Here is a 576,716-nt window from a genome sequence, read left to right on the forward strand (position 1 = left end):
TATTTGTGTGTATTATAGAAAAAATGTGGTGATCCATGGGTTGTGGTGCCTATGATAAGTTGTTTAGCACCCTGGGGTACTTGGTCTGATCTCTATTATTGCAATTCCCCTAAGTGCACCTCATGTTTGCCCAAAATCAGTTGCACAACTGATGATGGCATCACGTGCACAGTAAAACTAAACAATTAGGTGTGTCATACAATCTCTGTTCATTATACATTAAAAGGCAAGAAATAAATAGTGCAAAAGAATGACAAAGAGATGGTTAGATTTCTCAGCATAAAAAGGATTTGAAGAACATGAGATAATTGGCAAAATCGGGATGATCAGCCATGATTTTGATTGATGGAATGGCTGAAAGAATTGGATCATCTGTTCCTGCTCCAACTTATATTCTCAAGAGATCTGAATTAAAAGGTCCATAAAATGACATTGATGTCCCACTCATAGCCTCTGCCAAACTAATTTTCCAATGATCAATGCTCAGTGGTTCTTTCGATGACCACAACATTATTGTTATGCACCTCAGTGCAAGATGCTGTGACGGTTTAGTCCATACTTCCCAGTGACATAGGGCCACACACAACAAATAATTCGAACAGTGTTTTGGTTTGATGGATGTTCAGCCATAAGGCAGACTGCAGCCTATCCCCTTCCTATGTTTTCCTCATCTCTGGAGCAGTTTTAATGCAGCACCCTGTAGCTGCTATGCGTAAATCTCCAAGATCTGACCACCTTCCCAGCACTCAACACTACAATATAAAATGTCAGCTGCATACAGGTTCTTTTAGGAACTAAATAGCTCCCATTCTACTGCATGAATAACTGTCTGAAATATAGTGGCACAATTTGTCGAGTGTTGTCACCCAATCAACATAATGTATATAATGTATTATGTGCATAAGGACATAATGTCTACACCAAAAGAAGGCAATGTTTAACTTCCAGCTGCACATTTTAAAGCCTCAGTATTCCAATGATAAAGTAAATGCTCTAATATTATCTTTCTTGGTTAACTTATTGCTTACTAGCAGTATCAGAGATCTGGTACCAAGCAATGAAAAACATAAATTTAATATTTCCTGTGGGTATTTTGTTTAGGGCAGTGAGGCATGCTCATTGCCTTGGTCATGAGAAGAATAACTGATCATAGTCTGATTATTGCTCCTTTTTGGTTAAATCCTATTTAGGCTTTGACTCTCTCAACCTCTAAATATCCCTGTCTCTGACACCTCTATATCTCCTTCCTTAACCCCAGCTTGTTAGCTACATTTTCAGTCATGTCAAGTCTATATTTCATCCTTAAACACTTCTCCTCTCCTCGTTTGATGTGACCTTTCATGGAACCCGGATTTTAATTCCCCTCAGCTGAAATTTCTCTTTGAATTGGCACCCAGCCCAGCCAGTAGGTGTGAAGAAAACAAAGCCCTATTGCAGGACACTGCTGGTATTCAGTTCTTTGGAACTGAGTGAAATTGAATATCAGCTGATGATGCATCATTCCCCGTTTTGAGACTCTGTACAATTCCAGTTTCATCTTTGTCGTCCCTGATAAATAAATGAAGAAAATTATAGAAAAATATTGAGGAAAGAATGAAATAAATTATCACTTCAGACCACTGAAAACAGTCATCTTTGGTTATGAAGATCTGAAAATTCATTTCAAATCCACCAGTTCATTCAGCGGGATAATATCTAAAACATGTCTTCATTTTTCAAAGCTTGCCACTGGAAATGCTCAAATATTCCTCCAATTTATTTGAAGATAGCTTAGTTTTATCGCTATGGTAAAACAGGCCTGACCTATTTAAACAACTTTCTTTCATTTCTGTTTTATTCAAATAATTTATCTTCTTTGTTTTGCCTGCCACCTACAGGATTTTCACTTTAGACAATCACTTTCAGTGTCTATGAAATTTCTGTGATTGCATTTCCAATTGTTCCAACAATTTTCACAATTCTACACATGTGGTTAGATAATAGCATTGATAAAATAATTCAGAATTATGGAATTGATCCTGAAAATTATAGAACACAGTCAGTCTGAAAAGAATAATATTTGTGCCAGTTTTGATTGAAAAGGAGTGATTTTTGTTTGCTTCATGGAGTGGAATATAAAGAATAGAAGGGAGATTTGGGCTACACCATAGGAAAATTTAACATAATAGAGTCAGACAGCACAGAAACAGGCCTTTTGACCCACCTTATCTATGACAAGGTTTCTGTGTCTTCTCCCACCTTGGTGTTTCAGTAAAAGATTTAACTGAGTCTTGTGTATTGCGTACTTATTTTAGAGATAAGTCGAGCTGACTTTCACACAAGTACCCATCTATACTCATTCCATTAACAGCACTTGGTCCATGGCCTTCAATGCCTTGGCAATTCAAGTGTTTGTTCAGATACATTTAAATCCCATGACAGTACTTGGCTCCAACACCTTCAGTGCATTCCAGATTAGAAAACCATTGTGTGATTTTTTTTCCCTTTAGATCGCCTGTAACCCTTTTATTCCTCACTTTAGACCCTACAGCCTTTGGTTTTAGACTGATTTACTGATATAGTGGGACTTGCAATTAGCCATTTACTAGCAATTACAAAGTGGCTAAATGTATAATTGCAGAGAAAAGGCAAACTCACATTAAAGTGTTTTCTGCACTAGATCTCAGCTTTCAAATGCTAATATCATATCATATCATAGAAAGATTATTTCTGGAGTGGCTTTATGGAACAATGTTTCACAATGATAAAGAAGCAGATCATTAATAAATCATAAATCACGTTTAGTTAGAGTCCCCATGATGCAGTTATCTGACAGCAAACTAATGCCACTGAATTCAAAATAGTCCTTGAGAAAAAGGTTTTAAAGATTCTAGATGTGAAGAACAATTAATTCAACCCAGTGAGTCAGGGATTGACTGTCCAGGATAAACTAGATTAATTTGTCACTGGTAAAATATCAGTGAAATGTGTCCAAAAATTAATTTACTGCTTTATAGAACCAGTTAATGCTCCAAAGGAGCAGGAGGTCTACTTATTCCCTTTATGTATTTGCACACTGTGGACGGCTTGATTGTAATCATGTATAGTCTTTCCGCTGACTGGTTAGCATGCAAAATAAAAAGCTTTTCACTTTATCTCAGTACATGTGACAATAAACTAAACTAATCTAAATCCTAAAAGGAAAAACAGTCACAGACATCAAAGTATGAAGGGAATAACGTAAAACAAAGAAAAAATGCACTAAAATACAATGCCTGGCTCAATCAAGCATGGGAGATGCAAAGGACAATAAAAGTTGAATCAGCTGGTAAGAACTGCAGAAAGGCATGAAAAAAGAAACTTGCCAGGATTTTAAAATTAAACAAAAACTGATGTTACAACTATAATTGGGGTAAGTCTCAAGTGCAGAAGAAGGGTCTCAACCCGAAAAGTCACCCATTCCTTCTCTCCAGAGATGCTGCCTGTCCCGCTGATTTACTTCAGCTTTTTGTGTCTATCTTCAGTTTATCCAGCATCTGCAGTTCCTTCTTACACACTTTCTAAAGTGTGATAAGTTAGAAAAAGTGGAAATCCATAAATCCAGAAAGAGATCCATAAACATATTAAAATGCATTGGATAGATGTAGAACAAACAGTTAGTAGAATCAGATCTGTAATCTATTCATTCGCTATGACCCAAAAAGCCAAGGATTACTGGTCTTAATGACTACAGGCCTGTCGCACTGACCTCTGTAATCATGAAGACCCTTGAAAGACTTGTGCGGGCCCACCTGAAAAACATGTCACAAAACCCCCTGCTGGACCCCCTACAGTTTGCATAGTGGGCCAATAGATCAGTGGATGACGCAGTCAATCTAGGCTGCACTTCATCCTCCAGCACCGAGACCACCAGGGGACCTATGCAACAACTTTGTTTGTGGATTTTAGCTCTGCATTCAACACCATTGTGCCAGAGCTACTACACTCCAAACTCTCCCAGTTGACTGTGCCTGAACCACTCTGTCAATGGATTCCCAACTTCTTAACAGACAGGAAGCAGTATGTGAGACTGAGAAAGCACATCTCGGACCTGCTGCCCCTCAGCCTAGTAGCAGCGCAAGGCTGCGTACTCTCCCCTCTCCTTTACTCTCTTTACACCAACGACTGCACCTCCACAGATTCCTCTGTCAAGCTTCTCAAGTTTGCGGATGACATAACCCTGATTGGACTGATCCAGGATGGGGAGGAATCTGCCTACAGACAGGAAGTGACACAGCTGGCATCCTGGTGCCATCGCAACAACCTGGAGCTCAATGCTCTTAAGACGGTGGAATTGATTGTAGGCTTTAGGAGAGCTCCCCTTCCCCTCCCCCCACTCACCATCAACAACATTACAGTCACATCTGTGAAGTTATTTAAGTTCTTTGGAACCATCATCTCCAAGGACCTTAAATGGGAGGCCACCATTGACTCCACAGTCAAAAAGGCCCAACAGAGGTCTATTCATATCATATCATATCATATATATACAGCGCGGAAACAGCCTGCTCCAATGATCCATTTTTTTTTCTGGAAGGGAAATGTAAGATGCATGAAGGAAGAGTAAAAATACAGTTTAAAAATGACATGTTTAACTCTGACAGTTTAATGACTGAAGAAACACAGCTCCACATTTATCAATATTTACTCTCTGAATAAGAGATATTGATTTAGCATAATTAAGATTTGGCACATGCTTAAAAAAATATCAGGTTTGATATATCAAGATTCAACTCTCTATGACATTTACTTTCTTTCTGCTGTGTAAATGCAGCCAATTCATATCATTCAACGTATTTTAATTTGAGCCTGAGAATGAATTTCGTTCTTTGTGAAGCTAACAATGCATCAACACACGCACTTAACAATTTTTGTATTTCGAATTTAATGCAGCATCTGTTTCTCACCTAACGTTGCTAACTCAATTGTGCAGAAATAATAGCAGGTTCAATTGGCCTTACTGACATCTTTTGGTAAGAAAATTCTGCACTTATATCACACCTGTCTATCTCCCTCTGTTGGATGATTGCAAAACTATGTTATATTTTGTGCAGCAAATTCATTGATTTTTCAATTCCAGTAGAGACGCACAAGACAGTTCATGACTCTGCACTTAATTCTGTTACTTAGGCTTTTGCGTAAGAGAATCATCAAACAAGTTATCACTTAATGCCAAAAATAGATTGTACGTCTACAAAACCCCATCCATTACAATTGATTTGATAATTATATATCATAATCAATTATTGACTATTTTGTGCAATATAAATCAGAACGATGATGTTGGCTATATCTTTGTAGAATCTGCCAAGTTGGAATGAATCCCTCTGATCCTTTAGAACATTTCATTCTCAAATAACCCATCTTCATGCCTCAGACTGACTTATGCCAAGAACTTATCTGACGTTTCTGGCAATGAGATAATGTTACTTGTGCCATTGGCCATCTGCCTCTGCTGTGACAGGTGCTGAAAATTGCAGTGCACCCATAGCTGCATTGTGAGAAAGTGGTTCTACTTACAAAGTTGAATGAGCTTTCTTTTAAGTTCACCTTGACTCACAATCTGATTTTTAGACTCATTTACTCTTGTTTTGCTCTTTGGATGAGTAATCTTTATTTCCAGCAGCAGTCATGGGTGTTTGCTTTGGTTTGCAAGTATAGCTATATACTCCATAATTCTTCTGGTCATTTGGATTGAATTAATTATCTTTTTTCCATCAGTACCCTGCTAAAAGGGCACTATTCTGTTGCAATAAATCGGGCAATATTTTAAGAACATTTGGAAATTTGCTTTGTACCCTAAAAGAGTAGTATTAGCTTTGCACAAACTCCAAAGCTTTTGACTTTCAAATTCTGAAAATTTTGTACAAATATTTACAATCACAATCACAATTGAAAGTACCTGTAAATCATTGTTTTCCTTTTTACTGGTCTTTCAGGTGGTCATCCATCATAGATGAGCTTGTAGATTTGAATTGCCCTGTAGTCATATAGGAGGTAATTGACCCTCTCTCCTTTATTTTAATGGCATGGGACAGTACTTTTCTGTTTTGTAATTACTTTATCTTGATGATTCCTTTGCAACCACCATGTACAAATTGCCTGGATTGATGAGGCTATGTTCTCAGAGAATAGCTTTATAGGTTTGTAATAATTAATTTATGTTCTACTGTTTATCTCTATTATCTGATACATTTTATTTGTAAGGAAATATTGTGCTATAGGTTGTAATGCAGGATCTTTGCTTATGACATTAAACATACAAGAATTGCAATAGCGTGTCATGAAGCTAATGAACTTGCCAGTGCATTTATAAAGTAACCCAACAAGAAGTTAGATAAGTCCATAACACATATTGTGATTGTGATTTGAAAAGTCATGATTTGAGTTGGAACAAAGAATTTAACAAATTAACAAGGTTTAAAGAGCGAGGAGGAAAGATTCAGAGTTTATTAATCAACAACAGATGACCCTTGGAGGAGTCTTTCCAATGACAGGATAATTAAAATAACTAAATATAAGAAATATTATCTGCTAATTTAAGGATAATTTAAGTTTAGTTTAGAGATACAGTATGGAAATAGGCCCTTCAGCCCACCGAGCCCACTAGCACTATCCTGCACACTAGGGACAACTTACAATCTTTACCAAAGCCAATTAACCTACAAACCTGTATATCTTTGGAGTAGGAGGAAACCGGAACACCCGGAGAAAACCCATGTGTTCACAGGGAGAACGTACAAACTCCGTAGAATCAGCACCCACAGTCAAGATTGAACCCAGGTCTTTGGTGCTGTACGGCAGCAACTCTACTGCTATGTCACCATGCAGCCCACAATAAATCCATGCTGTTGTTACAATCAGTATTTATTTGCAAAATCGGGGATGCCATCTGTTTACTTGTGATGACTTGCCAGTGTTCTCCTACAGTTAATCTCCAGAGTCTCTTCCTTCTCCTTTATTGAAGTGTTACCATTTACCACATACACCACATTCCTATCAACAGCTATTAGCTCGTATTTTTCCACTAAGTTTCATTGCTGATGCATGTCGTCCTGGCCCTCTTCACACGGTCAGCTATGGATCAGCAGTAGCACGCATGCTTCTGAGTTAGAAGATTGTGGGTAAAGACCTGCTACAGAGTCCTAAGCATGATTGAATGGAACTTAGTGCAATCAAATAAAGGTATTGCATTATCAGAGAATTTGTTCTCATTTAGATGAAATATTAAACTGAAGTCCCTTTTATCCAAACTTGAAGTGTTGGAATAACCTGGCGGGTCAGGTAGCATCACTGGAGGACCTAGATAAACAACATTTTGAGTTGGGGCTCTTCTTCGGCTAAGTGACCTGAAACACCACTTACCCAATCTGAAGAAGGTCCTGCTTGAAATGTTGCTTAACCATATCCTCCAGAGATGCTGCCTGACCCACTGAGTTACTCCAGCACTTTGTGTATTGTTCAAGATTCCAGCATCTGCAGTTCCTTGTGTCCCATTTATCAATGCACATGATAATAAAGGATCCTGTGATAGTATTGAAAGGACATCAGCAAAGAACTCCATTGTGACACAGCCAGTCCTTATGATTCAACCAACTTATAAGGGACATGATTTGATAATTTATTTTATTTCTCTTGTGGGAGTTTGTTATCCACAAATTGTGTGCCATAATTTTCACACAATACCCAAACTTTTCTAAAAAATATTTAACTGTCTCTAAATTACTTTGGGATCTCCTGTAGTTCGCATTAGACTAAGGATGTCCTCTTAGCTTGACATTAATTTAGGCATTCTGAGCATTATTAGTCAGTTCATCTGCATTCTATTCAATCCCTCAATTAGCTTCTTATTTAATTGTCCCTATTGCTTATCTCATCTCTGAGTGCTAAACTTCCTCCAGAGTGAACTACTGTCGGCCATTTCTCACTGTCACTTCTATGTACACCTCAGTTCAACTCAAATTCTGCCTCATATTCCATTATGCCCTACCAATCTGAGCAATTAAATTTGTTCTTGTTAATTTACATAAGCTCTCAGATACTTAAAGCCAACAGACTTAGAATTTGCTTCCACATTAAATTCCTTTAAATTCCTTAACAACCCCAAAGATCCATGCCTCTGCAACCTAATCCATCACTCCTCTAATCTTTCTGCTGCTTAATTCCTTCACTTTGTGATGCCTGTTCCCATTTGGGTACCATATTTTAAAATCCCTCCCGAAACACCTTCACTACTCCACTTCTTCTGAACTTTAAGACCCTACTTAAAGCTTACTACTTTGGCTGCACCTATGGCCTCCCTTGCTTGGAGCTTCCATAATATGTAACTCTTTGCTTATGTTTCCGAAAAGTGTCTTGAGCCTTCTTTTATATTTGATCAAATTGTCAAACTCATAACCTCACTTATTAGAAGAAGTCAAGTACAAATTTTAATTATTGTTTAATTAAAACTTAGGAGCCCAGTTATTTTCCCGATAATAGATCAATAGTTTTAATAAACATGATTCTTCTGCATGTGATAGAAATATTGTATTTATTTTGAGTTCATTGCATCTGAAGTCATATTCTGCCAGACAACTTAATAATTTTATGTCCAATTCAGATCCTGTTCATATTATCACAGAATTATGAGCATTGATTTTCTTTCTGTATTATATGTTATTATTTCTGTTGCAAATGTATATAATTAATACAAAGGTAAATTACTGAACATGCTTAGAAAACTCTGTCAATACAGCATATTGAATTGATCTGCACAGAGAAAGAAATTCAACATTTTGAGTTACTGCTCTTTTGTCAGAACTGGAAAAAGGTAGCAATGTAATGTATTTTAAAACAATAGATAGACAGGAAAACAGAGGCAAATAACGATCAAAAGGGAAAGTCTATGATGGGAAAGAAGAAGAAATGAAATGAAAATAGCAAACACAGATGATAATAGAATAAATAAAGAACAAAAGATCAGTTTGGAATGTAAATTGGAATAGCAGAATCATTAGCAACACCTGTTGATCAAAGGTATACCTGTACCCAAAAAGCCAAGGATTACTGGTCTTAATGACTGCAGGGCTGTCGCACTGACCTCCGTAATGAAGAAAACCCTTGAAAGACGTGCACACTCACCTGAAAAATATCAGAAACCCCCTGCTGGACCCTCTGCAGTTTGCATACCAGGCCAATAGATCAGCGGATAATGCAGTCAACCTAGGCCTGCATCCTCCAGCACCTAGACCGCCAGGGGACCTATGCAAGGACTTTGTTTGTGGATTTTAGCTCTGCATTCAACACCATTGTGCCAGAGCTGCTACATTCCAAACTCTCCCAGTTGACTGTGCCTGAACCCCTCTGTCAGTGGATCACCAACTTCCTGACAGACAGGAAGCAGCATGTGAGGCTGGGAAAGTACATCTCAGACCTGCTGACTCTCAGTATAGGAGCACCGCAAGGCTGCGTACTCTCCCCTCTTCTTTACTTGCTCTACACCAACGACTGCACCTCCACAGACACCTCTGTCAAGCTTCTCAAGTTTATTCATCCTTCACTGTTTCTACTACCCCCATATCCCTATTTCTAGGAGATACTCTCCATGCAACACTCTGGCTCATATTTCCATCAGCATCCACACCTGTGCATTGTCCTTGCAGCTTCTCATGCAATAACATGCAATACAGCATCTCCATTTCACCTTCTTCAATCTCACCAGGGGCCCCAAATACTCCTTCCAGGTGATTTGGTGATTTACCTGTAACTCTATCCATTTATTCAGGAGTACTGCATTTGCCATTTAGGATGCAGTCCTACAGTGAGGAGATCAAATACCGATTGGGTGATAATTTTAACAAGTACCTTCCAATGATCTTCATTCTTGAACCCAAAACTCTGTGATGATTTCTTAATTCTCTACTCTGCTCAGACTTTCCTCTCTTTCCTCAGCCACAAGGGTCAGCACCTAATCTTTGAATCAGCATTTTAGACCATCCTGGAATCAAAATTAATTTTAGATTTCAACCTCCACACCAACATTTTTGGAGAGCAGGTGATGGTAACAATTTGGCTGTTGCTATTTACTGCTGCTCTAAACCCAGCTTTTGTTTCATTACTTCTTCTTGACATTTAATCACTCCTGCCTACTTCCTTTCACAGAGATTGTTATTATTTCCTCTTCAAATGCCTTCCCCATCCTTGCAACTTATTTAAAACCTGTAATAACAGCAACATATTCTTGTTTCTTGAAAGGTGATCAACTTGAAATAATAATTGAGTTTCTCCCTTCACAGAAACTGCTGATCCACGAAATAGATGCAGCATTTTCTAGTTATATTATGAAATCTATCATAATCTTAAAGAAACAAATGTGTAGAATAAACTTTGTGATGATCTTATCTCTTATGATATGATATGATCTTATGATATGATATGATAAGTTTTACTCTACAAATTGAGAGGGAGAAGGGAAAATCGGAGGTGTCAGTATTATAGTATAGCAAAGGGGATTACAGAGGCATGAGGCAGGAGCTGGCCAAAATGGACTGGAAGGAGGCCCTAGCAGGGAAGACTGTGGAACAGCAATGGCAGGTATTCCTGGGAATAATGCAGAAGTTGCAGGATCAATTTATCCCAAAGAGGAGGAAAGATTCTAAGGGGAGTAAGAGGCACCCGTGGCTGACAAGGGAAGTCAAGGACAGCATAAAAATAAAAGGGAAGAAGTATAACATAGCAAAGAAGAGTGGGAAGCCAGAGGATTGGGACTCTTTTAAAGAGCAACAGAAGATAACTAAAAAGGCAATACGGGGAGAAAAGATGAGGTACGAGGGTAAACTAGCCAATAATATAAAGGAGGATAGTAAAAGCTTTTTTAGGTATGTGAAGAGGAAAAAAATAGTCAAGGCAAATGTGGGTCCCTTGAAGACAGAAGCAGGGGAATTTATTATGGGGAACAAGGAAATGGCAGACGAGTTGAACCGGTACTTTGGATCTGTCTTCACTGAGGAGAATACAAACAATCTCCCAGATGTTCTAGTGGCCAGAAATCCTAGGGTGACAGAGGAACTGGAGGAAATCCACATTAGGCAGAAAAAAGTTTTGGGTAGACTGATGGGACTCAAGGCTGATAAATCCCCAGGGCCTGATGGTCTGCATCCCAGGGTGCTTAAGGAGGTGGCTCTAGAAATTGTGGACGCATTAGTGATTATTTTCCAATGTTCTATAGATTCCGGGTCAGTTCCTGTGAATTGGAGGGTAGCTAATGTTATCCCACTTTTCAAGAAAGGAGGGAGAGAGAAAACGGGAAATTATAGACCAGTTAGTCTGACATCAGTGGTGGGGAAGATGCTGGAGTCAATTATAAAAGACGAAATTGCGGAGCATTTGGATCGCAGTAACAGGATCGTTCCGAGTCAGCATGGATTTACGAAGGGGAAATCGTGCTTGACTAATCTACTGGAATTTTTTGAGGATGTAACTAGGAAAATTGACAGGGGAGAGCCGGTGGATGTGGTGTACCTCGACTTTCAGAAAGCCTTCGACAAGGTCCCACATAGGAGATTGGTGGGCAAAATTAGAGCACATGGTATTGGAGGTAGGGTACTGACATGGATAGAAAGTTGGTTGACAGACAGAAAGCAAAGAGTGGGGATAAATGGGTCCCTTTCAGAATGGCAGGCAGTGACTAGTGGGGTACCGCAGCTATTTACAATATACATCAATGACTTGGATGAAGGGATTAAAAGTACCATTAGCAAATTTGCCGATGATACAAAGCTAGGTGGCAGTGTGAACTGTGAGGAAGATGCTATGAGGTTGCAGGGTGACTTGGACAGGTTGTGTGAGTGGGCGGATGCATGGCAGATGCAGTTTAATGTAGATAAGTGTGAGGTTATCCACTTTGGTGGTAAGAGTAGGAAGGCAGATTATTATTTGAATGGTGTCAAGTTAGGAAAAGGGGACGTACAACGTGATCTGGGTGTCTTAGTGCATCAGTCACTGAAAGGAAGCATGCAGGTACAGCAGGCAGTGAAGAAAGCCAATGGAATGTTGGCCTTCATAACAAGAGGAGTTGAGTATAGGAGCAAAGAGGTCCTTCTACTGTTGTACAGGGCCCTAGTGAGACTGCACCTGGAGTACTGTGTGCAGTTTTGGTCTCCAAATTTGAGGAAGGATATTCTTGCTATTGAGGGCGTGCAGCGTAGGTTTACTAGGTTAATTCCCGGAATGGCGGGACTGTCATATGTTGAAAGACTGGAGCGACTAGGTTTGTATACACTGGAATTTAGAAGGATGAGAGGGGATCTTATCGAAACGTATAAGATTATTAAGGGGTGGACATGTTAGAGGCAGGAAACATGTTCCCAATGTTGGGGGAGTCCAGAACCAGGGGCCACAGTTTAAAAATAAGGGGTAGGCCATTTAGAACAGAGATGAGGAAAAACTTTTTTAGTCAGAGAGTTGTGAATCTGTGGAATTCTCTGCCTCAGAGGGCGGTGGAGGCCAATTCTCTGAATACATTCAAGAGAGAGCTAGATAGAGCTGTTAAGGATAGCGGAGTCAGGGGGTATGGGGAGAAAGCAGGAACGGGGTTCTGATTGAGAATGATTAGCCATGATCACATTGAATGGCGGTGCTGGCTCGAAGGGCCGAATGGCCTACTCCTGCACCTATTGTCTATTGTCTATTGTCTATTGTCTCTTCAACCAAAATACACCTCTCTGCTCCTCAGGACAGAGTGCATTCCATTATACGTTACTGTGTAACTGTTGAATCATCCACTCCGTTTACGAAAAGTGTGTAGTTTGAAAATATTTATGTTCTTCTTTATCTTTACAGCATTCTTGGATTGCAGAATGGGCAAATTACACATTTCAAAGCTTCTGCTGATGACATATTTGGACTAGTAGTTAAAAAGTCCAATAGTAACCTGGAATAGTTTTTGATCTGATTTCCTTTTAATTTTATGAGGACATGCTGAATACAAACCTGCGACTTTGCAAAATTGAGCTTTTAATATTATGTAGGAGTCAAGGGCTGGGATAGGGTCAAAAGTTCAGGTAAGATAAACTGATAAGTGCACACATGAGTAGGAAGGATTTCTAGCGGAGGTAGAGTTTGGGGATAGGGCCAGTGTACACCTGGAACAGGGCACTGTTTGACGTACCCTACAAAGAGGCAGGCATAGTTGGGGCTCATGTGAGTGCCCATAGCTATGCCTTGGATTTGGAGGAAGTGGGAGGAATCAAAGGAGAAGGTGTAATGGCAGTTTCTATACCTTCTCAAAGTCCAACTTCGATAGCCATTACTTCTCGGGGATGGAATGGAGGTATAGCTTACGCACACACCGCACTCTGAGATAACAAAAACGAATCTTCCAAATGCTGTTTCTTGATTAATTGGTCTTTATGAAAGTAGCACAAATGAAAAGAGTAATTCATAACTTTTCATTCTTATCAACTGTTTCTTCTTCAAACAATACAGTAAAATCGTGTAGTCATTACCGTGTGGTCCTTGTGAATGTAGCTGGCGCGAGTGTGGCAGTCATGAGTGTGGTAAAAAACTGTATTCTCTCCATCATCCGAGACTAAACTGACCCACAATCTCTGTCATTACGCTAGCCTCCTCCCATGTGGACACTCCCCATTATGTATCAAATCACACCCACAAGCATGCAAAAAAGACAGAAACTAGAAATATTAAACATAACCATAATACAATGACAGTAACTAAATTAAGCGTAAATGGCTCCTACAGGTGGAGACCAGCTGTGCCAGGCGGAAGAGAGTGTTGGTAGAGGGAAATTGTCTGAAGAAGGGTCTCCACCCAAAAGATCAGTCTGAAGAAGGGTCTCGACCATTCCTTCTCTCCAGAGATGCTGCCTGTCCCGTTGAGTTACTCCAGCATTTTGTGTCTATCTTAAGTGCACACATGAGTTAGGTTCTCAACACCATCCTGGAATCTGAAGAGGAAGTTCCCTTAAAGTTACAGAGAAGCAAATCTAACAGGCATTGTGAAAACTTCCTTCTTTGCTCGTGTCTAACCTACGGCTTGCACAGTTGAAATTATGGAAGTGGCATCTAGGCAGGCAATGTGGAAAGGCCCCAGAATGAAAACATTGACATTGTGCAACTTGTATAAAATCCTCAATTTTCATCTGTTCCATTTTAAATCTATCCTATGGTAAACAAAAATATGGTGCTACATGATTCAGTTTTGAAGACATTATGTCCATTGACAAAGCAAACCATTATTTAAGAATATGTAGACACAAGGAACTGCAGATGCTGATTTAAAAGAAAAGACACAAAATGCTGGAGTAACTCAGCCTGTCAGGCAACATATCTGGAGAACGTGGATAGGTGACATTTTGGATCAGGACCCTACTTCAGACTCAATAGATGACATTTTGTGTCATGACCCTTCTGTGGTTTATTAATGAGATATGTAATGCACAATTGCTCTTAAAATATTGCCCTTCACTAACAAAATCTCACATGTAGTAACAGGACACAATTGTTTTTTAGATAATATCTTAAATTAAACTGCATATGTAACCCTTCTGATGATTCGCATTTGCTGATTTAAATTGTTTTATTTATTTTCCAAAAAAAAGTATAAGGAATCTCGCATGAACAAAACAAGAAACACAAAACACTCTATTTGAAATTCTTTCTAAAATGTAGTTTGCAAAACTGATTAATTGATGTTTCAGTAATTTCTCCCAAGAGTTGTTCGTAGTGATATTAGCATAATGTTTGAGCAGGGATGCCAGAATTAGAGATTAAGGATGATTTTATGTTTTATACAAAAATCATACCTTAATTTATCTTGCAATCTGACAGTATCAACGGGGCAACGCATTTTAGCACATAGGTCATGCACTTTAAACAAATGTGAGTGTGTCTTGGAGCGAATTTGTTTTTCATAAGTTCGTAAGTGATAGGAGCAGAATTAGCCCATCAAGTTTACTCCGCCATTCAATCATGGCTGATCTATCTTTCCTTCTCAACCCCATTCTCCTGCCTTCTCCCAATAACCCCTGACAAACGTACTGATCAAGAATCGATCCATCTCTTGTCTTAAAAATATCCATCCCTTTTTCCATGCAAGATATATTAAATAAATGCAGATTAGAAACAGATTCGAATAAATCAACACATAGAATATGTGTTGATTTATTCGAATCTGTTTCTAATCTGCATTTATTTTTTGTTTGTAGAAATGTGTGGGGGGGGAGGGGGTGAAGAGGGTGGTGCAAAGTTAGGCGAAGCACAAAGGGCAGGAGCGGCCGCCCAGGTGCGGGGACGCGGGGGAAGCGGCGGCGGTGGCGCGCGCGGGGACCGTTGCAGCCGCGGCGGCCGCGCGCCCAACGTTCGGCTTCGGCGGCTCCCGTATCTGCGCGCGCGCGCGCGTGCACGCGGCAGCGGCCAAGCGGCTCCAGTCCATCGCCCACGACTTTGCGCTCCGGCACCGTGAGGGGAGGATGGGAGGGGGGTAGGGGGGTGGGGGGGGGTGGGAAGGGGGCAAAGATAAGACAGCGCAGCATTAAACACGCCGGCTGGGAGGAATTATAATCAACCGCCGTGTCAGTTTTTGTCTTCATTTCAAAAAGGGGGTGGATGGATGGTGGGGAGGAGAAGGGGGACATAGATTAGAATAACATGGCTTTCGCCAACCCGGGTCACATCATCCCTCAGCTCAAGCTGGAGGACGCGGCTGAGGACAGTTTGTTCAAGAACATTTCGCTGAGGTCCCTCCAGCAGGTCCAGCATCTGAGGAACAAAACGCCTTCCCCGGTCGGCTCCAGGCAACTCAGGTAGGAGAGAGTGTGCTCGAACCCGCTGGGTTCTCCAGGTGCTGGGTGGTGGAAGTGGGGAGAGGAGAGAATGGGAATTGGTGCTCTGTTGCTGCTGGTGTACTTTAAAAACTGCAAAACGCGGAAGTTCCCAAGATTTGCCCCGTGTTAAACATTGGATCTATTTTGGAATAATGCTGAACTTTTAGTTTGACAAGTTGGTTGTCAAAGAAAAGGCACGACAAGCTTTTGTTTTCATCGCGTGCTCCTGAAAGTGTTGTATTGAGCACTCCTTGAAATAACAATTTAGATCTGACCTGTAAAGTTGAATTTAATTTCAGTTACTGCCTTGTAATTATCGATCAAACAAATGCATTACACAGCTTGGTGCTTTTTTTTGTATTTGTCATCTTCTCCCGACCTCTACGATTGAGCAGTGGTACTTTCCATATGTAGCAATGGCGATGTAATTTTAGTTTGGATATAGTTCTTAGTTGTTTAAAGTATATATTCTATGTGTTGATTCCTTAGGATCTGTTAATAATTGCATTGTGCCATCGTGAATTGCAGTTTCATCCTTTGAGAAGATTTGTGATTTTACATCTTGGTGCCTAATAACTTTCTTCATATTTCCCCCCACTGGTATTGAATTCATATTCTGGTCCACCTGTGGCAAATTTGTGCTATTTATTGTGTAATAGAACCAAAATTGATTGCAGTTCAATGTAAATTAAAATTCCTGGCCCAACAGAATAATCCCACAACAAAAGGTGTTTCTTGGGTAGTAAAATAAACAATAAATTATCCAGCTATTTTGACAGTTTCTGTTTGTAAACAGATGTTCATTTTCTAGGTACAAAATTGTAACTATTTTACTGGTGCACTGATATTTCTTTCAGAACATTTGTTTGTAATTGGTCCAAGGATCTATATATGTTTGAGAAGAAGAGTATTTGTTCATTACCTCTGAAAATATCCTCCCTTGAATTACTAAAGCAAATGCAGTACACACAGTATGTTAGTTGATAATGTATTCTCCTGGCTGTCATTTCATTACTGCAAATCAATTCAAATGTGATTTGTAATGCTGCCAATATGATCAATTCATCAGTGCAGAAATATACATATGATGAAGTGACTGGTAAAATGTAATTTCAAAGCATACCCCTGTGTGACTAAAAAGCAATATTTTAATCTGGGGGTTTGTTCTTTGCTTATGATGTCATCCTTGGCCTGATATTGGAATACTCCTAGGTATTCATTAGTGTCATAATTTCATCAGCATATTTTTGCAATACTGCTCAATATTGATTGTTTATGCTGTTGTTTGAAATTTATGAAGTAACATTTTGTATCTGCTTCTTGTATCTATATACAGTATATTACTTCCATTGGTCCAGTTAGTGATGATGAACCCCAGTTGAAATGTTTGATTACTACTGTATAATCATTTATTATTTTCTCATAAGGTAGAGCAAGTACTACAACTATATAATCAAATATTATATAGTAGAGAGAAAATAGATCATTTAGATTTTGATGAGTTAGTGAAACATTTGAAGGATGATTCTTCCAGTGCGAAATTGTACTCTGTTAATGGACTGCCTTATGCATTTTGCATTCTTATGAGATTATGCCATCGGTATTAATGGTGGCATGTTTGTCTGCACACTTAAACACATGCCAATATTTGGATGAACTGTAGTCTGTCTTTTGTCTTTGTATTTATTGTTGTCAGACATGAATATATTTGTTGGTTTCTTGGTCGGTGCCTGAGAGGTTCAACTAAATCTTCAACAAAATACACTTCAAGAACTGAGAATCCTGTTTTATTTTGGCCTGGATGAAATTGATTGGGGCTGGTGATATTTGCTGCACTTGTATTTGCATGACAAACAACATTTTGCCGATACTGTTAATACTGCAATAAATTCAGTCCTGAACTGAAATTGTAAATTTTTTGAGGAAATGGTCTATGCATAGAAAAGTTATTTATTAACCTTTGTCTAAAGGTCTGCCTGGAATGCCTACTTTCTCTTACATATATTGCATAAATATTTTTCTCTGAATTTTCATATTTTCAACAGTTCCGTTTTCAATGTTTTGGCATGTTAAGAAAATTGAGGGAGATTTAGTATGGAAAAGTGCCTTTGAAGTAAAAGATCAGCCATTACATAATTGAAAGTTGAGGAGCGGAATGGGAAACTCTTGCTTCTATTTCACATGGTCTTACCAACAGTGTCATCTCCTTCAATTGAACACCACAGATACTTGGTAAAATATAGCCTAATGGCCACAATCCTTTAATATATATTCAAAGGACTATGCTAAAGAAGAGGTGTTTGCATGTGCTGCAGAATTCAGTCAAAACATGCACAAAAGGTAAAATGCTACAATTTGCTGCATAGTTTCTTAATGCAAAAGCCATGATAGGCCCAGAGGCAACCCATTCAAATATTAGTCAAGAGTGTTTTATTGTGATATGTCCTAAAACGGAGCAATGGAATTCTTTCTTGCAGCAGGACAACAGATATGTAAACATAGTACTGTACAAACACCAAAGATAAAAGAATGCCTCCAAGTCTATTTAGTTCGGAGCTTACTTAGAGGTTGTAGAGTTTAAAAGCCTGATGGTTGAGGGGAGAAACTGCTCCAGAACCTTTACATTACAGTTTTCAGGCTATTATTCCTTCTTCTGGATGGCAGGAGTGAAATGAGAATGTGACCAGGGGTACTGAGACAGGAGTTGATTTGCATCTGAACCAACTTTTTGAAGTACTTCATCACAATGGAACTGATTGCTGCTGTTTGGTAGCCATTGAGGCATGTCACCTTGCTCTTTTTGGCCATCAGAATTATGGATGTCTTCTTGAAGCATATGGGGATCTTGAACCATAGTATTAACAAGTTGAAGATGTCTGCGAAAGTTCAAGCCAGTTAGTCTGCACAAGCAGTAAGAACTATCGGGACCAGGTGCTTTCCATGGAATCACCCTGAAGAAGAATCTTCTGACATTGGCTTCAGAAAATTAAATAAAAATGTCATCAAGGAATCTAGGAGGTTGTGAAGATGAATTACTATTTTTTTCAAAGATGCATTGAAAGCATTGAGCTCATCCACGTGTGATGCACCGTTGTCACTTGTGGTACTCTGTTTCACTTTGTGATAGTGTGCAAGCCATGCTACAGTTGCCAGGCCTCCAATTTAGACCAAAAATGTATCTTGTAGAGGTCCATGCGTTGTGTAATAAATAACCGATACAGCCCCGTCGCTCACGCGCGCATGCCTGAGTTCAAATTCTAACTGCAATTGCTTTGTTCTCTGCCCACACACGATGGCTTGCCCCCCTGACCGCAGGAGGTGGGCCGTTGAGGCAGCTGCTCGAGGAAAACCTGTTCAAACAGGAGGCAGGTCTTGTGTCCGTCCATCAAGGCAAGCATTTCATCCATAAGCATGGACGGCTTGCGGTTGCCTTGGCCATCCATGTGCAGGAGTCTGTCTGTCCTGTCACGGTGGCAACGGCCTGCCCCCTGACCGCATGATTGGTCGGCCCAGATCAAGCCCAGTCCACACGAGAGTTCAAGCCCGCCAAACGACGGTTTAGAACCAAAGTGGCTCAGCCCGTCACAATCTTTACATTCTTGATGACCATCTGGAGACAAACCTGGACTTCCTGGAAGACGCTGGATCTTCTGACATTGGCCTCTGAGACTGAGATCACAATATTGTTGGGTGCTTCGGTTGGGAAACTTTTTATTCTCCCTTTTCGAAGTGAATATAGAAAAAAATCAAGATTGTGCTGGAATGATGAGACATTGTCACTTGCGGTGCTCAATTTCAGATATGCTTGGTGCTCTGCTATCATATGTTTCAGTACTCATTGAACAAAGGTTGCTTCCCTGGCTTGATGGTATTATTAGAGTAAAAGATACACTGAGCCATGAGGGTACTGGCGGTGCTGTTCTGATGAACTAGAACAGCTACTGTGGAATCTTATTCCAGATTAGATTTCTGAACCCATTGATTTGAATAGGCGTATTATGGCTAAGAGCATGAAAGGTTAGAGAAGGTTGTTGCAATTTTAATTTCTTTTAGTGTTATTGCCTCCATTATTTTTTCGATCATTTAAATGACATAACATTTAATGGCTTTTAATGTTTTTGAATGTTAAGGACCTGAAAACTCTTTAAAGGGAACACTGTTTTGACAGAAGGCAAGAGGTTGGCAGCATGACTTTGCTATAGGTGCTCCCCAGGTTATGACAGCCCGACTAATGTACATCACATACATAAGAACAAGTGTTGGGAGACTGAGAAGATGAATTTGCTGGGGGTCTGCAGGTATCTTCTGCCATATGGGAACACTGCTTGCAGCAATATCCAACTGACTTGAGTTAAAAGCCCTGGTATAACTACACATTGTCCTTGGTTGGCCTATGTTTTAACATATACTGGCAGGGTAGTCAGATTTCTGACTTACAAACTGTTCTGGTTTAAAAAATAACAATATGATGGTTACGTATAAATTGCACATGTGACAACTGTTAAATAGCTGATGACCAGCAAGCTTCTTTAATGCACAGTTTAATTCTAGCATTGTCACATATGTAATATAGGTTGATTTATAACTGGCAATATGCTGTCAGTGCCTTAACAATAGTGAAAGATCCAATTTATGGTTCATGTTAAAATAATCATAGTGCTTTATTTGAATTGTTTTTATTTATATTTGCTTTATATTTATTTTGATCTACAAATTAGGAGAATAAGTTCTTTGATGCAGTGACCTGTTCTATTGTGATATAATATGAAATTGGAAAAGAGCTTGAGTTCAATGAAAGTAAGAAAGTGAAATTAGCAATATAAAAAGAGAACATAATATAAATAGAAGGGGAATAAAAAGAGAACTTTGAGAAAGTAGATGACAATTTCTCATAGTATAAGAAAATAACTGCAGATGCTGGTACAAATCGATTTATTCACAAAATGCTGGAGTAACTCAGCAGGTCAGGCAGCATCTCGGGAGAGAAGGAATGGGTGACGTTTTGGGTCGAGACCCTTCTTCAATTTCTCATTGCAGGCCTAAGATCACAGTTACAGATAACAGCAAATATGCATAAGATTAACCTTCAGCATATCATTTAATCAGATTTCCTTGGCATTATGGTGTTTAGCATTTTTGTTACAAAAAATATTACCTTCATATAGGAACACCAATTTTCAGTTCACACCAAAGAATGAGATAAAATGTAAATTTCAAAATAATTGCAATTTTTAAATAATGAAAGTCTTTTTGGAGATGGCAAGCTGAATTAATAGACATAAGTTTTCTTCGTTGCTGAAGCAAAAATAGTTTATAACTGCACCCCCCCTCTCCTTATTCACTTTACTCATTACAGTCAAGAATTTTCTACACACTTTTCTTCACTCTATATTTCTGTTACTTTGGGGAACTCGCTTGAAGAAAGTAAAGTGTATAAATAAAAATATTGAGATGCAGAATTGTTGTCATTTTTGTAGTTGTTTGGATTAGCATCAAAGTTAGATGTAAAAGTTGCGAAATAAAAATAATGTTAAAAAAATATTTATATCTTGGGACACTCTTGGGTATAGTAATATAGTGGCAAAGTCCCTTGACCAAAAGGCAATGTTATGAACCATAAGTTCCAGAGACACATATTCAAATCCCATGAAAACAACTAGTGAATTTTATTTAAACTAATAAAATAAATCTGGAATTAATGAGAATCTAGTCTTGGGAATGGTAAACATGGAGTCACTGGGTTATGTTTTAAATAAAAATCTGCTTGATTGGTGATCTTCGGGGAAGTAAACCTACTATCCTTGCATATCAGTTAATTCATTGCATTATTGTTTAATGTATATTTTTTGTTTTAATATTCCTGCAAAACTGCAAATATGTAATTGTTCTGTTCCTGGTGCATAGACAATTAGACATTTTTGAATCTTGGTCTTTTGTGAATTCAAAACAGTCAGCATAGTTGACTCTTGACAGCCTTCTCATTCAGTGGCAATTAGTGATATAAAAATAAATACTGGGATTATTGGTGATGTCCACTTCTATTGTACATACAAATAAAAATGAAAAGAAAATCTATAATGTTTTAGGCTTATTAGATTACATCTCAGGAGCAGGCTCTGTAGTAACTAATTTGCATATAGCAAGTTTCCACAAATGAAAAATGAATAATTAATCAGATAATTTGCTCCTAGGCTTGCTTTACTGAAGGAAGGCCGTTGGCAATGACACTGGGAGAACTCTGTGTTCTTTTTTGAGTCGTAATAGAAAGAAAAGATGTTGCATAATTAGTGCCTTTATAAACCTCCGAACATTCCAAAGTCCTTCACAACCAACAAAGTATTTTTGAAATGCAGTCATTGTAACAGTGAAATGCAGCAGTCGGCTTGCAGGAAGCAAAATCCTACAAACAGTAATGGATTTGTTGTTTGACCAGTTATTTAACCAGTCAGTAATAAATAAGAAAATTCACACACCAACAACATTTACAAAATCATCATTTCAGCTCTTCAAAGAAATTTGCACACTATGCCTGAATAGAGATAATTAGTTAACTCTCTTTTTCAGTGTTAGTTCACTCTTTCATAATAGCTGGAAGCTAGTAAGTTCAAATTCCATTCTTGGACCTTGGGCATAAAAATCTAGTGTGACAATGTTAGGAAAGAGCTGCACAATTAGACGAGATGCTAAAGTGAGGTGTTATTTGTTATTTCGGGTGGATGTAAAGGATCCTATGGAACTATTTGCAATATGAACAGGAGAATTATCCCTGGTTCTTGGCTAGTATTTATATGTTAATTAAAATTACTAGAAATAGAGATCATCTGTCTATTTTCATAATGCTATTTATTGTATCTTGTCCACAAACTGATTGCTGTGTTGTATTTCAAAATATTTTATTGGGTGAAATGTGCTTTGGGTTGGCTTGTAAGATACTACATGGATGAAACTTTCTCATTGCATCTCAGCACAACAGAAAATTGACAGTAGGCCAAAATATTATGTAATTTCATATAATTGTAAAACATTGCATTTAATCAATCTAGATCTTGTATACAAAATGCAAGCAATGCTGTTAAATTTGCATTTATCATATCATATCATATCATATATATACAGCCGGAAACAGGCCTTTTCGGCCCTCCAAGTCCGTGCCGCCCAGCGATCCCCGTACATTTACACTATCCTACACCCACTAGGGACAATTTTTACATTTACCCAGCCAATTAACCTACATACCTGTACGTCTTTGGAGTGTGGGAGGAAACCGAAGATCTCGGAGAAAACCCACGCAGGTCACGGGGAGAACGTACAAACTCCTTACAGTGCAGCACCCGTAGTCAGGATCAAACCTGAGTCTCCGGCGCTGCATTCGCTGTAAAGCAGCAACTCTACCGCTGCGCTACCGTGATTCATTCATTTGATCAACAAAAATCTTTAATTGGCAGCATGTCATCATTAACCGAAGAATATTTGGCCTCCTGATGGATTCAGTGCTAATTGAACAATATTTTGTGTCTGAAGGAGTTCACGTGCCGATACCAAGATATCTTTGCAGGATGGCCTACATTTTGATTGTGTTGTTCAAAATTAGTTCTTGGCAAATGTCCTTCAACTGTGCCAGCCTGACAAGGATATTTTGTTTTAATAGTCAGTTTGCACCAAAGCATGGAGATACTGTTATATTTTCAATGGAAGGTGAAAAGCTGTTTGCAAGTTTAGATTGTATTCAACACATGGTGTATATTGGTCAAATAATGCTATATCCTCTTTACAAAAAAGGACAAAATGCTCGAGTAACTGGTTGGGGTGGGGGGTGGGGGGTGGGGAAGGCAGCCAGATGAGAGATAGGGAAGCAGGACAAAGCCTGGCAAGTGTTAGATGGAAGATAGACACAAAATGCTGGAGTAACTCAGCAGGACAGGCAGCATCTCTGGAGAGAAGGAATGGGTGACATTTTGGGTCGAGACCCTTCTTCAGACTGATGAAGTGTTAGATCGATACAGGTGATGAGGGTTTTGATAGGTAGACTGTTAGAAAAATGCCAGAGATGAAAAGCAGAAGGTGAGAAAAGGATAGAAAGGTTGTGAATTGTGAAACCTGAGGAAGGAATGTAGATGGAAGGGGAAGAAGGGGGGAGAAATGGGTGCAAATCGAGGAGGGAGGGGAGGTGTGGGTGGGGGAGGGGTATGAAAAGTTGTCTTAAATTGTAGAATTCACTGTTCATACCTTTTTGGGTTATAAGCTTGCTAAGTGGAATATGAGGTGCTGATCCTCTACTTTGCATGTGGCCTCACTTTGACAATGGAGAAGTCCCAGGGCAGAAAGATCAGTATGGGATGAGAAGAGGAGTTAAAATGGTTAGCAACAGGGAGGTGCGCTGGACCATGGCGAACTGAGCATGTGTTTGCTGAGTCTATGCTTGGTCTCACTGATGTAAATGAGGCCACATTGGGAACACCAGATACAGTAGATGAGGTTAGAGGTGGTGTGCATGAATCTCTGTCTCACCTGGAATGCGAAGAGACACGTCTGGTCTAAACTGGATGCTTCGGTAGATAGATATTCGGCAGGTGAAACCGAGTAGCAAAAAGTGACAGCGTTATGTCACTCCAGGATGAACTTGGTGTTTTATATGCTCACTTTGAAAGGGAGAACAGTGATGTACCTTCATAAACCCTCAGATCCCTTAAGGACACGGATCTCGGTCTCTGATGCCGATGTCTGACGATCCTTCTTGAGGTGAACCTGGAAAATGTCTGGCCCTGATGGTGTACCTGGCTGTGTTCTTACTGCCAGCACAAACCAATAAGCTGGAGTTTCTGTGGACGTGTTCAACCTCTCAATACTACGGTCTGAGGTCCCCACGAGCTTTTAGAAGATATCCATAATTCCAGTGCTTAAAAAGAGCTGGGTTACATGCCTCAATGACTACAAACCGGCAATACTTCTGTCCATCGTAATGATGTTTTTCGAAAAGTTAGTTATGACACAAATCTACTCCTGCCTCAGCAATGGCCTGGATCCATTGCAATATGTTTATCACCATAACAGATGGATGGAGGAAGTGATTTTGTTGTCTTCCACTCTGCGTGGACCACTTGGACAGCAGGAATGTTGGGCTGTTGTTTATTGACTACACCTTTGTGTTCAACACCATCACCCCTTCCAAACCCGTTGTCAAATTCAGGGAATTGTACCTCTGCTCCTCCCAATGTAATTGTATCTTCAACCTACACATTGTCTGACGTCAATCAGTTTGAATTCGTAACAGCATCTCTTCCTCACTAACCAGGAGCAGCTCAAGGCTGTGTGCTCAGTTCCCTGCTCTACAATCTCTATATGACTAGTTCTTGTGTGTAGGTAAAAAGGTGCTCGTGTGCATATTGTTCCTTGCTTTTGGTGTCTAAAGCAGATTATCGTCCTATAAGCTGTTTGAATTGTTTAAGGGTCTTATTAATACATTTTAGATTTAATTAGTAAACATTTTGTAATATTAAAAATTCTAAAAGTTTAAAAATCTAGTTAACTTTTTTAGAGGTGCCTATATGCCATACAGATGCATACCATCAAGAAAAAAGTACTTCCCATGGCTGTGTAGTCAATCGCTGCTCCAATGCGATCTTTAAATTTACCAAAGGTATCACATTGTTGGAAGAATAGTTAATAATGACAAGTCGGAGTCATCAGCATAACGATGGTGGAGAGAGTCAATGTTTAAGTTCCAGGGCACACACATCTTTGATGATCCGTCCTGGCCCCTGCACATTAATGCAATTACATTGAAAGCTGTCCAATGTCCGATTTGCTCTTATGTTTGAAATGATTTAGCATGTTGCTGAATATTCTTATCGAACTTCTGTGTATGTAGAGTATAGGGTGTACTGATTGGTTTCTCTGCCCACTCGTCTCTTCCCCTATCCAACCACTTCCTCTGCAACCCTAGGAGTTGTAACATGTTGCCCTACACCACCTTCCTCTTCTCCATCCAGGGACCGAAACAGACCTCCAGGTAAGATTGATGTAGCCTCCTTGGTGAGTATCTGGTATGCCAAGCACCTGTGCTCGTTCCGCCGTGGCCACCTGCAGCTCCCAGTTGCAAGGTATTTTAACGCCTTTTCTCATTCCAACAATGCTGTCTGACCTTGGCCACCTCCACAGCCAGGCTAAGTTCAAAAAACGACTATTGGAACAGCACCTCATATTCTGTCTGGGTAATCCACAACCTGATGGAATGAACATTCAATTCTTTAATTCCAGGTCGTGTGCTTCCGTTCTGTCCCTTTCGCTCACCATCCGATTCACCCAGATTCTCTCACACAACCCTTTCTCCCCAGTCCTCGAACAGTGAGTTTCTTTCCTCTCCCCCATTTATTCCACCTGCTCATTTCCTATACATCAATCACACTGGGTCCCTATCTCCTCCCCACTGTTGCTATTGGCTCACCATCCCTCCCTTATTTTGTTCCACTCTAACTTTCTTACCAGATTTCATAATCTGCTGCTTTGTTTTTTGTCACCTCATCGTTCTAGCCTCTGTCGCCATCACCAGTCTCACCTTCTTCATCTGACCCATCAGCCAATCAACTGCTCTTCTACATTTACTCATCGTTTGCTTGCTCTTGCCCCACTCCTCCCTGTTATCGCTTTATATTGGCTATCTCCCCTCTACTCTTAGATCTCAACTTGAAAAGTTGACTGTTCATTTCCCTCCATGAACACTGCCTGGCCTGCTGAGATCCTCCAGCAGTGGTTTTTTTTGTGTCAAATTCCAGCATCTACAGTTTCCAACCTTACTCATTTTCTCCTTAAATACAGACCTATCATTACTGCACTTCCTCTAAACATGTGATTTTCTGAATGTGATGAGAATAGATTCTAGCAAAGACTACATTATCCAGGCCATAGGAGGGAGTCAGCTTTGCGGAAGCCTGCAGTTAAATCAAAGAATTGAGCAATAGTTTACTTCAGTGAATTATTGCTTAAAAATTCATTTATTACTGGGTGCTATTTTGACACTATGGCAGCACTGGAAGCCACATTGATGGGGCAGCCGATTAGCAAGTTTAATGGAACCAAGAGTTTGATTTTTTTTTAATGGTTGTAGATTTGAAAGTGGGAAAACAATACTGAGGGATAGAAATCATTAATAAAAAGTTTACATTCAGGAAGTGAAATTGGGAATTAAGTATGGTTGGAATAGGATCAAATGTATGTCCCATGGTTCATGTGAACAACCAAAAAGTAAACAATCAAGAGATGAGATGGAAGCTAGAAAAATGAAATGTAGAACTTTGTTTTCAGTCATCCTGTAAATCTGCATCTGTTCATTATATTCCACTTTAAAATGTCTTTCTACTGAGGTTGTTAACTTCATTCTTGAGGTTGGCTTCATTCTTGAGAGTTAATTGGGAAGTTCAGAAATGAAGTTCAACATGCAAGCAGATAACTTGTGCAATTGGTATAGTGACTGAGAACAAATTTTATATGCTGTTATTTCTTGCCCACTGCAGCAAAAAACATTTGGGAAAATTTTGGTCTGTCAAGCAATAGGAAGGGAAGTAAACGGCATATGAGTGAACTGATTTTTCTTTGCAACAAAAAATTATCGCTGAAGATGAAGGTGTAAATAATGGGTATGTAATCTAAGTCATTTCGTGAAGAAGAAAAGCCAGGAATTATGTTTGGATTCTAAGCTAATCATTGGATAATGAAGTGAATTATCTCGATTGTGAAGAGTGGGATTTGCTAATGCTCAAATATTGTACAGCTAAACCTGCTGACAGCTTAATGAAAGTTTCCCTCAAAGATGTTGTAATATTGCTTTCTCTCTCTCCACAGCTGCTGCCTGACCTGCATTACTGGCATTTTCTTTTTCTGTTACAACCATATAACCATATAACCATATAACAACTACAGCATGGAAACAGGCCTGTCCGGCCCTACCAGTCCACGCCGACCATTCTCCCTGACCTAGTCTCATCTACCTGCACTCAGACCATAACCCTCTAATCCCCTCCTATCCATATACCTATCCAATTTACTCTTAAATAATAAAATCGAGCCAGCCTCCACCACTTCCACCGGAAGCCCATTCCATATAGCCACCACCCTCTGAGTAAAGAAGTTCCCCCTCATGTTACCCCTAAACCTTTGTCCCTCAATTCTGAAGCTATGTCCCCTTGTTGGAATCTTCCCCACTCTCAAAGGGAAAAGCCTACCCACGTCAACTCTGTCCGTCCCTCTCAAAATTTAAAAAACCTCTATCAAGTACCCCCTCAACCTTCTACGCTCCAAAGAATAAAGACCCAACCTGTTCAACCTCTCTCTGTAGCCTAAGTGCTGAAACCCAGGCAACATTCTAGTAAATCTCCTCTGTACCCTCTCCATTTTGTCGACATCCTTCCTATAATTTGGCGACCAGAACTGCACACCATACTCCAGATTCGGCCTCACCAATGCCCTGTACAATTTTAACATTACATCCCAACTTCTATACTCGATGCTCTGATTTATAAAGGCAAGCATACCAAACGCCTTCTTCACCACCCTATCCACATGAGATTCCACCTTCAGGGAACAATGCACAGTTATTCCCAGATCCCTCTGTTCCACTGCATTCCTCAATTCCCTACCATTTACCCTGTACGTCCTATTTTGATTTGTCCTACCAAAATGCAGCACCTCACACTTATCAGCATTAAACTCCATCTGCCATCTTTCAGCCCACCCTTCCAAAAGGCCCAAGTCCCTCTGTAGACTTTGAAAATCTACCTCACTATCAACTACACCACCTATCTTAGTATCATCTGCATATTTACTAATCCAATTTGCCACACCATCATCCAGATCATTAATGTAAATGACAAACAACAGTGGACCCAACACAGATCCTTGGGGTACTCCACTAGACACTGGCCTCCAACCTGACATACAAATGTCAACCGTTACCCTCTGGTATCTCCCATTCAGCCATTGTTGAATCCATCTTGCAACCTCACTATTAATACCCAACGATTTAACCTTCTTAATCAACCTTCCATGTGGAACCTTGTCAAATGCCTTACTGAAGTCCATATAGACAACATCCACAGCCTTGCCCTTATCAATTTCCCTGGTAACCTCTTCAAAAAATTCAAGAAGATTAGTCAAACATGACCGTCCAGGCACAAATCCATGTTGACTGTTTCTAATCAGGCCTTGATTATCCAAATAATTATATATATTGTCCCTAAGTATCTTTTCCATTAATTTTCCCACCACAGACGTCAAACTAATAGATCTATAATTGCTAGGTTTACTCTGTGATTATATAGGAGAAAGGATCGGGGGGGGGCATAAGAGAATATTTTAATATTGAAGTTAATAAAAGTAAAGGAGTAGATGCAGGTTTGTGGCAATGGAAAGGTCCTGATGATTGGGTGAGAAACTAGGTAGTTGGAAGTTTGACACTGCAGTGATAAGAGATGTAAACGTTTTTCTGGGAGAAGTTATTGAAGAAATAGCGGCTGGATGGAGAATGAAGCAAGGAAATGATTTGAAATTGTATCATTTGTAATAGTTAGAATACGAGAGTAAAGGCCCTATGACATGGTGAGAACAAAGAGCTGGCTCTGATTATGGATTTGGAGGAGATTGTATTCAGGGAAAAGAGGAGGACAGTGAACCGAGGAGGAAGATGGCTTGTCGGTGCTGAAAGGAATCTTTTAGATTTTTAGAATTTAAAAGCAGGTTTGTTGCAGGGGGAAGCTCTAAAAAAGGGCATCCCTTGAACAAATATCTTGCAGAAAGACAATTGGAGTAGTATGTTTACACTGATATTGTAGAAATCTTTCAGTGCACAAATCAGTATCACAAAAACACAGATGAGCTTAAAATAGTAAGGCTGCAGTGAATATATGGTGATACAGATGAGACTAGTTATGAGATGTGATGAAAGGTGAAGGATAGGAAGAAATTTAATTTGATGTCAAGCTTTAAATTTGTTAGCGTTGTTTATGAGAACGCAAAGCATTTGAAATATCATATCATATATCTACAGCCGGAAACAGGCCTTTTCGGCCCTCCAAGTCCGTGCCGCCCAGTGATCCCCGTACATTAACACTATCCTACACCCACTAGGGACAATTTTTACATTTACCCAGCCAATTAACCTACATACCTGTACGTCTTTGGAGTGTGGGAGGAAACCGAAGATCTCGGAGAAAACCCACGCAGGTCACGGGGAGAACGTACAAACTCCTTACAGTGCAGCACCCGTAGTCAGGATCGAACCTGTGTCTCCGGCGCTGCATTCGCTGTAAAGCAGCAACTCTACCGCTGCGCTACCGTGCAAGGGGAATAGAATAACTAATAGACCTTGATGAAATAAATTTCGGAAAGAGGGAAAATAAAATGTAGTTGTGGTGGGATCATAGAAATTAACATCACAGAGGAGGTCATTCAGTTCATTATGTTCACTCTAGATCAATAAAATGATTTATTTAGGCTAATCCCACTTTCCACCTTTCCATCCGCCCTGTAGGTTTCGGAATGTTAGATGCTAATTCGGTAGTTTTTTTAATGTATTGAGGATTTCTGCCTGCACTATCATCATTGGCAGATAAATTCCAGACCTTAGCTGCTCCCTCAAATATCCTAAACCTTTAGCTCCCTAGTTTATTAACTTCTCCACTGAAATAAAGTAAGTTTGAGCTGTGTTGGTCTTTAATACTTTTATGCAAGTGCACTGTCTCAGAAAGGTTGTTTAGCAATGATCATGGATTGCTAACAACACAGAGCTTGATTCCACATCATTCAACAAGGGATATGGATGATTGTAACAGTGAGAATGGTGCATGAAAAAATTAAGATCTTGTCAAATTTAAGTCTGTGCCAATTGTCTTGGTGAACACTAGTACTGTAGTACAAACTGTGGAAGAGTCAGGTTTCATTGACGGCTTCTCAATTTCTACATTTAATTTGCATAGCAGTTGCTGGCCATTTCACATAATAGCGCTATGATACTGTCAAGTTGAACACGTATGGAAAGAATCTGCATTTTGGACTTGTGTATGTTAAATATATTTTGGATGAAGAGGTAGGGGAAAAAAAATTGCCGATGCTGGTTTAAATCGAAGGTAAACACAAAATGCTGGAGTAACTCAGCGGGTCAGGCAGCATCTTGGGAGAGAAGGAATGGGTGACATTTCGGGTCGAGACCCTTCAGTCTGAAGAAGGGTCTCGACCCAAAACGTCACCCATTCCTTCTCTCCTGAGATGCTGCCTGACCCCCTGAGTTACTCCAGCATTTTGTGTCTACCTTGTATGAAGAGGCTATCTTTAAAAACTGGTTGTTATCATGTGGTATGTCTCCAGTACACTGTTGTAGCAACCACTGCTGCTTGGTTGAGAGCAACTGTCTTCAATAAAGGATATTTTGTTTATGGCTTTACCTTATTTATTTGCTTATCAATGCACAGGAAGCTACAGACACTGCAGCTTCCTATTTCCTGGATAAATGCAGATGCAAAACAGATAAGATTAACTTTCTGACTTAAGACAAAAGGATAGTATGGGAAGCTTCTCAATAATGTGTAACTCGTCTCGAGAATATCATGTTCCTGCTTACTATTGGATTACCTTGTATAAAAAATCATCCTCATTTGGCAACATTCAATTTAACAATACCTGCTTAAATAATGACAATATATAGATGTGATTGTTTGATATTCTAGTTTTGTGTTTAAATCAACCTACTGATATGGTACTGGGCCATAAGGATGGGAAAGTATCAAATTTTATCAACGTGGGGAGCCAGGTGATCATTGTCTGACAATCGTAGGGTAGCTGAAAGGTCCAAATCAGGACAACCAGTCAACATTTCAACTTTTAGGAAGTACACAGTTCTACTTGTGTTCAGATGTCAGATGGTATAGTGTAAACATTATTTTACTGATTGGTTGCATAACTAACTTAACCACCTGAAAAGAGCATTAGACCAATGTTGTTTGGGGGGGGGGTTGATAGATTGCAGATAAGTTGATAGATTGCGAATAGCTTGAGGGTACACTGAAAGAGATCGGTTCGGTTCGGACGGACTGAACCTGTCGTCGGGGTGGTTGCTCAACATTTCCTTATGACATGGAAGGAGACTATTTCAGTCCTGAGTCCATTCAAGGACAATGGGGACAATGTGAAATTGAAGGCTTGCCAATTATAACAGAGATCAGACTTGCAGTTAGGCCAGAATCCTGGGATTGGTGGTAGTCAGAGTCATGATTGGGTGCCTAAATGATATTATCAATGAAAGGGGTAGGTTGCTGATAGAAACTAACACCAAGTAAAATTATGAAACCAAATTTCTGCAAGAAGATCCATACATTATTCTCTCCGACCATGTGCTTGGTAAGGTTAGATCTTAATACTAATACAGTCATACAGCTTGGAAATGGGCACTTTGGCTCAACTTTGCCATGCCGATCAAAATACCCCATCTAAGCTAGTCCAATTTGGTACTTGTACCTCTAGACCTTTCCAATCCATGTACCTGTCCAAGTGTCTTTTATATGTTGTTCTTGTACCTGCCTCAAATAGCTTCTGTGGCAGCTTGTTCCATATGCTCACCAACCTCTATGTGAAAAGGTTGCCCCTTGGGTTATTAAATCTTTCCCCTCTCATCTTAAACCTGTGAGCTCTGGCTCTTGATTCTCCCTCCCTGGGTAAAAGACTGTTTATTAACCCTATCATTCCTCTTATGAATTCAAGCACCTCTATAAGACCACCTCTTGGCCTCCTGCTTTACAAGGAATAAACTTCCAGATTGCCCAACCTCTCCCTATAGCTCAGGGCCTCAAGTCCTGGCAACATCCTTGTAACAGTTCTCTGCACTCTGTCCAGTTTAATGATATCCTGTCCAGTTTAATGATATCTTTCTTATAGCAGAGTGAAAAACTGAGCGCAATACTCCACATGTGGCCTCACCAACATCTTTTACAACTTATTGTAACATCCCTACTTCTGTCGTCAGTGCCCTCACTGAAGGCCAATGTAGCAAAAGGCTTATTTACCACCCTGTTTACTTGTGATGCCATTTTCAGGGAACTGTACATGTGTACCCCTAAATCTTTCTGCTCCACAACACTCACCAGAGCCCTACCATTCAGTGTGAAGTTCGCTGTGAATGGAATTTAAATCTCTTCATTTAGCATTAGCAAATTGTTGTGCCACCTTTTATCCCTTCACACTTTAAAAAAAATGACATCTTCAATATAAATGTTACTCCAAAAAATGAAAATACAGTGGTAGAAATACTCCAACAGTTCAGGCAACATCAGACTGAGAGAGAGAATGAATGTTTCAGGTTAGTAACCTTTTTTTAATCAGAACTGGAGAAATGAGATAACAAATGTGTTTTAAGTTGCAGGGAAGGGAAAAGCTCTAGATAATGAAGGGAATGTCTATGATAGGGTGGAAACCAAGGTTGTCCATACGATTCCATGCTTCTGGAGCCATGCCAGTTAGTGGAAGAATCGAGAGAATTGGAGGAAAAATAAATATAAACAAAATAACATTGGAACCTAATGAAGTAGAACACGACAGGAGTGGAAGTGTGAAATATCCAACATATCATCTGCAGATAGAGAAAAGCTGAGTGAAGTTGGATAACCTTGCATCAGAACTGGCCATTCTGACATAAACAGGAAAAGGTGGTATCTGAAATCATTGGATTTATTACCAAGACCTGAGGGCTGCAGTGGATCTAAGGCTGAAGATAAGATATTGTCCCGCAAATGTGTTTCTCTCTCTAGAGAATGCCAACGTATCTGTTGAATATTTGCAGCACTTGTTTTGTTACCATTTTTAAACAGCTTTCCAATTGACTGACATTGGATCTGATCAAGGTCAGTATCCTCTTAGAGATATCTTTTGTACATAGCAACTTGCTGGATTTGTATATATACATTTGTTCATATTACGCAATTTCACATTTTGCAGAGTCCAGTTAGTAATTTGCTTCATTTTATTTGCTTGATGTAATCTTGTGTGTAGTTTTAAAGCAAAGAGAGTGCTGCACTTCCAATGTTAAGAGTGACTGTAGTTCAGAAACACCTATATCTTGCAATGGTTTAGGTCATGCCAAGGTTGTGAAACTCAATGTATAAACACGCAAGCCTTTTTGTTTGAATAGTACTTTTAGAACTTAAAATTATTTAGGCTATAAGTAGAATGATCTTGAATTTATAAATTATAACAAATTATTAATTTAAGTATCTGGAATTATCCTCTTGGTTTTGTTATAAGAAGAAAATTAAATTATGTTTAAGGATTGAAGATCTTTGATTTATGTACATACTGGTTAAAGTAGACAGGTGTTCTGATAGGTTTGTGATTTCATTCTTTCTGTGGAGGATCTACAGTAATAAATTGGCTTTCTGAACAGTACATAGGATAGTGCTATCCATTGCAAATTTAATTCGTAATGGCTTGGATGTACATACGCAATGTTCCAACCATCTAGACAAGAACAGAAATGTGATTAGATTTTGATACATGAGAAATAATATTTGCTCCACATGAATCATTAAAGGACATGGAATGAACAGAACATTATTTCAAAAATCTATAGAAAAAGATCAGAACCAAACCTAATGAAGTATGGCAAAGTAAGTCAAATGCTCTTTGTAAGTTGTTTCTGTGTAATTTAAAGTAAAGGTAACTGGTACATTTCCTATATTACAACAGCAATACTACTTTTAAAATAATTAATTAATTGCCAAATTCTTTAGAGCATCCCGAGGTTGTGAAATGCAGTGTATAATGGAAGCTTTTTTGTTTTGTTACCCACGTCATTCTAGAATGTACAATCCTGAAAGCATTCAAACAAACACTTTGGGACAAGATAATATCCTGGCTGTAACATTGTCAACCTGTCCTCCATAACAAGATGTGCATCTGCCCAAATAGTTCCTGTATAGCTGCAATATTTGTATCTCGGCAACTGCCCAGGATGTCCCATTTATAAAAAGCAGGACAAATTCAATCAAGCTAATTACTACACAAAAAGTTGATTCTTAATTGTCACTAAAATGATGCAAAATGTCATTGGCAGCACTGACTCGTCAATAACCTGCTCTCTGACAAGAAGCCAGAATACAAATTTTGAAATCTTTCCAAATCTAAATATAAAAATTGGCAATTTTTGTCGTCCACTTAATTTTAATTGAAAACCTTTAATTAATTATTCATCTGCAATCAAGTGAATCAAATTAGCTATCTGATTGCTGCCAAATAAGGGGGTTCTGATTAAAGGGGTTTTGTTTAAGGGTTCTGACCCAAAACATTGTCTATCAATGTTCTCCTGGGATGCTGCCTGACCTGCTGAGTTACTCCAGTATTTTGTGTCTATTTTTGGTATAAACCAGACTCTTCAGTTCCTTAATAACAAGGAGGTTATTTTTGCAATTTCTTTTCATCTGCCTAATACATAAACACTGATATTCCAGTAATCAAGATTTGGTGAATTCCAGAGAATAGTTCAGAGTGCATAATGACTTTATGTTGCAAGTAGTTTAATAATTATGAATACACATTTACTGTATTTCCAAAGTATTGGCACTGAATGCCAAATTTTAAACTCATTGTGCATATTGTTTACTACCATCCACGACCTGATGGCTTTGTTTATCACAAAGATTAGCATAGGGATACCCACTCTGGAGATTGATATTAAGATCTTGTGAACCATTAGGGACTTTATGACTATCTGGTAGCATCATGGTTACCATTGCTAATTTTATTCTAATTTTATTTATTTAACTGAATGCAAATTCCTCTCATGCCACGGCAGGGTTTGAATTAATGTCTCCAGATCTCTTGCGTGGATTCTAGATTGTTAGTACAAATAAGCATTGTGTTAATGTGATTCTGAGTCATCTTGGGCTCAAAGAGTACCAATCATTCTCTTACAGCCCTAGAGTCAGTTTTGTCCCCATATTTTTAACTACTCAAACAGGAGTAAGCAATGGTATTAAGTTAAAATAGGTCAGATGCACTATCAACTGAGCAAATCATGTTGCATAGAGAATTAAATTACCTTAAAGAGTTTCTGCAATGCTGAAAGATGGTAAAATTAGAAATTTAAATTCCATCTGCATCGTGGTGTGTGTTTGGTCTGCATTTCTGCAGGAACTTCTGCCTGCACGTTGGTGCTTTGCCGGGGAATTAATGCTTTGAATGTTCCAGTCATAGAAAAACCTTTTTTTCAAAAACAAACCGATATGATTCTAGTGACAGAAGCTATGAATAAAACTATTTATTGTTTAAGATACTATGTTTATTAAAATTTTGCTTTCAATTGTTCATGCTTCTGTTTAGTACCAATATATGATTTCATACTTGGCATGCAAGTTAATACTTGAAGATTCAGCTGCAATAAATGAAACATAAGGATTCAGTTTATATGCAAAAATGAAAGTAACATTTGGGAAGAAAAAATAATTAAGAACGTGAACGAGTCAATTGTTCCATTCCACAAGGAGCAATAAAGTTGTGCTTTGTGAACAATAATTTGAAATGTTTTATACTTTCTGCTGATGACTTAAGAACACACGATGCCCCTTGTTAATGTTAAGGATGAGAACAAAGTAAGCATGAAAACCAAGAATAATTTGCTATTATATTTGTACCAAAATGTTTTGGTAATTTATCAATGTGAGGAATTGTACTCTAAGCCATTGCCAGGTAACAAATGGATTCTGTTTACAGATATCCATAAGTTGATTAAGTTAGAAACCGCACAAAAATCACAATATATAATTTAACAGATCAAAATTTACAATAAAAGTCGGATATAGGATTTAAAAATATTGTTCAACATTAAACACAGCATATAGAATTTAAAATGTTTTGATTTTTTATGTTTAGACTCAAAATTAAAGTACAGTAAACTCTTGTTGTAACTGACCATACATTTTTTACCATTGTATTAGGGACAGTTATGAAGCAACTTTTGAAGTGAATCATTTCTGTAAACGATGTGTGCTTTCCTATCAACTCTCTAATTTAGAAAATGAAATTTTCCAGCTCTCTTCTGTTTCATACTGCACCTGCTTACCCATAAGCTTGTACTTGGCATGGATAATTGTAACTGAATAGTACCCTGATGGTGTAGCTGGTTTCTATCATCATAGCCAATGATGTTCCATTCTGTTTTCATCTCCTACCATCATCTTTCATCAGCTGTTTTCCAGGTATTAATGGTTTAGCTAAATCACTGAACTAATGTGCACGTATCTGTTGCATTTTCCATGAATTCACTGATTTAAAGGACTTTAGATTTTGTCTTTTTTTGCTAATGAAACTTGATATTGTACATCAAGACATTTATATATTTTTAATACATTTGAACTTTGGATATCTTTTACAATTAATTCCCTGGTGTCTAGTCAGCTACCTTTAATACTATTGTTGCAGGCTCATCGTATTTTAAAATGGGATCTGCTTTGCTTTGTCAGATAATTAAACCTTTGAAAGTGTAATTTTACACTGCAAATGTATGTTCATACTCTAATGTACATATGGCATGTATGTTATGATATAGATGGTATTTACAGATGTGATTGACTGGAGAGAGATTCACAGAATGTTTCCTGGGATGGAATATTTCAGGTGTTTACACAGGCTCTATGCCCCACAGAATCCACGCCGATCATCGATCACCTGTTCACATCAGTTCTATGTTATCCTACTTTCGCATCCATTCCCTACACATTAGCTGCAATTTACAGAGGCCAATTAACCTACAGACCCACATATCTTTGGCATGGATATTTTCATTCCCTCCACCAGGCTGGGTAACTGGAGATGAGAATTAAAGGCTAGGCACATTTTTTGGATGATTAAAAATAATTAAAATTATACTGCTGAATGAATATGTATTTGCTGACATCATGTGGTAGTATGGTGCCATTGCACTTTCAGTTTGTTGCTCTAAGACAGCATTTCTCAAACTTTTTACCCTTGCGGAACCCTTGAAATAATTTTCATGTCTCAGAGAACCCCTACATAAAAATTATTATATCTTTATTAATCTCTTTCTTTCTCTTTCATAAATTTAGAGTTCATAAGGAAATATATTATATTTTTCCGATAACTGGTTTAAGCAAAAAATAACGTACGTTTTTCTCAAGTTTATTGACAATGCAAAAAAAAACCTGAAATCAAACTGCTTGTTCAAGAGACCTCATAAGGAGGTTTTCATTCACACAAAAAAATAACCATATCTATAAACACAAAAAATAAACATAAATAACCAACATCATATATAACACACATAAACAGAACAAAAACCGATAACTACTACAATAACATAATCGTCTATTGACAATGTTGAAAAGGCATAAGATAAATCAAGGCAATATGTCATATGAATAAATATATGGGTCAAGGCAATGTTATTTTTGAAGCCAATTTAGATAATGAAATTTGCTTCTCTAATGTGAAACACAAACTTTTCAAACTAACAAAAATAAACATAAACATACTTAAATTTTTTTAAATCGAAAACATCCCTAAATGATGGGCAAAAATGACTAAATAACGTGGGTGAATGAGGGACTACCTGCACGCTAGGAAACACAGACTGGACTGATGGAGACCGTGCATCAGAAAGCCTTCGACAAGGTCCCACATAGGAGATTAGTGGGCAAAATTAGGGCACATGGTATTGGGGGTAGGGTACTGACATGGATAGAAAATTGGTTGACAGACAGAAAGCAAAGAGTGGGGATAAATGGGTCCCTTTCGGAATGGCAGGCAGTGACCAGTGGGGTACCGCAAGGTTCGGTGCTGGGACCCCAGCTATTTACGATATACATTAATGACTTAGACGAAGGGATTAAAAGTACCATTAGCAAATTTGCAGATGATACTAAGTTGGGGGGTAGTGTGAATTGTGAGGAAGATGCAATAAGGCTGCAGGGTGACTTGGACAGGTTGTGTGAGTGGGCGGATACATGGCAGATGCAGTTTAATGTAGATAAGTGTGAGGTTATTCACTTTGGAAGTAAGAATAGAAAGGCAGATTATTATCTGAATGGTGTCAAGTTAGGAGGAGGGGGAGTTCAACGAGATCTGGGTGTCCTAGTGCATCAGTCAATGAAAGGAAGCATGCAGGTACAGCAGGCAGTGAAGAAAGCCAATGGAATGTTGGCCTTCGTAACAAGAGGAGTTGAGTATAGGAGCAAAGAGGTCCTTCTACAGTTGTACCGGGCCCTGGTGAGACCGCACCTGGAGTACTGTGTGCAGTTTTGGTCTCCAAATTTGAGGAAGGATATTCTTGCTATGGAGGGCGTGCAGCGTAGGTTCACTAGGTTAATTCCCGGAATGGCGGGACTGTCATATGTTGAAAGGCTGGAGCGATTGGGCTTGTATACACTGGAATTTAGAAGGATGAGGGGGGATCTTATTGAAACATATAAGATAATTAGGGGATTGGACACATTAGAGGCAGATAACATGTTCCCAATGTTGGGGGAGTCCAGAACAAGGGGCCACAGTTTAAGAATAAGGGGTAGGCCATTTAGAACGGAGATGAGGAAGAACTTTTTCAGTCAGAGGGTGGTGAAGGTGTGGAATTCTCTGCCTCAGAAGGCAGTGGAGGCCAGTTCGTTGGATGCTTTCAAGAGAGAGCTGGATAGAGCTCTTAAGGATAGCGGAGTGAGGGGGTATGGGGAGAAGGCAGGAACGGGGTACTGATTGAGAGTGATCAGCCATGATCGCATTAAATGGCGGTGCTGGCTCGAAGGGCTGAATGGCCTACTCCTGAATGGTCTATTGCATGCATCTGTACTCGAGTGAGTCACTTGATGATACACAAATCCATCACGTACAGCTTCTGTCCACTGACCACTAAAGGCTGTTTCACACTGGCGCCGTATAGACGTCGCTAAATATACTCCCTATGATTATTATACTTTTAAATGATATAACAGGTTGAAGACTTTATTATAATACCCAAGAATTTTCCAAGAATATGCCCGACGTGTATAATAAAATTATGAAGATGAAATTAAACACAAAAATGACTCAAATGTATTTACATATGATTAGCCTATTTCTCACTATTTCTCTCGGAGGCCCTAGCGACTTCTCGCGGAACCCTAGGGTTCCGGGGAACCCCAGTTGAGAAACGCTGCTCTAAGAGATGGCTGGCTGATCAATTTTGAAGTGCCTGCAATGCTGCTATATATTAGAAAATGAGAAATGTCCTAGATTAGTCTGGTTTCCCTGTTTTTATAGTGCAAGTTTTATGTCTTCCATTTGACCTTATGCTATGTTAGCATGTTTGGTTAAATATTTAAGAAGTTGCAATTTTACACTTGTCCATAAGTAGAAGTAAGAGCTGGTATATTTTGCTGTGTTGGAAATTCTTATTTGCTGTTTTCCAATAACATGTTTATGTAACTATTAATAATAATTATTCAGTGGCCCCAAGTGCTTCCTGTTTTCTTCAGATTGCAATGAAGCATGGAGATTGAGGTGACAAGAGATATTTGGTGTGATGTGATGTAAATAAAAGTATGCTAAAATGTATGTATGGCATAATGAAGTAAAAGGATTTTGAATGACCTTGGACCACCTTTCTTTCTTGGTCTATATTTTAAATGCATATATTCTGAGGTGATTTGTTAGAAGCATGTTAAAAGGTTATGTTTATTTTCATGGAGAATGTCAGGGCACATGAGTAAAATTTGCAAAAGGGTAGGGTGAGATTAGATATTATTTAGTTACTTTTCCAGAAGCTAAGAGATGTATGGAACATGTGGCTGAATATAATCTTTGCCATTTAAAGCATAGAAAGATCTGGTGCATTTGTTTCAAAGTTAATTGACTTGAAGCATTACACATTTACTTTCGCTATAGTTGCTGCTTGACATGCTGAGCATTTTCAACAGTTCCTGTTTTTATTTAAGGTTTTTAGTATTTACTATTTTTTGGGGGGGAGGGGATCGATTAATGCGTGGCTTGAAAGAAGATCTTAGAACAAAAGTGCATCTATGGTTGCCAGTAATTTTTAAGTGTACATTGTGCATGCGAAAGTCAATGAAACTGCATATGTTGAAGTGACTATGTCAGTGGTCAGTATTCTGATCTGTGATTTGTAGTGGTGATATGAGATTAATTTCCATCCATTAGCTTTGATGTCAAGGTCATATAAGCTTGGTTTATGTGTACAGAACCTTGATTGTGTAAGTATTGCTACATGAACAAAGCAGAACAAGCCCTGTTAATGGAATAGCTGATAAAACCTTTCATGGATAGGATGTATGTGGTTGACTTCTTTGCGGTCAATCAAAAATAGCACCTTTTTCAATTTTTACTATATTGAACATAGTGATTTCAAATAAACGATTTAAAAAAAACTTTAAATCATTTGAGTGTTGTATATTTTAAAAAACATTACAATGAACTCAAATGATAAAATATAGCATGCTTCCTTAGTCACTCCTAAATTTAATTTATTTATTTGCCAATGTGTAAAATAACTTCACAATAATGGCCAGACTGCAAAGATTGTGATATTATTTTCCTTGGGGAATTTCATATATAATCATTAAACAGATTCCAGTTATTCGTTATCAGCATTTATTTATTGATGCTATTTAAATTTCATTGCTACATTTAAATGCCAATTAAAAAATTATCCATATTTTCGTCCTGCTGGTGTTCATCCTAAATTTTGATAGATTTGATTTTAAAGAAATTGCTCCAAAACCAATCAGTTGAAGTTCTGTTTCTTTTGAGAGAGATTTTTGCTAATTATAAGTAATAAGTTATGCAAAATGCAGTTGTCAGATAACTATTTTTCATCACCTTTCCCTTTGTTATGTTATTTAGAGATAATATCTGATTTTTGTAAGGAATCTATTACTGCATTCATAAATTGAATTCTGATGGAACAATTGTACAGTGTTCATGAGTTCATGAGTACAATTGTACATGAGTTGCCTCATTGTTTATTGGATCTCTTCACCTTAATTGATTAGGTAAATGCATCTCATTAGTTACTTGGCCTAGATGATTTTTCTAACATGGTTGGGACACCGTCAAATTGAGACTTAGTTTGAGGACATGAATCATATATTGTTGTCATTCCAAAATGTACAACTGGTATTAGTCTGTACAGATGACCAATGCAGCTCCTATCAATTAGGGAAGATTGGCAGCATATTTTGGAGTGTAAATGGAAGCACATAGATGGGTCTGAACAAAAAAAAAAAGGATTTTTAAAGGAGCAAGAGGATGCTTTGTGCCTCTCAACCTTTTCTCCCAATTGCATCTTGTTGCAGCACTCTTTAAAAGCAAATCATTTCTGATCCCCGATCTAAAGTTCCCTCGCGTTGCAGCACTAAATATTGATTGACTTGGTTTCTAATCATCTATTTAGTAAGCACATCACTACTGTATGCGTCAAACTCTGCAATCAATCTTGATGTATTTTTTTCACAGCTTTTATTTTGAGCAACATGGCCACCAGGAGGGAATTTCAGTTCAAGTGAATGAAATGTCAGAGGGAGGAGAGACCATCTGCTGAATGCTATTTTTAAACTGTAGTAATTATTTTTAGTGTAGCATAAAACTAATATTTACCTTTTAAAAAAATGAATCATTCCATCGGTGTTCCATCTATATCTATATTAAAACTCTTTGTTTGTTTGTGGGTTTGTTTGATGATTATTTATTTTTGTGCCCCCATCACACGATAGCACGACAATTTTAGGACCACCTTACTCACCTTTGTCCTGGGGTCACCTTAATGCAAGTTTCATTCATATTGGTCTTATATTTTTCACCTCGGCCTCTTTATTTTACATAGGATCTTTATTTCATTGAGATTCATTAATTTTTTTTTTTAATGCAATTTATTTTAAAGAAAATACGCGATTTTCCCAGGTCACTGGAAACCCTACGAGGAATGGTCCACTTGTATATTAGTAAAATTCTCAGTTTGTTTGTGTGTTTTATTAGTTGTATATTATTTGGGGCTTGACAGGGGGATGAGGGGGGGGATGGAGTGGGTGAGGGGGGGAACGGAGGGGGGATGGAGTGGGTGAGGGGGGAACGGAGGGGGGATGGAGTGGGTGAGTGGGGGGGAAGGAGGGGGGATGGAATGGATGGGTGGGAGGAGAAGGAGGGGGGATGGAGTGGGAGTGGGGTGGGCAGTGGAAGGGGGAGGGTGCTATACCAATGCAGGAGAGCTTTGGGCCCATCGGATGGCTGTCGCATCCGCGGTTGGGGAGGGTTGCCATTTTGTGTTCAGCACCAGTGCGTGCGCAGTTGGGGGAGGGTTGCCATGTTGTCTTCAGCTCCGACGTATGCGCAGTTGGAGGATTGCCATTTTGTGTTCAGCTCGATGTCTGATTGGCTCGGGTCCCACGTAGGGGGAGCGCCGATGCTCCCCACTCTGGTCGCCGGCGCGTCCTGATTTGCTCCTGCTGCTCACCCTCACGTTGGGTCCATTGATTGGCTACAACCTCCGATTGTACCAGCATCTGCAGTTATTTTCTTAGGCTACAACCTCCCACTTGACGCCCGATTGGCCCGGGTCCCCACTTCGGGTCGAATGATTGGCTCCGACCTCCCGCTCAACGCCCGATTGGTCCGGGTCCCACGTGGAGGGAGCGGTTTCTTCCCACTCAAAGCAACTGCCGTCGCAGTCAAGCTGACGCTGCTGCTGAATGAGGGCACAGTCTCGAGGATCTACAAGAGAGGATTTTAACCATAAAATCAAAAACATTAAGAAAAAAAAATGCCATTTAAAGAACAAACGCAATTTTCTCATGTCACGATGGGCACCCAACGAGGAATTGGTGCAAAGGGTCCACTTGGTCTAGTTATCATTATTATTCCTGTAGTATTGTTCCAGTGTTTTTTACTTCTATAATATGTTGCTAATGGCCGCGAAGTCTTACTAAAGACTATGGTTGAGCATGTCCTGTATTCTGAAAAGAAAAGCTGTAGAACTTTGGGGACCAGACTATTTTTTTTTTATTCCTTCACATGGCAATTATTTTAAATAACCTATTTCTAAATTTTATTTTCATCATGGTTGATTAATTTGTTAAATGATACCTCTATAATGGAGCCTGCCTTCCTTCCTGACTTGATCTATTGGATTCAACATATTGGAATTCTGTTGGGTATGCAAAAATTTGGATGTGACTTGGTATATATTGGGCAAGATCTTTAATAAATTGTACTTTAGTTCAGTACTATGGAATACAAGGGATTGACTGTGCAGATAGCTGAGAGTGCAGGATGGATTTCAATTTTGCCATATATGGCTTCCGAGTACAGTCCGATATCAATGATTTCTTTACATTCAGAAAGGTTCAGATTGGCTGGGTGGATTGTATATTTATAATGGGGCAAAATCTATAATGTCTTAGGGACCTACAAACAACTTGCATTTCCTGAAGTAACTTGGTGATTTTTTTAAACCTTAAAAATAGTTTGCAGATTATATCAAAATTGGTGGTATAATCATCAGTGAAGGATGTTCCAGATTATAACATGATATTGATCAAGTGGGAAAGTAGGCAAGGGAATAGCAGATGGAATCCAACACAGACAAGTGTGGCTCGATGCATTTTGGGAAGTTAAACCAGGCCAGATCATACACTGAATGGCAGGGCCCTAGTGAGTGTGTTGGCCAAAGAGATCGAGGGGTACATATACAACTTTTTCTGCCAGGTATCTAGGGATCTCAGTTCATTAAAAGTGACAACGCAGATGGAAGACAAATGACATTACCTTCATTGGCAACATTTGGAGGATTGTGTGCACTTTTGGTCGTGGCAATTTAGGAAGAATGTGATTAAGCTAGAGAGGGTAGTTAAAAGATTTCATAGCAATTATGCGAGGACTGAAGGGCTTGAGTTATAAAGACAGATTGGATAGGATGGTCCTATTTTCGCTGGAGCAAATGATTTATAATAAGAGGCATGGATGGGGTAAATTATTATTTTTCCTAGGGTAGGGAGTCTGAAACTAGAGAGCTGCCTAAGGAGGTGGTAGAGGCAGAGGCAGATACAATTACAATGTTAAAAAAATATTTGGGTGAGTCGTGGGTTGGAAAGGTTTAGAGAGGTTTGTGCCAAGCACAGGCATGAGAAGGGCATCTTGGTTGGCGTGGACAATTTGTATTGAAGAGACCTGTTTCTGTGCTGTATAAATCTAAGAACAAACATTAGCATTTAAAGGAGAGTTAGTCATATTTTAGATGCAAAGCAACCAGTGTAACATTATATATGCTGCAATGGTACTCACTACCTTATTGATGTAGCTGGAAAATATGATCTAAAAACACTTTTGCATGAGGTTCCAGATAAAAATATATAACTGTGTAACTGTGTTAATGTGCAATAGTTATAATATGTTCGCTATTAAAAAGTAGATATATATTTCAGTCTATGTGAAAGATGATAACTTGGCTGTAAGGTGCAAATCATACAGACTCCATTCATTAATGGCTTATGATTGTAAAGATAGTTTGAGGCTTAATGGAAAGAAAAATCCGTAGAAGTGTTGTTCCATCATTGACCAATGTAAGGTAAACTCACAATGTGATTGTCAAATAAAAAAAACATAATCCCTTTTTCTTGGGCTTATAATGCATGATAAATTGATAAGGCGGGGAAAGGATAAATTCTCCCAGCACTGATATGAATAAACCTTTACCTCCAATGTTAGATTTTGCTGTTCGACACGTTCATTGAGCAAACTGTGAGGCTCTCTTATCAGTTTCTTGCTCCTTTGATTTGCTACAGCAGCTGACATATCCAGCTTCATATTGTGTTTGTTGTTAATGTAGTTGTAAAGGTCACAGTGTGTTGAATATGTGCGGCTATATGAGAGAAAAAAAACTAGAATAAGAAAATAGATACTGCGGCAGTTGGAAAACCTTCGAGTGTGCACGATGTTTGCAGAACAAATGAATTTTGAGACTAAAAGAGGAATGGGGGGTATAATTAGGTTAGTTTGATAATTAGAGAATACCAGAATAGGTTGAGCACAGCTAGTGCTGAGTGTCTTCAAATTCCCATTGAATAGACCATGGTTAAAGGAATGGTGGATGTAGTTGTATGTCTGCAGAACCTAAGTATATACATTTCAGGATACATTGCTTCCTTACAGTCAGCAAATTTGAACTTGATCACTCTATATTGTTACCATAGCTGCACTTGGTCGGATATGTTGGATAAGCCACGTCATCTGTGTGGTCAACGCTAAATTGTTGAAACCTATTCTATTCTAAGCTCTGTCATGGGAAGAGATTACCACGTGGAATAAAATATTGAAGAATGCTCTATACCTTTTTGAAGAAATCAATGGTTCAATGTGTTTTATTGTCACATGTGAAAAGTGCAAACGTGCAGCAAAATTCTTTTCTTACAAACAGTCCAGTAGAATATTGCCATATCACCCCCGATTAGCAATTGTACAGAAATAGTCCACTGAGCCCGTGTGTAAGAGGTGCCATGATTTGGCATCTATTTCCACATCCAGTCCACGCTCCAGTTGTTATGAGCGGTGCCCAATTCAGGCAAGCACTAGGCTGCTGCAGGCCATCCTGCCATTGTTTTCCTTGGCTGATCAGCAACCGCAAACCTTTCCTTGCCTGACCACCTTTGTGCCCCAAGGGTGCCTCCCACAGCTGGTCTTGAGGGCACGGAAGGCCCATCCCTGGTTTCTTCACCTCTCCTACCGGCTTTACTCCTCTCCCATTGCATCCATTCCCTTTGAGGGAACAAAGAAATCTTTGATCCTTAGGGACAACTAAGAAGATTAATTCTCCGTTATCTTTAAAGCCATAAGACCCCTCCCCTCGCTGGTTGACTTTTTGTCAGTGAAAGCAAGTATTGCGTATTAAGAAGATTACCAAACAGTGCTTATAAATGAACTTGGGCTGAGGTTTTTCTTCTTTGCTCCTGTAAAATATCTATCTATTCAAACTAGGGTGGTTGCAACTTCAGGCTATCAGGCTGACAAGTGCAAACCATAGCATGGGAATGCAACTTAAGTTTGAAAATTGAAAACATTACACAAGATGATATGAAATCAATTTAAGATATGGCTGTAAAATGACCACACATATATGTTGAGTTAGGAACTCACTGGGAAATATACAAAAACTGGGTGAGTAACATTTCTGAATGGGGTGAATCATTTCAATGTTGGGAGTGGATATGGAGATAGAGGAGACTGCAGATGCTGGAGTCTGGAGCAAAAAGATAAACTACTGGAAGATGTCACTGAGCCAGGCAGCATCAGTAGAGGCAAAGGACTGGTGAAGATTTTGGGTTGAGACCCTGTAACAGTGTAGAGAGAGGATGGCCAGCATAGAGATGTAAGAGAGTGGGGTGAGACGGAGACTGGAAGAAACACGGTTATATAGATATGTAGGTGATGTGCAAATGGAATCAGGTAGAGAAGCTCAGCTAGTCTTGATAAAGCTCAGGGCGGAGTTGGAAAAGGTGAACTAAAGATGAAGTAACCTGGGTGGACTGTTGGGAGTGGGAAGGAAAACGGACAGTGCGGCAACCTGATACTGTAAAATTCAATTGGGAGGTTACCCAAGCGGAATATTAAGTGGTGTCGTTCTTCCTTGAGTCTGAAGAAGTGTCTCAACCCGAAACATCACCCATTCCTTCTCTCCAGAGATGCTGCCAGTCCCCCTGAGTTACTCCAGCTCTTGTGTCTATCTTCGGTTTAAACCAGTATCTGCAGTTGTTCTTCTTTGCGTTTGACTTCATTATGGCAGTGGAGAAGGCCGGAGACAGACAGGTCAGTATGGAAAGGGATGTTGGAATGACATGCAAGTGAAAGCTTAAGATGTCTGTTGCGAGATAGTGTCGGTTCCCATCAAAACGGTTTATAGTTGGTCTTCCCTTTGTATAATAGGTCACAAAGCAAGCACTGAATTCAATAGACTAGGTTGGAGGAGGTGAATGTGATGGGGTCACTGTTGGGAGGGAATACATCAAGAATGAATAAACACTGAATGCTTTAATTAGAATTAAGATGGAGGAAACCTTTGATCTTTAAAAAAAACTAAAGAATAATAGTAATTCCAAGGGGCATACAAGCCTGCCCCTAGCAGCATTGTAATTGCTAAATATAAAAATGCAGAAATTAAACTACTTTACAGCACAGAGTGGTGTTAATTGGACTTTTTAACTAGTGTGCAGATTGGGAAGAATGGCTCACGCCAGAAATATGGTGAAAATTTATGTGCTTTCAGGATAGGTTTTTGTTGCCACATGCAAAAGGACAGGACAGATTGAATTCAGTAATGGTATTGAGTTAAAATAGGTTGACAGCGAAGCTATGCCTAACATTTATCTCATAGCAAATAACTTGAAGATTGTATCATGTAAGTTTCAGAATTTTATATACTTCTCTCCTCAACCTCTCTTCCTGCAGAGAAAACAAACCAGGTTTACCCAATCTCTCTTTATAGCTAAACACAATGGTTTAGAGGAACTGAGCGGGTCAGGCAGTAGCTGTGGAGGGAATGGACAGGTGACATTTTCGGTTGGAACCCTTCTTCACACAGGTCTCTCCTTACAACTAATGGCTTCTAATTCAGGCAGCATTCTGGTAAACCTATTGTACAACAATCAAAATGAGAATAAGGAATCGTCTAAAAAGGACACAAAGTGAAGAGTAACTCAGCGGGTCAGGCAGCATCTCTGGAGAATGTTTTGGGTCGGGACCCTTCAGACTGATTGTAGGGGGGTGGGGGGCAGAAGGTATGAGATAGGATTGAAGAGTTTCAGGTTGTGATGCTAGAAGAAGGAATGTAGGAAGAGGGGAGAAATGGTGGGAGTCCAGGTGGGGCACAGGGGAGGGAGGAGGGAGGGAATAAAGGGGGTGGGGGGGGGGGGGGGGGGGGTGGGGGGGGGGAAGAGAAAGCGGAGGGGAGTGGGTTGTAAGAAGTTACTGAAAATTGGAGTCGTGCCGTTGGGATGTTAGCTACACAAGCAGAGTATAAGGTGCTGTTCCTCTAGTTTGGGTGTGGACTCACTCTGGCAGGACAGAAAGTTCTGAAGGGGAGATAAAATGTTTAGCGATCGGGAGATTCAGTGCACCAAGCGCAAGTGTTCAGCTAAACAATCGCTGAGTTTACACTTGCCTAGCTGATGTATAGTCTACATGGAATAGTTAAATTGTGTTAGTAATTACGACATAGGAAGGGATAACATCCAGACATCTCAAGGAATCTTATCAGGTTTGAAGATTGCTAAAATTAACATAAGTACTAAAATAACAAAGTAATGACACTTAAGTAACAAAACTCCAAAGATAAATGGTTTTCATGCCATATAAAAGGGACTACCGGGAAATTTAGGAGGAACTTCCGTTGGATTTTATGATCTGTAGACTTTTAAATTTCACTTTTGTTTCACATTACACTTTGTTTGGTTTTGTGATTATGCTCCCTGTTATTCTTTATTCCCCTCCCTCACTTTCCTCCTTATTGAATATTTCTTCTCTTGCATCATCTACATTTCACAAGAACTTTGGAAATAATGATTGTAATTTACCTGTATGCAGTTTGACATTAATTAGGCTTGGCATATCTGTATTGCACTGATAGAAAAGTTCATTCTTTCCTGCAATAATTGTCCGTAACCAAGGAAAAAAAATCACCAGCTAAACACAAACCATGGCAGACATTATTATGATATGAAATACTGTCTCTAAAATATGTTAATCTTGGCACTATTATTTAAATGTCATTTCCTGACAGTGTAATGTTTTTTTCCGGTGATAAGTTTCTGTACGATTAATTTATTTTGCATATTAAATGTGCATTTTATTTTCCTATTTCTCCATTACCCTAGCTTTAGTTGAAATGTAAAGAAAAGACTGCATTAATATTCCTGACCTGCATTACCCAATAACAAAGCAGTGAGGCAGACTCTGATGGTTAATTTTAAGTGTATTCAGTCCCAGAGATAATATTGAGGTAATTGTCAATTGAGAAAAGATGCTTCTCAGTTAAATAGATATTTTGCATCAGCCTTTCTACAGGGAATATGTAACATCCCACAAAGGTTGGAGAAGATGTAAAAAAGGTTCACCAATATGTTACTTCAGCTTGAAGGCTTGAGTTATAGAGAGAGGTTGTTTAGACTGGAACATTTACCTTTGGAACATTGAGTCTTGGGAAGGTGGGGGAAGGGGAATGACTTTATTGAGATGTACAAGATCATGATAAAGTGAACGCTCAGTCATTTTGCCCAAATGTAGAGAATGTTTGAACTAGAGAGCAAAGGCTTGGGTGAGAATGGAGAGATTTAAGTGGGACCTCAGGGCAACTTTTTTCACTCAAAGGGTAGTCTGTATCTGGAATGAGCTGTCAGACTAAGTTATAGAAGCCGAGAAAATTATGACTTTTAAAAGATATTTAGGTAGATATATGGACAGAAAGTTTTAGAGAGATATATATAGGCTAAATGCAGACAAATAGGACTAGCGAGATATGCTGACAACATGGGTGTGGACAAGGTGGGCCGAAGGGCCTGTTTCCATGCAACACTGCTTTATGACTATAAATAATGTTAATTTAGAATTGGAAGTGAAGGAGGAACTTTGGAAAGTTTATTCCGAATGAAAGTTATGCTGAGCAAATTGCTAGATCTAAGGGCAAACAAGTCCCTCCGTTATGATAAATTCCACCTTGGGTTAAAAAGAAGTGAGTAATGAGATGATCAGTGCGTTCAATTTTACCCTATACCCTATATTTAGGAAGACACATTAAAGTGGAACATAGCAAAAACATCTTTACTCAAAAAGGTTGTCAACAGAATACAGCAAAATTGTAGGTTTGTCAGCTTGTCATAGGGAAAATATTAAAAGCTATTATTAAAGATGTTGCACAGGGCTTGGATAAATTCAAGATAATATGGCAAAATCCAAATGTTTTTTTTGAAGGCTGTTTGTCTAATTTATTGCAGTTCTTTGAAGGTAACATGTGTTGTGGATATTGTGGAATTAGTGGTAATAGTATACTTGCACATTCAGAAGGCATTTCATGAGATGCTCCATCAAAGAATTTTGTATGAAATGAATGCCCACGGTGTAAGAAGTAACATATTGTCCCGGAAAGAACGTTTGCTGATTAATTAACAGGAAACAGAGAACAGTTATAAATAGATGTACAACTTATTGCAGATGCTAGAATCTGGAGAAAAGAAAGGGAGCTGCTGGAGGAATTCAGTACAACAGACAGCACACTTGAGGAGGGAAATGGACAGTTGATGTTTCTGATTGAGACATTTCATCTGAATACCAAATGAATATTTTTCTTTTGTTTTGACAAATTGTAAGGAAGTGCGACAGGGACTGGTTCCTCAATTTATAATTTATCTAAATGACTTTGACTAAAGGAACAATTGCTGAGTTTGTTGACACAAAGATGATAGGATAGTAAGTTATGAGGAGTACTTAAGGAAACTGCAGAAGTATATAAAACCAGGTCAATCATAAATGGAATATTATGTGAGAAATGTAAAATTGTCTATTTTGCAGGATTATTTAAATAGTGAGATGCTGTAAAGCCTGGGATGCAGAAGGATCTGGGTGTCCCAGTGGATGCCTTGCAAAAGGTGAGGGCAGGAATAAAAATTGGTACCTGTACCTGCATTGCCAGGACTCAACAGGCATTAAGACTTTGTCTGTCTGGCAGAGAGAGAACCTCTTCATCAGATCCATCTTGCACAGTCAGTGTCTCACTCTCGGTGCACACTGTCCTCAACATGACTCAGTACAAAGGAGATGATTGTCTACCTCTTTGTGCACCATGCATTTGTCTAGAAGGTCTGGAAATTATCCAAAATAGCTGCCGAATAGAAGACACTCTGTCCTAAGGACTTTTCCCAGGGATATAGACTGTGACAAGCTTAAACTGTTGCCTAAAGATCATCAACTTGTTGAAAGAGACATTTTGGTTTGCCTGAAGTTTGCTAGTCTTCCAGTGCAATGAAATGTGATGAGTTGGATCCTATGTAGTAGTTCACACATTTCGTGCGTGTGTTTAAAGAGAAAACATGAGTGGCTTTGCTATTTTGTAAGTAGAATTTATTGGTTTGATGGCTCAGTCAATGTATTAATCTAAGGGCAAAACAAATGTGAGGAACGATGTTTCCTGTATAATTTTTTATGACTAAAGATTATTTTTGAAATAAAAAGTCAGGAAAGCGAGCAGATGTTTTCATGTTTGGAGAACTGAATATACTGTAACGGTAGGGAGGTCATTCTTCAGCTATATGGGCTGCGGTGAGAGTACATCTGGAGTACTGTGTATATAATATTGGTCTTATTTAAGTATTAGGAAAGCAGTTTGGTAAAGGTTTGGGACACTGAGCTGGAATAGGTTGCTTATCTTATGTGGAATTTTGGGCAGGGCAGGCTGTTATCCATTCGAATGCAAAAGTTAGAGGGGACTTGAATAAAACATACATGATTGGTGGATTTTGCATCCATCGTTAAAGCAATGGTGCATAGAAAAATGATGCTGGAGTATCTCAGTGGGTCAGGCAGCATCTGGAGGACATGGATAGGTGACGTTTCAGGTCGGCATCATTTTTCAGTCCCGACTTGAAATAATGCCTATTTGAAACCCGACTCGAAACAATGTCCAGAGAAGCAGCTCCAGTACTTTGCTTTTTACTCAAGATTCTCGCATCTGCAGACTGTTGGGGTCCTTGAACTGAGTCGAAGGCGGAGGTACAGCGACAGATGTGGCATCTTCTACGGTTGCAGGGGAAGGTACCTGGGGAGGAGGTGGTTTGGGCGGGAAGGGATGAGTTAACCAGGGGTTTGCAGAGGGAACGGGCACGGCGGAAAGGGGTGGAGATGGGAAAATGTGGCTAGTGGCGCGATCCTGTTGGAGGTGGTGGAAATTCAGAGGATTATGTGTCGTGAAGATATCTACATATCTTTGTATTAGCAGTTAATTATGCAAACACTCCAGGTTGCAGTCCAATTTGCTCCAGGATAATAATGAATATTTGCCTCTTTTTGTTAACCAGCAGGATAAATATTCCAAATCTAGACTTTTCATTGAAATGTTATGTAAACTTCGGTGATATTTTATGTTGTTGGTTCAGCGAAAAGTTGCAGTAATTGCCAGTGTGCGTGCTGAGTTTTCGTTATACACGTCAGCATTGAAATCTATTATGGAATATGTTGAGTGAAACTGCCTGCAGTCGTATGATTTTATTGCGTGTATGTGTAGTTTGCTGCAGTTCCGTCAAATATTGTTATCAGCCGATGTAGGATATGAGTAGATAATGTTTGGCTCCTTCCTCCTCGTTTATTCGTGTCCTTGCATGCATCTTATGATCCTATCTTGGATGAATCTTTTTGGATTTCGCCAGCAGTGAGGATACGATGGTGATGAGTATTACCTAAGCTGTGTCCTGTGTGTAGAGCCTCCCGCGCTGTTTTTGTGCGCGCAGCTACAGAGGCTCGGATTTCCGCCAGTGGGAGGCACTTGATTACAAATACTCCTTCAAATTCACTCGGAAAACCTCGAGCGTTAGAGTCCACGGAGTGCGACCGACCAGCACTGACAAGAAGACCGCTTGTCCAGTTCTTAACTGCGCAAGTGCACTAAGTGAAAGGGTTTACGGCTTTCATGTTCAGTCAGTGGAAATGATTCACTGTTTCATCAGATCTAGGTATTGGTATCGTACAGCTCTAATCTTTTCTAATTTTTCATGTATTTACAACATTCCTATATATTATAAGGTTCCGTTCCTATATATATATATTTTCAAACCAGTAAAAACAAGTTAATGGTGTAAAATGAATTAGTTCACTTACACAGAATGTTCTTACTTTGGCTATGTAACTAAAATATTACTTTCTAATCGAGAATGGCCGTCATTTGAAGATGGTTGCTTATTGTATAAACTACGTACAAGATTTTAAGCTCCAAGCAAGTTGATTTTTTAAATTCATTGATTATAAATTGGGTCCTCAATTCTCTCTATCTTGACAGCCACGCCTCTGTAATGTTGAACCACTCTGCGAGAGCAAGTGTCTCCAAACCTATAATGTATGTTGTTGTAAATGTGAAATTACTAGCTCAATTAAAAAAAATCTGTATTTCCTTCCCTTAAAGTGTTTTGCCTTACAGAATTGAGATGGGGTTGTAAAAAAGGAAGTTAATGATAGAATGTTTTCATTTTTCCTTCTCGTACCTTAAAGACCGTAAATGTCACTACGAGTATGTTTTTGTAAATCATTTTTCAAAATCTAGACATCGATGTTATATTGCAAAGTAGGTTATTTATAGTACTTTGAATACTTTTAAAATACTTCGAGACTGTTGTGTGATAGACATTGAATGTGCAACAGTTTCCTGAGGGGCATCTCGGGAATAATTGTTTTTGATTATTGTCATGTGTGACAGCATGGTTTGTCAGACAACCAACCTTTTCAATGATTCCCTCCAATCCCCAGCTACACGGTACTCCCTAAAGCAAAAGGGGAAATTATGTAAGATGACTGCAGCTTAAAACCATGTAGTTTAGTAATTGTTTGCATTGAGAATTTAATGTTAAGCACCAATATTCCATCCGTGAAACCTCCACGTTTCTTTATTCCTTTAATAACATTTTCCACTTTGAGCTTTTAAGATACTTGTTCTAGCATGTGGTTTGGTATTAGATTGTTGATAATATAAATGCAAATTGGTATAATTATAATCAAATTTATTGAGGTTAAAGAAAGATATATCAGTAATGTTGATGAGTATTTATTTTAGTTAAAATTTGTTCAGTTTATCACACATGATTGTTAGTGATCCTGACAATTATAAATTTGGACGAGGTGCAATGCAGTTAGTGGCTATGACATCTGTCAGAACAGCATATGTTCTATTGCAGAATTTAAAAATGGATTACAGTGTAGAAAATTTACTTTGCCTTAAGCATTTTCCTAGTACATGACTTGTGTTGATTCTCTGAAATAGCTCATATACCTTCTGATTTTTATTAATGTAATCATTAAAACATAGTATTCTCAAATATTTTTCAACCTTTTTAGATGGCTTGCTTCTCCGAAAAGGAGCAGGCTATAGTGGATTGAGCACAATTGGAGGCTATGGGTTTTTGATTGCATAATTATCATATATACTGTGTTCCGGGAATTAATTAGAGACAAATAGGGATGCAACAAATAGCTGAATGATTGATTTGAATTAATTTTGAGGGATATATTCAGCTTTAGCATTACTTAAACATTTTCAATGGTAATGTTGAGAAGGTTCAGAACCATGAGGTTTGTTTCTTCTAGCATTAGCCCTTTTAAACTACAAACAGGAGTAGGATTAGAGGAGCAAAAACATGTAAATATCCAAATTCTAGTCGATTCTTTTCTTTTTCATTATTAGGCTTGAATGTCAATTTTCAAATATCCTAATGTGCATTGGCTACTGTCCACAAATGCTGCCTATTAATACTGGTTGTAGTTTATTCACATTATGTTTTAAACATTTATGTGTTGGCTTTCCAGATTAAAAATGAATCTCCTCTTTGTATGATAGCAAGTGGTTGAATGTGATTTCAGTGATTTTTGGAATTATTTTAAAATACAGAGCTGCACGTTTGTGAACCAATGTGCTATGAATCCAGAATTTGGAATGAAAGTTTCTGGGGAGATAGAATGCTCTTAATTGGTAATGCTTACAATCCCACAGCCTCCAAACCAGTAATTTACATTTCGAGATAAGTTAAAATAATGTATATCCTCATGCAAGATAAGTTTATTTTGGTAAATTATCAATTCCTTGCATGCATCTTGTAAATGTTCAATGAGCCTTTTTTGGTCTTTCTGACTCTAGCTACTTGGATAGCTATTGTGGTACGAGATATGGTCAGTTGACTGATCTGGACCTGCAAAGTTGATTCAACTATTCCAATTTTACATCTGGATAGAGCTGACCAATTAAAATATATTTTTATCTGTTTCAATTTATGATCAAGCTGTTTTTCATGAAGATTAACAACCAGATTAGGATGAATAATTTAAAATTGTCCTTTTGAGATTTATCTCAATATTAATTTTTATATACTGTTTGCCCAAGGAATTCTAATTGAAAGAAAACCATTTTCTTAATTTTATTGCACAGTTGATGATTTAGAAGATAAGAATATGATGATAAAACAACTTTTAAAAATAGTCATCTGTTTACTCATGGACTAGAATTGACTGAGTCAGCATTTATTCATTTTGCAAAATATATGCTCCTTTTCAAATTCAGAGTTAAAAAAATCCTTTGGGGCTATTACAAATTCTGAAGGTGGTAGTCAAAGACATTTTTCCTTACCTGGCACCATCAGCTCAGAAGTGAAAAATTATGTTTATTAGCACCCCACTAAACTGCAGTGCTGATTAATTATAACGATATTGATACTACAGTCTTAACACTCGTAGCTAGGTGCATCCTGGTACTTTAAAGATATCAATTTGAATGGTGCACTATTTTGCCGGGAACCTTTTGTGAATCCCTGCCCTCTGCTGGTGCTTCCCAGATGATGAATTGACCTGTGACTTGAGTTTAGTGTTGGGTAGGTTCAGGTGAGAGATGTGGTTCCTCAGTGTTGCTTATATGGGGCTCACAGCTGTATTCTGATTGGAACAGCGAGAGCAGGCTGTTGTCTAAAATTGGCAGCATTTGCTCCCCGTTTTGTCAGACTGCCCTGATGCTATGACTTTCCTCATCATTACTTGTTCATTATGATTGAAGTTGCTATCTCATGTCTCATTGTTAAATGCACATAATAAAATGCACATAAATAAAATTCAGATTATTTTTCTTCTGTTAGATACACATCAGCACTTATTTAGGTGAACAGCAGTGATGATGAGCTGAACATACTGGCTATAATTACGCTATTTTTAGCAGTTCATTGCACATTTGAAATTAGTTAGTGATTTAACTCCATTTTGCTTACCTGCAAACATGAACAAAGGTTAGAAATTATATTCACACCCATGTCAATTTTTAAATATTCTTCAATATTTTTTCTATATTTATATTGTCAGTAATGTATGTATATAGCCTGTAATGATAGTGATATTTAGTTTTAGCAGATTTTTGAAAAATACTTTTTTGTAGGTTATTTTAATACATTTGTTGATATCAGACTCTAGTGTTTGTCTTTCTGGATATTGTTTGTCCCCCAATTTAAACAAAAATCACATTACATTTTTCTTTAAATCATAATTGTTTCTTGTGTATTTAGAAAATATATACAAATGCAAAGACTGGGAAAACAACCCTTAATGTTTCAAATTATATTAGATGCAACTATAAATCAATGTGAGTTTAAAGGAGAGGTTATTAAGAGAAATAGAGATGCAAGCAAGTACCAATTGAACTCTTGTGTATTGAATCTATTAAGGAATTCTGTTAAAGTGATTGTACTGTAGGTCAAAATTAGAGAACAAGTCCCCCCAAAATATCTTTGATTTATGAGTAGCTAAATTTTTGTTTACTACTTGCACTATCTTCGAACTTGATCCATGTTTTCAACTAATTGAGAATGAACAGAAAGCACAGATGTTAGGACTTACGAAAGTATCCATTGAAACCCAGCAGGTAAGAAAACAAAAAACCCAACAGGACCCTCGCGCCTGGCTGTAATTGAATATAATCATGGATGATCTGTACTGGTACATTGCTTTACTATAAGCATCCTGCTCATTCCAAAATGGAAATGCCGGGATGAAGACTGAAAGGATAAAATGGTAGAGTACTGGAGTTATTAAGGGAGTGCACCAGGATTTCATGGGGGGGAAAAAAGGAATCCTACAAAACGCTGAATTGAAGGGGATGTTGATATGTCCAATTGCCTAATCACCTATCATTTTAACCATCCTCCTCGCTACCACTTTAACCTTTAATTCCTCTTTCTCCAATGCTCCATCACAGAATCTTTTTTCTTTCCTCTCATATTTTTTCACCTTTTTTTCAGGTTTTATAACTTGCTGAGAACCTAATACTTTTTAAATTTTCCAATTAAATTATAGATTTTTAATGTGAAACATTTAATGACTATTTCTCTTGTCAAAGATGGAGCCTGACAAGCTGGGTATTTCAAGACTTGTGCTTGTTTTGTCCAAATAGTACAGTGTTTACAATTACTTGTTAGATATTACATAGAATAAGAATTTATTTAATTTGTGGGGTAGAACATAGGACAATTCTTATTCTGATACGTTGAGTTTTTAGTTATGCCAGCATACCAGCACAGGTATGTAGGTTAATTGGCTGGGTAAATGTAAAAAATTGTCCCTAGTGGGTGTAGGATAGTGTTAATGTACGGGGATCGCTGGGCGGCACGGACTTGGAGGGCCGAAAAGGCCTGTTTCCGGCTGTATATATATGATATGATATGATATGTTAATAACAATTTGTTATTTGTGCAATTTTTTCTGAACAGGTTGAGTCATACCAGGTTCTCTTCACAATTTATTTTCCAGATCAATTTCAGTTTATTAGCAGAGAGAATTATGCATTTTGCCCCACCTACCAACTTAATGAAGTAGTATTTGAGAGGAGGAGGAATTTATTATAATATATAATTGTATTTATAAATTCAAATTTAGGTACAAAAATTGCATGGAAAGACACTTGTATTTAGGGTAGAATTCCAAAGAAGGTAATATCCCCTGAAAACATGATTACTGAAATTTACCAAGGCACAAATGTTTTACCAAAAATTGTTTGCCTTTGAATTTTGTGGTTTGTTGTTCCTATTTTCTGCTCGGGTTTGGAGACATTTGTAGATGCACAGTGGTTTGACCTATCTAGAGGATCAAAAATGGGTTTGGATAAATGTGCAAAAAGACTGAAAAGATTGCTTGGTCTTAGCATTTGTGAAGTGCTCATTCAGAATTTGTTTTGGTTAAAAATGATGTATTTCATTTGCTCACTTGCCTTTTTTCTTTTAAATTTAATACACATGAATCAGCACTGTTTTTAGAAAAATCGTTTTAAAAGCATCCATAGAAGACGGTTCGTATATTGTTAAAGTTACAGTGTTACATTGTTAAGGTATTTGCCTTTGTCGTATGAATTATATTTGTGAACTAACGTGTTTGTATGCTATATTTGTGTATATTTTAAAGCAAATCTTGCGTGAATTTATTTTCCTAAGTAACTGATGGCATACCATTTTTGTGATTCATGGTCGATTTTGAATTTGAGGGTTGACATTGATTGATTTAGCCAACAGTTGCATTACTTTCATGACCCTTATTTATCTTTCCCCCTTTTTAATTTTTAAAAATCCCTCCATTTGCAACACTCACCTCTTTGATCCAAAATAAAGATTGATTATGCCTCTGCTTGTACAGCATTAAACTTACTCACGTGGAGATGCACAAGCAGACTCCAAAGGGATTTGCCTACTCATAAAATATGGGTGAAAATTTCTAGTATTGGCAAAAAATTTGCAAAACATAATTGGGTCAAGCCAGTTGATGGCGAGGCAGGCAGCATGCCAGCTCTGTGATGCCTGCACATGACACGGCGGGAGATCAATACTATGAGTGCATTGTTGAAAATTGAACAGAAAGTGAATCTGATTTGGGAAACATTAAAGAAGGACCTAACATGGGAGAACATGAATTTTCAGACAGGAGACAGTGGAAGTGGGAGTGTAAAATTTAAGAGAACCTATTCCTGTGAGCCAGGTGGCTCTCCAGACACAGCCTGAGTGAGTAGATACTATGGATGTCTCTGCCAGGACCTGGATGCAGTGCCAGAGAAGTTCATGGATCTTGCATGAATGCTCAAGTTCAGCAGGTGCCATATTTTACCAACTCTATCACTAACCTTTAGTCATCACAGTCCGTTACTTAGCTACCAATAATATCCATTGGGAATCTTGCTTATCATTTGTGGTTTTGGTTTTGAATCACCTCTTTCTTAGCATTGCTGCAAAACTACTGCAGCATCTTAAAGCTTGGACATACTGCCAGCTATTGTAACCGTGCCATCCACATCATCCAAACAATTGCATATCCAAACTCTCTAGACAAATTTTGCCTCTTTTTAAGACTGAGCAGCCCACAACTGAGGGAGCAGATGTAGTTTGATGGGAGCACGGACATCTATAAATGTCTGAACTCCCGTATGTAGAGTTGCCTATATGGAACACGTTGTACTTGAGATGATGGTAGTGACAGAGATGAATATTGAAGATAACAATGTCATTGTATCCAATCTTTATCCTCATATTTCACCTTTCTTTTAATCCAGCCACTTTTCTAACTTATAATCTGCATGCAACATATCTCTTCTTATTCCCTCAACCTGACGAAACCAAGAGATATGGCATTCTCTTGTTGTATCACAACTTAGTCTTTTTACAAGGCAAAGTTGCAAAAGTTGTTTTACCTTGTCTTTTTACAAGCTTTCCATTTTACATTTTGGGTTCTCATAATGTCGACTGGAATGGGGAAAAACGAGAAGAATCTGGGAAACGAAGGAGAAAAATAACTCAAAAATAACTCAAAAGGATTGGTCTATGGTCATGGAAGCTGCAGGAGTCATTAAATGAGAAAATGGATGATTAATATGTGAGGCAAACATTGCACCATAGATAAGAATTACCTCCTAGGCATCTTCAGCTACATCTGAAAATCCTGTGGCCCCTTTAATGACAAGGGCAGAAATTGCTTGGGTACTGTTACATCCACGTCCAAGTCACACTCCATTTTGAAATGGAAAAATATTTTCTCATCTCGCCGCTGAAATCCTCATCTAATTAAACTGGGTATATCTTTACAGCAAGCAATGAAGTAAGAAAAGATGGTGCCAGCTTGCCGTCTACTTGAGGACAAATAGGGATGATTATTAAATGCTGACTTGGGGTCAGCAAATTGGAAGTGTAAGGGTGGAATTAAAAGGAAAGAGAGTGCAGGAAATGTTACATAAGTCTCCCAAATTGATGGGATGGAAAGTTCAAGAAGGGGCAAGAGAGTAAGGTCGGGTAAATTCGGGACCGGTATGAGAAGGGAGGTGAATACCGAATTAAAGGTGTTGTATCTGAATGTGCATAGCATAAGAAATAAAGTGGATGATCTTGTAGCACAGTTAGAGATTGGGTATGATGTTGTAGGAATTACAGAGACGTGGGTGCAAGAGGATTGGAGCTGGGAGCTAAATATTCAGGGTTATACGTCATATCGGAATGACAGGAAGGTGGGCAGAGGAAGTGGGGTACCTCTGTTGGTTAGGAATGAAATTCAGTCCTGAGTGAGGGTGACATAGTCATTGTGGATAGAGCTGAGAAATTATACGGGTAAAAAGACTCTAATGGGAGTTATTTACAGGCCCCCAAATAGTAGCCAGGATATAGGGTACCAGTTATATCAGGAGATAAAATTGGCATGTAAAAAAGGCAATGCCACGGTGGTCATGGGAGATTTCAATATGCAGGTAGACTGGGAAAATCAGGTTGGTACTGGTCCCCAAGAAAGGGAATTTGTAGAGTGCCTCTGAGATGGATTCTTAGAACAGCTTGTAGTAGAGCCTACCAAAGAAAAGGCAATTTTGGATTTAGTGTTTCGTAATGAACCGGATTTGATAAGGGAACTCAAGGTAAAGGAACCATTAGGAGGAAGTGACCACAATATGATAAGTTTTAATCGGCAATTTGAGAGGGAGAAAGTGATATCGGATGTGTCGGTATTGCAGCTGGGCAAAGGGGACTACAGAGGTATGAGGGACCCTAACAGGGTTGATGGTGGAACAGCAGTGGCAGGATTTTCTTGGAATAATTCGGAAGATGCAGGATCTTTTCATTCCAAAGAAGAAAAAAGATTCTAGGGGGAAGAATGGGGCGACCGTGTCTGACAAGGGAAGTCAAGGACAGTACAAAAGTAAAAGAGAAGGTGTCTAACATAGCAAAGATTAGTGGGAAGCCAGAAGATTGGGAAGCTTTTAAAGAACAACAGAGGGTAACTAAAAAGACAATACGGGGAAAAAGATGAAATACGAAGGTAAGCTAGCCAATAATATAAAAGAGGATAGAAAGAGTTTCTTCACTTATATAAAGAGCTAGAAAGAGGCAAGAGTGAACATTGGACCACTGGAGAATGATGCAGGAGAAGTGATAATGGGGAATAAAGAAATGGCAGAGGAGCTGAATAACTTTTTTGCATCAGTCTTCACAGTGGAAGACAGCAGCAACGTGCCTGAAATTCAAGAGAATCAGGGTGGAAGTTAGTGGAGTGGCTATTACGAGGGAGCAGGTGCTTGGGAAGCTGAAAGGGCTGAAGGTGGATAAGTCACCTGGACCGGATAGACTGCACCTCTGAAAGAGGTGGCTTTAGAGATTATGGAGGCATTGATAGTGATATTTCAGGAATCACTAGAGTCAGGAGTGCTCCCAGATGATTGGAAAATCGGCAATATTACCCCGCTGCACAAAAAGGGAGCAATGCAGAAAAGTGGGAACTATAGGCCGGTTAGTCTGACTTCGGTGGTTGGTCCACTGTAAAGGATAAGGTTATGGAGTTCACGATAAAATAGGCCGATCAGCATGCCTTTGTGAATGGGAGGTCTTGCTTGACAAATTTGCTGGAATTCTTTGAAGAAGTAAATAGCAGGACAGACAAAGGAGAGTCAGGAGATGTTGTTTACTTAGATTTTCAGAAATCCTTTGATAAGGTGCCACACAATAGGCTGCTTCGGAAGATGAGAGCCCACGGTATCAAAGGGCAGATACTAGCATGGATAGCAGGTTGGCTAGATGGCAGAAGACAAATGACAGGAGGCAATAAAGAGGGCTTTTTCTGGTTGGCTGTCAGTGACTGGTGGAGTTGCGCAAGGATCGGTGCTTGGGCCGCTACTCTTCACGTTGTATATTCATGATTTGGATGAGTGGATTGAAGGCTTTGTGGCAAAGTATGTGGATGATACGAAAATAGGTGGAGGGGTAGGGAGTGTAGAGAAAGCAGGGACTCTGTAGAAGGACTTGGATAGGTTGGGAGAGTGGGCAGAGAAGTGGCAGATAGAATATAGTGCAGCAAAGTGTGGAGTCATGCATTTTGGTAGTAGGAATAAAGATGTAGACTATTTTCTAAATGTTGTGAGAACCCAGAAATCGGAGGTGCAGAGGGACTTGGGAGTGCTGGTGCAGGATTCCCAAAAAGTTAATCTATAAGTCGAATCGGTAGTAAAGATCGGGAAGTTGGAGAGAGGACGACCGTTGGCTGAAAGTAAGTACCTGCTAATAGTGGGAGGAACGGCAGTTTAAAAAGAGCGCCAATAGGGCACTGTTAATCAGTCTGTAAAAGTCGGGAAGTTGGAGAGAGGACGACCATTGGCTGAAAGTAAGTATCTGCTAATAGTGGTAGGAACGGCAGTTTAAAAAGAGCGCCAATAGGGCACTGTTAATCAGTCTGTAAAGGTCGGGAAGTTGGAGAGAGGACCACCGTTGGCTGAAAGTAAGTGAGTGGCAATTACAGTGTAATAAGTCAGTTAGAAGAGAATACGTGGATTGGTTGATCATTTAAGGGAGAAGTCTGGTAAATTGGACAATCAGGCAATTTAATTGGTGATATAAGCAAGACTTGCAAAAGGGTGCAGCCCTGTTCGGGTGCTGCCCAGTGAGAAAAGTGCCCAGTGAGAAAAGTGCCCAGTGAGAAAAGTGCCCAGTGAGAAAAGTGCCCAGTGAGAAAAGTGCCCAGTGAGAAAAGTGCCCAGTGAGAAAAGTGCCCAGTGAGAAAAGTGCCCAGTGAGAAAAGTGCCCAGTGAGAAAAGTGCCCAGTGAGAAAAGTGCCCAGTGAGAAAAGTGCCCAGTGAGAAAAGTGCCCAGTGAGAAAAGTGCCCAGTGAGAAAAGTGCCCAGTGAGAAAAGTGCCCAGTGAGAAAAGTGCCCAGTGAGAAAAGTGCCCAGTGAGAAAAGTGCCCAGTGAGAAAAGTGCCCAGTGAGAAAAGTGCCCAGTGAGAAAAGTGCCCAGTGAGAAAAGTGCCCAGTGAGAAAAGTGCCCAGTGAGAAAAGTGCCCAGTGAGAAAAGTGCCCAGTGAGAAAAGTGCCCAGTGAGAAAAGTGCCCAGTGAGAAAAGTGCCCAGTGAGAAAAGTGCCCAGTGAGAAAAGTGCCCAGTGAGAAAAGTGCCCAGTGAGAAAAGTGCCCAGTGAGCAAAGTGCCCAGTGAGCAAAGTGCCCAGTGAGCAAAGTGCCCAGTGAGCAAAGTGCCCAGTGAGCAAAGTGCCCAGTGAGCAAAGTGCCCAGTGAGCAAAGTGCCCAGTGAGCAAAGTGCCCAGTGAGCAAAGTGCCCAGTGAGCAAAGTGCCCAGTGAGCAAAGTGCCCAGTGAGCAAAGTGCCCAGTGAGCAAAGTGCCCAGTGAGCAAAGTGCCCAGTGAGCAAAGTGCCCAGTGAGCAAAGTGCCCAGTGAGCAAAGTGCCCAGTGAGCAAAGTGCCCAGTGAGCAAAGTGCCCAGTGAGCAAAGTGCCCAGTGAGCAAAGTGCCCAGTGAGCAAAGTGCCCAGTGAGCAAAGTGCCCAGTGAGCAAAGTGCCCAGTGAGCAAAGTGCCCAGTGAGCAAAGTGCCCAGTGAGCAAAGTGCCCAGTGAGCAAAGTGCCCAGTGAGCAAAGTGCCCAGTGAGCAAAGTGCCCAGTGAGCAAAGTGCCCAGTGAGCAAAGTGCCCAGTGAGCAAAGTGCCCAGTGAGCAAAGTGCCCAGTGAGCAAAGTGCCCAGTGAGCAAAGTGCCCAGTGAGCAAAGTGCCCAGTGAGCAAAGTGCCCAGTGAGCAAAGTGCGAGTCTTTGGCTGCGAGTCTAGTGCCCAGTGAGAAAAGTGCGAGTCTTTGGCTGCGAGTCTAGTGCCCAGTGAGAAAAGTGCGAGTCTTTGGCTGCGAGTCTAGTGCCCAGTGAGAAAAGTGCGAGTATTTGGCTGCGAGTCTTCGGCGAGGAGGCTGAGGTGAGGAGGTTACAATTGTTTTAAGCCTGACTGTTTATAGACAAAGTAATGGCGGAAAAGTTGGTGCAGTGTGTTTCCTGCAGGATGTGGGAAGATAGGGACGTCGCTGGAGCTTCTGGGAGCTACACCTGCAAGAACTGTGTCCAGGTGCAGCTCCTGAATGGACGTGTGGTGGAGTTGGAGAGGCAGTTGGATGACCTCAGGGCCATCCGGGAATGCGAGAGTTTCCTCGACAGGACCTATTGTGAGGCTGTCACGCCAAGGGTCCAGGTCGAGCGAAGGTGGGAGACTGTTTCAGGGGGGAGTGGATGTGGACTACAGGAGACCCCAGTGGCTGTGCCTATTGCAAATAGGTATACCCTCTTGGGAACTGTCGGGGCAGAAGACGTTTCCAGTCCGAGTAGCGGACCTGTTGGCAAGGATACTCGACAGGGGAGACCGAAGTCAGGAAGAGCCGTAGTGGTGGGTGACTCCATCGTCCGAGGGACGGACAGAAGATTCTGTGGCAGCAGGAGGGACTTGAGGATGGTCTGTTGCCTCCCTGGTGCCAGGGTTCAGCACATCACGGACCGGCTTCAGAAAATCCTAGTGAGGGAAGGCGATCAACCTGAAGTCGTTGTGCACGTGGGCACGAATGACGTCGGGCGGAAGAGGAAGGAGGTGCTACAGCGGGAGTTTAGAGAGTTAGGAAAAAGACTGAGAAGTAGGACGTCGAAGGTGGTTATCTCTGGACTGCTACCGGTACCTCATGCTGGTGAGGCCAGGAACAGAGAGATGGAGGGTATGAATTTATGGCTGAGGGGCTGGTGCAGAGAGCAGGGATTTAGATTTCTGGACCACTGGGATCTCTTCTGGGCTAGGAGTGACTTGTACAAAAGGGACGGGTTACATCTTAACAGCAGGGGGACAAACATTCTGGCAGGCAGGTTTGCTAGTGCGACACCTGTGGCTTTAAACTAAGTAGTGGGGGGGAGGGGTTAACAAATTGTGAATATGAAGATGAGGTTAAAGGGAATACAGGAGATATTGCAGAAGACTCTCGGAAGAACGGGAACAGAAGTTCTAGAGGGGAAAAGAGATTAAGGGCAGGGCCATTTGTGACCGATGTGAGAGGGGAGGTAAATACAGAAGTTAAAGTGTTGTACTTAAATGAGCGTAGTATAAAAAATAAAGTGGATGAGCTTGAGGCTCAGTTAGTCATGGGCAAGTATGATGTTGTAGAGATCACTGAGACATGGCTACAAGAGGACCAGGGCTGGGAACTGAATATTCAGGGGTACACAACGTATAGAAAAGACAGACAGGTGGGCAGAGGGGGTGGGGTTGCTCTGCTGGTAAGGAATGATATTCATTCCCTTGCAAGGGGTGACATAGAATCAGGAGATGTTGAATCAGTATGGATAGAAATGAGGAATTGTAAGGGTAAAAAGACCCTAATGGGAGTTATCTATAGGCCCCCAAACAGTAGCCTCGACATAGGGTGCAAGTTGAATCAGGAGATAAAATTGGCGTGTCACAAATGTAATGCTACGGTGGTTATGGGAGATTTCAACATACAGGTAGACTGGGAAAATCAGGTTGGAAATGGACCCCAGGAAAGAGAGTTTGTAGAGTGCCTTCGAGATGGATTCTTAGAACAGCTTGTACTGGAGCCTACCAGGGAGAAGGCAATTCTGGATTTAGTGTTGTGTAATGATCCTGTTCTGATAAGGGGACTAGAGGTAAAAGAGCCATTAGGAGGCAGTGATCACAACATGATAAGTTTTACTCTGCAAATGGAAAGGCAGAAGGGAAAATCGGAAGTGTCAGTATTACAGTATAGCAAAGGGGATTACAGAGGCATGAGGAAGGAGCTGGCCAAAATTGACTGGAAGGAGGCCCTAGCAGGGAAGAAGGTAGAACAGCAATGGCAGGTATTCCTGGGAATAATGCAGAGGTTGCAGGATCAATTTATCCCAAAGAGGCGGAAAGACTCTAAGGGGAGTAAGAGACACTTGTGGCTGACGAGGGAAGTCAAGGACAGCATAAAAATTAAGGAGAGGAAGTATAACATAGCAAAGAAGAGTGGGAAGACAGAGGATTGGGACTCTTTTAAAGAGCAACAAAAGTTAACTAAAAAGGCAATACGGGGAGAAAAGATGAGGTACGAGGGTAAACTAGCCAATAATATAAAGGAGGATAGCAAAAGTTTTTTTAGGTACGTGAAGAGGAAAAAAATAGTCAAGGCAAATGTGGGTCCCTTGAAGACAGAAGCAGGGGAATTTATTATGGGGAACAAAGAAATGGCAGACGAGTTAAACCGTTACTTTGGATCTGTCTTCACTGAGGAAGATACACACAATCTCCCAAATGTTCTAGGGGCCGGAGAACCTAGGGTGATGGAGGAACTGAAGGAAATCCACATTAGGCAGGAAATGGTTTTGGGTAGACTGATGGGACTGAAGGCTGATAAATCCCCAGGGCCTGATGGTCTGCATCCCAGGGTACTTAAGGAGGTGGCTCTAGAAATAGTGGAAGCATTGGAGATCATTTTTCAATGTTCTATAGATTCAGGATCAGTTCCTGTGGATTGGAGGATAGCAAATGTTATCCCACTTTTTAAGAAAGGAGGGAGAGAGAAAACGGGTAATTATAGACCAGTTAGTCTGACATCAGTGGTGGGGAAGATGCTGGAGTCAATTATAAAAGACGAAATTGCTGAGCATTTGGATAGCGGTAACAGGATCATTCCGACTCAGCATGGATTTACGAAGGGGAAATCATGCTTGACAAATCTACTGGAATTTTTTGAGGATGTAACTAGGAAAATTGACAGGGGAGAGTCAGTGGATGTGGTGTACCTCGACTTTCAGAAAGCCTTCGACAAGGTCCCACATAGGAGATTAGTGGGCAAAATTAGAGCACATGGTATTGGGGGTAGGGTACTGACATGGATAGAAAATTGGTTGACAGACAGAAAGCAAAGCGTGGGGATAAATGGGTCCCTTTCGGAATGGCAGGCAGTGACCAGTGGGGTACCGCAAGGTTCGGTGCTGGGACCCCAGCTATTTACGATATACATTAATGACTTAGATGAAGGGATTAAAAGTATCATTAGCAAATTTGCAGATGATACTAAGCTGGGGGGTAGTGTGAATTGTGAGGAAGATGCAATAAGGCTGCAGGGTGACTTGGATAGGTTGTGTGAGTGGGCGGATACATGGCAGATGCAGTTTAATGTAGATAAGTGTGAGGTTATTCACTTTGGAAGTAAGAATAGAAAGGCAGATTATTATCTGAATGGTGTCAAGTTAGGAAGAGGGGATGTTCAATGAGATCTGGGTGTCCTAGTGCATCAGTCACTGAAAGGAAGCATGCAGGTACAGCAGGCAGTGAAGAAAGCCAATGGAATGTTGGCCTTCATAACAAGAGGAGTTGAGTATAGGAGCAAAGAGGTCCTTCTACAGTTGTACCGGGCCCTGGTGAGACCGCACCTGGAGTACTGTGTGCAGTTTTGGTCTCCAAATTTGAGGAAGGATATTCTTGCTATTGATGGCGTGCAGCGTAGGTTCACTAGGTTAATTCCCGGAATGGCGGGACTGTCGTATGTTGAAAGGCTGGAGCAATTAGGCTTGTATACACTGGAATTTAGAAGGATGAGGGGGGATCTTATTGAAACATATAAGATAATTAGGGGATTGGACACATTAGAGGCAGGAAACATGTTCCCAATGTTGGGGGAGTCCAGAACAAGGGGCCACAGTTTAAGAATAAGGGGTAGGCCATTTAGAACGGAGATGAGGAAGAACTTTTTCAGTCAGAGAGTGGTGAAGGTGTGGAATTCTCTGCCTCAGAAGGCAGTGGAGGCCAGTTCGTTGGAGGCTTTCAAGAGAGAGCTGGATAGAGCTCTTAAGGATAGCGGAGTGAGGGGGTATGGGGAGAAGGCAGGAATGGGGTACTGATTGAGAGTGATCAGCCATGATCGCATTGAATGGCGGTGCTGGCTCGAAGGGCTGAATGGCCTACTCCTGCACCTATTGTCTATTGTCTATTGTCTATTGTCTATTGTCAAACTCAATCATTTATTTCGAGAGGGCTTGTATCCAAAAACAGAGATGTAATGTTGAGGCTCTATAAGGTGCTGGTAAGACCGCCTTTGAAATATAGTGAGCAATTTTGGGAACCATATCTGAGGAAAGATGTGTTGGCTCTGGAGAGGGTTGAGGGTCCAGAGGAGGTTTACAACAATGATCCCAGGAATGAGTAGGTTAACCTATGATGAGCGTTTGTCTGCACTGGCCCTGCTGGAGTTTAGAAAAATTAGGCAGGCCTCATTGAATGTACAGAATAGTGAAAGGCTTGGATAGAATGGAAGTGGAGAGGATGTTTCCATTAGTGGAAGAGTCTAGGACTGGAGGTCATAGCCTCAAAATTAAAGGATGTTCTTTTAGGAAGGAGATGAGAAATTTCTTTAGTCAAAGGGTGGTAAATCTGTGGAATTCTTTGCCACAGAAGGCTGTGGAGGTCAAGTCAGTGGATTTTTTAAGGCAGAGAAAGATAGATTCCTTCTCTCCAGAGATGCTGCCTGTCCCGCTGAGTTACTCCAGCATTTTGTATCTATCTTAGATAGATTCTTGAGTAGTGCAGGTGTCAGAGGTGATGGGGAGAAAGCAGGAGAATGGGGTTGGGAGGGAGAAATAGATCAGCCATGATTGAATGGCATAGAAGACTTGAAGGGCCAAATGGCCTAATTCTACTCTTATTCCTTATGACCTTAATACCTTTGTCCCATGAATCGATATAAGAGTCAAGAGTGTTTAATTGTCGTAAGTACTGGTAATGGAACAATGGAATTTGTGCTTGCTGCAGCTTAACAGGCCTATTAAGACAAAACGAACAAATATATATTAAAATCAAGAAAATAATACCTTAATAACAATAATACTAAATAACTATAATAGCACAAAACCAAAGTCTGTAGTGCGAGTCCATTGACAATCACAATTGCTGAGCTAGTGGTTAGTGTTATGCAGTGTTCAGGAACCCAAAGGTTGCTGGGAAATAAACTGTTCCTGAAGCTGGTGGTCACAGTTTTCAGACTCCTGTGCCTTCCCAATGATATTAGCGAAATGAGAGCGAGGCCAGGGTGGTGCAAGTCTTTTTGAAGTAACACCTCCAGTAAATAGCTTTGATGATGGGAGGTCAGTACCTGTGATGGACAAGGTAATATCTATCACTCTCTGAAGCCTCCTTCATTCCTGGGAGTATAGTCTATAATGGATGAGGCTCTCACTAGGGTCTCTTCTACATCCCGCAGCTCCGCTCTTGCTCCCCCTCCCCCCATTCGTAACAAGGACAGAATCCCCCTCGTTCTCACCTTCCACCCCACCAGCCAGCGTATCCAACAAATCATCCGCCAACATTTCCGTCACCTACAACGGGACCCCACCACTGGCCATATCTTCCCATCCTCTCCCCTTTCTGCGTTCCGCAGAGACCGTTCCCTCCGTAACTCCCTGGTCCACTTGTCCCTTCCTACCCAAACCACCCCATCCCCGGGCACTTTCCCCTGCAACCGCAGGAGATGCAACACCTGTCCCTTTACCTCCCCCCTCAACTCCATCCAAGGACCCAAACAGTCTTTCCAGGTGAGACAGAGGTTCACCTGCACCTCCTCCAACCTCGTCTATTGCATCCGCTGCTCTAGATATCAACTTCTTTACATCGGCGAAACCAAACGCAGGCTCGACGATCGCTTCGCTCAACACCTGCGCTCAGTCCGCCTTAACCAACTTGATCTCCCGGTGGCTGAGCACTTCAACTCCCCCTCCCATTCCCAGTCTGACCTTTCTGTCATGGGCCTCCAGTGCCATAGTGAGGCCCACCGGAAATTGGAGGAACAGCACCTCATATTTCGCCTGGGCAGCTTGCAGCCCAGTGGTATGAACATTGACTTCTCCAACTTTAGATAGTTCCTCTGTCCCTCTCTTCCCCTCCCCCTTCCAAGATCTCCCACTGTCTTCCTGTCTCCATCTATATCCTTCCTTTGTCCCGCCCCCTGACATCAGTCTGAAGAAGGGTCTCGATCCGAAACATCACCCATTCCTTCTCTCCTGAGATGCTGCCTGACCTGCTGAGTTACTCCAGCATTTTGTGAATAAATACCTTCGACTAGTTCTCATTACTCATTTTGCTACCCTGTGAGCAAGCAACATTACACACAAGCCTTAATTGCAGCCCATGTTAGTACATCATCTCAAATCAGGTTTGGTAATTCTCCTGTTAAATGATTCAAGATGCTAACTTTGTTTAAAGCCCTAATTTATATGCATATTGGTTGAGAGTTTAAAGATGGCATTTTGTGTTTGTACCGCAGTAGAGCAGAAACCTGATAATACAGTCTCTTTGTCAACAATGCTTAAATAATCTGCCAGATGCTGTAAATTGTTTCAGATTTCACCTTTCGTATTTTTAGAATTTTTCCATGTTCTTGATACATTTCAAATAAATATTATTTTGACCTCAAGATTTAAGGAAGTTAAAATTATTTTTTCATTTGGTGAATTAGAAATGTGAGGTAGTGAATGATTGATCTTCTGAAAATACGTATTTGTCTCTGCTACTGACATGTCTTATGTTGTTAAATAACAAAATTAAGCAAGTAATAATTGATAGATCTCCAGATTTTAATTCTGACCCTATAGCAGAATCCTGTTTAAAATTGATGAAAGTGGTTCAGAAATTGGCATCAATGTTGTTTTTGAGTGAAACTGCGAGCTCTGAATTATCTTTAATATAATTTCTCTGCACTCAATGTCATTCAACAGGAGAGTGGGCGTATGAATCATGCCTTCCAGCACAGCTTTCAATAGTTGTGGTTGTTCTCAACCTGCAGGTGTGTCATCATTCCCTGCAGATCGAGAAGTTGTTAAAGCATTTCTGAGAGGTGCAAAGACCCAGTTTGCAGCCCAGCTGCGATTTAACATTATTCATCAGAGTTTAATATTCATGTCTGTGGGCATATTATAACTGCACATGCTGGAAATCTGAAATAAGAACAGGTAATGCATGAAAAACTCAGCAGGCCAGACAGCATTTGTGAAAAGAGAAACTGAGTTAACATTTCAGTTTGAAGACTGTCAGTCCAAGTCCGCATTCATTTAATGGTAGACACAAAATGCTGGAGTAACTCAGTGGGACAGGCATCATCTCTGGAGAAAAGGAATGTGTGATATTTTGGGTCGAGACCCTTCTTCAGACTGATGTCAGGGAAGTACGGGAGAGTGATAGAATGTAGTCGGAGACAGTAAGACGTGGGAGAACTGGGAAGGGGTAGGGGGTGGAGAGAGAGGGAAAGCAAGGGCTATTTGAAGTTAGAGGTCAATGTTCATACCGCTGGGGTGTAATCTACCCAAGTAAAATATGAGGTGCTGTTCCAATTTGCGCTGGGCCACACTCTGACAATGGAGGAGGCACAGGATAGAAAGGCCAGATTGGGAATGCGAGGGGGAGTTAAAGTGCTGAGCAACCGGGAGATCAGGTAGGTTAAGGCAGACTGAGCGGAGGTATTCAGTGAAATAATTGCCGAGCCTGCGCTTGGTGACACCTGGAACAGCGAGTACAGTAGATGAGGTTGGAGGAGATGCAAGTGAACCTTTGCCTCACCTGAAAAGATTGTCGGGGTCCTTGGAAGAAGTCGAGGGAGGAGGTAAAGGGACATGTGTTGCATCTCCTGCGGTTGCAGGGGAACGTACCTAGGGAGGGGGTGGTTTGGGTGGGAAGGGACGGGTCGACCAGGGAGTTGCGGAGGGAACGTTCTCTGTGGAAAGCAGAAAGGGGTGAAGATGGGAAGATGTGGCCAGTAGTGGGATTCCGTTGGAGGTGATGGAAATGTTGGACATTTCGAGGATCATAGGACATAGGTTTAAGGTGAAGGAGAAAAGATTTAATTGGATTCTGAGGGGTAACTTTTTCACACAAAGGGTGGTGGGTGTATGGAACAAGCTGCCAGAGGAGGTAGTTGAGGCAGGAACTATCCCAACATTTAAGTAACAGTTAGACAGTTACATGGATAGGACAGGTTTGGAGGGATGTGGACCAAACGCAGGCAAGTTGGACTAGTGTAGCTGGGACATGTTGGCCGGTGTGGGCAAGTTGGGCCGAAGGGCCTGCTTCCCCACAATATCAATCTGTGACACTATGCTCAAGTAACTCAGCGGGGCAGGCAGCATCTCTATAGAACATGGATAGCTGAGCTTTTGGGTTGGTGGCGGGGGGGTGGGAAAGAAAGCTGGAAGAGAGGGGAAGGACAAAGCATGGCAGATAATAGGTGAACACAGGCGAGTTGGGGGTGGGGGGGGGGGGGTGTTGTGTTGATATGCAGATGGTTGGTAAATACCAGAGATGAAAAAACAGATGATGTGAGACTAAAGGATTGAAGAGTTGTGCATTGTGGAGCCAAAGGTAGGAATGTAGTTGGATGGGGGAGAGGGGGATAGGTGTGAGTCCATTGGAGCACAGTGAAGGGGTGGGGAAGCAAAAAAAAAGGGGGGGAAAGGGGAAGGATGGGGTGTTTGTTGAAGGTTTACTTAAAATTGGAAAATTCAATGTTCATACCGTTGGGTTGTAAGCTACCGAATTGGAATTTGAGATGCTGTTCCTCCAGTTTGCATGTGACCTCACTCTAGCAAAGGAGGAGGCCCAGGACAGCTTAGGAATGGTTAGCAACCGGACGATCGATTTGGCCTTGGCAGTGAGCGCAATGGTTCAGCAAAGCGGTCGCAGAGTCTGATTTGTGATGCTTGGTCTCACCGGTGTAAGGGATGCCATATCGGGAACGCCGGATACAGCTGATGAGGTTAGAGGAGGTGCATGTGAACCTCTGTCTCACCTGGAAGGAATGCTGGGGTTCCTGGGTGGATGTAAGGGAAGAGGTGTAGGGATAGGTGTTGCATATCCTGCTGTATCAGGGGTAAGTACCTGAAGTGGTTTAGATGGGAAGGTATGAATGAACCAGGGAGTTGTGGATGAAACTGGTTTGTGGTAGGCAGAAAGGGGTGGGGTGGGGAAGATGTGAATGATAGCAGAACTGTCAGAGAATACTGTTTCGGTTGCTGGAGCGAAAGGTGTGGACCATGGGAACTTCATCCTTGTTGTTCTGTTTGCGGGGGGGGGGGCAGCGTGAGATCAGACCGAGGAGATGTGGGTGAGGGATCCATCTATGACAGTAGGGGGATACCACTTTAATAAAGTAAGAACACTTCTCTTATGTCCTAAATATGACCATATATAATGGTGCCTGCACCTCATATTTTCCATCGATTTGCTGTGTTTTGGATCATTTACATGATGGCTCAAATTAAGCATTATGATATGGGTGGTGATGCCTCAGAAGAATTATGTTTGTCCTGTGGCAGACATCAGAAAGATTCCTTTATAATTATCACATTTAGGTCTCCTTTCATAAAGATTGTCATCATTACAGCCCTTTGCCTTGCTCTCTTTTCTAATTAGATGTGGAAAATGAGGTAATTGATTTGTTTTTGGAGTGTTTCTCACCATGTTTACTACTTCAGCAGGATTTCGTCTGATCCAGAATCTTGTTTTCAGTTGTTGCATAACCTGCTAAGCTTGGTTAAGATAGGATTGAATCATGAATCAAGCAACAGTATAGTTTAGTTTAGTTTAGTTTAGAGATGCAGCGCGGAAACAGGCCCTTCGGCCAACCGGGTCCATGCTGACCAGTGATCCCCGCACATTAACACTATCCTACACACACTAAGAACAATTTTTTTTACATTTACCAAGCCAGTTTACTTACATACCTCTTTGGAGGTACGTCTTTGGTGTGGGAGGAAACCAAAGATCTCGGAGAAAACTCACAAGGTCACGGGGAGAATGTACAAACTCCGTACAGACAGCACCCTTTATTCGGGATCGAACCCGGGTCTCCGGCGCTGCAAGCGCTGTAAGGCAGCAAATCTATGACGTGCAGGAGTTAATATTGATTAGTCATAACTGAATATGTTAGTATAATTGTATTCTGGGATTTTAAAATATTTTTGGAATCCAGTTTCATAATCCTATTCATTACTCTGAATCTGGTATAACCATTACTCTGAATCTGGTATAAATGAGTTGCTTGGGGTGCAATTCGCAACTTTGCTGGTAGTGGGTCAGTTCTTGGTTTCTGCATTATTGAGGAGTGGGGCAGTCCTGGCTAGGAGAATAATTGGGACATTCTATGGTTAGAGGGGCATGTCTAACATCATGGACTTTGCCACATTTTGGGAGTAATGGCATTGTTGAGCTATTGAAACTGTCATGGTACTGTCCTATCTATTGGGATAGTAGGGTACTCCTATCTGTTAGTATAATAACTATTGGAAGTCAGAATTGAATGCAGAATTCAAATGTTCCACACAGGGAATTTAAATATACATATAATAATATAATATTGTGGCGGCGCCCGGGGGCTAGGCCACTCCCTTGGTCATTCCACTCGGCACTCAGTGGACGGGAGGGATTAGGTCACTTCCTGGGTCAGTTCCCTTGGGTCAGGTGGTCTGGGACTATAAAAGGTTTTGGGTGTGTCGACTCACGAGTTCTTGAGTGCGGTGTTTGGTGCCTCTGGTAATAAAGTATATTAACTACTCACCTGGCGCCTGGCCTGATTACCGCGGTGACCGCACCCACTACAATATATTCCTTTATTCGTCCCACACCGGGGAAATTTACAGTGTTAGAGCAGCAAAGTGGATAGCAAGAGAGCAAGAGATCATTCATTATAAATAAAAGATACATAAATTGTCATCAGTTTCCGTGTGTTCTTAGCTGTTATTGTTGACTCGTCTGCTGGGAGCAGTGCTGGTTGTGCAGTCTCACAGCAGCGGGAAGGAAGGACCTCCTATATCTCTCCTTCACACACTTGGGGTGAAGGAGTCTGTCACTGAAGGAGCTACTCAGTGCAGTGACAGTGTCCTGCATGGGGTGGGAGTCGTTGTCCAGCAGCGATGTTAACTTTGCCATCATCCTCCTCTCTCCCACCACCTGCACTGAGTCGAGGGGGCAACCCAGGACAGAGCTGGTCTTCCTGACCAGCTTGTCGAGTCTCTTCCCTTCCGCTGCTGAGATGCTGCTGCTCCAGCAGACCACTCCATAGAAAATGGCTGATGCAACCACCGTGTTGTAGAAGGTCCTTAGGAGTGCCCCCTGCATTCCAAAGGACCTGAGTCTCCTTAGCAGATAGTCTGCTCTGGCCCTTTCTGTATAGTGCATTGGTGTTTTCGGTCCAGTCCAATTTATTATTGAGGTAGACACCCAGGTACTTATAAGAATCCACCCTCTCGATGTCCATTCCCTGGATGTTCACCGATGTCGGGGGGACCTGGCTGCGCCTGCGGAAATCTACCATCATCTCCTTGGTTTTCCCCGCAATGATCCGGAGGCGGTTTCCGCTGGCACCAGTCCACAAACTCCTTGATCAGCTCTCTGTACGCCCTGTGATGAGGCTGACGATGGCAGAGTCATCAGAGAACTTCTGTAGATAGGCGTTTGCAGAGCTGTGCCTGAAGTCTGCAGTGTACAGGGTGAACAAGAATGTTCCCTGCGGATCCCCTGTGCTGCAGACCACCATGTCCGAGACCAGGTTCTTTGTCCTCACATACTGTGGTCGCCAAGGAGACCGTGGTAAACAAATGGAAGCTGATTATACCATGAATTTACAGTGCTGCTCTTCTTTGTGTGGAACATATACACTGGCTTTGACTAGTTTGGTTGAATGCCTTGTAGCTGTATGGATATTCTGTTCTAAATGCACTTTAAAGATCTCTTTTTAGAAAAACATATCTCGATACACAAATTGATATCAAACCAAGGGCTTGCCCAGTCTGTTTTTTTATACCAACAAAATGTGTTAACCATCAGAGACACTGTGAAAGCTTGATTATAAAATATTGATCAGAATGCACCATGAAAAATTGGGAAGACATTTATAAGACACATAAACAGTAAGAGTTAATCTAACCATTAAAGTAAATGTTTGCAACATGATATTAAATTGGGAAGTGATATTAATTAAATAGAAAAATAATCTTGATTTAATAAATTGGTTTTTTTAAAATTTAAGAGCCAGAACCCATGGGAATCTAAATACAAACCATACATTGTCTTGAAATGTAGTTTATCATAATTTTCAAAACTTAATAGGTCTTGAATTTTCTTTTTTTCTGTAATCTTCTCTCCCGCTTTCACTTTTCCCTCTCAGACTTACCCATTGCAATGCTTAGCCTGAGCTTTGCAGTTGCCTGTCACTTTAATTCTCTGCCTCCCCCCTCCCCCTGCAACCTCCCCCCAGTATTACACTTAGCCTCTGCCTTTGGTTTCATATGTTGCTTCAATGATGCCCAAGTGAATGTGAAGAACAGCACCTGAGTTTCCATCTGGGTATCTTGCAACCTTCAAGATTTAATGCTGAATTTAAGAGTTTCAGGTCTCTAGGTTTTTTTGCCCTGATACAGTCGTTCCTTTCTGTTTCATTTTATCTCCTAGAACTGTGCTTCTTAAAAAATAGTCTGGTCTGTAGCACATAGATTATTTCTGTTCTTTCCACATGCCCCACTTCAAACTTATTTACTTGTTTTTCCAGTTCTGAAAGAAGCTGCTTGACCTCAAACATTGACTATGTTTGTCTCTCCATGCAAGCTGCTTGACATGCTGAGTGCTTCCAACATCTTCTGCTTTGTTTTAGATTTCTAACATCAACAGTTCTTTGCGCCAGTCATATTTGAATAGTCCACTTTCTCTCCCATCAAAGAGAATGCATAGTTTACCACAGAATAGTGCATTTTTTGAATAGAATATCATTAGTTATAGTGTTCAGTTAAGGAAATAAAATGGAAATAAGCATAATCGGTCATCCAACCATTCCAGCTGCAAACCATGAACAATCTATTTGAAACTCAAGGAATTAAGCACAGATTTTGGTCCTTATTGGTTTAATTGAATGAGTGAAAGGAGATGAACTTTTGAAGGTGGATATTGTATTCCTATTTCAACAGAATCATGATGGGCCGAATGGCCTAATTCTACTCCTATCGCTTATGACCTTGTACCTGCTATACTATTCAGTAAGATTCTAGCTGATTTTTACTTCAGTTTCACTTTGCTGCATTAAACCCACATCTTTTGATCTAAAAATATAAAATCTATAGGTTGCCGTGCCTTTTTTGTGGACAAAGTGGTGCCAGTAAACATCAATTAAAACTTAAGCTACATTTAACAATAATATTTTACCATCAGTATCCCCTCCTTCTGTTCTGATTTTGATGAACAATTTCTAATTTAATAAACTAACAACCAAAAAGTGCAAAATCGAGTTAAAATTCTAAAAATGTAATCTAGTTTCTAACTTTTAGAGGTGCCAGGACACCGTACCGTCATACAAATAGCACTAGTCATATGTAAACAATTCCCATATTGATCTGTGGAAGCAATGCCGAGATCTTGGTTGCAGTTGTCTTGCTATGGAGCAATCTTCACCATCTGCTTCATTTTTGTCACCTCCCTTGATGGCTGTTAAGTTCACCAAACACTAAGGCTAATATTTTATACTTGATGTGTAACTGCACTATTGTAGTGGCAGTGGGGTGGGTTCTTCCTCAGCTGGATGGAAGTTATCAAAATGTGTCATGGTGCTCTTTAGGCATATATCATGGCAATTTTTTTCGATAGTGGGTAATTAAAAGATTTCATCAAAAGATAATAGTGACAACTGGCCTATTGATTATTGGCAATGAGGATTTTGTGAATAGACATCTATTTTATTGCTTTTGTTCTTTGACTTGGAAAGACCTTCAGTAATACTTTTGACAATCCTAGATTTAAGCGTGGTGCGTTAGTGACAATTTCCATTAAACCAGATTTTTGAAGGAGTAGAGTTGCCACGTTGAGCCTTTTGTTGCTTGAATAAGTTGGAATGAGGGGTATTGTCGTATCAATGAGTTACAAAAGGTGATTATTAAATCTGTTTATCCGATTTAGGAAAATATTGAATTTTGACACTTGGGGGACAAATAATAGTAGTTAAAATTAAAAGATAACATTCCCATCTGTTATATTACTGTGCAGAGATTAAAGTATGTTCATTTGCCGTCTTTCAACATCAATTGTCAATAATACAATACATTTATATGATGACATTTTTCTTCTTTTGGGATTTAGATAATTACAAAAGTTGTACTTTCAGTCAAGGATATGATCAGTCAAAACTATAATGTAAAATTGTTTGTATTTTTAGTTACATATTGTGACATATAATTGTCTATATAGCTATAAAAATGTTTTGTAAACCATTGAAATCCTCTGGAGTGCAAATTAGACCAATAAATTTGAAAACTAATTTTGTAGCAAGAAATATATGTTGTCACCATTCTGTCAGCTGCTAAATGCTTAAAAATAAAGAGGAAAATATCAGATGCTGAGTCTGTGATTAAATATTGAAATACAATTTTGATTTTGAGAGGATTTGCATTTATTTTGCACATCTTGGAACTTGCCAAAGCACATTACCAATTAATGAAGAAAATTGGCACTGCTTGTTTTCACAAAAAGGCCTCATGAGCAGCAATGAGACTAATCAATTTTAGTGGTGCTTGACTCTTTTTAAATTGTGACCATATAATTGAATGTTGCAAATATAAAAAACAGTCATGTTATTGAGAGCTGTGGGGAATTTGTACAGAAGAGATGAGTTGATCAGCCTAATTATATTGATTGATGGGAAAGGCTTGAGGGGTTGAGTTACTCTCCTATGTTCCTATTTTACATTGTTCATCGGTTAGATTTTATTTTGCTATATTAATTCAAATTTATTAAGATTTCTATTTAAGTTTAGTTTGAATAAACAATGAGGAAACAGGCCCTACGACCCACTGGAACCGCGCCGACCAGCAATCCCCGTACATTTGCACTATCCTACACTCTAGGGACAACATACAATTTTTTTCGAAGTCATTTACCAACAAAACTATGTCTTTGGAGTGTGGGAGGAAACTGGAGCAACCGGGGAAAACCGGTCACGGGGAGAACGTACAAATTCCATACAGACAGCACCTGTAGTCAGGATCGAACCCGGGTCTGGCACTATAATGCAGCAACTCTACCGCTGCACCTCCGCATTGCTCTTTCATGGTAAATGAAGGGAGAAAACATAGTTAATACCTAAACCAACAAACTAATCTGTTCCTCTACTTTATTGAAACATTGGGTCAAATTTAATGGCAATAAAAATGTTCAGTTAAGAAGAAGAATTTTGCGAGGTTAAATCAATCTCCGATCTGAATTTGGATCTTCTGTGCCATGCAGAAACTGCATATCCCAGATTGCAATGAAAAGTCTAAAACTTTAGTTTTATAAAGGAAGAATAAGCTGAAAAAGAATTGAAAAGATTTTTAAAAAGTCCAATTATTTGTTCCCTTGTGCAAGAGAGCATTAAAACCATTAAGCAAAAGAATCAATTCAAGTATTTGGTGTGTTTTGAAGCACCATCATGCATTAAATTCATACCAGCTCATATCAGATTCTGATAGCGCCACTGGATATGTTGCATTGGGTTATTGGAAGCATGTAATCCTAGAAAATGTTGTAGCACCCAATCTTTGGTTCCCAGTGCAGGCAGTAACATGTGAACATTTGTAATCAAAAGCACACATCATACATGCCATGTTAAGTATTTTTTTCAAAGTGTTAATTATCCACCCATCTTAGAAATTTTTGTATTTGCATACCCCAGGCACATCTCTTCCTGCAGCAGAGCGTGCACACTAAACTAATCAGGACCCCGGAATAGAGTATTGAACTTCTTTGCATCCATGAATGTGTATTACATTTTAAAAAATAGTAGTTACTTAGGCAACATCCTCCCCACATGTGGCTTAAGCATCATGATTTTAATGTTTTGAAAAGCCAAAAGCTATGTACTGATATTTGTCCACATCCCTCACCCCTGAATCAAGTGACTTTGCATGTTATCACAGTGAATAAATGTAAGCATTAATTTTCTCCTATTGTGTCTTCTTCGTCTGCAACTCAAATACTACTGCGTTTGAAGTTTATCCCACAAATCAGATACGAAGCTCCCATAATTGCTTTCTCTCCTTTCATTTTATTTAAATGGTCCAGCCACAAAACAGGCGCTGTCAAAATTCCATAATTGTAGATGATTTCTTGTCTTTCTGAGTAAAGAAAAATTGTCACATTTTTGCAAAAATTAAAGAACCGAAGTTCTTATTAAACCGACTGTCATGGAAACCTTTGTGTACATGATAGATCGTCTGGGAGATTCTTCTGCCTACTTTTGTCCATCATTTTCTCTGAAAGCTCTTATGAAGTTAGGCAGTGCATTATATTCAAGCTGAACAACAAATCACGACGCATGAGTACTTCATGGAATACAAAATAGCATAACTTGAATGTTTTTTAAATAACGTCAAAAATATTTAACTATACATAGAATTCTGTGGTGATTTAGAAATTATGAATTTTACAAAATTAACTATTCATGTCATGCAGCAAAATTCTGATAATTCTGACAGTTCTGTATCTGGCTCACCATGGCAGTGTTTCCCAAATTCTCTTTGATCTCACCAGGGTTTGGTTTTCAGATGCCCTTTAAAGTCCCTGCACTCCCTTTATGCTTATCAGGCCCCTTTTCTATCCATTTTTTAAACTCACGAGGGCTTCATTCCCAAGCTTCCCAAAATCATTTTTAAATTCACCAGTTTTTGTTTCCCCTGTTCTTTTTAAACTCGTCTTTTTCAAAATTTATCTTACTATTGTGTAACTTTACAAATTTAAAAAAAAAAGTGGATTAGGGTATTAATAGGGATAAATTCAATTATCTGGAAGATCTGCCAGTCTGGCACCACCAAAATCTCAAAGGTGCTGGATTATTGGAGATGTATTGTATTTCTGTTTCAGCTGTAGCAAGTATTCATTAAAGTTGATTCAGCATCTTTAGTACAGGCTAAGACTGAGTGCCCGATAAGATTTGGGTGATTAGATCTGCTTTCAGTGAAATTCGCTTTATAAATACTCTGAATTATGGAAATATAGTTAAAATGTTCTAAAAACAACGCATTTACATTGGAGACACAAGGAACTACAGATGCTGGAATCTTGAGCAATGCATAGTGTTGGAGAAACTCAGCGGGTTGGGCAGCATCTGTGGAGGGAATGGTCAAGCAACATTTCAGGTGGTGACTTTTTTTCAGACTGTTTCAGCACTCTCTGTTTTGCATTCAAATTGCTTCTTTAATGGAGAAGAATGTCCAAAGGTGTGTCACATAATTCACCCAAGTGTATAATTTCTGTCAACAAACAGCTTGATATGAAATTTGGTTGTCCATCAGCATTGTGGGAGTTTAATGAGAAATCCAAAAATTTTACGAAAAGTTTCTGAACTTTTGTTAACTCCATATCCTTTTGAGACAATAAGCAAGTTACTTCACAAATTTATTATCTGCACCTTCTGTATCTTATTTGGAAATGATGTACAAAATTGTCTGCTCATGATAATTATTAAAGTTTCATATTTCCCTACTGTGTGCTCATTGATTTGGTTCTTTGGTTCAAGGGAATCAATTTGTCCTGTCCTCAATTATTCATGTTGGTATAAAAAGGCTATCACTGGAAGTAATGAGGCATTTGTTCAACCCACACATTTTACTATAAATATATCAAAGATGGTTTTCTCAATGAAATATCCAATGTCGGATTGACGTAAAGAATATTTCAACTTTACCATAAAGGCACACTTGGACAAAAATGGAGAGCAGTTAATGTGGTTATTGTGCCAGTTGATATGAAATAAAATAGCTGGCTACTTGTTAATCAAGCCCTCCTTTTGCTCGGATTCGCTTCGCTGGAGGTCAAATGCAGGCTGTTTCTTTCATTATTATATTAAAATGATAAAAGATCCCGGTTAAACACTTTTCATATAACCTTTTGGCATTTATACTGAGCCATTACATTGCCAGAGGCCACTAATAAAAACAATTGTCCTTCAATGCTCGACAGTCGGCAGTTCACCAAAGTGAACTAGGTGCAAGGGAAAGGTCAACTCATGAGTTTCTACGGCCATTTTTTATTCTTTCATTTATGTTTTTGTGCAATCAGGTTCTCATGGGCTTTATGGCATTTATCAAATTTTAATGGGAATCATTTTTATTGGGCAATCCCTTGGAATCAAGGATGGCTTGCTTCTCAAAGTACCTTGTATTTTGCTTTGGCAGCTTACAACCCAGTGGTATGAACATTGATTTCTCTGATTTCAAATAACTCCTGTATTCTCTCTCTTCTCCCCTCCCCCACCCAAGTCATCCTACTAGTTCCACTGATCACACCCATGTATCCCTTTGTTATCACATATTCCCTGACAATGGGCCACTATGGGGTCCACTATTCCTTGGTCATCTGCTGGCCCTAATCGATTCCTACTTCCAGATCCCGGCCACTCCCCACCTTCAGTCCGAAGAAGGATTCCGTGTCACCCATCCTTTTTCTCCAGAATTGCTGCTTGACCCATGAGTTAGTCCAGCACTTTGTGTATATCTTCATGGGAATATTGCTTGGATTGGAGGGCTTGAGTAATATAAAGTAATTAGATAGGCTAGAGCTGTTTTCTCTGGAGAGAAGGAGTCTGAAGGGTGATCTCGTAGAGGTATATAAAATTATGGGGCAGAGATAGAATAGTAATAGGTATTAGCCATGATCATATTGAATGGCGGTGCAGGCTCGAAGGGCCGAATGGCCTACTCCTGCACCTATTTTCTATGTTTCTATGTTTCTAGTGCAGCTAGCCTTGCAGTTAAAGACACAATATAAATCTCTGCCTCATGCCAGAGAAGGTAGAAGTGGTAAAGTAAATGGGTGTTAAGCAGAAGTGGCATAATAACAATAGGGGAATTTATTGCTGATTCTATACATAGCGGGTAACCTCTATGTTTTATGTTGCCATTCTCATATCATGAGGCTGAGGAAGTAACTCCAAGCTACCTTTTAGTTGCTGTTTTAATTGAAGTTTAACTTTACCTGTTAAACAATTAATAGTGGAAGGATATAATGGATATAAAATATTAGCAGTTTTTGTCATTGAAAGATTTAAAACAACCCTATTGCAGACATTAACATAAAGCCCAAGAAAAGGGAAGCAATCGTATAAGAGAAGTAAATGAAAAGGAACCAATTCAAATGGTACCTTTATCGCTGATCTTGCAAATATCACACCATCACAAATGTGAGGGGAAGCTGCAATGTTCAATGAATACACCAAGTTCAAGTTAAATCCGTCGCATTTCCAACCCTTGCATGCTGAATTAATGCGCCATTAAAGTCTTGTCAGCCCATAGATGAGAGCTCAAAAGTTAGTGAATGAAAATCTTAGCCTGACAATAATAAAGGAAACGGTGAGAAACAATAAAGTAAAGATGAGAAAGGCGAGTTTCCAGCAAAAAAGTTGATCATGTATCTAACAACCATCGGTTCCATAACTTCTCTTCTCAGCAAAGGTACTGTTACTTTCAACCGCAGTAGGTCAACCCACAATATATCTGAACGTCATATACACAAATAAAATTTGGTGGGTAGTCCCAAGCGCAAATTTGGAAAACAAATTTGCAGAGTCTACCACATTGTGGTCAGTTGCCCTTTCCACTCCTCTTCTCCTTTCCATTAGGTTGAAACTGGCACTTAGAAAATGTTGCAGAGATATAGAAATGCAACATGGAATTTTTCAATTAAACAATCTAGCAACGATGATAATATCTTACAAAATTTTTAAACTTTTCCACAGTGAGAGTATGTGACCCGTGGAAAGACTTTTAACGAATAACTTACCCTCATTGGAAAAGTGAACTGAGGTACCATTGGAATTAGTTCCTTTTCATTCACTTCTCATAATATTTTTTTCCCTTTCCTTGGTCTTTATGATGTTTTAAATCTTTCTCTGACAGAAACTGCAAATATTTTGTTTCCATTATCTTGTATTATGATTTATTCACAAAATGCTGGAGTAACTCAGCAGGTCAGGCAGCATCTCGGGAGAGAAGGAATGGGTGGCGTTTCGGGTCGAGACCCTTCTTCAGACTGATGTCAGGGGGGCGGGACAAAGGAAGGATATAGGTGAAAACAGGAAGATAGAGGGAGATCTGGGAAGGAGGAGGGGAAGGGAGGGACAGAGGAGCTATCTGAAGTTGGAGAAGTCGACGTTCATACCACCGGGCTGCAAACTGCCCAGGCGAAATATGAGGTGCTGCTCCTCCAATTTCCGGCGGGCCTCACTATGGCACTGGAGGAGGCCCATGACAGAAAGGTCAGACTGGGAATGGGAGGGGGAGTTAAAGTGCTCGGCCACCGGGAGATCAGTATTATGACTTCATCCTAGATGCGATATGTAGGAAAGAACCCTAGCAGAGATACCTGCCCTCGCAGAGATATCTGCATCATCTTCATCCACAGTTGAAGGACCCGAAGACTGGATGTTGGCTAATATAGTCACTTTATTTAAGAAAGAGTGCAAGGACAAGTCAAGGACTCACTCCCCTAACCTGAACATCTGGCAGTCAACTAGTGACCAATCTACCAATTGAGGGAGTTATTTTCTTCTAGATTATGCCAATACCGTATATGCTCACGTTGAAAGAGAGAATATTAACAAATGCACACAAACCCCTGGCAACCCTGTAATCTCTGACTCGGAGGCCCACACAGCCTGCCTGCCCGAGTGCTAAAGACCAGTGGGGACATTTGCCAGAGTATTTAAAGACATATTCAATCTCTTTCTTTTGTAGTCTGAGGTTTCCACCTGTTTCAGAAGGGCATCTATCACCCAAGAAGAGCATGGTGACCTGCTTCAATGACTGCTATCTGGTAGCTGTTACATAAACCATAATGAAATGCTTTGAGAGGTTGGCTATGGCATGAATCAACACCTGCCTCAGAAATTACCTTGATACCCATCAATTTGCCTATAGCAGATATTATATTACTGCTCTCCACTCAGCACAGGATCAGCTGGACATAGACTGCTGTTTGTCAACTGCAGCTCGCTGTTCAACATTATCGTCCTTTCCAAACTCATCGTCAATTTCCAAGATCTGTGCCTTCCTTTGCATCTGGATCCTTGACCTCTTCAGTAGCAGACCTCAATCAATGCGGATCGGTGAGAACATTTCTTCCTCATTGACCATCAACGCAGATGCACCTCAAGGCTGTGTGCTTTGCCCCCTGCTCTCCTCTCTTTGCACCAGTGACTGTGTGGCTAAGCATAGCTCCAATGCCATTTTGAAATTGGCCAACAACACCACTGTGGTCAACCACATCACCTGCGATTGACCTAAGCATGATGCAATCACAAAGAACACATGCCAGAGCCTCCATTTTCTGAATAGTTTAATGAGATTCCAAATACTCCATCAAGCCTTTCCAGGTGTACTGTGGAAAATTATCTGACTGTTTGCATCATGTCTTGGTATGGTAATTCCAATGTATAGAAATGCAAGACGCTGCAGAGAATGGTGGCCCAGTTCATCACGAGCACAGCCCTTCCCTTCATTGAAAGCATTTACTTGGAGGGATGTGGTCTGAACACAGGCAGGTGGGACGTGCAGATGGGGCATCTTGGATGGCATGGGTGAGTTGGCCCAAAGGCCCTGTTCCATGCTGTATGACACTCTCATTCTATAGAAGGATGAAATTAAAAATCTCATTGCCTTGAGGAATTTGCAAAGAAAGCCTACTAGCTGGGTGTTATTCTAGATAATATTTTGTATACACCCTGAGCCAAAACATGATGACCACCTGCCTAATATGCAGTTGGTCCTCCGTGTGCCGCCAAAACAACGCCGACCCACCGAGGCATGGAATCTACAAGACCCTTGAAGGTGTCCTGTGGTATATGGCACCAAAACATTAGCAGCAGATCCTTTAGCTGCACCCCACAAGCCTTGCCGTTTCAAAGATGCTCTGACCCAGTCGTCTGGTCATAACAATTAGACGCTTGTCAAAGTCGCTCAGGTCTTTACTCCTGCCCATTTCTCCTGCATCCAACACCTCAACTTCAAGAACTGACTGTTCACTTGCTGCCTAATATATCCCACCCCTTCACAGGTGCCATTGTAACAAAATAATCAATATTATTCACTTCACCTGTCAGTGGTCATAATGTTTTGGCTCATCGGTGTATAGTGAATTATTTTTATTTAGTTTTAACTATTCAAAAACAGCATCATAAGCACAAGAGAAATGCAGACAGGAATTAATCTTTGGGCCACATGTGCTTACTCCATAATTAAACAAGATCTTCCCTCTTCTCCCACAGCACCACTTTCTTACACTAATTCTAAAAGAGGTAGGTCTTTCATGATCGTGGAGAAGGCACTTCTTCATTTGGGGCATAGTGACTCTTTGTCTTCACATTCCTAATGGGATTTCACAGTTACTGAGTATATTCAAGATCAATAGATATTAGATTATTGAGGAATCTCAATATTGAGGAATAATAATATCCTCAATTAAGGAATATTGCTTGATTTTATCAATACACTAATATCTGTTGATCTTGTTCTTGGATGTGTCTTTACAAGCTTATTGGGATCAAAGAACTATTAGTCTCTAAATACAGACATTTCTTCTCAGTCTTGAAAGACCTACCATTTTATTTGAGACTGAACCATTCGAATCGTGTTTTTCAAAGAGATTCATCTTCTACTTCATTAGACAGTATAGAGCCGATCTGCATAGTCTCTCCTCACTGAGCAATCCCACCAATCCCAAGAATCTATGTTGTGATTCCTTTGTTGCACTTCCTCTTTATTAATTAGGGAGATCTGACCTATACATAATATTACAGCTGCTGTACCACCAAAAGGCTCTGGTATAATTGCCATAACATGTCTTTATCATTGTAGTCCAAAACTCTTGCAATAAAGGCCGACATAATATTTGCCTTCCTAATTCATTATTGTACATTAAACATTGTCCTCTATCATTTCTACAATCCTTTTCACCTACCTATTTTGAATGACACCTTCCCCTCTCTCCCTCCCCCCTCCCTTATTATGCTGTGGTCAATTTGCTTGTCTGCCTGCAGTCTCTGTTCTTGACCTCACAGATTTAAAAACATTCTTGTCCTGTGTGTACTCCTTTCTACATGTAACTAACTTCCAAAAAGCATTAAAGAGGTGCACAGTTTGGAAACCCACACATTAGGTTAAATTAGGTTAAATAATTTACCAACTGCTTAAACAGATATGTTTGCGACTAAGGTGGACTTGCTAACATGTAATGATTCTCTCTCTGCATTTTTTTGTTCGTTCATTTGACATCCAGTGGAACAATGCAGAGAGCATTAGTATTGGCTTGTGTATAGTAACAGTCTTGCTGAGCTGTGTGCAAATAAGTATTTCACTGTACCTCGGTACACGTGAGAATAAAGAAACCATTCGCGGGTATTCTGTATTCTGCTGTGAAGTCTATTTTACGAAGAGTATTAAGGATCACAATGCATTTGCGACCATTATAATAAGAAATTGAATATGTATCATTGATATCAAAGATATTCCAACTCAGAAAATAATACTTGCATTCATTGAAATTTTCGCATACTTCACAAATGGCGAATGCGTACATTTTTTTCTGTCATAAAACATGGATTCTTTTAGCATAGAACAAAACTACTCCCAAAACCTATTTTATTGGTCTAATTTATTCCTATGCAGGAGCATGTTGAATTATCTGGAGACAAATTCAGCTGGGAAACATTAGTCATTTATTTAGAATGACAGATGAGGAGGGGTGTATTCAAAACATGTAGGCTAGTTAAATAAGTAGGTGGTGCCATAGTTAATTTTTGTGGAAGAGCAAAATGTATATTGTTGAAGATATTTCCTTTTAATATTCATCTTGATTGCAGTATTAGTTGTCAGATTAGATGATTGGAAACATATTTTGTTGTTAATTTGGACAAATTAACCTCAGTTAAAGTTTCTTGCAAAAGACATTCATCCATGGCTGGAAATGTTTTTGATCAGTTCTGCGGAGGTGTTTGTTTGAAATTTTATTCTTTTAGAAGCTTAGTGAGACACGTCGAATAAGCAATCATTTTTAATGAGCAATTGGTACACTGTTGCCTGTAACTTTTGTAAACCTCTAGGAGGCACTACGGGTTAGCATTTTTCCTGTGGTTCAGTAAAGGTTCATTATTTAGAACTATAATGATACACGGTAACAAACTGACTGAAGGTGATAGTTCATGCCACTTGGTCCGATGTGCAATCTGCATCTCACTGTCATCCCTCATACAGGAATGCAATGAAATGAAGACTAGAGGAGGAATTGCTGTGTCAATCATGGTTAAGTAATGTTTAGTGTGTAGCACTGTGGTTATGTAAATTACAGTCTAGCATTTTAGAATTGGTTCATACATTTATGCACATGATACAGTATTCCAATATGAACTTGAAATTGAATTCAACTGCAGTCTTGGGTAGGAAATTTGAGGAAAAAGGTGTAAATTTGTCTTCAACATCAATTTCTATAACCTGGAAGGTATTATGAATGTTTTGAAGTCATTTACATTAGGCTCAGTATAATAATTCAGGAAATAATAACAGTACTTTTCTTTTAGTAACCTGCATACTCCGTTCATAATACAAATGGGAATTTATTATGCATTAAAATGACGTCATGGGTGATGCTGATACACCTATTGTTAGTTTTATTTGTAACCTAGCACGAGGGAGTTAATTTTGATTCTTCAGTATATTGTCACTCATTATCTTGGACCTTCGTAGGTCTCACTGGAATTCAGTTGATCAGATTTTCTTCTTGCACTGCTGAGTATCCTTTGTTAAAATGAAAATTGTAAAAACAAGAAACCTGAAAAAATATGTAAATTCTGCAAATTTGCCCTGTCTCAAAAAATAAAAGTATGTATTTTCAGTTGGAAGGCTTTATCAACCTCTTGATTTAAAAAAATGACACTAATATATTTTTTGTTATGAGATTATCAAAGGAAGGAAAAAATACCTTTAGTTTCAAGGTCTTGCTCATTTTATTTCATTTTAATGTATTCCATACCTTGTATTCATATGTGAAATCTAACTAGAATAATAGAAAATCCAAGTAAACATGGGTTAAAAAAATAAAGGAAGTGAATACATACAGTATTTTTGTTGTGGAAGTATTGATTCCTTATATTAAATACTCATTCTTGCTGGAGTGTGAGCTGCTCACTCCTTATATTCGCCTTCTGAACCTTCTGTTCCACTGACTTCAAAGGAACTAACTAAGAGGCGAGTACAAACAGAATACTGATATTCTCAAACATAGTGGTACCAACCAAGGAAAGGTTTTAATTCTATTTGTAACTCTAAAGGTGAATAGTTCAATTCTAGAGAAAGGAAAATTTCTCTGCTACCTTTTAATGAGAGTCATACAGCACAGAAACAGGCCCCTCAGAACAGTGAGTCTGTGCCAACCATCAAGCACCCATTTAAAGTGCATTTAGAAAGTATTCAGACCCCTTCACCTTTTCCACATTTTGTTACGTAACAGCCTTATTTTGAAATGGATTCAATTCATTTTGTTTTAATCATCAATACCCCATAATAAAAAAGTGAGAACAGGTGTTTAGACATTTTTGCAAAGTAATTAAAAAGAAATAACTTAAATATCACATTTACTTTCACTCATTACTTTGTTGAGGCACCTTTGGCACTGATTACAGCCTCGTCTTCTTGGGTATGATGCTACAAGCTTTGCACATCTGTATTTGGGTAATTCTATTGCAGATCCTCTCAAGCTCTGTCAGGTTGGATGGGGAGCGTCGATGCACAGCTATTTTCAGGTCCCTCCAGAGATGTTCGATCCACTCAAGGACATTCACAGACTTGTCACAAGCCACTCCTACATTGCCTTGGCTTTGTGTTTAGGGTCGTTGTCCTGTTGGAAGGTGAACCTCCGCCCCTGTCTGAGGTCCAAAATGTTCTGGTTTTCATCAAGGATCTCTCTGTACTTTGCTCCGTTCATCTTTCCCTCGATCATGACTAGTCTCCCAGTTTCTGCCGCTGAAAAACATCCCCATAGCATGATGCTGCCACCACCATGCTTCACCGTAGGTATGGTATTGGCCACGTGATGAGTTTTCTCCAGACGTGATGATTGGCATTCAGGCCAATGAGTTCAATCTTGGTTTTATCAGACCAGAGAATCTTGTTTCTCACGGTCTGAGAGTCCTTTAGGTGCCTTTTGGCAAACTCTAGGCGGGCCGCCATGTGCCTTTTACTGAAGAGTAGCTTCCGTCTGGCCACTACCATAAAGGCCTGATTGGTGGAGTGCTGCAGGTATAGTTGTCCTACTGGAAGGTTCTCCCATCTTCACAGAGGAACACTGGAGCTCTGTCAGAGTGACCATTGGGTTCTTGGTCACCTCCCTGACCAAGGCTCTTCTCCCCCGATTGCTCAGTTTGGCCGGGCAGCCAGCTCTATGAAGAGTCCTGGTGGTTCCAAAGTTCTTCCATTTAAGAATGGCGGAGGCCACTGTGCTCTTCGGGACCTGCAATGCTGCAGAAATTGTTTTATACCCTTCCCCAGATCTGTGTCTCGACACATTCCTGTCTCGAAGGTCTCCGGACAATTCCTTCGTCTTCATGGCTTAGTTTTTGCTCTGACGTGCACTGTCAACTGTGGGACCTTATATAGACAGGTGTGTGCCTTTCCAAATCATGTCCAATTAATTTAATTTACCACTGGTGGACTCCAATCAAGTTGTAGAAACATCTCAAGGATAATGAATGAAAACAGGATGAACCTAAGCTCAATTTTAAGTGTCATAGCAAAGAGTCTGGATTGATTAGTAGGACTGGCTGTTACAATCCCTGAAGTTTTGCACTACAATTGACTTGCATGGTGTTATTCTTGGGGATGACCACTAGGTGATGTTGCTACCATTCAGACACATCTTCAGTTGCTTACCTCAACGTCGCTGGGTGTTTCGGCCTTTTATCACAAGACACCCTCTGTCGAGGCAGGCCCACCGCAGGCTTGAGTGTGTGTCTTATGGTTAGCCTCTAGATGGTCACGTGGCAGCCCAGACAGCATCTCTTCTTTCCAGCCAAAGCCAGTGACTGCTCCGTACGGCGGCATTGGCAAGTTCTTTGGTTGCTTTCCTTTGGGCCTGCCCTCTGACTGCTACTTCCCTCAGGAGCCTTGCGGTGGAACTGGCTACAAAGCCCCTGCCCCCCACCTCCACAGGACGCACCCTTACACTCCAACCTCTCTCCTCTGCCTCTACTGCAAGGTTTGAATATCTCAGCCTTTTCTTTTCATATGCCTCTGCCACAGCCTCCTCCCAAGGGGCCGTCAGCTCAATGATGAAAACACACCAACAGGAGTTGGACCAGAGGACGAGGTCTGTTCGCAGGTTGGTAGCTGCGATTTCAACTGGGAAGGAAAGTCTCTGGTCTAGGTCAACACGCATTTCCCTGTCCCTGGCTGTGTTCAGTGGGCATGAGTTGAGAGGCGAGGGGTTTGTCCTCCGTTTCTCTCCTTCCCGGATGAAAGATGGTATTTGCGAGAACGTTATCTGGCATTGATAGGCATGGCGTTGGTGGTAATTCTCTTACACTCGAGTTCAGCTGCCAAACACCTCAGCATCTGGTTGTGTCGCCAGGTGTATCTGCCTTGTGTTAGGCTGGTCTCACAACCGACCAGGATGTGTTTGAGGTTTGCTGGAACTGCACACAAGGCAGGCTGGATCCTCTTCCAGCCAAAGATTTAGGTTTGTGGGAGAGGGAAGGACGTCATATATGGCTCTGATAATAAAGCTCAACATATTTGACTCCATGCTCCACAGCTCACTCCATGTGATCTTCCTCCTCTCAACGCCATCCCACCTCATCCAGCGGCCTTGCTTGGATATGGCTTTGGCACACCTGGCTGCTTCTTCTTGGCGGCGCACCTCCTCCACCACCAGGTGCCAATGTTCAGTTGGAGTTGCCTTTTGCCAGGTAGGTTTCATTGCTCCCAGGCCAAAGCCCACTCGGCCTTGTTGGACATGCCCCACTATGTCCCGGAGTCGGAGGGCGGATTTTGCGTCCAGTATTACTGCGGCTGGAGTCCATTTCTTCCCTGTTGCTATGGTTGGAGCGATACCTCTTACTATTGGGTCCCGGGATTTTGTTAGTGTCATGTACAGCCTTGCTTTGGTGCATTTGCATTCCTCCACCAGGCTTGAGACTGGCAGTGAAAGGGCTCCATTCCCATAGAGCCCTATGCTGCTGAGGCATCTCGGTAGTCCCAGCCACTTCCTCACTTGTGAGTTCATCAGTCTCTCCAGCTGGTTGGCATGGGATAAAGTGACCTCGTAGATGGTAATTGGCCACATGAGTCGTGGCAGCAGACCGAATTGAAGGCACCAAAGCTTCAGCTTCCCTGGGAGAGCAGTGTTGTTGATTTGCTTGAGGCCACTGATTGCATCCTGCCTGAGTTGTTCCACCTGTTCTGCGTCCTTGAGGTATGCGGTGTACCATCGCCCGAGGCTTTTGACAGGCTTCTCCAGGACAGTTGGTATTGTCTCGTCATTGATGCGGAACCTTTCATCAGTGAGCCGGCCTTTGACGATGGAAATATTGCAGGATTTGCTGGGTTTAATCTCCATTCATGTCCATTTGATGTTTTCCTGGAGTTTATCCAGCAGGTGTTTGGTGCATGCTTTTGTTGTAGTTATTGTGGTCATGTCATCCATGTATGCCCTGATTGGAGGATGACGCAGCCCGCTCTTCAAGCGTTCACCTCTGACCACCCATGCTTGATGCTCGAATGATGAGCTCCATAGCCATAGTGAAAACCAGCGGAGAAATGGTACAGCCGCTATTATGCCTACCTCAAGGTGCTGCCAGGCGGTGGTGTTGTCCTGTGTTGTGACGCAGAACTGGAGGTCCTGGAAGTAGGCTTTTACCAACTTTGTGATGACCTCTGGGACCTGGAAGAAGTTAAAAGCTGCCCAAAGATTGTTGTTATGGAATGCCATTGGGCCCTGGGGCTGATGCTGATCTTGCTCGTTTAACTGTGTTCTCCACCTCCTTCCATATAGGAGACCTTGTGTCCATCTGGTGCTCAGGTGGGTGAATAGGTGGCATGTCATCTGGAATGGTGACTGGCTCATACCTCAGGTTGGCGGAGTACGTCTTCCTCAGGTGCTCCTCCAGTTCCCTTACAGGTACTCTCAGGATCTTGCTCTTCTCCTTGACAAAGAGGCTTTTGACAAATCTCTGTAAAAGCCTGTCCTTGCCCGTTCTTTCTTCTTGTGTTGCTTTCTCAGGCATTCTGCTCTTCGCAGGATTGCCAGGCGCTGCTTTACTTCTGCCTGCAGTGCCTCGAGTTCTTTCCTTTGTGCCTCTGTGGCCTCCCTCCACTGTTTTCTCAGCTGCCTCCTTTCCTTCACTAGTCTTTTGATCTCCAGCTGCCTCCTGGACTTGTACTGGAGTGATATTTCCTTCTGTGTCCTCTGTTTCTTGACCTTCACCCCAAATCTCTCTGCCCCATAGTTGTATATGGTGTCTCCCATCTTTTTCAGTTTTCTTTCTACACATCCCTTCAGTCTTTCCGGAAGATGGACGAGGTCAGTGTTAATGGTCTCCCTCTCTTTCCTCTGGCAGGATTTAGGCCCCAAGATTTGAGGCTTTTTTCCTTCCATCTTCCTCTCCACCGCTGACTGTGGCTGGTTGGGCTCTGGACTTATGTCCGTTGGTGGGACTGTACTTCGTTGAGCTTCGCCTGGGGTGCTGATACCCTGTGGACTGTGGTGGTTATCCTGCCACTGGGCTTCACTCGACTGATTTGACCTACCTCTTAGAAAGTAATGGTCAATGCAAGGCCCCTTACCAAGCTCTCTCAGGCACATTTTTCTGCCCTGGTAGATTTTGAGACCCTTCTCTGATGTTATCTTTTTCCAGCCACAGATGCAGCTTCGTAGCTTGTGTCCTGCTGGCACTGCTGCTCTGTCAATTGACTGATTCATAGTTGGTTGTCTTATTAATAGTCTATTCCGTTCCTAGGTCTGCTGCCGTGTGGTCTATCGATGAGTCATCTTATGCATCAACGCTCTCGCAGACTCGAGGGGTATTCTTCGTCTTGACATTTTCGTAACAATATATGGGTGGATCCAAAATGCTGACTACCGATGGATCCTGCTGGCATGAGTAGCAAGCCCATGCCAGCCCCGTTGGGGTCTATTCCCTCCGGTCAGCTGTCTCTCCAGGCCGTCACTAGGTCTTTCCCTGGTTGTCAGCTGCCCTTTCGCAGCGGTCACTAGTTTGATCCAGATGACCTCAGACTGGGGCAGAGGTTCACCTTCCAACAGGACAACGACCCTAAGCACACAGCCAAGACAAAGCAAGAGTGGTTTCGTGATAAGTCTGTGAATGTCCTTGAGTGGCCCAGTCAGAGCCTGGACTTGAACCCGATCGAACATCTCTGGAGGGGCCTGAAAATAGCTGTGCATCGAAGCTCCCCATCCAACCTGACAGAGCTTGAGAGGATCTGCAGAGAGGAATTCCGATATCATGCTTTAACTGTCATGTTGCTGGGCTGATAAATAGAAATACACGGTCAAGAAAGAATTACATTTTCTTTGCCAGCTTAATTTTGTCTTGAAATTGTTACAAATATTAATTTCCAGCAAATTGGATTGAAACTATTTTTACTCTACTATAATTACCATTCTGAAGCAATCTATAATTGCTTCTCTTGTACATGTAATCAAACTGTTGAAATCACAGCTGTACATGTGTAAAATTTCATTTATTTGAAATATGCATAAGGCCAGTTGTATCTAACCTTATTAAAATCTTAATCAAAATTATTTGCAACATTTTAAGAAATGTCAGCTGTGTACAACAGTGTCGATCTTTCTTATATTTATTTCTTGTAGAGTTAAATATATCTTGAATTCTGTGTTGCCTGGTTTTAAATCAGTAATTAGACACTTTAATTACTGACAACTCATTGTGTGGGTAATTATTCCAAGATTCAAAGATGCAGCATTCTAATGCACATTTCATTAAAGTGTCAATATCTTCCTTTATTCCTTTCCAACCCAACCCATAACTCACAGCCAGGTTTAGGGTTAGGGTTAGGGCTAACTGTTCTGATGACTGATGAAATCCTGTTGGGGCTAAAGGGATTCAGAATTTTGTGACCTTTTCCATAGCTCTCCGTATTTTTCTCATGGAGTGAATTATAAAAAAAGAAACTGCTCTTTTTATATAGGAAGTTGAAGAAACAAAATATTTTTTACTTTTCAAGATACGGAGATTTGACACATTAATAAATACTGTTTCTGCTAGTGAGACAACTGAGGAAGCTAACTTTGCTGGTATCACAAAATGCTGGAGTAACTCAGCAGGTCAGGCAGCATCTCTGGAGAGAAGGAATGTGTGACGTTTCGGGTCGAGACCCTTCTTCAGACTGATGTCAGGGAGGGCGGAACAAAGCAAGGATCTAGGTGGAGACAGGAAGACAGTGGGAGAACTGGGGAGGGGAAGGGAGGGACAGAGGAGCTATCTAAAGTTAGAGAGGTCAATGTTCATACCGCTGGGCTGTAAGCTGCCCAAGCGAAATATGAGGTGCTGTTCCTCCAATTTGCGGTGGGGCTCACTATGACACTGGAGGAGGCCCATGACAGAAAGGTCAGACTGGGAGTGGAAGGGGGAGTTGAAGTGCTCAGCCACCGGGAGATCAGGTTGGTTAAGGCGGACTGAGCGAAGGTGTTGAGCGAAACGATCGCCGAGCCTGCGTTTGGTCTCGCCGATGTAAAGAAGTTGACATCTGATTTCCTACCCAAACCACCCCCTCCCCAGGCACTTTCCCCTGCAACCTCAGGAGATGCAACACCTGTCCCTTTACCTCCCCCCTCGACTCCATCCAAGGACCCAAGCCGTCCTTCCAGGTGAGGCAAAGGTTCACCTGCACCTCCTCCAACCTCATCTATTGTATCCGCTGTTCCAGATGTCAACTTCTCTACATCGGCGAGACCAAACGCCGGCTTGGCGATCGTTTCGCTCAACACCTTCGCTCAGTCCGCCTTAACCAACCTGATCTCCCGGTGGCTGAGCACTTCAACTCCCCCTCCCACTCCCAGTCTGACCTTTCTATCATGGGCCTCCTCCAGTGTCATAGTGAGGCCCACCGCAAATTGGAGTAATCACCTCATATTTTGCTTGGGCAGCTTACAGCCCAGCGGTATGAACATTGTCTTCTCTAACAATTCCAGACATGTCCTTCTACTCTTGATCAAGGACAAAAGCAACAACCAATGCTTGCTGGGATGAGTATTTGCTGTACTGAACCAAGATTCGCTTTTTGACATGAGTGTCCTTAACTCCATACCCCTTGAACCCCATCACCCGTGAAGCAGAGCATTCCTAATTTTAGTCCTGTCTCACTGCCATCTCAGACTGAGGCTTAAAAGGTCATGACAATTTAAAAACAAAACAAGAAGCCTCCGGAACATGCAGTATCCCTCCGGGAATTCTAAACTTTGCAGAGATTAATGCTTGACACCAGCCCATCTATCTCATCTGGGAAATAAAAGGAAATGCTTTGGGATCCGAGTGATGCTGTGATAGTGACTAACTTTTTGTTGAAAATGGAGACAAATCAGATTACGGTATCTGCAGTGCAATCTTCATGCTGATTGTTACAGGGAAAGTCATCACAATGCTTTGACTGAAGGTAAAGCTGTGTGCAGAACTTTATTTTTTCAAATCTGCCAAAGATTTTTACATTTTTCAATGTCTCTGACATTCACAGATATTTAAAAACTATAAAAAAATTAGGGAATTATTCAACTTTAAGCTTTTCCCATATAGTGGCAAATCTTTGGAATTCTTTGCCCTCTTGGGTGGTGGAGGTGAGGTTATAGATAAATTTAAGTTGGAGATAATATTTGAAAGAGTTAAGAATTGAGGCGAAGATAGACACAAAGCTGGAGTAACTCAGCGGGACAGGCAGCATCTTTGGAGAGAAAGAATGGGTGACGTTTCAGGTCAAGATCCTTCTTCGGACTGGTTAGAAATAAGGGAAACAAGCAATATAGACGAAGATGTGGAGAGATAAAGAACAATGAATAAAAGATATGCAAAAAAGTGACAATTATAAAGGAAACAGGCCATCATTAGCTGTTTGTTAGGTGAAAACGAGAAGCTAGTGCGACTTGGGTAGGAGAGGGATAGAGATAGGGAATGCAGGGGTTACTTGAAGTTAGAGAAATCAATATTCATACCACTCGGCTGTTAGCTACCCAAACGAATTGAGGGGTATGGGGAACTGCTATAGAAGAGGAATTGGGGCAAGCATTCGCGTTGAAGGGTCGGGCAAGTTGGAGGGGTCTTGTGCATATTTCTGTCTTGATTTTCGTGTGTACTTGTGTTAAACATATTAAAAAATCTTATAAAAACATAATATAAATTACTTCGGAATGTTGACAAAAGCAAAATATTTTTTAAACAAAAATTACGGTCCACTTATTTGTAGGCTTACAATCTCTATGCAGATCAGCGGAATACCAGAGGCAGTTTCCAAGCATAAGAATTCACTTTGATTAATAAGAGCTCCCAGAGTTATACTCCATGGTTGTTTAGAAAGGCAAACTGACACATTTCCTTGACTCTGAGCATGTGTGCATGAGCCCAGGGTGGACTCTAGTTCAGAACTGCAGGCTGAAGAGCAAACTGTGACTCAATGTATTTGATCCCTGGAGTTAATTAGAAGTCTGACCTTTGGTGAATTCTCATTTATTAACCTTAATTCATGTGCAATTATAGGTAAGATTTCCATACATCTGCCATAATTTGTTATAGCAACACACCTGCCAAGGAGGCATAGAGACTAGCTGTTAGAAAAAATGAATATCTACTTCGTGGATGACTAATAACTCCAATGAGGAACACACATAATGGTCAGGATGTTTACAGGGTGACCTGTCCGACATTGTGCCTATCAATGTGCATCTATATTTGGACTGGTACATGGATAGAAAAGGTTTAGGGAGATATGGGCCAAATGCAGGCTAGGTGGGACTAGTGTAGATGGTGCATCTTGGTTGACATGGGCAAATTGGGCCGAAGGGCCTTTTTCCTTGGTGTATGATTCCATGACTTAGAATGGCGATGATCTGTTGCATTCTCCACAAAGTTGTCAACTCAAGGCAGCTGTAACTATCCTCTTCAGATGAACAGCAAGAAGAGGAGAATGCAGCCAACTTCAGAAAAGTTGCAAAAGGAGGATGCAGTCTTTCTTAGAGAAGCTGTGAACATTACTGTTCAGACTGCTCAGGACCTCTTCATTACAAAGTCCAGTTGGCTGCTAGGTATTCACATATTCAACAAGATAGGAAACTCTCTTTGCTTTGCCCTCTGTTAACAACACCAATTAGTCATGCAGAACAGTACTCATGATTGGTCACCCATCCAAAATGCTAGTTGCTCAGCATAACGCATGATCTCAATGCCCATGATTTATCTGAGTGTATTTTACGCAAGTTGAAAGATCACTTCCAAGTCAACAACGGTAAGTGATCTGTTGTAAAAAAAAACTTTGGTGAGTCTAAAGAACTGAAACTTATCTTTTCATCATTGTGCAAAATACCCATATGCATACCTATGGGTAGTTCACTTCAGCGGGTAGTCCATAGAGCTCAGAGGACCATCGGAACACAGCTACCAGACTTGGAGGGCATCTACAACACACGATGCCTCAGAAAAGCCACCAGCATCCACAAAGACGCTTCACACCCCTGCAACAGTCTGTTCGAACTCCTTCTATCGGGCAGACGATACAAGGCCTTCTACGCCCGCACCTCCAGACTCAGGAACAGCTTCATCCCCAGGGCCATAGCTGCTATGAACCGGTCCTGCTGAGCCGGATGGTCACATCGCACAGTGATCCGGCACAGATCTACTTGCACTTTATTCTGTCTTAAAACTGTTACAATTTGTTTCGTTGGGTTGTTGTTTAAATTAATTAAATTATTGCATCGTATGGGAGGCGCATTCCCAATCTCGTTGTACCCCTGTACAATGACAATAAAGATATATTGTATTGTATTGTATGTATCTATTGATAGGTCTTGTGTCTCTTCCTGAAAGTCCATTGTGGTACAATCCCTGTAATGTAGCAAAAATTTGCTTTTATTCATATTTCAGACCATGAAATGCTCTTTGTTAACATTCCCTGCGTTTTGGAGCTTGTGAAGATGTACATAGACTGCACAATCCATACTTGTGCAAGTGTAGACTTGGTCATGAGAATAGGAGGCAGAATGTATGGTATTAATTGTGGTGGTGCTGACATCTACTTTCCTGTCTCTCATAACATTCCTGCACCTTTCTGCGTGTGGTCCTCGCTTTTTGCTTCTTATGCAAAATTTCTGTGTCCCTGGTAAATACCGTCCTGAATGCTCCTCCTCTGTTTTGAGTGTTCATGGGCCAGGGATTCCCATTGTTTCATCTAGGAGGCTTTGAGCCTGTCTGCTTGGTAATCCCTTCCCGCGAGTCTTGAGTTAGTACAGACACATTTAAATGATTTTAAGAATTGAGTTAGCGATAATTGCATTTTATGTGACAGCCGCATTAGTGCCATTGCATATAACATTGAGATGCCATTCTTTCTATTTGCAAATAATTGGGAGGTGGATCTTTTGAAGAGCTGAATATATTTTGCATAGTGTACCTGTTTTCGTTGCATTTGGCCTCAACAAATGAACATTTCAAACACAGTCCTATCATCAGCTATAAATGAGATCATGACAAATATCGTAAAACAGCATTATCGCACATTACGAGCTGGAGATATGATTAGTTTGTGCAGCAATATATGGAGTTAGTTTGTAATGGTTCACTGATTTCTGTCAAGACCACTCTCGCACAAAATAAATTACGATAAAGCTCTTTACCGGTGACGTTGAAGTTCTGTTTTTAATTGCTTGCCCATCAAGCAACTTTGACTAGCTGATAGGCTGCTTTCAGTGGTCTGCTACATTTTGACGCACACCGTGCGAGATGCAATGTAGCTAACGGGATAACCTGGGCCTGCCTCCGGCTTGGAATAATTGGTGCTTCGTTCGGACCGATTACATTTGCTGGTTTTATGATTGGTTAGTACGGCTGTCAATTGGAACTCTGAGTCCACACTGTGACTCCTCGTCGAGCGGGACTGAATGGAGGCAACTACTATATTGCATGTGTGGGGGTCAGTTAATTAGGCCATGATTTTTAATTTTCGCAAAAATATGTTTTAAACTTACTGTTCTTGCAAGTATACTGTATCAGTGTAATACCAGTTTATGAATGAGCTACAGGCATTTTGTGTTTGAGAAAGTTAGAGAATCTGCATCTAATGAGTCCAAGGCTTCGCTCTAACCCCCTAAACTGGTAAGTGTCTGCTGTATTTGACAGGAAATCTAGAGTGGTGAGAAAAAGAAATCTCGAAAGTAAAAGGAACGTGTTCCGGTTCTGAAATATTTCAAAGGCAAAGTGGGGATTAATTTCTAACTTTGTGTTGAAAGTGTAAGGGTAAGTGAAACGAGTAGAGATCCGGGGGAGGAGGAATAATGTAAGGGGAGCTTTTAGAACTGGTCGAGTGATAGCATCAGACTGATGCATTGTGTGTTCGCGGAAAGTTACTGCAACATTTTGGAAGAACAGTTATTCCAAGAGTCAAAGGCCGTTCGAACATCTCTTATAGAAGTAGAACAATCGGCATTCTACGAACCAATCTTGTGAAATGACAAATACCGAAGTCACTTTAAACTTTCTTTAAAAAATACACAAAGTGCTGGATCGCTGGACAACATCGATAGGTGACGTTTTGGGTCAAAAGTTCTGTTAAACTTTCTTAACTTAGATTTTGTTTTCTGGAAGTTATCTAAAAGTATTGGATCGCTTTGAAATATTGATTTCAAAGTATTTTGGAGTAGAGGCATTGAAAAAATTGTTGGTATGTGTAAGAAGGAACTGCAGATGCTGGTGTAAACCGAAGACAGACACAAAGCTGGAGTAACTCAGCGGGAAAGGCAGCATCTCTGGAGAGAAGGAATGGGTGACGTTTCAGGTCTGAACAACCTGACCGCGGGAGAAGACGGCAGGGGAAGGGAAAAGACATTGTGGCCTTCCATCACAGTGAGGAGAGGACTGGAGGAGACTCACTGTGATGGATGTTTCTTTGATGGATGTTTCTTTTTTTGTGTGTTTTTGGGGTTGTGTAATTTGCCTATTTTAATGCTTTATTGTGTAATCTGCCTATTTTAATGCTTTTATTGTTGGACTGTGGGTGACTGAATTTCGTCCAATTTGGATGACAAATAAAGCTATCTTGAATCTTGAAGAAGGGTCTCGACCCGAAACGTCACCCTTTCCTTCTCTCCAGAGATGCTGCCTATCCGCTGAGTTACTCCAGCTTTTTGTGTCTATCTTCGATTTAAACCAGCATCTGCAGTTCCTTCTTACACACCTGTTCATTAGGGTCTGTTCAGATGTCACTTTCATGAATTATAGTGTAATTAAAACACTTCATTAAAACACTGTCATGCAGGACCATGCTAAGTTTTTTTTAATTTCCTGTGGCAAAAAGTAAACTGTAGAGGCAAAGGGATAATTGATGCTTTGGTTCAAGACCCAACCTTGGTTTCCTGTATATGTCGGTTGGAATTGCTAAGAGTTTAACTGTGTGTACAATATTGCATAAATATTGCATTTTAGTCAATGTAAACATTCATAGATTACACATCTATTATTGGGAGGCATAACCTATGGTGCTAAATTGGAAATAGAAACAGAGGTGATCAGAATGAATTGTTCACATGAAAGGTTCAGACAGTAAATTATTACAGATTTTAAAATTAAGTGAAAGAAAAAAACTGTTTACTTTTAATATGGAGTAAATAACATTGTAGTTGTTTGAAATGAATAGATCTCACATACACAGAGATGAATTACTAATGGATGATGATACCAGCAAACAAAGAGAACATTTTGAGAAATTTGTTATTCGGTTTCATTTATTAATTGTGATTTTCCATGCAATTTTATTGTATGGCGCATCCCGTTTATTCCTACTCTTTGGAAGCAAAGAGTAGGAATAAACGGGTCCTTTTCAGAATGGCAGGCAGTGACTAGTGGGGTACCGCAAGGCTCAGTGCTGGGACCCCAGCTATTTACAATATATATTAATGATTTGGACAAGGGAATTGAATGCAACATCTCCAAGTTTGCGGATGACACGAAGCTGGGGGGCAGTGTTAGCTGTGAGGAGGATGCTAGGAGGCTGCAACGTGACTTGGATAGGTTAGGTAAGTGGGCAAAGGCATGGTAGATGCAGTATAATGTGGATAAATGTGAGGTTATCCACCTTGGTGGCAAGAACAGGAAAGCAGACTATTACCTGAATGGTGGCCGATTAGGAGAAGGGGAGATGCAACGAGACCTGGGTGTCGTGGTACACCAGTCATTGAAAGTAGGCATGCAGGTGCAGCAGGCAGTGAAGAAAGCGAATGGTATGTTGGCATTCATAGCGAGGGGATTTGAGTATAGGAGCAGGGAGGTTCTGCTGCAGTTGTACAGGGCATTGGTGAGACCACACCTGGAGTATTGCGTACAGTTTTGGTCTCCTAATCTGAGGAAAGACATTCTTGCCATAGAGGGAGTACAGAGAAGGTTCACCAGATTGATTCCTGGGATGGCAGGACTTTCATATGAAGAAAGACTGGATAGACTCGGTTTGTACTCGCTGGAATTTAGAAGATTGAGGGGGGATCTTATAGAAACTTACAAAATTCTTAAGGGGTTGGACAGGCTAGATGCAGGAAGACTGTTCCCGATGTTGGGGAAGTCCAGAACAAGGGGTCACAGTTTAAGGATAAGGGGGAAGTCTTATAGGACCGAGATGAGAAAGTTTTTTTTCACACAGAGAGTGGTGAATCTGTGGAATTCTCTGCCACAGAAGGTAGTTGAGGCCAGTTCACTGGCTATATTTAAGAGGGAGTTATATGTGGCCCTTGTGGCTAAAGGGATCAGGGGGTATGGAGAGAAGGCAGGTACGGGATACTGAGTTGGATGATCAGCCATGATCATATTGAATGGCGGTGCAGGCTCGAAGGGCCAAATGGCCTACTCCTGCACCTATTTTCTATGTTTCTGTGTTTCTAATACAACATTTATAACTAATCAATCAGTAAACCTCTGAAGAAGAAAGTAATTTTTCAGTAGAATCTTGTATAACAGGGGTCAGATGTCATTAATGAATACAGAAAAAGTTGAAAAGTAATTTATTGAAACAAAACATTGCAACTCCCTTCAAGTATTGTTTCATAAATTTGAAAGACATAAGTTGAAGTTGGCTTTGTTCCACTTGTTGCATCCCCTGTAAAGCTTAAGAGGCCTTGAAGAACAAGAGATTGTTGTTACTTGCAGCTGGTATTGCACTAATTAACTCAGCAAAAGGAAAACATTTTATTGCATTAATGTATCCTTTTAATTTCTCACATCATGCATCCATATTACTTCGGACAAATTGTGCTACATGAGCATGTGCCACATTGAGCATGTTTTGTTAATTGTAACCAACACCAAATAGTGGACAGGTTTGTGCAATGACCAGCAGAGAGGAAGCATTCAACGTCACTAGTTTGGGCTGCAGCAGATATTTTTCAACTGAAGAGAATTTTGTATCAAATTTTATTGTTACATCCAATCCTGGTGGTGCATTTGCTTTTGGTTGCCTTCAGCAGAATTTCCAAGACATTTCTTTAAATTATTTTCATGTCTGTAAAATTTAATACTAGGGCATTTTGCTATTAATTTATCTAGACTACCACAAAAGGGTGGGGTTGGTTTAAAAACCCAAAAATCTGGAAAAAATGCAGAAAATGGTTAACTCACAGGAACATGGTCCAGATAAAGTTCTTGTTATCTTTTAGATTTCCTCATTCAAATGGCTTAATGTTTTCTAGAAATAGACCGTGTCACTGGAATTTTATCACAATGTTTTTGTTTCCCAAGATATTTTTTAAGTCAGTAGCAAGCTTTCTGAAATTAGATTTGAGACCACCATGCGCATTACCTCTGGTTTCTAAGGTATAATTTCTACAGGCATGAAGGAGTAGTAGAAACATAGCAAAGAAGAAACATGGAAAAATACGTGCAGGAATAGGCCATTCAGCTCTTCGAGCCAGCACCGCCATTCAATATGACCATGGCTGATTATCTAAAATCACTACCCCGTTCCTGCTTTTTCCACATATCTCTTGATTCCTTCAGCCTGAAAAACTAAATCTAACTCTCTCTTGAAAAGGTCCAGTGAATTGGTCTCTATTGCCTTCTCTGGCAGAGAATTCCACAGACTCACAATTCTCTGGGTGAAGAAATGTTTCCTCATCTCAGTCCTAAATGGCCTACCCCTTATTCTCAAACTGTGACCCCCCTGGTTCTGGACTCCCCCAACATGGGGAACATTTTTCCTGCATCTAGTCTGTCCCATCATTTAAGAATTTTATATGTTTCTATAAGATCCCCTCTCATCCTTCTAAATTCCAGTGAATGCAAGCCCAGTTGATCCATTCTTTCATCCAATGTCAGTCCCGCCATCCCGAGCATTAACCTGGTGAACCTACGCCCTCAATAGCAATAATGTCCTTCCTCAAATTTGAGACCAAAACTCCACACAACACTTCAGGTGCAGTCTCACCAGGACCTTGTACAACTGCATTTGGACCTCCTTGCTCCTGTACTCGAATCCTCTCGCAATGAAGGCTAACATGCCATTAGCTTCCTTCACTGCCTGCTGTACCTGCATGCTTACTTCCAGTGATGATGTACAAGCACACCCAGGTCTCGTTGCACCTCCCCTTTTCCTAATCTGACACCAATCAGATAATAATCTGCCTTCCTGTTCTTGCCACCAAAGTGGATAACCTCACATTTATTCACATTACACTGCATCTGCCATGCATCTGCCCACTCACCCAACCTATCCATGTCACCCTGCAGCCTCACAGCATCCTCATCGTAGCTCACACTGCCACCCAGCTTTGCGTTATCCGCAAACTTGGAGATGTCACATTTAATTCCCTCATCTAAATTGTTAATATATATTGTAAATAACTGGTGTCCCAGCATCGAGCCTTGCGGCGAGACCCCACTAGTCACTGCCTGCCATTCTGTAAAGGACCCGTTAATTCCTACTCTTTGCTTCCTGTCTGCCAACCAGTTCTCTACCAATGTCAGTACCCTACCCCCAATACCATGTGCTCTAATTTTGCACACTATTCTTGTGTGGGACCTTGTCAAAGGCTTTTTGAAAGTCCAGATACACCACATCCACTGGCTCTCCCTTATCCATTCTACTTGTTACATCATCAGTATCTTGTGTTTACCACCTAAACTAAATCCCGCTAACCCTGTTTTTTCTTGGATTAGTAGATAACCCTGATTAACTATAAATTGGACAATGGAGTTTAAATTAGATTACCATTTAATTTTTTTGAATGATAGAAAAAAAACACATTAAATTTAATTATGCAGGCTCAACCAATCAATGCAATTTCTTTACACACAAAACATAGAATCATAGAAAATAGGTGCAGGAGTAGGCCATTTGGCCCTTCAAGCCAGCACCACCATTCAACATGATCATGGCTGCCATTCAATATGAAACAAACAATGATTATGTACCATTGAATGTGTGATGCTGCAGGTGAAAATAAATGTAAAAATAGAGGTTCTTGGAATTCCCAGTAACCTTTTCCCAGTTATTCAATTTGTTTGTTACTATAAGGCAATATTTTCAGTTCGAAAATACCACATGAAGTGTACAACACAAACAATGATGGGACTAATTGTTCAAACCCATTTCAGTACCTAGTTGAAAAATGAACACAAGTATTTTGGTTTTAACCTTTCTTTATTTTATTTTAAATTGGGGGAAAATACTATTGTCCCATTCAGTGATGTACACTTCAATTATTTTTCCTTGAGCTTATCTTATAATGTTGCAACCATGCGGCAGCTCTTGGACATATCCTGAATCCTACCGCTTGACCATGATCCCACAGATGAGCACCAGGCCATCATCTCCCAAACTGTTTCTGATCTCATCATCTCTGGCTATCTCCCCCCACCAGAGGCTCCAACTTTGTTGTTCCCCAGCTCCGCACTGCCCTTTTCTATCTCCTTCAAAATCCACAAACAGGACGGCCCCAATAGACCTGCCGTCTCTGCCTGCTCCTGCCCGACTGAACTAATCTCCAAATACCTCGATTCCATTCTAACCCCCCTTATCCAGACCCTTTCCACTTGCATCCGAGACACCTCACAAGGCCTTCAACTGTTAATAACTTTCTAAGCCTCTATTGCCTCATCTTCTCTTTGGACACCAGTCCCTCTACATCTACATCTCCCAAAGGAAGGTCTCAGGGACCTTGGTTTCTTCCTTGAACAGAGACCCAACAATTTTCACTTCATTAACACTCTCCTCCACCTGGCAGAACTTGTCTTCAACCTCAACAACTTCTCTTTTGACACCTCTCACTTCCTCCAAGTTAAAGGTGCAGCCATGGACACTTGCATGGGCCCCAGCAATGCCTGCCTTTACATCGAACAGTCCTTGTTTCAGGCATACACTGGGCTATCTAACAACTTCTCTGCTACATCGATGACTGCATCAGAACTGCCTCCTGCACCCGTTCAGAACATGGATTTTAACTTCCCCACTAACTTCTACACTGCCCTCAAATTCACGTGGACTATTTCTGACACCTCTCTCCCCTTTCTTGATCGCTCTGTCTCCATCAGACTATCGACTGACATCTATTATGATCCAACCAACTCCCATAATTATCTGAACTACACTTCCTCCCACCCTGTCTCTTGCAAAGATGCTATTCCCTGCTCCCAACTCCTCTGTCTCCATCGCATCTGCTTCCAAGATGAGACATTCCATTCTAGGACATCTAAGATGTCCTCTTTTTTAATAAACGTGGTCCCTTCCCCCTCCGCCTTCTGCCATAAATGGACCCATCAACCAGGTCTTCTATGTGTCCTGTGGTTCTACTCTTGCTCCCTCGCCAGGCAGAACAAGGGTCAGTCTGAAGAAGGGTATTCACTTGAAACGTCACGCTTTCCTTCTCTCCAGAGATGCTGCCAGTCTCGTTGAGTTACTCCAGCATTTTGTGTCTAGAACAAGGATAGTTCCCCTGGTCCTCACCTTTCACTCCACTAGTCTCCGCATCCAACACATCATACTCATACTCCGACATTTCCGTCACCTCCAATAGTCACGTCCTCTTATCTCCGCCTCTTTTCACCTTCTGGAGAGACCACTCCTGCCGCAACTCCTTGGTTCACTCATCCCTCCCTATCCAAACTACTCCCTCCCCAGGTACTTTCCCCTACAACTGCAGGAAATGTAACATTTATACTTACACCTCCGTGCCTCCATCCGGGGAGAGGTCCTTCCAGGTGAGCCAGAGGTTCATGTGCACCTCGACTAACCTCATCTACTACATCCGGTGTTCCCAATGTGGGCTACTGTACATCGGCAAGACTAAACGTAGACTCGCCGCTCGTTTTGTTGAACATTTGCGCTTGGTCCATATTGGCCTACTGAATCTCCTGGTTGCTTACCATTTTAACTCAGCTTCCCATTTCCACACAATTCTTTCTGTCCTGGGCCTCCTCCGTTGAATGAGTGATGCCATGTGCAATCTGGAAGAATTCCAGATTCCGCTTGGGTAACTTACAACCCAGAGGTATGAACATTGAATCTCCAATTTTAGGTCCAACATTGGCCAGGTGGGGGTTTTGATAGGCAGATGGTTGGAAGAAAGCCAGAGATAAGAACAGAAGGTGTGAGACAGCTTTCAAGAGTTATGGGTTGTGAAGCCAGAGGGAGGAAAGTGGTGGGGGGGGAATGGGGTGAGTGGAGGGGATAAATAGGTGTGTCCAGGTGGGGCACAGGGGAGGGAAAGGGGTGGAGTGCGAGAAAGAGATGGGGGAGGGGCTGTACTCTTTAGCCCACAGTAGGGGCACCAAACCATAAGACATAGGTTTAAGATGAGGGGGGGATTGGGGGGTTAGATTTAATAGGAACCCGAGGGATAACTTTTTTACACAAAGGGTGGTATATATGTGGAACTAGCTGCTAGAGGAGGTAGTTGAGGCAGGTGATATCATAACTTTAAAAAAATGTTTGGACAGGTTCATGGATAGGATAGCTTTAGAAGGGTATTGGGCAAATGCAGGCAGGTTGGACTAGTGTCGATGGCGTATGTTGGTTGGTGTGGGCAAAGTGTGCCGAAGGGGCTGTTTTCATGCTGTATGACTATGAGAGTGATGATGCTTTTTACATTTTTGCCAAGGTGACTTATTATCTTAGAGAAGTGATTAAGCTTGTTCAATTTTGTCCTGAGATTAATAATGTGAAGGCTTGTTTTCAATATGTTGTATGCGCTATGTTGAAATCAATAACATTTCCATTTTTAACTTATTGGGTAATATTCTGTATGGATTAGATGGTGTCATTGAGCAGAGTGATGTTTTGTTCATGGTTTATTAGAGCATCATTGGAAAGTGTCTACATGCCTTACGGAAATGCAGGTCTATAAAACATTTTAAAAGAAAATTAATACCAATAGATTGCAAAATATGCAGGCTTCGTTCTACATGTATGGTTGTTTGCTGTCCATTGTAAGGATTTTGTGCATCAAATGAAGACGCATGCCTCTCCAGCACTTGACAGCTGTTTTGGTGTAACTGATGAGGCTAGAATTAAGAAACCCCTGACTCTCGAGTCCTCCTAGGATAGTTTCCGAACAGTATCCCTCATTCCAGCTGTACCCCAGATGATCATGAACGTCACCACATTCCACCAACTCTGCCTACCAAAGCCAACTCCATTTCCATAATTTAAACTTTAAGTCCTAACCTATCCCTATTATTTGATTCCCAAGTCATATACCTGCAAACTATTCAATTTTCCTTCCCTTCTGGTGTGGCAGAGTACTGGTGGTGTGTGTAACTGCAGGGTATCTTAAATATGGGAATAAGCTTCCCTGTTGTTTTAAATGTTATTGTTTCGTGAGCACTGAATTAAGAAAATCTATTTTATGATGATTTTGATAATACAGACTGTTGGACATCAGTTTTGGAATTCTTAGTTGTCTTCGAGCAGGTGCTATGTTGAGGGCAGTTTCTTGACCATAGTGAGGAATGTTCACCATGATCTGTGTTTGTGCATCAGTTCAGAGCATATATTTCTGAATTTAAGGCATATATGTGAAAGAACAATGCAAAATATCGCATAAATATCTTAACACTTTTCTCTTGCCAGCTTTAGTATATAACCTATTGTAAGAGGTCTGAGACTGAAGAAAGTTTGAAATATTCAGTTTATCTTTTTAGATAGGTAGCGTCTTCGTCGCTGATTAAATGGTAATTTGCAAGACAAGTTTACAATTTTTAGTTGTTCTTGGATTAATACCAGTGCATACATTTTGATTGTACCTGCAAAGAGTGTTGTTGAAGAAATGGAACCGATAGTATGAAAAAGATTAATATCTATTTTCTGGTTGCAATGCATTATGGTGGAAAGAAAGTGCATTAAATTAAAAATTGTATGAAATAGGACTTCAGGGTTATAATTGAAAACTTCTTGCACTTCTGGATGAGACAAAAACCTTGACTGGTTGTAAAAGATCCTATGACATTATCTTGAAAGATGATTATTCTTATCCAAAAATTATCTTGTAAGCCAACAATTTAAAAAAAAGATTGGTCTTTATCAAATGGCTGTTTGTGGTATCTTGCTAAGCTTATTATATTTATCTGCATCATAAAAATGTCTGTACTTCAAAAGTACATTGTTGATTACAAAGTGATTAGGGATTTTGTAAGATAACTGTAAAAGGTGCTGTGACCAATGAAATTAAGTGGCAATCTTGAGTAAAAAATACTATACCCAATCTGCCTTTGAAACTTAATTCCTTTCAATTGTGTTATTAGTTATTTTTTCCAACTAATTGCAGATGAGGAAGTCTCAATGATAAGGATCACAGTATTTGAATTCGGTATCACTAATATCCAGAAAGTGGTACAATTTGTAGACAGCCCATCAGCAACTGCTTGATCAATCTTCACATGTTTCAACCTTGGGAACAGAGAGTATTTGTGCTCTTGATGTTATCAATAAGAATTAGTTTGTTCATTTTCTTCTACTTATCATACAGTGGGATTTTCTGAATCTGTGTTCATGTTGATATTGTTGCCTTCAAACAACAGTTTTTGGTTATGAAGTTTGAGAATACCAATATTTTTGATATACAAATATCCACCTGTTTTTTCCCCATATGTAAACAGTTACTATTGGCACGTTGCTATACTTATTACTATCTAACTGCCCTTATCCTAGGTGCAATTAAAAAGTGTTTTGCGTGCATTTTATTTAACCTGCAGAAATGTTGTGTAATGTTCAAATGGATGGTGATATGGCACAATTCATGCCAATGTCCGTTTAAACATTAACAATAAACATTAAGGCAAATTTATTTTTTCCTGGAGATTATGGTCTAGTGACAGTTAGGAACTGAATAAAAGATCTATAATTTTATGCACTCAAAGATGAAACCAGTGCACCCTCAACAAACTGGGAGCTAATCTACAATACAGCCTTTATGTTGGGAAAACAATTATGTCATATGTCATTTATTATTCAGTTCCCTAGTGGGTCACATTGTTCTTGTGCAGATAGTTAGTCATTACATGTTGCTAAGAAACCATCATGGGAGCATCTTTGATTTTTTTTACTATTGCATAATAATAATTGAAAAGTTAATAAAATCCATGAGTCAAATGGTAATTCTGAAATCGTGGTTTTTTCATTGTAATACTTGGGCAATTCCTTGATGTTTTGCAACTATTGCAAAATAAAAAGTATACCGGCTCTCACATTCATTGAGAGATGAAGCTCGGCCTTTTTGGGCTTAAGAGACGAGAAGAAAGAAATGACGGTGAAATGGTTTCTCAACTTTTATTTTAGTGGTGAAAATGTCATGATAAATCGTGAACTATACACTTGTCTGTGATCTCAAAGTGAAATAGAATTTGAAGATGCATGACAAAGTAATTCGTTTCATTCGTGGATATTATGGGGATAACTATCATTGCAACTTATTTGCTGACCTTGAGGCAGTTTGGTTTGCTTTTGCCTAATTTTGAAAGATGTTGTGTTTACTATCATTTCCATGTGAATTACGGGGGCTTTTTTGCAGAATATAACAATATTTAAAGGAACTTTCCATGTAACTGTTGTTCATTATGAGTGAATTAGAAGGTAATGTCGCCAAACTTCATGAGCCCAGCATAACAGGTACTTTACTGTATAATCTATGGTGTAACTATTTATATAGTTTATTTTATAAAAGTCATCTTTAAACTTTGTGATTGATGTAGTTTGATTTAGCTCTTAAGGCTAAAGGAACCAAGTGATATGGGGGAAAAAGGCAGGAACGGGGTACTGATTTTGGATGATCAGCCATGCTCATATTGAATGGCGGTGCTGGCTCGAAGAGCCGAATAGCCTACTCCTGCACCTATTTTTCTATGTTCTAGTTCTTGTTTAATATATTTATTGATCTGTTCAGTGAGTTTTAATTTAATATTTAAGCATATAGGAAGGAACATTGAAATAGAAGTTCTGCTCAAATTGGACTATTCAGTCATTGAGCTTGTTCTATTCTTTATCTTTCTAATATTAAATGTACAAGGTCTGAGCCAGGGATTTATTAGATGATGACCAACTTAAATTTCTTAGTCCCTGGTGATTTTAATTTTATTTAAAAAAGAGGAAATGTTGGAAATATTCAGAAGATTCGGCAGCATCCTGTGACGAGAGAAGCAGAGTTAATAATTCAAGTAATCAGAATGCACTAGAGGCTACATTATCAGAATGATTTGACCATCTGTTACTGATGTGAGGACTCATTTATTTGCTCAGGGTGATGAATCTATGGCATACTCTAAACTTGAGATTTGTGACAGCATAATCATTGAGTTCATTCCCTACTACATTCGATAGATTTCTGATTAAGAGAAATGAGGATGGTGCAGGAAAATAGTTGGAAATTGGCCACGATCTTGATTAAAAGCCGAGCAGGTTTGAAGGCAGAGGGCCTACTCCTGTTTCTATTTGTTGCTTTCTTATGTCCTGGGCTCCATGGCCAAATTAACTCTAAAAGATAGTGGGGTAAATATTGATGGGAAATTCATCTGCATGGTTTTAACAAAATGAGTTATTGTCAAGTTACTGCATTGTATTCAAGCTACAAACTGATTCCATTTATTTCAAAAGCATTTATTTGGTCAGCTATACCATCAAAAGATGATATAGCTGACCAAATGCTACATATCAATGATTTGGATGAAAATATTGAAGGCTTGATTAGTAAGTTTGCAGATGACACTAGTGTGGGTGATATTGTAGATAGCAAAGATGGTTATCGAAAATTACAGTAGGTTCTTAAACAGTTAGGCAAATGGGCTGAGGGAACTGTTAATGGAGTTTAATGTAGTTAGGGGTAAGGTGTTACGCTTTGGGAAGTCTAACCAGGGCAGGACCTTCACAGTGAATGGCAGGGTTCTGGGGAGTTGTTGTAAAGCAGAGGGATCTAGGAGTGCAGATAGATAATTCCTTAAATGGCATCACAATGGTCAAGAAGGCTATCGGCACATTAGCCTTCATCGGCAGGGTATGAGTATAGAAGTTGGGATCTTATGTTTTGTTACAGTTATACCCGAGCGGCACAGTGGCAGAGCGGTAGAGTTGCCATCTTACAGTGCCAGAGACCTGGGTTTGATCCTGACTACAAGTGCTGTCTGTATGGAATTACTACATTATCTCTGTGACCGTGTGTGTTTTCTCCGGGTGCTCTGGTTTCCTCCAACACTCCTAAAACGTGCGGATTTGTAAGTTAATTGGCTTCTCAAAAAATTGTCCCAAGTGTGTAAGATAGAACTAGTGTATGGGTGATGGTTGGACAATGTGAACTCGGTGGACCAAAGGGCCTGTTTCAACACTGTATCTCAAAACTAAACGTTGGTGAGGCCACAATTGGAGTATTGTGTTCAGTTTCGGTCACTCTGTGATAGGAAATATGTTGTTAAACTGGAAAGAGTGCAGAGAAGATTTACAAGGATGTTACCGGGACTTGACGGCCTGAGCTAGAGGGAGAGGTTGGACAGGCTAGGACTGTATTCCTTGGAGTGCAGGAGGTTGAGGGGTGATATTATTGAGGTGTATAATATCATGAGAGGAATAGTAGATGCACAGAGTCTTTCACCAAGATTATTGGAACCAAGAACTGGAAGATATGGGTTTAAGGTGAGAGGGGAAAGATTTAATAGGAACCTGAGGAGGAAACTCTTTCATACAGAGGGTGGTGGGTATATGGAATGAACTGCAAGGTGGGGTGGGGGGAGAGATAGTTGAGGCAGGTACTATAACAACACTTAAAAGACATTTGGTCAGGTACATGGGGGGGGGGGGAAGGTTCAGAGGGATATGGGGCAAACATGGGGAGGTGGGACTAGTGTAGATTAGGTATATGGGTCGGCATGGGCAAGTTAGGCTGAAGGGCCTGCTTCCATGCTGTATGACGTTTTGTTCAAAAAGACATTTGCTCATGATTTTCTGGCTAATTGCAGCCAGAGTGCACGCCACTTGGTGTTTATTTTTGCGCCTGATAAGCGAGCTTGGCACACTAATCATGTGCCGATCTCTGACACTTCACAAATTAGATCTGACACCTGTATTCTTTTGCAAGTATAGAATAGTTCCTTTATTGTCATTGTAACATGAGCCATGTACAACGAAATTGTAAAATGTCAGCCAGTCAGTGCACCATTCAAACATTTCTAAAAGCTAACGATACATACAAGGTAAAATATTTTAAAAAAGATAAACAACTAAAATAAATATCATGAAAATAGCACGCATAAACACCCAACCCTACATCCTTCTGTCGATTTCACAGTCTCTTATTATGTATCGCCCCTGCATTTTGCCTGGGTTTATTGTGATTCAATTAGTTTTCTAAAACTCAAGACTAAAACAATTTGAAATTATTCAACACAACTGACTAAAAACATGCACTCCCAAGAGTTAATGGTGAAAGGGAAATCTTTGTGATTTATGCTTTTAAACAGAAAAAAACTTTTCTTTTTTTGTACTTTTAGATGTTTCTTCAAGTCCATCTAATTTTATTTAACGTTTTAGCATGTTCTAATGAATTTTCGCACTGTGAGGAGATGCTAAAGAATAATATGAGAGTGTAATGTCAGCAGAGTATTCAGAATGTCCTTGTGGAGTTTGGGTGCTTTCCTGATGCAGTCCTGCTGTTGACATGAACATTGACTTGGATGCTTCCTTGGGAATAACCCAGTGTTATTCTGGATATTCCCCATAGGCACTGGTCACTGAAGCATGCCAGTTAGTGAAATGCAACATAACCATACTTGTACTTCTGTTGCAAAGAAATGATATTTAAAAAATTTGCTGGTGTCATTACAAAAAAACATTCACACATTCATTTGCATGCAATATATGGAAACATTTCCAATTGACCATGCCTCATATGGTTGTGCACGGTAGCGCAGCGGTAGAGTTGCTGCTTTACAGCGAATGCAGCGCCGGAGACTCAGGTTCGATCCTGACTACGGTTGCTGTACTGTAAGGAGTTTGTACGTTCTCCACCTTGACCTGCGTGGGTTTTCTCCGAGATCTTCGGTTACCTCCCACACTCCAAAGACGTACAGGTATGTAGGTTAATTGACTGGGTATATGTAAAAAATGTCCCTAGTGTGTGTAGGATAGTGTTAGTGTGCGGGGATCACTGGGCGGTGCGGATTTGGTGGGCCGAAAAGGCCTGTTTCCGCGCTGTATCTGAAATATGAAAATAAATAAATAATATGAAATATATATCAATTACCAGTGTTACAAACAGGCTATGTCAATGTGTGAATTGCCAATATTTAAATAATTATGAATGCCAATTTAAAAATTACTTGCATATCCTTGTTGGTTTGGAAAACTCTTGGTGTTCTTATGTAGCTTATAATATTTCAGTGAAAATACTAATTTTTTATGCAGAAACATGAAACTGAAATAATACTCTAGATCTATTAGTGACGAATTCCATGTTTGGATTTCTAAGGGCAAAAAAGTGGTTTGTGAAGGATGCTGTTCATAGATAAGATTATTTAGCCCTCAAAGCATTCAGTTTCAATGGTTTTCTATTTAAAAAAAAAAAGAGAATTACAGATGGCCAGCCATTGTTTTGGGAGATGAGCTATTTTTTTATTTTCTCAGAGGAAAATATTGCAGTGTTTGTTTATCATAGGCTAAGTTTAGAAACCACAATTTGCACTTCTTTTAATTTCTCACTTGCCAATGTGAATCAAAAAAGTCATTTTTTAGGAAACTACAAGATTCCCATTTTTGATTACTTTCTTGGTAGTAGTCGTAATGGGGTGAGATTTAAAAGTGTAAAGTAAAATAAAGTGTATGATGCTGTAGAAATGATAAATAACCCTTTACCTGTGTAAAGTTGCACGTTTACAGTATATCATCCTGGTACATTCTGCAAAGCTGATTATTTTGCTGAGCAAGTAGTGAACGATGTGATGATCAAAGCATTCTATCGCAGTAACTATTGTATCTTGTTTGAATTATATGCTGAACCGGCAATTTAGAGGCATTGTCAAAGACTGCAATTTTTTCCATGATGTAGAGAGAGAAGAACATTCCCCCCACTTCTGAGCACAAGTGGAATATTGCACATTAGATACAGCCATATTATTGTAGCTCGTCTTCACTGGATGTGATATGTTTCAATTTTGGACTTTCTGATTTAAATCTCAAGCAATTTTCTCGCAGTAAGGGAAAACCTCCTCAAAGGAAGATAAACATAATACGTAAATGAGACAAATATTATAAATCATATTTGTAAAAAATATATAGATTTGAATCACTTTCTATGCAGTTATATCAGAACTGGATTTTTCTCTATATATTTATAACAGAACTGGATTTTAGTTCTAACTGCGGAATTTAGTTTCTGGCTATGAATTCAACCCCTCATTGTCTTGTGTGCTGACTAGTTGTGGTGAGTGATTCATATATAATATAAACACAGTGGTTTCATATCATTAGAAGATCATTGCTTGAATTGAGGGTCTGACGTGAGTGACATATTCTGAAACTCCACTCAAAATGTTTCTTTATTTGTATTTCTCCCGACCACTATTAAGTGCAGTGGAGTCACTATTAACTATCAGCATTAGGAGTAAGTTATTGACAATAAGAGTACATCAATTGTTAAAATAAAATAGTGTGTCTGCAAATTTCCTTTAAATGGAACCATTTATAACTCTACAAATTAAATTTTGAGCACTGAACTAATCTTAGTACTTGAGAAGATAAAGGTACTGATGTAAATACAAACACCCATTGCCCAAACACACTCAATTGAGTATTTTAATAGACAACAATCAAAGTACTGTGCAATATATTTGGTGCATTTTATTGTCCATTGCATATCTGAGTCTCTCCATTCTTTGTTATCCTGCATAATTCAGAGTCAGTAATAAATAGACCTTTGCCTCTTCAGTGTAGGAGAGAATTTCCCTTGAGAAATGCTGCATAAATATTTTTATTTCCTCTCCCAGCTTCATGATGTAAACTGTAATTTACATATGAGTTCTCATGGTCTAGGGTCAACATTCTCAGATTTCCCTTATTATCCAGTACACACAATATCCTCTCCCTCACACTCTCTTGCTCTTTCTCTCTCTTGCCCTTTCTGCCCTCAGCCTTTGGGCCCTATCCTCGGCCAGCCCCCTCCACTTGCCGAACCTTCCCCCCTCGACGAACCCTTGCTGACCTACCCCGCTGCACTCTCCCCATATCCCTTGATGCTTTTTGCATCCTATCTAAAACTACTTATTTTAAGAATACTCATGACTTAGCTTCTATCACTCTTCATGATAATGAATTTCACACTTCCGCCAAGCCCTGAGTAAATCTTGCCCTGTACCCTGAGAAGGCGACTCCTTGTTTTAGACATCCCACTTGTGGGAAACAACCTCCCCATTTCCAGTTGGTTTGGCTTGCCAAAATTTGGTCATCTTCAATTTGAACTTCTCATTTTTTTCAATGCGAGTGAACACAAACCCAATGGACTTCATCTCTCCTCGTATGGTAGCTCTTCAATCATGATAATCAGTCTGGTATTCCCTTTTTAATAACTATCCAGAGTTGAGTCAATCCTCAAGTAATGAGACAAAAGCTGCATACAGTATGACAAGTGTGGCCTCACAGATGCCCTATATCATTGTTGCAAGATATACCTGTTCCTGAGGCACATAAATTCTCTTGCTGAGAAGACTGGTATATCATTGATGCATTTACTGCTTGCCTCACCTGCATATTTGCTTTAGATGGATAGATCCATTTTATAGTGTATCTGTTTTTGTGATTAATTTCATCATACAGTGGACAGAAGAATAAAAGTTCACTTCTTGCCCATCAAATGCCAGCTATTTCTAATAATTTGAGGCTGTTTTTAAACTGAAATAAATTGACCAAATCTTTGTGGCGTTGATTAGATTATTCGATGCATATTCCCGAGGCCTGATTTGTGATCAGGGATGCAAGCACAAATCTCACTTGATAGAGAATTAATTTCTGTTACATTAAATCAATCTGGAATAAAAACGATAGTTTCTGTCAGTCATGATGGCATGAAACTGCTGGACTGTAATAAAAAAAACACAGTTTCAATAATGCCCCTACATTCTTTGTCTAGTCTGCCTTTTCTGTGTTGGCTCTTTACTGCCCTCTGTAAAGGATTAATAAACTGCTTGGTTGTCAAGAGGGCAGTTCACCATTTCAATTCTCAGGACAATGAAGGTTTAAGGAATAAATAGCAGGGATGCTCACAGTGGTGCCCTGTAAATAAATTAAAAACAAAATTCGATGAGTATAGGGAAATATTGTTGACGAAAGGGCCTGTTCCATTTAGGCGATCTTTTTGGTGACTGCCGGTGACTGTCAAAGTCGTAGATCGCCGAACCTTTCTTTTACCCGACGACAATGACCACGACAAGCCGAGTCAGGTCGAGATTACAGCGTCTTCTGAAACATCGCGAAAATTCCCACCCTGTCAATGCTTCTCTGGCATCCTAGTTTTCACTGAAATCACAGACAAGTCGGTAAGTACTTGAGAGTTTTGAACTATAACACCTTGTATGGGTTAATTAAAAACCAAGTTTCACTGTAACAAGGAATAAACAGGATTTACTTCCAGTTTACTAATAGCTGTATTAAAAAAAATTTTTTTTTAAGTGGTTCAGTGGATTTTTGTGAAAAGTGTGTGGGCATTCTTTGAAAATGTAAGGGAGATGCATATCTGGTTTCTGGGTTGAATATCTGGGTTTGGAGCCCACTTTAAATGTAATGGCTGAGGCCAAAAACATTGCGAAAATTCCCACGCTTACCCGACCGTCAAACTGTCGCCTCCAATCTACCTGTCAAATGTTCTGACGGTAAATAAATTGGTTAAACACAAGCATTTTATGGTATTTTGAAATGACTTTACTTATTTTAATATTATGTGCTTCTAAATGCATCTTAAGAGAACCTATCAAACCTGGGGACAGCATGCGACAGCGACCGCAATAAGCTACGATGCCTGGCGACAAGCCAGCTGTCGCCGAGAGATTTCAAACCGTTTGATTTCTCAGCGACATGCCGAGATCCACTACGATCCACTATGATCTTTGGAAGACTCCTCACGATCATGCCCGCGACACCCCGGCGAACTGTCGGCGACAGGCCAGCAGTTGCCTTAAAATCGCCTAAGTGGGACAGGCCTTTTAACATGCAGTTTATTTTAAGAAATGTGGATCTGTGCAAATCTAAAATCTTGAAAATCTAGCATTTATCATGAAACATTAACCCTGTTATTCCAGCAGGTGCTGCCTGCTGTGCTGAGTATTTAGATTTTATGTTTTGACCTAATTTGTCATCTTAGCTACAAAATATTTTAATATAGAAAGTATTATATTTTGAGGTTTCTTTTATGGAGATAATTTGTTTATGGCATAATTTTCCCTTGTTCTCAATCTTGCATTGAAGAACAAAGGTGAAGCCACTGTAATTTAAAGTCAGCCGCAGGTTTGTGTAGTGAAAATTGCAATAAAACAGAGTCCTGAAACTTGACTTTGAAGTGGCGCAAGTCTTTCTTCTGTCTCATGTAGTTTTCCATTTACGTGAATGTCTGTCAGAGCATAAAATTGCCTGGGGATGCTGCACACTTTATTTTATATTACAATGTTATTGTCTTGAAATGATGTGCATTGTTCAATTACAAACTTTAAGACCACAACAAGCTTGATTAAAGGCTGAAAACTAGTGTAAAATTTGTTTTTTTTTGGCATATCGTTATCCCTATTGGTAAGGATTAATGTTTTGAAGAACTCTATTTCTTCCAAGTTTAAAAAAAAAAAGTTTACAAATTATACAGGATATTTTTATACCTTCGATTTGTACCAGCATCTACAGTTATTTTCCTACAGGATATTTTAAGTATTCTTCTAGGTATTTCATGAATCCTCTAATTTATCTCTGAAAAGAACCAGGGAAATTTCAGCTGGCAGTTCCCCGATGTTTCAATAAAACCATATTCTGAAATGCCTACAGGGTCTTGTTAGTACAACTTAATCCAATGAGTCAAAATGAAAATGTAATTAAAGTCTTTGCTAGCACCATCTCATTGTTCAGTGTTGGCAACTGATACATGATTTACTGGAATGCAAACGTGATAGGAAAAAGAGATTATTGAAAGGGCAATGTAATAAAATTTCAGTAGCTGCATTATAAAGGCTTCTCCATAAACTGCTGACTTTTATCTTTATTTTTGACAATGCGGAGAGAGAGCTATTATCATCGCACAAACCTTCAATGATCAGTTATTCTCTCCTGTAGTATAGAAGGTAGAGTATTTTTTACCTACTATTACTAAGTATTTAAATTGATTATGCTTCCATGGAAGGTTATGGGTTCTATCTCCACTACAGAACCCAAGTAAGTACACATGCATAGTCAGAGGTGAAAACATTTGGATGAGAACATGATCTAAGATCTTGACTGCTAGGTTAAGACAATGTGAAATAACTCATAGCATTAATCGATGAATCATATTTTGGAGTTCATAAAATCTTCTGCACTATTTGGCTGCAGTGCTTTTTTCATAAGAATAGAGATTGCATTTTAAATGTACATCATTAGCTCTAAAGGGCATGCAGGAAACCATGTAAACATGATTCACACTTGACATGAAAATGCCTCAGCATTTAAAATGTTATGGTTTATAATCGGAAATTTGGTATAGAAAATAAATTGAATTATTTTTTACTGTTTCATCCTTTGTATTAAGTGAATTCTATAACATCAAGTCAAGTTTGCCATAATAATATCATTATCCATCCAGTTGTAACCAGAGAATCACAAGCAAATGAATCACTTGTAATAGCTTCTCTTTGTGCTTCCATGGCATCTCGGATGTCCTCCTTGGTCCCCTACATTTGTTTCTCATCTACATGGTCACTCAGATACCTGACTACCATCGCCTAAAATCCATCAACTTTAAATTGTCGTACAACATCTCTGAGGATGAGGAATTTTCCCTAAATGTTAAAAAGAATAAAGCCATGTCTTCTGTGCTGACTCAATATCCATTCCCGGGCCACCATCTCTCAACAGGCTTTTTGTAATCTTGGTGTCATTATTTAACAACAATAGGAGCCTCAGACCACATATTTACACAGTCATTAATGTTCCTCTCTCTACTTCCATTCTATCGTTTGGACTCTACCCATGTCTGGGCCCTGCTCTTAACAATTATTTTTGCATATCTAAATCTAAGGCCTGCACATCTGCATTTCTAAATATGACATTTTATAAAACTCTGCTACCTGTCACCTGATTCTTTTCAAGTTCTCTCCAGTTGTTCTTGCTGGCATACATTGATATACCTAGTTAATTAATACTTCAATTTCAGAATTCTCATCTTTGTTTTCATATTCTTCCAGGATCCCTTCCCTCCGCGACTCTACAATCCTCTTAAATCTTGCCTCTTTAACAAACTTTTATTGTCATCTACTGTAGTATGATCTGCAGAGTTGTTTGCTGTCCCTACTTTGCTGCAACATGAGATGTTGATTCTATGTTCAAAGCAATACTGTTCTTGACAAATACGATACGACACAATAGAATTTTATTTATCCCAGGAGGGAAATTAATTTGCCAACAGTCATAAAAAACATAAAATACATCAAACATGAAACATGAAATTAGAGTGATGAGTAGTAAGGCTTTGGGGATGTGCAAAGATTGAGGAGGTGGCGGGGGGGGGGGGGGGGGGGTTCACTCAGTCTCAGTCTACCCCACAACAGAAGGGGGGGGGAGAATTGTGAAGTTTGATAGCCACAGGGAACAAGGATCTCCTGTGGCGTTCTGTCCTGCATCTTGGTGGAACCAGTCTGTTGCTGAAGGTACTCCTCAAGTTGACTAGTGTGTCATGGAGGGGGTGAGCTGTATTGTCCAGGATGGTCCGCAGTTTGAGGAGCATCCTCCCCTCCAACACCACCTCCCAAGAATCCAACTCCGCCCCCAGGATGGAGCCAGCCTTCCTGATAAGTTTGTTGATCCTTTGGCATCCGTAGCCTTCGCCCTGCTACCCCAACACACGGCAGCGAAGAAGATAGTACTGGCTACCACTAATTGGTAGAACATCTGCAGCATCTCACTGCAGATGTTAAACTCCCTGGTAAACTGCACATCCACACCATTGATGGAGACAGGGGACAGGGTGTTCCCTCCTCCTAAAGTCCACCACCAACTCTTTAGTCTTGTTGAGCAGCAGGTGATTCAGCCCACACCACTCAACAAAGTAGTTGACTACACCTCTGTATTCAGCTTCCCTCCCCTCAATGATGCAGCCCACAATTGCAGTCATCTGAAAACTTCTGCATGTGGCAGGAGGCGGAATTATATCTGAAGTCGAGGTGTAGATGGAATAAAACAGGAAAGGAGAGAGGACCGTCCCCTGTGGGGCCCCTGTGTTGCTCACCACCATGTCCAAGGCACAGTTTTGTAGCCTAACATATTGTGGTCATCCAGTCAGGTAGTTGGTGATCCGGGACACCAATGGAGCATCCACGTGCATCTTCGTCAGTTTGCTCCCTAGCAGTGCAGGCTGGATTGTGTTAAAAGCACTGGAGAAGTAAAAAAACATGACTTTCACAATGCTTCCCAGCTTATCCAGGTGAGCATAGGAACAATGGAGCAGATGGATGATGGTGTCCTCAGCCCCCATCTTTGATTGGTAAGCGAACTGCAGGGAGTCTAGGTAGGGTTTAACCAGGAGTCGCAGGTGAGTGAGCACCAGCCTCTCCAGGGACTTCATGATGTGTGAAGTCAGAACAAATTCTGTAGTCATTGGAGGAGCTGGGGCGCGTCTTCTTTGGTACAGGAACCAGACAGGATGTCTTCCACATCACAGGAACCCTCTCCAGGCTCAGGCTCAGGTTGAAGATATGCTGTAGTACTCCGCACAACTGGCTGGCACACGCCTTGAGTATCCTAGGGCTGATACCATCGGGACCCGCAGCTTTGTCTGATCAGCTCCTTCCTCACCTGCTCAGCCTTTATGGTCAAGAAAGGGCAAAGGAAGTGGACCAGAGGGATAGAGGGGGAGAGACTGTCGGGGAACTGTGGGGAGGGTGGGCAGAGGCCACAGCAACAAATCTATTAAAAAACATATTTAGCTCATTGGCCCAGTTCTGATTGCTTCCCACACCAGGTCACTGGTCTTCTTGTAGCCTGTAATGTTCTTCATCCCGCTCCACACATCCCTCAATCCCAAATCTTTCATTGACAGTGTAATTGTGTGATCTGCTCCGGTCTACCATTATGGTAACTAGTACTGATGAAAAGAGAAGAATAAACAAAGCAAAGCAACTAACCCAACTCAAGTAGGTATAATGGTTGTAGGGGCAAGCTAATGTTAGTCAACAAATTTTGGCATTTTCTTAACGGATATATTTGCTTTCATGTGCATGGCATCATTTTGAACTCCCCGTTATCTCTGCTTGGCACCCCACAATTGGCCAGTTTAAAAAACATTTTTGCAGATAACACCGGAAATGAGAAATGGAAATAGCAGCAGGCCTCTTAGCCTATCATGTCTGCTCCACCATTCAGTAAAATTATGGTTGATCTTAAAACTCTACATCAATTTCTTGCACAAATGCTATTATTTGTAAAATCTCCACCATTCTCTTGGCCAATACTATCATCTACCTTTGAAAAACACACATCATTTTGTAACTCTGATCAATAAAAAAACCCCATAATTTACAGTCTGAAGAAGGGACTTGATCTGAAACATCACCTATTCCCTTTCACCAGAGATGTTGCCTGACCCACTGAGTTAGTCCAACGTTTTGTGTCTATTTTTGGTTTAAACCATCATCTGCAGTTCCAATCTACACATTTTGGCTGCTTCACTGCAAAATCTCCTCATGGTATGCCTACTTTGAAGATGTTCTCCTCTTTCCAAAGCGAGTTCTGAGTCTGAAAAAAGGTCTCAACCCTCAAAGTCACCTATTTCCTTTCACCAGAAATGCCTGACCCACTGAGTTACTCCAACATTTTCTGTGTACATTCGGTATAAACCAGCATCTGCATACACATAATTTACTATATGATTTTCTCCATACAAGGCATTGTTTTAAGCCCACTGTCGTGATTGTTCTACTCCCTGTGTTGACATAATATATTGTCTGTTTAAAGTAGTTGATTAATACCCTTAAAGAGATTTCTGGATTTTATTTAAACAGAAGTTTCAGGCACAATGTGCCATCCTCAGCCATTTAATCTTTTTATACCTTTCCTTTAATGAACAAATGAAAGAGCCACTTTTCACTAGTTTTCATACTTTTTGACCTGGTTATCATGTATCTTCTTGGTTCTGGTGAAAAGGGTTTGAGTTTCCTGTTTCTCTGTGCAATAAGAAATGTATTGCTGAGTCCTTGATCAGTGCAGTATTTTTCTGCTTTCAGGTATTTAGATTTACCTAGTCTTCCATACATTACCGTTTTCCCCGTGTAATGTAAGCAGCAAAGTCAATATACCTTATTGTTCTCATATGTCCTGGATTAATTCTTTTTCCACCGTTTGAAGATTTTGTTTATGTGAGTTTTTGAACCAGTTAGACAAACTTGAATGTTTACTTGGTTGACATGTAAGATCACAAACAATACTCCAAATATACTTTTCCAGAGATCTTGTGAAGTGAAGCATTACTTCCTTGTTTTTGTAATCCATCCTTCTGACAGTAAAACCAAACAGTTTTTTTGTGGTTATTTTACTGGATTTATAAATCGTGTTGTGTGTTTGAACTTTTTAATGGAATGGAAATTGGAATTTACTATGGTCTGAAATATGTTTTGTTGGCATGAATACATACCTGTAATTGGAGAAACAAATGTTGAACACTAATTAACAACTGTTCTTGCAATGGTGCTAAAAATAGGGGAATATAGTGATAAAGAGTCTCAAACATCACACTGCCTGGCTTGCTGTTTGTTTCCAACGTTTCCTATTTATGTATACAAGTTTTTTGCTAGTCAAGATATGACGTGATTGGTGCTTGCATGAGATGAGAAAAAGAGGTAAGAAAACATGTACGCATGGGCAGATTGATAGAGAATGTAAGAGAATCATATAGTGAAAGGATAAAACGCAAAAAACAATGGAGATCCTTGTAATGAAATTAATTAGTTTGAGACAAATGTTGGAGGAAGAGTGGATGTGATGCCAGAGTATCATGTGATGGTGTCAATTTAATCTATAGAGAAGCTGTTTCAAACAATACAGGCTGTCCAGGGTTATGAACGCTCACTTGCACACGCCCTTATGAATGTATGAGTTCCCATAACATTATTAAATTAAAAGGTTTGACATATGTACATATGCTTGATCCTCGAATGGCTGAATGATGTTGCTGAATTGTGGCGGCGCCCGGGGGCTAGGCCACTCCCTTGGTCATTCCACTCGGCACTCAGTGGACGGGAGGGATTAGGTCACTTCCTGGGTCAGTTCCCTTGGGTCAGGTGGTCTGGGACTATAAAAGGTTTTGGGTGTGTCGACTCACGAGTTCTTGAGTGCGGTGTTTGTGTGCCTTGCGAAATAAAGTATAGCTACTACTCACCTGGCGTCTGGCCTGATTTCCGCGGTGACCGCACCCACTACACTGGTGACCCCGATTTTCCTTCGCAAGTCGCGATGGATCCGAACGCTCTACTACCCGACTCTTCCAGTCAGCCGCCTCTGGACCCTGCCGCCCGCGCCGCTCTCCACGCCGTGTCGGTGTGGCTGCCTCCATTGTGGACCGAGGACCCCGACTTCTGGTTTGACCAGGCCGAGGCACAGTTCGCCCTGCGGGGCGTAACTGCCGACGCCACTAAGTACTTTCATGTGGTCAGCGTCCTCGACCCGGCCACCGCGCGCCTGGTCCGACCCTTCCTCCGCGACCCCCCGGCGACCGATAAGTACATGGCCCTTAAGGCCTTCCTCCTTCAGCAGTTCGGCCTCTGCGAGGCCGAGCGGGCAACCCGGATCCTCCTAATGCTGGGCCTGGGTGACCGCCGCCCGTCGGTACTACTGGCCGACATGCTGGCACTGCTGGGCGACTACGAGCCCGGTTTTCTCTTCAAACATGTTTACCTGATGCTGCTGCCGTCCGATCTCCGCCAGCAGCTCCTCCACGACCCGTTCACCAACATGCAGGCGTTGGGCAGACGCGCCGATGAGCTCTTGATGGCCCGTCACCTGGCCCTCGACGCGTTGGAAGTCCATCCGACGGCCGACGACTACCCGCAGGTAGGAGCCTCGATCGCCCGCATCACTACCGCTCCCCGACAGCCTTCCCGACGGTATCCGGCTTCAGCAGCTCACCCAGCCGGCGGCGCGTCTTTTTCGCACGGCCCGCCTGCAGTTCCCCCACCCGCCACCGGAGGTCGCTGGTGGTCGGACTCGGGGGCCGCGCGCAGCCTGCCGGCAGTTCCTCCATACACCACCGGAGGTCGCTGGTGGTCGGATCGGCCCGCACAGCCGCCCGTTTTCACAGAAGCCAGCAGAGGGGGCTGGTGCTACTTCCATCGGCGGTGGGGCCCTTCGGCCCGTCAATGCAGGCAGCCCTGTTCGTTCCCGGGAAACGCAGAGGCCGGCCATCAGTGATTGCTTCGGCGGCCGGCCAGATTCATCGTGTGTTTGCGTGGGACCGCCGCTCCGGGGCTCGCTTCCTTGTGGACACCGTGGCGGAGGTGAGCGTTGTTCCCCCTTCGCGTGCTGACCCCCGCAGTGGCAACCGCGGTCCCCTCCTCGCCGCAGCCAACGGGACTTCGATCCGATCATATGGGGTGCGCACGATCTCCCTCAACTTCGGGGCGAGCAGCTTCTCGTGGCCATTCGTGATCGCGGATGTGTCCCAGCCGCTGCTGGGTGCGGATTTCCTATGGGCACATTCCCTGCTCGTGGACGTTAAGCGGCAGCGTTTAGTGCACTGTCACTCTGCAGCCCATTTTCCTCCGCTTGGGCGACCCGGTCGTGCGTCCTGATGGGCCCCTGTCGTCCGTGGACGCCGCGTTCTCATGATTTCTGGCCGAATTCCCTGATATTCTGGACCCACCGGTTCCACTCCGCCGCCCCGAAGCATGGGGTGGTGCACCTAATTCCAACTACTGGCCCGCCCTTGTACACCCGGGCGCGGCGTCTTCCACCGGACAAGCTCCGTCTCGCTCGGGAGGAGTTCCGCCTTATGGAGTCACTGGGGATCGTGCGCCGCTCAGACAGCCCGTGGGCGTCCCCGCTCCATATGGTCCCCAAGGCAGACGGTGGTTGGCGTCCTTGCGGGGATTACCGCCGGCTTAACGATGCCACAATCGCCGACAGGTATCCGGTCCCTCACATTCAGGACTTTAATGCACACCTGGCTGGCGCCACGGTATTTTCCAAGGTCGACCTGGTGCGTGGCTATAACCAAATTCCATTCCACCCCGACGACGTCCCCAAGACGGCAATCGTGACGCCATTTGGCCTTTTCGAATTCCTCCGCATGCCGTTTGGACTCAAGAACGCTGCGCAAGCCTTTCAGCGGCTTATGGACTGTGTGTGCCGTGGCCTGGAATTCGTGTTCGTGTACCTTGACGACATTTTGGTGGCGAGCCGCTCGAGACAGGAGCATTTTGCCCATCTCCGCCAGCTATGCCAACCCCTTAGCGATCATGGGCTTGCCATCAACATCACCAAATGCCTTTTCGGGGTGCCATCCATCGATTTCCTGGGCCACCACGTGACCCCGCACGGGGCGCTGCCGCTCCCGAACAAGGTGGACGCGGTGCGCCAGTTTCCACGCCCGACCACCGTGCGGGGCCTCCAGGAGTTTGTGGGGATGGTGGCCTTTTACCACCGATTTGTGCCGTCTGCAGCCCGGATCATGCGCCCGCTGTTCCACCTCATGGCGGGCAAGCGCAGGGAGGTCGAATGGACCGACGATGCGGTGGCGGCGTTCCAACACGCCAAGGAAGCCTTGGCTGCGGCCACGATGCTCATGCATCCACGGGCTGATGCACCAACCAGCCTGACGGTCGACGCTTCGGAAGTAGCGGTTGGGGCGGTGTTCGAACAGCACACGGATGGGTGTTGGAAGCCTCTCGCTTTTTTCAGTAGGCACCTCAGCGGCGCACAGCGGAACTACAGTGCTTTTGACCGCGAGCTCCTTGCCCTTTATCTTGCGGTCCGCCACTTCCGCTATTTTCTCGAGGGGCGGACTTTCACCGCGTACACGGACCACAAGCCCCTCACCTTTGCGTTCGCCAAGGTGTCCGACCCATGGTCAGCTCGCCAGCAGCGGCAGCTGGCTTTCGTCTAGGAATACACTACCTCCATCCGTTTCATCGGGGGTAAAGACAACCGGGTGGCCGACGCCTTGTCTCGACCCGCGGTCCACGGCGTCCGGAAAGTGGCCGATGGCATCGACTACTCAGCCCTGGCGGCGGCCCAGTTGTCCGATAATGTCCGCCTACCGTACTGCCGTTTCGGGCCTGAGGTTGGAGGACGTTCCCTGTGGCACTGGGGGCGCGCCGCTGCTTTGCGATGTGTCCACCGGGCAGCCATGCCCAATCGTGCCTGTTGCCTGGTGGTGCCGGGTGTTCGAGGTGCTCCACGGGCTGTCCCACCCTTCCATTCGGGCGACGACGACCCTCGTGGCTTCCCGTTTCGTTTGGCACGGGTTACGCAAGCAGGTTGGACATTGGGCACGCACCTGCATCCCGTGCCAAACTGCAAATGTACAGCGGCATGTGCGTGCGCCGCTCCAGGAGTTCCCCATCCCTCGCCACCGTTTTGACCACATCCATGTGGACATCATGGGGCCGCTGCCGCCTTCTCGGGGTTTCACCTACCTCCTGACAATGGTGGACCGTTTCACGCGGTGGCCGGAGGCAGTTCCACTGCCGGACACGTGTGCCTCTACTTGTGCCCGTGCCTTGGCGGCAAATTGGATTGCCAGGTTTGGGGTTCCGCTCGACATTATGTCCGACAGGGGGCCGCAATTCACCTCCGAGCTGTGGTCATCCATGGCCCAACTGCTGGGGGTTAACCTGCACCGCACCACAGCGTACCATCCGCAGGCGAACGGCCTGGTGGAGCGTTTCCACCGCCAGCTCAAGGCCACTCTGAAGGCCCGGCTCGTTGGCCCGGACTGGGTTGACGCGTTGCCGTGGGTTTTACTGGGTGTCCGCACCGCCCCCAAGGAGGACTTGGCCACCTCCTCGGCGGAATTGGTGTACGGGGCTCCGCCGACGGTGCCCGGGGAGTTCGTTCCCTCCGCCCAGGGTCAGGCAGAACAGCCCTCGGCCGCCCTGCAACGCCTTCGGGAGACGGTAGGCTCGCTGGCGCCAGTGCCGACGTCTTGCCAAGGTTCGGTGCAGTCACATGTCCCTTCCGCCCTGCAGGACTGTCCTTTTGTTTTCCTGCGTCGGGATGCCCACCGGACACCCCTTCAGCGGCCTTATGAGGGACCGTTCAAAGTGCTTGAGCGGGGCTCTGCCACCTTCGTGTTGGACATGGGGGGTCGTTCTGAGACGGTCTCTCTTTCGCGGCTGAAGCCGGCGCACGTGGACGTTAGCCAGCCGGTTCTACTGGCGCAGCCTCGCCCTCGGGGTCGTCCCGCGTCCCGGCCCTTACCCCTGGAGTTCCCGCGGGTGCCTTCCCCTGGCGGGGTGTTTCCGGTTCCTGCGCCCGCCGTGGCGCGCACCCGGGCTGGCTGTTTCGTCCGTCCCCCTGTCCGTTTCGTGCCTTTGGTTCTTGGGGGGGGGGGTCCTGTGGCGGCGCCCGGGGGCTAGGCCACTCCCTTGATCATTCCACTCGGCACTCAGTGGACGGGAGGGATTAGGTCACTTCCTGGGTCAGTTCCCTTGGGTCAGGTGGTCTGGGCCTATAAAAGGTTTTGGGTGTGTCGACTCACGAGTTCTTGAGTGCGGTGTTTGTGTGCCTTGCGAAATAAAGTATAGCTACTACTCACCTGGCGTCTGGCCTGATTTCCGCGGTGACCGCACCCACTACAGAATGATGAAAAACTGGATGGGTTCAGTCAAGCAACTTGAATCTTAACTCACTGTGCATAAAGTGTTATTGTTGGCTCTTTGCTGTGGGTGGCTGGAAGCATGTGGAGAAGCCTAATAATTATTTAACTTCTCAAAATTAATCTGAGTCACAATTGTTTTCACAGATTAAAAAAACATTAAAACAACCTTGGCCTTGTATGGTTAAATCAATTCTATGAAGTAAATCAGTTGAAGAGCTTGTCAAATGTGTAAAATCCTAAGTTAAAAGTGGCAGAACACAGATTAATGTTTGCATTTCTGTGCTATTTCTCCATATAAAGATTGTATAGTGACCCATTTTAGTTATATAAATAAACTAAATAAAGATCTAGCAACTGCAGTGGCATGGATGGTATATTTTGAAGTACCAGTGAATCATTGAAAGATGACAGATTAGGTTAATCAAGCCATTTAATCCACTGATCTTTTAAAAAAAATCATGCTATAACTACAAGCTCTTTAAACACAACTGTTAGGGAGAAACAGTGCAAATTTGGCATGATTGGCTTTGAGGAAAAAATCCTGGTGAAAACGATTTGTGCTATTTGAAGTAGAAAGTAGATTTTTTAAAATCTATTTTAGGTAGTTAAAGAGGAAGGTATTTTTAGTTGACCCAAGCTAAATTTTTGCAGCTGAGGATTTTTGTTCTTTTTTATAGCAACATTGGTTAAAGCAATCACACTGTTTACTGCAAATTGTACAGATGCGATTTATGCTCCATTAAGACCTTGGAAGATAACATCTGACCTTAATTATTGACAATGATATGAAATGATGTGTTAAGCAATTATTTCACTTATTTTTTATTCTTGGAATACATGTAACTAAACAGTGACTTAATGATTTCCATAATTAAAGTTCATGAGTGGCAGTGATGGAGAAATAAACATGATCACATTTACTCTTGTGTGAATCATTATTACAAGGCTCCACCTAACCTATCCAATTGAAATAATTAGTCCACATAAACACAGCTGATCGCTACATTGTAAATGTCGATCACAGTGCCTGCAAATATACCATTTAGAAAATAGTGGCATTATTTTTGATACAGTCATTCTATTAGTTGAGAGTTTATGGGCTTGAATAAAAAATATCATGTTGAGAGTTCGACTTCTGTTTTTGCCCTTGCAAGAGATGCAGCATTGATGATGAGGATGGGATGTTACAGCAAGATAATGATCCATTGTGTGGAAAATAGAGAGTGTAGTGCTTTAAGTAAAACTGTGATGATCGTAGACAGTGGTTATGAGTTGATCATTTTAGTAAGATGATAGAACCAGTCTACACCTGGAACAAGGAATATTCGACATAACCAACAACAAAAAAAGGGTTGACTGCGATTCGTGTGAGAGCTATAGCTACATTTGTTCAAGATGGCCGCGCCGTTGTGTTTGGCTGCCTGCCACTGTATGTTTCTTTTTTTTCCTAATCAGATGTGCAGCACTTTGGTCAACGTGGGTTGTTTTTAAATGTGCTATACAAATAAAATTGACTTGACTTGACTTGACTTGACCTTTAACTTGGAGAAAGAGAAGTTGTTGAGGTGAGGATAAATTCTGCTGAGGGAAGGAGAGTGTTAGTAGAGGGAAATTGGTTGGGTCTCTGTTGAAGGAAGAAACTGAAGGTCTTGATAAGGCTCTGGTGTGTGATGGAGATGTAGAGGGACTGGACATCCATAGTAAAGATGTGTGACTGGCGGGCCTAAAAACTAAAGGTTATTAAAGAATTGAAGTGTGTGTGAGTGTCTTGGACGTGGATGGGAAGGGATTGGACAAGGGAGGGGAATAGGATAGAATCAAGGGATGTGGAGATATGTTCAGTGCGTAGGAGCAGGCAGGAACAATGGGTCTGCTAAGGCGGTCCGTTTGTGGATTTTGGGGAGGAGGTAGAAGCGGGCAATGCGGGGTTGGAGGCTGAGGGGGGCAGATTGGCAGATGTGATGAAATCAGAGACATTCTGGGAGATAACGACCTGGTGTTCGTGTGTGGGGTCATGGTCAAGGGGTAAGTATGAGGAGGTGGTATATCTCCAGCTGAGAGCTGGTGCCTGGCCTCACTCAGCACAATGGAGGTCAGCCCGCCAGATGACAATGACACCTTCCTGGTCGGCAGGTTTAACGAGAATGTCGGGATTGTTGCGAAGTGAGCAGAGGGCTGTTCGTTCAGAGGGGGTGAGATTGGAGTGGGTAAGGCAAGTAGAGAAGTGAAGATGGTTGATGTCTTGCCAGTAGTTAGAAATAAATATGTCCAGAGAGGGTAGAAGGCTGGCAGGGGGGAGTCTAAGAGGAGCAGGAATGTTGAAGACAGGAGAAGGGGTCCTCGCTTGGCGGTGAGTAAAAGGCCTGGTGATGGAGGTGATGGAAGAAAAACTGCATCATGGCGGGCCTAGAATTCATTGAGGCGGGGATTAAGGTGCACAAAGGTAAGGACTTGACTGAGGACTGACCATTCTGTGTTGGAAAGAGGGAGGTCAGGTGATGGTGAAAACATGACAAGGGTGAGGGCTGGGGGCAGAGGGGTTGAAAGAGGCTCGGGAGTGGTACTGTGGGATGTTGGGGGTTCAGGGAGGAGGGGAATGTGAGGAGTGGTGAACTGGTGAGGGGGGGGGGGGCATAGTAGGAGTAGCATGGTGTAAAGATGGGGGAGGGCAGCAGGACACAGTGGTTGGAAGTGGGGAGTAGTGGGGATCCAGGAGAGTCAGGCTATATTGTATTCTTTGAAGCCACCAGCGTGGAAGCTCTTGGCCTGGAGCTGAGCCTGGAACTCGGGTGAGTCGTCTGCTCTGGCCTGCTGGTGGGCAGGGAAGAGGCGAAGATCGAGCAGCCTGCAGGGGGCCGGAGTGCAGGTAAGGATCGGTGGTGCCAGTTTTAGAAAAGGAACAGATTAACCAAAGTAAAAGTTTGTGTCTCTGCGAAGAACATTGAAGAATTAATAAATAAGAAATAATAAGTAAATGATTTTTCGAAACGGAAATAGTATTGAACAATTATGTTAGAGTACTTTAATGATTTAGTTTACAGCATGGATAAGAAGGAACCTATAGATGTGTATTCAATTTTATAATGCATTTGATAAGATCTATATCAAAACTTACAGTACAAGGCAAGAGCTCATGAAGGTGGGGATAATATATTAACACAGATAGAGGATTTGCCAACTAACCGAAATCAGAGGTGGGATGAATGGATTAATTTCTGTTTGGCAAACTATAACATTGTAGCATCCCAGACAGATATTGTGGCATCATTTATTTACAAATTATATTAATTACATAAATGAAAGAAATGAGTGTCTTGAAGTCAAATGTCTTAATGATACAAATGAATGATACAAATGAGAAAGCATGTTGCTTGGTCTGCAAAGGGATGTAGATCAATTACGTCTGGCAGTCGACCATAATGTTGGAGACTAAGGTTATCCACTGTGGTGGTTTACAGGGAACAAAATGACAGAATTCTGTTGTGCATAGGGATCTGGGTATCCATTTATACAAAACTTGGACATTTAACATGCAGCTGAAACAGGTAATTATGAAAATAATTGGGATGTTGGCTCTTTTGGCAGCAGGGCATTGAATGCAACTAGCTGCAACTGTGCAGGGTGTTAGATACTATTTACTGTTTTGGTCTTATTTAGTTTAGAGAGCGAGTTTAGAGCAGGTTCACTGATTTGATTTGTAGTATGAGGATTGATTGAGCAGATTTGATACTCTTCATAGAAGTTTAGAAGAATAATATGTAATCTTATACATATTTAAGGTTCTGAAAGGGATTGAGATGATGTTTCCCCACATTGTAGAATCTAGAAATAGAAGGCTGGTTTCAGACTACGGAATCACCATTTTAGATGAAGATGAGGAAGTGTTTATTTTCTCAGTGTTATGAATCTGTGGAATGCTCAACCCTGTAGTGCTGTGGAGCTCTCACATCATGAAGCATTTAAAGTTACTTAACTTGAATATTAGCAAACAAAATATTTCGAATGAAAATATGTCACTTGATACAAGTCCTTTCTGTGCTGGACAGGTGCAAAGTTGCAATCTGACACTCTTGCTCTTGATAATCCATACAGGAAGCTTGGAACTGATAGTTCCAGTTTTGAGCAACTGTTGAATATTTTGGCTGGGGTTGCTACGTTGACTGCTGTGGGCACAGCAGATGGTTCAGTAAAGGATGCTCTACAAATATTGGTGTGCAACTTACATCGGGAGCTAAATGTTTATAGCTTAGTTGTTTTAAATAGTTATCAAAAATGAAAAGTGCAAGGCTTCACCATGGTTAGCAGAAACATTGATTTTTTTTTTTAGATTGATTTTTATTTGCATCTGAGGCACATTGTGTACGATCGAACCTGTAGCATTGGAAATATCTGAGAAGAGAATGGAGTGTAATAGACACAACGAAGATACAGGAATGATTGTCAATTTATCACATAGCAAAAAATGGTGGGAGCCAGCGCTGCCGTCGCAGCAGCGGCTTGCCTGCAGTCCGTCTGTCTTTTGTGTTTTTTGTTGTTTTTGTATGAATTTGTATGAATTGTAGAATGGTTCCGACAGATTGAAGGGTAACAATTGTAAATCCATGCTTCAGAACACAGGAGGACGAAAGAAGCTCGGAAGTGCAGACCATCTGACTAGTTAGCATTAATGGGGAAATGGCGAGAAAATGTTAACAGGGCAATTAGAAATTACTGTAGGGTCAACTTACATTTAAGGAAAGGAAATCATGTTTGAATACCTATTTGTGTTCTTGATGTTGTAATTTGCAAAATCTATAAGGGGAAACCAATGGATGTAGTGTATTTGGATTTCAGAGGACTAGCGATAAGGTGCTACACAGTGGGTTATTGATGAAAATGAGGGCATGTTGAGGTTAAGGTAATATATTGATACAGATTGAAGATTGACTAACAGAAATAAAATAGAGAGTAAGTAAACAGGTTGCTTATAGATTGAAAATCTAGGAGATGCAACAGTAATGACTGCTGACACCTCAGCTTTTCACAATTAATTTAAACAAAATTTAATGAACAGGCCAAAAGCAATATATATTAATTTGTTGGTGAAACAAAACTTGAGTTTCGGAGTGAATTGTGTGGAATGTGCAGAGAGGTTTCAGGAGAGAAAACCAGGCTACATAAATGTCTGTGAACATAAATTATTGAAAATTAATATTTTATAGCAAGCAGTTAGGAAGGTGAACAGTATCTTGGCCTTGATTGCAAGAAGCTATGAGTAAAAGTGTAAAGATATCTAATCTCAATTATATTGGGCTCTGGTGAGGCTGCACATAAAATATTTTGCACAAGCTGGCCCCACAAGCTTAGGATATATAATAGTTCCGGCAAGGATGTGCCAACAAAGAATCACTAGACTAATTCCTGGGATTGGTGGGTGGTTGATTGCTGGTATCATCCTTTGAGGAGAATTTAAGTAACTAGACCAATATACTCATTTAGAGGAACGAGAGGTGATTTAAATCAAACATACACAAATTTCTTACAAGGCTTGACTGGGTAGATGCAAATAATAATTTCTCTTGATTGGGATGTTCAGTGCCAGGTATTACAGTCCTGAAATGGGATGTGGCTATTCGGAACAGTTGATAGGAAATTCCTTCATCTAGTTAGTGAATCTTTAAAATTCTCTACTCGAGAGCTGTGGAGGCTGAATCTGAGATTAGTTTAAAGATACAGCAAGGAAACAGACCCTACTATCTACGCTGACAGTCAGTCACCTTTCGCACAAGTTCTATGTTATTCCATTTTCTCATCTGCTCCTGATAACTTGGGGCAATTTACAGAGACCAATAAATCTACAAACTCTCATGTCTTTGGGATGTGGGTGGAACTGGAGCACCCGGAGGAAAACCAGACAGTCACAGGGATTGAACCCCTGTATTTGGTGCTGTGAGGCAGGAGCTCTACTAGCTGTTGTCATAGACTGTATTCTCCATAGAAGTCATTAGATTTTTGAATGTTGGATTTGGGGTTTAGACAGGAAAGTGGCACTGAAAGGAAAAGATTAACCAATGCTATAGTGTATATTAAAAATAGGAGCCCTGTTGCTGAATTGAGGCATTATATACAAGTATTGGGAGGTAACATTGTGTCTTAGCAAACGTGGGAAAACAAATGTAACTAATAAAAGGAACAAAAAGAACAATTAACTTCAGAAAAAAAATTAAATGCAATTAGATGCAGAAGCAGAAAATATTAAAATACATAAATATAATTTTAAAAGTGTAAAATAGGGAAATAAGAAATGAGATAGAAGTATGAGGTAAAACTAAAGAAATAAGGATTTCAATTAATTGCTTTTGATGTCACTAATAAGACTATAAAAGGAAATTATAATTTTGGCAAAGGCCCAGAGAATATTATAACAGTTAAGATGTAAATTAAAAAGAAGATGTAGAAATTCAATTTGAAGGCCAGTGTGCATTCACATTGACTGAGTTGTTCAATTAGGGAACAACTCTAACAACTGTCCTGGCAGACCCATTGTTTCTGCCTGTCATGTCCCACCGAATTAATTTCCACCTACCTCAACTCCATCCTATCCCCCTGGTCCAATCCCTCCCTACCTATGTCCAAGACACCTCACATGCTCTCCGTCTCCTCAATAACTTCTGTTTTCCAGGCCCCCACTCCCTCATCTTTACCAAGGATGTCCAGTCACTCTACACCTCCATCCCCCACCAGGAGGGTCTTAAAGCCCTCCGTTTATTCCTCGACCGCAGAACCATCCAATTTCCGTCTACCAATACTCTTTTCCACCTAGCAGAGCTGGTCCTTACATTCAACAACTTCTCCTTTGACTCCTCCCACTTCCTCCAAATCCAAGGTGTAGGTATAGGCACTCGCATGGGCCTGCCTCTTTGTAGAGTATGTCAAACAGTCCCTGTACCAGGTGTACACTGGCCCTATCCCCGAACTCTACCTCCGCTACATTGACAACTGGATTGGTGCTACTTCCTGTTCCTAAGTAGAACTTACTGACTTCATCAATTTCACCACTAATTTCCATCCTGCTCTTAAATATACTTGGACCATCTCCGACATCTCCCTACTGTTTCTGGATCTCACCATCTCCATCACGGGAGACAGACGAGTGAAGCAGAGGTTTACCTGCACCTCCTCCAACCTCATCTACTGTATCCGCTGTTCTAGATGTCAACGTCTCTACATCGGCGAGACCAAGTGCAGGCTTGGCGATCGTTTGCAGGCTCGTCCGTCTTAACCAACTTGATCTCCCAGTGGCTTAGCAATTCAACTCCCCCACCCATTCCCAATCTGACCTTTCTGTCCTGGGCCTCATCCATTGTCAGAGTGAGGCCCAGTGCAAATTGGAGGAACAGCACCTCATATTTCGCTTGGGTAGTTTACACCCCAGTGGTATGAACATTGACTTCTCTAACTTCAGATAGTCCCTGCTTTCCCTCTCTATCCCCTCCCCTTCCCAATTCTCCCACTAGTCTTCCTGTCTCCGACCACATCCTATCTTTGTCCCACCCCCTCCCCTGACATCAGTCTGAAGAAGGGTCTCGACCCGAAACGTCACCCATTCCTTCTCTCCAGAGATACTGCCTGACCCACTAAGTTACTCCAGCATTTTGTGTCAACCTTCAATTTAAACCAGCATCTGCAGTTATTTTCCCCACTAATTCTAATATTTTTATTAAAAATAAATTTTATTAAAGCAATGATGCCAGAGAACTGTTAAATATTTCGGTATTTTCATATTTTCAGGAAATGGGATAAATTAATTCATGAAACTTTAGAACAATTTAGAACTATGACAATTTTGTTATGAGAAGTTTTTTGTAAGAATATGTCGGCTGAATTTGGAACTGTTGATGAATTTGGGGCATTTGTCAGTCGGGCAAATGGGGCATTTGTCAGTGGGGCAAATGGGGCATTTGTCAGTGCTCCCATTTTGAATGTTTACATTGTGTCCACAGACACTTGACACAGAGGTAAGAGGGCAACTATTTGTTACCATAGTTTACACCCATTCAGATACTGTGGAGGGTAGAGAAGAAGAAAATCAAGAAATGGAACTGAAGAGTAAACTAACTTATCACAACATAGGTGGAGGCCATTTGCCAGGTCCCAGCTGAGCAATCATATCAGTTCCATTCCCCCTCACCTTATTTTCTTTGTGGCTGTGACTTTTTCACATGTTTATCAACTCTCCTTTTTCCCAAGACTGCCAGCAATGTATTTGAGGATGGAAGGTTGCCTCTGCAAACATCATTATTTTAACGTGCTAAAAGACCGAGTAGATGGTGAAGGCTAGATCTGCTGTGTTTGTATGGGTTTCAGAAGATGTTTGTTATAGTTACATAAAACAGGATTTTGGGGCAATGAAAACCACAGTGTTTATCATTGTTCATAACAAGTCTGTAAGGGTGAATTTTATTCTGTGCCTAAAATGTATGGGTAGCGATTTGTGCATTCTAAGGGCACATTCAATGGGAATATTCTGCATATTGTCTTGAGGAAGATCTATAAATCCAAAGAGGTATTTCCTTGAAGGTACAAGTATCTTAATTAAAGCAATTATATATTTTCATTTACTTTGAAATAATCTTGTTTAAGGAAAACTTTCAAGTCAGCTTGTTGAAAAATGTTTCCGTATTCTCCTCTACCCTTCTCTCACCATCCATGGAAACACATGTACACACCCAAATCAGCAAAAATGCCTTTGATAGTTTTGAATCACAACACTGGTATGCCAGCAAAGAATTGCATTATATTTTCAAAATGTCCAATTACAGTATGAATATAAGTATTGGTAAACTCTTTATTTTTCTTGATGACTAATTAGTCACCTGATTTGTGTACAGTATGTTTAAGTGAATGAAGTAAATCTCTATGCTTCAGGGAATGCATTTACCTTATATGCATTCTGGTTAAAGTCACTAATTTTTTTATGTCTCTCTAATTTAGCATATATTAAAATTACCTTTTGTAAAACTGTGATAAATTTATACCCTGATGTGACTGATATTCTCATGCAGACGTGTGACGTGGTGGTTAGTGATTTTATCACTTCACTACTGTTCAAATAAACAGTGTTATCCCCTTTGTGATTTTGATTGGTTTTTAACTTTTGTTTACAGTATCTGCACTGAAAAGGTATGGGTCAGTAGTCGACCAGCCTGCTAATAACTCGGTGCTGAAAGTTTATCCATTCAGCAGGCCTAAAGGACAGCAAAGAAGTACCAGCTATTATTACAATTTCATGAACAACTAGAAAGACTACCTCCTTCAAAATCTTAAATTCAATTTATATGAAATGTTTGAATGCCCTATTTAATCTAAAAGGAACATCACAGATAAATAAATTGAAGAGGTTCTGGATCTAACCCCATGATTCATTGATTTCCTGTTGATTTCACGGTGACACTTGTGTGTGACTTTGGTGCACATTCAATTTTTTATATGACCATTTTTAGAGCTATGTTTAACAGCACATAAAGGAATCTTGCTGAAACCATAGAAATGACTGATATGCTGCATCCTGCTGTACAAATTTCATCTTCAGCCAATGGCAGTGTGGCCTGGTCAAGATCTTCAACACCAACACTTCGTAGAAAACGTTTCAAAATGAAACGCTGGAAAAATGTTCAGAGTGAGAAAGAACAAATGGTGAACAATATTTACTGTGGCTCCATAATCAAAGAGTACCTTCAGCTTCCTTCTATTGAAATTACTCCATCCAGTGATGAGGATACTCCATGGTCAAATTGTTCAACACCAAGTGCTTCTCCACGTCGAAAACGCTTCTTATTGAAGAAATGGTTGAAAGTTCGTGAGAAGAGAGACGCAAGTGAAACCAGGTAGGTATTGAACATAGAACTGTGGATTGAACAAGTGAAGTGCTGTAAAACAGGTCTCTTATACATATAAATAGCAACAGTAAACTATCTCTTTTCTAAACCATATTATTCCTGCAATATACAAACTGCTAAATATATTGCTAAATATATTTTTATCCATATAAAAATAAATGGTAAGACAGGAACTTCATTTCACAGGATCCTCTGATGACTTGTCTCCAGAATATAACTGCGCCTGCCCTTAAAGTATGACAATCATGTAAGGTTACCAATCTGATTCTAGTTTCTGATGGAGTACTGTTAATTTCATATTTTATATTCAAGCAGTAAATTTGAATATGTAAAGCAGAATATACTGTAAATTTAGCAGTTATTTAAATATTATTTCAGATTTGTAATAACTTTTAGAATAGACCCAAATCATCATCTATTCCTTTTCTCCAGAAATGCTCTCTGACCCGCTGAGTTACTCTGGCTTTTTGTGTCTATCATAGGGAATATTGATTTTATTTTGGAAATCTGATATTTAGAAAGTTAGAATCAGAGCTTGGCAATTGAATGTTAGAATTTTGATTTAAGATGTCCAGCAAAAATGATTGTTAACTTGAAAGCATACTCATTAGAGGCTCAACATATTATGTGAAGGCTAACGCAGCCAATTGTTTTTACCTTCAGCAAGCTGGAATACAAAAGAAAGGAGGTGTTACTTTATTAGAGCAGGGCCTTAATCTCACCCCATCTCTAATATATTACAGTAATGCCAAATGGTGGATTAGCTTGGAGCATGGGTGTCGGGGCTGGGTTTGTAGCTCCAATGCAGATTTACCCTTTTCAGTCTTTCTTTATAACTCATTCCTCCAGCCCCAGTATATCCTTATGAATCGTTTCTGCACCCTTTTCAGCTTAATAATATTTTTTCCTGTAGAAATGCCCAAAATATCCCAAGAGTGGAAATGTCAAAGACTAGAGGGAATAGCTCTACGGTGAAGGGACAAAGTTTAAAGGAGATGTGCGGGACAAGCTTTTTACACAGTGGGTGCTGAGTTCCTGGAATATGCTACTGGTATGGTGGTGGAGGTAGATAGGATAATGGCATTGTAGAGGCTTTTGGATAGGCATGGATATGCAGGTAATGGAGGGGTATAGAATATGTGCAGGCACATAAGTGCTGATCTTGACATGTTTGTCTCAGACATCGTGGGCTAAGGGCTAAGTTCCTGTGCTGTACTGTTCTATGTTCTATTAACAATGTAACCTATTAATAACGACCATATAGATTTCACATATACATTTTCGGTTCCAGAATTTCCTGGTTCATGTTCTCATTTTAACATTTTCAAGACATTTTCACCCACTTTCAAGAATGTGAGGTCAGTGCAGCTGTGAGCACATACTGGTGCAATACTTAGTTTCTGCACTTGGCAGATCAGGTTGCTGACCGTTACATTGAAAGGAACCATTGACTAAATTTATGATTACAGTTTTAATATGGTTCTAAGAATTACCATTCTGTTCTCATCACTTTCCATGAATTACATTGCAGAGTAATTTTAAATCAGCTGCAATTAATATAATGAATACATAAATCTTATTCATTACAATGAACAGCTTTATTGATTTTAATTATGTTGCAACTTAGGTATTTGATCAGTCTGGACCTCACTTAAAGTTGTTTTGTAGTCTGCAGTTTTGTTCTGCTCATTTCTACACTCGAAAGACAGATTTGTAAATTAAATTTACTTGAGCACAAAAATGTGCTATTTAAAATGTTAATTGCCTGATTGCAAATTAAATTACTAATCTAGATTCCAATCTAAAATCAATCTTTTTATTGCACTGAATTGCTGACAATTGTTGTTTTCCTTTTTGGCATCCATGCTAGCTTAACGTAATAGTTGCTTCACAACAGGTGTTATCCCTTTCGCATTAAACCCTCCTTCAGAAAATCCATTCATTATTATGTTGATGTTTTGGCCTCCCAATCCATGCCCATCTTTCTCACAACTTCAATATTATATATTACCACGCTGATTTCTGCTCCTGTCACAGCTTTGGAAATAACCCTTGTTAAAGTACTATTCTCTCTATGAATTATATGCTTTACCTCCTCATTCTTATGAACTTTTCTATAGCTTATTTTATGATTAACTGCACCACTTTCCTACAAGACCTTTCCTGCTTTATACTGTTGTGTGTGGTTCTTGTTTTCATTCTTATCTATCCATTCGTTGGCAGAGGAACATCTTATCTAGCTTCATTTCCTGTTGCAGTACCAAGGACACTGGTCCATCATGAATCTGTGGTATTTTTCAAGCGGATGCTTTCTTAACATCATCATCATGAACTGCACCAAATATGTACAATGATAACAACCAACTTCACCTCATCACCCACCACCTCTTGAGTTCTCAATTGCCTCCGATTTGTACTTTGTCAGGCATCCAGATCAAAAATATATCCAAGTTAATTATTGAGGAGACTGAAACGATTGTCTTTGGCCTCTGTCATAAATTACAATTTGTAGCTATCAATTACATCTAATGGAAATTAAAAATAAACAGAAAATGCAGGAGACATTGAGGAGGGATAGCCAACATTTGGAAATGGAGAAACAGAGTGATCATTCCAGGTCAATGAACCTTTATCAGATCTGCCTGACCTGCTGAATGTTTCCAGCATTTTCTGTTTTTCTTTCAGACTTCCAGCATCCGCAGTTTATTGATTTTTAATTTGATCTTGCTGCCTGATCATTGCATGAGGATGAATAAACCTATTTGTAAAAAAATAAGTGCTAATTGATTCTGGCTGAGTTGCATCACCAAGTTAATCCACTTCTGTCTCTGTAATAATGCCTGTCATTTACTTTCGAATCATTTGTTGCAGACAAATCCTTTTCTTTCACCACAACTGATTTCACCCAGTCTTGCAGCCCTTTAATCCTCCCATTAACGTATATTGACCTAAATTCTGCAACCTGTGTCAAAACCCACACGGCCTCCTTTTCCAACATCCCTTTCTGATTTTCAGTTATTTCGAGTCCACTCATTCCAAGACTTTGGCCTTTTTCCAACTCTGTAACCTATTTCTTCCATGTGATTACCACATTCCAATTCTGCCTTTGAATAACTCAGTCTTCTACATTCCAGTGTTAGTATCCATCCCTTTAGATGTCTGATTGTCAAGATCTGAAGGAAATAAAATGCTGGAAGGTGCTCAGCAGGTCGAGTAGTATTTGTGGTAGCAAAGCGATGGTTGACGTTTCTATTTATAATCCTGCATCAAGACTGAGTGTGGAGGGAAGATAACCAGTTTAAAGAGGTGAGAGGAAGGGGTGAGACAGGGGTTGACAGGTGATATGTGGAACCAGATGAGAAGGGGGATGATGGGCAGATGGAGCCAGGAGGTGAAGGGGGGAGTTTTCGAAAAGAGACTGATGGTGGTAGGTTGAAACAGATAAGATTTTTTTTAATGGAAGATAGAGCGATGTGGGAGGAAGAGGAAGATGATGAAAGTAGGGACAGAGGCTGGAAGGTGATAAATGGAACCAAAAAAGGGAAGGTTGATGGGCAGTTAGATCCTTATGGGGAGGGCATAGGAAAGGTAGTTCATTGAGAAAGAAACCCAGGTGGATATGTACATAGGCGATGGGACCAGGTGGGGTAGGGTCATGACTCCAGTTAATGGAGGCAGAGAGTGGAAATGGATAAGGTGAACCAAGGGAGATAGTAGACTGTTAGGATTTGGATAGGAACACCAGTGCTTGGGATACCTGAAACTGGAAAATTCATTGTTCATACCATTGAGTTGTAGGATACTCAAGTGAAATATGAGGTATTGCGCTTGTAGTTTGTATTTGACCTCATCCTGGCAGTGGCGAAGGCTGAAAAGAAACAGATTGATGTGAGAGTGGGAAGGGAAGTTGAATTGACATGCAATTGTAAGATCTGATAATCTCTCCACCCCAACTTCCCTCATTTTCAGATGGCTTTTCAAATCTATCTGTTTGATTTGGCTTTCGTCATTAGTTATGTCACTTGGCATTTAATTTTGTCTGCTAATGCTGAATTGAAGGATTTGGGACTTTTTAATTATGTTTGTGGTGCTGAGGGAAAGGTTTCAAAGATCACTAATGAAACAGAAGTATTAGATTGTAAGCTTCCTTTTGGTAATTATCACTCATAATTATAGTCAATTCTCAAGAATCACCAATAATTATTAGCGAATAATTTTCCCACTCTTCCAGGAAGGTGGTAGTGGAATTTCTATTAGATAGATTTGATTAAGACGGTAATTCAGTATAAGATATTGGAGTGGGTTTTAAATCACATTTAGGGCAGACGACATATGGCTGGAATGTGCCCTTATTCATGAAGGGACATTACCATTTTCGATGGTGTGTCATTTTACACTCTTTGATGTATTAAAAGTGCTTTCAAATAATACTTAATGCTAATTCACCATTGAAAAGAGATTTGAGTTTATCAGCATCTTTGTCAAGTCAAGTCAAGTCAATTTTATTTGTATAGATTTGTGAATTCTTTGAATGGCTAGTTTTATCAGTTTTGTCAAGAAACTAGAAAATGCCATAAAAAAATTAGTTTGTTGAGTGTCTTGAACTATCTACTGGATCTACTAACCCCAGGAATTGAACATTTAGGCTTCTGGGAAATCTATAGGCCTTAAGATGGAGAATATTGGAAAATACTTCATTAATCATGTTAAGTAAACAGTAGATAAATGTACCTCAGAGATGCTGTGACATCATATATATTTTTAAACTTAGAAATTAAAAGGACACATTTTAGGAAGACAGTATGCAGTGTGAAGTAGCTATTTTATTCTGATGGGGATGAGCTATGTTAATGTAGCTGATGGTAAAGGCTCCCTTTTGAGGCACACGTTGAGCCCAATTGGAGGATAATTATTTATTTGTAGATTAGCCCCAGAAATCCAGAGCTGAAATGGAACCATTACCACCAAACCCCCTGCAGCTGAATCTTGTGCATATATTTTTTTGTGGCGATATGATCTGGGGGAAACCTACCTGCACTTGGCTCACCATTGACTATTTGGTACTGTTTTAATAACCCTGTCTTGATCTCACTCACAAGTAATTTATTCATATGGTGTGGTAATGTTTATTACAATTAAAACCCAAGAAATGTTGTATCAAAAATAAGTTATATTTTAGTGCACTCTAAAAACATTGTTTCTTTAATCTGTCTTGGTCTGTCTGCATCATCAATCACACAGAGGTTCAATGTATTACTTTAGTGTCCAGTGTTTCTGCTTAAAATGCTGTTATGTAAAAGTGACAAATCTTCTTATGCATAATTCTTGAGTTGCTGTAAGTTTCACCGTGAAATATTAGTGAATGCTTTTAGTTTTGGTATTATTACAACTGCAAGATCTGATCCATTTTGTCATCATTATTATATTACTACACATAAAATTGCAACAGTTACTATACTTCAAAGGTAGAAAGTAGTTTGTGAGAAATTGAGGTCACTGATAAGTAAATATAATTGTATAATTTATATGTATAAACATTTGAGCAGAAACCTTGATGTGACTCATTGACTAAACTAGGAGTAATTGGTTGAACCAAGTTGATGAGACCTCCGTCTTTAATGATTTGCACATCAAAAATATTGTTGATCATTTAGATCAAATAACAAAGGTTTTAATAATTTCCCAAAAGTTGGCTTCATCATTCTAAAGGAAAACTGTTAGTGTGCATTCTTAGGCATTTAATTGTCTGCACTAATTGGGCAGTTTATCCAGATTTGTAAAGCAAATGTGTGAAGGTTATTTGTAATCTAAATGTCATATGTTTGAACCTTGTAGAAGCATTTGATGATGATAAAAAAACAAGTTAGCATTCATTTAGTGAAATAACTATTATAATTATTGTGATTAGTGTAGTTACTTTTAACGTGGGAAGCACTGAATGAATTTGCTCATAGCAACGTAGAACAGATTTGATAATGGCCAGATTATTTGCTTAAGTAGCGTGGGTTCCCTAGTTTAGAGAGCCTTTGGATAATAGATTAATGCGGGATTTTAGAGAAAGAAAACAGATAAAGGGCCATAAAGCTGTGAAATGCATTTCAGGGCTGTTGCTGAAATCTGAACCTTGAAACCAAATGGGGAATACTAGATATATCTAGCAGATCTGGTCTGTGGAAAGAGAAAAAAACAGATAAATATTTTTATGGAGATCCTTTGCAAACTGTGCATCCTTAACCTCGCAATATTGGACATATTCCCTTTGTCCTGACCAACCTCTACTCTTGCTCTCTCCAACTTGAAACGAACTTGGAGGCACAAGAGGCTGCATATGTAGGGTATGTAGATCAAAAAAAGAGCTGTAGAACAAAAAATGGAGATGCAAACTGCAATGTAGAGCAAAATGTAGAGCAAAAAAATGTAGAGCAAAAAAAGAACTGGTGGAACTTGAATTGCCCTTGTTTCTCCCGAAATTGCAAAATAACTTGGTGTTTCATGTGACGTTTTGAAGTAGTTTCCAGCAGATATAACCTGATGTAATTCAGTATGACATGAACATCAAGGAGCTTTATGTAGAGAAATGACCCAAGGAGTTCCTCAAGCAGTTTGTTTTTTACTTTTGAAACTAACCAGTTTTTACACTTTCATCAGTCCGAAGAAGGGTCTAGACCCGAAACGTCACCCATTCCTTCTCTCCCGAGATGCTGCCTGACCCACTGAGTTACTCCAGCATTTTGTGTCTACCTTTGATTTACTGCGGCATCTGCAGTTTTTTTCCTTTACACTTTTCCAGTTTGAACAAAGAACCTTTGGACTGAAATGCTAAACACTTTCTTTTCCATAGACTTGCAGAGTGTTTCTAACATTTTCTGTATTTTGTCAGATATCTAGCATCTGCTGTTTCTTGATTTTTATATTGTACTGAATCGTATCAGATTTAGCCTGCTGGAAACTGCTAAAAAAAGTCCTAAGAAATATTTGATTATTTTGCAATCCAGGAGAAGCAAGAATGCTCTCAAATACATTTAATTTACTGCCCAGGTGTTTGAGACTTCAACTGTAGATGGCATTCCTCTGTGATTCTAGATAGGCAATACTTTTGACATTTTCTACTGGGCAACAATCAGGCAGGTTGATATATTTTTGTTCCTGTGTTCATGATTGAGCCCAATAGAGTATACATTTTTGTAAACTGACTGATTATTCGATAGAGAGTCTTTATAATAATAATAATAATAAACATTTATTTTATATAGCGATTTTCCAAGTGCTCAAATACGCTTTACAAAAACAGTCATGACATAAAAACAAGCAGACGAACTCTCCTGACGGAGAAGCGGCGAACAAATAGCGCCAGCGTCCTCTCACGTCAGGGTCCGGCAGTAGACAATAAAAACACAAGACACACAATTACAATTTTAACACAAACAGCCATCACAGTGATTGCTCCAGGCACACCCTCACTGTGATGGAAGGCAAAGAAAAGTCATCTCCTCCTCATCCTTCTCCCGTGGTGCCACGAGGCGATCGAGGCTCCCGACTTTAGAAGCCCCCACCGGGCGATGGAAAGTCCCAGGGCCGAGCCGAGCAGGCCGATGAAGGTCCTGAGCCCCCACCGGACGATGGAAAGTGCCGCGGCCAGGCCACGCAGGGCGATGAAGGCCCTGCGAGCGGGTCGATCAAACCTCGCGCTCCGGGGCGGTCGAAGCTGCTACGGCTGGAGCTCCCGAAAGCCAGTCGCCAGCCAGGGACCTGCGAACTCCCGATGTTGCGGTCTGCAGGGCCCACGGCCGAAGCCTCCGAGATGGTAAGTCCAGGCCCTGCGATCGGAGTCTTCAAGGTCGATCCCAGCTGGAGGCCGTCGACTCCATGGTGTTAGGCCGTAGTGCGAACGGAGATACGACACGGTAAAGGTCGCATCTCCGTTGAGGAGGAGATTAGAAAAGGTTTCCCCCACCCCCCCACCACCCCCCACATATACAGAGCTAAAAATAAATCAAAACATACATTTAAACGATAACAAAAGACAAAAACAAAAAAAAAGACAGAGAGACTGCCGGTGAGCCGCAGCTGCAGAACGCAGCCACGCCCCCTTTAGTAAAATAGAATGCCCTATTGCTCTATGTTCTTCACCAGTTATAAAAAGATATCTCGGATACAATGCGCACATAGAGATAAAGACTGAGCCATCAGGATAAGTCTGAGACCGCGAGTGCCTCCTCTCGAGACAAGAGTGAACTGCAGGAATAAGCCTGAAATCACCGGCCTCCTCCTTCGAGACCACAATTGGACTGAGCCCGAGCCCGAGATCACCAGTGCCTCTTCACATGTGCCTGGCGATGAGGGAAAGCACCTCGACTCAGACCTGGATTTTCTTGTCACTATAAATAAACAACATTATGTGAGTTTACTCAATTGCGAGTGTCGGTGTAGTCATTGTTGGCCTGATGTCATCCCTGAAGTTACATTCCATTGGACGGGTCTTTCAGTTTTGTTTGCTAGGTGTAAATAACTGCCTGCACAAAAACTGGGGAGGGAAATTACATAATTATATGCACACCGTTTCAAATGTGGAAGGAAGCCCAAGATTCAAGAATGTGTAACATCATTGTTTTTTTGCTAATTAATAATATGAATTATACAGTTCATATTGATCAAAGAGGCACAATTTCCTCCTTTATTAATTTCAATGAATGGGAAATGGCATAGGATGTGGACTGAGCAAAGGGTCGTGATGACACTTCTAAATTCCATGTGTAGTTATTTATATCCATATAAAAGAGGAAATGTTGTCTAATGCACAATTAAATATATGTTCATTTATATCATGTTCTATTTAGGAACAAAAAAAAATAAAATTTTCACCTTTATAGACTTTGGTCTCTGATCAAATCATCACTCTTTCCCAAGAGAGTGAGGTTGGGAATGTAATGGTTGAACGTTATAATATAATTTAACTAGAGGTGAGTGAGGCAGAAAGCTTTCTTTAATATTCTGGTACATAACAACAAAAAAGATGGCCATTCAGCCCATGAAGTCAATGTTGGTTGCCAGAAAACTTTTATTAATCCCTTTCTCCCACTTGTTTCCCTCTAACCTTTTCTCCCTCCCATGCCCATCTCTATTCTCCTACCACCCACTATTCTTACAGTGCAGGCAATTTACTGTAGCCAATTAATTTATGAGCCAGTACATCTTTGGATTTTGGAGCAACCCCATGCTGTCACAGAAAGAACATGCAGACTCCACCATCACCTCCACCAGATAGCACCAGGGATTTGGATTGAACCCGAGTCACTGGAGCTGTGAAGAAGCAGTGCTTCCATCTGATTTTGTGCCATTCACCTCAGTGGAAAAAACGTCATTCTTTATTTAGTCCCTTCCATCTGATGGCCTTGAATTCAATGTGTGGAATGATAGGAAATACAATCATTTTTGTGCAACACTTAGTATACCAGTGTACTATTCCAATAATCACTCTCAGCTTATTCATCTTACTAAAATAGGCCACTGGCTTGTCCAAAAAAACAAGATAATCTAAAGCATGTCTATCAGTGTCGTAACTGGCTCCAATGCCATTTATCCTTGGTTGCTGATCTTTGGTGGCTACTAATTAAGAGTCTTAAAACTTTTACGTTGAAGGCCCTGCATGATCTTGTCACATCCTATCTTTGAAATTCAAGTATACTGTCGGATAATGTCATTCTTCTAATTCTGGACCAAGTCTTCATCATCCCTGAATATAATTACTTCACTAATGGTAGTTGTGATTTCATTTGTCAAACCTTAAGGACCGGAATTCTCATTAAATCCTGCTGTCTATCTCTCTTTTCCACTTTTGTTTCAAATGGACTCCCTCAAACTCACTGGTTTGACCAGGGTTTTAATATTTGCTTCAATATCTCCATGTGGTATGATGATGAAGCCTCCTTTAACGTATCAGTAAAGTGAGTTTGGCATTTTGTTAAGTTAAAGTGATGATACAAGTAAAGACTGTTGTTATTAAAATGTACCTTAAAGTACTGGAGAAAGTCTTTATTGCTGCAATCTTCCAGATTATAGAATGAAAGGTTTCCATTACAGATCACAGTAGAGACTATTTTTACCCACAAGATACCCAGCATTATCACATTGCCTCTTTTAAAATCATTTATTTTGATAATGTTATTTCATAAGAAGCATAATAAATATTATAAAAAGGAAGTTAATTTTGCATATATTTTGATAGCATTAAGAAATGTGGTATGTCATCATACACTAGTTGCAATAAATTCATTCAATGTGTAATCAAGCTGCTGCTTGGCATTTTTTTCAAAAATGCATATTAAAAACTTGAAGAATTTAACAAAAGAATCGGTCCGTAAAGGAAACTTCAGTACTTTGTAAAGTTCCTAGGTTTATAGTCTCACAGAATTTCATGGGATGTGCACACAACCTGATATTAATAGAACATTATCCTATCAAACATTAACTTTAACTTACCTTTTTTCTCATCTTTGATCCCTTACGCACAATAACAGTTATAAAAAGATTTAGTTTATACAATATAATTTAAAGTCCTTGTGATTAAGAGGAATGTGGGACTCCTGATTGAGTGCAGTTTTTGGACTTGAGTTAATAAGTAGTGCCTTTCAAGTTTAATACTTAAACTACTATGGTTACCCTTTCCAGTATTATAGTGCCATCTCATCTTGCTAGAACTCCCATACAGTCGGGAGCGTGTGAGCGATGCATGCTTCTACTGAATACAGGTAATGCAACTGCTATTTTTCCTTTTACAGAAAGAAAACATCTGCTGATGTTTTCATTTTAATCATATCAAACTGTAGGTTTGCCTTAGTTTTCTTAAATGTGCTAAAAACTATTATCCTTTTCATTGTTAGTTTTCACCTTTGGGGGATGAATGGGATAAATCTAAGTCCAGAAGAAAGTTTTCTGTGAAGCAAATTTAATGCAGATGTAAGCATAAATAACATATGATAATATTTTAAATGTATTATATATATATATATTTCATATTTATATATAATATATAATATATATTTATGATATATATAAATATCGTTACTTTCAATCTACTAGATCAGATTTCAAGCTGTGCAAATGTGCTTTGCAAATCTGTTTGAAGGATGAGACAATGTACTTTGTTTTAAAGAGAATATAGCTGAAGGCTTAACAGGTACAGAAGACGAATTCAGCTTGTGAATTGGCTTGGGGGATTGGGATATTGTAGCTGACAGAATATGTCCGGATATTAAATTATATCACATTTTCTGTCAGAAACATGGTTGAAGGGCAGATCGGGCAACTTAGTTTTGCACAGATACTATCGGTGTGATAGAAATTGCAGGTTAGGGCTGGGAGTGGGAAGAATACATTTTTAATCACGTGGAACACCTTTTTGATTAGGGAGAACATAACTACAGTCTTGGGGAGCCCCAGGGAGACTATAGGGAAATAACCTAGAAATAGGAAGGGAATGATCACTTTGATGGGACATATTGTAGGCTTTTGATAGTCAGCAGAAATAGATGAGCAGATAGCTGTAAAAATAATAGGGTGATCTGGGAATGCAGGCGATTGTTCCCTGAGAGGGGCAAGCTCAATGGACAAGGCATTTGGCATGCTCGCCTGCAATGGGACAGATATTGAGTACAAAAGCTATATCATAATGCAGTTGTACAAATTATTGGTGACGCACACTTGAAGTACTGTGTGTTTTCTGGCCGCCTAGCTACAAGAAGGATATTATTAAGTTGGAAAGGCAGCAGAAGAGATTCATTGGGATGATACCTGGGGTTGCATGCTTGGGTTGTGGGGAAAGGTTAGATATGCTGGGACTTTAGTTTAATTTAGAGACACAGCGTGGAAATAGGCCCTTCAGCTCAGAGAGTCCGCACTGTGAGCTAATTCAATGTTATCCAAGTTTAGCATTCTACTCACAGGGGCAATTTAGAGAAACCAATTAACCTACAAATCTGTACGTCTTTAGAATGTGGGAGGGAACTGGAACACCCGTAGAAAATCCATTCGGTCACAGGGAGAACGTGCAAACTCCATGCAGACAGCAACCACAGTCAGGATCGAACCTGCGTTTCTGGTGAAGCAATGTAAATGTGCTACTGCTGTATGTGTGTATCTGCCTGAGAGATCGAGAAAATGACTAAGCCAGACGCTCTATTTTACTTATTAATTTCTTTTTTTCAAAGAAATTATCTAGTAAATACAAGAACACCATTTACTGTCCTGAACACCATTTTATGCTGATAAATCTTTAAATAATATTGACAGAGCTGTAAATTGAAGTTCAGTAATTATGACTAGCTGTAGCGGCCAGCTTTATGCTTCCTTATAAAGCCCCAAAGCTTACCGTTTGATGAAGAAATGGGAGTGGGTGGTTCTTGACTCAAAAAACAACAACAAAGAGATCTTCACGACGTGGCCGTTAGTTGGTTGTTTATTGAAGCAAAATACAAAACAGATTAGTATACCTCCCGTTGTTAACTTGTTTGTTTGTAATAAGAACTTAGTTTCTGACTGACACTGCATCCTGGACCTTTGTATCCTGTTACTGACTAAAACGCTATGTTTTAGTAGGCTTGACTTGTATGGCCTGCTAACCTTATATCAGCAGGTTCTTGGCATGTCACACTGAAGCATCACGTCAGGGCTGGGCAAATTAGACTCAAATTTGACTTCGCTCATGGTACCTCTCAGTCCATATACGTAAGCATAGTATTAACCTCTTGGTGTCCAAAATTAATACAGCAGGATACAAAGTAATTTAATAAAATATGCTAAGATAGCTAATAAACGCAAAATGGCTCCTACACACCGGCCCCTAATTGTTATAAGTTTAACGCAACAATGACTAATAAACATTAAAAGGAGCCATAAAAATTTCATACATAATCAAAAAAGTATGCGTTATATATTGGCATCTAATCTACTATAATGATGTCTAGGTTTACACGACTCTGTTGTGTAGCACTCTCAGCACTGGAGTGTGCAGTTTGATGACCATCCTTAGTACCTTGTGCAAACCCGATAAAAGTTTCCACTGTTTGGTGAATCCACTGATTTTGCTTTTCGAGCTCATCTTCAGGCAGTGGTAACTTTACCAGTGCTTCCTTTATTAATTGAATCAGGTTAGATTGTTCTCCATTTACATTTTCACCTGATTCCATGTTCTCTTTCATCATTTCTATTAACTAGGTAGCTTGTTTATATCTTGAGTTTTTCTGTTTTTCCTCTTCTTCAATCTCATGCTGGCTTTTCAGGGAGGCAACCCACTCCAAGAATAAGAGAACTTTGAAGATCCACCTTTTTGAAGAAAAATAATTTTCCCTTTGGTAATCCATTCTGATGACGCCACCTTCTGGCCGAATATCAGATTTATGTACAAGCATACTTACGTCAATATCTCTTTAAAACGTATTGACGTGAAGTCATATCTTTGGAATTCAAAAACAAAGCTGATAACTAGTGTTGCTCAAGATCATTTCTTTGTTCTCAACATTTTTCAGTCATAGTTTTCTTTTACAACTTCTGAAAAACAGAAACTTCTGAAGCTTACTGCAATGAACTGGCTTTCGAAGTTTTCCTTTCTCCGAAATCGACAGTGACTCTGGCTGTTTCTGGCTTCAAAGCTTTTGCGATAAAACAATCCTATTTTTTGTCTTCCGCTACACAAGCTTGAACCCCACTCCTGGAGCCAGTTCCTTTTAAATGACTCTTGGATACGGATTTACTTTATCTTCTCTCACTGAGGATAGCTCTTGATGAATTCTCCGGTTGAGCAAGCACTTACAGCTTATCGCTCAGGAAGATAATTTCTTACAATGCGCTCTGGCAAAGATAAGTTCTTACCCTTGTAGCGGCCAGCTTTATGCTTCCTTATAAAGCCCCAAAGTTTACCGTTTGACGAAGGAGTGGGAGCGGTGGTTCTTGACTCAAATTACAACAACAAAGAGATCCTTCACAACGTGGCCGTTAGTCGTTTATTGAAGTAAAATACAAAACAGATTAATATATCTTAGGTCATTAACTTGTTTGTTTGTAATAAGAATGTAGTTTCCACCGGCACTCCTTTGTATCTTGTTACTGACTAAAACGTTATGTTTTAGTAGGTTTGACTTGTATGGCCTGCTAACCTTATATAAGCAGGTTCTTGGCAAGTCACACTGAAGCATTACGTCAGTGCTGGGCAAGTTATACTCAAAATCTGACTCCGACCATGGTACCTCCCAGTACATATACGTAAGCATAGTATTAACCTCGGCATCCAAAAATAATACAGCAGGATACAAAGTAATATAATAATAGGCTAAGAAAGCTAATAAACACAAAATGGCTCCTACACAAGCACTAAAGTGGTTGGTGAAAACAAAGCATAACATGAATGATTGAAGAAGGGTCTCGACCCGAAACGTCACCCATTCCTTCTCTCCCGAGATGCTGCCTGACCTGCTGAGTTATTCCAGCATTTTGGTGAATAAACACCTTCGATTTGTACCAGCATCTGCAGTTATTTTCTTATACATAAATGATTGAGTTTCTTTCTTGAAGCCATTTACTACGAATTGTCTGGAATATTGTTTATGATGCTAGATCTTTAACAAAATGAACATCAGTCAAAAGTGTAGTGGATGAAGGTGAGCACATAATAAAGGAAGTGCGATGGGGTTATATAGTATAATATTACTGCTACATTAAATTATGATCTTGTTTATGAATAGTTTATTTGGGACTGAAATGCAAAGGTATGATTTTGCAAAGATACAAAGACGATTTGTGAAATGAATTATATGTCAACATATATTGGAAACATAATGGGAAGAAAGAAAATAATTTGAAGGGAAATAATTTTATATGGACAAGAAAAGTCTAAAAATAGTATATAATTGGGAAAATGAACAACAAAGGTTAATGCATGAATAAAAAATTTTAATGAAAAAGAACCGAGTAAGCTTATGTGTTTTGTTTGTTGGCATAATCCAGGAATATTGAGTGCAGTCTAAATAAACCTGTGGCACAAAGATATGAGAAGAATCAACCTGGGAAATAGTAAACCAAGGAGCATTGGAGAAAACATGCAGAGGCTTTTTTTCTTGTACTTTGTTTACAAATTTGTGAGGCAGCAGCTCAAATTTCAAATCACTGCCAATGAAGCTGTCTGCTCTCCATCCGCCAGCTAGTCAGGATATTTCTGGCCTGTGTCTCATGAATACTGTTAGGTGATGATTGACATTGCACCATTTTTCTCCTTTCCTTTTCAGGCATATTATTGCACTTAGGTGGACAGGATCACTATCCCCAACTGCTGGTGCTGCTGTTTTATTACAGACTGCTGATGTGTATGTGGCAAAGAGTGAAGTGAAAATCTAATACAGTATTCACTAACAGCAAGCAAGTCTGTTACAATAAAATATTGTGTATTATCTTATCTAGAGTCATAAATATAAATCTGGTGGAAGTAGACCTATGTTAACGACATTTTGGTGAAGTGTGTAATAAAAGCTGCTTTTATTTCTGTTGCAGAAAATAATGCATAATGCCAGAGCCTGCAGTGTCTGCTAAAACTAAATAATGTTTATTTAAACTGTCTCTTTACACTATCTCCTTTTATGAATAATTTATCTAGTAAGTGCAGAGTTTAAATTTCCCAGATGGAAACAAAACTAATACCTAATTCAGAATGTGCAGGAACTGCAGGTGCTGGGTTACACCGGAGATAGAAAAAATGCTGGAGTAACTAATTCCGAATACTGTGTTTGGCTCAGTTACTCTCCTGTTGCCAACATTACTGACAAAATAGTGTCCTCGTCTTCGAGTCTGTCACTAGAGCTTTCTTGCTGTGCATTCGAAAGCTCCTGTAATAGATATCACTTACATTGATCTCAGTGGGCATATTAAATTCCATTTGAAATAACAATGCAGACTGCATTGGCCTTAAGATGTTGTATTGTTTTTGTTACAATGTGAAGCTAATTGGCGTTTTTATATTCATTGATAGGTTAGAAACTATATTCTTAATACCAGAAGTATTCTTAACATAAGCAATAAGTTAATTAATAGTTAAAAATGTTCAATTAAAGTAGCAGTTGACTCCATCTAATCATTCAGCACCAAAATGTATTTTAACACAAGGATGAGTTCCTACACTAATGTACTTTAACATTGAAAACAAATATAAAGTCAATTTTTACAGTTTACGTTTTAATTCAAAATGCACGATAAAAGCACATAGATCAGGGACATTGTTAATATATTTTTAGTGTAGGCTGATGCAGATGAACCATGATAAAACAAAACTGCCTTCCTTGCAGCCACAAAGTTACATTTACCAGTGAAAGATCTCCATCAATGACATACTATAGAGATGCTTATGGTTTCAGATTAAAATTGCCAGCATGCAATTCTGCCTTTTTTTGGACATTTTCCGACAAAAGTGACTAATTGAAGATCAACTGTGGTTAGTATCAGGAATTGCTAGGTGAAGGTGCAAAAGAGATTTACCAGGATGTTGCTGGGATAGAATTGGTGAGGAGGTGAGACTGGATCAGCTGAGGTTTTTTTTCTTGGAGTGGACTAGGGCATAGATAGTGAGATAGATTGATAGTGAGAAACTTTTCCCCATAATGGAAACATCTAAAATCAGAGGGCACAGGTTTACGTTGAGTAAGAGGTGTGATTAGTGGGGGAGTTCACCAAGGCTAAGTTTGCTTTCTGGAATGCATAGACTGAGAAGATGCTGGAGACAAGTACTCTCATACATTTAATAAGTATCTGGACAAGTACTTGATTTGCCAAGGAAAACTATGGATCAAGTGCTGGTGAATGGGATTTGTAAAGATGGGCGTGGTGGGTAGAAGAGTCTATTTCTGTGCTGCATGATTCTTAAAACCATTCATTCTTGGAACTACTCAGTAGTCAGAAACCATTTCTGCTTGAGAACAACAGTGTTAACATTGCAGGTCAATGATCTTTCATCCGTACTAACAAAAATTACCAGACGAGGAAGGAGTGGAGTGAACAAATTTACTTCCCACAGCGTGATCTCCTTCTTTTGAACTGCAAAAAAACACACACAGATCCCTCAGCTGCTTTGCAGAGCATGTCTGCACAGTTTGCAAGATGGCCCTAATCTTGATCCCTTTATTTCGCTACCCAATTCCCACTGTGATCTTTTTATTTTTGACGTCCTACAGTATTCCAATGTAAGCTTGAGGAACAGCACCTCATTCTCTGACTTGATATGTTACAGCACTCAAAATTCAGTATGGAAATCAACAGCATTAGACTTTCAGGTTGTTGTTAAAACTTGGTAGTTCTCATGAAATGTTATCAGTCTGTAATAGAGCCCGAGTCATACAGCAAGGAGACAGGTACTTTGGCCCACGTTGACCAACAAGCCCATCAACACTAGTCCCACCTGTCTGCGTTTGGCCCATATCTACTATATCTCAGATAAATTGCAGCTCCAATCAAAGTCAATTGACTCAACACATTGAACAATTCACCAGGTTTAACAGCTAACTTATGGGTAATTTTGCACTCACCCATTCAATCAAATTCAGGCCAAACCATTTAATCAGTTGGCACATTGTCTGTGTTCATGTATTTCCTAAAGACATTTGCAAAAGATGATTTAATCTATACTACCAAACTTCTTCGATTTAATAAACGTAGAAGAATTGTTTACCTTGCTTTTAAGCTTTAAATAAATGTAAATTACCCGAAATCTGTTATAGATGTAGAAAATCAAACTCTGTCACCACAAGTCAATTTTCATATCTTTGGTGTCAACTGTAAAAGGTTATTTGCATTTTACCTTGTAACATGATAAACCAGTTAACAGAATAATGAGTAGGAAAGATAATGAGTGGGAAAATGAGTAAAATAGAGAGTAAGAATGTCTATCCAAAATAGTGATAGACAGCAGGCAGATTAATGCCCATGATGGACTGAGCAATGTCCATCACTTTCTGCAGTCTCCTTCATTCCTGTGCATTCGAAATACAAATGAAATCAGTCAGTATGCCCTACACCCATAGAAATATAACAAGAACTAGACCAAGTGGACCCGCTGGGCCCAAACCTCTCCTGTATTGGTGCAGCGCCCTCTCCTCTCCCCCTCCCCCTCCCTCCCATCCCCCTCCCCACTTCCCTCCCCCTTCCCCTCTCCCCACCCACTCCCTCCCCCTCTCCTCCCCTCCTCCCCTTCCCCTCCCCCACTCCATCCCCCTCAACCCCCCCTTATCCTCCCTCCTTCCCCTTCCCTCCCCCCCCTCCCTCCATCCCCCTCCCCCCTCCTTCCCTAGGAGATAGATTTAAACTTAAAAATATGAATAACTTTAAAAATATAACAGCGATTTCAATGAAACACCTTCAATTAGCACCAAAGGGATGACGGTGAGTAAGGTGGACCTAAAATTGTCACACTATCGTGTACCGTTTTGGCTGCAGTTCAGGAACAAACAAACAAACAAACAAACGAGAGTTTTAGTATATAGATATTCAACGACATGCCAAATCATCACATACATCTGAGTAAGTCGAGGCATAGGACAGCTTTCTTTGTAATTGCATCAATGTGCAGGACCCAGGACATTATCAGAGACGTGTATGCTCTGGAACCTGAAACTATTGACTCTTTCCACTGTCGTCCTGCTGATGAAGACAGCTGCATGGTCCCTTGACCTTCCCTTCCTGAGATTAATGCTAACTTTTCACTTGCCACAGAAACTGTGCTTGGCCTAGTTGGAATTTCCAGTATAATCCTTTAGTTCAGATTTCTAGTAACTGCATTACTTTGAATTTAACAGTTGTGGCATTGATTTATTTCTGGTGTTCACCATTTCCTTGTATCTTTTGCTAGAGAAGAACTTAGATCGACCCAGGTCTGAGTATCTGGTAACTCAAATTTATGCTGGTAAATTTGCACACATCTGTCTGAAAATTCAGTATACCTTCTCAACAGTTATATCATATAGTTAAATGTAAATGGTGTCATGAATTTGATCTCTGCAATGTATTTGCATTTCAACACATTCAACAAATATAGTATTCACATTTCTACTTCCTGATTGAAGTTAATATATGTGATCATTTAACTTTTGTACCTAGTTGATGTCCAATGTATTCAATTGGCAGCAAAATCTTTCCAGAAAGCAGAAATGTCAAAAATAAAGTTTTCACGTAATGAAATATAATGTAAATGATATATAATGACTTTTGACTGGTGGTTAGGTAAAATCATGTTAACTCCCATCCTGTGCTTGCTCTCAAGAGGGAATAAAGAATAAACCTCGAGCTCTTGGTTCCTGTGTTTCAGACAACAATGGGTAACCTTTAGATATCTCCAGTCAACGGACACACTGCTTCCAAATGCTCTAAAGCAGTTTAAAACAGTAAATAGATTTTGGGAACGGCTTTATTTGCAACTGAAATTACAATAGTGTATTGCATCAGGAATGGGACAGTAGGGGGCCATCCTGTATATCATAGAAGTTTTTGTTACGACGAGTAGCTGATTTCAGTTCGTTGCATAACATCTAATAGTTTTTTTCTCTAACATGAGTATCAATCCATTTTAATAATTAGATTTCACTGTATGGGAGCTTTGTTAAGGATCAGAATCATGGTTTTGTTCAACATTTTAGATGGAATGCGAGAGGCAGCACACCATGTCCTGCATTTTAGAAAGTAGCTTTCTTGAGTGGGGGATATTTACTCATGCACACATCTTCACGCCATGTTAGTTATCTGATTTGGTTATCTACTTGGCTTTTGAAAACAAACGCAGTAGCATTTGGCTGCAAGTGATGCATAAAGTAGCTAATTAAGGCGAGATATATTCATTTTTATAGCATCCCAGAATAGCTTCTGAATTTCTTGATATTTTGAAGGAAGCAAATGGTTCTTCCCCTTCAGTAATATTTTTTTAGGAGGGATTCCTTTCCACATTTTTCATGCTCCACTAGTCTCAGCATTTACAAAATCCAGCCAAGCAAATGATATGATTGTGCTTTCTATTGTAATATGAAACAAATGCTAGCTTATTCACAGAGGGTTTGTCGTTATATTCTTCTAATTCCCCCCTCCCCCAAAATGTAGATGAATGTTTGCAGAAGCCAGTGGTGATGAGTGGACAATTTTTCAGTTTGCATGAGCAATCTAAGATCATGAACCGGATATAGAGTAAAATTTCCACTCATCTTCCGTGCCAATTCCTTAACTGCTGCATCAGAAACGTATTCACCTCTCTGTGTAGCTTTTAATATTTCTCGTAACAGCCAGGTGTTGACATCTACCAATCGAATGAGAATTGGAAAGAAAACTTCCTTCCGGCAAAGAATTTGCTCAATAAATGTTTGATCTAATGTGATGTGCATACTATATTCAATATGGTTAAATATGTGTCATCCAAATTGTACCATAGCTATACTTATATCCTTAATTTGAATAATTTTGGATGTGGTTGTAATTTTGGAAAGGTATCTCAGTTAAAATAATATAAAGACTTTCAAATTACCTAGAATTTTATAGAATTTGCTGAAAAGAACAATTTCAGCATCTGGGTGTGTTAGGGTAAGCCTCCACTTACCACTGCACAGAGTTGTGATGTGGAATAAATAGAATTAACATTGATCTTAATCATTGATGCATTTTCGCAACTTTTATGTAATGGATTCAAAAGATCTCTAAATCTAACAAAAAAAAATCTAAATCTAAAAATCTAAATCTAATTGGACCATTTGTTTGGACCACCAAATCTAATTGGTTGCTCTAAATACTGATTTTGCTTATGTAAGTTAACTGATACTTTGAATCAGGTTTGCTGAAAGTATTCTTGAATTATGAAAAATTTATAGTGCAAGATATCTATTTGGCCCATTGTACTCATTGAAGAAGAGCTGCCAGCCTATTTTCACAACCGAAAGATTGCTTTTGAGTTTAGGACATTGAATGGTTTGGCATTGAATGTTGTGTTTCTACTGTTGGCAAGGTGTGAAGTTTGAATTACAAATCTGGTTTAGTTTTTGTTGCTTGTTTCCAATGATGAATTCACACACTAAATTTGTATTGTTGGTGCAAAGCTAAAAGTCCTTAAACTTAATGTATAAATCATGAGTGAAAGTTTAAGCTAAATTTTAGTTGAAATTTGGAGGTTATCACCTGCACTAAAAGCAAAGTTATGTGGAAAAAGAGTTATTATTGTTCTGACTATGAATCTATTTACAACGTCTAGACCTTTTTGCATGATGCACTGCATGCTACTAATGCTTCTTGAAAGGTTCGAAATGTTGATTAATATAAAAATGGCATAAATGCATGTATACATTGGGTATGCAAGCAAAGAATTTCACTGTGCCTAGTCACATGTGACAATAAAGTATTCCATTCCTTTCCATTTCATTATATTGAAACCATTCCAAGACTTTGCGTGGGTTTTCTCCGAAATCTTTGGTTTTCTCCCACACTCCAAAGACATACAGGTATGTAGGTTAATTGGCTTGGTAATTAGCCAATTAGCTAATTATAGGATAGTGTTAATGTGCAGGGATCGCTGGTCGGCCGAAAGGGCCTGTTTCCGCACTGTATCTCTAAACTAAAAAACTAAACGAAACTGTTCTTTAAATAGATTAATACTCTACATTATTATTTTTGAACATACTACTGGCTTAAAAAAAACTATCTGTAATGTTTTGCTTTAAAAAAAGATGTGTTTTAACACCGAGCCTTTAACCACTTCCATCAAAACTCTGTGTTGCAATTAATTCACATGTACTGCTGCATTGCATCAGTAACTTAAAATTCTGGAGTATCATCAGAGTCCTAGCAGATTTTTTGGCACATGCAAATGTATTTCTTTTGAAAAATTGAGCAATGGGAATTGATAACCGAATTTCCATTGTGTGTCTGCAACTATATCCAAAAATGTTCTGTAGTCAACTCTTAACTTTTTTCTTGACACATGTAAATTATTTTTCTAGTTAGAGTTTTAAATCCATCTCTAAGTGCACTCTCTATCAACGAGGGCCACTTCTTAATTTTCTGAGAAAAACATTCTTCTACTTTAATTATCTGGTAACATGGATGCTGCATCTTGTTGAAGTTGGGTAAGTGGTGCTTAATATTTAGTGTGGAACATTAGACTCGGGTTGCAGATATGAATATTCCAGCTTCAAAAGCAGTGAGTGTGCTTCTAAGTTCAGAAGGTTGGTGTTTTTGACCCCATTGTATCTTACGTTTGAATTAAAGTAAAAATTAAATATTTGATAGATACTAGTGTTATATTTTGGAAGCTATATGGAATCTTTGTGATAGAAATTAAATCACACTTAAATGTTCATTGGTATTGTACTGCCATAAAATTAAATTGATATTTATTTGGTTGGCAGATGTTTTTACGTTTAGGTTTATTATAGTCGACTGTACTGAGGTATAGTGAAAAGCTTTGTTTTTTCTCATGCCATCCAATCAAATTAGATACTATACATACCACACAATCGTCAAACTCAAATACAGTAGGTAGAGTGAGGAGAAAGCCATGGGGGCAGAATATAATTTTCTGCATTATAGTGCAATAGTTTCAGAGACAAAGTCCAATACCCTTAACGAAGTAGAGGAGAATTGATTGTACCTCCGCTTATTGGACTGTTCAGAAACCTGATAACAGGGAAAGAAGCTGATCATTAGTTTGCTTTCAGGCTTCTGTACCTTTTGCTCAACGGGAGCAGGGAGAAGAAGGAATGACCAGGTTGGGAAGGGTCTTTGATTTTATTGGGTGCTTTCCCAAGCAGCGTGAAGTATAGATAGTCAGTGGTGGGAAGTCTGGTCTCTGTGAAGGACTGGGCTGCATCTATAACTCTCTGTCATTTTTGTGGTCTTGAGAAGAGCGGTTCCCAAATGCCTGCTGCAGTGCAACCCAATAGTAAGTTTTCTATGGTGTATCTGTAGAAGTTTGGAAGAGTCATTGGAAACATGCCAAATTTCCCCACTCTCTTGAGAAAGTAGAGGCATTGGTGTGCCTTCTTGCCTGTTGCATTAATGTGGTTGGTCCACAACAGAATGTTGGTAATATTTACGCTAAGCAACATGAAGCTCTCAATGCTGTAATATGGATACATTACGTCAGAATGGATAATTATGTCAGAATAATGTCACTGGTCTCTTCAAGAAGTCTCTTTTGCATGGGAGAAATATAATGGCAAATTCACACTGTTTAGTCGAACTGTTTAGCTTTTTTCAAATTCTTTCTTTATTCTTGGGATATTAATAAGAAATGCCAGTATATTGTTGTTCATCCCTAGTTGTTCTTGTGAGGATGTTGGCATTCTGTTTGAATGTATGATGGTAAAGGTGCTCTTAGATAGTTGTTAGTAACGCAGTTCTAGGATTTTAACTTGGTAATACCAATATATTTTCATGCCAGAAATATAAATGTGCATTTGGTTTAGGCTAATGAATAATTTGCTGTTTAATGAGACTACTATGTTTTCAATGGTGCTAAGCTTCCTGAGCTTTGTTGCAATTGTAAACTTCCATGGAATTGAGAGCTGGATGCCACTTTGCCTACTTGGGCTTATAGATAATAGATGTTATTGAAAATTGATCCATGGATACAAGTTCAGTTTGCACCTTTGACAGTGCTTTAGAAATAAGAGAGAAATTCCAAATTTTGATACCGAGTTGTATCAGTTCCCCAACAATAAATCTGTTTATTGCAATAAAATAAACAGATATCGTCAAAGTGATAAAAAGTAAGGAAAAACTAATGAAGAAAAATGGCATATCAGGCTATCAAAATTCATTTAAAAAGCATTCAACTTGGTTCATTTCAATTATCCTTGGTAATCTTGTTTCTGCAACTTGGGGCGGCACAGTGGTGCAGCTGTAGAGTTGCTGCCTTACAAAGACCTGGGTTTGATCCTGACTCTTAGTGCTGTCTATACAGAGTTTGTACGTTCTCCCTGTGACAGCATAGGTTTTTTCCGGGTGCTCCGGTTTCCTCCCACACTCCAAAGATGTATGGGTTTGTAAATTAATTGGCTTCTGTAAAATTGTAAATTGTCCCTAGTGCTAGTGTATGGGGGTGATTGCTGGTCAGCATGGACTTAGAAGGGTCTGTTTCCATTATGTAACTCTTAAGTCTAAAGTCTTTGGGTATATCTTTCACATCTGTATAGTCTGATGTTGTGAATGGTTGTGCACGCCTGCATTATCTTTGCACTGCGCATCAGTACACTAGATTTGTACATCTGCTTCCTAAAGTACGAGAATGCATCTGCCAACTTGTGCAACAGGTACTTCCCAAGTAACAGTAAAGATTGCAGATACTAAGAACGCTAAGATTCTGAGCAAAGGTCAATGCCCTAAAATGTTAACTGAGTTTATTCCTTGGCAGATACCTTCTGACCTGTTGAGTATTTACAGTTTTTTGTTTTTATTTTGTACTTCCAAAGCTTGTGAAAAAAGCCCGTTAGTGCTAATTTTACACAGGAAAACACGTTCACTATTATTGTTTGCACATAAAGAACCTATGGACCACAAATTCAGTAATTGTTTTACTTGGGGTGATGACAGTTACGTGGATTATTAGGAGAAAACTTTATTTGCTGAATTGTACGTTTTTGATTACATCCGTTTAATCTTTCATCTAGATATTGACACTGAGGTCATGAAAAATGCATAATATATAATAGCGAAGCAAAATATGCTTGAATCTGGAGCAAAGAAACAAACAACTGGAGGAACGCAGCGGGTCAAGCAGCATTTGTGGAGGCAAAGGGAGCCTTGATGCAGGGTCAACTCAACTCAGGGTCAACTTAGGTTTTCTCCTAATGATCCACGCAAGAGTCATCAGCCCAAGTAAAACAATTATTGAATTGGTGGTCCATAGGTTCTTTCCCTCCCTGATGCTGCTTGACCTGCTGAGTTCCTCCAGCCATCTGTTTTTGTTACAATAGAAAATATGTTGGACCAATGATGATCATGAAAAGAAAATTTTCATTTTCAAGTAAAGAGGACATTTTAGTAGCCCTTACATAAAAGGTGGATCAGTTGTGGGAACAAAGAAGTTATACGTTCTAATAGGAAGTGAGGATGAACTTGCTTGTGCAGTCACCTCCTGGCATCTGCACCTTTGTTATCCAGATGAAAATTTTTGTCAAGAAAGCCTTGGCGGGCGAATTGCTGTGGTGCATTTATAAATGATATACATAGCTGCCACAGTATGCCGGTATTGTAGGAAGTGAATGATTGGTATCAATCTAGTCACCGCCTCCCATGATTTGTTTTATTGTCTACCGCCACACAGTGGGAGTTTTATGGTTTAATTTGGTTGTTGGTAATATCATTAAATATCAAGGTGAGGTTGTTTGCATTATTATTTCACATGGCTGTCACCTTGCACCTATATTGCTCGAATAAGTCATTGCCATATATCACCCCAAACCAGAAAAAGTTTCTGACGCTTCCCACAGATTGGTATGAACAACTTTATTAGCTGCATGATACCATTGTCCACAACACCTTCCATTACTTTGCACATATTTGATAAGAAAATGATGAAGCATGCACAGCAGTGACTCATTAAGTCTGCTCTGTCATTGCTTCCCAAACCTATGAGTTTGATCATCCTGAAGACAAGGGCAAGAGACAACTGGAAACTGTGCTACCTTCAAGTTTCCTTCCAAATTGCACACCATTCTTTTACTCACTGATCCTCCCCAGCTTATAAATGCCTGGTTTATATGCAGCCTGTAGCTATGAAGAAGTGTTTGGGAGACTGATGGGATGGATTTGCAGGCTACTCTGGGGCTGCCAACATCTTCTACCTTGTGGGAACTCCTTATTGTACAGAATTGTGGGTGTACCTTTACTACGTGAATTGCAGTTTCCTAAGAAGGTAGTCACCGCCAACTTGTCAAAAACAGTTAAACTAAATGAAGGCTTTGCAAAACCACTCTCAGCCCAAAAGAGACTGCCCCAAGTTCCTCCATCCTACTGTCTTTCTCCTCGGTAAAAACAGAGGAGAACTACTCACTGAGGACCTTGCCCATCTCCTGTAGCTCCGCACAGGTGACTGCTTTGATTCCTGAGAGGTTCCACTCTCTCTCTAGTTACCCTTTCCCCCCTTATTGCTACCCACCATTGCTATCTCCTGGCCCCTTTTTGCCCTTCTGATTTCCTTTTTCAGTTTACTCCTTAATTCCCAAAATTCCTCCAGGGATGCACTTGATCCCAGCTGCCTAAAAAGTCTCATGCATCCTTCTTGTTTTTGACCAATGCCTCAATTGACCTCATCAGCCAAACATCCATACGTTTGCCTAGTTTGCCCTTCACTCTAACAGGGACGTACATATCCTGAGCTTTTGTCAGCACACTTTTAAAAACATCCCACTTGGCTGATGTTCCTCTCCCCTCAAATAACCTGCTCCAGTCAACTTGAGCGAGACCTTCTCTCATACCCTCATAGTTGCCCCTACTCCAGTTGACCATTTTAACTCGTGGGGCCTCTCTGTCACTATCCATAAATATCTTAAACCTAATCGAACTGTGGTCACTGTTCTCAAAGGCACCTCCACAAACACTTCATTAACTTGCCCTTCCCAATACTAGTAGACCCAGTGTTGCCCTCTCATGTGTGGAGGGCCTCTACATACTGCTTGAGAAAACTCTCCTGAACATACCCCATATAAACCCCGCTGGCAGCAGTCACAGCTGGTATACAAATCAAATTGGAGCCTGGCTAACTGATTAGAGCTTGTTGGAATAACTGCATTTGTCTGATTTGAGTCAAGTGTGTATTTTGAAAAAATATGTGTGCTTTGGCTTGGTTGTGCTAAGCTTGTCAGGTTCAGTAATTTATCTAGGTCAGGATCATTTTATTTTGTACAATTTGGTGTTTGAAATTGTTATAGGTGGTTGAGACTGCTATTTTCAGTTTGCGTTTTAACTTTATCGCTGGACAGATTTCTAACCAATTTTATTTTCCAATTTATCACATGTGGGTAACGTTTATGGACAATGCTGACATCTGGTGGAAGTTCTCATAGTGATTATTTTGTGCAATGAATGACAGGCATTTACAGAGAATATAATGAATGGTGACGACCAATTCAGGATAACTAGTTACTTTTATTTCAGAACTCTGTTAGCATTTAAACTGGTTATCATAACGCATTTACTTAGTTGCATTAAGCTGGATAGTGATTCAGCTTGTGCAGTTCAAGTCGATGTTATCAAACATTTTAAGGCACATATCTAGGTAGGTTCAGATATTCTGGGTCTTAATTTTTTTTGGTCTCTTTAGTAGTCACGACAGTGAAACAAAATGTGTATCACAGCCGAGATGTATTCAGTCCTTGTGACCCCGTGCCTCTGTTCCTTGGATATTTTCAAGCAGGTTAAATTTTTAGTCAAGAGAATTATTTTAAATTTCATGTTCATAAGAGATAGGAGCAGAATTGGGCCATTTGGTCCATCAAGTCTACTCCGCCAATCAATCATGGCTGATCTATCTTTCCCTCTTAACCCCATTCTCGTGTCTTCTCTCCATTATCCCTGACACCCACACTAATTAAGAATCTACCTATCTCTGTCTTAAAAATATCAATTGACGGCCTCCACAGATTCACCACCCTCTGACTTAAGAATTTCTTCCTCATCTCCTTCCTCAAGGAAGGTTCTTAAATTTTGAGGCTACGACCTCTGGTCCTAGACTCTCCCACTAATGTAAACATTCTCTCCACATCCACTGTATCCAGGCCTTTCACTATTTGGATAAGTTTCAATGAGGTCCCCCCTCATCTTTCTAAACTCCAGCGAGGAGAAGCCCAGTGCTGTCAAACGCTCATCATATGTTAACCCACTCATTCCTGGGATCATTCTCATAAACCTCCTCTGGACCTTCTCCAGTGCCAACACATCCTTCCTCAGATATGGGGCCCAAAATTTTGATTTCATAATAATCCAGCTACTGGAAATCTAAAATAAATCCAGAAAATGGTGGAAATACTCAGTAGGTCAGGCAAAATTTATGGGAGAAGAAATAGTTAACATCTCAGATCAGACTCTTTATCCTTTCACAAACCCTGCCTAACCTGCTGCGTGTTTTCACCATTTTCTGTTTTTTAAACTATGCTATACTTCTGTTTAACTTTCTGTGCATTGACATACTTGTTCTTAAATGAGCTGGTTCAGATCCCGTGCTCTGATGGAGTACCATTTAAATGAAAAATGGACTCTGTTTTGTTCTCCCGTGAATACTGTCTGACCTGCTGTTTTCACTGATGCTTATTATCTAATCTTCAATCTGGCATATTGTTGTTTTTATCCTTAACAGATATTTTCAAATCTTTGTAGTGGATATCCAGTAGATGTATTTTAGATTTGTGGCCTTGATTTTTTTAAAACATGGAATCTCCAAAGGATGAGCTTGGAGAGAAACTGTTAGTGCCCAGCTTCCCAAAAAGCAGGGAAATTTTGACAGCAGCTTGCAGATTTTTGTGCTTAATTGCACACCTGCATTTGCTCGAAGCTGATATTTGGTTTTCTTCTAACAGTAACTGTTGATGGACTTTTGGATGGACATAAACATTTGAGCGGTCTCAGTTAGACTGTAAAATCACACGAATGCCTATCCCAATGTAACTGATCTACTAGTTTAGAAAATAATAATCAAATAAAACACTGTACTAAAAAACATTGCCCATAGATCTCCAAATTTGACTTGAGTGCTACCAAATACAGTGATTAATTATGGCACATTGACAATGTATATAAATAGCTTATGCTGTGCCAAGCTTTTTTTAATTGCAATAAAGTGTTTTTATTCTGTCAACCATTTAATTCTTAAAGATAAGCATGGAAAATTGCTGTTTATTCAGTTAGAGAGTGATAGGTTGAAGGTGTTGAGGGAGATGGGCAATAATTCCTGATGCCAAATATTCAGATTAAAAGCAAGTTGATTTAAGAAAATACTGAAAATGTCTTGCTGCTCTTGCTATTTGTGATTAATGATTTTTTTTCATCTTTAGTAGCCAACAGAGCAGTCAACAAAGCAGCCATGATGATGACTCTTCTCGGTTCCTGACTCCATATATTCGAGAGGAAAGGTAAGCATTGGCTCACATGTTGCTTAAGTTTAATTATTGTGAAATCTATTTACTTATTAGCATGTTGTTGATATCTGGCTGTTGTGTAATGCAGAGAAATAATTTATTTGGAGAACAGAACAAATTTTAATGATGCATGTTACCATATAAGGGCTGTGTTTGAATCGTGTGGGTCCTGGTCTATATTATAAAATGTCCTAGTGACCGAGGACTTGAATTTGTTAAATAGCATTCGTCTATTGAGATGGTACATTCTGAAAGAATGAATACATTTTTTTGGAATTGAGACAAAGCTGAAATAGGAAATTGGTTTTGAAGTTGCTTCTAATAGCAGAATTTACAATCACGAGAATATTTTCATGATATTCTTTCAAGAAAATAAACTATTCACAACTCGTCAATAAATGAGGAAGTGCAATAAAAAGGAGGCAGCGATAGGAGACCACAAAGGAAAGGTAAGGATTAGTAATGGCAAATAAATGTATTTCTTCTTCAGGATGAAAATCTGTAATCGTTTTTAGTTGACAGAGGTTGAGACGATTTGTTCCTGAGTGATTGATGAGTGTAATTTTACAGTCTGGACTATAACGTGTGACACTCCATAATTCCATTGAAATTTAAAAACTTCCAACACCAACAAGAACACAAAAAGCTTTGGGTCTTGGATTCTGGGTGCAGCAGACTTGAGCAAATGACTTATGTGGGCAGGTAATGCTCCCAAATCACTGCTCTTGAGCCATGCTGTTCAGTCTAGCCTTCTACTGGGAACCTGCCTTCCAGAAATTTACTGTCCAAAGACGTACAGGTATGTAGGTTAATTGGCTGGGTAAATGTAAAAATTGTCCCTAGTGGGTGTAGGATAGTGTTAATGTGCGGGGATCGCTGGGCGGCACGGACTTGGTGGGCCGAAAAGGCCTGTTTCCTGCTGTATATATATGATATGATGATATGATATGTGCTGAACAGCACTATTGGGCCCATTACAATTTAGATGACCTGTGTCAGCAGGACATCATTCCCAGGTTCATGACAATGATCCCAGTTAATAATTGAATAAAAGTAATATTAAATTTTGTTGCACCCTTAACGTGCCAAAGCGCACACGCGTTAAACAATTAAAAAAACATTGAAACTAACAGCATCATAGAATTGTATAGCGCAGAGAGACTCGTTTCTCCACTATGTCCATGTCGACCTTTTTGCCTTTCTACACCAATTCCATTTACCTGTATTAGGACCATTTTCTTCTATGCTGTTCATTTTTAAATATCTATACAAATACCTCTTTAAGTGCATAATTGTTTGTGACTCCACCACCTCTTCTGGCAGCATATTCCAGACATGCACCATTCACAAAATAAAAATTACCCCTGAGAGCGCTCCTAAAACTCCGACAAATCACTGTGATTGAAAGATACAGCATGGAAACAAGCCCCTTGGTGTACCGAGTCCTTCTGACCATTCACGTTAGTTCTGTTTTATCCCACTTTCGCATCCACTCCCTAAACACTTGGGATAATTTACAGAGGCCAACTAACTGGCAAACCCGTACTTCTTTGGATTACGGGAAGAAACTGGAGCACCCGGAGACAACACACAGGCAACACCTGAAGTCAGGATCGAACCCGGGTCTCTGGAGGTGTGATGCAGCAGTTCTAACAGCCGTGCCACTGTGCTGACCCTCAAACTTTAAAGCCATGTCCTCTTGTTTCAGTGAGTAAACTTCCCTGTGTAAGAACTCGCTAGGACTAAAAGTTCTTACTATCCCATTGTATACTGATCACTTTTTAGTTGATATACCCAAAGGTGTCTGGAAACCAGGAATCCCATGGGAATTGGGAGGGGGAAATTGAAGAATTCGTAGCATAGAAATGGAGGTTCTGGGCCATTGATCTGGGCGATTACTCACAAAAGCTTGCATTTTGCTGCACAACCATCTGTCAGTATCTAATATTTGTATAAGATGGTTTGTTCGTTAAGAGGCCTTAAAATGAGCGTATGAAAATCAAATGCTATAACCTATAAAGACATAAGGAACTGCAGATGCTGAATTTCGTGTGTAATACAACGTGCTGGTGTAACTCAGTGGATCAGAAAGCAAATTTGGAGGGCATGTTTTAGCGACGTCATCTACCCATGCCCTCCAGAGATGATTCCTGACGCGATGAGTCACACCAGCTCTTTGTGTTGTAACTTATAGTTCATATTTTATGCATACATCTAATATGGATGCAGAAAGCTCCATATACTTCATCGCGTGGTTTGTATTCCTGATGAAAGGTTGTGCACGTTTTGATCAAAAACATTTCTTACTTGTAAGGAAGATGTCAATGTCAATAATGCTGAGGTTAATAGTGTTCACCATTATTAAATGGCAAATTCTTGCAACCACACAAATGCAATTCAATATGACCGTCAGATTTGCCGTCTGAATTGTTCACATCTCTAAAGACAAAGAGACTCAATATTAAAACATATGATAATGCTGAAATTGTAGTATATATGTAAATATAACGAGAAAATGAAGAGATATGCACTTTCAAAACAAATTGGCACTGAAAATAACATTTCACAACATGCAGTGTCGTTTTTTTCCAACATAGATGTAAATAAAAAGATAAACAAACATTATTTTATTTTTTATTGCTCTCTCTTACACTCTCACCTTCCCTGCCCGACCCCTTGCTTGCACCCTCTCTGTAAATTGTCCCCATACCCCTTCCTTTCTCAATCTATCTTGATCACGATTGTACTCAATATTTTAACATTTCCTGATTTAGACTGCACAGTTCATCAAGTATTCAGAATCCTTCTTAGCCCTCAGCCATCATTCTTCAGGGAGGCTTAGGGAATGAAAGGATTTTATCTGGGACCAATGGCTGGATGATGGGGCTGCTTGGCTGTATTTCATTCTGGTTGGGGGAGATAGTTAGAATCCTTCTTCTGAAGCAGTACCCTGGAGGTGAGGATGATTTCATGTTATTCCATTTACTGACAGGTGAATGCCAGTGCATAAATTGTTTTAACATCGAATGACTGCAGTGTATTACCACGGCATTAACAGAACACGGTCTTGGTCCAGTGGGAAAGAAAATAAACTCTAAGCATAAACAAATGCATTCTTAACACATCTGCTCCCTTTTAGCCCCTCCCCTCATCCTGATCCCTCCCTCAACCTCTCATGTCTTCCTTTTCCTAACTGCATTCCTTTGTCTATTCCGTTCCTCACAGGTGCACCATCTCATCTTCATTTCCCTTCACTCGTCTCTTTCCCCCTTGGCATATTCCCGGTTACTATCCTCTTCACTTCCACTTGTCTCCCTTACATGTACCCCATCTTGGCCTCCCACTACTGCTGACCTCTAAATGTTGCCATGCATAAGGAGAAGAATGTGTTCATGTTGGAGAAAGATGCAGCCATTTAGGTTACTCCTGCTTCTCGGCTCTCAGCCCATTATCTAATAGTTTTCAAGGTCTTCAAGTGCTCATCTAGGTGCCTTTTAAATATGATAAAAGTGTATTCTTCCACCACTCTTTCAAGCTGTGGGTTTGCCACTTCCTGGATGGAAAAATGATCTCATCAACGTTTCTTCAGCGATTCTGCCATTTACCTTAAAGCTACATGTCCTCGTTATCAATTCCCTTCCAAGAATACTAGTTCCTTTATGTGCATCATTCCTTGCCCACTTCTAGTTTCAGTTAAATCTCCATTTTGTTTTTTTTTGCTTGAAAGAAAATGATGCCTATCTCATAAGTCTCTCATTATAATTTTCCAGCCGTGAATGTAGATTCATAAATTTCTTGGTACCTAATTTAATAGTGTATTGATCAAACTGTGCATGTGAATGTTTAATACAGGGTATAGTCTCCCTAATGTTGTATTCTGCATTTCAGAGGTAATCACATGTATCCAATGTATTTATTAGCTACTTTATCAAACCGTTCTACTACCTTCACAGATTCTTAGCCACATTCAAAAAGTTCTTTATATTCCTCCTACACATAGTATTCTACCATTGGTGTTCATCCAAGATGTCACACCTTCCTACAATCTATAATTTTATTCCTATCAACCACACACTCAATTTTGGCATTATTGGCAAACATTTCAATTTTGACCCCAACATTTAATGTACACCATTAAATGTTTGAGCTGCTATTGACTCCTGAGAAACTCTGTTACATAAGGCCTCGAGTAATGGAAAGTCCCGTTGATTCTTTGTCCCACAGAGCTAATTTTTTAATCCAATTTGCCTCTTGCCCTTAGATCTCATGAGCTTTGACTTTCCCGACCATCTTGTCAAGTGGGATTTTATTAAATGCCTTGATGGAATCCATGTAGCTATCATCAGGTGTACTTGTTATAAGCTATAGATAGCTTAATCAATTTAATTATACAGAACCTTTCTTTAATCTATGCTGGCAGTGCATGTTAACTTATCTCCAAGGTCCAACTGAGGTTGTGAGATAAAAAAAGAACAAGGTAGAGAAAATTGCATAAAAGCAATTCTGATATGGTTATTCGTGGAAATTTGGGAATGTCAGTGAATGGATTTGTCTCCGGGAGAGAAATTCATTTAGATAAACATTTTTGTATACTTTCTGAAGGCATTTCGTACTCTGTTGCCTTGTGCTCCTTTGAGAACTAGCCTCTGCTCCTCCTTAGCCCTCAGCCATCATTCTTCAGGGAGGCTTGAAAGGGTTTTATCTGGGACCAATGAGGGAATGAAAGGGTTTTATCTGGGACCAATGGCTGGACGATGGGGCTGCTTGGCTGTATTTAATTCTCGTGGGGGAGATGCACATCCTCGATCCAGTCTTGGGTTTAAATGTCTCCCATTTGCCAATTGTCTCTCACGAGCCAATTAGCTAACTCCCTGAAAACTCTGTGGGCTGCCCCCCCCACGGCCACCATTTTCTCTACGATCTGACAGTTGGTAAGTTGGACCTACATGCATTGAATCCTCCTTAAGCTCTTCAGTTGAGTTACTGCTGTTGTCTGAATACTTTTTTTTCATTGGTACATCAGCTGTCTGAAACAAAGTGTTGGACTGTGGGTTACAGTGAGAAAACTAGTAGGTATGGGAATGAACGGATGGTACTGGACAGCGATGTCCTGATCCAAAGCATTGCCATTACGGTCAAATATTGTGGAATCTGCTATATTTATGAGCTTCCAATTAAGGTTGGGCTTTGCCTATGCCTCTGAACAGTTGCATCAAAAATTTTAAGTGACTTTGAAACAAAAAAAGCAAATGCTGGAAATATTTCACTGGGGAGGTTCATTCCTTATTAAATTAAATCCAGTGCCATAATCTCTCTTGTTGGGTTTGCTCCAAACCAATTCAAAAGCTGTCCTGAACGACCTGAAAAATATAAAGAATTATCTAGGGTTGGGAAATCAAATTTATTTTCCCAATCTTTTTCTCAATACAGCACAATTGAAAATGATTTTGGTATTTGCATACTTTCATACCTTCGTAACCGTATTAGTTAGTATATGTCAGCATTTTAAAAAAAGAAGAAGAATTGTTTGAGGTTTCTGAGAATCTAGTTGTCCTCGGAGATTTAAAAATACATTTAAAATACTGTTTATGTATGTGCTGTTATGTTTGTGTACCATTGCATGTTCGTTTCTTAGTATCTGAACTGATGTACAGCACTTTGGTCAACGTGGGTTGTTTTTAAATGTGCTATACAAATAAAATTGACTTGACTTGACTTGAGAAATTCATTCTGTGCACTATCTTTAGCACTATTCTTTGAGCAAAAGTCAAACATATTACTGCTGACACTTTCTGAGTGACTTTCCTTTCAACAAAAGGTGGTGGTAGTATGGAGACTTATGGAGACTGTTCTCAGCTTTCAGTGGTTCTTTCCTTTCACTGTTTCAGTAAGCAGAATGATGTTTATAATTTTGTATATAAGTAGCACTGGAGTCTGAACGCTCCACTTGGAACAAACATTTTTGAGTTAAGTTTGATCTGAGTAGCAAAAAATCATTAGAAGTAGATCTATTTCTTCATTATATATTTGTGCTTTTTGGTTTCTGATTCTGGATATCTTGCCTGCAAGCACTGTCTTTTTCTCTGAAGCAATGAGCATTTTGTCCTTTTTAGATTTCTATTTTGAATGATGGATGATCGCCTGAATCACCAAATTTGAAAATATTAGGTAATTTACTGATTTATATGGATGTTTCTTTGAAATGTGTGGTTAGTTGGAGATTGGGTGGTACTATGCAACTCTTTGGTAATGATGACTATCACGGGGTCTGGATATAGTTATTAAGCACCATTTCCATCCTTTACAAAACTTTTATAATTCAAACTAAAGTATTCTTTGCATCTCCTTCCCCCAAGATTTTTTCTTTCTTTCTAAGGAACAAGAATCTGTGTGTCTGGATCTAAATAGCATAGCACAGGAAACCAACAGTGAACAGAGATTTTTGCGTTCTTTTAGTACTTAAGGTGACTGTCATTTTCACAACAGAAAAGGACAAAAGCCAACGTAATTTTTATTTGAATGGTTGTTTACAGATAGGAATAGGTAAATGAACAAGTAATAATACTGAGCAAGGGAAGATAAAACTTATAGTCTGAAGAAGGGTCTCGACCCGATACGTCACCCATTCCTTCTCTCCCGGGATGCTGCCTGACCTGCTGAGTTACTCCAGCATTTTGTGAATAAAAAAACTTATAGTCATATTGTTTCACCATCTAGATTGAAGTCTTGTGCCCCATTGGGTAATAAATGGGGAGGGGAAAGTAAAAATATTTTAGTGAGTACCTTATTGCATTACTTTTGATGTAAGCCTTTTAGAATCTCCACTGTTATCTCTTAAATGTTACAAGAGCACTGGTCAGAATTTGATATTTTAGTGCATTCCGCAGGTAATTCCCTATAGCTGGTTCTGGTGAGTGTAACCTGCGGGGGAATTACGGCAACAATTTAAATAGGTTTTGTTTGTAATTGGCACTACATCTTTTTTCTTTCAAGCCCCACGATCATTAACAGAGTTGTGAGGTTGGATTGTTGGCCATTTGAAATGCTTTGCGATCGTCTTTAGATTTGACTATCTATAAATTCAAATTGACAAATCTGGGAAAAGTGGGATAAATGCCTTTGTGGCTCTAACCTAGACATTTCAGAAACATAACCATAGTATAATTGTAGGTAGACACAAAATGCTGGAGTAACTCAGTGGGACAGGCAGCATCTCTGGAGAGAAGCAATGGGTGACGTTTCGGGTCGAGACCTTCAAACTGAAGTCTTCGATTTAAACCAGCATTTGCAGTTCTTTCCTACACATAGTATAATTGTACTTCAGCAGAATGTGGGATTTTTGTTATTGATGTGATGGAAGTATTATGTTTGCATTGAAATTTGCAGATATATGGCAACTGAATTTAAGGGATACTATTGTCAGTAAAAAAATAGGAAAACCTATTTCGTTTTGCAATCGAATGCTCACATAACCTTAATAGTATTGGAAGGGAATCAATATAATACCAACCCTATCCCTAATGCATAATAATTAACAGCATTCCAAGGTATCAGTTTTTGGAGACTGTTAACAATGTGGAGATTGTTCCACTTGTTTGCGCAAAAAGCAAAAAACAATGCAGATCCTGGAAATCTGATTGATCTAAAACGTCTCTTGATCTCTACTTGTCCATCCATACATGTTGGCTGACCTGAATATTTCCAGAATTTACCATTTTCAGTTTATGCGAGTTTTCTATATTGTAATCTTTAAGCTCTTTGATTTCTGCCTTTAGCATTTACTTAGTTTAGCTTATTCTCTCTGTACTTTTATGAAAACGATGAGCTTTCAAAAAAAAGTTGTCAATTTGTGTTTGTTATAATGAGGACTGATCTTTGTTTAGATTTCGGTTTATTATTGTCCCATGTACCAAGGTACAGTGAAAAGCTTTGTTTTGCATGCTATCCAAACAGATCAGATGTACCATACATAAATAATATCAAGTCAAATCCAAGTACAGTAGATAGAGCAAAGGGGAAGATACAAAGTGCAGAATATAGTTCACATTGTGTGCTTCAGTTGCACAAAATCCAATGTCTACAATGAGGTAGAGCTGAATTGGACAGTATACATTTGCTCATGGAAGGACAACCCAAAAGCCGGATAAAAGAAGCTGTTCCTAAGTCTGTAAAGTGTATTAAAATGTCCTGGGGTTATTGAAGGTGTTGTACAAGTCCAACTTTTTTTCCCCTTTAATAATAACTGGGATTGGTGTGCATTCTGAAGGCAAAGAAGAATCTTGATGAAATAATTTGATTTCAAGTACTCTGAAGAGGCAAGCATCAGCCTCAGAAGAAGTTTTGTTTAGAATATTAATGATCTGAGTAGCATGTAGGCACTTGAATGGAGTTTGTATATCCCCATGGCAGCTGTTCAATGTCTTTACAGTGACATTGATTAAACTTTCGGGTGGTGCTGCATATTCAGACTCGACTTACAACTCTAAAATTAGGAAGCGATCTCCCCTTGGGCCATGTGGTCTGGATATCGTTGATGCCAATTGGAAAAGGAAGTTGCTAATTGGAAAAGGAAGTTTGACAAAAAAGATTAAACTTTTTTAAGTGTTCCAGAAATTTAATATGAAATTGAGTAGTATTTTGAATTAAATAGATTTCCCCACTGGACTTTATTCCATTTTAAGAATTAAAGTGTGAACAACAAATGCATTGATACTTCCGGCTTCAAAATAGTCATAGATGTTGGAGATAGACATTGATGAGACAAGTTGATCAACCTTATCTAAATTAACTTATCACAAAGTATTGCTTATGTTTGAATTCAAGAGGAATCCTACAAGGCCCAATCTTTTATGAACTTGTTCCACGGTGCATGCTTTTTCTGTTTTGTCTGTTGATATGGTCTAGAATTTGCTGGGAGAAAGAAACAAATTCAAATCACTTGATGATATTAGTAGGTAATGAAGCTCAGAAGTTTGTGGTGAACAAGAGACAACTGATGAATTGTGAATCCTAGCAACCTACTGGATAAATATGTCTGCTCCATTATCGACCTTGCTTGAATTAGAGCTCAGTCTTAACCTATTTGTGAATATTAGAATAATGCTTCTGTTAGTAAAACAAATTCCCACAAAGTTTGGGTGGATATTCACTCACCTATGAACTCTTTTGATGATGAAATTTCTCAGCTCTCCAGTTGGAAAAATAGGAAGAAATGAAACTGGTTCCTCAATCCAGCAGGCATTAAATTGATGTCAGGGGATTTGAACATTCTGAATATACACATCTTGAATCAAACGTAAGCAAGTAGGACTAGCGTAGATGGTTGGATGGGAAAGTTGGGCTAAAGAGCCTGTTTCCGAGCTGTAAGACTCTGTGACCTTAAGAATATATTGACCATGAAATGTTATTTTGGCTCTAAGGGTTAATTTACAAGGGGATGAATGCATAATTCCCTGACATTTGGAAGGTTAAAGGCTACCCAAATCATCAACATGTTAAGGGCAGGTAGAACTATCTTCTCTGATTGACGCGTCTCGATCTTGGGTATTTATTTTTAAAATTAGTGTTAGAATTGTTTTGGTTTGAAATTCAGAAACTCTCCTTCACAAAGAGTGACAGACATTTTGAAACACTATTCCACAAAAGGCAGTTAATAGCAAGCCAACTGTTAATTTTTACATGTGAGATTGATAGATCTTTGTCGATTAAGTGCATAGGGAACAAAGGTGGCTTTTTGGATTGAATAAAGTCCTCAAGTAGAAACACAGGTTTAACATATGTAATGATTTACTCCCATTTTTATTTTATTTTTCTGAATCCTACCTACCTTTCCTTCGTTTAATTCATTCTCCCCAAGCAAATTTGATCCTGACTTTCTCCCATTTCCTTCACTGTCGTTCCTCTGTTTCCTTTTATTTATCAGTATCCCAAATAATATCTCTTCATTACCATGTTCTTATCGGTGTACCCTGGAGGGATGAAGAAAGAAGTTCAGCAAGACATGGTGCTTTGGTCCACTTCTACCAACTCCTCAAGCATATGTATTTATCTCTTTCTGCAGTGTTAATCCAATTCTTCGACTTCCTCTTCAGATACAGTTCATCTTCAGCTCCTTCTGTGTTTTCGGCATGAATAGTGATAACATCTAATAAGAGCCAACCTAGTCACAAGACCTCTGATAAAGAGAGAATTTCCAAAAAGGAAAAACCAATATCATACTTGAATATGGGATTTTTTCATTATGATTCATGTCGTTGTGTTTATTCTTTGAAGTTAATTGCTGTGATTAATTCTCAGTGAAGAAATTAACCTCCAAAAAAATTAATGCATTATGCCAGAAGTTAACTGAAATAAATTGGCATTAGATGTTGCTAAGTTTCTATATAATATCACTCAGATACTACATGGTTATGCATTAGATGACATTTAAACATTTATTCCATCATTACAGTATGAGAAAAACCATTTGGTAAACAGTTGATCTCCAAAAAAAAGTTGTTTATGGAACTGCGGCACAATGGTCCATTGCTGGAGCTGCTCTCCCACAATGCCAGAGACCTGCATTTGATCCTGACCGTGGGCGCTGTTTGTGTGGAGTTTGAATGTTCCCCTTGTGACCACTTGGGTGTCCAGGTGTCCAATTTCTCCCACGTCAAAGAAGTGCAGGTTTGTAGGCTAATTGGCCTCTGTAAATTGCCCCTAGTGCAGGGAGAGAGTGCAGGGAAACAGGGATAACATCGAACTAGCGTGAATACATGATTAATGGTTGGTGTGCCAAAGGGCCTGTTTCAGTCAATAGACAATAGACAATAGATGCAGGAGGAGGCCATTCGGCCCTTCGAGCCAAAGTCGATCTTTCAATCAATTCAATCAAAAGGTTGTTCAAATAAAAAGAGATGAAATTAATTAATGAATATAAACTGAGGCTAGTCTCAAAGTGTGGGGAAAGCTGATTCACTAATGTCCTTCAGTGGACAACTCAGTAAGTCTATTTGAAACAAAGACATTTTCAGCACAGTGGGGGTGTTTAGAGAGCTGGCAAAAATATAAAAATACATTGGCTGAATTGGCTTCTTTCTGCATCGTATATATATGATTCAAAGAAAGGAAAACATACTCTTTGAGATACAATTGTATGAAAAAAGTGACTGCATATGGAAAAAGTGGCTGTACTTTGTGATCTGTTTTGGATATGAAATTTGTGATTTTCATGTATACACCGTGTAATGTTGAGACCACTGAACTTGCTGGCAGTATTCAGTGCATCTTCACGTTGGACCTTGTATTGTGCTTGATCTGCAGTTCAATTTTCCATTTCAAATATACCCACACCAAAACTACTATTGGTTCTTAGCAAGGGATAAGGGAAACGAGAGATATAGACGGTGATGTGGAGAGATAAAGAACAATGAATGAAAGATATGCAAAAAAGTAATGATGATAAAGGAAACAAGCCATTGTTAACTGTTGTAGGGTGAAAATGAGAAGCTAGTGGAACTTGAGTGAGGGAGAGAGAGAGAGAGAGAGAGAGAGAGGGAATGCCGGGGCTACTATCCCTCCCCCACCAGATAGCCCTGGTATTCCCTCTCTCTATCCCTACCCCCCCAACAATAACCTGTTTCCTTTATCATCGTAACTTTTTTACATATCTTTCATTCATTGTTCATTATCTCTCCACATCACCGTCTATATCTCTCGTTTCCCTTATCCTTAACCAGTTTGAAGAAGGGTCTCGACCCAAAACGTCACCCATTCCTTCTCTCCAGAGATGCTGCCTGTCCCGCTGAGTTACTCCAGCTTTTTGTGTCTATTTTCGGTTTAAACCAGCATCTGCAGTTCCTTCTCGCACATTGGTTCTTAGCCAATGTCCTGCTTCTTTTTTCAAACTCTCACACAGCTTCCAGTTGTGTTCTTATTTTTCACTGATTGCTGATACTTTGTCTCCTTTATCAACCTCTCAATTCTTGTACTTTCCTTTGAGTGCCTTCAAAGTTTTGCAAGTGACATCTTTCAGCCCTGTTTCCCTGATTCTGTGCCTTCTCTGACTTTGTAATCCTCATTGGTAGGATGCAGGCAACAGGGACTATTCATGGATTCCTGCCGTCTGCTTCTTTGTTACCAAAACTAAACTGTACTGAAGGCTTTCTGGACATAAGAAATATTATACAAATGCGTTGAGGAAATGAATAGTTATTTTTTTTTAATCCGTGCTGCTTTGATGTTTTCAATTCAAGTCAAGATTATTTGTCACATACATATACAAGATGTGCAATGAAATGAAAGTGGCAACACCTGCGGATTGTGCTAAACTACAAAACAGAATAGAAAAACAAACAATGTTAACACAAAAAATAAATTAATACAGTAAATTAAATTAGTCCCTGGTGATATGAGAGTTAACAGTCCTGATGGCCTGTGGGAAGAAACTCCGTCTCATCCTCTCTGTTTTCACAGCGTGACAGCGGAGGGGTTTGCCTGACCGTAGCAGCTGGAAGAGTCTGTTGCTGGGGTGGTAGGGGTCCCCCATAATGTTGCTGGCTCTGGATCTGCACTTCCTGATGTATAGGTCCTGCAGGAGGGCGAGTGTGTCTATTTTAGTAGCTGAGTGGCACAAGACTTTAGTAGTAGCCGAATGCACTACTCTCCACAGAGCCTTCCTGTCCTGGGCAGAGCTGTTCCCAAACCAGATTGTGATGTTCCTGGACAAGATGCTTTCTACAGCCCCAAACTAGAAGCACTGAAGGATCCTCAAAGACACTCTGAATTTCCTCAACTGTCTGAGGTGGTAAAGGCGCTGCCTTGCCATACTCACCAGTACGGCAATGTGCGTTGTCCATGTCAGATCCTCTGTGATGTGGACTCCCAGGTATTTAAAGCTGCTCACCCTATCCACAGTAATCCCATTTAACTCCAGTGGTGTGTACGTCCTCGGATGTTGAGCCCTTCTAAAGTCTACAATCAGCTCCTTAGTTTTTGTGACATTCAAGAGGAGGCTGGTGTCCTGACACCAGAATGCCAGATCAGCCACCTCCTCCCGGTAGGCCTTTTTATCGTTATCGGAGATCAGGCCCACCACCACAGTGTCATCAGCAAACTTGATGATGGAGTTGGAGCTGAACCTGGCCACACAGTCATGTGTGTACAGGGAGTACAGTAGGGGGCTAAGGACGCAACCCTGGGGGGATCCTGTGTTCAGGGTGAGGGGGTTAATAGTATGTCTCCCCATCTTGACCACTTGGGGCCTGGCGGTGAGAATGTCCAGGACCCAGGCACACAGGGGAGTGTTAAGCCCCAGTTTCAGCAGCTTCTCAGCCAGTCTGGTGGGGACTATTGTGTTGAAAGCTGAACTAAATCAAAAGCTGAACTAAACCAAATAAACTGAAAAGCATCCTCACATAGCCCCCCTTCTGGCTGTCCAGATGCGAGAGAGTGGTGTGCAGAACCTGGGAGACCGCATCATCCGTGGATCTGTTCGGACAGTATGCGAACTGCAGCGGGTCCATATTGCGAGGGAGGAAGGCACAGATGTGGTTCTTGATCAGCCTCTTGAAGCATTTCATGACCACCGAGGTGAGGGCCACCGGTCGATAGTCATTCAAACAAGCTGGAGAGGCATTCTTTGGCACTGGTACGATGATGGATCTTTTGAAGTATGCAGGGACCATGGACTTGGCCAAGGAGAGGTTGAATATTGTGGTGAGCACTGGAGCAAGCTGAGTGGCACAAGACTTTAGTACTCGCCCAGATATACCTTCTGGGCCTCCAGCTTTCCTCGTGTTCACACGCGTCAGAGCCCTCCTCACGTCGTGCTCGGACACCGAGAATGTGTGCACATCCCCAGTGGTGGATCCCCCTCCAGCCTCGCTAGCCATACTGATCGACTGAGAGAAATGTGATGTGTAGAATGGTTTTCAAATGCTACAGTTCATATTTGTGAAATTTAAATTCTTCCTGTTTTAAATATATAACAAATTATTTCAGTTTATGGTTTTGGAGGTAATTTGTACGTGTCTTAGGTTTTGGATTCATACAATTGTTTATCCTATGGGGAATTTCCTTTATGAAGTGATTATATATAAATTTAAATAATTTTGTTTGCCAATTCTAAATATGTCCAGTAGATTTCATGTAAATAATTTTTTTTTAAATCTTTAATTGATAGAGAAAGGGGAATAATTTGTTAAATATTTTGGATCTTGAGGCTTTACACAATGTGTGTGAGAGTTTGACTAAGCTTGTGAGTGTTGAGAAAATTATGCTCACTGCATAGGATTAAAACACACTGCAAAAAAAAATGCTTATCCACAATTGGGCCAACAGGAAGCTACGCTCAAAGGCTTTCACCTTACTTTGATTTTGCAGAAACAAATGTCTCTCCGTTGCTACAGGAAGGTCAGGTTTCCTAGTTATCCACTTCTACCATCTCAGTGTAAAATAATTGCAAATAATTGGGAATGAAAAAAGTATTTATTCTTCAAGTTGGATATGATTTGAAGCCAAGTCGTGCAGTCACTAATGGAGTCTGACATTCTACAGCACCGAAGAAAAGAGATACCTGAAAATATAGTTGTGCTGCTTCCAAGTCAGAGCATTTATGTGATCTTTGAAAAAATGCATTATCTTGAAACTGAGAGGAAAATTTACAATGTTTCTGAATACCTATTTTTTATATCTTGTTGGATTTATGACAGCACAAAAAATGCACATTATAGAGCTACTTGGCTACTTCTAGCTGTTGGGCAGGTTCATGTGAGTTGATTAATGATGTTTGAAAGAGAGAATGGGACATCAAAGTCAATTTCCTGTACGTCAGCTGTAAAACAGTGCTGCCATTTCCGTGTTTTTTCTCTTAGAAAACGACTGCCACTCAAAAAATCCAAGTAAGTTTTTAGACTGCTGTTTTGTTTTGTTGACCACACTTTGCAGAGTGTTTTCTTTTCTCAAGTGCCAGTTGCACGAACAGTAAAATGAATGGCCAAACATTGCTAGCAGGAACGGGATGGTAAGGTGAAAAATGTGTCTTTCCTTAATATCCTTGTTTTTATTTAATTGAATATGTAATTCAGACAAGTTCTCTAATCACTTTGCAGATAAATTAATGCAGAAAATAATTTGGCTTAGTTGTTTTATTTTGTTTTCAATATCCTCGCTTCTGTCTGCTCTTTCCTTTCTGTACAGTTTTCAACGATAAAAATGGAATGCTTATTTCATGCTCCTGAGGTGCACTGCTGAGTGGCCTGGAACAAAATAATATGTTAACACATTGTTCCTTCAACAAAAAAATATACTTTTTTGTTGAAGGAATAATGTGTTAACATATTATTTTGTTTTGTTGTGTATGCATTTGTCATGCCTACTGTTTCTAAGTAAACTAATTAAAACATTTAAATGAAATGTATATTTCCATATTTTTGCATTTGTTATATCAGATTTTATTTGATTAAAAGAAAATGTGAGAAAACTATTTCACAAAATGGAAATTACACGTGAGACAAGAAACAGCACCCAAAGTAATTAAAATATTGATGTAATAATTTTAAGATAGTATTTCATTTTCTTAAATTTGGCTCACTATAACTGCATTCGGTAAACACCTGGTGATCACACTTTTGCAAATGGTTGCAAATAAAATGGTTGCACAGTGCATTTGATAAATTGTTGATCAGTCAGCTGCTGTTGCTTCTAAAGTGAAAGACTCTGGTTTAATTCTACCTCAGCACACAATAAATTAAAACAAAACTTGCTAGCAGAGATGATCTCTTACTTCAATTTTGTATGTTAATTATTGTGTTCGTTTTTGACATGTCTGACGGATATTTAAACGATTGAAATAAAATAAAATCATGTCTTTAAATTTCTATTTTAGTACTTGACATTTTTTATTTACAGGCAAAAATAAAGTGTAAATAAATATGGGAAAATTGTATATATAATCATCTGAAAGTGAGTTTTTATTTTCTTGGTGGTCTAAATTGTTATGTTAAAAAATGTGAAAGGAAGTCTAGTATTAGATTGAGAGGCAGAAATTGGGTTCGTATTGAATGTTACCCAGTAGTTACAGATGAATTTTTCAAATGTGGTTGGGAATTGGAATTCTGAGAGCCTTCCTGAGAGCTGGCAATCTGCTAAGGAAAATAACACCAGAATTTGCTCTAGATAATCCCAACAATTTGTGTAGACTGGCTTAGATAGTATTCCTTTTAAGTATTCTCAGGATGGAATGAAAATCACACTAAATGACCTCCAAACCTCCCTGGAACTGTTTGAGGATCGTTTCCTATGTTAGTTATGACAACCTGTTGAATACTTCTGCAAAGCTAAACTTTTAACTGTTTGCCAGCTACTTACAAAACTTGCAGTCTTGGAACACGAACAGCAGTGTAAAGGGTTAACTAAAATCTTTCATCAAAAAATGCTATCTTCCATATTAACATGAAAGGCAAATGGTTGGTTCACTCTTATACATGTGACTGTTTCACTTTAGAATATGAACGAATACATTTCAACTATTTCCCTTAATTGCCATATCTTGATCCAACTCTTGTAAAGTTGGGATGGCTTTGATTTTGCAGAAATAACAACAATGTCACTGAAGTTATACTTGCAAGGTATCTGCTGTTGATAGTAGAAATAGGAGTAAGGAATTAAGGCCTGAAGTTTACAAAGTAATGTATTTGTTGAAGTATTGATGATTTAATTTTACTGATGCGGCAGAATTTGAAAAATATATGCATACATATGAGCATACAAATTAGAAGCCAGATCAGCCATTTAATAAGATCACGATTCACCTGCTTGCAATCTCAATCTACCTGTGTTCACTTAATAGACAATAGGTGCAGGAGTAGGCCATTCGGCCCTTCGAGCCAGCACCACCATTCAATGTGATCATGGCTGATCATTCTCAATCAGTACCCCGTTCCTGCCTTCTCCCCATATCCCCTGACTCCGCTATCCTTAAGACCTCTATCTGGCTCTCTCTTGAATGCATTCAGAGAATTTGCCTCCACTGCCTTCTGAGGCAGTGAATTCCACAGATTTACAACTCTCTGACTGAAAATGTTTTTCCTCATCTCCGTTCTAAATGGCCTACCCCTTATTCTTAAACTGTGGCCCCTGGTTCTGGACTCCCCCAACATTGGGAACATGTTTCCTGCCTCTAACGTGTCCAATCCCTTAATAATCTTATATGTTTTGATAAGATCCCCTCTCATCCTTCTAAATTCCAGTGTATACAAGCCTAGTCGCTCCAGTCTTTCAACATATGACAGTCCCGCCATTCCGGGAATTAACCTAGTAAACCTACGCTGCACGCCCTCAATAGCAAGAATATCCTTCCTCAAATTTGGAGACCAAAACTGCACACAGTACTCCAGGTGCGGTCTCACTAGGGCCCTATACAACTGCAGAAGGACCTCTTTGCTCCTATACTCAACTCCTCTTGTTATGAAGGCCAACATTCCATTGGCTTTCTTCACTGCCTGCTGTACCTGCATGCTTCCTTTCAGTGACTGATGCACTAGGACACCCAGATCTCGTTGTACTCCCCTTTTCCTAATTTACCATTCAGATAATAATCTGCCTTCTTATTCTTACCACCAAAGTGGATAACTTCACATTTATCCACATTAAACTTCATCTCCCATGCATCCGCCCACTCACACAACCTGTCCAAGTCACCCTGCAACCTCATAGCATCTACCACCCAGCTTTGTATAGTCTGCAAATTTGCTAATGGTACTTTTAATCCCTTCATCCAAGTCATTAATGTATATTGTATATAGCTGCAATCCCAGCACCGAGCCTTGCGGTACCCCACTAGTCACTGCTTGCCATTCTGAAAGGGACCCATTTATCCCCACTCTTTGCTTTCTGTCTGTCAACCAATTTTCTATCCATGTCAGTTCCCTACCCCCAATACCAAATGCTCGAATTTTGCCCACTAATCTCCTATGTGGGACCATGTCGAAGGCTTTCTGAAAGTTGAGGTACACCACATCCACCGGCTCTCCCCAGTCAATTTTCCTAGTTACATCCTCAAAAAATTCCAGAAGATTAGTCAAGCATGATTTCCCTTCGTAAATCCATGCTGACTCGGAACGATCCTGTTACTGCTATCCAAATGGTCTGCAATTTCGTTTTTTATAATTGACTCCAGCATCTTCCCCACCACTGATGTCAGACTAACTGCTCTATAATTTCCCGTTTTCTCTCTCCCTCCTTTCTTAAAAAGTTGGATAACATTAGCTACCCTCCAATCCACAGGAACTGATCCTGAATCTATAGAACTTTGGAAAATGATCACCAATGCGTCCACAATTTCTAGAGCCACCTCTTTAAGTACCCTGGGATGCAGACCATCGGGCCCTGGGGATTTATCAGCCTTCAGTCCCTTCAGTCCCATCAGTCTATCCAACACCATTTCCTGCCTAATGTGAATCTCCTTCAGTTCCTCCGTCACCCTAAGATCTCTGGCCACTAGAACATCTGGGAGATTATTTGTATCTTCCTTAGTGAAGACAGATCCAAAGTACCGGTTCAACTCGTCTGCCAGTTCCTTGTTCCCCATAATAAATTCCCCTGCTTCTGACTTCAAAGGACCCACGTTTGCCTTGACTATTTTTTTCCTCTTCACATACCTAAAAAAGCTTTTACTATCCTCCTTTATATTATTAGCTAGCTTGCCCTCGTACCTCATCTTTTCTCCCCGTATTGCCTTTTTAGTTATCTTCTGTTGCTCTTTAAAAGATTCCCAATCCTCCCACTTCCCACTCTTCTTTGCTATGATATACTTCTCTTTTATTTTTATGCTGTCCTTGACTGCCCTTGTCAGCCACGGGTGCCTCTTACTCCCCTTAGAATCTTTCCTCCTCATTGGGATAAATTGATCCTGCAACTTCTGCATTATTCCCAGGAATACCTGCCATTGCTGTTCCACTGTCTTCCCTGCTAGGGCCTCCTTCCAGTCAAATCTGGCCAGCTCCTGTCTCATGCCTCTGTAATCCCCTTTGCTAGACTGTAATACTGACACTTCCGATTTTCCCTTCTCCCTCTCAATTTGTAGTGTAACACTTATCATATTGTGATCACTGCATCCTAATGGCTCTTTTACCTCTAGTCCCCTTATCAGATCAGGTTCATTACAGAATAGCAAATCCAGAATTACCTTCTCCCTGGTAGGCTCCAGTACAAGCTGTTCTAAGAATCTATCTCGGAGGCACTCCACAAACTCCCTTTCCTGGGGTCCATTACCAACCTGATTTTCCCAGTCTACCTGCATGTTGAAATCTCCCATAACCACTGTAGCATTACATTTGCGACATGCCAATTTTAGCTCTTGATTCAACTTGCACCCTATGTCGAGGCTACTGTTTGGGGGCCTGTAGATAACTTCCACTAGGGTATTTTTACCCTTACAATTCCTAATTTCTATCCATACTGATTCTACATCTCCTGATTCTATGTCACCCCTTGCAAGGGAGTGAATATCATTCCTTACCAACAGCAACCCCATCCCTTCTGCCCACCTGTCTTTTCTGTTCGTTGTGTACCCCTGAATATTCAGTTCCCAGCCCTGGTCCTCTTGTAGCCATGTCTCTGTGATTCCCACAACATCATACTTGCCAATGTCTAACTGAGCCTCAAGCTCATCCACTTTATTTTTTATACTTTGCGCATTTAAATACAACACTTTAACTTCGGTATTCACCTCCCCTCTCACACCGGTCACAATTGGCCCTGACCTTACTCTCTTATCCCTTCTAGAACTTCCCTTCCCATTTATTCGAGAGTCCTTTGCAATTTCTCCTGTATTTGCTTCCCCTTTAACTCCATCTTCATATTCCCAATTTGTCAACCCCTCCCCCCCACTAAGTTTAAAGCCACACGTGTAGTACTAGCAAACCTGCCTGCCAGAATGTTGGTCCCCCTGCTGTTAAGGTGTAACCAGTCCCTTTTGTACAGATCACCCCTACCCCAGAAGAGATCCTAATGGTCTAGAAATCTAAATCCCTGCTCCCTGCACCAGCCCCTCAACCATACATTCACATCCCCGATCTCTCTATTCCTGCCCTCACTAGCACGAGGTACAGGTAGCAGTCCAGAGACAACCACCTTCGACGTTCTACTTCTCAGTCTTCTTCCTAACTCTCTAAACTCACGTTGCAGTATCTCCTTCCTCTTCCTCCCGACGTCGTTCGTGCCCACGTGCACAACTACTTCCGGTTGATTGCCTTCCCTCGCTAGGATGTTCTGAAGCCGGTCCGTGATGTCTTGAACCCTGGCGCCAGGGAGGCAACAGACCATCCTCAAGTCCTGCCTGCCGCCACAGAATCTACTGTCCGTACCTCGGACAATGGAGTCACCCACTACTATGGCTCTTCCTGACTTCGGTCTCCCCGGTCGAGTTTCCTTGCCTGGATTAGAGCCGCCAACCTGTCCGCCGCTCGGACTGGAAGCGTCTTCTGCCCCGACAGCTCCCAAGAGGGTGTACCTGTTTGCAATAGGCACAGCCACCGGGGTCTCCTGTAGTCCACGTTCACTCCCCCCATAAACGGTCTCCCACCTTCACTCGACCTGGACCCTTGGCGTGACAGCCTCACAGTAGGTCCTGTCCAGGAAACTCTCGCATTCCCAGATGGCCCTGAGGTCAACCAGCTGCTTTTCCAACTCCACCACACGACCATTCAGGAGCTGCATCTAGACACAGTTCTTGCAGGTGTAGCTCCCAGAAGCTCCAGCGGTGTCCCTACCTTCCCACATCCTGCAGGAAACACACTTATCATCCCCTTGCTTATCTATCTATGTTGTTGTTAAAATATTCAAAGACTCTGCTTCCATTTCCCTTTATGAAGGGAATTCCAAACTTTTTAAATTAAAAAGATGACTAAGCTTCTCGTGTATTATTTTTATATTTAATAACACGCTAGATTGTTAAGCATGGAGCCTTATCAAAATTAGGGTTAGGGTTAGTTGCTGTAAAACTGGCTGGAGCACCAATTAGCAGCTTTCGAATACTTTTTGAAAATCTTCCTGACTTCTTGGGTATGTGCAGTTTGTGACTTAGCCAGACTTGAAATATTTAAACTTGTTTGATGAGTGAAGGAGAATTTGCTCTCCAAGTCAAATCCTACTCGATAATCTTTGTGTTTCTGTATCTTTTTCATAAATATGTTTTTTGGGAACATTTTCCAATTTATAATCAACTTTAGTTTAGATAAAACTTAATTGAAAAGTTTACTTTTAGTTGCTTACCTTATTGTTGAAAATTTCAATGCAAGTAGCTTGAGGATTAACATTTTATTGAAATAATCCAAGGAGTTAAACTGTAACATGGGGGGTGCATGTTTCGTAACCAGTTTTGTTTCATTGTCACAATGGAATGAGACTTTCTTGTTTATAGAGACAAAGAGCCTTTTCTATGCTTTGGAAGTACAGGCCCACTACCAATTTTCCAGCAACTGGTGGTCCAGCACTTCATTTTAATCTGGACAAAATTACAAGAGGGCACTTGAAATGCCCCCCCCGGAAGTCCCCCTAAACATGTGGCTTTGAGACCAGGCGAGGAGGCCAATCTTGACCTCATCGGGATTTCCACGGCCGATTGGCGGGTCGAATTTTCCCCCTGCGGCCGGGGCTCTGGAACTCTGGCCTGGCTGGAGCCGGCAGATCTGTTTCCATAGCCGACTTCCTGGGCCGACTTTGTGGGTCAGTATCTCGTTGACCCAGACGGACTATTCCGGTACCGTTTGACTCTTCTCCGAGGACCAACAAAAAGGCTAATCCAGAAAGGTTCTGGAACCCAATGGTGCAGGAAGGTACTGCGGAGACAGGTTAAAACCAAAACTAGACACAAAAAGCTGGAGTAACTCAGCGGGACTGGCAGCGTTTCTGGAGAGAAGGAATGGGTGACGTTTCGGGTTGAGACACTTCAGTCTGAAGAAGGGTCTCTATTTGTGTCCATTTTCTGGAACCAATGGTGCCGGATTGGTGGTGGACCTGCATTGACTCTGAATGTACACGAAAGCCTAATATGTGCACATCAGTTGAATGAACTAAATTTATTTCTAGTTATTGCAGAAATAATTTTATCCAAGCATAATAATCAAACACTTTTGTCATAATTGCATGTAATTTAGAAGGCTGCAATTGGTTTCAATAACTTTGGTGTTGGAGTGCAAGATTTGGTTCTTTTTCCTGATCAGTATGCACATGCCAAATTCTACTAATTTTTCGCATGAAATAAAATTGTGGTGAACATTTAGAATTGGAATATTTCTTCACAAAATGCTGGAGTAACTCAGCAGGTCAGGCAGCATCTCGGGAGAGAAGGAATGGGTGACGTTTCGAGTCGAGACCCAATATGTGCTGATGTTCATTGCTTCAACTGATGTGCGAAAAAATAACTCCACAGAGCAGGTAGCAGACAGCTACTAGTTTCTATATTATAATCATTTAAAATAAGTCAGTGCTTTCTGATGTGTAGGAGGAATAACCGGGAATGGAAACTAGTTTTCACCCCTGCAAATAGTGCTTTCTCTTAAGGATAGCAACACTATGACATTATTGACATTATTGTCAAATCATTGAAATATTAGTAGAGTACATAAGCATGAAATGAAACAAGTTGTCTAAAATGCCGTTTGACTAAAAGGTTCAGCTGGTTGTTACGCAATCCCAAAAAGAAAACCATAAGTGTAGTAGTAAGCATTTCATTCTCCCCCCAACCCCCAGTTTAGCAGAGCACCTGTTCTGTTGATCAAGCTAGTTTATCTTCACTGGAGTCCCTGCTGAATTATTTCAAAATTATAACATCACAAAACACATGTTTATTAACCCTTTGGGCACTGAAGGTTGATTTTCTTTGGAAAGATGAAGTGGAGGATACAAAGTATTTTGCCTTAAACAACATTGTGAGGAATCATACATATAGATGCTTGTTTTGATGGAGTGGGTAGTACTAACTATGTTCTTGAAACCATATCTCAGCAGGAGTCATTATTTTGAAGAGTGGAAGGATAAGTTCAGAAAATAGAAAGGAAAAATTAAAAGAACACCTCTGTGGTAACTTGTAGTAACATCATAATATTTTGCTGTCTAATTCAGATATTGTTTATTTAACATTGAATTGATTATGTATGGCAATTGGCATTTTTGGCCCGCATTATGTAATTGTATTGTGGTCCTCTGTGCATGTGATGTGCCTGGGCACAGGACATTGCTATAAGGTTCAGGCACTCCTTTTTGTGAAGAGGCCACGCAATCTTGGAATGGAAAGGAGGGTCCCACAAGAGGAAAAAAAACTGTTCACTTCTCAGATGGCTCAGCACTAAGATGGCTGTGCACTCTTGAATAGACCAGATACCTCTGAAGTCCGAAGTAAGATGTTCCATATTTTTGTTCGGATGAAGGGTTGCCCAAATCACTTCTATACCTCCTCTTGGCTTCCACCTCAAATGCTACAATATCTGACTATCCATTAGAGATGTGATGGCCACATTACTCTCTGTGCTGTCACTCCAGAAAGAGATCATCTGATCTGGGAACACTACTTGAACTAGCAGATCCTCCTGCTAACTGCTGCTTTAAGAGTTTATTTCATAGTAGGAGATGGTAGTTTTATGTTTGTGTTTCCTGCTTGACTCTTGAAATTGTTTCACGGTTTAAAGGTCTCAAGGTCAGTACCAATTAAGGTACAGTGAAATTCAAATTACCATACAACCATACTAAAAAAAAGCAACAAGACACACAACTACATAAAAGTTAACATAAACATCCACCACAGCGGATTCCCCACGTTCCTCACTGTGATGGAAGGCAATAAAGTCCAAGCTTCTTCCTCTTTTATTCTCCCGCGGTCGGGGCAGTCGAACTATCCGCAGTCGGGGCGATCGAAGCTCCCGCAGCCGGCGGTCAAAGCCCCAGCGTCGGGGCGATCGAATCTCCTGCTTCGGGGCGGTCGAAGTTCCTGCGTCTCTAACCAGAGACCGCGAGCTGAGTAGTTAAAGTCCGCATTCACACGCGGTTGGATCTCCGACAGGGATCGCAAGGTTTGTGATGTTAAGTCCACAGGGTCCCGCGGTGGAGCTCTCGAAGTCGATCTCCAGCAAACTCCTCGATGATAGGCCGCACTGCGGACGGAGATACGATACGGAAAAAAATCGAGGTAAGAGATTAGAAAACTTTTCTCCCAACTCCCCCACCCCTACATAAAACAAGCTAAAGAACACTAAAAACATACATTTAACACATACAAACAAACAACAAAGAAGGAAGGGACAGACAGATTGTTAGCGAGGCAGCCATTGTTGGCGCCTGCCGGTGGTGATGCTTAGGAACGTACATGCTACAAGCAAGAAAATCTCTCAATGGTCATTAAGGAAACTGGCATGTATTCCCATGCATTACTACTAATGCTCAATTCTACAATGTGGATACATGTGAATTGCAGAAAAAACCCTACTTTTAAACATTTTACCCTGTTAAGTCAATCAATTCAGCTTATGAACTATAGAAAATGTTGATAAACAATTAACTCTTATTCCTAGCGACTAGATTTTTGAAATTATTTCAGTTTTAAAAGTAATATGACAGCAGATTTGTCATTAGAGTTGTATTTTGCCCAACCATATTTATGATTCCATGTGAATATAATGCAAGAACGTTGTGGATAAATTATAAGGATTATATTGAGAGAAGCAAGTGATTGATCATTGTAGTTGTTCAACACTAAGCACAGCAATCCTTGCGTTACTTTGCGGTGGGGATTCTGGAAAACTGATCCTAATTGATTTTACATAAAGTGAAACTGTGACACGGTGTGTGCATCAAAAAATACACATTTAAAATTTTTTTTTTTATGAAAGCCATTGTCACTCTGTGCCTCAAATTTTTGGGTAGTAATTTGTTATTCTGTTAGGGTGAATTTTCGTTACCCAAACAGCCATAACACAGGAGTTGCTGGCACTGGGAATATGCTCTGTTCAATTGCTGCCGTTTTTGTCAGCTCACTCCACAGGTTTAGGCAAGGCAACTAGCGTCAAAAAGTTAAAAAGGGATGCTGCTTGATGCGGTGAAAAAAGTGACAGAATTAAAACCAGGATTTGCTCAGTATATTGCCTGGAAGATTGTTAACAAATACTCTCTGTGAACTCAGTGCTAGCTTTTTGATGAGTCTTTAAACCACATATAAAAATCTAACAGCTGCAGCGTGACTATGTCGATTGTGTTTCCTGATAATTGAATGTGTTGAATGTTGAGGAATAATTACGATATCTGCTTGGATAAAGATTCTAAATTGTAATGCTCTTAAATTTTTTAATTGGTGATGGATTTGATAAACATAAATTCCATAGCTGGAAGAATTACACTGAATTAGGTATAGATTTGCATAGCATCAACAATAGAGTAATCTGCAATTTAGACCACTTGTTTTCAAATCGGATAGTTTCTCAAAATAGAAGAAAGAATTAATTGAATTGTCCGTCATAAATTAAAATTAAATTTCTAACTGTGCGGGAAAGCATTTTTCCTGGATTTTTATTTGTACTGACACTTTCAAGTATGAGTTTCATTTTTGTGCATAATCTATCCGATTTTTAAAAAAAGAACAGTTGATGAAGTTAAAAGTAAGAGGCAAAAGTCAGAAAATGGAGAATCAACAAAACCCACGGCTCAAGCTTAAACATCCCTTTGTTTAAAAATTAAATATTGGAAATTTAAAAAAAATTGTAAACTTGTCATCATTATGAGAAGTTATGAAAAATGTTTCCTTGTACTGATCACACGATTGGCAGGAGCACAGTATTTGTTGATTATTTTCAAAGGTGCTTTTGCTACAAGTTTAGCAAGTTGAGCTGTTCAAATATTGTTGAAGGTAAACAAATCAGCATGAAATGTGATATTTGGCAGGCATGAAATGCATATCCAGTTTCCTGCTTAAATGTCCAACAGATTATGTTTGGGTAAATACCAGTGATTGACTACAAGGTACTGTTTGTATTTAAAATCAATCTTCTGTTAATTAGTACAACGTAAATGCTAGTCTTATTATATTAATGTTATTGACCAGTCGAGTGGTTATTGTGGACCATTTTCTAACATAAAGTATCAATGTAACACCCAAAAAGATGATCATGTGTAAATGTAATTGCGCTTTTTATTTATAAGTCTGAATTATCAATTCTTATTTACATCTGAGGTCAGACAATGTTAATGACAGGTTTTGTGGTAAGTGGTGAATTTGTTGTAGGGAATGAGTGGCATTGAGCATCAGTATTATGTTATTTCAGTGCAGTGTGGATTGAGTCTTGATATGAAAGATTTCATCCAGCTATGAAGGCCGTAGTATTATGTTTGGCCAATGGCGCAAACATCTGTCTCGTGTGTTGGTAGTATAGACGTAGGCTTCTTAACTTTAGAACTCCAATCTGGTGATTGTTTAGTTTAGAGATACAGTGGAAATATTGTTCTTTGGCCCACCCAATCCATGCCAACCAGCAGTCACCTGTGCACCAGTTCTATCCTACACACTAAGGAGAATTTACAGAAGCCAATTAACCTACAAACCTGTTTGGCATTTGTGATGTGAGAGGAAACCAGAGCACCTGGAGAAAACCCACGCGGTCACAGGGAGAACTCTGTACAGACAGCATCTGTAATCAGTATCGAACGCAAGTCACTGGTGCTGTAATGCAGTAACTCTACCACTGCACCACTCTTTACAACATAAACTCGGCTGGGTTTGAACTAGATTGGCAGGGATCTAGGCACTAGATTGGATCCCAGAGAAGAAAGGAGGCAGATGAGAAGTTGGCAAATACTGTTGTCAAAGAGATCAAGATTGGCAGACAGGACAGGCAGGAGCACGGCAAAGAGAGAGGAAAGACCAATGATTTAAACAGCATTTATTTCAATGCTAGAGGCTTAACAGATAAAGCGGATGATCTCAGGGTGTGGGTTGGCTTGGGAGACGGATATTTCAGCAAAAGCAAAAATGTGGTTGAGTAAGGGCATGACTGGCAGTTCAGTGTTGGGGGGTGGGGGGTGTAGTTGCCTTTTGGATGAGGGAGGATATAACAACAGTGTATGGAGAGGATACTCCTGCAGGATCATTCGGTAAGGCTATATAGGTAGAAACAGGAAGGTTATGATCATTAGATGTGACTATTATAGGCTCCCCAAGGATTTAGTTTAGTTTAATTTAGTCACGTACACTGAGGTGCAGTGAAAAATATTTCACTGGAATTAGAGGAGCAGATGTATTGTGAGTCTGCAGATAGATGTAAGAATAATATGGTTATATTAGTGGGAGGTGGTGGATAAAATCAACAATTTCAAGTTACTGGTGTGCTTATCTTTGAAGATCTGTCCTGGACACATGAAGAAAGCCCATCAATGCCTTTATTTCCTTTGAAGATTGAGGAGATTCGGTATGTCGACAAATGCTCACTTGAACTTCTGCAGGTGTACATTAGGGAGCATATCGACTGGTTGCATCACGGCCTGGTTTGGCAATTCTCATGTCCAGGAGCAAAGGAGATTACAAAAAGTGATGGGCAATGCCTGGTCCATCATGGGTACTGACCTCCCCACTATCGAAGGGATTTATGGGAGGCGCTGTCTCAAAAAAGCAGTTAGCATCACCAAGAACCCACACCACATTAGCCATGCGCTAATTTCACTCCTGGCATCAGGAAGAAGGTATAGGAGTCTGAAAACCATGACCTCCGGAACTGTTCAGGAACAGCTTCTTCTCAGCAACTAGCAGGCTATTGAACACCAACTAAACAATGATCTATGAACTGTCTTGGTTGCCCTAGGGACTTTGGGCTTTTATTTTGCACTATGTAGGGTTTTCATCATTTGTTTATTATGTTGTTTATTGTGTACTGTGTTTACAGACCTGCGTGCTGGTGCAAGTAAGAATTTCATTGTTCCGTTTTGGTACATATGACAATTAGACACACTTGGTTCTTGATCAGCATGGACAAATTGGGCCAAAAGAATTGCTTTATTGCTCTATAACTCTGTGACAATCTTGTGGAGTGTACACTGGGTAACTCTGCCAATGGCAGCTGCTTTTCATGCCCTATTGACTATACTGAAAATCTTCATGTTAGTTCTGAGATTGCCATTATGCCTTGTAACTCCTTTATACCTCCAGGAAGTTTCAGATTTTTGTACTGTATATCAAACTGAGATATAGCATTACGAAAGCTGGATGTATTTCTGAAATATATGTATTGAACTAATGCAAGTAGACACTTTTAAAATGGAACAAATAGTTAAATGGTATCCTGATGGATGGTTTGTATTTATTTATTGATCTTTTCGACAATAATAGTTTTCCCTTTTTCATTTCTACCTGTTAAGAGGATGAATAGATTTTAGCACTGAGTCAGCTTGAGAGTATGGTTCGGAAGGGTGTGTTGGCTGAAACTAACTGTACCTGATATTAATAGATACCAATCCTCAGATCATGTACCTGTATTATTCAACCTCTGTTTTCATAATCTCAAAATTCCTCAAAAAATGCTATCATTTTATCCAGATTTCTGCTGCTTTTTTGCTCTTGAGGCATGTTGTAACCTGCCAAGTGTTTTGCCCTTATTTTTCCCAACACCATGCTTGAGTCACCACACCTGATTCCTGCATTTTCTAAATTGTCCAGAAGTCAGTGCTGGATGAATAGTATTTATTTGTGTCAAAATGTTGTAAATGCTAAGTCATTGGCCATGATTTTTAGCCAGGTGAGACCTGGCACATAATGTAGCATCCACTGATTTCATTGGGTATTCTGAGCTGGTATGTTAGGGGGCAAAGAGGGAGGTATTTTTAAAAATGTTTTTAGTTTAGTTTAATATTTTGAACTTTGTTTTTGTGCTTTGTTTTTAAATAACTTTAAAAAAATGTCATTAATGCTTTTAATCATTAACTTCAATTTTAATATTTAAGTTTTAATTACCGATAATTTTGGTAGACACCCTCTCATCCACACCTTTACTTTCCAACCACATGTTTACTGAATGGAGCCTTTCTATTACATTTTGAGGCCTACTTTGCTGCCGAGACCTTGTTGCCCATGTGTTAAAAGTTCACAATGATCTTTCATAGTAAAATACTTTGGAATTCAAATTAAATTAAATTTAAAGGTAAATCAGCAGCTGTAATTAGTCTAGTGGCGTGTTTAAGAGATGATGTGGGAAGGCTATCTGTCAATTTAGTTTAAGAACTCTCTACTTATCTGCTATATTTCAGAATACTTTGAATAATTGCTCTGAACCAAGTAGTTTGCATCACTATTCCAGCTTTTATGGTACTCCATGTTGTGTATGTGTGCCTTAACTGTTCTATTCCTTTACATTTTGCAGGATAATAACACACTTTACAATGATGAATTAAATTACGATAATCCTAACCTTGTAATTTACAGCAGAGAATTAATGCAAGTGTATGAAGTTAAAATAGATAGAGATTCTGTAAGGACTGTTATGAAGATAAATTAATCTCTACGATTAACATTAAATTATTCAAGGAAAGACGCAATGCTGGAGGAACTCAATGGGTCAGGCAGGTTCCCTGGAGAACATGGATAGGTGAACATGGATGGTTTCAGATTGAGACCCTTTTTCAGATTCAATGTAGTCCAATAATCTGGTATAATGCTCTGTTTTAAGAAAAAAATGAGTGGAGATATAAATGAAAATAATGTACATTGGAATTCATTGTACTCAAAATCACTTTAAAGCATTTTCTATTTGGCAAAATGGATCACAGTATTGGCTGGCTCACTCTTATAAACTCAACAGCTTGCAAACTAACTATTTAGCTGTACTGTGGGAACCAATAATTAACGTGCCTTAATTTACATGAGAATTTAAGTCTTTCTCCTCCCCATGCCTCAATTCCAGAAAATGAAGAGATGCTAATTTGGGGTTAGAACAGGAAGCAGAGTTTTGTGTAAAGACAGCTCGGTTGATCTCACTGATGTTATCTTCTCCAAATTTGCTAAACTTTCAGGTCAATTCATTGTGAGTGGATACCCATCAAATGTGTCCTGTGACCTTAATGTTTGACAGGTTTTCTTTTGCCAATTTTCACAGCTGTTTTTCAATAAATATTTTTGAAGATGCCAGTAAAGTGTCAATGCAATAAATTATAGCTAATTTGTTGAATATTTTTTGGAGTTTCATTGACGGGCAATATAATATGTCTGAGCAAAACTAAATTTCCCTTGGTGATAATTTTTGGCATTGCCGTTTATTCTGGCATACTGATTTTGCTTTTTGATTTCTGTCACATTTTTTGTTAGAATAGGATAACAATGAATAATATATTCCAAAAGCGAGAAAAGATAACCTGTAACAGGCCAGTGTGGACAATGATATGACAATTAGGGGAAAAAAGCATGACTAATGAATGAAATAATGGCTAAATAGTGATGAGATGCATATCATAATAAGGTATAAAACTGATTCATGAGATCTAATAAATAGGATGGTAATCTCTGTTGTGTTATAGCAAAAATGTAATATCAGTATGGCCACAGCAAGCTGCCTCAAAAACCAAGTGCTTCTGAACAGATAATCTACATTTGCAATATTAATTGAGGAACAAATATTTGTCTTGTTAACTTCTCTATTTTTATTCTTTGGAATAATGCTATCTAATCTTTGCCTATATTTGAGAGCGCAAAGGGAGTTTGTTTTAGAGACTGTTGTGTAAAATAGTATTTCGAATAGCTTGGCATTCTATCAGTACTACATAGGTGTGTCCGCCTCGACCATTTGTGCTTTGGCTTGATCCCAAGACATCCCAAAACTCCAATGAGAATCTTACCCGCTGAATCACAGTTGATGTTGTTCAAATGGTTGTTTTAGAGTCATACAGTTTAAACAGAACAGAACAGACCAACTTGCCCATACTGACCATGATGCCCATAGAGGTTTATATAATTATGAGTGACATAGATATAGCAGATCATTTGAGACTTTTTCCTAAGGTGGAAACTAGAAGGCACAGCTTTAAGGTGCGAGTGGAAACATATCAAGGTGATCTGAAGGGCAAGTTTTTTTCCCACACAGTGATGTTATGTGGAATGACCTGTTAAAAGGAAATGCTAAAGATGGTAAAGTTGCAATGTTTAAAAGGCATTTGAACAGGTATTTGGTCTGGAAATGTGTAAAGGGATATGGACCTTATATGGACTGATAGAATTAGTATAGATAGGATTACGCTTGCCATGGATAAAATGGGTCTGTTCCTGTGCAGCACAACTCAATGACTGAACCTCGGTCTCCTACTTCCCAGTGAAAGTACACTAGTCAAAACAATCTTTCCATAAAAGTAAAGCCATATATTCCGGACAACATCCTCGTGAATCTCTTACACACTCTAATGCTGCTGCATCTTTCCTGTACTGTGTGTCCTGAACTGTACACAATACTTCAAGTGCAGCACAATCAATATTTTGAATATGGCAACATCACATCTCAACTCTTATACTGAATGCCTTGGCCTTTGCTGAATGAACAATATCACTGTGAACAACATTCATGCTGAATGCCTTTTTCACTACCCTGTCCAACTGTATCAACATTGTCAGTATGCTATGAACTTGCACCTCAAGGTCCCTCTGCAATAAACACTCCTGAGATCTCTGTCATTCACTGTGAATGTCCTGTTAATATTTGAAGTTACAGATTGATTACCACACACTTGTCTAGATTACATCCCACCTGCTGCCAGTCCATCCAACTTTCCAACTGATCTATGTCCTTCCGTAGACACACAAACTGTACATGTTGGAATCTTGAGCAAAACAAAAAGTACAGGAGGAGCTCAGTAGATGAGGCTGCATCTTAACAATTCTTTATTCCACAGGTGTGTGGAAGCCCAGATATTGATTTATTTAAAAAATGAGATTGATTGAGTTTGAATCTTTGTAAAATCACAGGACATGGGGAAATGATGTTAAGATAGAAGATAAGCTATGATCTTGTTGTGCAGCAGAGCAGGTTTACAGGACCAAATGGCATAGTCCTGTCCTGTTTCTTGTATTGTTATGCTCGTCGTGGCTATCCCTCGAGGTTGAGGACGATGGTCTACATTCTGATGTCAGAACGGTGACGCCTGTGTGTTTGTTTAACGTGTACTCGAGGTTGCACTCCAAGAAGCACAAAGTCCTTCACAAATCAATCAACTAATTCCAATGGCAAGGAAACCAAGACGATTGGAGCTGATATATTTGTTGCAGCCTTCATCCGCCTTCACAGCCGTTGAGTTCAAGATAACCTTGTCCTCCTGGTCTGCCGTTGAGGTCTTGTACGTTGGATCGTTCTTAGTCTCGATCCTCGATCTTACCGCCATGGGTAGCCCTACCAGAAGCTAGTGCTTCCAACGGCATCGCTCTTGGAATCATGGAGGCACGCAAGCCTCTTCACCATGACAAGGTGAACGATCCGAAGAGGATCTTATCAAATAGCTAAATAATGACTCGTGGAATAAATGAAATCCGTATTGAAGTGCAAAAATGTGGCAGGGAATTACTTGAGGTGTGAATTCATGTTCTAATTTTCCTTATTTGTAAAGAGAAGGGCAATGGATTTTCACAGACTGCGTATTTGTGATCATCTTCAAGAAAGGAAGTAATTACAGAGCTATTCTCTGCTGATTGCCACACAGAAAGTCATTGCAAGGACCCTCCTTGACTGTTTAGTATCTTCAAGTTGAGTTTATTGTTGTATGCGCTAAGCACTGTGAGAAACAGTTGCAATGGAAAACCTTGCTTCCAATAGCATCACACACACATAGACTCAGCCAAACGCAGAAAAAACATAAATTATACATAAATTAAGCAAAATTCTGCAAGGCAGTAAAAAGAAAGCTGTGCAGAAAACAAGACATTAATTGCATCAATCCACCAGAGAGGGTGTTAACCTGTAGAAAGAACAGGAGATCGTTTGACTTTCACCGTCTCCTCCAAAACCAAGATCGCCCACCGCCTAGTCCAGGTGAACAGAAAAATGTCAATATTGCCTGGATTATTTGTAGGTAAACATTGTCTGCCAACACAAAGGCCTGGATATTCTTAGTGAGGATATGAGGAACTGAACTAAACTGAACTAGTGAGGATTAGTGAAATTGGAAGGTCAGCAGATGACATGCACCTCCACCCAGCTGTCTACCCAAAACAGTAATTGTGGTTGATTGCAATGATTAGCCAACCAGCCCTATGATCATTGTATCACATGGCTTCCAAGATCAGCTTCTTCTTCGGTCTAGAATCTATATCTCTTATTTATTGGTTATAATTCATGATTGTATTTGAAAATAGAATGAGCAAATTACCTAAAAGATGCAAGTTGACTAAAAATGTATGTACATTTATGCATGTGTTTTATTCCTTCACAGCATGACTGCCACAGATGGTAACTTTGACTTTGATGGTAGGACTAAATTGCAAAGGAGTCAACTGTTATAGATATGAAGAATTTGGTTGGTTTTCATTAGATTTTTTTTTCCCTCCATTTCTGCAAAGGCAGCTGCACTCCAGAAATCTGATGACTACAATTAAAGTTGGCATTTGTTGCTTGTCAGCAACTGCATTCGCACAAGGCTGAAAATAAGTGTTATTTTTCGATATTGAATACAGCCCAATTTAATCTCTTTCAAAACAGTGCTGCAGATTGCATCAATTGCAGGCAAGTTTTATGTTATGAAGAGAGATTGCAAATAACAACTGACATTCAGAAGAAATACAGCATGCAATTTGTTTAGCCAATTTAAGTAATAGCCTATTGAACTGGTCATCTGAAAGAAAAACTTGCATCTCTCAAATGCTTTTTACATGAGTAGGACATGACAAAGCTCTTCACAGTCAACAAAGTAATTTCAGATAAAATTGATTTTAGCAAATTATCTTGCAGGCCAGCCAATTCATATTATTGGTCTGAAGAAGGGTCTTGACCCAAAACGTCACCCATTCCTTCTCTCCAGAGATGCTACCTGTCCTGCTGAGTTACTCCAGCATTTTGTGTCATATCATATCCTATCATATATATACAGCCGGAAACAGGCCTTTTCGGCCCACCAAGTCCGTGCCGCCCAGCGATCCCCATACATTAACACTATCCTACACCCACTAGGGACAATTTAGGGACAATTTTTACATTTACCCAGCCAATTAACCTACATACCTGTACGTCTTTGGAGTGTGGGAGGAAACCGAAGATCTCGGAGAAAACCCACGCAGGTCACGGGGAGAACGTACAAACTCCTTACAGTGCAGCACCCGTAGTCAGGATCGAACCTGAGTCTCCGGCGCTGCATTCGCTGTAAAGCAGCAACTCTACCGCTGCGCCACTGTGTCTATCTTTGATTTAAACCAACATCTGCAGTTCTTTCCTACTCGTTATTTGAAGCCAGACATTGAATATTAAAAATGAACGGTTAAAAATCTGAAATATCCTAAAGAAGTATTGCTGGAATAGAAATACAGATGGCAATCACACATAACTATTTGACTTTTACTACCTTTACATGTTTGCCAAAAAATAAGGTGTTATTAAATTATGCTATCTCTGCATTTTCTTCCAGGCAGATAATTTTTTTTGCAAATGTTAGTTTCTTTTGATTCCTTATTCCTTTCTTTGATGACTACTAACATTGTTTAGACCCTTAAATATAATATCTGGAACACCTGCTTATTTATTCTCCTCACAGAATTATCTACTCGACTAAAAATATGGCAGTGGTTCCTGACCTCCCTCACTAATCATATTCCTAATTGAATTCAGAATTGTTATTTCTTCAGTTTGTTGCCGTTAAATGTGCTTACAGATGATGTACATTATCTCTTTATGTATGTGCTGAAAAGCAGCCATTAATTTCCAATAAACATGACAGGTTCCAAAAAAGACCTTGCCATCAAGAGTGTTCCTGGTTAAATGCAAAAGTAACCTCTAATGTGTCCAGTTAAGGGCCTGTCCCACTTAGGCGATTTTAAGGCGACTGCCGGCGACTAGGCTGTCGTCGACAGTTCGCCGGGATGTCGCGGGCATGATGGTGAGGAGTCTTCCAAAAATCGTAGTGGATCTCAGCGCATCGCTGAGAAATCATCCGGAGTGAAATTTCTTGGCGACAGCTGGCTTGTTGCCAGGTATCGTTGCTTATTGCGGGCGCTGTCGCATGCTGTCCCCAGGTTTGATAGGTTCTCTTAGATGCATTTAGAAGCACATAATATTAAAATAAGTAAAGTCATTTCAAAATACCATAAAATGCTTGTGTTTAACCAATTTATTTACCGTCAAGACATTTAACAGGTAGATTGGAGGCGACAGTTTGACGGTCAGGTAAGCATGGGAATTTTTGCGATGTTTATGGCCATCAGCCATTACATTTAAAGTGGGCTCCCAATCTCAGATATGCAACCCAGAAACCAGATATGCATCTCCCGTACATTTTCAAAGAATGCCCACACACTTTTCACAAAAATCCACTTAACCACTTTTTAAATTAACTTTTTTAATACAGCTATTAGTAAACTGGAAGTAAATCCAGTTTATGCCTTGTTATAGTGAAGCTTGGTTATTATACATATATACATACATACATATATGTGTGTGTGTCGCGGTACCCGGGGATTAGGCCACTCCCTGGATCATCCCCCTCGGCACGGGTTGGACAGGGCTGGGGAAGGGACTAGTGCTACGGGGTTTGCCTGAAGGGGCTAGAGAGATAACTCGTGCTTGAGACTGAAGAGAGTGTGGATGTTCTGTTGCTGGATTAAATTACTGTTAATACCTACCTGGCGTCTTGCCTGATTCCTACTGCATCCAGACCCTCTACATGTGTGTGTATTTGGATAGATAGGGGGTGATTAGAGATAGCATGGTTTTGTATGTGGGAGATCGAGTCTTACGTATTTGAGTTTTTGAAATGAGCGAAAAGGTGGTTGAGGGCAAAGCTAAAGATGTTGTCTATGTGTACTTTTGCAAGACATTTGATAAGGTTCCGCATGGTAGCTGCTCTGGAAGATTGGTTCGATTGGGATCCATGGAGAGCTAGCCGACTGGATAGAGAATTGGCTTCATGGAAAGAAGCAGAGGGTGAGGGTGGAAGGTCATTTTTCGGACTGTTGGCATGTGACTAGTGATGTACCTCGGGGTCGGTGCTGGGCCTATTAACCTTTATGGTTTATATCAACGATTTGGATTTGTAGGAAGCATGACAGAAGTGAGTTTAGGCAAGTGTACAGAGGAATGGTTAATGGAGTTTAATGCCGATAAGTGCAAGGTGTTGCATTTTGGGAAGTCAAACCAGGGCAGGAGTTTCACAGTGATTGACAGGACTCTGATGAGTGTTGTGAAGCAGAAGGATCGAGGAGGTAACTAGTTCTTTGAAATTAACGTCACAGATAGATAGGGTGGTGAAGAACACTTTGGTACATTGGCCTTCATCAGTCAGGGCATTGAGCATAGAAGTTGGGATGTTATGTTCAAGGCCTCTGAGAGGAATTTTATCAGTGGGTATAAAGTTTCTTTTGGGCCCCCTTCCCATCTCCATTAGTCATCCTGTTTTTATCAACTATGGTTTTATGCCATGAGCTGTAAGGCCAATAAGGGTATGGAAGATGAGTGAGGGGTGGAATGGAGTGCTCTGTTGAATTTCTGCATTTGAGGCCTCCCTCCATGATAAATATAAATAAATATAAATAAAACAAAGGTATCAGAGAGAAGAAAGCACATTTGTTTTGAACATCTTTGTTTATGCTATAATACAGATGCAGAGAAAGAATTGTCGAAAATATAGCCTACTCAGCATGCCGATCCATGATCCCCAGTCACTACACCATACTACCGATGTGAATCCCACCCTGGGTTATAACCTAGCATCAAACACGATGACAAATTCTGCCTTCATGCCAGTACTAAAATGCGTTTACAGGCAGTATTTCATCTAAAATAAGCACGTAACGTAGTATTTGATAATTATCTTTAATATGCATATGTAGGTATTATTATATCCCATTAAAGGGTACATCAATACTTTGCAGTCATTCCGGACAAAATCGAACAAAAGCGTGCGGTTCCATGGCATTCCCATTAAATCCTCATTAATTCATACTGATGCAGTAATGCTATGATGACAGCAAATAATATTCATTAGACCTCTACATTTCCCAATACTACATAATATTATGGATCATCATTACGATATATAAAACTATGTAGGCTCATACAAAATGTGAATGCTAGTCTTCACAAAATAAATGCAAACATTTTCTGAGATTTCAGAAAATTCCTGGCCCCCCTCCTTTGGCTCCTGTGCCCACCTTTGGACCCCGGGCCCAGGTACGATGCACTCCCTGCACCCCTCTCTCACAGGAGTTACCACGTTAGTCCAAATGCAGCTTCACCAGCATATTGTACAACTGTAACATAACTTAACATAACGAGGATGTTGCCAGGACTTGATGGCCTAGAGAAAGGTTGGGCAGGTTAGGACTTTAGTCTTTTAGATTTATTTTTAGATTTAGAGATACAGGCCCTTCGGCCCACCGAGTCCGCGCCGCCCAGTGATCCCCACACATTAACACTATCCTACACACACTAGGGACAATTTTTACATTTACCCAGTCAATTAACCTACATACCTGTACATCTTTGGAGTGTGGGAGGAAACCGAAGATTCTCGGAGAAAACCCCACGCAGGTCACGGGGAGAACGTACAAACTCTGTACAGACGGCGCCTGTAGTCAGGGTCGAACCTGAGTCTCCGGCGTTGCATTCGCTGTAAGGCAGCAACTCTACCACTGCGCCACCGTGCCGCCCGAACCCCCTCTTTGGAGCGCAAGAGATGAGTGATGATCTTATATCGTTCTCTAAACTCATTAGGGGAATAGAATGGATGAATGCACACAGAATTTTACCCAGAGCAGGGTAATAAGAACCAGAAGACATAAGTTTAAGGGGAGAGTGGAAAGATTTAATAGGAACTAGAGGGTTAACATTTTCACACAGAAGGTGGTAGGAATATGGAAAGAGCTGTTAGAGGAGTAGTTGAGGCAAGTCAAGTCAAGTCAAATTTATTTGTCACATACACATACACGATGTGCAGTGAAATGAAAGTGGCAATGCCTGCGGGTTGTGCACAAAAAGAATTACAGTTACAGCATATAAATAAAGTTAATAAGTTACTATTATTGTCGACAAAAATGTAGTCTGGGGTTATAAAAGTTGACAGTCCTGATGGCCTGTGGGAAGAAGCTCCGTCTCATCCTCTCCGTTTTCACAGCGTGACAGCGGAGGCGTTTGCCTGATCGTAGCATCTGGAACAGTCCGTTACTGGGGTGGCAGGGGTCCCTCATGATCTTGCTTGCTCTGGATCTGCACCTCCTGATGTATAGGCCCTGCAGGGGGACGAGTGTAGTTCCCATGGTGCATTCTGCCGAACGCACTACTCTCTGCAGGGCTATCCTGTCCTGGGCAGAGCTGTTCCCAATCCAGACTGTAATGTTGCCGGACAGGATGCTCTCTACAGCCCCAGAGTAGAAGCAATGAAGGATCCTCAGAGACACTCTGAATTTCCTCAGTTGTCTAAGGTGGTAAAGGCGCTGCTTAGCCTTACCCACCAGTGCGGCAATGTGCGTTGCCCACGTCAGATCCTCTGCGATGCGGACTCCCAAGTACTATAACAGGTACTATAACAACATTTAAAAGACATTTAAAACGCAGACAGAACAAGACGTGTTGATGGGCATTTTGGTCAGCATGGGCAGGTTGCGATAAAGGACCTTTTTCCGTGCTGTGTGACTTTATGACTCTAAGTAAAACTACAGGTGTTTAATATATTTATGAAGTCTTAAGCTGTGCCATGGAAAACTGGATCTCAGAAATTCTTGTGCTAATATATTAAATCAAAGCAGAACATTTCTATGAGCTCAAGAATTAGAACATGTTTTGGATGCTATGTTGTTCAATACCCATGTTTTTTAAAATGAATAAAAAATGGGGACATAGCATGGATTGTGAAAATAGTGATTTTTGTTCCAGCGGTGCCAGAAATGCCGCAGACATAAGTTATTTACTTTTCCTCCTGCAAGCCTTCCTACTCAGTGGTGTAAGCCCCAATCTTTCCACCACTGTTGAGCTTGCGAACCCTCGCATCAACTGATGTGGCATGCTGCCATGAAATAAAGTATTATCCACCTTACTGGCAATTGCTGCCCTCCAATCACTGACCACCACCGATTCCTGGCAGCTAATTTCCACATTCCACCATTGGACTTTTCCCGTGAAACCTTCATCGCCATTTACTAATATCTTAACTCCACCATCTCTTTATTAGCGGGTTTCAATGAAACTAAGGATACAAGAACAGGTACATAAAGATACAAGAACATGGAATACATATTTTGGGCACCGATTTGTCGACATAATTGATGTATTTCTTTGGAGAGAGTAAAGTTGGAACTGATGTTAAGATCCTGCAGGTTTTAAGTTGAATGTTTCAGAACTACAATAAGGTTTCCATCTGTTGTAGGTGGTGCCAGGGACATCCAATCAGCAGCAGCATTGCACTGCATTGACAATTTCTTTAAAATTGCTGTGTTGTGTAGTGTGCCAGTGAGACTAATCTTTCTGGAGGGCTAGCTGTTATATAATCTGATGGCTTTAGAATATTTATCTTTTGTATTGATGTTATTGAACAGCACTACAGTATGGTCACTCAGTCATTTCCAGTACAATGCACAGCTGCAAGGTCAGGTATTCTTTCATGCCCTGCCCTTGATTAACTGTGATACAATACTTCGTAACTGGCACTGTATGTGTGTGTATTACAGTTGAGCGGGATATTGTTACTTTGATCATGTGTATTTGCAAATATCAAAATTTTAACAGTGATATACTAAGTTACTATGATATGTAGTGGTTTGGAAGTAAGATACACTTATTTCAATAATGAAATTTGTTGGAAAGGTCAGCATTGCTATGGTGGCTGATTCCAAAATCAAGCTATACAATAATTTCAGGTAATAAGCAGTTTCTTATCAGATACATGCAAATTAAACATTTTGTTGTGTATTTAAATATCTCCTTCAGTTATTTTTAGAAAAATACATGAAATCTACATTTGAAAATTATAATGACATTCTGTCTGTAACTCTAGTGTTATTTCTATTTGTAATGATTCTGTAAATGCTGAAAAAATTGAAAAGGTAAATGTATTAAATAGTGATCAATTTAGTTGAATTTGTGGCTGAAATGATTCAGCAATACAATTATAAAAATAGTGATTATAGTTTTGACAGCAAGATAAACATTTAGAAGTACATTCACTTCTGAACTCAACTTCGGTACTGTCTAGTACATTCAAGTTGGCTTTAGTTTTTATAAAAATTCAAGTTAGAATTGACTTTTGTAATTATGTTCCTTTAGGTTGATTATCATTAACTGAAAATATACTTTGACATTTTAGAAAATGTTTATAAAAAAGTACAATTGAATAATTTTAACTTCTATATAAATAGAAAAGTTTCTAGTTTTGCATGCTCGATTCTTCTTATCCAGCCAGCTATTTCAGACTACCTTAATGTTATATTTCAGAATCTTGTATTCATTATATTCTTTAAGAGGTTGTGATTAACAATGTTAATCATGCCACTCCCTACTTCAAAAAACAGCTGGTCTCTGACTTTCTAAAATAACCTAAAAGGAAGTGAAGACAAAGACGCACAGAATCTCTTTGACCCCTGAGGGAAAAAATGCAGCATTTGCAGTTGTTAAGAATGAGCCACTGTGAAGAATTACAAGATTAAACGATCGTGTTATTTTAGTTGATCTTGTTGTGGTTATGGTAGATTACCTGTGTCATCCTTGGCAACCATTGCCAAATTGAAGGGAGAACTCATCCAGGAAATAGACACAAAGTGCTGTTGTAGCTCAGTGGGTCAGGCAGCATCTCTGAAGAGAAAGGATAGGTGACGATTTGGGTCAGGACCCTTTTTCAGGCTGAAAGTATGGGGCGAGGATGCATGGATGAAGAACTAGTGCCGAGAAAAGACCAGGACCAATCAGGGCAAGCAAACAAATGACCTCAGGAAGGGTGGTGCCCTGGTAGGTCCATTGTTGGCGAGGGAAGGCGTGATCTCAAGAGGGGTACAATGTGGTGCACTGTGGAACTGGTTAAATGACTAAGGTGGTGAAAGGGGGAGTGTAGGTGGAAGTTACTTACAATTGGAGATTCAGCATTCATACCACTGGATTGGAAGCTACCCAAGTGAAATATGAGGTGCTGTTCCTTCAATTTGCATGTAGTCTCACTCTGGCTATGGAGGAGGCCCAGGACAGATGTCAAAATGAGAATGAAAAAGGGAATTGAAATTGTTGGCAACTGGGTGATCCTGTAGGCCTTGGGTAAGTGTTCAATGAAACAGTCGCTGAGTCTATGTTCCGTCTCGCTGGTGTACAGGAACCCACATCAGGAACATAGGATGCAGCAGATAAGGTAGATAAATACCGGCCATTATAAGGTCATAAGGAATAGGAGTAGAATTAGGCCTTTCGGCCATCAAGTCTACTCCGCAATTCAATCATGGCTGATCTATCTCTCCCTCCAAACCCCATTCTGCTTCCTCCCCATAACCTCTGACACCTGTACTAATCCAGAATCTATCTATCTCTGCCTTAAAAATATTCTCTGACTTGGCCTGCACAACCTTCTATGGCAAAGAATGCCACAGATTCACCACCCTCTGAGGAGAAGAAATTTCTCATCGTCTCATTCCTAAAAGAACGTCCTTTATTTCTGAGTTCTTTAATTAGGTCCCAATTTGCATTGCAAATGGTCTGACTATTTCAACTGTGCACTGTAATCCTATTCGGGTGCCTTTAGCAATACAATCTTATAGGTATGCAAATGTGAACATTTGTCATAAGTTTAAAGTCTCGATTTGTAAGCTTAACTTCAAAAACAAAATGTCTCCCAGATCCACTTTGCAAGTGTTCAGATGCAACAAATGTTATCGATTCTCTTTGTGATCAAGAACCCTCGTGGAGATGGATTTGTCCAGATTCAGCAGTAATTTATGAGAACACATTTGAATGGTTAGTGATGTAAAATTATGTTATTTTTCTGGACAGTCTTTTACCTTCACGTTTGGTTTAGGTGCTGTGTTATAATTTATTTTCTTTGATAACCTGACCCTCATAATGCAGCATGTAAGCAATAAGCTCTCAATCAGTACCCCATTCCTGCCTTCTCCCCATACCCCCTGACTCCGCTATCCTTAAGAGCTCTATCTAGCTCTCTCTTGAATGCATTCAGAGAATTGGCCTCCACTGCCTTCTGAGGCAGAGAATTCCACAGATTCACAACTCTCTGACTGAAAAAGTTTTTCCTCATCTCAGTTCTAAATGGCCTACCCCTTATTCTTAAACTGTGGCCCCTTGTTCTGGACTCCCCCAACATTGGGAACATGTTTCCTGCCTCTAACGTGTCCAACCCCTTAATAATCTTATACGTTTCGATAAGATCTCCATGTCGGTAAGTCGTGTGTGAATAGGGAGTAGAGCATGCGGCTCAAAACATAGCCCAGTGGTGTGCCGGTACTCAGGGTGATAGTGGAGGACAGGTGCGGGCCCATTCTCACTGCATGCGGTCACTCCATCAATAAGTCCAGGATCCAGTCGCATAACGATGAGCTGAGGCCTAGCTGGTGGAGTTTGGTGATGAGCTTGGTGTTACCCATTCGGTTCTAGGGCTGAAATCGAAACCTAAAAAGTAGGCAAGATAGAGCGGGTCACTGTACCACAAAAATATAATTGTTTTGGAAATTAGGACTCCTTGTAACATTTGCCGAAATAAATTTTCATGTTGGTCATGTCAATTCAGCTGAGGAAACTTCTAGTGTTGAACAGAACTGTAACATAGAAAATCCTTGTACTTAATTTCACGTGGAAAGAATGGCACCGTATACATTTCGACTTAAGGCCAAATCCACTACCAGTTCCTTGATGTATGAGGGAAGTACAGGATTCTTTAAAGAATATGAATTACATTCGGAATTTCAATTAAAATTGTAGATGGTACTTGTGCATGCACTAATATTGTATTGATTTATCCAACTGGAACCATGTGGCTGTATTTGGAGAAAATTGTGTACTGACTGAATTTTTTAAGCTGTTATGCAGTGGGCTACAGAGCTGCAAATAATATTGTAATGATTTTGAAAATGTTGAAGGAATTGGATAATTCTGGAGGGAGTGTTGATAAAATCTTTGCGAGCACAAAATGGATGGTAGTGAACCCATTGACTATATTACACTCCATCCAGTTTTTGCTTGCATTCAGTGAAAAATTAGATGATGGCTGCAATGTCATAAAATTGTCTTTATGGATAATTAGTAAATGTATTCTGCAAGGTAGATTCCAATGAATTAGTATTGGGGATAAAATGCATGCCTATTGGGGAAGTAAAGGTAACTTGATCTTTCCAGTTTTTGTTTTGAAAATTGTTTACTATTTGGAATCATTATCCCTGAGTGAGAAGATTGTGGATTCAGGTCCCACTCCATGAATTTGAGCACAAAACTATAGACTGCGGATGGTATAGGTTTAGAAGGATAGGGGCTAAGCGCAGGCAGGTGGGACGAGTGTAGATGGGAAATGTTGGTTGGCGTGGGCAAGTTGGGTCGAAAGGCCTGTTTCCACACTGTATGACTCCATGACTCTATGACTACCAATCCAGTGAACTACAGAGGGAAGGTTGGAGATGCCACCTTTGGGAATGTTTTAAACCGTAGTCAGAATTTTATATTTTTCAATTAGATTGCCAACTTCAAAGTTTCTTTCAGCAATAACTAACCCCATATATGATATATTCCTCTCTAATGTAAGTGAAAAATAAAAAGATGAAAGGAAGTGCTGACAGAGAAGAAAATCTGGTTATTGCATAAAATATAACTTGAGTTTCGGACGATCTATGCCTGCATCGGGGGGAGGATCTCAGCTCCCCTTGGTCGGGGCTTGTCGAACGTCGTGCGGCTTGGAGCTCCCGACCAGTCTCAACCCACGACTGTGAGCTCCTTGATGTTAAAATCCGTAGGCCGCGGTTGGAGCGTCAATCCAGGCAAGGAACGCACGCTCAGATGGTAAGTCCACGCCCCGCGGGGGCTCAAAGTCAGTCCCAGGCAAGGCCTCCAGCTCCACGATGTTTGGCTACAGAGCGACCGGAGATATGATCCGGAAAACAATAGCATCTCTGGCACGATAAGAGATTGAAAAAAGGTTTCCCCTGACCCACTCCCCCACCCCCCACATAAAACAAACCGGAGAACATTAACACAGACTTTTATAACTTACTAAAAATAACTCAAAAAAGTACGAAAAGAACAGAGGAGCTGTCGGTGAGGCTGCCATCGCGGCGCCACCTGGTGGTCTAATTGTGCCTACTCCCAGTATCTCTTTAGGCAATATAGTCCAAATCATAGAAATGCTTACTTTTATGCTCCCAAACTCCCCTAATTACTTTGTCATTTATGGAAGTTCAGTACTTCTCTGGAAATTAGAGATACCTTGATGTTGTTAGCATTTCACCTGAAATTGTTTTTTTCAAGTATTTTGCCTATTTGCAACAATTACCAGGCAAAGATCAAGAAAATAAAGCAAACAAAAGCATTACACTCTACCTTGGTACAGGTGGCAATAATAAACTAAAAACCTGTAATTCCACAAATATTACAGTGGCTATAATATGCGGTGATAAATTTTCAGGTGAAGTTTTTCTGACCACTCCTTTACCCACACAATTACATTGTTCAGCCTTTATTTTCTCTATGGCTGATTTTCTTATCAAGTTATTGGGATAGTCAACTGGAAGAACTGTGTACATAATGTCCAATAGTAAATAGCAGTGTGTGGCAAGCAGTGCTTAAGCATGTTATATAATTGTGTAAAGCTTGTCATGTTTTTAAGTCAGTGAGTCAGTATATCTGGTACCAAATAATTGTTCCTTCATGCTTGTTTTGATCTAAGCTGTGATTTTAACAGAATTTTGTTAGGTTTATGACAGGATTGGATCGGTTCAGCTACATTATTGAACTCTTCTCCGCCATTACATTATATTCTGTAGCATCTTGTTCAATTGCATTATATTTTTTAGCAGCCTCACATTTGTATAGGCTTGTTGAATGATTGTTTTCGAGTTATTGATTGTCTCAAATGGATAATGAACATCTCTCTAACTTCCAGAAAATCTATTTAACAGTGTATTGATTTGAGACATAGATTTTTACATTGTTGCTAAATGTGAAAATGACAAGTGACAGAAACCAAATTATAATTGTTGATCGGTATTTTAGTGACTAGAATGTTCAATGCATTAGCATGCTTCATGGTTTAGTGTGTCTCTTTTCGCTTTTTGCTGTCACGTAGATGCTAAATCATCCATTTACTGAATGATGGAAAAGTAAACATTATACCAAATTAAAGCAACTACAAACTAATTTGGGCAGCACGGTGGCGCAGCGGTAGAGTTGCTGCCTTACAGCAAATGCAGCGCCGGAGACCCGGGTTCGATCCCGACTACGGGTGCTTGTCTGTACGGAGTTTGTACGTTCTCCCCGTGACCTGCGTGGGTTTTCTCCGAGATCTTCGGTTTCCTCCCACACTCCAAAGATGTACAGGTATGTAGGTTAATTGGCTTAGTGAATGTGTAAATTGTCCCTAGTGGGTGTAGGATAGTGTTAATTTGTGGGGATCACTGGTCGGCGCGGACCAGGTAGGCCGAAAGGGCCTGTTTCCGCATTGTATCTCTAAACTAAACTAATAAACTAATTTAACACCGTGCTGGAGAAACTCAGCAGATCAAGCAGCATCTGAAGAGAGAATGGGCAGGCAGCACTTCAGGTTGAGTCGGGTTCAGGCCTGATCGGATTTTTGCAGCACTTTGTGTTTTGCTCAAGATTCCATCATCTGCAGTTCCTTGCATCTATAAACTAATTTATCTATATTTAAAAATATATAGAAGTCTTATATGTAAATGTGGTTCTAGAATTACAAATTCATTTTAGAATATCCTCCAACGGTGACTTAAACATTTTTATTGTTTTTGTTTAGTTATTTGTTTTATCTGTGTGTATAATACTAATCCAGATTGGTCTGAGAATTATATTCAAAAGTATTACACTGCATTTGCTGGACAAAGGAGTATTCGACATTACCAGCAGGGTAGGAAACATCTATAACAGGAGAAATAATTCACATTCAGATTGATGACTTTTTATCAGAACATTCATAAGTTTACAGGCTTGCTTTCCATAACACATTTTAACCATATTTTTGGAAAATCAAACCCTGCTATATGCAACTTTCACCTTTGGTATACAGCCAGTTTTAACGTAACTATTAACAGTCACCTTAGCCATCAATACATAAGAACAAGAAATGACTCGGCCTCAATAGATGTTATTGTTGAATTTTTCTTAAATAACACAAACTGATAAAATAATTAAAGTGAAGTATTTTTCACTTTTAGAATGATGTATTGAATAGAATGTGACCAAAACAATTCAGGGAAACGCAGAATAAGTTAGGGGCAATTTTGTGATCAGTCATGATGTGGCGGCTCCCAAGGGTCGGGCCATACCACCACCGAACCCCATGGCAAGGGAATGGACCAGTCCAGGGGGGCGGCCCTTAGCTACGGGGATAAAGGACGGGACTTTAAGCGCGATCGCTCTCTCGCAGACTTGACCGGACTAGAGAACACAACAAATAAATCCCGCCCGAAATGCCTGGCTCATCGCCTTTATTTCGGGCTTTTCGACATGCCACGTTGGTGCCCCCTTCGCGGCTCCCTTCACCTGTCCCTCCACCTGTGCCACCGCCGGCCCCTCTGACGGCCGATTTTCGTACGCGGTCCGATCGGGTTGTGCGACCGCCAGTGCGTTTCGTGCCTCCTGTTCTGGGGTGGGGGGGATCCTGTGGTGGCTCCCAAGGGTTGGGCCATACCACTACCGAACCCCTCGGCACGGGAATGGACCAGTCCAGGGGGGCGGCCTTTAGCTACGGGGATAAAGGACGGGATTTTAGGCGCGATCTCTCTCTCGCAGACTCGACCGGACTAGAGAACACAACAAATAAATCCCTCCCGAAATACCTGGCTCCTCGCCTTTATTTCAGGCTTTTCGACGGCCACAATGTGATAATTAGGCCTTACAAGATTAAAGTACCAGGTAACTTCATTTGCTGTTTATATTAAATTAAACCATCATTGACCAACATTCAAAATAGGTTATTTTTTATTAATAGCTCAAGAGACATTGCGGTGACATTCAATTAATATTTAAATATTTCCTCGTAGCCTTCAGATGGTAAAGGATACTTCAGCTGGCATTTCCAGAATTGAGCAAGTGTTTCTTTTCAGAAATACTCTGTGTGTTTCCTGTCATAATAATCACTTTTATCAAGTGATTATTAAGAACAGAAAAAAATGACACTTTATTTTTAAACTCGATGGGCGTGGACCCGTTGGGTCCAAATCTCTCCTGCGGGCCGCAACCTCCGTGCAAACCTCTCCTGCAGGCCCGGCAACCCTCTGTGCAAACTCCCCCCCCCCCCCCACTCACCCACTCCATCCATCCCCCCTCAACCCCCGTTATACCCCCCTCCACTGCCCTTATCCCCCCCTCCTCCCCTCAACCCCCTTTATCCCCCCCCCCCGCCATTTGCACCATCGCAAAGTCGAAATATAGTAAGTTGAAGCATTGTAAGTCGAGGAGCATCTGATTTAGATCACGTGGCCGGAAGCGAGCTGCGGCTCGCTACGCGTCGCAGCCGTTTGCACCATCGCAAAGTCAAAAAATCGTAAGTCGAAGCATCGTAAATCGGGGAGCATCTGTATTAGATCAACGGGTCCCAACTGCGCACGTGCGGACCTTCTTCCATTGAGACATTGAAAATGCAGCTCGGCGGCGACGGCCATCTTGTTTGTTCCTCTGCCGCTGCACTGCACCACGGGAAGGTCAGGCGCGAGGCATGCCCAGATGGGCGGTGGTCCTCCCGACGGGAGGGGGAGCGCATTTATTAAAGTTTCAGCTCGACGGCTCAGCAGCAATGGCAGCTCGACGGCTCAGCAGCCCCCCCCCCCCTCATTGGCCGCCACTCCCATCACTGGCGGGTCCCGCCCCTGGCACCCATCGTGCCCCCCCCCCCCCCATCATTGGTCGCCACTCCCGTCACTTGGGCGGGTTCCATTCTGACGTCGGATGCGGCTGACAGCCTGTGTAAAATATCAATAACTTTAAAAATATAAAACCAATTTGAACAAAACTTGCCACTGCAGACCCCAGGGCAATGGTGAGTAAGGCGGCCCTAAAATTGTTGTGCTATCGTGTACCGTTCTGGCTGTATTTCCAGATCAACGGACACAAACAAATGGCCAAACTAACAAACCAAACAAACAAGATGAGAGTTTTGGTAATATACTGGACCAAGTGGAGCCGTTGGGCCCAAACCTCTCCGGCATTGGTGTAGCACCCTCTCCTCACAAAAGACACAAAGTGTTGGAGTAACTCAACAGGTCAGGCAGCATCCCTGGAAAACTTGGATAGGTAATGTTTTGGGTTGGGACCCTTCGGACTAATTGTGTGTGTGGGGGGGAGGGAAGGAGAGATGGCCGGGTGAAAGGAGAGGCAACACAGCATAGCAGGTAATAAGTGGGCACAGGCAGGAGGATTTTGTCGGGCAGACGGTTAGAACAAAAGAGATTAAAGCAGAAGTACAAAACAGAAGGATTGAAGAGTTGCAAATTGTGAAGCCAGAGAAAGGAATGTAGGGGAGGCAGAAGGGAGCAATAGGTGTGAATCCAGGTGGGGGGCAGGGGAAGGAAGGCAAGGCACGGGGGGGAGAAGGGACTGTAGGAGAGAGAAGGGGGTCGGGGGGGTTGCTCGAGGTTACCTAAAGTTGGAGAATTCAATGTTACTAAGGAACAAATTGGTGACTTCAAAAAACGGAAGTTGGGAGACCACTTCCCGCTGGGTTGGTTTGAGAAAGTTAGCATCTTCAAATTTCTGGGAGTTAATTTCTTGGATATTCTGTCATGGGGCCAGCACCTAGATGTGATCATGAAGAAGGGACACCAGCATGTCTACTTTCTTAGAAGTTTAAAGAGATTCGGTAGGTCTCCAGATATTCTACATATATATTTACAGATATATTGTAGAAAGTATTCTGGTTGCATCATGGCCTGTTATGGTAATTCCAATGCATAGAAATGCAAGAGACTTCAGAAGTGGTGGACTCAGTCTGTTCCATCATGGGCACAGCCCTCCCCTCTTTCAAAAGCATCTCACTGAAGAGTTGACACAAGAAGGTGGCACCTATTATCAAGGATCCCCATCGTCCGGGCTATGATCTCTTCTCACTGCTACCATCAGGCATGAGGTACAGAGCCAGAAGTCCCACATTACCACGTTCAGGAACAACTACTTGTCTTTCAGCTATCAGATACTTGAACCAACTTGCTCAACCCTAATCCTACTCAACACTGAAACACTGTACACATCTTCCACTACTATAGACCTGTTTGTTTTCTAATGATGTTTTTGCATTAATTTCTTGTTTTTTACACAACCTTTCAGAAATGTAATGTGTAATTTATGTATAATTTGTTTTTGGGTGTTTGTCTGAGTCCATGTGCCTGTGAAGCTGCTACAAGCAAATTTTTCATTACCATCTGTACCTCACTGTACTTGTGCATATGACAATAAACTTGACTTGACAGGTACAGGTACAATGATATTGCCTTGCATCTTGTTTAAACTCATTCATGTTTCTTAAAATTGGATGGTGGCTGCACCTTCGTTAGGTTGAAGGAATGACCTATTTCCCTGCAACAGATGTCTTCCTTTGGTCCAATGGGCTTCCTGTACTTGACACAAATTTCAGCAAACACATTATCCAGCCTAAGACCTGCGAGGTCTGTGGTAGTTCATGCTGCCTGGTTGGACTCCAAAAAGGGCAGTGGAAGGTTTTGTGGTAAGGACTGTATGGGGCAGAAAGTTGAACTATGGTCATCACTCCAGCATTGCCCAGTTATGGTGTAACTGTCAGGAGATTGTGAAGTTTCAATCCATCCAAGATGGATGTATCATGCTATTCAAATAACAGCCTTTAGTCAATATCCTCTGATCTGTGGAAACAAAGGAACTGCAGATGCTGGTTTACAAAAAAAGACACAGTGTGTTGGAGTAGCTCTGTGGGTCAGGCAGTATTACTGGAGAACATCAGTTTGAAGACGGGTCCCAACCCAAAGCATCACCTATCGATGTTCTCTGGAGGTGCTGCCTGACCTGCTGAGTTATTCCAGTCCTTTGTGTCTTTTTTTTCTCTAATCTCTCATTTGTACTTGTGCTGTGTAGTTTAGCCTCGCACTGAATTTATTTTTCACTATTTCTGGCTGTAATCAGTTGGCAGTAATTTGAAGTAAGTTTACAGTTTGATGTCACAGTTTTTTTCCCGGGAAGTGAATTCCAGTATTTATTCTTAAAGTTAAAGTTAATAATAATTGCTGAATACTTCTCCCATCATTAGTAACAGTGAAAAAGTTGATTTAATTCTGATTTATTTGAATACAGTTTTGATTACTCAGGTTGTATATTTTGTGGTCAGTTGATATTATTTACAGGACATTATCAAGGATATTTAGCATTAGGATTTTTAGAAAAGTAACAGTAACAAAGATTATTGAAGCAGCAGAATGATGGTAAAGCACCTTTTGATGAATTCTGAAATTTTATAATGAGCAAAGTAAGTTCAGTAATGTCTGCAATGATTTGTCACCTGATGTGGTGATGTGGACGTTTAATGCTTTAAAACTTGTTGGTGTTTCCTATGTATGACACATCATAGGGATGTGGATCTAATCTCCCATTTATACCATTTCATCTTGAAGATGATTGGGATATTTTAAAATATCAATCACACAATTTTTTTTTACTCTTGTCATGGAATATTTAAATAAATTCTAAACAGCTACTGTGCACTTGACAAAAAATGTAGCTTGCAACTTGGAACGTTGCTCAATATTCAGCATGTATAGATTTTTTCAAAAATAGAACCAGGCTTTAAAAGCATTTTCCTGAATTAAATATGCTTCTTTTCCTGCATGGCCTTTACTTCTGAAACTCCCCTACTGTACATTGATAGATGAAACAGAAGAAATAGAGAAAGCTGATCTGGAAACAGTTGAGGTAAGATGATAATTTTGCCCAGCCCAATGAGTCATTGTGATTATCATTCTAGATCCTGAAATGATGAGGTTAGCTGACTATTAAAGTCGAGTGATAGCGTGGAAACAGGCCCTTCGGCCCACCGAGTCCACGACAACCATTGATCACCTGTACACCATCACTCCTATACAATAGAGACAATTTATAGAAGCTAATTAACCTACAAACCTGCATGTCGTAGGAATGTGGGAGGAAACCGGAACAACCGGAGAAATCCCAAGCAGTCACAGGGTGAACATACAAACTCTGCATAGACAGCACCCGTAGTCAGGATTGAACCTGGGTCTCTTACGCTGGAAGCAGCAGCTCTACCGCTGTGCCATTGGGCTGCCCTTTTGTCAGAGGGTCGAGAGTGAGGAAAGCATAATTTTCAAAATAACGTCAGTTGTGAATGTATTGACAACATTCGCACCTTTCAGAAGATTGGATTTAAGTCCCACTCCACGATAGAGTGAAAAAACGGTTTTGCCTTATTGAAGTTGTCGTCGTTCATTTGAGACATTAAACTGAGGCTCTATTTACCCTTTGCGGAAAGCCCTTTGGTAATATGAAGAATATCAAGGAGATAATGCTTGTTGCACTGGCCAATATTTATCCCTTACCATGGGAGGTTATCAGGTCATTCTCTCATTGTTGTTTTTATTTGAATTTGCTGTGTGGAAATAGACATTTGTTTCATTACAACAGTACTTCAGAAATATCATTGGTGGCAAAAGGCTATTGTGTGCTGCTAGATAACTAAGATTCTTTCTCCTGTTCTATCACAAATATTTGAGCTTTCAACCATCAGCCATGATCACATAGAATGGTGCTGGCTCGAAGGGCCGAATGGCCTACTCCTGCACCTATTGTCTATGTAAATCATGCTATCACAATAAATACTTAATTTCAATTTCTCTTGGTTAGAGTTGCAGAAATCAAGGTTATTAATTATTTTCAAGCCTGGTACAATTTCCAGATCATTAACCTACTGGCTGGTTAATTAGTACAGATTTACCTCTAAATTAGAATGTACAACCTCCAAGAGTATTATAGATTTGGACAAAAAATCTTTACTGGTGCAATAGTGAGGGTCTGCTTTGCCAAAGGTGACATGAAAATAAAATGTCCAACTCTCAGTGAAACTATGAGAAGAAAACTGAATAATTCACCTATTAACCTGGCCAATCCACTGGACAGACGGCATTGCTCGCATTACTGACACCAGAGTCTCAAAACAGACGCACTCTATTCTGAGCTATATTCCTGGAAGAGAGTAACAAGCAGAGAGATAGCATCAAGGATGTGCTCAAAGCCTCTCTTTAAAAATGCAACATCCTCACTGACTCCTGTAAATATTTGGCCCATGACTGCACAAAGCCACAAAGGAGCTTTAAGGTGAGCATGGGAGTTCACACGCCCTGTGCCAGTGACAAAAGGCGCACCCCACCTACCCACTTACCTACAGCTCCTGCCTCACCTGAGGAAGAGTCGACATTTCACATATTGGCCTTAATAATCACCTCACAACCTACAGAACAGAGGAAAAACAACTCATCTTTGATTCCAAGAGACTGCCTAAGAAGGAAGAGAGCTGAACCAATATTAACATTTACTGATAATTACTGATAATATATTACTGATAATGTAATCATACATTCCTTTTTGTGAAAATATGCTGCAATATTTATCACTTAAAAATGTAATTGGTTTTAAAACACTTTGGGGCAGATCTAATATGCAATAAGAATTTATATAAATGCAAGTTCTTTATTTCTTCCAGTGCAGCAGGCAGCATTTAATTGTAGACTGATGTTGATCTCACTGGAATATTTCCCTGTGCATTGTAAATCAAACAAGTAATGACAGAAGGACGGATTAATAGCACCAGTAATAGCCATCCATTACATTGAGGTATGATTCAGAGTTTGAGCTCCACTCACTGCAAAGAAACATTAAACCTCAGCCAAATGGAATCAGGAGCTGAACAGTGGAAGTGCAGGGCTCCAGCAATATTGCAGCTTAAGTTGGATCTAGTGGAAGTGCCCATTTGCCATCAGATATATGTTTTGTTTCTAGCACAACAAAAAGTTTAAGTAAAAAATATAGAGCTATTTATTTCATTCGCACGTGTCACCACCTTTCCTGTCGTTCTGAGAATGTGATGTTGAATCTCATTCTTCAATAGAGGCAGTTAATGAGGCATAGTAAGAACAGAAAATTCTACAATACTCCACCATCATTTCAAAATTGGAAAGACATTTATGGATGACAGCTCAATATTTTAGGATTAGAGCTTTCATTAGCCGAGAAGTTGGAATGTAAACCTCTTCATGGAACTGAAAAAGTGGGAGGGAGTAGGTTGTGTACTGAGCGAAAAGAATGAGCAGATGTCAGGTACACTAAACCTTTGACAGTATTTGAAGCTATGTGACAAAAAGGCCACTTTCATGTTTGGAGGGGTGCTTTCAGAGATTGGATTTTGTGATTCTGATGAACAATTCATCTACTAACCCGTCATCTACTTCATTTTACTATTACCAAATATTCTGCATGAAGTTCTTCCATAATTTACCTTTGCAGTTTCTTGGTCTGTCCTGGTTAGTGGCAATTAATAATGGCTGTGATAAAACAATTCCGCATCTTAAGTCAGACTTGCATCAGTATTTGCCCATTTACAATGAATGTTCATCATCTTGCGTTTAAACATGCTCTGTGCAACACTAGCTATCTCCCCCAGGGATATCATCCATATGTATAACATAAAGTTTGTTTTCTAATTTCATTATTGCTTTTTTGGGTAGTCTCAGCAAGTAGTATTTTGCTTGAATGAATGCTATTCAATGTCACCTTTGTTCTGAGGCAAGTAATGGTCCATTATATAAATATCCTGATGACCAACAATGTTTTTGCCTCTCTTTGAGCATAGTTTGTTTCCATTTCTATTCCATTTGTATGACTCATAACTCATTGGCTTCTTACAACCACTGAACATGACATGGGAGATCATTGCCCCTCCTTCATAGATGGAAGCAAAGCATATTTTAGCGCTCATCTGTTGTCATATTGCACCAAAAATAATTTGCTGCCAAGGACTTTACATATTTTGAGCTTGTTCCAATCACCATCCCTCATCTTTCTGTCATAGCTGGTGAATAACGGAACACTGTGGCAGAATCTGGCAGAAATTTGGTATATTGGATTATTTTTAGAAATGAAAGGAATTCAGTTATGTTTTTAGGGTTTCTGTCTCTGATCATGGCTTCAACGTTCTCATTAATTTGATGTAGATCAGTTTAATTCAGTTTCAAACTTAAGTAAATTGCTTCATTTTGCATGAAAGCACATATGCTTTTTTATGTTGATGTAGTTTTCTAAATGCCACCATTGTTTTTCCTCAAGTGCCTGAAACTTTACTTGCATTGCCACTTTCATAATTAGAGTTTCATCCTGATTGCACAAATAATGCTGGATCACATGCAGTACCTTATTCATTTTTGTTTGCAATATTTTGATAATTTTACTCTGAGGTGATTTAATGGAAGCAAACCACGCTACGTAAATGTTACTCGCCAGGCAATTTTAAGATGGGTGGAAGCATCGGATGAGTTCAACTTAATGAAGGTTTTTGCAACTTGGCATGAAAATGTTGATATGTGGACAGGAGATATTCTCATTGGCTACCATAATTGCCAATTTAACTAACAGTCCATGCTTCTCAGGTTTTCAGTACAAAATGTTTCTTGTCAGTGTTTACAGTAGAACAGCTTGGCATTGTTAGTTTTTCCTATTTGTTTTGTGCCCATTGATGCATATTTATGAACCATAATCATATGGTATCAGAGTCATATAGTACAGAAACAGGCCCTGCAACCCACCATGGCTATACCAACCTTTAATACTTATGTACTTACACCATGTACTTACATTTGGTCCATAATATTCTGTGTTGGTGAATCAAGCGCTCGTCTATATACTTCTTAAGTGTTGCCTCCGCCGTCAGGCACAAGAAACTGTTGATGTTGGAATCTTGAGCAAAATGCTAAGAACTGAAGGAACTCAGCAGGTCAGAAGTATCTTTGGAGTGAATCTACAGATGACATTTCAGATGGAGACCTTCAGACTGAATGCAGTAGGAGGGAGAAAGCTGGAAAAAAGAGGTGGGGGCAGGACAAAGCCTGGCAAATGATAGGGGATGAGGTGAGGGGAGTCTGAAGAAGGGTCCTGAGCAGAAACGTCACTTATCCATATACTCCAGAGATGCTGACCCACTGAGCTACTTCAGCACTTTGGGTCCTTTGGGTAAACCAGCATCTTCAATTCCTTATTTCCACAAGTGGTAGGTGGATCCTGATGGTAGGGGTGGGTAAAAGTAAATTAAATGTAAAGCCAGACGGAGGGATATGGAGGACAGGGAGAAGGGGAAAAAAGAAGATACAAATAAAATGGGAAATTTGGCACGGTCCTGGCCCCCACCTGTTTTACAGCATTCACCCTCCCCCCCCCCCCCCCCCACCACCATTCCAATCATTCTGAAGAAGACCCAAAACTTCATTTGTCTAATCCCTGACTGACCCACTGAATACCCCCAGCCCGTTGTGGGTTTCTCTTCTTGTAGATAGTTGTGCTAATAGAAAATGTTGACGACGACCTACCCTAGCTGTGATACTACTCATTTTGTACAGATCTACTGCGTTCCTCCTCAGTCTTCCCATAGCCAGCCTGCCCACCTCTCATGATTGCTGAACTCCATCCCAGGGAACATCCTGTTGCATTTGCTCTACGGCCTTTCCAATGCATTCATGTCTTTCAGTGCTGTGACCAGAATTGTAAACTATACTCCATCTGTGGCTTAGCATGTGTTTAAAAAAAAATAAAGTTAGATCATAATTTCCAGCCTCATGCAGGCAGTTGTCTATACAGTTTCCTCAATACCTTGAACATCTCTTCATTTAGTTCCTGAAGCATGCTTAAACATATTCATGATGCATTCATCCTAAATTATACTCAGCTCTTTAAGTCAATCTCTTCCTAACATAATTAGACAATTATCATATTCACCAACTGTAGTTTTCCATTTTGCATATTTTAGAATATTTGAATTTATGAATGAATGTATAAATTGAAAACTGCCACACCTTCTGGTAACCAAGAAGATTCTTATTTCAAGGCTTCAGGTGATTGTAGTTATTTCACTTCCCATAGAGGAATGGCGAAATTGCCAAACCAGTAAAAGCCTTGAGTTTGGCATTAGTTAGCTCCTGGATTACCTGGATACTTTTATCAAATCAGTCCTTGAGGGGGTCTTGCCAGTGAAAACTCAAGGCACCATAAATATATTACCAGTACTTTCTTTGCAAATCCTCCAAATCCACTGAAAGGATAAGCGAATCACAAAAATCCCTTCTCCATATCAACAACCTGTGGCGGTATCCGGGTATAAGGCCACTCCCTGGATCATCCCCCTCGGCACGATTTGGACAGGGCTGGGGAAGGGACTAGTGCTACGCAGTTTGCATGAAGGGGCTAGAGAGGCAACTCGTGCTTGAGACTGAAGAGAGTGTGGATGTTCTGTTGCTGCATTAAAATTACTGTTAATACCTACCTGGCATCTTGCCTGATTCCTACTACGTCCAGACCCACTACACTGGTGACCCTCGACATTTCCTAGCAAGTCGCGATGGACCCGAACGTTCCTCAACACGCACTACCCGGCCCTGCTGATCAGCTGCCTCTGGACCCTGCCGGACCCCACCCCGTGGACCCTGCCGACCGCGCCGCTCGCCGTGGCGTTGAAGCTGCCTCCCCTTAGGACCAACGACCCTGATTTCTGGTTTGACCTGCGGGGAGTGACAGCCGACAAAACCAAGTACTTTTATGTTATCGGTGCCCTCGACCAGGCCACTGCGCGACTGGTCAGACCTTTCCTCCTTGCCACCCCAGTGGCTAATAAGTATGAGGGCCTCAAGGCCGTTCTCCTAAGGAAGTTCAGCCTCAGCGAGGCCGAGCGGGCGACCCAGATCCTACGGATGACTGGCCTGGGTGACCGCCACCCGTCGGTACTGCTGGGCGATACGCTGGCCCTGATGGGCGACCAGGAGCCCTGCTTTTTATTTAAACACGCTTACTTGCAGCAGCTGCCGTCGGATCTCCGCCAGCAGCTCACCAACGACCTGTTCACGGACATGCAGGCGGTGGGCGAGCGTGCCGATGAACTCTGGATGGCCTGTCAGCTGGCCCTCGACGCGCTGGACGTTCCCCCGATGTCCGACGACGATCCACAGGTCGGTGCCTCGATCGACTGCGTCTCCACCACTCCTCGACGTCCTTCGCGGCAGGACCCGGCTGCAGCAGCACACCCGGCCGGCAACGCGCCTTTCCCGCACAGTCTGCCGTCAGTTCCGCCACACGCCACCAGGGGTCGCTGGTGGTCGGATCTGCCCGCACAGCCGCCCGTTTCCACAGACGCCAGCAGAGGGGGCTGGTGCTACTTTCACCGCCGCTGGGGACCTTCAGCCCGTCAATGCCAGCAGCCCTGCTTGTTCCCGGGAAACGCAGGGGCCGGCCGTCAGTGATTGTTTCGGCGGCCGGCCAGATTCATCGCGTTTTTGCGTGGGATCGCCACACCGGGGCTCGTTTCTTTTTGGACACGGGCTGAGGTGAGCGTTCTTCCCCCCACGAATGATGACATCCGCTATGGTAAACGCGGTCCCCTCCTCGCCACGGCAAACGTGACACCAATCCGTTCATACGGGGTGCGCACGCTCTCCCTCAACTTCGGAGAGGGCCGCTTCTCCTGGCCATTCGTCAAGGTGGATGTGTCCCTGCCGTTGCTGGGCGCGGACTTTCTACGAGCACATTTCCTGCTCGTGGACGTCAGGCGGCAGCGTTTGGTACACTCTGTCACCTTGCAGCCTGTTTCCCTCCGCATGGGCGACCCGGTCGTGCTGCCTGATGGGCCCCTGTCGTCCGTGGACGTTACGTTCTCGCGCATTCTGGCTGAGTTCTCCGTCTACCGTCGGTTTAACGATGACCGGTACCCGGTCCCCCATATTCAGGACTTTAACGTGCACCTGGCTGGAGCCATGGTGTTTTCCAAGGTCGATCTGGTGCGTGGCTACAATCAAATTCCCGTCCACCCAGACAACGTCCCCAAGACGGCCATCGTGACGCCATTTGGCCTGTTCGAATTCCTCCGTATGCCGTTCGGATTTAAGAACGCGGCGCAAGCCTTTCAGCGGCTTATGGACTGCGTGTGCCGTGGCCTGGACTTTGTTTACGTTTACCTCGATGACATTTTCGTGGCTAGCCGCTCGAGACAGGAGCATGCTACCCATCTCCGCCAGCTATGCCAGTGCCTCAGCGATCGTGGGCTGGCCATCAACATTGCCAAATGCCGTTTCGGGGTGACGTCCATCAATTTCCTGGGCCACCATGTGACTCCGCACGGGGCACTGCTGCTCCCGGACAAGGTGGACGCGGTGTGCCAGTTTCCACGCCCGACCACCGTGAGGGGCCTCCAGGAGTTCGTTGGGATGGTGGCCTTTTACCACCGATTTGTGCCGTCTGCGGCCCGGATCATGCGCCCGCTGTTCCACCTCATGGCGGGCAAGCAAAAGGAGGTCGAATGGACTGATGATGCAGTTGTTCCAACACGCCAAGGAAGCCCTGGCTACGGCCACGATGCTCGTGTACCCACGGGCGGATGCACCAACCAGCCTGACGGTCGACACTTCGGATGTGGTGGTTGGGGCGGTGCTAGAACAGCAGATTGATGGGTGTTGGAAACCTCTCGCTTTCTTCAGCAGGCACAGCGGAACTACAGTGCCTTTGACCGCGAGCTCCTCACCCTTTACCTCGCGGTCCATCACTTCCGTAACTTCATGGATGGGCGAACTTTCACCGTGTACACTGACCACAAGCCCCTCACCTTTGCGTTCACCAAGGTGTCCGACCGTGGTCAGCTCGCCAGCAGCGGCAGTTAGCTTTCGTCTCGGAGTACACTACCTCCATCTGTTTCATCGAGGGCAAAGACAACAGAGTGGCCGACGCCTTGTCTCGACCCGCTGTCCACGCCATCCTGCAAGTGGCCGATGGCATCGACTACTCAGCCCTGGCGGCGGCCCAGTTGACGGACAATGAGATGTCCGCCTATCGTACCGCTGTTTCGGGCCTGCGGTTGGAGGACGTTCTCTTTGGCACTGGGGGCGCAACGCTGCTGTGCGAAGTATCCACCGGGCAGCCGCGCCCCATCGTTTCCTGGTGGCGCGCAGTGTTCGAGGTGCTCCACGGGCTGGCCCACCTTTCCATTCGGGCAACGACGGCCCTCGTGGCTTCCCGTTTCGTGTGGCACGGGTTACGTAAACAGGTTTGGCATTGGGCACCAACCTGCATCCCGTGCCAAACTGCCAAAGTACAGCGGCATGTGCGAGCGCCGCTCCAGGAGTTCATCGTCCCTCGCCAGGGGTTCGACCACATCCACGTGGACATCGTGGGGCGGCTGCCGCCTTCTCGGGGCTTCACCTACTTCCTGACCGTGGTCGACCGTTTCACGCTGTGGCCGGAAGCAGTTCCACTGCCAGACACTTCTGCCTCTACTTGTCCTTTGGGTAAACCAGCATCTTCAATTCCTTATTTCCACAAGTGGTAGGTGGATCCTGATGGTGGGGGTGGGTAAAAGTAAATTAAATGTAAAGCCAGACGGAGGGATATGGAGGACAGGGAGAAGGGGAAAAAAGAAGATACAAATAAAATGGGAAATTTGGCACGGTCCTGGCCCCCACCTGTTTTACAGCATTCACCCCTCCCCCCCCCACCACCATTCCAATCATTCTGAAGAAGACCCAAAACTTCATTTGTCTAATCCCTGACTGACCCACTGAATACCTCCAGCCCGTTGTACTACTATCTTCTTGTAGATAGTTGTGCTAATAGAAAATGTTGACGACGACCTACCCTAGCTGTGATACTACTCATTTTGTACAGATCTACTGCGTTCCTCCTCAGTCTTCCCATAGCCAGCCTGCCCACCTCTCATGATTGCTGAACTCCATCCCAGGGAACATCCTGTTGCATTTGCTCTACGGCCTTTCCAATGCATTCATGTCTTTCAGTGCTGTGACCAGAATTGTAAACTATACTCCATCTGTGGCTTAGCATGTGTTTAAAAAAAAATAAAGTTAGATCATAGTTGTCTATACAGTTTCCTCAATACCTTGAACATCTCTTCATTTAGTTCCTGAAGCATGCTTAAACATATTCATGATGCATTCATCCTAAATTATACTCAGCTCTTTAAATCAATCTCTTCCTAACATAATTAGACAATTATCATATTCACCAACTGTAGTTTTCCATTTTGAAAATGTTGACGACACTTCTGCCTCTACTTGTGCCCGTGCCTTGGCAGCACACTGGATTGCCAGATTTGGAGTGCCGCTCGACATCACGTCCGACCGGGGGCCGCAATTCACCTCCGAACTGTGGTCGGCCATGGCTCACCTACTTGGAGTTAACCTGCACCACACCACGGCGTACCATCCGCAGGCGAACGGCCTGGTGGAGCGCTTCCACAACCAGCTCAAGGCTGCCCTGAAGGCCCGGCTTGTTGACCCAGACTGGGTCGACGCGTTGCCGTGGGTTTTACTGGGTGTCCGCACTGTGCCCAAAGAGGACTTGGCCACCTCCTCGGCTGAATTGGTGTACGGGGCCCCGCTGACAGTGCCCGGTGAGTTTATTCCATCAGCCCAGGGTCAGGTGGAACAACCATCGGCCGCCCTGCGACGCCTTCGGGAGATGGTGGGCAAGCTGGCACCGGTGCCCACGTCTCGCCACGGTTCGATTCGGCCACATGTCCCTTCCGCTCTGCAGGACTGTCCGTTTGTTTTCCTGCACCGGGATGCACACCGGACGCCCCTTCAGCGTCCATATGAAGGACCATTCAAGGTGCTCGAGCATGGCTCTGCCACCTTCGTTTTGGACATGGAGGGTCGTCCTGAGACGGTCTCTATTGCGCGGCTGAAGCCAGCGCACGTGGTCATTAGCCAGCCGGTCCTACTGGCACGGCCTCGCCCTCGAGGTCGTCCTGCGTCCCGGCCCTTACCCCCAGCATCCCCTCAGCTTTCTTCGCCTAGTAGTGTGGTTCCGGTTCTTGCGACCGCCGTGGTGTGCACAAGGGGTGGTCGTCTCATACGACCCCCTGTCCGTTTCGTGCCTCCGGTTCTTGGGGGAGGGGAGTCCTGTGGCGGTACCCGGGGATTAGGCCACTCCCTGGATCATCCCCCTCGGCACGGGTTGGACAGGGTTGGGGAAGGGACTAGTGCTAGGGGGTTTGCCTGAAGGGGCTAGAGAGATAACTCGTGCTTGAGACTGAAGAGAGTGTGGATGTTCTGTTGCTGCATTAAAATTACTGTTAATACCTACCTGGCATCCAGACCCACTACAACCCTAACAACTGAGGTCATAATTACATTAAGATAGACACAAAATGCTGGAGTAACTCAGCGGGTCAGGCATCATCTCTGGAGAGAAGGAATGTGTGACGTTTCGGGTTAAGACCCTTCTTTATACAGCTGCGTTGTGTCATGCAAGTAGCCCTGCATAAAAGATAAAATGAATGCACTACCTCACAAGCTTCTAACCTGCCAGTGTCATCAAGTACTTCCTGGCTCAGCTACAGAAGTGTCTGAATGATTGGTCTCATCTGTCTCTTCAGAACCCACAATACTGAAGTGGAGGCAAGTTAACCTCATTTGCACCCAAGAGGAAATGGAAGATTAGCTTAGCAATTGCTAGGGTAGGCTTATTGTCCATATTCTTTTCCCATTTGTTCTGCTCAGGTTTGCATCTCATGATTGATTTTTTTGCTGTCCTCATTGCAGGTGTAAATTATGCATGCTCGGTTGTCTCTGTTCAAAGGACGTCATTGAGTGCAGTCTTACGCATGTAGGATTTGAAAAGCACAAACAAATTGTATTGTGTTTATTCAGGAATTCTTTAGAAGTTTTTGGAACTTTCTATGAAACTTTTCTCACACAAAGAGCAGTTAGTCACGTGACACAATACCTATAGCAACGAGACCACTAAAATAATCATCATTGTTCATAATTAATATACTACAATATTCACATTTCAATGCTTGTAATGAGGAATCATTGAAGGTATCTTTCTGGTGGATCAGTCTACCATCTGCTCTCTGGATAGATAATGCCTGGTTATATTTATAATTATTATTGAACTACTACTAATTAAATAACTAGCAGTATCTGATTAGCACCCACTCTGTTTGGCATTTTTCTATCTGCCCGTCTGCCCTTTGGCTTCCTAACAGACAAGTAAGGAGTGTTTCTTCATACTGGAAGCAACCGGAAGAGCTTCAATCTAGCACGGTTGAAAGACAAGACGAAGATAAGATCTGTGTTTATAAGGGACCTCCTGTACATTGATATGCTGCGCTCATTGCCGAGGATTTCAGGGGCTGCTGGACAGACTGTCTCATGATTGCAATGAATACCAACTAACAATTAGCATTAAGAAGACTGTTGTTATGGGTCAGGACACCCCTCACAGCCCTGAGATGTGTGACTGTTAAAGGGGTCAATTTATGGAATAGTTGCAACAATGAATTAAAAGAGTGTAATAATATGTGTAAGTTCAAGAAAATGTTCAAAAATATTATATTTGAAAGATACAAAATATGTGATCAGCACAGAGAAATGACAGACATGATAGAAATGATGGTTCTTGACTATATTTGTGTTTCTTTCTATGTTTTGTTTATCTGCTTCTGACCTATGATGTTGTGTTTTTTAAATTATAGTTTAAGTATTAAGGGAAGGCATAATAAGCTTTGGCTTCTGCCTACACCTTTATATTTTTTCGGTCAGAAAATATGTGTGATTATATTGGGTTTTTTTTTTGATACAATGTTTTTTGCACTATTTAACTTTCACAACTGTATGGTCAATCTGTTGTATTGTATTGACCGTAAAAAAAAATATATATATATATTTTTTTTTAATCACCCTGACCACTACTTGAGATCTATGGTGACTGATAAGTTCCCTGGATGAGGAAATCAAATCATGTATAGGAAAGGCAGCAACCACCTACAGGAGGCTAACTAACAGGCATGGAAGAACAGGAAACTCACAATCAAGGCCAAGATAACTTTACAATCTTGAGCACGTTACTGTACAGCAGTGAAGCTTGGATGTTTTACCTGCATCAAGAACGGAAACGGAATAAATTTCATTTCTGCTGTTGTTTGCACGTCCTGGGAGTTGCTTGGCAGGATAAAATCACCTATGAATCTGTCTTCTTCCTGACCAACATGCCTAACATCCCTGCGATCCTCAAGCGGAAGCGTCTCCGCTGGCTTGGACATATACACAGGATGGAAAATGGACGCATCCCCAAAGATGTGCTCTTCAGGGAGGTCGCTAATGCACAGAAGCCGAGGAAGGCCAAAGTTCTGTTACAAGGATAATATTAATTTTTTTTGCATTGGCGCTGACAACTGGGAACAGGCTGCTGAGGAGCAGCAGGAGGTTGAGAAAGGACTTCCTGGTGGGGTATGATGCACCACAACAGCATATGGCTCAAGACCCTGGAGGCCAGGCACCAACGCCACAAAACCAGGCATCAACGGCAACAGCAACACATTCCTCAATCCAGCGGCTGTAACCAGCCACAGCAGGAAATGTAACCATAGGAAACATTCTCCTTTCCAAAGAGGACAACATCGAAGCTGCACCATCCTCTTCCAGATGGACGGATGCTAACTATCTGATCAATTTTAGAAACATAGAAACATCGAAAATAGGTGCTGGAGGAGGCCATTCGGCCCTTCAAACCAGCACCGCCATTCATTGTGATCATGGCTGATCATCCACAATCGGTAACCCATGCCTGCCTTCTCCCCATGCCCCTTGATTCCGCTAGCCCCAAGAGCTCTAGCTAACTCTCTTTTAAATTCATCCAGTCGAGACCCTTCTTCAGACTATAGTCTGAAACATCATCTATTCCTTTTCCCCAGAGATGCTGCCCGGCCCGCTGAGTTACGGCAGACTTTTGTATCTGCCCTAGGCCCAAAACAGCACCTGCAGTTTCTCCCTGCAGATAAAGGGAACTGCAAGGTCGGTTTACAAAAAACACACAACGTGCTGTAGTTACACAGCCTGTCAGGCAGCATTTCTGGAAGCCAGGCATAAGTGATGTTTCTAGTCTGAATTATGTCAAAGGAAGGAACTGCAGATGCTGGTCTGAACTGAAGATAGACACAAAATGCTCGAGTAACTCAGCGGGACAGGCAGCATCTCTGGTTAAAAGGAATGGGTGACGTTTCGCATCGAGGCCATTCTTCAGAATTATGTTATGATCCAAAACATCACCCATCAATGTCTTCCAGAGATGCTGCCTGGCCCGCTGAGCCACTCCAGTGCCTTGTCAAGGTCAATGGGAGACAGAAGGAGAGAGCTGTCCAGTGAGGTCCATTTCTGTTCATAAGCAGACCGTATGGGTGAGCTTGATCTCCATTCACCGATTGTTTTCACAGAAGAGGGGCTAGGACTTGTAACATAAGTACGGTGTGGATTGTTGGATGGAATAAAAAATGCCAAGTTAGTGAATGTTGGTGCATTTAGTTTTGCAACAATGGATCAATTTGGATGAAATTTCCTCCAGACTTAAGGAGTCAGGCTGTGCATAAATTTACCGTCACAATTTTCTACAAACAATAATGAGTTTTATTTCTAAAACAAACGTTATTTATACAAAATCTTTATAAGAAATAAAAAAATAGTGTATGGCTTTCTTTACATTCATAATGTTGTCCAGTCTACACATTCATAGTGTTGTTAAGTTAATACATTTGCAGTGTCATCAAGTTTGTACATTCTATGTACAACATATCAATATCACTTGTATGGCTCTTTGGACAATATACTTTCAAAAATTGCAAGGCTGTTTCATGGGAGCAAACCCCTCAGTGTTTAGTGTTGACTGGACTTTAAAATGCAGTCCTTGCTCACAGCCTTTCTGTTGGCTGAAACAAGCTTCAGTGTGTCACTTAGCGAGTACTCCTTATTCATGTGTCAAATGGCAGCATTCACTGATGAACATCTTGTTCTACCAGAAGACCAATGAGTTTCAGGCAGAACAAAGTGTGTTTTTCATTGAGTTGATGATCTTGATGAACAAAGGGGGACCCTGGGTGGGAGGGCTGTGGGAACTAAGGGGAACCCAGGGTGGGGAGGATAAAGAAGGGATGAATATTTTTTATAACTTTGTTAGCACCTTTTTGGTCACCTTTTTGTGTATTTTGTAGGCAAAAACAAAGAATTTCACTATACCTCGGTACACGTGACAATAAAATATCATCATCAGCATCTTCCAACAGCACCTGGTGTTTACCTTGATATGCATACTGAGGAAATCCTCATTATAGCTGTTTTTAGGGCGGTGTGTATTGGAAGTAAGATTCTGGATGTGCAGGAAGGATCTGGTACAGAGGGCTCCTCTTACTGCCAGCCAAACAATGTCTTGGTGATTGTTGGTGAGTTCTGGTGAAGCAGCCTTCTGCCCAATGATCTTGACTGTCTGTTCGGGAGACTATCCCACATGATCCATTGTGTCTTCTCACAAGACTTGCAGAATGTATTGTGCAGTCTGTAGTCTGAGCACTTGTAGTCAAAAGTGATTATCTGAAGGAATTTACCTACGAAGGAATTGTTGTGCATCAAAGTCCAACTGAATGGAACATTGTTGTGGCAAAGAGACCAGGTCCATCCTTTGCAGTACCAGGCACAGGTAAACCTCATTGACATTTGTGTGCATATTTTGCTTCTATTCACAGTTTTATGCAGCTACACGCAAGGGAGGCAATGTCAGTTATGCTTCTCTGGTTCATCTTGCATCCATGGATGAAATTAAAAAAATGGCTTAGGAGACTCCCACAGAGCAGGAGCTACCACAGTACAACAACATAGAGAGCATCTTGCAGCCAATGATCAGCTTTTTGCCTGCAATTGAGAGGGGGCACTGCTTCCATATTCCCAATTTTTGTTGGATCTATTCTAGCCAACTTTTGTTGCATTTTATTGATAACATTTTAAATGTTTAATTGGCTGTAATGCATTCTGGTGTCTCATAAGATTGAAAGGCATTAGATCTATTTTTGAATGTCAACATGTGGATCCAGCAATGTATCATTTTATTTGCAACTTTCAGATATTCTTTATTTTCGTGGTGTTTCTCAGCTTATTTTTTCACTTGATAAACATTCCTTTAATTTGTACATACAAGTATCCCAGACAGAAAACATGTACATTTGTTTCCACTATTCTTGGGTGTTTGAATTTACTAACATTTAAACTCATTAATTGTATTTATGACATAACTCATCACTTCTGATTTGTGCCTTTCAATTTTCTTCTTGTCCTGTTTTCCCCACTATTGACATTTACATGTAAAAGAATCAATATTAAATTTCACACTTGACATTTTAACACAATAATCTTCTGTTTCTGTTCCAAATTTTTTAATGAAGGGCTGCATTCAATGCAGGAGCCAGGAAATCTGTATATTTAATCGGCTAAAAGTGGCGATTGTTTTAATTTTTAGATTTTCTAGTATAGTGAAATTGCTGGTTTTGTATCTGGGACATCAAATAATAACTATACCAATGGAACCCTAATGTGACACTAATTGATGTTGAAGCTAACATAATTTGAAAAAAATAAAATCTAGCTGTACAATTAAATTATAATTTCACCATTTGAACTACATTTATAAGTAATTCCATGAACGCAATTAATAAACGGAGAAGAGTCCTTAGGGAGATGGTGAAAACAATTAATAATGATTATTCATTCACAAATTATTTCTCTCACTGTAACACTAAGATTAACCTAGTAATAATTTGAAATATAACATGATGCTGTTGCATCATATAAAATAAAATATGCATCAAATAAGGAAAAGGTGACCTTGGATGTTAGGTTCTCAAATTGCTGTACCAGTGTATAAATCTAAAAACTCATGGGAAAGCAATTCTTCAATTTAACAATTCTCATCTTTGCATTCAAATCCTTGTCTCGGCATATCTTTTCATGTAATCTCCTCCATCAAGATATCTGTGCTCACCAAATGCTGGAGTAACTCAGCAGGTCAGGCAGCATCTCGGGAGAGAAGGAATGGGTGACGTTTCGGGTCGAGACCTTCTTCTGAAGAAGGGTCTCGACCCGAAACGTCACCCATTCCTTCTCTCCCGAGATGCTGGCTGACCTGCTGAGTTACTCCAGCATTTTGTGAATAAATCGATTTGTACCAGCATCTGCAGTTATTTTCTTATATATCTGTGCTCACCATCCTGGCCTCTGGGACTTTACTGAATTGAATCACTGCAGTCGTGACTTCCAGAACCCCACCTACCAAAGATCAAAGTTCAGAAATTCACAGTCTAAATCTCTCTTCTTTTCTACTTTCTGCCTTTAAGATGATCCTTGCGAATTTGATTCCTTGGTACCTACCTCATTTATCAAACCTTCCATCATTGCTCAAAATGTCTCCTTGTGAACCTTGACAGACTGTATGTGTTCAATCACATTCCTGTGAAGCACCTTGGGGTATTCTTGTTGTTTTAATGTTGCATCTTAAGTGATTTTCTGTGTGTGACTTACTTGTCCTTTGAGACTATAAAGATTGACTGCCATACATAGTATATTCCACTTTAAATGTACTCTTAAAAACTAATAGTATGATTTTCATACATTGTTATATCAAATACTCAGTGGGCCAGGCAGCATCTGTGGAGGGAATGGATGGAAGTGTACTGTCCTAAAATCTTGTCTGTCCATTCCCACCACAGATGCTTCCCAACAGCCGGTACCTGACTCATCATACTGGAGGGCCATGGCCTTGAAAACACATCAGCACACTGGGGAGGTGTTAAGTGTACACTTGTGCAAAGTTCAGCTTTTGCTAACATCTTAAACTCACAAGGTTGCAATTGTAATCTTGTAGTACAGAATATCTGCTATTTTTAAATTGCTAATGTTTTCAAAACCACTGGGAATTACTTGGATTTTAAAATCTAGGAATGTCCAATCTGATAAATTTCCTACCGTTGATAAACAAGGGTTTGAAGAGGAGTTCATGCAATCCTTAAGATCTGTTTTGCAGTCAGATTTTGATTTCTTATGAATTTGATTACCATAACCAAATTCACCTAACTAAACCAGTTCTGCAAATAAGAAGGGGAATATACAATAGTAATCATAGTCATCTGAGTCATTCAGCATGTAAACAAACAGGGCCTTTGGCCCAATGAATCCATGCTGGCCATTAACTGCCCATTTTACATATTCTATCCAAACTCATTTTATTCTCATCAACTCCCCCTCTTTCTACCCCACACAAAGACTATCGGGGCAATTTACAATGACCAATTAAACTTCCAACCCACCGTCTTTGAGATGTGGGAGGAAACCACAGGACCCGGAGAAACCCCAAGGTCACAGGAAGAACTTGCAAACCCCACACAGAGAGCGCTGGATGTCAGGATTGAACCCGGGTCACTGGAATTACGAGGCAGCGGCTCTACCTGCTATGCCATTGTGCGCTCTAAATTAATAAATATTAATAAATAAAAAGAAACAGATTAAACTAAGCTAAGCTCTCTTCACCATCACCACAATTCCTTTCCTTTCCATTATCTGCAGATTCAGTTCAGCTTTTTCAGTACGTGATAATTTATCATCTTTACCAAAAATGATTCCTGTTCTGACGCTAAAGTTAAAGAACATAAAATTATAGGAGCAGGAGAAGGCCACCTGGCCTTTTGAGCCTTCTTCGTCATTCAGTGGCTGATCTGCCCGAGGCTCTCTTCTGTGCCAATTCCCTCTGGCTGTTAAATCCTGATCTGTCAAAAATGTATCTGCTTCCTCTTGAAATATCCCCAATGATCTAACCTCCAGTTGGACATGTGGCAGAGAATTTCAGAGATTCACCACCCACTGCAGAAGATTCCCTTCACATTTCAGTTTTGAAAGACAGCCCCAATCTTGTAACTATGTTCCCTTGTTCAGGATTTTCCTGTAGCTTAACGTTTGCAGACCATAAATTGAAACTCCAGCACAAATAAGTTGAAACAGAAGCTAAGTACATTCTACGGAGACGGGGTCTTTTGGCATCCAGCTTCCAAATAACCATGGCAGTGGAGGAAGGTTTGCAACTGTGTCGGTGCCTGAAAAGTAGGGATTCTTGTATACTGCCTAGATGGGGTCTGTTGTATGATTTTACCGGGTTGAATGCAAAACAAAGCATGTGACAATAACGTATTATTAAGTCATTGAGAGAAATACAATCTTTTACTAATTCGTTGTTGTTCTAGCAGAAAATAGTACCCATTTAAAAAATTATTTTATTTTTAGTTTATAGAGTATACTAGTTTAGAGGGCGCAGAAACAGGCCCTTTGGCCCATCGGGTCCGTGCCGACCAGCGATCCCCGCACATTAACACTATCCTATACCTACTAGGGACAATTTTTACATTTTACAATTTTTACATTTTACCAAGCCAATTAACCTACAAACCTGTACGCCTTTGGAGTGTGGGAGGAAACTGAAGATCTCAGAGAAAACACACGCAGGTCACGGGGAAAACGTACAAACTCTGTACAGACAGCACCCATGGTCAGGATCGAACCCGGGTCTCCGGCGCCACATTCACTGTAAAACAGCAACTCTACCGTTGTGCCACCGTGGCCGCCCTAGGGCCCTTTCAGATGAATATATTGCACCATTTTCACATGTTTTATGCAGTACCATCAAAAATATCTTCACATTCATTCAGAGCTTAAAACCAGATTGTATTTTAATAAATGGCGTTATAAATCTAAGTGAATTCAAGATGATTTGCTCCCAAGTTTAAATGTGAGTACTTTACTGGAGTTTGAAATTCTCGAGTTTCTGAAGGTTATCCTATTAGTGTCAGATGGAGAATTGTGCAAATTAAACTTTCCTGTTTGACCTTTAATAGAGAGTATCCAATAGTTTACCGTTGATGCCTGATATTCAGATCCATTGTGCCTGGGTAGGAAGTCTCCAATGAATTGTTTGTAAAATAAGCATTTAGTAAGATGAGGCATTTTCTATGCTTTGTTGTTTCCTGCCTGATTTGTTTTAATTTTAAGAAACCAGCTGATTCAGTCAGATCATTTTGAATTTAATTGAATAAGTTTTATAGGTTTTTTGATATCAAAATTAAATGGAATAATTGAACAAGCAAACATAATCTCCATTTAACAAAAAATGAGAACCACTTTAAGAATGCATGTCTGAATACTCCAGCTTTGAATCTACAGCCTATTTGTTGTCATGGCGACAATTCCTGGGGCAATTGCTTTGAATGGTGTCAGTAAACAGGAAGCTCGGCCTTGCTCCGCAATCATTCTATTACAGGAAAGCATTGATAAAAGTTCCATTATGCAATGGGAAATGAACCCTTGAGAAAGAGAAACTGAAAGATAAGGGGGAAACGGAATGGTCTGAAGTACAAAAGATTTGTAAATAGTTAAAGAATATCTTGCAATAATATGCATTGAAAAGTATGATTATTTAAACTTCAACCCTGTTTTAACGTTGCCATCTGGTAAATCATGCATACTTGAATATGCAAAAATTCTCACGTTAATTCTCTCTTAATTGTGTTCTAGGGAAATGCCTCTGGTAACTCAACTTACTACTTAAGAGGAATTTGGAGATTTTAAAAAAAATCATCCACCTGTGTTTGCCAAATCATGACTGATATTTAAACCCAGTTCTTGAATTGATGTAAAGTGTAGCACCGCTGGAGTCCAGTGAGTCAGAGGCACAGTTGTGCTGTTTTTGGTATCAATCAGAGGAAGGCAATCGGAGGTCATAAACCTTTTACAGGATCTAAGCCGTTCAGAGGATTAGTCATATGGTCTACTTAATGACATTTTCATGAACCGTTTGATCAAGGGACATGCAGCAATTAGGCCAAATAATTTGTTGAACAATTATAAAATAATTACAATCAATAGAGAAATGAAAAACCGGTGATATAATAGTTCAAAATTATTCAGAATAAAAAGCATGTTGTATGTTAAGTGCTTGTGCATACTAAAGGCTGTTAATTTGTTGCAGCATTTAAGGCATAATTAGAGGTACATTCTTTGAGGCAAAATTTGGGTATACTCAGGAGAATTATCTTAACATTTTACACAATGTTTAACCTTCAATCAATATCATTGAAAACACTTTGTCCAGTCCTATTTGTGGGACAATGTTTTGTACTTGCTGACCACCATGTTTTGTACATTACAAAGTATGTTGTAAGTGAGCTTGGTAGCATTTTGCACTATAGATTTCCACAGTTCCCTGGAAGTTTTGCAAATACTGTTTGGTGAAAGTGTTAGCACTGGCAATTAACATTTATTCGATGTATACAGTGCAAGCAAACAAGGACCTCAAACTGATTTAATGCCAAATCAGCTTTTTCGGAGGCGAGTACGCCAATAAGACGCGCTTAATATTTCACTGCTGAAGTCGTGATCAGTAACACGAAGGACCATTCAGTGAGATCAAAGCTTACATGTTGCCATGAAACAAATGTAAGACGGAGATTAATTTCTGCAGGCAAGCACATTTAAGGTGAAATCTGCACAATCTGGGTTAACAAAATTGAAGACATTGAGATAAAAAAGCTACATCTTTTGATTGACACAGATTTGTTGAAATTGTAGCGTAGTGAAGATGGTGTTCATCGAGCTGCTGATTAAATGAAATTAATACTGCGATTCAGGAACAGTAGGTGGTGACTGAGGAGGACCCCAGTGATAGCTCAAAAGATGTAGCTCCAAGGTAGCTCAAACAGGATGGCATTGAGATCCTTGGTTCAATGGTTTGGGGGCATTCATAATTCAGGGTAAGTGATGGAAAGAGCACGCCACCTTGCCATATTATCCCTTCAAGAACCTCCTGACTCTGGTGACAAAGTTTGCACGTCCCACATTAACCTGAGCGATTAAAGAACCAGAGCAGAAGGAAATTATCCTTGATCCTGTGGGACTGCTTAGGAAGTATGTCAGTTGCCACATAGTTGATTGGTTCCCATTTTTAAGTCAGAAGGGAGTGTATCCATGTCCGACTTGAGCAACAAAAAAGTCGCAAATGCAAAAGGATTGTTGAAACAATTGAAGGACTGACTTTTGAATTGTGTATTAAATTGTGACTTTTTGTCCTCTCTTAACAGACCATTGGGTTCTCTCCATTTATGGGCCAATGTTCATAACTCAATCGATGTAAGATTCCTAATCTTCTGTGCCAGTTGACAGCCATACCCATTTTAAACTAGCAATCAAACTTCAAAAAGTGCAGTGGATTGAAGATTATACTTCAAATACAAACTTTTTAATGGTATTAACTAAAACATCATAGTTTTAAAATAATTTACAGTTACGAATAATAGTTTTTATGTTTCACCAGGTCCATATGTTGTGCATCCGCATATTTCATAACAATGTTTTCATTGTCATTCATTTATTTCCTTAACTTAAAAAAACTTAGGCTGTGTGTCAATTTATGATCATTATGTCATAGTGAAACCATATTGAGTAACCACATTATTGGAATGAGTTTGGGCAAAAAGTCACATGATAGCAATGGGCACCTTTGTCTCCAAATTCCAGATGATTTTAAATATCCAAATGATGAAAATAAACTTTGAAATGAAATAAAACAGTTTGCAAATTGGGAGGTCAAAAAGTTTATTCTCAAAGATTAACTGATCTGTTAAAAAATATTGCGATCCCCTTCGGTCCAGGAATGTGTTTTCTACATCAGTATTTTCAGTAGTTTGAATCTAATAGTTCATTGATGGATATTGTGTGCCAACTAAACTTTGGTGTGAGTTCTTGATCATGCGGAGAAAGGCATTGAGCAGAATACCAAACAACAGGAGAACAGGCTTAGAAATGGGAAAATTGTTTGTTCTTCATTCAAGCATTCATCAATGTCAAAATAAATCTTGGTTCTGCTTAACACATACATACATAAAATCTTGTTTCAGTTGTGGGGACCATAAAACTATGTGTTTCCATTTAACAAAATCATCTGTACTTCCTTCAGGGAAGGAAATCACACATACATTTTCGATCTGGCCTATATATACCAGTGACACTAACATTGTGATTGGCTAAAAACTGCCTTCTGAAATGATCTTGCAAACCTTTCCGTTGCATTATAATCGCTGCATAAAATATGAATAAAACAGGATGGACACTCGGCCATCTACCAAGATACAGGTCCTTTATAGCTTACAAACATCTGACTCGTATAGAGCCTCGACATATAAATCGGCATTTCTCATGCTGATGGTATGGATTTCCAGCTGCTGTGGGGTGCAGACATCATCTGACATAGGGATTGTTTACGGCCACATTTCAACATTTTCATCTGTTTGGGTTACGACTAGTTCACAGGAACGGACCTCTGCTGCAACCTGGGGAAGACCTGCACTGAATTTTGATATTGAATGTTAATTGTCAGCCCAGTTAACTTTAGAAGTATGGTGCGGAAACGGGCCTTTCGTCCACCGAGTGTGCGCAGAGCAGCAATCACCTGGTGCACTAGTACTAACTTACCCAATAGGGACAATTTATCATTTTACCGAAGCCAATTAACCTACATACCTGTATGTCGTTGGAGTGTGGGAGGAAACTGCTGCACCCAGAGATGACCTACACGGTCACGGGGAGAATGCACAAACTTCATACAGATAACACCCAGAGTCAGGATCAAATCCAGATCTTTGACGCTGCGCCACTATGCTGCCCCAAGGGCTTTGCATAGTCCTCTTTATGAACATTTAGGGACTGGAGTCTAAATTGGGTGGTAAGAGTATGGGAGATGCTGTCAGAATGTCTAGGGCAGTAACTGCAGTGCATTTCGTAGGTTGTATGCACTACAGTCAAAATGGAAGCAAAGGAAATTAATGTTTAGAGATTATTGGTATGTGTGATGGTAATGCAGTGAGGTGCGCGAAGCTGGTGACGTTTAGAACATAGAACAGTACAGCACAGAAACAGACCCTTCAGCCCACAATATTTATGCCAAGCATGATGCTGAGACCAACTTTTATCTGCCTGGACATAATCTTTATCTCTCCATTCCCTGCGTATCCATATGCCTATGTAAAGGTCTCTTAAATCCACCACCACCATCAGCCGCTGCAGCGCATTCCAGGCACTCAACACCCTCTGTGTAAAAAAGAAATGTCCTGCACATCTCCTTTAAACTTTGCCCATTTCACCTTAAAGCTATGCCCTCTAGGATTTGATACTTCCATTCATGGGAAAATGTTCTGACTATCTGCTTTATGAATGCCTCTCATAATTGTATATACCTTTATCAGGACCCCTGTCAACCTCCGGTATTCCAGGAAAAACAATCTAAGCCTGTCCAACCTCTCCCTGTAGCTAAGACCCCGTAATCCAAGCATCATTGTCGTAAACAACCTCTGCACCCTCTCCAAAGCCTTCACATCCTTCCTCATGCAATACTCCAAATGTGGCCCAACCACAGTCCACAGACTCACTGGAGTTTAGAAGGATGAGAGGGGATCTTATAGAGACATATAAAATTATAAAAGGACTGGACAAGCTAGATGCAGGAAAAATGTTCCCAATGTTGGGGGAGTCCAGAACCAGGGGGCACAGTCTTAGAATAAAGGGGAGGCCATTTAAAACTGAGGTGAGAAGGAGCTTTTTCACCCAGAGAGTTGTGAATTTGTGGAATTCACTGCCATAGAGGGCAGTGGAGGCCAAATCACTGGATGAATTTAAGAGAGAGTTAGATAGAGCTCTGGGGGCTCGTGGAATCAAGGGATATGGGGAGATGTTGGGCACAGGTTACTGATTGTGGATGATCAGCCATGATCACAATGTATGGCAGTGCTGGCTCGAAGGGCCGAATGGCCTCCTCCTACACCTATTTTCTGTGTTTCTAAGTTACACTCAATGCCCCGAATAATGAAGGCAAGCGTACCGTATGCTTATCATTATCATTCTATCTACTTGTGTTTCTACATTCAGGGAGTTAAAGACGTGGACCCCATTATCCCTCTGTACATCAATGCTGTGAAGGGTCTTGCCATTAATTGTATATTTTCACTTCAGTTTTGATTTGAAGGAGCACACATTGAGGCACTGAGTTTCTTGCAGTATTGCATATGTGTCCTCAGATTTGATATCTAGTATTAACCACTATCTCCCTAAGAAGCCTCAGGGTCCTCTGTTGGTACAGGGCAAATTTTCTCTGCACCTTCTTCACTCAGCATTGGAAAATCACAGGGTCTGTTCCCCATCAACTTGTTTCTATCTTTAGGAGGAGTACAATTGTTTCCACTTAATTTCCATCACCTGCATGATGAACAGTTTGCAGGTAGGTTTCAACAAGTGAAACTTTGTCCACTTTTGGGGAGGGCAAGTTACATTGCCCTCCATAATGTTTGGGACAGAGACCCATCATTTATTTATTTGCCTCTATACTCCACAATTTGATATTTGTAATAGAAAAAAAATCACATGTGTTTAAAGTGCACATAGTCAGATTTTATTAAAGGCCATTTTTATACATTTTGGTTTCACCATGTAAAAATCATAGTTGTGTTTATACATAGTCCCCCCATTTCAGGGCACCATAATGTTTGGGACGCATGGCTTCACAGGCGTTTGTAATTGCTCAGGTGTGTATAATTGACTCCTTAATGAAGGTATGAAACTGAGAAACAAGAATAAAACTGTTTGAGACATCAGCCAAACCTTAGGCTTACCAAAATCAACTATTTGGAACATCATTAAGAAGACAGAGACCACTGGTGAGCTTACTAATCGCAAAGGGACTGGCAGGCCATCGACCTTCGCAGCTGATGACAGAATTCTCTCTATAATAAAGAAAAATCACCAAACACCTGTCCGACAGATCAGAAACACTCTTCAGGAATCAGGTGTGGATTTGTCAATGAAGAAGACTTCATGAACAGAAATACAGAGGCTACACTGCAAGATACAAACCATTGGTTAGCCGCAAAAATAGGATGGCCAGCTTACAGTTTGGCAAGAAGTACTTAAAAGAGCAACCACGGTTCTGGAAAGAGGTCTTGTGGACAGATGAGATGAAGATTAACATATCAGAGTGATGGCAAGACAAAGTATGGAGGAGAAAAGGAACTGCCCACGATCCAAACCATACCATCTCATCTGTGAAACACAGTGGTGGGGGTGTTATGGCCTAGGCATGTATGAACTGTTGAAGGTACTGGCTCACTCATCTTCATTAATGATACAACTGCTGATGGTGATAGCATAATGAATTTTGAAGTATATAGACACATCCTATCTGCTCAAGTTCAAACAAATGCCTCAAAACTCATTGGCTGGCAGTTCATTCTACAGCAAGACAATGATCCCAAACATACTGCTAAAGCAACAAAGGATTTTTTCAAAGCTAACAAAAAATGGTCAATTCTTGAGTGACCAAGTTAATCACCCGATCTGAACCCAATTGAGCATGACTTTTATATGCTGAAGAGAAAACTGAAGGGGACTAGCCCCCAATACAAGCATAAGCTAAAGATGGCTGCAATATATCTGCAGAACATCACTAAAGTTAACACCCAGCAACTGGTGATGTCCATGAATCACAGACTTCAAGCAGTCATTGCATTCAAAAGATATGCAACAAAATACTAAACATGACTACTTTCATTTACATGACATTGCTGTGTCCCAAACATTATGGTACCCTGAAATGGGGGGACTATGTATTAACACTGCTGTAATTTCTACATGGTGAAACCAAAATGTATAAAAATGGCCTTCATTAAAATCTGACAATGTGCACTTTAACCACATGTGATTTTTTTTTAAATTACAAATCTCAAATTGTGGAGTACAAAGGCAAATAAATAAATGATGGGTCTTTGTCCAGAAATTATTTACAATAACTTATTTTCTTATTTTCCAACCTGGCAATCACTTGCAAGCATGAGAGTTCTTCCTTCCATTCTTCCTCTGTTGGATGCAACATTTTGAATATATTTCTAGTAATCTACTATAGTATTTACCTGAAGTGCTATTGAAGGAAAAGGGAGGGCTTGGAGATTGTAATTGGGCCAGAAAGCACAACTGTGCCTTTGACCCACTTTTCTATTATCATGCATTCTGATTTTATATTTTCCTTAACATTAGAATCTGTATTTATGAAATGCTATCTGCTTTGCAAATTCAATCTGTTGCTGGTCATCTACTAACAACCAGACACAATTGCAGCTAGACAGTAAGATTGAAGTTTTATTTTCATAAATCTAGATGTAGCAATTTAATATTTAAATAAGTTGATAAGAAATGGGTGCCATTGGCCGGACATTTTCAACAGTTTTTTCCATCCATATAAATTGTTGCAAAAATTATGCATGCATTGATTTTAAAATTTCTATTTGTATATGTAATCAAATGAGTAGATGTTTTCATGATGCATTTCAGTGGCTCTTGAGCTAAGCCGCACTTAATTTGGGAAGTTCATTTAAAGCTATGTTATGAGTGTACATACAATACCAAATTATTTTATGACATAAAACAATATTTCAGTAATTCACATCAAGAGCCATTGCCACTGATGTATGCCTGCTGATGCTAGGTAGCATTTGTACTATTTCTGTAATCTCTAAGCACTTTGACTAACATTTTATTTTTAGCAAACGTATACTGGGACATGTCTTGATAGCCAGGAGTAAGTACCACAGGTTTTCATCTAGTCAAACGTCATGAATTCTCTGACTTTCAAACCTGCCTTGTAGGGATTGGTGTTGTATCTGTCATTGTGCTCGCGTATCTGGACACATTCTTGCTGAGGTTCCCCAGGATTTGATGCTGTGCTGTACCTCATTGATTTTATGCTGGTTCTGGTCTGCCACAGATTAGGCAGCTCTATTGATAGCCAAGAGGATTTTAAGTCAATGGAAGAGGAGGTAAAGGGAATGTAAATATTTTAAAAACAATTATTTTACATTAGTTTCATATTTTTAATTATTTCTATGTATTTTGTTTATATTTTTAATTCTAATTTTTATTTTTTAATTCATAATCTCAATTTTAAGAAGATTTTAAATGTTTCAATGATGGGGAAAAAAGAAGCATTGTGAGGTTGAGGAAGATGACATTAAACAAACCCTTTGAATAGAAAAAAAGCAGGAAAGAACTCAAGCAGGGAATTGGAAGGGCCAGAAGAGACCATGATTTGTCATTGGTAAATCAGATTAAAGGTAATCCCAAAGGTTTTTATGCATACATTAAAAACAAGAGGGTAATTTGGGAGAAGGTAATATCACTCAAGGATAAAGGAAAGGCTTCATACTTGTAGTCGGAGTATGTAGGGGAGGTACTAAGAAGGACATGGATGATAGTAGGATCAGTGTGAGGTATACAAATATGTTAGGGCATTTTAGGATCAAGAAAGTGGTGGTGGTGAATCTCTTGAAGAGCACTATTGTGAATAAATCCTCAGAGCCTTATGGGATCCATCCCAGGTTAATGAGAGAGGCAAGAGACAGGGTTTCTGGGGCCTTGATGGAAGATCTTTGTATTCTGTTCAGCTGCAGATGAGGTTCCGGAGGGCTAGAGAGCTGTTGTTCCTTTGTTTAAGAAAGGAAATAACAATAATCCAGGAAATTATAGGCTATGGAGCCTCACGCCAGTGGGAGGGAACATATTGGTGAGGATTCTCATTGATAAGATCACTTGCATTTGGAAGAGTATGGGCTAAATTGGGACTGTTAGTATGGCTTTGTCCGGGGCACGTCATGTCATAAACTTGATTGACGTTTATGAGGAGGTAAGAAATGTGATTGATGAGGGTAGGGCAGTGGTTGTTGTTTGCATATACTTTATTAAGGCATTTGATAAGGTCCCTCTCAGTAGGCTGATCTAGAAGATTAAAATGCATGGAATACACAATGATTTGGTTGTTTGGATTAAGAACTGTTTTACCCTTAGAAGACAAAAATTAGTGGTGGAAGTGTGTTATTCTGGCTGGAGGACTATGACCAGTGGTATTCTACAGGGATTTATGTTGGGACTTCTTTGTAGGAAGAAACTGCAGATACTGAAGATAGACACCGAAGATAGACACAAAATGCTGGTGTAATTCAGTGGGACAGGCAGCATCTCTGGAGAGAAGGAATGGGTGACGTATCAGGTTGAGACCAGAAACGTCACCTATTCCTTCTCTCCAGAGATGCTGCTTGCCCCGCTGAGTTACTCCAGCATTATTATCCAGCATAATTATTATTCATAATATATTTATAAATGACTTTAACAAATATGTAAATTGGTTGGTTAGTAGGTTTTCAGACGATACAAAAATTGGTGGAATTGCAGGCAGTGAAGAAAGCTGGCAATGGATATAGCAGGATACAGATCAGTTACAGATGCAGGCAGAAACGTGGCAGGTTGTGTTTAATCCACGTAAGTGAGTGGTGGTACACTTTAGAAAATCAAATGTAAGTGAACAGTATACAGTTAATGGCAGGACCCTAAATAGCATTGATGTACAAAGTGATCTTGAGGTTTATCCATAGCTAACTGAAAGTAGCAAGATACAGATGAGTTACAGATCTGAGTGGGGAAATGGCAGGTGGAGTTTAATCCAGGCAAATGTGAGGTGTTTCATTTTGGAAAGTCAAATGTAAGGGGAAGGTATACGGTTAATGGCAGGACCCTCAACAGCTTTGATGTACGTAGGAATCTTGAGGTCCATGTCCAGAGCTACCTGAAAGTAGCAACACAAGTAAATATTGTGGTAAAGATGGCGTCTGGTATGTTTGGCTTAATCGGTTGGAGTATTGAGTATAAGAGTTAAGATGTCATGTTGCAGCTTTATAAAAGTTTAGTTAGGCAACATTTGGAATATTACATGCAGTTCTGATTGCCCCATTACAAAAAGGATGTGGAGGCTTTGGAGAGGTTTACTGGGATGTTGCCTGAATTAGAGGATAACAATAAGGTGAGGTTGAACAGACTTGGATTGTTTTCTCTAGAATGTGAGAGATTGAGGAGAGAACTGATAAAAGCTTATAAAATTATGAGAAGCATAGAAAGGGCAGACAGTTTTGTTTTTCCCCGGGGTGGAAATGGCGAATACTAGAGGAACAACTTTAAGGTCAGAGTGAGAAAATTTAAAGGAGATGTGAGGACCAAGTTTTTTAGTCAGTGTGGGAGGTGCCTGGAACACATTGCCAGGAATAGTGGTGGGATCAGATAGGAGAGTAGCGTTTAAGAAGCTATTAGATATGCAGGAAATGGAGGGAATAGATCAAGGGCAGGCAAAATGGACTAGTTTCATTTGGTATCATGCTCGGCACATACATCATGGGCTGAAGGACCTGTTCCCTTGTTCTATATCAGCAGTTAAAAATGGTAAAATTCACTTAAGGTTAGACATGAGGGAAAACTCTGCCATTTGGGGCTAGGATTCATACATGCTGCACTATCTGAAATCTAGTGACTGTTGCAGTCTTGTGGCGTGAATTGCGTATGAACAGGATCAGAGAGTTTGTCCTTCTACATCCGGGCGAAGTGAGTGTTAGAAAGTGATATCTGCAGGTGACCACTCAACAATCTTAATTTATTGCCTCTTGCTCTTTTGAATCTATGTTGAGAGTCAAGAGTGTTTAATTGTCATGTGTCCTGGCAACAAAACAATTAAATTCTTACTTGCTGCAGTTTAATAGGCTCATTAATGCAATAGCACAAATAATTATGTAATAGTAATCTAATACATTAATAAACAATAATAATGCCACATAACTTAATATTGCAAAACTGAATTCTGTGATGCAATCAAAAACAAAGTCCATAGATGTTCATAGTTACTGATGTAATGGCTAATGTGCTGTGTTCAAAAGCTTGATAGTTCCTGGAATGAAACTGTTCTTTAACCTGGTGGTTACGGTTTTGAGGGTCATGGACCATCTTCCCAATGGTGGTAGCGAGATGAGAGTGTGGTTTGGGTGGTGTGGGCTTTGATATTAGCTGCATTTATGTCTGCAGCCGCCTTTGTTTCTGGATGTTTGAGTTACCGAATGAGACTGAGACGCAACCAATCAGTATGTTCTCCACTGTACACCTGTCGCAGTTCAGTAGAGTATTCGGCAATCCCCTTAATCTTCTAAGAAGTCTGAGTTATTCAGCACAGTGGAGCATTTTGTTTCTAAGTTAAGGTGGGAGTCAGAATCTGTACTCTGAGCACTGAAATGCTTTAAACCTATCCAGTTTTTTGTGGGGATGGCCAGATGCCTTGCAATTCAGGAGGAAATGGAATCCCATTGTACCAACAAATGAACGAGTCATTGTTTTCAATGTGTGTTATGTGCCTATTGAATGACAAAATGACAAATTCTTTAGTCTAAAGAATGTCCCGATCTGAAATGTTGCCGGTCCATTCCCTCCCCAGATGCCGCCTGACACGCGGATTTCCTTCAGCACTTTGTGCTTTGCTCAAGATTCCAGCATCTACAGTTTCTTATGACTCCATGAACGTAAATAGAAGTAAAGAATGCACAGTAGAATAAAATTGGAGCTTCACAGAGACCCTGTATAGGACTGGGAATGAAGAGAAATAAAAAAAAAACAGGTTGTGAAAATGTTTCTATGCAATAAATGGAATATAAATATAAGGTGATTGGATGAGATTAAGTAAAATGTGAGAAAGGCACAAAATGACCGACGGATTAGGCTGAGTGACTCTATTTCCCTGCTGCCTCGTCTCTCCATAAAATATATAAAATACTATACAACCACTTCAGGTACAAATGGTCTTCTAAAATACTGTATAAATCAAGATCAAAGGCAAGATCTGAAAATGTAAGATTTCACTATTTGATTATTGTATAATAAAAGCAGATCACAGACAAAAAATGCTGAAATGTCATGACCTTCAGGAGTTGAAAAGCATCTGGCACCCATAAGACCAAATTCATGTCCTGCTTCCATTTTAATTACCATAATAATATTTGAAAAAATCAATTGCATGTTTGTGTCCTAATAACTGCTTGCTGTCAACTGTTGCAAATCCTTGATGTTTTACATCTGACTTTCAACCAGAAGGATAATATCAGAGACAGATGATGAAACATAATTTAAATCTGAAGCATTAGTCAGCTGAGTTCAGCATATTTCATACCTGTCCTTTATTTTTAGTGTGCAGGTGGGCATGTCACTAGAAATACGTGAGTCAATGCAGCATTAAATTCCAATGTAAATAGTAAGTTCTTTCAAAACATTGGTTGGATCTTAATGCTGAGAAAAGTCTCCAAAAATTGTAGTGATCATAGGTTGGTAAGAGGAGAGAATAATACCTGGCATTTATGATTTATTATTTAGTTGTGGTTTCATAATCTGGCTATTGTACATTCCTTTCCCCATTCTGGAAATGGTGCTTAATAAAATAAAACGCTTGATAATCACCTTGACATTAACATTTTCCAAGTGTTTATCATCAACAAGTACATTTAAAAAAAAATGTTGGACGTGAAAAAAACATTGGGCAAATGATAACTGATGATCTGCTGTTATTATTATAAATTAGAGCTTAATATCACTTGAACTGACAAAGGTATTGCTAAATAACTTTTCTAGGTCTCTGCCCATTAAAATAGAATATATTGTAGATTATATATTAAAAATTATTACATTCTCATTTCCAACATATTTGCAATAATCGTTTGAATGTATGTGATTTGGATTTCTTAAAAATATCGATTGGTACAACGAGCAATCTTTATACTTAAAATACTTCTAACATCCTGGTCACGTAAAGGTTTGCTGAATCATCGAAAATTAGTCAGTTATCCTTAGGCTATTCTGGGAGTGATCATACCATCCGGCAGTCTCTCAGGAACACAGAAATTTTCAATTTTCAGATTATGTTTGTTAGTTTGTCACAATGGGTGTTTGAAATGCCGGCATGAATAGGCTTAATTTCCCCCTGAGATAGGAAGAAAAATCTCAGCCAAGGTTTCTGCTCCTGAATGATAGATAGGAAGTGACCTCTGTTGCAAGTATGTATTGCAGCAGGAGGCTCAGTTGTGTTATATCAGGGTGATTAGATCATCAGGCAAGAAAGATGTTCAAAATCCTTTCATCTCAAGTATTCGGCGTAATCTTTGTGGAAATTTTACTAAATACCTGATGAGGGAAATTGAGGCGTTGGTCAAAAACAAGAAGGATGCATGGGACAGGTATAGGCAGCTGGGATCAAGTGCATCCCTGAAGGAATTTCGGGAACTAAGGAGTAAACTGAAAAAGGAGATCAGAAGAGCAAAAAGGGGCCAGGAGAGCTCTGGTGGGTAGCATTAAGGACAATCACAAAAGATTTTATAAATATACTAGACTAAGTGGACCCGTTGGGCCTAAACCTCTCCTACCTTGGTGCAGCACACTCTCCTCACCCCCTCCCCTCTCCCCCCCCCTCCTCCCCTCCCTCCCCCTCCTCCCTCCCCTCTTCCCCTCTTTCTCTCTCCAGGGAAAATGCTGGGAACTATAGGCAGTGAGCTTAACATCTGTAGTTGGAAAGTTACTCGAGAGTATTCTGAGGGATAGGTTATACAGGCATTTGGATGGGCAAGGGCTGATTAGGGATAGTCAGCATGGTTTTGTACGTGGGAGGTCATGTCTCAAAATCTAATTGAGTGTTTTGAAGACATGACCAAAAAGGTCGATGAGGGCAGAGCTGTAGATGTTGTGTACAATGATTTCAGTATGGCATTCGACAAGGTTCCGCATGGTAGGCTGCTCTGGAAGGTTAGATCACATGGGATCCAAGGAGAGATTGCTGAATGGATAGCAAATTGGCTCCATGGAAGGAAGCAGAGGGTGATGGTGGAAGGTTGCTTCTTGGACTGGAGATCTGTGACTAGTAGTGTGCCTCAGAGTTCGGTGCTGGGCCTGTTACTGTTTGTCATCTACATCAATGATTTGGATGAGAACATACAGGGCAAGATTAGCAAGTTTGCTGATGATACAAAAGTGAGTGGTTGTGAAAGATTGCAGCAGGATCTGGATCGATTGGCCAGGTGGATGGAGGAATGGTTGATGGAATTTAATACAGAGAAGTGTGAGGTGTTGCATTTTGGGACATCGAACAAGGGCAGGACCTACATAGTAAATGGTAGGCCTCTGAGTAGTGTTGTCGAGCAGAGGGATCTAGGAGTACAGGTGTATGGTTTCTTGAAGGTCGAATCGCAGGTAGATAAGGTGGCCAAAAAGACTTTTGGCACTTTGGCCTTCATCAGCCAGAGTATTGAGTATAGCTGTTGGGAGGTCATGTTGGAGTTTTATAAGACGTTGGTGAGACCACATTTATAATATTGTGTTCAGTTCTGGGCACCATGTTATAGGAAAGATATTGTCAAGAAAGGGTTCAGAAAAGATTTAAGAGGATGTTGCCAGGTCTAGAGGGTGTGAGCTATAGGGAGAGGTTGAGTAGGCTGTGTCTCTATTCCATGGAGTGCAGGAGGATGAGGGGGGTCTTATAGAGCTGTACAAAATCATGAGAGGAATAGATCGGGTAGATGCACAGTCTTTTGCCCAGAGTAGGGAATCGAGGACCAGAGGACATAGGTTCAAGGTGAAGGGGAAAAGATTTAATAGGAATCCGAGGGGTAACTTTTTCACACACAGGGTGGTGGGTGTATGGAACAAGCTGCCAGAGGAGGTAATTAAGGCTGGGACTATCCCATCATTTAAGAAATAGTTAGACAGGTACATGGATAGGACAGGTTTGGAGGGATATGCACCAAACGCAGGCAAGTGGGACTAGTGGAGCTGGGACATTGTTGGCCGGTGTGGGCAATTTGGGCCGAAGGGCCTATTTCTACACTGTATCACTCTATGACTCTATTACTTATCCCACTTTCATTGTGCAGGTCACCGCACTCAGCTCAGCTCTGTCCTGTGCAATTTAAATCCAGTGAAATGAAGATGGGGTTTTGATGGTACAATATACATAGCAAAAACGTATTGATCATTTTGAAGTATCAAAATAAAAGAGAGATGAGAGAAATTTGGCTTAAAACCCAGAAACGGATGGATAAGGCTGCAAGGCTGGAAAATATATTGATAGTATATGATGCAATGTTCAGCCACTGTTTGAACAAATGTCAGGTTTTGGCATAAACAGCTGACTGGACAGTGAGATGGGTCAGTGGGAATGGGTGAAGGATAAACAGTGATTGTACTCTCTATACTGTTTTATCATTTGATGCCAAGAAACAGCCCGATGCATGGAGTCATAGAATTATTAAAACACAAGAGGAATACATTTATCCTATCTGGTCAAGGCCACTATTTGGAGAAGAATATCTAATTGGCCTCATTTCCAACTCCTTTTCTACATTTTTTTCCTTTCAATTATTTATCTAATTCCTTTTGAAAGCCATGACTGAACCTGCTTTCTTCACCCTTCCGGGCAAAACGTTGCAGATCATTCACAGTATGAACATTACTTAATACTTTCCTTTTGCTTGCCAATCAATGTAAATCTATACCTTGTGCTTCTTGACCCATCTATTATTGGAAACAGTTCCTCAGTATTTATTTTATCTTCATGACCTTGAACACAAAATATCTCGTCTACATTTTCCATTCTAAATGCAATCACCCTACCTTCCCAGTTTATCCACATTTCAATTCCCTCATACCCTGGAATTATCTTGGTAAATTGTTTCCATACCCCAAAAAAAACCTGTTGTACAGTTTTTTAGATTTGATTGTCTTACTAAAACATGTTACATTTTTAGGAAAAAACTGTAATCTTCTAAATGCGCCCTCTCCAGTAGTACTTCTCTATGTCCTCTTGATGTCCAACATTAACCCCCTCACTGTTCACTTGATTTCCAAGTTTTGTCTTCTGCACAATCCAAAATATTTCCGAGTACATTCAGTGCATAAATGAAAGCTATATCCAAGGATAAATCTTCAGGGAACACCATTGTAAACCTATCCTTTTACAAAAAAAGAAGAGTCACTACCATTCTGTTTCCTGTTCCTGAGCCAATTTTACTGAGCATTTTATTCCATAGGATTAAATTTTGCTGACAGGATTTATCAAACACCTTTTAAATATTTTTCCATCACATCAACTACATTATCTTCATTTGTTCTCTCTTAACTGATCAATACATTCAAATAATTACTTAGACATTTGCCTTCAACAAGCTTAATTGGCTTTCCGCTTTATTATTGTACACATGTCCAAAAGACAGTAATTGTTGTCTTTTATTATATCTAGCAGTTTTTCCACTTTGGCATTTTGAGTGCTTGGCCTGTAGTTGCTGATTTTATCCTTGCATCCTTGTTTGGGCACGCATATGGAATTTGTCATTTTCCAGTCTTCTGAGATTATCAACTCCTCCGACCAACATTGCATCCTGGAGCATCTGATGTCCCGTCCCTCTGCAATTTTCACCTACTTTTTTAGTATCTCGTCTGATCCTGGTGACCCTTCTACTGAAAGTTCAACTACCTTTCCAGTACAATCTTTTCTAGAAGAGTTTCAAAATGTATTTGATGACTTGCTGTGGTGATTTTGGAATGGACTCATGAGCTTGAGGCAATATATTAACATGTAGTAATGCAGAGTTAGAATCAATGAGTCATGTTCAGCTTGGCATGCTGTTATTGTTGCAGATTCACAGGATTCAGCTATTTAAAATCCATATTACAGCAGATGAAAGAACAAAATATATATTTTAAGTTTTCTGTCATAGGATGCAATGTGAGAAAGTGACCTGTGGCCAAATTGTCGCCTATTATGCAGCATAATTCTAAATGTCTATCAGTTTCTTGTTTGTACCATGTGTTCTTATTTAATTGTGTTAGCTTTTCTTGATCATAAACCTTACCATGAAATGTCATCTGCCCTTTTCTTACTGCAAATGCCTGACCTGCTGAATTCTTAGAGTACTTTATTTTTACTTAATAACTCTCTCCTGAATAAACATACTTGAATATTAAAAACAATGCTTAATATTTTATTAATTGATATGTGGTTTATGTTACTCTTCATTCAACAATTTACCATTTTGACTGAACGAAATTCCAGCTGCTTCATTTGCTTTGCATTAGTGACACTAAAGGCTGTGTGATGCTTTTTTATCTCCATAACTACCATACTATTTTAGACACAAAGTGCTGGAGTAACTAGCGGGTCAGGCAGCATTTCTGGAGAAAAAGAATGGGTGCTGTTTTGGGTCCGGACCCTTCTTCAGACCCAAAACATCAGTACCGAGCCAAAACGGCACCCATCTTTTTTTTCTCCGGAGATGCTGCCTGACCCGCTGAATTACTCCAGCACTTTGTGTCTATCTTTGCTATGAACCAGCATCTGCAGTTCTTTCTTTCTACCATGCTATTTTTATTTGAAAATAATATTACATAAAAATAAACTGCTGTCTCAAGAAATGTACAGCCTCAATTGTAAAAACTTGGACTGATAGAAGCATGAACTGAGTTTATAAGATGGCTGCATGAATGATTGAGGGTGTGAAGTAATGTTGTCACAGTTGAAAGCACAGATCTTTAAAAACAGTCATTCTACTGAACATTCCACGAAGGAATGAGCTGTTAAATCAATCTCAAATCTAGGGCAAACCAAAATAGTTTAATGAGTTACGAAGTACTTAATTCTGATACATTTTATATAAAGCACCATTATTAGTATAAGTGTAATCTATATAAAGATGAGGGCATATAATTTGAACATGCCAAGCTAATTAAGAACAAACTGAAATCAGATGTCTGATTATTTGAATCTCTGATATCCTCCATTGCATAAAGTACCCTCTTTAATTCTCATGTCCATAAGATTGCAAAGCAAAATGTATCTCTTCATCCTTGAGAGGAAATCTATCCATTTGTGCTGTTGAGAGGCATGGAACTAAATGGCCGACGTTTCCTGGGACAGTTTGAAGTAAGCCACAAAAACTGTACCAAATCTTGTCATTGCTGTTTAAAAACAACTTGCAATCGGCAATTGTATGGCATTCTTTTGCATTCCAATTGCTCATCGCGGTCAAATTTTTATTTGAATGCATTTGGATTACGTCATACTCATAGTCACTATACTTAAATAGACAGTATTTCACTTTATTTTAATGGACCAAGAAACAGTAATACAATAACATTGAGTACCTTTTCCTTTCCCAGTCTGCATTAGACTTGATAGCATATTAGTTCCTGTGTGAAAAATCCTATTCAATATCAGTATGAGAGTAAAATCTGTAGTGATGAATGATCCAAAGGTACTGGCTGAGAAGCACATCTGATCCCCTATATGCAGCATTTTGGCATTGATTAAGGGATTACACTTAAGCTGCCACCAGCGATTTCCATTGACGTGCTCTGTAGCTGGCTGCACCCAGTCCATTTAATCTTTTACTCGTTGAGGGCATAGCATAGGAAAGCGGATGGTGCTGCATCCATGAATTTTTACTTTGGTGCTCAGCTCTTGTCAGCCTGCTTCAGTCAGCTGTGCTCCTTGCAGAATGTCAGCAGCAGAGTTTGAAGCTGCAGGCTGTGTGAATACAGAACTGCATACAGAACTGCTGGCAGTGGCGAAGTGTCAATTGAAGGTGAGGTACTTGTCTCGCTTTACAGCACAGACTAGGGAGCTCTGCTACATTTGTGAATGAGCACTCGCTATTGTGTGTTAGAATGTCGTGGATCCATCAACCTGATGTTTGGGGAAAACGGACTGTGGGTGTTGGATGCTGTGTACTGCACTGATGAAAGGTTTCAAGCTTGCATGGTAAGTATAAATCTACAGCAAAGCTGATCTGCACTGTGCGCATTCTGACAAAATTGAATCAGTCCAGTTTTTCTCGAAGAGATGCAGATAACTTCAAAAGTAGAAAATCACTGCTGTTGATTATTTTCTATTTGTTATTGTGTGTTATAGTAATACCTTTTAACTAGTTGGCTAAATCAAAATTAAAATGCACTGTTAAAGACAAAATATAGTTTTGTTAATAGGTTCTGAACACAGACAGGTTTTTAAGCTGTGTGCATTGGTACAGATTTATGAAAATATTTGTTTATAATACATTGTGCAGTAAATAAGGTTATGTACATATCTGCAACAACAAAAAAATCCTGATAAAACTTAGCAGTTGTATAGCGATTGGATGAAGCATAGCATTTATGCCATTCAGTCTTATTCTCTCTTATGTAAAACACAAAATGCTGTCCAATTGGGAACTCTGACTATGAAATGGAACTGACCTGAATGCGACAGTACTTGGAACTGATTTCCTGTTGCTGAGTTTTATATTTGTGGATACGCAGGTGCTCTGCTGCCATCCTGAGTTTAATGACTATAAATACATGCTGCAGCATCAATTTCCCTTTCTTAAAATGGTTTGAGAACAGAATTTTCAAAATAACTAATTTACTGCACAATGCTTTGGTTAATCCTGTGTAGCCTGTATTTATGTTTGTCAGTTTCATTTAGCAATATGTTTGACAACTTTGTTTGGACCTATTTGCGGAGATATGATTTACTTGGCATATGATCATGTGACAATTGTTCACATATGTTATTCCTAACGCAAGAAAAGATGAGCATGCTAGATTGCCAGGCCTTTCGAGCCTGCCCTGCTTTTCCATATGATCATGGCTGATCTATGCTGGTCTCCACTCCTCTCCTCAATTTTTCAAATATTTATCTGCATTCTCCTAAATATATATCTAATGATCTGGTCTCCACCATCTTGGGGGTGAACAATTTCAGAGATTCACTCCCTTCTGAGAAAATAAATTTCTACTTGGCTCAGTTTTAAATGATTAGCTCATTATTTAGTAGCTGTGCATTCTTGTTCATCACTTTCCTATGAATCAAAACTAAAGGTTTGGCCTCCAATTCCCAATGAAACCATAATATTGTCAATGGCAATTCAATGATAGGAAAACTCCCAAGTTCTTAATTGATTGCATGCATTGGCCAAAATTGGGTTCTCTGAGGCTTCGTTGTTTATTCATTGTATTTTCAATCACCATCCTATTCAAATGTTCACATTGCACATTATCATTACTTCATCATTCTATATTTCTGAATGAGTCAATGCAGCCATGCAGGTGCTGTATCTGATTAATACTTTCATAATGAAATCTATGTCAGATCTTTTCAATGAATCACTACGGAAACAACATTCTCTTAGAATTTGTTTTTGTAAGTTAGTGCAAAGAATTCTTGAATTATGTCACGGGTACCCAAATGAACTTTAGAATGAATAAAAACTTTCAACGCCATGAAATAACATGATTATAATGGAGCAATGATACTGAACAATGTTCAACAAATTTGTATTGTACTTTGATCTTTTGATCTTCAGATTCTTTTGCTAAAATGATTAAATGATTTCAGTACTTTATCAAGTATCTAACAGTGTTTGGAGATGTTCTTTGTTTCTTGTAAGCCAGCATTCTCAGTACAGTACTGGTTAATTTTTAAGCAGAACTTCACAAGAATATAACTGCCTAATTTTACTTTGTGTTTTGTGATATAAAGCGTTGATGTAATAATTATAAATTCAATAGACAGTATTATGTTTCTGTGTTCTGAAGCACAGGAAGCAAGGGTGTTGATATTAGTGATGTTGTTTAAAAGCTTTGAAGAAAGACGTAGTTTAAAGTTAACAGTTACTGCGCAGGTTTCCCAAAGCTCAGGCAAATGGAGGTAAAATGAAGGCTGGTTATTCAAATAGGTCATATAAAGCGGATATGATCCCCACCTATCTCTCATTGAAATCTACTCCCCTTTGTTAGTTATGGCCACTCATCCTTGAAGCAATTATATACCTGGTCTAACCATCTCTCAGATCCCTCGCTGCAATCTTGTACTCCCCAAGGTAAGCAAATCTAAAACGAGAGAGCATGTTTCAAAGTGAGAGGAGAAAGATTAAAGAGGGACCTAAGGGGCAACACTTACACAGAGTGTATGCCTATGGAATGAATGGCCAGGTGAAGTAGTTGAAAGGCCATAATTATGACATTTAAAGGGCACCCGGACAGGTACATATATAAGAAAGGTTTGAATGGGTATGGGCTATTTGCAAGCAAGTTGGACTAGCTCGGTTGGGCCCCTTGAGGGGCATGGACAAGTTGAGGTGCAGGGCCTGTTTCCATGATGTAGAGGTCACAGACTCTTCTTACAACAAGTTTTTTCTGTGATAGGCTCTCGTTGCTATGACTTCCAGGTGAGGAATGTAATTAAAGATTTAATCAAAAATCCTGGTATGAAATTTGACTGGATTTCTACAATGTTAGTTTTGATGGAATTCTCCTTGCCACCGCTGCAATCTCACACCCAAGCCCACCCCCATCTGCTGCACCATCACCAGTTATGTTTAAGACCAATATAATTAGTGATTGCTATAAACTATAAATTGCTAAGCTGATCCAGCAGCTTGGTTAATAGTTCTTTTAGATTGCATTGCCTTTTAAGATAAAAGATGTTTGCTTTGGTCATTCTAATAACATATTTGAGGTGGTGGAGCTGAACTTGGTGATGTTTCCCTTTCAAATAGTTCACATGGGTTTGCATCTCATTTGTTTTAACCATTTGACATGTTGATTTGTGAGCAATGCAATTACGAACACTGAAGCCTCTATTCCACCATAAATATCTTTGATTTCTAAGTGATCATGTACATTGGTTTATACTTGTTGGATGCTACTTTTTTGGTTGTCTGTGACATAAATAGAAAACAAAATCAATTAAGTGTAGAACTGCAAAGACAATGGAATCGGTTAAGTGTTGTTTACTATATCACAAGTATGATTGGTCTTTATTGGATCACAACAAAATAGGATCATCAAATTTATGGAATTGATTTGTTCATATGGCACTGTTGCATTTGCAAGAACAGTCATTTTAGTTTGCTTGAGTTCCAGTTGTCTTGTGGAAGTTTAACTGGTAGAGCAGTCAAATCATCTCAGGATCTGTACAAAAAGAGATCAAGGGTTTCTTTCATTGACCTTAATTTTGGCTGTATTATTGCGATCATACATCATATCCTATTTTCCCTGATTTCTTTCAAAGTAAATCTGTACTATAAATAGGCTGATTTAATCGATAGAAGATATGAATTCTTTAAATGTACTTCTTTCACTTGTCTTTTAACTTCACTTAAAATGTCTTTTAAGTAGTGGATATTTGATCAACTTCAGTATTCTAATACATACTATCTCAATGTACTACTTGTGCTTTTACACTAAAGACAAATGCTTATGGCTTTGTATATCTATCGCATGTGTTCATTTGTTGCAGATTTGTACAAGTAGAGACCGACTGTTGTGGACATATAAACAGCTGGGATTATTTCCTCTGATCGGATTTCAAACTGAACCGCACACCCCCACCCTCTTCTACTAAGTGTTGCATGTGTGCCGAGTTTTTATTCCTCAATGAGGTCTTTGTTGTGTAAGATCGCTCTTATGCAAAGTCCTGAATTTGCTAGTTGCCACCTGGGTTCTCTTCGCGCGCCATTAATTCAGTGTCATGTAAGGTTCTTGAGTTGAACTTTTGATAATCCACTATTCGATTATTTGAAAATCCTGATTATTTGGCACCTGACTTAACAGGGCCTTGAAACTTTGATCCCTTGAAACTCAGTGGGTCCAGTCCTTTGATCCCTTGAAACTCAGTGGCATTCCCTGGTTCCCCCTGCTCCCTTTAAACTGACAGGATCCTATTTCCAATGTGGGGAATCATCAAAGTCCTGAATGTGTGATATTCATGGTATGTTGTATTTTCTTTCCATTTATTTCTTTCATTATAAATATTGGCTAATCGCTCAATAATACTTGGATCTGGTGAAGTATAAGACGATAGACTTTTCTATACCTGCCATGTAGAAACTCTCAGAATCATGATTGTATCTCACAGACATAAATGTATTATGCAATTTAAAAATAATTGAGTATATATGATCCACGTGGAATATAATTTGATAATTTGCCTTTTTCAATTGTAAAGCATACTTATGATATTGCTGATTGTTTCTGACCATTTCAATGATTTTAAGCGCTGCCCCTTGCTGCAGCCCTAACAACTGGTTAGTACTATCTCTGCCACAATGGATTTAGAACATGTAGGCTTGCCTTTCCTCGGCCACTTAACTCCAGTGTATATTATCATCTAACCCTGAAAAAGAAAGTAGTGTCAGTGAGTATTTTGCTGCTTTCCTACAACCATCAGTTTTATGAACCTACCTGCACAACCTTAATTCTTCCTCAGTAACAGAACACTACTGACCACCTCTTGCGCTACCATAGATTTGTTTTCTGATTGTGCTTTGCAATTGAGCAAAAAGACAATCGATTGCCTTTTGGGAATCAAAATGGAGATGGAGATTTGGGATGATACGAAGAACCATGAATCTCGTATTGGGAGCATACAAAAACTCAGCATAAACAGCAAAAGGAGTATGCCAACCCATAAACTACCAATTATCCATCTTCTGAAGCACCTCCTGGCCCATCTGTAAATCCTATATTGGCCTCACAGTCAACTTGAAACCCACACAACCTGAGTGGAATTAAATCATGTCAATCCTTTGGGGATCAAAGGGAATTTCTTTGGGAACTGGTCATCTCTCCTCACACAAAACATAGTACTGGAATAACTCAGTGGGTCAGGCAGCATCTGAGGTGGATTTGGGATGGCAAAGTTTCAGGTTGGGGCATTTCTACAGACTGATGAGGGAGCAGGTCATCTCTTCTGCTTTGCATTTGCCTCCTGAGCAGCATTCAAACCCGTTGCTTTTCCAAGTTGCATGACCCTGCATTTTTTTCCTGGATCTGAATGTTTCCGACTTAATTATTTGCTTCTGCTTCTTGAGCAATGCAGCATTATCCAGGTATTTGCATGACTGGTTCTCCAATGACTTTCATGAATGGAAATCTCTTGTGTTTACCTCTTGGTTTAGGTTTACTATTATGACTAACAGTGAAAAACTTTGTTCCGTGTGCTATCCAATGAAATCGTATAGTGAAAAACATAATTAGGAGGCAGAAATCAGCCATGATTGAATGGCAGAGTAGACTTGATGGGCCGAATGGCCTAATTCTACTCCTATAACTTGTGAACTTGTAAATACATTTAAATTGAACTTAAGTACAATAGGTAGAGCAAAGAGAAAGATACAAAGTGCAGAATATAGTTCTCAGCATTGTTGCTCACTGTAACAACGATGGAGTTGAAAGGAAAAAAACTCATTGTGCAAAATAGTTTTCAATTTCGGTCTACAAGTACCCATGAGCCATGATACTGATTTTGTTCCACGGTGACTGAAGATGCATTCCAGGAGTAATCAAAACCAGTTAACATACATACCCTCTTTCATAATTCCAATCCAATGATACAGAAGTCATAGTGGAATGAAAGGAATGTAATTGTAGCTGTAGTAACACCACCTTGGATGATCATTGCCCTAATAAGACGCAAGAGGTTTCATTTCAAGTTGTATTTAAATGTATTAAATATTATACTTGAATATGCTGACCAAAACAAAATTATTATGGAAGATATTTATGAGTTAATTTGTGAAATTCTTATTATGTTAGACATGCTTCTGACATTTTGCAAACAAATAGCATTTCAGGATTGTTGTATGTTATGAAATAATCTGAGGAACAAAAAGGTACAGAATTTAAGGCGGGCAAGGAGTGCGCTCCAGGATAGATCAAGTCACTGTGATCCTTTATGTAGTTCCAAGTAGCAAATCTACAAACCTTTGACATAATTAAAGGGCTGTTATAGGCCGAGTGATAACCCACTCAACTGAATCAACGTTCAAGTCACTCTTCAGGGAGTTCATTACATACAGTGCCCTCCATAATGCTTGGGACAAAGATCCATCATTTATTTATTTGCTTCTGTAGTCCACAATTTGAGATTTGTAACAGAAAAAATCACATGTGGTTAAAGTGCACATTGTCAGACTTTAACAAAGGCCATTTTTATATTTTGATTTCACCATTTAGAAATTACAGCAGTGTTTCTACATAGTCCCCCCCCCCCCCCCAATTTCAGGGAACCATAATGTTTGGGACACAGCAAAATCATGTAAATGAAAGTAGTCTTGTTTAGTATTTTGTTGCATATCCTTTGCATACAATGACTGCTTGAAGTCTGTGATTCATGGACATCATCAGTTGCTGGGTGTCTTCTCTGGTGATGCTCTGCCAGGCCTGTATTGCAGCCATCTTTAGCTTATGCTTGTTTTGGGGGCTAGTACCCTTCAGTTTTCTTTTCAGCATATAAAAGGTATGCTCAATTGTGTTCAGATCGGGTGATTGACTTGGCCACTCAAGAATTGACCATTTTTTGTTAGCTTTGAAAAACTCCTTTGTTGCTTCAGCAGTATGTTTGGGATCATTGTCTTGCTGTAGAATGAACCGCCGCCAGCCAATGAGTTTTGAGGCATTTGTTTGAACTTGAGCAGATAGGATGTGTCTCTACACATCAGAGTTTATTATGCTACTACCATCAGCAGTTGTATTGTCAATGAAGATAAGTGAGCCAGTACCTTCAGTAATCATACATACACAGGCCATAACACCCCCACCACTGTGTTTCGCAGATGAAGAGGTATGAATGAATGAATGAATGAATGAATGAATGAATGAATAAGTTTATTGGCCAAGTATGTGCATATACAATGAATGTGCCTTGGTGCTCCGCTCACAAATGACAACACAAACATACAGTTAACAATTAAGAATAAAGCATTAACACATCAAAACAATAAGGATACAACTTTACGGTCTAAACATTTGGGTGAAAATAAACCAGAGTAAAAAAAGAAACTACAGAGGTTGGCTATTGAGTAGAACTACCACTCGTGGAAAATAGCTATTTTTATGTCTGGCTGTGGCTGCTTGGACAGTCCGGAGTCGCCTTCCAGAGGGAAGTGCTTCAAAGAGTTTGTGGCCAGGGTGAGAGGGGCAGAGATGATCTTGCCCGCTCGTTTTCATGGCCCTTGCTGTGTACCGTTCGTCAATGGGGGGAAGGTTGCAGCCAACAACCTCCGGAAGGTTGCATCCAACAACCTCCAACAACAACATGCAGCCTCCGGATGTCGTGCTTGGTGGCTGAGCCAAACCAGACCATGATGGAGAAGGTGAGGACGGACTCAATGATAGCAGTATAGAATTGGACCATCATTGCCTGTGGCAGATTGTGTTTCCTCAGCTGCCGCAGGAAGTACATCCTCTGTTGGGGCTTTTTGACTGTGGAGTCGATGGTGGCCCCCCATTTAAGGTCCCTGGAGATGATGGTTCCAAGGAACGTAAATGACTCCACAGATGTGACTATGGTGCTGTTGATGGTGAGTGGGGGGAGGGGAGGGGGAGCTCTTCAAAAGTCTACAATTAGTTCCACTGTCTTAAGAGCATTGAGCTCCAGGTTGTTGCGATGGCACCAGGACGCCAGCTGTATCACTTCCCATCTGTAGGCAGATTCCTCCCCATCCTGGATCAGTCCAATCAGGGTTGTGTTATCCGTAAACTTGAGGAGCTTGACAGAGGAGTCTGTGGAGGTGCAGTCGTTGGTGTAGAGAGAGTAAAGGAGAGGGGAGAGTACGCAGCCTTGCAGTGCTCCTATGCTGAGGGTCTGCGGGTCCGAGTTGTGCTTTCCCAGCCTCACATGCTGCTTCCAGTCTGTCAGGAAGTTGATGATCCACTGACAGAGGGGTTCAGACACAGTCAACTGGGAGAGTTTGGAGTGTAGTAGCTCTGGCACAATGGTGTTAAATGCAGAGCTAAATGCTAAATAAGAAGGCAATTAAACACACCTGAGCAATTACAAACACCTGTGAAACAATGTATCCCAAACATTATGGTGCCCTGAAATGGGAGGACTATGTATAAACACAACTGTAATTTCTACATGGTGAAACCAAAATGTATAAAAATACCCTTTAATAAAATCTGACAATGTGCACTTTAACCACATGTGATTTTTTTCTATTGCAAATCACAAATTGTGGAGTACAGAGGCAAATAAATAATGGGTCTTTGTCCCAAACATTATGGAAGGCACTGTAATCTCAGCAACCTCTGCAGTGCAGTACCGAGAAAGATTTCAAGTTACAGCAACAAAGTTAGCCCCATCTACTCTTTCAAGTGGACATAAACTGAATAATTTCTTAATTCAAGCAAATTTTGTTATACGTGACTTCATTACACAAATAAGTATGAATGCTAATAATCTGAAGTATTCAGTATTTTACTGGAGATTATGAGGAGTCTGATAGTCAAAAGTACACCGACAAAATCTACAGATGAATCTTTATTGATGTGCTAGCCAGCAATAATGTGTATCTGACAACTACGGGATTCATAAAAATACTAACAGCCAAACATCAAACAAAACGGACAGGGCAGAAATATTAAAATGTCTTGCTAATTCTCTAAAATGTTTTTTTTCAACAGGATTTTTTAAATAATAAAAAAACAGTTGCATGAATTTTAACAAAGAATAATGCTGAAGGGAAGGAGAATAATTAGCCTCAAGGACTAGGGAGAGAGGTCACAACAAAATTATGGGGAGATTAATAACAAGCACTCGTGGGGTGATGCTCCTCCTTTCCTTCTGGGCTGTTAAAATCAGCATGCAGATTGCTTCAAGCCATATGTATTTGCAATGTTAATGTAATATTCATTGTAAATTTGCTGATAGAATTCCCAATTATTTGTCAAATTTTTTTACTGCACAGTTATATCATACAGAAGAAATAACCTTTAGGTTCTAAATATGAAAATATTGCAGCGACAAAGGCATGGAAATTAATAGAATTTTCTTAATAGAATGATCATTATGCTCCATATACATGGCAGAGAGTGGATAACCTAGTTACTGTCCCACAGCTTACATAAAACAATTTAAAATTGCTAGGGTTAAATTAGGGCTGAAGTAATTTACCTGTGCTGAGGAGATGATCAGATGGACCCAGATGTACACAATAAGAACATGGGATGCATTAATTTGTCCTAAGAAGTATGAAGGTAGATCTCATGGGACAATATCAACATTTAAAAGGCATTTGGACAGGAACATGGTTAGGAAAAGTTTAGAGGGATATGAGGCAAATGGGACTAGCTTAGATGGGACGGACATCTTAGTCGGCATGGACAAGATTGGCCTCAGGGCCTGTTTCCATGCTGTACGACTGTGTTTTTGTTAGCAAATTGGTACTTAAGAATCTATTCAGCTATGCTTTAGTCCAATATATAATTAGGTTTTGATAAGCTGCAATGTTATTCTGGTTTTGCTGTAACAATAAATTATAAGATAAAAATCATCAAAAATTTGCTTGATGAGAGAGGTTTTGAAGTATTTCTTAAATGGGGAAAATGTGTCAGAGAGATGGATTGATTTTAGGAGGGAATTCTAGATAGGTGAAGTTGGTCTTGATAGCTGAAGTTGGAGCTGATTATTGCAGTAATTTGACTTGGAGAGTAAACCAGCATGGAGTGAAAGCCTGCTTGAGTGAGATTTTCAGGAGGCCATGAGCTGACTCAGGGCACTTGCATATGATTTCACTGAAGTGAAAACAGGAGGTTTAAGTGATGACGTGGATATGTGGTCAAGCATGCCATTTGACTCTGGTTCCATTTCATACAGCTGTCAGGAGGAAGGATGGAGTTAGTAGCTGGCGAAAGGAGTTTGTGGCTTGGTCTTCCTAATATTTAGTGCCGGAATACTTGTGATGGAATCTTGGTATCTGCTTGTCCAGACAAACATTCTGGGAAGTTATGGATATTGCAGGGGTCAAGAGAGGTTGTGGTGAGCAGCAACTGGGATGTTACTGCAGCATATGTGGAAACTAGTGGGTTGTTTTCAGAGGATGTTGCTAAAGGGCCGCACAGCTCAGAAATATGAAGACCCCAGGGGGAAAGCTGCTGGTGTAGGAAATCAAGGTATTAATTGTGATTCACTGGTTCCACTGAATCGGCAGGAATGGATACAAGAAAATCAGGCAGTATCCATGGGGAATGTATGGAAAGGAACTGCAGATGCTGGTTTAAACCGAAGATAGACACAAAAAGCTGGAGTAACTCTGGAGAGAAGGAATGGGTGATGTTTTGGGTCGTGACCCTGCCTGTCCCACTGAGCTACTCCAGCTTTTTGTGAGTATCCATGGGGAAACAGTCATATTTCAGAGCAAGGTCCATTCAAACAATCAAAAAGAGAGTCTTAATTTACACAGAAGGGGAGAAGTGGAGAGAACAGAGGGGAATAAAAGAATTCCCCAGGGTTCCACTGGGTGCATAAAAGTGTTAATTACTCATAAACCAGTTGTACAAATGGAAGAGAGAAAAAAGAAACAAATTGAAATGGAAAGGTATAGTTTTATCTGTGGGAGGAGGGGGTGTGGAGAGGAAGGGAGCTAACCTTAGTATTAAGTTCCAAGAGTAACTTGCCCAGATAGGAAATGAGATGCTATTCTTCAAGCTAACTTTGGGCATGTTGGTGTAATTTTGAAGGGCAAAACAGAGGTCAATGCGAGTGGGATGTTGCATTAAAGTGGCAGAAACTTGAAAGGCTCTCTTGGAGACTGGAGGCATTATTTTTTGCTCGTTTCCAGTATCTGCAGTCTTTTGTGTCTACAATTCAAAAGTAGTTTCCTCCCAATTATTTTTCCATACAACACAGCAACAAAAGGCTGAATGGCAGATAATATCAGGACTGCAGTCAATATTTACAGCAAATTATGTAACATTATATAGTTTATAGTAATTGTGGTAAATAGATCTTATTTCAAGATTTTTGCAATCATGTTGCCTGTTCAGTTGTGTGTGCATATTTGACATTTTTTGTGTTACCTCCTTACACCCTGAATGTGGGCAGATTATTTTGGAGTCAGAAAGTGTCAGTGACGAGTAACATACTGTATTATCAATGGAAACAAAAAGAACAGTTTGTGCTGTCAAGTAGGAATGGGAATGGATTGGTACTGGGTAGCAATTTTCAAGGCATCCCTGTGTATTCGCATGTGACTGGCTTGAATGTTTCATGGAAATTAATTAGATCAACATCTGCAGAGCGGTGAGCCAGCCAGCAGTCATTTTCCCCAGGATGGATTAGAAACAGTATCTCTGCTACTGTCCAGTGTGTTTAGTGTAATAGAAATCAAGAACAATGCATTAACCGTTCATCTGCAAATGTTTAGGGTAACTAGAACAAGGGGTACTTTCAAATGTGACATTGGTTGCAAACTGAAGCAATTCTGTTCCAACATTGAACTTGAAGGTGCTGTTGCCCAAACTAACTCTTAGCATTTTTTTTTGCCAAATATTTTAATTTGTTTCCAGTTCTCAAATCATCTTTTAATTTGAATAATTTCTCTCAATTCAGCTAAATGAGATCTTGAACACTGCCATCAAATCTTCTCTCAGTCTTCTCTGCTCCAAGGAGAGCAACCCCAAATTCTGTGGTCTACTCTCATTCATGAAACAATTCTAGTAAATATTTTCTACAGGTTGTCTAAGGTCTTACATTCTTTTTAATGTAGTGGCCAGTGTTAGTTAATGCTCCAGATAAGGCTTAACCAGTAGTTACTATTTATTTTTGTTTTTGAAGCTCCGGATCCCATATGCTTTACCAACCATTATCTCAATGTCGTCTGTGCATTTCCCTCCATAGATGCTGCCTGACCTGCCATATTCCTCCAGCAACCTGTTTTGATGCAGTGTTGCCTGCTTGCTTGCTCAATACTCGAGAAGCTTGATGCCATTCAGAAAAATGTGGCCTGCATAATCAGCACTTCCTCCTTCATTCTATTTATTCTTTCCACCGTGTGCTATCTGCAAAATGTACACAGTTACCCACCAAATCTACTTTCATAGCAGTTATGAAATCCATGACCTCTACCACCATGAAGGACAAGGGCAGTAAGCACATTCAAGCAACATGACTGGCAGGTTACTGGCAATTTGCCGACCACCCTGACTTGGAAATGTGTTCTGGAATTCCTTGTGAGAGTAAGTTCACTAGAAAGACTTCATTAATTTAAGAAGACAGTCTACTACTGCCATGTGTAGGAAAGAACTGCAGATGCTGGTTTAAATCAAAGATAGACACAAAATGCTGGAGTAACTCAACGAGACAGGCAGCAACTGGAGAGAAGGAATGGGTGATGTTTTGGGCCATGATCGTTCTTTAGACTATCCCTGCCATCTCAGGTCAGTTAAGGATGTACTATAAAACTTGGCTTTTCAATTATGCAAGCATTCCAAAAAATGTAGAAAGTAGAATAAGGTTCCTTGTAGTCCCTCTGCAATGTTTCTTGAGTGTCGTTTCACTGTCACAAAGAAAAATATCAATGTCTTCTTCCAATCAAATTGTAAAGTGATCCTTAATAATAGAAAAATGTTATGTTGTGTACTTTGCTCCCTTCTTGTCATGGTCACCTCTACATTCCCTCACTTTAAAACTGATTGAAACACATTCCATTCATCTGCAATCTTGTGATACATATCGACAGAGGATTTTCATCTTGTTAACTTGGGTTGCATTGAATCCTTGTTCCAGAGGTGAAGGACATTCACCTTACAAAAGCTGTTTTAAAGGAAACTTTATATTGTTCATGGAGCTGCTAAATGATTTGCACTGCTGGAGTTGAATCACTTCATATTTGTGGTTCATAAATGCATCCACAGTTGTCCGAATAGAAGCAGAGCTGAAATTTCTAAGGTCTGAGTAGAGTGATCATGATTTAACAGAAATTGTTATTGTAAGCCATGATTAAAATGAACAAATGCAGTCCTGACACATGTATTTGGTTTCCGGTTTTCCTTTCAAGCCAGGTTTGTAATCAATTGATGTGCTTTGAACAGCAAGAAGTGCTTGTCGGCTGTTTTCCATTCTTCAAAGATTAAACTATACACTAATACTTGGCACCAGACTATTTCAGACAAAAATACTGATGTTGAGTCTAATGAATAGTGCATTTATTGTGGGATTGGCTGCTAGATTGTTACCATAAAATTGGCTAGTTGTGGAGGAAGTACCACAGTGCCACATAATAACAATGTTTCAAAATGTGTTTCCAATATGGTACGTCCATTGTCAAACTCGCAGCATTCTGCACATTTAAAGCATTTTACTTTGCAGCTACAACAATGGATTTCTGTTTCAGTAATAGTGAGCCAAATCTGTGTAAAGTACTCCTGGAAGCTGTTCAAAGGATTAGGACCGGGAAGGTAATACTTCATGAGATGCAATTTCCTTTTTTATATGAGGGAGTGAGAATTACAGTTTTACAACAATTTACCAAGAAGGCGGAATTCGGAGACAGGCGAAATGAGGTGGAATTCAAATTGATGCAGTTCAAATTTGAACAAAGGTCATAATGGTATTTCTCAATCTGAGGTTTCAGTATTTATTGTTCCAAGAACTGGTTTAACAAATGCATCCACTCAAAATTGGCTCCTTCTGCATCTGTTCTAAATTAGACACCATAGGAATGCAGTCTAAGTGTTGGTATATTGTGTATTTTGATTCTGGGCTAGTCCAACATTTCTTCCCATCCATTTGAACAGATTTTTTGGATCTGTTGTGAAGGGGAAAACAACTGATGTAGGCATATATTTTTGTGGAAAGCATGACAAAAGTAGAGCAGGAACTGTTCCCAACTTGACAATGGCACAAATGAATGAGTTGGCATCTGTGAATCAAACCCAGCGATGTATATAATGTGTATAGGATTGTATACCAAGTTGAATTTGAGCAGAGTACCAGAAAATATGGAACATGAATGATATAAGAAAATAACTGCAGATGCTGGTACAAATCGATTTATTCACAAAATGCTGGAGTAACTCAGCAGGTCAGGCAGCATCTCGGGAGAGAAGGAATGGGTGACGTTTCGGGTCGAGACCCTTCTTCAGACGAAGGGCCTTCTGAAGAAGGGTCTCGACCCGAAACGTCACCCATTCCTTCTCTCCCGAGATGCTGCCTGACCTGCTGAGTTACTCCAGCATTTTGTGAATAAAAGGAACATGAATGATGTCAGGTGCTGGAAATCCACAATGCCTTACCTATTCAAATTGTATTGTTAGTTAGACAAAATAAATTGTAGACCTCTTGATAAAGTCATACATCGTGTTGTTGAAAAGAAACAGCCCAAAGTATGGAATGGAAATACCTAATCCAAGATTTGTTTGCCAAATCTGCAATATGCAGAAATTGCAATGTTGGTGCTAAAGTGCAGCTCTATCTGCTCAATAAATCAACAATTAATTTTTCGCTGCTGATAAAATTTACCTGCTTTGCAGAATGATTCTGTTTGTCATACCCCACTCCAAGAAGTTACCATTGTAAACATTTTAACTTAATACAATTGTAAGTATAAACTTTCAATCTAATTATTTACCACATAAAGACACAAAAATATTTGCTTTGCCTTGAATCACCATTTCCATTCAACTGCTTGCGTAGGAGGGAAGCGCAGGCGTTGCGTATTTATTGTACTTGCATCTTATCCAGGTCCTATCACTTTGGGGAATATGTAATCAGGTAAATTCTTGGGGAAATATGTAATCAGGTAAGTCATGCCTTGTCATGCAATGGAGGGAGCATTACAGGGAAAACTAGTAGGGGAATGGTATTACTGGATGTGACAAAGACTCTGGGCTGAATGGCCTATGTTTTAAGAAAATATAGAAGATATTGAAGTACCTGAGTATTATCGCTCACTCAGTGGAGCTAACTGAAAAGATATTAGTAAAAAAAATCTGACAAATTGTGATTTAATTAGCAAGTATCTTTAACAATGAATGCATTTGAGCCCTAGATTTGACACTTCACGTGTTTATGTAGAACAGAGATACCTAGGGGCGTAAGTACATGGTTCCACCGCCAGTTTCCATGCGGTATAACTCAGACTATGATTTGGGCAACAAAAGAAAATCTTCTGCTGCATTTTAACATCTGCAGGGGCGTTTCTTAAGAATTGCAACATTTTACCAAACATGCATATGTACAGTAGTTCCTAGCCTTTGGCACCACCTGTCCCTCCTTCGTGAAATTTGGCTACAGATTCCACGTTTAACCCCCCCCACCATTGACCCCTGTCCATGATCCTGGCTGCACACCTAACCACATTCCTGAGTCCTTGCACTCTTTTCTTTTTGTTGACTGGATAGCATGTAAAGAAAGGTTTTTCACTGTATCTTAGTACACATGACAATAATAATAAACTAATCTAAACCATTGCATATCTGGGTCACGATCCTAAACCCAAGGGAAGGTTCCCGATAGGGGGTAAAGAGCGAGGAAGAAATATGTGAACAACGTGCCCTGACCCAAGCCCACAAATGTGAGAGCATGTTTGTACCTGCCAGGTGCCATCTTTACCTGTGAGCAACGGAGTGTAGTCGGCATTGGCTTTGGTCTCACTTGCTTCTCTATATTGGGCAAAATACTAAACATAAATATGAATTATCAAATATTTAGAAAGCGTACCAAGTTTAACTTTTATAAAATCAACAGAATTATATTCCTGTTTAAAGCGGACTAGATGTCTTTCTGTTTGCCTATCAGATGTTTCCATAGGGTTAACATATTAAACTAATCCAGATTTAGCAGTTTAAAAATATTCAGATTTCCATGTGCTCCAGTTAAGATGCTGACATATTTAGTTCAGTGGATAGTGAATACATGACTTCATTGTTTTTTGTTCAAGAGCTACCACAAGTTGTTGGCAATGAGAGTACTTCTCATAAAAAGCCATTATGAACCCAACTCAAGATTATTACGCGTAATAGCCCAGAGAACTGCCTTTGTACTCTTTCAAATAGTCATTTTAGTTTAACGTGCATTGTATTATTTATCACAGTTCAGGAATGAAAGAGAATGTTTTACTTTCCGCAACAGCTTCTGGGATAAACAGTTCTAATCCTGCAAATTTTTATTTCAAACTGCAATTAATTTATAGAATTTCTTAATATTATTGATATCTGAAAAAATATTGACTTCAAATTGTGTGGCACAATTTATGTTAATTATGAAGTGATTGTTTACTATACAAAATATATGTCTATGAGAAATTCACGCTTTCTGAGGCTTTACAGGCACATAAAATTCAACACAACAAATAAATATATCATAAATTATGTTAGTCTTGGTAAACCAGACCATGAGAGTGCAAGACAATATACATTGTGCAACCTTAGTAGTGGAATACTATTTTCATCATGGATTGAAGACTCCAGAGTAGATTCTGGGAATTGGGTCATTCACAAGGGCATGGTTTTTTTTCCTTTAACCCTTCCACTCTCAAAGGAACCAAACTGAACAGATTATTTAGCTGCAGAATGGATATGGAAACTTGGAACTGTTATTGTGCAGATCATGAGCAAAATACAAAGTGCTGGAGGAACTCAGCTGATCAGGTATCATCTGTAAAGAAATGGACTGACACGTTTTGGATTGAGGCTCTTCTTCAGACTGAAGGAGTAGTGGATAAAAAACTTGTGAGAAATATTTGTGCAATAAATTAGGGAGCCACTGCATGTTGATGTGCAAGTATTCTTGTTTTAATTCTACCTCATAGTCCAAATGTGCTGTGAATATTTCAAATACCATGGAAAATGCACGTAGTAAGTAGACACCCAATTTCCATCAATTTAATTTAAATGATTTCATAAAGTTGTTGCTCAAGAATTTAAAGCAAGCATTAACTGATTGTTAAGAGGTTTCACCTAAAGGAAATAGAACACATTAGTTGTGCCAGGTGTAATTTAATATTTAATATTGACTCCATCCAAGGACCCAAACAGTCTTTCCAGGTGAGGCAGAGGTTCACCTGCACCTCCTCCAACCTCATCGATTGTATCCGCTGTTCCAGATGTCAACTTCTCTACATCGGCGAGACCAAACGCAGGCTCGACGATCGGTTCGCTCAACACCTTCGCTCAGTCCGCCTTAACCAATCTGATCTCCCGGTGGCTCAGCACTTCAACTCCCCCTCCCACTCCCAGTCTGACATTTTTGTCATGGGCCTCCTTCATTCAAGTCAAGTCAATTTTATTTGTATAGCACATTTAAAAACAACCCACGTTGACCAAAGTGCTGCACATCTGATTAGGAAAAAAAAAAAGAAACATTGTCATAGTGAGGCCCAGCGCAAATTGGAGGAACAGCATCTCATATTTCGCTTGGGCAGTTTACATCCCAGCGGTATGAACATTGACTTCTCTAACTTTAGATATTTCCTCTGTCCTTCTCTTTCCCCTCCCCCTTCCCAGTTCTCCCACACTCTTCCTGTCTCCTACTGCATCCTATCTTTGTCCCTCCCCCGACATCAGTCTGAAGAAGGGTCCCGACCTGAAACGCCACCAATTCTTTCTCTCCTGAGATGATGCCTGACCCGCCGAGTTACTCCAGCATTTTGTGTCTACCTTCCATTTGAACCAGCATCTGCAGTTATTTTCCTACACAGAGTAACTTAGCAGGTTAGGCAGCATTCCTGGAAAACATGCAGAGGTGGCATTTTGGGTCAAGACCCTTTTTCAGACTCAGTCTCGACCCAGACTGAGTTTGAAGAAGGGTCTCGATCCAAAACGTCACCGATCCATGTTCTCCATAGATGCTGCCTGAGCTATTGAGTTACTCCAACATTTTGTGTCCTTGAGTGGATTCTGATGTTTGTTATTTTATGGAAAAGGAGGTACCAACTTTAAGATGCCCATCTCAAAATTAGACCATAGTCAGATCTTTGAATTAAAAATCATTTTTAGCTAAAACTCCATTTCCAAAACCATTTTCAGAATCATTGCATGCACAATTGTTCTTGTCTGCGATATTGGGTTGAAACATTGGGTATGCAAGCAAAGAATTTCACTGTGACTTGTCACACTTCCACCTCACGGTTAGTGCATTTGACTTCCATGTCCATGCAATCATGTTTTATCTGAACTCTCATTGAGCCTTTTAAATTATTTGTAAAAATCTCTATAATTATCAAAGACATTTAAAAACTGTTCAAAGATGTTTCGCAGCAGTAAAATAGATGGCTCTGGCAGCCAGGCCTCGAGCACATTTTGAATCACAGAGACATGAATGGTACTTGAGAGTGCGGGAAGTGTGGTGAGCAAGTGTGGCAGGCAAGCCGGTTTGAACATGATCTGGCCCATTGAGCGGAGATACTCCAAATTACAAGTCTATGTCAAGTGTACTGAGCAGAATTAACACATTGACACGGAGAGGAGCTATTCGATTTGGCTCTAATGAAGCTCAATATGAATTAGTATTTTTCTTCATCTTGGATGTTAATCGTCAAATCCACCTTAATGAATTGGTCTCTTTTAGCTCAGTTTCTGAAGGCTGTAATGTGGATTGTCAAGATCATTTTTTCCTTCCTGTTCAAGTAATATTCTTGGCCTGGATTTTGTGGTCAGCGGTGGATCCAGCACTGATTGTCTAGTATGGCCACATCGATACATTTTTCAGCAATTTGATCTGAGAAAGTTTTATAAAAGACTAAGCTTTTGAATTATCCAGTGAATTAAATCTTCAGCTATAACTTTAGCTAACAGGTACTGTAATGCAACAACGTGTATATTTGCACAAGTTTAATTCTTATAATAGATGTGGGAGCAGGGAAAAAGCATGTCATATTATTTTTTTCCCCTAGACCTGCTGCCATTTTAAATTTAGAGAAGTGTTCTTAATGATTACCCATGGATTGGTTTGTCTTGCTCCACAGTTGAAGGTGATTATGATTGTTTCAATATGATATTGTATTCATACTCTTGTTAAATAGGTTATAAACAGGACTACATGTAATAAGCCGATTCAACAATGAAAACGATGGAAGGCTACAGTTTGAAGTAGTAATGAATTGATAATCTCCAAATTTCTCTTGCAGAGAGTATTGTGGATGTTCGATCCAGTTTGTTTTGACATTCAGATTGTTTCAGTCACTTTTTAATCTGAAAAGATGTTGACACTTAAATATTATATCATGTATGTAATTACCTTTATAAAGGTCAAATTGATGCATTCATTTTCTGCCTTTGGAATGTTAAGTGGCCCTTTGAGGACTCAAAGAATTTATCCCATAAATGAAACATCTAAACCCCTTTTCTCAGATATCATATTGAGTAAAGCCTTGCATTTTCTTTCCTAATTCATTTTGTTCCTATTAAAGAAATCATTAAAATTAATATTTCATACAATGCCTAATTGCAAGAATATGTTGAAAATTGGTAATGATAGATATAACTTAAGTAAATGGGTTTCAACCTGTACCAACTTTATATGAATGTAATCCAGGATTTGTTGACACATTTTACATTCTCCATTCAACATTACGTCATGTTACATGTCATTCTATCATCAATTTAAAACAAAATGTAGGCTATTTTCAAAGCTTGTGATCGACAGGAAAACAAATCACATATTAAATGGTAATTGTACATATGCAGGAGCTTAGTTTCATAAGCATTAAATCATTATTATTAATACATCTCAATGAATCCCCTTTTATTTCATATTAAATTAGTAAAGGCAGTTCATTACTTTTTCTGTATCACAACGCACTCCTTTGATCTTAATTTTGGAGTAGAATACATTGTTTTCAGTTGAAGAACTTTAGGTAATAACAGGAATGGTAGTTAATAGGAGCTGAGCTGATTCACAAGTGGAAGAAATACGTGAATGTTTAATACACAGAACAAAAGGAGAGCAACATAACTAAGATCAAGTTTTAAATCTTCATTCTTGACAGTAGATTCTTAAATTTCATCATATTCAATGTGTGAGGTATCAGATAGTTGTGCTAAGAAGCACTTTATGATAGGAAAATTTCGTATAATTTTTCGTTTTTTTAGTTAGTGGTCAAGTTGCATATTTGTTTATTGATAATTCATAAATGCAATTCAGATTATTGATTAATTATATAGTCTTTGAACAATGACACTAAAATAAGTAGAAGGTGAAGGTGGTTTTCAAGAATTAATTACACCAGGATCTTGATCAGCTGGGCAAATGGATTGTAGAATGGCTAATGGAGTCTAAATCAGATAAATGTGAGGTTTTGCATTTCGGTAAGTCAAAGCATGGTGGTAACTTCACAGAGAAAGGAAGGGCCCTGGGGAGTGTTGTTGAGCAGAGGGATCTAGGCATATAAGTACATAGTTCCCAAAAAGTGGTGTTGCAGGTAAATATAGTGGTAAAGAAGGCTTTTGGCATGTTGGCCTTTGTCAGAGAATTGAATATAGACGTTGACATGTTACATTACAGTTGTACAAGACATTCATGAGGACCCACACTTGGACAACAGTGTTAATTTTGGTCCATTAATCTGGAAAATGTGCTGGGCAGATTTACGAGCATGTTGTTCGGACATGAGGGCATGAGCTATAGGGAGAGTTTGGGCAGGTTTGGACTTTATTCCTTAGAGAAAGGTTTCATGTAGAAGACTGTTAATTCTGATCTAAAATGTTATTTATTTTCTTTCCAAGCTGACTTGCTGAGTATTTTTAAATATTCTCTTTTTATTTTTAAATTCCCTTCACTTCATGTTTTGAAATTTTAGAATTTCTGTAATCTAACTCACAAGAAAAAAAATGATGGTACCCTTGAAATTAAAAATGAAAGTTTGATGGATGCATTACAATTAAAATTCCATTGGTTCATCTCTCTTTGGGTGAAGAAGTTTTCCTAAAAAAATGCAAGGAATCAGTTTAATTAATTTTGGTTTGATCCTTGTGTAAAAAGTTTGCTGTTTAAAAGTAATGTACAGTTTTCCATGTTTTCTCTTCACCTTTTCCCCGAAATCTAATTTGTCCAATAAAATTTCTGGAATTAAAGAAAGACCTTGTGCTTGCACAGATAAACACTTGATAAGCGTACAGGGAGCTCTCCAAGGTGCTAACTCACAGAACACTCCACTATCTCCCATGCTCATTTTTGTTATTTTTTTCATAAAGTTATTCAGACATGTTGCAAGGAAAATGTTGTTGCAGGATTTGTTTTTATCATACTTGGTTTGTTTGCTGAGCAGACATTTAGTGTTTTCAGCTTCATTGATAGCAGTGTACTGGAGTTATCAGTGTAATACTGATCTCTTTATGCCTTTAAACGTACAGAGCCATATCTTACATTGAGATAAACTGTCCAAAGTTATCGGGGATTATTCTCCACATGAAAGGTTGACGAGATTGCTTCTTATTTCAAATTGCTTCAATTGATGGAAATTACTTCATACTTTGCAAATCACATTGAGTAGTCACAAATCACATTTTCTGTAATAAAAGCTTCTTTTTTATCTGGCTCCAAGATTACAGATAATCATTTCCACTGAAATTAGTGTTTTTACTCTATTAACGAATGGTTTAATTGTTAAATGGAAATGGCTAAGTGAAGGACTAAAATCCAAGATATGTTTATGGGGCATAGTGGCACAGCTGATAGAGCTGCTGTGAGCGCCAGAGACCCAGGTTTGATCCTGACCTCGGGAGCTGTCTTTATGAAGTTTGCACGTTTTCCATGTGACGACGTGGGTTTTCTCTGGGTGCTCCAGTTTCCTCCTACATACCAAAGATATGCGGATTTATAGGTTAATTGGCCTATGTAAATTGCCCCAGGTGTATAGGCAGTGAATGAAAAATTGGGATAACTCGCGTGAACGGGTGATTGATCATAGGCTTGGACTCGATAGGCTGAAGGGCTTGTTTCCATGCTGTATCTCAAAATTAAACTAAAAAAACTAATCAAGAGTGTATATCGTAGGATAGAACCAAAGTCAAAATGTGATAGGAAGATTTATGAGCAAAAAACTAACTGTTAGATGAGTCAGTGGAGGGAAATAGACAAACAATGTTTTGGGTAGGGACCCATCTTCAGACTGATGAAAGTTCCTCCAGCGGTTTGTTTTTTTGCTAAAGATTCCAGCAAATACAGTCTCTTGTGTTTTCAAAGTGATTCATGGCTTTGATTTCCAGTTAGCTTTAATTAGTTTCACATTTCAAGAGGAAATAATATTTGAGGGGAATAAAAATTTATTTTCAAGAATCTTAAATGAATAGAGCAGAATTTCCCACCAAGAGACAAGTAGCTACACTGATTGTTGGCATCCACTTTTGCTGTTCAGTTGGTGAAAGCCAGCTGAAGAGCGGTTTGGAACATGTACACTCATTGCATGTAGATGGGAAACAAGAATTTGTACCACTCAACACAGGGAATGCTAGTAAATGCTAGAAAAAATTAGGGAAATGAATTGGAAATGGGAAATATTTCTTAATTTGAATCGAGGAATGCCGCAGAGTGCAGATAGAATTTCATTAACATCATATTTGAAGAAGGAGACATTCCACAAGAATATTATTGTTGCCAAACTCAGCAAAGTAGAGAAATTAAAGCGGTGTCTCGACCCGAAATGTCACCTATTCCTTCTCTCCAGAGATGCTGCGTGACCCGCTGAGTTACTCCAGCATTTTGGGTCATTTTGCGATTGAAAACCAGCATCTGCAGTTCTTTCCTGCACAAATTAAAGCTGTGTGCCAGGTATTGAACCTGTGTTAAGAATAACTATTTATATTTATATAAATTAGAAAATTTTAAAGAGTGATTGATAAATTAAGCATTTCTAAACATTATGATATTTTGTTGATTTAAAATGTTCATCAAATATTTGCAAATTTATGAAAGCTGTGAGTAATAACATGATTGTAGGAATAATTTATTGAAGTGTTCACTGGGGTTAACAGTATGACTAGGCTGATTGGCTGAATTCATATCTATCTTTGGGGACATGGTCAATAAAGTTCTTTAGTACTGTGCAAATGTCACATCTAACATCTCCACACAATCAGTAGCCATACTGTTCCATCACACTCATTCCAACACATCGATGAAAGGCTTTGAGTTATTTAAGTTAAATTAAATGCTATGAATGGATTCTGCTGATTGATTGGCCTGAGATCATATTGGCCTGCTATTTTGTATCTTTCACTAAAAGTTTTCATAATAATATTAACTACTTACATTCCAAATGTAGAAAGATGTATGTATTTCTTGATTACTATCTGTACACAAGGGCATTTCAGACCATTCTATGCAGCCGTTTAACTAAAAGTTTTGCATGGAGCTGTTCCTTAAATCCCATTAGGGTTCTAAAGAGAAACATTGTTGCTTTTGTCATATTTGTGGACCTTATATGTATGGATCAATTGGATGGTGCCCAATATTGCTCACAATATTCCAAATGCGGCCTTACCAGCACTTTACAGAACATCAGCATTACATCTCTGTTTTTGTATACAAGCCTTCTTGAAATAAATGCTAGCATTGAATTTGCTTTCTTTACTACCGATTCGACTTGCAGATGAACTTTTTGGGAATCCTGCACCAGCACTCCCAAGTCCCTTTGCACCTCCGATTTCTGGATTCTCTCCCCATTTAGACAATAGTCTAAACCTTTATTCCTACTACCAAAATGCATGACTGCACACTTTGCTACACTATATTCCATCTGCCACTTCTCTGCCCACTCTCCCAACCTGTCCAAGTCCTCCTGCTTTCTCTACACTACCTGCCCTTCCACCTATTTTCATATCATCAGTATTTGTAGAAATAAAGTTTGCATGCAAATTTCAAAGAGACAACATTAATAAATATTTAAAATAAACAAAATAAACTCAATTTATCATCTGTAACCATCTTTGTATAAGAAATAATAGTTCACTAATAGAGACAATGTGGCGGTATCCAGTAACAAAGCAGAATGACGAGAACAAATATTCCTGTGGGACTGTGCCTCACTCTACAGAATATGTAGCATTTGAAGTATGACAGAATTCCTGAGTTGGATTACTGATATGGACAGCTGCTGAGCTGCACACAGAGTTCAAATATCCCCTGAACTATTGTGTGACTATCTAAATAATGTAGATGTTGCACATTTAAAAACACACACAGTGTCTTCCCCCCCCGAGGCCCCTGACAATGATGTAAGAATATATCACCAGTTCTCCTGTGGTCTGTTGGAGAGCAGTTTCCAGGTCCCTTAACAGGTGAAAAAGTGAGCAAACAGGAAATTATAGGCTCGGTTTACAGAAGCTCATTTCTTAAATTGAGTAATTTTATATAATAATAGGTGTAAACATTAATTGCCGCATCTTAGGTCCATGTGCAAGGTTTGTTTCTTTAAATAAACAGATAATGGGATCAAGACTAATAGGCCAAGATTAGATAAACCAGAGATAGATGCAAAAAGCTGCAGTAACTCTGTGGGCTTTTTGTGTCTATCTTCGGTTTAAACCAGCATCTGCATTTCCTTTCTAAACATTGGTCTTTTTGAATGTTAGTTAAGGACAGTAAGACACATTTGCTTCTGTTCCTTTTTTGTTATGGTAGTTCAAAAAGGTTTCTTTTTGTAAGCAAATCCATTTATTCATGACACATTGAATCAGGTGGATATTGAAGACTAATTCAGTGGTGTTGTGGGAATCTGCCTGTTGCTAAGGTTGCTAAGGAATGTTTTGTTGCTCTCCATATCAGCACTGGCTGACTTTTAAACCTAATTGTACATGAACCATTTTTAACTGATGTTTTTCGCAAGTCATCGAGTTCTTGCAGGTGTACTGACAAGTGGACATCATCTGCGCTCAACAGTTCCAAGAAAAATGTGTGAAGCCACACCAGCCACCATAGATATTTTACTTGATCTAAACAAAGTCTTTGACTGCCATCAATATAGAGGCACTGTGGTACATTCTCCTCAAAATGTATAGCATGCAAACCGTGATATTAACAGATGGGTCTACAACAGAACCATTCTCAGTGCAAACCAAATTAAAAAAGTGTGCTACACTTTTCTCAATCCTGCCTTCTACAATATTGCAGGGCATCTTTATTTAGAAGTAATATATATCTGTTGAGCAGTACCAAGGTTACACAAACCTCAGTGGGAAAATTACAATACGCAAACGAGGCTTGAGCTTGCGTACACTCAGAGGCCGAGCTTCAAGGCACTGTTGATGCTTTCATATGACAGGCTGGTTTAATGCTCACTATCCAAATCCTGTGAGTCCTCTGTCACCCTTACATGTGTTGCATCACACTGACCTCCAACAATCAATGTTTAGAGCAGGACTGTTGAAAAGGTGCAACAATTTCCATATCAAGGGAGGCATCCCTCAGCAAAGGTAGATTTTATTATGTAATTTGCCACTGTCTGCATTCAAGCAGGGCAACCCATGGCAGATTTAAAAATAAAAGGATATTTGAAGATCAAGACCTGAGGCTTGGCCTAAATCCGATGGTCGATTGGAAGGTAGTGATCCCTGCTCCCTCCCCCCCCCCTCCCCCCATGCCAGAGATGAAAAGACAGAAGGTGGGAGGCAAAAGAATTGTAGAATTGTAAATTATGAACCTAGAGGGAGAAATGTCATGTGGGGGGGGGGGAGGGGGGGGCAGTGCGGAGAAACAGATGAGAGTCCATGTGAGCACGGAGAGGGGTGGTTGTCACCTAAAATTGGAGAATTCAATGTTCATACAGGTTTCCATGAGGGAGGATGGAGTGGGGGGGGGGGAGAAGAGGGTTTCGGAGTGGGTGAGTGGGGGGGGGAGGAGTGGGAGATGAGGGAGGTTGAGGGGGATGGAGTGGGTGAGTGGGGGGAGGGGGATTCGGGGGGGTGGAGTGGGTGAGTGGCGGGGAAGGGAGGAGTGGGGGATAAGGGGAGTTGAGGGGGGTTGGAATGGGTGGGTGGGGGGGATGAGGAGGGTGCTAGACCAATGCAGGAGAGTTTTGGGAGGTTGTGCGGGATGGAGTGGGGAAGGGGGAGTGGGGGAGGGGTTGGTGCTAGACCAATGCAGGAGAGGTTTGGGAGATTGAGGGGGAATGGAGTGGGTGAGTTGGTAAGGGAGGGGGTTGAGTAGGGATGGAGTGGGTGAGGGGGAGGTGGGGGGTTGAGGGGGGATCGAGTGTGTGAGTAGGGGAGGGGACGAAGGGGGGGTTCGAGTGTGTGAGTGGGGGGGGAGGGGAGGAAGGGGGGGTTGAGGGGTGATGGAGTGGGTGAGTGAGGGGGAAGCGCGTGCTGGACGAATGCAGGAGAGGTTTGGGGCCAATGAGGGGGAGGGGGCGGCTGAGCCTAAGAGCTGCCACTAACTTTAATAGATACACTCCCCCCCGCCCCCCCCCCCCCCCCGCTGGGAGGACCAGCCCCTGTCCCGGCGTGCCCCGTGCCTGCCCTTCCTCCCGTGGTACAGCTCGGCAGCAGAGGGTCCAACAAGATGGCCTTCGCTGCTGTGCTGCAGGAGAGGCTTCGGGTCCACAGTGCAGTGTTGGCGGCACGGGGCCGAGGTGAGTGGCTCCCTCTCCCGTTCTCTGTCCCTTCTCGCCCGCCCACAGCCCCGGGGGACACTCCCCGTCGGCATTGGGCTTCGTCAGTTGGAGAGGGTTGCCGGGCCCGCAGGATCGTCAGTTGGAGGAGGGTTGCCCCAGGAGAGGATCGCAGGAGAGATTTGGACCCAATGGGTCCACCTAAGTCTAGTATATCATAAAACATCGTCTTGTCACTTTTCATTTTACTTTGCCTATCATGTACATTTTGTGACCTCTAATTCTTGCTTCACTATCATCAATAGAAAGAGTTTCTCTGTTGTTTCTCCGTGTCTAATTTCAGTATACAATCATGTTTTTAAACACCCATATCTCCAGCTCCATAGGCTATCATGTAATTATCCACATTCTAACCATATGTCCTGCTTGGTTTGTTGAGGTTCAGAAAATTCAAATGGCCAGATGATCTTAAAATAATTTTTCATTTTAAGTGACATGGCATTATTAGAGTATTTTAGATGCAAAATAATATATTAGAATTGTTGCTTGTCCCCATCCCTTCTTCGAAGATTAAAATCCCTTTCAAATGAGTTTTTATCCCTTTGCCAGTAGCTTCCTTTACCATAGCTGTTTTTTCCCATTCTAGTGATCAATGTTCTACTGTTTCATTAAATGTTATTTAACATGTATTAGATATATTTTTTAAATTTAATGCAGTATTGTAGTTATTATATGTGAACCTCCGCAATAGGAATAGTCGGCTTTTTTAGATTCTAACTCTCCACAAACTATGGGTGTCCCCCTGCGTGCGGTTGTTCAGGTTACAAAAAATTGTTGCTCACAGAATTTGTGAATTGGAATAAAATTTTACTTTCATGGAAAATAAAAATCAGCACAAAATTTATTTTCTGTTCAATTTGCCTTTCTTGTCACATTCTTGACAGATGATGCAGCTATGGACATTTTTTTATTTGGATTGTTTTCTTGGACACAACCCCCCCCCCCCCCCCCCCCCCCCCCCAACCTATATCTTCAAACTTTAAAATTTAGAATAACATATGTGACATTGCAGCAATTTGTGAAAGAAATATTGTAATTATATTGCCAGTGTGTACAAAATAGACTGTGAGCTATCCATTAGAAAATTCCAGAAACCAGGTAATTGCCTTTTTGGGCTATTATCGTGCTTGGGTTTGCAATGGTTAAAAGCAGGGAAGGAGGGTCTTGAAGTAATGCCATTGATGAGGCAGATTGGTTGATGTAGACATGCAGCCATACCGGACCAAACCGAATGATGTCACCTCCATTCATGAGGAACATGAATAATTCAACAACTGGCAGACTGCACCAAGCAGCAGCATTTTGTAAAACAGCATGAACCGGTGTGTGCTTCGTGTATGTGTTTGTGTGTGAGGATCAGGACTGGAAAAACAGCCACAATATAGCAATGATCGAAGAGTACCTGAGTGGGTTGCTTACATTGCCGAATTTTCTATTCAAAACAGGCTTTGACTTTAAATCAGGTCTTGAGCTGGTAGTGGAGGTGAGTATCCTCCCACCTCCTCACAGACCTTGAATGTATGAATGAAGCTGTAGGGACTTGTCAGTGTGCTGCTGTTCTTAATGGCTTCCAGGTTAGTGTCGCTGCTTAGGCTATATTTTAACATTTTTTTGTTGTGAAGAAATGATCCTGAAGCTTTTTTTCATTATTTAAATATTTTTCTAACAAATGGAAGACAGACCAGTTAAAATTCTTGTATTAATTAAAGCAAGAATCAATAGTAGGGCTCAAATTCTTTAAAACTGCTTGTTTGTCGAGTAGTGGTTTCTGGATTATTGCTGTCTTTTGTTTTCCAGGCATGTTTATGAAAGCGATTTAATTCTCAGGTCTTTAAGAGAGACTGGGGGAGGAGGGAAGGATTTCACTTGTAATCCTGAGGCCTAGTTACGTGGTGCATTGTTATTTTTCCTCTCGTTAAGATGTAGTGCGGTTGATTTATTCACCATGCCATCTCTGTGTTTTCTTAGAAATTAAAGTAATTGAACTCTGCACATAAAAGGAACGCTCAATTCTGAATGCGTCATATGTGCATCAAGGACTGGAGTTCGAACCAGTGCTGCATGCAATGCAGAGCATTGTCCATATGTCTTCCCAGTATGTATCATGATGTTTAATCCTGAGACACCAAATAACATCCTTTATTTAACATCTCAGTAAGGGTCACTGTAGAGACAGTGTGCACTGCAGTTTTAAGCTCCGTGTGGTAGTCTCTCATTTATCCTGATGCATGCAGTTAACCCTTGCTTATCTCCAAGAACAGATTTTGCAGCATCCTAAGCAGATTTTGCATGCATTTATCTAAAAATTGGATTGAGTTATTAGCATTTCTTTTGTAAACATCTTAATGCATCTTGCTTATAATTAAGTAACAAAGAAATTGTTTAATCTTGTGCAGTGAAATGTCTTTCATTGAAGCTAAAGCAGTACATTTTACAAGACAATTTCTCTGGAGATGGCCTGTTGCAGGACCAACATAGTAAATGGGCAGCTCAGTTTACCCAGCAGGCTTCCACACAGAAACTTTTACATACCTAATTGAAGGTTTCCAAGCCAAAAAGCAACATTGGTTGTGACAATCACATGAAAGAGAGCAGGTTGTAACTGTTGCCAATATTGAGCTAGAATCCACTGCATCTTGAGTTACAAATATTTAGCAATGGCATTGACCTTTCAAGGTATATGTTGTTTCTATTTGAGCAGAAAATTACAACTTATAGACACATTATAGCAGACCAGCACATTGACATGCATGGTTTGACTATGGTGCAATAGAGGAGTATTGCAAAATGTGATGCAGGTAATTTGACTGTTAAATCTGCTACCTGACCGTGTCTGACAGCTGAAAAAAGATTTGCAAAGTTCAGAAATGAGTCAGAACTGCACACTTCAGAAAATGTCCCGTGCAAACATAGTGGTGTTTTTAGGTAGGAGGATATAGGAATACTCTGAAGATATGATGGTAACCGTAGCTGTGAATTGTTAAAACTTAACATGTTGATTATGTTTGACACTTCATTTGCACTACACAATCTTTAAGACATGGTGAAATTAAGATGGCAACTGAAAGCATCTACCAAGCCATTTTAAAAGTGTTTACTTCTTAATAGTTTTTTGCAATCTGATTCTTCACTGGTAATTTTTCTGTACAGCAGTATTGCCATTGGTTAACCTGTTAAATAAATTTAAATTGTGCATTGCATTTATATACCTTAAATGTGCTGAAACATCTGAAATGTTTTTCTCATTTTATGTACATGATACTACTAACGTTTGGGTATAAACCAGGTACAGGGCTGTTGATTATAAAGTTTAGAAGCAGTTTCATTTACAAATGTTTGCCCATGCAACATTTATCATAGTAAGATGTTTATATTATATATTTTATGCTGTATCGGTAGCAGCAATAATTTTCTAAACTCAGGCTTTTGTTTTACGTTATGATATTTGGTAAATTATGTCAATTTAGGTCACAAAGTTGACAGAAAATATGATAGTCTCCCTAGTTAACAGAATATAAAGAAGTCCTGAAACTCATTGCTATTTATTTAACGAGAATATTGACATTCCACAAGCCAAGGGTGGCTCAATTTTCCATTTGTCCCCTCTAGACTTGATTGCTTTCTTCTGGAGTAGAAATTCCAATATTGTTATCATCAAAATACTTCAGAAATTTCTCGTTCTTTTAGAAGTTATTGCAGATGAGCAGTATTTTAGAGTTTAATGGCAAACCTTGCTGTCAGTAGATATTGATATCTTTATCTGCAGCTATATTTCAGAGTTTTGTACTTAAGATGGATATCAGCGCAGCCAAATGAAATTCCTTCCATCTCAGATGTCAGGTTTAGTTCAAAACATTAAGTAAAGGAGCAGAATTAAGCTATTCAGCCCATCAAGTCTATTCCAACATTCAATCATGGCTGATCTATCTCTCCCTTCTAACCAAAAATAATAGAGCAGAGCAAGATAGACCACTCGACCCTAAAAACCGTAGTATGTCATGACACCATTTTAGTAGGCAGAAACTTGCAGAAACATTTAAAAAGAAAAAGAATAAAAATCTGTGAATTGATAGATGAGATATATTCTGCATTTTTATGGTATCATCACACCTACTGTTCCCCCAAAACACTGAGTACACTGCGAGAGGCATAGCGATCGGTGGGTTTTGCTTACTAAAATGGCGGATGTTACGCTCTTTTGCGTACTACACTGCAGTATAGACGATTTCAACGGAGTGGCTCATCTTGCTCCTCTAGTATCTTTGCTTCTAACCCCATTCTCCTGCCTTCTCCCCATAACCCATATTAATCAAGAATCTATCTAACTCTGCTTTAAAAATATCCATTGATATTTGTCCTCCACTACCTTCTGTGACAAAGGATTACACAGATTCACTAAAGAAATTCCTTCTCATCTATTTTCTAAAGGAACATCCGTTAATTCTAAGGCTATGACTATTCCTAGACTCACCCATTAGTGGAAACATCCTCTCTACATCCACTCTATCCAAACCTTTCACTATTTGGTCCATTTCAATGAAGTCCCTAAACTTCTTCATTATCATATCATATCATCATATCATATATATACAGCCGGAAACAGGCCTTTTCGGCCCACCAAGTCCGTGCCGCCCAGCGATCCCCGCACATTAACACTATCCTACACCCACTAGGGACAATTTTTACATTTACCCAGCCAATTAACCTACATACCTGTACGTCTTCTAAACTCCAGCGAGTACAGGCCCAGTGCAATCTAATGCTCATTATAAGTTATCCCACTTATTCCTGGGATCATTCTTGTAAAACCCCTCTGGACCCTCGCCAGGGCCAGCACATTGTTCCTCAGATACGGTGCCCAAAATTGCTCACAATACTCCAATTTCAGCCTGACCAGCGCCCCACACAACCTCAGCATTACATCCCTGTTTTTGTATTCTTGCCCTCATGAAATAAATGCATTGCATTTGCCTTCATTACTACCGATTCGACTTGCAGATTAACATTTTGGGAATCCTGCACCAACACTCCCAAGTCCCTATGCACCTCTGATTTCTGGATTCTCTCCCCATTTAGAAAATAGTCTTCACCTTTATTCCTACTACCAAAATGCATGAATGCACACTTTACTGCACTATATTCCATCTGCCATTTTTCTGCCCACTCTCCCAACCTGTCCAAGTCCTTCTGCAGATTCCCTGCTTTCTTTGCACTACCTGCCTTTCCACCTATTTTTGTATCATCCGCAACTTAGTCACAAAGCCTTCATTCTCCTCATCCAAGTCATTAATATGCAACATGAAGAGTAGCGGCCATTGCAGGACTCCGCTAATCAATGGCAGCCAACCAGAACCATCCCCCCTTTATTGCCACTCTTTGCTTTCTACCATCTAGCCAACCTGCTATCGCTGCCAGTATCTGCCCTTTGATACCATGGGCTTTCATCTTCCTTAGCAGCCTCACGTGTGGCACCTTATCAAAGGTTTTTTGAAAATCTTAGTAAACAACCTTCACTGACTCTTACTGCAGCTTACAACCCATTGGTTTTTATATTGATTTCTCTAATTTCAAGTAACCTCTGCACTCCCTCTCTCTCCATCCCTCCCCCATCCAAGTTGCACCAGGTTCTCAACTAGCAACAGCTGACAATGGCCTGTTTCCTTTATCAACGTTACTTTTTTGCATATCTTTCATTCATATGTTCTATATCTCTCCACACCACTGTTTATATCTCTCGTTTCCATTTCCCCTGAATAGTTTGAAGAACGGGCGACCCGAAACGTCACACAATCCTCTCCGGTGATGCTGCCTGTCCCATTGAGTTACTCTAGCATTTTGTGTCTATTGTGCAAATTTATTGACCTGTTTCCGGAACTGACGGTGTTCAGATCTCCCGAAGACTGGAGATAAGCAACCATGAGAAAGTTTGAGTCTATATGAGTGTTGTTGCATTAATAAAGAATTATAAAAATCTCAAATTTTTGCTAACTTCTAACATCCCCCCTCGCCCTCCCCTTTCTACCCCACACTCTCCCTTCCTCCGCCTCCTCACCCTCCCTCGTGCCTCACCTGGACTCACACCCACTTCTCTCTTCCCCCATCACTTCTATTAATTCTCTCTGGCTTCAAAATTTGTAACTCTTAAAATGATAGGATGACGCTGACTAACGCCTTTTCATGCTGTCCTTTTAGTTTAGTTTGTTAATATACAGAGCAGAAACAGGCCCTTCGGCCCACCGTGTCCGCACCGACCAATGATCCCTGCACATCAACACTATCCTACACTAGGGACAATTTACACTTACGAAGCCAATTAACCTACAAACGTGTAAGTCTTTGGAGAGTGGGAGAAACCGAAGATCTTGGAGAATACCCAAGCGGTCACGGAGAGAACGTACAAACTCCGTACAGACAGCACCCATTGTCGGGATAGAACCTGGGTCTCTGACACTGCAAGCGCCGTAAGGCAGCAACTCTACCGCTGAGCCACTGTGCCGCCCACACCTTCTGCTTTAATTTCTAGCCTTTGTTCCAACCATCTGCCCTTTAAACCCACCCCGCCCCCTCTTGCTTGTATCCAGCTTTGTCCTGCCTCTTCCTCTCATCAGTCTGAAGAAGGATCCCGACCCAAAAGGTCACCAATGCATGTTCTCCAGAGATCCTGTCTGTCCTACCTATGTATCATAATTTTATATACTACTATGAGTTATGCCAGCACTTTGTGTCAAATATGACAGTTAGTTGCATTCTCCATATTCAATTTGAGAGTTGTGTCATTTTCATTTTTTAGATCGACCAATTTCATTGAGAGCAATGAGTTATGTTAAATTATTTTATATTTAGGCCACATTTGTTAAATCATGCCAAGTCCAATCAGCTCCATCTTTGCTTCTACTCTGGGGCTGTAGAGAGCATCCTGTCCGGCAACATTACAGTCTGGTTTGGGAACAGCTCTGCCCAGGACAGGATGGCCCTGCAGAGAGTAGTGCGTTCGGCAGAACGCACCATGGGAACTACACTCGTCCCCCTGCAGGACCTATACATCAGGAGGTGCAGATCCAGAGCAAGCAAGATTATGAGGGACCCCTGCCACCCCAGTAACGGACTGTTCCAGATGCTACGATCAGGCAAACGCCTCTGCTGTCACGCTGTGAAAACGGAGAGGATGACACGGAGTTTCTTCCCACAGGCCATCAGGACTGTCAACTTTTATAACCCCAGAGACTAAATTTTTGTCTACACTATAGTAACTTATTAACTTTATTTATATGCTGTAACTGTAATTCTTTTTTGTGCACAATCCGCAAGCATTGCCACTTTCATTTCACTGCACATCGTGTATGTGTATGTAACAAATAAATTTGACTTGACTTGACTTGACTTGAGTATAAGAAAATAACTGCAGATGCTGGTACAAATCGATTTATTCACAAAATGCTGGAGTAACTCAGCAGGTCAGGCAGCATCTCGGGAGAGAAGGAATGGGTGATGTTTCGGGTCTGAAGAAGGGTCTCGACCCGATACGTCACCCATTCCTTCTCTCCCGAGATGCTGCCTGACCCGCTGAGTTACTCCAGCATTTTGTGAATAGCTCCATCTTTGACATACTTTGTTATAGAAAAAAATTCTAAATAATTTTTTTGTCTACAAATCTGTATTTAGATTTATATAAGGGCAGTGCATTGGCACATCTTGAAGAGCTGCTGCCTTGCTGCGCCAGAGACCCAGGCTCAATCCAGACCTTAGATACTGACTGTGTAGAGTTTGCTCGTGCTCCCTGTGACCACATGGGTTTCTTCCCAGATCCACAAAGATGTGTGAGTTGGTATTGTAAACTTCCGCTTGTATGCAGATGATTGGCAGAATCGAGTTGGGAGGTGGGTTCCAGTTGACAAGAAAGTGGGCGGTCACGGTGGCGCAGCGGTACAGTTGCTGCCTTACAGCGAATGCAGCGCTCCGGAGACCCGGGTTCGATCCTGACTACATGTGGTTATTCACAAAATGCTGCAGTAACTCAGCATCTCAGGAGAGAAGGAATGCGTGACGTTACGGGTCGAGACCCTTCTTCAGACTGATGTCAGGGGGGCGGGACAAAGGAAGGATAGAGGTGGAGACAGGAAGATAGAGGGAGATCTGGGAAGGAGGAGGGGAAGAGAGGGGCAGAGGAACTATCTAAAGTTGGAGAAGTCGATGTTCATATCACTGGGCTGCAAGCTGCCCAGGCGAAATATGAGTTGCTGTTCCTCCAATTTCCGGTGGGCCTCACTATGGCACTGGAGGAGGCCCATGACAGAAAGGTCAGACTGGGAATGGGAGGGGGAGTTGAAGTACAGGTGCTGTCTGTACGGAGTTTGTACGTTCTCCCCGTGACCTGGGTGGGTTTTCTCCGAGATCTTCGGTTTCCTCTCGTACTCCAAAGACGTACAGGTATGTAGGTTAATTGGCTTGGTAAATGTAAAAATTGTCCCTAGTGTGTGCAGGGTAGTGTTAATGTACGGGGATCGCTGGTTGGCTTGGGCCGAAGAGTCTGTTTCCGCGCTGTATATCTGAACTAAACTAATAGCATGGGATCACTGAAGGTTTTGTGGAAATGGGGAATACATGCTTTGTTTGGACTTGATATCACAGATTGTAGTTTTAATAAAATTCAGACACGAGATGGCAGTACATAACATGTTTGAGCTACTGTAATCATGGAGGAAGTAGGACCTTCTGCCCAACCTGTCTATGCCGACTAAGATGACCGTCAATGCGAGTCTGATTTGTCTGCATTTGACATATAGTTGACATGGTGAAATCATTCCCACCACACTAATTGATAAAGGCACAGCAAACGTAACAGAATAACTGTGAGCTCTGAATATCGGGACCTATGGTCAACGGCCTTAATGACATTTTAGAATGTAGAAACCTTTGCCTCAAAGAAATTGAGTGCAGTTAAAGTAGATAGCAATTTAAAGCAAATAAAGGAAGAAATACTAGCGGGCATAATTTTAAGGTGAAAGGAACAAAGTTTAAAGGAGTGGTACGGGGCAAGTTTTTTAAATAGAGGGTGGTGAGTGCATGGAATGCACTGCCAAGGTAAGTTGTTAAAACATTTACAATGGTGACATTTAATAGACTTTTGGATAGGCACATGGATATGCAGGGAATGGAGAGATATGGATTATGTCCAGGCAGATGAGAGTTGGCCATGGCATCGTGTTCAGCACAGATATTGTGGGCTACAAGGCCTGTTCATGCGCTGTGCTGCTCCACGGTCTATGTTAAATAACCTAAAAATGTAATTTTGTTTTAAAAAGCAAAGGCCGATTTAGTATATGCCAGGTGACATGTCAGAGTGAACAGTGACATATTACTGTTCCTTTTCAGAGCTTCTAAAATTGAGTGACATATCCAGATCAATAAGCACATCCTTACCACTTAAATTGTGTCGTGAAACGTATTTATTAACAGTAGAACTCAAACAATTGTATGGCTTCTCCAGTAATTTGTGGTAAAACAGAACTTGTGGCATACTTGTACTCCCTCTCGTCGCCAGGTTTTTAATAGGCTAATAATGGTGGGTGATTTTGGATCCATCGTTGTTTTCCAATGATTTATTTTAGATAAAAGGTGCATATGATATTAGTCTTGATGTCCGAAAATTTGCTTGAGGATTGTATGCATACCTGAAATTTCAAATGGTTAATACTGATTTGAATTGAATAAATCTGAGAAAACAACCAATTGCATCTATACCCAAAAAGCAATTACAATTTACCGATTTCAGGTGTATATATTGTTGTGAAGAACCATCAATACACTTGGCTTTGATAGATTGTATTATGAAATATACTATTATGTTCAAGCTGAATATTCAACAAGCATCTACTGATGTGAACATAATTAATCGGTGTAGGAATAGGCGATTTGGCACTTCATGGCTTCTCTAACATTCATCAAGAACACGACGAGTCTTGGACCTCAGGACCATTTTATGACACTGTCCCCATTTCACTCAATTCGCTTCATTTCCAGAAATCTATCAGTCTCTTGTGAAGGAACTCAATGACTGAGCCTCCACTTGGAAGGACATCCCGGGAATTAACCTGGTGAACCTATACCCTCAATAGCAAGAATGTCCTTCCACAAATTAGGATACCAAAACTGCACACAATACTCCAGGTATGGTCTCACCAGGGCCCTGAACAACTGCATTAGGACCTTCTTGCTCCTGTACTCAAATCCTCTCACTATGAAGGCCAACGTGCCATTTGCTTTCTTCACTGTCTGCTGTACCTACATGCTTACTTTCAGTGACTGGTTTACAAGGACATCTCGGTCTCGTTGTACCTCCCCTTTTCCTAATCTGACACCATTCAATTAATAATCTACCTTCTTATTCTTGCCACCAAAGTGGATACCCTCACATTTTTCCATATTATACTGCATTTGCCATGCATCTGCCCACCCACCCAACCTATCCAAGTCACCCTGCAGCCTCATAGCATCCTCCTCGCAAGTCACACTGCCTATCAGCTTTGTGTCATCTGCAAACTTGGAGATGTTACATTTAATTCCTTCGTCTACATCGTTAAATATATATTGTAAATAACGGGTTAGCAATAGATCGGCAATGATTAACTGGCGGAGTAGACTTGATCGGCCAAATGGCTTAATTCTGCTCCTATCACTTATTAACTTAGATGACATTAAAATATCATTAAAATAATAATAAATAATAATTTTGAAGTCCATGGATCTTGGTGTAGTTAACCTGGGGAAATAGACTTAATCTGTGCAAAATTAATATTTACTGGCCAAGGAGGCTGCACAGCAATAATTCCAAAAGGTATTACTACATAGATGAATAGATTCAGAGGCTGATTCTTCAGCACGGTGAATCTCGAACTGGCAGAATTAGTCATGAGGTATTAGCTAAATAGAAGCAGGGGTTGTCTTTGTTGTCTGCGAAATAGCAAGGTTTAAGGACATTATTGTACAGTAAAAGCCTGGGGTAACAAGTTCAAGGGACCTTTGAAGTTGAAAATTATTGAGGATTGATCATCTAACTTTAGTACCCAGTTCCGTTGCAGTGATATTTGCATCATCATTAATCACAGGTGAGGTTCTGAAAGATTGAAATGTGGCAAATGTTGTAATAATAATAATAATAATATATTCCTTTATTCGTCCCACACCGGGGGAAATTTACAATGTTACAGCAGCAAAGTGGATAGCAAGAGAGCAAGAGATCATTCATTATAAATAAAAGATACATAAATATGTCATCAGTTTCCGTGTATTCTTAGCTGTTATTGTTGACTCGTCTGCTGGGAGCAGTGCTGGTTGTGCAGTCTCACAGCAGCGGGAAGGAAGGACCTCCTATATCTCTCCTTCACGTACTTGGGGTGAAGGAGTCTGTCACTGAAGGAGCTCCTCAGTGCAGTGACAGTATCCTGCATGGGGTGGGAGTCGTCCAGCAGCGATGTTAACTTTGCCATCATCCTCCTCTCTCCCACCACCTGCACTGAGTCGAGGGGGCAACCCAGGACAGAGCTGGCCTTCCTGACCAGCTTGTTGAGTCTCGTCCCTTCCGTCGCTGAGATGCTGCTGCTCCAGCAGACCACTCCATAGAAAATGGCTGATGCAACCACCGTGTATGTTATTTAAGAAGGGCAGCAAAGACATGCCAGGGAATTACAGACCAGTGAGCCTGACGTCAACGGTGGGAAGATTGTTGGAGGTAATTTTGAGGGACAGGATCTACCAGGATTTCTATATACCTGGAAGGTCAGATCACATTGAATTCAAGATGAAATGGCCAAAGGATTCAAAATTTGCTTGGAGGAAGGTTTTAAAGGGTAGTTGTAGAGTGTTGCTTGTCTGATTGGAGGCCTGTGACCAGTGGAATGCTGCAGGAGTCAGTGTTGAATCCACTGGGTCCACTTTTGTTTGTTATCCATATTAACAATTTGGATGACAATGTAGTTAATATTTTTGTAAATTTGAAGATGGCACCAAAATAGTGAACAGGGATATCTAAGTTTATAACAGGACCAACATTAGTTGGAAAGTGGGCCATGAAATGGCACAAGGAACCTAACTCTGACAAATGTAAGGTGTTGCACCTTGGTATGTCAAATCAGAGCAGAACTTGTACAATAAATGGCAGAGGCCTGGAGAGTGTTGGAGAACAAAGAGATCCTGGAGCACAAGGTCATGGTTCCCTGTAAGTGGCACTTCGGGTGAGAAGAAGGTGTTTGGTATGCTTGCTTCATTGGGATGGGTAATGTGTACAAAAGATGGAACATTATAGCACAGCTGTACTAGTTGGTGTACTTGTACACTTGGAGTACCATGTGGAGTTCTGGAAAGAATGCAGAAGAGATTCACTAATGTTACCAGGACTTGTGGGTTTGAGATATAGAAAGAGGCCTCAGGCAACTTTTCCATTTAGAGGGTTGTCCATGTCTGGAATACTGCCAGAGGAAGTAGATAACATTACAGCATGCAAAAGATATTTGGACATATGTATGGATGGGAATGGTTTAGAGTGACCTAGGCCAAATGCAGGCAAATGGAACTAGGTTGGCATGGACAGGTTTTGCATAAAAACAAAATTAGGAAGGGAAGGGGGGGGGGGGGGGGGGTCATGAAATATCACTGGCAGAGAGAATTAAAGTTCATCTGACGGCATTCTATAAAATGATAATCAGGGAAAGAGAACAACCCATGAGCGAGAACAGGAGAAGTCTGCATGTGGAGACTGAAGGTAAAGTAATGGTTCTAAATGAATAATTTTTATCAGTATTTACTATGAACCAGACTTTGTAGTTTGAGAATTTAGCAAATGGGAAAATGAAAGTCTAGTGCGTCTCCATAAATAGGGGAGGCCCCTGATGCCTTAGTGGGTTTAAAGGTGGTTAAATTCATCAGGGCCAGATGGCATCTATCGCAGGCAGCTGTGAGAAGCAAGATATGGGATTGCTAGGACTTTAATTGTGTTTTTTAAATTTTCGATCAGCACAAATGAGGTTTCTGTTGACTAAAGTACAGCAAATATTGTCCCTCAGCATGGAAAACTATACTCATTACTAGAGCCAGGATTTTGCCATAAATGCCATGTGCCTTTTTATGCCTTTTTTCATGATTTCAGCAAGATAATGCCTTTTTCATGATCGAGTGTCTAAATCAGCCTTTTTTTGCCGTGTTAACATAACCTACAAGAAAACTTCCACCACCGGGGCGAAACTAGGGACGCACCATCAGTCGTTCATTCGTGGGTAGTGGACGAGGCCCCAGCCTTTTGCAGTCAGGCTGTAAGTGGGTGTTAAGTGGTGATTGGAGAGGGGTGGATGGGGAAGGGTTCAGTCTTTTCAAACTGAAGTCAGGCTGTGAGTAGGTGTGAAGTGTTGGTTGGGGAGGGGGGAGGGGCTACCAGGGTTAAGTTTCTGTTTCTCGAACCTGCAGTAGAACTCGTTCAGGTCGTTGGACAGCTGACGATTGTCCAAGGAGCGGGTAGTTTTCCTCTTGTAGCTTGTAATTTCTTGCAAGCTCTTCCAAACTGAAGCAGAGTCATTAGCTGAGAACTTGCTCCTCAACTTCTCAGAGTACCTTTCCTTGGCAGCTCTGATTCCCCTTCTCAGCTTGTACTTAGCCTGCCTGTAGAGGTCTGTATCCCCGCTCCTGTAGGATCTACCCCTGCAAGCGTCAAAATGCCTAAAGTCAAGTCAACGCCATGTAAAAAACTGAACGATTTGGTAAGGGTGTACGGGAATGATATATTCTCTACAGACAACTGTGTGCTGTTTTACAAAGCATGTGAGAAAGCAGTGAATCATGAGAAGAAATATTTCATCTCCCAGCATGTACAGACAGCTAAACACATTTTTAACCATATTTTGGTGGTGGAAATACATGCCTTTTAATGCCTTTTTTTGGCAATAAATGCTCTTTGGTGCCTTTTTTTGTAATTTTATTATGCCTATTAGCCTGCCTATTTCAGAGATTTTTAGCGCCTAAACATCCTGGCTCTACTCATTCCAGACCTGTGAGGCTAATATCAATGTGTAGGAAAGAACTGCAGATGCTGGTTTAAATTGAAGATAAACACAAAATGCTGGAATAACTCAGCGGGTCAGGCAGCATCTCGGGAGAGAAGGAATGGGTGACATCTCGGATCGAGGCCCTTCTTCAGACTGATGTCAGGGGTGGGGATGGGACAAAGATAGAATGGAGTCGGAGACAGGAAGACTAGTGGGAGAACTGGGAAGGGGGAGGGGATAGAGAGGGAAAGCAGGAAAGAGAGAACTGGGAAGGGGGAGGGTGTGGAGAGAGAGTGAAAGCAAGGGCTACTTGAAGTTAGAGCAATTAATGTTCATACCGCTGGGGTGTAGGCTTCCAAAGCAAAATATGAGGTGCTGTTCCTCCCATTTGTGCTGGGCCTCACTCGGACAATGGAGGAGGCCCAGGACAGAAAGGTCAGTGGGGGAATCAGAGGGGGAGTTGAAGTGTTGAGCAACCAGGAGATCAGGTAGGTTTAGGCGGACTGAGCGGTGGTGTTCAGCGAAACGATCGTCAAGCCCGCGCTTGGTCTCGAGGGGGGAGTTATAGGGACAGGTATTGTATCTCCTGCGATTGCAGGTGAAAACACGGAGTTTGGGTGGGAAGGGACGAGTTGACCAGGGAGTTGCGGAGGGAACAGTTTCTGCGGAAAGCAGAAAGGGGTGGAGATGGGAAGATGTGGCTAGTAGTGGGATCTTTTTGGAGGTGGCGAAAATGTCAGAGGATTATGTACTGTGGCGAAAATGTCGGTGGATACATTTTAATATCAATAACCGTAATTCATGGGTTAGATTTGGCAGTAAGCAAGAGCCTGATGGTTGTTGGAAAGAAAGCTATTCTTGAACCTGGTGGTCATAGTTTTCAGACTCTTACACCTATATGATTGATTGCATGTTGCAGATAGTGCTTCCCAGAGATGCTGGGACTTTTGCTGTTTGTAATATATGTGAATGTTTTGGATGTGAATGGAGGAGGTATAATTTGTAAGTTCAAAGATGATGCAAAGATTGGTGAAGTCTTCAAAGTGAAATCGATGTGTTGGTGAAATGCGCTGATAAAAGGCAGATGCAATTCCAGATGGATAATTGTGAGGTTATGCCTTTTGGAGGTCTTCGGGATTATTGGAAAACAGAGGGATCTTGGAGAAGGGTACAGAGATTCATGAAGATGGATACGCAGGTAGATAACATGACTAGGAAGGCAAATGGGATACTGTCCTTCATTAGTGGGGCATGAATACAAACGCAGGGAGGTTATGCTCCAACTTTACAAAGGCTGCGGAGGCCAAGTCAGTGGATATTTTTAAGGCAGAGATAGATAGATTCTTGATTAGTACAGGTGTCAGAGGTTATGGGAAGAAGGCAGGAGAATGAGGTTAGGAGGGAGAGATAGATCAGCCATGATTGAATGGTGGAGTAGATTTAATGGTCCAAATGGCCTAATTCTAATATTCCTTTTGACCTTATAGATAAGGGGGAAGAGATTTTAAAAATCTTGTACTTAATATAATTGTATTTATGTATTTATTTGTTTTTGCATTTATTGCATATATGTTTGTACGCACCGTCAGGATTGGCTATTTTTAATTTCGTTGTACTCGTTGCAATGACAATAAATGAATATTATTATTAGAGGGTATACGAGGGGGAACTTTCTTACCGGTGTACGTGAGTACCTGGAATGTGCTGCCCGAGAGAATGGTGGAAGCAGGGTCATTGATAGCATTTAAGAAGTGTCCAGATAAGCACTTGAATGGACTTGAATTGTTTAGGTATTAAAGAGTATGGGCCAAGTCCGACTAAATGGCTTTGATATGATGAGCCAAATGGTCTGATTCCATGCTGCATTTAATGCGTCTCTGGGACTATTTCAGAATATTCTATTCTGACTATTATCAGAATCTTGATTATCTAAATGAAATCACCTCTCATTCTTCTTGGGCCAGTCTTATTCAATGTCTGCCTCTGGGAAAGCTTCTCAGGAACCAATGTCGGGAATCTATGCTGCACTGCAGCAGAGGCCAATATATTCTCCTTTAGGTAAGGAAGACCAAACTGCACACAGTACATCAGATGTTATCTTATGGCCCTGGTGAGACATTTTTATTGAATCCACACATGGACTGCAGTTTGCAGCAAGACTTGCTCAATTTAAATAAAGGCCAATTTGTCTTGCTGATGAGTTGCTGCACTTGTGAACTTTGTGTTTCCCTTGATGGTTAAACCAAGATTCCTCTGTCTAAAAACACTTACAGACTGCTTTAAAACAAAATTCTAAAGTTATGGATTTTACATTTTCCCACATTATATTTAATCTGACCCAATCTTTCCATTAATTAATCTGTGGACCCCTTGGACTCTTTCAGTGTCCTCCTTACAGCTTAGTTTCTTATCCACCTTTATAATTTCGAGTATACTACCCTCAGACTGTTCAAGTCCATCTTTGCACTAGATGTAAATAGCTGAGGGTCAAATACTGCTCAGGTTAGCACCCCCATAACTGCAAAATGCCAATTAAAAAAAAGATTTGATATCTCTCTTCCTTTGTTTCTGTCTTTCAATCAATAGTTTATCTATACCCAATTTTGTCGAAGAACTCCATAAACATGTTTTATTTTACAATCTTTGGTGCGGTACAAATCAAAATACGCTACATCCATTGTTTCGCATTCACTGACCTCACTGGTGACATCGCAAAAAGTACAACTAAGTAGTGAGAGATGAATTCCCATTCATGAAGCCAAGCTGACTTGGCATTAAATTATTTTAGTTTGCCAAGCATTGACAGAAACTTCTGATCCATTGATAGGAACTTCATTGATGGAAACATCCATGCCTATATATCGCTAATCGTTTTATGCTTAATCTTTAAAATGTGTTGTAGTTAACATTGATTTACTAGTTTCTCCATTTACAAACTTTCTTTTGATTCACTCATTTTGGTGCTCATACTTAAAGTTGATATGTTACTTAAGTCTATTTCTTTTAAAACTGGGATAAGACATCGCTGTATTATATAACTCAGTCGCATTAGCAGCAATAGACATTTTGAATAATGTATGATAGTATTATCTTCTCGTATCTATGAGATCACTATATTTGTTGCACAGTTACATTGTGGGAACAAACTGGCTTAGAAACAAAATAAAGTGAATTTTATTACATTCCATACGACATAACCACATTAGTAGTCCTCATAATGGCCATATGGGTGTCATAATGTAGCAGTAAACCATTGAGTTGATCATTCTCTGTAGGAAAATAACTGCAGATGCTGGTACAAATCGAAGGTATCACAAAATGCTGGAGTAACTCAGCGGGTCAGGCAGCATCTCAGGGTCTCGACCCGAAACGTCACCCATTCCTTCTCTCCCGAGATGCTGCCTGACCTGCTGAGTTACTCCAGCATTTTGTGAATAAATCGATTTGTACCAGCATCTGCAGTTATTTTCTTATAGGAATGGGTGTCGTTTCGGGTCGAGACCCTTCTTCGGACTGAAGAAGGGTCTCGACCCGAAACGTCACCCATTCCTTCTCTTCTGAAATGCTGCCTGACCCGCTGAGTTACTCCAGCATTTTGTGATACCTTTGGGTTGATCATTCTAGTTGTCTTTAACATTGAAAAGCTAGTTGGAAGAAACTGTTCCCCTTCCTCACTAACCAGCGAATTGTATTTGTAACATATAATTACAATATGTTCCTGTTTTAAAGTTAATTAATTTGCTTTTCTCAGTAGTCCTGTCTTACAATGTGATATAGCCCGATCAAACTGTGATATAAACCATACCTTAATTAGTCAGAAAATGCTAAAATGTATTAGGTTAGCCAAAAAATGCTGAAATTTATTAGCAGGTTATCCAATATTTATGGAAATAGAAACAGAATTATTGTTTGAAATTCAAGAACTTTCAGTAGATGAAAGCTGATCAATTTATGATGAAAGGGAATGTTTCCTACGATAAAGGATTGTCTTATGTCAAGATTAAGCATGTTGGTCCTATACTGAAATAAAAATAGTAAAAATGTAGCAAGTGGAGTGAGAAATGGTCGTCGCCTCAGATACATGATGTTTCATCGGCATTTTCAGTTTTTATTTCAAATTTCTAGCACCTGCAGGATTTTATTTCTGGGCCTAAACTGTGGATTTCAAGTAGAAAATTCTGAGGGCTTTTGAGAGCACATTGAGATATATTTTTTAGAACTGGGGAGCATTAAAAATAAAAGGTCAGCTGTTTCTGACAGCAACAAAGAATTTCTTCTGTTTGAAGAGGAGAGGCCAGTTTAGTTTAGAGATACAGTGTGGAAACAGGCCATTCGGCCCATCGAGTTCGCACCAACCAGCGATCCTCACACATTAACGCTATCCTACACACACTAGGGACAATTTGCACTTATACCAAGCCAATTAACCTACAAACCTGTACGTCTTTGGAGTGTGGGAGGAAACCGAAGGTCTTGGAGAAAACCCACGTGTAATGGGGAGTAGGTACAAACTCAGTCAAACAGCCCCCTTAGTCGGGATCGAACCCAGGGCTCCGACACTGCAAGAGCTGTATGGCAGCAACTCTACCACTGTGCCATCGTGCCGCCCACAGTGTTCTACCTAAGATTAGATCTGAAATCTCCACCCTCAGAGCTTTGGAGGCCGAATCGATGAACATTAAGCCTAGGTTTAAGACTTAAGACTAAGCCATAGCTTTAATCTGTAGAAGAGTTAAAGATTATGAGGAGCAGAGAGGCCAGTGTAGTTCTTCCTAAGATCAGATCAGCCATGATCTTGATTGGTAGAGTGGGTTGAAGGTTCAGGTGACCAACTTCTGCATCTACTTTTTGTACTTTTGTTACATGAAATGATAATGTGTGTGGCTCCACAAATGCTGCCAAATCATCAGGGTATTTTCAACATCTCTTCTTTCCATTTTGAAAGGCAAAATAATAAAAAGTTACTCCACCATCACACAAGCTCGTTTTCACATAATTTGATTCACTCAGTGTGAAATCAAGAAATGACAGAAATCTGTGGACACAGTAAAGGCTATGAGACCAGGCAATATCCCAGTTGTAATAAAATGGACATAGAAACATAGAAAATAGGTGCAGAAGTAGGCCATTCGGCCCTTCGAGCCAGCACCACCATTCAATATGATCATCCAAAAGTGGTGGATCATCCAAAATCAGTACCCCGTTCCTGCTTTCTCCCCATACCCCTTGATTCCTTTAGCCTTAAGAGCTATATCTAACTCTCTCTTGAATACATCCAGTGGATTGGCCTCCACTGCCTTCTGTGGCAGCGAATTCCACTGATTCACATATTTCTGGCTGAAAATGTTTTTCCTCATTTCAGTCCTAACTGGCCTATCCCTTTTTCTTAAACTATGACCCCTGGTTCTGGACTTCCCCAACATTGGGAACAGTCCTCTGGCCATGTTATTCCAGTGAGATACAACACTGACCTCTGTAGGCAATGTGGAGAATTGCTTTTGTGTCCTGTGCACAAAGAGCAGGACAAATGTAATCGGGCTATTCAGCTTCCCCTCAAATCATTAGCAAAGTGGCAGTGGGTGTCATCAACAATGCAATAAAGTTGTATTAACATGCCAATAATCTATTTACCATTTCCCAGCTTGATTTTTGCCAGGGCCACTCAGTTCTATTCTGCTTAATTCCAGAAGTGAGGTGAGAATGACATTATTTGACCAGATGTAGCACCAAGAAACCATGGTGAAATTGTAGTCTGTGGGCATAAAAAGGCAAACACTCAAATGATGGAAGTCATTCACACACAATAAGATGTTTGGGGTGGTTGTTGGAGGTCAATCAACCCAGGTTCAGGATATTACTGCAGGAGATCCTCAGGAAAATGTCCTCAGCCCAATATTTGCCATCATAAGGTCTAAAATGAGGATATTTGCTGATGATTGCACACTATTCATGTCTTTTTGCAACTCCTCACAAAATGAGTCAGATTATGAGTAAACGCAGCATGATCTAGGAAATGCCCAGGCACTGGGTTAATGTGGCAAATAACCTTCATGCATTGAAAGGACCATTTGCAAAATGAAATTGCCTGACCATTTATTGTTCATTATCACTGGCATTTCCATTGACGAGTCCTGTATCATCACAATCCTGGGAATCACCATTGACCAAAAATTCACTGGGCCAGCATAAATACTCTGGCTACACAAGCACGTAAAGGCTGGGTATTCTGTGCTGCGTGTCTAATCTCCTGATACTTCGGCTTTCTGGCAAATAAAAAAACAAAAATGAGGAATGTGATAGAATTCTCTCAACTTGCCTGGATGTGTATAGCCTAAACCAAAACTCAAGAAGTTTAACGTAATCTTGGACAAAGCAGCATGCTTGATTGGTGCCACATCTGTCTCCAGGAAGCAATGGCAGCAATGTGTATCATCTAGAAAATGTACTGTAGTTAACCGCCTAGTCACTCTGACAGCACCTCACAGATCCATGAATCCATGCCCTGTCGAGCCATGCAAAGCTGCAGCTTCAGGTACATGGGAACACCACCACCGCTTGCATGTTCCATTCTAAATTGTACATCATCCTATCTTGGAAATGCATTACCATTCCTTCTCTGTGAAATATACTGTCTGGAACTCTCTCCTTGACAGCATTGTGGGTATATCGCCACCAGCTGTTGGTGAGAAAGTATCTCAGCATTAACTTCTTGGCCATTTCAGACAATAAATGTAGATTAAAAAAAACGCCTGATTAAATGAGTCCATGCCATGGATAGAGTTGGTTCTTTCACTACGCACTTCATTGGCACTGTTTTTGCCATAGGGTTTCTGATACTATTGTTCCATGTTCAGATTCACATTGATGTTGATTTGGATTTCTCTTCTGTTATGAATTAGATTGGAATCTTCCTTTATATGGTTTCACTTGCTATCTTCTGCATTGTTGAATATTGGAGTAAGACTTTTGTTAAATGGACACCTCTGTATGGAATTTCTGTACAGATATGTGTACAGTTGAATATATGTTCATGTAATTGAAAGCTGCTTTATAGTTTAAAAACATGGATGCAAAGTCATTCACTTCCTGCAAAGGAGATGAATGTAGGCATTAATTAAAGTGGTTCATTTGGACAGAACGGTTTTGTACATAAAAGGTTTATGTAGATTAACAGACTGTGCAAGATATTCACTTGAGCTGGATCCAGTAATTTTAATTTTGTTTCCATTTGTTCCGAAAAGAATATCATTGAACTCGGAACAATTAGAGAATTGACAAAGCTGCAAGGTCACACTTTTACATTATGGATTTCCATAATGAGCCGAGTAAGTTGACAACAAGCTAATGAATAAAGCTATTTTTAGATACTATTCATACAGTGTGTACTTTATACAGCATGTATGGCACATTCAACCCAAGGCAAACATGTTTCAGCTGTGAACTGTAAAACAGTACAGTGTTCATTAGTTGTGAAGAATTACATTCAAGTAGCATAAAACGTGCTTTTTCCAACTTGCTTTTATGTGGTTCAAACTCATGCAGAATAGCGGTGGTAAGAAGTGGAGTATTTGCATATTGGCACCAGTGTCAAAGCTATTTAGTTACAGGTCAAATGTAGCAGACTAGGTCACAGAGATGCAAATGATCTGGTGTAGGAATGGATGATAGCCCCATCAAGGCATTAATAGTCCTCAAGACATTCCCATTTTATGCTTGCACTTCCCTCCTTTGTATTGTATTACCGATTGTGAATTGTCACTTTTAAGTACTAAAAGTTGGTACTTTTTAACTATGCCATCAATTTTTAGTTCTGTAAAATGCATCTGCTTCGAGTCTATGTTTAGAATGCTTGAATATTTTTCTTTCAGGCACGCTAGTGGATTTTTAAGACTTTAAACTTCTCCAAATAAACTAGAGAATCTTTAGGATAAAATGTGCAGCGAAGGAAGTACTTTGGACCATTTAACATACACTGCTGCTATATTTTGCTAAACGCCTCAATCAAACTTGCCTTTGTCACTCACTCCAACCATCTGCCAATCAAACTCCCCTCAGGTTATTCAGCCTACCACTTGCCAGGCTTTCCCCACCCCCACTTCTCTTTACGAGTTTTCTCCCTCCTGCTTCATGAGTTTGAAGTGTTCCAAGACAAAATATCGTCTGCCCTGGACAGATGTTTCCTGACCCGCTGAGTTCCTCCAGTGCATTGTGGTTTGCTCGATTTGAAATTTGTTGCTTAGAAACATAGAAAAATAGGTGCAGGAGTAGTCCATTCAGCCCTTCGAGCCAGCACTGCCATTCAATATGATCATGGCTGATCATCGAAAATCAGTACCCTGTTCCTGCTTTTTCCCCATATCCCTTGATTCCTTTAGCCCTAAGAGCTAAATCTAACTCTCTTTTGAAAACATCCAGTGAATTGGCCTCCACTGCCTTCTGTGGCAGATAATTCCACAGATTCACAATTGGGTGAAGAAGTTTTCCCTCATCTCAGTCCCCTTATACTTAAACTGTGACCCCTGGTTCTGGATTTCCCCAACATCGGGAATATTTTTCCTGCATCTAGCCTGTCCAATCCTTTAAGAATTGTATATGTTTCTATATAAGATCCCCTCTCATCCTTCTAAATTCCAGTGAATACATGCCCAGTTGATCCATTCTTTCATCATTTGTCAGTCCCGCCATCCCGGGAATTCTGGTGAACCTACCAGAATTCCCTCAATAGCAATAATGTCCTTCCTCAAATTAGGAGACCAAGATTGCACACAATACTCCAGGTACGGTCTCACCAGGGCCCTGTACAGCTGCAGTAAGACCTGCTCCTAAACTCAAATCCTCTCGCAATGAAGGCTAACATGCCATTAGTTTTCTTCATTGCCTGCTGTACCTGCATGCTTACTTTCATGGGATTTTGTTGATCTAATTAGCAATACAAAACAGAAATAATTTGAGAAGATTAAAGTAAGATAGGAGCTCCTATTCTTTTTGAGTGAGCTCTGCTGGAATTTTGGGCAATGACTGGATTGATTCAGCCGTGAAGTTTAGGTTTAGGTTTATTCTTGTCATGTGCCAAGTTACAGTGAAAAACATTGTTTTGTGCTATCCAAACAGGTCCAATATACTATCCATGAATAATATCAATCCAAACTCAAGTACAATAGAGCAAAGGTGAAGATACAGAGGGCAGAATATAGTTCTCAGCATGGTAATGCATCAGTGCCAATTGGTTTGCTTATTGGAAAAATACAGGTCAGAAATGTGATAATCCCCTGTGAGGTGGAACGGAAGGAATTTAAAACTGATTAACAACTGAAAAGTGTTGGCACAAGGTCTTCAAGTGGCTAAACTCTTGCAGCTCTGAGAATTTCTAACCAGATTCTCCCTTTTTCTCTTCAGCACTGCCAGTAATTCTGCTCGGAGCACCCCAGCCTGCTCACCCATCTTGAGGAAGCGATCAAGATCCCCAACACCTCAGAATCTTGAGGGTGAGAGCATGGTGGAAAAGGGGTCGGACCATTCCTCAGACAAATCACCTTCCACCCCGGAACAGGGTATCCAGCGAAACTATTCCTCCCAGTCTGGTCGAAGCAGCAAGAACTCCAAGGTGAGTTGAGTTTAGTGGTCATGAAAGAGGATATGGTTGGGAATGGCAATATGCTCTAAAAAAATATTCTTTACCTTTGTATCAGTATTGCACGCCCATTATTTAGCAACAAAGAAATCTGCTGAAAGTTTTTTAAAAAATCATTCCATGGAAACAGAATACCTACATTATAAAGACTGGAATAAAATCTGTCAGACATATTTTAAATCATGATTATCTAAAAATGTCATTAAATATTTTAAACATTTTTACAACTGCTATGAGTGATAATTGTTATTTTGTTCATGGATGTTTCTTTTGGGTGCTGTACTTGTGTTCATGTGAAAACTAAATCATTTTGCTAATCTTGTCTACAATAAGTTGTTTTGTTGCAAACTTATAATTTACAGTGAGCTTTCTATCATGGAGTTTGCTTTCCTCACTAAATTCCAGACTTTAGGGACATTGGCTTGACCACTAACTCATTTCATTTGCACATATGAGACCGTTTAAAGGTAGCTGGATCATGAGAATTGGAATGTCTTAGGTTAATCTCAGATCTCTGGCAGTATTTGGGTTAAATTTTACTTCAGAGCGACTGGTTTAGGAAAAGCAAATTCAGTCTAAATACTCATGACAGTCTGATTCATACAAGAAAGTCATGTATGTGCATATCAAGTGAGAGGGGATTAAGTTTAACTGTGACTTTTGACTTCACTGCTTTGCTGTCATAATTTATGATAGGTTTTCTGTAATACCATACCCGAAGACAATTTAATTGCTCTTAATCTTTTTAAACTTCAATTTTTTGTTAAGTGTTTCAAAAGTTTTTGAAAACATTAAGAATGTTTTGAAAAGATTTAAGACAGCCATGGGGTATGACTTCTCTGACTGAAAATGTTCCCTCATATTTTGTGCATGGAGTTATCTCCTTACAATGTGGAAGGCTTCACCAGAGAGCAATCACTGAATAAAATCCACAATTCCTCCGACATTTTGAAATATTTTTAACTATTTTCATTGGCAAGCATTGTTGGCACTCCACTGACTGTAAAATTAGCCACAATATTTTGTGCATGTTGCACTCTTGAGGTTCTCAAGGCAGAATGTAATGTTCAAGAACTGTTGTATTGTGTAATCAGTCCATGTGACTGCTCCATACTCTCCATCTCCTCCAAGTATTTGATACTTTGTTAGAATGATTTAAGTCAGATTTAGTTCAGGGTGATGTGGAAGGTGTAAGTCATTAACGGGTTACATTTGGATTCAGGCAGAGCTCCTTATGAGGTGAGAGAGGCTTCCGCTCAATCCAATTGCTGGAAAATATGCCCTGACCTTGCTGCTGCCTGTGCTAATTGCTAGAGTGTGGATCATGAATGAAATGAAATGCTAGCCAGACTGGATGTCTGATCAGAGAGTGATCCTATATATTAACCTTGCATATGGGGCCCAAAACATACATATTGTCAGGTTTTTCCATGAAGCGATAGGTTCTTTTTTGTAGGGGGCAGAGTAGCTTGAGCCATAAAATGCAGCAAAAAAAATCTAAAAATACACCTGGCTTACTTGGCGGTTCAAGATGATAAAACGTTTGAACGTTTCTCACAAATCATAAAAGGACATTAAAAGTAAATTATTATTAAATGGAAAAAAAAACTTCAAACACTTGAAAATATTAGAATAAACTAGACAATTTATGCAACATACACTTGAAATATTCAAACTAATAAAAGAAAACAAATTTCTCAAACGTATACAGGTGATCCTCAGCGTCCGATGGGGTTCTGTTCCGAGAAACCCAGCGGAAACTGAAAGTATTGTAAGTCGAAATGCATTGAAAATGGGCGATCATGTGTCTGGAAGCGAGCAGCAGCTCGCGATGGGTCGCTGCCATTTGCACCATCGCAAAGTCGAACTATCGCAAGTCGAAACATCGTAAGCTGAGGAGTACCTGTACTTTAATCATTCTCAATGGTTCCTTGCTAATATCAGTGGGCCAGCAACAACCCACATATTTCTGTAATTTAGGATATTTGCAAAGAAATACCTGGACAAATAATGGCAAGCATATGTCAAAGTGGTTAAAATTTCCATTAAGGCCAATTTTCTTTAATATCCTTTAAGGCTATCAATTACCAATAATTCCTATTGAATATAGTGGTCACATTAAAAATACATGCACTTTTCATGAAATCTTCGAAACATTGATCTAGATATTGAATGAAGATGGAAAACATTGTTGAAACATAATATCATGCACCAATTATAGTGGCACCATTTCCATTATGATATTTACTTGAAATTTCACACATTGTCATTTTGTAAATAACACTATGAACCAGTGCTATTATACCAATATCATTCACCTGCCAGCTGCTAAACAGCTTGTTATAGTTCCTAAAATCCCACATTACCAAATAAATGCTACAGCTACAGAGTGTGGAGAGGGTACAGAGGAGATTTACTAGAATGTTGCCTGGGTTTCAGCACTTAGGCTACAGAGAGAGGTTGAACAGGTTGGGTCTTTATTCTTTGGAGCGTAGAAGGTTGAGGGGGGACTTGATAGAGGTTTTTAAAATTTTGAGAGGGACGGACAGAGTTGACGTGGGTAGGCGTTTCCCTTTGAGAGTGGGGAAGATTCCAACAAGGGGACATAGCTTGAGGGACAAAGGTTTAGGGGTAACATGAGGGGGAACTTCTTTACTCAGAGGGTTGTGGCTGTATGGAATGGGCTTCCGGTGGAAGTGGTGGAGGCTGGCTCGATTTTATTATTTAAGAGTAAATTGGATAGGTATATGGATAGGAGGGGATTGGAGGGTTATGGTCTGAGTGCAGGTAGATGAGACTAGGTCAGGGAGAATGGTCGGCGTGGACTGGTAGGGCCGGACAGGCCTGTTTCCATGCTGTAGTTGTTATATGTTATATATATATATAATACCATGCCATGAATTGTACCCTTGAATTTCTGAGAGAGAGATGTGTAAGCTGTGGTGGAAAACAATGACGAGAAACAAATGTACTGTTTGTAAGGAGAAAATTATCCAGACTTCCATGTATGGTCTTGCTGTACAGATGCAGATGATTAGGTGGAATCTTGAGTTTGAGGTTGCATATGCCTTCAATTGTTGTAAGTGACCATTTAAATAATGATGTGTAGGAAGGAACTGCAGATGCTAGTTTAAATCGAAGATGGACACAAAATGCTGGAGTAACTCAGTGGGCCAAGCAGCATCTCTGAAGAGAAGGAATGGGTGACGTTTCGAGTCGAGATCCTTCTTCAGACTGATGTCAGGGGAGGGGGAGGTTCATAGATAAGGAAGTATATAGATAAGGATGTGTAAGGTGTGAAAATAGGACAAAGGAATGGAGACCAAGGAAAATGTAGAATAGATCATTGTTAGTCGGGAGAAGGTCACAACAAAGAAAACAGAGATAAAATATAGTCGGAGACAGTAAGACTGGTCGGAAAACTGGGAAGAGGGAGGGGATGGAGAGAGGGGGAAAGTAAGGGTTACTTGAAATTTGAGAAGTCAATGTTAATACCGCTGGGGTGTAAACTGCCCAAGCAAAATATGAGGTGCTGTTCCTCCAATTTGCGCTGGGTCTCACTCTGACAATGGAGGAGGCCCACGACAGAAAGGTCTGTGTGGGAAAGGGGGGGAGTGAGATTCAGCATCACAGGTGACCAGGACAAATTTGGCTAAAAGCCCCATTTCTGTGCTGTACGATACTATAACTCAATGATTTGAAGATAACATTTTTTTGGAGATGGGCATTGGAACAAATCTTCATAAATAATCTTGATAACTGTGGAAACCTTTCAGCTGCCATAATTCTATTTGAGTTCTCTATTTCAGTATTATATTTCTGATAGCTTTTATCATTTTTGTTATTGATCCCGTCCCTCTCCATCTTATGTTTGTAATGTTTCACCAAAATGTTGGACAAAAAAGAGAGACATTTGGAACTGTATGATACCTTTCAAGATCTTAAGATGTCCAAACGAGTTTTTTATCCACTGGAGTTCTTGTGAAGTGTAGTCATTGTTGCAGTGTTGAAAAATTTACAGTTCAATTGCACACAATAATTTCTCATAGACAGCAATATGAAAGTCAGTTTCAATCTGGCGGTGACTTCAGTGTTCACTTACCCTACATTTCCAATGCGGAATTTGATTGTAGTTTGCCCTTGCTTTTGCATGTGGGTTTCGCATTTTTTTAATGTAGTTAAACATATCTCCAGTGTGACACTGAGCTGTATAGATCAGGAAGGTACCATGTTAAACCAATGAGTTTGAAGTTTGGGTAGAAGTATTGATGCTACAAATGATTCTGGTGTCCCTAAACTAAGAAAGAGGGAAATCTACTCCAGTTTTTCATAGCATAGTTGACCACCAATATGAAAAGTACAAATGTGCAAATTGAGTGATTCTCCACACAAACACTGGTAAGGAATTGGCCTTTATTCAGTGAAATCATCACCCAGAATAGGCCACATGTTTTCAGAAGAGGAGGAAATATAAATATATAACTTTTAAAAAGTGCTCCAGAAATTTCCATACACAATCTAGTGAATTATTTCAGCAAAAGATTCTAAATTGATGTCCCATGAAGTGGATTGAAAAGATCCCTTGGTACTATTCAAAAATGGTACAATTTCCTGTTGTCTCATTAATCTTTATTCCATGAGAGATCATAAACAGATTATATTTATTACTTTTTGTAGGTCATTGCTGAGTACAAATTAACTGCTACATTGGCTCCAGAAATACATAATTGACCATAAAATGTTGTAGCATATCCTGGGGTCATCAAAGGGACAATGATTGAGAGGTTTATTTTCTATTTAAAGGAGTTGCGGTATTAATAACAAAAGATTGATTCAGTTCTGTCCCAACATGAAAAAGACTAAAGGATCATTCATAATTGACCCTGAGCCATATAGGGTCTGTACACTGCCTGATTAGGATATTAACTACGGACAGAGATGAACTGATAGTTACTTCATAGATAACAGCATTAAGAACTGATGTATAAATTAACTTTATTTCTGTTGAGAATCGAGTGTCTCACTTAAAACATCGAACAATTCAACACCGGAACAGCCTCTTCATACCATAATGTCTATGTCAAACATGATGCCAAAATAAATTGATCTAATTTGCAAGCGCAGGATCCACATCCCTCCATTCCCTGCATATAGATGTGTCTTTTAAATGCCACTGTCATATCTGCCTTCACCAACACCCCTGGCAGGACTTTTCAGATACCCACCAATCTCAGTGCAAAAAATAATTGCCCAGCACATCTCCTTTAAAATGTGTGTGTCTCACATTAAAGCTATGCCCTCTAGTATTTGCCAATTCCACCCTGGGAGAAAGGTTCTGATTGTCTCCCCTCTTTGTAAATTTACAGCTTAGTCTGTCTACTGAAACTTTCACCTTTTAAGAATGTCCCAATAAGGGGAATAATCAAAAGAAAAATAGGTTAGCTGTCCAAATTTTCTTTTCGCAAGAGGGAAATGTCGATTCTCCCAACTGATAGCTAAAAAGAGACAACTGTTGCAATTACCATTATCATATATTGAGTTTGATGATGCAGTTGCATCCCACCATTTATAGAATTACACATCCAATAGGTTTCATTGTGTAGTGATTAAGAGAATAAATCCTGTCTGATATTCTCTTTCCTAACTTTGGGCAAGTGGGAATGGCCTGGTGAAATAAGAGATAGCAGTGTTGGGCAAGATGGTGCTGTAAAATCTAGTTCCTATTACAACCTTCCCAACTAAGACTTATCCAATGTGGATTGGGAGATCTGGAACTTATGTTTGTACGAAGAAGGATTGAAGATGATGCTCGTACTATTAATCCAACGTGCTATTGAGAATGAGAGAAGATTGCATGCTCTGCTGATTTTACATGCAGCTTGATATTTTGGCCCATTAACGTCACTGATTAAGTAACATGCTAGGTTTCAGTGGAGCAGGTTGCTTTCGTGCTTCCTACCAAACTGCACCACCCAGTCCAAATGCAGATGGCTGACCTTCGTGTCCCTTCACAGACAGGCATCTGATAGAAAAGCTTTTTAAGCGACACAGACCCAAAGTTCCCCCGCAGAATGCCGATAGCCTTTGACAGGAGGTAAAGTTGCACAAACTGCTGAAGCCTGGACCATAATTTAGATCTTTTAAAACATTTAATATTCAGTGATATTTAAATACTATTGCAATGGATATAAATGACTTTAAAAACAAATGTTTTATAAAATAAAACATAAGATTAATTAAGAAATTAATTAATTAAATATTAAAATAAAGTGAGTGGGAAAACATTTGATCCTCCCTGTCTTCAGCTGGGAATCCTCCTTCAAATGAATGGGGACTTGGATCTGTGGTAATGCTAGGAGATTCCAGCAAGGCAGTGTCCTCTCACTTGACATGGTGAAATGCAGCAAATGAGCATAAAGACAGATAGTCATTCAGTTAATTTTGGTGCCCCAAGTGAGCAAAAACTGATCTATATGATTCAGTCAACAAAATTCATCCCATAATTATAGGCACAAAGTGCTCGAGTAACTCAGCAGTTCAGGCAGCATCTCTGGAGAACATGGATAAATGATATTTCGGACCGGGACTCTTCCAGAAACGTCGTCTATCCAGGTTCCCAGAGATGTTGCCGGACCTGCTGAGGTACTCCAGCACTTTGTCATTTATTTGTAACCAGTTCCTTATATCCTCATGCCATAATTAGGTAGATTATAATTTTTGGCCAATCCCCTTGCTTTCCTGCCCAGAAAATTAGTTTAACGTTGCCTGTTTAAATTATGAATCTTTAAGAGCTTATGAAAAACTTAGATTTAGCTAAAAAGGAATTTCTTATGCTTTATGACTTGCATGTATACACCTGTCCCAGAAATGTCAGAAGTTAATTTTACTAGCTCACCTTTATGAAGGCAGGTCCAACAGGTACATAGATAGGAAAGGTTTAGAGGGATATGGCCCAAATTCTGGCAAATGGGATTATCTTAGATCCTGGTCAGCATGGACAAGTTGGGCCAAAGTGCCTGTAACCGTGCTGTATGACATGATGTTTCTGAGCTTGGAGGTCTCCGCATTGCAGCTGATTTTTTTTTAAGGTAAAATATTTTTTCATTAATCGAGAGACATCGTCACAAAGATTCATGTTCTAAAGAAATTACACTCGTTACATAATTATTTTGCACTCTAGAATTGTATACCAAATAAACTGCAAGCCATTCAAAACACTAGCACTGATTCTGATCAAAGATTATGAAACAAATGCTATTGATATGAGCCAATGATTATAAATCCAGCCAATTTCATAGTTATTTTCCAAACATTTGTTATTTTAATCTAATTATTCAAAGAAAGTTGATTTAACAGCAAGAGCCACTGTCATCTGAAGACAGCAAGCCAAAATAATTACTGTCTGCACCCACAGTCATTTAGTAACAAAGGACATAAGTATGTAAGCAGAGCAGGATTAGGACATGTGACCCCTTGCTCCATCACTCAATAACTTACTGATGATCTGACATTTGACTTTAATTGCCTTCACCCCATAACCCCAATTCCCTCTATGCTCCAATTCATATGTGGACCGTTTTATCATTGATTACCATCCAACCCTGCCATTCTCCCACAGAGGGAATGGCCATTTTGCACAAAAAAAGCAACACTTGACTGTTTATCATGTTTAGTTAAATGGTGGCATTATGAAAAAATGGGGGCTCTGGACTGATTATCCCGAAGTATTGTAAGTATCTCAGCAATAATATTTTATTTTAAGTATAGCATGTTTCACACGAATATAATGTACTGCACCCAGGATAATTCAAAATAAAGATTTCCATGGGCTCAGTTAGTTAATGGAAGCAATATTGTATTTTGACATTTTAGTCCACTAACATCTTGGCTTGAAGTTCAATTTCTAAGTGCTTTCTTTCTTAACACTTCAAACAATTTTATGTTGTGATTTCTTTGTTCTCTTCTGTGCATGCTCTGTCTCTTCTAGTCTCACAAGCGACTTTCAAAAGTAAGCATTTTCTTTTCCGTTTCCTTAATAGACTGTGGTTTCTGGTTGTATTTTTGTGCTGTTACATATTCCACATCAACCACCTGAATAGCCAATGCATTCTTGGCTCAAGTTCATTCTAAAACAAATGTGTATTAAATATTTTTGTGGGCTTGGAGCCATAAGAGCATGTATTGTGGAAATGTTGCTAAATGTAGGCAGGACTCAGCCTGGGGTCGTTGGCCCTTTGTTATCATTCGCAATGAGTAAGGAATTAGTGTCTTTAAATAGTAAAATACTACGCAGCTCATAGTATTTATTACATGTTTTCTGGTATGCCTGATGAAATAATTCAGTTTCAGTAAAATTAAAATGTGAAACAAAACCTTTTTTAAAGAAAGAAATGTTGAATTTAGCCTTTTTGAATTATATTTTTATTTTATAAATAATGTTCAAATGCTGGAAATCTGAAACAAATGCAGAAGATTGTGAAAATACATGGATCAATCATACATCCATGAATTTAAAAATACATTTCAATTTTTGGCAGTTCTTCAGAGCATCAACATCAGAATCTAAGGTAGTGTAGGAAAATAATTGCAGATGCTGGTACAAATCAAAGGTATTTATTCAAAAAATGCTGGGAGTAACTCAGCAGGTCAGGCAGCATCTCAGGAGAGAAGGAATGGGTGACGTTTCGGGTCGAGACCCTTCTTCAGACTCTTCAGAATCTTCAGACTTCTTCAGAATCTAAGGTACCTCACTTAGCAACCAGCTTTGTCTTCTACATTTTCTATTCCTGCATGTAAATGCATTGATAATCCTTTGTACTACAATAAATATATTGCATGGTTTTAGATCAATTTTCTAGATTTCCCAAAAGAAGGATATTTTAAACAGTTGGGGTTTTTAGAATGTTTGTAATTTCTTGACTTATTAAAGCTTGAACGTCACATAGAACTTAAATTGATGTATGAATACTGGACTAGCAATAATTCTTGTAATTTGCTTTGACGTAAAAATTCAAAAGGATAATTCTGCAACAGGACATGGAATTGATCCTTATTCCTTTTCAAATGAAGCTTTAACTCAGCCACTTCCTTTTTCTGTGGGATCATAAAATGAAATGACACCAGATATAATAAAAATATATCTTGTATGACAAGGTACTAATAATACTTTGATGACAGTTAAGTAGTTTATAAGTATAGTATTTAAATTTGAGTGAAATTCCAATACCCTCTGGCTGTTTGCATTGTAGTTTGTGTCAACTGTGCTGATTTGGGTTGCTGGGGCATGTTTGCACCAGGATTTTTATCAACTTTATCTGCACAATTTCAGGGGAAATATTTTCAAGCATTCAAGTGTTGTAATTGCAACATAATAACACAATATTGATTCACTTGTCATATGTTGTAGTTAGTAGACAACTGTTTAAAAGTGAACTGCAGTTTTATTGTCTGGCCAGGTTCACCGAGATTATGTTATTTACATCTTCCTTCTGCTTACAAAAAAACAGCAGTGTTGAGATTAACTGCATCAGAAGACTGATGCTCTAACCTTCCCCTTCAATCCTATCTATTGCAATTTTAAATTTTAGATGTGAAGTTCACTGCAGTATTAACCTCAAACTAATGCAATTGTGATATGAGTTATTATGGATCAAACCATATATGTTATCTATAGAGGCCGTCTCAACAGGTTAGGAGAAACAATGTGCGTCCGAACCCTATATCTAAATTAGATACTTCACGTGCCCTGGTTTAAATGTTTCTAACTGCAATCCCTTCCATAATTAACTCTTCTCAATATTATTGCTTCGGGATCCCTAAAATCCTAGTAACCAAAATTGCAGTAAACTCAAGGGACCATTTGGTGAGATTGTGGTTAATCTATACCTTAACCCTATCTACCCACCTTGATTCTGTACACCTAAATAATCTTAACCAAGAAAAGTCACTCAACCTCAGTTTAGAATTTTTTAATTGAGCCCTCAGCTTTAAGATCTTTTAGAATTATTACATATTATATATCATCTGACATCACCTTTGATAGGATTATGTTTAGTTGTCCTCAGCAACTTTATTAAGAAGAATTTTAACCTGATAAATGTCATTGATTATTTTGTACCTCTTTAAATCTTCTACATTTAAAGAGATATAAATGTGATATAAAAGATGATATTAACAGTCCATCATACTGATAATAGAGTTAAAGTATCATAGCCATACAATAGGGAAACAACCTCATCAGCCTAACTTGTCCATGCCAACCATGTCGCCTATCTGAGTTAGTCCAATTTGTTTGTGTTTGGCCGATATTCCTTTAAACCTATCCAAACCATGTCTTTTAAACATTGTAAGTGTACCCATATTTTCTACTTCTTTTGACAGCTCTTTCCATAAACTCATCACTCTCTGTGTGAAAAAGATGCATTTTAAGACTTTCTCTCAATTTAAAACTAAGCCCTCTAATTTTAGAAAAAGGTTGTGATTGCTCATTTTATCTATGGACCACATGATTTTATATACCTCTTATAAGGTCACCTCTCAGCCTCCTCAGTTCCAGGGGGGAAAAGCCTCGGCCTATCCAGTCACTCCTTATACCTCAAGCACTTCAATTTCTGTAATATCTTTGTGAAGATTTCTGCGTCTATTCCTGCTTAATATAGCTAGGCGGCCAGAACCACACACAATATCCTAAATGCTGTCTAACCAATCTCATGTATAGCTGTTATATGATATCCTAACTCTTGTACTCAATGCCTGACCAATGTCTATGTTTGTCGCCATTTTCTGGGAACTATATACTTGTACCTCTAGGTCTCTGTATTCTGCTACACTCTTAAGGGGCCTGTCATTTCCAAAATGTAATAGTTTGTATTTGTCAAAGTTAAATTCCATCTGCCATTCTTTGGCCCACTTTCCCAGCTGATTTAGATCCTGTTGTAATCTTAGGCAACCATCACTGTCCTCTACATCACAAATGTTTGTAATGTTCACAAACTCACTAACCATGCCAACGATATTCTCCACAAAACCATTAATGTAATGGCATTGGACTCAGCCTGGATACCTGTGGCATGCCATTTGTCACAGGCCTCCATTAAAACCCTCAGACTCGTATCTGAGTCAATTTAGTATCTAATTCACTGGCTTACCCTGGATCCCATTAGATCTAAATTTCCAGAGCAGCTTACCATGCCGAACCTTGTTAAAGGCCTTGCAAAAGTCCACATAAAAACATCTATGCCTGCCCCTGTCAGTCTAATCCATGAAAGCAACCTGACCGATAAATTCTCCGAGACTTCCCTGCCCATGGTAGGCCAGCCATTTGCATGGTTATAGTCTGCCCAGACTCTTCCCTCTCCTCCTCTATTATTAAAATTCTCCATGGCCTGTTACTTTGGAAGTTTCTCCCTTTCCAGAAAGTTTAAAAATAAACCCCCTTACCTAATCACTTCTGACTATTGAACATGTATTTGCTTATATTTTCCTTGCCCTTAAGTCCTACTTATTTTTTCCTGAGAAATCTCATGAAAATGGTGCATTTCTACAACCATATTCACAACTGGATATTAAATGGACAAGATGCTTCCTCACATTCAACTCCTGCTAAAGAAGTTTCACTGTTTTATTTAGTGAACTGTCAGGGTGTCTCTGTGTATCCTTACAGAGACGCGGAGGAGAGCTAACACAAAGAGATTGTCTGTGATTGTCTAGGTCAGAGACCTCCAAACCTTTCAGCATGAGGGCCACATTATATATTTGACAATTTTTTGCGGGCCGTAGGAAAAAATAAAGAAATGTCAGTTTTATAAATTTAATGAGGTTGATAACGGCAACAAATAAATAATAATCAATTTTTGAAAAGAACTTGAAATATTGGAATATATATAAATATATATAAATATTTGAATATATATATATATATATATATATATATATATTCAAATATTTCAAGTTCTTTTCAAAAATGGATTATTATTTATTTGTTGCCATATCAACCTCATTAAATTTATAAAACTGACATTTCTTTATTTTTTATATATATATATAGGTATACAATTATTCATAAAACAGAAAAAATACAGTGACCACCAGTGGGCATGCAGACAGTATAGAAATATCATATGATATAATGGTGGAGTTACCACATGTGTGTCACCATCACAGTGACTCACGGGTGGGCACTCTGCTAAGAAATCATTAAAATGTAATATTATTAAGTCGGCAGCTGCATAAAAACCCTCAACTTGATAGCCTACCTGACGTGTAAGTTCGGAAACTGCCAAGATCGACCCTGAAGTATCTAATTCACTGGCTTACCCTGGATCTCTGGCTTACCCTGAGAACCGAGGAGGAGGGAGCTGCTGGCAACGATGGACATGATGAGTGGACCAGAAGGAGAGAGGTAATGCCTCCAGCGCCTGCAAGGTCGGCTGCAGAAGGCGTTTCCCCCGGGACACAGAGGCGGTCGGTCGGGCGAGGAGAGGGATGTCGATCGATGGGCTGTGCCAGTTGAGGACGATGGAGGAGGCCTTGCAGCAGCCTGGGGCTCGCCTGGATTGGGAGCTGCTCCAGTATTCCAGCTCTGGATGCATTACCCCTCTCCTACCTTTTTTTTTGTCGTTTTGTTAAACTTTAATTTACTACTTTGATGACGTACACATGAGATTCCCAGTCTGTGTTCACTGATCCTTCAACTCCCGGAGGTGGCAGATGGCAGACTTTACCGTGACAGCCGAGGTGGCGTTGTAGGCCCAGGCTCCTCCGGCCACAGTCTTCATGCAGGATCGACAATGCCAAATACCAACAGCTCGCCTCTTCATCTTGGTCTTCCCACAGAAGGAGCAGGTATACTTGGCGTGCTCGATCTTCTTCAACATTTTATGGAGCGACGCTCCATACCGGGTGCTGTACTTGCCCACAATCCCCACTTTCTTTGTGCGTTTTGCTATCATCGCGGCTCTGGCCCCTCACCTACTGGCCCACTCAACGTGTCGGTTATGATCTATGCTAAAATAATTCCACTGTGCAGTGCACACGTGACAATAAACCACCATTCATATAGGCCGCTAAAAAGAGTTCCCACGCTACCACAGAACCTGCAGCTTTTGCAGCAATCTCATGGCGGGCCGGATGTGGCCGGGGGCCACAGTTTGGACACCGCTGGTCTAGGTGACATAATGCTTTTGGTACTTTCTAGATAACATATGAACAAAGGCTATTGGGGAGAAGGGAGTGGGGGAGGGGGGACCAAGAAAATACAGGAAACGGAGAAATTCTGAAAGATAAAACTGAAACAAAGGAGATTGGTGGAAATAGCAATTCAGGTAGCATTCATCGAGAGAAAAACTGAATTCAATTGTTCAACCTTGCAATTCGTGATTTACTTTACTTCGTACTCTCATTCTGTAACCTCTCATTTCATAGCTTCTATAAATAAGTGTATTCTCCTTCTTTCACTACCCACTTTAATACATGGTTTACTCCCAGGGCAACCTTCACATTCGTAGAGACATTCCCTTTGTTCTATTCATCGCTCTCCACATTGCCTGCAGCTTGATACCAATTTGTTTTCTTTCTTTCCCATTTCTGCCAAGTGTCATAATTCCAATATGCTATCTCTGAATCTACAACACATGCTGCCTGACTTGTTGAATGTTTCCAGCCTTTTCTGTTTTTTATTTCATCTCTGTTAAACAAAAAAACCCTCAAAATTATAGGAAAAGACTCCTAACAACGTTATTTGAAGTTTTTTAGTCACTAATAAAAGTGTCTTGAATATTTGTAAAAGGATACATTTAGCAAGAACTCAAGGGATTGTTTTCGAATCTGTGAACTGGCAGAGGAGGATTTTTTAAATAGACAGAACTGTCCCGGCGGACCCATTGTTTCTGCCTGTTCATGTCCCACCGAACTTATTTCCACCTACCTCGACTCCATCCTATCCTCCCTGGTCAAATCCCTCCCCACTACATCCAAGACACCTCACATGATCTCCGTCTCCTCAATAACTTCCAGTTTCCAGGCCCCCACTCCCTCATCTTTACCATAGATGTCCAGTCACTCTACACTTCCATCCCCCACAAGGATGGTCTTGAAGCCCTCCGTTTCTTCCTCGACCGTAGAACCAGCCAATCCCCATCTACTAACACTCTCCTCCGCCTAGCAGAGCTGGTTCTTACCCATAACAACTTCTCCTTTGACTCCTCCCACTTCCTCCAAACCAGAGGCGCAGCTTTGGGCACTCGCATGGGCCCATCTATGACTGCCTCTTTGTCGGGTACGCCGAACAATCCCTGTTCCAGACATACACTGGCCCCATCCCCGAACTCTACCTCTGCTACATCGACGACTGCAATGGTGCTACCTCTTGTACCCATGCAGAACTCACTGACTTCATACACTTCACTACCAATTTCCATCCTGCTCTTCAATATACTTGGACTATCTCCGACATCTCCCTCCCATTTCTGGACCTCACCATCTCCATCACAGGAGACAGACGAGTGACTGACATCTACTATAAACCCACTGACTCGCACAGCTATCTGGACTGCACTTCTTCCCACCCTGTCTCCTGCAAAATGTCTATCCCCTACTCCCAAATCCTCCGTCTACGCCGCATCTGCGACCGGGATGAGGTGTTTCACACTAGGGCATCAGAGATGTCCTCATTCTTCAGGAAACGGGGCTTCTCCTCTTCCATTATAGATAAGTCTCACACTAGGGCCTCTTCTATATCCCGCAGCTCCGCTCTTGCTCCCCCTCCCCCCATTAGTAACAAGGACAGAATCCCCCTCGTTCTCACCTTCCACCCCATCAGCCAGCCTATCCAACAAATCATCCTCCAACATTTCCGTCACCTCCAACGGGACCCCACTACTGGCCACATCTTCCCACCCCCAACCCTTTCTGCGTTCCGCAGAGACCGTTCCCTCCGTAACTCCCTGGTCCACTTGTCCCTTCCTACCCAAACTACCCCATCCCCGGGCACTTTCTCCTGCAACCTCCTGCAGGAGATGCAACACCTGTCCCTTTACCTCCCCCCTCAACTCCATCCAAGGACCCAAACAGTCTTTCCAGGTGAGACAGAGGTTCACCTGCACCTCCTCCAACCTCATCTATGGTATCCGCTGCTCTAGATGTCAACTTCTTTACATCGGCGAAACCAAATGCAGGCTCGATTGTTTCGCTCAACACCTTCGCTCAGTCCACCTTAACCAACCGGATCTCCCGGTGGCTGAGCACTTCAACTGCCCCTCCCACTCCCAGTCTGACCTTTCTGTCATGGGCCTCCTCCAGTGCCATAGTGAGGCCCACCGGAAATTGGAGGAACAGCACCTCATATTTCGCTTGGGCAGCTTGCAGCCCATCGGTATGAACATTGACTTCTCTAACTTTAGATAGTTCCTCTGTCCCTCTGTTCCCCTTTCCAGTTCTCCCTCTATCTTCCTGTCTCTACCTATATCCTTCCTTTGTCCCGCCCCCCTGACATCAGTCTGAAGAAGGGTCTCGACCCGAATCGTCACCCATTCCTTACTCCTGAGATGCTGCCTGACCTGCTGAGTTACTCCAGCATTTTGTGAATAAATACCTTCGATCTGTACCAGCATCTGCAGTTATTTTCCTACAAGATTTTTTAAATAATCTTTTTTGAAAAATTTAGTGTTCTGAGCATAAAAGACTTTAAAGATGATGGGAAGAGAGTATGAATATGGTATTTACTTTGAGGATCAACAGTATACAGTAATTAGTGGAAGAGATTTGGAGGGGTAATTGCATTAACTCCTAATTTTTGTGTCTCTTTGGTTCACCCACTTACCTGGGTGTAATAAATGCTGACCACACCAACAATGCCCACATCCTGAAAATTGAATAGATTTTGAAAACGAATATATTCATACATGTAAATGCAGCCACAATATTTAAATAATCTCTCCACCTTCTACTAACCACATGTTTTCTAATTTGAGAGCACAACCTTCTTTTTCTTTATATTCTAGTTTAACTTCAGCAAAACAAAAGGGTATGAAATGTTACCTTGAATCTGTTACTAAATACATTTTAAGGCAAAATTAATTTTACTACAGCCAAATTCTTGTGCTTTTGAAAATGATTTTATTTGCTAAAACTATTGCATGAATATTTCTAACATTTTGTTTTCATTTTTATTATTTTTTATTATTTTTGTTTTTTTTCTCAGTGTGACCGCCTAAACCTGATAAAAGTAAGGCCAGCTCAAGTTCATTCTTACCCCTTTTGTTCTTTTATCTAGATACCAGTAACCTTGAAATGCTTCTCTCGCCAATGCTCCTGTTCGTTCTTAATTCCTGCTCTATGCTACTAGCTTCCAGTTTGCATCCTTGCATCTATTTCAAGACATTTATCCCTGTAAACCTTTTCTTTATGTATTACATTTTAATCAATGTATACAGTGCCTTCCATAATGTTTGGGACAAAGATCCATCATTTATTTATTTGCCTCTGTACTCCACAATTTGAGATTTGTAATACAAAGAAATCACATATGGTTAATAGTGCACATTGTCAGATTTTAATAAAGGCAATTTTTATACATTTTGGTTTCACCATGTAGAAATTACAGCAGTGTTTCTACATAGTTCCCCCCCCCCCCCCCCCATTTCAGGGAACCATAATGTTTGGGACACAGCAAAATCATGTAAATGAAAGTAGTCTTGTTTAGTATTTTGTTGCATATCCTTTGCATGCAATGACTGCTTGAAGTCTGTGACAGTTGCTGGGTGTCTTCTCTGGTGATGCTCTGCCAGGCCTATATTGCAGCCATCTTTAGCTTATGCTTGTTTTGGGGGCTAGTACCCTTCAGTTTTCTCTTCAGCATCGAAAATGTCATGCTCAATTGGGTTCAGATTAGGTGATTGACTTGGCCACTCAAGAATTGATCATTTTTTAGCTTTGAAAAATTCCTTTGTTGCTTTAGCAGTATGTTTGGGATCATTGTCTTGCTGTAGAATGAACCGTCGGCCAATGAGTTTTGAGGCATTTGTTTGAACTTGAGCAGATAGGATGTGTCTCAACACATCAGAGTTTATTATGCTACTACCATCAGCAGGAGTTGGCTGCGCCTAACGGCTGCGGCTCTCTGGCAGTCTGTTGTCTTTTTTTCTTTTTTTTTTGTTTGTGTCGGTGTTGGGATGGTTTTTGTTTCTGTTTTTGGCTGTGTATGTGTGGTGGGGGTGGGGGGTTGTGGGGTGGGGGGGGGCGGGGGGAAACCTTTCTTTTATTGGGTCTCTTCCCCGGGGCGCGGCTCGGCTGTGGGCCTTAACATCGCAGGCGCGGCTCGGCCGCGGGACATTTCAGTGCCCGGTGCGGCTCGGCCGCTGGACTTAACATCGCCCGGTGTGGCTGCGGGACGTTTCAGTGCCCGGTGCGGCTCGGGTGCGGGACGTTTCAGTGCCCGGTGTGGCTTGGCCGCTGGACTTAACATCGCCCGGTGTGGCTGCGGGACGTTTCAGTGCCCGGTGTGGCTGCGGGACGTTTCAGTGCCCGGTGTGGCTGCGGGACGTTTCAGTGCCCGGTGTGGCTGCGGGACGTTTCAGTGCCCGGTGTGGCTGCGGGACGTTTCAGTGCCCGGTGTGGCTGCGGGACGTTTCAGTGCCCGGTGCGGCTCGGCAGCGGGACGTTTCAGTGCCCGGTGTGGCTGCGGGACGTTTCAGTGCCCGGTGCGGCTCGGCTGCGGGACGTTTCAGTGCCCGGTGTGGCTTGGCCGCTGGACTTAACATCGCCCGGTGCGGCCGCGGGACGTATCAGTGCCCGGTGTGGCTCGGCCGTTGGACTTAACATCGCCCGGTGTGGCTGCGGGACGTTTCGGTGCCCGGGGCGGCTCGGCCGGGGGGCCTTCCATCCCCTTGCGGGGGCTGTGCGTGTCGTTTGCCTCGGTAGGGGTCGAGCTGCCTGTCCGTGGGTGCGGGGGGAAGAGAGGGGAAGTTTTGTTGCCTCCATCACAGTGAGGGGGTGTTTGGAGTCACTGTGATGGATGTTTGTGTTGGGGTCGGGTGTCCTGTGTTCTTTTCTTTTTTGCTGTGTTTTGTGTGACTGCTGAAATTTCGCTCGGTGTTGTGCCGAGTGACAATAAAGTGTTGTTATGTTATGTTATGTATCATCAATGAAGATAAGTGAGCAAGTACCTTCAGCAGCCATACATGCTAGGCCATAACACCACCGTGTTTCACAGATGAGGTGGTATGCTTTGGATCTTGGGCAGTTTATTCTCTCCTGCATACTTTGCTCTTGCTATCACTCTGATATAAGTCAATCTTCATCTCATCTGTCCACAAGACCTTTTTCCAGAGCTGTGGTTGCTCTTTTAAGTACTTCTTGGCAAACCGTAACCTGGCCATCCTATTTTTGCCAGTGGTTTGCATCTTGCAATGTAGCCGCTGCATTTCTGTTCATGAAGTCTTCTGCGGACAGTGGTCATTGACAAATCCACTCCTGAAGAGTGTTTCTGATCTGTCGGACAGGTGTTGGGGATTTTTCTTTATTATAGAGAGAATTCTTCTGTCATCAGCTGTGGAGGCCTGCCCTTTGCAATTAGTGAGGTCACCAGTGCTCTCTTTCTTCTTTATGATGTTTCAAACAGTTGATTTTGGTAAGCCTAAGGTTTGGCTGATGTCTCTAACAGTTTTACTCTTGTTTCTCAGTCTCATAATGGTTTCTTTGACTTTCATTGGCACAACTTTGGGCCCTCATGTTGATAAACAGCAATAAAAGTTTCCAAAGGTGATGGAAAGACTGGAGGAAAGACTGTGTGCTGAGAGCTCTCTTATACCTGCATGAAGGAAGCAATTACACTCACCTGAGCAATTACAAACGCCTGTGTAGCTATGTGACCCAAACATTATGGTGCCCTGAAATGGGGGGGACGATGTATAAGCACTGCTATAATTTCTACATGGTGAAACCAACATCTGTAAAAATGGCCTTTAATAAAATCTGACAATGTGCACTTTAACCACATGTGAGTTTTTCTATTACAAATCTCAAATTGTAGAGTACAGAGGCAAATAAATAAATGATGGGTCTTTGTCCCAAACATCATGGAGGGCACTGTAGCTCTACCATGATCCTAATCATGTAATGTATACAGGTTTTATATGTCATGCATATTTATTTTAAAATATATCGGAATAAATCATCCTTTCAATATAAATTTATTTGAAGATAAAGTGTTATGAAAACGTTCCTTCAGTAGCCATTTAGTGTTACATGAATTGTATGGGGGGAAAAAAACTTGGCAGTGTATTATAGCAAATGAATGGCATTGCAAACTTTAAAAAATCCTTTTAGCTTCCTACCTCTACCCCCAAATTACTGTTTTTCATCCAAATCTGGGTATTTAAACCAATCAGCCATTTTGCCGTTCTCTGAATACCCTGATTTTGAAATGCACTCAACTGCTGTTTGATCTTGGATATGTCATTCCTATGTGACAGAGGTAGATTGCAAATTATCTCACATATCCACTAGTGTTCACTTGGGAAATTGATGAAGAATCAAGCCAATTATACAAATTTCTCTCAAGAATTGGAGGTGTGAAGACGCAATTCAACAATTGTATGTATTTATACAGCCATTTCTCCTGAAAATCATAGTGGTTGTTACCAAAAATCTGTAAATCCATGGCTTGTCATATCTCTTCACTTTTCCACTACTATCATGCCAGAGAGTACAGCGAAGAATGTAGAAGGGGAACAAACACATGGAAATACCGCCGCCTGCAGGTTTCACTCCAAATCACATAACATCCTGATTTGGAAATATTTTTTTAGTTTTTCATTGCCACTGGCTCTTAATTTTGGAACGCGCTACAATGGAAGCATCTTCACAGAAGGACTAAAGTGTTTCAAAAAGATAGTTCACCGCCACGTTTTCAGAGCTCCTGTATTCAATCCACAAATGGCCACATTAGTTTCTCGTCTCTTCTCACTTTAATTACCCATGCCATTCCCACATCAGTCTCTGATTTTGGCCTCCTACTCTGTTCCAATGAAACATATAACATATAACATATAACAACTACAGCATGGAAACAGGCCTGTCCGGCCCTACCAGTCCACGCCGACCATTCTCCCTGACCTAGTCTCATCTACCTACACTCAGACCATAACCCTCCAATCCCCTCCTATCCATATACCTATCCAATTTACTCTTAAATAATAAAATCGAGCCAGCCTCCACCACTTCCACCGGAAGCCCATTCCATACAGCCACAACCCTCTGAGTAAAGAAGTTCCCCCTCATGTTACCCCTAAACCTTTGTCCCTCAATTCTGAAGCTATGTCCCCTTGTTGGAATCTTCCCCACTCTCAAAGGGAAAAGCCTACCCACGTCAACTCTGTCCGTCCCTCTCAAAATTTTAAAAACCTCTATCAAGTCCCCCCTCAACCTTCTACGCTCCAAAGAATAAAGACCCAACCTGTTCAACCTCTCTCTGTAGCCTAAGTGCTGAAACCCAGGCAACATTCTAGTAAATCTCCTCTGTACCCTCTCCATTTTGTCGACATCCTTCCTATAATTTGGCGACCAGAACTGCACACCATACTCCAGATTCGGCCTCACCAATGCCCTGTACAATTTCAACATTACATCCCAACTTCTATACTCGATGCTCTGATTTATAAAGGCAAGCATACCAAACGCCTTCTTCACCACCCTATCCACATGAGATTCCACCTTCAGGGAACAATGCACAGTTATTCCCAGATCCCTCTGTTCCACTGCATTCCTCAATTCCCTACCATTTACCCTGTACGTCCTATTTTGATTTGTCCTACCAAAATGCAGCACCTCACACTTATCAGCATTAAACTCCATCTGCCATCTTTCAGCCCACCCTTCCAAAAGGCCCAAGTCTCTCTATAGACTTTGAAAATCTACCTCACTATCAACTACTCCACCTATCTTAGTATCATCTGCATATTTACTAATCCAATTTGCCACACCATCATCCAGATCATTAATGTAAATGACAAACAACAGTGGACCCAACACAGATCCTTGGGGCACTCCACTAGACACTGGCCTCCAACCTGACATACAATTGTCAACCGTTACCCTCTGGTATCTCCCATTCAGCCATTGTTGAATCCATCTTGCAACCTCACTATTAATACCCAACGATTTAACCTTCTTAATCAACCTTCCATGTGGAACCTTGTCAAATGCCTTACTGAAGTCCATATAGACAACATCCACAGCCTTGCCCTTATCAATTTCCCTGGTAACCTCTTCAAAAAATTCAAGAAGATTAGTCAAACATGACCTTCCAGGCACAAATCCATGTTGACTGTTTCTAATCAGGCCTTGATTATCCAAATAATTATATATATTGTCCCTAAGTATCTTTTCCATTAATTTTCCCACCACAGACGTCAAACTAATAGGTCTATAATTGCTAGGTTTACTTTTAGAACCTTTTTTAAACAAAGGCACAACATGCGCAATGCGCCAATCTTCCGGCACCATCCCTGTTTCTAATGACGTTTGAAATATTTCCGTCATAGCCCCTGCTATTTCTGCACTAACTTCCCTCAATGTCCTAGGGAATATCCTATCAGGACCTGGAGACTTATCCACTTTTATATTCTTGAAAAATGTCCGTACCTCCTCTTCTTTAATCCTCCTAATTTCCATCACTACTCTACTTGTTTCGCTTACCTCACATAATTCAATATCCTTCTCCTCGGTAAATACCGAAGAAAAGAAATTGTTTAATATCTCCCCCATTTCTTCCGGCTCAGCACATAGCTGTCCACTCTGACTCTCTAATGGACCAATTTTATCCCTCACTATCCTTTTGCTATTGACATATCTGTAGAACCCCTTGGGGTTTACTTTTACATTACTTGCCAAAGCAGCCTCATATCTTTTTTTCGCTTTTCTAATTTCCTTTTTAAGATTCCTTTTACATTCTTTATATTCCTCAAGAACCTCATTTACTCCCTGCCGCTTATATTTATTGTATATCTCCCTCTTTTTCCGAACCAAGTGTCCAATTTCCCTGGAAAACCACGGCTCTTTCAAATTATTATTCTTTCCTTTCCACCGAACAGGGACATAAAGACTCTGTACTCTCAAAATGTCACCTTTAAATATCCTCCATTTCTCTATTATATCCTTTTCATAAAACAACAATTTCCATTTCACTCCTTTTAAATCCTTTCTCATCTCCTCAAAATTAGCCTTTCTCCAATCCAAAATCTCAACCCTTGGTCCAGATTTGACCTTCTCCATAATGATATTGAAACTAATGGCATTATGATCACTAGACCCAAAGTGCTCCTCAACACATACCTCCGTCACCTGACCCATCTCATTTCCTAGTATAAGTTTGCGAAACAGCTTCTCACTTCTTGTTCATCAAATTGTAGCCTTAGCAAACCTTAGTGAATCCTATATTTTCAGCTTTCCCTGTTTGCGTTTGAACTCACTAATTGTTTTCTCATGAACACAGTTTTTCTTTCTCCTCGGATCCTTACTGATCTGGATATTTCCAGCATTATATTATTTCAGATTTCCAGCAGATGCTGCGTTTTGCCTCTTAGATTTCCCTGATGTATTTTTTCCTTTCTTTAGTGTTCCCATTCACCCATTAACTCGGCAAGCCTGAAAATGTTGTGTCACTTGGACAATCTTGGTCTCCTGTCAGAGACGTTCCCTTTTTTCTTTTCCACCCCTTCCCTTCTATATATTCAAAACACACTCAATTATAATGAAAGTTATTGATGTGCGGCATTAACTTTCCCCTCTCCACCTAACAATATAGCTGATAGCCAGCTAGTTTTTTTTTACGGTAATGTTTACGGCTATGTTTGAGACTGCTGTCGTAGCCACATCATGAAACACAAAGGCCTGGCCAAAACTGCTTTGAGGTGTTAAACTGAGGCTGCAAATGATTAATTCCTTCCTGAATGGTAAGCAGTTTAGAACCTGATACTTTTACAGGAAATATCTCACTTCATGGGGATCTTATTCACAACAGCTCTTGTCCATAATAAATTACCAATGACAGTGCTTATGAGAGATGGCCTCTGTGGATCTTAAACTTTCCATGTTCATTATTGAGAAAATCTGTTTAAAAAAAAAAAGTTTTTGATTACGATTCAATGTTACCTTTGTTGACTTTCACTTGCACTGAAAGCATCTTTATTCTCATAATGCCCTTCTAAAATTTGGTCCATTGCAGTAAATGGAGCTGAATTACAAAACGTCAGGTGTTTTTGTGCCCTTCCATCATTTAGTAAAAGTCGTTTACAAATAAATTATAATTATATTTTGACATCCCTTTTATTTGTTTCAGTCAGTTAGTTTTTCTGGATGTTATTAAAACGACGAATGTTGAGTTTGTCCTTGGGGAAGTTGCCTAAAAGGTATTTCCTTTTGCTCAATGGGAGATGAGATTACTATCATGCCATACAGTCAACAAATATCAAGGATCTGTGGATTTGATTTTGTCTTTTTTTTTGGTTCCTTAGTCTGCCATGGTCAGCAATAATTATAATCTAATCTGCCATAATGCTGCTATATTTATTGTTTATAGGGGGCAGAACGCTGTATTGCACCTGAGCAAATTTTAACCTCTTTGCCAAATCATTTGATGTTATCAGTGACACAAAGGTAACATGTTCCATTTCCCAGAGCACTTTCCTAGGAGGGAGTACACATACAAACTAGAAATTTAAGCCTGCACAAGGACTTAACTAACATGATTTTGAGAAATTGTCTGTTTTTTAATTTAATTAATGGAACTATAAAATTACCTCCTTGTAACATTTACATATAGAGAAACAAATCCAAATATTGTGTGCATAAATAGAAGAACGGTGGAGAAAAAACTATCAACTGCTCTGAAAGCCAATGGAATGTTGGCCTTCATAACAAGAGGAGTTGAGTATAGGAGCAAAGAGGTCCTTCTGCAGTTGTACAGGGCCCTAGTGAGACCGCACCTGGAGTACTGTGTGTAGTTTTGGTCTCCAGATTTGACGAAGGATATTCTTGCTATTGAGGTTTACTAGGTTAATTCCCGGAATGGCGGGACTGTCATATGTTGAAAGACTGGAGCGACTAGGCTTGTATGCACTGGAATTTAGAAGGATGAGAGGAGATCTTATCGAAACGTATAAGATTATTAAGGGGTTGGACACGTTAGAGGCAGGAATGTTCCCAATGTTGGGGGAGTCCAGAATCAGGGGCCACAGTTTAAGAATAAGGGGTAGGCCATTTAGAACTGAGATGAGGAAAGACTTTTTCAGTCAGAGAGTTGTGAATCTGTGGAATTCTCTGCCTCAGAAGGCAGTGGAGGCAAATTCTCTGAATGCATTCAAGAGAGGGCTAGATAGAGCTCTTAAGGTTAGCAGAGTCAGGGGGTATGGGGAGAAGGCAGGAACGGGGTTCTAATTGAGAATGATCAGCCATGATCACATTGAATGGCGGTGCTGGCTCGAAGGGCCGAATGGCCTCCTCCTGCACCTATTGTCTATTGAAAAATATTCACAGTTCCAAATTCTGCTACCTGTGTTCAACTCATATCAGATTATTTTCATTAATTACTCCTCTGATTTAAATTGGCTTCTGATCTGGCAATGTCTCTATTTTCATTCTTTTATCAAACATATTCTCACCTGTCCTTATCTCTGCCTGCTTCTAATCATAGCCTCATTCTACCATTGACAGCTATGCCCCAAATTTTGCATTTTCATTCTCAAACCCTCCACCATTTCAATAATACTTTAAAACTGATTTTTTTAATGCTCACTTTAATATCCTCTTAAGTGCTTCAGTGCCAAAAACAGTCTACTGTGAAACTTCCTGAGATGCTTAAATCAAAGCCATTATACAATTGATAATTATGATAAATAGAACATTCCATCAGAAAGAAAATGCAGCATTAAAATTGTAGAATTCAGTACTTAAGCTGCTCAAAGTAGAGGAATTTGGTGATGGATCATTTTGATGTAGGAATTGCAAGAAGCATATTTCCTGCTGAAATAAAGGCCTTAAAGTTGGTTGTTCTGTGTACTTTACCTGCTTACTAAGTTTGTGATAAAAATTAGGAGCTCTACATAAGGGTGATTGGTATGAAATGGGCTACGACAGAAAAGGATCACAATAGTTTCTCCATTAGTTGATCAGTGAGGGGAAATATAACAAAAACACCCAACAGGTCTGAAAACATCTATGGAAAGCGAAACAGTGAATGTTTTGGATCTGAGACCATCGTCAGAATTAGGATGGAGAGGAAACTATTTAGTTTTCAGTTGCAGAGGTGCAGGAGAAGTGGGAATATCTCTGACAAGGTGAGAACACATTAGTTAATGTATCTGTCAGAGTAACATTTTGCTTTCTCTATGTAATGTGTTGTTAATAGTAAGACTATAATTAACAACTGAGCCAAAAGTATGACTGCCAGAAATAGCCAGTTCTGATACAGACAGACTGAGGGGGTTATTTGTAGTTGTTCAGTATCTAATGTGAGAGATTGCAACATTCCCAGAAAATAGAAGGGGGGGCTGTTCCTCAAACTTGTGTTGGACCTTAGTGCAGACAGACAGGTGAGAATTGGATGGGAATTCAAGTGACAGTCAACTGGAACCTCAGGGTCATGAGTACAGACTGAGCACAGGGAACCACCTGATCTGTGTTTTCTCCAGTGTAGAGACTACATTGTGAACCCTAAATACATTGCACAATTTGAAGAACTGCAAGAAAATTGTCTTCCCATCTGGAAGGACTATTTAGATCTCTGGCCGGTGGGATGGGACGTGGTGAAAGGCAGGTATTGCATCTGCTGAGGTTGCATGGGAGAGTGCCATAAAACAGGAGTGCTTAGTAGGAATCAGTGAGTAGAGCTGTCGAGAGCTTAAATATTATTCCTTCTCTGTATAATGATTTTTACCGCCCTTAATCTTAATTCTCCCAATATATATCCCAAAAATACTGAAAACAGATATGGACAGGTATGCTGAAGAAGTAACAAACTAACAAATTGTATTTTATTATAGATGCATGGATCTATGATAAAATATGTGCTTAGATGAAATGAAAGGCTCCTTTGTTCATTTTTGTGTGAAAATGTTACCCCTCAGATTCCCCTTCACCTTTAGCGTATGTTCTCTGGTCCACAATTCACCTACTCTGGGCAAGAGTTTCTGTGCATCATTCCGATCTATTCCTCTCATAATTTTATACACCTCTGTAAGGTCAGATCTATAAGATCTATGTAAGATATGTATAAGAAACTACTGCAAAATAGTATCATTTCATTATGACCTATGTTATTTTGTAATTTTTGTAATATTGTCAGTTTGTAGCCTATTATTAAACATATGTATCTGTGGGTTGTAAATCAGTCCGTTTTTATAATATATTTTTATGCCTGAAATTCAATGAGTTTCTTTACACACTGTTTTATCGTATAAGATAAAGTCAAAGAGTCTTATAGCATGGAAACAGGCCCTTCGGCCCAACTTGCCCACACTGACCAACATGTCCCATCTTCACTAGTCCCATCTAACTGTGTTTGACCATCACCCTCTGCATGAAAAAGTTACCCCTCAGATTCTCATTAAATCATTCCCCTCTCACCTTAAACCTATGTCCTCTGGTTCTCGATTCCTCTACTCTGGGCAAGAGAATCTGTGCCTCTACATGATCTATTCCTCTCAAGAATGTATACACGTGATTTATATACATGTTCTATGTATGATTTATGTTGTGTCCCTAAGCGGCAGAGAGGACAAGTAAAACTCTGCGTTTGGGGTAGGTGTCAGATTCCTGATTTATTTGTGCTTGCAATTTTCCTGCCGACGTTATACATTTTAAAGTAAATGCAGATGAGAGACATCTAGTTTTCACACTGTATCTCTAAATACAATGCCAAAGCTCATTGACCTATGTTGGTTATCACATATGACAAATAGCACAGAAACAGACTCTTTGTGCCAACCAATATCTGCTGGCATTATGCTCCAATGATCCCCACCCTTTCCTAATTTAAATCGATCAGCGTAACACTTTACCTGTCCCCCTAAGAACATCTTTATTATTAAAACAAATCCCTTGAGAAGTATAGAGGATATCAGAAAAGGAAATTAGGCCATGAGATATTTTGAGTAGGTGTATCCTGTAAGATTTTACAAAGATATTAAGAGTAAAAGGGCAATTTGGAAGAGCTAACAGGCAATTTGTTGGAGGACTCTGTAGGTTGAGCAGCATCTATGGGTCGGGAAAGGAATTGTCAAGGTTTCAGGTTGAAATCCTGCATCAAGATTATCAGAAAGAAAAGGCCAGTATAAAGAGGAGAGGGGAAGTAGTGAGGCAGGAACAAGTTGGTAATTGGTGGACCAAGGAGGGATGAAGGAAATATCAGGTAGATTGAGCCATAGTTCTCTGGACATGTTTAATTTCCCTTCATAGATGTAGCTGGAATATTTGTTATTCATCGATGCTCTGACACCACACCTTTTTGTAATGAATGATTAAATTTGCTTGGTAATGACTTATTTCTTCCCTAGATTCTTTTAATATATATATAAGGATAGTGTCCAGGAGTTTTGAGTATTATTATTTTAAATAAACATTTAACCTCTTTTTGGTATATTAATTTTATTGCTCAACTCATCATCCAAAATCATAATCATGTTTTTATTTATTGGCAAATACTAAAATCAAATAATGATTTTATTATTTTTGTTATCGTGCTATTGTTTTCTGTAGTATTGGCTTATTTATCTCTTGATGACCCTATTCCTATCCAAACTTCCTTTTTCTTAATAATGTATCTGTAAAATGTTTCATAATTTGATATTTTATTCCGTGATAATTTAATTTCATATTATCTCTTTGATTTCTAATTTCATTTGATTTTTCATTTTCCTGTTTTACTTCTGTATGGCAACAAAAGGTAGCCTTTGTTCTCATTGTTGCAGCTCAGATGGTGGGTTTGACCTCTTGCAACACTTTTTTCTTTGTAAACCATTATTGTCTAGTCTTTTGCAGTTAAAAGGAAAATCTTGATGTATTTATATTTATCGAAATAAGGCTAGAAACATAGAAACATAGAAAATAGGTGCAGGAGTAGGCCATTCGGCCCTTTGAGCCTGCACTGCCATTCAATATGATCATGGCTGATCATCCAGCTCAGTAACCTGTACCTGCCTTCTCTCCATACCCCCTGATCCCTTTAGCCACAAGGGCCACATCTAACTCCCTCTTAAATATAGCCAATGAACTGGCCTCAACTACCTTCTGTGGCAGAGAATTCCACAGACTCACCACTCTCTGTGTGAAGAAATGTTTTCTCATCTCGGTTCTAAAAGACTTCCCCCTTATCCTTAAGCTGTGAACCCTGGTTCTGGACTCCCCCAACATCGGGAACAATCTTCCCGCATCTAGCCTCTCCAACCCCTTAAGAATTTTATATGTTTCTATAAGATCCCCCCTCAGTCTTCTAAATTCCAGCGAGTACAAGCCTAGTCTATCCAGTCTTTCTTCATATGAAAGTCCTGCCATCCCAGGGATCAATCTGGTGAACCTTCTCTGTACTCCCTCTAAGGCAAGAACGTCTTTCCTCAGATTAGGAGACCAAAACTGCACACAATACTCCAGGTGCGGTCTCACCAATGCCCTGTACAACTGCAGTAGAACCTCCCTGCTCCTAAACTCAAATCCTCTTGCTATGAATGCCAACATACCATTCGCCTTCTTCACTGCCTGCTGCACCTGCACGCTTGCCTTCAATGACTGGTGCACCATGACACCCAGGTCACGTTGCATCTCCCCTTCTCCCAATCGGTCACCATTCAGGTAATACTCTGCTTTCCTGTTCTTGCCGCCAAAGTGGATAACCTCACATTTATCCACATTATATTGCATCTGCCATGCATTTGCCCACTCGCCCAATCTATCCAAGTCACTCTGCAGCCCCCTAGCATCCTCCTCGCAGCTAACACAGCCACCCAGCTTCGTGTCATCCGCAAACTTTGAGATGTTGCATTCAATTCCCTCGTCCAAATCATTAATATACACTGTAAATAACTGGGGTCCCAGCACTGAGCCTTGCGGTACCCCACTAGTCACTGCCTGCCATTCGAAAAAGACCCATTTATTCCTACTCTTTGCTTCCTGTCCGCCAACCAATTTTCTATCCACCTCAACACTGAACCCTCAATACCGTGTGCTTTAAGTTTGTACACCAATCTCCTATGTGGGACCTTGTCGAAGGTCTTCTGAAAGTCCAGATACAACACATCGACTGGTTCTCCCTTATTCACTCTACTAGTTACATCCTCGAAAAATTCTATAAGATTCGTCAGACATGATTTGCCTTTTGTAAATCCATGCTGACTTTGTCCGATGATTTCACCACTTTCCAAATGTGATGCTATCACATCTTTAATAACTGACTCCAGCATTTTCCCCACTACCGATGTTAGGCTAACTGGTCTATAATTCCCCGTTTTCTCTCTCCCTCCCTTTTTAAAACGTGGGGTTACATTAGCTACCCTCCAGTCCTCAGGAACTACTCCAGAATCTAAAGAGTTTTGAAAAATTATCACTAATGCATCCACTATTTCTGAGGCTACTTCCTTAAGCACTCTGGGATGCAGCCTATCTGGCCCTGGGGATTTATCTGCCTTTAATCCATTTAATTTACCTAACACCACTTCCCGACTAACCTGGATTTCCCTCAGTTCCTCCATCTCATTAGACCCCCGGTCCCCCGCTATTTCCGGCAGACTGTTTATGTCTTCCTTAGTGAAGACAGAACCAAAGTAGTTGTTCAATTGGTCTGCCATCTCCTTGTTCCCTATGATCAATTCACCTGTTTCCGACTGCAAGGGACCTACATTTGTCTTAACTAATCTTTTTCTCTTCACATATCTATAAAAGCTTTTGCAGTCAGTTTTTATGTTCCTTGCCAGTTTCCCCTCATAATCTATTTCCCCTTTCCTAATTAAGCCCTTTGTCCTCCTCTGCTGGACTCTGAATTTCTCCCAGTCCTCTGGTATGCTGCTTTTTCTGGCTAATCTGTATGCTTCATCTTTTGTTTTAATACTATCCTTGATTTCCCTTGTTAGCCACGGATGCACTACCTTTCCTGGTTTGTTCTTTGCTACATTTGCTATCATATCTCCAATGACAGTCACCATAGATAATCTGAAATTTGGTACATGGTTGTAATGTTAACTAATTCCTTCGCCGTTTTCCTTTAAACCGGTGTTGAGATATCACCAAAAACCCAAGGACAACATGGATTGTAAAATTTGTGGGGGGAGAAAGCATGTAATGTTTCAACTTTTGAGGTTCCTGAGTCATCGTGGATCTTTGCAAAACATTTATTTTCAAGTATAGATTGTGAAACGTGGGTTATTGTTATAGTTGTTCTTTGATTCCAAGAAGCATGCATGATTTCAAGTCCTCAGCAAATGATTGGTGCTTCTCCATAATTATTGTAATATATCTAACTCCTGGTGAATACTGCTGGAAATTTGAAGTTTGTGATTACGCCAATGCATTTTAGTTGTAACCCAAGTGGTGTAATTTCAGCATATTTGTGTGCAATTTTATCAGTTAAAAGTCTGCATTCAATGTGCATTTTTGAGCTAATATATTTTAATTAATGTGTGCCTCAGTTTTGTTTTGTTAGGTAACTTTTTTGCCATAGCGACCTTGATAAATGCATTACATTTTAAATAAAAAAATAATGCAAAACAGATGTGGAAGCAACTTAATTATTTAAAATGTGAGGACTAATTGTGCTTGTGTCACAAAAATTAAAAAATAAATGCTTTGTGTTTATGTCTATTCAAAATGGATGATTTTTCCATCTATTATTTATTTGTAGAAATCATTTACCCCATCATCACCTGTCGATTTTTGTTCTACTTCCATAGTTAAAATGGAAAAAGGCCCCATTGAATTAATATGAGTACAGCGTTCTATATTGTTAACGCTAAGCTCTTACCATTGAAATGCACCACTGTACAATTATTGTCATTCTGAATTCCATGATCACAGCAGAAGTGTTACTGACATGTCTATTTGTCTTCTTCAGTCTTTTTGAGCCAGAATGCAAATTTGAATTTTCATATAAAAAGCTAAGTCAGCACCCACCTGGTTTCTTTGGACAGATAATATCTTGTTATAATTTGTGTCAGCAATCCCGGTGGAAAAGAACATCACTGGAATTTAACCATTCACCCACCTCAACCCACAGAGCTTAGAAATCAATGATTTAATGAAAACGTAGATATGTCATTGGCGGTATTCATCTTAATGGCTGATTGTATCATGCTGAATTTTTATCATTGACAACATCCATCCTCATGAATGGAGCAATATTTTCTATGTATGTGGCATACATTGCAGGGTTAAGGTGGCTCTTTTTGTGTTGACACTTTTAATAATTTGCTGGCCAGATAACCACTGGTTTTTGATAGAGTGCCTATTTAATAAAACACTCAATATTAATCATTACAGCTAAATGGAGAGTGAGAAAGGGCTGAGTGTAAATCTAATCTGTCAGTTTCTGATAACCAAATTGGCTTAAAATTATTCTGTAAAGACAGTTTACTGGTACGATTTGTAATTTTTTTCTTATCCTGCTATCTCCTTGAATGTTTTGTTCTCCACTTTTGATATTTACAGTTTTCTTTGCTTTGTTCTCTTACAGAAAAGCCAGAGCTGGTACAATGTAAGTCTTCCTGTTTAATATCTGTTTTCTTTGTGTTAAAATATCCATCAGAAACAAATGATTCCATTTGACTGCTGTAAGTGATTTTATTCAAATCTAAATATCTCATCATCGCATGTGCTCACAAATTAGCAAGCATTAGTATAAATTTAACTGCATAAATGAATAATTTAGTGACAATATAATATAGTGAAAGGTCCTAGTCATTTAAATCAATTTGGCAAATAATCTTAACTCTGCGTTGAGTCTTGCAGCTTGCTATTAACCAATTGTGTTGTAATGACATCTTATTATGATAAGGAAAATCTAAAGCTTTAGTTTTTTTAATAATAAATGGGATTGAGAACTGGCTTAACCTTCCTCCTGTAGCACCAGACACAACAGAAAGACACTACAGGGGAATGTATTGAAGCATTATTGATCCTGGGGCATTACAGACAGAGCATAAAGGGTGTCAATAACCATAGGTGGTTCAATTTATCTATTGATGCAGCAGGATGGCTAAATCCATTCCAGATATCTTCCATTTCCTTCGCTATCTCAAGCTATCAAGTCAAGTTGCACTGATACAGACACAAGTTTGAACAGCCATTAATACATCTCTGTGGCTCACGTCACACGTGGGCTCTAATGTAGGGTTTGTTTTAATTATTTCACAACACAATTGGCTCTAATGGACGTTTTAATGTTTTTTGAGGAATGACTTAGCTGCTGTTTTCTTTTGCCTTCTCTATGGAACAGTCTCTAATGTTCACTTCCAATTGTAACTTGATTTGATCTCAGTAAAATCCAAAGACTGAAATGACAATTAATAATTAATATCTCCCATAATCTTTTCCACTGTTTCAATGAAGACTATTTTTACAATGATTTCACAAAATGAATTATAATCAGGAATGCCAATGATGCATGCTGAAATGATAATGTCAGAATGCATCACGTGCTAACTATGCATCTTTGCTTGCATGAATTAATAGAATGATGAATGCTCAACTGAATTTTACTAATGTCTTGAAGAATGCAATAATAGTTACAGTAACCAGTATTTATGCTTCACTATATTCTGCATTAGAATGTTACCTGATTTCAATGCCATTAGGCTGGGTTTAGTTGCATCTCCTTTCCTATGCATGTTATGTAAATATTGCGGGTGTTAAATTGCACTGAGTATTTATTCCCCAATCTGAAAATTCATCTTAAATGCTTTTTAAAGTTTACATTAATGCCAAGGCTATTTAAAAGCTATGTTCAGGTTGCATGATTGATTTCTTAGAAACCTTTATCCAAGTGACACAACATCAAGGAACACATTTTGTGTGTCTGCACCCATTTCATGTAAAGATATCTAATGCCTAAATACTATAGTTTGATACAAAAGACTAGAAACAGTTAAGATGGCAGGCAATCAGCACACAGTATCATGTCATAACAATTTTCAATGTATGTATGCAAAATTGCTGAGCAATTCTTCTTAAAATATAGATTTTTTTGTAGTTGTTTACAATAATTGGAAAGATATATTTCTGTGTTTGATCAAGTTAAACAGAAGCATGAAATAGAAGCTGGTTTTAACAAAATTTGATTTTTTAAATGTTTGGCCAAGCTGTGATGTGCTTTCTTTTATCTTGGATTCTATAGGCCAAGTACATTCAAAATTACAAACCAAAAACAACTTTTGAACTGAATAGTATTTTTACTGACAGAACTATCTGTTTTGTATTTTCTGCAAACACATTGCTGTGCTTTTTAATGGCTCCAAACTCGACAAGATAACATGTAACAATTAGAAGATTTTGCAGGCCTTCTTCATTTATTTCCAAAGCCCATCTTGCAATAATTACATAAATCCTATTTAAGAAAATCACACATTGCCATCACTTATGCATGATGTCATGTTGATCGAATGTTGTTCAGCACCTTGTGGCTTTTCCAGCTTTCCTAATAAAAGTTTGCTAAAAATATTATAGTATTATTCTGTTAATTTCAATAATGAAGCATACGAGGTGCTGAAGGATCAAGAGGCAAAGACACAGATATTGCGTACTTGGTGTTTGACCCAGAAGATTTGCAGAGCATTACCATTATCGGCAAAGCAGTGCTTGAGACAGATTACTTTAAATAGATGTAAAAGATGCAAGACAGTGTGAACAGAATTGCAAAAATCAGGTCTTTTTGTGTGACCATGCAGCTGTAAAAGCCGCAGTCTCTAGGTGGCGCCAAAGTATACATATTCCTGATTACTGTATATCTTTGAACCTGTTGTAGCTGGAACTGGACAATGATTACTATGTCTCTTTGTCAGTCATTCATTTAGTTCACAGAGTCACCCACATTCTGATTACAGCAACTCGGATTGTGTTGCTGAAGAACTTTTTGCATTTTAATGCTCGGGATCAGTCCTTCATCTGAGATCTGTGTGAAGAATTGCACAGATTAGGGAGGAGTCAGATAGGTCTTGAAGGTGATTGGGATGACAGGGTTGCATGGACAATCTGTGACAAGGGGTGGTCAAAGAATTGAGTTGAGAGTCAGATAATTGGGATACTTGTGGTAGACCAGATGATTTGTGCATTCGGTAGGTGTAGTGAGCCAGACATGGTGAAGGGTATGGGGTGAGGAGTTTCAGATGGATAATTGGAGAACAGTTTGTGCCAATGTTTGGCAAGGTTGTGCTGAAGATATTGTGAGTGATGGAAAAATTCTGGATGATCAGAAAAAATGGAATGTTAAAGGAAGAAGGACATGTTGGACCTCAGTCACTGGCCGAGCAAGATAAAGCTCTATAGGTAACAGCTAACTCCCCACCAATGTCAGTGCTTGAGATTGGTGGAATCAAGTTCAATAGTAACTTGCTAAACATTTACAAACAAAGTTGCAGGATAGTGGAGAGAAGGCATAAAAAAGGACTGATGACATAGCTCCTCTGAGCTCTTCACAGCTCTTTCAAAGAACCATTGCAACTGCCACTGTCTCCTTTTGAGGCATGTCATTTCTTGATTTGAAAAAAACCCAATGTTGTGCAATTTTACTTTCCGTACCCACTCATCAATGGTTCAAATTGTCACGCGTACCTAAGTACAATGGAATTCCTTTTTGCATACATTTTGGATTCCCAACTTACCTTAAATAATGGTGACCTAATAATGGTGACAATAATGATTTGCCTCTGTGGAATATTGAGTGAAATAAGATAGAGACTTTATACTGGATTTTCCTGTACCTGGAACGATATAAGGGAATCCCTCTTTTTGCTCTCCTGTGCCTGTTGCAGAGGACAATAAGATCCAAATGATAAAGTATAAGGTGACATTATTTTGTCTCCCATGTCAGGTTTTGACTGTTTAGCAATCCTTCAAGCATCCAAATAAAAATTTCCTCCCTGCAAATTTTACCATTACACATTGTGTGCACAGCACAGTGACACAGCTGTAGAGTTGCTGCCTTACAGTGGCAGAGACCCGGGTTTGATCCTAGCTATGCGTGCTGGCTGCACAGAGTTTGTACGTTCTCCCTGTGAGTGTGTGGGTTTTCTTTGGTGCTCCATTTACTTCCCACACTCCAAAGATGCACAGATTTGTAGGTTATAGGCTCCTGTGAAATATAAATTGTCCCAAGCGGGTAGAATAGTGCTAGTGCATGTGGTGATCGCTGGTTGGCGCAGACTCAGTGAGCTGAAGAGCCTCTTTCCAGGCTGTATTTCTAAAGTATGAAATCTAAAGCAAAATGATTTGTGACCTACCTTTAGGCACATAACGTATGGAATACTGTAGCACAGTATTAAATTCAATATCATTTTAATAATTCCCTGATTCCTTGAGTGTAATCAAAACATTTTTCAGTAAGGTTTGAATATAGTTTTCTTACAGGTTTCTTTTGTTCGTGGCTCCTGTTTTGTTAACCTTAACCTGTTCATATTTTCATGGGAATTAACAGGTGTGGTTGGTGTCTAGAATATTCTATGTATCTATCTTGCTGTCCACAAAATACTGCACTTGGGGGACATCTTGCAAACTTCTGTAAACATCATGACTGGATCTACTAATTTAAAATCCTAGAGGGTATTGCTACACAATGAATCTTGCAAACAAAAACTCAAGGTTGACTCTGATAATGCTTCAGAGGGAAAACGCATCCTTTGGATCAAGGATAGCACCTTTGTTATCTACAGCATTCTTTATGGTTGGTGAGGTGGGCTTAATTGCACTGTTTCCTTTTTGTGTGAAAAGTTATTGCTAAAGGATGAGTTGTGAAGGGTTTGGAGAGGCTTTGTGAAAGGATTTTTGTTCAATGTGCCATCATTTCATACAGAATCATTGGCCGATCAGCTGCAAATAAATTAAGTTGGTAATCAGACTAAAAATATGTGACTGTTATGTAAATTAATGAATCAAGCTTTGTATCCTTGGAGATGCAGGAGACTTCAGGTGCTGGAATCTGAAGCAACAAACAATTAGTTGGAAGAACTGAGGCAGCATCTGTCGAGGGAAATGGCCAGCCAACGTTCCAAAACATCAACTGCCCACTACTGTCCACAGATGCTACCCGACCCACTAGGTTCCTCCAGCAGATTTTTGATGCCCGTTGTATGGTTCTCAGCTGCAAAATCGCATGCAAAATGGCACCTAATTTTCCCAACAAAGATTCTGTTTTATCCACCCCTCTGCCAAGTCCTAGATTGGGCCAGAGAACCCATCCCTTTCCAGTGCCTCTCTCACTACAGGTGTGCTTGTGAAGTATTTTGTTGAAGATGGCATCAAACCACCAGAGATTCTACCCATCCCTCCCACCAGCCCTGACACATTGGCTGAGTGCTGTCAGCAGCACAGCAAGTGTATGGGGGACTGATGTGTGAAGATGGGAAGGTTGCCAGTACACTCAACGGCAAGTCACCACCAATCTCCCCATCTATAGAGCTCAAACAAGTTTAATGCCATCAGTTTATGGTAGTAACTACAGGTCAGAGGATCGGGCATTCTACCAAACAAAGCCATCAGCTGTATTGACACACTAGTCAAATGCAGTTTATGCAAAATGAGGTGCATGGGGTACTTTTGAGAAATAAATAAATATCCTTTTTGGAGCTATACCAATAAAACCACGGCTTATGATTATTCAAACTTATGCCAAAGAAAGATGAGTTCATACTTTGTGGTGTAAATTCAAATATTAATATTCTACACACGTGTTAGAGCAGTGACTGTTGCCTTATGGTACCCCTGAGAGAGGATGCTCCTTGAGAGAGATGACTCTGATTAGTACGTTGAACAAGTACATTGTTTAGACTTGTGTGCAATCTGTTGAATTGATTCGTGATCTGGCCCTTCATAAAATTAAAAACTAGGAGAGAATTTAGCTCAGCCTTCTGACAATGAAATGGAGCATATTACATTTTGCTTCAAATAACTACAGATTAAAGTAGTTAATTGCAATAATCTCATTGTACTAAGACATTTCTTTTTAGGAGCATTATAAAATATATAGCGACCTCAATTTTGGAACATCCAATTGACTGCATCTGCACCAGAGTCTTGGGAACAGCATTTCAGAATTTACCCTGAGGCCCAATTAATTATCAAATGCTTAGTAATTGCTGACACTCAGTTCCAGTTGGGGTGTATTTAAGAATGTGGCCTTTCGATACAATTCTAGTCAAGCTAACAAATAATAAATGGAGCATTTAGTTTGTCACATTAGGAAAAAACAGACTGCCTTATTTTTCATTGCTCATAATTTAATGGAATATGCCAGGTTAAATGTCATTAAAATATTGCACAGGATTAAGCCTGGAATCCTGGAATGGCTGAATACTTCAAAGATGAAAAATCGCACTTTACTGCTCCTCCTTTTGTCGGTCTATAATTTATATGGCCTTTTTCTTAAGTAGATGTAAAACTCTGAGCACAGAATTGGAAATATCATATCTTTATGCCTGTGAAGATGCAATAATTATATGTTCTGTTCTATAAGCAAATTCTGCAGGTGGAGTCAATGTCTGCATATTTGAAATGCTCTGTTTGAACCTATTGTAACCGAACAGGACTCGATCATTAAGCCGCTTGAGTGTGGTCAGTCATTCATTTAGATCAGAGCGACCCAAACTCTGAGTGCAGCAACTTTCTGATTAGACTGCTGAAGGACATTTCACACATTAATGATCAGAACCACCTTTATTTGTAGTAAAACAGGCCCTTCTTATGAGGTCTCCAAGGAGAATTGACCAGAATGAGGAAGAATCAGGTACATTATGGAAATTATTAGGATGGGAGGTTGAATAGATGATCAATGGTGCTGGATGGTCGAAGAATTAAGATAAGAGACAAATAATTGGGGTGCTGGTGCATTTCTCCATTGGGACAGATGTAGGCAGTCAGACATGATTGGAGATGGGGGCTGTTGGGGGAGGTGTGGGACAGCTATTTGCGAAACAGGATATGACAATGTTTGGTGCGATGGAGCTGAAGACGTTAGCAGTGATGGTGTGAGTCCAGACGGGCAAAAACAATGAAAAGGTAAAGAAGGAAGATGGACACATTGGCCTGTCAGGCAGTGGCCTAGCACGATAAAGCTCTTTACCGAATAGCAATTTGGTCCCAATCTTCTGGTTAAGACCTGGTTCACTCTTCAGCCTATGATTTTCAACGTGGAGCTCTTCTATTTGGTTTAATTTGGAGATACAGCATGTAAGCAGGCCTTCCAGCCCACTGAGTCCATGCCAACCATCAATACCTGTTTACACACATTCAATGTTATCCCACTTTCTCATCCATTCCCTACATACTTGAGGCAAGTTACAGAGGCCAATTAACTTCATGTCTTTGGAATGTGGGAGGAAACCGGTTCACCCGGAGGAAACAGCGCAGTCATTGTGAGAACGTACAAACTTCTCACATACAGCACCCGAGGTATTGAATCCAGGTCTTTGGCATTTTGAGGCAAGCTGCTCTACTCTGCTGCGTGAACTGCACACCTTTGATCTGTGTTCATTTATGTCTTTATCCAACAGAACGATATGAGTGATAGACACAAAGTGCTGAAGAAACTCATTGGGTCAGGCAGCATCTCTGGAGAAAAATGATGGTTGACGTTTTGGGTCGGGACCCTGCTTCAGCCTCAGGGTCGGAGAAGGGTCCCAACCCAAAACGTCACCCATCCGTTTTCTCCAGAGGTGCTCTTTGACCCGCTGAGTTACTCCAGCACTTTGTATCTATCTTCGATATATATATATCAGCATCTGCAGTTCTTTTCTACACAGAAAGATATGGGTCTTGTCTTGAAAATATATGCATCCAAAGCCTTTTGGAAAATCAGGTCTGAGTGCACATTGAATTTGAAAGAACAAGTTAGTGCTGATTCAGCATCTAAATAACAACTATAATATTTGGATTACACCTCTTTAGTGGTCCATGCATTATTTCCTCTTTCTGACATCTTGCAACAATAACTATTTTGCATGTTTGATCCTAGAAAATGAATTTAGTGCTATTGCAGGAAGGACAATACTGGTTGAGCCTTATTTAACATCCTCACTTCCGAGAAACAATGGATAGAAGTGGTTGTTGTGGTTGATTTTTTCAGACCTTTGATTTTATCCCTCTACTTATCTCAGCAATGACCATAGACTGAATGATGAAAGAGCAGGCTCGTATTGACATGAGCGAAGAGGTTATTCTGCTCAGACTAGTGGCAGTAATGCCAGTGCATGTTATTAAATTGACTATTTAAATAATAAAAGCAACTGGGGTGCAAATAGACACAAAATGCTGGAGCAGCAGCAGGTCAAGCAGCATCTCTGGACAGAAGGAATGGGTGATGTTTCGGGTCAAGACCCTTCTTCAGACCTGCAACATTACCCATTCCTTCTCTTCAGAGATGCTGCCTATCCCACTGAGGTACTCCAGCATTTTGTGTCGATCTTCGGTTTAATCCAGCATCTGCAGTTCCTCCGACACATTGGGTGCAAATTGTGTTCAAATTTTTTTTTTTAATTTGCTGTTTTTCATTTTCATGTTTCACACTTTTATAGAATGGCATGTATTAATGGATTGATTTGCACGTTCATAAATTCCGTGACCATCTTTATACCAGCTGAATAGTCCCTGACACTCCCTCTTCTCCCCTTTCCTATTATGCAAGAGGTAAAGAAGTCTGATAGTACATACCTCCAGATTCAGGGACAGCTTCTTCCCAGCAATTATCAGGCAACTGAACCATCCTATCACCAACTAGAGAGTGGTCCTGACGTACTATTCTCCCCATTGGAGGCCTTCGGACTATCTTTATCGGACTTTACTGGACTTTATCTTGCACTAAACGTTATTCCCTTTATCCCGTATCTGTACACTGTGGGCAGCTTGATTATAATCATGTAATATTTTCACCGACTGGATAGCACGCAACAAAAAAGCTTTTCACTGTACTTTGCTACACGTGACAATAAACTAAACTAATTAGTCTCACATGAGCTATGAGCAACCTCTTTGGGCTCCACATGATGGAAAGCTAAAATAAACAATAAACAAAAATATCAGGCATTACTTAGCAGGAATGTATTGCATAGAGCTTGGAACTTTCAGTATCATATCCTAGTGGAATCATTACCACATTAAAAGCTAATGCCATTTCTGTTTATTGATTGTTCGTAGTCATTTTATTTCTTGCTGATATTAATCATGTTATTTTTTGCATGACTGTTCTTCAGTTATTGACCCAGAATATACTTGTTAGCGGCAGTCAAATTACTTAGCTTTGCAATTCATTTGGCAGTTCCTACTTTTGAAAGAAAAAGATTTTCTGTGGAGGCAAACAAGATAATATATATTCTTATATATTCTAACCTATCGAAAATGCTGATATTTATTTTTCATTAACTTTCCCAATTCATTGATTGAACCTAACTATTCCTTTTCTCAGTCTATTTTATTAGCTTTAGCAATGCATTGATTGTCCTGGTTGATTGATTTCTTTATTATTGTTCAGCTCTATTTCATTGATTATACTAATCCAATTATAGTCCCTAAATTTTAATATCCCTAATTTCAGATACCATTCCATTTAATTTACCCAAGCTCTTTAAGGGTCTTATATGTTCTCTGTCAATTGTTCCCATCCACTGACTTAACTCTTATTGTTCCAGGCATTTGATTTTTCTAATCATTGATGGGTCCCTTCCATTAACTTGCGAATTCCTCATAACATGTGCTTCATAAAGCAATTACCAATTTATGTAATTTCTGCTGCTAATTAAGTTCTTGATTAGTATGGGTATCAGGGGTTGTTGGAGAAGGCAGGAGAATGGGTTTAGTAGGGAGAGATAGATCTGCTATGATTGAATGGCGGAGTAGACTTGAGGGGCTGAATGGCCTAATTCTGCTCCTATCACTTATGACCTTAAAACCTACTGAAGGTGGCAACACCATAATATCTTAGTCATCAACTCTTTCCAAGTCACCCCAGACAACCTGCAAAATAACCTATGTCGATAGCTTACAAAAATATTCAAGGAGAAGGTAAGACCCGGAGTCCCTTTTTATTGTAACCAGAATTTTATTTGTACGTTTGAGAATGTTCTGATTTTAATGAGTGGAAATGTTTATTTTGTGCTAAATTTCAGATTTATGTTTCCATTCCTATGAAGTCAGAATGTTGTTCAAAATAGCTTAATCTCATGCAGAAGAAGGGAGGATGTCTTTCCAATTGAACACCCCCTCCAGCAGAAATTTAAGTTGTTGCTGGTGTTGCAGATCCTTGTGCTTCAAACACAGCTTTTTGTTATGCAGTTTCATTTTTATTTTGTTATCTTTATACCTTGAACCATGCCTGTATTGTAAAACCAAATCTTATATCTCCTTTCTCTTTTTCTCTATAACTTTCCATGTTCCATTAGCATGAAAGACAGCACATCATGAGAGTAAGCACCGTCTTTATTTTTGTTAATTTATGAGATCATGTACAATCTCTTTAAGAATTTAGTAGCAAGCATCTTGTGACATTTTCATATAATTAGATGAATATTTTTTTTGAAAATGTTTTGGGATTGACCATATTTGAATGGTTTTGGAAAAAATATTTGGCTTTGATTCAGATGATTAGATGTGAAACTTAAATGACAAGGAGAGATAAACGTAATGATTAAATTATATTCAAATGAATCAGCAATTACTTATTCACAGTCTATTGTATGTTAAGTTGCGTGACAAAATGATTAATTCTACCGATGGCTCAAAATGGACTGGAAATGTCTGATAAATAGAATATTATGATACTATTGTCATTAAAATAAGTTTCAATTCTGAAACAAGTAATAATGAGGTTTACATTGTTTCTTATTATACAACTTTTGTTTCTTATAATTGATAGGGTTCTGTGTTATTATATACTACCAATAAGAAATTGTGCATCTTTATTTCCTTTGATCAGTACAAGTTGTCTCGAATTACACTATATATATTCTATACACTGGGCAACCATCAGTGGGTCAGTCCACTATAAAGAGGTCCATTAAAACCCTTGTTTTAATGGACCTCTTTTTATCATGGACTGATCAACTGATGGTTGCCCCTACCAGTCTGAAGAAGAGTCTCAACCTGAAAAATCACCTATTCATGTTTTCCAGAGATGCTCCCTGACCTGCTGAGTTACTCCAGCTTTTTGTCCTTTTGTGTATTAACCAGCAACTGCAATTGTTTGTTTCTACTACTTATGTTACTCAGTTATAGCAGATAATTGGCAATAATGGACACCAATCCCCTGCTATGGTCCGTTATCATGCGGATTTACTGTATTTTGATGGTTATCAGTGTGTGACAGCTGTGCATCCACATGGAAACCACACGTGCATTAATAATTCAAAGCACTGCAGTTTTACACTCAGAGTCATACAGCACAGGACCAGGCCCTGCGGCCCAACTTGCTCATGTCGACCAAGATGCACCATCTACACTATTCCAACTGTAATGGCAGTTTCTATACCATCTCGAAATCCCACTTCGATAGCCATTACTTCTCGGGGATGAAATGTAGTTATAGCTTACGCACACGTCGCACCCTGATATGACAAAACGAATCTTCCAAACTTCTTTTCTTCATTAATTGTTTTTTATTAAAGTAGCACAAATCATAGAGTAATTCATCAGTTTCTGTACTTTATCAACTGTTTCTTCTTCTAACAATATCTAGAATTCTTGCAGTTATTACCGTATGGTTCTTACAAATATAACCGGTGCGAGCGCATGTGATAAAGAACTGTATGCTCACCATCCTCCGAGTCTAAACTGACCCACAACCTCTGTCGCCACGCTAGCCACCTCCCATCTAGACACTCCCCATTACGCACCAAGTCACACCCACAAACAGGCAAAAAAGACATAAACTAGAAATATTAAAACATAGCCATAACACAATGACAGTAATTGAATTAAGCATAAATGGCTCCTACACCAACCTTCCTGCATTTGACCCACATCCCTCTAAGCCTTTCCTATCCATATATCTGAACAAATGTCTTTTAAATTTTGTTATAGTAGCTGCCTCAACTACTCCCTCTAGCAGCTCTTTCCTTATGCCAAAAATATCAACCAAAATTACCTGGTTGAGTTCTCAAAACCTGTGCAGACCAACTGGCTGGAGTTTTTGCAGACATTTTCAACCTCTCATTACTGACGTTTGAGGTTCCCACCTGCTTTCAGAGGGCATCAATAATACCGGTGCCCAAGAAGAGTAAGATAACATGCCTCAACAACTATCGACCGATGCCACTAACATCCGTTGTGGTGAAGTGCTTTGAGAGATTGGTTATGGCGCATATCAACTCCTAGTTCAACAAGAAACTCGACCCATTACAGTTTGCCTACCGCCACAACAGGTCAACGGAGGATGCAATCTCACTGACTCTCCACTCTGCACTGGACCACTTGGACAATAAAAACACATACTTCAGGCGGTTGTTTATAGACTACAACTCGGCGTTCAATGCCATCATCTCCTCCAAGCTGGTTACCAAGCTCACGGAACTGGGTCTCTGCGCATCTCTCTGCAACTGGATCCTCGACTTCCTCATCAACAAACCACAGTCTGGTCGAATTGGCAAAAACACTTCTTCCTCAATAACAATCAGTACGGAGCACTGCAAGGCTGTGTGCTCAGCCCCATGATCTACTCACTCTATACTCGTGACTGTATAGTCGGACACAGTGCGAACTCCATCGTCAAGTTCGCCGATTACATCACTGTTGTTAGACGAATTACAGATGGTGAGGTCAGAGTATAGTAATGAGATCGATCAAATGACCAAATGGTGCCAGCACACCAACCTGGCTCTCAATGTTAGTAAGACCAAGGAACTGATTGTGGACCTTGGAAGAGGAAGGACGAGGACCCATAAACCTATCTATATTGTCGGGATGATGGTGGAGAGAGCCAAAAGCTTCAAATTCCTAGGCTTGCATATTTCTGAAGACCTTTCCTGGACCCAGCACACTGATGCAATTATAAAGAAAGCACATCAACATCTACCTCCTGAAAAGATAACGGAGATTCCGTAAGTCAGAGAGGATTCTCTTGAACTTCTACAGCTGCAGAATAGAGAGCATATTGACTGGTTGCATCGCAGCCTGGTTCTGCAACTTGAATACCCAGGAGCGAAGAAGACTGCAAAAAGTTGTGAACACTGCCTAGTCCATCACGGGTTCTGACCTCACCACCATCGAAGGGATTTACCGGAGTCACTGCCTCAAAAAGGTCGCCATCATCATCAGAGACCATCATCAGAGACTCGCACCACCCTGGCCACACACTTATTTCACCCCTGCCATCGGGAAGAAGGTACAGGAACCTGAAAACTGTAAGGTCCAGGTTCAGGAACAGCTTCTTCCCTGCAGCCATTCAGCTATTAAACACTACAACCACATTATATTGTTTACAGTGATTTTCTCATTACATTGTTTACAGTGTACTATGTTTACATATTCTGTTGTACTGCTGTCAATAATGCTGGGTGGGTTCATATAATAGGCAAAGGAAATACATTTCCTTTCAGTGGGAAACTAGACCGCAAAGCAGCTGTGTGACTTCAGTTGATTGCTGGTAATGAATCTTTATGTCAAACATGGGTTAAATGACTGATTTGAAGCAATTCACAGGAGAGGTAAGACAAGCCTGGGTCCAGCTTTAGTTGACTGACGATTACTTCAGGTCAAGTAATGAACACTGAATTTAATTTAGCCAAGTACACGTGCAATTTGTGCCTCTGAGCGTAATGTGATGAATACTCATGAATGGACACAATCAATGGATATTTTCCCATTACAATTGAGAGGTGTGTTCAGTTTTATAGACAGAGGATACTGTAGATTGGATAAATGGAATTTGGAATGATGTAACAGTTTGTGAATACTTTATCACAAAATGATTATCGACAAAGATCGACACTGAAGATTCCACATGTTTACATTATGTAGATACCTGTTTAAATGTATGGGGACCAGCTATTACATGCATTATAGTTTTTTTGTGATCATAAAGAGGATGCAGTAGATATTTAGATTTGCTTTCGTCTCTGTGGAGTTGAAGCTAACTTATGAAGATTCAACACTTGTCCAATGAATATGTGATTAAATATTCAATTCACTCCTAAAAGATAAAATAAAGTCCCATAAATCATTAACAACTAAGTGTATTAATAACGTTTCAAATAGACTCTACTTTAAGGTCCAACATGCCCCTAAAGAAAATGTTTATAGCTTACACAAATTGCTGGCTCGAGCAAATTCCAAGGACCTGTACCTCAAATTTGAACTGGTTAGTCAGCCATATGGAATTGTAATAAACTGTTTATTAATCTTGTACATAAAGTGCCAGAGATGATGAAGTGTTTCCATCTTTGTCCTTAGTTTTGAGCCAAGAATGGTATGACTCATCAGCAATGGTAAACACCCTAGTATTATTGCAGCATGACAACTTAAACTGCATTGTTCAACAGACCACACTTTTAACATAATTGTCCGCTTTGTGGATTTGAACTGATTGCTTGGAGTTGCTGGCATTTTCAGAGCAAAAGCGCAGATATAGTGGTGTTTGAGAGGGTCCAAAAAAGCAACATGTTTTATAAAAGGAAGAGTGAAAAAATTGCTCTTAAATATTAATATCAACATAACCATTGAATGAATTGCAATTTCTCCAGGTAGTAAAACCAACTATGGAAATTATAGTGTTAGATTGTATTTCAAAGTGAATTGAATATAATGGCTGAAAGAAGACATAATATACCAATTCTATTTTTCCATAGAGGTATTTTCTTGTATATAACCATGCATATATAGTACGTTTTATAGTTGGAGAGTTGTTCTCTTCATTTAAAGCTGTATCATAATATTTATACTAGAATGTTATAGCTGGTAAAGAAAAATGTTAAATAAATAATTTCATGCTTTTACGGATTGTACAGGGTTTTTAGGAAGCACAAGATGAATGATCTTTCTCACAAATGTACATCTAGCACATTAATTGTAAATGCAGTCTAAAAACATAATTGTGTTATTAACTCCTGGGCTGTTCAGCAATTCCTTTTTTCACATAGCACTCTGATTCTAAAGATTCTCCAAGGTGGTTTAAATAGGGTAGTGAGTTGAAAAAGTGATAGAGCTAGTGCTTAGTATAAAGTGAAGCCATGGTTTGGCAGGGAACATGAAGGGACTGATTGACACTAAAACAAAATATCTGTTGACGCTTATTAAATAAGCTGTATACCATTTTGATAGCTAGCACTTGTCCTAATCCCCACTTCTAACAGCGAACTATTGCTGGGATTGTTTTAAATGTAAGCAAGGAATTCATCTGATTTTAAAACACTATTTTGAGGTTTAGCCTTTTAGCATTGAAGAATATATCTGAAAAAAGGCATTTCTAACCCACGAACAGTCTGCATGTGCCTAGTTTCTTGAATGTGATAGGGCACATTTAGAAAGTGGTTAAATGAACACATAGGATCTTAAATAGAGGCACGAGGTAAGAAAATGTGGCAGTCGAGATGGATCTTTATAAAACACGATCCATCCAGAGCTGGAGTTTGGTATACCATATTTTTGGAAAGATGTGAAGAACGATGCAGAAGAGTTGTACCAAATAGATTCCAAGCATGAAGGGATTTTGTTGCCTGGATAGACTGAAGAAACCTGTGAGCAGGTTGTGGGGGAAATCTGATAGGTTTGAGAGTTTGGCAGAATTAAAAGTGCAAAACTGCATCGTATAGCAGAAGGGTCATAAGCAAAGTGACAAAGAATGAAGATGTTTGTCTAAGGAACCAAAAGTGACATGAATTTTTAAAAGTGGGATTTAGAGATGGTTAGCTGGAATGAACACCCAGGTGTACTGGTGGAAACAGGTTCAATGATAACATTCTGAAGGAAGCTGGATAATTATTTGAAAGAATTTGCAGGACTGCGGGGAGAAGCGACTGCCAGATTGCTTTTACATGGTCTATATGGATACAATGAGTACAAAGTCCTTCTCTGTTATAATCAGACTATTGTATTTTTTTAAATGAATAAGTGATAGTTCTATTTTGGTTTTACGCACTTGCCAGTAATCATTTGCCAGAAAATCTCGCAAGTAGTTTACCTATGTGTTTCATCTTTGGGGATTCTACGTGAATGAAAAATAATCACAGAAAGGCAAGCTATGAAAAATATTCATCACAAATGATAATAATACTTCATGATGAAAATGCATAATGTACCTATCTTGCCATTTCTCACCTTCTTGCTAGCTTATCCCTATTAAGTATCTGAGCGGACAAGTTGAAGAGCACTTTCATACTTTAGATTGCTTCTTGGAGGACCCACTTCATTAAGGTTATGACCAAGAAAGAGAAACTTTATCTGTTGGTTGTTTCTTCAAAGAAAATGATTTTAGATTAGTTTATAATTTTTCTCTTATTTTAAATAGTTATTTTTCAAAATGTTTAATTTTAAGCATATTTTATGTGCTTTAAACTTTTGAGAGTTTGACTTTGTTTCTATGTACAAACTATTTTTGTCTTTGCGCTGTGACTGGGTTAATAACTAAGTTTAGGTTTATTATTGGAGTATACAATGGAGTAGAGATGAATTGGACAGTATCCCAGCTTATAGAAGGACCATTCAGAAGCCTGATAACAGAAGTGTCTGGTGGTGCACACTTTCAAGTTTCTGTACCTTCTGCTGAACAGGAGTAGGAAGAAGATGGAAAGATCAGGGTGGGACAAGTTCTGATAATGTTAGCTGCTTTTTTAAGGCATTGTGAAGTGTAGATAGACCCAAAGGTGGGAAGTCTGGTCTGTGTGATGGATCTACAGCTCTGCAATTCCTTACGGTCTTGCGCAGAACTATTTCCAAACCAAGCTGTGACGAAACTGATGGTATGCTTTCAATGGTGCATTGTGGAGGTTTTTGAGAGACATTGGAGGCATGCTATATTTCCTCAGTAACCTAAGGAAGGAGAGGCGTTGGTGGGCCTTCTTCGCTGTCACATCAATATGGTTGGTCACAACTTATTGTTGGTAATATTAATGCCAAGGAACCTGAAGCTCTCAACCATTTCCACTTTGGTACCATTAATGAAGATTGAGGCATGCTTCCCGAAGTCCTTAACTATCTCCTTCGTCTTGCTAACATCAAGAAAGATGTATTGTCCTGACACCATGTGTTCTCAATCTCTTTCCTGTTCTCCATGTCATCATAATTTGATCGGGCCGACCTCAATGGTATCATATGCAAACTTGGAGGTAGATGGAGGTAGAGCCGAATTTGCAAACAGTCATGAGTATATGGGGAGTATACTTTTAAATAATAGGAGTCAATAAACTATTTGAATGTTTATTTGTTTAAAACCAGAAAATGCAGTTTGTTTAAAATGAGAAAATAGTAAAACAGCATAAAATGTGCAATGAAGGGCAGCACAGTGGCGCAGCGGTAGAATTGCTGCCTTACAGCGCCAGAGGCCCAGATTCCATCCAGACTATGGGTGTCGTCTGTATGGAGTTTGTATGTTCTCCCTGTGACAGCGTGAGTTTTGTCTGGGTGCTTCGGTTTCTTCCTACATACCAAAAACATTCAGGTTTGGCTAATCAGTTTCTGTAGATTGTCGCTGGTGTGTAGGATAGAACTGGTGATTGCTGGTAGGCGTGGACTTGGTGGGCCAAAGGGCCTGTTTCCAAGCTGTATCTGTAAATTAAACTAAACTAAACTAAGTGATTAATCAGAGTAAAAAGGTTGAAATCATCAGCAATTAAAGTTATAGTATGCATCATTACACACAGAAACTACAGTAAGTACACAAGGGTTAAGTAGTCTGAAAAGATAAACAGTTGCACCCAGTGCTACACTTTATCTGGATTGTAATAAACTAGAACTGGAGTTCATTCACCCTGTGAACTTGGTGCCTTTACACCCATACAATAAACAATATGTTTCATTTTAGTTTCATCTGGTACTCTAGCCTCTCCATTGACTCGTGTGAAGGAGGTTACCCTAGTAGCATGTACATGCTCGTTAGCTATTTGATAATTCATTATTCAGGATACCAAAGATCTCCCTTTCAGTAATTTACAAAAAATGAGTCACAGCAGAACAGAGGTTATTGTAATGGAGAATGGAGTCTGTTTACGTACCAACGGGTCCCATAGTTTATTATTTGCTGACAGGTTAATAGTTAAAATTGCCATCGCCCAATAGTTGGCACATGTGCGTTGCCTGTGTTTGTTCAGGTTGTGGAACCATATCAAACTCCTCCCACAGTGAGGAATCAGAACTGCTTATATATATCAGAATAGCTTGATGATCCTTTCCTTTTTAGTTAAAAGAACAGAAAGCAACACTGTACAGTCATTGTTTAATTGTGTGAAATTACGTTAACTAGGTTTTTGGAACAGCTTTTCTTCCTCCTTGCTGACAGGAAACATCTGTGGTTGGCGATGTGCAAGAGCTGAGGTTACTATAGGACAGTGGATACGCATAGAATCAAGGCAGTCGGACATCTAATTTGTTGCATGTGGGAGTCAGGCTGATTCTGTCTTCCAACTTTACTGGTAACCAGCAAAAATAATTAAATTGAGAGGAAAGAAAGCGTCTGACCTAAAACTGAAGTTAAGTAGTAGCAGCAAAAAACATTTGACCAGAGAACTCGATTAAGAAGTCTGAGTTTAACCAAGAGTAAATTATGAATGTTGAAAATGAGCTGAATCCTGGCTGGGATATCTCTTATAAGCCTCACGAGGGAACAGTGGCATGGTATCTGGAGAAGATGCGTTATTTCCCAGACAACCTTGATATCTGGATTGACCCAGATATGGATGATGAAGAAATCCCAGCAGTGAGTTAAATGCTAACTATTTTTTGTTATAAAGTATTGCTACAGGATGTATGAACATTTGCACGTCCCTCATTCACTGAGGAACCTGGACCATTGAACCAAACACTGTTCTGCACAAGTAATAAATGTTAATTTAAATTAATCTAAGTAGAATTTAGATGTTTTAACGTTAAATAGGGATTTTTTCTCTGTGTTAATACATTATGCAATTCTAGAAATGGCTTATTATACTCCAGATTGTGATTTGCCCAAGCTAACTGCTATAAAATAGCAGAGGATTTGTTATTAGGGTGTGGCCTTGTAAATAAATGTTTCTACTTTCTAAGATTTTTCTCTAATATATAAAAATCAAATTAGCAAACCATGAACTGTGTGGTGCAGCAGGATAGCTATTATAGTGTACTGACAGCCAACACTCAGTTCAAGCTTACTTAATATTTCTAATATTCTAAAATGTCTTTAGGTTTGTTAGCAATCCTATGTAATTCATATGTAATAAATGAAGCTTTCACAAACTGAAGACAGTGGGCTACATATTGGTGATCCCTTTTGACACCAAACAATTCACTATATGATGTATCGAGAGGGTTGAATTTCCACAAGGGATCTACTGCAACTTAAGCATGTCTTATGCTGAAACATTGGAGGAATTATGTTTATACTACTTGAAGAGTTTCCACAGAATGTACATCAAAGCTACTACAAATATCTGGGAGAAGCCTGTGTGAATTCAGTCACACAGACTATGCTAGGTTTCTTATTCAACCTTAAATAAAGATGGGGAATTTGCTTGGTATATAATAACTAACATGATGTAATAGGATTTGCTACCTAAATGATGGTGAGTTTAATGACATGTAAAATATCCAACAATGTGGACAAGGAAGAACCACCATGTGATTGCACATAACCACGTGGTCAGTTAAAATGACAGATTACTCTTTATTTTAAGAATTTGGATTTTAAATGTGCTCCTCAGGTTATGAATGACCTGACATGAAAATTTTACCTCATGCAAATTCTCCCATATAGTTTAAAGCTCATAATAACAATAAAAAAATGTTTCATGGTATTCATTAATAATTGGATATAGTATGCATTCCATGAGTTTAATTATAGGCGGTGTTAAGGTGATTGTTGAAGGAAATGATGGAAATATTGCTAGTGTATGCAAAGCAATAGGACATGGGTTCCCAGAGAAAATGAATGTTTCTGACTAATGGCCTGCAGATAGATCCTTATGTAACCCATGGGACTGCCTGCACTGTAATACTCCAATAATCTGGCACATGCAAGATTTCGATGTTGTTGAACTAGCAAAGTTTAATACCCCAACACAATTTTAATTAGGGTTTTTTCAGATGTTACATCATATTATAATAAACTCGCAGACAACCCAGTAGGTTTTAAGGTTATGTAGCAGCAGGCCCTGGTGAGTTTCAAAGAATGCTGGAACTGGGGGGCTTGGTGAGTTTCAGGAGAGTCCAGGATACTTTACATGTTGAGCAGATTATAGGTTTTAATGTATTTAAATTAATCTCACTAAAGAAAATCAGAGTTTCCAGTGCCTCCCTTTATCAATGCCTCCTTATGTTACTCACTTGTCACCAGTGTTCATGTGACATGAATCAACAGAATGATAATTAGTAAAACAGTTTTCTCTCTTACTTGTTCAGTCAATAATGTTGACTTTTATTGTGTGCAATGTGGTGGAGGTAAGCGAATATTATGATAATTCAGAAAGCACCCAAATATAATCTGTGGATACCAGTATCATCTCGAGTTTTCTCACAACAGCGAAGCAGCCATCCAGCACATTAATGGCTCTAAAATCTCTTATTTTGATTAAATCATTTATTTCTCTGTACCCTATTCTTTCTCAAGTGCCATTGATTCTCCTACCGGCAGGTCTTTGCAGGAGTGGGAAGTGATTGAAGCACCTGGGGAAAATCCTCACATTTATAGGAATCATATGCAAACTTCCGACTGTCCTAGAGATGAGGTTTGTTGCTGGATCTGGGAGGCAGCAATACTATCTGCTGTCTGCACATTGTGCGAACACCATTTTCAGTTGTAAAATTTATACCTAAAAAGGAGAAATGTTAGGTTTATAGAATTGTGTTTGCTCAAATTTAGAATTCCTTATGATCCTATGTGAATGATTATTCAACAACCCAAATCAATCAGATCAGAGTTTGTAAAATCTAACAAGGCATCATCAAATTTTTACTTGTTAGAATTTTTTCTCTAAGGTTCAAAATTCAGCTGTATCTGTAAGGTAATTATGTTTTGTTAAATTTATTATTTAATAACAGTGCATTTTTCCTTTTTGCTAGACAGGGTTAAGATGCACTAAAAAATAACAAATAAATCTTAATATTTATGATCTTTGTAATTGACCACAAAATCTGTACTCAGTGATTGATCTTGAATATGAGATCAACCATTAAATGAAATAAGTAGAGTGGTCAATCACTCAAGTTCAGAATTGATGATTTGTCATTTCTGTGCCCAGTAGCTGAATTCTAAACGATCCTACAGGTGTCAGGTTATGGGGAGAAGGCAGGAGAATGGGGTTTGGAGGGAGAGATAGGTCGGATAATTGAATGGCCTAATTCTACTCCTATCCCTTATGCCCTTAAATTACTTTGTGTGTATGAATATTTGTTATAAGCAATATTGTACCTGATATTCTATTCCAACTGCATTCTGCAGTTTAATGAATCTACAGGCGAGAAGTTAAAGGTATTAACCAAATTAGAAGGGGACAGGAACATAGTGATTACTTACTGGACTAATAAATCATTGGCCTGGATTAAGGCTCATGTTCAAATCCCACCACCCGGAACTGGGTAATTTAAATACAGTTAATTAATTAAAGAAATCCAGACTGAAATAAGACTGACCAAGAAACTATCAAATTGTTGTTTTAAAAATGGATCTTGTTCACGAGAGAAGGAAATCTTCTCACCTGTGGAATTTAGATCCACATAATATCATCATCATCATCATATCATATATATACAGCCGGAAACAGGCCTTTTCGGCCCACCAAGTCCGTGCCGCCCAGCGATCCCCGCACATTAACACAATCCTACACCCACTAGGGACAATTTTTACCTTTACCCAGCCAATTAACCTACATACCTGTACGTCTTTGGAGTGTGGGAGGAAACCGAAGATCTCGGAGAAAACCCACGCAGGTCACGGGGAGAACGTACAAACTCCTTACAGTGCAGCACCCGTAGTCAGGATCGAACCTGAGTCTCCGGCGCTGCATTCGCTGTAAAGCAGCAACTCTACCGCTGCGCTACCGTGTGAACTGTTAATTGCCCTTGGTTCCTAGATGTATCAAATCATTATGCATACTTCATGAATGTTGTTCATCATTGCCTTTTCAGGACTATATTTGAAAAACTGAAATCAAAAACTCTAAAAATAATAAAGCAGCTGTGTAGCTTCATTTTAATAAAAACCTGGAACATGAAAGAGAAGTAAGCACTTTTATAGCAGTTAGTAAGTCAGAATAATGCGAAGTAATTTTCAACCACAATAGAGAACTCTTCCCCAAAAAGTTCTGCTTTCTTCACCTTAAAATTCAGTCTACTTTTTTACTAAGTAGTATTTTACTGCTCTGAACATCATTGCAAAATGACAGTATCATCATTGCAAAATCACAGTATCTATCTAGTGAAGATTAATGGAGCTTTTCAGTTTATGATTGTTCTCAAACTAATGAAAGAGAGACTAATGCCACTACTCTGAACTTTCTTTGTTTCCCTTTTTGAAGAACTTTAGGATGTTTACGGATATTAAAGCATTTTTGTTGTTGATAATCCTCAAGGGAACGAGGGGCAACAAATTAATGCCTGGGTTAAGAGTAGTTAACACATAGTTTCATTTTTTACTACTCACTATTGTTAAGGAATGCATTTAATCTTCCAGTTATGTTGAATAATGTCAGATCACAGTATCTAGTGAAGTTTATCATATCATCATATCATATCATATATATACAGCCGGAAACAGGCCTTTTCGGCCCACCAAGTCCGTGCCGCCCAGCGATCCCCGTACATTAACACTATCCAACACCCACTAGGGACAATTTTTACATTTACCCAGCCAATTAACCTACATACCTGTACGTCTTTGGAGTGTGGGAGGAAACCGAAGATCTCGGAGAAAACCCACGCAGGTCACGGGGAGAACGTACAAACTCCTTACAGTGCAGCACCCGTAGTCAGGATGGAGCTTTTCAGTTTATGATTGTTCTCAAACTAATGAAAGAGAGACTAATGCCACTACTCTGAACTTTGTCCAATAGAGAGGTGAGCTTTCGAAAATGAGAGGCACAGCAATAAGCAATGCCCATTCCTTCCGCAGTTGCAGCCTGACCTGCTTAGTTCCTCCAGCACTTTGTGTTTTTTTTCTCCACCAAAAATCTCCTCGAAGGGGAACATCCTCATAGTATCTACCCTGAGAAATCCTTTGAATTTAAATATATCAATGACATTACCTTTTTTGTTAACGACATAGCATAAGCAGATTCTGTTCAATCTTTCCTCATAAGTCAAGCCCCTGGTGCTAAAAATCAATCCCTTGGACCCTTGTTGCACCAAATCTAAGGCAAGCTAAAACACCTTTGAATAAGAAAACCATTACCAGATAAGGATCAACACTCTTGCCAAAGCTAAACCTATTTATTCTTGTACTCCATTCCCTTTGCAATGTGGGGCAACATTCCACTTGCCTTTTTAATTACTATACCTACATGACACCTTCTTTTGTTTCAGTAATATGTGCCACTGAACTCCATATGGAATCAGTAGTTTTAAAATGTTGTCATCTGACGCATGTCCTTAAGTCCACAACTTACATTTAAACGGATAAACATTGGCAGTTCCATTCCGGCTTGCCAGTACTTGCAAGCACGATCTGGGCATTATTTCTACTCGGACTGAATTTACATTCCAATCTTCTGATTCAAGATCTTTTCTCACTACTGTTCCAGTATTATCCTTTATTCTCTGACGTATCCTCACCCCTCCTTTTCCATTCTGTCATTTTATTTGCGGCTGAATTATTATCATTATGTTTTCTGTCCCTGCTTGCAACACTCTGCTTGTCCAATTACTTTGAACTTTAAGTTCTATATTTGTTCTCATTTGAGCATTCCTCAACTGCATTTAATTCCAGAGCAATCACTCCTTGGTTTAATGTCTTACATACAGCACTAGTTCTTCACTTTGTCAGGCCACAACTCCCCGCCCAATTCAAGTGAAAGCCATTTCAGCGGAGCAGCTCCCACTTTCCCTTGTGCTGGTTCCAGTGCCCCACCAATCAAAAACCCCTTTCTTCCTTATCACTCTTCGAGCCAAAAACAAATCTGATCTATTTGGCTGGTAGGAATACCAAACGGATAAAGAGTATTAGAATTTGGAGCAAGCAATGATGATGTTTCCAAGTGTGATTGAGGTCTCTTTGTGTTGCTTAAGGGCAATGCCAGTAATTATCTGGAGTTGGGTTTAAAAGATAAGCATTCAGAATTGCAAACAGAAGAATAAATAGAAAACAAATTGTAAATCACAATGCTATAGATGCTGGAAATATGAGTTAAAAATAAACTGCTATGAATGTTCAGCAGATCAAGCAGCATCTATGGAGAGAGGGAAAGAGAGAGAACCTTCCTCTGTTCCTTCCACCACTACTCCTTGTTGCCATTTAAATTGAGCATTTTTCTTACTTTTCCAGTCATGATGAATGTTCAACACCTACTTTTCTGTGTATTGATTTAAAGAATGAATGATTGGACAGATTTGTAGTTGCAAGTAGCAGCGGCAATCAAGTTATGCATGCAATATTGCAGAGACCTATTTTTCAGCCTCATTTTGGTACTAATTAGATTGAGCCAATTCGAAAAGATAGCTGGTGATATGGGAGTTTGCTTTTTTTTTACCAATCTTAATAGTTAATTCATAGATTGTCTTGTTGGCAATTTGAGGGATATATTTTGGCTCTGTTGCTAAATGGCCGTGTGACCACAGACCTGGCTTTACATCAGCCTTTCTTTATATGCCTGAATATGAGAAGAGTACCAGGAACCACTTCCACCAAGGAATGTAGAGTAAAATATTAACAATTATCATGCCATGCAAAGAAAGGGTGGTGACCTGCATCGATCAGAATACATGGGAAATATTAGCAACAGCAGAAACCTTTACTGTTCCCAACATGCAGGTCACTAATTTCTGCCAGAGTCCAGATACCAACACTATTCAATAAGATATTGAGAGCAAACATCCCCACTGATTCCTGCACCGATACTTTTGCTATATATTTTTCAATTTGAAAATGAGACAATTTGCCGTCCTGTGAGGGGCAAGAGTTTTGTAGGACATCTGGCAAGCCATCTTTAAATCATCATCTTTGTTTTGTCAAAAAATTGTGATGTGACTTCTTCACTGCATGAAACGAATAAGTTCACAAATGTGCATTTTGCCTTCATTGTACACTTAAACCTCATCTCATGAGTAATTTTCCCATATAAGCTTCGGAATGCTGCAGGTACAGAGCACGTGTCTTGCAATGAAACAAACATATGGCATGATCGTAAAAGAGTATTCTCATCATTTGCACCTATTTAAAATCATGTGGTTACCCAGATTTACGTCTGAAGGGGACGGGAGATCTTGCGATGTACTTTCAGTTTAAAGTACTCGACTGCTTCCATTTAAAAAATCTAATAGACTTCAATGTTTTTTTCTGGTGTTATGACTCAATAATGACACTCATTTATTGGTTCAAACTGTCTGTGTACCAGTAATCACAGGTGGTTTCTACTAGGGTGACAAACAGGCAGATTTTGGATAAGGTGCTGTTGCAATAATTTTTAACTCAAGCAAAGTTTTTCAAAACAGAAGGTTCAGCATCTTGGATTAGGAGTAATCCCTTTTGACTTTCAGTTCTCTTTAACGACAGTATCCTTTAAGCGTATTTTCTGCCAGTTTCCTTGATGCTTTGAGTATCTGTCTAGTAATTATTGATAATCTATTTAGGTGGACTGGGATGGACGAATGTGAGAGCCCAAATGCAGTGAAAGAGCTGAATTGTTTGGAAGGGGGGTTCAGCTTAATGGATTTCTGCGTAAAGCAGTCAATGGTAATCTGCCCTCAGCCCCATGTGCTGTAGCCCAAGTAACGTCCACACAATTGTATCAACCAGTGTTGCTCCACACAGCCATTGTTTACACAAACCTATCAAGAGGAATATTACAGACAATGATTGGTGAAAGGGTGGGAGAAACGTATTTTTTACACCGGCTCTAACTGAAAAGCTACTGGTTTAAGTTGTTCTTCAACTTTTTACCTTCTGCAGTTTTGTTGTAGATATCAGCCATTTGTGATGATACAATTCAAATGTTTTTCTTTTGCCCTCCATTTTCTTCCTTCCCCTCCTTCCACCCAAGGCCACTCACCCCAAAGTATCCTCCTTAATCGAGGAGGGCGAGGCGGACGGCAACGCAGGCTTCTCTTTGACGACTTCTGATGGTGCGCCATATTCAGTTGATAGGAGTTGTGCTTGCTGCGGGGTGAGTTGGACGATGTTTTTCCACCGTCCCACCTAGTAGCCCTATTGAAGACTAATAACCATTGTACATGTGTTTCGTGGATTGGACTGCTGGTAGGTGCTGGAACTCCAATCTGCAACCACAAGTGTGCAATGCTTCTCTAATGGATTACTTCATAAAATCCATATCTCCATCCTAACTGCAATCAATTCTACCTAATTGTCTTGATAAACTCCCAGAATTTTGCATTTACTAATGACCAAAAAAGTATTTCTTCCAGTGGACTGTTAAAATCTGGTGTATGTGCCTTGGTGGTATATAACTTCCACTTTTAGTTTATAATTGTCCATTTGGTACGAATTACGTATTTTTACTTGGAGTATTAGTTCAATTTCCAGAACTCCAATGTATACACCAGACTTTAAAGTACTTTTAAACTGGAGCTAACCAACCGAGATGATGCAATAGATGTACATGTCTGATGACCAACGCTTGAAACTGCAAGAATAATTACAGACTTTTATTTGTGTGCTTTAAGCTGAAGGTTGGAATGGAGCATTTCCTGTATCTTTTGATATCAAATACCCTTCTAAGCAAAGTTCCCAACAATGTCTTGATGGCATGTGTAAACACAGCCTAACGAAAGCATCCATTACTGTATCTGTTAGATATTTCTATTGTGACATTAATCATTCCAGCCTCTCTATGGATGATTTCTATTGCTAAAATTGAAGCATATTTGTGTTTTGGACTTTTTTGAGACCTTCTTACAGCTGTCAGGCGCTTTGTTAGTGTTTAGGCTGAGGCTGTTTCAACAAATGAATGACCACTACTATCCTGAAATTATGATGTCATAGATACATTTATACATGTGAATACCTACATTGCTTTTGACTATTATCTTTCTTGAAACCTGGCACAATCTTCTGTAATATTAATAAACTTAGTCCATGATGAACACTAACAAATTCAAGAGAGAATTTAAAAGGGAACCTTAACATCAAAATTATGGGAAAAAAGCCTGCATGAACCATATTAGAAACAAGGAACTGCAGATGCTGGTTTACAAAAAATGACACCACGAGCTGGAGTAACTCAGCGGGTCAGGCAACATCACCGGGGAACATGGATAGGTGACAATTCGGGTCGAATCTGAAGAAGGGTCCTGAACCGACAGTCCATATTGTCCAGACTTGTTGAGTTACTCCAACACTTTTTGTCTTTTGTCCTTTTGACTCCGGGTAAAATAATTTGAGGAATGTCAGCAAAGTGCCCACTACATCAAGATGTCAAGGTTGTGCAAATTCAGGTTTAATTGCTGTGTATTTGCAGAAACTCCTGAAGTAAGGGTCTCTCTCAGAAATTGGACATTGTATCATCTTGATCTGCTTTTAATCTGCGCTTGATCTCATTAGTTTCAAAGATTAGAAAAGATTTTATGAACCAATCTCAATATTTTATCCATAGATAAACACCAAAAAAGACTTATTCTCGTTATGTAATATGAAGCCATGTGGTACATAAACTTGAAAAGAAAATACTGCCATGTCCACTGGAAGATCACAAAAAAGCAGAACTATGTGTCTTGGCTCTTTCAGTGTCAATGTAGCCACAATGGCATGAATTGTTTTCTCCTGTACTTTAAGATTGTAGATAGTATTCACGTTAATGTGTATGTCAGCATCAACGGAAGCTTAAGAGTTTGCAGAGGGAATTTTTACAAATGGAGAGGCAAATAAGGAAGATAATGGGGGTAAAGGAAGTTGTGGAAATATTCAAATATCTCATGTACTCTAGTTTCAAAAGATCAGTAACTAGTTAGTTTTTACCCCTGCGGTGTGCAGACCCATTCAGATGAAGTATTTGCAAATTCAGACATAAAAAATGGCTAATTTGGAATGGAATTAGTGGAGAGGACACTGATGGTGCTTGGGGTTTATTCTGGTTTTGATGCTTTAGTAATTAAGTGGATATACAAACCAGGAACCCTAACTTGGTTTGGTGTTAATTTGAGCTGTGTTATTTCCCTATAATTCCAAAAAGCCTAAAATTGCTGAGTGTCCAGGCTCAGAAATAACTAATCATTTGGTCAAGGTACTCATGTGGTAAGTAACTACCAGATGCAGGAGTTAAGGACAATTTCTTATTGGGTATATTTAGGGTATGTAGGTTGATGTGGTGAAAGGTGGAGCATGCAAGGAGAAAGCTGTGATAATTAGTTTGATCACCATATATACTTATTTAGAATTTGAACTTAAATTTTGATTATCAGACCTGAATCTGGAATTATGTACAGAAAAATACAGTTAAATGGAATTTGCTGTAATCTGTCTTGCTTTTATTTAGCATATATCTCATACATTACCTATATATTCCGAACACAAATGGAATCAACAGAAGAGAAAGCAAATAAGCAAATCTAAAATGTATGGAATGTTCAAACCAGGCACCTCCAAGATTTTTTTTTCTTAGACCATCCCACAGGATCAAGGATAACTTGCTCCACTCCAATGTAAGGGTATGGAGGTGGCTAATAAGGCCAATGCATGAACTGCAGACTCGTCCATAGTTGGGGCACGGGGTGCTGATGGAGAAGTGGGTGGGTCATTCTGGGGTAGTTCCCACTTTCTGCTGGGCCTTTTTGTTCTCCTGAAGCATGGCTTTGATGTTCTCAGTACTACCCTGAATGCTCCTTCTCCACTTTGAGTGAAGATGGGTCAGAGATTCCCAGCAGTCAGTCGGATGCTGCATTTCTCCAAGAAAGCTTTGAGCAATCCCGTTATCCTTTCTTCTGTCTGTCTGGGCAATCTCTTCCCATGGGAGTGGTTGGAATAGAGTGTCTGATGTTAGGCCTGCAGACGACGTGGACTGCCCAAAATAGCTGACTGGACATGACAACAATCTCAATACTGGGGATGTCAGCCTGCAAGAGGACATGACATTGGTTTGTTTACATTTCCAGTGAATTTAGAGAAAATACATTGTGATTATTTTCAGTGATACATTTCTAGCACTTTTGTCAAAGAAAAGTGCTTGAAATGTATGCTGTTGATGGTCAGAGTCTCAGATGTTTAAGAAAGGCACTTGTCCCATTCACCCACCACTTCCTACTCTACTCCAATCTTGCATGCAGTAATCGGGAAAATAATATTTTATTATTTCTCTGAAGTATTCTTATTGTCAATAGCTGTGGAATAATTACATCCTCTAATTTTGAAGAATCACTGGATTAATCCTGAGATGGTGTTTTATTTGATAGACTTTAAGTCTGCATATTTTATTTGTCTCATTAGTATCAACCTAACCTTTGCTGACAGTGTTAATATTATACAATGTGATAATTAGAAATCAGAGGTATCCCAAAGGTAAACTCTGGTCAATTCAAATTGATTTTAGCCATGAGAATACTTAAGGTTGCTGCAATACATCTGTTTTGGGAAGGAAAAATAAAGCAGTTTTCTTGTTTCTAATCACCAGTCAGTCACCTGCATTGGACAGTAGTAGCTAAGGACAAATATAATTTGCATATACATTGTTATTGGTCTTTCTGCTTGTTTTTCAGTGGTCATGTCTTTGTGCAATTTGCAAGATCCATATCATACTAAAAAAAAGATCTAGCTACTATGCTGCTCAACTCTATCCTAACCCAGAGTATTTATGTCCTTTTGGTTTTCAGTTACTGTATCTACACAATATGTGAATCTTTATTTCACCATTCTTAAATTTTAACTTATATTCAATCTTAAGGTACATTTTGATTTATGGTATTTTTGGTATAAAGCAAATAAACCATTATTTTAGTTCTGACAGTTCAAATGTATTCCAAACGCAGATAATTTAGATTTAACTACTCTTGTTTACATTGTATCATGTTTAGTGTCCTCTACTTTATTTCTGGCAATAGGTGACAGTGTGATGCAGTTAGTGCAGTCACTGTCACACAGCACCAGAGACCCGAGTTCAATTCTGACCTTTGGTGTTTGCACCATCTCCATGGGTCGCAGAAATTTCCTCTGGGTGCTACATTGTCTCCGACATACCAAAGACTGGTGGGGCGATAGGTTAATTGGCCATAAAATACATTAGCTCTAGCGCATACTGTAGGTGGGGGTCATTGATAAGAAAGTGAGATTTTTTTAAATGTAGGATTTGTCTAAATGTGTACTTGATGATTGGTGTGGATTTGGTGGGCCGAAACTCAGTTTCTGTGTTGCATATCTCTGTGTTTGGAGAAAAAAACTTCACTTACTATCTCTTAGGTTCTTGATGTGTCGAATTCTTTGAATGGAGAAAGGAGGAATTAAATTGTCCTTTACTATTGTGAAAGTGAAATGAATAAATTATTGTGCATTGTAGATTTGAAACACATGAGATTTAAAATCATTTCAAATGTATCTCACAATTATTCACAATTGATTTTGTCAGTGGTAAAATATGGTTGTAATATCATAAAGTAGCTACAATGTATCCCATACGATATCTGTTAAGGATTTGTATTGTAAACTAAAAGATCTGAAAATTTCACATAATTCATAAACAAGTGGATTTGAATGAGCCTCTCCTGGTGTATTCAGTGTACATATGTGAAATGTATATGTGCCTTGTACATATTTGCCAAGTTTCCATCTAGTTTCTTTATATAATCAAAGCTATTTCATAGAAATATGTTTATGTTGTACTGTTTAATCAGAATTTTACAGTACACACATATTAATCTTGCAAGTTAACATAACTAAATATGTGTGGTAATATTGTGATTATTTTCAGTCAGAAGCCCAGAACTTAATACATGTGTTATGTAATCACATATCGATTACCTTCCAAAAATTATTTGAGAATCTGTTGAGAACATTGAGCACTGCAATAGCCTGTATAATTTTGTGGAAGAATTCACCAGAATGTTCGGGCCTTTTCTTCAGGCTTTGTTTGTTGTTGGCTTTGCATCCTGGCAACTTTGTCTGGTTTGCAGAGTTCTTGAGTTAAATTGTGCGGGGTTGTTAGCATTCCGCTGCCACTAGTAAGTAAGTCTGAGACTTACTGTAAGGTTGGGATGTACTACGTGACGGATGTCTGTGCATCCAAGATTGTGCTTCAGTGCTGGAATTGCTGTGTAATTCAATAATGCAGATCATGTCAGAAAACCCGCATGACTACACTAACCAAATCAGGCATGTGATCTGGCCCATTCATTTGAATAGAGATTCCAAACCTAAAGTGCAATATGAGAATTGTTTCTTTCATTTTGTTTATTATTTGTTAGTGCATTAGTATGTTTTTCATTAAGTATATATTTTTAAAATCATTTCAGTAGTATTTAAATATCTCTGAATATTACAGACATTTAAAAACTGCAAAAATCCTTTTTAGTTTTGACACAAAATGAAGCTCTTTCCTGACTTTCCTTTTAGTCAAATGGTATTCGACCTTAATGGTGGACAGAGCATTATCAGTAAGTTGCCTGAGCCTGCTATCACTGCGGACCCATTATCACGCTCCAAACTTTTTCCCAGCTATAGCCATTCAACTCATTCAATTTTCCTTATCCACCCCAGGTAAGTGCAGGTTGGCAGATGCCTCAGGTAGGAGTAAACTTGGACACCAGGCAGAATCCAGTTTAGTTTGACACAACGGTTTGTTCTTTATGAGGAAACAAATGTTAAGACCTGGTTTCTCATCAATAAATACGTCAGAATGTCCTTTTTTGATGGCATCAACTTGAGATTCATGTAACAGGAGTATAGTTTTAAATATTGTCCAGGGACTACATGGTAGGCCTGCCTTTGGTTTACAATGAGGTGAGCCTCGTACAATCTAGATCTGGAAGAAATACATAGAGGGTAGTATAGCTTGGCCATCGGGAAGTTGACAGCTTGTGTCAAATGTTATTTCTACACTTCAACTAATTTTACTCACTACAGAAGTCAATGGAGAGTAATACTGTTAAATCATCAAAGAAACTGATCAGTCCTGTGGGTTTCATCAATTTACATTAAAATTATCTTTGATATATACTCATCGATGGTAAGATTTTGCTCATATTTCAGTAAAGAAAGCCTTGCAGTGTTCCAAATCGAGAATCTAAGAAAACAGTTTAAAGGAGCTTGCTTTTATGTTTCAGGTTTTGAGTCCAACATACAAGCAACGGAACGAGGATTTCAGAAAACTCTTTAAGCAGCTGCCAGACACAGAACGACTCATTGTTGGTAAAGCATAAGCATCCACTTGTATCAACTATGCCGCTTTTCACAAGCATGCTTTAGAAAAAGACTGGCCACATTTATCATTATTTGCACAGTAAATAAGATGCATTTTGATGACTAAAGTATTGAATTATTGTCTCTTCAGAAGATAAACAAGTTCAAAGCTTCAGCGATACTGCAGTTTTGCTGTGACTATTTTGTATTTGTGATTTGGTCTATAATTCCTACTGAAATGTAATCAAAGTTTGTTTGCAGGGGTTTGTGGAATATTGTACATTTTGAAGTTCTGTTGAAATTAATGTTATGAATTTCATGCAGTAACAATCATGCAATAACTAACTAAATGTTAGTGGGTAATTACATAGCTAAAGGGACAACAAACCTATACAAATGTCACACTTGTCAATGATGGCAGAATCAACAATAGAGTCATACTGCATGGAAACAGGCCCTTCGACCCAACTTGTCCATGCCAACCAGCTTTTATAACTCGGCTAGTTCCATTTGCCTGCATTTGGCCCATTTCCCTCTTTGCTATCTTTCCCTAGACCTTTCCTATCCATGTACCTATCTAAATATCTCTTAATCTTTGCCATTGCCATTTGCCATTGCCCTACATCTTTCTCTGACAGCTCTGACGCCCTACCCTCTGTGTGAAAAACTTGCCCCTCAGGTTCCCTTCAAATATTTTCCTCGCACTTTATACCCATGTCCTCATGCCTTAGACTCCCCTCCCCTGGGGAGAAGACTGTTCACCTGCAGTGAAGATAAGCAAAATTTCTTCACAATGAATCTACTTTTTTAATGCTCAGCTGTGTCAAGCCTCCATTTTAGCCCTGCTCTGGATAAGAGCTAAGGAATTTAATTCCCCTTTGGAGGGCTGTCATAGTCCCAGGGTGGTGCAGCAGTCAATTCCTCAGAGCAGTGTGTTTTTTTAGATTACAGGCTTATAATCTATTCCTGTCTGCTTATTATTTTCCATGTAATGTAGACAATGTTATTCATCTCCCAGCACGTTGTTCCCCAGTAACACTGTAATCCACAGACAGTACCTTCCAAGCCCATGGCCTCTTACCACTAATAAATGCTAGGAAACCAGTTGCATAGGAACATCACCATCTCTGAGTTCACCCAAGTCACAAACAATCCTTTCTTCACAACAACAATGAACTGGTTCTCTCTCCAATTGTTCTCTGGCTATAACTCATCACATACATTGGAGCAAGACATCTCATGAATAAAGTAATAACAAATCAATCAAGTTAATATAATGGAAGTGTATAATCTTATTGGTGTTGATTCTGTAGTCTCAATGCACACTGGAACCAGAATCGGTCAGAACTGACACGAGGTTTAAGTGGATTGACACTCAGTGGGGAATGGAGTTTTGTGCCCCTTTAAACCGGAGTCCATTTGTATCTAATTTACCTAACTGAGTTCAGTGGAATAGAATTTACCTACTAATTAGCAAGGAGACCAGGGTCACGGTCCCGACAATATCCACATTTACCCAAATTGAATACTCAGGGCTGACATCACTGGGACTTTGTGCCCTGGGCTGGGTGATAAAGACTCACAAGGAAAGAAACTGCACCCCAAGCACCTGCCTGACATTCCCCCAGCATAATGCGGAAGATTACCAACAAACCTGCATTCAATTGGACTTCATGTGGAATCACATTAGAAACTCAACAAATGCTGATATTTTCAGTGATTTTAAGCTGATTGTTTAGTTTCTGAATTGCTAACTCTAGTTAGCTCTGCTTCCTTAGAAGGCTTAGACAGTTTAGCAAGTCCCTAAACACTCTCACCAACCTCTACAAATGCGCCATAGAAAGCATTTTATCGGGATGCATTACAGCATGGTTTGGGAAAAGCTCCTTCCAAAACCGCAAGAAAGTGCAGAGTATTGTGGATGCAGCCCAGACCATCACACAAACCAACCTCCCTCCCATTGACTCCATTTACACTTCACGCTGCCTTGGCAAGGTCCACTGCATAATCAAGGATGTCTCGCCCTCTTCTCCCCTCTCCTATCAGGCAAGAGGTAATTGTGAAAACGCACACCTCCATATTCACGAACAGTTTCTGCCCAGTTGTAATCGGGCAACTGAACCATCCCATCAAAAGGTAGAGAGCAGTCCTGAGCTACGATCTACCTCATTGGAAACTCTCGGACTATCTTTAATCGGACTTTACTGGACTTTACCTTGAACTAAACATTATTCCCTTTACCATATATCTGTACACTGTGGATTGCTCAACTGTAATCATGTATAGTCTTTCCACTGAATGGTTAGCACACAACAAAAGCTTTTCACTGTATTTCGGTACATGTGACAATAAACTAAACTAAAGCTAGGCTTTAATTTTATTTCTATTGGAAGACTAAAATTTCAAAGCATAATTCAGATCGTTATTTGGCAGTTTCAAAATTACTACCTCAAAAGTTAGTTGTTTTTAAAGCTGATCTTGTTACACTGTGCAAGGCAGATAACTAGACAGTAGAGGTGCTGCCTCACAGCACCAGAGACCCAGGTTCGATCCAAACCTTAGGTGGAGTTTGCACATTCTCCCTGTGAACATGGGAGTTTCCTTCGGGTGTTCTAGTTTCCTCTCACATCCCAATGTAGATATGTAGATTTGTATGTTAATTGGCCTCTAAAATTATCCATAATGTGTAGGAAGTGGATGAAAAAGTAGGATACATAAAACGAGTGTGAATGCGTGATTGATGGCCAGTGTGAACTGATGGGCCTGTTTCCATACAATATCTCTAAACTAAACTAAGCTAAGATTTAATGTGTCCACTGATAAAGTACACATGATTAGTAACAAACAAAATTAGCTTTTGAATTCCTAAAATATAAATACAAGCTGGCTTTTTGTTTGTATCCAGGGTAGTTTTTACAGTACATCGGTCGGATCAGTTTTAATGTAGGTTCATTCATTTCATCTGTGCAACTGTCTTATGTAAATGAATTGAGTCAGCCGTGCTGACTAACTTTAAAAGTGGGATACTGCTGTCCTTTAGACTATATATTGCTTTAGCTCTTGGGTTTCAGTGAGTAATTTTATGAATATTTGTAATGACTCATGTTGTTTCTATTATGACCTGACATTTTCCAGATTACTCATGTGCCCTCCAGAGAGACATCCTCCTTCAGGGGCGGCTCTACCTCTCAGAAAACTGGATCTGTTTCTACAGCAACATTTTCAGATGGGAAACACTGGTAACTCTTACTTCATTTTATATTGAGCGTCATGAGCAAACAAAAAAATATAACGGTTGTGATTCACAAAGACTAGCAACTCCATTGTGTCAGTGGGCAGCGTTATAAATTGGTTGGTCTTGGGGTGGCCAGGTGGACAGATTGTCATCTGTATGATATTATAAATTTAGTTGTGTAATATTTTTTCCCAAATATTTGTAATTCATTTAGTTAGTAACTAAGGGTGACATGGCGGCATAGTGGTAGAACTACTACCTTACAGCGCCAGAGACTCGGGTTCCATCCTGACTATGGGTGCCTGTCTGTACGGAGTTTGTATGTTCTCCCCGTGACCTGCATGGGTTTTCTCCGAGATCTTTGGTTTCCTCCCATACTTCAAAGACCAGGTTTATAAGTTAATTGGCTTGGTATAAATGTAAATTGTACCTCGTGTATGTAGGATGGTGATGGTACATTGATACATTTAATACTGTTCATTTTATTACTCACTCCATTAAAAGCAACGTTTGGTTATTCGGGCTCCATAAGTGCTTTGAATTTATATAATCGTGAATACCCCACATTTTTTATACTGATGCAATATGTCCTAGATTAATGCCCATTTATTCCCTTCCATTGCATTCAAGAGGATATAATTTTTATTAATGACCAATCAAACTACAAATGCAGGAAATCTGAAATAAACAGAAAATGTGGGAAGTATTGAGCTGGTCAGGCACCATCTGTGGGAAGAGAAACAATTCCAACATTTCAGATCAAATAACCTTCATCAGAATTGATCTTCTAAGTACTTTCAGCATATTATTATTATTATCAGAAGTCAGTCATTTTCATTTAGATTTTAAATGGTTCATTTAATTGCACATGTGGATTGTATCATAATTAGAGAGCCACCTGTGGTTGAGTATATGAATTGGAAAATGGCTGATTGACTATTGGTCTGTGGTTTTGTATATAGATCTAGATGACTTCAAGTAATCCACTGCAGCAGAGGTGACTGAAGTTCTTTTGTTGGGGGACGGAGAACATAAATTTACTTTCCAGTTTATTTCTTTTCATAAGACATAATCCCATTAATTACATATCGTTAGAGTGCATGTCTGCTTTTATTCCAGCAGTTTGCCTAATGTTGTATATGAAATGACAAATGCTTGTTTAAGATAAGCAAATTTCCCCGAGCTTAAAAGAAACGCAAATGTACGTCCATAAATTGGATACTTTTATTATTCAGTTACAGGATGCGAAAAATGCTGGTAAAGCCAGCAGTTGTTGTCATTCATAATTGTTCCTGACTGCAGGCAGTTAATAGTCAACCACATTGGCAAGTCTGGAGTCACACACAGGCCAGACCAGGTAAGGATGGTGGACCTCCTTCACCAAACAGCATTAGTGAACCACGTGTGGTTTTATAACAGTACAGAAGTTTCATAATTGCTGCTTGCATATTGTTATTTTAATTATTTGGATTTAAATTCTCCAGCTGTCATGGTGGAACTTGAATAAATATCTGGGTCAATGGTTCACACAATTCTGGTTGACAGTCCAGTAACTTAGTCCCTATGCTGCCACGTCCTGTAAACTCTGGCAATCGTTTTATGGTTGTTTTCTTTGTTTGGTTTAGCTCACTGTGCGCCTCAAGGATGTTTGTTCAATGACAAAAGAGAAAACAGCCCGACTCATTCCTAATGCTGTCCAAGTATGCACTGACACTGAAAAGGTACATATAAACACAGATTTGTACATTAATACTTGTAGAATAACTCAGCCAAGGAATAAGGTTGAAAATAATGTTCTGTCAAATGCAATAAACTGATATTGTTGGAAAGCCAATAGCGTGAGTTTGCTTGTACTTGGAATCATGCACTTAGCATGTATTGTTGTTTTAGCAATGCTAAGTGGTCTGAGCATTAGTTGTTTTTGGACATTTGCAAGACCAGATTTTTCTACCAACCTGGTCAACAATAAAGGTTCATGGCGAGAACCTGGAAACTGTTGACCTTTTCCCATGTCTCAGAGGCTACCTTTTGGTAAAGGCAGACAAAGATGATGAAATTGACCACCACCTGCAATGCACCAACAAAGTCTTTGTCAATCGAGTAAAATAATATTTAAAGATGAGAACCTTTGACCTGGCACAAAACTGCACCAGTTATAATGCCCCCCTATACGGTCCTGAGACCTGCATTACCTAATGTAGGCACTGGAATATAACACCAATGCTGTCACTGCAAGATCTTCTATACTCACTGGAAGGATGTGTCCTCTTCCAAGCCAACCTGCCGAGCATTTGAAGCCCTTGTTATCCTCATTTGGCTATTTTATGTAAGCCATAACACCAGAATGTCCAAAACCAGATTCCCAAAATGGGCTCTGAGCTGTGTGTTGGAAGGAAATTACTGGGAGCCCAGAGACAAAGATTCAAGGATGTACTCAAAACGTCCACACTGTCTCTGTGGAACCTCTGGCCAATGACCAGTAAATGGAAAAAAATGCATGATGGATTGAATTGAGAATTCTGGGCCATGCATTTGGAGCACACATAAATCCCCGGTAACCAAGGCACCTTGCCACAAACTGGTTCAAAGCATTTCATGTTTTCCTTAATATAAAGTCAGTGACAGCTTAACCAGTGTTAGCTTGGAGTCCCGGAAAGTGGTGGTTTCACGTGGTGGAGATGTTCATTGAGTCCACGTACATTGATATTTTTAAATATTTGTGAATATTTAAAATTGTAGCGCCCCCCCAGAGCCGGGATTTGACATTATAACCCTATGGTGGCTAAAATTTATGACATTGTTTGGAATTGTGCAGAAGTGAAATGATTGCACCAACTGATTTTCTACAGAGAATAATTAAACTGACTTGACATTGGATTTCTTGAACGTTTATTTACTGTTTTGTGGAACTAATTGTTTATATTCATGTTGTTTTCAGCACTTTTTTACTTCTTTTGGAGCCCGGGACAGAACCTTCATGATGATGTTCAGACTCTGGCAGAATGCACTGCTTGATAAGGTAATCATCAATTGAAAATTGAGCTATATATTGAAGTATTTCAACATGCTAGGATATGAAGATAATATCCCATAGCATGTAACTAGAAACTTTACAGTGAATCAGATATCCTTTCCTGCTACATCACCTCAAAAAGGTCAGTGATCAGGTGTGATGCTTTCAAGGGAAAAGAACAGAAGTTATTTGGCCAATTACAAGGAAATCTAGTTTTCACTTGGAGGAACATTTTAAAGAATTTTCCATTTATCTTCACAACCTCAGGAAAACGCAGCTGCCAATTGTAATGAAATTAACCAAAAAATAATATAAACATTCAGGCACGTGTGTTTCTACCACACAACTTGGATATTAAGCGATTCATGAATTGGGAAACACTATTTGTGTTAGGCAGGCCGAATCAGTCACAAGATGATTTCGATCAGGAATTAGAGGACTACTTAAAAGTTAATTTGGATGTTAACAATCAGAAAAATTGCTGTCTTGGAATTAAAAGTAAATTTTGAAAGATATAACTCTTCACACGTAACCCCTCCGCAATAATCGGACACCATTGTCTTTTCAGAACACAGCTGCAAGTTTCACTCGTGAGGGGGCCACATTTAGCATGTTACATTGCTTAATAGACTATCGTTGTACAAGTATCAATAGAAGTGATTGCTTATACAGTATTGCAAAAGATTGCTTGTTACTTTCATGGTTACCCTTGGTAGCAGCTGTAATCATAAGAGATTTTAATATTTTTAGTTTGCAGTCGTAAAAATACATTTTTACCTATTTGAAAAAGATATAGTTTTGAAATTCCTGCAGGAAAAGTAACTTTGTTGTTGTAGGCCTGAAACTCTCTGGTCCCCAGCCCTCCTTTTCCCAGTGGCACAATTGTTTTAAACATGCCTTTTTATAACGTGAGATTGCTTAGGAACATCCCTATCATGTTATTGCAGAACTACCTGTAATTGAGACAGATGTCTCATGTGAAAGCAGACTAAAGAGGACATTTCCGTTCCCATTTGCAAATTTGCGTGGTATGTTTTAGTCGTGCTCACTTGATGAAATACCCGTTGTGAGGAGATGGCCAGATCAATTATGGCATTCTGTCTGCAATGGTCCTGCAGTTTCTTCAAATGGAGGTAGTAATTGCAGTGTGTTGGGTTTTCATTGCATAACTAGACTCAGAAAAAGAAAATTACTGAAATTATCTATCACGCCACTTCCGGCAGTTTTTCTTTTAACATTACGTCGATATTTGAAATTATTTTTAACCTCCACTTCTTTTTGAGACATGGCCAGTGTAAGCTTGTTTTCCCTGTGCAGCAACCAATACATCAACATATTGAATACTTTGGTGAATATTCAGTAAAGCTAAATGCCACATTATTTATACTACTACGTTATTTATCAGAAGGATTACAAGAAGCATTAGCAGATGTTATTAGAGAAATATACCTTGATTATTAACATGCTGTGTATGTACCTAACACATTTCAATAGATATGATAAATTGAGATAGTCATTTAAAAATTCTATCAGATAGTTATCAGAAAAATGCTAGCTATTGCTGTAAATTCAGTTATGTTTTATGTATAATGATTTTACATTCATTTTATAATGAAACTAAAATTATGGATTTAATCCCTTGATTGCAGCCTCTTTGTCCCAAAGAGCTGTGGCACTTTGTTCATCAGTGTTATGGAAATGAACTTGGTCTGACCAGTGACGATGAAGATTATGTTCCCCCAGATGATGACTTCAACACAATGGGGTAAGGAAACATTTTCTTTCCTTTGAACAAATATTTTCCCTTGTACTAATTTACCATGACATAAAATCAAGAGACCTGGTAGAACCATGCAGGAGTGGAGACTATTGAATATATCACACTGTGTACTAAGTGATAATTATTATACTAAGTAATAATCATCCCTTAAAGCTATGCCCTCTCGTATTTGGAATTTCCATCCTGGGAATAAGGTTCTGTCTATGTACCCTATCTATGCCTCTCATAATGTTATATGCTTCTTTTAGGTCACCTCGCAACCTCCAGCGTTCCAGAGAAAACAATCCAAATCTGTCCCAAATTCCTCTGGTCACAGACCTCCAACTGAAAATTGTCTTTCCACCACAATCCCCTGTCTTCTATCAGTAGGCCAGTTCTGAATCCATATGACTGTCACTGTTAATCCTGCACATCTTAATTTTCTGGATCAGCGTACCAGGGAGGAATTTAATAAATGCCTTACCAAAACCTTGGCGACAATATCCACCGCCTATGCTCTTAGATCACCTTCGTCACTTCAAGACATTCGATTATCAGTAAGACACGTTTCAAGAAACCATCTTGAATACACCTCATCAATTCTGCCCTGTCTAAGTCTGTGGCACTGAGCAAGTCCCAGTCAATAGTGGGGATGTTAAAGACAGTTACGAGACAGTAACAGAAAATAAAGTTTGTCTTAGCTCTAGTTCAATATATATGTGTATTTTGCTGTTGTATGAAATGTTGTATATTTTGTATCTGACAGGTTTTGCGAGGAGATCCCAGTGGAAGAAGTAGAGGTCAATGATAACTCATCTAAAAGCAGCATAGAAGTAAAGACGGATGCCAGTCCTCAGATGCACAAGAAATCAGTCACAAACAGCACACTAACCTCGACAGGGAGCAATGAAGCTCCTGCCTCAGTATGTGATGTTTTTAATTCACCACCAGAAAATCAGTTCAATAACATCAAGTAGTAACATTGCAAATCAGAGAAAGAAAAAACTTTCTACAGAGCATTTAAAATTGTAAAATCAATGTTAAATTACGAAAAACATATTTCAAGTACCAGAATTGGAGGATAAGTAATTTAAAAATAATCCATTCACTTCCTGTATATTTAAGTTTAATGTAACAAACTCCAGTGACTCACTTGATGCAAACTAAACATGAAAAACAACACAAAACTAGAAGAATGTGATAAATATTGGTTTTATTTTGTCTATCAGAACACCAGCATGCATGGAATCCCAAACCGTCCCACTAAATGCACCCTTTATGCCTCACTCTTCCAAAAGTTCAAGCTCTCAAGACCTGCCCATCATCAAAATAATTAAGTTTGCCTTAAATGCATTACTTACCTTACATTGGACATGTCAGACTAAAACAAATCTGATAATTGATAATAGAAAACAATTACCCTCCAGGGTACTTTCAGGTACACCTTCAAAACCTGCAGAGGAGGGTGCTCAATATTAATCAAAATTCAAGCTTTTATTTCTGGATTACGTTGTTAAACAATCACAGCCAGGTTGGTAGAATAGACACTACAATCAGTTCAATTAGTCCAAGCTGAGGAAAATCAACAGATTTCTTCTATTGAAGATACTCACAAAATGCTGGAATAACTCAGCAGGTCAAGCAGCATTGCTGGAGAAAAGGAATGGGTGACGTTTCGGGTTGAGAACCTCTGAGTTACTCCAGCATTTTGTGTCTATCTTTGGTGTAAAGCAGCATCTGCATTTCCTTTCTACACAGATTTCTTCTACTAATGGATATTTAAAGATTCTTGCAGGAAACAGTATCTTTATAGATTCCAGATAATACAGGATCAAACTCATCTGAGATGTTCCTCTGTTTAACCAGTCATCAGCAAATATTTTCTTGGTTTGCCACATCTGAAGAACCAGAAAATACTCCTGCAATTGTACTTTGAATGTTCTTCATTTTTTAAAGAAGACGAGGGAAATTTATAAAAAAAACTATTACATCAGCTTTGCTCAAACATCTATTTTTATTTTGAATTTTAAAATGCCTAAATTGCAAGTTAATTAGGTTGTGATTGTGTAATTGGATCAGTAATCAGATGTATAAAATAAAACTAACGGACTTCTCTTGAAGATAGATATCAGTTGTAAAAGCTGAGGCAAATTAAATTTGTAATATATCAAACTGATCATCTGCTACCTCAATATGATAATAACGATTATGCCTCATTTAGGATAATAACAAATGGAACCATCTAGTAATTTGTTAAAATTTCCCAAGATTTTAGAACATTGAATTCCTTTGATTTTTGTTGTTGCAGTTTGATGGTATTACAGCAGAAGATGAAGTTGATTGTCAGCTAGAAGGTGAAATCGCAGCTCTTCAGGTCATTGGCAAGAATGAAATCAATTTGTCTGTAAACTCTCCATCTCTGGACTTCAATGATAATGAGGACATTCCAACAGAGCTGAGTGACTCCTCAGAAACACATGACGAGGGTATGTCATTACACCTGTGAATCTACTATTAGTTTCAGCATGATCCGATGCTTTACCATCATGTCTGAGCCAAATTATGGATTGGGGTAGTATATAATTAGAATGAGATTTCAACCATTGGTAAATATGATACAGGCCAATTAAACTAAACATGTCATACTGATCGACTATCATGCTGAAAATGTGAACTTTGCGGGAGTTATTTTAAATTAGCCAAGGCATGTTTTGCATAATTTTATTCAGCTTGATCTGCTTTGAAAACTGCATGGGAGCTAAGCCCTCTCACCATAAGATGGAAAAGAGCAGTCAGACCTTTCAAAATACATGGAATTTTGCATGTAAAATAGAGTACAGCAAGCACCCTTGTTTATTTTGATTATCTAGAAATATGCACATAAATAAAATTTAGAATACTTGTCCCACCAGACTTTAACAAAATGAATCTCAATTATGAATACAAAGTATAGTTGATGTGATGAAAACTGGAGTAAACCTAGCACTCATTACAAGATTTTGTCCTGTTTTCACGTTCATTTTTCCTGTCTCCATTCATTTCAGTGGGACTAACTACAGCTGATTTTAAAAAACTGAAGACAGGTACGGAACCATTAAAGATAAACAATATTTTGAGAATTTAAGATTATTTAATACATCCTTTTGTGTCGTAAATATTTGAAAGGTTTAATATCTATTAGGGGAATTCAACCCAATTTAAAATATATGGTCAAATTTAATTGCTTATTTAGAAATGCAAATTCTACTGATAAAATCCCCAAATTTGTTATTCATGTTCAGGACCGGAACCTCAGAATTTATAGCTTATCTTTTGAATCAATGCATAAGCTGTCTTGTTTGTCTATGGTATAACATGGCAGATATCTCTCACTATGGTTTGTTTTGTTTATCCCTTCATTCCCCAAGTTAAATATACGCCCCAAGCTCCTCATGTGGAATTATTCACTTGCATCCTAAGCTTTCCACAGACAGAGCTTCCTCTGACTCTTCCCCTGACTTTTCCCCTACTGACTTTCTTTCCCTACTGATTAATTGTTTAGCAAGTTTATTTCAGCTTGATTCTCAACTCCAGCAAAAAGAAATGTTATGTTGGGATTTTCTTTTTATTTCAAATTAATGGACTGGACAGGAGCCTTCACGATCCTTGTGGAAAGTCATGCATAGAATAATATACAAAATGAAGGATTGTGTTGGCGAATAGACATTTTGCAATTTTAATTTTAAATGGGGTTGAAATTCCCTTCTAAATAAACTGAACATTTTACTGCATGTAAGCAACGCTATTAGAAGTTACTATATTTGTAAGACTGTTTTACTTTTACAATTCCCTATGTTTACAAGTGACTTGCAGGATGTTATAAATAAAATAGAAATTGGGCACAACCTTGCCACTGCAATTTTATTTTTATTTTAAACCCGTTTTTTGACCTGCATGGTTGTTTCTGATTTAAACTGAGCCCCAAAGTTGACACATGATGTGGATCATTTATTGATAATCAATATGAATAAAAACATTAGTGTTTTGTTTTAAAATAGCTACTTTAAATTATCATACAAGAGTAGATTTTCACAAATATTCAAACTCTAAATGTGATGTTGACCAGAAATTGGTGCAGGTGGATTATTACTAGACAGCACAGAATTCAAAACAAATCATCTTATTACTTCTGAACTGTAAGATTAAATCTAAGCTGGAAAAGACTGTGTTAATTGTTTGGGATATCAACACTGATAACTATAATTAACTCTACCAGGTAAAGATGTGGCCAGTTACTTTAATTGCTCATTTTCCCAAGAGAATAACTTAATAAGTGGATGTTCCCTAACCTACAACCTCTACCACTAAGAAGGAAAAGGGCAAGGTGAGAGGGGAAAGATTTATTTGGAACCTGAGGAACAACTTTTTCACACAGATGTATATAGAATGTATGTATATAGAATGGGCTGCCAGATGAAGTGGTTGAGGAGGGTACAATAATACCATTCAAAAAGATTATGTTTAGGAAAGGTTGGAAGGATATGTGTCAAATATGAACAGATGTGACCATCTTGGGTGGCCACTTGCTGGGCTTGGACTAGTTTGGCCAAATGGCCTGTTTTCATGCTGTGTGACTCTATGGCAGCACCACCATCTATAGGTTGCCCACAAATCATCCTGACTTGGGCATTGTCACCATTACTCTGATGTCACTGATCTAAAGTCTAGACCTAACTTTCCAGAAGTGCTGGGTGAATCTTCACCAGAAGAACTGAGGTGGTTCAGGAGTATCAGTGGGGACTGGCAATAAATGGACTGTGTTCAGAACCATGAATAAGAAATCACCGGGAATACGCCAAGATAACATGCAGCTGGTTAGATTGAATTATTGTAGACCTCGCCATCTGAAGCTTTCTCTCATAGGTCCACAATTATTAAACTATTGTACCTGTATATTAGGATATAAGACCAAATAAAAAAAAATTAAAACATATATATATAGGCAACTATCTATCATTTATGTTCTCTAGTGCAAAGTCAACTTAAGTCTCATCTTATTTTTAACTCCCTGCCTCATTCCAGGTGAAGTACAAGCATTCTATGAAGACCTCAATGGCCGACAATACATTAATGAGGTCTTTCATGTCAATGTGGACAAACTATATGATTTGCTCTTTACGGACTCTCAGTTTCTACGAGATTTCTTTGAGCAACGGCGGTTCACTGGTACAGTAACTTTAATTCAACCTGGTACAATTATATGTAGAGTATTCTGAATATCCAAATAATAGTACTCTTATGTTTGATGAAGAAGAGATGGAAACGCTTTTCTTTCACACCTTGATATCACCATGGAGAATGAAAATGAATTACACGTCATTTTTTAATATTCTGAAAACATTTACATTAGAAAATGGTCCAGATTATTGTTTCAAAGTTAGTCTGATATTATAAACAGATCTGTGTCATTTGCTCATGATAACTTGAAGGACTTGGAATGCTTGGGATAGTAGCTTCTTACCAATTAATACACAATGTTTTATTTTGATGTTGTCATCCATTCCATTCTTCTATATGGGGCTTTGAATTTATGGTATTTATAATTAAATTATATGCATTATCGCAATTGGAGAAATACAGAAATAGAGTTGATTGGAACATATGATTTTTCCTGCACTGAAGGGAGAGAAATCAGAAGCTGCAAAATTGAAGCACATAAGTCAAGTGTAGTTGCATTGTAATGCGTTTACATCCATCCAATGGTTAATGGGAGAAAATAATTAAATATGAAAGAATAATTCAAAACTGGCATTTAAAAATGGACAAAAGGAAGTAATAAGTTTTAGACAAGAATTAAAAATAGTGTTTTTTTTGGAGCAAACAAAAATAATGTATCCACATTTTTTAATTTAAGATGTAAACCAAAACTTTCTTTATCAAAAATTCACTGTTTTACTTTTATGGCAGAAATGCATATTTCCTAACTCTTCATGGTGAAATGTCCTACATTATTCACAATGAGCGTTACTGCTGTATACCTGCATTCTGGATGAGAAATGTAGAAAAATTAATAACTGATAAAGCTGTCTCATTTCTCCTCAGATATGGTTAGTCATCCCTGGAAGACAGAAGTTAATGGCAATCAGACTCGAGTGATGTTATATACTATTGCTCTCTCAAATCCACTTGCGCCAAAAACTGCCACAGTCACAGAGACCCAGGTAAGACTTCCCATTGAGGTCATGTAATTAAATATATGCAGGATTCAAGGATAGGGATCAATGAATGGAGGAAGCACATCATGAAGAGCACAAATAACTATTTATTAAAGTAAACACAAGTAAAACGCAGAAAAACTATCAACTATCAATAAAGTAACAATACAAAATAACAGGTCTCACGCCCCTCTGCATATTCGAGTCCCCTGTCTGCACTGGCTGGCACTGGCTGGCACTGGCTGGCACTGGCACATACCACGGTCCAAGCTCTTCCTCTCTCGCTCTTTTTGGTGAAGCTCTTTTCTCTCTCCGAAGATGAAGCGAATGCTCTCATGGTAGAAGCATGTATTTATATAATCTCAAGAGCAACAGGTGATTATGTGTCAAACTAGCTATCCTCCTTGGTAACATAATGGCATGAGTTAAGTGTCCTATTAGACACCAGGCTAGTCTTGGATGTCTCTGGGAAAGCAAAGCTTATCTCAGCGACCTCGCAGGTGTCCTCACGATCTACTGGTCCCTTTGAATTAGCCCAAGCATTCTTCGAAAATATCTACTTGTTTTCCGAAGCTGGGTTGGAAATGTGGTGCTGCTAATTTCGCTGACAACTCCATTTTTGCTCACATAGTCTGTTTAACCCGACATTACAGGTCAGCTCTAAATGTAGTCTTGCTCACAATTTTAAAATTTAACCTTTGATTCCTGGACATCTCAATACCTCTTCTCCGTTTGTATTTGCACCAAGATCTTCCAATTTCATGATATTGCAGATAGCTATCGATGTTAAATTATAATAAATGCCTTTAAGCACTGAAACATGCTGTACATACTCCACAAACCCCAAAGCGTGGCTAGTTTGGAACTTGTAATTTCAGGTTTCATTCACTCAATAATTATTGCTTTGGTGACATTTTTTATGGAGGAATAACCTTGGAATAAGCTTACGATTGGCAATGTATATCATTTGACAATCATTCTATTATGATTAGTGTGATTTATAACCTTTGAATGTTATTGTTGTTACAGACATTGTACAAAGCCAGCCAGGAGAGTGAATGTTATGTGATTGATGCAGAAGTGATTACACATGATGTTCCGTATCATGATTATTTCTACACTATCAACAGATATAGCCTTACACGGGTCGCAAAAAACAAAAGCAGGCTGAGGTAAGGAGGGTTTTTATTAATGTAGTATTTTTACAGAAAAATATTGACATTCAGTGGCAACTTTTAAATCTGGCAAGTGTTACAAATACATGAGGTTGCGGTATTCATAGCTTTATTTTTGCCCACAAGAAGAATGAGAGGGGATCTTATCGAAATATATAAGATTATTAAGGGGTTGGACACGTTAGAGGCAGGAAACATGTTCCCAATGTTGGGGGAGTCCAGAACCAGGGGCCACAGTTCAAGAATAAGGGGTCAGTAAGTCATGATGCGACTTAATAGGACTTTAGGTTAGGCCGCATTTGGATAATTGTATGCAATTCTGGTTGCCTCATTACAGGAAGGATATGGAAGCTTTGGGAAGAGCGCATGGAAGGTTTACCAGAATGATGCCTGGATTAGGGGATATATTTAGTTACAGGAAAATGTTGGGCAGACTTTAATTGTTTGCTCTGTAATGCCAGAGGTTGCGGGGAGATCTGATAGAAATATATAAAATTATGAGAGGTATCGATAGGGTAGACAGTCAAAAACTTCTTTCGCAGGATGAAAACATCAAATTCTAGAGGGAATAGCTTTAAAGTGAGAGGGGCAGAGTTTAAATGAGATCTGCGAGGCAAGTTTTTTTACACAGAGGTTAGTGAATGCCTAGAATGCACTGCTGGGGGTGGGTGGTTGAGGCAGAGACTATAGAGGCATTTAAGAGACGTTTCAATAGGCATATTGATATGCAGGGAATGGAGGGATATGGATTATGTGCAGGTAGATAAGAGATAGTCTTAGCATCATGGTCAGCACAGACACGGGCCAAAGGACCTGTTCTTGTGCTGTACTGCTCAATGTTCTATTCTTCCAATATTTGGTAATATGAGAAGTTTAAACTCCGAATATGAACTTGTTTCATTTTATTTATCCTCCTATAAATATTGTAAATCTTCAGATAGTCTTCAAAACTTTGGAGAGTATTGACAAAACACTATCACACAAAAAATAGAAAAACGCTTAAAATAACTACTGATAATTAACTGAACCAATAATACAGAAAGAATCAGTATTTCCTAAATGTTCTGACACAGGAGATAGTAAAGATGTGAATCTTTACTAATATTCTTATTAATCCCTGATCTGAAAAGTATCCCTCAACAATAATCTTGAAAGATATTTTTTGCTTTTCATCATATGTAAAATTACTACTGTTTATTCACAAAAAAATATAATGGTGGTTTGGAATTCTCCCCAGTTCTCTCGATTTCAGAACTGAGATTGATAGATTTTTTTATAAATTCAGAGTATTAATGATTACCGAAACTAAGTAAAGCACATCTGCCTTCATCCAATTAAATGGTAAAAGCAATTCCCATTCCTGAAATTCTGATACCTTCCAATGCCTGTAGATAAAACCAAAGAGACACTCTGAGATGCACACCTGATATTTAAATGTTAAAAAGAAAGACATTCAAAAATGTATCTATCAAATGCCAAAGCACAGTCATCAATTCATCATAAACCTATATGCATGGGGAGAGTTCTGCAATTTGTGTGCCTGTCTTCTGCATTATCAACACTTTCCATGAAATAGTTGTTGAACCCATTTTGTCACCAGATTACAAATTATATTTATCTTCATGGGCACTAGACAGAACAAACTTCTTGCATCTTAGCAAGGGTAAGATCCAATTCATTCACACAGATTTGGGGGAATTTAAGCAGGTAAACAATTTAATCATATTGTTGCAATGAGATTGATTTTCTAAATAAAAACATTTGTTTTTGCAAAATAATAAAACTGTAAACATATTGTGTAATGAACTAACTATAAACTTCTTGTATCTAGGATATCAACAGAACTAAAGTATAGGAAACAGCCTTGGGGGTTGGTGAAATCGTTTATTGAGAAGAATTTCTGGAGTGGTTTAGATGAATACTTCAGACATTTAGGTGAGGAACATTTAATTTTCATTTCTGATGAAAAGTAATCCCAAAAGTTTCTCTTCCAACGGATGCTGCCTGACCTGCTGAATAATTCCAGCATTTTTTGTTTTGTTTCTGATTTCCAGTGGTGTTCTGATTTTTTAATTTTCTCTCCCATTTCACTCCTATTTTATTGCTGGAATACAATTTTAGGCATTCTGCTGGACTTGGATCATCTAATTGCTGTCTTTCACTTATACTCCTTACCGTTAAGAGTTAGGTTCACCCCTGTGGCCATCATAGCCAAACTGGATCCTGTTCCGTATCTCCTAGTGTAGTTTCTTTGGAAGGATACTAACTGTTGATCAGGTGCGAGAACTTCACATAATACTTCTAAAACGAAGGTGAGCACATTAACAGCAAGCAAGATTAATATTTACCAATATTGAAAATAAACATTATCGCAACAGGAGTGAACGATTTGTGGCCGCATCAATCTTGTTAATATTATTAGTAAATTTGCGGATGACACAATTCTCGGTGGTGTACTAGACAGTGTGGAAGGTTATCTAAGTTTACAAGATCTAGACCAAGCTGGGATAAGGCATAGCAAATGCAATTTAACTCTGACAGGTGTGAGATGTTGCACGTTGGTATCTTAAACCAGGGCATGACTTGCACATTAACTGGTAGAGCCCTGGAGCGTGTGGCAGAACAGGGAGCTCGAGGGGTACAGATACGCAGTTCCCTAAAAGTGGCATGTCAGGTAGATAGTGTGGAGAAAAATGTGATGGCTGGCTTGCCTTCATTGTGAAGGGTGTTGAATTTAAAAGTTGTTACGTTATGATGCAAGTCATTGGTGAGACCACACTCAGAGTACTCTGTGAAGTCTAGGTGCCCAGCTATAAGAAAGTATGTCACTTAGGTGGAAAGGAGGTGCAAAAGAGATTCACCAGAATGTTACCTAGGCTTGTGGGCCTAGGAAAGGTTGGATAGGCTGGGACATTTTTCTTTGGAGTGTAGGAAACTGAGGCGTAACCTTATTGAAATGTACAAGATCATAACAAGATCATAACAAGATCATAAGGGGCAGGGATGAAATGGAATCTGTCTTGTTTTCCAGGCTGAGAGCTTCTAAATTTAGACAGCGATGGGTTTAAGTAGAGAGGGGAGAGATTTGAGAGGGACCTCAGGGGCAACTTTTTCCACTCAGACTGTAGGGCTTATCTGAAATGAGCTGATAGAGGATGCTGTAGAAGCGAATACCATTACAACTTTTAAGACATTTGGACGAATCAATGGATAGGAAGGATTTAGGGAGTTTTGGGCCAAATGCAGGCAAATAGAACTAGCTCAGTATCTTTACTTGGTCGACATGGACAAAGTGCCTGTATCCGTTGCTGTACAAATCTCTGACTCTCTTTGTCATGTACTGCAATTTTACATTGAATGTCCACACGCATCTCCAGTGACTTCAGTTGAATCTTGACTTGTGTGCTGTCCATATAAAATATGTATGTTCTCCATATGACTGAATGGATTTCCCCTTGGTAATCCAGTGTCCTCCCACAACCCAAAGACATGCTGACAGTTGAATTAACTGCGGCAAATTGTCTGTAGTGTTGGTGAGTGGCAGGAGAATCATGGAGAAATGATGGGTATGCGAGGGAGAATAGGATACTCAGACATAAATGGTGGAATGTGACTGATGAGAATTCTCATAGACTCAATGAGTCATATGCCCTCCTCCAGTGACCTAAGGAAATATGGAAAATGAAATTATTGGTGTAGTTGCAGGCAATTAAGTCAATAAGTTAATTTGACCACAGTTTTTCTTTCCAGACATGTTGCCTGAAGTAAGCATTTACAACAGGCGCTTATTTCAGATTTTCATGATTATTATTTTTTTTAAATTAATGAGCAGTAATTAATGATTTGTCTCTTCATTGAATAATGGACTAACTGGATCCTGCTGTTTTAATGGTTGCACATAATTTTTGAACCCCCGAGGGTCCAAATATGTAACATGTCTCACTGTCACAGCCACTCCACGGAACTGAGAGGTAACCAGTAACAGCAGGGCACAGATCCTGAGGCCCTGACCCGAACCTGCTATGAGGAGCTTTCGACAGCTCTCTGCTTTCAAGAAATTTGGAGCTGCTCTTAAATGTCTTTGGTGATCAGAAACTGTTAAAAGTAGCTGAAAAATTAATATAATTTAAAATATACAGTTATTAAAAATAAATAATATGTTTACTTTTTAAAAAAGTATTTAGGTGATAGAGCTTGATTAAAGGTGTTAACATTAAGCAAAATAAAATTATCTCTTTTCAATCGAGAACCGTGATTGGGTTTGTGGAAACTGTGCCAACCATGGCTGACGTAGAGCTGACAGGACAGATGTGCATTCAACCCCTCTGCTCAGGATGTCTGAGTACATACCCATACTTAGTATTAATTCTAGTAATGTGAGAGGACAGATATAGCTCGCCAGTTTTTCTCAGTGAAACTTCGTAATCGCGGGGAGCATGATTTTGCCTAATATTTAATCAAACGAGGTCAATTTTCTTTGCTGTACTTTGCATTGAATACATTCCAAATTTGCTTTTTCCACAGATATTGCGCTTGCAAAAGTAGAGAAACAATATGCTGCTGAACTGCACAGGCAATCTCCAAAAGATAAAAGCAACAAATCATCCACAATTCGGCGGAGAAAGCGGCCTCACATACATGTGCGAGGTCAACACCTCGACGAAACCGCCAGTCCTGTTACTACACCAACTGACGAAGAGATGGGCCAGAGGATTAAACATGTGGCAGGTAAAAGTTTGATCCATTGTTTTAGCTTTGAGTTTTTATTCCAAAAACCTTTTGTGTTTTATTTCTGAGATTGCCAGACAAGGGAAAATTTAATCAGGTTACTAGGAGCTGTTACAGGTTTAACATTCAAACATTGTCAAATACATATCCATGTCTTCTTATCTCCCATTTTTTTTCCTTTTCATTTCTGGCCTTTGCCAACCATCTGCCAATCTAACCTGTAACAGCTTCACCTGTATTCAACCAAAAATTACCGACTTTGTCCTGCCCCCATCTCTTCCAGCTTCCTCCCGTCACCAAAATCTGAAGAAGGGGCGTAACCCAAAGTGTTCTGCATGTTCTCCAGGGATGTTGCCTGACCTGCTGAGTTACTTCAGCACTTTGTGTCTTTTTTTGTAAACAAGACTCTGCAGTTCCTTGTGTCTCATTATCTGGCTTTAATTTACCCCACAGGTTCCACTCAGACAAAACACATACATGAAGAAATTCCAGGAGGAATTCATCTTTACAGTGTTTCCAAGTTATTGCTCATCATAACCTTTGTGTAAGTACCTTTATTATAAGGTGTTTTTCCTGAGAAAATTGTGTGTGTGATATTGCATGTCTGTAGCCAAACTGTTTGGTATGTCCGTTGGAATTTTTCTGTGAAATGGAAGCATAGTTTGTTTCTAATATAACCTAATGGATTCCCCTGCTAAATGGAGAGGCGCCAGAGATGTATACTTCTAATCAAGCATAACTGACATGGTTCCCCTGATTTTAATTTTATCTGCATTTCATTTAATGTGGATGTTGCTGGTAAGGTCGCATTTACTACCGATCCCTAATTGCCCTTGAACTAAATGAATTGAAAATCCACCTCAGAGGGCAGTTGAGAATCAACCTATGCTGTGAACCATCTAGACCAAATTGGGTGTTCGTACGTTCTGTCATGGACCAAATGGATCCCTATGACATGGTATTTGTTTTATGCTCACCATAATTGATACTAATTCTTAATTCCAACTGTTTGTATTAATTAATTGAATTTAAATTGTTCTGATTGTATTTCTGTTCTTGTGTCTGGACCATTAGTCTGTCGTTCTGGATTACCAAACCAATATAATAACCACACTGTTTCCTTGAGATGTAGTAATATTAAGAACCATCCCAATCCCATGCTGTACACACAATGTACCGTCAGGTTAATTTGTAGGAACTGATGCATGATTGGCATCATTTCAGCCCACTGAATCTTTAATTGCTATTGCTCAATATTTTGAAATATTCTGATAAGACAAACAGGAGAAAATACATCTTGTAGGCTGTGAGTAGGCACATGGCTCAATAAGAAAGGCATATGTTCATCATCACTTAATAAGACAGAAGTCAGGCGCAGTATATTGTTTAGTATCTGATAAAAAATGATGGTGAAATTTCAATGCCAATTAACTCTGTGTACGGCCAGTTTAAGAGCTGAGAAAGTGTTAATTCTGTACACTGGAAAACATTCCCTTCCCTTTAAAAGATGCCTGGAAGTTTGGAAGAGTTGTGGTATTTTTCATTTTTCTCTCTCTGAATCACCGAACAAGAGGCACCAAACCAGGTTTGTTTGTTGTGTTTAATGGTGCATACCTATTTTGTCTGAAAATTGACATAAATGCAAATGATGCATAATATGTGGCTGGGATCTGTTAAATAGTCTTGGGGTATAATTGGGTTAAAAGTGGTAACAGAAGCTGCTTTATAATAAAAATAAAGATAAGCAATAATCGGGAGTAAATGAGATTTATAAATATCACATAAAATTATTGCATCGAACTGCGAAAGGGTCATTTAAGATTTCTATGCCATTGTGTGGATAATGGTCAAATTCTGCAATTTGTAAATTCAGAATTTGCTGGGGGTATATACCAAATTACATTGAATATATTCAAATTAATTGATCATTATGATTTATGACCATAAAAGGGTAAAATCATGTTCATAGCATTATTTCAGGATAATTTGTGTCAGCATGTGAATCTCAAATTGTGTCAGCTTGTAATCTCAAATGAGGAGGTGATATCTATAATTTCAAAATTGGCCAAGGTTTCCGGACAATTTTGAACTGCTACACTGGTAGCCTTGCAAAAAACATGAGTCTGTCATCATCCTCCCCATTGGTTTCAAGAAATTGCTGTTTTCTCTCTTTTAAAACTGACAAATTAGACCCTGTTATTGATGAGATAAGCTGCCTATTAATCTTAACGAATCATGGTCTTGTAAGGTAAAGCAATTTGAGTGGCCTAGAAAGGAATCTGTAGAGTAATTATCCACTGGGAGATTTTGGGTCATTTTTTTAACTTTAAAAATGCAACATACTTTTAATGGACAATTCAGCATTGACGAATGTTGTCAGCCTAATATGGGAGAATGGGTCTGAACAAGGCTACAAAAATGTAATTTAATTTCCAACTTATACTTGTTGTGAATGCAGCCACGTTGTTAGTGTGGGATTTTGGGCATTGAAAAATTGTCCTCCTTCATAATAATCGTGGGTATGCATGAACTACTAGTATTTTTTATTCAAAGGGTCAAAGCTATTCCAGACTCTTTCAAAGCGCGACTAATTATTATATTTGGAGTGTGTCACGATATTTAGAACATATTATTCTGGACCATTTTCTGCCAAGAGCATATAAATGTAGCTGAAATTATTATGTATACATTTATTTTTTGTCAAATTTTCACATTTAAAAATTGGTGTACTTTGATTTTCAGCTAGGTCCACTGTTTATGACATTGTTTGTTTTGATTGGCATGTTTTGAGTAAATGATGTTGGTGAGCCTCCATTTGAGATAACAAGCATGTAATTGATCTACTGTAATCACTCTATGCTGGATGTCTAGAGACACTTTCCTTTCTGATCTCTATTTTCCTCTTCTATTTGCTGCTCTCTTTAGGATCTGTTTAAGGTACAGCTCTAGTTATTTCACAGTCTCTTAAGTTGTGCTTTCTATTAGATACCTGCTTAACAGAAGGACTAACATTCAGTTGGACAGACTACTTAAACGTTGGCTTCAATTAAATATATATATAATTTGCAAGGGTGTTGAATTGTAGGGCAGGCTGTTTTCTGAAATCTCAACTGAAGATATATTATTGAAAAATTACAAAAATGCAACAGATGTTCAATTTTTAATTTGAAAAAACTAGTTTACATTGTGATTAGTTTTACAGCCTCAGAAGCTAATTCAGATTCTCTATACTATTCTGCATAAACATGCTGTAATTCATACAGAAAATGTGAATTGTTTCATACCAACATCAACCATAGGATAATTCAAAAAAGTTTATTGTACCGAATGCCAATCTGCAGATTGTTCATTTATAGGCTGTATGTGTGACTTGTTCATGGAAAATTACTCATTTGCATTGCTAATTAATTTTTTTCAAGCCTTTGCTGGGAATTGATATGGCACCTTCCAAATGAAGATCTCTTCATATATTTAATGTTTGCTTTTTTTTTGTTTCAATGTTGATCTGTTTAGTGTTATCAATTCTGAAGAGAGTTTAGGAGATTGATTCCAAAGCCACTGCACCGGTTTCTTCCCATCCTTCTCTATTGACATGTTCAATTAATTAAGTGACTCCATTGTCAACATACCAATGCATAGCTTGCCTTCTAGTATTTTAGAATCATCGAGTCATACAGCACAGAAACAGATCCTTCTGCCCAACTTGCCCATGTCGATCAAGGCGCCCCGTCTATGCTAGTCCCACCTTCCTGCATTTGGCCCATATCCCTCTAAACCTTTCGCATCAACATACCTGTCCAAATGTTCTTTAAATGTTATTGTTATCAGGCTTCAGAATGATCCTTCCATAATCTAGGGTACTGTTCAATTCACCGCTATTGAGGACAGGGGACTTTGTCTAAGACACTGATGCACTACAACGCAGTACAATGCTGTGAACTATATTCTGCACTCTGTATCTTCCCCATTGCTCTATCGTACTTGAGTTTGAACTGATTGTATCTATATAGGGTATATCTGATCTGTTTGGATGGCATGCAAAATAAACTTTTTCACTGTACATCAGTACATGTGACAATAATAAGCCTAAACCTTAACCTTATAGTTCCTGCCTCAACTACTCCCTCTGGCAGTTCATTCCATGTACCACCAACCTCTGTGTGAAAAATTGCCACTCTGATTCCTATTAAAACTTTCACCTTAAACGTATATTCTCTGGTTCTTGATTTTCCAAATCTGGGTAAAATGCTGTGCATTCAACCTATCTATTTCCCCTGATGGATTTTATACACCTCTGTAAAACCACCACTCAGCTTCTTGTGCTCCAAGGATTAAAATCTTTGCAGTCCTTCTTAAACAGGCACAACATTAGCCACCATCCAGTCTTCTGGCACCTCATTCGTGTGTAAAGATGATTCATTTAACTCAGCCTGGGCTCCTGTAATTGCTTCTGGAGCTTCCCACAGTGTATTTGGATACATCTGATCAGATCCAGGAGATTTATCGACCTTTATGTGCCTTAAGACGTCCAGCACCTCCTCAACCGTAATACCGACTGCCCTCAAGACATCTCCATTAACTGTCCCAAGTTCCTCAATTTTCATGTACTTCTCCATAGTAAAAATAGAGGAGAAATAGTCAGAACCTTGCCCATCTCCTGCATCTACACACAGAGATGGTTTCTGAAGGGCCCTATTCTCTCTCTAGTAACCCTCTTTCTCTTAATGTACTTATAAAAGTCTTACTATTAACTGCCAGAGATGTTTCCTACCCCCATTTTACCCTCCTGGTTTCCTTCATAAATATGCTCCTTAGTTCTCGAAATTCCCCCAGGGCTTCACAATCCCAGCTACCTCTACCTGTCCTATGCCTACTTCTTTTTCCTGACCAGAGTCTCAATTTGTCTCGCCATCCAAGCTTCCGTACCCCCGCTTGCCTTGCCCTTATTTTAATTTTAATTTGTGGGCCCTCCCAGTCTTTATCCATAACTATTTTAAAGCTAATTGTGGTGTGGGCAAGTTGGGCCAAAGGGCTTGTTTCCACGTTGTATTACTCGATGACTCTAATAGAACTCCAGTTGCTGGTCCCAAAAGGCTTGCCCAATGACACGACAGGCACTTGCCTTTCCCAATTTTCTAAGAGTAGATTTGGCTTTTCCCTATTCCACGTAGGGCCTTCTACATATTGCTTGAAGAAACATTCCTAAATACATTTGACAAATTCCACCCCATCAAATCCCTTGGCACTCAACAGTGCCAGTCTATATTGAGAAAATGAAAATCGCCAATTTGACAACCCTCTAATCTAACTTTATTCAATTTCTTGTCATTCGTATGTGAGCCATGACTAAAAGTCCCATGAATTATTCTTGTATGTAATCCACCAGTTGGCATATCTTAGATAAGAAAGAAAACCTCATCTAATTTCCCCATCCAACATCCCATCTGATTCAGTGCAAATCAGACATCATGGAGACCAGGCTGACAGGATTATAACCATGGTCCTCCCTGGATGCTCACAGTTATAAAGTATTGGTAGATCAGGAAAGACATATTTCTGTAGGTTGTTAGCATATTTCACAGATGTCTCAAAAACAAATCAAGTTGAATAATTATTTTTAGGTGCAGTTGCTCTTGAAATGTGGCAAATACATAATAATTTCAGAATGTGAAACAGTAGTAAAAATGCCTGCTATAATTTAAAACAAATATGTTTGCCATCATGGATTCGGAATATAGGGACACAACCAGCTTATTTAGCCCTACGATTCTTTTGGCTTTTGACTATGGTTCACTTGTTATGTAATTCAAGGTACCCACTTCTGCCTCATGTCATATGAATTTTGGTTAACAAAAACCCATTGGAAGCTTAAATATTAACAAACATCAATTTCTAATTAGTGAGAGTGAGACCAAAACTCTGTTCTCATTTGTTGAATGTCTCTTGGTAAAACTTGGTAATAGCAATGCTTCCATTTACACTGTTTGCACCACCACCTCTTTTGGTGTCATTGTCAAATTTGGAGATCGTACATTTTATTCTATCATCCAAATGGTCAGTAAATCCGATGAATAGTTGAAGTCCCATCAGAGAGGTTTATGGGACACAGCTAGTCCATCATTAACATAAAATAATATATTCTTCTATCACTAATTTACCTGTCTCTTCAAAACGGCCTATTAAGTTTATTAGAAATAATCATTTTCTTATAAATCCATACTGACCTTCCCAATTCAGTAGAACATTTTCAATTATCCTAGGGAGCGCAGTGATTCTCTAACTGATTTGATGATCTACAGTTTCCTGGTTTCTCTCGTACTTTTTTTGGATAGAAAACCGAAATTAACAATTTTTTAAAGGAAGGAATGGTTCCCAAATTGAGAGCTTTCAAAGACTAGAATTAGGATATATATAATGATCTCACATACTTTAATGATAATGCAATTGCAGATTTTAATTTATCATCAACAATATAGATTTTGTTTCTCCATTGGCTCAGCTATTTATCCAGAGAGCACATTATTTACAAAGATTAGAAAGGCCTCTGATTCAATTACAGATTTAAATTATTGTTGCAGTTCATGCATGTAAATAAATAATTGTTTTAACCATGGATACCCATGTAACCATGCCCCAGGATTGACACAAAATGCTGGAGTAATTCAGTAGACCAGGCAGCATCGCTGGAGAAAACTGATAAGTGAAGCTTTGAGTCGTGACTCTTCAGACCTATTACAGGGTCTGAATAGAGTGGAGAGGTAGAACAAAACATGGCAGGTCACAGTTCAAGGGAGTTTTGATAGCCAGATGTTATGACAAAGACCAGAGGTGAACACACACACACACACACACACACACACACACAAGATGTAAGACCAAACGATTGGAGAGTTGCAAATTGTGAAGTTAGAGGATTGACCAGGTACGAATTATGTAGCTAGAGGAAGGAATGTAGTGGAGGGGGAGGGGTGGGGAAAGATAGGTGCAAGATCAGCAGAGCCTCAGGGGCAGAATTATGCCCTTGCCTGGGAGTTGGTGCCAGGGATGCTGGATGCTGGTTGCATATTTGGCAAGAGAGAAAGACAGCATATAATATTCAGGAAATGTTGTTTTCAAGTATGATTTTGAAAGCCCGTTTACGCGCACCAAATATCATGATTGAAAAGCTCAGTGTGACAATGAGGCAGCAGAAATGAATGATATTATTTAGCAGAAACAAATCAAACAGATTTTCCAATTAAATGTTTGTATTAAACACAATCTGTTTATCTCTGCACGACAACCAATCAATAAAATGATAAAGCATTGAACATTATATCTGTTCTATCCCTTGGCTCCTTGGTCTTGGCCTGAGTGATGATTTTAAAAATCTTGTTTCCTTCAGCCTGGTGTTGCTAGTATTTCTGAATATGATGCTGTTTTACAAGCTGTGGATGTTGGAGTATACGACGCAGAATCTCAATACTTGGCATGGAATTAGGCTCCAGGAGAGGTATTTGTTCCTTTGTTTTATACTTAAGTAAAACTTACCTAAAAGAGACCTAACCAAATAAATAGCTTAATTCGGTACTGGACTTGTAACTGTGCTTTCCTTCTGCAGTCTGATAAGTTTATATCTCATAACATTGATGACAGAAATGTTGTTGCATTTTCCTGTGATTGGATTACTTAAAATAAAACAGAAATGGCATCTCTAGCATTAGCCTCATAAAATCATACTCTTTAACTCACTCCAAAGCAGTCCTCAACATTCAATTCAAGACTCATTTAATACATGAGGCCCTGCTATTCCTTAGCCTCTTAAATGCAGTAGAAATTAGGGCAAGTGGCATCAAACAGGCATCCAATCCTACATGATGTTTCTAAATGTGCCTCACATTAAAGCATCATGCACACAGACGTGTATGGAATAATTCTGGTACACAGACTTCTGCCTTAAACTAAAAGTGGCCTCCAACTACAAGGTCCGTGCACTTCTCAGTATGGATGTTTGAATGAAGTTAAATAAGCATATAAAGGAGATGTGACTAAAAAAACAATTATGATTGAGTTGCGTGAGGAACAGTATGAGGACGTTGTAGTGGAGCTCAAACACCAGCATGGATTGGTTTGGCCATATTTTCTGTTGCATGTGCTATTTAAAAACATCATAAGAAGAAATCAGAGATAGGGGACTTGTTATGGGGGGGTTATGAATATTCACCATATTTTTACATGGCACTTTGACTGTATCTCCTGGACTGTAACTTCCTTGTGAAATGGATGAATTAAGCCATTGCATCAGTAACCTGAAAGAGTATTGCAAAACATATCACTAGAGCAATAATCAAACAGTTAATGAAAGAAGTATAAAGTAATCAGAAATGTTGCATATTCACAATGTACAAATAATGACTGTAGACTACACAGTCAATTTAAAATAATCATCATTTAAGTACAACTATTATAAATACATAAATTATATTGATCAGTAGACAAAGAGTACATACATTCAGGAAGCTACAACTCTCATCTCAATGCTGTTTCCTGTACAGTTGGGACGATTGGTCTGATGAAAGAGTGTGGCATTAGTTTCTTCAGACTTTGGAGTATATTATTTCCTTTTTAGAGACAGAAATATACTTGTTAAAATCATTCATCCATCAATATTTTTTATTTTTGCATTAAAGATAACAGTTAACTAGAGAGACTAAAAAGAGAAAACAAATGTCCCATCTCTACAAGGTATACTACATATACTCAATCTCTCCATTTGATAACTAGTATTTTTGAAAACGAGAGACAAAAAAAAATCTGAAGTCAGCCAGGACTAAGACCATGTTATCGAAGAGCCCAGTGACAATGTGGTACAAATTCCCCTGCAGTGTTCCCAAAAGAGTGTTGCACAAGGAATTGGATCAGGAAATTCACCTCGAGTCATAGGGATTGATTTGAATTGGAAATGGTGACAAAAGTTATTTACTGTAGGTTAAATACATTTTCAACAAGAAAACAAACTGCCGGGGGAACTCAGTGGGCCAAGCAACATCTGACTGGGTGGGAAATGAATTATTGATGTTTTGGGGTTAACTCCCTGCATCAGGACAGAGAGTGGAGCATGAAGTTAGCCAGTATGAAAAGCAGAGGGGGAGGGGTGAGACAAGGAGGGGATAGATGGGCAGAGTAGGGGTGAAAGATGGTGGCAGAAGGAGCCAGTGGAGGTGGGGTGGAGTGAGGACCCGAGTTAGGAGGGAGACAGGTGAAAGCAGACAAGTGGGAAGGCGGGTATAGTGGAGACAGAAGCGAGGGACTAATTCTGGAAGATGATATGCAAGTCTTGGAATCTGACAAGTAAAGAAGGTGATGATGGGAACCATGAAGGGTGAGCTGAAGGGCAGATGGAATTGCATATGATGGGTGAAGCCTGTAGGTAGAAGGTGGATAGAAACAGAGGGGAAATTAGATTGCTGCAAGGAGAGAAAGTGGGGAATGCACTATGTATAAGGGTTACTTGCAATTGAAAAATTAAGTATTCATACTATTGGGTTGTAGACTACTCAGGCGGAATATAGGAGACAATGTTTTTCTGGTTTGCATTGGGCCGGGCCTCACCATAGCAGTGGACATGGCTGAGGAGAAACAAGTCTGTGTGGAGATGGGAAGGGTAGTTGTAATGGTATGCAGCTGGGAGCATGTGGTGGGCTGAGCACAAGTGTTCTGCAAACTGGTCGCCTTGTCTGCACTTGGTCTTGCTGATGTAGAGCAAGCCACATCTGGAGCACCAAAGGTAGTACACGAGGTTGGAGGAAGTGTATGTGAATCTTTGCCTGGAAGGGCTGTGTAGGTCCCTGAATATTAGCAAGGGAGGAGGGGTAGGTACAAGTGTTGCACCTCCTATGATGTTGGGGTGGTGCCAGGGGACAGGGAGAGGTGGGTGGGGAGAGATAAAGGACTAATGGCTAAAGTAAGGGGAAGATGGAGTTTGTGATGTCTTCCTTAAATTTTCCAGTCATCTTTCTTCTTTATTAGATCCCAGGACCAGTGGCTGAGAATTTCTTTTGTCCCAAAGATGCTGTTTGGTTGCCGAGTTCCTCGAGCAGTTTTCTTATTGCTGCAGATCCCTGTATTTGCAGTCTCTCATGTCTCTAAATAAATTATATGTTATTAAAAAATTAAGCACTGTACAATTGACATTCAAAGCAAACTATTTTTTGTTTTGTTTTATAAAAAAACTTGGAAGTTGTTTTGTACTGTTTAGAATTTACATTGGATCTGGGCAATTTTTAAAAATTGGGTCAAAAATACTTGCTCAATCTATTTTATAATGAATATGTGGAAAACCATTTATCATAATGCCATCTTTATTTGATAGCATCAGCAATTGTGTGTTGCATGGTGTGCTGCAGCAGCTGGTACAAACCTAGTTCTCACTACAGTGGCTCATTATCCCCCCAATTATTCTTACATTTTTCCTTTTGTTCCATGCAGCAAACTGCCCCAGTCTCAGGTGGAGTGGGCCCAGCTATTAGAGTCACAACAGCGTTACCATGACGCTGAACTTCAGAAATGGCGGGACATTTTAAAATCATCAGTGGTGCTTCTAGATCAGGTGAATGCTCTCTCATTGACTAATACAGTTATTGGTAATGTATGGTTGTCCGATCAGATCTTCCCTCTCACCCCCCCCCCCCCACCCCCCCCCCCTCTTCTGTTAAACAATGGGAAATGTTTCACTGAGTTCATTGAACTGGTTACCAGAAAACGACAGGAAGATAAGAGAATGAAACATGGCTCAAATAACTTTTTTACAGCAGAAGTATTGAAAGAACAGCTTTGGGTTGGGTATCTGAAATGGGAAAGTATTTCATTTATTGATTTCTTTTAAATACAAAATTCTTCAAATTTAAGTGAACTTGTTTTTGGATCTGAAGATCCTTCAAAAATGCTTTCCAATGTCTGAGGTCATTTGGCATGAGTGCAGTGCCATTGTATGAAAGACAGCAGCTAGAACTATTGAAGGAATTTATACCAATGTTAATTTGAGATAGTTGGTTTGAAAATGTTATTTCATGTGTATGTTTTCATCCTAATGACAGTCATTTTTTTTCATTCACAAGTATTTGTTAATACTGCTCTTTTTTATTGCCATTGTTAATTAGAAGCAAAATATGTTATGATGCTTTTAGTGTTTGTCTTGTGGACACAGAAAGGGAGTTTTTGCCCACTTTGAAGCCATGGCATAATTAATCTAATATATCAGGTAGGCTGGATTAGAGCCTCCTCTGCAATTAATACTAATGTAAGTTATACTGCTCGTATAGATTCTGGAACTTCACCTCTTTAATTTATCCCACAGATGAGAAACTCATTAATAACTCTACAAAAAGGCATTGGTTTGCGTGATTACAGTTCGGAAACAGACAAGCATGATCGATTTCACTGATGGGCATTACCAAGGCCGAAGAGGGAATTGTGTGCAATATATGTTATGTATAAATTATATATATGTTATATATACATATATATATACATATATATATAATATAAGAAATAAAAAGACACTGGAACCGCAGGCTGAGTTGGATCCCCAGGATTGCGAATCAGCAAATTCACGATTGACAAAACCAAGATCCTGCACTGATTTTAAAAGCTGTAGCAGAACTACTGAAGCATTGTGGAAAAACAACAACCACGCTAATCTGCCTACACACTCCAGTTATAAATCCTAGAACATTGTACTGTAAGTGTAACATCTCACAAAAGCATGTAATAATCTGTAAGCTATCTCTTTTATGGAAGATATGTAACTGAAGTGCCATGTGAACTTTGTTTAAAATAAGGTATTCATCAAACAGATAGGAGTAGGCTGAGGGTCTTGAAACTGTTACCAGTTAATTCTGCCTGCAGAAACATCAGATACATCTGATTTAAGATTAACAAAATTAATCCAATGTATTGATTCTGGCTCCGAGTGAATGGTTAAAGAAACTGTGAATATCTATATTGATAAAACTTGAAGATTTTCTAAGTTACAAGTGAAAAGTTACTGGAATCCTGATGAACTGACTTAGTTATTTATTATTGTTAAAACACTCTAAACAATCTATCATAGGCAGGTCCAAGAATATATTGAGCGAAAGCATGTTTCTGTTCTGTTACCCTCATGGCAGCATGTTTAAGAGTTGCAGATTGCTCATCTGAGCATGCGTGAAGCCTGATAATGAAGCATTCCATGTTTTACGATGAAATGTTATCAGTTTGTTAGGGATGAGTATCATGATCAGCATTGTTAACATATAGAGGCACCTACAGGAGAAGAAGAGACCCCTGAGAAATGTGATGACATGCCAGTCTAATCAATTTGAAGTTCAACATTGTATGATGAAAAATTGAACATTTATAGTCTATAATAATTGTCCCGGACTGAAAAAAATTGTGATTTCAATTTTCCAGCAGTTTAAGAGGAAAATATTGAAAAATACATCTTAAAGATCACTATAGAATTTGATTCACAGATCAGGCAGGATCTTATTAGATGCAATGAGATTTTTGAGTGTTATGGCATTTGATGTCCCTTATTTGAAAAACCGGGAAATTGTGCTGTGCACATGCTAATCCAGTGTATGACAGATGCAATATTTAGTGACCAAAATTCAATGTTGTTGCCTTATTAGAACAGAAATCCAGGCAGTTGTAAGTGTAAAAAGATGCATGCTTTGTGAGGGTATAGTTGCAGAATTGATAAAACCAAGTGACCGCAGTCAAGTAGTTTAATCCAGTCAACACTGAACTAGTGCATGCCAGCGCTTTAACTTATGGTAGATTTTTTTTGCATTAATAATGCAAGAATAAAATAGATTTAAAGTGAATTTCAAAGATAAATACAGACTGTTAAAGTACAATCTTTAAACATGGGTCTGTGAAAATTGGTGCTCATGAGTGAGCTCTGGTATGAACAAAAGATCAGCTACTAACATAGTCCAAGAAAATAAATATTTAAATAGTTTATTTATAAGTGCATTGTGTCAGGACTCATGTGTGAATTGATTGAATTGGAAGTTATGGTGTAAGGATTAACAGATGGAGAATTGCCTCTTCATTTTGTTCAAAGATTGATCATTCATCCGTGATAATTCTTTTTAATGAAAATCCCCGAGCTCTTTTATTTAAAATTGGTGGGCCAAATTGGAGGGAGTGTGGGGAATTCTGGTGTTTTCAAACAAAATAGTTTGGACAGATTTCATGCTCCTCGGTATGAAATTTGTGGCAACAAGCACTATGTATTTCACAGGCAGCTGTATTACTTTCCAGCATTGTAGATTGCATTTGGAATATTTACTAGTCATGTGAAAACTGATATGTCAAAGTTGTCCAATAATTTCTGAAATGAAAACACCACAATTTAGATTTATTAAAAAGACATGGACTCCAGTAACTAACCATGCAAATGCACCTTATGTAAGGGTGCAGCTGTCTGGACAATTATTTGATAAGTGATACAGCTGCCAATATTTACCTTTTCGATAGTCAGATATAGTAAGATTTGATATCAAATATGAGGTGCTTTTAATATGACTGATACAACATTTTAAAAAGAAAATATTGCTTTCTAAAATGAACAAACCTTTCTATTGGTCAGACATTTTTGCTGCCAATCAGAAATTTAGTAATATTTAATCCATTAAGATGAGATGTGAATAGACAGTCATCTGACCGCATTTTAAATTGTGTGGGCAGGTATGCCTAAGTGCACTATTTTCACCTAAGAACTGAATTTTTCAGTGCAATGGATTGTGTAGACCATAATAGTTTGTCTTAAGGACACGACCATTGTATGAACCATGTCCCTGATCTGCTTAAATCATTGGGAGTATTGAGAAAGGCTGTGTCTAATTGTTATATAGATTTTGGATGGCAAATACTGACAAATCCACTTCTAACTAAATTATGGCATCATATTTTCTTTAAGCAGGTCATCCTCCTTCAGTGTTGTATTCACTTTTTATTTTGTTGTACATTGCTTCTACACGCAACAAAATAGTAGAATCATGATCCTTTGCAGAATGCCACTGATCAGATTCAGTAGGCAGTGTTTGTGATGTCAATCACTCTATATATAGCATCATGTTGATGAGTACAGGCTTTCCTTTTTGTGCTATAGTAGTAACTTATTTTTTTTAAACTCTGGATTACACTTTTGTTGCCTTTAATATTTAATTTCATTTTTTCAGTTGATGTTATGAGATTCAAATATAGAACATAGATTTGCACTGTAGAAGAAAAACATGGATATCTTCATGCTGTCTAGCTGCTCATACTCATCTTATTTTTATTTCTGTGCTTGGTATGGTATAGGATTGCCAGAATATAATGAATTGAGTTGAATATTTTGTTTTTGAATTAGCTAATAAATGTGGCTAGTTTTGTTCTGAGTTTTTACATTATGTGTAACACCAAACGTCAGTCAAAAGGTCAGATCTGAGGGTAGGTTTACAAGCCTATAGTGAGTGAGAGTGTGTATGAGTGTGCATGGGAAGGCTAATTTGCACAACATACAGAAATTGCTGTAACAGACTACTGACTGGTAACCCATGAATCCATTTTTAGTTGCACAGTGGACACTGTTGAGCAGCTCAAAATGAAAGCTTATTCTCATCAAAACTAAGCAATTATTGTTTGAATATAGATAACACCGTGCTCAGTGAGTTACCTTAGTGAAATATCCCCCAACTTTCTATTCAAAAAAAGATTTGAAAATTTACCTATTTGGAATCGCCCGGTTTTAAACTATATTCTAAAGAATACTGAGGGGAATATAAAATCCCAACAGGATGTTTGATGAGGATAGTGTTTTTATTTACATTCTTATACATTGTTTTATTTCCTGTTTTAATCTGGATAATGAGTAATAGTTTGGATGACCTGGTTGAGGTTTCATCATTTCTTTTTTTTTTACGTTAGCACAATTTTACCATTGTAGAATTACCATGGTGTAATAGAGGTGATAAAGTGACACCATGCCTGAAAATAAGTTGTGACCAAAAGAATTGAGTTTCAAGCAAAGTTTGAAATGATATGAATTTTAGTTAATTTTATTGAAATCATTTATTTCTAAATCATTTTGTAATCATATGGCACTTTTGAAATATCAATGTATTAATATTGCTTGGAACTAAAATGCATTTGCAGAAATATTGTCCTGATTGAAAATGATACAAGTAATGCATATGAATGTTCAAGACCTACTTGTACATATTTATGTTCTTATTTGCTTTCTCTATGTTCATGGTCATGCACATTGGCCATCTTTATTTCATGATTTCTATATCGTATGGTTAAACAAGATTGAACGCAGCACCCATCAATCATTCACGAATTCAGTGTATTCTGAAATCAGATAACAGTAGGTGTTCCATGTCTGATCGCAGAGACAGTTGAGCAGGCAATGGCAATTAATGATTGATGTGAGCCGATAAAATTTGCTTCTTAGTCCTCCAACATAAAGAGCAGGAAGGATGTGTTCATTGTGAACTAGTAGTGGGTCACTACCCATTGGTAAAGACCAAAAATAATATGCATATGCAATTAAAGTGTCTAACCTCTCGCCGAGGCCTCCACCGCAGTTGATTTGCCCAAAAGCTACCAGTGCTGGCATTGGCTAAACTTTGGGGGACTAGTTTTTACATGCAGTGCATGGAGGTCAGAAAGGAACCATGTATTAGACCACAAATGATGAGGGAAGTTTCAAAATATACTTACTAAATCTGGAACCAGTGAGAACATGATTGCTGCTCCTTAACCTATGTTTAAAGATATGCTAGTTGTTGCTTTCCCACTCCTAAAATTATTGCTTCCTTCTCCCCCCCCCCTCCCCGATAATCAGCAACACTCCCATCCATAAAAAATGCTTTCTTTCCAACCTTTCCTCCCAATTTCCCATCTCTACTCTTATTCTTCCAGTCCATTCATTTCATCATTTACACAAAGGTGGCTGCTTTTGGTGTGGTGGTATGATCAGAAATCTTTTATTGAGGCCAAATGTAAGTTATGTCACAAAACTCACCAATTCCACCCAACTCCAACAAGCCCACTTATGCACCGTATTCGGATATCTGAACTTCTAGGCTGTGGACCTTGGGGTTTGTACCATTCCTCCACACATACGAAGCAGTGGTTTTTGTTGCACACCTATTAAACCTATAATTCAGGCACTGCCTGTACTGTAGTCATCCTCTTCATTGATTATTACTCAAGGTAAAGGCTGTATTATTGCAATTCCTTTCCCTTGAACTCAAAATTCAATATAGTATTATTTCTGAAAAAAATGAACAGCTCATAAAAGGTTTTGCAGTCAGTTACCGTACTAATGTCAAAATGTTAAATTCTGTTTACTGCTCTGCTGTATGGTACAAAAAAGTAGATTCATAACAATGGAATTTGCTGTTCAATAGTGTTTTTTTGCCTGTATATTTTCAGCAATCAATGGAAAGCCTTTTTATTAAACTGACTGTAGTTTTACAAGACATTGAACAATGATCATTTTACTGTATACAAGATTTGAAAATGTGAATATGATAATAATATAATTTAAGAGAGACAGGATCTGCCTCAAAGTTTGCAATCTTTTTTGTATTTAAATAATGCAAAGAATCAAAAGTACAGGCAATTCCCACATCACAGAGGTTGTGTTCCCAGAAAACATCCCATATTGCTATTTTCCGTATTGCAAAGCCATTTTAACTGTGCAGTAGTTGAAACAAAAATTGAGTTGATTTATTTCCTTTTTTCCCCGCACAAATTCATGAGAACAAATTTTATTCTGTATCCCAAATTTTGGATTAGTAATTTGTGAATTCTATATGGGCAAATTTCTGTAACCCAAATGGCTGTAACATGGGGGTCGCCTGAAATCGTAGTGATTGCATTGCGATATTTTAAATGAACACAGCTTGTGGAGGGTTGAACAAATGAATGTTTACTTCAACCTTTCGAGGCTGATACTCAGTAACATTATTGTTTTTGATTCAACAATATTATCAATTGAAGAAAATACAAAAGATTTTAATGGGTACAAGAATGCAGTGGAAATTGTAGTGTAAATGCCCTAATTGTAAAAAATGATTTCTCTATCCCCATGTTTCAATTAACTCTCCTGAATGTACAAGGAATGAATTGTTCCCCAGGAGAAAATTTATCCTATTTAATATGATCTTCTCATTGAACAGCGTAATTGTTAACTGGCTGTTGCTGTACTATAATGTAATTTAGTTCATCTAAACATTGCGCCCACTGCAGACAGATTTTTTTTCAAGTTCGATGCATGTGATTCTGATGCTGCCTCATGTTAGCTTGCAGGGTATGCAACCATCATCAGATGAAGTGAGGTAAAATTGGATTGTCTTGACTATGCCATGACATTAGGTAACAAACTATCTTAATGTGCATTGAAGAAAAAGGTACATTTTTTTAAAGAACTGTTTTGATCTCTGAATATGAAACCTAATTATGAACTTTGCGCTGTGCGCAGGTTTTAATAGCCTTGCCTACTAGAATTTAGGTTATCATGAAAACCCACCTGCAAGTTCATGTAAAGTAGAAACAAGCTATGAATAAAAAGTGTTGAAAAAAATCTTTCATACTTTCGTCACCTCTCTTTTTTGGGTGATGTTGAAGAATTACTTTTGGTGTTCAAAGATTTATTTTCCGATTTGTTAAGGTTTTAGAAAAAGTGTTGGAAAATTTCACAGCCACACATGGCCTACTTTCAATCCTTTTGTTTATCTCAGATTCGTTTTCTGTATGTACTTCTGAAGGGAGAGCTAATGACAGTGGAGCTTAACAATTAAAGTATCTTTTTAAAAATGCGCTGGGAAATAATTTGCATTAAATATTGTTTCACTTGCTTGGAAATGTCACCATGGAAATTAGCAACGTACGTAAAATGTTACAGATTTTTGTGGAAACACTGATCTATACCAATTTGTGCTATATTTAAAATAAATATTTATCTCTTCATTAAGGGCTAAACAGAAAAGAGGACAAGGATCTAAGGAATTTGAAAGATTCCAGCCAAAGTATTAACTTGCTTGTGGGCATGTGGTAGGATAAGTTGTAACATTCAGAAACCTGTATTTGCCCATTTTATAGATTTCCCAGTCCATACTGGTTTGAAACCTTCAAATTATATTTTGCAGTATGCGTAATGTGTTACATTGTAAATTGTACATTGCATTATCAAAAGAGAGTTCAGCACACCGATAGTCATGTTTATGTACTCAGTTCCAAATGATATCTACCTTAACCTAGAATAGAAACACTTAAGTTTACTTAGACATTGAGAAAAAATAGCATGCTTCAATCTATAAAGTATTGAATTACTGCAAGTATTTTAGAAATGAGTCCCTGTTAAATCCAACTTCACACTAACCTGAAGGTCTATACCATCCAGGGTGAAATCTGCTTTTTCAAAGACTTTTCAATCACATTGGTAAGATATTATGCCATTTTATTTAGTTGCTTCTGAATGATTTGGTAATCAGAGCAGCAGGAATTAATAACAATGCAAAAAGTCACAATCTCAAGTCTAAGCCAACATTTCCCACTAAGCAAATGCCAGTGAGCTTCAATCTGTTAACCTTAACTTATATTTTAAATCTTTTCTAAGTATGCCTGTGTATATCTGAAAATGAATATTACAGATATACTAGTCATAGCTGCATTTCCCACTAATCTACAGAACAATCAAAGAATACAAGGGAAGTTATCATTATGAGAGCATAATTATTTTGAAATTACAGCTCAGAATTTCTGGACAAGTAGGTCTTGTCCTATGATTTTTTTTTTGTCTGATCAAAAGAGGCCACTATATACATCATAAGAATGATGCATTGTTGAAAGATATCCATCTCAAAAATATGATGTTTGGCAAATTGGTTGCAATTTTTATTTAAGCATTATTGAGAACTAATACACACAGTATTTGAGCAGCATTTTACCAGAAACAGACATGGATTGTGTTCCTCCTTTCAATCTTATTTAGAAACCTTGCCCTTTACCTAAATATGTGCAGTGGCCTCTGAACTGAGACAATCTCAGGAATGAGCGAGGATCGCAATCAATCACAGAAGGAATATTTATATTCAAGGCCTAGGGACTCCATTGTAAACATGTTTTTTCTTTATATAAGAACTAATAATCCCTCATTTGATGCAATATCCTGGAGATCTTGAATGTAAAAATTGTGAAGGAATTATATAAAGGCACCTTATGTCTACTTAGTATATTAGTTTATCTATTTAGCACATAAAGAATCTATCAAAGACTGGTGAGCTTAAATAGGGAATTATTTTTCAAAAATACTCTTAATTCCCTCCTTATTATTTTTTTCTTGCAATAAAATTAACTAATTTCTCATCAAGCACCATCTAAATCTAAATGCAGTTCAATTTTTCGACAAGATGTTCCAGCCAAAACTATTGTAAAATTCTGCAATGCCTAACTCCGCTGATCAACGGAAGCCCATGTTGACAGTGTTATGGGCAGAAAAGAGAGCTCCTAATTCTTGCTCTCCTGCAAGATTCCTTCTAATTCTGTTGCTAGTGCACTGACCAAGTCTTCTACTCATACGTTTCAAAAATACAAAAGGCAAAGAAGTTAAAGTTTAGTCTAAAAATCAAAAGATAGTGGATTTAAAAGTTCTCTCTGTCCTTTTGTTTATCTGTGGACATCTTGTGAATATTCTTGCCAATTATGGTATCTCCCTACTCTTATAATGCACCAATCGAAATTCTGTGTTCCATTTCTTCAACTTTAATTTCAACTTCTTTGGCAGTAGATTTAACCTTCTGTGGATGGTTCCATAAATTAGTTTTTCAGTGTTTTAATGACCTCAAAGACTATCTCCTTTTCTCGGCCTCATTAAACACGTGCACACATGATAGACATGACATATGAAACGAGCCAACCTTGCGATTTCAGCTAGTATACAAAATCATTCTCGTCCCATCCAGCATGATTGCTGTCTCTCAGATAATGGCTTAATCACTGAATAAGAAATCCTGATTTCCAAGGGAAAACTATTGATTTCCTGTTATTGTCCAAACTGTCATATCTTTCTACAGAATTATTAAGTTCCAATTGCTGGGATCATTTTGCTATTCCTGAAGCATTACCTCTCAATCAGCTTTATGTGTTCTATCAGCATTCCAACATATTCATCAACCCTGAAAAGCACGATCGTCCAAAACAAAATTAAAGTTTAAACATAGTCTATAATTTCCTTTGCTCCAGTTATTGGCATATTTTGTTTCTTTTAGATGATGTCCTGCTTCTAAATATATTGTTATATAGTTTTAGTTCCAAACATAATTCTGTTAGATCAATATTAAATGTTATTTCTCAAAAAGCGATGCCTTTGATAAAAGTAATTGGCAGGATCATTTAGATTACTTTTCTTCAGTTTCTTACAGTGAGAGTCTGAACCTCACTTTAACTTTAAATATTTTTCCCTTTTTGATTGCTGAGGCAGAGAATTCCACAGATTTACAACTCTCTGACTGAAAAAGTTTTTCCTCATCTCCGTTCTAAATGGCCTACCCCTTATTCTTAAACTGTGGCCTCTGGTTCTGGACTCCCCCAACATTGGGAACATGTTTCCTGCCTCTAACGTGTCCAACCCCTTAATAATCTTATATGTTTCGATAAGATCCCCTCTCATCCTTCTAAATTCCAGTGTATACAAGCCTAGTCGCTCCAGTCTTTCAACATATGACAGTCCCGCCATTCCGGGAATTAACCTAGTAAACCTATGCTGCACGCCCTCAATAGCAAGAATATCCTTCCTCAAATTTGGAGACCAAAACTGCACACAGTACTCCAGGTGCGGTCTCACTAGGGCCCTGTACAACTACAGAAGGACCTCTTTGCTCCTATACTCCTCCTCTTGTTATGAAGGCCAACATTCCATTGGCTTTCTTCACTGCCTGCTGTACCTGCATGCTTCCTTTCAGTGACTTATGTACTAGGACACCCAGATCTCGTTGTACGTCCCTTTTCCTATCTTGACACCATTCAGATAATCTGCCTTCCTATTCTTACCACCAAAGTTGATAACCTCACACTTATCCACATTAAACTGCATCTGCCATGCATCCGCCCACTCACACAACCTGTCCAAGTCACCCTGCAACCTCATAGCATCTTCCTCACAGCTCACACTACCACCCAGCTTTGTATCGTATGGTGTGGATAAGTTTTTAACATCCACTACAGGTCCAGAGACACCCAGTTACATTGACTACATCTTCTCCTACCCTGCTTGCAGTTTGGACTTCATTGAATTCTACCAGTTCCTCCAACTTTGTTATATTGTTTTGAATTATAACATGATCCACACATATGATTCTTAAATGTGTAGGAATCTGCAGGTTTAAACCGAAGATCGGTACAAAATGCTGGAGTAACTCAGCAGGACAGGCCGAATGACCCGACCCAAAACATCATCGATTCCTTCTCTCCAGAGATGCTGCCTGTCCCGCTGTGTTACTCCAGCATTTTCTGTCTATCTTTGATTCGTAAATGGCTCTCAAATTTTGTCTCTTCTATTTTCTGCGCATTTGCTCTCATTGCCTTAACTCCCACCCAACACAAGGTTCTCACCGTCCACTAGCCTCTATATATCCTCTGTAGTTTTCACCACTACGAATGATATGCCTCTAACAGAAACATTATCCCCTTCCCACCCCTTTCAGTATTTGATGGAATCAATCTCTTCTAAAGGCCCTTGTTCACTTTTCCATTTACACTAATACAGACTTCTCTTCTCACAGCATCTTCCCAAGTAACTGTGGGAGATGCAAAACCTTGAGGAACCCAAAATCTCCTTCCAAGTGAAACCGATATTCATGAATACCTCTTCCAATTTAGCATTGCATTTGTGATGCTCACGAGGTGCAAATTAATGTTTGATTTCTTTCTTGTTCATTGGAGGAACCAAATGCAGATTGGATGCCTCTCTTCCCTTCCATTTGGTCCACAAGGCTGACTGAACTTCTACTTGCCTGCCACTTTTGTTCTCCTTCTCAATACCACTCAAACTACTCTGTCATTAGCTTTTAGAATGTCATTGAAGCCCAATAGAAAATCAAGGAATGGCATCTCATCTCCTGATTAGAAATATTACAGCTCTCAGGACTCAATGTTGAATTCAGCAAGTTTAAGTTTTCTTCCACAAATGCTCAATGCCCTGCTTGTTATTTCTAGCATTCAATAGACAATAGACAATAGACAATAGGTGCAGGAGTAGGCCATTCAGCCCTTCGAGCCAGCACCGCCATTCAATGCGATCATGGCTGATCACTATCAATCAGTACCCCGTTCCTGCCTTCTCCCCATACCCCCTCACTCCGCTATCCTTAAGAGCTCTATCCAGCTCTCTCTTGAAAGCATCCAACGAACTGGCCTCCACTGCCTTCTGAGGCAGAGAATTCCACACCTTCACCACCCTCTGACTGAAAAAGTTCTTCCTCATCTCCGTTCTAAATGGCCTACCCCTTATTCTCAAACTGTGGCCCCTTGTTCTGGACTCCCCCAACATTGGGAACATGTTATCTGCCTCTAATGTGTCCAATCCCCTAATTATCTTATATGTTTCAATAAGATCCCCCCTCATCCTTCTAAATTCCAGTGTATACAAGCCCAATCGCTCCAGCCTTTCAACATACGACAGTCCCGCCATTCCGGGAATTAATCTAGTGAACCTACGCTGCACGCCCTCCATAGCAAGAATATCCTTCCTCAAATTTGGAGACCAAAACTGCACACAGTACTCCAGGTGCGGTCTCACCAGGGCCCGGTACAACTGTAGAAGGACCTCTTTGCTCCTATACTCAACTCCTCTTGTTACGAAGGCCAACATTCCATTGGCTTTCTTCACTGCCTGCTGAACCTGCATGCTTCCTTTCATTGACTGATGCACTAGGACACCCAGATCTCGTTGAACTCCCCCTCCTCCTAACTTGACACCATTCAGATAATAATCTGCCTTTCTATTCTTACTTCCAAAGTGAAGAACCTCACACTTATCTACACTCAATTTGAATTTCCAGCCAAGGTGGGTGCTCTGTATCTCTCAGGTATGACATTGATTTTTTCTTCTCTTCTTTGTCTTCTGGCAATGCCTTCTCAAAAATCAGCAATGCCTTCTCAAAAATCAGCTGCAACTAATACAGCTAGCTAGCGGCCTACAACTATTTGTATCGCTTTTGCTTTCATAAATATTCCCTTTGATCTTTACCCTAATCTGTAATATCAAGCATGCCTGTTTTGCGACTTTTCCTAATCCTGATAAACTTATTGACCTGAGATTTTGACTCTATTTCACCAACCACAGATGGTGCCTAATTTACTGAACATTTCCAGCATTTTCTGTTACTGTCTGAAAAATCAAGATCTCTAGTTTTGCCATAAAGATTAATACAATCGTGAAAAACAGATTTCAACCTGGCTCCTTGGACGCCTAAATAAGTTATTTTGTCATTATAGTGAACAACTCACTGAACTACAAATTTCATAATACCCAATATATAAATTCACAGCTAGCAATATAAAAATGGTGCTTTAAGAATGAAAAGCAGTAAAGTTGGGCAAATTTTTATCAAGTCTTAAAATTCATTGTGTTGTGTTCAAATGGAAAGAACCAAGCTCCATTTTACCTCCTTCCAAATCTTTGGAGTTGAAATTTGTCTGGTCAGTACCACTAAATACATGCATGGATATTGGCATTGTTTTCAGTGAAACTGAATTGTACAGAATTTAGTGTTTGTGATCGTCATGAGGGTGGAACAGTGGCGTAGCAATAGAGCTGCTGCCTTACAGCACCAGAGACGTGAGTTCGATCCTGACTACGGGTGTTGTCTGTATGGCATTTGTATATTCTCCCTGTGATCGACTGGGATTTCTCCGGGTGCTCCGGTTTCTTCCCACACTCCGAGGATGTACAGGTTTGTAGGCTAATTGGTTTTGGTAAAATTGTAAATTGGCCTTAGTGTGTAGGACAGTGTTTGTGTATGGAGTAATCACTGGTCAGCACAAACTCAGTGGGACGAAGGGCCTGTTTCCGCGCTGTATTTCTAAAGTCTGCTCCAAGTAAAATGTCTTCATTCTGCTCCTTCAAGACTTTGTAATGTATCAACCTTTTAATTGGAATGAACCGTTTACAAGCCATTTCTGGAGGGAAAAAATAGAGTAAAAATTTAATCGTCATTAAATTGAACAAGATTTTAAACTGCTGATTGCTTTGTGATTGTCTCCAATCCTGAATTAAAGGATAAAATTTAGAACATCGAACATTCCTCACAGGAATGGGCCCTTTAGCCCACAATGTTTGTGCCCAACATCATGCCTGGCTGAACTAATTTCAAGTGATCCATATCCTATCATTCCCTGCAAATCAATGTGCATTAAAGTTTCATAAACACCATTTTCGAATCTGCCTCCATCACCCCTGTCAATGTGTTCCAAGCCCCCACCACCCTCTGTGTAAAAAATAAACTTGCCCTGCACGTTTCCATTATTTTTACCCCTCTCACCTCATAGCTATACCCTAGTGTTAAACATTTCCAACCTGGGAATAAGGTTCTGACTGTCTACGTTATCTCTACCTCACATAATTTTATATACTTCTATCAAGTCTCCCCTTAACCTCCAATGTTCCTGAGAAAACAATCCAAGTCTATCCGACCTCCCGGTAGCTGAAACCCTCTAATCCAGGCAGCATTCTGGTAAACCACCTCTGCATCCTCTCCAATACATCCACATCTTTCCCGTATTGGGGTGTCTAGAACTGCATGCAATACTCCAAATGCAACCTAACCGAAGTCCTATAGAGCTGCATCAAGACTTCCTGACTCTTATATTCATTGCCCCTAGCAACGAAGGCAAGCATACCTTATGCCTTTATCACCCTATCTATGAGTGCTGCCACCTTTAGCGATCTATGAACATTGACTCCAAGATCCCTCTGCACATTAATGCTGTTAAAGGTCGCCATGAACTGCCACTCCTTACATTCAACCTCCCAAAGAGCAACACCTCACCTGCTCAGGTTAAACTCCAGCTGCCATTTTTCTGCCCATTTCTGCAGTTGATCTATATCTCACTGTATCCTCTGACAATTATTTACATAATTGAATGTTCACAATTCTTGTTCACAATTTAATAGAATAATTATGTTTTAAAATGGCAGTTTAATTGAAACCAATTGCTTCAAAGTGAAAGCAGCATGGAACAAGTAAAATTAAACAAAAGAGCCTGCAGGACACAACACAATTTATCTTATCTACTTCATCTAACACATCCAGTGTCCCCAATGTGTTCTATACATTGGTCAGACTAAGTGACTGTTTTGCCAAATACTTGCACTCGGTCTGCTAAGACCTAATGGATCTCCCAATTGCTAACCAAGTTAACTCTCCATCCCATTTCCATAATGACCTTTCTGTCCTGGACCACCTTCATTACCAGAGTGAGGCCACGCGCAAACTGAAGGAACAGCAATTCCTATTCCGCTTTGGCAGCTTTAAACCCTAGGATATGAACATTGATCTCTCCAAATTTAGGTAACCCCTCCTGCTCACCTTTCTCCCCCACACCTCTCTTTCTCTGCCCCCCCCCCCATGCCCCACCTGAACTTGCACCTATTTCTTCCCTCCACCCACATTCCCATCACAATTCACAACTTTTGTCTCTTTTGGTTTTAATACTGTATCTGGCCTTTGTTCCAACCATCTGCCTATCAACCCCCCTCACCTGTGTCCACTTATCATTTGCCACTCTTTGTCCTGCCTCTTCTCTCTCATCTTTCGTTCCTCCTCCCCCACATCCCCCATCACCCCCACAATCAGTTTAAGAAGGGTCCCAACCCGAACCACCACCTATCCATGCTCTCCAGAAATGCGGCCTGACCTGCTGAGTTACTCCTGTACTTTGTGCCCTTTATTATAAACCAGCACCTGCCGTTCATTGTTTCTACACAATTTATGTTATTTTTATCTAATACACGCTACTTGAGAGCAGGTTTTTAAAATAAATTGAAGGAATACTTAAAGGAAAAATAACAGTAGGTCTCTAAAACATTTTATTGCTTTCAAAGAGATGCCAAAGGCAAGATGAACTGAACTATCTGTTTTGGAGTGTAGTTCTAATATCACTTGAAATGAAATTCCCTACAGAGAAACATGTCTTAGTATTTCCCTTTTACTTGGTAATACATTTCGGGTTTGCTGTTTAATAGTGACTAATGTTCAGCACGATATTTACTCAACATTCGAAACTGGCTCTTAGTCAATCTGGAAGAAAAAAATACCATCTCCTGTAGATGCAAATTATGTGCAAGAAATTAAAAACAAGTTTCTCGGAAAATGGGTAGCATGTAGAATTCGCAACATCTGGGAGTGGCTGAAGTGACAAGGTAGATGCTTTTGATAAGGTAATCACATGAGAGTGAAAGGCAAAGAAGGGTATATTGATGAGAGTTAGACACAAAGAAGTAGGAAGTAGCTCAAATAGAAAAAAAGGTGTACACAAGTTAAGCCAAATAAACAATTTCTGTCATGTGCTTTCTAGTGAGGCTTTTCTTGTCTGACATCGTTTTCACTGTTCTATTACTGTATCATTGTAGGAAATAATTTTCCACAACAGATATGATGCAACATTTAGAGAAATTAAGAACAATCCACGCAACTTAAGAGAATCACTCTTTGATTTGCCTTCTGCAACAGGTTGTGTCTCACCAAAATAGATCGTATCAAGTGACTGGATCCACGGCACTAATAGTAAGTGAATTTTAATTTGATTTAAAATCTTTGTGGAAAGATATCTACAAAGATATGATTTGACATATCCATTGTCGTTTTTTACATAGTCCATTAGTTAGACCACCACAAATTTATGATAAATAGAATTAGGGAGACTGACTACAAGTGGAGAAAGGTTAATAATGTTTTAACAGTGACTGAGGTGGGAAAGCAGATATGAATAGTTTTAGTGAAAGCACAGACGCGATCTATACCTCCATGCAGAAATAAAATGTGACACAAAGTTGTGAACTATTTGTATAAGTTTTAGAAGTTGTAGTTTTAGATAGGTGCTGAAGAGACGGATGATTTCTGGAGAAAAAAAAATGATAGAAACCATGGCAGTCTTCAATCCCCAGAATGGTGGGAGTTCACAGAAAAGGAGCTCCAACTTAGTAATGGTGGACTTTTGGCGCGGTCCCTCGGTGAGACAAACCAAGAGTCGCAGACATCTCCTCTTTAAATGCTTCTAAAGAAATTCTCATCTTGACTGGGCATTATTTTTATCCCTAAATCTGAAACCATTCTTGTAGCTGCTCTACAGGCGTTAGTTTTTCTTGCTGTGATTGGACATGTTCCTGAGACTTCAGCACAGAAAAATGTAGATTCACCTCTGGTGCAATACTGTGAATGTTACTTTGTTGGAGAGGTTACATTTCTGACCTATCCACTTTCTCAAGAAACTATAAAAATTCTGGCAACAATATTATGAAGAGAACAAGAGGGTGTTCTGGTTAACATTTATTCCTTGCTCTCTTTCCCAAGAACACATGTCCCGGTTGATGTTCCATTGCTGATGGGAGGGACATTGCATCTCAGCACTGTTTACATTTAAAAATAATTTTAACTGGCCATAGTTTTAAATGTTCTAAAGAGGCATGGAATACATTTTGTAAATACAAATCTCCTACCCTTTCTGAACAATGGTGTTCAAAAACAGGCATGATTACGCTAGCAGTTCATCTTTGGTAATATGCGGGAGGTATCTTGTTGAAGCTGATTTCTGTAGTCTCCTTTAAATTCAGCTTTGAAGTCACTGAAACAGAACTTTGGGAGCAGCATACGAGGTGCAGCTGTTGGTTCGCTATATATTTAACGCATGCAAACCAAGTGATATTTCCTCTTCAAATTCCATCTGGGGCAGAATTAGTGCTGGGTTTTGTATTCAATGCTCTATTTATAGAATACAGGATCATATGTTATATTAGCTGCTTTGTTAATCTGCCCTGTCAATGTCATAGCAAGAGTCTTTTGCACCTCTTTACAATTCACCATTGAGTTTCTTTATTCATCCTACATAAATGTATCACTTCCCACATTTTGGAGCTTATTTTCATTTTTCTGTGCTGACAGTGCCCTGATCATGGATTTTTTAAATCTATTTCCTGTACCTGAAAGTTCCAAATCTACAACCTTTGAAATTATGTCCAGGTTATTAAGGTTTATTCAGCAAAGGAAAGTCCACTATAAGTTTAACACAAAGTGCTGGAGTAAATCAGTGGGTCGGGAATGATCTCATGGATAGGTGACATTTCTGCCTAAAACATCACCTAACATCATCCACAAAAGCTGCCTGTCCCGCTGTTACTCCAGCATTTTCTGTTTTGTTCAAGATTCCAGCATCTGCAGTTCCTTGTGTCTGTAAATTTAGTTTAGTTTAAAGATACAGCATGGAAACATCCCTTTAGGCCCACTAAGTTCACGTTGACATTCGATCACTCCTTCACACTGGCTCTATATTATCCCACTTTCTCATCCACTCCCTACAAATTAGGGCAAATTTACAGAGGCCAATTATCCTGCAAACCTGCATGTCCTTGGGATGTGGGAGGAAACCGGAGCACCCAGAGGAAACCCATGCAGTCAGAGGGAGAGTGTGCAAACTCCACACTGACTGCACCCAAGGTCAGGATTGGAACCAGCTCTCTGCTGCAGTAAGACAGCAGCTGCGCCACTGTGCTGCCCACTTCCTTCAAACTGAAAAGGTCTTCCACAAAACTGAAACATAGCAGCTACTCTGGAGTTGAGATGCATTCTGTCCTCATTTCTATAAGGTCATTTTATAAGGTCATTCTGGCGGCACGGTAGCGCAGCGGTAGAGTTGCTGCTTTATAGCGAATGCAGCGCCGGAGACTCAGGTTCGATCCTGACTACGGGTGCTGTACTGTAAGGAGTTTGTACGTTCTCCCCGTGACCTGCGTGGGTTTTCTCCGAGATCTTCGGTTTCCTCCCACACTCCAAAGACGTACAGGTATGTAGGTTAATTGACTGGGTATATGTAAAAATTGTCCCTAGTGTGTGTAGGATAGTGTTAGTGTGCAGGGATCATTGGGCGGTGCGGACTTGGTGGGCCGAAAAGGCCTGTTTCCGCGCTGTATCTGAAATATGAAAAAATAAAATATGAAAATATTTGAGACAGAGTAAGATCCAGTACATCCGCACTGGCCTATTTCCCACATCTAACATCATCTTCCTACCCGAACATTTTGTACTTGGCTATAAAGACAAGTGCAACTTATTCTTTCCTAACTTTCTTAATATCTTCAGTCATCTGTGGTCGCAGATTCCAAGATCCCTCTGTTGGTATAGCCTACTATTTATTGACAATTCTCTTGAGTAGTTTGACCTTCCCAAATGTATTACTTTGCTCCTCTTTTTCACCTTCTCACTAATTCAATGATGTTTTCCTGCAACTTAGAATTTATTTCAGCCAGCTTTGTCGTCACAGTCTTTATCATGGTCCCAACATTTAAATCCAAGTCATGAAAAAGAAAAGCAAAAAGGATGTGGGACCTCACTGCCTCCAGTCCAGTTACATCAACTATTATCTGCTCCTAACTTTTTAATCCAACACCACTTTACACTAAATCCCTTGAGCTTTTATTGAAAACAGCACCGACTCTAATGAACAGTCACAGTTTAAAGCCACAAAGAGATTTATTTTATGAAAGGAAACAATATAAATATGAGCGTCATAATACATCTCATGAATCATATCAACTGCCACCATGATGAGAATCAGGAAAACAGCATTGTGCCAGAATAATGATCATTGATCAGTGCTGAAGTACAAAAAAAACACAATGCTGTCTGAGAACAATGAAAGCATGCATATTTGTTTCAATGTAATTATAAATGGTGCTATCATGTTATCAGATATTTAATCCAAGTTTACATCAATATTTACATTTGTCAAATATCTTTGCCTTAAAAAAATGTTGTACTGAACAAAACATTCAGCCATCTAAGCAGTCAAATAATGCTGAATTAGATATGCCTGACTTATCATGTGTTCAGCCACATTTTCTCTAAAGCCTGAGCTGATGACTGAAGGCACCACTTTCCAGTCTGTGACTGATCTACTTATTCTGGCATCAACGATTGTTAGACTGAGCATAGCAAAAACAGTAGGAATTATTCTATACACTGCAACCACTAAAACTTTAATTAAAAAAATTATTTGTGAGAAGAAATTTGTCCCAACTGATACTTTCTGTTGCAACCCACGATAGCACAGAATGGTTAACCAGGGAACAGATAATTAGAGAAATGTTCTCACATTATTGGTGTTCGTGTGGGTTAATCCATGTTTCTTGTAATTGAATGCAATCTTCCTTTCCATATGGGCAGACAGTGAAATAGAAAGACTTTTATCAGTCCACAAAGACATTTAGTATTTATTTAGAACAGTCACACTTGGACTATTAACTACAAGTTCAAAATTCAAAGATAGATTATTGTCCATATCCAGTATTAAATTTGTGTATTGTTTATTTAGTTTGATTAATTTGGCATTATTTTTAACTATTTCAAAGTTCTGCATCCATCCAATCCTTTTTTGTTTGCATGTGTGTGATGGATGGGTGAGTGGGATGATAATGAATTCCATAAGTTATGGAGAAGAAATTTGCTTGAAAAGCTGTTAATTTTTTTGGAAAAAAAATCTCAATTGACATAGGATTAAATCAAGGCAATTGAAAAGATGCAAGAGATCTGTATTTTAAAACATAAACACCACCTCATTACGAGAGACAGGTATCTTATGCTTTAGGGAGATACATAGTCAATGTATAATCAATGTTTCACCCAGAGATAAAGAGATAATATTATTAAATTCAGTTATTTCAATAATCAAAAATGTTAGAATCGGAGGCAATTACTGAAGATATTGTATGTTGCACTTCATCATTTTAGCCTGAATAATGCGCTGGTAAATATGGCATTTAATCAATTGCTTCTCAGAGTAGTTCCCTCGCATTACTATGACTGCAAATAATCTATAATTCCCAAAACATTTTGAGTTCACAATTAAAATGAATCATTTGTCAAAAATGACCAGATTTGCCGTTCTAGATTATTTTTGTAATACAGCAGCTTTTTAAAAAGAATTTCTACAACGTAACAAAGCACATATTAAATGAGGACACATAGGGGCAGATTGCACTTTCTACTCTCACTCAGTTGATTAAACTCATTGTATTTATCACAACCACTGACAAGTATGACTGAAAATCCTTACTAATGTATCTGAGCCAATGACAATTAAATGTAACATATAAGAAAAATCCACTGGGTGTTAATAGTTAATTTAGAAATTTATAGTAAGAAATCAGCAGCATATTTGTTTTATTTATGCATGAATGTGCATGACCAATACGATAAATTGGATGTGCATTTCGCTATTACACCAGATAGCAGTAGTTTATGCTTAAAAACAGAATAAAGTTATCTCAGCCAGCCATATATGGCTTGGATATTACAGACATATTGACAGCAAAATTGTCAGCATTCACTGTGCATCTGACAGTAATTTTTGGATTGCAGGCATCTACGTGCCACTCTGATCTGCAAGAGTTGGAGATTTAAGGATTGAAGAATAAGATAGAAGATATTGTGCTTTGTTGCATGCTTAATAAATGTTTTATTAGCATACTACATTGGTTTACTGCTGTCACTAAGAAATCCAATGTTATGCATGATTTATAATTCCCTCAAATATTTAGAGGATATGCATTTTAAACTAAAATTTTAAAACTCTTCTGATATTTCAAATTCCACTTTAATCCTGGATATGTGTCAATCTTTTATTTTTTGATCTGCAAGTGGTTAGATTTGGGTTTTTTTTTGTTAAAGTGGCTTGTTTTCTTTTAGAATTCTTCAGTACGATTTCCATCATTGTGGCTGTGCCGCTTTTTATACTTGTTAACGCTAATGTTTCAAATTTGACTCTCAAATGTTGGGAAAAGTATAGTTCATAACTCAATCAGTGGTGAGCATTATTTCAACACCATTGTCTGCAACATCTAGTCCTATATGTGCACGTAGATATCTGGAGATGATTTCCAGATGATATTAATTGTATATTGCTCAAGCTCCATATTCATGAATCATAATCCAAACAAAGTAATATAATGACTTTCTAAATGTACTTTCATTTCAAATAGGATCGGGGTGGAAACTTGTTCCCAGGAATTTTCTCTGAAGCTTCTTCATCTCACCACTTTGCTAATTAGGAAAAGACCTAAGAACATGTACTTCAGGCACCTTTGGACTCCAGCCACGGTAGATAAAATTGCTTTAACATAAACCATTTGGAGAAAATGGAACATTACATGATAAACATGTAATACAGCATAAACTAGTTGTCTTTGATGGTATCTTCAATGATTGTATCCAGCAGGGTTTTCAAAGAAAAAGAAAAATTAGGTCAAATAGAATATATTCTGAGCATTCAAAGTAAGAAACATTGTTATGCATGTTCTTTGGATTTATTTAATGTTATGTTATAGTCCTCTTGGAAATATTTAATTACTTGTCTTCGTTTAGTTTAGTTTAGAGATACAGCTTGGAAACAGGCCCTTTGGCCCACCGGGTCTGCACAGACCAGCGATCCCAGCACATTAACATTATCCTACACACATTAGGGACAATTTACACTTAGAACCAAGCCAATTAACCTACAAATCAGTACGTCGTTGGTGTGTGGGAGAAAACTGAAGATCTCAGAGGAAAACCCACGCTGTCACAGGGAGAATGTACAAACTCCTGGTAATACAAGACAGCACCCCGTAGTCGGGATCGAACCCGGGTCTCTGGTGCTGCAAGCACTGTAAGACAGCAACTCTACCGCTGCGCCACCATGCCGCCCTCCACTGTGACATCATGCCGCAACATGTATGAGTCTTTTGGCTGATGCATCAGCTTTCAAAGTCCCAAATGAAGTAAAAGCTCCTGGTGATATATGGTGCCTTTTTGCAAACTCCAGTCTGGTTATCAATAAAATATTGGCCTGAGCCCCCGGTCACTCTCTCACATGGATAAATGTTTTTAAAAATTTATATTGTCTAAATCAAAATCAGTGAATAATATTTAACGAGAAAAACAAGTAATTGGAGAAGGATTAAACTACCCAGTCTCTCAAGCTGTTGCACTATTCAATGTTGTGCCTGGTCTCATCATAGCCTAAGACCATGGAACTCCATAGATTCTCCTTAAAACAACATTAAAAATACTACATTATATGTTTTATATATTTAAGTATAATGTAAAAATGGAATATCCTTAACTGATTACCCAATTTATCCTTTCACGGATTAGAAGTTAATGCTTGTATACCAGTTAGCAAGGGAACGTGTTAGTTTAAGGGAAACATGCAAAATTACATTTTTGGTTCACACTTTAAGTGGATCAATATCTTATCCGTTAGTTGGTGTGGGTTGTGGGAGTGGGGCACTTTTTGCACTTTTCTGCATTGTTGGGCTCAAGAACCCTTGGTTGAAAGCACCATCACTTCAAACCCCAATGAGTAAATGACAAACAGTGACACAGATTGACTTATAATAACAATTCTGAATTCATCAGGAAAAGCAATTTTTTTTTAGCAGAGGGCTGATCCTCTTTGTCCTTCCAATCCGAAGAATGTTTTAATTTAACGTGACCCATCTGTTCTAAAATGGTTTTATTTGTAACATTTGAGGGCTGGTTTATCTCAAAGAAGCATACAATCATACAGTCCAATTGAATATACACAGGAATGACATGCTACATCAAAGGATTAGTGTAAAGATAAAACGTGCATAGTTTGTGTTATTTTACTGCATTCGAGTGATTTGGCTGGTTGATCATTGTTATTTTAAGAATGTTATGGCAGTAACTGTTGTTCTCTTCAGAGTAAAGTGCAAATCTTAAGCCGTAAAAGGTAATTAACTAGGATTTCATTAATCAAAATGCAGCATTGTGTTGCAATTGAATTTTGCACTATGGATAGATGGTGAACTGAAATATCTAAATGACTCAAATAATAGTTTGGAGATAAATCTTGTTTAGTAGCATCCAGAAATAACATCCTTTGGCTGGTATTGATTGATTGAAAGATACAGCATGGAAAGAGGTTCAGCCCACTGAGTCCTTGCTGTCCATTGATCACATTAGTTTGATATTATCCCACATTCACATCCACTCCCTACACACAAAGGGCAATTTATAGAAGCCAATTAACCTACAAACATACAGGTCTTTAGGATACAGGAGGAAAGCAGAGCACCTGGAGGTAACCCACATGGTCACAGGGAGAATGTGTACACTCCATACAGACAGCACCCACAGTCAGGATTGAACCCAGGTCTCTGGCACTGTGCGATTACAGCTTTACCAACTGCACCACTGTGCCGCCCTGTATACCTGATTGTGACAACTGATGGAATGAATCATTATACTTAGCTCCGTGGGTTTTTATTGTACACCTGAGATCTTATATCAATATAGTGCAACCAGACATTTCACCTCAATGTGTCTCTGTTGGAAAATTCTCAACACATCCTTTGAAGTGATTGCCATTTAAACAGCAAGCTGACCCGTGGGAGGAAACTGAAGCAGCTGGTGATGAGTGGCAATTTCAGAAGGTACACTCCAATAAATTTTATGTATTCGTTTGAGTAGCTAAAGAAACCTGATCCTAGGACACTTCTCGGCTTCCTTGTGACCAGCACTATCAGCTCCATAAAGCTGTATTTCCCACTGGGGTAATTAATATCTGCACTTAACGATTCAAAAATGATGCTCTAAAAGACAAGCATGCACAATGAAACTAAGATCTATATGGTTCTCCTGAATTTAAGTGCTTCATTTCTTTTATCAGCAATCAAATGGCATTTGACAGTTGCCATGGTGATCGAGTAATGGTGCAGACAATGGTAAGTTGTCACTAGACAATCCACATAAAGAACTGAATACAAAATTGAGTTGATTTGAATTAATAGGTGTTAGAAGAATGCTATAGGTCTTATATTGATGCATTCTCTGAGACAGGGTAAGTTAAATATATGTTGGCAGTGAAGCAAAAATATAAATGTAATTTCAAAAGACATTTCTCATGATTCATTTTATATTTACTGAACCCTACCGAAATAGCCATAAAAACCTTTCAAAGACTGACTACAATGTTCATTAGATTGTTTTTTAATTTTGTTGGGCTTAATGGTAATTTCCCTCCGGGGATGAATAAAGTTTAATCGTATCGTATCGCAAATCAATTCTGAAATATATTTTGTTACTTGTGACTTTTTTGCAATTCCCACTGTTTGACTTTTTTGCAATCCCCTTTCCAGAGCCAAGATAGTTATTGAGTTACAAAGTGGAATCAACTGGCATAAAAGCAACTCTGTATCATTACTAGGAGAAGCAATCTGTGGCTTGAGCAATGAAGGTACAGTTTTTTTCTTTTCCTCCTCTGAATTTATCATAGAAATTTACTGCATTTTGCACATCCTGTGCAAACTAATCCAGCCGAATTCTCCTTCCTAGTTCTTGCTTCATAACAAACATATCAAGTGCTGACCCAGCTTTTTGATAATTTCAGTCACTGTCGTCCTTTCAGGCAGTGAGTTTTGGACTCAATAATATCTTCATCTTAATTAATTTATGGGAAGTACGTATCTCAAGAAGGTGAGCTGCTTCCTTGATCCATTATACATGTGGTGACGCTGCTCTGGATGGGATGTTCTTAACTCCCCACTTATCCTTAAATCTGTAACCCCTAATTATTCACTTCCTTGCTAGGGGAAACCAACGCCTCCTATCCACTCTATTTCAGACTGTCATAATTTGTACTTCTCATTTATAAAATCATAAATGATTTTTTTGGTTGAATTTAATGAGCTTTATTTTATTATGCAACCTTGATAAGCTGGGTCTGAATAAATAAATTACTGCTGGAAGCCCTCAATGCGCTACTAACAATGAAAAAGGATGGTCATTATCAAATCCTTTTAGTCATGAGCTACACATGCTGAATAATTTGTTTCTTTCCTACCTATATGTCAATGTTTTTCTGACATTAAACATGTACGATCAATTTTGGATCTTCATTTAACATTCAATTAGGTACATAGAGGTGTGTTAAAAAAATGGGTTTGATTCATTGATCTTTGCCATGCTTTTCTATCGACAGATCTATGTATGGCCCAATCATACTTTACAATAGCACAGTTATGTGAAGTTGGGAAACAAGGAAATAAACATTATCCTATCATCCCACAAATATACTCCGAGGTTGGGTTAAGGGGCGTCTTTGTGTTAACATTCAACTGATACCTTCATCTTAATTCATTTAGGGAATATGGGTATCTCAAGAGTTTGAGTTGCCTTCTTGAGCCATTACAGTCCTGTGAAAATAATCCGAGAGTGATGTTAGTTAGTTAGTTCTTAAATTTTGATCCAGTAACAATTTAAGAATGGGAAAATGTGTCAAAGTCAAAATGGTCTGTAGCCAAAATAAGAAAATGTTAATGATGCTGTTTCCAAAGGTTTGGTGCCATGGCCTTTTATGTGGTAGACATTGCAAGTTTGGGACCTCAGACTGCTTGATACTAATACTTAGCGCTTATATATTCTGTTTCCTATTTCAAACCTATATTACCTTAATAACACCAAGTTTCCAATTAGCACTTCCTACCATATTTTTGATTGATTATTTGGGTTTCGTTGCAATTGTTGGAGTAGCGGAAGTGGCGGCGCCTAACGGCTGCGGCTCGCTAGCAGTCTGTTCGTCTTTTTTCCTTTTTTTTTGTTGTGTGTCGGTGTTGGGATGTTTTTGTTTTTGTTTTTTGGTTGAGTATGTGTGGGGGGTGGTGGTGTGGGTGGGGAGGGTGGTGGTGTGGGTGGGGGGGTGGTGGTGTGGGTGGGGGGGGTGGGGGAAACCTTTCTCTTTTAGGTCTCTTCCTCATGGCGCGGGGTGCGGCTTGGCCGCGGGGCCTTCCATCGCCCGGTGCGGCTCGGCCGCTGGACTTAACATCGCCCGGCGCGGCTCGGCCGCTGGACTTAACACGGTGCGGCTTGGCCGCGGGGCCTTCCATCGCCCGGTGCGGCTCGGCCGCAGGGCCTAACATCGCTGGTGCGGCTCGGCCGCTGGACTTAACAGTGCCCGGTGCGGCTCGGCCGCGGGGCCTAACATCGCTGGTGTGGCTCGGCCACCGGACTTAACAGTGCCCGGTGCGGCTCGGCCGCGGGGCCTAACATCGCCCGGTGCGGCTCGGCCGCGGGACTTTTCATCGCTGGTGCAGCTCGGCCGCTGGACTTAACATCGCCCGGTGCGGCTTGGCCGCGGGGCCTTCCATCGCCCGGTGCGGCTCGGCCGCGGGGCCTAACATCGCCCGGCTCGGCCGCGAGACGTTTCAGCGCCCGGTGCGGCTCGGCCGCGGGGACTTCCATCCCCTTGCGGGGACTGTGCGGGTCGGTCGGGGACGAGCTGTCTGACCGTGGGCGTGGGGAAGAGAGTGGAAGTTTTGTTGCCTCCATCATAGTGAGGGGGTGTTTGGAGTCACTGTGATGGACGTTTGTGTTGGGGTCATGTGTCTTGTGTTCTTTTTTGTGTGTGACTGCTATGTAGTTTCGTTCGGTACCTTGGTACCGAATGACAAATAAAGCTCTGTTGAACTGTTGTTGAATTAATTGAATAATTTGTATCGAGGGGCCTATTTTGTCTAATTCTAACGAATTTTTCAAATAGCAGTAATTGACCTACAAAAATAAATTAGAAATAATGCCATGAAAATAGTTGAAGAACATGAAGATTATCACTTGGAAAAGAGAGAAACAGAAAAGAACAATATGACTTGTGACTATTCCATATTTCCAGATCTCTTTTTTCACGTACTCTTTTTTTTAAACTGGCAAGGCAGGACATAAACCCAAGTGTTGCCCAAGTGTTTAAGTGATTACCCTGTAAGACAAAATATTGAAGATTACAACAAAATAATGACACAGCCAGTCTCCATTTTGGAGGCAGAGACGTTATTACAACTTGCAAATTAACAAGTAAACTAATAAATATTGCAGAAAATCTATTCAATTGCATGTCTTTTTAAACTTTAATATTGTATATATCTGTATATATACATCTAATTATTCCCCATAACATTATTCAGTAAGCAGATTTCAATCAAATAATCGTATGATGCTGCTTAATCTGAATTTGACAAAAAAACATGGTAATTTCCTATTTCTGATAACAATTTGCATCAATTACTGACAAGAGTCAATTAATTTGGAAGGCAAAAAAATCATTAATGACAAGGTCTACATATAGGACTTTGTGATACAGCCAGATTATGAAATGTTTATAAAATTGAATATTTTTCTTCATGTTTTTAAGTTATGTTACCAGCAAGATTTTGGATATGTTTAGCCTAAGAGTTTAATCGATAACTGAACTCCCAAATAACTTTGTAGTACTTATTCAAAAATAGTTTTGAGATTTTACTATATCACCATTTTCTAATTCTGAATTAGAAAATGATTTGCATCTATTCACAACGAATATTTTTGTAAAAAACACCAAGTTATAAATAGTGTAGTTAGCCAAAAGTATTGCCATTATTCAATTTTGAGTATAGAAATTTCAGTTTGTTAACTCATTGTTGAATATTACGAAAGGGGAAAGATTCACGTTTGGTCAGAGATTTTTGAGCCGTTGTAACCAACTACTGCTTGTAGAATGTAGAAAGGGTGCGTCAGTCAGGCTTTAATAGATCTAAAGCAGACTGGAACAGATTAAAGAAAAAGGTTGCCTGCTGTTGCAATAAAAATTCTCAGTTCTCTTAAATAATTCACATGCTCTTAATGTTTGATAACAATTCATTACTGAACGTTCATTTAAGGAGTCAGAAAAATTCCATCAGATTTAAGAAAAAGCTTTAAATGGTTTGCTATGTAGAGGTGAATCATAACTGTCCTATAATGTATTAGAATAATACATCTTGTATTGACTCCAGAGAGATCTAATGAGAGATATGAGGTGATCTTACAAAGGTGTATAAAATCATGAGGGACATAGTGTGAATGCACACATTCTTATTCTCAGAGTGGGAATGAAGAACTAAAGGCCGTAGATTTAAGATGAGAGTGGAAAGATTTAATGGGAACCCCAAGGGCAACTGTGTCATGCAAAAGGTGACACTCATGACTGAGCTGCTAGAGGAAGTGGTTGAAGCAGGTACAATAACAACATTTAAGGGAAATTAAACAGTACGTGGACAGGAAAGGTTTGGACCAGAGACAATAGCACATCTATGGGTCAAATGCGTGTAAGTGGGCCTAACATAGATGGACATCTTGGTCAGTGTGGACAAGTTGGTTAGAATATTTCCAGGCTGTATGACTCTTATATATCTACTCTTCTAATTATCTAATTCCAAACTAACAATTTATTCATTGCAAATATTTTATATAATTTGCCCTAGGCTGTGTTTGGATAATTATACAAACCTTTCGCAGGTCTGTTCATGCTCTGTATACTGCATTCAACTTGGGAGACAGAATATCCAAGCACATTGATATGGTAGCAAAGGAAAAAACAGGAATGGGTTAATACTTTCTGATTATGGTTCTATGAGCAGTAAGGAGATAGAATGACTACCATTAGAAAAGGAAGGAATGTGTTTCAGACCAGATACAATCTGGCCTACTGAGTCTTAAAAAATGTTTCTGTTTTTATTAAAGATGCATTGAGAGGTTAATATCCTTGAAGTACTTACTGAGTTGATCAGTAGAAGATCTTGGTATGGAGCAATTAACTTGTAACTGCACTGTTGAAAAAAAAGTACTACATCCAGCGTGTTGGAAGAGCTGAACTGCCCCAATTAGCACAGAGTTTTGATTTGCAACTGACGGAAGGAAGTTTGATCTTGTATCAGGTTTGTAGCAATGATTTAGTAGAGAATGTACTGAATATTATTCCGATGCTCTTTATTTTCTTCTGTTTATAGAGTTTCTTACTAAAGAGTTGCTGTGTAAGGAGGTTTTAATCTCATCACTAAACTCATGAATGTTTAATTTTCTATGTACACATCAGAATATCAGAAAACATTTATTAACCCCCCCTCCCCTGCACCTCCATTTAGGGAAATGTGGCAATTGTATGTACCATCCCACAGAATAGACCGAATCATGCAAAAGCCACACCTGGCAGTGTGATTTCTATGTGTGCATCTAAAACATGCTCCCTCAAATAACACAAATACCAGCTTATCCAAACACTGTTTAAGACAATACTAACTAATTATTCTGCAACTTGTGAGCATATTATAGCACTGTCACAAAAACGTAGTGTTAAAGACTGAAAAATAGTGGTCAAAATTGCAACAAGTTGAAAGAGAAATGAACATCACACTATTCATCAAGAATTGGAAACATCAGTATCATTTCAATGTTTGTGTAATATTTGAAATATTACAATCCACAAATAATGTCCCTTTAAATTAAGCAAATGTAAATGTTTTTGTGTAAAAAATAGTGTGATGAAGTTAGGTTTTATCATTTCATAGCAAAAGCAAGTTTATCTTTCAATTGTCAATAACATGAATTGAGAATTATAATAAAGCTGTGTGTTATCATTAAAATATTCTGTACATTATTGATTAAATACCAGGAAAGCAAATAGACCATAAGTTAGCCTGCACTTCATTTGCAAACTTGTCAACAGGAAATAAAATCTGTACAATTAGAAAATTTGGACTCAAAATGGATGTTCATGAACCCCTTGTAAAGTGTGCTGTAAAAGAGAGAATTTGATTCCTTTTAATCACATGTCCATTGGTTGTTGGTTATAAATAGTGGCACAGAATTCAATACTCGAGAGTCCAAACATTTGTTTCTTTTTCTAGTTTTCAACATTCATTCCATTGCATTGATAGTGGCTGATCTTCCCATGATGGCAGTCAATGACCTTGAGAAGAAACAGTAGTTGGACAAGGTACCAAATATATAGTCGAACCTTATTACATAGTAAAATATCTGTGAAGATCTATTACAGATCTGTGGATGTAGTCCACAAGGTCTATTGAGTTTAACATACGTTATTTATTTAAAAGCATATTTAATTGTAATTTAATTAACTGAAAAAATACAAACTATAAACACTGAAAATCTAAGCTGAAAAGATTTAAATTGATCAATTAAATTAAAATATAGAAACCCATTTGGCTCAGTGTATCAATACCAGTATTGTGTCTTAACTACCATGGTCTACTTCAATTTCACTGCTTTTGAATTATACTCGTAGAAATAAACAAGGCAGACAGAATCTGAAAGAAAAAAACAAAAGTTACAATTTCAATTAAACTAGGCTAGTTCTTGGGTGTGTGAACGATAGTTAATATGGTCTTATAGATTAGCTTCTATCTCATGAGGGGGTCAGAGAGGAACTTTATATATATTTCCACTATTCCTTTATGGTTTGTTTTCCTTTTTAAGAGTCTATCCCAAACCAAGGCATAACTTCTTGGTGACCAGTCAATGTCTCATCAGGATGCTCCCATGAAATCTCTCTTAACAAGTCTTCAATTTCTGAGCAACAGGGCACAATGCGAGTCATAAACAATGTAATTTTATCATTCTAAAATATAAAATTTAGGCAAAATATTTTTGATTTGCTCCTTGCTATTCTGTGAAGTGATATAGAGATCTCAATTTTTATTGATTAATGAAGAAAACATTCACATGTAAAAATTGATAACAATCATTTTGATTATGTTGATCATCTTGTGAAATAAGTCCACATCCACATCCAAAGTCTGACAATATCCAGGCCTGGGTTGATAGGTGGTATGGAACATTCACATCACACTAGGGCCAGGCAATGCACTATCCACCAAGAGAAAATCTAGCTGTCACTCCTGACATTCAAAGGCATTGCCATCTCTGATGGCAACGCCCACTTCCAACATATTAGGCATTACCATAGACCAGAACTAAACAGGAGCAGCTGTATGTGCAATGTGGCTATAAGAACAGGTCAGAATCTAGGAATCCTATGCCGAGTAACTCCCAAAGCCTGTCTTTCATTTACAAGGCTCAAGTCAGGAGTGTGATGGAATATTCTCCACTTGCATGAATGATTGCAGCTTCAACATAGCTCAAGAAGCATTACACGATACAGGACGTAACAGCCTGCTTGATAGGTACCCCACACACAACCATTCACACATTCCACATCTAACATACAGAGGCAACTGCTTGTACCATCTACAGCATGTTCTGCAGCAACTCACCAAGACTACTTAGACAGAGCCTTCCAAACCCACTACCTCTACCAACTTGAAGGACAAGGCCATCGAAAGCATCAACACCACCACCTGGAAGTTGCCCTCCAATCCGTACATCTTCTGGACATGGAAATAATTTGCAGTTTCTTCATCAACGCTGTGTCAAAATCGTAGATCTCCCTCCCTAACACCATTTTGAATGTACCCACACCTCAAGGAATGCAGCATTCAAGCAGGGATCTAACACCACCTTCTCAAAGTCAAATAGCAGTGGCGGCGCCTAACGGCAGCGGCTCGCTAGCAGTCTGTTCGTCTTTTTTCCTTTTTTTTGTTGTTGTGTGTTGGGATGTGTGGTGTATTTACCATTTTGAGTTTTGTGTTTTGGCAGCTGAGCCTTGCCGTAGTTCCGGGTATAAAGCATTGTGGGATACCTGATTACACTCTCTGGTGGTGTTGAAGTAAAGCAGCCATATGTTGTATGCTAACCTGTCTCACTCGTCGATTCTTATCATAATACACCACAGTTAAAGTTGGCGACGAGGATAAAACAAGCAGAAAATGCCTATCATAGGTTCCATAGGGGAGTTCGCCCCGAAGACAGAGTCTTGGTCGGCGTATGTGGAACGTTTAGAGCAGTTTTTTGAGGCTAACGACATTGCAGTGGAGAAGCAAGTAGCTACTCTGTTAAGTGTGATGGGAGCATCTACATATGGTCTGTTAAGGAACCTGGTGCAGCCGCTGAAGCCAAAAGATAAGTCCTACGATGACATTGTGAACATTTTAAAGACTCATTTTGAACCCAAGCCGTTGCTTATTGCGGAGAGATTCCGCTTTAACCGATGCAACCAGCGGGCGGATGAGTCTGTGACCAGTTACGTTGCGGAGCTGAAACAGTGTGCAGTTAACTGTGAGTTTGGAGCGACGTTGAACGAGACGCTTCGGGACCGTTTTGTCAGTGGGATTTGTAATGAGGCAAGCCAGCGACGGCTGTTGTCGGAGTCCAACCTGACTTTTGCACGGGCATTTGAAATCGCCCTCAGCATGGAGACTGCGGAGAGAGACACGCAGCAGCTGCGGGGACACGAGGTACGTCCGAACCAAGTGCATAAAGTGGATGCGCACACGGTTAAGCAAACGGGGAGGAACTGCCATAGATGTAACGGCAGAAATCACAGCCCACAGGTGTGTCGCTTTAAAGATGCAAAGTGTTACAACTGTGGTAAAACCGGGCATATTAAAAGGGCATGCAGAGGAAAAGTGGCGGCGGCACCGACACAGAGCAGATATAAACGACAGACTGATAAAAACACAAAGTATGTGGAGGCGGAGGAAATAGTGTTGCCAATGTTTTCATTAGTAAATGGCAACAACTGTAAACAAGCATACCGGGCATGTTTTGTGGTTAATGGCAAAGAAGTCAAACTAGAAATTGACACCGGAGCTGCCGTGAGCATTATCTCAGAGGAGCTGTTTCAGACCACCTTTTTAAAGCAACCACTAGGGCTTGCTGAAGTCACACTGAAGACATACACAGGGGAGGTTATTCCTGTGTTGGGACAGTTTGAAGCCACTGTCAAATATGAGAGTCAGAGTGAGCAGCTACCAATGATTGTGGTAAAGGGAGCAGGACCAGCTTTGTGTGGAAGGAACTGGTTAAAAAAGCTCACCTTAAACTGGAAAGAAATTAAACATGCCAGTGACAAGTCTTATCAGGAAGACATAAAGCATATTAAGGAGATGCCTCACCTGACATCAATACAGGATGTACTGGAGTTACACGCTGAAGTGTTTAAAGATGAACTTGGCACTCTGCGTGATGTCAAAGCAACAATTCTGGTGGAACCAGGGGCCCGCCCAAAGTTTTGCAAAAGCCGTCCACTGCCATTTGCCATGAAAGCACGAGTGGAGGCTGAATTGGACCGACTGGAAAAGGCCAATATAATTACTCCAGTCAAACATAGTGAATGGGCAGCACCCGTTGTTCCGGTTGAAAAAAAGGACCATACCATCCGTCTGTGTGGAGATTACAAACTCACTGTAAACCAAGCTGCCACTACAGAGACTTATCCATTGCCACGGATAGAGGAGCTGATGGCAACCCTCAGTGGAGGAAAGGTGTTTTCAAAGATTGACCTCGCCTCAGCGTACCAGCAGGTACTTCTGGAGGAAGAATCAAAAAAACTGTTGACCATTAACACACACCGAGGCTTATTTGTCTATAACAAACTGGCTTTTGGTGTGAGCGCAGCACCCTCCATCTTCCAAAGAATCATGGAGAACCTCATGAAAGATCTGGATGTAGTGGTGTATCTGGATGATCTCCTCATCACAGGAAAAACTGAACGAGAGCATCTGCAAAACCTGCATAAAGTGCTACAGAGACTGCAGGAGAGCGGACTGAGAGTCAGGGACGCAAAGTGTGAGTTTGGAAAGAAACAAATCGAATACTTGGGTCATGTGTTAAACAGCCAGGGCATTCAGCCGTCACCGGAGAAAGTCAGAGCAATAAAGGATGCACCAGCCCCCACCTGTGTGAAAGAGCTGAGAGCTTTCTTGGGACTAGTGAATTATTATGGACGGTTCATGCCCAACCAAAGCACCGTGCTTGCTTCCCTGTACAGGTTGCTGAAAGACCAGGTGTCGTGGGAGTGGAAAAGTCGAGAGCAGAAAGCTTTTGACAAGTGCAAATCGCTGCTCACAAGTGACAAGATCCTGGTGCACTATGACCAAAAGCTTCCTCTCACTCTGGCCTGTGACTCCTCAGCGTATGGCATTGGAGCTGTCATACAACACAAAATGCCTACAGGGGAGGAGCGCCCCATCGCCTTCTCATCACGCACATTATCCCCTGCTGAGAAGAAATATTCTCAGATTGAGAAAGAGGGACTGGCGCTCATTTTTGGTGTAAAGAAGTTTCACCAATTCCTGTGGGGGAGGAAATTCAAACTTGTGACTGATCACAAACCCCTGCTAACACTGTTTGGAGAACACAAAAGCCTGCCTACCATGGCTGCAGCTCGAATCCAAAGATGGGCAATAATTCTCTCTGCCTATGATTATCACATTGAGTACTGTGCCTCAGGGAAACATGGTAATGCAGATGGCCTCTCAAGAGTTCCGCTGCCTGACACAAACGACGCAGGGACCACAGCCATCACTGACAGCGTATACACACTGTTAACTGAACATCTTGAGCAGGCTCCACTGAACGCAGACCAAGTGGCACGTGCAACACGCACAGACAACGTGTTGTCAAAGGTGCTGAAATTTGTCATGGATGGCTGGCCTGCTGAAGTGGATGAGACTCTGAAAGCTTTCCACACGCGTAGATGTGAACTTTCAATAGAGCGAGGATGTGTCCTGTGGGGCACCAGAGTGGTGATTCCTGAAAAGTTGAGAAAAACTGTTTTAAAGGAGCTGCATTCTGGCCATCCAGGAATTGTGAAAATGAAAGCACTAACACGCAAGTACGTATGGTGGCCTAAAGTTGATGCAGAGGTGGAGCAAGTTTGCAGAGCATGTGAGTCATGTCAATTGGAGCAAAGGATGCCTCGTCAGGTGCCTTTGCATCCATGGGAATTTCCTGGCCAGAGCTGGAAAAGACTACACATAGACTTTGCTGGTCCATTTTTGGGACACACTTTCATGTTGGTGGTGGATGCTTACTCCAAGTGGTTGGAGGTGTTTAAAATGTCTAGCATCACATCACAAGCCACTATCACACGACTGAGAAGACTGTTTGCAGCTTATGGAGTGCCGGAGCACATTGTCACGGATAATGGAACGCAGTTCACGTCAGAGGAGTTTAAAAACTTCATGCAGCAGAATGGAATCCTTCATTCTACAAGTGCTCCTGGTCACCCTGCCTCGAATGGCCTGGCAGAACGGTACGTTCAGTCATTCAAGGGTGGAATGAAAAAGCTGACACACACCGCAATGGATGTGGAGGACAGGGTCTCCATCTTTTTGATGCAGTATCGCACCACACCAAAGTGCACTACTGGTCAGTCACCTGCTGACCTGTTTCTGAACAGACACGTGCGCACCCGTCTGGATTTCATCCGTCCGGACACAGCAGCCGCTGTTCGTAAAAAACAGTACAAGCAGAAGTTTCACCATGACCTCCGTGCAGCAGACAGGTGTTTCTCAGTGGATGACCCAGTGTATTTATACAATACGGCTGGGGGAGGACACAAATGGATTCCTGGAGTCATAGTGGATCAAACAGGACCGGTGTCTTACAAAGTACAAGGAGGAGACACCGACATCACCTACAGGAGACATGGAGATCAGCTGAGATTCAGAGCCATGGGAGATGGACTGGATCAGGACACTGAAAACTCAACCACTGACACTTCTGCACCGAGCCAACCCGCACAGCCGGAGGACATGTCATCATGCAGCGAGCCAGGGACTGTGGACCGTACAGCTGCAGCTGCTGCGCCGCTGAGTCCACGCCGATCATCAAGGGTCAGGAAGCCTCCAGACCGCTATGTCCCTTAAGCTTCATTTTTTTTTTTAAAAGGGGAAATGTTCGGCATGAAGGACTGTTTAGTTGTTTAAGTTGTTTTCATTAATATGAACACACAGATGGACTGAGACTTGTTAAAACTACAAGAGGGTCTCTAGTGATAACAAGTAACTTTGCATAGTAGTAATTTTGGGGATGGTTATTGTTAGTAATAAGGCACTTGCTAATTTCAGTTATTTAAGATTACCTTCATTTTAAAAAGGGGGTAATGTGGTGTATTTACCATTTTGAGTTTTGTGTTTTGGCAGCTGAGCCTTCCGGGTATAAAGCATTGTGGGATACCTGATTACACTCTCTGGTGGTGTTGAAGTAAAGCAGCCATATGTTGTATGCTAACCTGTCTCACTCGTCGATTCTTATCATAATACACCACAGGATGGTTTTTGTATTTTTTTTGGTTGTGTATGTGTGGGGGGTGGTGGTGTGGGTGGGGGGGGGGTGGGGGAAACTTTTCTCTTCCTCACGGCGCGGGGTGCGGCTCGGCTGCGGGGCCTAACATCGCCCGTTGCGGCTCGGCCGCTGGACTTTACATCGCCCGGTGCAGCTCGGCCGCGGGACTTAACATCGCCCGGTGCGGCTTGGCCGCGGGACTTAACATCGTTGGTGCGGCTCGACCACGGGACTTTACATCGCCCGGTGCGGCTCGGCTGCGGGACTTAACATCGCCCGGTGCGGCTCGGCTGCGGGACTTTACATCGCTGGTGCGGCTCGACCACGGGACTTTACATCGCCCAGTGCGGCTCGGCTGCGGGACTTAACATCGCCCGGTGCGGCTCGGCTGCGGGACTTTACATCGCTGGTGCGGCTCGACCACGGGACTTAGCTGCGCAAAGCTTGGTCGCGGGGCCTTTCATCGCCCGGCTCGGCCGCGAGACGTTTCAGCGCCCGGTGCGATACGGCCGGGGGGACTTCCATCCCCTTGCGGGGACTGTGCGGGTCGGTCGGGGACGAGCTGTCTGTCCGTGGGCGTGGGGAAGAGAGTGGAAGTTTTGTTGCCTCCATCACAGTGAGGGGGTGTTTGGAGTCACTGTGATGGACGTTTGTGTTGGGGTTATATGTCTTGTGTTCTTTTTTTCTATGACTGCTATGTAGTTTCGTTCGGTACTTCGGTACCGAACGACAAATAAAGCTCTGTTATACTGTTATAATTGAATAAATAAAACATTGGAGCAACAAATTTATTGGTCATTGTCTGCACATTACTAGCAATAGCCAGGATACTGCATTCAAAATTCATCAGATAGATGTATGAACAATCTATTAGTAAAAGTGCTGCCTAAAGCACAGACTTCTACTGTGTACCTTAGAACTGTTTTTGTTTTGCTTATTTTATTGATGCAGAGATAATTGATGCGGTCGTGGCATTACATGCTCAGTGGTAGGATCAATTACTTATAAGACACCTTTATTCATCAATGAGGCATGAACACTTAGGATTATAACATTAGGATATCTGCACAAAATAATTGTAAAATAGTTCTGCTAATTAATATTCACATTTTGTGGATGGTGCATGTTCTGGAAATATTGCCAAACTGATTAACTGATCATCTTAGATACGTGCTCCATTGGATTGCATTCGAAAGTTGAGTCCCTTTGATTTTCTCATTCTCATAAAATCATTACAGGATTATTTTCACCAGGAGCAGATTCTCATGTTTGGTTGCAGCATCAAATGTATTGTAGACATGCATGAACAACTATCAGTGGCACAATTACAAATTGCTGCAAATCCAAGATGTATTTTCGTGTTTCATGATCACACAGTAAAAATTCTTCTTCTCTGATAAAATGATCTCTTATAAAAGTGTTGCAGAGAAATCAATTGGGTCAGTTGGTCACCTGTTGGAGATCTATCAGAATAAATGATTCAAGTTATGTATGGCTCAGATGGGCTCCAGCCTGACCAGCAGCAGAGGAAGAAGAGACAAAGATTGATCAGAGAGTAAAAGAGGAGATAGAGACGGGCTCTGACTGAGGGGTCCTACTCCACGATTAATGGAAGCTTTATTCCTATTTCAACCTGTCAGGGGCAATGCATCTGGAGACCGGATTTTCTTAAATCAGTATGACAGAGATGAGTAACGTGATGAAAAAGATCTTCAGCCATGTGCCTGTGCCTGGGGGGCTTTCACGATAGAGGTGAGGGAACTCTGAGAGGGTAGACCAGCTTGGCCAATTGTCCAAACGACGACTTGGAGCCTTTATACAATTGCAGGTTTAAGTTGTCAACAGACCAAGGCTGTTTGAAATAGGACATCTAATTGTTATTCTACTGTTCTCAGAAGACTGATTTTAGATGAATTATGCACGGCACATATTTGCATTGTCAACATGACAGCCATTACTAGGAGTTTTGCTTGTATTGGCAAAGTGTCTTATCAGAACTAGTTTACCTATGTTTTTGAGAACTTCTGAGAACAGTACAAACAGGACGGTCTGCACCTGAGCTGGAATGGAACCAATGTCCTAGAGGGAGTGTTTGCTAGTGCTGTCGGGGAGGATTTAAACTAATGTGGCAGGGGGATGGGAGCAGGAGCAGAGAGACAGAGGGGTGTAAAATGAGGGTAGCAGCAACAGGTAGCAAGGTGAAAAGTAAAAGTGGTAGGCAGACAAATCCAGGGCAAAAATCAAAAAGGGCCACTTTTCAACATAATTGTATAAGGGGTAAGAGAGTTGTAAAAACAAGCCTGAAGGCTTTGTGTCTCAATGCAAGGAGTATACGTAATAAGGTGGATGAATTAAATGTGGAGATAGTTATTAATGATTATGATATAGTTGGGATTACGGAGACATGGCTCCAGGGTGACCAAGGCTGGGAGCTCAACATCCAGGGATATTCTATATTCAGGCGGGATAGACAGAAAGGAAAAGGAGGTGGGGTAGCGTTACTGGTTAGAGAGGAGATTAAAGCAGTGTAAAGGAAGGACATTAGCTTGGAGGAAGTGGAATCGATATGGGTAGAGCTACGAAACACTAAGGGGCAGAAAACGCTAGTGGGAGTTGTGTACAGGCCACCTAACAGCAGTAGTGAGGTTGGGTATGGCATCAAGCAGGAAATTAGAAATACGTGCACTAAAGGTGCAGCAGTTATAATGGGTGACTTCAATCTACATATAGATTGGGTGAACCAAACTGGCAGGGGTGCTGAGGAAGAGGATTTCTTGGAATGTTTGAGAGATGGTTTTCTAAACCAACATATCGAGGAATCAACGAGAGAACAGGCCATTCTAGACTGGGTATTGAGTAATGAGGAAGGGTTAGTTAGCAGTCTTGTTGTGCGAGGCCCCTTGGGCAAGAGTGATCATAATATGGTAGAGTTCTTCATTAGGATGGAGAGTGACAAAGTCGATACAGAAACAAGTGTTCTGAACTTAAAGAAAGGTAACTGAGGGTATGAGGCGTGAATTGTCCAAGATAGACTGGCGATTGATGCTGAAAGGGTTGACGGTGGACATGCAATGGAAGGCATTTAAAGGTCGCATGGATGAACTACAACAAGTGTTCATCCCAGTTTGGCAAAAGAACAAACCAGGAAAGGTAGTGCATCCGTGACTAACAAGGGAAATCAAGGATAGTATTAAAACAAAAGATGAAGCATACAGATTAGCCAGAAAAAGTAGCATACCAGAGGACTGGGAGAAATTCAGAGTCCAGCAGAGGAGGACAAAGGGCTTAATTAGGAAAGGGAAAATAGATTATGAGGGAAAACTGGCAAGGAACATAAAAACTGACTGCAAAAGCTTTTATAGATATGTCAAGAGAAAAAGATTAGTTAAGGCAAATGTAGGTCCCTTGCAGTCGTAAACAGGTGAATTGATCATAGGGAACAAGGAGATGGCAGACCAATTTAACAAATACTTTGGTTCTGTCTTCACTAAGGAAGACATAAACCGTCTGCCGGAAATAGCGGGGGACCGGGGGTCTAATGAGATGGAGGAACTGAGGGAAATCCAGGTTAGTCGGGAAGTGGCGTTAGGTAAATTAAATGGATTAAAGGCAGATAAATCCCCAGGGCCAGATAGGCTGCATCCCAGAGTGCTTAAGGAAGTAGCCTCAGAAATAGTGGATGCATTAGTGATAATTTTTCAAAACTCTTTAGATTCTGGAGTAGTTCCTGAGGACTGGAGGGTAGCTAATGTAACCCCACTTTTTAAAAAGGGAGGGGGAGAGAGAAAACGGGGAATTATAGACCAGTTAGCCTAACATCGGTAGTGGGGAAAATGCTAGAGTCAGTTATTAAAGATGTGATAGCATCACATTTGGAAAGTGGTGAAATCATCGGACAAAGTCAGCATGGATTTACCAAAGGCAAATCATGTCTGACGAATCGTATAGAATTTTTCGAGGATGTAACTAGTAGAGTGGATAAGGGAGAACCAGTCGATGTGTTATATCTGGACTTTCAGAAGGCCTTCGACAAGGTCCCACATAGGAGATTGGTGTACAAACTTAAAGCACACGGTATTGAGGGTTCAGTGTTGAGGTGGATAGAAAATTGGTTGGCGGACAGGAAGCAAAGAGTAGGAATAAACGGGTCCTTTTCGGAATGGCAGGCAGTGACTAGTGGGGTACCGCAAGGCTCAGTGCTGGGACCCCAGTTATTTACAGTGTATATTAATGATTTGGACGAGGGAATTGAATGCAACATCTCTAAGTTTGCGGATGACACGAAGCTGGGTGGCAGTGTTAGCTGCGAGGAGGATGCTAGGAGGCTGCAGAGTGACTTGGATAGATTAGGCGAGTGGGCAAATGCATGGCAGATGCAATATAATGTAGATAAATGTGAGGTTATCCACTTTGGCGGCAAGAACAGGAAAGCAGAGTATTACCTGAATGGTGACCGATTGGGAGAAGGGGAGATGCAACGTGACCTGGGTGTCATGGTGCACCAGTCATTGAAAGCAAGCATGCAGGTGCAGCAGGCAGTGAAGAAAGCGAATGGTATGTTGGCATTCATAGCAAGAGGATTTGAGTTTAGGAGCAGGGAGGTTCTGCTGCAGTTGTACAGGACCTTGGTGAGACTGCACCTGGAGTATTGTGTGCAGTTTTGGTCTCCTAACCTGAGGAAAGATGTTCTTGCCTTAGAGGGAGTACAGAGAAGGTTCACCAGATTGATCCCTGGGATGGCGGGACTTACATATGAGGAAAGACTGGATAGACTGGGCTTGTACTCGCTGGAATTTAGAAGACTGAAGGGGGATCTTATAGAAACATATAAAATTCTTAAGGGGTTGGAGAGGCTAGATGCGGGAAGATTGTTCCCAATGTTGGGGGAGTCCAGAACCAGGGGTCACAGCTTAAGGATAAGGGGGAAGTCTTTTAGGACCGAGATGAGAAAACATTTCTTCACACAGAGAGTGGTGAGTCTGTGGAATTCTCTGCCACAGAAGGTAGTTGAGGCCAGTTCATTGGCTATATTTAAGAGGGAGTTAGATGTGACCCTTTTTGCTAAAGGGATCAGGGGGTATGGAGAGAAGGCAGGTACAGGTTACTGAGCTGGATGATCAGCCATGATCATATTGAATGGCGGTGCAGGCTCGAAGGGCCGAATGGCCTACTCCTGCACCTATTTTCTATGTTTGCACCCATTGCTTTAAAAAAAACCATGATAAAGAAAGAACTACATCCACTGAGTTTATGAATTCTGTACCTCTATCATTCTTTCATGATAAAGCATTGTTGGATAGTCCAACTGTACAGCCATCACAGCTTGCATCAACCAATGAGCTGGAAAGGGTGCAGAAAAGATTTACGAAGATGTTACTGGGACAGGAAGGCTAGCGTTATAAGGAGACTCTGGATTAACTGGGATTTTTCACCCCCTGAAACGTAGGAGGTTGAGGAGTCACCATAGAGAGGTATATAACATCATGAGGGACATAGATAAGGTGAGAGCGGAACAATTTAAAGGGGCCCTGAGGGTAATCCACACAGAGGGTGGTGGAACAAGCTGCCAGAGGATATTGTGGTGATGGAGACAATTACAATGTTTAAAAGACACATGAACGTATATGGATAGTAACGGTCTAGAGGGATATGAGCCAAACGCAGGCAAATGTATTAAATAATGTCTGGCTACGTACTTGCATTCCTAGATCCATCCGCTTGACAACACTCCCCAGAGCCCTGCTATTCACTGTATAGGTCCTGCCCTGGTTTGATTTAGTAAAATGTAACACCTCACACCATCTGCATAAGACTTCATTACCCATTCCACAGTCCATTTGCCTAACTGATCAAGACCTGGCTATAATTTTTGATAACCATCTTCTCTAGTCACGAAGATAGACTCAAAAAGTAGGAGTAACTCAGCGGGTCAGGCAGCATCCCTGGAGAGAAGGAATGGTTGACGTTTCGGGTCGAGACCCTTCTCTATTCACGATATCTTTAGTGCCATCTGCAAACTTACTGATAGTGCTGACAGTATCGGGCAACACAGGCACATGAATTTTCACCGACTGCAAGATTCCTGCAGGGTGTGATAGCCTGCACCTGGGTGGTCCTTTGTTCTCTGCATATCCATTCAGAGCTCTTCTTTGATTGGATAACTGATTACTCCATGAACAACCAAAATGGGAGAGATCACCAGAAAAAGATCCATTGATTCCTCCTGAAATCTTGCATCACATCCATTCTGAGTCACACCACCAACCATTTAGCCTTGTGTCCACCGCAGGGAAATTGTTGGAATCAATAATGAGCTTTGTAACAATAAAACACCTTGCAAAAAATAATAGGATCAGAAAAATGACAGGGAAATTACGATTGATTACTGATTACTCAACTGTAATCCTTTGAGGATGTGGGTGGAAGCATGGATAAGGGGGACCCAGTGTATTTGGTATATTTGGATTTTCGGAAAGCTTTCATTGAGGTCCCATGTTAGAAGATTATCCTTAAAGTCGAGACACATGGAGTTGGGGTTTGTATAATGACATGGATAGAAAGTTGGCTCTTGGACAGAAAGCAACGAGTGAAGGATGAAATGGCTAATACCTTCTCCTGATTCTTATGTTCTTATTTTATAAATCTTTATTCCTTGTGGCCTCACTTGAAGCTAACGAACATAGCAGAAACTAATTTTGATAGCATCTAGTTCCATGTATGAGAACTCCATTGAAAACTAAAAACAATGATCAGAGTTTAAATGGACTGGATTTGCTTTAGCTTATTGGTATATGAATATTGCTTATTGAGTATCACATTCCAGTTACGTATAGGGACCATTTTCAGTGAGGCTATTCATAAACACTTACTCCTATTGTACATTTGAATTCCAAATCATGTTTTTAGACATATATAAACATATATGGCAGCACGGTAGTGCAGCGGTAGAGTTGCTGCTTTACAGCGAATGCAGCGCCGGAGACTCAGGTTCGATCCTGACTATGGGTGCTGCACTGTAAGGAGTTTGTACGTTCTCCCCGTGACCTGCGTGGGTTTTCTCCGAGATCTTCGGTTTCCTCCCACACTCCAAAGACGTACAGGTATGTAGGTTAATTGGCTGGGTAAATGTAAAAATTGTCCCTAGTGGGTGTAGGATAGTGTTAATGTGCGGGGATCGCTGGGCGGCACGGACTTGGTGGGCCGAAAAGGCCTGTTTCCGGCTGTATATATATGATATGATATGATATGATAACATTTAATGATATGACCTTAGAACTGATTTGTTTTAAGAATCTCCCACAACGTACTTTCTAATAAAAAAATTATGTTGCCTGATAACTCTATATTTTGAAGCTTTGATTTTACTTTGAACAAAACATATACCAAATTATTCTTACCAATGCATCCTAGATCCAAAGCAAATGTTTCTATTCTTCCACAGGAACGGTTGAGTGGTTCTCTTTGTTTCCAGAGGGTATCGCCAGATAGTCTGCCCTGTAAAGGTAATTGGATTGGAAATCAATTTGAATGTCCAGAACGTCACATAATTTCATTGTGATTGCCTTGGACCTGGTCTACTAAAGACAAGAAAAACAATTTTCTGTTTTTATCCAGTAAACTCCATGAAATACCTAACGTTACCATTTTATTTGATGCAATTTCAAAAGAGCCAAGAATAATTAAAGTAAACATTAACAAAAAGAATGAACAAAATATACTAAGGTCTAAATAAGAATTAATTACTTTAAGCATCCAAGACACAGAAATTGAAGCACATCCAAAGAAACGCTGGAATCTATTCCCTGTGATTGATTGGTTGATCCAATGTGATATTGGGAATAGACACAAAATGCTGGGGTAACTCAGCGGCACAGACAGCATCTCTGGAGAGGAGGAATGGGTGAGGTTTAGGGTCAAGACCCTTCTTCAGACTGATATTGGGACTTGGGCCCAATGTTCATGTAACCTGGGAAGAGGCATCTGAGAGTGGGCCAAAGCATTAGCACAATAGTTCTCATATAAATGTTCAGAGGGAGGTCAGGTCAAGGATGCTTTCCTTTGTCTATAGTCAACTCAATCAACAATGACAGAGGCAGTTTCAAATTGGGTTAAGCCACCTATCTGAATGTATACGGGAATGGACCCAGTTGCTTAATTACTTTGCATTTCTGTGGCTATATACAGTGCATTCATTAAGTATTCAGACCCCTTCACCTTTTCCACATTTTGCTACATTACAGCCTTATTATAAAATGAATTCAATTCATTTTTTTAATCATCAATCTACACACAATACCCTACAATAAAAAAGCGAAAACAGGTGTTTAAATTTTTTTGCAAAGCAATTAAAAAGAAATAACTGAAATATCACATTTACAGAGGCATTGAGACCCTTTGCTATGACACTCAAAATTGAGCTTATGTTCATCCTGTTTCCATTGATTATCCTTGAGATGTTTCTACAACTTGATTGGAGTCCACCAGTGGTAAACAAAACTGATTGGACATGATTTGCAAAGGCACACACCTGTCTATATAAGGTCTCACAGTTGACAGTACATGTCAAAGCAAAAACCAAGCCATGAAGACGAAGGAATTGTCCGTAGACCTCCGAGACAGGATTGTGTCGAGACACAGATCTGGGGAAAGGTATAAAATATTTTGGCAGCATTGCAGGTCCTGAAGAGCACAGTGGCCTCCGTCATTCTTAAATGGAAGAACTTTGGAACCACCAGGACTCTTCATAGAGCTGGCCGCCTGGCCAAACTGAGCAATCGGGGTAGAAGGGCCTTGGTCAGGGAGGTGACCAAGAACCCGATGGTCACTCTGACAGAGGTCCAGAGTTCCTCTGTGAAGATGGGAGAACCTCCAGAAGGACAACTATATCTGCAGCACTCCACCAATGTGGAATTTCTGGTAGAGTGGCCAGACGGAAGCCACTCCTCAGTAAAAGGCACAAGACAGCCCGCTTGGAGTTTGCCAAAATGCACCTAAAGGACTCTGAGAAACCAGATTCTCTGGTCTGATGAAACCAAGATTGAACTCTTTGGCCTGAATGCCAAGCGGCACCGCTCATCACCTGGCCAATACCATACCTACGGTGAAGCATGGTGGTGGCAGCATCGTGCTGTTGGGATGTTTTTCATCGGCAGGAACTGGGAGACTAGTCAGGATCGAGGGAAAGATGAACGGAGCAAAGCACAGAGAGATCCTTGATGAAAACCTGCTCCAGAGCGTTCTGGACCTCAGACTGGGGCGGAGGTTCACCTTCCAACAGGACAACGACGCTAAGCACACAGCCAAGACATAGCAAGATGGCTTCGTGACAAGTCTGTGAATGTCCTTGAGTGGCCCAGCCAGAGCCCGGACTTGAACCCAATCGAACATCTCTGGAGGGTCCTGAAAATAGCTGTGCATCGACGTTCCCCATCCAACCTGACAGAGCTTGAGAGGAACTGCAGAGAGGAATAGGAGAAATTACCGAAATACAGGTGTGCCAAGCTTGTAGCGTCATACCCAAGAAGACTTGAGGCTGTAATCGCTGCCAAAGGTGCCTCAACAAAGTACTGAGTAAAGGGTCTGAATACTTATGTAAATGTGATATTTCAGTTATTTCTTTTTAATTACTTTGCAAAAATTTCTAAACACCTGTTTTCACTTTTTAATTATGGGGGTATTGTGTGTAGATGGATGATAAAAAAACAAGAATGTAATCCATTTTAAAATAAGGCTGTAACGTAGCAAAATGTGGAAAAAGTGAAGGGGTCTGAATACTTTCTGAATGCACTGTTAATGTGCATGCCATTGAAGGCCATCAAGACCCTGATGAGGAGGTAAGGTGCCACACATTCTACTAGCTTATTCTGAGTCCCCCTAAACTGCTGAGTTTTATGCAGAATGCTGTTGGTCAAACCACAGAGTCTTGAAACTTGCTCAGCGATTATTTTAGATCCTCAACATACCATCTGCATTTACCAGGTGTTTAATATTCTAAGAATAATATTAAATCCCCTTGACAATGCCTCAGCAAAATCAGGACCAAAACAAGTACACAATGTCCTGATGTTACTTACTCGTTTCCTCGTGCAGCTTGTTCTGATTTCAAAATCTTCCTATAGCAATATATCATCTCTATAACAAGCCATAAAGTGAGGAAAACAAGGAGAAGATACATCATAATTTCTGAAATGTATGAAGTGAAATCTTGAAGGGCTAGAAAGAAATGGAAACCAGTTAGCTTCTGGAAAGAACATGCTATTTGAAATCTTCTCTCTTATATCGAGTTAAACTTTCTTTGGAATCTAATGTTATATTTTCATTTTCCCACTTTCTCTATTGGAATCGGAAGCTGTTCGAGATGACGGTTTGAAATTGATTAGATCCATTGCAATGAGAGATGATTCACAGGCTTCATTGCTAAATATTTAGTCCGAAAGATGTCTGCTGCTGAAAAGTTTCAGCTTAAGATTTGAAGTTGAAAGCAAGTTGGTCCAGTATTTGCTGATGTAATGATGGTGAATTAATCATCATCATGACACTACAACTGACAGACCTTATGGTATCTGGATGTGTGCAATGAACCACAGAATCCAAATGCCATTGTTAGTGACCTCCTGTTCCTCCAGAGGGAGCACTGTTACAGTTTCTGGCAGTGTAATCATAAAATTAGTAAAATAGCAGCAGCTTTAATTTTCCATTTACAATCTAAATATGCAAGCTATTTGAAGATTGAGCTTTGTTGAATGAGTTATAAGTGATTTTTTAATGGTATATATTATTAATATAATATATTAATATATTAATATATTATATAATATATTAATATAATACTATTAATACCATCTCCATCTCTGATTTTTTTTTGTGTGTGCATGGATTGTTGCTTCACCAGAATAACACCCACAAATACTACTATTTGAAATTGTGTGTTTGATATTTCAGCTTCTATTTAGTTCCATGCATATGTCTATCTTAATTTTACTTATCAATGTTTACTGAAATACTAATTAAAATGTTCAGTTGTGGGATTACTGGAGCCAAATGCAACTTAAAATTGCTCAGGTTCTAAATTCTGTTAGAGGTAAATTTTAGTTTCTCTCATTTCCTGTTGCATGTTTAGTATCTTTAAGGATATTTTGTAGATTTTAAAGGCCTTGCATGTTGAAAGCTTCTGCCTTGAAGGAAGAGTCAAACCATCCAATTTAATAAACAATATAAGCAAGTATATCAGTGGGTTAGCATATGATGAGCATTTGACAGCACTGGGCCTCTTCACACTGGAGTTTAGAAGGTTGAGGAGGGACCTCATTGAAACTTACAGAATAATGAAAGGCATAGATAGAGTGGGTGTGGAAAGGATGTTTCCACTGGTGGAGAGTCTAGGACCAGAGGTCATAGCCTCAGAATTAAAGGGTGCTCTTTTAGAAAGAAGGTGAGGAGGAACATCTTTAGTCAGAGGTTAGTTAATCTGTGGAACTCATTGCCACGCAGTGCTGTGGAGGCCATCGGTGAATATTTTTAAGGCAGAGATAGACAAATTCTTGATTAGAACGGTGTCAAGGGTTATGGGGAGAAGGGAGGAAAATGGGATTAGGAGGCAGAGATCAGCCATGATTGAATGGCAGTGGACTTGATGGGCTGGATGTGAACTTGTGATCATTTATTTTGCCCATACTCCATTGCGACTGAGGTGCCTTTTTGGAGAAATGTTGTTAATTTCTTCACAGCATTTCATTGATTAAAATGCTGAAGTAGTAATAAATTAAAGGAGTTTTCATATTTCAGATCTCAGATTTTCATATTTCAGATACAGCGCGGAAACAGGCCTTTTCGGCCCACCAAGTCCGCGCCGCCCAGCGATCCCCGCACATTAACACTATCCCACACACACAAGGGACAATTTTTACATTTACCCAGTCAATTAACCTACATACCTGTACGTCTTTGGAGTGTGGGAGGAAACCGAAGATCTCGGAGAAAACCCACGCAGGTCACGGGGAGAACGTACAAACTCCTTACAGTACAGCACCCGTAGTCAGGATCAAACCTGAGTCTCCGGCGCTGCATTCGCTGTAAAGCAGCAACTCTACCGTTGCGCCACCGTGCCGCCCTTTTACAGTTTTACAGCTACATTTCTAACACTATTCAGACGAACTGGATGAGTATGATATACACATATAGGCTAACATAAATTTTTTAAATGAAGAATGAGAAAGATGAATTAAAGTTCAAATGGCAATAAATATTTTACTCTTCATTAAGTTTTCAGTATACTGTAGTTAGAAATAGAAGAAATTTAAATTTATTCTCCAATAGAATATATTCCAAAAAATGTTAAACTATTCACTTAAGTTGATTATAATTGCTATACGTAAATGAAGGATTAAATGTATTATTTTCCCGATTGCATTCTTTGGACCCATTATACCCTTGCTATTCTAACCTGATAAACTGCAATTATATAATTATATTTTTAGTTATGGCTTCCTTCCCATGTTTTATCACCTTCTCTGAAGAGGCAGTTCCTTTAAAGAACCATTTATTGACATTGCCCTCTTGTGAAAGTGGTGCTTTATGTGCTTGGACATAGTGTGTCAGGAGGTTTATTCCTCAGAACTCAGAATGAATCCCTGGATGGAGATCTAAAATGTGCTGTTTTATTTTTGTCTTTTATCCCAGGGGAGATCAGCAGCCAGCTGCTACCTGAACTGCAATTAGCCAATCCAGACAGGCTACAAATTGCTAGGTATGTCTTTAAGACTTAATGTTATATGTTAACCTATATGTGAATACCAAAGTTAAAATTAATATTTAACAATGATGTTTCACAATTCAAAATGTAGCATTATTTATTCATTAGTTCTACTCAAGGCTTTGAATCATTATAGGTTTGTGGAGTATTCTACAAAACTTTTATCCATGAGAAGTGTTCAAAATGTTGATGCCTTTCACAAGCTAAACAATAATAACCATCAGTGCTATGAACTAAATTCTGCAATTCTCAGCACACAGAACTTAATCTCCTCACCGTCTTCATGTACTGTTAGCTGAACCTCTTTCACATTTGTCACAGAAGGTCTGTGCATCTCATAATTAAAATAGCGTTTGACCGTGCACCGGTACAAACCACTGTCGTTAAGTGTAACATTCACTATGGTTATGGATACATCTTGCAGATCTTTACTTCCACTCCACAGAATTCTGCCGTGATAAGGTCCTTTTAGCCCTCGTGGCGCTCCGTTGAACTCATAAATCTGTCACAAAGACACAGATTTCATCATCGATTATTGCTAAAATGCCAACTTAATATGTCCACTTCCCCCAATTCCAACCTCTGAACACACTGACTTGTGCTGAGGTGCAGGCAAATGCATCTGTTTGGTGCCTTACCCATATTTAAAACAAAATATTGAGTTTTTACAAACTGTTTTCACCCTTGAGGGGAATAAGATAACTCCTGCACTGTCTCCACCAATATACTCCTTCAACAGTGGAGTACTGTTTTGTAGCAGGCTTCAGAAATGTGCTAATATTTTTCTCTCTCTTTCACTAGCCTTGGGGTACTGAGGTTAATTCTGACATGAAAGCTTTCACCCCAATGGGACTAAGCAGTTGATCACAAAACTACCATCAAATGTGGAACCTTCCTCGTATCCATATAGCTCAAATCTAAACTCAGATAAACTATTCAACTTATAAATTATTAGAAAGCAACTGGAGAGCTTTCACCATGAAATAGTAAAATTATAGCATAACAATATCAAAAGACCAAATATTCCTGAAAATTTAAACGGAGAAAGAAGAACCACTAAACATAACTAAATCCCCTAAAAAAACAATGAATAAATTAAACCGTTTACAAGTCCAGAAATAAAAGCTCTGGCACAATTATCCATGCTGATCATTGTGTTGTTAATATACATCCCTTGTCTGAAACAACATCAATTAGTGGGAATCTAGGCATGGAAATGTGAGGAATGCATAATTTCACTTGAAACTCGATTCCACCTAAAACTAAGACTCTATTTCACCTGGTAGGATGAGAACTCTATTTCACCTGGCAGGATTAGTTCTGCATTGACTCTCAGTAAATTGATCCATTGTACATGGACACTAAATATTAATCTGCCAGGGAATATTTCATTCTGATACTGGTTATAAAGTGCCAGCCATATGTACCCTGCTTTGGGCACAAGTTCCACTCTCCAATATACTTTCTGCAACATTCACAAAGAAGGGGAATTACATTGTAGCTGCTAATTAAAAATGTATTCACTATATACAGTGATTTCAGGATGTTCAATACACAGATGTTGAATTTATATTGAGCTGCTAAAATGTAATTGAAGCAAATTTTATATTTTATTGAGAAGGGGCTTAATTATTTTACAATGTAATCATCAGACTAATTACACTGGGAATCAATTTGACTTTACTATGATATTTAATTCAAATTTTAATAATCACTATCTATTTTGGGGATCTTTTCCCATTTGATTACGCAAACATTTTAAACCTTTTTTGATTTCCAGCAAGTTGTTTTATAATGGACACATAATATTCTAATGTTTATTGATCTTATCTTTACCCCATTTTCCATTCAGAAGTTAGAAACTTTAGACTTTAGAGATACAGCGTGGAAACAGTCCCTTAGGCCCACCGAGTCTGGGCCGACCAGCGATCATCCCCGTACACTAGCACTATCCTATACATTAGGGACGATTTACAATTTATTTTTCAACAAAGCCAATTAACCTACAAACTATACTTCTTTTGAGTCTCCTCGGCCGTACATTAGCAACTCTACCGCTGTGCTGCCCTTGGGACCTATTTTCTCCCCATTCTAGAGATGTTAGAATTTTCTCATCTGTCAGGAGAACTGAACTGCACAATATAGTAATGACTTTGTATTACAGTCTGATTCCAAAATTTAATTTTGTTAAAGTCAGTGGAGCTGAATTTTGAAAGCATAATTCAGCATGCAGCAACCACGAGATTGCATATTTAATGCTACCAACCATGGGTGAATTTCTGATTGAAAAGTCAGTAACTAGAAATTTCCTTTGCCACAGTTTCCTTTGCCTCTGTTTCCTTTGCTGCAGTTAGACCTGCTGAGTATTTACAGCACTTTCTTTTTAAATTCAGATTTAAGGCATCTGCATTTTTTTAATGCTTTACAAGGGAAAGGTTTTATCTGTGTGAATAAAGACAGAATGCTGGAAGAATTCAATGTGTTGAACAATATGTGTGAGGGCATAAGATATAACTTGATATTTCAGACCCTGCATTAGGACTGAGAGGGGGCAGGAAAGATTTGCAGCACATTGTAGAACATAGAGGTAGTATAAGAAAATAACTGCAGATGCTGGTACAAATCGAAGGTATTTATTCACAAAATCTTGGAGTAACTCAGCAGGTCAGGCAGCATCTCAGGAGAGAAGGAATGGGTCACGTTTCGGGTCGAGACCCTTCTTCAGTCTCGACCCGAAACGTCACCCATTCCTTCTCTCCTGAGATGCTGCCTGACTTGCTGAGTTACTCCATCCGAATAAATACCTTCGATGTAGAACATAGAGGGTTGGAATAGAGGCTGGTAGGTGATAGGTAGAATCAGATGGGGAGGGGGTGATGGGCAGATAGAACCAGGGGTGGGGGGAGAACTGAGATGGGAGCTGGACAGAGGGGCTTTCCAGTGACAGAAAAATATGCATCCGATTAGTTTGGTTCAGTGGACAAAAAGTATTATTAATAATGTAATACTATCATTGAGACTCTAAAAACTGTAGATGCTGAAACCGTGCGTAAAACCACAAAGTCTGGCATAAGTCGGCAGGTCAGGCAGCATCTCTGGAGGACATGGATAGGCGATGTCTCAGGTTGGGACTCTTCTTCAGACTGATTGTAGTAGGGGGAAGAAAGCTTGAAAAGTGATGGGATGAGACCAAAGCCTGTCCCACCCCCACCTCTTTTTAAGCTTTCTACAATCAGTTGAGGAAAGGTCCTGACTCAAAACATTGCCTGTCCATGCCCTCCAGAGATGCTGTCTGACCCACTGAGTTACTCCAGGACATTGTGTTTTACTTAATAAAATAATAACATGATACAAAAATGATAGATTCTAGTTATTTTTATGGGAATTTAAGGATTGCAGTCTTCAAACAACATAATCAATGCATATCCATTTATTTCAACAGTGTATAATTTCAGTTTCTAAATAATGATTTTTGTCTTCAATATGCTAAGGACTGCTTAGATGATATGGACCGTGGTAATATTGTGTTGACCCCTCAATTTTCTTAACAGAAACGTGTTAATGACCAACAAAATGGCCACACCCATCTAAGTTTTTTGTCTGTTTAGTTTGCCCATTGTATAATGTCTACCTGTAAATATCAACCTGATATTTAACAGAGATCTATTTTTACCTTGTGAATAAAATATTCAACTTCTTTATTTTATATTTTTAAGTAGACACGTACTGATATCTCTTGATCATTATTGACGTAGGTCCATGCAACCATGGTGTCTGTATTAACTTCTTCTCTCCTCACACAGGAAATGCAAGTAAGTTTCATATTGGTTCCATGTAGGGCTTCAGTGTCTGAAGGAACTTCAACGCAGACTAACTGGCAACACCGTACTGTGGAAGAAAAAAAACAGAAACCAGTCTAAATTCACCTCAAGATAGCATCTTTTCATAACTGAGGATAGGCTATATAGGACAATCACACAGACACAAGAAACTGCACATGCAGAAATCTTAAGCAAAACAAACCGCTCAAGTTACTCCAGCACTTTTTAAATTTTGCATAGGAAAATCACATTCTGCTTGTTTCCGACTGATGGTGTTCCACAAAGCCAGTCAGACTTCAACCATCCTAATGCATCACGCTGTCATTCATGTTTCTCCATGGTTTCTGCGATCTACATTATACATAAATGAATTTTTGAGTTTGTATTTTTTGGGGAGAAATGGAATAGGTTCACTTTAATTGTTCAAATCAAGGTTAAAATATTTAACTCTAAAATGTTAACATACTTAACTATTTATAACCAAATGTTATACCCACTTTATGTACCTTAGTGCATAAAGAATGCATTTAAGCAATGACTATTTTTTTTTCATTTCAGTTGAACATCATTATTTTATCAGGAGCATTTGACAGGTAATATTTTTCCATCATGTGACATAGATTTTTCCTTTGTTTACGCTCAACCCTTACATTATTATCATTTAAATATTAATTTAGAATCATACTAAAGAACATGATGGACATGGATAAGAGAAATCTGTTGACTCACCTGAGCACATCCTTTAAAATCTCAACCATCCTACCTAGAGTTCTGCATCTTCTAATTCAATTGTCAATTTATATGGTTTTCTCATTTCTAAATCTTTAGGCTCTTCATGCATGTCCTGTTCACCAGTGCTCTGGGTTGTTCGCCTGATACTCTTGTGCCACTTTGCATTCTCAATTGCTTCATTTGTGTAAATGGCCTGTATCCACCTTCAGCTTCTTTAACAGACAGGTTCTAGAGTTCCAAAATTGATCAGCTGTGATCAGGTGGGCATAACTCTGGGCAGAAATGTGTGTCACCTAGCCTAGCCTTGAGCAGTAGTGCGAAAACAAAAGAGACAGCAGATGCTAGAACCTGGCATAAAAATCAGAACACTGGATTTGAACATTGAATTCTCCCAGTTTTACATCACCCATATCCCCAGTGTTCTTCTCCCACACCCACACAACCTCTCCATGTTGTTCTCTTCTCCCTTTCCCATCCATTCTGCGACCCCCCTCCCCTGTCTGGATCCATCTGCCCATTATCCACTCCACACCTACTTCCGTCTTTCACCAACCAGTTTCTGCCCCACACCTCCCTCGTACTGCTTAATATTGGTAAACTTGTCTTGGTTAATATTGCAATGCCTTGTGTTACTATAGTATCTAAATTATAGATTTGGAAGATTAATATTTTAATTTTAAATCAAACAGAATATGCTATCAGCATTTATAAATTAACATAGAACTTTCTCATCTTATTTTATAAAAAGCCAGACCTCCTAATTCTTCTAAGAATTAAACATGACTGGAGTTCTTTTCTTAAACAGATTGTTGATTACTAAAGCCTGTGCAGTTCACGTATTAATGACTTCCCACTGTATTTCATCGTAGAAGCTTATTTCCATCCCTTAATCGTTCAGTTAAATTTGCCTTTCTCTAATTATATGTAACTCTTTTATCCTTCTGCATAAGTAAATGATCTAAAATCTGTAGTCATTGACGTCAACATTTTCTAAATCTTTTCAAACTCTTTACTAATGTATTTTGTCCAGATTATGTTTAATGCTCAGTGTACAGTCGCACTAAAGTATTTTATAATTTATTTATACATTGGTTACAAAAGATTAGACATTATTCCTGACATAAATCTATTTGGGAACTGACATTTAAATGAATTAAATTTAATTCATGAAAAATCCTTGTAATTTTTTGGAATCCATCTTCCTCTATTTTAATTTATTTGTTGTTTAACAGAGACAGCAAAGAGCATAATAATATATCTAATCCTGCAAGTCTCAACCAAAATCTTCAATAAAAAATGAGGATGTGATTATTTACGTGGCCAAAGAGATTATAGTTACAAAATTAGATCTATTAGAATTAATATTTAGAAGGAATAATTCCCCCCCTAACACAAAACCAAAGAATTGTGGTGTAATGTGCAAAGTAATCTGCAATAATAACGGAACATTTTGGAAATACTCAGCATATTGGCTGTTGTAGAAAAAGGAACAGTTAACATTTTAGGTTGTTGACCTTTTTTGCATTTCAACCTGACCTCCTTAATAATGCCCAGTAACACGTTGCTAGGTGATGAATGCTTTTGAATGTGACTCCTTTTCTATTAAATGATGCTTCATTCACAATGCAAGGTTGTTTGGTTGAGATCAAAAACCCGCTATTTAGCAAACAACAAAATAGAACCATGAGCTGATGCTCTGCATTACAGCATTGCCTTGTTTACCAGAGGGTTTCACAGTGACGACCACAGGTAAAGACGGGATTGACCAGTCAATTTTCCACTGCTCACAACCTGAGGCAATATAATAACTCAATTGAGAAAGAACCTAAAGTAGTGTTGAACAAAATTCACCAAGGATTCAATATATTTGGTTCAATTATATAAACAAATTAAATGTTTTGACAACTAATGGAATTCAAAATAAGGTTTGGGGTCAATCTTGATCTAAATAAATTATGTACAAGATGCAGGAAAGGCAGGGGGTAACACCGAGCTCATTAGAGATTATGTACTTTGGCAGATTATTTGCTGGAGTAGGTTTAATTCAGTTGGTTCAATAATATATTGGATCCAGATTTCCCTCTGATACACACACTAAAAGATCAGTTTGATGGATTGTGGATTTGGCTATGCTGTAAAAGAGGATAAAGGTCAGCAAAGTAACAAGTTTGCGCCCAGATTCATTGATGTCTCGCTGATGACGGCTTTCATGATTGTATTGCCTGATTATGTAAAGCAAATGCCATCAGTAGAAATCTATTGTCTGGATGATAACAGCAGGTGTCAGCATCCACAGCCCTCGCAGTGGAGAGTTCCAAAGCTTTACAACACTGTGTAAAGCAATCAGTCCTACCTCAGCTAGAGATGGCCGTCTCCATAATCCAAAACTATGTCCCTTTGTTCTAGAATGTTTGTCTTTGTCCAAGTAAAGAGTAGCTATCTTCTCAAAGATAACGACCCAACAATTATATGTGGGTTTTCACCGAGAGTTTGCAAATTACATCATATGACATCATAAGATGACTGGTATACCAACTCTTGCCATTCGGCAGTTGAGTAACCTGCAGGAAAGTGTTGAGCACGGAACCAGAAGGCCATGACAGACATGAAAGTGATGGGGGGAGGTGGGGAAAGAATGTCTTGTCCTCCAATAGGCAGGTCACATATGTTGTATAGTTTCCCAACAGATATGTATATCGGTATAACTGGAGATAGAGCTGGCTGTGAGGAGACATCCTGGGCCCCTTGATTCACAAGACATCAGCTGAGAGCATCCAGAAAGGTGATCTGAGCAGCCTGCCTTTCTTTGAAGCGTTATGCTTAGCACTAAAGATTTTCACTGTACCACTGTACACGTGACAATTATAAAGTAAACTATGTAGAACCTGAAAAAGGAGGAAACTGTAAACACACGCTGGTACATAATTATGCACATGGACATTTTGTTCAGAAGTACAACATTTATATTGGTTTATTCACAAAATGCTGGAGTAACTCAGCAGGTCAGGCAGCATCTCGGGAGAGAAGGAATGGGTGACGTTTCGGGTCGAGACCCTTCTTCAGACTGATGTCGGGGGTGGGACAAAGGAAGGATATAGGTGGAGACAGGAAGATAGAGGGAGATCTGGGAAGGAGGAGGGGAAGGGAGGGACAGAGGAGCTATCTGAAGCTGGAGAAGTCGACGTTCATACCACCGGGCTGCAAACTGCCCAGGCGAAATATGAGGTGCTGCTCCTCTAATTTCCGGCGGGCCTCACTATGGCACTGGAGGAGGCCCATGACAGAGAGGTCAGACTGGGAATGGGAGGGGGAGTTAAAGTGCTGGGCCACCGGGAGATCAGTTGCGTTAATGCGGACCGAGCGCAGGTGTTCAGCGAAGCGATCGCCGAGCCTGCGCTTGGTTTCGCCGATATAAATAAGTTGACATCTAGAGCAGCGGATGCAATAGATGAGGTTGGAGGAGGTGCAGGTGAACCTCTGTCTCACCTGGAAAGACTGTTTGGGTCCTTTGATGGAGTTGAGGGGGGAGGTAAAGGGACAGGTGTTGCATCTCGTGCGGTTGCAAGGGAAAGTGCCCGGGGTTGGGGTGGTTTGGGTAGGAAGGGACGAGTGGACCAGAGAGTTACGGAGGGAACGGTCTCTGCGGAACGCAGAGAGGGGAGGGGATGGGAAGATATGGCCAGTGGTGGGGTCCCGTTGTAGGTGACGGAAATGTTGGCGGATGATATGTTGGATCCGCTGGCTGGTGGGGTGGAAGGTGAGAACGAGTGGATCCTGTCCTTGTTGCAAGTGGGGGGAGGGGGAGCAAGAGCAGAGCTGCGGGATGTAGAAGAGACCCTAGTGAGAGCCTCATCTATAATGGAGGAGGAGAAGCCCCGTTTTCTGAAGAACGAGGACATCTCGGAAGCCCTCGTCTGAAACACCTCATCCCGGGCGCAGATGCGGCGTAGACGGAGGAATTGGGAGTAGGGGATAGACTTTTTGCAGGGGACCGGGTGGGAAGAAGTGTAGTCCAGATAGCTGTGCGAGTCGGTGGGCTTGTAGTAAATTTATATTGGTTTGCTTATTGTGAGAGAATATCTTAGAAATGTTATCGAGAACAGTGGTTTTTGTTTTTAGATGGAATAGAGTATCATTGCGACGATTTCTGAGTCACTGGGCACTGCCTCCTGACAGTCTACCTCATGAAGCCGGCTCAAGGATCAACTGGCCTCCTCCTGCACCTATTTTCTCTGAACCTAACTCGGTTTCAGGGTAACCTGGATTCCAATCTCCCAGATTCTTGTACCTGGGCTATCCTGGGATAATACACAGTACCAGAGTGTTGATGTAGGAAATCCATTAAGCAAATAAGTTACTTCCCTACATCACTGTGCCCCAATCTCCACACTAAAGTGAACCTGTGACACTTCCACCCCCAAACCTGAGGCATCCTTGATCTCTTCCACCAACGTTCGCCAATCCCAATATTCCCCGGGCACCCCCCCCCCTCCCCCCCACCCGCCCTCTCCAAACCCTACCAACAAAAATTGCACCGCTCTCAGCCCCTAATCCCCTCATGAACTGCATGCTCTAAATTTCCACGACAAGCCTAGCACTATTCCAATTTCACATTCTTGTCTCGTATTAACTCCTGGTCCTTGCAACAAGGTCTCTGCATTATGCAGCCACAGGTGGATCAGGAACTGCTTATTCTGAAGTTTGAGGTTCTGCAGTATTGCTTCTCAAGCACCCGCTAATGTAAACTGCAGGAAGCAAGTAATCGAAAATGGAAATAAGCAAAATAAAAGTTATTTCAATGTTCGCAGAGCTTCTTACAAAATTTATCAGGAACAAACACAAACGCTTTTTGGAAAACAGTTCTTAACAGGATCATTCATGAAGTCAATATTTATTGTCAGATTAGATAATCATGGATTCATTGGCAAGTTTCAAGAGAAAATCTGGGAAACCTCGATGCTTGGGATTAAATTAAGGACCTAAGATTAAACTTCCTCAACAATGTGTAGTATGTATTTATTTATGAATGCAATACATGTATTAAATGGTAATCTGCCTCCCCACTTGGATTGAATCTGGATGTAGGTGAGTTTTACATTGTGTGCATCATTGTGATGACATTTTCTTTTCTTCATTGATTTACATAACACCCTATCTTTCCACTGTAAAACACACTTGTGGGATTAAATTTACCACTCGCCTAAATGAATCTACCATTCATTTAGCTGAGGCTAAATGAATGTCCGGACAAGCCTGAGAACCTTGCTGCCCACGGACAACAAGGGACTGCGCCTGCACACAGCAGCAAACACTGAGCCACCAGGATAATCCAGAGACCGCCAGCTCTGCCTCTTCAAACCCAAAGCTAAGCTGCCAAGATAAACCCGAGATCGCCACTACCTCCTATCAAGGCACGGATGAACTGCAGGGAGAAGCCTGAGATTGCCCCGCCTTCTTACGTGAGTTCACCCTACTGCGAGTGCCATTGTGGTCACTGTCGAACCTGGCATCATTCCTGACGACACAGGAAGAGGGGTAGTACAGTGACACAGCTGGTAGAACCCACTGCCTCATAACATCGAGATCTGGGTCGATCTTGATCTCAGATGCTGTCCATGTAGAGTTTGCACGTTCTGTAACTGCGTGGGTTTCTACTGGGTGCTCCGTGGGAATTGCCATCTGTAAAAATTATAGTGAGTGAATGTAAAATTGGGATAACAGATCAATGGTTGGTGTGGATTTGTAGGCCAAATGTGTCAGTTTCCGGGTTGTATCATTCAATTAATCACTAAAGAGCCAAAAGATCAAGAATATTGAGTGTTTATCAGTTCTCCATCTCAAATGATGACTCGGTTTCTTCAATGTGTAAGGAAGAATATTCTCACCCATGAAATGACAGTTATTTATTGTTACTAAAATAAGAAGGACAATAATAACTGGAAGTATAATGAACAACCAACTACTGGCGGCTTTCCAACTTAGCATGCAAAATATTTCACTTGAACTCTATGCCAATGGAAGTAATAGTCAGTATTCACTAAGGTATCCAACACTGATGCAAGGAGCAAATGTCGTCCCTCAATTCCATTCTTTTGAAATGTTATCCTTCATGTTGAAGAGAAACGTTCAACCTCGGTCTACTGATTGACAAAGTAAAGCAATTGAATTATATCATAAAATAGGTCAGTTTCTTGCAAGTTCGCTTAGTTGACAACTTATGCAGCGAATCCAAAAATAAATGCCCACGAGAACCTTGAGATTTATTTTTATTCTGTCAGAATGTTATAAAATTAGCTACAGTTTTTGAGAGAGAGAAGGCCATGAAATAACTGCCAAATATGTAACATTCATGTGGTCAGATTGATGTACAAAAATCTATATGTCAGCCTCGACAGCAGTAATGCAGAAAAGCATTCAAGAGTATTATGGATTTGATCAGTGGAAATTCCCACGCTTGGGCATTGAAGTTCTATTGAATGTGTTACATGATTGCAAAAATGTGTTGGAATGCGTTAAAGTGTACTGGTTACATGTCGTACACCCCACCATTCTCTTCTAGACTTTACTTTATATTGAAAGCCTATTGTATCTTTCAGCAATACATGGCTTGTATCTTAAAATAAACATGATGTAAGCCATACCTTTGAATCTTCATGTCTAATTAAGAAACACCGTGGGAAGAAGGCAAAGCATGACAGCAGAGGTCTGGTGAGTAAAATTCCATACAAACAATGACAATGTGAATGCTCAATTTGACTTTTTAAATGGATAGTGATGGTTTTCACCCAACCATTTTGGAACAAATTTGAATTCCATTCTAAATGTGAAACATACACGAACATTTAAAACCAGGGATATCTGCAGATAAAATAAAAAATGCTGGTTTTCATTTTGATTTCTGTTTATATTTTCAATGTATAAATTGATATTATACCACCAATTGAGTCTCTAATAAAAACAAGGTTGAGATCCAGAATGATTCTCAGCTTCAGACATCAAATTTAATAGAAAAGCTATATGTAGTAAATGTGATTTATACAAAGTTGAGGAAGTGTACTTTTATAAAGGTAGTGGTAAAATAGATTCAAGGGAATATTCTCAGATGTTTCTAGAATGCGTAGATGTTCCATTAATGCTAATGTGTTTGTAAAAGAATGGTACGATAAAGTGAGATTGCTTTCTAATGATATTGTTTATGACATACTTGATTATACATGCATCCATAATGTGAGGTTTAGTTTAGTTTAGAGATACAGCACAGAAACAGGACCTTCGGCCCATCGAGTCCGCACCGACCAGCGATCCTCGCACATTAACACTATCCTACATGGACTAGGGACAATTTACATTAAACAAGCCAATTGACTTACAAACCCATACGTCTTTGGAGTGTGGGAAATTGAATATCTTTGAGAAAACCCAGTGTCACGGAGAGACTCGGTGCATACTCTAGATCGAACCCGGGCCTCTGGGGCTGTAATCGCTGTAAGGCAGCAACTCTACTGCTGCGCCACCGTGCCGCCATAAGGTTTTAAGAGAATCTTGAATAAATCTTGGATATACAAATTGGACTCTCCATATTATTCTCCACAGTCTCCATAACGGCGCACACATATTATCTTAATGTGTGCAATAGTTTGATGATTCTCTCCTTATAAAATTAATTACTTGTCTTTTTAACTTTCTTACAAATATTTAGTTTTTTGTTAATGCAGGCACCTTAAATACCATTTAAATTGTACAACATGCAAGTTACATGCATCAAAATTATCTCTTTTTTAAAAAAAATTAGCATTCTAATATATTTTCTATGGCCTGAACTTTAGCAGCTCAAGGGGATTTGGTTCCTTGATGTATTTTAATTTGATCTCCATAAATTAGACAACAATTCTTGCCAACTTTTAAGACGAGAGATGCCTAGGTATTAAATTCCCATGCCATCTTTCTCCATCTGCCTCTGGACTTTTTAAATCCCTTACATTTCCATTATGGATCTTGACAAAGGGACCACACTATACCTCTCAAATTCTCATCTTTCAGAATGTGAAAGTTGTGTATTTATAACATTGTAACACAATTGTTTTTCTCTTTCACTTTTTCTTCTTTCTTAAAAGAATGTGTTTGTGGCCTTGGATGTGGATCAAACAAGTAAATTATTGATTAGGAAAAGTAAGTATGTATTAAATCCATTTGCTTTCACAAGCTTGATTATCCCTAGAAATCCCTAAAATCAAACAGTGCAGTTCTTAGTGAGTTTCTACAAAATCTTTCTAGCTTCCAATGACTGTGTCCAACTAACCATTAGCCTTGAACAATTCCTAGACAGGTTTACCTGTATTGTATTAATATCAAACTATCTGTTTGATTCAGAACGGCCATCAGCAATGGAGGAAACCAGAATGTACGAGAACACTTAGGACAGTCGGCAAAGAAGCCTGCTCAAAATCCAAATCCGTTTTGGAGTTTGGTGCTTCGCTGTAACGGTTGACTGTGTCTGCTAATATAAATATGACTAATTTATTCCAAGCTGTTATTTTAGATCATAAGCATATTATTTTTGCACATGGACATTGTTCAATTACTTTGGTAGCTAAGAATGAGCAGTCAACAAGTAGCAAATCACACAGAGCGACATTATCCATGTCAACTAACCAACCAAATGTTGTACCAAATGCAGTAAAATACTTTTTTTTTTAAAAAACGTCAAAATGAAATGCTTAACAAATTAGATAACTTTGGCCACCCTGTCTCGCAAATATATTGCGAGTTAAAATATCATTTGGCCACTCCCCTAAAAAAATGACCAGATGGTTAACTTTGTTCTGTGTTGGTGGCTATGTACAGTGTTTCTTTTGAATGTTACCGCGGCGCTCGTGTGGAGGGAGAGCGGAGAGGGCAGCGTTTTGGGGGGGTGCAGAAGTAAATGTGTGTTGATGTTGGTGCTACTCCACATTCCTGTCATGTTCAAAGAACTTTCAATTACTGGCCGCAAGCCGTTATGCAACAGGGAGCCGATGGTGGCTCGGCATCTTTCTCTCTCTCCACCATATACAACCCACCCCCCCCCCCTCAATTTGTGTACGGAATTTACCAGTGAACCATTTCAGACCGGCTTGTTAATAGCACTGCCATTCTTTTCTGCACATGGGCGCGCCTCTTTGTCTGGTTCCGATGTCCCTGCCTCCCACTCGTGCCGTGTGTGTCCGGGATTTCTCTTCCAAACAGAGTAGACGTGGGACCTGTTGTGTTTACACACTGAATATTCCAGGAGGATACTGAACATGTGGTCTGCTCATCACGAAAAGCTGAACGATGCGCTTGACATTGGGTGTTCTATGCTTATGGTTCGATCCGGCTAGTTATTTGTTGCTTATTCTGCTTCCTTCATTAAATAATTTGGCTCAATATTTTGGGGTGAAAGCGATGGGCAGATCCCGGTCCTTAAATAGAAACTTCGCTCAACAACTCGATGGAAAAGTCTCTTACTTTGTAAATGCACCCAATTAATTATCCCGGTGGCATAGTAGAAGACAACACCCATCATTAAAATTAAAAGGGAGCCGAGATAGTTTTCTTTCCCAACAAGATCAAAAATACACTCGGCTAATGAAAAAACAAGTTAACGTGTACTGCCGTTGATGTCAGGTTTGGCTGTGTCTCATCCCAAGGCACCAATGGGCTCAGCCTGTGAAATAATATGATCGAGATACTGATCTAAAACCAATACTGAAGTCACCATTATCAATTCTGGAACTTTTCTGAGGACAAAACCCCATAAATATTCCAAGACTTCAGAAATAAGTTATTGGTTTATCTTATTTATAATAAATTATATATTTTATGTTAATATATAAAAAATAATGTATAATCCAATCGATTATCTAATTTTATGCATCTCATTTTAACCATTGATGTTAGTGGCTCAGATATTCAGTTTGTCGGTTGACAATGCAAATGGCAATTAAATTAAAATATCTATCGGGGAAAAGACCGATAACTTACCAAACAGAATCATTAGCAATGAAACCGAATAAAGAAACGTGTTCCACGCACTCATAGTCGAGGAAAGCAGGGTCAACCGGCTCTGAAAGGTCTTCCACGGATCCACTTGTGGCTGTTTCCTTGGATCTCAGCCCTCTCCGTCGTTGCACAGTCCACAGATTCTCGTGCAATAAAGCTGATTAAAACGAGCCACTTGATTTTAATGCATGTTTTAAAAGAATCGCTTCAGCGTGGTCCTTTAACGCCAGTCACCAACAGGTTTCCATCCGCCTTTTTTCTAGTTCCTTTGTGTGTTGTTCGCTCTCCGCGCAGACAATGTTTCACTTAAGGTTTCAGCACGACAGACAGCGCCTGGTAAAGCACATTCACAGATACGAGTGGTGCCTTTAATTCGCGTTTAAAATAGTGGCACAACCGAAAGATCGATCCAGTATTTACCTTCAAACCAACAAGTCAAATATCACAAAATATCCTGTCTATTTAGTTCGCTTAACACTGTTATGGTCAGGTGCGAACAACATATATATGTTCAAAACAATCTGCTGTTGATTACCACTAATATTTTTTGAACAGGTTGCTGTTCGCTAGGTGCTCCTGGTGAAGCATCCAGTTGTCTTTTGTGCTTCTCTTGTTGTGTCTCGGTCCCTCTATTAATGTTCCCACTCTTACTCCACCCTCCTCCCAGAAAGAGTAACAACGCAGACACGCATGCGTTGACAGCCCACATTGTAATCTGTTATACTCGGTGTTTATGTCATTTGCACTGGTTATTGTAGCCCAATTGTTCCGTACTTTCTCTGGCCAAGTCAACAAGAAAGGCATGTTCGCTTAAGCCTGAATTTGAACCAACAACATTTCCCCCCAAAGTGCTGAATAGGCCAATGATCGATAGAAAGTATCCCATCCCGTTTTTATACGCCCTTTTAGTTGGTTCCGATATATTATCGACGCTCACTTCTCACTGATAATGTCAGTAATGCTTCACCCGGAGCAATAGAGCTCGTCCGAGAGAGAGAGAGAGAGAGAGAGAGAGAGCGAAACAATGCTAAATATGGTGTCCAATGTTTGTTCGGATAAATCTTTGCCCTTGGGAAAGGTGCCAACAGCATACCATCTACACGATGGCATTTGCTGGTAAAATGGGAACCGCTTTGAATGGCGTTACCCTGAGCTCCAGAATAACAGAGCTAGATCACACACACATTCTCGCGTTTTATTATTCACTTTTATTTACTTTTAAGATTTTTACTGATATACCAAGTGTAGATATTGTAAAGGAAATACTACTTTGGTTGAAACTAAGTCATTTGCTTTGTTAAGAGTAAAAATGAGTTGCCAATGCGTTTAGTTATACAGACTTTTATTTGTGACTTTATCTTTCAAATATATGCTAAATAGGTTTAAATGAATACAAAAATAATTATATAAATATATATTCACATCAGCAACCAACCCTTCTTTCTCAACTTACCTAAAGGCAATCACAGCTATTAAAGCAATCTTGAAAATGCTGCTGGCATTAAAGGCTCCAAGTGTGACCTCACCAATGTTTTATACAACTACAACTTCTATACTCAATACTCTGACTGATTAAGGCCAATGTGCTGAAAGGCTTCTTGACCACCATATGTACTATGTATTTCCACATCACCCTCTGCTTCCATCCATAAAGCCAATTTTCTATCCAGCCATCTAAATGTCCTTGGATCCCATGCGATCTAATCTTCCAGAACAGCCTACCATATGGAACTAGTCAAATGTCTTGCTGAACTTCTACAGCTCTGCCCTCATCAACATTTTTGGCCGTATCTTCAAAAAACTCAAAGATTTATGAGACACAGTCTCCCATGTACAAAATACCATGCTGACTATCCCTAATCAGACCCTGCCCCATTAAATGTATATACATCTTATCCCTCAAAGTACTCTCCAGTAACTTTCTGACAACTGATTTTAGACTCAGTGGTCTGTAGTTCCCAGGCTTTTCCCTGCAGCCCCTCTTAAATAGAGGCACAACATTTGTCACCCACGAATCTTCCGGCACCTCACCTGTATTTAATGATGATTCATAAATCTCAGCCTGGGCACCTGCATTTACTCTCTAGCTTCCTGCATTGTCCTTGGATATATCTGGAGATTTGTCTACCTTCATACGTGGTACGACATTCAGCACCTCGTCGACCATAATATTGACTGCCCTCAAGCCACTTCCATTGACTGCCTCAAGTTTCCTGGTCCTCGTGTCTTTCTCCATGGTAAAAGCAGGGGAGAAATACTCATTAAGGACCTTGCCCATCTCCTACGGCTTCACACAGAGTTGACCGCTTTGATTCATGAGAGGCCCCATTCTCTATCTAGTTCCCCGTTTTCTCTTAATATATTTATAAATTCTCTTGATACTATCCTTAATATTATCTGCCAGGGCTATCTCCGTCCCCTTTTTGCCCTCCCAATTTACTTTTTTAGCTTGCTCCTTAGTTCCCCAAACTCCTCCAGGGATACAATTGACCCTAGCTGCCTATACCTGCCCCATTCCTCCTCCTTGTTCTTGACCAGAGCTTCAATTTCACTCATCATCCAAGCTTCCTTACACCCATCTGCATAGCCCTTCACTCTAACAGGAACATGCAGGTCCTGAACTCTTGTCAGCATTCCTTGAAAAACATCTCACTCTCTGGATTTTCCTTTCCCTTCAAACCATCTGCTAGAATCAACTTGAACAAGTTCATGTCTAATACTTTCAAAGTTGGCCTTACCCCAATTTAGAAATTTAACTCGTTGGCTCATAGTCCTGAAACAACACATTTTTATTAGTAGCCTCTCCAACTAGAGATTGTCCAAATGTAAGAGGAAGCCCCTATCTATCTTTTTATGATTGTTTAGCTTTCAGCCTTTATTTGCACATTTAAAATTCCATTTACTCATTTTCTTCAGTTTTTCTTGTCAATTTTCCAACATTTTTCACAAGTTTTACTCCTGAAAACACTGACTTAAGAGAGGTGGGGTGGTGAGTGGAGGTGGTTGTGCAGGCAGATGAGAAAAAAATGTCATAACTTGACAATTTGAGCTAGAAAATGTTTTACTCTGGATTTACAAAGTTCAATACCATATGGACTGAACATTAGGAGAAGGAAAACGGTTGAATACAAGTAGCTGGATGTTTCATGGAGGAAGTTGAACATTATCCTGAAAGCAAATTAAGCGAATGTCATTTGGGATTTTGCTGCTGAAGTAGACAGTCCAGCAACACCTACTTCTTTGTTGAGATGGGTTATGAAGTACACTGGCCTTTCCTTGATTATTTGATTCTGCCTATTCACTGGAATTGTGTTACAGCATATTTAATGATAGCAGAAAATTGATTTTTCGCGTTGGTCGCTAAAAATGTTTAGGCAATAAAAAATGAGTTACCCATTTCTGAGGAGTTTTAAAAAATGACAATGATGTGTAGTTCAGGAACAAACAAACAAATAAACGAGAGTTTTAGTATATAGATTACCGATGAATAGAATGGTATTCGAAGGCTAGCTACTTATGAAGGTACAGAACAATCTAGGCTTGCTCAGTAAGAAGACACAAAGGATGATTTATTAATATATAATGAAAAGTTGCTGACTTGTAATAGAGGCCATAAAAGCTGATTCCAATAGTGTGGATAAATTAAAAATGGACTGAGTATTACTTAAGGGATATTAACCTGCTCTAACAGGAACATGCAGACTGCGAGTGAGAACGGAGCCTCCAGATTATGGAACATCTGAGCTGTGACATGCTGCATGACACATGCACTGTAAAGGATCTTGCAGAGGCCAACGACGTGGCACTAAAATTTGCTCGCTATTGGCAAACAGTTGTGTGATGACACGAATAAAAAAAAACAGATTACATATTGCCTTTCAATAGCTTGAACACCAGAAGTGGAAAAGGTTTGTTTGGATTATAATTATCCTATTAGACTGGCCTGGAAATTGTAGCTTGATTGCAAATTGCCATCTTACAATATTTCAAGAATTCAGTAAAATAAATAATCATAAGGTAACTTTCTGCTGTACCTAAACATTTTGGAAAGAATGGCCAAAATTCACTATGACCCTAACCAGACTACTTCCCTTTTACATCCCCCCCCCCCCCCCCCCGACAGATATAGGTGCACACACTCTCCCAAAACACCACACAGACTCTCCAAAGCCTTCTATTTGTTGCAAATCTGGAGTGTAATGAAATATTCTCTTCTACATTTCCAACAACTCTCCAAGGAGATAATCACTCTTCAGGTGAAGTAACCTACCTGGTGACATCCCATTCATCAGCTAAAACCTCTTTGTGTTGTTTCTTCTATGATATCACCTCCAAATCTCAGTGCATCTGAAGGAGTATATATCATTGTTCCTTCACCAACATGTGGTCTAAATCCTGCAGTGCCCAGCCAACAGCACTGTGGGAGTAGTTTCAGCACAAGCATTCCAACATTCACAATGGGTCACTGCCACCAGCTGAAGGGAAACTAGGGATGGACATTAAATGCAGACCTCACCAGCAATGTGCACATCCTTCAAGAGAACAAATACTGGTTAACTAGCTGAATGTCCATCAGTTTCTGTATTACAATTTTTGTTTCCTGATAATATCATCTGCAGATTTTATGTTGAGGCATCTAATAATATAATTTCATACTTCATGACATACAGATTGATGCATTGGAGAAAAACTTTCTTAAAAAGTTGTGAGACCTAATAAAATTCCAACAAATTGCTATATTACTCCCAAAGTGAAACTTCATAAGATTTTTGTGATCTTTCTGATAATATACAAAAATATCTAGATTCTTCCCACATTTACGCATGACACAAAAAAGTTTTTTTTTTCCTCTATAAAATGACCAAGAGCTTACTTTCAGATTGGCAGTACTTTTATTATTTATTTTTTATTGAAGCAAAAAGATGGCACTCTTGCCATGACTGAATGATTAGGGAGGGCTAAAACTACTTTAATTTGATACATGCAGCCAATCATCAGTGCAGCATTGCCATTTTCTCACCTAAAAGTGAATCTTTATTACTGAGTTTTTTTCCTCAAAGTGCTAATTTACCCAAGACCATATCTTATTTACTTCAGCCAGGCTAGGAAATAGGATCAGGAGCAGGCCTCAAAGTTGCTCAGCCATTCAATATGATCATAGTTTCAACTCAATTTTCCTGCCTTGTCCTGATATCCCTTGATTACTTGTAATGTCTAGTTATTTAATCTCAGTTTTGAATGCAGTTATTGGTTCCCAGATTACCACAGTTGAGATTTTTTTTTTAAATCAACGCTACCTGACTGAAGACATTTCTCCTCATTCCAATCCTAAATGGCTTAGCTCTCAGTTTGAGACTAATCCCCAGTTGTAGACTTCCCTGCCAGGGGAAATATCCTCCCTGCATCCATCCTGCCAAGGGTTCTAAAAGAATGGAGACCCAGCCTACTCAATCTCTCTTCATGTGCCAAACCTGTCCTGCAGGGACCAGCCTGGTGAATCTCTGTCGCATTTCTTCTTCAGCAGTAAGAAGACAAAAACATTGCATAATACTTCAGGAATGATCTCAGCAATATATCCTTTATAATTGTAATAAGATTTCTTTACCCTAGTACTCAAATCCTCTTGCAATAAAGACCAACTTACCATTTGCCTTATCAACTATGTGCTTCCCTGTGAGTTTTCCATGAGTTTATAAGAATGGCGAGATCCCTTTGAATATTAACATTTCCCAATTCCTCCCATTTAACATATAATTACAAACTATTTCTGTTTTTGTTTTCAGTGGATGTGAAGAATCACACTTTTTTTTCTGCAGTGGGCTCCATTTTATTGCCCATTCATTCAGTTGTCTATATCCTGTTGAAGCCTTTCAGCATTTTTATAGCTTATCATATTTCCACTTTCAGCAAATCAGAAATGTTACAGTTGGGCCCCTCATTTAAATTGTTAATAGGGACCCAAGCATTGATCACTCTTTACTTCATTAGCCAGCAAACCAGAAGAGCATGGTTGTTAATAGTCTTCTTTTTGTGCAGTTTATTAACCAAGTCTCATAAATATCACAATGTATTCCCCCTTTCTGTCTGGTCTAATCTTGTTCACCAACCTCCCGTGTGGGACCTAATTGAAAGCTTTCTGAAAATCCAATCCCTCCACATATGTGGGTCCCACATCTTCTTTACTAAATACATTCTCAAAAAAGGTCAAATAAATTAGTCAAACATGATTTTGCTTTCATAACCAATGCTCAGTCCTGCTACTTTTTTTGAACTGTTACATCCATTATAGATTCCAACATTTTCCCAACTGTCAGGCCAACAAGTTGATAATTCCATTTGTTCTATCTTCCTCCTTTCTTGAATTGTGAGATCACATTTGATACCCCCAATCTCCAGGAACCATTTAAGTATACCATTTTGGAAGAGAGTAACTAAAGCATCCACAATTACTATATTCACCTCTTCCAAAACTCTGGGATGTAGATTATCAGGTTTTTGGGATTCATCAGGTTGCAGGCGCATTTACAAAATTATTTGTTGTACTTCCTTGTTTGCATTGGATGCTTGTTTTTGTTGTGTTATCTTGTGATGAATCTCTGGAATTCTTTACCCCAAAAGGTTCTCGTGGTTATATCTTTGTAGGCGTTTAAAGAAGAAATAGATATACAACTGAAAAACTAGAGGATTGAGGGCCACGAGAACTGGTACTGAAGAGGAAATAAAGCCTCGAATGTCAGGGCGGACTTGTAGAACCAAGTGACCTACTCCTGTTTCTATTTTCTTAAGTTCTGAATAAAATGTTGTTTAATTCCACTCTCATTTCCTCACTGTAGACACAAGGAACTGCAGATGCTGGCTTCCAAAAAAAGACAGTGCTGGAGTAACTCAGCAGGTCAGGCAGCATCTCCGGATAACATGAAGACGTGACTTGTCAGATTGGGATTCTGCTTCTGACTGATTGTAAAGGAGGGAGAAAGCTGGATGAGAGGTGGGGGCAGGACAAAGCCTGGCAAGAGATAGGTGGATGCTGGTGAGGATCATTCTTGATAGGCAGAGGCCAGAGCTAAAAGACAAATAGTGTGAGATAAGGAAAAAAAGGAGAGAAGAGGTGAAATGTGAAGCGTAAAGAAGGAATATAGGTGAGGAGGGGGAAGGGACAGGAAGAAATGGATGCGCATCCTGGTGGGGCTTAGGGACAAGAGGGGGGAGAAAGGTGAGTTTTGGGGGGGGCAGACCTGTCCCTATACCTCCTCCCTCATATCTATCTATGGATTCCTGCAACCCTTCCAGGTGAGATAAAGATTAACATGCACTTCCTCTAACTGCATTTGGTATTGCCTACCTGCTCCCCTTTCCATCAGCAAAAACAAGCTTAGACAAAGCGACTGTATTGCTGAACACTTGCACAGTCTGCCAAGGCCTACTGGATCTGCTGGATGATCATTTTAACTCTCCTTCCATAATGACCTTTCTGTCCTGGGCTGCCTCCATTGCCAGAGTTAGATCACATGCAAACTGGAGGAACAGCAACTCATATTCAGGGGGTATGAGGAGAAGGCAGGAACGGGGTACTGATTATGAATGATCAGCCATGATCACATTGAATGGCGGTGCTGGCTCGAAGGGCCGAATGGCCTACTCCTGCACCTATTGTCTATTGTCTATTATTCTGCTTGGGTAGCTTACAACCTAATGGTATGAGCATTGAATTCTCCAGTTTTAGGAAATTAACCTCCAGACAACCCACACCTCTCCCCCCACCCCTCACCTCTTACTCTCTTCCAGCTCCTCCCCCCCTACAACCAGTCTGAGGAAGGGTCCCAACCCGAAACATCAGTTATCCATTATCTCGAGATGCTGCCTGACCCACCAAGTTACTCCCGCACCTTGTATCCCATTTCCTCATTGCTTAGTAAAATTTTCCCATTTCTGCCTGGGACCTACATTTGCCCTTCTCTTTATATTTTATGACATCAGAGAAGATATTATGATTTGTTTTGATGTTCTTGCTAGTTTAGACTTGCATTCCATTTTCTATATTTTGTAATCATTTTCTTGGTAATTCTTTGCTGAATTCTTAAACTCATACACAAAAGCTGTATTTCTTCTGGCAACATTACATGCTTGGATTTAAAATTATCTTTCATTTCTCCAGTAAGTCGTGGTTGGATCACTTTTCGTGCATTAAGGGATTTGTTGCAAATCATGTATTTTTTCCTTAGGTTATGACCTTTTGTGTCTATTACCACATCATTTAAATCAGGTTTGCCAATCTAGCCCAGCATCCCACCCTCCAATCTTCATAGTTTTCTTTCTTAAATTGAAAATCTTGGTTTTGAAACTATATGATTTTTAAGTATCATGTAAAATTCTACAATATTCTGGTCACTCTTTCATAAATGCCTTCTTACATTAAAATAACTACTTAATTAATTCTTAGTTGATTCATCAACATAAATATATTTCACATACATTTCAGGAATTCAACCACCATACGTGAGTATTTATTTGGTATAGTTATATTAAGTTAGGATGTTAGATACAATACAATACAATACAATATATCTTTATTGTCATTGTACCCAGGGGTACAACGAGATTGGGAATGCGCCTCCCATACGATGCAATAATTTAGGTAATTTAGACAATAGACAATAGACGATAGACAATAGGTGCAGGAGTAGGCCACTCAGCCCTTCGAGCCAGCACCGCCATTCAATGCGATCATGGCTGATCACTCTCAATCAGTACCCCGTTCCTGCCTTCTCCCCATACCCCCTCACTCCGCTATCCTTAAGAGCTCTATCCGGCTCTCTCTTGAAAGCATCCAACGAACTGGCCTCCACTGCCTTCTGAGGCAGAGAATTCCACACCTTCACCACTCTCTGACTGAAAATGTTCTTCCTCATCTCCGTTCTAAATGGCCTACCCCTTATTCTTAAACTGTGGCCCCTTGTTCTGGACTCCCCCAACATTGGGAACATGTTATCTGCCTCTAATGTGTCCAATCCCCTAATTATCTTATATGTTTCAATAAGATCCCCCCTCATCCTTCTAAATTCCAGTGTATACAAGCCCAATCGCTCCAGCCTTTCAACATACGACAATCCCGACATTCCGGGAATTAACCTAGTGAACCTACGCTGCACGCCCTCCATAGCAAGAATTAGACAGCAGCAACCCAACGAAAACGAAACAGTTGTAACAGTTTTGGACAGGGTAAAGTGCAAGTTGATCTATGCGTTGTGGCCATCCGGCTCAGCAGGACCGGTTCATAGCAGCTATGGCCCTGGGGATGAAGCTGTTCCTGAGTCTGGAGGTGCGGGCATAGAAGGCCTTGTATCGTCTGCCCGATGGAAGGAGTTCGAACAGACTGTTGCAGGGGTGTGAAGAATCTTTGTGGATGCTGGTGGCTTTTCTGAGGCATCGTGTGTTGTAGATGCCCTCCAAGTCTGGTAGCTGTGTTCCGATGGCCCTCTGAGCTCTATGGACTACCCGCTGTAGAGCTTTCCTTTCTGCCTCCGTGCAGCTGAGGTACCACACAGGGATGCCATGCGTTAGGATGCTCTCTATGGTGCAGCGGTAGAAGGTCGTCAGCAGCTGTTGGGGTAGACCAGACTTTTTCAGTGTTCTTAAATAGAACAGTCTTTGTTGTGCCTTCTTGACCAGCGCAGCAGTGTTATTGGACCATGTTAGGTCCTCCGAAATGTGAGTGCCCAGAAACTTGAAGCTGGACACTCTCTCCACACTGTCCCCGTTGATAGAGATCGGGGCATATTCCCCGTTATGTGACCTACGGAAGTTGATGATCAGCTCCTTGGTCTTGGTGGTATTTAGGGACAGGTTGTTATCCGAGCACCAGTCCGCCAGGTTCTGCACCTCCGCTCTATAGTTTGTTTCATCCCCGTTGGTGATCAGCCCGATCACCGTTGTGTCATCTGCAAACTTGACAATGGTGTTGGTGTCGAATGCAGGAACACAGTCGTGTGTGAAGAGGGAGTAGAGCATGGGGCTCAGAACACAGCCCTGTGGTGTGCCGGTACTCAGGGTGATAGTGGAGGACAGGTGCGGGCCCATTCTCACTGCCTGCGGTCGTTCCAGCAGGAAGTCCAGGATCCAGTCACATAATGACGAGCTGAGGCCTAGCTGGTGGAGTTTGGTGATGAGCTTGGTGGGGATGACCGTGTTGAAGGCGGAGCTATAGTCTATGAATAGCATCCTCACGTACGTGCCCTGTCTCTCTAGGTGAGTCAGGACAGTGTGAAGAGCCAGAGAGATGGCGTCCTCTGTGGATCTATTTGCCCTGTATGCAAATTGATGTGGGTCCAGTGAGTCAGGGATGCTGGATTTGATGTGTGAGAGGACCAGCCTCTCAAAGCACTTCATGACTATCGGCGTTAGGGCTACCGGGCGGTAGTCGTTCAGGTTGGAGATCTTTGGTTTTTTCGGCACCGGAACTATGATAGCCGATTTCCTCATTTCTATTTGCCATTTTATAATGTTCAATTGATGCTTTCTTTAATGGTTTATTAGGTTAATTCCAAATTAGTCTTGATAGTTTTAAGATGATCTAGTTTTAGTTTGATATGAAATTATATTGATATTAAAAGCATTCAGGTACTTGTATTTGATATCTAATTTGGAAAATTCTACTCTCTCCTCAATATGTCTTCTTCTTTGGTAGTCCTTTGAGATTGAGAAAGATTTGCTTCAGGTCTCTGGGGTCTGAGGTGATTTGTGAAGGCCACTGTGGGAACAGCAGACTATTTCTCTTAGGCTGGAGAAGATGGCTGGTGGGATGGATATGTTGTGCAAAGGTGTGCTCTTTCCACTGCTCTTACTGGTATACTCCCAATCCATGGCCTCACGACTTGAATACCATCCCTAATGCTTAAGTGGTTACCGGCTAGAGGTACGCGGAGTATTAATGTTGCACTTCAAGTAAGTTTTGAAGACCTCCTTGAATAATTTTTCCCTTTCTACCTGGTAATCTCCTCCCATTATAAAGCTCGAAATAGATCATCTGTTTCGAGGATCTGCTGGCGAGCACACAGCAACAGAGCCTCTCCAATCTAATTAACTGAGAGTAATCAGGGCCTCATTGTTAGTGAGACGACATTGACATAGGTTTGCTGATAATTGATGTAAGGCAATGGTTAAATTACAAAACTAATAGTCCAGATGCCCGGGCTGGTTTAGAGACTTAAGTTCAAGTCCCACCATTGCAGCTTACACAAGTATGCTCATTAGTAAAGATGATATGTTAGATTGTTGTAAAACTAATCATCTACAAAGGAGAAAATCTGCCACACATGCTTGGTCTAGCCTTGACTCCAAGTCCCCTAAAATGGCAGACCTGTAAATTTCATTCCAAACCACCCATGTTCTGGATATTTAGCGATGTCCAATAAATACCAGCAATGCCTACATATATCCATAGAAAACAGTAAATATAAAGAAAACAGCAAGAAGTTTAAATCTTGCATTTTTTTGTTGTTTTGTGACACAGGGTGAAATGTTTTCAGAATGAAAATAGTTCTGAAATTAGGACAGAAACTGTGAAAAGGTCACACATGACAGAAAATGCCTGCATTATAAGTGGTCCATATAATCATAGCCACTGATAAACCTGCATAGTATGAGCGGCCATCTCATCCTGATCTTTCTCACTATCTGTTGAATCAGGTTATTGACACCATGGGAGCCAACATTAACAAAAATGATTATAGCTATTTTGTAAAGTACTTAAAGCCTTTGTTATTTACAAAAACACAAGATCAAAATAATAGATTTATATGAGGCTAAAGTAATAAGATACATTGCTAACAGATACTGTACTATACTTAGAAATCTATTTTATAAATGGAATGTATTTCACACATTGATAACCTTTTATTATGTTACAGCAAATAAGAATGTGGATTCAAAACTACCATGTGATGCACTGCATACCTGGGTGACATTAATGAACAACATAATACCAATTTATTTTAATCTAATTCATTATCAGAATGCCTTGTTAGTGCTGTTGGAGAATATCCCTATGAAGCATGTTGGATCATTGAATACAATAACACACTAATTATTAATAATATTGGATTGGATATCAATTCCATGATATGACATTACTTTTTCTTAATACTAACCAAGCACATTGAACCAAGCAGTATTATCAGTTTGCCTTGTATGTATTCATCCAGGTACAAATAACACCTACAGATGATCACTAAACAACAAATCAATATGCCTGAGTACAATGACCACAGCTATTTGTGTACACAATGATTTCTGAGCACCAAATATGTGATTCTATGTTCTGAGAGTCACTCTACAATACCCACCATTCTTCATTCGTTCTCCTGAATCTTTCAGCTAACTCCTATAATCTACAAATTGATTATCTAAGTGCAATCTACCCTCATTTAGTGAACATGCCATTTTTAAATAATAAAAACACAAGGCTGGAGATGTTCAATATTTTATTACATAAAATGTTCATGTTATGTAGAAATGACAGAATGCATATGTTTAAAGATGGAATCACCTTCAATTTTATAATGTTTAGATATTGATTGTTTTTTTTAAATCTGTAAACCCGCACAAAATGAATTACTGGATACATTTCTGCTTTGAAATTTTACAATAAGAACATCTGAAAAACAATATGCAGGTATCCAGTCTGAACATTGTTTATATCATACATCTGGATAGAACTGGGAGTAATTAATTTATTCCTGGCACTAAATTATTGTTCAGACATAATGCATCTCAAGTGCAATCTCTACACTTTCAAAAACACTTTGTTTTTGTCACTTTCTCATTATCACCATTTGTATGAACTTGACCTAGGTTGAAAAGTGTTGATATCAGTGATGCTAATTCACCTATGAGCATTAAAATCCAATCTAGCACTCTCCCATTTTAATTACATTTCTCATATAATTGGGACTCTTGCCTATTCAACTGCATGTAATTGCAAAATTGTATAAAGACAATGGCAATTTGAATATGTGTACTGCATGGAGCTGTTATGTTGAAAGAAGTTACCACCATTGCACACAGGATGAATGTTGCATAGTCTTATTTGACTTCCTTATCTCTTTGTAATTCTTTAACATGATCGTATGATCAGGGTTTCGAGAAGTCTGTCTTAAATATTGAGGGAATTGTGCAAAAAAAAAGGTCCTCAGAAAACACGATCGATTCCAGAATTTTCAAATAGATAGTAAATCCTGCCTCAGGAAATCCACCAGCATCTACAAGGACTCCACACACCCATGCCACCGTCTGTTTGAACTACTTCCATCTGGCAGACGGTACAAGGCCTTCTAGGCCCGAACCTCCAGACTAAGAAACAGCTTTATACCTCGAGTTATAGCTGCTCTGAATCGGACCTGCTGAGTGCTCCCCATAATCAGCATTTGGAATACTGTGTGCAGTTTTGGTGTCCACATTTAAGAAAGGATGTACTTGCTCTGGAGGCAGTGCAGAGAAGGTTTACACGGTTAATTCCAGGGATGAGGGGGTTGACATATGAGGAAAGGTTAAGTAGGTTGGGACTTTTCTCATTGGAGTTCAGAAGAATGAGAGGCGATCTTATTGAAACGTATAAGATCGTGAGGGGCCTTGATCGGGGAGACCAGAAGTAGGGGGCATAGTCTTAGAATAAGAGGGGGCTCTTTTAAAACTGAGATGAGGAGAAACTTCTTCACTCAGAGGGTGGTTAGTCTGTGGAATTCGCTGCCTCAGGGAGCTGTGGAAGCAGGAACGTTAAATAAATTTAAAACGGAAATAGATTGTTTTTTAATAGACAAGGGAATTAGGGGTTATGGGGAGCGGGCAGGGAAATGGACATGAGCTATTGTTAGTATAGTAAGACCTGAGTAATCTCCTGGACAAGTTTCGATCGCCTAGCTTGGGGTCGGAGAGGAATTTCCCGGATTTCTTTCCCAAATTGGCCTGGGTTTTTATCCGGTTTTTCACCTCTCCCAGGAGATCACATGGTTCTTTTGGGTGGGAAGAAGGGCGATAATGGGAAGGGGGTTGGGGTAGGATCAGCCATGATCGTATTGAATGGCGGAGCGGGCTCGAGGGGCCAGTTGGATTTACTCCTGCTGCTATTTTCTTGTGTCTCTGCCCCCATGGTCATCTGGCACAATTGACCCTGCATGAACCTATTTGCATTTTACCTTGTTTCTTTTTTCTTTTTTCTCCCCCTTTTTGTTGTTTTTTGTTTTTGCCGTGTTTTATTTATTTTATAGCATTGATATGGAAGTAGCATTCTTAATCTCATTGTACTTGTACAATGACAATAAAGATATATTGATTGATTGATAAAGCAATCTATGCTGGTTATTTAGTTATATTTCCTTCACTTGTACCATACCACAAAGAACAACGGGTACAGCAATTGATGTGAGAATATTACCTTTCAGAAGTTACTTTCTTTGTCAAATACAGTTCTGAGAATGTCTATCACCAACAGTTTATTATCTCTCTTCCAGGACCAGACATTATGGGAGCACTGTCACCATGAAACACATCGCTAGCTTTTCAAGGCAACTATGTTAACTATGATTAGGCTGTTAACAGGCATACCCCAAGAACAAAAAAAATTGTGCTGCCGTTGTGTAAGAAAGGTGACTTTTACTTGAGTTGATGGAGCTCTCAATTTTGTAATTCACTTTGGTCAAATATAACTGCCTGAAAACTGGCATCATGCTAGATGTAGGCCACGTTAATACACAATTTCCTGCCTCATAACTGGCCACTGACTTATCTCGACCAAGTGCTGACTAAATGACTTCACAATATGATGCACATTTTATACTCTGTGTGAAAAAGATACATTTGAAGTTTGAACTATCAACTTGCTATTTTTTAAGGAGTGAAGGAATCAACAAAGATTTCATGGAAATATCAGGTAAGAGTTTGTTAATTTAAGAGGACTTTCAGGTAGGTAATTTGTTTTAAAATACAACTCTAATCAATCCAATTAAAATAAAAACCTGCTGATTTGTTACTTTGTCTTTTAGTGGTGTCTGGAAGTGTTAAAATAACTGAGTTTTTTTCAAAATATTTAAGTTTTTATTTTCTTAAAAATAAGGTATGTTTCTGAAATATTTATTTACAAAGTTGAAATCTTTTTTTCATTGGGCATGACATTTATATTGATCGCCAAAGACAGTTCTCCTCATGATGTGAAAGAGTCATTTAATCTCAGCAAGATTCACCCCAAGGAATCCTCCCAATGGTTTCAACAAGTTCCTGCAGGGGAGATTGGAGAGGTGTTATTCTTTCAATCTTTCACCACTCACCATCAGTTACAAAATCTATTTCAATATTCCACTGATGGTAAAGGCAGCAGCATCACAGGAACATAGAACAAATAAGGCACCATTGAGCAGTACAGCATAGGAACAGGCCCTTCGGCTCACAATGTCTGTACCGAACATGCTAAAATTAATTAATCACCTCTGCCTGCATGTGATCCATATCCCTCCATTCCCTGCATATCCACGTATCTATCTAAAAGTCTCTTAAATGCCACTATCCTGTCTGCTTCACCCCTGGCAGCGCAGTCCAGGTACCCACCTATCCTCTGGGAAGAAAAAACTTGCCCGGTACATCTTCTTTGAACTCTGCCCTCTCAATTTAAGGCTATGCCCCCTAGTCTTTGACATTTCCATCCTGGGGAGAAAGGTTCTGAATGTCTACCCTATCCATGCCTTTCATAATTTCTTGTTCAGAGTAACATTTGTGCATCACTAGTTACTGGGACTCAATGATTATTTTCAATGAGTATGAACACAGTAAACAGTAAGAGCAACATTGTACAGTGTCAGCATTTATAAGTTTTAAATGTCATGAATCTAAAGCTGTGGAAACCTCTGTTCTAATGATGGGATGCATACATTCACAGTCCTTCCACCATGTGATTAACTGCGGGTGTAAAAGCTCCCTTACATCTGTTCCCTTGTTTACTGCTGTCACTGAGTGCTTTGTCACATATGTCACACATAACTACACAGCCACTCATTTGTGACATTCAAACGCATTGTGGCAGAGCTTAGGGACCCAGATTCAAGTTCAGTTTGGAAAGAGGGCAACAGCTGCTATAATTTATCACTGGAACTAGAGTTTGAAGCCTTGATTTAGTAGCTTGCAGAACAGCCTGAAGAAGTCTGAACTTAATGCTACCTTAATGTGATTGTTCACACTTCCACGGCAAAAGGTTTTCCACTGTTAGACTTCAATACTTTTGGTTATTTCATTTTATTCAACTGATAGTTTTACATTTTGTTAATACATTATTTTCTGAGCAAAACATCTCTGAGCAATGGTTGGTCGAGCCATCAAGATGCCTGATCTGCTCAATCTCCAAAGTGACCCAGTGAAGACTCACTTCCATGCACAGCTCTGGATTGTTTATCAATGGACATTAGCAATTCGCAGGCAGCAGATTGTCTGAATACTTTGAGCCGCAAATTAGCATGTTAACAGGAGAGGAATAAAAGGATTAAGAGTGTATATCCAGGTAGAATAATGAGAAATAATGTCATCCTGCAAGTTGCTGTTGTTACAACTTAACAAAAAAATCTCAGTAATACAAATATACTACAACTGTTCCAGGAAGGTAATTTAAATATTTACAGTGAATTCACCCGCTACAAGTTCATAGAAACTTAGAAAATAGGTGCAGGAGGAGGCCATTCGGCCCTTTGAGCCAGCACCGCCATTCATCGTGATCATGGCTGATCATCCACAATCAGTAACCCGTGCCTGCCTTCTCCCCATATCCCTTGATTTCACTAACCCCTAGAGCTCTATCTAACTCTCTCAAGGACAGGTACATGGATAGGAAAGGTTTAGAGGGATATGGAGCAAATGCGGGCAGGTGGAACTAGTGTAGATGGGGCATCTTGGTCAGCATGGATGAGTTGGGCTGAAGGGCCTGTTTCCATGCTGTTATAACTTTATGACTGTTTAATATTAACTAGACCAAGTGGACACGTTGGGCCCAAACCTCTCCTGCATTGGTGCAGCACCCTCTCCTCCCCCCTCCCCCTCCTCCTCCCCCCTGCTTCCCCTCCCTCCACCTCCCTCCCCTCCACCTCCCTCCTTAGGAGATAGATTTAAACTTTAAAATGTGAATAACTTAAAAAATATAACATCGATTTCAGCCAGCATCTCTGGAGAATATGGATACACCCGAAACGTCACCTATCCAAGGTCTCCAGAGATGTTGCTTGACCTGCTGAGTTTCTGAACCAAATATCAATGTTTAAGCTTGAGCTATAAATCAGATTACAAGGACTAAAGTGATTTTTAAATAATGTAGGGTGAGACTGTGTCCTTCTGGATGCCTACATTGAAATGCAGTCTGAATTACACAATTGCCGAAGCGTTAGTGCAAAGAAAACTTGCTGTTACATGCGGTCTAAAAATAACAGCTAGCGTTATGTCATTCGCCTGAATTGATATGAACAAAAGGCTCTGCGACTGTTCCTTCTAATCGGCTGATAGAACCAAATAACCAATTCAATGCCTCCACTGTATGGGCAATGTTTAATGTGGTGGCTGTATTGTGTGGACCCTCAAAAACTCAATTAAGTGGAAACTTTTATTAGGCTTGGCAGGAAATGACCTTTATCAATAATTATTAATAAATGTAATTACACCTGTACACTTACTAATTGATATAGATATATTTGATGTTAATAAATTGACGATCAGATAAAGCTTTACAAGTATAAAACAAAGCGCTGGAAGAACTTAGCTGGTCAGGCAGCATCTGTGTGGGAAAATGGACTGACAGCATTTCAAGTTGGGACCCTATTTCAGACGGAGATCATACAATTTCAAGTGACCTTGAGGAGGTGTTAGTAACATTTCTGATTTTTTCTTTTATGATGACCACAATACTTTAAACCAAGTAAGATTGATTTATGTTATTTAATTTTTATACTTAACACTACAGTGTTCAATGCCCTCCCATTGTTGATAATTTATCTGCCTCCAATCTTCAAATGTTGAGGGATTAAAACAGGTCAATTAAAATCAAAATGCAACCTTATAAATAATAATCAACTGTGTCATTATTATCAAGGAAATAAAACTGAATTTCTACGACATTTTATTGTCCATTCTATGTCCATTCTACGACATTTTATTGAAACATTAAAATTAAGACCCTATTAAATTTAAAAAAAACTTTTGCTCTTATCTTTTGTGCAACACTGGAAACATGCTTGGAAATGACAAATGGTGAATAAGTGGAAGTTTTCATCAAATCATCAATTTTTCAGAAGTACTTATTCAGTTAAATTGTTTCTGAAGAACAGTTATTATTTAAGCACTGCAGAAATATATAAGCCGAGTGAGATCCATAAGAAGAAATTTGGTGGAATGGTTAATACATCTGCTTTTAGCTTGAAATGGGTAGTTGGTTTCAACTCTCATCCATAAAATGCTGCCTCCTATAAACTGCTTTCTTTCAATGCTGGAGTATAGTTCCAACCGAGATTATGTGTTCATATGGGAAATCCAAAAATGTTTATTTCCATGGAAACAGTGTTTCTGGGATCGAAGGTAGACACAAAATGCTGGAGTAACACAGCGGGAGAGGCAGCATCTCTGGAGAGAAGGAATGGGTGACATTTCGGGTGGAGAACCTTCTTCAGACTGATTATGTTCTTTCCTACACATTTCTGGGATCAAGATTAAATGATGTTAAATCAGGTCCTGAGATTTAACAGGATAAATTATATCCATGATTTACAGAAAAAGGTCAATTTTGTATCTAAAATTTATGATGTTCTAAATTACAAATCTTCATTCCATGTACCTAAGCGGTGAGCTATTATTGTGCACCAATCTTTGAAGTTAATGAAAGACCTGCCAATATTTTAAATGTTAAGGACAAAATTAATTGGATTTGATTTGAATTGTGCTCCTGTGTTTAGTAATGTCACACAATCGAGCTACTTAGAAGTTATTATTTCTATTGCATGAACTGCTCCTTTAAAAAGGTGTTTTCAATCATATATATATGGTTTAAATATATCTGTAGTGTGCTGCAAAACAAAATACATGTAACTTACAAGTGCTGCCTTCTGTCTCACGAGATTTATATGCTTAACTGAACAAAAGAATCTAATGTAGTGCAGGATCTATTCTTTATAACTGATATCACAACATGCTCTCACATGCTGAATCCTGGGTATTATTTGGTGTTTTGGGATGTTCTGCCACTGCTTACAATGTCTTTATTGCCTGATGGTTGGCACATACTCAGAGACAGGTCATCACCTCCCCCTCATTCACATGCAGCAGCTGTTGGGGAGATTTTAAAAAAACAGCAGAGTAATTGACAGGCAGACTGCTTTCTGGATAAATAATCACCACAGATTTATTTTCCTCTCTTCTTTCAACAGGCGCCAAATAAAAGAGCAAGACTCATACTGTTTGTGAACACTGTAAATTCTAAACATTGGGGAACTAAAGGGCAATGAGCTGTCACTCTCTAGAGAGCAGACATCGCAGATTTCAAAATGCACACACTTTATACCACATAATGAGAACTGAAGGGTGCTGCTGATAAGCATTACATTCTTTCTCATTTACAAGCACCAGAGAGCCAGATGGTACAACAATTCATCTTTTCCCTCTGGAGGTGGATTCAAGTGCAGTGCAGTCACAAGGAATACAGCTATCTTCCTGTTGACTGCAAACATACTGCACAAACTAATGTTGGATAGTCTTAAATTAACCTTTAAAAAACAATTACAAGTATAAACAACCATCAATCAGTAAAACAACCACTTTGCACTCCACCTTGATGGTCCAGTTGTTGATTTTGGTGGTAATCTGACAGCATTCACACGATCCAGGTAAGAAAATCAATTCAACCTTGTTTGTTCGGCTTCCAATGGGAATGTGAGAAAAATGGGGAGGATATTTAGTTGTGAGCCTTCTGCAAAAGAAGGAAAGGTTTGGCAGCATTAAGACTCATAATGAGAAAATGAGAGAAAACAAAACACTAAGTGGCTATTTCACATCCAAGATTTATCCAAAAAATACACAATGTTACTGATATTCAAACTGTTAAAAAAAAAATTGTACAAACTTTAAAAACACTTTAAAAGCATTAAATGCGACTAAACACATCTAGTAAGGCATCTCTTAAATCTCTAATCAGGCATTAAAATAACAAATATATAATCTTGGAAAAGATTTCTGAGAGTATTTTTTTTAAATAGTGATCCATCTGAGATGAGGAAAGACAGAAATGGAATGGCAGAGGAAGTTTAAATTAGATAATGTGTTGGGTTTTGGTTGGACAAATATGCAAGTCATTAAAATGGTTAATACTGTTCTGGCAACATAATTTCATATTTCAAATAATTAAATTGAGAGTTTGTGGGGTTTACCCAATCTTCCCAGTTGCCTCGAGATTAACTGATTGTGAAAACTAATAATAGTTGTGGGTAATTGCCTTGTTCCGTTTCCAATTAATGTAATTTATTTAAAAAGCAGCATGAGCTTCATACCTTCCTCTGCACCATTCCGTTATCTTCCAGAATGTGGCTTTAATTAATAGAAGTTACGCAAAATACAAATCGCCCATAACTCAGGAACCCTATCTGTGGATGACCTATGATTATGTGTTAATTAAGCTTTTTCTTGTGAATTGTGTTTTGTTATATATGGGGCATGAACATCCCAAGACTCCCAGAAAATCTGAGTGGGCTGTGGGTAGTGTAGCTCTGAGGTAATTATTTAACTGGACCATCATTTTTAAATCGAAGGGCAGGAGAAGGTTCTCGACCCGAAACGTCACCCATTCCTTCTCTCCAGAGATGCTGCCTGTCCCACTGAGTTACTCCAGCATTTTATGTCTACCCTCATTTTTAAATCAGTGGCTGATTTATTACAGAATAAATGGAAAATAATGGATATGCAATGTGATTGGCATGATTTTGTTAAAGACTCCAAATATTGTGGGGAGATTTAGCTGGTCGGTAACTGCCACCTGAAGGTTGAGATTTGATTATGGTAAAATACCTTTACAACAGTTTTTGTAACTTTACAAGAAATGTTTGATATTTCCTACAGAACCATGACAACTTGTATATCAGATTATCTTTATTTGCCGCCAGGCTTGAAGTTAGGACATTCATGCCTCAGATTCAGTGGTTTGTAGAGTCAAACCATGCTACAGAGTTGTGGAATCTGGACAGATGCTTCACTGTATTACTGAGCTCCACCTTCCTATTAGAAATGTTAGACCAAGGTCCTGCCAGTTCTCTTTTCTGGATGCAATGGCAATGTTTGAAGAGTAGAAGGAAATTCCTCGAGTTTCTTGGCCAATATTTGTCCCTTAATTATCAGCACAAAAATATATCGTGGTCACACATCTTGTACTGTTCTTCCATTTTACATAGTTAACATGAATAAATTACCGTAAACAATTGCTTCAGTTGAATGGATGAAACACTCTGGAAATATAGTTGGTAATTTGCCGCCTGCGATAAAACTTCTTTAGTACATCGGGCGGCATGGTGGAGCAGTGGTAGAGTTGCTGCCTTACAGCGCTTACAGCACTGGAGACCCAGGTTTGATCCCGACTATGGGTGCTGTCTGTACGGAGTTTGCACGTTCTCCTCTTGACCGCGTGAGTTTTCTCTGAGATCTTCGGTTTCCTCCCACACTCCAAAGATGTATGTTTGTAGGTTAATTGGCTTGGTATAAAATGTAAATTGTCACTAGTGTGACTAGGATAGTGTTAATGTGTGGGGATCGGTGGTCGGCACGAACTCGGTGGGCTGAAGGGCCGGTTACCGTAATGTATCTCTAAACCAATCTAAACTATATCACTCAATAATCCAATTCATTGACATTAATATACTCCGTGTGAAAATGTCCCTTGAATGATCTCATTCGCAATTACTGTATAAAAATATAATATTTTGTTGGAGGCACTTCCTAATGCAATTTGTCTATGCACTTTAAAGTAGTGAAATGCTTAATATATTCACTGTGGTATAAAGTCGTACAATATTGAATTATGGGCAATTGGTTGTAATGATTGAATATGAAAAAAAATGTTGAGGATGATGTGAAAAATAGAAAATAATACTGAATCACAGAAGGACAAGCAGCAGCAGCAGGTGAGAGAAATAAAACTAACATTTTGGATTTTTCAATAAATTGTTCAATTTTACAAGGAACATTAATGTAGTCTATGCAAACACTGATTGAGAATGACATTGAATGGCGGTGCTGGCTCGAAGGGCCGAATGGCCTCCTCCTGCACCTATTGTCTATTGTCTATTGTCAAACAAACTGGATTTCATCCACTAATTTTCTATTCACTGGCATTTTTGTGTGCATTGGTTTGTACAGTGACAAAGGCAAGAGCACAATTTTGAACAAGTATTGCTTTCTTGCACTTTTTCTGTGTTAACTGTAGGAATGTAAACATAAGTTAAATTAAGTCTGTTGCAATCTTTAAGCAGTCAACAGCAGGAGGAAATATCCTGAAATAGCAACGTCAGATTCCAGATAAATGTGTTCCACATATTATATTACAAATTATGCAGACTCCATTTTTAGAACAGCTGTATTTTGAAACAGACAGTTGATAAATTCTGTGGTAACTTTACATCAAGGACACTGCTTATGAGCTGCTTTATTTTTGCTTCTTATGTAGATTGTCTTCTTCATTTACTGTTGTCCTCAGCACTTTTGTAAAGGGACCATAAAAGTATGGACATTTATGACATCTGAAAGCATAAAGACCAATGACATAGATAGCCCTGTGATACACTGGAGGTGTCTTCATAAAACAACATTGTTTCCAAAGATCTTGCTTCAAATAATGTTTGGATAATTAAGATTGGTTTGATGTTTTGTTTTGCCCTCTTAATCAAAAAAGCAACAGCATGAAACTTAATCAGGCAGGACAGTTTGGAGTGCGACATAATTGAACTAATTGCTATTGAAAATATAATGCAGAAGTGGCAGTATTAAAGTGTAAAAGAAAACAGAAATAAGGAAGGGTCAAGAAATCTTTAAGGTGCATTTGGTTCATTAAAATGATTATGGGTAAGTATGAAGAATAATTGCAAAAGGCATTAGGACATTGGCCATAATACACACAGAACCCCTCGAACATAGGGAGGTAAGACATTCTAGTTTACAACTATAAATTTTATAGTTTAAAATTTTAACTATAAAATTGATTTATGGTTTACAGCTAGTTTACAAAGCTTTTTATTGGAGGAACTGATATGCTGAAGATATAATTGACTCGAAATTGGGTATCTGAATGGTGCACAAAGCATGTATGCATTTTGCACGACCATCATATTGGGGCCCCCATAGTAGCATTGTAAAATTGGTCAAAAAACATTTGAATGCTTCTCACCCAGAAACAAGTGTTAAAATGAGATTTAGCTTCACTTCTGCTCAGAATGTCTGCTGCTTGCTAATAACCTTCCTGTTACTGTATGTTGCTGTGCTGGAATCCAACACCAATCTGCAGTTGCTGTTGCATCAATGGCCTGCTCATGGGTCAATGCAGAGAGACTGCGTGGGGGACTGTGCAGCTGACCAAAGATAGCTGGTGAAGCTTCTGTCACACCCAACAGAACCCAATGACCTGGGTGGTCTGTAACCACACAAATAATGGCCCATGCTCACTGTGGGATCAGGGTACAGTTTTGAGCCTCACATTTTAGTGTGACTGGGCACACCACCCACCGTGGACCACACAATGAGCTGCCTTCCTGACACAGGGCCACCCATGGAGAGCAAAGATTCATATCAGGTCCCTGGCACCTATGATCCCAGTACAGCAGCATTGCCAGTAATCAATCTCCTTTTACATAATGCTGTAATGTTCCAATTTCGATCTTGATTCTGGGAATGCATTCTGTGATCCCAGTGCAGTTTGGAACATTCAGTTCCAATTTACATTGGTAAGAGTACAAAGGGATGTGGTAGATTTTTTTCTCTCTGAGGGAAGTGAACTTCCAAATCATTGGGTATATTATTTAATTGAGGAGACAGATAAATATTTGAAAGTTTGACGAATTGACAGCTATGTGAAAGTGGCTGGCATGGACCAGCCATGATTGTATTGAATGGTGGGGCCAGTTTGAGGGGCATGGTGGGCAACTCCTGTTGTGTTCGTGTCCATAAATAATGGCATTATTGGGCCCACTTGTAAAGGTTAGGCTCACTGACGTGGATTATGTTCTGAAGGTCTATCTTCACACCTGATTTATCTACTCAGGATAAATCAAATGCCCACCTGATCATCACCTCAAAAAGGGAAGGCACTGCCCAATCCAATTTTTAAACGTTATTTCGTTTTCATGAGATAATAAAATAGAGTTGAGTTTCCTGAAATTTACCAGATTAAGGGATAATTTGAGCAGTTTTCAAAATAACAAGCAAATTGATAGGATAAACAGACAGGAATATTTTGTTGTTGGTTCGTGAACCCAAGAACAAGCAAATGGTCTAAGAGTTACAATTAGGTCTTTCGGAAGTGGTTAGAAAAATGGCAGATATTTGGAATTCACTTTTACAAATGTCAGTAGATACTAGTTCAACTGTTCATTTTAAATCAGTAGCTTTTGGTAATGAAGTGAGGGCATTGATCAACATCAGTCCTAAATTAATGGCCTTGTACGCGACAGGGGTGAACCCAGGTATCTTCGAGAGGAACGGGTATAATTCTCTGCATGTGTCAGAATTATGCGTCAATTGAGCGCACATTGTGTGTTTAGGTGCTGTACACTGTCTTCAGAAATGGGCTTCTACCTGCCTTATTTCAAAATAATTTGGATTATATCTATTGGATACCTGTGCATGGCAGATGCAATCTAAAATCAACAGTTTCCCAGAGCTGGAAGGAGAGAAAATCCAGATAAATGTAGACCACGAACATCAGGAACAAACTCCAGCAGTCATTTTCCGATTACAATGGAACAGGCCAGGGTAATGTAAATGAAGTTTAAATGCAGAAAGGGAGATGGAAAAGTCAATTTCCACCAGAGCCATGTGTGAATTCTGTGGCTGGAAGTCTTCACTCGCAGGGAACCCCCTCCCCTGCCCCCCACCGTTGCCGAAATCTGCAGGATATGTTCCGATCTTCAGCGAGCACCATTGCGCAGTGCATTGCGAGCCACGCGTTGACTTATCCAGCAGCCGAGCGCAGGCGAACGTTACCTGGGCGAAAGTCTGTGCAGCAGGTGCGTAACAAAGGGCGAGTGGACCACGACTCCCAAAGTAGCGGGCAGAGCAAGAGTGAAGCGCTGGCGCCTGGAGCCGCACCAAGCGGTCACCGCATGGATGCACATCCATGGACAACGCTCACCTTGTTGACATTGGACATCTTTACCAAACTTAAGTGTAAGTTTAAAAAAGAAACAATCATATTTTAACATAAATTATGAATCAATATATTCATCCAGAGTTTGATAGTTTTACCCCTTCATCCCCAATAGTATACTCCTACCAGTTTCAATGCATGGGTATATCTATCAACCAGGCAAGAAGTCTGAACAAATTTTATTTATTTACTCTGGATAATAAATCATTTTTCAGCCTGTAGGAAGGACTGGTCGTTTGTGAATAAACAACTTAAATGTAGTTTTATATTTTCATTCTTGCAGCCATGTAGATCCTTGCAGATGGAATGCTTTAAATTTTAATATATTTGAGACACAATGGCAACTTTAATCACAACTTTATCTTTTCTAGTGTTGAAGTATAAATGTGCCGTAAGTAATGGCTTGGGATGTGTAACCACTTTCAATGTCTATATAGTCCATTTAAACTAGCTGTATTATTTTCACTTTATTAGTTTGTATTGAGGAAAGTTATTAATTTTTGAAGGATGGATTCAAAGCAATAATATAAATCCCCTCAATTATTTTAAAGAAATGTTAATGATAATTGCCTGGAGTAGGGTGAGGAGGAAACTGTTGTCACAAATCTTGGTTAAGAAGGGACTTCCAGGGAGACCTTACTCAAGTTTTGACCAGGACAAAATCCAATTAAGAACAAAGCTAAAAGACATTTACTGGATGTCAATCCCACCTGGAATCAATCCATGTAAAGCAACCAGAAACAAAAACATTTTGTTGACACAAAGAACTGCAGATGCTCGTTTTGTTCATCCTTAACCGAATACCAAATCTCAGATCAATTAAAATATAATCATGGAAATCTAAATTGCAGGGTAAGTTTTTAATTTTGCCCGAGATCTGAACTAAACACAGATAATGTTGGTCATGCTCAGGAGGTTAATCTTGTTGGAAAAGGAAAGGTTGTTTCAGCTCCATCACCTTTCATTAAAATCTAAACTACTTTGAGAAAACAAATTTTAGGTGGCACGGTGGCACAGCGGTAGAGTTTTTGCCTTACAGCGCTTGCCTCGCCTGAGACACCGGTTCAATCCTGACTATGGGTGCTGTCTGTACAGAGTTTGTACATTCTCCCCATGACCATGTGGGTTTTCTTTGAGATCTTCGGTTTCTTCCCACACTCCAAAGACGTACAGGTTTGTAGGTTAATTGGCTTGGTTTAAGTGTAAATTGGCCCGAGTGTGTGTACGATGGTGTTCGTGTGCGGAGATCGCTGGTCGGTGCGGACTAAGTGGGCCGAAGGGCCTGTTTCCACGCTGTATCTCTGAACTGAACTAAATATACATTTAAAATCTTGCACAGTCCTCATGCTCACTTCCTCAAATCAAGGGAAATAAAAACTCAATTGTTCTGCTATTCTATAAACCTCTGGTTACAGCTAAAGAGGTAGGAAGACAATGTAAAAGCTACTTATCTGCATAATAACTAAGTATAAATATTGCAGAATCATTCAGTGCAGAAAATGAGAAGCGGATAACATTGAAGCAAAGCTACCTATGACCTCTTGAACTGTTAATCAATTCATTCATTGCAATTTTGCCACATCACCGAGACAGGCAAACAATGGGCTGCTAAGCAACCGCAATTGAACATGACATTAATTAGGACCTTATAATTTGCAACAGCTGATAGGGACTGGAAAAGCGAAGCCGTGGTGGCTTGGCTCCTGTGAAGAAATTATTCCAAAAATGGAAGGTGGGGCTGTGAGCCTGTTTTGGTCCAAGGGCTTAGACAAAGACCCAGTGTGGCCCACAAATGGATGAAACTGTGGTCTGTGAAATCTATCCAAGAGTAATTCATCTGCAGGAAATAATGTATTATCAAAACGCCACTAACAATCAGCAGGCAAGTAAAATTCCCAAGTTGCTTATGGGGAACTGAGGTGCTTTAGGGAAGGATGAAACAATCTTTAGGACCCAGCCTGATACAGCAGAACACTGTCATTCATTCATTGGGTAACCTCGACGTCATTGAACCTCAGTATCTTTCAAGTGATTTTGAAATACTCATAGATTGAAGTGCATTTCCCTTTCCTTTGGAAAGGCTGGTATTCCATGTTTGTTCATCGTTAGAGCACCTTGCCATGTTTTACTGTTCCTTTTTGCAGTGGACACCAATTTTAAAAACAACGAACTGAATGGTGATTGATGGAATGTACTTACAGGCAATTCAGGGTTACTTACAGACACAAACTGCCCTATTATGTGCAGTTTAGTGGTTTAATTGTACAGCCGGGTACCTATATTTAAAAAAAAGTGCATTATGTCATATCAGGACAAAAATGACAATGTCACATTTAACATGCACTCAGTGGATGCTGCACAAACATTTAAGTTATTTTTTATTACTTGTTAAGTTTGTTTTTCATTGTGATGAGATATGTATTATTTGATCTGATATCAAATAAACATAGTAGATGAGAAGCAAAGATGTTTGTTGGTATATGGAAAGCTACCTTAAGCTAAAGGTGAAGATAATGGTGACCTTCAGTTCACAATTGGTGCTGTAGAAAGTTTACTATACTTTGCAAGACAACTAGAATAAAAACTTTTAATGTCTCTTCCTGATTCACTGATCCACCATATTCTTGCACAGTAAAAGTTTGCTGGTATGAATCATTTATTTATTTTGCTAAACCTGTAATCTTTTGAGTTTAATAGTAAGGAACTGTAAAATGTCTTCTGCATGTATTCTGAATTAATGTCACAAGGTCTAATCACAATTTTTTTTTCCTGAACATTTATTGTTTAACTGGCTTTCAATCTCAGAAGTTTCACGTCCTCTTTTTTTAAAAAAACTGATACTTATTGATTTACTATTGTCATGTGTACCGTGATACAGTAAAAAAACAACTCTCTTTTGCCTGATTCCAGGTGGATCATTTCATGAGTACATCAGCAGTGTAAAAGAGAAAATAAATCAGGTCCAAATATAGTGTCACAGCTACAGAGAAAGGGCAGATAAAAAATAGTGTAAGGGCGACAGCAAAGTAGATTGCAATATTGGGATACACTCTTAACATTTGAGAGGTCTGTTCAAGAGTTTGGTAACAGTGGGGAAGAAGCTGTTTTTGAATGTGGCGGTACGTATTTTCAAGCTCTTGTTTCATCTGCCTGATGGTAGAATTGATAAGATAGAATGATCGGGTTGGTTTGTAAGTGGTCCTTGATAATGTTGGGTCCTTTCCCAAGTATGACCAAGGATTTTACATGAACATTCATGGAAATTCAGCTGTTCTTGACATAAATAACCAAGCATTTTGGAAGTATTAATGAGTCAAAGACAGGCCCCATGAATAGAATGGCCTTGGGAAGCATTGAGGAACCGAGGGACGTTAGAGTACAAGTGAAGCTGACAACACAAGTCGGTAATCTGGTTCGGTAGGCATAGGCACCACTGCTCTTCATTACAGAAGCAGGGAGATAAGAGTTAAGGATGACATAGGAAGGATGTGATAGTGTTGGAGAGGATGCAGTCGATTCACCAAAATATTACCTGGGATGTTCCAGTTCAGTTATATGGAAAGACTGCAACAGAGCAGCTTAAGAGGTTGAGATCTCAGACAGCCATTGAAACATTATTCAACATTATTCCACCTAGTTCGCAAATTGCACCTGTTTTTATCTTCTTGCACCATTTCAGTTTAGCTACTTTGATTTGAAGTCTAATCTGATTTGTAATAATTCATCTACAAGCATGGACCAGAATAGAATAGAAAATTGAGGTGTGCAAGATCATGAGGGGCAGGGATAAAGGGAACGCTCAGTCTTTTTTCCCCAGGGTAGGATGTTTTAAAAGGAGAGGGTAGAGCCTTAAGGTGAGAGATGAGATACTTAAGAGGGACCTTGGGGGCAACTTTTCATTTAGACGATAGTCCGTATCTGTAATGAACTCTCAGAAGTTGTTTTAGAAGCTCATGTAGTTACTACTTTTAAAAGACAGTTGGACAGAGAAATGGATAGGAAGAGTTTTAAGGGCAAATGGCCAAATGTAAGTAACTAGGACTAACCCATGGTGCTAACTTAGTTGACATGGACAAGGTGGACAGAAGGGCTTGTTTCCATGCTGAAGAGCTTCAGACTCTAAAACTACCTCATCTAAATGGATCCAAGAAAGTAAGATACTGTTGAATAAAGGTGCAATCATTTATAGGCTGGTTCCTCCTATTTTAGAAATGTTAGGAGATAGAGCACAGAAACAGGCCGTTCAGCACAACTTGAACTTGTCTACCATCTAAGCTCTTTCCATTTGTCCACATTAGGCTCACATACATCTAACCTTTTCCATCTATGTACCTATCCATAGAAACATAGAAACATAAAAAATAGGTGCAGGAGGAGGCCATTTGGCCCTTCGAGCCAGCACCGCCATTCATTGTGATCATGGCTGATCATCCACAATCAGTAACCCGTGCCTGCCTTCTCCCCATATAGACAATAGACAATAGACAAATGTCTCTTAAATGTTATTGTACTTGTCTCAACCACTTTCTCTGGTTTAAACCAACATTTACAGTTCCTCCCTACATACTTTCTCCATGTATGCCCCTTTTAAATTCTTCCCTCGTACTTTATACCAATGCCCTCTGGTTTTTGATTTTCCTTCACTGGAAAAAAGGGAAACTATTGTTGCTGAAAACTTCCAGAATCTTGAAGTGCCAAAACCACCATGCGTGGCCTCTCATCCATCCTCAGCAACTGTAGATTTAGGTTCTCACTTGGGGACCAGACCAGCTCTGTCAGGACCCTGAATGATGGCCTCCCGCAGGGCTCTGTCCTAGCTCCCCTACTCTTCAACATCTATGTGAGTGACATACCAACTACCTCATCCAGGAAGTTTGCATATGCAGATGACTTTGCCCTTGCTTACCAGGGAGCTGCCCTTGGGGATATCAGCAGAGTGCTAACCCAAGACTTGAAGGGAATGGAGGAGTACTTCACCTTCTGGTGACTTCACCCCAACCCGCCTAAGACAACTGTCACTGCCTCTCACCTCAGCAATCGGCTCGCCAATGCAAAGCTCCGAGTGTCCTTTTGTGGTAAGCCAGTGAAGAATGAGGAATTCCCCAGGTATCTCAGAGTCACCCTGGACCGCACCCTCACCTATCGTGAACACTTGAAGAGGGTGGCTGTTAAACTGAAAGCAAGGGTCAACATCATCAGGAAACTTGCAGGCAACAGCTGGGGTTCCAATGCACACACCCTTCGTACCGCAAGCTTAGCCCTAGTCTACTCAACAGCCGGGTTTTGCTCAACAGCTTGGGCTAATTGCTGCCACACCAAATGAGTTGACACTGTCCTTAACTCTGCAATGCGGGTCATCACAGAGACGCTTAAGTCAACATCTTTGCAGTGGCTCCCTGTCCTCTCTCACATCGCCCCTCCCAGCACACGCAGAAGGGAGAGGATGTTGACAGATTGGTGCATCATCGAGGCTAACCCTGACCTTCCCATCTATGCTGACTTGAACAATCTGCCCAAAATGTGCCTGAGGTCCCACAAACCCTTCTCGTCTTCAGCCAAATCCCTGGAAGACTTTGACCCCAAGACTGAGTGATGCAGAGCCTGGAAAGATGTCAACACCAACAACAGAGAGGTCATCACAGACCCCACAGTGAAACCACCGGGATTTGACCTCTATCGCAAGCAATGGCTAACCCTGAACGGGATCCGCACCTTCCAGGCCCAACAGTCCATCACCTGCACAAGTGGGGGATGACAGACAGACAGCCCTTCTTGCGACCGCGGATATCCAGACCAGACCAGACCATCCCACACATCGTGAATGAGTGCTCACTGAGGCTTTTCCCTGGTGGCATCAAGGCCATTCACCCAGCACCAGATGCTGTCCTGGCCTGGATGTCTACACTTGACCTACAACTTTAGGCTGGGCACGCCATATGCAAGAAGAAGAAGAAGACTGAAAAAAAGACAATTTACCTTCACCTTTTCTATGGCTCACATGATGTCATATACAGGGATGGTCTGGCCACCATCCCTGTTTACAGTGCTACCCATTTATCCTGGATCCACGGAAGATGACATCCCCCCCACCCCATGTCAACTAGATGATATTCCATCTTTTTTTCTATTTGTCACTGCAATTTGCAAATTTCCTTTTATGGACTGTTGCAGAGGGATAACCTGATAATTCAACTAACCACTGGTTCCTGTCTAATGTCTTCTGTTTGGAATAACCCATATCTTTTGACATCCTAGGCATTTACTATTCCCCTGCCATTTTGGTTGCTCGCGAAGCATTTGTTTTGGTTATTTTATTGCAATCCTGGTAGGCATAACAGTGAAATAGATTTGAGTGTACAGAGTACATTTGATGGAATACATTAGTGTCAGCTTCAATTTCCATAAAACTAATTTGAATTGAGCTTTGGAGTTAACCCTTACATTGCAGATTAAAATAATGAATAACCAAAACATAAAAGACAATTTAACTTGAAAACTAGAAGCCAAGTGCAAGGCATTGAAGTCCCACAGTGAAGGAAGATCATGCAAAGGAACACAGGCTGAATTTGATGTCAAGCATAACACACTTGGTAGCTGGATAAAGAATGGCAACAAAAAATGGAGAATTATGAGCATAGCGAACGGACTATGAACATCGATTAGGGGGACTCTGTCTCTGTTGCGACTAGGGGGAGGGGGCTGTGTCACATCTTGAACAACGGATATAGTAGATGAGGTTGGAGGATGTGCGTGAACCTCTGCCTAACCTGAAATGACTGTCAGGGTCCTTGAACAGAGTCAAGGGAGGAGGTAGAGGGACAGGTGTTGCATCTCCTGCGATTGCAGGGGAAGGTACCTGGGGAGGGGGTGGTTTGGGTAGGACGGGATAAGTTAACCAGGGAGTTGCAGAGGGAAAGGTCCCTGTGGAAGGCGGAAAGGGATGGAAATGGGAAGATGTGACTAGTGGTGGGATCCCGTTGGAGGTGGTGAAAATGTTGGAGGATTATGTGTTGTATGCAACGGCTGATGGGGTGAAAGGTAAGGACTAGGGGGACTGTGTCTCTGTTGCAATTAGGGGGAGGGGGGGAGCAAGTGTGGAGCTGCAGGGTGCCGAGGAGACATGTGTGAGGGCCTCATCTGTGATGGGAGAGGGGAACCCCCGTTCCTTAAAGAATGCGGAGATCTCGGATGTCCTGGTATGGAACACCTCATCTTGGGCGCAGATGTGGCCTAGACAGGAATTGGGAGTAGGGGGATAGAATCTTTGCAGGAAGCAGGGTGGGAAGAAATGTAGTCGAGATAGTGTGGGAGTCAGTGGGTTTGTAAAAGACGTCAGTCGATAGTCTATTTCCTGTGACGGAGACTGTGAGATCAAGAAAGGGGAGAGAGGTGTCGAAGAAGTGAATTTGATTGCAGGATGGAAATTAGTGGTGAAGAAAAGAAGAACCTTTGGCCACTGCCGATGCTGCTGAATCATGTGCTGATTCAATGAAGGATGGCATCATGGAAGTAGTCACAAAAACAGCAGTATTCAAGAGGCAGTTGGGGAAAATTACTTCCAGGGAGAAACCAGGTGTTTGTGTTTTATCACTGCTGGCCATTCAGTAATTTAGACTCGCTGTACAACTACTTTCACCACAAGCAAGAAAGTTTTACAGTGCTTGACCAGCTTTCTAATCTTAGAAAGAAGGACAACTTGTTAAGAATAAAGCAACCAATGTTGAAAAACTATTTGTTAAACTAATCGATTATTACCTATGGTTACCAGTGTCTTAATGTTTTAATATGTTTGGTTTCTGTGTGCATAATAGGAGAGGGGGAGGGAAACGGCTGCTGTTGAGGCCATTGACAATGGTCCGTAATGCAAAAGTTTTCTTTAGTATTTTGCCATTCTCATTTTTGTTTTTGTTAAATTGATGGTCAGTGGGCAAAACAGCAAAACCTTTCAAGAAAATTTGATGATACAACCAATTATTACTTAGCAAGTGGTAATCTATATACCATGTGGTCCACTATCATTTTGAATCTGTAATATTGACGACCTGTTCTGTTCACAAAGTTTATGTGAGCCTGGATGAGTTGATGTAAATAGATAATGCGAAATTCTGTAAATTGAGAATGACGTTATTGTTTTTCAGTGTAAGGCTGATTCTAATTACTGGCAACCAGCTAAGCAATTAAACCATGATTAAACGTGAATTGGAAAACTACAGAAGAACTGCATTGATCCAGAGACATTGGTACTTGTAGTAATGCTGGCATTGTAGATTTTTGGGACTGTGAATGGTACTCCTATTAATACCTAACACATGCTTTTATTTCATGTTACACAGTTTTTCAATGAAGCAAGTAGGGTGAAAGGGAAAGGGAAATACCAAAACATTCCGGATCCCGGCTCCGGCTGCAAATGTGCTTGCCTTCCTGATCATTGGTGCTTTGGCTGCAGACCTAATTCACAGTGTGGCCTTAGCTGTACTTCGGACCCCTGGTTCTGACCACACACCTTACTTCTACTCTGGACCCCCAGCTCACGTTCCCAACACATGGGTGATGATCAGGATTTACAAACAATCGAACATCGGATTATTGCAGTTTTGTTTCACTTTTACCTGTTGGATGAATATAAATAGAATTAAAGAACTTAATTGTAGCAGCAACTTTATTCACAAAATTAACTTTGCAGAAGAAAATAATGAAACCTACTGAAATTCCTCTAATGATATTTTCATTCTGATCTTTTTCAGCATGACCATCAACAACCTGTTAAGGAACTGGTAAAAAAATATGAAAGCAACCTTTTAAAAGTGAGTCGACTGCATTAAAATTCAGCCTTTAATCTAATAAAAGAATGTAGCGGAGAATCTGCATTTTTTTTTCATGGTCCGCTCTTGATATTTCAAAGGTTAATGAAAGCAAAATATATTATCAAATAATTAGAAAAAAAGCAATATAAATATTGGGATTTCTGCATAAAAATGATTAGATGTTGAATCATACAACTTGGCAGATTATTGAACTTTTTCTTACTGTATAAACAATGGATTTGTTCTGCATTGTGTGAAATCTCTATTATGTAAACTGCAGTTTAGATTCCAAGCAAAACAAGGGCTGTCATTGCACAAAACAAGTTCACCGTATAATATATATTAAAATTCTAACATTATGAATTCTGATACGAAGAATGGTGAACAGGTCTAACTAAAGTATTTTTGTTAACTCAGGCTGTGGTTGATTTGTACTTCAATTCCATTTACTGTCTTTAATCTATGTGCCCACGTACCTATATGCAAGGATAATTCTATCAATCTCAGCATTTTAATTCCCCAGTAATGTTAGCTTTTCAGTCTTGGAGAGAACAAGTAATTTCACTCTTTTCTTTTTTTTAAAGAGAATTTTTGTTCTGAATCTCACTGAACCTCAGCTGATTCCGATCAGCAAATGTTCAGACACTATGCCTGATGATAGGTTCCAGTAGTCTTCCCACAATCTATGTTAAACTGACAAATGTGTCGGTTCCTGACTGGACACTAATTTTGTATCATTGATTTCAATGGGAAGTGAATATTTGGAAGATTAAATGGCAGATGATCTATGTAATAGTACATTTAACACCGCCAACCAAAGATAAATTTGCACCCTGTGCATTTTCCTGATATTTTGGCTATTAGATAATCTATTTACAATTTTGTGAGAGAACAGAAAGAAAACTTGGTTTAGGATAATTTGGGGAGCAAAGTCCAGAGCTGATTGTCTTGTATCCACATCTCATTCATGCTTCAGTGAACAAGTATGCCATCCAGGCTGCTGTCAAATACAGCTTAAGCATAAATGTCAAGCCAAAGAATATTTCCCATTGGAAATGTGAGATACTGATTGCAATTTCTAGCTGCATGTACTTACAGGAGCAATAACAGAATAGAACATAATGTCCTAGTTATTAAAAAAAATCAAGTAATATGCCTCTTGTATCTTGAAATGTTCTCATTTCCTAAGGGCATAACTCCTTGCTGAGGTAAGTTTTCTTGTGGTGATGACTGCACTTTAGAGTTTGAATTCTGAGTGTGATCAGTTGGAGGTGATTTGACAATTAGAATAATCATCATTGACATAACGGCTGACCTAAATACGGTGCTTCCAGTCAGAATTTTTGTATGGTTACCTAAAGTGGAAAGCCCAGCTGATTTTGCCCTTCTCAGCTTGGTGTTTGTGAGTGCTATTGTGGCACTTTGGGTCAGTATCTGCGATTAGTCAAGTTGGTGCAGAGCTACAGTTGAACCATAGATCTTTCTAGTTTGTATCTCATGAAATCGTAAAAGCAGCAGCCAATCTTACAATTATCATCAGCAGCCTGTCTTCCAAGCTTGAAACTTAAGTTTAAAATAGGTTTCCTGGAATAATAATGGCAAAGATTGTCTTAAATATCACAAAATGCTGGAGTAACTCAGCGGGTCAGGCAGCATCTCAGGAGAGATGCTTCTCTCCTGAGGTGCTGCCTGACCCGCTGAGTTACTCCAGCATTTTGTGATACCTTCGATTTATACCAGCATGTGCAGTTATTTTCCTACACAAGATTGTCTTAAATATCACTGACTGTGAAGAAAAAATCTCAGTATTTTTTTGGTAATCAAATTAAAGACCTGTCTTGCCTGGATTTGAAAAGCAGTTCGTGAGAACTGCAAGGGCAGCACTTGACTTGCAGACATGTTTTTGATATTCCACTGTTTTGATGCAAAGTAATTAGCTTATGAAGTGCGTAATTCTCATATTTGCATCATTGTCAACTTCTATGATGCGTAGTCTCGATTATAACTAGCCTTTCCAGTCCGAACACGTCTTTTCTGACTTCATGCTGAATATTTTAGAAAATGTATAATTTGAGCTCCAGTTTATGCATTATCACAGGACTTAATTGTTCAATCATGGCTTAAAGGCAATGGCAATATTGGAATGGGCTTTAGAACAGAGATTATGGATCAATAGTTTCATGTTTTTTCAGTGGAAGACATTGCTAGTTGAAGCAAATAATCAAACGACTATAAAGTATCCCATAAAATGCCATATCAGACCTAATTATTTAGTCTTACTTTTGGTTACGGCAGTTTTGACTTGGATTATTTACACAGGGTCTGACCAGCAAAAGAGCAGCCGAGATCCTAGCTCGAGATGGCCCCAATGTCCTGACACCTCCTAAGCGCACTTCTGAGATTGTCAAGTTTTTGAAGCAAATGATTGGTGGTTTCTCCCTTCTGCTCTGGATTGGAGCGATACTTTGCTGGACTGCTTTTGCTTTCCAGCTAGTAGAAGGCAACACCACAGCCAAAGACAATGTAAGTAAAAAGAACGTACCCTGCGTGTAAAATTGGGAAGCAATTATCTTGAAACATTTGCTATGTTGCTTCCTGAACTAATATCTATTGATTTGGTATTGTCTGGGCTTGTAAGCCCATAATATGGCATGTAGGACATACACAAACGTTGATAGCTGGAAGCTTAGTAGCTGCTATATATTGGAAAAGGAGTGACAAGCAGTGGTCAATCTTGAAAGGTGAGTTTTTAGGAGATTTCTAAAATAGAATTGTGGGGCCTCATTATTTTACATTATTTTACGTTGGTGCACTCTCCCATTATGTCCTCCTCTTTCCTGGCATTTTCCTGCATCAATATCCAGTTTATTTTTTCTGGTAACTCCTTGCCTCCCCTATTCCTGGTTGCTCCCTCCTTGCAGAGAGCAGTGAATCTCTGGAATCTTTTACCACAAGCTATTGTGGAGGCTGCATCATTGGCTATGTAGTTAAAGAGGAATGTGATTATATTTTTTAAAGGAACAAGGAATTAAGGATATGTGGAACTGGCAAGATATGAAGCCTGCCATGGCCATATTGAACGACAGATACAAGGAACGGCACATGCTGGTTTATACAAAAATATATTATATTGAACATTATTGCCATATTGAATGGCAGGATAGACTTGAGGGACTAATTGACCTGCTCCTGTTTTCTTATGTTTTCTTAACATAAGATTTCTCAGGGAAAAGGAATACAATGTACTGCAGCCATTTTTAAACAAAGGTTTGAATTCCTATCCCATGAGTTCTTATTCCAATTCCTTTCCCTCAGTAAAACCAATCTTACATCTGTCACAGTAACTGCTGGTACAGATGCAACTGAGACTGGCAGAGTGGGTGACATTCCACCACTGAACCTCTGTCCCAAGTTGGCGTTGAAAGCATCTAGTTCATGGACGGACCCACTGTTGCCTTTGCTTTGTAGCCTGTCATAGTGTGCAAGCCTTGCTATATACAGGTATCCGTGTCATTGCCTCGGAACTCCAGCAGAGTCCAGCGTTCCCGCTTGGTATTATTAATGGCTCTGTGAAGGTCATAGATGGATTTCGTACCACAATCCAAAAGGACTATCCCTTTTCCATTCAAGGTGCCCCAACTTCAATACCTCCACAATAATCTAAAAGGAATAACGTCCCACATAACTCCAATGCAGAAATTCCATTGACATCATGATGGCTCATAACTTGAACTTCATAACTCGGGTAGTTCAATTAGAAAAGAACTCGCATGACTTTGCTCTGGGTTAAATTATTTCAATGAATAACTTCCTATTTATTTTCATGAACCTGGAATTCGATTTAATAATAATTTTGGGTCTTCAGTTGTATCTAGGTGTTGTACTTGCTGGAGTTGTCATCATCACTGGCTGCTTTGCCTATTATCAAGAAGCAAAGAGTACCAATATCATGGCGAGCTTTCAAAAGCTGGTTCCCCAGGTATGATCTGTTATTATGAATTGTTCATTGATGGAATTTATGAGAGTTTGAGGATTCTTTTAAACAAAAGCCTGTAAATAGTTTTTACTACAAATGTAAGCAAAAAGTTGCCAGGTGACATTAGAAATTTGGTACCCTTTCCAGGAAGAAACTTGCTTTTCCTTGCCAGACTGACCTTTTATAAGTCTAATCTCTCACCAATGTGGTGATTCTTAACTGTTCTTGTGGCTGAGCAAACTCTCACTTGTCTCAAAACTGCTACCAAAGGATTAAGAGAAAGGCCTACTTGCCCATCTGTTTATGACAAGGCAGGGTAGGGGCAAGAGCAGCAAATTGCTGAATCAGTATTATTATTTTTTTAGAGATACAGCGCGGAAACAGGCCCTTCGGCCCACCGAGTCCGCGCCGCCCCGCGATCCCCGCACATTAACACTATCCTACACACACACTAGGGACAATTTTTACATTTACCCAGTCAATTAGAATCTAAATCTAAATCTAAAAATTAACCTACAAACCTGTACGTCTTTGGAGTGTGGGAGGAGACCGAAGATCTCGGAGAAAACCCACGAAGGTCACGGGGAGAACGTACAAACTCCGTACAGACGGTGCCCGTAGTCAGGATCGAACCTGAGTCTCCGGCGCTGCACTCGCTGTAAGGCAGCAACTCTACCACTGCGCCACCGTGCCGCCTGTTCTATGATATGGTTTAAGTTCAGCAATACTTAAACTTGGATTATGCCTTTCAAAGAAGTTTAAATGTTTATCCTAGTCTTTATTCAACCAATGATTCATTTATAATTTGTATAACAATGAATAGCAGTTAAAATGACAAATTCTTGTTCTAATAAATTGGTTAGCATATTGAATATTCCTTTCCAGCAAGCCCTTGTTATTAGGGATGGCATAAAACAACAAATTATAGCAGACAAACTGGTTGTTGGCGATATTGTGGAGATCAAAGGTGGTGATCGGATTCCAGCAGACATTCGTTTCCTTTCTGTCCAGGGTTGCAAGGTAGAATTTATTCCATTTTAAATTAATGCGTATTCTGGAACTAAGTTTCTGCAGCGTTTTCTTTACCCTCTAATGTAGGCACAATAATATCTTTGAAAATAATCTGTTTAAATATGGATGCTTTTTCATGGTAGATTATAAGAAAAAACAGATCTATTTTCAGTAAATTTTCTTTGTTGTTCAGGTTCCCCAATACTGCAAATCATTCCCTCATTGAGAAGATAAGTGGCCCACCTACTCTCAGTTTGCTCATCATCATCTATCAGATGGTGTGCGGGAGCCATTCAGGCTGCTTGTCATGGTTTCTCTTTTCCCCTGTGGAATTAACCCAACTTCAACTGTACCAAGCTACACAGACTAAATCTAAAGAACAGAAATTTCCTTCAGTGCAGAAACGAGGGAGAAACCTCTCAACAAAATGGCATGGGAGCAAGGATGTGTGCTCAGTCCCCTGCTCCACTCTCTGCACCCATGACGGCACGGTAGCGCAGCGGTAGAGTTGCTGCTTTACAGCGAATGCAGCGCCGGAGACTCAGGTTCGATCCTGACTACGGGTGCTGTACTGTAAGGAGTTTGTACGTTCTCCCCGTGACCTGCGTGGGTTTTCTCCGAGATCTTCGGTTTCCTCCCACACTCCAAAGACGTACAGGTATGTAGGTTAATTGGCTGGGTAAATGTAAAAATTGTCCCTAGTGGGTGTAGGATAGTGTTAATGTACGGGGATCGCTGGGCGGCACGGACTTGGAGGGCCGAAAAGGCCTGTTTCCGGCTGTATATATATGATATGATATGATATGACTGTGTAGCCAGACATGGATCCAACGCAAATTTACATTCACCAATGATATCACTGTTGGACAAATAATGATTAACGATGAGTCAGAGTACAGGAGCAAGATTCAAAAATCTGATTAAATGGTGTTTGAACAACAATCTTGTTCTCACTGTTCGCAAGACCAAGGAGCTGAATGTTGACTTCAGGAAAGGAACCATAGATCAAACTTCCACAGGTGTATGGTAGAGAGCCACACTGACTGGTTGAATCGTGGCTTGGTTTGGTAACTTAAATGCCTAGGAATGAAGGAGGCTGCAGAAAGTGGTGGACATTGCCTGTTCCATCACGGGTATTGACCTCCCCACAATCGAATACAGGAAGCATTGCCTCAAAAAGGCAGCTAATATCATAAACATCCATACTGCCCTGGTAATGCTCTCATTTCACTGTGACCATCAAGAAAGTAGTGCTGGAGCTTGAGAAAAATGACCTTGAGGCTGAAGAACAGCTTCTTCCCAACAACCATTAGGTTTTTGTAAAACAGCCCTAACCACAACCCTCTCTCAGCAACAAACTACTATGGACTTTGTTTTGATTGCATTATGTACTTTGATTTTTGCACTATTGTGGTCTGGTTAACCAGTATCACTGATTATTAATTTATTGTATTGATTATTGTATATTTATTGTTATTTTATTGCATTAATGCATTAGGCATTTCATTGTTCCATTCCTGGTGCAGATGATAATTAAACACTTGATCTTGACACTCTTGGTTTTAACAACACTCATGACATTTCTTTGAATGGCACAGAAGAGGTTATTGGTTGAAATCAGTGCAACAGTCTTTCTCTTTGAACTTCAAATTAGCTCCACTATCTTGCTTATTATCAATGGCATTGTACCAATTTCTTTACTTTCTCGGTCGAAACCTACTTTCCTTTCAAAATATAGCATTGAATCTCCCTCCACCATCATTTCAGGAAGACACTCCAGACTGATATTACTGAAATTAAAGCTTAAAATCTTCTTTTTAAAGAAGATTATTCTACGGGTAAATAAACTTAAACTCCATTAATTTTGTTTCTTTGTGTAAGGTGGATAATTCTTCTCTCACTGGTGAGTCTGAAGCACAGTCTCGAACCACTGAATGCACACATGAGAATCCAGTCGAAACAAAGAACATCGGCTACTATTCCACCACTTGTCTTGAAGGTAAGCTGGAAGTAGCTGACAGTATTTCAAATTTATCTCTACAGATAAATGAGTCTAAGGAGGGGTCTCGACCCGAAACGTCACCCATTCCTTCTCTCCAGAGATGCTGCCTGTCCCGCTGAGTTACTCCAGCATTTTGTGTTTATCTCTACAGAACCTATGTTGCAAACTGTTTGTCCACCATGCAACTAAAGCCACTAATCCTACTGTGTTATGATTCCTCGGGCCAATCTGTATTCGTCAGGTGTGGATTTATATTGTGAATACAGAACAGCTGTTATTGGAAAGGGCAGTGTCAGATTGTCAATATTTTTTGCACTGTTTGAAAAATGTGAGAAATCATGAGGGATAGAAAGTCAAACTTGGTTAAATGATGGCTGCAGTACATTGTACTCCTTTTCCAAAATTAGCTTCCATTGACTTCAGTCTAATCAGAGTTTGGAGGGGGAGGGTAACACACAGCTACTATTATATTGTCGTGGAGACAGCAGATGATTTTTTGAACCTTTCAAAGTGCATTCGCATGCACAGTTCAACATTTATAATTTATTTGTAAAAGTAAATTATAAATGACCAATCATGCTTCTGCTTCAATAGGAATTATTTTCATGTAGTTCAGGTTTTTGAAAGGTTTGACATTCTGATTTCCCAAAATTAATTGTAGTTTGGAAGAATATTATGCTGCATTCACAGGTTATTAATGACCTTCCTTGGAACAGATTCCCTCTCTATAATGTAAAACTTCCATGGATTGAGGATTCTTGTTTGACTTCCTAGGAATTAGTGCACACATGCAGGTCATTTCAAACTCCAGTCAAATTGTCATCTGCAAGTGAAGCAGAAGATACAATTATATCCATTGGGAACAATGGCTTCAGTACCAATGTGGGCATGGGGAAATTTATAGAAATCAAGGTAGAGGGAGGAGACTAATTGGTCCATCACATAAAACATTGGGTTTTCCTTGGAGACACAGATGGTTAAATCCTGAGCAATAATCACAGTGCTGGAGGACTTGAGGATCTGTGAAGCGAAATGAACAGATGACGTTTCATGTGTAGGAGGAAACTGCAGATGCTGGTTTAAACCAAAGATCGACACAAAATGCTGTAGTAACTCAGTGGGACAGGCAGCATCTCTGGAGAGAAGGAATAGGTGATGTTTTGGGCCGACCCTTCAGACTAGTTATGGAAAAGGGAAACAAAAGATATAGACGATGATGTAGAGAGATAAAGAACAATGAATGAAAGATATATTAAACGGTAATGATGATAAAGGAAGCAGGTCATTGTTAGCTGTTGTTAGATGTTTCATGTTGTGATCCTTCAGACTCTCGTTTATTAATTTTCCTCCATGCATTCTACCTGACTCTGAGTTCCTCCAACAGTTTTTAGTTTTTCCTTGATCTTACCTGCCAATATTTTTTACTTGCCCCTTTGCCTTCTAAACGTGCTTCTTAACTTCATTTTTGCACCAATTAGTAAAATATTTTTTTTCTTACAATTTCAAAGGCACTGCCACAGGCATGGTGATCAGCACAGGAGATCGCACCATCATTGGAGGAATTGCATCTCTTGCATCGGCAGTAGGAAATGAGAAGACTCCAATCGCAAAAGAAATTGAACATTTTGTCTACTTTATAACTGGATTAGCTGTGGGAATGGGAGTCGTTTTCTTCATCATTTCAATTTGTCTAGGCTACAGAATACTGGATTCCATCATCTTCTTGATTGGCATAATTGTTGCTAATGTCCCTGAAGGTCTTCTGGCCACTCTCACCGTAAGTTCACAATGTTAACACATGGTTCTGGTCTCAGTCTCTATTGGTTTACTTGGAGCTTTTGCTCGTAGGGAAGGGCATGAATACAATATGGATGAACAGATTTTAGACTTTAGCCCAAAACGGGAGTAGAAATGAAGGAAGATTTGCCTGCTCACTTCCACAGGCAGCTAGGAGAAGAGAAAGGGCTTTATTTGGGCTGGAGGGATTGTTTTAGGTGATAGTGGGCAACAGGAAATGCTTGGTAAAAATTAACCGACACTGGGCCAAACATCATTGTGGGGGTGGAAATCATGCAACATTTTAAAGATTAGTAATAGAGGAAGTGAGTTTGGGCCAACAATCGCTGTATATTCTGGATACTTTGATGCAAAAGGCAGTTATACTCAGATTTGTTCTGCAGTGAATAATGTAAGAGTGTTTATAAGTGAGGCAGGTATGGACACCCAGAGATTAGCAGTGAAGGACCTGCAACATTGTTCTTATCCAATAGTGTGAACTTCTCTTGGACAAGAGCAGAGAGAATGTTGAGCAAACAGATCTTAACAATATAGTACAAAGTGGTCATTTAATTTGGGGAAGTCAAGTTAGAGTAGTAAGAATAGAGGAGAATGTTATAAGCAGATAGATACAGTACTGTTCTCTGGAATAATAAATACAAGTGCATAGGATGTGCTGTCTGACTAGTGTCAGAATTAAGGACATTTCTTTAAGGCTTGAGAAGAACTTGGGAAGAAGGGGGGAACATGTGGAACCAACATCATAGATACGACTGAGGAGAAGGTGTTCCAGAAGGAGTATGAGCAGGTGGGTCCAAATTAAAACAATGAAGACAACAATCTCTGGATTACCAACGGACCACATGCAAATTGACAGAGTTAATGAAATCAAGGATCTAATATGTGGTCTAAATTTTGCTGAGGGAGAATGGATTTCAATTCATGGGGCATTGACAACAGTCGAGGAGCAAGAAACAACTATTCTATTATGGTCAGTGCCTTTGAGAATAGAGAGCTTTACATAAGGCTTTAAACTAAATAGTTGGTGGGATGAGGGTAGGAGGGGAAAATAGAATGTTAAAGAGAAAGAGCAGAGTCATCGTGCAGGAGAATGTGCACAAATATCAGAGTGTATCTTTATTAGAGACAGCTTGGTGAGAAATGATTTTTTTAAAAAGGCACCTTAGAGGGCAATTTATCAAAATACGTACAGAATTTCTAACACCAGGCAGACTAATGGCACAAATAAATTAAATGGATACAATCTAATAGCTTTTCACAGGGCTGTGATTGGAAAGTGACCAAGGATGGTAATAAAATATTCCAATGTCCTTAACATTTTGAAGTGATAAGCAAAATGAAAGAAGTAGGGGTATCCTTGATGATAAAGAATGGGGTAAAGAAAGTAGTGTGATGAAAAAGGATTTAGCTCAGAAAATCAAGAAACATATTCAAAATAGATGGACCTAAAACGAGCAAGGTACACAATATATTGGTAGCAGCTGCATATGGGCATCCAAATAATGGCAGTAAGGGAAGTTATACAGTGCATTCAGAAAGTATTCAGACCCCTTCATTTTATACATTTTGTTACATTACAACCTTATTTTAGAATGGATTAAATTCTTTTTTTTAATCATCAATCTACACACAACACCCCATAATAAAAAAGCAAGAACTTGTGTTTAGAAATTTTTGCGAAGTAGTTAAAAAGAAATAACTGAAATATCACATTTACATAAGTATTCAGACCCCTTCACTCAGTACTTTGAGGCACCTTTGGCAGCGATTACAGCCTCAAGTCTTCTTGGGTATGATGCTACAAGTTTGGCACACCTGTATTTGGGTAATTTCTCCCATTCTTCTCTGCAGATCCTCTCAAGCTTTGTCAGGTTGGATGTGGAGCATCGAATCACAGCTATTTTCAGATCCCTCCAGAGATGTTCGATCAGGTTCAAGTCCGGGCTCTGGCCGGGCCACTCAAGGACATTCACAGACTTGTCATGAAGCCACTCCTGTATTGTCTTGGCCGTGTGCTTAGACAACCACCTTTTGGAAGGTGAACCTCTTCCCCAGTCTGAGGTCCAGAACGCTCTGGAGCAGGTTTTCATCAAGGACCTCTCTGTACTTTGCTCCGTTCATCTTTCTCTCAATCCTGACTAGTCTCCCAGTTCCTGCCGCTGAAAAACAGCCCAAAAACAAATTGCCGCTGCCACCATGCTTCACCGTAGGTATGGTATTGACCAGGTGATGAGCGGTGCCTGGCTTCCTCCAGGCGTGACGCTTGGCATTCAGGTCAAAGAGTTCAATCTTGGTTTCATCAGACCAGAGAATCTGGTTTCTCATGGTCTGAGAGTCCTTTAGGTGCCTTTTGGCAAACACCAAGCGGGCTGTCATGTGCCTTTTACTGAGGAGTGGCTTCCGTCTGGCCACTCTACCATAAAGGCCTGATTGGTGGAGTGCTGCTGGAAGATTCTCCCATCACAGGGGAACTCTGGAGCTCTGTCAGAGTGACCATCAGGTTCTTGGTCACCTCCCTGACCAAGGCCCTTCTCCCCCGATTGCTCAGTTTGGCCGGGCAGCCAGCTCTATGAAGAGTCCTGGTGGTTCCAAAGTTGTTCCATTTAAGAATGATGGAAGCCACTGTGCTCTTCAGGACCTGCATTGCTGCCAACATTTTTTATACCTTTCCCCAGATCTGTGTCTCGACACAATCCTGTCTCGGAGGTCTACGGACAATTCCTTCATCTGCATGGCTTGGTTTTTGCTCTGACATGCACTGTCAACTGTGGAACCTTATATAGACAGGTGTGTGCCTTTCCAAATCATGTCCAATCAATTTAATTTACCACTGGTGGACTCCAATCAAGTTGTAGAAACATCTCGAGGATAATGAATGGAAACAGGATGAACCTAAGCTCAATTTTGAGTGTCATAGCAAAGGGTCTGAATACTTATGTAAATGTGATATTTCAGTTATTTCTTTTTAATTACTTTGCAAAAATTTCTAAACACCTGTTTTCACTTCTTCCTTCTGCGGTATTATGTGTAGATTGATGATAAAAAAAGAATTTAATCCATTTTAAAATAAGGCTGTAATGTAACAAAATGTGGAAAATGTGAAGGGGGCTGAATACTTTCTGGATGCACCTGTAGTATATCACAGGTGTGTGAAATAAAGGGAATGTAATGATTATTGGGGCCTTTAACCTCCATACAAACCAAATCAGCATAAAATCTGGAGAACAAATTCATAAAGTGTATACAAGATGGTTTTCTAGTTTATATTGGGGTACCAACTGGGGAACAAGCTATATTAGATGTAGTTCTGTGCAATAAGGAAAGGTTGATTAGTAGTCTTGTCATTAAATGACTTCCAGACCTTGTAATACTATATAATTTTAGGTGAAGTTTGTAAGTGACTAATTTCCTTTAACTCAGCAATAGAGTGGCTGTGAATCCATCACAAATTTGACCACTGACTACTGAGGTTGTGATATCAATAGGGAGGCATTTATTCAACTTGTAAGGTCACAGTGGCATCCATGACCCAATGATTATCAGGGATGCCATAACAAAAAAAAGGCGTTTGGTGTTGGGCGTGATGTCCAGGATTGGACAACAATACATCATTAAATTATTACCATTGAACTCCTTACAAAGTGTGTGGTGGCTTTAACTTTAGTAGGTCTTCCAAGAGGTGTTGTTTTGCCGTGATATTTGATGGAGATGGTGCATTTGGTGAAGAATTTTTCATATGACTGATATTTTCAGAACCAGTTTATTGAAAATAGTTAACGGTTGAGTTGCTGGGTTCTGAGGTCTATGTAGAATACAACGTATCAGCTTCAAAATCTGTGATCACTAAATACCCCCAGGCATGATTCAGTATTGTAGTTGTGCTTTTCACACTGTGATAATACCATTCTTAAAAGTGTAATTATTCTTCTGTTTTTATGATTTGGTTTTATTACAATACGAAGTTATTTAATGATATACACAAAAAGCTGGAGTAACTCAGCGAGACAGGAAGCAACTCTGGTGAGAAGGACAGGGTGACGTTTTGGGTTGAGAACCTTCTTTGGTCATTCCTTCTCTCCAGAGATGCTGCCTGTCCCGCTGAGTTGCTCCAGCTTTTTGTGTCTATCTTCGGATTAAACCAGCATCTGCAGTTCCTTCCTACACAAATTATTTAACGAGATGGTCTGAACCTGTGTCACACGTTAAATTATAAATAATAACTTAAGTTTGCCCTCTGTCCATTTTTCCCTCAGGTTAGTCTCACCCTAACAGCCAAAAGAATGGCCAAGAAGAACTGCCTCGTAAAAAATCTGGAGGCTGTTGAGACTTTGGGCTCCATTTCGATTATCTGCTCTGATAAAACAGGAACACTTACCCAGAATCGAATGACTGTAGCACATTTGTGGTTTGACAATCAAATCTACACAGCAGATACCAGTGAAGAACAGGCAGGTACAGGAGCCATGTGATTTAATCTATATTGATAGAATCATACTGATTTTGACCCAGCATATTGACAGTCCAATCAGGTAACATTTGTCTAGTTTTATCATTTTGATAAGTCAACGATCTCCCGACAATATCTTCAAATAATGCTTGTTGTCATTTTACGATACGATACATACATTTTTTTAAAACATGAAGATGAATTAAAAAAATTCTGAGTATAATATTTAGCACAGTACAGTGGAACTCCAATATAATGTAAATGTTTGGGACAACTTTAACACCCACTTTGTAAATGAAGATAGCATGAATGTGTTTTTTGAACTTATAAAATATATATTACATAGATGCACAGGCAATTTGAACATTTTTCCACAGTGTGCACCCACTCTCTCTCCATTCCGTTTCCACTGTTGCATTCCCAGATTGTTAATTCCAAATACAGGATGCTGAGTTGTTGCTTCCTCCACAGTACTGCTATTTTCAGTGTGACTTACATAAACAAATATGTGTTATATTCTGCTGGGAATATATATCACTGCCTCCCTGTGATATTGGAACACAAATGCTCACTATATTGTTGGTTGTGGTATATCCACGGTATATATGAAACTATGATATGTATTATATATAGGTTGCTTTGTACCTATTGTCTTCTGTCTGTACAGTTATAATTGTCATCAATTTCCTTATTTTAAATAGGGAAGCATGTTTTTATGTACTACAAACAAGATGATTAGTGCAAAGATCTCAACCATCTATATCTATCTATCTATCTATATACTATTACGGGCCCAACGGGCACACTTGTGCTTGTCTATTACTAAAACTCAGATCTTGTGTGTGTGTATATATATATATATATATATATATATATATATATTATATATATGTATATCTCTCTGAAAATGTGCACCTACAGCCAAAACAGTAAATCATAGCGCCACAATTTTTGCGCCACCTTAATCACCACTCTCCTGCCGACTTTTAAAAACAAATTTTATTCAAATTTCTCATATATTTTTTAAGTTAGAGACATTTTAAAGTTTAAAACGTTCATTTCTAAACACATTTTTCAAAGTGCTGTGCGCATGACGTCACCATAGGGCACGCACGGCCTCTCTCTTCACTCACACAAACAAGATGGATGCCGTTAGCGGAAGTTCAGGGGCAATCAGGGGCTCCCCTCTCCTCTCGCTTCTTTCCTCTCTCCCCTCACTCTCCCCACTCTCCCACACCCGGGGGACACTCCGACCAGGAGGGAGATGGTCGGACTAATGGTCCACTCATCCTTACCTTCCGTCCCTTCAACCCACGGTGTCTTCGAGTCCCCGCTATCGCCCGGGCCCAGCGCCCCGCACCATTACCGCACACAAGCCGCAGCGGGCAGCTGCTCCTCCTCCTTCAGCGGCCGCTGCCACCCAAGGCCCTGTCGCGACTTCAGAAAGATGGCGGCCGCTCTCCTCCTCCTCCTCACGTTCCGCTATCTTGTGCGCACCTCCTGCTGCCGCCACCGGCCTCGAGTAGACCCAGCCGCCCAGCCGCGCTATCGGTCTCCCACATCTGCCGGGTCTCAGCTGCCGTGCTATCCGTCTCGAGTAGTCCGGGCTCGGCCAGGCCACAGTAACGGCCGCACTCCGGAGCTCCCTCCTCCTCCCTGCACGCTCGGTAAGTGGCTTTAGCCGCCAACGGGTCCGGGGGGGGGGGGGAGTGGGCGTGGGGGGCCGAGTGAGTGGAGGATGGGGGTAGGAGGGTAGAGGAGAGAGTAGGGAAGGAAGGGGTGGGGGAGGAGAGAGTGGGAGTGAGGGGGAAAGGGGAAGGGGTGGAGAAAGGGGGGTGGGAAGAATGGGAGTGGGGTGGGGGGAGAGCAGCTGGGGAGGAGGAGGGGTGTGGGGAAGGCAGGAGAGAGTGAGGGTGGGGAAAAGGGGGATGGGGAAAGGGGGGTGGGGGAGAGTGGGAGGGTGGGGGAGGCGAGAGTGAGGTGGGGGGGAGAGTAGCGCTGGGGAGGAGGGCATAGTGGGGGAAAGTGCGGGTGGGGAGGAGGGAAGATTGGGGTGGGGGGAGAGTGGGGTGCGGGGGGGGGAGAGTGGGGTGCGGGGAGGGAGAGTGGGGGAGGGGGAATAGGGGTGGGGATGGGGGAGGAGGCAGGGCTGTGGGGGTGGAGGCAGGGCTGGGGGGAATGGGGGTGGGGGCAGGGGAGGGGCAAGTGGGAGTGTGGGCAGAGGAGGGGAAAGTAGGGGTGCGTAGGGCGGATGAAGTGGGTCAGCCGGGGGAGGAGGGGGGGAATAAGGCGGATTGAATGGGGGCTGAGGGTGCTACACCAATACAGGAGAGGCTTTGGGTCCAGGGCTCCTCAGTCATACCCTCTCCCCTTCCCTGTCCCCCCTCTACGAGAAACGGGCCCACTTGGTCTAGTGTCTGTGTGTGTGTGTGTGTGTGTGTGTGTGTCTGTGTGGTTTTGAAACTTGCAGCCAAAACGGTAAACCATAGCGCCACAATTTTTGCGCCACCTTAATCACCACTCTCCTGGCGACCTGGTCGTATATTTTTTAAGTTAGAGAGATTTTAAAGCTTAAAACTTTCATTTCTAAACACATTTTTCAAAGTGCTGTGCGTATGACTTCACCATAGGGCACGCACGGCCTCTCTCTTCGTTTGCACAAACAAGATGGACGCCGTTAGCGGAGCCGCCCGCCCGCGATCAGGGGCTCCCCTCTCCTCTCGCTCTCCCCACACCCGGGGTACACTCTGAGTAGAAGCAAGTCACCTTCAATGTTAAAGGGTTGCTAAGTGCAGAAGACTGGCCTAATACCTGGAATACTATGAACTTTTGCAAAAAGACTGGATAGAACCAGACATTTAGAAGGATGGGAAAGAACTTGATGGAATAGTAAAAGATTCTAAGAGCCGTGGCAGGATGGATGTATTCCCTTGTGAAATAATCAAAAACTAGGGTTACCCATTTAAAATGGAGATGAGGCAATATTTTGTTATGAGTCTTGAATGTTTCGCACTCAAAGAGTGGCTGCTTATAAGGAGTGGCTGGATAGATACTTACTAAGTAGGAGTGCAAGACTACTGCAGATGAATGGGAATGCAGAGTTGAGGTTACAATTAGATCAGCCATGGTCTTACTGGATGGTACATCAGGGTGGAGGAGGTGTGTGCCTACTGATCGGAAGTTGTATATTTGAATGTGAATGGGTTCATTTCATTTGAGTTGAGCACAATAAAAAAAGAGAAGGGAAATGGAAAAACGTGTTGATCTATGAGTAACATGTTGTATTAATTTACAGATCAGACCTTTGACCAATCATCACAAACATGGACAGCTCTGGCCAAGATTATTGCACTCTGTAATCGAGCGGAATTCAGTGCAGCACAGGATGATGTTCCAATTATGAAGGTAACGCAGAGACCCAAAACATCACCCATTCCTTCTCTCCAGAAATGCTGCTTGCCCGCTGAGTTATGCCAGCATTTTGTGTCTGCCTTCTATTTAAACCAGCATCTGCAGTTCTTTCTTGCACAGAGCCGATTTCTATTTTCAAGAAACCTTACAGTAAAAGTCAAATGTAGGTGGATGAGTCAGGTCACAGAACAAGTGGCTCTGTTTGACCTCGGTAAGAAGGAAAACATCACACATTCACCATACAACTCCTCCTCACGTGTTCACCTCTGTTTCTCAATCCAGCAGAGCATTTAGAAGTTTAAATTTTGCATTTTTTAAAGGGTGTCTATTTTTTTAACCACATCTAGCCTTTTACACCAAGCCTATGGCTTAAGTATTTGAAATTGCACTGCACAAACCAACAACATTTTGAGAATTTGCTAACTAATATGTACTGACCTCGGTCAGTGAGTCTGAATTCTCAAGGTCAGTTCCTCTAAGTTTTCTTTGTTACTTTGCACCCAAACACCACCACTTTGCTGTTGCACCCATTCCCTCTGTCTAAACCTACAATCAACTCTTTAGCTAACATCGTTAGGTAATTATCTCCCCAACTTCACTGCCAATCATCTCCTTCAGCAAATCTCCAGCCGCCCCTCAAGTACAATCTGCTCCCAAACTTACTTCCTCCATTTTCACGATCTGTACTCTTCTTGATAGATGATTTTAAGGGAAAGGTTTTTCAGTTTGGTTTATTTTATTGTCATGTGTACCGAGGTACAGTGAAAAGCTTGTGTTGCATGCTATCCAGTCAGCGGAAAGACAATGCATGATTACAATCAAGCCATTTACATTGTGTAGAAACATTATAAGGGAATAACATTTAGTGCAAGGTAAAGCCAGCAAAGTCCGAACAAGGATAGTCCGAGGGATGCACATGTCTAATTGTATAAAGCCTATTTAATGCACAGTAAACTTGTGTATGATAAAATTGCACATTTTGCTCTATATCCCAAAGTGTTTTCTTTGTCACTTCTATTCATGTTTTTCAGTCTAGCTTAATTTTTGATGGCCCGTTGTTGAGACTTGGTCCCAGCACTTAGGGCATTTGGTTGGCAGGCTGGAAAGTACCAGCATGACCTATTCCAACTTCCACTTTTGTGATTTAGCCATGATGTTTCGCATTCACAGGGCAATATTTATCATCCCCCATTCACAGTGCCTCACTAGTAGTTTAAAGCTTTAAAGCAGAAGTCTTTAAAACATTCAATAATTGGATGAACGGGCAGTGGAGACCAGTAAATTGTCCGTATAACTATGGAATAAATGATGTTGATATTTCTATTAAGGCTTTCTTTGTCCCGCCTCCTCTCCTGACATCAGTCTGAAGAAGGGTCTCGACCCGAATCGTCACCCATTCCTTCTCTCCTGAGATGCTGCCTGACCCACTCCAGCTTTTTGTGATAATTTCTATTAAGGGATATTAATTAACCAGAATATTACATTGCCTTTTGTGAACCTAGAGACAAGTGGTTGGAGATGCCTCAGAAAGTGCCCTTCTGAAGTTCTCTGAAACTGTATTTGGTAACGTGATGGAATTCAGAAGTGAAAATGTAAAAATATTTGAAATACCATTCAACTCTACCAACAAGTTTCAGGTACGGGACAAGTTAGGCAGGACAGTGTAATTATTTTTGTTAAATTTCCGGAACTCTTTCAGAATGGTTTCTATACAGATAGATGGCGAGTTCAGTTAAAGGACATAAGTGTTTGATCAATTACTGGCTGCCAGACTTAAGATTGAAATAAGTAATCTTTGTTTAAATATTACTTTTCACCGTGTCTACTTTATCTGAGGATAATGAAAGATTCTCGCACTCGGTAAAATACTTTGACCGGGGTTCCCGTAGATGAATGTCTCTGGAAATGAGACATTTTGCTTATGTCAGTTGTCCCCAGTCATTTTTAATCTTGTCCCACAGAAAGAGTGCAAATGAGCATGATCATTCAGGATACATGGAGAATGCCGAACCTATATCATGTGTTTCTTTATAGGCAAGATTTGATGTTTTTAATTATCATTCATGTATATTTGGGAGAACACGTTTAAGAACCTGCAAAGATAGTGCAAAATGTAACAGAGATAAAGAAAATATTGAGTTGCTTTCAGTGAGGATGAAGGCAAGCAAATGCAATATTCTAGTGAAATGTCCTCGATGGAGGGTAGGCAACAACCATCCAACATTAATGTTGATGCAACAATGTATGCCAAGTGTTACCACATGTTGAACATAGTTCTTAAAAGTATATGCATGCACAATATTTATTAGAGACTAAATGACAGATATGTTTTAGAAACTGCAGAAGAACAATGTTTTCTTGCTGAGCCTGGCCTGTTGTAAATTCTCTCTCCAAGTTAATAAATATGGAGATTTTGAAATAAGTTTACTTTTGCACGTGGAAATATGTTTGGACTGTAGGTTTGGTGGATGAGCATGCATAAAATTAAGACAATTATGGGCATTTTATGCCCAAATATCTCCCAGGCTTTTTTACAATATGATGTACAATGGAATCCGTAGTTCATTAAAGTCATATACTATGCAAGGCAACAGTTAGCACCACTGTCTTATAGCCCTGGTGGTCCTGGTTTAATCCTGGCCTTGGGTATTAACAGTGTCATGTTTGCTTGTGCCCGTGAGTTTCCCATGCGGTCGGCTCCAGTCTCCCCGCTCATCCTAAAGACACGCTAGCTAGCCGCATAATTGTTTACTGCAAATGGCCCCCAATGTAGCTGCGTAATGGAAGAATCAGACTGGAGTTGATCGGTATATGATAGAGACCAGGTTCCATGGAAATGAATGGGATAATGGGACTGATGGAATTTCTCTGTCTTGTGAGAAATATGATACAAAACCTTTAGGCTGACATGTTTATTGGATGCACTTTAATTTTTAGCTCTCCATTCATAAGACCAACAATCCATATGACAAACGCCTTCTCTTAGTAATGAAGGGAGCACCAGAACGTATCTTGGAATCTTGTTCCACCGTAATGCTGCAGGGCAGGGAAGTCCCACTGGATGCTGAGGAGATAGATGTTATTCAGACAGCTTATATTGAACTTGGAGGACTGGGCGAGAGGGTTCTAGGTAAGAGAACCACAGCATGCATTAATCTGAGGAGTGAGTAAACTGCGTCACACTCGGGGCATTTATATATGTTTGCATTATTAAAGTACCTTTTGAGGCATCTTTGGACTAAAATGAAACCTTAACTTTACACTTTTTCTGAAGTAATTTCACTAATACTACATTCGTTTTTTCATTAATTGGATCTAAAAGCCGACCGGTGCTTCTCACAAGACGTATGTGTTAATTTGAATTTTATGTCTGATTCTTGACTTTCTGATACATCTCTGAGCTTCTCAAAATAGATTTTTAATGATTTGGAATTTGCTGCATCAAGTCTGCTAAGATTTTTTTTTTTTTTAGATAAATTTTTAGTGTTCATTTATGAATAATTTGATTTTTGATACTTATTCTTTTATGTGATGTGTGAGTTTCTGACTATTTTTTAATTCTTCTAGGATTTTGCCATCATTATTTACCAAGGGACAAATATCCAGACTTGTACATATTTGACTCGGATAACAGGAACTTCCCAATCTCTGATTTGTGTTTTATTGGCCTCTTGTCTTTGATTGATCCACCTCGCTCGAGTGTCCCAGATGCAGTTCTCAAATGCCGAAGTGCAGGAATCAAAGTACGTGTCTTCGGTTCCATTTGCTTTTGATTATTGTTGCATTTTCATCCAATATTAGTATCATTTTTCCTTTAAATTCATTCGCACTATCTCAATGGGAATAATGTAAAGTTGGATCTGCTAAACCTGTGGCACCATCCAATTTATTAAAACAAAATTTTTAAAACATATTTGATTTGCATTAGGTTAATTTCATTCTTAGAACGTCTAACCAAGATTTGATGAAAATCAGATATTTATTTGTTTTTAAAACAAATGTATTTCAGTTGCTGGTGATCTTTATGCATTATTGCAAAGCAAGAGAAAGTGTGAGGTTGGCTTGAAAGGCAGGAAATCAATCATTGCATCCAGAAAATAATAAAGAATATATAACATTTACAGGAAAAACCGATTAAAGTTATTAGCTAGGATAACCTGGGTTAATTTTTTCAACATTTTCTTTTTAGATATAAAATGTTTCACACAGGAAGCCAAATATCAGTCATTAAAGCAGAAAATGTTGGGAGCACTTAACAGGTCAGGCAGCATCTTTGGAAAAAGAAACAGGATTGAAATTTTGGTTGATACTCATCAGAACTGGAAAAATGAGAAACTTTAACTGGAAATGTTAATTTTCTATTGATGCTGCCTGACCTTTTGTGATTTTAGGCTCATTTTGTTTTTGTTTCAGATTTACAGCATCTGCAGTTTAAAAATAATGTTACTGTAATTCATGTAACAAGGAGGTTTTGTTGTTTTGAGGCCATGAATGTAGATATTAAAGTCTTTAAAATGTTTGTGCGCTCCTTGGCTATTTAAATAGAGGCATATTATCCAAAAATAAGGAAATCTTTACAAATCACGAGTTAGACTAATGTTGGGCTTTGCTCCTTTGGAAAAATGTCAAACACTTGGAATAGTTGGAGAGGAGATTTACCAGAATGCAAGCAAGGGATAATATTACATAAAGAGACCACCAAAACCCCCCTCAGAACAAAGAACACAACATATAATAGCGGTGTTCCAAATTAGTAGAAGTGTTTTGAAAAAACAAATTAGAATATAAACAAAGAAGTTCAGGAACAGGCCCTTTGGCTCACAATGTTTGTGCTGAACATAATGCCAAGTTAAACTGATTTCAACTGCCTATACATGATCCATATCTCTCTAGTCCCTGCACTCTCATGTGCCTAACCAAAAGCCACTTGAATGCCGCAATCGCATCTGCCTCCACCACCATATCTGGCAGTGCGTTCCAGGCCCCCCACCACCTTCTGTGTGTGTGTGGAGAAAAAACTTGGCCTACACATCTCCTTTAAACTTGCCTCTTCTCACCGTACAGCTGTGCTCTCTAGTTTTGACACTGTGGGGGGGGGGGGGGGGGGGGAAAGGGTCTGACTGTGTACCCTAACTACGCCTCTCATAATTCTATATACTTCTCTCAACCTCCGATGTTCCAGAGAAAATTAGGAGAATTGTTGCTTCTGGCCGAAGGGCTTGAAAGGAAGATATAAAATAATTGGCTTTAAAAAGTAAGGGTGTACAGTGCTGTTGTGATTGACCTGAAGGTGTTGCACGAAAGAGTTATGGGAGCAAATTCTATTGTATCGTACAGAGTTAATCTGAAATAAACTTGTAAATGAACCACTTGTGAGGCTTTGAAAAAAACAGGTTTAGTTAAGTGAATAGTCATTTTAAAGTTTGCAATTCTATATTAATTTGAATAATTTACCTTTGGTGCTGTAAGATTTTGTGTGGGAGTAAGCTGCCTCCTGTCAGTGACACTAGATGTGCAATATAATGGCAGCTGCAGATAGCTCTCTGCCTTTGATATTTTGTGTTCATTGACATTGTGCTAATGCATTAGAGAGCACTTGAGATCAGAGCTAATAAAGGCATGGATGATTATTGCTAGCTGATGAGGAGCAGAGCATGTTACAGAAGTAGAAATGGGCAATTAGAGCAAAATGTGGATGAAAACTCAGCATCATTACTGTGACTGAACTTGTTTTAATTTCAGACACTATCCAGTGATAGGAGTGGAAGTTAGAGACCTAGGATTATGAGGGGGTTTCAACACAATGGCTTTTTAAAAAAATGCATTTCTGCTCATCCAATACTGGGTTTCAGCTAAATCTAAGACGTGGGTTGGCTCAAGAAAGTAGAAGAAAAGCTTTTTGTCACCCCTGCACTTGCCAAATCTGATAATGTGACATTGAATGTTGTCATGGAGGGGTATCATGTGATTGAAAAATAGAAAGACACATCATTGAAGCAATCTGGGGGTAATGGTGCAGAAGCGGGAACAACATTTTTTTCAAAATGTTATTAAGAGTAAGTGGGAAGGACTGTCCTGCTGAAGAGTGAAACAAAGATATTGGGGGAGTGAAGGAAGAGGAGGCGATGGCAAGATAACCTGTTTATGGTTGCAATTTTGTGGAGAAGAACTTAAGGGGAATATTTTCCACACCCTAAGTTGCAAGGAATGATATTTGCCACCTTGACAAGTTTTTTTTTCCAGAACTGCATTTCTGATTTTATCAAAATTAAATAGAGATTTGAGATGACCTGTTCAGAGCTCAGGCTCTTTCCTTCAATAAAATGATCAGCAGCTAAAGCCTTAAGAGGCATTTGAAGCTGGTTTTCAGCAGTGAGAGTAAAAGCTATTGCAAAACCTATACATGGAATAATACCGTGTATTCATTGCAGATTCATTTCTGTCAAATTATTAATTGAAAATCTGTCAAGGCTGATTTGTCAACAAATATTTCACCATAACCAGACTATGGCTCTTATTCATAGAGAGAAGGTAGACATTAAGAAAATACAATTTAGTTTAGTGTAGAGATACAGCGTGGAAACAGGCCCTTTGTCCCAGCAAGTCCACGCTGGCCATCAATCACCCGTACTCTAGATCCATACAATACAATACAATACAATATATCTTTATTGTCATTGTGCAGGGGTACAACGAGATTGGGAATGCGCCTCCCAAACGATGCAATAAATTAATTAGCTAGTCAGTATTAATTTAAACAACCCAATGAAACAAATTGTAACAATTTTGGGGGGATCTTCTACTATTTTATCTGATTGCTTTTGCAGCAGAACTGTCTATTTATTGCTTTTCTATATTCAATAAAGTGCATGTAGATCTGTGTCGGATCACTGTGCGATGTGACCATCCGGCTCAGCAGAACCGGTTCATAGCAGCTATGGCCCTGGGGATGAAGCTGTTCCTGAGTCTGGAGGTGCGGGCGTAGAAGGCCTTGTATCGTCTGCCCGATGGTAGAAGTTCGAACAGACTGTTGCAGGGGTGTGAAGAGTCTTTGTGGATGCTGGTGGCTTTTCTGAGGCATCGTGTGTTGTAGATGCCCTCCAAGTCTGGTAGCTGTGTTCCGATGGTCCTCTGAGCTCTATGGACTACCCGCTGAAGAGCTTTCCTCTCTGCCTCCGTGCAGCTGAGATACCACACAGGGATGCCATGTTATCTCACTTTCACATCTTTCACACGAGGGGGCAATTTTACAGAAGCCTGCTCGTTTTTGGGATGTTGGAGGAAACTGGAGCACTCAGCGGAAACCCACATGGGCACAGGGAGAACGTGCAAATTCCACAGAGATGATACCCATAGCCGGGATCAAACCCGGGTCTTTGGTGTTGTGAGGCCGCAGCTCTTCCACTACGCTACTGTGCCACCCTATATTCTAACTAAATCATCAGCTGTAGGAAGGTCTACTGAAGCTCAGATTGAGGAGTTTATTTCTCATTTGAAAATGTTTGTCAAACCCACCTGTGCAACAGATGAACATGTATGCAAACTTCCCTGGGAAAGTCCTGAGAACATATTTGGATATTGAAAAGCAATAAATCGACAGTTCTGCTGCAAAAGCAATCAGATAAAATAGTAGAAGATCCCTCTCAAAATTGTTCATTTTATTCTTATTCCAAATTCGGTAATTTTGTTTTGTATTTAATTTCATGCAGAATTTTGTAGAATGTTAAAATCAAAGTGTCAATGTGTGAGACATTGGAAATCCTTGAATAAGAATCAGATTATCATTTGTTGTTACCAATTCATGCTTTTATGTTCCCACCAGGTAATTATGATCTCTGGTGATCACCCAATCACAGCAATGGCTATAGCAAAGAGTACTGGTATTATCTCGGCTGATAATGAGACAGTGGAAGAGATTGCAAAACGTCGTAATGTTTCAGTCAGTCAAGTGAATAAAAGGTAGTTTGAGATAATCTGTGTTAAGGCAAAGATTTTTCATTAATTCATATGGAGATTTAGTGATAGTAGGAATTGTACTGCAAAATCAATATGCCAGACACTAAATATCCGAATGCATGTTTTTGTACTTCTAATTAACTATGTTAAAACGTTTCACTGAAGAAGTAACATGGATAATCACACGACCAGCATGCAAGGATGTGGTCGGAGGGGTTGATGGACGTGGGTCTACAGCAGGGGTTCCCAACCTTTTTCGTCCCGTTTACCCTTGGCAACTTTTCGAAAGTAAATTTACCCCCACCCTGTTTTGTTCAGTAATTTGAGTTTACACTTCAACCATAATAAAGCAACCGACAAAGGGGAAATTTAAAAATACTGTTTTTACCATTATTATTTTAAATTCAAATAACAATAATGGCAGGTGAAATTTACCCCCTGGGGGTAAATTTACCCCAGGTTTGGAAAATCCATGGTCTACAGCATTTTTAAACCCCAGAATCACACCTGACCTCTCAGACAACATAGCCCCCTGTTGGGAGTGCAGCACGCAGGGGTTGGCAGTTGCATCTGCTAATAATTCAACTGTTGGGAGGGAAATACACATGTATGGGATAAAACATAAGGCTATTTTGATGTCTGGTATATTCGAAGGCGTGTTCAGAGGCACAGCTGAAATGACCAGGTTCAATTTGGGGTATTGAGGAGTTTGCATGATCTCTCTCTGATTGTGTGGGGGTTCCTCCAGTGCACCAGTTTCCTCCATGACTTGCTGGTCGGTAGGATAATTGGCCACTGTAAACTGCCCCTTATATGTGGGTGAGTGGTGGAATCTGGGGGGAGCCAAGGGGAATATGGGGAGGATAAAATGGGACTGGTGTAGGATTAGAGTAAATGGGTTCTGATGGTTGCCATGGACTCAGTGGGTCAACGGACATGTTTCCTAATTGCCTAATCCAGAATGTTGAGGTATTGGTGTAGTTTTTAAGTTCCTTACAGAGACATAGAGAACTGACCAGTCTAAATTACTTCTCTATGGTGTTCAAGATGAAAGTCTCTTGAACAGGAAATTCTCCTCAAGCCTATTGTACATATTTTGTACTGATCGCAAGAGCAATACGTGAAAGTGGATCTAGTTAACAGGCACAACATATAAAGTAACTAAATTGCCATAGATTTTATGATTTAAGAATATATGTTAAAATGCAGTTTAATATTTGATCTTTATGTTTTGAATGGTATGGCAGGGAAGCCAAGGCTGCTGTTATAAATGGTTCTGAAGTCAAAGACATGAATCCTGAGTTCTTAAATGAAGTTTTGATGAGCTACACTGAAATAGTATTTGCCAGAACATCACCTCAGCAGAAACTATTTATTGTTGAAGCCTGCCAAAGACAGGTAACTTTGTGTTAAGCAACAACTAGTTTGGAGCAGTGGTAGAACTTTCACCTCCAAGCCAGTGTGGTACCAGCTTGCACCTGTCCATGGAACCCACATCATGCCCTAGACTGCACATCAGAGTGAGCAGAACTGTTGTCGTGACCAGTTTTCAGATAAGGCATTGATATATATGCCTGTTTGATGCGATGTAACATATCCCACAGCAATACTGGAAGAAAAGCAAGTGGGTTCTGTGACTTAAAGACACATTTTGTGCCCTAACCTCAAGGTAGTTGAACAATTCATCATATTTCTATTTGTGGTGTTTGTTTTGTGGCATTTACATGGGAATTTCTGTTTTGATGTGAAATCCAGAATATGTGAAAGAACTGATTATAATGATTTTATTTCTTTCCTTCATACTTTGCTAAACGTGTTTACTACAGTGGGTAAGCAAAACCAGAAGCAAGATCTACAGTTCAATTAAAATTCAATATATATTTATTTGTTTTAGAGATCTTTTGAACGTGTTTCTTAAGGAAAGGCCTCAAGTTAAATCGATGAGTCAGAAGAAGGGTTCGGACCCAAAACGTCACTTATCTATGTAATCCTGAGATGCTGTCTGACCCACTGTTACTGCAGCATTTTGTGGCCTCCAGTTTAACCATGGGCTACCTCTGTTTCCCCTCCCCTGTCTACCATGATTAATCTACTTCAGCTGCATCATGCTTCCTCTAGTTCAGCTGAATCACTCTATGGAGCAGATTTGCTGCATTTAAGACAGAAGGTTATTTGGAGTTCAGGGTGAATTTTCTTTAGCAGAAGGTCCAATGGAACCAACAGTGTGATATTTCACAGTGATTAGATTTTCTAATTATACAGAAGGCCCATCTTATAAACATTTATTTGGAGCCTCCCCCACAAAATTCTAACCAATTTTTAAAACAACAATGCAGAAAAAAAGGTGAATTAGCTTAATTTTGCAACATTTCTAAGTTAGATGTACCCTTTTAGTCTCAACTTAAATACCCGTAGTCTAAAGTAAAGCATTCTAATTTATATCCTAACTGCATCTGCAAAAAAACAAATGAATGTTTGGTTAGAGTAGCTTCATGATAACTTCAGTTTAAATGTAATATATCATTTTTTTTGTAGTTATTCTGCACATTGTGTGCAAGGTAGTTCTGCTACAACACGTGTTTTCACAATAGGATTGATGGATTAGGGAAAACTATTTGTATTACATTGGCCAAATTAGTTATAGTGCAGTTTCTTGGGAATCACTTAGAAGTTACTTTGGAAATTGACAAGCAGATATTAGAAATCTTGGAACAAAAATCGGTTATGGGGAATGAAGGTGTTTCCATGTAACCTCCCCCACAGTGAACAGTGCACTCTGTCATAAGAACACAATTCATTGCGGGCGGCCTTTGAAATTGACACGATTCCTTTCTATTGACACTTGTGCAATGAGACTATTAATGTAACATTTAGCCTTTAGTTTTTTTAGCTTGCAGTAACCAAACTAAACTTACAGCTATTAAAAAAACCTTTTTGAAAATCCTGTGGGAGAAATAACTTTGTCTTTGCGAGTCTGAAACCCTTTAGTCCGTAACTTCTATTTTCCTCTATTGTCACAATCATATTTATAACATGAGGTTCCGTGGGAGCACAACTTTTGCTTTGTCTACAGATACAGTGATATGTTACTGGGGTAGATGGTAACTGTTTGATCACCCTTATTACATTTGCCAGCCCTTTATGCATTGAATCAAACAGACTGGAGAATCTTATCTTATCTTCAGTTCGTAGTTGTGATTTTAGCCTGACAGAGTAAGAAATTAATAGGCTGATCCAATAAAATGATGAACAGGAATTTTTAGTTGAATTTTTATTCTCTATAGATGTTTTTTCATTTCTCTATAACTTGGTCTGACAAATATTGGCTCTTACTGCCACAATGCATTTGTCATTTAGACTAAGAAACTCGGAGCTTTATAGAGATTTTCAACTTCAATACATCTGGTTACTTGGTATTCTCATCAGATTCTTCTTTGTAAAATCAGGGATCCATTGTGGCAGTGACAGGGGATGGTGTGAATGATGCACCAGCTCTGAAGAAAGCAGACATTGGAATAGCTATGGGAATTGCAGGCTCTGATGCAGCCAAAAATGCAGCAGACATGATTCTACTGGATGATAACTTTGCCTCAATAGTCACTGGAGTGGAGGAAGGTACAAGTCACTATAGTATCACAATATAATTACAAATGAGATAAGCTTTGAAACTGTCTGAGTAATTAATTTCTTATTGATCCAACATCCAAATAATAAATGCTGCAAACAAGAGTGAGGTGTTGTGGGAGATGGTGGATATCTGGAAGGGTATTAAGTGCTTCGAACATCCTTCCATTGAAAAATGATTTCAGCTGAAGTTTGGATTTTTGCTGGCAGTGACTTTGTTTCTTAGTGTTACTAATAGGGTTTTGCTGGATCTTATTCCCCTAGGAAGCAAACAATTTTCTGGATCCTTGCTTCAGTCTACATTGAAGGTGCAATTCTCTATATGTTAACTGTTTTTACTTTCACAATTGATATGGATGAGCTAGAATGTTCAGTGGATCTATGTTTATCCATTAAGAATAGCCAACAGCTTTGCAATGCAGCACCCAACAAAAGCTTTTCACCTCTACCATACTCCATTCCTTGATCACTCCTTGAAAAATGATCATTCCAATTATCAAATGAAGTCAGCTGGTCAACAACATATGAAGGCAAGGGATTGATTGATACTTTATGGTCACTTGTACTTCGTACAGTGAGATTCTTTATTTGCTTATAGTACAAGTATGCAAGAGTAAAGGGCACTGGCAAAGTTACAAAAGGCCATTGATTTGGTTATTGTTTTGGGTTGAGACCATAGAGCAGGACTGAGAGTGTAGAGGTCCAGTATCTGCAAGCTCTTGTGTTACCCATTTACTCCATGTTCAACACTGATTAGAGTAACGTTCTGGCTCTTCATTGTTTTTCAGTGTTTAATTATCATATAAACCTCTGAAAGATCAATGTTAATGAAAATCTTTTCTTTATAACTTGAGTGGCGCAATAGTAGAGTTGCTGCCTTACAGCTCCAGAAACCTGGGTTCGATCCTGACTATGGGTGCTGTCTATACAGAGTTTATACATTCTCCCCATGACAGCGTGGGTTTTCCCAGTCCAGTTTCCTCCCACACTCCAAAGACGTACAGGTTTGTAGGTTAATTGGCTTCGGTAAAGATTGTCCCTATTGTGTAGGATAGCGCTAGTGTATGGAGATTGCTGGTCAGCACAGACGTAGGGGGGCTGAAGGGTTTAAGTGTGTTGACAATATTATTCACATTGAACTTAAACAATGAAAAAGAAGCCTTTGGAATGGGCTAAATTTGAATTCATCTGAAAAACATAACTCAGTAGTAATGCAGTGTGGTAGGTGTTGAAGGAACTCTGTATAAGGCATGATGGTGTTCATGCTTGAAATATATCAAACCAAACAGAACCAGAATTTGTGGAAATATGGAAAATGATAAATTTCCATATTGTGCTTTCAAACATCCCTTTAGTCAGAGTTATACAGTGCAATAATAGGTCCTTCAGCCGACCCTTGTATACCCATCTTTTGCAATCCCATTTACCAGCAATTGTTCCATTTGCTTCAATGCCATTAGAAATTTGAGTGCTTTTATGTATGTGAGAGTATAGCTGCTTCCACCACCTGCTCAGGCAAGTACGTTCAGGAGATTTTACATATTTTTACATTGGTTTAATGTGTCAGTCTGCAAATATTTGTCATCTGCAAAATATCTGTATATATACCTATCAGTCTGCAAATACTCATTGCCAAATTTGTTTCATGTTTCCAAAGGTCGTCTGATTTTTGACAATTTGAAGAAGGCAATTGCCTACACCCTGACCAAAAATATGGCAGAGTTGTGTCCATTCCTTATTTATACCATTGTCAGTATACCCCTTCCCATTGGTACCATTGCCATCCTCCTCATTGACTTGGGTACAGATATTGTAAGTAATTACAAGTGATCTGCAATTAGTTATGCTGCTTTTTTTGTATCCTTTTAACATCATTCTATCAATTAATACTTTGTTATTAGTCATTTGCGAAAATAATGAGCATCTTGAGTTTCGTTCTAAGTTAGATTTTCCCTTTAACACTTTACATTATGATTCCTACGGAGGTTTAATTTATCATTATGTTCAGCCCACACAGAAAAGAACTCTAACATGAACTTCAAATAAATAAAACATTTTAAATATATTTTTCAGGATGTGGTTGGCCTTTGTATGGTAGGGTTTTGTTATGCACTCTAATTGAATAATACAGCAGTGATCTATGGAAGCGAGGGTCTACATCAAATTTGCCTTGAGTCAGACTGAAACATATTCAAGACCACTTCATTTCATCTAGCCTGACTGAATATACTTGAATTGTTACCAGTTTAATTAAGTAATGCGTTGACAACTTTCTTCTAACAAAGACAAGTTAAGGTCTATCCTAACCAAAAACCTTTGAACAAGGAGATTCATTCTCTGTTAAATTCCACATCTAGACCTTGCAAGAAAGGATTCCGCAGTGTACGAGAAAGTCAAGTATAACCTTGCAAGGGTGTTGGGATGCCAAGAGAGACTCCCAAGACAAGTTGGAGGCTCAACTTAATGAAGTGGGTGCCAGACGACTGGCAGGGTTTGAATACCATCACGAATTGGAATCTGAAGTTGGGGTTGATCTCTGGCAATGATGCACCTCTACAGGATGAGCTTAATGCCTTTTATGTCTGTTTTAAATAGGCAAACAAAGCCCACTTATGAGCACTCCTTCCATCCAGTTCATCTTCACGGTGTGCACCATTCTGCTGTTTTGCACTCTTATTTATTGTTGTATTAATCAATGCTACATGTATACAGGTTATTCTGTGAGCTTCATGTTAACAACAAATTTCATTACTCCCTGATGTATTAAACTATAAAGTAACCTGAATCTAATATTTCTAAAAATATATGCAGATGGCAGTGACGACCAGAAGTATTTAGTCAAGAAAATCTCTACCTTCTGAATTCTTTTAAATTCTTTAAGTATGTACTTGAACCCATGACACAAAATACATGAATGTGTGTCACACTTAATCATCAAAGTTGTTTGTTGCCTCATTGACAGATTCCATCTATTTCTCTGGCTTATGAGAAAGCAGAAAGAGATATAATGAATGTCCATCCAAGAGTCTCCAGTAGAGATCGGCTAGTAAACTTGCAACTTGCTTCTTATTCATATCTTCAAGTTGGTGAGTACTGAAACTTCACCAGTTACTTTACATGTAGTTTCCTGTTTGCTGGAGTGTGAGTACTTCTATGCAAAGGTGATCAGTCCTACTCGTATAACAACAATAGTAATGTATTTAATAAATATTTTCTTTAATTCTAATAATTTGTTGTCACTATTTTCCTCAAAGTAGCTATTATGACATTTGTCAATCTTTGACTTGTAGCTTGAATTGTAGACTGTATGGGCCACTTGCATTGTCAATTGTGTGATTGTATTTTCTGGATACATTATGCTGGATGAATGGAATCTTCGGTTTATGAGCTCCATTCACTGTTTCCTCCACTGACCCCCCCCCCCCCTTCTCATTCCCTGGCCTCCAAGTTCCTTTCAAGCATGGATCATCTGCAAATTGGTGGCACTGGATGGTTGAGTTGTGGTTTCTTATGCCTTGAACTGGGAATAACAGGTCTGACTTTCATCCATTTCTCTGCTTAAGCTTTAAGGAGTTGTGCAGAAAAGTTATTGGGTGAGGTGGACAAAAGAGGTCATGTCCCGTTTAAAAACACTCAATTGGGAAAAATAAAAATAATTGTATTCCCTTACATTTTGAAATCTGATCTATTTGAGATTCTTAGAACAAAGGAATTTAGAAGCATGGATAGAGGGGGGGAAAAAACTTTATCTGATGAAAGAACAGTGAGGCTATTTAGGAGTGAAGTCAGGAAGCACTTTTGCATAATAGAACAATGGATTTTGTATGTCTGTTTGACACGCTATAAGGATCAAAGCTGGACTAGAATTGAGTTAAACTATTTGAATACAGTCATGATCTCAATGAATGGTATACTCCTTTTTAGAAAAGGAATATAAAGCTTTAAGCTCTATCTGACCATAATGTAAAACCATAAAGAAAATGATCATTTGAAAATACATAGGATGGAAAGGATGAAAATGCTGGCAACTCTGCAATATATTGCAGGCATTAAGGGGTTGGACACGTTAGAGGCAGGAAACATGTTCCCAATGTTGGGGGAGTCCAGAACCAGGGACCACAGTTAAGGGGTAGGCCATTTAGAACGGAGATGAGGAAAAACGTTTTCAGTCAAGAGAGTTGTAAATCTGTGGAATTCACTGCCTCAGAAGGCAGTGGAGGCCAATTCTCTGAATGCATTCAAGAGAGAGCTAGATAGAGCTCTTAAGGATAGTGGAGTCAGGGGGTATGGGGAGAAGGCAGGAATGGGGTACTGATTGAGAATAATCAGCCATGATCACATTGAATGGTGGTGCTGGCTCGAATGGCCTACTCCTACACCTATTGTCTATTATCCCAGCTCCATAAATGTGCACATGGGAACTACAAACCTCTTGCCATTGAGTCCATGCACTTGAATGGAAAGGAAAGGTTGTAAGGTACAAGGGTGTGTATATTTTTTCAACTTAAATAATCAAAAGCATAAAAGCAAAATCAAGTAGGTGTCTATATGCTTAAGTAATTTAAACATTTAAATTTTAATGTTTTCGTTTTTCAATTTATTTTCATTAGCTTTGCAATGTTTCTGAATGTCAAGATCATAAGGCGTCTTTGGCATATTTGACACCAGCAAAGCCTGGGTACATGAATTAGCTACTCCGTTTTCTTTCACAGCTATTTCATGGGTAAGGCTTATTCTGGCAATCAAAGTGATGGATATATCACTATTGTGCCAAGACGTGCTAACATTCAGCGATTCACCATCTTGATTAAAGATTACATTTATTAGCATATGGTATTCTGCAAAAGGTTAACTTATAGTTTGTATGCCGGAGAGTTCTGGGCAGGGGTTGTTGATAAATATTTGTATGACTGTATTTTTCTTATAATTTAAAGAATAAAGAAACTCCTACTTTGTCTATGAGCCTAGTCAAGTTTAATATTTTTTCATATGATCTTCAGCATTGTGAATGGATGTGAACTGATTTATTTCTACCTGTACATCTAGGTGTGACACAGACATTTGGAGGATTTCTCTGTTACTTCACTGTCTTGGCAGAACAAGGCTGGCTTCCATCAAGGGTTATAGGCATACGTGTACCTTGGGAAGACGCCACTAACAATGATGTTGAGGACAGCTATGGACAAGAATGGGTATGAATTTTGCGAAAAGAAACAGAGTGAAGCTTTTGTTCTGAGTATTTAAATTTATACAGCATTCCTTCTGAAGTGTAGTTACTGTTGTGTAGACACATATAACAGTTATAAGTGTAATTTAAAGCCCTTTTGGTTGAATGGTGAGATTAAGTTGCACAAGCACAGTGAAGGAACTTGGCTTTACATCTCAACCTAAGCGGTTTTCTGTTTCTCTGTTACACCAACTCAGATGTTTAATTCTGCCTACATCGTGAACTGCTTGCTCTAGAAATGTATCTTCTGTTGAATGTCCCAAATGTGGTATTGAATGCAGGTTGAACTCCACTTCTGGTCTGGTCTTATTGAAGTCAATGGAAACTAATCACTGTGGTAGCATTCAACATGTAAAAGTGGTGTGACATCATATGTTCAGTGCATACTCCAGAGGGTGATCTTTTATTACTCCACCACCCTAGTCCACAAACATTGTTCTTGAAGGATTTGCAACTGCTATCAATTAAAAAGTGAATCAAGGGTTGTGGGGTTAGGATAGATAGCCTGAGAAAGAGGATTAGCCATAATCTTATTTCGAACTTTAGTAATTGGAGTAGGTCATTTCATAACTCAAGCTTGCTTCACCATTCAATAAGATGATGGCTGATCCTGTTCCTGTCCCTCACATCCTACAAATATATTTGAGTCCAAAAACCTCTTGATCTCAAATTCTACCCAAATTTTTTTTCACACAGAGAGTGGTGAATCTGTGGAATTCTCTGCCACAGAAGGTAGTTGAGGCCAGTTCATTGGCTATATTTAAGAGGGAGTTAGATGTGGCCCTTGTGGCTAAAGGAATCAGGGGGTATGGAGAGAAGGCAGGTACGGGATACTGAGTTGGATGATCAGCCATGATCATATTGAATGGCGGTGCAGGCTCGAATGGCCTACTCCTGCACCTATTTTCTATGTTTCTAAATCAAGTTTGTTTTTCCTCAGATTCTGGTAAATTAACAAGTTTTAGAAATACTTCTTCATTCATAACAAGTACTCTTTGATTAATACTATTGAAAATGGAATTTAACAAAAAAAGTAAATACTTTTAATCAGCAGATCAGGTAGTGTGTGCAGAAAGAGGTAACATTTCTGGTTGCTAATCCTTCATCAGAACAGACAAAAGTTAGAAATGAGCTTTAATTTATGCAGAAAGAGGGGAGTGTCAAGAGGGAATAAAAGAGAAGGCTGGAGTACAAGATAACACTAGATAGCATTTTACTTCGCCAAGCTTTTACCCAGAACACGCCTGTAACTGTTCACTTCTTTTTCTTATAGACATTTCAGCAGAGGTTGTACGTGGAGTGGAGCTGTTACACAGCTTTCTTTGTTGGGATAGTTATTGAACAACTTGCTGATTTAATTATTCGTAAAACCCGGCGGAACTCTATTTTCCAGCAGGGACTATGTGGGTATGTAATTTTCTGTACTATATTATCATCAAACTTTAAACCAAACTGCTCAATTGTTGAACTGTAAATCTTGGGGATAGGATGGGTGCAAAAAGGAACCTATTTCGGAACAATAAATGGTGCAGATATCTAGTGGTATACGTGGGATTTATTTGTAAACTGTGCCATTACTGCTCCAGTCAGAATTGTTTCAGTGCTGTTTATTTAACCATGGTTGGGCACTGGTCGTAAACAATGCATTATCCCATTGACTAAAATGGATAACAGCATTAACCTGTATTCTAGGAATAGAGTTGGGAAACTAAATGGGTGAAACGGGATCTTTCTTAAATCTCTATATCTACTTATTTATATTTTCTAGAAATAAAGTATTGTGGATAGGTCTTCTCTCTCAGATTGGCATTGCTATCATCTTGTGCTATTTCCCTGGGATGTTGGACAGCCTTCATTTTACCCCTCTCAGGTGAGGTATGAATACTGATATTATTTTGTACGACACTGTGGGCTCCTGTGACACTGTTTAATTATCAAAAAGTTACGAGGCTCACATCCAATAGTTCATGTTTAAACATTGCTTTGCCAAACTTTGCAGGAACCTAATTCCATGCACAGCTTCCTTGTAAAACAGAATATTTTAAATTCAAAGTGGTTAAAATAAATGTAAATAATTTAGATTGTTAGTTTAGAAAGTTTTTAAGGAAACAATCAATTGCTTTGAGGGTAGAATAGTTTTTTAAAAAAAATTCTTGTTAAACTCACTCCCCCCAAAAGGCTATAGAGATCTTAACAATTTATGTTAATGCAAAGTACATGATATAATTGATAATGGAATGGAGCTGCTGATTTGAGATTTTTTAACGCCAGTGTAAATTGTGAGAAAGGAGACATAATACTATGAAAGGCACTTCAATCTTTCTAAAAATGAGATTAACAGTTAGTAAAATCTTTAAATATTGGAAAGAAGCAGATTGTTAGCTATATATATATATATAATACTGTACAGTCTTACCATGGAGTGGTGTAAAGATGTCCAATAACATCTGTAGAATTAGAAACAGTGCTCTTCAAATTAAAAAATAATCTTGTACAGGGTAAACAAACCAGTTTTCAATACTTTAGGCTAATCAACAAGCACAGTATGATTTAGATGGCAATATTTATGTTGCTTTTAAATATATGAACTATTATCTTAGAAATGCATTCATCTAATAAATGCTTTTATTCTTGGTAGGATTCAGTATTGGTTTGTGGCCATGCCTTTTGTCATTGTAATTTTTGTATATGATGAAATCCGTAAATACTTCATTCGCAGATATCCTGGAAGTAAGTCTTTTTTAAAGTTTAGTTCTCATTCTTAAAACTACTTTTAGTACAATAACAAAGTAACATGGTAAAGCCTTTTGGCTTGTTAAAGTATAGAAGGGGTGGGCGATTTGAATAAAACTGAGTTAGAATTTTGTACAAATAACTTTTCTCTAATTTAGTCACACATTTGCATCATCAGCTGAAAATCAGAAATCACGAACGGTGGGGGGGGGGGGGGGGGGTCCTCATCTTGCTGCTTGCAATCCAGCCTTCTGTTGAGCCATTGAAGAAGCACCTCACAAAATGGCCTCTGATAGTTTGATCTTAAAATCTATTAAAGTTTGTTCTTCTATAGATTCCATAAGTTTAAATGTTTCATGGCAAGAGGCACATTATGAAAATTGTCCAAAGCTTTGTCTATGCTGCTGTGATTTTATTATTTGGAAAGTCTACTGCATGTTCCCATTAAGTGAGGGGAAATACAGTAGACTTTCAGAAAAACAAGATGAACCAACTTGTTATTCTGCAAAATCAAGGGCTACTTTTACAATCCCTCTTGAAACTTTTCTTTGTTAGCACTTTAATCTTCTGTAAGGGGAGTAGAGTTACAGTGATCCATGTTCGATCCTGATCTCTGGTACTGTCTGTGTGGTCTTTGCATCTTCTTCGATTACCTGGGATTTGTGCAGGTGCTCTGTTTGGTAGGTTAATTGGCCATCATAAGTTAGCATAGTGCAGGTGGGTAGCAGATTAATCGGGGGAGGGGATAGGCATGAGAGAGAAAGAAAATAGGTTATTGGCATTGCTATTCCTCTGGTTTATCATTTATTTTTAAGCTTTTCGGTGCTTAGAGTTTCACTGTCCTGAAAGACCAAATCTTAATTTTGAAACTGGTTCCAAACTCTGCATCAACCCTGTTAAGTTCTGGAAGAATGTTGTCCATTTAAAGGGATCATCTCTTATTCTTCTAAGATGTCTGATGATGTGCCTTTGACGTGGGGTCTCGCCCACATTTCACTACTTGAAATGAAACCAGTGATCATGGGGGTCACTAGGGATCTAGCTTCTTCTGGTAGACATTTAGTTTTACTGTTTTTCTAGGAACAGGACTATCATTTATCACGTACTTTTTGGGGTATTTCCATTTCTTTCAGGAATTTTAATCACATCCATTGTGGGATGAGAGTGTGGATGTCATTCTAAAACTGTTGTGATTTTGTTGGGCAACCAAAAAATCCTTGAATGCACTTAAAATGCTGAATTAAAGGATTAGTGAGTTCTTAAAATGTGCATTGATTGAGAGTAATCCAAGTATGATGAGAGCAATGTGATCATTACAGGTTGGTGGGACAGGAACATGTACTATTGAAGGTTGACTTGCGACTCTTACAAACCCTGACGACCTTGAGTGTGGCTGCAAAGCCAAGTCAGCAGATCCGGCCAAGCAGGTAGAAGAGTGAAGAATTGCACCGTACTGTAGAAGCATTAATTCCATGCTGAGGTTTACTTCTATATAACTGCTGGAATTTCACACTTAAAAAAAATACCAAACAGTTGCTGCTAACTTCTCTGCCTGTTGTTCCCTAGTAGCAATTCAGGTCTAACATTATAATGTAAAAAAAAATCTCATCCAATCGTATCCCAGCACTTTGCACAAATTAATTAAATATGAAATAAATCATGTGTGGTTTTTCAGCTGATCTGTACCTTATTAAGTCGGTCACAATGAATCAATAGAGCTTTGCATGTGTGCTTTTACTCACAGGATCGTGGAATAAACCAAGCATTCTACAATTTGGCGAGAGAAGCAGAAAAATAACTAAAAGAGAACATACCTGTTGCTACTGTAATTGTAAATACCCAGTGCTTGTTTAATTGTTTTGTGACATTATCAGTAAAAAAAAGTTTGATTATCAATAGAGCAATTTGTTTCATCAATTTCGAAGCCTGGTAATTAGTAGCTTAGACAACAACAAAAAATCAGAACACTTTGAAATGACAGAATTGCTTTAAATAATATTTAACAAATGATTAAATGCAAATGACATTGTTAAGTAGAGTGCCTCACGTGCTTCCCTGAGTAAGGTGATAAGGTATATTTATGCCTCCCTTGAGGTGAAGCGCTGTGTTTACCTGATAAACAAATCATGAAGCAGAGTATTACCAAACAGAAAAGGAATACTAAATCTATAACACAAAGCTCCAATAACTTTTACTATGCGTGCTTGTCTATATTTTGTACCTGATTGGTATACAGGAGGTTTTAAATCCCTTAAGTAATTAAGCTGTGACTTTCAAACTAAATTTTGAAAGAACACAAAATGCATACAATGAAATTAAAATCTACAACCATGTTTCTATGATCATCATTAACATTGCAAGATGGCAATATTGCTATGGAGAGAGGATAAAAATAGAATGGCAGGTTAAATCATGGCTTAAATATTACAATGCTAAACAATCATGGAAATAATCATTTTGAATAGTGGATAAAACAGGAGAATGAGAACAAGGGCGTGTGCCTTGAAAAAAAAGAAAGTCTTGTCAGGTGGGATGCGCATGACTTATTTCCTCAGTTCAGTGTCAGGTTTGGGTCAATGCTGGCAATCTTACAACAAGTTAGAAGGTTCCGAGTTGAAGCACTGCTCCAGAAATTGGAACATATAAACTTGGCTCATATTTCATACAAGCAAGTTCACTGTACTATCTGATTGAAAAGCAGATGGTGGTGAAGTCAAGTTTGATTTTTTTAAACTTTTATTCTTAGATTCTATATGGAAGATGAAAGAAATTTGTTTTTTGATTAATTGTGGGTTAATCAAAGCAAGGATAGTTTGACCCAGTTTGAAAAACAACAAGGTCCATAAATTGCAGGAGATAAAAGATCAGTGAACCCTTTTTTTGACTTCCTACTCGATTGCATAAACCAAAATTCACAGAACGCTCGATGAAAACTACATTTTAACATTCTTACCATCTGTCATGAATGAAATGGAGGAAGATGGTGTTGAAGATATCTTGTGCAGCCTTTTTGCTTTTCCTCGGGACTGACTTCGAGAATCCAGCCGGATTCCTAGTTTAGCTTCAGGAAAAGATCAATAGATGAGGAAAAACTGTATTCAACACAGGGCGAGTGAAACAGAGGCCTTAAGCCAGCATCAGTGTCTCAAAATCAATTAATTATTCTTTGCTACCTCAATGTTTTTTGGAAACATCAAACAAAATGGAGGTTTTTATGAAGAAATGAGAGAACCTGTTGCCTTGTCAATAATGCTGTGGACCTCAGAAATAGAGTATACAATACAGCCACTGGTGTATGCGGTGTATTGATCCCATGCATGATTAAATTTGTTCTATTACTTTCATTCTGTACACTGATAAATAGAGTTGCTTTCTCAATCAATGCATTGAACTAAAAACTCCGAAGGACACAAAGTGCTGGAGTAACGCAGCTGGTCAGGCAGCATCTTTGGAGAACAAGGATAGGTGACGTTTCGGGTTGGGACCCTTCCTTAGGAGGATCTTGACCTGAAAAACTCTGAGATCTTTTTGACTTACCTAAGAATTTTGAAGTGACAATATTATTATTGTTCAGTAAAGGTGTATATCTTGGTTTGGAGGGACTGGCAGGCCCTGGAAGATATAAAAGTATACGCAACCACTTTAAAAACATTTTACTAAAGCAAAAGAAAACAGAGATTTGTACTTAAATATTTCTATGTCCTCCAGTCCGGATGGTGAGGGTCAGAGATGAGTAGGGTCCCCAGATCCTATAAGTTATCACTCTCACTATGTACATTTCAGAAAAAGCTAGATTCATCTACAGTTCAATGAATGAAATAATAACCCTTTTTTTAACCAGTATTATTGTTTGCAGCATTGGGTTTTTTACATTAAATGCAATGTTACTTTGCAAGCATCAGTTGTTTTTTTTTTTATCCCTCTCCATCATTCGTTCTTTTATTGCTGCTATTGCTGCTTTTTCTGTTTTCACGTGATCAGATCCTGTGTGACTGGCAGCTATCTGATCTGAAATGAATGTTCATTTTTCCCATTTTGCTTTGGTAACTGTAAACTTACCCATTCTTGCCCATAATTTAATTACTCCTTTCCTTTTGAGGAACCAACTTACTGTTTACACCAAGTAGAACATAGACCCCTCTTCCGGTCAAGATATCAGAGGAGTACGAATGTTGGTGCAGTAATAGATTTTTCACCTCTCCATTCTCATCTGCTAGATCAATCTCAACTGAAATAAAAGTGCAACAATGGCTTGTTATTGGCAAAAATAACCATATATAACACTGATTGATTTCCTTCATAACTTATTTCCATCTACAAAGGAATCATTTCGAATGATCTTGCATTGCTTTTATTTAACGCCACATCACAACATCCCATTTCTTCCATCTCAATTATCCTGTTTTTAAATAATTTAAAAATGTGGGTTCCTGTGGGTTCCTGTCCTTCAGTTATGTACGGTGTGGTCTGATTTCTTCTGTTTCATAGTTTCCAATTGGTCTTCCACAGTCTGAACTACCCCTTTATTTCAAACTATTTGAGACTGAATACTATGAATGTTCATGCACATGTCTGGATCCAAAACAATTGAGGATCTCTGAAAACTAAACACCTTTGAAATTGTTCCCATGCTCAGTTGACTGAATTCATCATGATCTTCTCTTCCTTACAAGCAAACAGTTTATCCCTTAAATTTCAACATTATCTCACATCATACACTGCCTATGAATTGCTCAAAACATTTCCTCACCCTGACCCTTAAATATGTTTTTATTGGATTTATTACTGAATTTCTTATGTTTGTTAGTCAGACTATCCACAAGTGGGAACAATTCAGCTGCTGGGAATTTCTTTCTTGTTCATCAAACAATGGGAAACAAAGACAAGTAGGTTCTCTGGGGGGAAAAAAAGTTCAGGTTTTAGGTGGTTTCATAACTCATCCACTCAAGTTACAATTTACAAGTGGGAGAATCCATCTATTCAGAATCACGTCAGATTTATGTTTTCTTTGGGGATTTTGATAACTGCATCAGAAAAACAACTAATTAAGTGAAAAGCCACCTTACTCTGAGACAGAATTACTCTGGCCTCAGGATGGACTGTTTTGACTGTTTTGATTATTGCCTAATCTTTCCTGGTTTTGCAATCCCTTAAATTGAATATCGGCAACCCCTACTTTAACGCTTTTGGGGATTGCTTTGGTCTTCAATAGTACACACTAATACAGGGTAGCGGACTTTCTTTCTGACCCTTAATATTTCCTTCCACATGGAGTAGGTTTTGAATTCTTCATTGCCCCATCTACACCACAACTGGTACTGAAAATTCACTGTACAGAAAATATTCCCTGAATTATCATTTGTTAATTATCAGCAACCTGTCAGAGTGAAATAATGCAATGTATCTCACCACTAGTGCCTCCATTTCTGAAATATAAACATATACCTATCCCACAAAAATTAGGTTGTTTTTATACCAACATTGTACTTGTATTGAGGGTCAAAGAGCATAGCTCCACACGACAATCTATGCCACAATCATTACAAATGGAACCACTTCATATCTCTGTAATTGGGCTTACAGCAAAATTAATAAATTCTCTTACCTTCAGTCTCATAATGACAGTTCCGTTTGATGCAGTCCAATAAAAGTTGGGTCTTGCAGTATGGATTGAAGAGAGCATGTTCATTATCTGCAGTGTAACATGAACATGATTATAAAGTTAATATCACAAACATTCTGACCATTCCTACCTCTTACCAAAAGAGTATTGTGACTTAGAACCAAAGAATACAATGATCCAAAATGTCCTGGACCCAACCTGCTAATTGGTATCACTGCCTATGGTCCCCAACTACACTTTTTCTCAAGGCAATGACCTACCTAAACAAGTTGACACCAACGCCTGACAAGTATCTTGCGAGGTGGAGCAGGCTCTGACTAGGCTTTATGCATCATAACTGTACTCCCCCAGAAAGCTCACAGGTCATAAAAAATGGTTTAACAAAGATATTTATCAAACCTATTCAAACAACTTGAATAACTGAGAAAATGAAGTTAATGAATACAAATTATTAGGATAGGTCAAATACAAACAAAAAAGGTAAAGTCAATAAAATAATGTACATAAATCATTTACTTCCATCCACAACATTGTGAGCTTAGTCAAATGAATGAGGTCGTTGTTCATGATCGTTGTTATGTGGCTGTGGACTGGATGTAAAGGGCATCTGGTCCCACTTGTCAGCATGTCACTGCTCCACTGCTAGGTAATGGTGATGCCAGTGGTCAAGTGAATGGTGCAATTCATTAAGATACGTGTTGGATTGTGAATGTCCAAGACTAGGTGAGCCATGAGTAGCTGATATCCAGCAGCCCCCTTTTGAATGCTATAATTGAGCCTGGTTCAGTCCAGTTTCTAAAGAGGAACATTATCTGATTATTACAAAGCTGCATTACTTTTTCTTCATTCTCCTTTTCATTTTGGAGTTACACAAAAAAAATCATTTATGAGATGTGGCTATAATGAGTAAAACCTGCATTTCATAGAATCATGGAAACAGAAACAGGCCCCTTCAGCCCATCTTGTCCAGACAAATGTGACAACAATCGATGTTGATTGTTGGGGTAGGCCATTTAGAACGGAGATGAGGAAGAACTTTTTCAGTCAGAGAGTGGTGAAGGTGTGGAATTCTCTGCCTCAGAAGGCAGTGGAGGCCAGTTCGTTGGATGCTTTCAAGAGAGAGCTGGATAGAGCTCTTAAGGATAGCGGAGTGAGGGGGTATGGGGAGAAGGCAGGAACGGGGTACTGATTGAGAGTGATCAGCCATGATCGCATTGAATAGCGGTGCTGGCTCGAAGGGCTGAATGGCCTACTCCTGCACCTATTGTCTATTGTCTATTGTCTATTGATCCCATTTGCCTGCATTATGACTTTCCTATCCAAGTACTGGCTTAAATGCCACCATTACTTCCTCTACTAGCTTGCGCTGCCTATTCAGCCTCTATGAAAAACCCTTTCCCTCCAATCTCATTTATTACCCATCTTTGTGTCATGCTGGATTATAGTTCTTCAAGGGCTTTGCTTAACAGATAATCACAACTCCCATGCCTGGGCAAGCTATTTAATCAATGCTTTCTGCACAGCTAATTCCTGGCATCCATCTGAGCATCGTCAAGTCAAGTCAAGTTTATTTGTCACATACATATAAAAGATGTGCAGTGAAATGAAAGTGGCAAAGCCTGCGGATTGTGTTAAACTACAAAACAGAATAGGAAAAAAAATTTGAACACAAAAAATAAATTAATACAGTAAATTAAATTAGTCCCTGGTGATATGAGAGTTAACAGTCCTGATGGCCTGTGGGAAGAAACTCCGTCTCATCCTCTCTGTTTACACAGTGTGACAGCGGAGGCGTTTGCCTGACCGTAGCAGCTGGAACAGTCCGTTACTAGGGGTCCCCCATAATGCTGCTGGCTCCGGATCTGCACCTCCTGATGTATAGGTCCTGCAGGGGGGCGAGTGTAGTTCCCATAGTGTGTTCAGCCGAACGCACTACTCTCCGCAGAGCCTTCCTGTCCTGGGCAGAGCTGTTCTCAAACCAGATTGTAATGTTCCCGGACAAGATGCTTTCTACAGCCCCAGAGTAGAAGCACTGAAGGATCCTCAGAGAGACTCTGAATTTCCTCAACTGTCTGAGGTGGTAAAGGCGCTGCCTTGCCTTACTCACCAGTACGGCAATGTGTGTTGTCCATGTCAGATCCTCTGTCATGTGGACTCCCAGGTATTTAAAGCTGCTCACCCTATCCACAGTAATCCCATTTAACTCCAGTGGCGTGTACGTGTCCTCGGATGTTGAGCCCTTCTAAAGTCTATAATCAGCTCCTTAGTTTTTGTGACATTCAAGAGGAGGCTGTTGTCCTGACACCAGAGTGCCAGATCAGCCACCTCCTCCCGGTAGGCCTTCTCATCGTTTTCGGAGATCAGGCCCACCACCACAGTGTCGTCCGCAAACTTGATGATGGAGTTGGAACTGAACCTGGCCACACAGTCATGTGTGTACAGGGAGTACAGTAGGGAGCTAAGAACGCAACCCTGGGGGGATCCTGTGTTCAGGGTGAGGGGGTTAGAAGTATGTCTCCCCATCTTGACCACTTGGGGCCTGGCGATGAGAAAGTCCAGGACCCAGGCACACAGGGGAGTGTTAAGCCCCAGTTTCAGCAGCTTCTCAGCCAGTCTGGTGGGGACTATTGTGTTGAAAGCTGAACTAAAATCAATGAACAGTATCCTTGTTGTCGTCCATATTGCTGGATGCCAGGCCGGAGTTGTAAGCAGCGGTGCGAGCATTCAAGGCAACGTGAATAGACCTGTCCACCCAGGGTTTTTGATTAGGAAAGATACTAACCCTTACCGTGGGGACGATGTTATCGGCTATTGTTGCAATGAAGTCCGTAACCGCTTCCGCAAACTCATTAACGTCTCTGGAACTTGCTTGGAACATATTCCAGTCGACATCGCTCAGTGCATCTTGCAGCATGGCCTCTGAATGGTCAGACCACCGCTTTACATCCCTCGTCACCGCCGTTTCCCGTGCTATCCGTTGTTTATACTCCAGCAGCAGGAAAATGACAGCGTGGTTAGATTTTCCAAAAGGAGGGGGAGGAACGGCCTTGTAGCCTTTACTGAATGGCGTGTAGCAGTGGTCCAAAGTTCTTTCCCCCCTGGTGACACACGTGATGTGTTGGCAGAAGTTAGGCATGACTTTTTGAGATTTGCCCTATTATAATCTCCAGCCACCACCAAAGCCGCATCAGGGTTCTTGTTTTGGTGTTGACACAACACATCGTGCAGGGCCGATAGTGCCACGTCGGTGTCCGCATGTGGTGGAATATAGACGGCTGTGATGATCACCGAGCTGAACACCCGGGGAAGGTAGAATGGACGGCATGAGATAGTCAGATGTTCCGGGTCCGGCGAGCAGGAACGAGAAAGCGTCTTAATATTCCTGGGGTTGCACCAGTTATTGTTGGTCATGAAGCAAACTCCTCCACCCTTAGATTTCCCGGATTCTTCCATTCTGTCCGCACGGAAAACAGTGAAGGACTCGGTTGGGCAGATCGCCTGATCTGGCACCAGCGTGGTCAGCCATGTCTCGGCCAGACAGAAGATGTTGCAGTCTCTTATATCCCGCTGGAATCTGATCCTCGCCCTGAGGTCATCCAGCTTGTTCTCCCGGGACTGGACGTTCGCCAGAAGGATGCTGGGCAGAGGTGGACGTAAGGTTTGGGCTCTCAGCCTATTCAAAGGTTAGCATTTTGCACTAGAATTCAAAGGTTAGCATTTTGCACTGGAATTGCTCTCACTACAAGTGGGAAAGTAGCCATTTGTGAACGACCTAGTCCTTATACAGACATGATAATTCAGCACACGATCTAAGTATTGCATCAACGAAGGAAGGCTAACAAAGGAAATGGAAAAGGCTATTCTGTTATTTGAGCCCAATCTTGATTAATGTGTATTCATTTACCTGCCTTGATTCCATATCATTCTATATAATTACCTAACCAGAGTTAATCACTGTAGAACATACAATTGTCCCACTTTCACATAGCTTGAACTATTTTTGAGGAGACAGTTCTATGGTCCCAGTGTAATTTGCATGAAAATTTGCCTCTGGACATTATCCCTCAACCCAACATTTTTCACACAGCCCATCCCACAACTTCATTTTCCTCCATGCTTCATCCACCCCAGAGCTCCCAACTGAGGCACACACTCTTACTACTGGCTATCTCCCCTCTGCCCTGATGCAGGGGCTCAACTTGGCACACAACCATTCATTTCCATCCACAGAGCTGCTGAGATCCTCCAGCAGATTGTTGGTTGCCCCAGATTCAAGCATCTGCAGTTTCTGGTATCTCCATTGAACCACACACTCTGTTCCTTCCCAAGGTCGTACTCAGCCAGTCCACCTGCCTCAGTTTTCCAGGCATGCCAGAAAAACCTCAGCACAGTCTAGATCATTGCCAACAAAGTCCAGGACTCTCAAAGGCCAATCTCCTTCTGACCTGTAAAGGTGCAGTTTCGATAAAATAGCCCAACATATCTAAAGGGAAATGCAGGTGAGGGGAAAAATGGAGAGTGGGACATATCTGGTTCCTTTTCAATCCTTTTGTAATAATACAGAACTTTTGCACCTTCCCCATGGTGTCCTGGAGCTTGATGTGCACTAAATTGAAACTTCCTTTAAAGTTAGCAGTTGCAATTAGCAGTGTCGCTATCTGAAGAGACACAATGTCTCAATTTTACTTTCAGTTGATAACCAACAAATTGGGACCAACAAATCACATTTATAAAAATTAATAAAGCACAATATATGGCAGAAAAACATAATCCAAACAATGATGTAGACTGTCAATATTATGTTTCTTTTACTGATATGAATGAATATGCCAACGATTGTTTTAACCATGTTATTGTAAATTTTCCCTGCTCCTTCCTCAACTTGCATTGCAGAATACAGTCAGAAATAATTTGAAGAGACATTTAAATCTATTTGGTTGATCTATTATAGTTAACTGTTAACATGTGCAGCCACAGTATTATGTTTAATGCTAAAGATACTGAAGCACAAAATGAGGCAATTATTTTGACTGTTAAAAAAGTTCTTACACTTACCTCCATATAAGACTGTAATAAACATGGTACTTTGCTATCACTACAGAAACATTCTAACAAGATTTTGAAGCTTTGCAAGAGCACCTGATGATGAATGTGGTATTCGTGCAGCTCCAAACAGCAGTGCAAGACTGGGCATGTTGCAGTGTGCTCCTAACATCCACCAATTAAATGAATAATTCAGCAGAGGCAAAACATACTCAATGAGCAAGTAAGATTAAATATGGCATTCTATTACCTATTAACAAACAGTGCTTCTAATATTTACTGTAAGCTTTGTGAAATTAATGTAGAATGCAAAACATTATTGTAGAGTAGCAGTGTGTCAACATAATCTTCAGTGCTTTTGTTGTGTTTTATTGTGTTAAAAGCCTTTTAACTAGAATGAAATGAAGGAACATTCTGTTCCGTTCTTTGGATCAGACAGAACTTGAATAAATTTCACATACTGAATAAAAGTGATTTAATACCCACTCTTCCTTGTGTTTTCTTGACATAACTGCCTTAGTTCTGTGTACTATTCCAGCAGATTTCAAATCACAGTTCAGGACTTGAGCTGACCTTTTGGTGTAGTACTGAGGGAGTGCTGTTTTGCTGGATCCATTAAACATGACATATTTTGTGATATGGGTATAATAGATGCTACACAGCTCTTGTGTATCAACAACTAACAAACGAAGGAACACAAGCACATATTTCCAGAAGACCAAAGAAAAAAAGATTAATATCCTTTTCTTAATAAATTATGAGAAACTTGATGCCTTGCATCTGGGATATGATACATAACCACAATTAGATGTACCTGAAAGGGGCAACCAGTCCAAAACTGGCTCTCTTTATTGTCAAACTATCAACAGGAAATCAATCAAATCTTACAAGAGAAGCAACCTTTCCAAATTATTATAGTAAGCTTTGACAAATCTTCAAATTGATACTATTCACATGGAATGCACAGAATGTTGCAGAGTTGAAAAGTATTACATATAAAATAAATTTAGATTACTTAGACTGATATTGTAGCTGCTGGGATATTTTAATGTACAAACACATTTACCAGGATTTATTTCAGTGAGCTTTACTATATTTTCTTACAAATATTGTCATAGGGATATTGCTCTCCACATTAAAATCCAACAGACTAATAAGTATGGAAAAGATTTCAAGCAGAATCCAAACTCTTCACAAAGATCACATTGGTATGCAATGCTTCAGTTTAAACACAGCAATTGGACAGACAAACTGATTTGCAATACAACAGCAGAATCCAAACCATTTATTTTTGCAAGTCATGGTTCAATCCACTCACCACCTGTTGTCGGAGACCATCTGAAATATCTGTCCCGTGTGCAGGAAGACAGCATAAGCCAATGTCAAACATCTAAAAAGGACATGGTTAGAAGAGAAAACTGAAGGTGTGCTTGAAATTTGGAAGTGGGTGATGTGGGGGTAGAACTCATGAGTGTAAAGTTTTGATGGCTGGACTAACAATGTTGCCAAAGGTGGGACTATTGTAAGGTGCACACTCTATAAAGGGTGGATAATTGAAAGAGGTACACTGCAGAACAAAGTGAATAATACTGTAGGGAAGATTGTGAAAGAGGGTGGGTGTTTCAATTATATGTTTTGTAAGTTTGGTCTTGGTTCACTGTTGTGGCAAGTCCGAATTAAGCTTTGATATCCAAGAGAAAGAAAAATGATACCATTCTTCATACCATTCTTGCAACGTGTAAGTTGATGTTTGTGTGAATCAGACAGAGAAACATGGTTTGTTTACATGGCTACTCTTTCTGTGGTATTTGGACAGTTGTTTAAAGGAATAAAACTGGCAAATAAAAGGCAATATTCATCCTTAAATAAATTATCAACATGTAAAAAGGGAAATATACAACATTGGAATCTAAACTTCAAATTACATTGAAATCTGAATCTCAAGAGGCCAGTGAAAGAGTTAAAAACACAGCAAAAACAAAATCTTTATAAACACATAATATTGGGGTTGCAAATTAAACACAAGTTACTCAGTGATATTTCTGTTAAAAAACTAAGATGTAAATACTAAATTATATGATGACTGAATGGATTAGTTACTCTGGTCTTTGAATAGATGTATAGATGTAACTTTACATCTATGAATTAAAGTGGCTTGGATTGAAATGGTAAAGAAATGGTAAAGCCTCTGCTTCTTGGCCTTTAATTTATCAATGTTAAATTTATAAAGGAGTTAAACTTTTCATTCTTGCACTCCCAAAGAAAAAGTCTACCTCCAAAAGTGGCTTATTCTCTAATTAACTTATACTTTGACTGACTAAATTAATGTTGAACTTAAGTTGATACTATCACTCTCCCTTTAACAAGATCATGTGCCCATAGACTTTCTCTCTCAATATGAATCCTATTAAACAGTGCAAAAAGCATGGAGCACTCTGAATTGCAAAATTAATAAAAGACTTAAACACTCCTGTTCTCCAATTTCTGGTATCACTAGTTAGCAGGGGCAGGTTGTCACTAGGTTGATAATTTAGCTTGGAAAGGAGAGATGAAGGGTCAAGAGGTTTTCTGGCCATAAATTGAGGGATTGAACGCTTTTTGTCTTTCTAAGCTTTATAATTACATGGTTTACACTTCAACCTTCATTGACTTTTCATGTCCTGAGTGACCATTGGTTGGTTCTCATTGCTGAGTTGGTTCCAGTGTTGTGTACAGATCTGCCAATTTAGGCTCCACTTCTGATAGCCTGTTCATTATACAATGTCTTTGCAACTGTAGGACTGACACTTTATATCGGGCTTCTGAGAGATTTCCCAGCAACTTGTTGAAAATTTCTGGTGGCTTCTCGGAACTAATAACGCGCTCCTGAAACATGAAAAGTTTGTCATGATCAACATATATTTTACAAGAATATTAGTCATATTATTTACAGAAATTGTACAATCCATGTCAGAAGACAATAACATTTCTAGATGACAGGAAAACTTTAACTGTCACATATCAGGCTGGCCAATGCAAATCAGGCAAAGCAATGAGCCTGTAAGATGATGGTAAGTGAATCCTAGAACAGACCTCATTTCCTTCTTGGGACTGTACCCCATAATTGGTTGCACGAGCTTTAGTGTGGCAGGGCCCCATAGTTTGTCATTCACACTGAGTCCATCTCCAGAGACTACCTCATCCACAATTATCCCCTTAAAACGTGATGTTTTTAGTCACCTGCGCCACCATCTCCTTTTGCTTGATGTCTTATTTTCTTTTAATGATGCATTTATTAAAGCATCTAGGATATGGCTAACTAATGCAAAGGAGCTGCTCTCAATAATTACAATGACTTTCATTGTAATTATTTAGTTGTTGCGAGTTTCATTCTAACTATTTCATTAAAAGAGATGAGATTTCCATTTTAAATGAACACTAGTATTGTACAAAGAATTACATTAATATAAAGCATGAGCAGGATGGTTTGTAAAATCATTCATTTCTTGCATACATTTGATAACTGTGTCTTGGACCCTAGTCTCGGCAAATAGACGTCATTAAGTGTAACTACACACAAGTAATTAAAGATGTTTTACTCAGTTTTCAGTTTCCTAGTCTATTGTGGATCCTGGATCACTTTTAATGTACACAAGTGCTCTATAAAGAGTGCATAAAATTAAAGTGGTATTTCCCATAGAAGCAAGCACAGGCAAAAAAGGTGTGTGTGCCTGCCTGTGTCATTACCTTTATAAAGTTATCCTGAATCCTTAGCTCCTGTTCTAAATATTCAATCTGTTGGTTGTACCCTGCAATCTTTGTTGTGCACAAAGAATATTCTTCATTCATTTTATCCACTTCATTCTCCAATTCCAGAATTCTGATCTGCAATAAATACGTGGGTGTCCGTCATTAATTCGACTCATTACTCAATTTGCCACAACTTGGCTGTTTGAGACTGTACTTTGCAGTGCAAGGCACTGAAGAGAATCCAAAGCAAATAGACCTTCATCCCACTCCTTGTAAAATTATAGTTTTACAATGATGCATTGTTCTTAACCGGGCATGAGTCATTTATAATTTTCTGATTTCCACCTTCCTCTGAATATATTGAAAACTCAATTTCATGGGAAAGTTGGATTTCCTGTGTTGTGGCTCAGTACAATTGGGTAATGATTTCGCCTGACTGTGATTTAAAAAATTTTTTTTCCACATGTTGCAAGGATGGTGAATCATGCTGATAAACAATCCGACGGTGCCAACAGCTGTCTGGCACCTTGCCAAGATGGCAGCTTTCCGAGCAAGCTCACTTAGTTCCCTCTTCTTTAGGCAAGATGCCAGCAGTAAACTGCAATGCCGCTGGAGAACCCAATACTCTTCTGCAGTCATCTTACAACTGAATCAAATATTTATGTGAAAGGACTGAGCTAATCAGTAGAAATCTCTGCCAACCCAATTTGTGATCCTGATTTTATAAAACAAGACAATGCATCTCTAAATTGCAAGGTGTATCTGTGTGAAACAAAGAGAGTGGAGAGATTCTGATTATACCTGAGAGACCGGGGACAGGAGAAGAAAGACACTGTTCATTTTTATTTTGTCGCCATTGCTTTGAGCTTGGCAGTTGTATTAATTTTAAATGAATAGTTCTTCAACATTTGGGAATCTTTAGTATATACGCACATCAATGTGATAGCTGTTATACAACCTTTTCAGAATACTTCAAAATGACTACTAATATGAAACGTGATGATTTATGCAACTCCAGTGTAAATCAACTCTACTAAACGATAGCAAACATCACGCTACATTTTCAATCTATTTTGTTATCTGCAAATTTTCAACAGTGGTAATTTTGAGAGTTAATTATTTCAGCATAAACTGATGCATTTGAAGAAATGGTGTTCATGTAAACTTTATCAAAACAATGCTCTGCTGTTAAACAATCTCCATTGTTAGTTGATCTCTTTAAAACAAGCAGAAAAACTCCATTGTCAATTGTTCACAATCTCCACCTGTTTACAGAGTACCTGTGTGTTAGATTCCAGAAAGTCTTTATCTTTATCGGGAGATTCCACTGAAAGAAAATCAAATGTTTGAGATTAATGATAGGTGTTAGCATTTTACTTAAGAATTGACTAAATGACCAATTGCCCTCTTCTTTATGTATTGCAACAGTAATTTGGGTTGAACATTTTGAAGCTTATCTACTTCAGGGGGGATGTTGCAGCCTGTGTGATAGTAAGCACATGGTAGAGAAACCCTAGATTCATTGGGTTATACAGTAATGAAACGGAAACTTTGTCCCATGAGTCTAAACCAATTAGGATGTCTATCTAAATTAATCCCATTTGTTTAGTTTGGCCCATATCCCTCTCAGGCTTTCCTATCCATGTAGCTGATGATATTTTTTTCAAAAAAATTGTAATTTTACCTGCCTCTATCATCTTCTCTGGCAGCTCATTCCAGACACCCAACACTCTCTCTGAAAATCGTGTCCATCACATCCCCTTTAAATCTTTCCCTTCTCACCCTAAACATATGCCCTCCGATTTAAGCCTTTGTACCTGGTAAAAAGCCATGAATATCTATTCTATCTAATGTTTTATAGTATTATAATTATGCAAGCCTCAATACGATCACCCCTCGGCTGTCTTTTTGTTGGCTACATTGAAATCCTTGTTCCAAAGCACCCTGCCACCATTCCCCAACTCTTTCTTTGCTACATTAAAGGTTGTATTGGGGCTGCCTCCTGCATCTAGGCAGAGTTAGTTAGTTAGTTTAGTTTATTGTCATGTGTACAGAGGTACAGTGAAAAGCTTTTGTTATGTGCTAACCAGTCAGCGGAACAACAATACATGAGTACAATTGAACCATTTGCAGGGTACTGATAAATGATTAAGGGAATAACGTTTAGTGCAAGATAAAGCCAGTAAAGTCTGATCAAAGATAGTCCGAGGATCTCCAATGAGATAGATAGTAGTTCAGGACTGCTCTCTAGTTGTGGTAGGATGCCTGAACTTGTGGAATTCATCAGCTTCACCACCTGCCCTCAAATTCACATCTCCCCCCTTTCTTCGTCTCTCTATCTCCAGAAACACCTTCTACAAACCCACTGAGTCCCACAGCTTACTTAACTACACCCTCTCTCACTATTGCAAGGATGCCATCTCTCTCTCTCTCTCTCTCTCTCTCTCGCAGTTTCTGTCTCTGCTGTATCAGCACTCGAGATGAGGCTTTCCACCCCAGGACATCGATTGGAGATGTCCTCTTTCTTCAAGATACGTGATCTTCCCCAACCCCTCTGCAGTAATGAATGAAGCTCTCATGTCTCCACTGTTTCTCACAGTTCTGCTCTTGCCATATCTCCCCCGAGACAGAGCAGAGATAGACTTCTCCTGGTCCTTACCTTTCACCCCAACAGCCTCTGCATCCAATACATTATTCTCTGACATTTGCAACAGCGTCAATCTAACCCAACAAAACGTTACATCTTCCCGCCCTTACTCCATTCTGTTTTCTGCAGAGAACACTCTCTCTGTGACTATCTGGTTCAACATCCCTCCCATCTCACCACTGCGCAATCCACCCCCCCTCCCCACACTACAGGAGGTGCAACATCTGTCCCTACATCTCTTCCCTCACCTCCACTCAGACCCCCTCAGCCCTTCCAGGTGAGATAGAGGTTTATACATGCACCTCCTCCAATCTCATCTATTGCATTCAGTGCTCTCAGTGCGACCTCCTCCATATCAGTTTGGTAGCTTACAACCTGACAAGGTGAACATGAATTCTCCAATTTCAGGTAACTCCCACGCACCCAATCTCCTGCTCATTTACTCAGCTTCTCTCCCCCTCCACTCTCATCCCCCACCCCATTTCCACTTCCCCTGCCCCTGTCACCCAATTCCTTTTATTCCTCCATCTGCTCATCCCTCCATAATTCTGGCCCCCCTCCCCAATATCATGTCTATTTCCCTTCACAGATGCTGACTGACCAGCTGAGTTCATCCAGCAGTTTGTTTTTCACTCAAGATTCTACCATTTGCGGTCTCTTGAGTTTCCACCCCTCAGCTTCCTTTGTTCCAGGGAAAAAGGCTTTTGTTAATTAAGTATTCTTGTTTGTTCAACCAGCTATTCTCCAGTGAGGAAAAGATACTGAAATCGGGTCTGTCAATTGTTTAATTATCTAATAAAAAAACCTCCTTTTGAAATCTCCTCAGCATAGCCATTTAATTAGCATCAATAAATACAAGGAATGAATTTCTCAAGATATCTTTCTAGAACTGGTGGCACAGAAATTCAATAGATATTTTCTGTTCAAAAAATATCAGAACCAATTATTCATTGTAAAATGCATGCATAAAATTCCACATTATTTCATTAAATCACTGCACTAAATTAAAAAATGAAACATCTAACCGTGCAGAACTTTTCAACATACTGTAAGTTACTTTGAAAAGACCACACACACAGGTTGACATTAAAAGATATATTTTATGTTCCACCTCTGGCTTAATTCTGTACTTTCATGGGTATGGTGGCCAAGTTTATTACAAGTGTAATGGCATTCCAGTAAAATAACACCCTTTCTGGGCTGAAGAAGGGTCTCGACCCAAAACGTCACCCATTCCTTCTCTCCCGAGATGCTGCCCGACCTGCTGAGTTATTCCAGCACTTTGTGAATAAATACCTTCGATTTGTACCAGCATCTGCAGTTATTTTCTTATATATATTATACCCTTTCTGGGCTAATTAAGAATCTGGTTTCTACTTCATAGAAATTGAAAACGTGGTTCTCATGAGTTACCTGTTTCCGAAGTCACATCGGTCATCCTTGTTTTCTGGACAGAGAGTCCACCATTCATTTCTGTGGACCACAGGACCTCTTGAAGAACATTATGCGGTTTAAATATTGTGTATTTCTTAAGTCTGGAAATTAGAAAGCAGTGACAAAAGTGAAGAAGAAAAACAAACCATGAAGATTTAAGTTATAATCATGTTAGTTCGATCTCTCCAAGTAAAGTTTGCCAATTAAAGATTTTGAAAATGCTTTTTTTTTTACTTGACCACAGTTGTTATGTTGGGAACTAAAATTACATATTGGGCAAAGCAAAAACAATGACAACTACAAAGTGTCTCTAGCCCTGTAAAACATCAAGAGGTGCATAATAGGAGGGTTATTGGAAAGATGTTCAACGTGGCAACAAGAGGCTTTGAGGAGTGTCATAAAAGGAAGAGGAGTGGATAGGTTTGATCAATGCTTAAACCGTTCATTGGTTTAAGATAGGTTTAAACCATCTTAAACCTATCTTAGTTTACAGTTAAGATAAATATCTAGTTTTCAGGTCAATAGATAAAGTTTTATGTTTATTTTTAAGGTAAAACAAGCACCCTAAATGGGAGACTCTAAAGTCCCTAATGAAGAATTCCATTTGAAATAATTCCGTCCCTAAGAAATTTCATATAATGTCAGCAAAATCTATTTAATTTATTTGATTTATATTTAGAAAAGATTAGGTCATTTTCCCATCAAATATACACTCAAAGTCATGAGTTTGGAATGTTGGTCTTCTGCAAGCAAATCTGCTGATAAAATTCCTCCATTCAATTTTAATATTTTTAAACCTGATAAAAAAAATTGATTCATTGTGCCTCCAAAATGTACATTCAGCTCTGTGCTGAATCAATGCAAACAGCAAGCACATCCTGGGATGTCATTGCTATAGCATAAAATTAGCGAAAAATTAATTTTTGTTTACATTTTCTGTCTATTTTTTTTCTTTTATACTCTTACACTTTATACATGGCTTCTTCTTTCAGTGGATATAAATAATACCAAACAAAGCAGCTTCGTGTTGATTTTTTTTTGTCTTTAGATGGAAAAAACATGAGTGATGGCTCAGCAGATGCTTGCAGTCCAACTGGTGGAAGAGGAGAGGTACTTCATTTATTCAAATGCACCCTATGATTTCCATTCCCGGACTTACCCCTGCAACCAAGTGCCTTACACAATGCAAGACTGTGAAAGATACCACACTTTCAGGATCTATGGTTATAAATTATATTCACTGAAAGACAATGCCATTTGTCCTTCCGCTGACTGGATAGCAAGCAACAAAAGCTTTTCACTCTACCTCAGTACACATGACAATAAACTAAACTAAACTATGTACGTAATATAAGAATGTAGGAAGAAAGTTAGGCAGGAAATGGAAGGATGGCAAGAGAGTTTCACATGCCCGAGGTCGAAAATTAGATTCAGGATTAGTCAACCCGCAGGACACGGGTTTGATCATTTAATCCTGAAAGATGGAGACATTTCTTTTAATGGGGTGTTGTAAATCTTTGGAGTAAATCTACCTCAATCTTCCTTTCTATGTCAGGGGGCAAGTAGGCAGGTAATTGGATATAAGACCATAAAACACACCAAATTAGCCCATTTGGCCCATCGAGTTTGCTTCATCATTCATTCATGGCAAATCTATTTATTCCTCTCAGCCCCATTCCATTGCCTTCTCCTCTTATGTTAACCAAATCATCCTCGGGATAATGGACAAGACCAGCCAAGATATTATGGAAAGACTGAACATGTTTGAAGATCTGTATGATCCACTCCAGCATTTGTTTCTTCTGAATAATTCTTGAATATTATAGTCATATTGCTAAGTTTATACTGGGAGAGTGGCCTTTATAACAATGAGATATTTTATATGAATCTTAGTCAATGCATAGATATTTAATGCATAGATATTTAAAAACAAAATTGTCAGAAGACACGTACCGTTCATTTAGAATTTCTTCCATTAACTTTGTTTCAGGTGCAACTTTGATACGAATAAGATCTTCAAAGATTGAATGAGCGAAGGGAAGTTGTTTCATTTTTTCCCGGTTTTCAGAGTCCTGAAAAGTGGAAACAGCACCACAGTTCACAAACTGTCTGCACAGTTCACACCCAAACAGTGCCCACTATTCACACCCAAATAGTGACCACAGTTCACACCCAAATGATTCTCACAGTTCACACCTAAGCAATTCAGACCAGTTGTTCATAATTCACAGCCATACAGTGACCTAGAAACTCAATTGCAAAGTGCTGATTTTTTCAGCATTATATGATTAAAAATGAGTTTCTCCCTGGGATGTAACATAGTATTGACATTTATGGACTATTTAGCATCACTCTGGAAAATTGACTATGCATTTTCTAGTGCAACTCTTGAGAGTGTCAGACACGATTTTAACTTTAGTCTCATAGCAAAGGATGCCATTTCCCAAGTAACCTGCTTTGGAGAGTTGCTGGGGAAATTGGCCTTTTTTGTCTCAGAATGCACATTGCTGGGCTCCCCTGGGAGAAATGTATTTTAAACAAAATCTGAAAATCCTTGAAATATTCAGCAGATTATAACTTCCGAGGAGAAAGAAAAACAGAATCAATGATTTTAGTCAACAACCATTTATCAGAGGTTTTCCATTAAAACAACAATATCTATGTTTACCTAGGTTGAGACCCTGTTGAGCTAAGTCCTATTACTTCTATACCTTCACTGCCAACTTATAGTGAATTAATGACAACGATCAGGTTGGATGACAACGAACACAGAGAATGCAATATAATGCAGAATCTTTTTAATACATGTGGAGCACCTAAACATAATTAACAGCAGGCTTTAATATGCAAGCAAATAAAGCAATATAAATGTATAAGTGTGATGCTGTAACAGAATATTTAGGTGACAGAAATGGCATAACAATTGACATGTAGCAAACATCCATGTAACAAAATGTAGGGAGGAATCACTGAATCTCCTCAAAGATAATCATTTGGAACATTTTATCAGTTTCTAAATAAATATTGGAATATGTGCATAAAATGCAAAGGCCGTGGCGAAGAGCAACTCTGGTTATTTGTACTTGGTTACATTGGACAAACAGACACAAACACTTATTCCTTTGGGGTGAAAAAAGACTGGACAAGAGCCATGTGTTTTAAATCAAATAGTAGTTCATAGAATGAATGAATATACAGTCATATGAATGAATATACAAGTCATAAATAAAAAGGCATATATAGAAATATATTAAAGAATCTGGAATTTATCTGACAATATGATTCATGAGAAAGTGGTAGATGTATCTCAAGAACAAAAGTTGTTTTTTTATTGCAGAGGAACACAAATATTTTGCCACGATCTAATTGAAGACTTGGAAATTGAGAGGGCTGCAAATTGGAGATGAGAAACAGGATATATATATTCGCCTGTAAAAATAATTCAATCAGCGAAGTTAAAGAGCAGCAACTTGGACACTCTTAAAGTATCAATTACTTCATATTTCATTTCTGGTCCATAGCTGCTCAATCGAAGTGGAGGCCAATACAAACATACTACATCAGTGCTGTCACCAAAATGTGAAGTGTGGAAAGCAAGCAACATGAACTGCTTTAACATTGGCTAAACGTATTGATGTATTATAGAAGATAGACACAAAATGCTGGAGTAACTCAGCTGGACAGGCAGCATCTCTGGAGAGAAGGAATGAGTGACGTTTTGGGTCGAGACACTTCTTCATTTTGTATGCATCTTTGGTGTAAACCAACATCTGCAGCTCCATCTGAGGATGTTCTTTAGTGGAGCTGGGGAAAGATGGCACTGAGCAAATCTTAAAAGATCTTAATAATTGAAGAAAATTGAATTTAACTACGATACTGACTAGTATCTGCCAAACAAACTAATAAGTAGTTTAAAAGACACAAAGTGCTGGAATAACTCAGTGGGACAGGCTGCATCGCTGGAAGACATGGATAGGTGACAATCTGTGCCACTGTATGTTTCTTTTTTTCCTAGTCAGATGTGCAGCACTTTGGTCAACGTGGGTTGTTTTTAAATGTGCTATACAAATAAATTGACTTGACTTGACTTGACTTCAGACTTGCGTGTAATAAATAGTTCAGTATTGGTTCTAAGTTATTTTCAGTGATTTAGAATCAGATTACTCATTCTTGATAGAAATACAATTTTTTTGATGAATACATCTTCAGATTAATAAAACAACACTAAGGTTTAGCTCCTGAATATATGGATGAACATGTTTTAATGTAAGGGGATAAAAAAACAATCATGTTGCCAATTTGTTCTGGACTTTGCTTTTGAGATTATACAAATAAATCAAGGTGGAAATGTGCACAATGTATTTATTTCAGAAAAACCAAGCAATTTATTCTCAGGTTTGCTAATTGTGCCAATAGTGGAAATTTTAGTCAAGGAAATTAAAATATTTAATCTCCTCCATGAGGGTACTGATTACTAATAAATTATTGTTTCATCTGTTTGATTAAAGGAGTCCTACCACAGGCTAAACATTCAGACTATTACCAATATTCGAGTATTTTGGTTCTCATCTGCCACAGGAAAGGTGATGTCACAGACCATTAAGAACAGGGTGGTTCCCAGAGTGGAAACTGCATGATCAAACTCTTCTGTGAAGACAGGGTGATCATCGTGTATTTGGATTCCTGGAAAGAGAGGTAGATTTTAAGATACTTGTAAAATGACACGGAAAGATACAACTACCAGTTTAAAACTAATAGAATGATTTGGTCTATCAAATAATTCCTAATGTGGAACACGTAACTTATCATGTGATCTACTATCTTACACTCTTGTACTTAGTATGTTTGTGCCTAATGAATAGCACTGAACTGCATGCAAAAAGGAATTTAATTGTACTTACGTACACGTGACAATGAAGTGCCATTGAAACACAAGGTGCTGGAGAATTCTGACAAACATAGTGGTTAACTTACCAGTTTTAAAATGTGCCATTATGTGCAGAATGAAAACGATAAACCTTCCTGCATTGCTGAGCCAAGTTGACTTGATGTACAGTATCCTTTTGTTAGCGTCATAGTAAAATCCCTTGTTGTATGACCTATTTTGGCAGCAGGTGGCTTGTTCATTGGGAACACTGTCGGCCATGAGAAGCGTTAAAGGATTGTGGTCACAGCTAGTGCAGAGTAGGTGGATGATAGAACACCCATATCGGTAGATTACAAAATGGTGTGGGCTCAGGTTTCCTAGATCAGTTGGAATGAGTCGCTCATCATTCAATGGGATGGGATATGGTGGATTATCACAGCGTTCTATAAAGAGAAACATAATGTTAAGTACCATGAGGCAATCAGGCGGTAAGAATGGATTCACGCAATGAATATGTCAGAGGTTTTGAAACTATGCTATCAATTCAGTAGATGTGGTTAATTCTATGAGAAATGACTGTTGGATTCTATCTGTCAACTTCCACTGTCCAAGTAACTTAAAGTTACGAGTTGCAGAGCTTTCAGTCAGAGGGGGAAATTGTGGAGGCCAGTTTCAGGCAGGAAAGGCTCCTCGTCCTATTTATTTGAGAGATTGGCTCAATGCCACACAAAAGCAGGTAGCTTTGTTAAGATATGTACATGGAGAGACCAGGCAACAGAAAGTTCACAAAATACACCAATCACAAACAAGTATCACAATAAAGGTGAATACATAAGCCAGTATGAGACGAAATTAGTTGGCTCTGACCAATAATTGTACAATTAAACTAATCTCATTTTAATTGAGATTTTATTTAATACATGTACTCAGCATTAATTCATTGGTAAATTCTCAATTTGTATTGGAGTGACGAGTTTGCATAATATCAGCACCCTACCTGCGTTGATGTCACGCTGAGGATTTATTAATGTTTGTTTAATCTCTTCAAGTCTTTTCAGAAGAGGAGAGGATAGTAGGATCTCTGTTAGCTCCTCATTGTAAGGAGGAGTTGAAACTGCCATTGGCACCACTTCTGCATAAACAAAACATTTATAGATATAATGACATGCATAATTTCTGATGTTTCTCTTACACATTTCTCAGAGCACATCCACATCATCACACTCTATAGTTAGTTGGCAATATACATGCAGATGATATGATATGAAATCAACATCACCCAAGGTTGTTAGTTCAAATCTTCAAGACAGAAATTTGCCAATCCAGCTAAAATGATCAGAAGGTGTCGTGTTGCCATTACAGCCCAATTGCTTGGCTAATGTTAATAAAGAAAGTGATTTGGAATTGCTGCCTTGTCTGGTACACAGGCAAATCCAGTCCCACACAGTCAATGCAGGAAGAAACTGCACATGCTGATTTATACCAAAGATGGACACAAAATGCTGGATTAACTCAGTGGGTCAGGCAGCATCTCTGAAGAAAAGGAACAGGTGATGTTTTGGGTAGAGTCTGGAGACAGGTCTCGACCCGAAACGTCAACTATTCATTTTCTCCAGAGATGTTTCCTGACCCACTGAGTTACTCCAGCACTTTGTGTCTATGTCACACAGTCAGGGTTTCCTCAGAATGAATAAACAAGGAACTGCAGATACTGGTTTACACAAAAGGACACAAAGTGCTGGAGTAATTCTGTCTGAAGAAGGGTCCTGGCCTGAAACATCACCTATCCATGATCTCCAGAGATATTGCTTGACCCGCTGAGTTATTCCAGCACCTTGTGTCCTTTTAAGCATTCATCAGGGTTGCTCTCACCCTCCTATTGCATCTTCTCTGGAAGTATGATCTTAACATGGTTTGTGCATATGGCAGAGTTCCCACAGCACTCTAGATGAAATTAGAACTGTGCAGCCATGGTGTCATTGTGAATATTTCTAGCTTCTTGAACGACTCACCACAACCAGGAATGGCCTCACAAGGATTCATTCTTGAGCAAAAGAAGAAGAAAAGGCCCAACCCTAGATGGTACCTGTTCATTTCTTTCTATGGATGATGCTTCAGCCAATGAGATCCTCCAGCAGTTTATTTTTGCCTGAGTCCAGAATCTGCAGTCTCTCAGTTTATCTCTTGACCTATTCTATTAACCAGGTCTGCCAGGAAGTCTGTGGGTGTATTTTAGTTTCAGAACTTTGAGATGCAGAGGGATCTAGACATCCAAGGGCATGAATTGCAAAATACCACAGCAAGTATTGAGGAAAGCTAACAGAGCATTGACAGTTATTGCTAAGGCAATTGAGTACAACAGTAGGAAGATAATGCTTCAGTAAAGGAAAGACCCAAAGTGTTGGAGTAACTCAGCAGGTCAGGCAGCAACCCTGGAGAACATGGACAGATGACGTTTTGGGTCGGGACCCTTCACCCCAAAAGGTGATGGTTAGGGTCCTGACCCGAAAGGTCACCTGTCTATGTTCTCCAGGGATGCTGCCTGACCAACTGTGTTACTCCAGCATTTTTTGTCTTTCATTGCTAAACCAGCAATTGCAGATCCTTGTTTCTACATTTTGAATGCTTCAGTTAAGTAGGATACTCATGAAACATGGAAAATCTGTGAACTTAAGATGCCTGTGGTGGCCAAATTGCTTAAGATTAAAGAATGAGACAAACAAATTTCTGGACATAAAAAATGTAAACTATTGTGGGGTTTGAGCTGATAGATCAGCCATGATGATATCAAATGGCAAAACAAATTCAAGTGTCCAAATGGAAGAGGCCTGGTCTTATGTTTCCTATTTCTAAAGAGGCAAAGATGCAACTGGTGTTCAGTGACTACTTGCATGTGCTCTTGCGTGTGGCACGAGGCTGGTACACACTTGGGCTTGGCAATATAAATCATTCTGATGTAATCAGAACAACCAGGATAAATGGTTTTGAGAGCTAAATAAACTTTTGGAGATTCAGGGCCATTCAGTCAGCTGTTCTCTGCTTTTATGCCAGAGGTAGCCACCTGGTGTACTGTTTAATAATATGCTGACAGCTTTGCAGCTATTTTTACTACAACATCCAGCCATTGATGTTGAAAAATGTTTTAGGGTTTCAGGCTCACCGTTTGTCAAGGATAAATCTGTTCCTGGTTTCTGAACAGTGATTGATTTTAATGCACTATCAAAGACAAACCGGCCAACATGGTTCACGAGCTGCAGAGAAAATAACAAAATGCAAAGTTTAATTTGCTTTATACTTTGGATGAAAGGAAGGCTGGCAGCTAAATATCAACTAGTGACATTTTAAAACAAATCACAAATTGCTTCACACCTAATGAATTGCTGCAGACAATCTACCCTTTTTATTACGGACCTCTAAATACCAGATTTTGATGATAGCAGATAGTCTGTCCCCACAGTAATCAAACGCCACTTTTTCTTTAAAAGTACGACTGCTAGTTACACTGTGGGAGTCACTGAAATGGACAAGCAATTGCTTCTATCGATACTTGTGCAATGATACTCTATTAAATAAACAATGTAAAAAACAGCCTTTAGTATTTTTTAACTTGCACTAACAAAAATACATTTTTACCTGTTAAAATTTAGAACTTTGTATGTGAAAACAACTTGTTGTTTCATGGAGTGACGTTAAGTGGCTGGAGCGAATGTATTTCTCGGATATAGCAGATAATCGTCACTAATGGACACTCCACCCCTCCCCCCCTTCCCCATGGTCTGTTATAATGAGGGTTATCTGTATTCACTGGTTTAGTGGAGGAAACGCAGCAGTCAATTTGCACACAGCAAACTCCCATGAACAGTAATTTGGTAATAACTAGGTCATCTCTTTTAGTGACATTGTCTGAAGAATACCTGTTGCCAGGACAGAGGCTAGCACCCACTTTTCTCAAAAATAGCTTTTTATTGATGTCTTCCTGAGACATCAAATGGTACAATACATATTATTTCTTGAAGAGAGCTGCTTATATTTGCTGCATTCCCATCCTAGGTTATATTTTCTCTTGCTCTCCCAAGTAATTATATGGCAGCCACAGCTATTGCCTCCCATAACTATTTGATGTCTTAACATTATTAAACACCTACTATGTGCATTATAATGCTTAATAGTTAAGTTAACTAGTTTTTAAACCACTGAGCTAATTCCTTGTAATTCCTGCAATAATGTGGCTTATACTCTTAATGTATATTATGCATGTTTTCCTTGAGTAGCAATGTCTGACTGTGGAGGGTTGGTGCGAGCTTCTGGAGGGCATGCGTGTGATTCTACTATCTCCTGCAACACCCCATCAGCCCACTATTGATACATATTAAACCATTATATTAATCGTGCCATTTGTTGCATTGTATTTCTGTTTCATGACTAACTTTGGTCCTTGTTTGATTTCTTATCTCTGGATCGATCTGATCTTGAGTGGACAGAGCCGAACCACCTGGATATCCAAATCGTTCATTTGCCTTTTCAATGATTTCTCTAGAGATAGTGATGTGTCCAGAGTTGATTTTACAAACCAAGGTATGTAGATGGCAAAATAGTTCCTCAAGTTGCTGCCTTGCTCCTCCTCCTGAAAAGTAAACATGGAGAGTTATAGATGTTAATAAATATTTGGCACAGTGACAATGTTGTATGACAAGGCTGGTACTGTGAAGGACACATTGTGTTAGAGTAACTCAGCAGGTCAGGAAGCCTCTCTGGAGAATGTGGATAGGTGACGTTTCGTGTCAAGACCCTTCTTTAGACATTGTGAGGGGAAGGAGAAAACTGGAAGAACCCACGTGTTTCCCAACCACACCGTGTCTTCTTGTTATCTTGGTGTTATATGGTGTTAATTTGCTCAAGAATTTACATTAGACGAATTGTATCATTTTTTATCATTGAAAATGACACATCTGATTGAATTTGTAGATTGGCTGTGATTTACACCCTGTGCTTAATTACTATTCTACCTTTTGATTAATGGTGATTTTACATTGACCATGACTCATATTGCTGAAATTTAAGTAATAAATTCCAGTGGTTATTATATATATGAAGCAATTACGCTTCATGGACTTTTGATAGCTAGATAAAACTTGGATCCTCTAAATCTCCTACCTTTTAGCAATGGCTTCCAACAAGGTAAAAGAAATAAATCTTGCCGTTCCCCAACGACCCCCCTCGTGATCTGTCTGGTCACCACTCTGTCTCCTCTGCTCCAGAAAAAACAAGAGTAACCTATCGAATCTCTTCTTCTAAGTGAAATGCTTCAAACCAGGTAACATCCTAGCAAAAAATAATGGACTCTTGATCCCATTTCCTTCAGTTACCAGATATCTTCTCTCAACTACCCCCCCCGAACAATGTGAGATAGAATTCCCTTGGACCTCACCTTTCACCATATCAATCACTACATCCACAATGTCAACCTATGTCATTTCTGCCAGCTGCAATGTGACCCCACCACCAGTCGCATCTTCCTCTCCTTACCCTTTCTGTTCTCCGCAAGAACCACCTTCTCCGTGAGTCTTTGATTTTTTCATCCCTAGCTACTCACCTCTCGTTGTACCCTAGCATTTTCACTTGAAACTGTATGTGCTGAAGTACTTTTCCCTACACTCCCTCACCACCATCCAAGGAGCCTAACAGCCCTTCACAGGTCAGACAAAGATTCACATGCCCCTCCTTTAACCTCGTCAACTATATTCAGTATTTATTCACAAAATGCTGGAGTAACTCAGCAGGTCAGGCAGCATCTCAGGAGAGAAGGAATGGGTGACGTTTCGGGTCGAGACCCTTCTTCAGACTGATGTCAGGGGGGCGGGACAAAGGAAGGATATAGGTGGAGACAGGAAGATAGAGGGAGATCTGGGAAGGAGGAGGGGAAGAGAGGGACAGAGGAACTATCTAAAGTTGGAGAAGTCGATGTTCATACCACTGGGCTGCAAGCTGCCCAGGCGAAATATGAGGTGCTGTTCCACCAATTTCCAGTGGGCCTCACTATGGCACTGGAGGAGGCCCATGACAGAAAGGTCAGGCTGGGAATGGGAGGGGGAGTTGAAGTGCTCGGCCACCGGGAGATCAGGTTAGTCAATGCGGACCGAGCGCAAGTGTTGAGCGAAGCGATCGCCGAGCCTGCGCTTGGTTTCGCCGATGTAAATAAGTTGACATCTAGAGCAGCGGATGGAATAGATGAGGTTGGAGGAGGTGCAGGTGAACCTTTGTCTCACCTGGAAAGACTGTTTGGGTCCTTGGATGGAGTTGAGGGGGGAGGAAAACAACTGAACATGAATCCTGAAGCAGACTATTGGCACTACGGATATATTTGTTACCTTTCATTGTGTCCAATGGTTCATTATTAGCAGCAGTTGTGGTTTCCATCTTGTCTACTGTTACCCATTTTTCTTCTACACTTGGGCATTCATAAGGGTTTAAACATTCTAACATATCCTAAAGTGAAAAAGAACCATTTTTAGAAGATTTGGAATCTAAAATTCAATAGAAATCGCAACTATTCTTGAATGACATCAGAAAGCCTATCTTCACACAAAGGGTAATGGAAACCCATGTCTCTTGAATTGCCGAGTGCCAATTCTAGGAAATTGACAAGTATTTTTCTGGAAAAATATATCAAGGGATATGAAGTAAAAGGAACTTGAATTATAAATCAAACAAAACCCGAATGAAGTTGTGAAGTAAAATTAGATTAGAACCAAGTAGGTTGTCTTTCTACCCTGTAATTTGGTGGAAGTGAATGGGTAAAGAAGGACAGTTTGGGTTGGGGATTGTCAAGGGATGGGGAAAGAGCCTCAGGACATTTTGGTGTGGGACAGAGATGTGGAGAAATAAGTTGTCCAAATTGAACGCGAGACATCCGGGGTCGGGAAATTATCAAAGTCACAGAGGACATCAGAAATGTCATGGATGGAAATGAAAAGAGATTGAACAATGTGAGAAGGAATAGGAAGCAACTGGACTAAGGCAGGATGAAATAATTGATCCATTATAGTTTGTTCTGCTTGTGGATCTGAGTTAGAAGTAGAAGTGAGTTGTGAATGACCTGAAAACTGAATAGGATAACAGGAGATGAATGATAAAAAGTACAGGGATGATTTCACATTAGAGTTGAATGGAATTGAGTAGAACAGGTCTCCATTCTCTCAAGTCATTAAAGGCTCTTAAAGGTGGATGATGAGATGTTACCCTTGGATGGATAATCTTGCACTAGGGGAACAAGCTCTAGATAATGATAATGAGATCTGACATGAAGATCAGGAGGGATTTTTTCATTTAGGGGCTGTCAAGTCATGAAATTCTCTGATGTTCAAATCAATGAGCACACCAAACACTGATAACATTTGTGATCTGGAGAAATAAAAAATTATGGAGTATTGTGATTAATCAGCCACCATCCTGTAGAAGGGTGGATCAGGTTTTAGTGGCTATATACCTAATCCTTCTCTTATTTCACGATCTTACCTACCAACAACAAAGTTTCAGCATCAGCTTAGATTTTTGAACTGTAATATAATGTAATGACTGAATTATTTCAGACTTTTAATAACAATATGTATTATTATGGTGGTTATCATGCAAGATTTTTGACCTTATTTTTTAAATTCAATACTTTAAAAAAAGCATTTTGAACCTTTAGCTCCTGCATCTGATGGCTGATATGTCGATAAAATGCCTGTAGGTCACTCTTCTGCTTATTCAGCTGCGAAGCAAGGTGAAGATTCTGGTCCTCCAGTTTATCAAACAAGGTGCGGACACTAAAATCCTCCAATTCAATCTCTTGTGCTCTTTTAGCTGTTAAAAAATAAAACCTGTAAAGTACATGTTCTTGTACATTAATAAACAGTTTTAATTGACTATATAATGCAGTGATGTTTTCAATCTTTACAGGTGCTGAAATCTGATATTTGTTCCCTTCCCAAGTTAATTCAATACCAATAAAACTAAATAATAACGGCAAACAAAATTTATAATTCAGTACTGTCCTTAATGTCCTCCAGTTGCTCTAAACCTTCAGTCCTGCAGAATGCTGAAACTCTGGGTCATAGGTAAATATAAAGTCTGAAGAAGGGTCTCGACCCGAAACGTCACCCATTTTGTGATACCTTCGATAGGTAAATATAGTGGTGAGTTTGGAGAAGAATTTAGAAATTTGATCTAATATTTGACTTTTTTTTAAATGTGAAAAATATGCATGAAGGTAATAGGGTAATTCTTGTGAATAATCATTTATATGTGAAACCATACGTAAAGCAGGACAACAATTTGGCACTTCAATGATCAATTCACCTGAATACAACTGTGGTTTTCCTGATATCCCTGACACAGCTAATGACATCTTAAGTTATCACTGTGTTTACTCACCACACAGATTGGAGATGATAAATGTGATTTATGATTCAGGATTAAGTTCTGAAACTTGGTTGCACTTGTGTTTTTAAAAAAAAAGATGGCACAGTCAACAGTGGGAGAACTCAGGCCATTTTGGAGGTGGATCAATATGGAATTGCATGGATGCAGAGAGACTTTATCTGGTTTCTACCTGTGACTCCACGACAGGGAATCAGTTTGAGTTTTGTGATGGGATCTTCTGCAATACCCAGCAGTAACAAACTCATGGCATTCAACATGAAGAGCGTAGTCTCCCAGTTCTACAGAACCTTCTCTGAGAGCTTGGTGAGAGTCAGCCCTCTGGTCTTTTCATCTAAGTTACTCCAGCACTTTGTGTTTTCTTTTGTAAACCAGCATCTGCAGTTCCTTGTTTCTGAAGATCTGAACCCAGTGCTGAACCTAAATCCTATGGATTTTTATTTTCATTAAAATATACTTACAAACTGAAGTAGTGATAAATAAATGAGCTGCTATATCAATAGGGGAAATTGATAGAAAATATGCCGATTTATAGTGGTAAGGCATCCTTTCAATATGGGAAGGCAGGGATGTAGCTACTTTGTTATTACCTATAACGTGGGTTGACTCTTCTGTTTCTGCTCCTTCTCCAGCTCCTCGGGGTCCAAGAGCTTCATAGAAATCCAAGCTAAGAGAAAATATTGCATCTTGTCACTGCACTGAATTAATGCACAAGCCACAAGGAAATCCACAGTCCCACAGCTCCAGTGACCCGAGTTTGATCCTGGCCTGTACTGATGTCTGTATGCAATTCTCCTTGTCAACGTGTGTGTCTCCCAAGTGTTTCAGATTCCTCCCACAAGTCAAAAAATGTGTGGGCAGGTAGGTTAATTGGCCACTTTCGATACCACCTAGTGAACAGATGAGAGGTGGGATGTGGAGGAGTTAAGGGCCTGTCCCACTTAGGCGATTTTAAGGCGACTGCCGTGGACTAGGCTCTTGCCGAACGTTCACCAGGGTGTTGCGGGCATGATCGTGAGGAGTCTTCAATGAATGTGGATTTCTGCGCGTCGCGGAAATTTTTTCCAGATAGAAGTTTCTCGACGACAGCTGGCTTGTAGCCAGGTATCGTAGCTTATTGCGGGCGCTGTCGCATGCTGTCCCCAGGTTTGCTAGGTTGTCGCAGATGCATTTAGAAGCACATAATATTAAATTAAGAAAAGGCATTTGAAGATACCAGAAGATAGTTTTGTTTAACCAATTTATTTACCGTCAGGACATTTGACAGGTAGATTGGAGGCGACAGTTTGGCGGTCAGGTAAGCGTGGGAATTTCGCGATGTTTCCAAAGACGGTGTAATCTCTTAGCCAGGTGCTAGTTTCACAAAAAAAGTAACTTGTATCGACCTGACTCGGCATTGTCGTGGTCATTGTCGTAGGGTAAAAGAACATTTCGGGGATCTGCTACGACTTTGACAGTCGCCGGCAGTCGCCGGCAGTCGCCTTAAACATCACGCAACTGGGACAGGCCCTTTAGATTCATGGAATTATACAACATGGGAACAGGCTCTTTGGTTTAACTTGTCCATGCCAACCAAGTTGTCTACTGAGCTAGTCCCATTTAACTGCACGTGGCCTATATCCCTCTGAGCCTTTATCATCCATGTACCTGTAAAAATGTCTTTCAAACATTGTATTTCTTTCCATCTCTACAGCTTTCTCTTGTAACTTGTTTTACATACCCAACATCCTCTGTGTGATGGATTTGCCCCCCAGATCCCTTTTAATTATTTCCTCTCTTCCCTTAAAGCTATGCCCTCTAATTTTAGACTTCCCTATCCTGGGAAATAAACTGTAATCATCCACTCTATCCAAGCCCATCATGATTTTGTATATCCCTTTAAGGTTACGCTTCTATCTGCTCTGCTCCAGGAAAATATAAACTCACTGCCTGTCCAATTTCTACATACAACTCAAGTCTTCCAGTACTGGAGCATCCTTGTGAATCTGTTCGGTACCCTTGCACAATTAATGTGGCATCTTGGTTGGCATGAGCAAGATGGACCAAAGGGCCTGTTTCCATGCTGTGTGACTCTATGACTCCAACAGGCATTAGGTCTGATGCAAAGGCTTTGTCAGTAGTTCCATCAATTGGCCATCTTTGGTAGTGAAACAAAGAGAATTTCCCAGATGGAGGAAATACATTACGGTAGCCAAGGTTATGCTGCATTAGGGCACCAACATGCTGTACAACTGTGCCAGCCTTCACCAAAGGCATTCACAAACCAGGAAATGTTATGACATTACTTTGCTACTCAATATTTTAGCTGCCACAAAGAGCTTCCTAGATAAATATGTTATTTCCTTAAGTGTCAAAAAAATCAAAGGACCACTTTGTAAAACAAGGGATGATCTTTGTGGATTTCACCTCATTATCTGAACTGTGTGGTGCTAGTTTTTGATTAGCAGAAGCTTTTCTGATTAGCTCCCTCTTGCTTACCTATCTTTCATTATGACATATCCAGGTGGGATGTAAGGTTCCCCCAAACTGCGCCATTTTGGTTTCCACTTCTGCATGGGATTTAATGAAGACTGGACAGGCTTCAACATCAGGGCTGCCACAGTGAACATTGCAGTCATCACAGCCAGGACACTAAGAGTTCCTGAAGAAAACAACAGGGTGCGTATATTAACATTCCTGTTTCTCAATTATATAAATCATCTGTATAAAGGTTTAAGGACTGAAACGAAAATTGCGAGTTATCATAAAACATTGATCAAACACAATAACATGTACAGCATTATTATATCATGAAAAAATGTTGCATGCTAAATGAATATTCCATATCATATCATATACATTGTCTCTTTAAGACAAAGGTAATTTGTGAAAAATAGTTTAATATTAACGGCGGCACAGTGGCACAGCAGTAGCGTTGCTGCCTTACAGCGCCGGAGACTCAAGTTTTGATCCCAACTACGGGTGCTGTCTGTACGGAGTTTGTACGTTCTCCCCGTGGGTTTTCTCTGAGATCTTTAGTTTCCTCGCACACTTCAAAGATGAACAGGTATGTAGGTTAATTGGCTTGGTGCATGTGCAAAATTTGTCCCAAGTGTGTGTAGGATAGTATTCTCTAGTTTTCATAAAACAGGATTCAGGTGTAAAAATGGAAATTGTTGTTTTAGCTACTAGAAAGGACTTTGTCTAGGTTCCTTCCAGGTACAGTCCAGAGATTTGCATGCATGACAAGGATTTTTACACATCCTAGTAAATTGGTCTACAGTTGCTTGTTTGGTTGAGATATTTAATTCACCGCTGTATCTATCCTTTAAGGTCACACACTCCCTGTGGTGATCTACAGAAATTGCTACAGCTTGTAAATTTCTCAGGTTCAACAGTTCAACAGTTCAACAGAGCTTTATTTGTCATTCGGTACCAAGGTACTGAACGAAACTACATAGCAGTCACACACAAAAAAGAACACAAGACACATGACCCCAACACAAACGTCCATCACAGTGACTCCAAACACCCCCTCACTGTGATGCAAGATTAATTGTGCTGGACTAAATCCAGTCAATTACTAGCATGGTTTGTTATGTAAGTGGGCAATCATGAGACTGATCTTGCGTGTGTGAGAGATGTGTATTAAAAGAAGTAAATATCAATTAAAACTCAATTCTATTATTGGTGAGGAGGCTTTAAAGTTTCTTGTTTACAATTTAACTCCATTGGTGTCATGTTATCTCGGTCACTGGAACTCATCCTCACTCACCACTTATAGATGTGATTTTTGTTGCTGTAAGTAAGATTGTAATTGTGGTGGAATGATCCGAGTAAATGCATCAACATGTTTGCTCAGTGTGTTCTGGGGATTGTCAACAGTCCTTTTCAGAATGGCCACTATTTCTTAAGTTAATCAGAATCCTGAGTGGAGTTGAATGGGTGGTGAATCTGTGGAATTCTTTGCCACAGAAGGCTGTGGAGGCCGTCAATGGATATTTTTAAGGCCGAGATCGATAGATTCTTGTGTAGGAAGGAACTGCAGATGCCGGTTTAAACCGAAGATAGACACCAAATGCTGGAGTAACTCAGTGGGACAGGCAGCATCTCTGGAGAGAAGGAATGGGTGATGTTTCGGGTCGTGACCCTTCTTCAGATAGATTCTTGATAAGTACAGGTGTCAGGGGTTATGGGGAGAACCAGGAGAATGTGGTTAAGAGGGAAAGATAGATCAGCCATGATTTCATGGCAGAGTAGACTTGATGGGCTGAATGGCCTAATTCTGCACCTATCACTTATTAACTTAGAGTTATGTAGTTGGAGGTTGTTATGAGCCCTGAAAGTCACTCTTGTAGTTCATCCAAAACCCTATTGTTACTGAGAGCTTCACATTGGATTCTGGAACTAACTTGTGCTGTGAGGTTGCCTTCTGAACTGGGAGGAGATTAATTTGCAGGACTGGGGAATGTGGGCTGCAATTGTGCCATTCCCAAAAACCTGGGCACCAAGTTACCCCTTTTAGTTTCCCTAAATATAACATTAGATGATTTACAACAAATGTGAAATCTGATTCTACTGTATTAGATCAGAGTGCATGGATGTGTTTTTACTCAGACTGCTTAAAGCAGGATGTCTATGTTAAATCTTGAACCAATGAACTGACTGGGGTTTCAGACTACGTTTTGAAACTCTATCAGTTACCTCATACTTTATTGATTATTTCCAAGAGGAATTATTTTTTACATTACAAAATTAGAACAATAGGACACAAAGTGGTGGAGTAATTCAACGGGTCAGGCAGCATCGCTGGAAAACATGGATAGGTGATGTTTCGGGTCAGGGCTCATCTTCAGACTCTCCCCGAATTAGGATAAGAATTCTGAAGAAGTTGAAAGGAGCTGAAACGCTGCCTATCAATGTTCTCTGAAAATATTGCCCAACCCTCTGAGTTACTCCAGCACCTTGCGTCCTTCGGTATAAACCCGCATCGGCTGCTCCTTGTCCCTACTCCAAAGCTAGAACAATGTTTACCTGTAATGAAGACCCAGTCTGGTGTCAGGTTGAGATTTTGTCGCTTTAGAATTCCATGTCTCAACAGTTGGAAGGGAGAGGAGGGCTGGACAGGTAACGCAGCGTCACATTCTGCACTAAATCTGCTGACACTTACAATCAGTGTACGATCAGCTGCTGCATTATCATGAAAGACGTACTTCCCAGGTTCCATAAAAGCATGTGCAAATCTAGCATAAAGGAAATTAGCGTTATTATGATAATATTTCAGATTTTGTGATTGCAAGAATGGTATAAGTATAGGCAATCAGCATCAGTATTCCAAGAATCTGAATGCAACTGGGATTATCCCACACCTGGAGCTTAATGTAAAAATGCAGATATTTCTATCAGTGATTACATCCTTTTTCACAGACTGCACTATTTCCAATGGAGGAAAATCAGTTGAAATGACACAAAATGGTCAGAACATAAGAAATAGACGCAGGGGTAAGCCTTTCAGCCACCTCTGCCTGTAGCCCCAGTCAGACAGGGTATGACTGACACATTAACTCAGCTCCAATTACATGAACCAACCACAAATTCTTAGATTCCATCAACATTTAAAAATCCATCAGTTTTTACATTTCATATACATCACAACTGAGCCTCCAGATCTCTCATAGATACAGAATTCCAACAATCCTCTCCCCCACCCCCTGTGTGAAAAATATTTTTTTGGATGGCCAAACACTTACATGGAGACTATGACTAGACATCCAGCAACTAGCCAAGTGAAACACCATTCTTGTGCCTATTCTGTTAAGCCCCATAAGAATTTTCCTGTAAAAAGAATCTTATTGGCTCAATTCACCTTTATTGTAAAACCCATCTCAGCAATCAATCTGATGACGCCACAATACAGTCCCACTGTTGCAAGTATATCCTTCATTAGGTAAGGAGCCCAGACCGGCATACCATATTTCAAGTGCAATCATACTGGAGCACAATATAACTGTGGTAAAATATCTGTGAAATGCTACATTTTATAGCACAAGGTCCAAGTGAGTTATTGATGGTGTATTATGTCAAATTTACTACTGAGCAAATTAAAAAATTACCGGTGATTTATAATTCCAATAAATATTTCAGAACAATGGATTTTAAAATAAAAGTAACTTGAATTTATAATATCTTGCCTTCTAGCTTAATCTTGTGTACATTCCATCTTTAGTCAGTATTCTATGAAAGATGATTAGAACTCTGGTCTGTTGTTAACGACAAATCTGTAATATGATTCTCAGTTCATTTAGCATGATGTCTTCATGGTTGCTGGATACCAAGAATTCTTTGAATTAAATAATATTAAAGAAGGGGCTCACGGTGGTGCAGCGGTAGAGTTGCAGCGCCAGAGACGTGTGTTTGATCCCGACTATGGGTGCTGTCTGTACGGAGTTTGTACATTCTCTCCGTAACTGCATGGGTTTTCTGCGAGATCTTCGGTTTCTTCCCACGCTCCAAAGACGTACAAGTGTGTAGGTTAATTGGCTTATTCTTCATACAAGTATAAATTGTCCCTGGTATGTGCAGGTTAGTGTAAATGTGTTGGGATCGCTGGTCGGTGCGGACTCGGTGGGCTGAAGGGCCTGTTTCCGTGCTATATCTCTAAAACTAAACTTAAAAAAGGGAAGACCATGCAGGAGAGACTGGAGTGAGAGTAAGAGAAACAAGGGGAGAGAGAGTGGATGGTACGAGTGATAGTGGAGAGTGGGTGTGAGTGATAGTGAGAAAGAGAAAGGCTAAGGATGAGAGTGATGGGTGAAAGCACAAATGTGCACCCATGCCAGAGGATGCATTTGAATGTCCGTTAGTTTTAGAAGATAATTATCATAACCAGGATACTCCCTACTGTGGTATCTG

The 576,716-nt window shown here is 39.8% G+C and overlaps 4 protein-coding genes, 1 long non-coding RNA gene and 1 pseudogene across 28 annotated transcripts; 3 read left to right on the forward strand and 3 right to left on the reverse strand.

Moving 5' to 3' along the window:
• The first annotated feature begins 15,581 nt into the window (after positions 1 to 15,581).
• Positions 15,582 to 410,881, forward strand: LOC144608748 (protein Aster-B-like). 22 transcript variants are annotated; one of them, XM_078426795.1, is made up of 24 exons: positions 53,299 to 53,571; positions 139,829 to 140,548; positions 169,606 to 169,683; positions 308,883 to 309,090; positions 317,105 to 317,125; positions 340,826 to 340,846; positions 366,654 to 366,776; positions 372,874 to 372,958; positions 376,085 to 376,188; positions 377,810 to 377,905; positions 379,123 to 379,203; positions 380,847 to 380,962; positions 381,723 to 381,879; positions 383,265 to 383,442; positions 384,001 to 384,039; positions 386,018 to 386,161; positions 387,038 to 387,156; positions 388,180 to 388,322; positions 390,157 to 390,260; positions 392,850 to 393,053; positions 393,507 to 393,597; positions 400,438 to 400,545; positions 403,521 to 403,641; positions 404,389 to 410,881. In XM_078426795.1, the coding sequence occupies exons 2-24, from the start codon at positions 140,211 to 140,213 to the stop codon at positions 404,473 to 404,475; spliced, it is 2,766 nt and encodes a 921-aa protein (XP_078282921.1). In that variant the 5' UTR covers positions 53,299 to 53,571; positions 139,829 to 140,210; the 3' UTR covers positions 404,476 to 410,881. The 22 variants fall into 22 exon arrangements, with proteins under 22 accessions (XP_078282931.1, XP_078282932.1, XP_078282933.1 ...); XM_078426796.1 differs by having other exon boundaries at positions 169,609 to 169,683; XM_078426798.1 differs by lacking the exon at positions 366,654 to 366,776 and adding an exon at positions 350,730 to 350,753 and having other exon boundaries at positions 53,300 to 53,571.
• LOC144608618 (large ribosomal subunit protein eL43 pseudogene) lies at positions 321,795 to 322,067 on the reverse strand (annotated as a pseudogene).
• A 22,800-nt stretch (positions 410,882 to 433,681) lies between the features above and the next one.
• scn3b (sodium channel, voltage-gated, type III, beta) lies at positions 433,682 to 468,266 on the reverse strand. The gene is made up of 6 exons (XM_078426586.1): positions 467,651 to 468,266; positions 456,823 to 456,983; positions 453,372 to 453,597; positions 450,418 to 450,556; positions 447,742 to 447,838; positions 433,682 to 434,105 (listed from the first exon to the last, which is right to left on the reverse strand). Exons 1-5 carry the CDS (start codon positions 467,703 to 467,705, stop codon positions 447,772 to 447,774), a joined length of 648 nt encoding a protein of 215 aa, XP_078282712.1. The 5' UTR covers positions 467,706 to 468,266; the 3' UTR covers positions 433,682 to 434,105; positions 447,742 to 447,771.
• LOC144608820 (uncharacterized) lies at positions 464,280 to 466,057 on the forward strand. The gene is made up of 3 exons (XR_013549240.1): positions 464,280 to 464,356; positions 465,763 to 465,817; positions 466,019 to 466,057. It is a non-coding gene; the product is annotated as an uncharacterized LOC144608820 (long non-coding RNA).
• Positions 468,267 to 482,824: 14,558 nt separating the features above from the next.
• LOC144608751 (uncharacterized protein CXorf65-like) lies at positions 482,825 to 548,852 on the reverse strand. Of its 3 annotated transcripts, XR_013549232.1 has the most exons (8): positions 548,740 to 548,852; positions 543,667 to 543,753; positions 542,173 to 542,289; positions 541,599 to 541,673; positions 541,015 to 541,122; positions 540,109 to 540,173; positions 487,505 to 487,643; positions 482,825 to 482,935 (listed from the first exon to the last, which is right to left on the reverse strand). XR_013549232.1 is itself a non-coding variant. In XM_078426821.1 (7 exons), exons 1-7 carry the CDS (start codon positions 548,762 to 548,764, stop codon positions 487,629 to 487,631), a joined length of 492 nt encoding a protein of 163 aa, XP_078282947.1. In that variant the 5' UTR covers positions 548,765 to 548,852; the 3' UTR covers positions 487,152 to 487,628. The 3 variants fall into 3 exon arrangements, 2 of the variants coding, with proteins under 2 accessions (XP_078282947.1, XP_078282946.1); XM_078426821.1 differs by lacking the exon at positions 482,825 to 482,935 and having other exon boundaries at positions 487,152 to 487,643; XM_078426820.1 differs by lacking the exons at positions 482,825 to 482,935; positions 487,505 to 487,643 and having other exon boundaries at positions 539,881 to 540,173.
• On the forward strand, positions 504,284 to 549,161 carry LOC144608750 (potassium-transporting ATPase alpha chain 2-like). Its single transcript, XM_078426819.1, has 21 exons — positions 504,284 to 504,400; positions 505,743 to 505,856; positions 506,739 to 506,873; positions 508,746 to 508,863; positions 510,375 to 510,643; positions 514,917 to 515,115; positions 518,406 to 518,515; positions 520,024 to 520,158; positions 521,459 to 521,651; positions 522,089 to 522,264; positions 526,344 to 526,480; positions 527,725 to 527,875; positions 529,924 to 530,092; positions 531,759 to 531,913; positions 533,064 to 533,187; positions 535,148 to 535,293; positions 536,602 to 536,735; positions 537,097 to 537,198; positions 537,967 to 538,058; positions 539,381 to 539,488; positions 548,786 to 549,161. Exons 1-20 carry the CDS (start codon positions 504,299 to 504,301, stop codon positions 539,407 to 539,409), a joined length of 2,790 nt encoding a protein of 929 aa, XP_078282945.1. The 5' UTR covers positions 504,284 to 504,298; the 3' UTR covers positions 539,410 to 539,488; positions 548,786 to 549,161.
• The last annotated feature ends 27,555 nt before the right edge of the window (positions 549,162 to 576,716 follow it).

The sequence above is a fragment of the Rhinoraja longicauda genome, chromosome 32 (assembly GCF_053455715.1).
Source record: "Rhinoraja longicauda isolate Sanriku21f chromosome 32, sRhiLon1.1, whole genome shotgun sequence".
NCBI lineage: Eukaryota > Metazoa > Chordata > Chondrichthyes > Rajiformes > Arhynchobatidae > Rhinoraja > Rhinoraja longicauda.

Coding starts and splice junctions, on each gene's coding strand:
- scn3b (XM_078426586.1), bottom strand. CDS start 467,705: ATGAGTGCGTGGAACACGTTTCTTTATTCGGTTTCATTGCTAATGATT. Junction 456,984..467,650: donor ATTGCTAATGATTCTGTTTG/GTAAGTTATCGG, acceptor TTTCTTCCACAG/TACGGTGTTGCCAGTTAGTC. Junction 447,839..450,417: donor CAAGCTGCACGAGGAAACGA/GTAAGTAACATC, acceptor TTACCTTTACAG/GGCAGACTATCTGGCGATAC.
- LOC144608751 (XM_078426820.1), bottom strand. CDS start 548,764: ATGTTTATTACAGTCTTATATGGAG. Junction 541,123..541,598: donor TGTCACTTCAAAATTCTTAG/GTAAGTCAAAAA, acceptor CTTTTCCTGAAG/CTAAACTAGGAATCCGGCTG. Junction 540,174..541,014: donor CATTTCATTCATGACAGATG/GTAAGAATGTTA, acceptor TTTGTTTATCAG/GTAAACACAGCGCTTCACCT.
- LOC144608750 (XM_078426819.1), top strand. CDS start 504,299: ATGATTGGTGGTTTCTCCCTTCTGCTCTGGATTGGAGCGATACTTTGC. Junction 527,876..529,923: donor TTGAAGCCTGCCAAAGACAG/GTAACTTTGTGT, acceptor TTGTAAAATCAG/GGATCCATTGTGGCAGTGAC. Junction 536,736..537,096: donor TTCCAGCAGGGACTATGTGG/GTATGTAATTTT, acceptor TATATTTTCTAG/AAATAAAGTATTGTGGATAG.
- LOC144608748 (XM_078426795.1), top strand. CDS start 140,211: ATGACTGATATGCTGCATCCTGCTGTACAAATTTCATCTTCAGCCAAT. Junction 384,040..386,017: donor TTTTAAAAAACTGAAGACAG/GTACGGAACCAT, acceptor GCCTCATTCCAG/GTGAAGTACAAGCATTCTAT. Junction 393,598..400,437: donor TTGCTCATCATAACCTTTGT/GTAAGTACCTTT, acceptor TGTTTCCTTCAG/CCTGGTGTTGCTAGTATTTC.